The sequence below is a fragment of the Cupressus sempervirens genome, chromosome 2, assembly GCF_028749045.1.
Source record: "Cupressus sempervirens isolate cs-2001-9-10 chromosome 2, ASM2874904v1, whole genome shotgun sequence".
Lineage (NCBI taxonomy): Eukaryota > Viridiplantae > Streptophyta > Pinopsida > Cupressales > Cupressaceae > Cupressus > Cupressus sempervirens.
The window spans coordinates 353,333,162-353,835,289 of NC_143119.1; the positions used below are offsets into that span (position 1 = coordinate 353,333,162).

General features: G+C 35.5%; 2 protein-coding genes across 4 annotated transcripts; both read left to right on the top strand.

The window, feature by feature from the left end:
• Positions 1–165,104: 165,104 nt before the first annotated feature.
• Positions 165,105–486,603, top strand: LOC149572592 (uncharacterized). Of its 3 annotated transcripts, none has more exons than XM_089813695.1 (18): positions 165,134–165,918; positions 224,143–224,201; positions 224,295–224,426; positions 224,527–224,667; positions 230,254–230,325; positions 254,791–254,885; positions 316,075–316,207; positions 347,102–347,284; positions 351,902–352,095; positions 352,304–352,370; positions 392,974–393,107; positions 393,515–393,581; positions 417,775–417,837; positions 417,999–418,258; positions 418,336–418,465; positions 434,660–434,752; positions 485,404–485,610; positions 485,787–486,603. In XM_089813695.1, exons 1-18 carry the CDS (start codon positions 165,534–165,536, stop codon positions 486,072–486,074), a joined length of 2,703 nt encoding a protein of 900 aa, XP_089669821.1. In that variant the 5' UTR covers positions 165,134–165,533; the 3' UTR covers positions 486,075–486,603. The 3 variants fall into 3 exon arrangements, with proteins under 3 accessions (XP_089669823.1, XP_089669821.1, XP_089669822.1); XM_089813696.1 differs by lacking the exon at positions 485,787–486,603 and adding an exon at positions 447,440–447,502 and having other exon boundaries at positions 165,138–165,918; positions 485,404–485,515; XM_089813697.1 differs by lacking the exons at positions 417,775–417,837; positions 417,999–418,258; positions 418,336–418,465 and having other exon boundaries at positions 165,105–165,918.
• LOC149572593 (uncharacterized) lies at positions 438,169–443,320 on the top strand. The gene is made up of 7 exons (XM_089812290.1): positions 438,169–438,295; positions 438,377–438,448; positions 441,083–441,452; positions 441,592–441,824; positions 441,940–442,092; positions 442,241–442,641; positions 442,779–443,320. Exons 1-7 carry the CDS (start codon positions 438,169–438,171, stop codon positions 443,193–443,195), a joined length of 1,773 nt encoding a protein of 590 aa, XP_089668416.1. The 3' UTR covers positions 443,196–443,320.
• Positions 486,604–502,128: the final 15,525 nt, after the last annotated feature.

Sequence of the window (502,128 nt, forward strand, 5' to 3'; positions counted from 1 at the left end):
TCTTTATTAGAATTGTAAAGTATTCTATCAATAAGATTTACTTTAATGAATTAAATACTTTACCCTTAGGTTATTTTAGAAAATTGATTTTTAACTAATAGGGGTAATTCTATAAATGAATGGGTTATTTTGAGGAATAAACTAAGAATCTTATACACTTGAAACGAGCATTGAAAATGCAATTGAAACTTAAGCTTTATTGATCTACTCAACTTTGTTCTTTCAAATCAAACCAACTGTGAGATTATGATGTTTTCTATAAATTATCTATATTTTGGGGGTTTTGAGGTTGTTTTAGCATTGACTAGTCCTAGGTTGTTACCAGAGGCTCGGGGGTTGTGTGAGTGTGATGATACGATGTTTTGATCTAGATTTTTTTTAAACCCAACTATGGTAATGTGATAGCATGCTCTATGATGTATGTATATTATGGACTTTAGACTTTTCATTATTCTTTCATGTGGATGTGGTGGTTGTTAGACTTAGAATTAATTAAATTTAAATGTGACACAATGTCTTGGGATCCTTAAGGAATGTAACCTATTATGTATGTTTGTTGATGATTACATGTTATTGCTTCCGCTACTATGTGTTTATGTGTATGATTATCTTTCTTTCTTTTTTCTTTTTTTAATGTTTAGCAAACTTAGTAAAAGTTTAGGTTAATTCTTTTGGATCCCTTGGTGGGGTGTTACAAAGGCTCCAAAAAAACAAAAAAATCTAACAAGAAATTCTACCACATTTTTTATCAACCAACGTGGTAAAAAAATATAATGAAAAAAATAAATAAAAATATCATAGTTTTGGTTTTTGAGCCCAAGGTTTTGCCTTAGATTTCAACAGCATCCAAATTGGACATATTTTATATGGAAATGGGGGTTTTCGAGTGCTTTGAGCTCAATGGAGATGTCCATTTAAGTTCAAAGTACACTGAAAATAGGTCCTCCCCAGATCCAATACAAAATCCTTTGAAAGCCACATATCTGAAAATCAATGCCAAATCTCTCACAAATAGAACAGGGGCATGAAGATTGGAGCTTCGATACCATGTTAAAGTTGATAAGCGATCAAGCTCACATCTCCTAAGAATCATCTGCATGCAAACACCTATCACAGAAAGAGTGAAGAAAAAGTTGTGGAGGTAGGAATTTCTAGATCCATAGATGAGACATTCTTGATGAGAAAAAAGAGAAATTTTTATTATCAAAAGTGAATGAATGAATTATTACAAAGAGATCAAAACCCTAATAGATAACTAACCTAGGTGCAATAATTAATAAAAGAATTAACTATTATATGCCCAGAGTTTAGCTTAAGTAAACTAGAGATAATAAGTGGCTAAATAATTAAATCAATATGATTTAATTAATAAGAAAATACTTTATTACTCTAATAGGAGAAAAATTAAATTATAAAGATCCTAGGTTTCTTTTATTTACGTTGTAATGTTGAAATCAATAGTACAGTCTACTTGATCATTTCTATACTTGATATGAACTACAATACTTTCACAAGTGACATGAGTATGTCTAAACTGAGTTCTAGTAGGGATGATTTTGAATAAATTCTATCGATTATAGGGTTATCTACATGTTTACAATCACCTAATCAAATTTTTTTTGAAGGTTTACAATTTAATTTACCCAAGGTGATAACTTTCAATAGAGTTTGAATCCTCTAGGAGATAATAATTTACTTTAATACAAATATGACATTCCTACATTTAATCATGTGTTTCCATGTCATTAAGATCAAGTTATCTACTATCATTGCCCATTTCTGATTGTTACTACCAATTTCAAGTTTTACTTAGGTTTACTTACTCATGTCACAGCTTAGGAAAGAATAAAATAATTCATCAAAATTTTGTAATGAAAAGTTCTATCATAAAGTAACCTATCAAATCCTACTAAACATGGACCCATTATTTCCCAAGTGTTAGGAACTAGGCTCTAATACCAAAATTTAGAGAAAAAATGTACCAAAATTATTTTAAAGAAAGTAATAACTAAGTTCTCTACACACTAACACTGAAAGAGTTGCAATTAGGTTAACAATTAAATGCATGTTTGCAAGTTTTCAAGTTTTGGGGTTGCACAATTAGGTTATAATGAGTTTAGGGCTTAGGTTTCAAATTGGCATTTTTGATCTAGGGATAGTTTGATGATGTGTTCGAAGTGCATCAAGAGTTTTATTCATGTTTTCTAGGTTTAAACATACTATCAAATTCAATTAAACATTTCACCATAACAAACTTGTTGTTTGTGAAGATATCCTTTAATAGGCTTGATAAATCAGTCATCTCATTGCTATAAGAACACTTGATAATAAGGTTGATAAGATTCATTATTTAATTTTCAATAGTATAGTTTATAAATTAAATTAAATGGCATGCTTACACATAATTTTCCATTGTGTGCAATTGAAAGAAATATACCCATGACATAACATGTTCAACTCGACCAAAACATTATAAATCTCATTTCTCTGAACTTATCTTTCCTAAGTAGTATTCATGTAAAACACTTATGTAATTCAATAGCATGTTGAAATCCATCAATTTCAATCTTTTACTTTTAAAAGATAATTCATCAAATCATTAAAATTATAATTTTGATCAATTTAATATTATCAAAATGAATATCCGAATGCATATAAACATAATCATCAATGTATCATATATAACATCTTAAGGTTAACACCATAGAATACCAATATTATAACTCAATGTTTAAACAATCAAATAAGGTAGAAAGTCTTGAATCATGGGGTATCAAAACATGAACATATCAATTGATATCAATTTCCATTAGAATACCTAAACCATAGAATCTTAGTTCATATCCATCATCATAATCATCTAAGTCCATTAACTTTTTGTCACCTAGTTATGCAGATGTATCCTAGAGAAAATATGCAATGTTTATGATTTAAACCATAATTTTGAACAACCAAATAACTCATCCCAATAAAAAAGTATAACCTCTTGTACATAATATTATAACAACATTAACACATCATAATGTACTTTTAATAATTCAAACTAATCTACCTTAAGGTTGCTTCTAGTGAGTTGATAATCTTTGTCTTTGAATTTCTAATGATTCATAAGAGGGTAAGTATTAAATATCATTATCGTATCAACCATCAAATCATTATATATAAGATAGTTAGAATTTATCATAATGTCCTCAACATATTTTCTAGCAAGAACCACAATATTTTCCCATACAATTGCCTTGTCATGCTCATATATCCATTCAAATATCATGTCAAGGATTTAACAACAAAATTAATATATAAATAAGTACACATGAGGAGGGATCTTACATATACATCTATAAAATTATCCTTTTCTCCCATTTATCCTTCTTCGTAATTTTCCTTATCCTTTTCTCCCCCTTTGACATCAATCAAAAAGGTGTCAAAATTTATGTACAAGTCAAAAATTGTGTTACCTTCATGGTTGTTGTTGGGTAGAGATTTGTGTGATGAAATCACCAAAGTTTTGTTTCAACATGATGAACTTCATGTCCCACTTGTCTTTCATTGCATCATCTACACTCAAAATTGCACATAGAGAATATGATTCTATCTCTACCACATTTAAGTCTATGTAGGAAAACTTATCATAAGATGCCTTTAGTACTAGATATTCTTCTAGTTGTCTATGTACTAGATCAATTTTCAATGCAAGGTGTTCCCTTAGCAATGAAAATATCTTTATTTTTCATTTCCTTATGTGGTTCTAACACTTTGATGTCATCATTTATTTTTATGACTCTATTCTCAAGATCCATAATGTTGACTAAGGGATCTTGCAGTTCATTCATCAGTGCTTCCAATTCTATGATTTTGTTGTTCAACCCACCTGTAATGTCCTTGATTTGTATATGAATGCACACACTTTTCATAGACTACCTTACCTTATATTATAAAATATCTAAGATCCTTAATATTTTCATCAAGGTTCTTTAGATCATCCTTAATTTTTTCACAAACCTTTCTAAATATCTTTTCATCATACAAATTTTGTGCCTTTACTACTTCTATATCTAATGAAGTAGTAAATTCAACATCAAAAGATTGAACAATAGTTTTTTTTCTCTATCCTCTTGATCTAGTTCAATCATCTTTACTAATATAGTTTTTCGCAATCTATCAGTTACCTCCATCAGTGTGTTCTACAAAATCTTCACTTTTATATTCCTTTCAATTATTTTACTTAGTGATGAGATCAGTTCATTTTGGTCATAATCATTAGATCCTATAAGTGTTGTCAATGTAGGGGTATCCTGGAAGAACTAGGTGCACTTGCCTTCATCTTCTCTTCCTCCGTTTTCTTCTTCTCTTCTTGCTCTATTCTCTTCTTATCTTCTTCTTCTTTTCTTTTATTATCTTGTTCTTCTTTCTTATTTCTTTCTTCCTCCTCCTTCTTCATTTCTTCTTCTCTTTTCTTATCTTGTTCTTCTTTCTTCTTTCTCTCCTCTTCCTCCAATTTCTTTTTCTTTTCATATTCTAGATTCCTTTATTCTATTTTTCTCTTCTCCTCTTTAACTTTCCTCTTTCTCTCTTCTTCTTTCTTTTTTTGTTCTCTTCTTCTTTCTAATTCTTCTCTTCTTCTTCCTCCTCATTCTCAAAGATGGTGCAGCTCACCAAATTGCCAACAACTGATGGTCCGTAATTCTTGAATGGAACTTGTGTTGTATCCAAGGTGATCTTTATATTTTCCACTTGCATGGTATCAGTACCAATAGTTACTTGTAGAGTAGCCTCTATTTCTGATGTATCCTTTACTACCTTAGCCATAGATATAAATGTAGGTATAGTCTCTGTAGACTTCTTTGTTAGTGTTGCGGACACAACTAGTAATGTCTTCTCTTTTTCCATAAGGATTGCCCCCTATTGTGGTGTACACAACACATACCCCATTCCTCACTAGGAATGGGGACCCCCTACTTTTTTTTGACTCCCAGACTCATAGTCCGAGAGTCAGGAAAAGAAAATTTTATTAGAATTAAAATATTGGAGTCATCAAAAATTAGGAAAAACACAAAAAAATAGAAAATTATAAAAAAACACAAAAAAAATAGAGAATTAGAAAAAAAACAAAAAAATGGAAAATCAACAATAACACAAAAAATTGAAAAATTGAAAATGACAAAAAAAAATTAAAAATTAAAAAAAATTATGTTCACGCGCACTCGGCCCAATGCAGGGCTATACAACCCCAAACTCTTTGTTTATTATTTCATTTGTGTTGCATCAAAGTTTGGCACGATGATCAAGTCCCACATAGGTAAGACCATATTCAGAGGCACTTCATTGGCGTGCTCGCACCCAACCATGCGTGGCACGGTGCCCTTTGCATGCCTACACCCACTCATGCATAGCAGCAGTTCTCTATGCATGCTCGTGCCCAACCATGTGTGGCAGTGGCTCCCTATGCATGCCTACACCCAACCATGCATGATGACAGTGCCTTTTGCACACTACGTCCACTCATCTGTGGTGTGGCGCCCTTTGCGCACCTGCACTAACTTATGTACGGCAATGCTTTCTTGCATGCCTACACCCGCTCATGCATGGTGGCAGTTTTGTGTGCCCACACTCTTATGTTAATGTGCATTGGAACTTTGCACCCATGCTCAACACTACATAGGCCTTGCTTTGTTGTCGTGCACCACCTCTGATGCTCTGTGTCACTTCTACCACTTGAAACCCTAGCCACATTGTGCCAACACATGCACCCCACACTTTTTTAGTTTCAATTTTGTTAAGACAAATTCAAAATATATATATAATTTTTTTTAAAATAAAAAAATAAAAAAGGGATAAAATATAATAAATAAATGAAAATAAATAAAATGCCCAAATGGGGCATTTTTTTCTTTATGTTTACTTAATTCATATTTTTTACATTTTTGGACTAATAACATTTTTTTTCAATGTGCAGGTGATTAAATGGCATCCACATATGGAGTGGCACCCAAACTGGTAGTGTTCAAGTTCTAAGGCATACCCTTGAAGTCGAGATTCCATGATGACCACATAGAAATTTGAGATACTGACCTCGAACATATGGATCTAGTAGATTTCCTCAAAATTTGCAAGAAACCAATAGAAAGATCAGCCTTGGTATCTCAGTTGATCCATTCTAGATTGGTAAATGTAGCATCTCACCCTATGTCAATTCAATCAACTAAACTAATCATGACCCTGTCCCAATATTTTGTTCCTGATGAAAGTGTAGTTAAGAGTGTCACCAAAGAAGTGGTGTTGGATCTATGAACTGACAACATTGAGAGGGTCTTTCATCTTCCTAGAGCATAATAGTTCATCAAACTCTCCTATGAAGTAGCTGAAAGGTGATACAGGGAGCTTCAATAAGAAGCCATTGATATCATACAATCTTCGTACCTCATTGAGAAGCCTCCTCAGGGAAAGATAACAAGAAAAGTGGATATGACTTGGGGATACATGAAGGAAAATATTGGATACTCTATCATTCTCCTGAGCAAAGTCATGGGCTTACCCATAGTGGGTCCCCTCACCACCTTCATGGTCAACTTTATTGAGACCATCAGATAGGCAAAGATACCACTAGATTGGGCCACCACACTAAGTGAAAACTTGTGTGAGCAATTAAGGATAGTGAAGGACAAGAAGAAGTTTTACATTACTTCTTACATGGTGTACTTGCTTGTAGTGAGAGCAACCAACTATCCTAGTTTGTACAAGAAAGGTAGTATGTAGGACCCCAATGCCTAGCTATACATAGTCTACCCTTAATTGGTGAAGAAGAAGCTCTCAAGACAAAGAAAATAATATAAAATTATGAATGATGTGTTCATCTTTGCAATCATATGATTCATTGAAGGAGACTATGGGAAGAGGTTATCTGATGAAGCCAAAGAACAATTCATGGCTCTTAGAGCCTACTTCATCCAATTCAAAACATTTTCCTATTTACAGGTAGCTAGTGCATCCATCAATCCTAAGAAGCTCCCAAGATACCCAAGTGACAAGTTGGTACTATTGGAGATCTCTCAACAAATTGAGTCAGCCTATGAGAAGATAAAGAGGTAACAGAGACCTTATTGGGCATGGCCATTAGAAATTGGACCATATCAGGTGAAGAGGAAACAAGATATTTCATCCTTTGAATGAGTGGGAGAACTATCCTCTTGAAGAATACAACTCTCCTCAACCATATTTTGACAATGTCAAGAAAGTGGAGAGTCTGGTAGGAAGAGACTTCCATCATTAGGATGTTATAGAAGATCATTGGATGAATCCCACAAATGACTACAATGTTCGCATTAGAGACTATTGTAGGATGACTTTGTATCTATCAAAAAAGGCTCTCCAGTTAAACATCCTAGAGGAGATAAAGCAATAGGATTCTAAGGAGTTGTTGGACCCCCTGTTCAACACTAACAAAATTGATGAAAGGCTTATTTTAAATGCAGAGGTTGACAGGGAAGAAGGGGGTGATATTAATCATTGAGTGAGGCATGTCATCAAAATGACAAAGGATTGGATCAAGAAACCTTTTCCACTTGATCCAATTCCAGATATCATAATCTTCCATGCACATGCTCACCTAGGAAGAGGTAGAGGAAAGAAAGTAGCAATTCCTACCTTTGTAGCTCAGTCTCCTATCCAACTAGAAATAGTGTACCAGCTTGATCACTAGTTGGATATTATCACCATCTTGAAAGGAAGAGAAAGAAAAAAAGAAAGAGGACCTCTCCTTAGAGGATTCAGATGGAATAGGTGCCTCCCCAGTAGTAGGAATAGAACCCAAAAGGGTCTCAAGATACTGGTGCTACCCAAGTCCAAGATGAACCATAGTTGCCTCCCATTATGTCTAGCCAACAAGAAGAGGGAGAGATTCCACAAGTATCCATTCCTCTTGTGCAAGATGAGCCAGCTTCTCCTTCTACCTCCAAGAAACATAAGAAAAGGATTAAGATTTGGATGAAGAAGAGGCAAAGGATTAGTAGAAGATTAGTGCCTAATCCATCTATTACCAAAAGCATTCCAAAAGGAGATGAAGAGAAGGAAGAAGAAGAATTAGAGGAGGAAGAGGAAGAACAAGTGCCCCTATAGGGAAGAACTCAGCTAGCTAGAGCCATAGAGTTGCAAAGGAGAAAGAGTGCCACGAGTACCCCACCATCCACTCAAGTAGAACATTAGAGCTCTCTTTTTCACAAGATGAAGTATAGCAGTGGGTGGATGAGCAGAGTGAAGAGAGCAATGATATTTTCTCATTGTTAGATTTTGATTTCATGCCCATAGGTATAGAATTGATCAGGGATAAGATCAAGGACACCCCTACAGGTGAACTTCAACAAGAAGACTAGACACAGATGCTGCCAGATACACAGGTTCCTAATCTTACTTCTTCATCTCCACCATGAGTTGTAGTGGTAGAATCAGGCTCGATGACTCCCCCACCTCAAAGTTTAGAGGAAGAGCATGTTTCAAAGAAACCATTATCTAAGGAGAGACTAAAACAAATGGTGACTGGTGAAGTGTCAAAAGTACAAATGGTAAAATATTCTCAATCACTTTCCCAAGATACTGAGGTGTAGGCTATAGGATCCACTAAGACTGAGGACATAGAAGAAGAGTCCTCACAGAATAAGATGACTCCAAGCAAGAGTGATAAAGGAATTAGGTAGTTGAACACACCCCTTCATCATCAAGAGCCAAGTCCTCAACAAGGTGCATCCTTAAATAGATTCAAAAGGAAATAATGAGGAGTATTAAGCCTCTATTATGTGCTTCAGAGGAAGACATTTGTGACATTGTAGAGATCTTGAACAAACCTAAGTCTCCATCACATGAGGTAGCACCATTGGTAGTTGTTACCACCATATCGAACTAGAATTTATTTGCATAAGTGGTTGTCCCTCTTGAAGGCATAGATGCAGAAAGCCTTAGCCTCGAAGATTATGAATTAAAGGATGTTATGTTTAGAAGGCCTACATGGGATTCAGCCTGAAAAATGATGACTATGGGAGTCAAAGAGGTCCTCAAGTACATGGAACAATAGGATATTGAAATACATGCACTTCATAGGCAAGTTGAGATCCTAAAAGGATATCTAGCTGAAGTCATTGGTCCTCTTGATCCTAAACACCCTGAGTATACTTTGAATACTATACTTAGAGAAGGGGGAGGTGTGCAACTTGATCCACTTTTGAAGACTTGTCAAGAATGGCAAGAAAGTTTGAGGAGAAAGATGTTACAATCATCATAGGAAATTTGAAGTTATTGCATGCTATGTAGGAGAACATGAATAAGATTATAGCAATTTTGAAGAAAGATTTCAGTATCATGGATGAGGTACATGCTTGGAGTAAGTATTTGCAGACTCTACAAGCCATAAAGGGCCAAATATATCGAGTTTTGATTGATGTATTTATAAGAGAAGAATTAGACATGATTGATGATTAGATAGAAAAAATAGTAGATAGAAATAAAGTAATGGAGACATTGCATGAGGAGATTCATCAGCTCAAGGACCAAGCCCAAGAGTGAATTTTGGAAGCAAAAAGACACTATAGTGATGCATGTGAGATGAGGAATGAGAGAGATTGATACCTATAGAGACAGTAGTGGAAAACTTCAAGAATATTTTTTTGGAGATTGTAGATGATGAGGATATCAAACAAGCCTTCAGGATAGAAGAAGCATTGTTAGAGGTGGATAGCAAACTCAGATATTTTGCAGAGACTTGAATTGAGGTGGACAACTAGAGATAGAAGGTGAAGGATAAATATGAGGCTTTAGATCTTCCAGATGTGGCTAAGATTACTAAGATGATAGAAAAATTCAAGGGGAAACATCTAAACATAGCTTTGGGATGAAGAAGAACAAAACTTAGATGCCAGAATTTCAATTTTGACACTCAGTAAAATTTTGAGATTTTTGACCCTATTAAGGTCCATAGGTGTGCAGGTCCACAGGTACATAGGTACATAGGTTTGTGGCTCCACAATTCAAAGGTTCACTAATAGTTAACTACTTGTTCCAAAAATAGTGCCTTCCATGCAACAGAAATGCATTTTGATGGTAGTTTAACTTTGACATATGCCTAGTAAAGGACTAGCTTCTATTTTTGGAAAATCCAAATGCTCCTACTTTGACTAAAGGCTTCCTTCTACTTTCTCTCTCATGTTTTATCTATTTTTGGCATGTAAAGGGCTCATGCATCTAATTAATGAATAAAATATGGATGAAGTCCTTTTAAGTACCAGATTAATGGTTAGTTTGTATATATTTAGTTTGTTTTAGTGTTTTAAAAGCATTTTATTGCATGAAGAATATCTCTCACTCTCAACACATATTGAGGAGATGATTTCTCATAAATACCCTATTGTAATATGTAACAAGGGCCACTTTTATTATGCTTTTGGTACTCGCATTTGGAGTGTAGTCATTCTTGCCTAAATTTGTCATTGTTTTGTGAATTTTCTTCATGAGATTGTGATTGAGCCAAAGGTTTATTGTGTTGTTTTTGGTTGTGAGATCTTTTACTTCTGGTGTTTGTTATAGATTTACAAATTTTGCTGATGTAATGAGCTTGAGAAGAGATCATCAAATTGTGTGTGCATAATTTTTTGTCTCGCATGAGTGCACTTTCAATGGCCTTGCAATTTGATGAAAGGTGAAATATCATATAATTATTAAAGTTTCTCACTGACGATTGCATCAGTGGATTCTAGGAAGCACTACTCCTATTTTCATTGGTTTCCTACTGATTTCTTTGAAAGTTTAACTTGTAGCATGTTATTTTCTGTAGCTTATGTCTATTTAGGATTTCAATTTCATGTTATTTCGATTTATGTTATTTGCTTTCAATTTCATTATTTTCTTTGCTAACCCCTTGGTAGAATAGCAACTCATTTTAGTTGCACTGTTAGAATTTCATTCATTAAAAAACTAGAAAATACAAAAAATTATGTTCTTTTTTGTGTGATTTTGAGACAAAAAATAGATTTACTTCATTCTAAGATTATAATCAGAACCAGCACAGGCCTCCTCATGAACAATCGCATTTATCTTCAATCAAGTAGATTTTAGTACGTCGCAAGACAAATACTGAACCTTGGAGTTGATCCCCAAAAGATTAGCTTTTCAAGAGAGGAATTATGCAATGGATTCTTGCCATTGACCTCATCCATAATGACCACCCCATAGAAGTGGTGCAAGAAGGAGGCCTCTTTAGACTCTCGGAAAGGAAGAAAACTTGTCTAAGTATCAAAATTTTGCACTTCTAAAATAATCTATGCTTCACAAAAGTTTAGAAAATTTCTTGAGTTTTTGACAAAATTTAGGTCCCCAACTCCACAAGTACATAGGTCCATAGGTCTATAGCTATGTAGGTCTATAGATCCATAACTTCGAAGGTGCATAGGTGCACAAAACTTTGTGGTGCGCAAAATTTAGAAAGTTGAGAAAGTGTACTTCTGCAGAGATGCACTTTTTCCAAGAATTGGTGCAAGCTGGAGGATATTGGTCCAAAATCCCCATTTTAGTGAGCATTAAGGTCTATGCCAAGTGCACACAAGTTTCTCAAGCTTACCCACTTCTGCAAACCACATAGTGATAAGGGAACATCCTAAGTTCAACCACTTCCATTTGAACTTTCATCATCTTCTTCAACTCCACCTCCACTCCAACCACCTAGTGGACCACCACATATTCCAATAGCTACTCCTCAATAACCACCATTAGGTCTGCCAAACCCTCCAATGGCCTTTTTCACAAACATCATGGATTCACCAATAAACTTGAGAGGTGCACTCCATGACTTCCCTACGAATCCCAAAAAAATTTACCCCAGATTCATCTATGGTGAGACACAAATTGTTGAAGATCATGTCAAGGTATTCAAGAAAAATTGAAATTGTAAGCAAGTTGCTAATGAGCATGTGGTTCTTTCTTTACTTCCCTACTCTTTGGGGGAAATTGCCTTCAATTGGTACATTGATTTGCCACCCGAGTGCATTGGAGATTGGGACACATTCAAAAAATTGTTCTTGGAACAATTCAAAACATTTGTTAGCCTAGTTGTGATACATCAACAATTCATATCAATCATAAGGGACCCAGCTAAGATAGTTTCCCGCTCCAACCATCACTTTCATATTGCATACTACAAGCTAGAAATGCCATACACTATATCGGTTGAAGCCACTATTTAGATTTATCTGAATTCTATGGACCATCTTACTACATCTTTCTAAGAAGACTTACTACAAAAAATATTGACACATTGGATAAATTTTTTGCAGAAGTGATCACGTTCACGAAGTAAGACAATCCTAATGGAGCAAAAATGATGCTTCCAACGCAAGCAGTTACTACAATACCAACATACCCCACGAGAGTACATATTATGCCTAGCCAGTTCATACCTATGAATCCAATTCCATTATAGTAGGCACCTACTCCATAAAATCAAGCAATAACATATCCAGGGTATGAGCCTCCAAAAATAGCTTTCTTTGAATAGAAGGCTACAGTTCCTTTGGAAATAGACAATAACCTTATTTCAGAAGTTGGTCAAATGAAGAAGGCCATTTCACAAAAGAACAATGAATTGACACATCTTAGACTATCACAAGGACAAAATAACAACTTCCAAAGAAATAATGTTGGCCCCTACAACAACAATTTTGGTCAAAATTACAACAAGAACTTCAATGGGAATAATAACAACAACAATGCAAGAAACAACAATGAAGGAAACAACTTAAATCCTCCTAATCACAACAATAGCTTCCAAAGATAGAATTGACAATAGAACACCTATCCAAATAATGGAAGCATTCCTATCAATAACAAAAACAACAATAATGTTCAATATGTTGATATCAATCAGTATGATGATAGGCAAATGCACTCAACAATGATGGTTCTTACTATAATGGCAATCAGGAGATGAATCAAAATTCATAGGTAAATGGCAATCCTCCTTCTATACAATTCAACGCTATGCTTTTGGAATCCTATGATTCTGCATAGAATGCACAAGTGGAACAACTAGCAAGTGAGGAATTTTTATTCCCATTTAGTTAGGAACCTGATATTCAGCATGATGAGATGTTTTCTTTTCGCAATGACAATTGAAATAAATACAATCTCAGAAATAGAAAGGAACCTTTGACAGATGGGATTCCACCAAGTTTACAACCAACTCCACTTGATCCAAGAGAAAGTAACAATCTACCACCTGTAAGACCAATATATGGAGGACAACTGAATTAGAATCAAGTGAATGTACCAACAATACTGAAGAACCCTACTTGGTCCACTAAAAAGTACAATGTGGTAAAGGATTTGAAAAGGACTAAAACCAATATATCCATGTTTGACATGTTCCAAAATTTTCCACAATAATGAGAAGCTCTTATGAAGACATTGGATCATGCAATTTTTTCCCACAATACAAATGATTTCCCTCAAAAGACAGTATCTCAACAAGTAAATGTTGTAGACGCAATGCCCACTATGTTCAAAGACAAAGTTGAGGTAACCCCATTTTTTTTTAGCATCAAGATATATGGGAAGAATCTTCATAATTGTCTCATTGATTCAGGAGCTTCATGTAACATAATGCCATTATCAATAGCTCAAAGATTAGGAGTTAGTCCTCAACCCTCAAATTAAGTGGTGATATTGTTGGATAAAATAGAGGTAAAAGTTATTCGTGTATTGAAACACATGCAGATACAGTTAACAATTGACCCTCAGATTTAGGATGTTATCAATATACATGTGGTTGATATCCCAGAAACATATGGGTTACTCCAAAGCAGAGAATGGATTAAATGTTTGAGAGGATGGTTTTCTATAGACTTCACTCAATTGTGGTTGCCATGGAAAGGATTGAACAATCAAATCAAGATAGATGTTGAGTCCAAATTGAAAAAAATGATTACAGATTACAATACCCTAAAGGAGATGGAATTCTTACAAATGGATTTAGGTTCATATAAAGTGATGGTATTGGATATGGTTCCAAACAATGCACTTCAAGGTTGAAATGAAGAACCTAAGGTGCTAGTATCCAAAATTGAAACTGTGACATAGTTCATAGACAGTATGGTGACTAATTTACAATGTTTAGGAGAGGAAGTTGATCTTAGCATCCTCCTTCTTCCAAGATTTTGTCAGTTACACAAAGTTAGTCACTCTGATTTTGAATGCTCGTCTTGCCAAGAAGTAGTAGCAAAGGTATTGACCCACATAATGGAAAACAAGGATAAAGACACCTCAATAGATGAATTCACAGAAAGCAAAAATTTGGTGAACTCATCCAACCTTGTTGAAAAGATCAAAGAGGAAAGTGAAGATTTGAATGTGCCATATAGTGATACCTCTTCAGATGGTGGAGGTTTGTCTTCTCCTCCTCCAGGGATGATTAAAGTCCAAAGAAGAAGATGATATGTGAAAGGTAAAGCATTGACTTCAGTAGTCATTCATCTTGAGCCTAAAGTTGAAGAAATCAAAGAACTAATAGGGGAAATTCAAGATAAACAAGAAAAACATATACTTCCTCTATCTATAGATTATGAAGGGGACTCATCAAGTCCTACACAAGTAAAGTTACAATGGGTTCCTAAGAAATGGTCATTCAAGGCTCAAGTAAAAGAGAAGTTAAGGATGAATAAGTACAAAGTCAGAAAACCCAAGGAAAATGCAATTTGGACACTTCACTTTGATGGTTCTAGGTGCAAGATGGGAGCTAGTGTAGGTATTGAATTGGTCAACCCAAAGGGTAGGTCTTTCTATGCCACATATTGGTTACAGTTTAGATGTACTAACAATGTTGCACAATACGACGCATTAATTTGAGGACTTCTCTTTGCACAAGAAAAAGGAGTCATAGCTCTCATAATCAAAGGAGACTCTTAATTGGTTATACGACAAGTAAAATCCATATACTCTTGCAACGATAAAAGATTACTTTCTTATAGAAAAAGGGTATGGGATATATTGGATGACTTTGAAGCCTTAAACATCAAATCCATTCCAAGAAGAAAGAACATGGTAGCAAATGCTCTCGCCATTTCAGCAAGTGCTTTACAGCCAGTTGAAAGAACCAAGTTGAAAAGATTTTCAGTTGAATTGGTTGTTGTTCCATCCATTCCTAAAAATATCACAAACTTTCAAGTCTTTCAAGATGATCAACATTTACTTGAGTTTATCATGTGCAGTCGCCATTTTGAAGGACAAGAAATTGATGATACACCGAATGACAGACCTGAAGATGATGGGCTTGAAGATGAAGATGGGATTTTGAATTTAAAAACCAACACTATTCTAAAAGAAGTGGTTGAACTAGAATGCATCTTTGATCATGATGAATCAGCACTCAATAGGAGGAAACTAAAGAAAAGGGAATCGGAGAATGTGACTCATACAATTTGGGTACTAATGAAGAACCAAGAATGGTCCAAATAGGAAAAGTGTAAAACTCATAGGAAAGGGAGGACATGCTCAAATTTCTCACCAAGTAAAAAGATGTTATTTCTTGGAGCTATGAAGAGCTAAAGACTTATGGTCCTAATATTATCACACATGACATCCCGCTGAAGCCTGATGCCAAACCATTCTGACAAAGACAAAGACCGGTAAATCCTCTCATTGAACCACTAATCATGAAAGAAGTAAAGAAGTTACTAGATGCTAAGTTCATATTTCCTATATACCATTCCACATGGGTAGAAAATTTGGTTCCCATATAGAAAAATACTAGAGAGATTTGTCTTTGCATTGACTTTCGCAACTTGAATCTAGCATCTCAAAAGGACAACTATCCTCTACCCTCACTAGATGAGGTTTTGGAAATTGTTAATAGTTCAAAAATGATGTTCTTGGATGGTTACTTGAGATATAATCAAGTGATGGTTGATGAAGAACATCATCTAAAAATGGCTTCCACAACTAAGTGGGGAACTTATGCTTATAGAAGGAAGCCCTTTGGACTAATTAACGTAGGAGCTACATTTCAACAAGCGGTGGATGAGGCTTTAAAAGGATTGATTAATAGATGTATAGTCATCTACATGTATGACTTGACTATCTTTACAAAAGATCAAAGTACCCACATTGCTGATCTAAGATAGGTATTCAACAGATGTCTAAATACGTTATATCTCTCAATCCCAAGAAATTTTCATTTGGCATTACTAAAGGAAAGCTCTTAGGACATGTTATTTTTGAAGCTAAAATCTCCATTGATCCAAATAGAGTCAAATACATCCTAAAGTTAGCACCTCCACACAATCGAAAGGAACTGAAGTCTTTCTTTGGAAAGATAAACTTTGTACAAAAGTTCATAAGTGGATTTGTAGATATAGTTCATCCCCTTAATGACTTACTCAAAAAGGGAGCTAAGACAAAATGGGTTCTAGAGATAAAGAAGTCATTTGAAGATATCAAGGTTTCCATTTCCATAGCCCCAATTTTGGTGAGTCCTGATTATGAGTTACCTTTTAAGATCTATTCCTTTGCTTCTAAACATTCTTGTGCAGGCATCCTGACATAGAAAAGGGAAAAGGAAGATGAAAGAAAAATTGCTTTTATGAGTTGTCCTTTGAAGAATGTAGAGTTGAATTATTCAAACCTTGATAAACAATCCTTTGCATTAATCAAGGCAATAAAGAAGTTGTGTCATTGCATATTGAGAAGTAAGGTGTATGTAATTGTACTTGATCCAACAAAATGAACTCAATGAAAGGAAAGGGAAGTGGATGGCCATACTTCAAGAATTTGATCTTGAAATTCAATCTATGAGATTAGTCAAAGGTCAAGGGTTGTCAAAAATGATAGCAGATAACCAGGATGGAAATGAAAAGAAATTCAAGTTTGATGATGAAACAAATAAGGATGATAAGAAGAAGATGGTTGTATCACAAGTTGACATTAGTCAAGGAGTAGTGATAGATGTTTGGTATCAAGACATTGTTTATTATCTCCTACAAGACCAATGCCCAAAGTGGATGAATAGTTCACAAAGTAGGGGACTTAAAATGAAGTGTGAATCTTATATGTTGCATGACAACAAGTTGTACAAGAGAAACTATAAAGGGATCTATCTGAAATGCTTGGGACGCGAAGAAGCCAAAGAAGTCTTGGAACATTTTCATGATAAGTATGGTACAAGACATGGTTCAGTAGAAGCAACAGCCCACATGATTCTAAGATTGGGTTATTTTTGGCCCTCGATATTCAAGGATACTTTTGAACATGTGCATTCTTTCCATGTATGTCAAACCAGTGTGAATAAATAGAGGCACCCAGTAATGCCATTAAAACCAGTATATGAGGTGCACCCCTTTGCAAAGTGGGGACTAGATGTCATTGGACCAGTCAATCCACCATTATCAATTGGACATGCATTTATTCTCACAACTACAAATCACTACACATGATGAACGAAAGTAGAAACATTCAAAAATTGCACTACTAAGGTGGTGACAGACTTCTTGGAAGAACACATTATTATCGGATTTGGAATGCCATTCGCTCTTGTGTGTGATAATGGGTCTGTGTTCACATCTGCATTTTTGACCCAGTGGGCATTTGAAAATCAATTCATTATCAAGTTCTCTTCAAATTACTACCTACAAGGAAATGGGGTAGTAGAATCTACAAACAAGAATTTGATCATAGCAATATGATGATTGTTGAAGGAGAATCCTAGGGACTAGCATACGCAGCCCAAATATGCCTTATAGATGGATCGAGTGAGAGTCAAAAATGCCTTGGGGACTTCTTAATATTTGCTTGTTTACAAACAAGAACTAGTGTTCCCACTTAATATTTGAATTCTAGTTTTGAAATTCATGAGTGGGTATGTTGAAGATGCTGACAAAGTGCAAATCAAATTGATGAATCTTTTAGAGATGAACGAGAAATGGACAGCTGCATTGGAGCACATGGCTAAACATCAAGCTATTGTCAAAAGATGGTTCAACAAGAGGGCCATGGTCAAATAATTCAAGATTTTTAACCTTGTTCTACTCTGGGATAAGGCGAAAGAAAAGTCAAGAAGCCATACCAAGTTTCAACGCTTGTGGATAGGCCCTTATCAAATTATGGAAATTCTAGGAGAAAACACTTTTAGGCTCAATTTCTTATAGGGGGAATTTATTCCCTTGCCTGTAAATGGGTAGTTTCTGAAGAATTACTTTGAAGCCTAAAAGACAAAAACAAAACAAAAATTAGTTAGATTTTATTTTTGCATTTAGCTTAGACTTCCATTCCTATAAGTGTGTTTATTTCTGCAAGTGTGTTTTCTTTCATGTTGCATGTTTACTTTCAATTGTGTGTTTCTTTCAAAGTTGTGTTAGTCTTGGGGGGGAGTAAGGTGTACTTGAGATTTTTCTCAAAGATTTTACTAACCACTCGTTGGTTCCCATTGCCTTTTTATATTATTTCCTTTCCATTCCTAATTCCTTCAACATTGCATCAATTTTATTCTCAACTTTCTTCTTCATATCTTTGCTATGAAGTTCAATGTGAACTTCCTTGACCTTTTCCTCTAATCTTCAAATAACTCACCTCAAATTTAGAACAATCATCAATTCATTCACAAAATCTTCAAATTATGCACCTGTGCACCTTCACGAGATTGTGCAAGGTGCTCAATTCACCAAAAAATCAAAGTTCCTAGTTTTGAAAATATTTTTTGTGTTTTCCTTAGATGAGATCTAGGAGCACTCTAGTGTACTTATTTTTCCATTTTGATGATTTATACTCTCTTTATAGATCCAAAAAAATTCATAGACATGAACTCCTTTTGCTTCTTCTATATGAAATTGCAAGTCACCTATTTTGAAAATGCACATGCAATACCATGGATATTTTTTGTGCTATGGATAATGAAGATGCCATTTTATCTACACAAAGAAGAAAATATTGGTCATCTTATGCTGAAAGACCAAAAGAGGAATCCACAGGACTCAGACTGACAAATAATTGTGTCAAAACTAGTCAAACTACAGAAAAAGTGAAATTTCCCTCCTAAGAGCTAGTTTTGTGCACTAGTGTACCTAGTGCACCTATGCACATATGTAGGGTGTGCTAGTGTGAACCCTATTTTCCTCTTAAGAGGCTAAGTGTGTAGTCATGAACTAGTGCACATGCACACCTTGAATAGGTGCACATGTGCACAACTATGTTGATGTGCATCAACGTATTTGTGCAAAGAGGGAGGGAGCTTGTGCCCACCTCCAAAGCTGCACACCTCTAAGGGTGTGTGCATATGCATGTTTGTATGTGCACATCCCCAGAGTGGTGTAAAGTGTGCATATTTGTATTCCATGCACTATGAAGTCTAAGCTTGATTTTTTCTTCTCCTAGACTACCTGATCCTTCCCAATTAGGATCGAGGTTGTACCTATACCCTGTGGAGGGTCCAAAATGACCAAAGCTTTGGACTAGATGCCTCATAGGGGATTTTGAAACTAGTGGGTCCCCATTTTGTGAATCAAAATGAGATGTGCATTATGAGGCCACAAAAAATAGCCCCTACAAAAGGGAAAAAATGAAAAATGCATTTCTTCATCAATAAGCATTCTTCTAACATTTTCAAGTGACAACTAGATTTAAAATATTTCAAGAAATTTTCAAGTACTTTGGATGTCAAAATCTCATAATCTCAATTTTTTTGGCTCAGTGTGTGTTTAGTGTATCAATTTCCTTTGACATCTCGAGGTGTAGTCTATCATGAGTATTTAGACACTTGGAGAAAATATTTATCTCAATTGGTCCATTCATTAGGAATCCTCGTAAACCTATTTATGCATCACTATTTAACTGGATGAGAGAATTCATTATGAGGGCTCTTAGCAAGTTATCAATTCTTTCCTTTTGAGTATTTGGTAATCTTCTTTAACTTGCTTCATGGAACTCGTGTGTGTACACTTGATTCTTCCTTAGAGCATTTTCATACAATAGGATAGCCATTTTGGAGTGCATATCCCTATATACTTGATTATCTTTTTAAATGATATGGAATCTTAAGATGTAACACCTTTGTGATTCTTTTTTTCTTTCTTTTCTACCCTAACCATGCTTAGACTATGTGGCCAAGGCATTGATGTTGTTTTACATATCTATACTTTAGTTGATAACTCTTTTGTTCTTCTTTTGATGAATGTTTAGGAAAATTGCATGCCAAATAGTGATCTTAGTAGTTCTTTGAAGAGACCCTTTGTCTAAACTGACAAGTTTTCAATTATCCCTTGCTACTATCAACCTAGATTTGAAAAACACCTAGATAATCAAATTTTTAATTTTTAAAGTGTTGAGAGCTATCAATCTATGATTCTAATTTTAAGACTAGAAGCCCTCTACAACTACAAGAAACACCTATTTTCAGTTGATACAAGAAAAAAAATCATCTAAATGCTTTGTCAAAGAAATACCTCTTCCCTAAAGTCAAGACTAGTTGGGATGGACTACATGTTGGGTGAAACCCCAATAAAATAGACTGACTTCCTGACTCAAAGACTAAAAATGAAAAGAAGAATAATGTGAAAAAACCCAAACAAAATAGACTCAACACAAAGAAAACTAACACCTAACTAAAAAGACTAAATAAATAAATAAAGACAAAAACATATATATATACATACATACATACATATAGAAAAATCTAAATAAAAATAATGTAGGGTAGTTGTCAATAGATTTCTCATTTTGTGCAATAGTAATAATCCAACCCATATAGTTCTAAAAAATGTTGACTTGTCTTTGTACTCAAAAAAAAAAAATTGACAATCTTGGTTCAAATTCTGGCTACAAATCACACAAAATCAGAAATTGTGGTAACTCTACATGGCCATGATTAATCCACAAATACCTTTAGCATCATATTCAAATTGAAAGTCATCAAACTAAGAGGGATAATGGGAAGATATCACCTGATCTAGTGAGTCCCCCACCATAGGGGTACAATCACACATTATAATTTATCCTTATGGTGGTCTTATCTCATGGTACACAACTCCACATAAACATGTAAACACTAGCATTGATGATGTAATATAGCTATTAGAACAAGACCCAAAAGATATAGCATTGCTTTTATGGTCATTATTATTACCATCATTAGCCCTAAGCCATGAATTGTCACATTTAGGCTCCTTCTCACAAGAAAAATCAATCTTAAGCCTTCCTTTCAAAATGCATGATTCATTAATGTCATTAATCAAGGTTTTTCCCCCCTCATACCCTAAAGAAGCATGTTCAAAATCATTCTTACCCTCCATTGCAATCTCCCAAGCTAACAAGAAATTAGGACAACTTACTTCTAAATGGAACCCAAATGGATGGATTCTACTTGACTCAATTATTGCATGGGTTTGATATATGTGTAGAATACCCACAAAATGGCATTTCCTTAGTCAAGCTTGAGACAAAATTAAGCATTCTATCCATCTCATCTAATGGAATATCTTGTTTAGAGGGAGGCATATTATCATTACCCAATGGGGAATTAATATCACAGTACAAAGCATTGGTATCTTCATCTTGATGACTTCCCGATTCAAAAATCTTAGCCACCTCAGAATCTTCTACATTTCCATCATCTTTTGCAACTTTGAGAATATTTTCAACTCCATGGATTTTTGGCACTTCAAAATTTATTTGGATATCCACACTTATTGCATTATCAAAATTTGAGATAAATTCATTACTTTCGACAATTTCAACAAGATGATTTGTCTATGCTAACACATCAAATACTAAATCTTGGCAACTAGAACATTCCAACTTTGAATGAATCCTTTGATGGAAGTGACAATATTTAGGAAGAAAAAGGATGTTTGGATTCTAATATTCTCCAATATACTTCAAATTTTTTTAATGTTATCCATAAAACCTTTCAAAACCTCATCCTTTACGTGTAGTTCCTTTTGGACTATTAGGGTAATGTTGCTTGGAGCCTCATAATGAGTTTGATTATTATAGACCTGTATGTCTATAGGAGTAGGATGTAACTATAGAGAGACATCATTCATTAGAGATTCATCTCTACTTTTCAAACTTTGTGTCCAATAAACATGTATCCCATATTTTTCATGATTTTTCTCTTCATTGAATGGGAACACAAACTCCTCTCGATCATCTTCATCATTTTGTCCTCCTACAAATTTATCATATCATTCAAACAAAATTGTAGTAAACTACAAAGATTGTTCCTCCATGATTTAGGGAGGCTGATCCGAAACATCATTGTACCCATATCCATTTTCATGTGGACCCATACTTGTAATACCATTATCCCCATTGTTGATATTATCATAGGGGCCATAATTTGTTCTTTGATTTTGAGAATAATTATTTTGGGCAATAAGTTGTCTTGGATAATTGCCTTATTTTCTTGAGGAATTCAAATTTATTCTCATAAGTTCATTGGATAAAAGAAACATCATCTTCTTCATGGCCCTAACCTCACTAGCCATATTTTTCTCGACTTTAGTAAATGGATAAGTCTTTTGCTCAAAGAATACAAACTTTTGGGACTCATACCCTGAATAAGTAATTGTTGGCATTGGAGTATCAATAACTTGTTGCAATAAAGGTACTAGATTCAATAGGGGCATCTAATTGAGCATAGAAGATGCTTCTGCAAGAAATGCTAGTATGGCTACTATATTATTTAAAGTGAAGGAAGACACAAAGTTCCCTGCACCGTGGGTATCTACTTACTTCATGAATGTAACAGCCTCTTTGAAGACCTTTTCAATGGTATCAATGTCTCTAGGTGGGAGCCTTCTTAAAAAAATAGAAGTTAATGAATCCATTATTACTAAATAGATTTAGATAACAACATCTTGTGGTACAGTGTAAGGAAACTCTATTCAAAAAGTGATGATTAAATTGTGAAACAGTCTAGTGGGGATCCCTCTTAATAAAGATGAACTAAGGATAGTTGGATCAATATAGATCTTGAATTGTGCTAGATTCTTTCTCTCAAAAGAGTTCCAATCCCTTATTAATTTTGATGGAAAATTGAGGTACCAATTAAATGTCATTGCCCCCAAAGTGTAAGTGAAAAAGAAATAGGCCATACTCATATCTAGTTTTGGTTACAAATTTCCTTAAAAAAATTAATATGATCTTTTATTCTTCATGATTCTTCATAAGTGAACCATGGGTAAAAAATTTTAGGATTTATGGGGAATTCATGTAATGGACTAGTTGAATTCAAAGGTGAACTTCCAAAATTGAAGAAATACATGGTTCATAATGATGGGAATGTGTGAAGTAGAATGTAGAGTGGATAGTGATGATGGAATTTGTAATGTGAATGGGTGGAGTTCTTGACATCCCTTTATCATTGTGAGGCTTACAAAAAATGAATGAGTCCCAAGAACTTGTATCCATTGGGTGAAGATCTTAAAGCTCTCTAAAATATAGATGGTGGGTCAAAATTTTCCAGTTTGTGTTTACTTTGAAAAGTGGACATTGAAAAAAGAGCACCTTCCAAAAGCACACCTACGCACCTTTTGACAATGAAAGAATTGGAAAATTTAAGAACTTGCAAAAATTACAAAAATAATTAATTCAATATTGGTTTTCTTTGAGAAGAATTTTTAAAGGGCCTCATAATAGCACCACTTCTATTGAGTTTTCATTTTTCATGATGTTGAATGATAGGGATCCTTGTGAATCCCTCTCTTGAAAAGTTGATTGAGGATCAACTCCAAGGCTCTGGGTGGTCTTGCAATCTACTAAAATCTGCTCAATTGTAGATAAATGTTTATGTTCATGAGGAGGCCTTTATTGGTTCAATCCAATTTTAGATAATCTAATTGATATATTGTTGTTTGGAAAAGTAACCACAAAAGAGATATATTTTTGGTATTTCCTATTTTATGATGAATGCAATTTATCAATGCAACTATATGAATTCCTATTTTAACCAAGTATTAGAAAAGAAAATAACAAAGATAAAGTAATGAGATATTAAAGAAAATAACTTAAACGGGAAATTCCTAACGAACATAAACCATATTAATAACACATCTGTGAATTAAACCATCAAAAAGATCAGGTAGGAAACCAATGAAATTAGGAGCATTGCTTACTCAACTCCACTAATGAAATCATTGATGGGAACTCAATAATAACTAAAATATGTTTCATATTTCATCAACTCGCAAGATCACAAAAAGTGTACTCATGCAAGATAAGAAACTATGCAAGAATAATAGGTGATCTTTTCTCCAATTCATTACGTCAATGGAATTTACTAGCATGAGGAAAACACCAGAACTAAAAGGTCACACAATCATAAAAACATAATAAAATAATTGGATATATTATTATTCATGAACATGCATTCACAAAAATAACATACTCCAGCAAGAATAACTACACTAAAAATGAGAGCACCAATAGCATATATTATTGCATCAAAATAATGGTCTAGAGTACATGTTAGAAACAATAGTCCACCAAGATAACTAAGAGGTGAGGGGTTGAATCAATTATCCAATAATAAAAACATTTATCTTCTTTAAGAAAACTTAATTATTCAATCAAAGTAATAGCAACCATAATAAGATGCACATTAACAGTTACACCAAATATGTTGACTAGGGGAAACCCTTGATTAGAGTGAAAACCTAGGTGGGAATGATGATCACAAGATGATGTACTAATATAAATATTCCTTGTTAGAGGATGGAATCTACTAGGAGTCTACTACAACATTTAGTACATATGAGTCTCTGTTAGGAGACTTTGAATCCTTGTTTGGAGATTCCAACCTTGTTAGGAGTTGTAGTACAATGTATGCAAGATGAGCCCACTGTGAAAACATGCAATTTCAACTACAAGAAGAGTTCACTGCTCAAATATGAAATTTACTATTATTATCTTCTTTCCTTTATTCTTTCAACTAAGCCAATCACTATTAGACCTTGTAGACTAGGTCACGAACCTCAAATCCAAATATCAAACCTGGGATCACTCAGCAAAACCTCTGCAATGAAGTTTCCTTCACTTCCACTCTACTCGGATCAACTTCGCATTCAACTCTTGTATTGCTTAAAAAATTACTTTTCCATGTCATGCTTAATAAATTAAAATGTCCTTCCTCTATACCAAGTCCATAATACAATTCCCTGAGTTGGTTGTTAGACCTTCTCAATTAATCATTATAGGACCACATTAAGAATACATTACACTTAGTGATAACATTAATCTTCTGCCTTGAAACTTGAATAACTTTCCATGCATGTAATATTATGATGAGAAAACTTAGCCACATCATCACCAAAATATCTTCTTCACATCCTCAACCTCAATTCTTAGACTAACAACTCTACTAAGAGATATACCAAGTTTACCAGAACATGCCTCTGTAAACTCTATCTCAGAAAAGACATAATCAAAACTTACATAACTTCTTCTAGACTTATCATTTCTTATTTTTACATTAATTCCATATACTAGATACTTAGAAGTATCTCCCATAACCTTAGATAGTTGGAATACTCAACTAGCCATCTATACCAACTTGATCTTTTTTGTTTTTCTTTTGTCAGATACCACAAAAGACTGCTATGTTGACATCAATGAAAAACTTGGTCATTAATGTGACATATCATCATAATGACATATCTACAATACTCCCCCATAGGAATATCATCAGCATTCATCCTTCCAACAATCTCACAACAATCTCCCTCTTTGGATTGATGGCAACATAGATGAAAAACATCTAGTTCCAAGAAGACCAACAAAAGACTATTCACCTCTTTTTTTTAAATCCTCTTCATCAATCATTCTCACCCATTGATATACCTCAATGTGATTTCTATCAAATATTTATTTTATGTTTTACTTCTTCTAAACATATTGTACTCATGCTGAATTTCTCCCAACTTTCATGTTGTACATCTTTTGAACATGTTTCTTTTCATGATGAACTTCTCCCCATTCACATCAATGTCAAAGGTTTTAGCAACCAATCAAACTCAGAAACAACTAATTCTTACTAGCTCTAGTATCTAAAGACATTGTTCAAAACAACATCCAACAAGAGTCTAGATGACTCTGTCCATCACAGATACTCCCCCATTTAGGAAGCATCAACATTCAGTCCAGATAATAATCATGCTTTGTTACACTGGATTGATGCACTCTTGCATCATCTACTCTAATGTAGGAAGAGGAATAGTCCCAAGCATACCTCAAAAATACTCAAAAGTATCTTTGGGAAGAGGCTTAGTGAATATATCTACAATCTGTTCTTTAGTGATCACATACTCCAATCTGATTTCATTTTTTGCAACTTTCTTTCTCAACATGTGATACTTAATAGAAATGTGTTTGGTCCTTAAATGCAACACTAGATTCTTAGACATATTTACCGTACTTGTTTTGTGACAATGTATAACAAGAGGTCCACTGATTTATATCCTTATATCCTTCAGTATCTGCTTCACCCAAATAACTTGATGGCAATTTTTTGTTGTTGCAACATATTCTTCTTCTATTGTACTTTATGATGTACAATCCTACTTCTTTCTTAGCCAAGAAACCAATCTTCCTCAAATAAAGAAGGCTCCATGACTGGTGCTCTTTTTTTCATCCATACTACCTGCCCAATTTGCATCAGTATAAGCACTTAGAGTAAAATCATTAGATCTACCATACCACAATCCAAACTCAGATGTTCCTTTCAAATACCTAAATATCCTTTTTATTTGTGTGTGATATGCTTCTCTAGGGTCAACATGAAATCTTGCAACAATTCCAACTGCATTTTCTATATTTGGCCTTGTGTGATTCTGAAATTATCTAATCATAGATATGTACTTCTTCTACTCAATAGTAGGTCTCTTATCCTTTGTAGATAACTTGTGTCTAGTTACCATAGGTGTTCCAATAGGTTTTCATATTTCCAAACCAAACCTTTTTAGTAAATCCTTCAAGTACCTAGTCTGAGAAATAAAGATTCCTTCTTTATTCTATACAATTTGTAATCCTAGAAAATATTTCATTTCTCCTATCATACTCACCTCAAATTCTTTCTTCATCTCTTCAAAAAATTTGTCATTTTCATCATCATTTCCTCCAAATATGATATCATCAAAAAATATTACCAAAATCATCAAACCATCATCAATTTCTTTCCAATATAGATTACTATCTACCATACCTTTTCTATATCCAAGCTTTGTCAAATGTTTGTACAACCTTGCATACCAGGTTTTGGATGCTTGCTTCAAGCCATACAATGTTTTCTTCAGTTTGCATACTATTTCCTTGTTATTTATCAAAGGACAACCTTCAAGTTGCTCAATGTATTCTTCTTCTTCAAGTTCTCTATTTATAAATGCTGACTTGACATTGATCTAATACACTTTGAATTTATTTTATGCTGAATAGACTAATAATAATCTTACTACTTCTATTCTAGCCACCGGAGCATAGGTATCATCATGGTCTATTCCTTTTTGTTGTGAGTAACCTTTACATACCAATCTTGCCTTGTTCCTTACAACTTCACCTTATTCATTCATCTTGTTCCTGAATACCCATTTAGTTTCTATCACATTCTTGTTTGTTGGTTTGGGGACCAATTCCCATGTCTCATTCTTTACTATATGATCCAATTCCTCTTTCATAGCTTGTTTCCAATAATCATATTTACATGCTTCATCTGCATTCTTAGGTTCAATTTGAGATATCAAACATCGTTCTTCATTGACTCTATTTCTTATCATCACACCTTTATCTTTGCTTATGGTGATCTGCTCAAATGGGTGATTCTTTATCATATTCTTTCCTAAAGAAGGAGTTGTTATCTCAACTCTTGGCTCTACTAAAAGTTCTGAGCTTTGTTCCTACCTTGACTCTTCTTCATTTTGCAAATTATTTTTAGTCTCAAGAAATAGATTAGAAACAACATCATCATTTGAATTGTAATCAACTGTTTTCTCTTGTATCCTAAATTTTTCATCAATTCTCACATTTTCACTTTCCATAATAGTCTTAGTTATCTTATTATAACATCTATAAGCCTTGAAATTCAATGAATAACCAAGAAACATACCTTCATCACTTCTAGCATCAAACTTACCAATATCATTATCTCTTTTGATATAACACTTACTACCAAAAATTTTGAAATACATAACTATAGGTGAGTGACCAAACCACAGTTCATAAGGGGTCTTTTTTGTGTCTTTCTTGACTTGCACTTTGTTCATAGTGTAGATTGTTGTATTTATAGCTTCTCTCCAAAACATATTTGATTAATCATTCTCTGCTAACAAAGCTCTTATTGCTTCTATAACTAACTTGTTCCTTCTCTCTGCAATGTCATTCTATTCACGGGTTCTTAGAGCTGATAATTGTCTTCTGATTCCATTTTCTTCACAAAACATGTTAAACTCATTTGAAGTAAATTATCCTCCTCTATAAAATCTTAAACATTTAATCTGTATACCAGATTTATGCTCAACTCTATTCTTAAATATCTTAAACTTATCAAATGCCTTAGATTTCTCTTTAAGAAATGCAACCCACATCATTCTAGAAAAATCATCAACTAGAATCATAAAATACCTTTCACCATAGAATCCTTTAGTCTTTGTAGGACCACTAAGATCTATGTGTACAATCTCCAATTTTTTCTGTAGTAGTAAACTTCTTGCAGGGAAAAGAAGTTCTATTATACTTTGCCTTCACGCATTTGTTGCAAATTGTGTCAGTAGGCTTTAAAATCTTAGGAAAATCTCTAACTACAAACATACTACTAGTCTTCACAATACTGTCAAATTTTCTATGACAAAATCTCTTATGCCATAACCAACTCTCATCTACCTTTACAAACAAACATTTTATTTCAGTGGGATTCAACTAAAATACATTACCTCTAGATCTAGTTCCTATTCAAATTATCTTTCTATTTTTATTTTTGATCATGCATCTCTTCTCTATGAACTGCAACTAATAACCTTTGTCCACTAGTTGTCCAACCCTCAAAATATTATGCTTTAAAACATCAACAAAATATACATCCTCAATGTTAGTTTTACAATCAAGAGTTATAAATCCAATACCTTTAACTTCACATGTTGCATTGTTTCCAACTCTAACAATGCCTCCATCTTGACTTTTGAAGTCAACAAGCTTGTTCATATAACCAGTCATATGTTGTGAAAAATCATTGTCAATTATCCAATTAGATTTATTTTCAACTTTTGACACCAAAGGTACTTTCTCTAGACTTTCTTCTTTAATTGCCACAAATTTGATTTTATCATCACTAGCACTTAATGATTGTTCATCAAAATCATTTTCTTCATTTGCATACAAACACTCTCTATCTCTTCTATGTTTGTAATTTCCTTTATACTTTTTCTCTATTTTAGGACACTTAGATGCATAATGACCATATTCATCACAAGTCTAACATTTAAAGATTTTCTTACCTTCTTTTTCTCTTCTTACCAAAAGGGCTACTCCTTCAATCTTTTTGTCTTCCTCAAATATGTTGCTGGTAGCAAAATCTCCTCTAGCACTTGTGATCCTTGATAAACTAGGTTGAATATTCAAGGCACTAAAAGTTGTCTCTATTACGGTCAACTCTTTGGACTATCAAAGCTCATTCTCAACTACTTCAAGTCTTCCAAGCAATGACTCCTTTGTGAAATCTTTGCTACAAGATATCAACAATTGTATCATTTGAATTGCTGACTTAAATGGTGTTGTTAGAGTCTTTAATATCTTCCATATAACCTCATCATCTTCTTTGGTTCCTCCTTGAGATTTAATACCTATAATAATTTTTGATATCATGCCTACCTATGTTCTTACAAATTCATCTTCCATCATTTTAGCATCTTGAATTGCACAAATCCAACTTTGTAGCCTCAAATTCTTAGAATGTGCATCACCTTCAAAACTAGTTTCTTAAGCTTTCCGAATAAAATGTGAAGTAGCAAGTGATTTTACCTGATTATATTCAATTTCAAGAAGTATAGTCAATAGTACTTCTCTAGTTCTCATGTTGCACATAAAAAGATCTCTTCCATCCTGAGTATAATTTTCCAAATCCTTTTCAATAATGATTTTCTTTGCTAATTTTTTCAAGATCCAATATCCCATACCCATACACAAAAAATGTGTCTTCATCTTTTCCTTCCAGCTATCATAATTTGTTCCATCAAACTTTAGACTATCTTTCCTGAACATGCTCGCCATGGATCTCCCAAAGTTCTTAAACTTTATCTTCAAGGACCTGATGCTCTGAAACAAAATTATTAGAAACAATAGTCCACCAAGATAACTAATAGGCATTGGGGGGGTGAATCAGTTATCCAACAATTAAAATATTTGTCTTCTTTAAACAAACTTAACCATTCAACCAAAGTAAACAACAACCATAATAAGATGCACATAGACAATTAAACCAGGTATGTTGACTAGGGAAACCCTTGATCAGAGTGAAAACCTCGATGTTAATGATACCCATAAGATGATATACTAATATAAATATTCCTTGTCATAGGATGGACCCTGTTAAGAGGCTTGAATCACTGTTAGGAGATTCCAACCCTATTAGGAGTTGTAATACAATGTATGCAAGATGAGCCCATTTTCCAAACATGCAATTTCAACTACTATAAGAGCTTAGTGCTCAAACATGCAATTTACTATTATGTTCTTCTTTCCTTTGTTCTATCAACTAAACCAATCACTATTAGACCTTGTAGACTAGATCACAAACCTCATATCCAAATATCAAACCTAGAATCACTCACCAAAACCTTAGTAATGAAGTTTCCTTCACTTCTACTCTACTCTGCTAAACTTAGCATTCTACTCTTGTACTGCTTACAAAATTACTTTTTCATGTCATGCTTGATAAAGGAAAATGTCTTTCCTTTATACCAAGTCCATAATATAATTCCCTGAGCCGACTGTTAGACCTTCTCAATTAATCATTATAAGATTACATTAAGAACATGTTACACTTAGTGATAATATTAATCTTCTTCCTTGAAACTTGAATAACTTTCCATACATGTAATATTATGATGAGAAAACTTAGCCATGTCATCATCAACATGTGTTCTTTGCATCCTCAACCTCAATTCTCAAAATAACAACTCTACTAAGAGATATAACAAGTTTACCATAACATGCCTATGTAAACTATATCTTAGAACAAACATCACCAAATCTTAACATAACTTCTTCTAGACTTATCATTTATTCCTCCCATTTTAATTTCATATACTACATACTTAGAAGTAACTCCTATAATCTTAGATAGTTAGGCTACAAAACTAGCCATCCATACCAACTTGATCTTTTTGTTGTTCTTCTGTCAAATACCATAGAAGACTTCTATGTCAACATCAATGACAAACTCAATCATGAATGTAATATATCATCATAGTAACATATCTACAATACTCCCCCATTGGAATATCATCAGCATTCATGCTTCCAACAATCTCACAAAACATATTACATCAATGTATTTATAAGAAATCATCTCCTCCCTTTTTTAGGAGTGAGAGATCTTAAAATGAAAACTCATACTAAATATTAATTAAAAAAATCTAATTATATACAAATTGACTCTCTAAATGGTGCTAAGTAGGTCTCCACCCTTGTTTATATCCATTAATGGGTGCATGAGCTTTTACATGACCTAAAATATTAAAATAATGACAAAATAAGAATATAGAAGCCATGAGATGATCTAGGAGTATTTAGGAGCTCTAAAAATGAAAGTTGGACCTTCTCTAGGTGTTTCTAGGAGTTGAACCGTCATCAAAATGTGTTTCTACTGCATATAGCAACTGGTAGTTAACTGTTAGTGTACTACTTCTTCAAAAACTATCACCACACCTCTGAGAAAGCTAGACATGTGCACCTTTGCACCTATGCACCTTCTCACCTCTAGGGAATTGTGTAAGGTGCTCAATTCACCAAAAAATCAAAGCTCTCTATTTTGAAAATAGTCTATGGGTTTTTCTCAAATGGGGTTTTAAATCACTCTTGTGTATGTTAGGAATAAGGTATCTCAACCTTGGATAATTATTATTCTTATTATTTTTTTTGTAAATGTATTTTTTGCAAATAATGTAATTAAGTGTGAGTGTATATGTCTAGTTGGCATGTTGATGTGTCACTCCACTTGCATGTGTCAACATCTTGAATTATGTGTAAGGAAATCATGACTGAAATGGTTATGATAGATTCTTATAACATGTAAGACTTATCTTTGGAATATTTAATTGTGTGTAAGGAAATCATGACTAAAATGGTTATAAAGGATTCCTATGATGCGTAAGAGCTATCTTTGGAAGATGCCCTAAAAATGGAAAGCGCATTATATAAGAACTTTTAGGGCTATAGATAGTGAGTGAGTGTGAGTAGTGAATTGTTGGTTGCTACAGGATAAGTCTTCTATGTCCTAAAAGAGCTTGCACTGCAATTTTGTTGTAACCTTTGAGTTGAAGATAATACATTGTGCAGGTTTTGGAGGGGTGGGGTTGTTTTACCAAAAGGTTTTTCCCTACCAGCATATCTTTGTGTTTATGTGTTATTATTTCTCTATCTATTTTGTGTATTCATTATTGACTGCAATATTATTATTTACATAATATTGAATTTGTAAAAGATTTTAAAAGAATTTGCACAATACTTTCCTTAAGAGATTAGCGTATGAAGCTATTTCTACACCTGAGTTTCCTTATAATTGGTATCAAAGCTTGATAAACTTTTGATCCTAGTTGTTGGGTAGGGTTTTTTGAGTTAATCTCAAGTTGAGTGAGATTTTTTTTGTAGAGCATTCTAAATTTTATTTGTAGATTGCGATGGCTAGTTCATCATACAGAAAAATGGAGATGGAGAAATTTAATGGCAGTAATTTTTAGTTGTAGAAACTCAAGATGGAAGACTTGCTTGAAGATTATGATCTATGGGAGATGACTTCACTTGATGTGAGACCCACAACAATATCTCAAGAAAATTGGGATCTCAAGGATCAAAAAGCTAAGGGTCTCATTAGACTCTGTCTAGTTGATTTAGTTCTTCTGAATGTTCTTGATGAGAAGACCGCAAATAGTTTGTGGACATGACTTGGGTCTATGTATCAGGCCAAATCTTTGGTGAACAAGTTGTTCCTAAGAAAGAAGTTTTATTCTCTAAGAATGGGGGAAGGAAAATATTTTATAGATAATCTTGTTGGTGCTTAAAATTGTAGCCCAAATTTTGAGCACTATTGAGTGAATCAAACCCTTTAAATGCCCATAAATGCATATGTACCTGACTATACCTTTGAGCTCCGTGAGGTTTTTAATGTTTCTAAAATTTTTTATTTAGTGTTTCTATGTGTTTCATGATGATAATTTTCCATTTTGAATCGTTTCTTGAAGTCTTGTTTTGAGCAAGTATCAGATCTGCATTTTCACCAAGTGGCAAACAATGATAGGAGGCCATGTTTGCATCTGAATATCTCACAGCCAGAAAGGTTTTGTAATTTTCCACTTTGGAAGTATCTAGTGTCCATACCTAAGAACCTATGTGTCAGATTTTGAGTTGTTTTGAGTCCGTTTGACTAGGTTTTGAATCCCTCAAAATTGGTAGTTTACTGTTTTCATGCTTTTGCACTTTGCACATAATTCTGGGAAGCCCTATTTGATGAGTTATAATTTTCACCCACTTGACCAAAATTTTAAAATTCCTTTTGCGTTGCATTTTAGATGTTAGAAAATTGTTATGTTTCAAGTTTTATCTCATGATGAATCTGTTTGATTAGTTTTCTAATGCACTTCCAAACACAATTTCTATCTTTTTACTAGTGTTAATAAATGCAGATTGTTTGGTACCCCTGTTTGTGACGTCAAAACTTGAGATCTGTGTTGGTAAGATCAAATGGATTATACCATTGTGTTATCCTCCAAAAATACTTTAAGTGTGCCAATTTTCACATCTTGATGAATCCATTCGCACACTTTTCTAGGTTAATTCCATTTGCAAAAACCACTTTCTGTCGGTGTTTCCCATTTACAAATTTTGAGTAGCCCACTTTGACCACTTGCCAAATGCATCCTGTTATTTTTCATGAGCCCAAATCCTAGATTTATACTCTCCTCATGACAGTAAATCAATGCCCCAATTTTCGTACCCTCGCATGTCAGTTTACCCAGTTTTCAAAGTTGATTCCGAACCCAATTTATGGTTTTCTAACATGTTTTCTTGTAGGCAGTTCTGAGAGGTCAACTTTGATAGCGAATATCTTTTGACCCTGAATTCTCTATGAGATGAGATTCAAGAGGGTGAAAGAATGCGGAGCAAAGAATCAGTGGGTCAGATTTTAGGGCTCGGTTAGAGGTTTGGGTCAGTTTTTAAGGCCAGTCAACGGACCTTCTAGCACTAAAGTGATAGGTTGCAAAAAAGGTAAAATGAGTTTTTTAATGATGATTCAGTGCTCAAATTTTGATTTCAGTCAGTTCAAGGTGATCAATAGATTAATTTTCCATGACAGTTGTTCGAAAATGAATTTTTTTTTAGATGAACCCACTTTCAAGCCCGTCTAAATTCATCATATTAATGACAACTTGAGAGATCAAGAAAAGAAGGCACATCAAAAAATTGAACTAGTGGACTAACTATGGAAAAGGGGAATTTGGACTTAAATGTAGCCACAACTTATAAAAGTAGACGCCAAGCAATTTAGAAGCCATGGCAAGCAAAAATGAAGCTAGAAGCTAATAAGATAGTGAATCCATGGCATAGCATATGGATTGGCATGTGTCTAGAAGCACTCATGCCTATAAAAATGCAGCCCCATGCCAAAGGATAGAATAGAGCCTATGTGAGCAGTGACAGGGGATTCCCACATGCATTCATAGAAAGGAAAAAAAGTCGTTGCTTCAAAGGTAGTAGTCACTGTTAGAAAGGGTAGTCACCGTTAGATAAGAAGGAAGCTTCTACATTGAAGAATCTTCTTGAAGGAAGCATCCACGTTGAAGGTCAAAGAGCCCATGTAGGAGGAAAAATGCAGTCCAAGTCATTTCAAGAACAACACATAGTTAAATGGAGGGAACTTCCAGGCAATCAAAAGAAGATCATGCTAAAAGGAGTAGAGAAGAATTGAAAATTTTAGGTGATCTCTCCAACATTTCAGTCATTTTAATCCATTGTTTCTTTGAATATTGAACACCCACCATACGTCATCGAACTTATGCAAGCCATAAAGGATCCAGTGCATCAAAACAAGGGAGCAGCATGTGTTGGAAAGGAGAGAGCCAGTAACCTACATTAAGCAACTCCACACATTAAAAGGAAAGCCATCCACAAACCATGCACAGCATAAAAATGGGCGCCCACATTGAAGAGAACTCTCCATGTATGAACAAAGGCAGAGACAATAGTTTCAAAAAGGGGAGGCATTTCATGATAATACCTTAATGCAAATAGGGGATGTATTGTCAAGGAAGACGCATGGCAGATAAAAGGAGAACCCATGCCATTCATAAAAACCCACGCCAAAAGATATTGCGCATCAAAACAAAAAAGGCCCAACGTTTGATAAGAGAAGGAGATGACTTAAAAGACATGTGGTATAGGTCCCAACTGGCAACAAGATGCAAATTAGAGGAAATTCATGTGGGAAGCACTCAAATAATGACATGTGTCATGATCCAATGGCCAGTGCATGCCCGCATTACAAAGATGCAAGCAAAATAAATATTGCGAGCAAGTTGTAGTGTGACATGTGTCATCAAGCCTAATCAGATGGTGACATGACACTGCATACAAGGTGATGATGAGGTAGTCCAATGGCAAAGGTCAACCAATCATGAATCACCATGTGGAAAAAGGGTGGTTAAACTTGGTTGACCCCAAAATTGAGGAGTAGGAAGAGATTTGAAGAAATCATAAAAATATTATTTCTTATTATTTTTAAGAATGCATGCCATTAAATTTTAAATTCAAAAAGGCATTTAATCTAACATTTGAACTTTAGGTTATTTTAAATTTTTGAAATTTTAAATTCAAAGAGTTGCAGACCTGAGTTTTTCGACCAAGGGAGTGATTTTAAAACTGACTTCCTGGGTGTTTCTGGTAAGCAAAATATGCAATGTTATGTATTTCCAAAATCGAGAGAATCTAAATTTTTTGATTATGAAGTTAGTTTTTGCATAGGAAGCAGTTTGTTTGAGCTACAAGAGGTTTTCTTCCAGATTCCTATTCTGTAACTGTATTCAGGTAATGAAGTTGAAAACTATTTTGTAACATAAAAATGACCTGAATGTGGGAAAAAGATAGTCAATGCAGTTTGGGGAAAATTTAACCACTTTCAAGTTAGTTGAATCAAGGTTTGATCATTATTCTTGATACATATTAGATATTTTGGCAAACAGTAGCAGTTTTCATCATTGAATAGAAGATATTTTCAAATCAGTTACAGGATAACGATGAAATCAAATCAGATCAAAATGGGAGAAGGTAGAGAGAGGTTATTCAGTTTTAGAAGATTGAATTCCAAGTGGACAGATGTTAGTTGCATAACAGATCCAGGAATTCACTTGTTCCTATATCTTCCTTTCTTTCATCCATTTTAAGTGTTGGCAATTTTCTCTGTGAACCAGTAGGGTTCTAGTTTTGGAGAAAAATTGCTCATTGTTGTGATACCAGGTTTTGGTTCCAGTCTTGATGTATTCCCAATACTGAGACACCATTCTTCAACAATTTCTCTTGTATGAATAGTAGTAGGAAGATAAACACAAATAGTTTAGATCTATTAGGTTTTTCTAAGTTTTCATTTCATGCATTTGAATATATTGTTTCAAGGAAATAAATACAAAGAACAACAGATGATTAAGTTTCATTTTAAGTCTTGTCTCTTTTCTCAATGAGCTTCAATGTTTTATGATCTTTGAACAAAGATCTTAGGTTATAGTTGCAATCCCTTAAGGTTGTATGTTATTTCATTGTTGCTTATAACTCAAGGGGTTATGTAAATGCTTCGAGGGAATCAACAAGGTTGCAAGTTTACTGATGGGGATATCACATAAGAATGAGATCTAGATTGAACATGGATGTCTATTTACAAGGTGAATAGATAGAGTAAATATTTGAATATATAAATAAGTATCAGATATCCATATGTATGCATTTGATTCATGGATTTGCCCAATGGATTAGGCACTGGTCAGCTACAGGATCATTAAGTCTTACTGTTGCATATCTGAGGGTTTGTTGAATTCAACATTATTAATCAAACATTTTTCTCCTTTCATGTTGAAGAACCTAAATGTAATGCCCTCACTCAACTTATGAATGTCATAGATTTTCATTTAGCTACTATAGATTTGTGTCATTGCATGTGTTATTAGGAGAAATAATGGTCTGCATCTATAGTAAATAGATTTAGGTATATATTTTGCACTAGTACCATATCGATTGAATCTGAGGTCTACCTGCCTAGGTCTTGCAGAGCCTAAAGTAGAAGAAGGGTCTAGCCTTATAGTTTTCCTGGAGTGTAAAATGGCATGTTGAAGATGGGAGTTAGTTGCCCCTAGATGTACCATATTCTCATCGGGGTGATTAGAAACCTACAATGTTTTCAAACACCAACACATATAAATATTTTTTAATTTATTGATTGCATAGTTGACATCATCTAGTGTCAAGATAGAGGAGGAGGATTGATGTATGACCTTGTTATGTTCCTTGCTAGATTCATAGGACCATCTTATGATTGCTCTTGGAAGTACTTTAGTCACTTTCAGAATGGATGATGTGGCATCTTCACTATTATCTAAGGAGATGAGGAGAAAGTCATTAGATTCAACTAAGAAAGCTCTTTTTGTTCACGGTCAATCCAAAGATAGAGGGGAGAAAAATTACAACAATTCTGAAAAGGGTAGATCCAAATCCCATGGAAAACCAAAGACTCCTGGAAAGTCCAAGGCAAAATTTTGGAACTGTGATAAGATTGGGCACTTCTATAAGAGCCAAAGAAGAAGAAGAAAGCCTCAGATTCAGGTTCAGAAAAATCTCAAGAAGATGGTGATGCTTTCATTGCATCTGTGGTAGTACAGCATCTAATGATGTGTGGTTGATAGACTTGGGTACTTCTTTCCACATGACCTCTCATCAAATTTGGTTCTCAAAGTATGAAGTTTTTGATGGTGGAAAGGTGTACTTGGGTGATGATTCTCACCTAAAGATAGTTGGATGAGGATGAGTCACTATCAGATTCCCTAATGGATGAGTAAAAGGGATCAACATGGTAATGCACATCCCTAGTTTGGCATGAAACCTATTATCTGTAAGTATGTTGAATGATGTAGGTGTGCAAGTTTTTTTTTCTAAAGATGGATGTAAGATGATGAGAGGAGCTATGGTGTTTTCTAAGTGTACTAGGAGAGGTACTCTATTTTAGCTTGATGCATGCATTTCTCAATGTAATAGTTCTTCTATTTCAAAAAGAGAGTAGCTATCACTTAATCCCCACCATCTAAATGAGTAGTAAAGAAGATTGTGGTTATTGGTTCTAATGGTAGTGCAACATGTGTACCTAAGGGTGCAAACACATTGGAAGGAAAGCTTCTTGCAAAAAAGATAATGTTGTGGTATATGAGATTTGGCCACATTGGTGAGAAGGGTGTCAGAACCCTAAAGAAAAAGAACCTCATTGAGGGGTTAAATGATTGTAATCTTGATTTTGACTTCTACAAACATTATGTTTATAGTAAATAAAATCGTGTTCAATTCTACTCTATTTCTCACAAATCTTATGATGTTTTGGATCTTATTCATTCTTATGTATTTGGTCCTGTAAAAGTTCCTTCAATTTCCAAGTTTGTATTTTTTGTATCTTTCATAGATGATTATAGTAGAAGGACATGGATTTATTTCCTAAAAAGTAAGACACAAGTCTTTAATCGGCTCAAGGAATTTAGAGCCCTTGCAAAGAATTAGACTAGTAAGAAGATTAAGTGTGTGAGAATTGATAATGGTGGTGAGTGTTTCTCAGCAAAGTTTGAATAGTTCTGTAAAGAACAAGGTAATGAGAGGCATAAGATAACTCCTTATACCCCATATAAAAATGGAGGTGTAGAAAGAATGAATAGGACACTAATGGAGAAGGCTAGGAGTATACTTAGTGGAGCTGGTCTTCAACAAATTTTTTGGGTTGAAGATGTGGCCATTGCTTGCTATCTAGTTAATAGATCTCCTACATCAACTGTTGTTGGTAAGACACCCATGGAGGTGTGGTTTGGTAAGAAGCCTTCAATTAGACATCTTTATTTTTTTGTTTGTGAAGCTTATGCACATATTACAAAGGAGAAAAGATCTAAGTTGGATAACAAAGCTATTAAATGTATTTTCATCGGATATGTGTTGGAATGAAAGGATACAAGCTTTGGGACCCTATGACTAGTAAGGTGTTGTATAGCAAAAATGTTATTTTTAGAGAGCTAACATCTTCTCCTATTGTGCTACAACCAAATGAAAAAAAAAGAAGGAAGATATTTTTCTGTTGCCTCCTACCCCTGACAAGACTGAATAGAAAGACCATGTTGGGTCTAATGATGAGGAGAGATCTAGTAGCTTTGACAGTTTAGAAGAAGAGGAAGAACAACCTCAACCTCAGCCCTTGAGTAGATCCACGAGAGTAAGAAAGCAGCTAGAAAGGTTTTGTTATTCTATGTTAGATTCCAATTAAGCTTTTTCTTTGATTACTAATACTGATGAGCCTAGATCTATGAAAGATGCTTTGGATATGGAAGATTAATGTTCCTGGATTGAGGCCATGGATGATGAGATGGCTTCATTGGATTAAAAAAAAACTTGGGACCTTGTACCTTTTCCTAAAGGATGAAAACCTATTAGTAGCAAATAGGTGTTCAAGAAGAAATTATGTGCAAATGGCAGTATTGAAATGTACAAAGCTAGATTGTTACAAAGGGGTATTCATAGGTAGAGGGAATAGATTATGGTGAAATATTCTCTCCTATTGCAAAGTTGGCATCCATTAGATTTTTTTAATCTCTTTTTGCATCATATGATTTAGAGATAGAAAAAATGGATGTGAAGACAATTTTTCTTCATGGTGATTTGGAGGAAGAGATTTATATGTCATAGCCTAAGCACTACATTATTAAAGTTGTCAGCATAGTTTGAGATGAAAGATCTCTAGGCAGCAAGGTACATCTTGGGTATGGAGATCAATAGAGATAGGTCTAATAGAAAACTTTGGTTGATTCAAAGTAAGTATGTGATGTTTGTGTTGGAAAGGTTTTACATGGAAGATTATAGACCATTGTGTGTTCATGTTTCTATGGGAACAAAGTTATATATAGATGATTGTCCAAAATCTCCTAGTGAGATGGAGGACATGAGTAGAGTACCTTATGCTAGTGTAGTTGGTAGTCTTATATATGCTATGGTCTATACTAGACTAGACATTGCCCAAGTAGTGGGAGTTTTGAGCCAATTTATGGCTAATCTTAGACGGGGACATTGGGATGCAGTTAAGTGAGTATTCAAATATTTGAGGGGTACATCATATTACTCCATTTTTTATCATGGTAACTCTTCTAGATCTCCACACTCAATTTGTATTTGTGGTTTTTTGGATTTAGATTGGGCAGGTGATATTGACAATAGGAGATCCACCAATGCTTATGTGTTCACTATTTTTGGTGGTGCCATCAGTTGGATGAGTAAGCGACAACCCTATGGTTACATTTTCCACTACAAAAGCTAAGTACATGGCTGCTACTCATGCTTGTAAGGAAGCCATTTGGCTTAGGAGATTTTGTTATGATATCGGTGTTGATGTAGGATAGATTACTATTTGTTTTGATAGTTAGTGTTATTTTCCTTGCAAAGAATCCAACTTTCCATGCCAGAACAAAGCACATTGATGTGCAGTTTCACTTTGTGAGAGATATGGAGGAAGATGGAAAGGTAAATTTGGAGAAGGTAGATACTATAAAGAATGTTGCAAATGCATTGATGAAACCAATGGGTATAAAGAAGTTCAGGTGGTGTTTGGAGTCTATGGGCCTTTCGGCCTATAGCGGTTAGTTCTTGTTATGTTCTTGTTAATCTTACAAGGTGTTCAACAAGTGGGAGAATGTTAGGAATAAGGTGTCTCAACCTTGGATAATTCCTATTCTTATTATTTATTTTGTAAATGTATTTTTAATGTAATTAAGTGTGAGTGTACATGTCTAGTTGGCATGTTGATGTGTCACTCCACCTGCATGTGTCAGCATCTTGAATTATGTGTAAGGAAATCATGACTGAAATAGTTATGATGTGTAAGAGCTATCTTTGGAATTTTTAATTATTTTTAGGTAAATCATGACTAAAATGGTTATGAAATATTCCTATGATGCATAAGAGTTATCTTTGGAAGATGCCCTAAAAATGGAAAGCGCATTATGTAAGCACTTTGAGGGCTATACATAGTGAGTGAGTGTGAGTAGTGAATTGTTGGTTGCTTCTGGATAAGTCTTTTGTGTCCTGAAAGAGCTTTCACTACAAGTGTGTTGTAACCTTTGAGTTGAAGATAATACATTGTATAGGTTTTGGAAGGGTGGAGTTGTTTTACCAAAAGGTTTTTCCCCACCGGCATATATTTGTGTTTATGTGTTATTATTTCTCTATCTATTTTATGTATTCATTGTTGATTGCAATATTATTGTTTACATAATATTGAATTTGTAATTGTAAGGATTTTAAAAGAATTTGCACAATACTTTCCTTAAGAGATTAGTGTAGAAAGTTGTTTCCACACCTGAGTTTCCTTATAGTCTACTTAGTTTGATCTTTTTGATTATTTAGACCTATTTTCTCACCTATGTACTTTTCTCTTCAAAATTTGTAAAATTGTGCACTTGCACACCTTCACACATGCACACCTTCTAGAGTGCTTCAACTTATGCATATCTCAAAATTACAATGTGCACCCACACACCTAGGCACCTTCTAGAAATAATTCATTCATCGAATCTTCAAATTGCACACATGTGCACCTTCAGGGAATTGTGCAAGGTGCTCAATTCACCAAAAAATCAAAGTTCCCATTTTTAAAAATGATTTCTTAGTTTTTATCAGATAAGGTCTAGGAACACTCTAGTGTACTTATTTTTCCCTTTTTTATTATTTATACCCTCTTTGTAGCCCAACATTTTCATAGACTTAAATTTCTTTTGCTTCTTCTATTTGAAATACCAAGTGCCTGATTTGAAAATGCACATGCAATACCATGGATATTTCTTGTGCTATGGATAATGAGGATTCTATTTTATTTGCACAAAGAGGAAAACATTAGTCATCCTATTCTAAAAGACCCAAAAGAGGACTCCACAAGACTCAGAATAATGAAAATTATGTCAAAACTAGTCAGACTGCCCAAAAAGTGACATTTCCCCCCCAATAGCCAATTTTGCACACTAGTACTCCTGTGTAGGGTGCACTAGTGCACACCTTGTTTTTTTCTTAAGTAGATAAGTGTGTAGCCATGCACTAGTGCACACGTGTACCTTGAAGAGGTGTACATGGTGCACATGTGCATCAACGTATTTGTGCAAAGAGGGGGGGGGCTTATGCACACCTATGAGGGTGGGCACATGTGCATGTGTGCATCCATAGAGTGGGGTGAAGTATGCTTATGCACACTTGGCATAGATTTGAATATGTGCAAGTGTGCAAGTATGCATATGCATACTTCATGTACTATGAAGTCTATCATTTATTTTCTCTTCTCTCTGACTACCTAATCCTTCATGGTCAGAGACTAAGGTTTGACCTAGACCCCAGGAGGGTCCAAAATGATCAAAACTTTGAACTAGATGCCTCATAGGTAATTTTGAAACTAAGGGACCCCCATTTTGTGACTTAAAATGGGTTTTGAGTTGTGAGGCCACAACACAATGCAAGAAACTACAACCCACAAACAACAAAGCCAACAATGAGAGGCTTGCAAATGAAAGACAACACAAAAATCTAGCAAACCAAAAAAACACAAAAATAGAATAGGACAGTAGGGTATTAACCCATTCTTTTAATCATTTTTGCTACTTATTCCTATAGCACATCCATGTTCATATTTACAGCTTTGATTTTGTTTTATCTCAAAGGAAGCTCTAGTCATCATCTTCTTAGTGGTAGCTCTTGTTCTTCTACCTATTCCTTCCTTGTTTTCTATAGTTGGTCCAGTATCCTTAGTCACAACAACAATGGGATTCTCCCTAAGGCTTCCTTCCAGCTTATTAATAAGGATCTTGATGTGTTCATTGGAGGCTTTGATGATGTTATATATCTATTGAGCTATACTTCAGAGCATACTCTCAATACCACTGACTTTATTTTCCATCTCCATCACTTGGGCTTTCAACCTATATAATGTAGCCAAGATAATTAGGGACCCAATGGGGGGAATGTCCTTGTTTTCTCCATCATGCACCTTGTTATCATCAACCTTCTCCTCAACTATGGATATCCTATCCTTTAGATCATAATCCAAGTAAATGTCCATTTTATTGATATGAAGTTATCAAGCACATTGTTCCTAGCATTTTTTAGGAGGTCCATATTTTCCTCTTTTCTATTGTCACTAAGGATGACCAATGAAGGATCAATTAGGATTTGGAGATCCACCTTACTTGCATTTGTTTTTCTTACCTTTAAATTTGTTTCTTCTCTTCAATCTCTAACCTCATTGAGTCTAAGGACATGTTTTTCTAGTTAATTTTTCTCCCTTTTCCTTGTAGTTGAGGCTCTTCTTTACAATTTTTTTCAACACAAGGGGAAGGATTATCTTTATCCTTGGGGGATAGAGAGACACCATACTTGTTCTTAATAAGATCTAGGGTGAGTAATCAACCTCATCATCTTTCATGCCTTCCTTCCTTGTAGTTTCCTTCTCAACACCACCTTAGAAGGCACATCCTTCTAACCATCAGTATCTATATCATCCCCACCCTCCTCATAATCATCAGAAGAATTGACCACTTTGGCCTAGTTATTTTGATTTTGGGCTTTAGTATTCTAGGTAGGATTTTTCTTCTTAGGGTTCTCCTTTCATTGTATCAACTCAACATCTTCCTTTGACTCTATTTAGTCTTCCTCATACAAATCCTCTTCTGACTATGCCTTCTTCTTCTATCTTTTTGGAGTCTGGCCACTTTTCTTTGGTTATTTACTAGGGGTATTCTGATTAGAATTCTTACACCAACATTTAGAACTCAGCCCTAAATACTCATTATCTAAATGTAGCCCTTCACTATCTTTGGTATTAGGAAATCCATAGGAATCCTCAGTATCACTATCCATAGTTTCCTCCTTGCCCTTCAACTTAGGAAATTTCCCTTTTGTGTGGTCTTTAATATGCTCATAAATTAGCAGCATGAGGCTCTCATGTAAGGGGGGATTTACAACTATTTTCTCCTTTATACCCTTGATACTATATTTTAAAGAAGATAACTGGTGAAAAGGAATAAAAACCTTGGTATTGTGTCTGAAATTATTCAACAAGACAAAGTGATGCAAGAAAATCCTAGAAAATCTAGTATCCAGAGTAGCATAATAGATAATGGCTCACTATATGAACCTCCATAGTTTCTTGATATATTTAGGCCGGAAGAAGGTCTTACCTTCATCCTTCCCAAGAGCCTCTCTTTTGCTAGGTTCCTTGGGGAAATCATTAATGGCCATGTCAAAAAACTTACAGTCTATGTAGAACTTCCTCCCATCCCTCAGTATACCAATGATGATAGAAATGATCTTCTCATTGATGATATAATTTCTTCCATCCAAGATCATGGACCAAATATTACATTTCTTTTAGAAAAGATTGGTAATTTCAGGTTTTCTGCCATAAAGTCTCACCATGAAGGTGGTGAGGTGCCTGTTGTCCAAAATTTCCCAAACCTTTATGCATTTTTACCATTTTTCACAGTTGGATGGTTCACATCATCTTCTTTGGCCCTCCATCTTAGTCTTTTGATTTTTGATTTGCAAAGAATTGTTTCTAAAAATAACCAAAGCAATCACCTTCAAAGAAGCTGAAGTGGTTCTCATAAGCACCCACAAAGTCTATGCATTGATAGGTGTTACAAGCTAGAGTTTCCATTGCACCAAAAGATCGACCTATCAATGCCCAATACAACCACTAGACTTATTGAACATAGGAGGTAGTTAAGCCATGCTAGGAATCCTGAAGGGGAACATTGGTAGTTAGTCCAAAAATCCACCCTTAGCTTTACCCGAGGAGATTCAAACTTATGACCAAGCTCTGATACCACTTATTACAAGATAGAGTTATCTTTGTACCAAAAGATCAACCTATCAATGCTTGATATAACCACTATATTTATAGAACATAGGAGGTGGTTAAGCCATGTTAGGAATCCCAAAGGAGAATATTGGCAATTAGTCCAACAATAAGATGATTACAACACTTGCCTATCGTATAGGTATCCTTATGCTTTGAAATTAGTGAATCAATATTTTTATGTGTCTATCTCTATTCATAATTACTCCTACCTTGACATTGATTAAGTCATAATCAATGCAAGACATGATAGTCGTAGGGATGCTTTCTTCATCCTACCAAGCCATGGTCCCTTGACACCTCATTGCCTCATTGGTGATTGCATCAACCACCGTATTGGATTCACGATAGCTATGTGAAATATAGTAGTCTTCCATGGAATTAGGAATATTTTTTGTTTCCATTATTATATTTTCAATATTCCAAGAAGGTTTGGTTTTCCTTTAAGACAATTGATAATGTTTATTGAGTCTCCTTCTAACCAGAGATTGGAAATGCCCTAGTTTTTAGCCAATTTAGTTATTGGTAGAGTGGTCATAGCCTTAAAGACATGGTTGGTCTGTTATCAAGAAATGTTATCTCACTACAACATTTGGGGTCAAATTGTGATGACAAGGTAATTCATGGGTGATTTTTATGTTTTTTTTACACTTGTCCCGAACATTATTGCAATAGAGATGTTTGCATCGCAATTGTGACATCTACTTGAGTATAAACAAAAAGAAATAAAAACATGATATAAATCATTCAATATTTGTTTTGATTGATTGTGAAGATATGTGTATGAAAGAGGGTCGAGAGCTCTAAACGTTGGTGGAGAGCTTTGAGTTCTAAACATAGGTGGAGATTTCATTGTTGTCTCCTTTTGATCACTAAATTTCATTGTTGTCCCTTATGATCTCTATATTTTTTTGTTGTTCCCTTGGTGGAGATCTAGGATTGAGTTGTTGTACCCTTGTGATTGCTCCATTTAATTGGCATGTGGTCACTTCTAATCTTTGCATTTTGTTGTCATGCCCTTGTGATATATATGCCCTTGCTCTATAATTTTATTGTCATGTTGTGCCCTTGTGATCTCCATGCCATTTCTCTACAATTTTCTTTAAGGAGAGAAGAGGTACCTATGTAAATGTTCTTTTCTTTTCCTTTTAAACATGTACCTTGGTGCAAGAGCATCCTTGGTTGGCTAACAATCCTACATGTTGGTATAGTTTGACCTTGGAGTTGGAGGGCTTGTTCAAAGGATGAAGTGTGACTCAGTCAATACTAAGTTGGTTTTGTTATTGTGTTAATTAAGTGACTCAATTAATGAAGATGCTTGGAAAAGTTTGGGGAACTCAACATAAATTGGGAGCTCAATTTTCAATGGGAGCTCGATAGTAGTGTTTCCTAAGTCATCTCAATCAATGAAGGAGTTCAGTTTCTTGTGGAGGACTTGGCACATACTAGTGCTTGGTCAATGGAGGAGCTTACTTATGTTTGGTGGAATGCTAACACTTGGCATGATTATCTCTAACACTTGATTTGGTATTGGTCCCTATGTTGCCTAAGTTGTCTGAGAGCTTACTTTTGGCATTTAATTTGTGTCATAGCCAACTTGTGGGTTATGCAAACATGTGATGTAAGGGTTTATTTTAATTTGTAATGGGCTAGGCCAACTTGTGGCTTAGTTAGGTATAAGTGGGGGTATTTTGTGGAGTCTTTAGGAAGTCATTCATTCAAAGGAGTGAATCAGATTATTATGATTCATCTAGCATGGAGAAGAAGATGAAGTGTAGGAGCGAATTTGTGAAAGTCTAGTGGCTGAGGCTTGGTAAACTAGGAGATTTCTTGGTGGGCTTATGAGCACAAGTTGAGATCTTCCTTGGAGGTTTCTACTAGAGCATAATCTAGAATAGTTAGTGTTGAGTTGGATCTTGAGAGATATTGTAGAACTATTTTAGTTGTAATTACTTTTGTATTTGGCTATAACCCGAAAGGCCTTACAAAAGGGCACATTCTATCTAAACAATTATATTTTATGATTAAAGAGATGCATTTGGTACCAAATTATGTACTATTGTGTAGTTATTTACAAGGATCTAGATTACCTCCACTAGGGGTACCCTTGGATTCTTTCTGTATTAGGTGGTATTAGAGCTCAATTGTTCCTAAGTGTGTAGATTGAGCACTGAAGTTGAGGCAGATTGCACTAGGATTTGGGTGAAGGCTGGTAAAGAAGGTTGATCTTGTGAAGCTAATTGATCTTTTGAATTTGTGGATTTATCACTTTGGGTTTGTGAAGATCTTCGAAGATGCCTCTAAGAAGATTGGACCCTAAGGCTATTGATGATCTCTATGATGTTGTGGAAGCAAGGCTCTCAAAGAAGATGACATTAATGAAGAGTGACATGATTGTTGAAATAGTGAGTGCTTTAGGTGGTGTACCTCAGCATGTGGATATTGAAGATGGTTATGAGGAGGTTGCTAAAGAATTTGAAGTTGTTGGATTAAGTGGTGAGGACATAATTGATCATGTGGAGAGACCTATTGGAACTAGGGCTGGTTAGTTTTCCAGGCCTAGATCTCAGTTGAAGTTGAAACATAAGATTGAGGTTTCTAATTTCTTAGGTGCTTTGGATCCTAAAGACCTGATTGATTGGATAGATGAATTGGAAGACTACTTTGAGCTTTAGGATATTGAGGATCCACTTAGAGTAAGGTTGGCACAAACTAAGTTAAAGGGATATGCTTCTCTTTGGTGGAAAGATCTACAAAGAGACAAAAAGGAGGAAGGTGAAATGAAGATCACTAGATGGAGGTTGATGGTAACTAAGTTGAAGGCTAAGTTAATTTATGTTGATTATGAACTTGAGTTTTTTAAGAGGTTCCAAAATTTGAAGTAGAAAGATATGATTGCAAAAGATTATACTGAGGACCTCTACAAGTTGACTATGCAGTTTGGGCATAGAGAATTGTCAAAGGATAAGGTAGCTTGTTATATAAATGGTTTTAGATTAAATATCCAATATTAGTATGCCCTAAAGGAAGAAGATAAGTTGAAGATGAAAATTCAAGGTAATTCTAGGGGGAAGGAAAAGTAGGATAGCTTGACAAAAGCTAAACTAGATGTTGAAGATGAACCAAAACCTATTGATCAGGAGAGAAGGATAAGTAGAGGTTATTTTAAGGGTACTTTCTACAAATGTGGTGAAGTAGGATACATATTTTATGAATTTCCTAAGGTTGGTGACAAATGAATTGTTGTTTTGAATGAGCTTGAAGACCATGATAGTGAACCTAAGAAAGGAGAGAGTTTGCTAGCTCGATGAGTATTGGTTGATCAGAGGACACTAAATTCTTGTCAGAGGACTAGTTTGTTTAGGACTCATCGTAAGTTTGGTGGTAAAGTATGTAATGTGATTATGGATGGTGGTAGTAATGATAACCTTTTTGCTAAGGAGATGGTTTAGAAACTTTATTTGAGAAGAATGAGATATCCTTATCCTTATAGGATTGGCTAGTTGCAAGGTGAGCATGCTTTGGAAGTGAGGGAGTGATGCCTTGTTGATTTCCAGATTAGGTAGTATAAGGATCAAGTATTGTGTGATATTGTAGACATGAATAGTTTTCATATGTTTCTTGGTATGCCTTGGTAGTATGATTACAGGGATATGCATGATTGTGTCAAGAATGAGTTTACTATTGTGAAAGGTGATAGGAAGCATTCCCTAATTCCTTTGCAGAATGAAGAGCTCAGTAGAAGGAACCTAAGTATTGGAACCAAGTTGAGTTGAAATATTTTGAGAGGGTTAGAGATCAACATGGAAAGAAGAGTTGTAGCACACCAAGGATAAATGTGAAGAAGAAAAAGAAGAGTAAGGGAAAGGGTGTACAAGTTGAGGACTTGGAGGATATGTATGTTAAGAACCAATTTTGGTTTTATGTCTTGAATCCTAGAAGATGTTCTTCTAGCTATTAAGAACATTTTTTTGAACCTAAGGTGTCTGATGCAGGAGCATCCTTGGTTGGCTAGAAATCCTACATGTTGGTATGGTTTGACCTTGAAGTTGGAGGACTTGGTCAAAGGATGAAGTATGACTTAGTCAATATTAAGTTGGTTTAGCTATTATGTTAACTGAGTGACTCAATTAATGAAGATGTTTGACAAAGCTTGAGGCACTCAGCAGATATTGGGAGCTCAAGTTGCACTGGGAGTTCGGTAGTAGTGTTGCCCAAGTCATCTTGATCAATGAAGGAGCTCAATTTCTTCTGGAGGACTCAACACACACTAGTGCTCCATCAATGAAGGAGTTTGGTTATGTCTGGTGGAATGCTGACACTTGGCATGGTTTTCTCAACACTCAGTTTGATCTCAGTCTCTATGGTGCTTAAGTGTTTGAGAGTTGACTTTTGGCATTTAATTTGTGTTCTAGCTGAATTTTGTCTTAGGAAAACATTTAATGTAAGGGTTTATGTTAATTTTGAATTCCCTAGGCTGACTTGTGGATTAGTTAGTTATAAGGAGGGGTGTTTTGTGGAGTCTTTAGGTGGCCATTCATTCAAAGGAGTGAATTAGATTGTTATGATTCATTTAGCTTGGAGAAGAGGATGAAGTGTAGGAGAAAATTTTGATAATGGCTAGTGGCTAAGGCTTGGTGAAGCAAGAGATTTCTTGGTGGGCTTGCGAGCACAATTTAAGATCTTCCTTGTAAGTTTCTACCAGAGCATAGATCTAGACTAGCTAGTGTTGAGTTGGATTTTGTGAGATCTTGCAGAGCTATTTTGGTTGTAATTGCTTTTGTATTTGGCTGTAATTGGGAAGGCCTTATAGCGTGGCATATGTCATGTAAATAGTTATATTTTATGTATTAAGATTTCATTTGGTATTGAATTATGTATCTTATGTATTGTTTCCATTATGTGATTATTTGCAAGGATCTAGATTCCCTCTAGTAAGGGTACCCTCAGATTATTGCTGCAGCATATCTCTTTATATTTCTCCCAGCATGTGATTAGAGAAGCTTCTCTTTAGGTATACGTATGTGTATATATACATACATACACAGACATGTGTGTGTGTCTATGTATGTGTGTATGTACATGTATATTGTTAGTAAATAGTTTTATCCTTCAGATAGAAATATAAACAATGACTCAATATGCTTCAAAAGAAGAACAAAATGTACTAACAATTGGATAGATTATCATTTCATTGATAATATTCCTTTGAATTGAGAGGAACAACTCCCACATAAAGATATAAAATGAATGTGACAAACTGATTATGTCTTTAACCTAAAGACATGAAGGGCTTTCTGACATTCATCCATCAATATGGAATAAATGCAATTATTAGATTAATAAGTTGATTATGAGAGAAAAACCAGCAAACAGCCATAGGACTATTTACAAAGTCTTTCACATCAAAACACAGAGAGAGAGAGAGAGAGCTATAAATATCTTTATGCAAAAGAATGAATACATAACCACAAAACTACATATATCACATTCAATGTAGTAATAAAGGACTGCATCTAAAACAAAAATGAAAGGACTAAGAATCCTTCCAAATTAGAAATATAAATGTACATGGCCTCAAGACCAAACACATGTATATACCTCTTTATTTTAGAAACATTATAAAACAATAACAGTATTGTTCTATCCCCTTATTACAATCAATTTGCATAAAATAAATATCTTTCCTCCGATACAAAATAGCACTTTCCTCCCTCTATTACAATTTTTTTTTAAGAATTAAAATACCTACCCCTTTCTTGAAAAATGTATAGACATCTCTCCTCTAGAAGAAGAATCTATTACCTTTCTTTTTCACTCCTTAAATAAATTTCTAAAGACGTTCAATTACCCCAACTTCTTCTTGCCCAAGCAATTTTCCCATTACAATGATAATTAATTCTCTTAAAGAATTAAATATTTTGAACTTTCCAATTTACCCTACCCCATACTTACCATTTTACTTCCATGATCACATTAATAATTAATTCTTGGTAGAATTAATTATGAGGGAAATACATGTTACTTTAAAAGTTTAATACTTATATATTTTGAATTTATTAATATTTAATTATATAAATATTAAATATTATGCAAAATAATTTATAATATTTTTACCTTTAAAGTATTTGAAATTCTTTTTATTTGAGAGGGGTAATGCTTAGGATTTCAAAACCCTATGTAACATATATATAGAGAAGCTTCTCTTTATGTATATGTATGTGTATATATACATACATACACATATGGGTGTGTCTATGTATGTATGTATATATATTGAGAAATGTCTTTTAAGGTGCTTATTACATCTTAGCACAACAGAAAAATTGATCCAACTAAATACATATTCTAGAATCCAAATAATAAAACAATAAAACTCACCCAAACCATGCTAAGTGACTCAGCTCAAAATCTTGTACACAAATAATGCAGACCAGGAAAAATGGGCAGAGTTCGCAAGAAATTTTACAAAAAACATATCATAGAGATATTTTTAGAAAGAAACAAGTCATAACCCAGTTAAATGGGTCTAGTTGATTATTAGATGGGTTGTTTACAAATTCTGGTAGAATTGTCATCAAATTAGGTACAATAAAATGAACAATCAATTGTTCCCAACTACCAGGATCGAATACATTTTTCCAAGGTAATAAAATTGCATATGCAGATGCATCACTTGCATGCCAGGCATGAAGTGCATTCTCCAACTTATAATGAATATTTGGATATAAAGGCTCCATATGATGGCCTAGCAATGGAGGCCAAGGATGTAACCATGCATGCATTGGAATGGTCTCCCTGTGAGGATCCCAAGTATCTACTAGTGTTGTTCATTTGGGCATCACTATATGATCCAGAATGTTATGAAGTATTGAAGCTCGTAGTAACTTCTCCCATGTCTCCAGAATAAAAAGCGTAGGTTTAGGGTCCCTTGGCTCCCAAGAACTTGTAGCATCTATTCCCACTGCTAGAAGAATAACTTCAGTAAAGAGTTGAGTGTAAGGAGTTGAAGAAGTAAGTTCTGCTTCTTTATAAATACCATAATCAAGAGGCTCACTCCTTTGTAGAAGTCTCTTCCTCAATGACATGACCTTTAAACCATGCATAGGATGTTTAAGTGATTCCCAACCTTGAAACACTCTTATAAGAAATGGCAAAGAAAATATAGATGTAATACATGACAAATTGCACAACTTGTAGTCCTCCCAATATTTGGACCGTAAATTCTCAAAGATACTTGCAAGTGATTCCAGTGTCATAGTACCTACTACAAAAATTTCTTGGATTCTACCAAGTGCTCCCATAATATCCTCTATGTTGTCTAACTATTGTTTTTGTTGTGTAATCTCTTTCTAAATTTGATCCTTCTCCTTATGGTGTATTGCCACAAACTCTCTCTTGTGCCTTAAATTTTTATCAAACTTCTAAATATCTACCTCTACCATATTTAAAATCAACTTCACATTGTGTTGTAACTCTGGCATAGGTTTTTGATCCTTAGTAGCTTTCATTTTAGCATTCAATTTTTTAAGATTGGTCAACACCCTCACTTGTAGAAGTCTCATGTCAAGCACTTTTTGTACTATTTCAACACCATGTTCTTGCTTCTTAGCTAACAATTCTTCAAGTGCATTTTCCTGTAAAACATTAATTTTATTAAACAATTGTAAACTCTTTGAAAGTACATTGTTGTTTTCTATTAGCATTGACGAGCTTCCATTGAACAAGACCAAAATGAAGAGGCATAAATGAAACAAAAATTATGGCATTTCCTTCATTGCACCCATATCTTCTCCTTATGTCCCTAAGCTAGACAATAATGTCCACTGGTTCTCATCAACAACTAAGATAACTAGTTCTTTGCCACTATCAAAACTTATCGATGGGAGAAAGATAGTCCAAATAAGTAATCAATATCTAATGGGAGTTTTTTTGATGGAATAGATGGAGATATAAATGTATGTATGTATTTATATGTATATATATGTGTATATATACATACATACACACACACACACACACACACACACATACACACACATATATGTGTGTGTGTGTGTGTGTGTGTGTGTGTGTGTGTCTATCTATCTATATGTGTATGTATATATGTATATATACAAAGAGATCTTGGCACAATAGAAAAATTGATCCAGCTACATACGTATTCCAAAATCCAAATAATAAAACAATAAAACTCACTCAACCCATGCTAATTGACTTACCTCAAAATCCTACACAAAAATAATGCAAACCAAGAAAAATGGGAAAAGTTCGCAAGAAATTTTACAAAAATATATCATAGCAGATATTTTTAGAAAGAACTAAGCCATAACCCAGTAAATTGGTCTAGTTGCTGATTATTTGGGTTGATTAAAAAATTCCTTTAGAACTGTCATCAGATTAGGTACAATAAATTGAACAATCAGTTGTTCCTAGCTAGCAAGATCAAATACAGTTTTCCAAGGTGATAAAATTGAATATGCAAATGCATCACTTGCATGTTAGGAATGAAGTGCATTCCCCAACTTGCAATGAATGGTTGGATATAAAGGCTCTATACACTAGCCCAACAATGGAAGCCAAGGATGTAACCATGCATGTATTGGCATGGTCTCCCTGGGAGGATCCAAAGTATCTACTATTGTTGTTAATTTGGGCATCATTATATGATCCAATATGTTATGAAGTATTGAAGCCAGTAGTAACTTCTCCCATGTCTCTAGAAAATGTAGCATAGGTTCAGGGTTTCTTAGCTACCAAGAATTTGTAGCCAAATAAGTAATAAGTAATAAATGATTTTTCAATAAGTAATAATAGAAGTACAATAACATGAACCATTTCTGAAAATGTATTCCAAATACATTTAAAACAAAGTTGCTTGTAGTAGATTTTTTGAATATACACCTAATATGTAACTAGATGAAGATTTACAATAATATCCAAATGATTACAACCAAGAATAAATCCAACCTAAAGGTGTAAAGGTGAAATATGAGCCTAGAAGGAAGCTACATCCATATGTGGAAAAGTAGATGGCTGTTAGGTGCAGCCATACAGCTGCAAAGTGCCCACACATGGGTAAAATACCCAAACCCAGCTAAAACTCTGAATCGGTAGTACATTCCCCAAAAGAAAAAATACACAATCTCTAACATGCTTCTAACTACAAGAATCCATACCACTATTTTGGGGGCTACGTCCCAAACAGGCAAAGCAAGTGGGTTTGGTGTCCCAAATGTTGAAAGCTCAATCAAAGCTCAAAACACAAATCCAAGATGTAATATGTCAATAATGCCCTCAAACTTTGTCTTTTACCTCATTATAACCCACCAAACTTAGTCAAACCCTAAAAGTGTCTTCATGTGGTGTTGGGTTATAAAATAATATATTTCTCACTTTTAAAGTGGTCAAGTATCTAGAAAATGACCTTTTTCCCAATAGAAAGAAATTTGTTCACCGACTTGCTCTAAGTCAAAAGGGAAATATTTCAAAAAGTTCAAGACCTTTCCAACGAGCTAGTACACCAAGGGATATTCACCTAGATGAGGCCAAAAAATCCCTTATTACTCCAAAATGGCTATAACTTAGCCTTATTTAAATTATTAAAATGCTAACTTAGGAGAATTTTTAAATATATTAAAATATTTCCAAAATAGAAAACTGATAGCCAAAACACCTCTACAAGGTGAAACTAATTTCGTCACCTCCTGTGACTGATGTCGAATAATCTAAAATAACTGGCAATCTCATCCCTCAAAAATAAGGATACTCCTAAAAAATAGGAATGTCTCTGAATCTCCCAAAATTGAAACCATAAAATGATCTTATAAAGATTCAAGAATATAACCCATCTCCACCTCCTAAAATGTAGGAAACTCCTCCTACAATTAAGGAACTACTCTCAACTACTCTCTTACTATCTAAAACTCTAGATCTAAACACTATGTACCTTGATTGAGATCCTAAACACCACTGCTAGCCTACGAGACTCTAATGATAGGCCAACTCTATCATCTCTAATGTCCACTCTAGAAAGGGGACATGACAATCATCCCTTCTCAAGATTTATTGTCCACAAGCAATGAAAAAACTCATGTTGTTTCACTCTGATATACACTCCCAGGTGTGTGAAATGAGGAAACATGTCAAGTATCACCCAATCAAACGCACTGCATAGGATAATACTAGGATCCCACACTGGATGAGAGTGTTCCCACAACCAAGGTGGTAACATACTAGAATCCATGTGAGATAAGGTGTAAAACAAAATAACACTTGGATTCCAACACCATCTAAACCAGCACCCATCTATCAAGTATAAACAAGGACAACTAAAAACATCTATCATGTCATGTCTCTCCGCAACCACTATGATACCACCATGAAATTAATAATCATCCAAAGCATCATGTCTACTAATATGCACATCATCCTATAACCATGATCCCATATGAAGTCTCTGTGATATAGATGTGAAGCCCATGTCAGAAACTGCTTGACATAATGATGGATCATTTGCTGGTCCCACCAACCAATCCTCCCAAACAGCTAAGTCAAGTGCCTACAGTCAATAACTCTATCCTATAAAGATGAGAGTGCACTATCACAACATGGATAGTATAAGTACTACTTCAATATCCCCATAGCCTTATGAAGAGCATGGAACTTTGCCATGGAAAATTCTCCAATATCATACTCATCAGTCATAAGAGCACTCCAACTGAGTGTAGATAACATCTATCGAGTGACATCAAAGTGCTCAACCACTATGTCTACCCTCCTACCATCAACCCTAAGTTGTCTAATCAAGTGATGAGGAGTCTGGAAATGATAGTTCTCAAGCATGTGTACTACCTCTGAATCTGTGCTATGGTAGAATACTATGTCGAAGTCTTGTACATCATTGTAAGGAGTATCTAGTATGCATTCACTAATGCATGTATCCTCATTTATAGTACTACAACTTTGTATCTCTGAGACCACCTCCTATGTCAATGATGAAACTATTATCACCACACTATTCTCACTCTCATCAGCTCCCCATGTGTTTGCAGATACAATCGAATCACAATATTGGGATTCAGTGTCACTATGAGTACACACTACTCTAATTTATAGCGTATGGTCTAAGTAATTAGACTCATCATGACATGAAGTCTCATCACCCAATGCCTCTGAAATACCTATGTTTGGATTACTCTCTTGTGCAAACTCACCAAAATAATCTTGACCTTTTGTATTACTTGTTGTTCCATCCAAATAAAAGCTAGCCACTTCCTCTATTGGAAGAAATAAAGTTCTAATGGATGATTCCCTTTTTTTCCTTGCATCATTTATCTGATTATTACATTCTTTGACTTGTTGGAGATTTTTTCTTGCTTGGGCAGCAAGTATCTTTGCTTGCATAGCTCTATCTAAACAATATTTATTCAACCTTTAACAATGTTTTATATCATCTACCCCAAAGTACACAAAATAAGGCTTATGATGACTTGTACCATTCCCATCATCAAACAACACCTCATCTTGATTCTTCACATCCTTAAATAGAAGTGGCTCAAAGAAGTCTTCAACTTGGCTTCTATGAGATTCAAAATTAGACTGCCTACGTACTAAACTTGTCATCCCATTCTTAAGTTGAATACCATCATCAACATCATTACCTCTATTTGAAATAAATGTTACCTCCTGATTTGAAATATTGTTGCAAATTTTAGAATAGGCCTCACACCTTGGTGTCATATTTCCAACATCTCTAATGGTTTGTCCCCTAATTGTAATCTCTTCCAATTTTTTACCAATGGCTTCTTTATTATCATTTAATATTTCTTTCTCTTTATACAACTGAAAGGTGCTTGTAGATACCCAGTTATCATCTACTTCAGGTACACCCATAAATTATGTAAAGTAAAGGAGGTTGCATATCTCCTTAGGAAGAGAAAAATACTGATGGTAGCTGCTCATAACTACAAAATTGAATGTCTTGGCAAGAAGCATCTTACTTGTGCTTGTTAACAAAAATGAAACCTTAGAGTACCCATTTTTATTTCTATCCATGGTATTGGCCTGTAACTAAACTGATTTCTTTTCCAATAAGCTAGTAGGCTCTAGGCTCTGATACCACTAAAAGATCCCTGATGGATCCCTTCCACTGATCTACTATAATTTTATATTTTTAAATGTGTTTTCCCTATTTATTAAAATTTTCTTGTAGAGCTAGATAGAAGTTGTAGAAGGGTTTGATTGTTTTATATTTTTGATGATTTTTCAATAAGTAATAACAAAAGTACAATAAAATAAACCATTTTGAAAATGTATTCCAAATACATTTAAAGCAAAGTTTCTTCAAGCAAATTTTTTGAATATATGCCTCATATGTAACTAGATGAAGATTTACAATAATATCTAGATGATTACAACCAAGAATAAAGCCAACCTGAAGGTGTGAAGGTGAAATATGAGCCTAGAAAGAAGCTACAACCAGAATCCAACTCTTAAATGTTGTATGTGGAAAAGTAGATAGCTGCCAAGCACGATCATACAGTTGCAAAGTGCCCACACATGGGTAAAATACCCAAACCTTGGCTAAAACTTTGACTCAGTACTACATTCTCCAAAAGAAACAATGCACAATCTCTAACATGCTTTTGACTGTAAGAATCTAGACCACTATTTTGGGGGCTACGTCCCAAACAGGCAAAGCAAATGGGTTTGGCATCCTAAATGCTAAAGCTCAATCAAAGCCTAAAACACAAATCCAAGATGTAATATGTCAATAATGCCCTCAAACTTTGTCTTTTACCTCTGGGTAAAAGCACAAACCTGTGTCACCTTTTATAAAGAAACGTGATATCAGAATGTGACAGTTCAACATTAATGACAAAAAAAATGGTATTTGTGTTTAAAATATGAAGATGATGTAAACTGATGAAATGTGTAGAATTGTATGAATTTTATGCCTATAATTTTTATAATTTTTTTGACTAAGAATTTATTCATTTTATTTTATTTTGAAGTCCCTTTTTTAACTATAAAAATTATAGGATGTAGTTCCCGTCAAACAAGTATGTGCAAATCATCTTTTTTTGTTCTGATTTGAAAATATTTTATAGATGATATGTATAGCTAGTGAACAAAAAAAGAAATAATTATTTTTTATGTGTATTTTCTTTGTTATAAGTACTCAAGTTCGACCTTGTCAGAATCCAACAGTTTTTTCTTCCCGTCAGAACTTCCCTATCAAATCTATACCTTCTTGCAAAAAAATTACATATTCATGGAGAGGATTCTCTCCTCTAGTGGTAAATATAATTTTTCTTTTTTTTTTATATGATTTACTATTTTTTTCCTTTTTTGAGGGAGCATCTTCTGAAATGTTGAAATATCAACTTATAATATTTTGAGATTATAAAATATTATAACTAATCAAAACACTAAAAAAATTATATAATGATGATATTGAATCTGAGATTTATAAAAGGGTATTTTTAGTTTTTGAAAAAAAATGAGTTTTGATAGAGAAATGAGATTTGACCAAAATAGGTTTTTGTATCACAAATGGTGACACAGATTTGTGCTTTTACCCCTCCTTATAACCCACCAAAATCAGCTCAAACCCTAAAAGTGTCTCCATGTGGTGTTGGGTTATAAAATAATATATTTCTCATTTTTAAAGTGATCAAGTATCCAGAAAATGACATTTTCACAATAGAAAGAAATCCGTTGACTGGATTGCTTTGAGTCAAAAGAGAAATATTTAGAAAAGTTCAAGACCTTTCCAACGAGCTATTACACCAAGGGATATTCACCTAGATGGGGCCAAAAAAACCCTTATTACTTCAAAATGGCTATAACTTAGCTTTATTTAAATTATTAAAATGCTAACTTAGGAGAATATTTAAATATATTAAAATATTTCCCAAATAGCAAACTGATAGCCAAAACACCTCTACAAGGTGAAACTGATCTTGTCACCTCCTATGACTAATGTTGGATAATCTAAAATAGTTGACAGTCTCATCCTTTAAAAATAGGGATACTCCTAAAAAATACTAAATCTCCTGAAACTGAAACCATAGAATGATCTCGTAGAGACTCAAGAATGTAACCCATCTCCACCTCGTAAGATGTAGGAAACTCCTCCTATAATTAAGGAACTACTCTCAACTACTCTCCTATTATCTAAAACTCTAGATCTGAACACTGTGTACCCTAACTGAGTCCCTAAACACCACTACTAGCCTACGAGACTCTAATGATAGGCCAATTCTATCGTCTTTGATGTCCACTCTAGAAAGGGGACATGACATAAACCATGCAAAGGATGTTGAAGTGGTTCCCAACCTTAAAACACTCTTATAAGCAATGGAAAAGAAAATACAAATGCAATAAATAAATTACTATTATTTGTGTATATGTATGTATGTATGTATGTATGTATGTATGTATGTATGTATATGTATACACACACACACACACACACACACACACACACACACACACACACACATATATATATATATATATATATATATATATATATATATATATACATATGTATATGTATATGTATATATATATACACACATGTGTGTGTGTGTCTATGTATGTATGTATGTATATACATAGAGAGATCTTGGTACAATAGAAAAATTGATCTAGTTGCATTCATATTCCAAAATTTAAATAATAAAATAATAAAGCTCACTCAACCGATGCTAAGTGACTTACCTCAAGATGTTGCACAAAGATAATGCAAACCAGTAAAAATGGGTAAAGTTCATTAGAAATTTTACAAAAGCATATCATATCAGATATCTTTAGAAAGAAACAAGCCATAAACTAGTTAAATTGGTCTAGTTGTTGATTAGTTGAGTTGATTAAAAATTCCTATAGAACTGTCATTAGATTAGGTATAATAAAATGAAGAATTAGCCATTCCAAGCTAGCAAGATCATATACAGTTTTCCAAGCTGAAAAAATTGCATATGCAGATGTATGTATGTGTTGGGCATTCATTTTTCACGAGGTCAATGGTAGGAATCTATTATGTAATTCCTCTCTTAAAACTAAAATCTTTTTAAGGATCCGCTCCAAGGTTCAGTATTTGTCTTGCGACGTACCAAAATCTGCTCAGTAGAAGATAAATGTGAGTGTTCACAAGGAGGCCTTTGTTGGTTCTAAAAACTCTTTTATCTTAGAATTGAAGTAAATCGGTTCACTGTCTCAAAATATCACACCAAAAGAACAATATTTTTATATTTTCTATTTTTCAATGCATGCAACTGCAAATGCAACTAAAATGCATTCCTATTCTAAAAGGGGGTTAGCAAAGCAAATAACAAAACTAAAAGAAAATAACATGAAATCAAATGACTTGAAATTGAAATTCCTAAATGGACATAAGCTACACAACACAACAAGTTGTGAGTTAAACCTTTGAATAAATTGGTAGGAAACCAATGAAATTAGGAGCAACACTTTCTAGAATCCACTGATGCAATCATTGATGAGAATCTTTAACAAGTCAAATGATGTTTCACTCTTCATCAAATCACAAGGCTAGGAAAAGTGTGCTCATGCGAGACAAAAAGCTATGTAAACACAATCGGGCGATCTCTTCTCAAGCTCATTATGTCAATAGAATTCGTATGTCTATAGAAAACACCAGAACTAAAATATCGCACAACCAGAAACAACACAATAAACTTTTGGCTCAATCACAATCTCATGAATAAAATCCACAAAACAATGACACATTTAGGCAAGAATAACTACACTCTGAATGCTAGCACCAAAAGCATAATTTTATTGCATAATAATGGTGGCCCTTTGTGACATTTTACAATGGGGTATTTATAAAAAATTGTCTCCTCAATTTGTGTTAAGAGTGAGAGATATCTTGATGCAATAAAATGCTTTTAAAACATTAAAACAAACTCTATATATATATATATATATATATATATATATATATATATATATATATATATACAAATTGACAATCTAAATGGTGCTTAGAGGGACTCCATCCACATTTTATTCATTAATTGGATGCATGAACCCTTTACATGTCAAAAAAAAACAATAAAAGCATGAGAGAGAAAGTAGGAGGAAGCCATGAGTCGAAGTGGAACTGCATGGAGGTGCCAAAAATAGAAGCTAGCCCTTCACTCAGCGTGTGTTGGAGTTAACTTGCCATCAAAATGTGTCCCTAATGCATGGAAAGTGTTATTTTTGGACTTGGTAGTCAACTATAGGCACACCTCTAAATTGCAAAGCTATGAACCTACAGAGCTACGGACCTCGACTGGGTCAAAATCTCAAAATTTTACTAAGTGTCAAAATTGAAATTCTAGCATCTGGGTTTTGTTCATCTTCATCCTAAAACTATGTTTGGATGTTTTCCATTGAAATTATCTATCATCTCAATAATCTTATTAGCATCTAGAAGATCCAAAGCATCATACTTGTCCTTGACCTTCTATCTATAGTTGTCCACCTCAATTTGAGTCTCTGCAAAATCTCTGAGTTTGGTGTCCAACTCTAATAGTGCTTCCTCTGTCCTGAAGGCTTGTTTGATGTCTTCATCACTAGATGCTTCCTCCAAAGTCTTCCTAAAATTTTCCACGACTACCTCAACTGGAAACAGCATCTCTCCTTCTTCATCTTCAAAAATCTCCAAGCATGCATCACTGTACAACTTTTCTGCTTTCAAAATTTTCTCTCAAGCTTGGTCCTTGAGACTATGTATCTCATCATGCAATGTTTCCATCACTTTATTTCCATCTACAATATTTTCTATCCAATCATCTATCATGTCTAACTCTTCTCCAGTATATACACCAATCAAAATGTGATATCTTTGCCCTTTTATGGCTTGTAGAGTTTGTAAATCCTTGCTCCATGCCCATACCTCATCCATGATACTGAAGTCCTACCTCAAAATTGCCACGATCTTATACACATTCTCTTGTGTAGCATGCAACAACTTCAAACTTCCTATGATTATAGTGACACCTTTATCCTTAAGGCTATCCCGCCAATCCTAACAAGCTCTCAAAAATGGACTGAGTCATATACCTTCTTCTTCTCTAAGAATGGTATTCAAAGTCTCCTTGGGGCATTCAGAATCAATAGGACCAATAACTTCAGCTAGATATCCCTTTAAGATCTCAACTTGCCTTCGAAGTGTTTTGATTTCAATTTCATCCTATTCCATGTGGTTGAGAACCTCCTTGACTCCCATAGTCATCATCTATCAGGATATATCCCGTATAGGCTTTCCTAACATAATATCTTTCACTTCATAGTCTTCAAGACTAACAACTTCTGCATTTGTACCTTTAGGAGGGTGACCCACTTGTGCAAATAAGTCCTAGTTCCATGTAGTAGTGATGAACACAAATGTTGTTGCATCATATAATGGAGACTCAGGCTCGTTCAGAATCTCTACAATGTCACAAATATCATCCTTTGAAACACAGAATTGATGCTTGGCACTTCTCATTATTTCCTTCTAAAACCATCTTAGGATATGTCTTTCTATAGCCTTGGCTCTAGATGATGAAGGGATGTGTTCAACTACCTCCTTCCCTTTATTACTCTTGCTTGGAGTCTCTCATTGTGAGGACTCTTCTTCTATAGTCTCAATTTATGTAGATCTTGTAGTTTGATCCTCAACTTCTTGATGAGGTTGTTGTACACATTCTACTATCTATGCCTCTTTTGATGGCTCATCGATAACCCTTGGTTCTGGTTGCTCTTGTAATGACAGTTCCTTTTGAACATGTTCTTCTTCTGAACTCAAAGGAGAAGGAGTTACTAAACCCTTATCTACCATCATGACCTAAGGTAGAGATGGAGCAATGAGATGAGGACCTTGTGTCTCAGGTGGCATCTGTGTCCAATCTTGCTATTGAAGTTCACCTGTACGGGTATCTCTGATCTTATCTCCAACTAACTCCTTAACCCCAAGCATGAAATCAAAATTTAGGATGAAGAGAACATCATCACCTTGCTCCCTTTGCTCAGTCACTCATCATTGTACTTTGTCTTTGGAAGAAGAGAGTTCTACCATTTTTGCTTGGGTGGGTGGCAAGGTATTTGTGGCACTCTTCCTTCTTTCCAATTTTGTGGCTTTTGCTAGCTGAGTTCTCCTTTGTAGAGGCACGTGTTCCTCCTCATCTGATTTCATTTCCCCCTCATCTGATTCTTCCTCTGGAATGGTCTCAGGAATAGATGGGTTAGGCACTAATCTTTTATGAACTCTTTGCCTCTTGTTCATTCTAACTTTGATCCTCTTTTTTTTTTGTGGAACCATAGGAGAAGGGGGCTTTTCATGCACTAGAGGGATGGAGGTATCTGGGATTTCTCCCTCTTCTTGTTGACTTGACAAAATAGGAGGCAATGGAAATTCAACCTAGATATGAGAAGCTCCACCATCCTAGGGCTCTTGAAGACTTGATTCCTAGTATTGGGAAGGGACCTTATCTTCAACATGCTCCATCTGAAACCTCTAAGGAGAGACTCTTTTCCTCTTTCCCTTCCTCTCTAAAGGGTGATAGTATCCCACTAGATGATCAAGCTGGTAGATTGTTTCAGGCCTGATAGGAGACTGGAGTGCAAAGATAGGAACTGTGACTTTCCTTCCCTTACCCCTTTCTAGGTGAGCATGTGCATGGAAGATCACTGTATCTAGAATTGGATCAAGTGGAATGGGTTTCTTGATCCAACTCTTTATCATTTGAATGACATGTCTCACTCGATGATTAATATCATCTCCTTCCTCTCTATTAACTTTTGCATTCTAAATGGGTCTCTCACCAACTTTATCTGTATTGAATAAAGGATCAAGTAGTTCTTTTGAGTCTTGTAGCCTTATCTCATCAGGGATGGTCAAATGGAGAGCCTTCTCTACTAGATACAAAGTCATCCTACAATAGTCTCTAATGTGGACATCATAGTAATTTGTGGCATTCATCCAATGATCTTCAATGGCATCCTCATGATAGAACTCCTTTCCTACCAGGTTTTCCACTTTACCAAATTATTGAAGAATGGCTGAGGAGAGTTATACTCTTCAAGAGGGTAATTCTCCCATTCTGACTCGAAAGTTGAGATATCCTGCTTTCTCTTCACCCAATATGATCCTATTACAAAAGGCCAATCCCAACAAGGTCTCCATTGTCTTTTGATCCTCTCATAAGCTGACTCAATCTGCCAGGATATTTCTATTAGAACCAACTTGTCACTTTGGTACCTTGGGAGTTTCTTCAGATTGATAGATGTACCATCTACCCAAATATATGTAAATGTCCAAAACTAGATGAAATATGCTCTGAGAGCTGTGATCTATGCCTTAGCTTCCTTAGACAATCTCTTCACATAGTCTCCTTCTATGAATCAAATGATGGCAAAGATGAAGGCATCATTTACCATTCTATACTCTTTGCTCTATGGCGAGAGCTTCTTCTTCACCAACTGAGGATAGACTATATATGGCCATGCATTAGGGTCCTACATACTACCTTTCTTGTATAAACCAAGATAGCTTGTCGCCCTCGCTACCAGTAGGTAGACCACATAAGAATTCATATAGAACTTCTTATTATTCTTTACTATCCTCAACTGATCACACAAGTTCTTTCTTAGCATGGTGGCCCAATCCAGTGGTATCTTTGCATGCCTAATAGTCTCAATGAAGTTGACCATAAATGGAGCAAGATGGCTTGCTGCAGGTAAGCCCATGACTCTGCTCAGGAGAATGATCGAGTATTTGATGTCATCCTTCATGTATCCCCGTGTCATATCCGCTTTGCTGATTGTCTTTCCCCGAGGTGGCTTCTCAATGAAGTATAAGGAATGTATAATGTCGATAGCCTCCTGGTGGTGATCTTTATACCATCTCTCAGCTACTTTGTAAGAGAGTTGGATGAACTAATCAGCTCTAAGAAGATGGAAGACTCACTTGATATTATCAGATTGCAAATCTAAAACCACTTCCCCAGTAATGCTCTTGACTACCCTTTCATCAAGAACAAAGTGTCAAGAAAGGGTCATGATCAACTCAGCTGACTACACTATTCCTAGATGTAACGTTGCATTCACTAATCTAGATCGGATTAATGTAGACCTTAGGGATGAACTCTCTATTGGACTGTTCCAAACTCTCAAGAATTCTCCCAAGTTTGTGTGTCCAAGGTCTGTGTCTTTGATCTTAGTGTAGTCATTATGTAATCTTGATTTTAGGGTCACATCTTGAAACAATTGGTTTTGCAACTGATCTGGATGTAGATGCCATATGATTGTGTTACCTACGGATCACGAGAAAAAGTCACTAGATAGCGAAAAACACCGATGAGGGAAAAAAATGTCCCCTTTCGGGACTTATTCATTATAAATTTAAAAAAAAAAATTTCTTTTTTTTTAAGAAAAAAATTTATATGTTTTTTTTTCTTATTTATATTTTTTAAAAAATTTTAAAAGAATTTTCAAGAAAAACAATGAAAAGTGTGATCACGTGTGTGCAGTCGGTACTGCTAGGGCATGGGCATGAGCACTTCATTGAGGCCCCAAAGGGGCCACACGGGTGCCTCACCAGCACCATGCATAGTGCCACGAAGGCAGAACCTGGGCATCATGCGCAACGTAGGCACCACACCTAGCACAGGTGCCACACCCAGTGCCTTGTATGTGTCGTACCTAGCACTGCACGAATGTTGCATTCGGTGCCACAAGGGCATGGACATAGGTACCATGACAACATGCTACGCAAGCATCACGTTTGGTGCCACGAGGGCATAGACGTAGGCACCGCGCAGGCTTTACGGTGGCACGCCGCACAAGTGTCACGTTCGGTGCCATGAGGGGATAGACATAGGTGCCACATGGACTCTGTGGTGGTGTGCCGCATAGGCGCACGTGCGCGCCCAAAAAGGGCACACTATGAGCGAGCACATCACATGAGAGTGCTGCGTGCGGGCAGCACGGGCACACCCATGGGCATGTAGCAAACAAAAAAAAGAGGGGAGGGGGGGTCTGCTTACCTCCACTCCTCTTCCTCCAACTTTGAACACTCAAAAAAAAAAAAAATGAGGAGAGAAGGGGAGGGCAAGGGCTTTATAGCCCTCCCTCTCTTTGCGTAACGCGCATGCGCAAATGAGGGGAGGTGAAAAAATTAATTATTTTTTTTTTTTTTCTTAAAAAAAAAAATTTAACTTTTTTTTTTTTTTTACTGTAAAATTCTTACTTCTAACCAAATATTGTTCTCCTGACTCTCAAACTGTGAGTCTGGGAGTCAAAAAAAGTATGGGGTCCCCATTCCTAGAAAGGAATGGAGCATGTGTTGTGGACACCACAATAGTATGTATGTATATATGTATGTGTATATGTATGTGTATGCATATATGTATGTATGTATGTATGTGTGTGTGTGTGTGTGTATGTGTGTATGTGTGTATGTATATATGTATGTATGTATATATGTGTGTATTTATATATGTATGTATATATGCATGCATGTATGTATGTATGTACATATATATACATATATATATATGTGTGTGTGTGTGTGTGTGTATACACACATACACACACATATATGTGTGTCTATCTATGTATGTATATAGATATATATAGAGAGATCTTGTGGATTGTGGATTATGGATTATAAGAATATATATATATATATATATATATATATATATATATATATATATATATATATAAGAATTAATCATTCCTCATTTGTTTTGATCAATTGTGGAGAGCTATGCACAAAAGAGGGTGGAGAGATCTGAATCTTGTTGGGGATCAGTGGAGATCTAGGATTTCATTGTCATGTCTTTGTGGTCACTAAATTTTATTGTCATGCTCTTGTGATCTCTGTATATGTATGTATGTATACATATATACACACATGTCTATGTGTATGTTTTTATTTATGTATGTATATATACAAAGAGATCTTGACACAATAGAATAATTGATCCAACTGCATACATACTCCATAATCCAAATAATAAATCAATAAAACTCACTCAACATGTAGCATGGCCATAGATGTGATGGAAACACCTATTGGTAAGTAGATTCCTCTTTTTCTCTCATTTTTCATGTGTTTATTTCACTTGAACTATGATTTCTTAGTAGGCATTTTGTAATATAGGATTCATTTTATTTAGGATGCAATGAGAACATTTCTAGATATACCCATGTTAGATGTATAGGAACACTAAATAATTGTGATGAATTACTCATGAGAAATGAAGATGGACTTCCCCTGAGAGTAGCCCAACTTTTAGGTGCTTTAAAGATTGATCCTTTCTTAAATATTTTAGATGTTAAAGGGAATTTAGATGTTGGTGGGGGGGGTGGTTAAATGAGCTTCCACCTTCACATCGTTGGCCTTGATTAGTAGAGAATATTAAACTATTCTTGAAACCAAGTGAAGCTCAACATTAACATATAATTGTAAGACAACTAACTATGTGAATCTCTTGGTTTCAAGCAATGTATAAGAAGGTCATAGTTCAATATGCAATCTCAATTCATATGCATATGAGATTAGGTGGAGCTTAAAAAACCCAACAAGTTTGAATTTTTGTTGAAGGTCTTTAATTAGGTATTTTAAGTTATAGACCATCAGGAAAATTGTAAATTTGACTCTTATAGCCAAGGTTAATATCCTTAGCATGAAAGAAAATGAATACTTTTTATGTGCTAGCTTTTGAGGACATTCTCTCATCCAATATAGCAGCTACAGTTCTAACGTTCATGATGGTCTATAATTTTAAGAACTTAATAGACCTATTAAATAAATTTAAATGTGGTTTTTTCAACTCTACCTATTATTCATGCATATAGAATGTAGATGCACATGCATTCTCGATTCAGAGTGGCATTCAAAGTAGGGTGGGCACCTACAACTTTTTTAACTATGGCAATTTTCTAACATTAGATTTTGGATCTCTAGTGCTTGTCGATGGTGACAAATGGATTGTGCTTTCTAGATATAATGCAAACAAGTTTACTAGGATTGCATCAAAATATGAAGTGAGGTATGTATTATTTGGTACTTTTATAATCTATATAGATAATGAAATCTATAGTTGGAATTTAAGAGTTCATTACGCTGAAATATGGGTTACTTCAGCTAAGAGATCATAAGGTTATTTCTTTCAAGCGAGGTCTTGAATGTTTGGTAAACTATGCTTATGACTTGTGGTATATATGTATTCTAGTCTAAATAATGAAAGGAAGATTATTTTTCCTTCCACAAGAATCTCTAATTATAGTAATAAGTGACTGGAATAATCAATTTAACACATATGGAAAGCTCATCAGTTTTAAGACCTCCATATTTGCAAGATATTTATGGAGATTTATATTTAGTTTTGGTCTACCAATAAAAATCAGATTTTTCTACTCTAGTGCTTATTGATGGGGATAAATGGATTGTGCTTGCCAAATTTAATGCAAACAAGTTTACTAGGATTGCATCAAAATATGAAGTGAGGTATGTAGTATTTGGTACTTTCCTAATCTATATAGATGATGAATTCTATAGAGGTAAAAAGGTTTTAAATGGAAGAAGAAAATATTAGAATGTTGACTAGATGTTTTAGCTTTTAATGTGCTTGAAGAAGTCTAATGTTAGTCTAGTATGATTGATTCTTGTGAAAATATATCACTAGACAAGTTTAAACAACTAGAATTGATGGTAAAAAAACAAACTAGACAAAGAAATTGTTATAGACATGGTGATTAAAAATTGAAGTTGTAATCTATAAGTCATATTAAGAATGAATTATGGAAGATTATATGCGATGTTAAAGGTTCTACCATTGGCACTTAGACTTCTCCTAAATTTTTTACTCAAACCACAACATTTCTTAAATTTGAACAAATATTATTATTTCACAAACTGTTCATTTAGAAATTATTTGAGAAAGCTACTAGAAATAACCATGCAAATATCACATCTATGATGGATATTTCAAACCAAATAATATCATTAGAATTTAATATTATTGTAATATTTAAATTGAACTTTTGATCAAGCCTAGAAGTTGGAACTACCAGTATTGAATGTGTGCAAGTTTGATGTAGATTTTTGGAGAGGGCATACTTTTACTTGAATACTACCCAATTTTGATATTGAGGCATGAAAATGGTCTATCTATTTCCTTCTTATGTCCCCTCATAGTTCTCCATCCTTCATTGATCCTTGTCATATTAACACTGAGAGAATCACTACAAAAATTTATCTAAAAGTGGAAATACAAAAAAATATTGCATTGAGGATCCAAATATAGAGTTGTTAAGATGAATCATGTTCCCTTCTTAAAAAGGAAATCATTATCACACTAAAAATAAATATAGCACACCTAGTTGAGTTGTCCTTGCACAAAAAGGACATCCCAATGAACCCAATATGCTAACATATGAATTAAAATTAAAATCTCCCAAGCATCAATGAAATAAATGTGATCATAAAATGTTGTAGAGTTTAATATGATAATGCTTACCATTATCATTGAACTACTATGCTATCAAATATCAACATTTTTGCAGAAAATTTATTTGCCAATGCCTTCATCAATATTTATTGATATATCTCAAACTCTATCTAAGTGACAAAACCATAGATTCAAGGAGATTGAAAACATTTTTAATGAGAACCATGTTCAACATAACTATTCAGTCTTGTACAAAAGAAGGGATAATGATTGTACCTTTTGGACCAAACATTAATATTATGAGGCTCGCATTGGAAGCCTCTTTGTGAATTGTGCAAATTTATTCCATTTCAAATGCATAAAATTTGATCAAATCAAGAGACTTTTTGTCTTTGCACTGTAAAAGAAGAAACCTTAATCAATATTCGAATGAAATCAAGAAAGAATGATGGAAATAATAGAGAATTAATCTCAAACTACATCTATTTATATTTATATGAATATGATTTAAAAACTAGTATCAAAAGCTCTAATAGATCAAAAGAAATATATGAGGCTTTGGAAGAAAAGGACAAGACTTTTTAAAGCATTTCAATAAACATTGAAAGGAAAGCATGGTTAGATACACAATAACTAGAACATAAAAATTTGGAGTCATCCTATGCTAATTCTAGAAACTACACAGTCAAATCTCTGTAATAAACTCCCATGCTATCACAAAAGTCCACTACATTGATAACTTGTTTAAAATATTTCCTTGCTACCTCTTCCTTTATCTTTCCTTTGGAAATTTTTTTGAAGAGTTCTCCTATAATACATTCCTTTGGCTACCACCTATCTCTCTCATTGCCACATTTAAAAGAGTTGTTTACATTACGAGTAGATGATAAAATGAATTATTAAAATGAATAGTGATAATGTTGTTATCACAGTCATAAGTCATGGAAGACTATGAGCATCAGTGGAGAAGGACAACCAAATAATGAAAATAATAATGATTTTCCTAGTTACAAACTGAAGTGGCAGTGTAAAAAAAGCTGAAGACGTTGATAAGTCACTATTGCAGGACAACAATATCACATGAAGTTCAAAGCTAAATGAGAAAATGATTTCAAATAAGGACATTTAAGTGATTCAAAGGAATCCCTATTACACTGAGAGAAGTCAAAAAAAATGGAAAAGATGTTTTGTTCAATACATTAAAAAAGTGAATGCATATGATAAAACACAAACTATTTTCTCAAAGTATGACAAGAATTTACCTATTATAATTGATGTCATTTCCTATTTCTCCTAAACTAATGGAATAAATGATTTCCCATTGCATAATATGTTTCTTGGTTTCTAACTCATCCTTGGTGAAATCTGGCTTACAAAGCTGCTACTAGTTCTTACATTAGGTGTTTTGAATCCTTCTTTCTAACTAATGAGCCATATTTGTTTTGTTACTCGCATAGATTTTCCTTTATATAAGCTTGCCCTCCAAGATTTGTAGAATTGAATTTGGGGCTTGCCAAAGCTTTATTATTTAACACATTTGGTCTTTTTCTATGGAGATGATCCTTTTAAAGAAACTTCCAGTTAGAGGAGTAACTAAAGGTGAATTATATTTTTTGAGTCTATCAAAATATTCTTGCTACTGAGAACGTTTTTCTTTGTCAATGAGCTAAATCTTTTTTGAGTTTTATTCATTGCAATATGATAATCCATATTCTCCTCCTTAATCAAGCTTTCCTCCTCAATAGGAAAACATTCAGTATGCTCTTGAACTTACTTTGCAAACAAGTTGGAGTTTATTTCCAGCAAATTTGTGACTATCTACAACTTGACACACACAATCTTCTCCCAAAGTAGACTAGAGTCCAAATTGATTGGAAGGATTATTATTAATTACAACTGACTCGCTTAAACCATGTTGACCCAATTTTGTAACCACATTTCTTTTCATTGTAGGTGTCTTTTCAATGTCACATTTGTCCATGCCACCTAGCCCCTTATGGAAAGATAATTTTGAGACATAGCTCCATGTGAGACAAAGAATGAAGCCTCTCTGACAATAGAAGCATCCTAGGCATTACAAGAAACTTTTTTTTTAATAACTCAACTAGCCATGATAATTGTGATGAACTATTCCAATGGCTAGTCATTGCTTGTATAGCACAACTATCGCAACTACATCACAACTACAATGCTTAGTCTTAATGGATGGATGTCACATCCACAATACAACCATCACATAATCATTGCAATTATGATGTTGTGAAGATGAACTCTTGTCCCTTCCTTCTTCCAAGTTATGATAATTTTATTCATCACTATTATACCAAATATTCTCATTGTTGCAATTTGTGACAATAAAATTTTAACGCCCATACAACCAGAGCCAAGTTTTGGTTCTCTCACTTAGACGATGGATAGACATCAAAATTGCAAGGGCCTATCATCACAATTCAAGTCCAAATGTAGTAGCATCTAGTAACTATTGTTTTAAAATTTCACACATGTTTACTTTCTCCTTCATATTAGTCACAAAGTAAGGTGCATGGATAAATGCAGTAGGCACAAGTTCACTCTAGAACTGTAATTCATCTTGTACCCAATAATCTTGCAAATAAATCTTACATCAATTTTTTTTATTAGGTCAATTCTCATATTCCTACCATAAGACTTGGTTTTTAAATTGTCTTCCCTTACTTCTTCACTTTCTTCTCATTAACAAGTTTACAACCCTCATAGCTGAGACCAATTGTAAAGAAACTTGCAACAAAGACTATAATTTTTTCCACATAACCCATAATAGATCTAAAATATATATGTACTTAAAATCCATATGCAAGAGAATAGATAACATACCCACAAAATCGTGACACAAGATATACCCTAGGAAACCCTCATTGAGGGAAAAAACCCCAACCTCCAAAAGCATCCATCACCATGTATTATTCAACAAAAAACCATTGTAATACACCCATGGAATCCTTCAAATCCACAGCCACAATTGAGAAATCCATGTGAACAAGCACAAATCCACACATCCCATGCCATGCTTCCAACCTTCACAAGTTCTCCCTTGGCTAACCTAATAAGCCTTGTCTCACTTGACTCTTTCCTTTTGCCCTTCTCTCTCTCACACCAACAACTACCCTTATGGTTGCTTATATAGTAGCAAGTCCCACAAAACCACCAAGTGGTATTACATAAACCATGTGCTACCTAACCCATTGACCCCACATTTAATTAATTCTTTTCTCCAATATTAAATAATTACATGAAATATTATCACAATGTTACAATACAACTCATAAAGTATATCCCATGGGAATCTTTACATGTTGCATGTCCATCTAGGTGCAACATTAAATAATAAAATAAAATAATAAAATATAACAATATTATGCAATGTCTGCAACACCCATCATCTCAACAATCTCCCACTTGTTGTATACATTGCATAAGGTCAATCTGTAGCCACATAAATGAACAAGGGAACAATCCCTCCCAACACATCCACCATCATGGATCAAAGTACACCATGTGCTCTATCTTGGTACCCACAAAAAAATTAAAGTATCTAGCATCTCAAACATGAATGACCTCACCTACTATTATGCCACTATCACCAAACATACATAGAAGCCATCCAAAGAGAAAACTACCCAACCTATCACATTAGAAGATCATAAAATCCTATACCAACTAAAATGCCAAGCACAAAAACCTAATCCAAAAGGTAATCACATGTATCTATAGTTTTTAAAATATCCATAGCTAAAATAGCACCTACAAAAAGTGCCAAACCCATCCAACTATCCATACAAGGTATACCAAGTGAACCTCACATCATCAACACATCTAATCTATAACCTACAATCACAAGCCTCAAGAGAAATACCTGTCATATATATACCAAGAAGCTCCCACTACAAAAGATAATGGAAAATCTATAACCAATCCACTCACAACATCTCAAATAAGTGAATCCATGTAGTCTCAAGGACATCCACAATACATAGACCAATAACCTACAAGAACAACTCTCATAACAAATCTCCAACAGTCTCCTAAGTTCTCCACTACCAATAGAGGAAAGAGATAAAGGAATAACCATGTCATCTCTCACATGACATACATGAGCACAAACCATTGATCACAATCTCTAACCAATTTCAAATCCAATGTAAGCAAAACTAAACATCCAGGAAGATAACCAAGATCAAGAGAAACCATGCAAATCATAACTTGTATTATGTCCTTCTACACACACCTCTAGATGTAAACTATGCAAGTATGATCTCCTCCATAAAACCCCAAAAAGAAGCCTCAATAACACCCAAGCCATACCATATAACTAATCATGTATGTAAGCCCCTCATAATAAGATCAAACTCATAAACTATTCCTAATCCAAGGAATATGCCCAATATAAAACCATCTCCCAAACTCAACCAACATAAAAACATACGCAAATAGAGATAACCAATGCTAAACCATCTCTCAAATGAACCCTCCAAAACTAACTCATGTACCATAGCTCAAGATCCATATCCATGAAAGATAAGCATAAACATAATTCACTTGAGAGAAACAATGGTCTATACCTCTCAAGTAGCAAACCGCCAAGTAGACAAAGAGTGGGGAATGAGAATGCTCATCAAGATATCTAAGTCTCCAACTAGGACTCATCTAAGAACAATCTCCTCTCGAGTCCATATCAAGTGAATGCCCCTCGGACTTCTTGTTGAAACCAAACAATCGTCCCAACAAATACTTCTCTAATCCAAGAGAAATCAGCATCACCACTATCTCTAAGTATCCATAAGCACTTGTAACTAATCAATCCATGCCAAATCCAAATGAAACATAGAAATATCATGAAGTATCCAGCTTATGATCAATGTACTCAATACCAAGAAACTAAACCAATATCATTGTCAAAGTTCCAACCATGGCCTTAGGAACATAAACATGACAACATGATCTAAACATCTCAACCAAAGAGATAACATGCTCCATATGAACATACTATAACATGTCACAACTCTAAATGTATATCAAGAGTATATCATGACATAAAAATGAAACCATCCTCACACCAAGGATAACATGTCAAATGAAAGCATAAATCACACCTTTACAAAGAACCATGTGAGTCCTCAAGATGCAACCATCTCTGCATACCATGAAGAAAATCATCTCCACATACTATGAAGAACCATCCCCATACACCATGAAGATAACCAAGAACTCAATGAGTCCTCAAGATATAACCATCTTCACACACCATGAAGATGACAAGTGACCCATGAAAATGTCAAAGACACTTTTGTAGCAATAGGATCTAAGACAAACCTCCAACATCTACAAACACTCAATAGATATATCATTGCCTACAACTCTCACTCAATTGTGGTACCAAGGCATCATAAAATCCATCTCCTACATGAAGATCCTCCAGGTCTACACTCACACAACCGAAGTATCGGTATCGAGTGAAACCAAGATCTCCAAATCAAGAAGATACAAACCAAACTAGGAACTAATCCTGCATTATCGCCCCATCACTACCACAATCTCCCACTAAACTGTGTATCCAATCTATCCATGACACCATGATGAAAAACCTTCATCTAACCATGATAATCAACCAAGGCATCAAACCATCAAAGAACTCAAAGTGCACATCGTGAGCTCCTCAAAAGAAACCAAATAACCATGATCCTAAACCAAGAAGATATACCACCATAACCAAATCAGAAATCTAAACCAATGAACATCAAGGATGTACCTATATATCCAATCATGTCATGCCAAAATCCATGACACCATGATCACATCCATGAACTAAGCATCTAGCTCTCAATATGTCCAACCTATCAGCATAAAATAGTCAACCACAATCCTCCACCATGACTGTACCTAGTAACAACATCTCATCCCTTCTAGATGAAGAATAAATCAAAAAATCATGTGACTTAGGGCATAGACAACCCAAATCCAAGCCACCAATCTAAATATGCATCAATAATGAAAGATCAATGGGCAAAGACAATCCATAACAAAGTCATAAATGCAACATGTAAGTATAGACCATTTACAACACTGCACAACGTGTAGACCCAATAAGTCATCATACATATCCAAACCAAACATTGATAACCATATCATCATGAGACCAATCTGAAATATTAATTGAGTATACAATGACATCAAATCTTAAATCTTCAAACATACAATGTCATAAACTCACAATGTTACCATAGTCAATATATGTCATAAACTATTTAGATTAATATATCACCAAATAAATCATGTCAAACCTACACAAAATCTAAACCAATGTGTAGAGCTCTCCAAAAGCTTTTCGCTGACTACTTGAAGTCCAAAATCTAACTTTGTATGCCCAAGTTATGCTCTAATCTATGCTTAAAATAAAGAACATTTGGCTTTTACGCTTTTGAAACTTGAAAAAATATGAAAATAATAGAACCAAACCTACACCGAGTTGTAGTGATCTAAATTAGCTTTCCAACACCTATAAGAAGTCTGAAATCTGATATCCTGAGAAAAAGTTATGGTCATTTTACTAAGATAATCTTTTTACCATTTTCACTCTGATTTTATTTTTTGTGACAAAAATTTTGACGGGATTAAATTTGATAGCCATCATGGGCTGAAACTAAAAAACTTTTTCAGTTCCTCTAAACATGGCCAAACTAGGGCATATCATTTATCAAAATTTATGGAAACATTGACCCAGATCCAATGGTGAGGTCTATTTTTACCTAGGAGGTCATTTCTACAAACTCCTCCTAAAACCCTCATTTAAATGAAACATCCAAAAAATCCATTTGTCCAACAATTTTGCATGCCCAAAAATTGACCAATATCTCATCATAACAGCAAACCCAAAACCCTCAGATCTACAATAAACAACTCATATATATTTCCCTCTCTTTTATCCTCTCATGCATTCCCATGGATTCAATCTAGGGTTACAACAACACAACCATATCTCTTATACCACTTGTAAGGAAACTTGCAACAAATAATATAACCATTTTCACATAACCCATAATAGATCTGAAATATATATGTACTTAAAATTCACATGCAAGAGAATAGATAACATACCCACAAAATTGTGACACAAGATATACCCTGGAAAACCATCATTGAGGAAAAAATCCAGCCTCCATAAGCATCCATCACAATGTATTATTCAACGAAAAACTGTTGCAATACAACCATGGACGCCTTTGAAGCCATAGCCACAATCAAGCAATCCATGTGAACAAGCACAAATCCACACATCCCATGACATGCTTCTAACCTTCACAAGTGCTCCCTTGGCTAACCATGTGCTACCTAACCCATTGACCCCACATTTAATATTAGAATTTTAATTCTTTTCCCCAATATTAAATAATTACATGAAATATTATCACAATGTTACAATACAACTCGTAAAGTATATCTCATGGGAATCTTTACATGTTGCATGTCCATCTAGGTGAAACATTACATAATAAAATAAAATAATACAATATAACAATATTATGCAATTTGTGCAACACCCATTATCTCAACACCAATGAGTTTTTGAATCATATGATTATAAATCATGATAGGGATATCTCTACCCAAAACTCACCTTCATGAATTCTTCTCAGTAAAATTTTGGTCTACTCATGGTTATCAAACTCAGTATAAAATATATATCTAACAATTTTTAACTCGTTCAAGTGCTCAAACCCTTGCTTCTATGATAGGTCATTGTTGCAAACTAAATCTGTCTTTGTGGATATCATTATCACTAATGTTTTCAAATTTGTAATGAATGTATGTCCTAACATCCTTGACATGTAATACATTATGTGTTACTTGTGAAAAAGCTCCTAGGGGATCATCCTCCATAGAAATATATGGGTTCTTCTCAAACTTGTTCCTAGGCCTCTCACTCACATCACATATAGCAAGATTAACCATTTGTTCAAATCAAAACCTCAAATTACAACTGTGCAAATTATAAATACCTTGATTTCAAAAAAGTAGAGCTTGCTTCAATTATTATTTTAGAACACTTCAATTTTTTCTTAAATTTTCTCCAAATCTCTCCTTTAACTCTTGCATGATCAAATGGTTCTCAATAACTTTATTTCAACCTTTAAATCACTTTCAATTCATCACTACACTAGTTGTGCAAGTACGCAATCAAAAAAAGCTATTTTTGGTCACTAGGCAACTTGATTTCTTCTGCGAACTTATATACAATATCCAAATCATATGTACTCTTAAATATGGCTTCAACACATCATATTTTAGCTCATATTAATTGCACAAACCTTAACTTGCTCTCTATCATCACTTCTACCTCTTTGATACTCGATCTTTTAGGGAAAGTATTTAATTCAAGTAAGATAAATCAAATACAATTTTTGAGTCCAATCTTCCTTCAAATGTTTCATTTGACTATTCTTCTAATACCATATGTGAACTAGATGGATCTTTACCTTTGAAAAATACCTCTTTGAATTCTTCTACATGTTCCTTTATGTTGCCTTTCTGACTATCATTGCTGCCATCTATTATTTTGTCATCCCTATTCATATTTTTTTTGAAGTTTGAGTTCCTATTGTTTTTCCTCATATTCATTCTCTAGAATCTTGATATATGACCAAATTTTTAACACAAATGGCATACTAGTGCATTATTTCCAAATCTAGGTCTAGGCTAGTTTATAGGTGCTCTACAATTTCTAGCAATATGTCCAAAGTTGTTACACTTGCAACATACAATGTTATTCCTTGCTCCATTGTTTCCTTCTTCATGTATTCTTCCTATAGGGTTGTTACACTTGCAACATACAATGTTATTCCTTGCTCCATTGTTTCCTTCTTCATTTATTCTTCCTAAAAAATCTACTTTTTCTATTATTGTTATCATAGTTAGGTTTCTTACAATTAACTACTCTATGACCAAAACCATGACAATTATAACAATAAAAATTAGTAAGTTATTTGAATGAATTACCTATACATTTTCTTTTCATATGACCAACTTCATTACATGCATAAAATCTACCTATAAATTCATATGTCACTTCTTTAGGTGATTCAACTTTCTTAGATTGATTAGGTTCATCAACTTGTTCAAGTTTCTTGACTTTCTTAACCTAGTTAAGTACATTATCATATTGATTTGACTCATTCTTATTCAAATCTTATTTATCTTGCATAGACTTATGAATTTGATGCAGGAGTATCTTGCATGGGAAAAAAGGAGAAAAAGAGGAATTTCTATTTTCAAGGTGTATAGGTGGCGTAAATAGAAAAATAAATTAAAATAGTTTTCATTCCATTCATCAAGGTGTGTAGGTGGAATTCTATAAGTTTGTGGACATTTCCTTAAATCATGCATTTAATATTTATTGAGCCACATAGTAGTGCTTAGTTTTATTTGGGTGGGATTTAAATATTTGTTGAAGGTAGTTGTATTTACCTTTTATCCCACATTGGTTGTGTTTGTAACATCTTGGGTGATAAGTGCCTATTTAAGCAAGGCATATGAGCATTTGTAATCAAGCTTCAAGGTGTGATCTCTTCTTAGTAGAAGCTTGGAGAGAAGGAGGAAGCTAACGGGAAATTTTTCCTGAGTCTATAGAAAAAGCGTTGAATGTGAGGTAATTTACACTTGGATCTTGGACAAAGTTAGAGAAGAGATAGTGGTTGTGGTTTACAAACAAGGAGGTTGCTTGGTGGCTTGTGAGTACAAGTTGAGATCTTGGAGGTTTCTAAAAGAGTGTGGATCCAGACTAGCTAGTGTTTGGGTTGGATCTTGATGGATCTTATAGAACTGTTACTATAATTGCTATTGTATTTGGTTGTAACTGGGAAGGCCTTATAGCCTGGCACATTGCATGCAATCAGTTATATTTTATGAATAAAGAGTTGTGATTTGGTATTAGATCTTGCATTGTTATTGTGTTTCCATTGTGTGGTTATTTGTTGGGGGCTAGGACATCTCCTTTGAAGATTCTCCTACCTTGCATTATGTCAAGTGGTGTCAAAGTTAAGATTGTTCCTGAGTGTGTAGACAGATCACCAAAGTTGAGGCAGTTTGCACCAAGACCTTGGGAGGACATGCAGATGGATTTATGGTTGCGAAGATGGAAGGTTGATCTTATTCAGGAAGATTGATTTGTTGGTAATATTTTTTAGAGGGTTTGCAAAGATCTTGGAAGATGGCTCCAAGAGGATTGGACCTTGGGATTATTGTGAATCTTTGTGATATAGTGGAGAGGAAGATTAATGAGATAATAGCTCTAGTGGATGTTCTTTTGGATGCTACTTTTGTTATTGTGTTTCTCTTGTGTGGTTATTTGTTGGGAGCTAGGACATCTCCTTTGGGGATTCTCCTACCTTGCATTGCATTAGAATTTGAGGATTAGGTTCCTTTCTAGCTCTAGATTTTGTGGTTGACTTTTCTCCAATGAAATATCGAAGACTAGTCTTATCATATGAAGGTCTCTGAAATGCAATTATTCATCAATCTTCTCACTGCTAGAATATAATATCTCAAGTTGCTTATTAGTTTGGGTTAGCTCTCCTTTCAAAATAGTATTGTATTTATCACCTTTTTCATACTTCAACTTGGTGGATTCAAGTTTAGATGTAACTTTTGTAAGGTTGAATCTTAGATCTGCATTACCAGATTTCAAATCTAACTCTACTTTAGTATCATCTTTATTCAGGCTCAATTTTAGATTAGTATTTTTGAGTTCATGCTTCAGGATCCCATTTTCTTTCTTCAATCTTGAAACTTCATCACTATCCTCAATTTGATCCTTAGGCTCCTTCTTGGACTTTAGATGATCATTCTTCTCTTTCATCTTTTCAATGTAATCTTCTGCATCCTCATATCTTTCTTTCAAAGAATCTTATTATGATCATTCTTTTCTTTCATCTTTTCAATGTAGTCTTTTGCATCCTCATATCTTTCTTTCAAAGAATCTTTTTCTTCAATAACAATATCAATCTGCTCAAGATCTTCTTCTAGGTTCTTTTGTAACTATTCCATATCCATAGGGATCTTACTTGACCTATTAAGCTTCTTCTGAGTAACTATTCTCTGATACCAATTTCTATAAATAGGAAATACTAAGGTGGGGGGGATCAGTATTTTCCAAACTTTAGCCCAAAAATGGATATTATTAACAATCTTATGACTTATGTATGAAAGTAAACTAACTATATTTAAAATTAAACATAACCATGCAATAAGAGAATTCATAACACCATATTTTGTTAACTAGGGAAACCCTGGACAAGGGAAAACCCTGGTGGAGATGACACCCACAAAATAATCCACTAATCAAAAGTATCCTGTGAAATATATTGACCCTGTTAGGAGTTTATTACATTTGTATAGTGTCTCGGTCCTTGTTAGAGGACTTAGACCTTGTTAGAAGCCTCAACCCTATTAGGATTTGTTATATACAAATATATAATGTATGCAAGATGGGCTTACTGTCCAAACATGCAATACACAATATAATTCCTTTAATACAAAGAGATAGATACAAAAAATTATTTACACTACTACTAATATCTTCAATATATGATATTTCTTTTTCTACATACAAAATTCACATTCCTCCAATCATACATCAGATTTAGTATATCACATTATACATACATATCACACCAAAACTTCACATTCACAATCTTTACTTTTTACCTTAAGCAAAATAATTCCTTAACCTAAAATATCCAATTCTTTGTTAAGCTTTGTTATTCCTATATATACTATTGTAACTAGTAAACTATCGATAACTCTTGCCATACTAACCTAGGGACTTGAACATGTCATCCTTTCTATCTTAGGTATCCATACCCAACTTTTCACGTGTCCATGTTTCCTTAGTAAACCATGGTGATCAATAGTCTATCTATTCCACCATATAAGCTAGGTGACACTTAGACAATTTTCTAAGTATGACTACCATAACTCATTCTTCATAATCTACCCTTTTCATACTAAAGATATGTTACCATAAATGAAAAAATCCAATGTCTACCTTAGCCAATTTTTGAACAAGTTGTTTGTGTCATAGAAGATGTTGTCATGTGAGTTTTAATAGCCTGGACAAAGTGATTAAGTTAAATGCAATTAGGCAATTATTACAACTAGTTAAACCGGATAATGTTATATACAAGGAATCTTAGTTGGATAAGTCAACTAGTTATAATTTTTTTAGTAATTCATATCCATATGAGAATGTATTGGATTTAGTGCATACTAATTTGTATGTTCCTATGAGGACAAGAAAATACCTTGGTGATAAGTATTTAATGTTATTTTTTGATGATTACTCAAGAATAATGTGGGTGACTTTCTTGAGAGATAAATTTTAAGCATCGTATAAGTTCAAAATATTGAAGGAAACTAATAATAATTTGAAGTATTTGAGATCTAATAGAGGTGGAGAGTGTTGGTCCTAATAGTACCTAAGAGGGGGAGGGGTGAATTAGTACACACTTCTCTACTAGTTTATAACAAAAGTATTTTCTACAAAGCTTGTTGCAAGTATGAATGCAATCTATTAGAACCATAAAAAATCACACAAAAAAGGATACATCAATGAAACAAATATTTTTATGTGGAAACCCTAGTGTAAGGGTGAGAACCATGGTAGATGTAATATACTCGCTAGCCTTTCCTTGCAAGTAAAAGGGTTCCCTATTAAAGGCTTACATATGTTCCTTATGAGAACTCATCCTATTAGGAATGAACATAATCTATTAGGGTTACAATAGCCTATTAAGGCTACCTCGTTAGAAGATTTTGATCCCTTTCTAAGAGACACCTTTTTAGAGGATTTCAAAGACTTATTACAAATATGCCCAGTTAGAGGCTTACAATAGGTTCAATGGTAAGAAAGAAAATGAAAGATTAGATCTAAGAATGTGGAACAAAATTCCTTGTAGATCCATTGTGATACTTTATGAATATACTTTGATATCCTTCCTTTGTTCTAGCTTTTCTCAAGGAATGATTTCTTTTCACTTCCTCTTTCACATGCTTGAGCATCAATTTTTTGTTAGCTCACAATTTTTGCTATTCTTGTTTATTTCTTATAGATCTCTAATCAACTAACAATGAAAACAACAACTTCCTAATAAGGTTTTATTTTCCTTAAATCTACTCATCCAATCTAGGTGTAGAAACCCTAAAATTATCTCATTTAAATTATTCATTCAAGATTTAAAATACACAAGCGAGCATAAACACAAAATACATGTGACTACTTATACATAGGTTCCTATACATGTAGGCCTTTTTTTTCCATCTATAAGTCTACATCTAGACTTATGTCCTTTCTTTCCTCTATCACTTATGTCACTTCTCTCTGTGTACATGTCTCATTTCCATCAAAATCTCTCATAGTATTGTCACATCAATGGTAACTCAACTATGATCATCTAGCTTATATTCCTATCTTCTTTTCATAGGCTTGTCTGCATCCTCTCTCTTATCATGACTAGTATGCCATTCTACCGATAGTTTCATTGCCTTGCAATTCTTTAATCTTCTTGTTAACTAGTTTTCAATCAATGACAACACTCTGATGCTTCATCAATACTTGAGCCCTCATGATGATAACCATATGAGAATGCTAATCAACCTTGCAAGAATGTCTATTGTAAGCCTTTGAGAAAGCCTCTTATTTTTTCACCAGTTTTTCTTGTAGGAACACATTTATTTTCCTATAGGAATACTCCTTTGACTTATAGGAATACACATTCTTGTTCTCTAACTTGTTTTTTTGACTTGTTGGTTGACTGTGTAGGGTACTTTTTTTAAGTTAATCAAATTTTAAGCTTAAAATCAAGCTCACATTTTATTTTGGAAGCTTACAAAGAATAATGCATACTTTCACATCACACAATCTCGAATATTAAGGGAATCAACAAAAATATTAACTTTTTTATTTCGGTATAAAAAGAAGTCATCCAATCTTCAGTTAATGAATATTGCAAATCAAACACTTTATTTTTGGGCTTAATGAAAATTCTCTTATTCCCTCCTCTTTTCAACCTTTCAGGTTTACTTTTCAAGCACACATGAATTTAAATTCAAAGGAATGGACCTTGCATGATAATCAAAGGTGTCTTCTATCTTAGAAAAATATAAAAATCTCAATTTGGAATGAACAAGTATTTGTTGTTTTTCTCAAAGACACTTATGTGGGCTCATTTATCTTTTTGCATACTAGATCCATTTAATTAAGTGACACGTGTGAAGAAAAATGATTAAGAAAATAGGTTTTGGATGGGACATAAAACCTTGTACAATAGAGCTAAAGATATGACTAAGAGCCTTTAAACATCAACACAAAAAAGATAGAGCTAGCATAGGGAAGCCAACTAAAAAAATTCAACACAAAAACAAAGAGAAAGGGAAAAAAGACACAAAAATACTAGGGTTGAAGGCAAGAAGTAGGAATTAACCCATTTTCTTTATCATTTTAGTTGCATGCTACTCTAGCTCATCCATCTTCCTAGAAATATCTTTAATCTATTTGATTTCAAAGGAGGCCCCAATAGACATTTCCTTTGTGCTAGCCCCATTCCTTTCTTGTTCTCAACTGTAGGTCCATGATCCTCAACAAATATGACAATGGTTTCATCCCTTGGGTTTCTGTCTAGCTTATTAATAAGAATCTTTATATGCTTATTGGATGCTTTGAGAATTTCATAGCTATGTTTTGTTGTGTCCTTGAGGTTTCCTTTAATACCATTAACTTTGTTCCCCAACTCCAACACTCGGGCCTCCATCTTGTTGAAAGTAGCCAAATCAATCAAGGAGCTAGTGGGGGGTTGTCCAAATTATCAACATCTTGAGACTTTTTACTAGAATCTCTCTCCTCAACACTTGCCACCCTATCCTTAAAATCAAGAATCTAATGGAAGAGTCATTTCATTGATCTAAAGTTGCCAAGGAAGCTATTCTTGGCATTATGGAGAAGTTCAATGTATTCCTCCTTACTATTATTACTAAGAATGATCAGAGAGGGGTCAATGAGAGTCTCAAGGTCCACTTGACCCATGTCAGTCTCTCCAACCTTTAGATTGACTATCTTTGTTGCAATCCCCAATTTCATAATGTCCATATTCATGTTTTTCTAGGTAATTTTCCTTCTTTTAAGATCATTTGCAACAAATATAGGAGCACTTCTAGAGAGACCTATCCTTTGGGAAATGTATGTCCCCATCAAAAAATGGTCTCAAAATGGTAATTCGATAATCGATATATAAAAGATAACAATTTAATCTCTTGTTTATCCCTCAAATTCAGGTGAGGTGTGTTGATGGTAGCTCGAAGGAGACGAATATCCATACAATTTTGGCATGGTAAACTAGGCTATTTAATGAGTCACACGCATACAAACTGATTGAGTGGATGTCACATATCTTATTAAAAACCAATTATAGCAAGCCTCCTTTTTTCATCCTTTGTATTTTATTCATAGTGAAAGAGACTATAAGCCTTCTTTGAAGTTACTCACCATGTTTATTTCACCTAGTATATGCATAAGGCTACTTCGGCTTCATCTCCAAGAGTCATTGAACCCCACAAAAGGGAGCTTCTATTTGGCATTCCTTGAAGGATTTTTGACATGTAAGATTGTTGACCAACTCTTGTACCAACTTGCCTCTTAGATTGAGAGGGAACCAGTGCACAAGAGCTAGAAACACCAAGATTGGGATCCTCACTATAGGCCTATGAATACTATATTTCAACCAAATTTGACCATACAGATGGCATGTGTTTGAAGTGTTTGTATTGTGATTTTATCTTGCAAAAAAAAAAATTGTTGAACGTAGACACTATTGGTTCTATTTTCAAAATCCTTTATCTAGAATAGATTAGTTGCTCATCTCTCTCAAAGTTGATTTGTCCTTTGAGAGATTGTTTATTCACTTACCTTATTTTTTATGAAGAATTTATCATTATGTTCTGAAATTTTGTTAGAAAGTTCATTCACAAAAACTCTAGGAGTATTTTGAAAGAAACCTATCATTCAACCTAAGTTAGGGTATACTTATTATAGTCACTACCTAAATTTGAAAGCTTTCTTATCAAGAAAAATAATAAAGTTGAGTATCCATGTCAGACCAATCCAAACCTATGTTCAAAAAAGTCAGGATTAAATCTTCATTAGCCTACAAAGAGCTAGAAGTAGGACACAAAATATTATAACTTGAATCAAGACTCACAAAAGAGCTCCAAATAGAGAAATATGGTATTGAGTTAGCTTTGCAAATAGAGTGGGACTACAAGATCAACAACATGACCCTTAGCAATGAAATCAATCATAGGCTCATCAAATTCATGACCTACAACCACTGCAATTAGATTCTTATTTTTTTACACACTTTGTACTATTTTTTCCCTAGAGTTCTTATTTGGAGTCATCATATTGGTCAAAATTCTTTAAACATTATTAGATCTCTCATCCTTAGAATCATATCCAAAATCCTTGTCTACCTACATCTCAAATCACATCCCCCATTACATCCCATCAATGGTATCATTATTCGAGAAGTTATATATATCTTGCATCTTGCACCCATAACACTATTCCAACTATCCCTTGGCTAAAACATTTATCAAGGGTAGTTTATCCCATCACTTGTGTCCCTCATCGCCATTTTATATAGGTTGGGCTCCACATTTAATTATCTTACATCTTTTAAAAGTCCATTTAGTCTACCCTAGGTTGAGACATCCACCATTATCCTAAGATTTGACATATATCGAATCACATCTATCATTAATACCAAGACAATTATTATTATCCTATAGGTATCATGTCCTTAGAACTAATCCTCCACCATCATGTTCTTTATCATCCACACATCCTATCTATTTTTTCTTTAGTCATCATCTCCAAGTTCTTAGAGAATCCATGCATAATTTATTTTTATGTCATCCTATTATCACTAGAAGATCTTAAACTTAACCTTACAACTTGCATCCACCATCATAACATCTTTGTATCCCACATATAGGTGTAGTGTTATTTCATTCCATCAACCACATGTCTGAATAGAAAAAAAGAAATGGATCCAAATTCCACTGGTGCATCAAATAATTTACATCTTGACCCCAAGAGTACCATAATCATGCATGACCCAACATATCAAAACCTAGGAACAATTACTAAAAACATCACAAGTTCATAGCCTACAACATCTTCCATAGAGGAATTTATGGATCAATCTAGGAATGTAATATTTTTCAATCCATCATTGATTGGAATGAAGATACTATCATGGAAATTTTACAAAGAGACAATGTTGGGGAATTTGATTTTGGGAGAGCACCACCACCCATCATTATCTCAAACCCCACTCATCCACTTTTTGGAATACCAACATCATGGGGACCCATAGATCTAGAAAATCCTCTCGCCACTCCTAGAGGAGAAATACAATTAGTAATGCAATAGGTTATAGACCCTATTTCATGATCTACCTAACTTAGTTCTTCCATTCCCAAAACAACCCATCTTCTATCACACAGTCGATAATCCATACCATTCTATAAAAAGATATCACACTACAAGTTGTATCTACCAGTATCCCTATCACTAATGCTATTATCATAAAACCCAAATACACACCACTAAATATTTTAGGGCTTTCCATCACCCAAACAGCTGGTTGAAACATCATGATCCAACAAACTACATCGACATCCACCATCCTACCTACCAAGGCCACCATCACATCTCAACAAGGCTCACAATTAGTAGCCTAATACACTACAGGGATGCCACCTATAGACTAGCCCACTACTCAACCCATCACCCATCTAATATTGCTACCAATCCATTCTCAATAACCCAAGACATTCCCACATTATTTTCACCTACACCATGGGAATTCAGTTAATCACAAATGCATGTTGTAGGAGTCCCTAATTTCACTCTTGTTGCACCAACTCAAATGAAAATAAGATTTTGTGTGCAACATCAACCACCACCACAACCAATTGTAAGTTTTCTACCACCTATCACCAACTATTTGGTCATGCCCCTACTTGGAAGTAACCACAACATTCATCCACCACATCAACAGCAAATAGGGGTGACCCTTATTGTCATTTACTTTATGTTTCCCAATATCCACATACTTGCTCATGTAGGATCCAATGTGCAGCCTCATCCAACTCAACAAAACCTATAATAGAAGTACATGCAGTATGTATAACCATTAACCTATATGTTCACACAACACTCACCAAATTACCTAGTACAGTAGTATGCAAAAAATCCACCCTCGCAACAAAAAAAAATCTAACCACATTAACAAAAAACACCAAATCATCCCCTACCAATAGGGGAATCATCATCCCAACCACCTCATTTTATGCAAAAAAAACCTATCATATACATCAACTCCATCAAATACATATCATACACCGAAGGCTCTTGAATTACGAGCACTTCCTACAACACCTATAAATCTAGAGTGGGAAGAAATGAGGAATGCCATCATGGAACTAAAAAAGGGAAATGAAATTAAGACTTTCAAATTCGACAATATATGCCCTTATCCTTTTAATATGTCTATCATAATGACACCCTTCCCAAAATATTTTTAGATACAAAAATTTGTCAAATTTGGAGGGGAGGGAGACCTAGTAACACGTGAAATAATTATACATGCACTATTAGGAAGTGGGATATAGTGTGCTATCCCTAAAGGAAATTGTCTATTAATGCAAGGCACTTAGTCATTTACTAGGCAATTTTTGTTGGTCATCACCATGACTAAGCCATCATATAGGTTGAGCTATCAAGTAATGAAGTGTATAAGAAGTTTAGCATATGCTAAGGCAGTTATAGTTTCCAAGTGCACACAAGCATCGTCAAGAATTTCAGTGGTTGGTGAGTCATTCAGGAGGCAACATGCACTAATAAATCTAGAAGGAAGATTTACTTATAGCTGAGTGAAGTTTATGCTAAGGAACAATATGATAAAACACACACAGGTGAGTGCCAAAAGCTATATGAGATGACCAACACAATTTTTTGTATTTGTGTTTGGAACGGAAAAAAACTCATAGATAAACAATTTTTCAAAGTTGGAAGCATGTTTATATGATTGATGAGTCAATTATGGAAGTAATTACACCAATAATTATGGATCATCTATTTTTCTATTGTGTGATCAACCAATTAGAAAAATGGAAAGGTCAAGTAGAAAAAATAATGAATCCTAATCATTGATCAAGATCTAGAAGTTTCATTAGATGGCTATTTAAGAAAGGTTTAAGACCTAAATTTGTTTTGTTGAATTTGTAAGAGAAAGGATTGTGAAGTTGAAGGACTAAGGTGACCGAGCAACATAGAGAGGAGATAAAGTATATTTGTCATATTGTGGTGATTTCATATTGGAAAGAGAAGATCTATCATCAAAAATAAAGTGCAAATTGAAGGATCATGATACTGATTACATTCTAACCATTGTATCGGATGAATCTCTTAACAAAGTGGTCCTAATAGACCTATTTTAAATCTCCTAATAGAGTACTCACTTTATTGTGGTATAAAATTCCTTTAATCAAGGTAGGATTAATAGCCTTGTAAGCTCTTAGTAGGCCAGACCCATCATAGGGAAAATCATCAAAAGTGATCAAACTTTATAGCCCTAACAAGCACATTATATTATTGTAGTAGTGAATATTTTGTGGGTGTCATCCCCACCATAGTTTTACCTTCACCTTGGAGGTTTTCTATGTTACCATAATTGGTGTCATGTGTTGATCTATTGCTTATATGTTTTTTTCATGTTATTAGATGTTATATCTAATACTACATGTTGCTATATGATGATACATATTAAGGTTAAAGTTGATATGTTTGGTGAATCAAGTGTGAATTTAATTCATGTTTGATGTGATAGAATTTTTATAGGTCTTGATTTTCCCCCCTTGCCCCCATCTCAGTATTGTACTTTACCTATTTGATTTCCAATAATTGGTATCAGAGTAAAGTTTTGTAAGAAAGAAGTCTAACCACTTGACAATCAAAGATCTTGGAGATGGAAGCCTACAAACTAGGAAAGATGATTGAGAAACACAAGATTGATTTGCAACTTGCATTTGAGAAAATCAAGACTAAAAAGGAGGAACTAAAAAAATCCTTGATGAAAAGGAAGGAGATGGAAATTCAGAAAAATGATACACAATACAAGGAAGAAAGCATTGAAGACCTATGTAATGAAGGAAAAGCTAGTGAAACTAATGCAACAATAGCAGATCTATTAGAAAAGAACAATGTCCTAAATGAAGAAATAAGAGCTCTAAAAAGTGAACATGAAATATAATTAGTAAGGCTATGTGAAGTTATTGAACCAAAGAAAAAGGCTAAAGAAGACAAGGTAATCACCAATGAAGATAAAAGAAAAATGGCTACAAGTCTTGATGAAAGGGTTAATGAAGTACAAAGACTGACTCATAATCAATTTGACACAGTCAATTAGTTATTAAGTTCCAACCATGAGATTACAAGGAAGGTCAAAGAAATTAAAAATATGAGATCTGAGAACAATCAATTGAAATATGATTTGAGAGTTGAAAAGGAAATTATGAAAAGAATGACCAGATCAAGAGAGGCTATGAGACAACTTGATGAACAACTAAACACACAAAGAAGACCCAATGACACTTTAGGATTAGGCTATACTGAGTTTATATCATCTTTCAAGCAAGGAGAATCATCAAAGCATGGAGGAAAGAGGAATGTGAACAAAAGGCCAAGAAGCCTATATGTTATCATTTTGGAAAACCGAGTCATACAACAAACATTTTTAGGAGAAAAAATGGTAAGAAAAATCTTGAGCCTAAATTTAATGGAAATTATCTCAATTGTAACAAGCATGAACATCAAGCATATGAATTTAAATCAAAGACGACTAAGAGACAAGCTACATCTAGATTTGAATGTTATTGTTACACATGTTAGAAGTATGGTTATAAGGCATAAGATTACAGATCTAATGCAGAACATAGTTGGACACCTAAAGGTCAAGGCAAAGAAACTAGGCAAGGTAATACTATAAATTGGAATTACAATACTTGAGTCAATTGAAGAAGGCTACAAGTAGTAAAAGGGCAGTAAAGTTTTATCTATCATAGTCAAGTGAGCATTACAATACAAGGAATTTTATTTAGCAAATTAGAGTTACAAATCAGAGATCAACCTCTAGTTCATTCTAACAAGTGCATCAGTCAAATCCTTTAATAGGGTAGAGTTAATAGTCTTTGCTTAATCTCCTAACTGAGTGCATACTTCATTGTATGTTTGTAAATCCTTTAACAAGTTGGACCTCGTAGTCCTTATTGATCCTAACAAGGAAGATCACCAGAAGTGGTCAATTGTAAGCCTTAATAGGTTAACTTTATATTGTAGTACTAAAGCTATATGGGTATCATCCCCACCACAGTTTTACTTTCTATTTGGAAGGTTATTGGGTCACCATATCTTTTGTCAAAAGTGTTATTAATGTTTTAATGCTTTCATTCTTTCATGCATGCAATTATATTAGAATGTTATATGAAAGATTAATTGGTAAAATTACATAAAGCTTTCTAATTTTATTGGTTCTTGATTCACCCCTCCCCTCTCAGTAACCTAGCCTACCTTATATTTCTAACAATTGGTATCAAATATTTTTGGTTCTCACATCAAAATTTTAACAAATTTAGAAAGGATCAAAGGCAATGGAGGTATACATGCTAGATAAGGCTATTGACAATTAAAAGTTGGATCTGGAATTGGCCATTGGGAAATTCAAGAAATCAAAGAAGCAACTATCTCAATCACTTAAAAAAGGAAAGATCTTGCAATACAAATGAATGACAATCTCTACACTGAAGAAAGAATTGAAGATATATGTCCTAAAAGAAATGTAGATGAAACTGATGAAGCAATCAAAGACCTATTAGAAAATAATTCCAATCTTCATGAAGAATTCAAAAAATTGAGAAGAGAACAAGAAATCCAATCAATCAGACTATGTGAAGTCATGGAAGAAAAAAAAAATCCAAAGAAGAGATAGAAGAATAGAACAATGAAATTCAACAATTATCCCTTCAACAAGAAGATTTTATTGGTCAACTCACCAATTCAAATGAAGAGCTTATGAATCTAAGATTAGAGAATGAAAGATTATAGAATGATCTCAGCATTGAAAAAAAACTAATAAAAGAATGATGAAATCTCAAGAAAGAATGAATCAACTAAATAAGCAAAGTCAGTATAGGCAAAATGATAAAGTTGGAATAGGATATAAAGAAGAAGGTGAATCATCTCAACAAGGAGCTCAAGAGAACAAAAGACCTACTTGCAATCATTGTAGTAAGATAGTTTATACATAAAACAAATGCTAGAGTAATGGAAAAGAAAAATTCAATGGAAAATGTTATAGTTGCAATAAGCATGGTCATAGAGAAAGTGGATTCATAGAGAAACCTAAGTTTGAAGGAAAGTGTCATAATTGCAAGAAACAAGGACACAAATATTTAGAGTGCAAAACCAAGAAGTGGAACCCAACATAACAAATTGTGAAAGAAACATTTGGATGGGATTACAATACATGGTGTAGATGTTAGTATTGTGGTGAAATAGGGCACACTAGAGAAAATTGTAAGAAACATCACATGAGGAAAAGATATACTACAAAAAGATGTTTTATTTGTACATAACTTGGCCATCTTGAAAAGAACTGCATGAACATAGGCAGAATTAAAGATGAAAAGAAAGCCAAAGTTGACAATATCATAAAGAAAAATAGGTAGCAATGGGTGTGAATATATCAAGAGAATTAAAGCCAAATTTTTGAAATTATTGGCACCCAAGTCAATGAATTGGGTGGCTCAATAATTTCAACTTAGTTCACTATGGAGATCACTAGAACTATGATTCAGAAGAAGCAATTTTACATCAGTTCTAGCCAACAAGAAGAATGATCCAATCAAAATTCAAGATCGACAAGGATCAAAAATTGATTATGAAATTCAAAGACCTTACCAAGCTAGGTCAAGTCACAAGACCTTACTAAGCAAGGTTGGGATACTCTAAAGCATTGAATGTAGATGTCGAGTGATGAGAGTACTATCAAGCTTTCAATGTGTCTCAAGAATTAAAGGCTTAACTGAGTGGAGGAAAATCTATCACCAAGCATATATGAAGTACAAAGAATTAATGGAAATCAAGAGGAAATTCATAAAAAGAGTTGAAATCAATTGTATTGTTTCATCATGAATTTCTGGAGCAAGTTTAGAGCCCTCGAGCAATTTGAGTTTTTTTTTGTTGAAGATTTCTTGCATTTTTTAGAAACCCTACTAATATTGCATCTTCCAATAGCAAAGTGAAGAAAGATTCTGAAATGCTAGTTTATGGAATTGACTACAAGATACCTACATTCAAGTTAAGTTCAATGATTGTAGAGACACTCGACCTAGCTGGAGCACAGTCTCAAATTTTGCCTAAGGTATTTCTCGTGCATCATATCCATTCATTTTATAACTATTGGAATCAAGAACTTGGAACCAAAGAGATGGATGAGACATTGAAGAAGTTATGTGTGGATGGTGTGTTAAAACCCAATCATTGACATTTGGAAACTAAGGGTTTGACACATATTATGCATATGCCATGGGATTTTCAAGTGAAATGGATAAGATTTATCCTAAGTCATGTTCACAATGGGAAATTATGGTTGGACCAACCCATTTAGATCACAAAGAAAATGATTCATAGAATAATTGGGCTTCCTATGTTAAACAAGGCTAAAACAACCAAAACCCTAGGTCACGCAGAACTTACTAAGAAGACTCTTGCCAAGTGGGATGGGAGATGTACAAAGCTTAATGGAGTATCATACATGGAGCTAAAGTTTGACATACATGTGATTGTACACAAGATTTACATCTCTAGTCATTTGAACATTGTATCATGTGAAGTTATTGATCTCAGTTACAAGGTAGTAAAGAATAATCTATCCTTTGACCTTGCTGAGTTGTTATTAAATCAGTTGAATAGCATCAGAATGTCAAAGAACAATCTATGTAAGTTTTTTTCCCTTTTGACATGTTTTTTCTTCTATGTTCAAAATTTTTTCCCTTCAAAAGGTATTTTGTATGAATGAAGGATGTTCCTATTTCATATCAGATCAATGAGTATATAATAGGATTGGGTGAGAATTTTGATAGCAAATTGGATGACTATTTTGAATCATTCAAAGAAAAGATACAAAATAGATTTATGATCCCTGAGAAGCTTGTAGAAGATTACAAGGATGATATCTATTTTATGGTGGATTTGACAAAGTATACATTTAGGCAGTCACACCAAGAGTAGCATGGGTTAAGCCTCTAGACTGTGACGTTAACCTTGATGATACTAAAGACATTATAGAAACTCTTTTGAATGAGCTTGTGGATCTAAAGCTACTTATTTTGTAAATTATGATGAGGCAAAAGAAAGAATTGATCTTTAAATCAAGCTACCTCAAGCAATGAGTAAAGGAAGGAAAATATAGAGAAGCTACTAAAAGCACAAAGCAAGCTAGTTCTCCTCTAATGCTTACTGAGGGAAAAGGTGATGATGTAGAAAATGATAATGAAGAGGATGAAGTAAAAGAAGCCAAATTTGAGGAAGAAAAGCCTCTCAAGAAGAAAGGTAAGGTTATTATAACTAGACCTACCAAATCATCCCTTGTTGTATTCACAAGAAGGGAAGCCAAGTCCTAGAAGAAGTTGAAGTTAGGTGAAGATGAAGCTGAGGAGATTATCTTCAAAAGATTTGCACCTACCCTCCAAGAGAAATTGAAAAAGATGGAAGAATGATATAGGATGATAAATTTCAAATCTCTTAAGTATGAAACTAGGAATGTAGAAGACAAAAAGAATATTTAGGACATGCTTATGTCAAAACAAAGCGAATGGAAGTACTCACTGAATGAGCTTGCACAAGAAATCCCTAATAAACTTTTGCAGGTAATCAAACCTAGATGAGAATGTGAAAAGAAGACTGCAAAGGATGTCTTTGAGAAGACTTTGATGCAACTCATGTCAAGTCTTAATAAGAAGGAAGTAAAGGAATCCTTGAAGAAAAATGAGAAGAAGCTCACTCTCAAGATGAAAACATGCATGATATTGCTTAAGGATATTGAGTATGTGGTAAAGGTAGCTACTACTACATGGAAAAATATTTATTAATTGCATCAACCTAGTGACTTTATTGTTCATGTTGATGATAAGGATGATGAAGATGAGGAAGAGGATGTAGAAATAAAAGATGATGAGCTAGATGATGTAAATCTTGATGATGAGGAGGAAGAATAGGGAGCTATAAGAGAAAGCCTTCTAGAGATTCAAAGCATTGAAGAATCAGATGCAAAGAAAATTATAGCAGCAATTATGGTTTCATTTCCTCACTATCTGAGCAAAGCACTAGTGTAATAAGACTCAAAGAAATCTTCTACCAAGTTGGTTGTGGATACCACTACTATATCAAGCACCCAACTAAGCTCTTGATCTGTTCAGTTGAGTGCTACATTGACTGCAGTGCCCAACACTTCATCTATCAAGCAACTTGTGCCTCCATCATTAGGATTGACTAAGCAACAACAAGTTATTTCTATTTTTAGTGTCATTTCTACCTATATTTCTAGTCCATCAATTTCTATAATTATTTCTATTCCAAGTGTATCCATAGCAAGTGCAATGATAGTTGAGAACTAGACTCAACTGAGCACTAAATGTCTAATCAAGGGAAAACAAATTGTTTCTAAAATTCTAAAAGAAAAGGGTAAAGAAGAAGTAGAATCAATTGATCTATATGAGGATATAGTTATTCCAAATTGGGATATCTCTACCCTCACTCCTAATCAAATGGATACCATGGGTAAATTACTGAAGAAGAGAACTAAGCAATAGAAGCATAGAGAAGAAAAGAAGAAAGAAACTAAAGTTCTTGAAGACATAAAGAGAATATTTATTGATGCTCTGAGTATTGAGGTTGATGGAAAACAACCCATTTAGGACCAATTATCAAAAATTATCCAAAAATTCAATGAAGACTTGAATGGACAAGAAAAGCTATTGCAAAGAGCTAAAAGGAAGTTTGAAAACAAAGTGTTGGAGCAAGTTGCACAAAAGATTGTAATAGATCAAGTTGAACTATCAAGCATTCTTGTTACTCTAGAAACCTCTGTAAATAATGTTGTTTCATTATTTTTCAAGTGATACATATATCTTCACAAAGGAGATCAAGGATAAATTTTCTAAGATATATGAAGACATGAAGGCAAGTGCACACTAGTTGTCACTAACCCCAAGTTATAGTTCTGCACACTTCACAAGGATCAAGCATCTGACAAATCTACAAGAAGAATTAGTAAGGGAAGAAGCTAGAATAAGGGCTACACTGGTAGAAATATAGGGCATGATTCTCCCAAACATGGATGCCCTACACACATTGAGCATGCAAAGACTTTCATCCATGACAACAACTTCTCCATATCTAATCACATGATGAAATTATTAGCAAAAGTTCATACTACATTGCATGCAAGTAAGGTACTACTGGAGAATTTGGACAAGACAATGGTACTTATTTTAAAGGTACATTTTGATTTCTTGTCAGATTTTGGTATTAACATATAAATATTATATACCTTTAAGGGGGAGAAGTAAATATGTTTAATATAAAAGGAGGATAAATATATTATACTCCAGATGTGTAATATATGTTTGGGGAAGTAATAGAGTATTATGTAGATAAGCAGATAGTATCTTTACAAAAGAAATTTTGAAAAATCAAAAAATAGAGTATATTACCAACCCACAGCAGCTAGAAGTCTTAACTAAGTTGAAGAATCAAAACAATGATAAAGGAAGTTTTATCAAATTTTTGATTTGATAAGTGTTTTTGTCACTGATGCCAAATGGGGAGATTGTTGACATTAAGATCAATTTTTCTATCAATGACTCAACACTTAGTCAAAAGGTTATATTGCTACCAAGTGCTATAGTTTCTACTAATTTTATCATTCACTTAGTAGTGTTAACCAAGTGATTTAGTTGCTCCAATCCAAGTAGTCAAAATGTAGTGTTATTAAGCACCTGAGTCATTTTTTAGTGTTTTCTAAGCTATAGAGTGTTTACCAAGTGTCAAAGACAATATACAATGCAAACTGAGTGTAGCAAAGGCTATAAAGTTATTCAATGGAATTGAAGAATATTGTAGTGTTAACTGAGCTCATAGTGTTAACAATGTGAATCTAGTATTGACCGTGTCATGTAGTGTCAATCAAGTGATTCATTAACTACTAAGTTTCTTAGTGTTCACCAAGTCACACTATGTTGACCAGGTTTGAGATACTTGGAAGTAATTAGTATGAACCAAGCTTCAAGTTTAACTGAGTGCCAAAGATTGTTGAGCATTGATAGTGTTTTTTGAGTATCAGAACATCATCGAGTTTGTCTTTAGAACCCAAGTCACAGTAGTTGGGCCGACTTTGTGAATTATGATTAATTTGGTATTATAGTTGACTCCAGAAGGTAGTGAATTGGATTGGTATATATGTAATGTATTTTATTATATCCAAATGAGAAAATATATATGAATTCAAAAGTATATGAGTGTAAATTGAAGAAGGCTACAACCAGTAAAGGGTAGCAAAAGTTTTATCTATCACAGTCGGGTGATCATTGTAATACAAGGAATCTCATTTAGCGAATCAAAGTTGAAGATCATAGCTTAGCCATAGGTTTATCCTAATAGGTGCATCATTCAAATCCTTTAACATGGTGGATTTAATAGTCTTTGCTAAATCTCCTAACTGGGTGCATACTTTATTGTATGTTTTTAAATCCTTTAACAAGATGGACCTCACAATCCTTGTTGCTCCTAATAGAGTAGATCACTAGAAGTGGTCAATTATAAGTATTAACAGGTTAAATTTATACTATATTACTAAAGCTTATAGGTATCATCCCCAACCTAGTCTTACTTTCTATTTTGAAGGTTTCTGGGTCACCATATCTTGTGTCAAAAGTGTTATGAATGCTTTAATGCTTCCATTCTTTCATGCATGAGATTAGATCATAATATTATATGAAAGATTAATTGGTGAAATTAGATAAAGATTTTATATTTTATTGGTTCCTGATTCACCCCTCCCCTCTCAATAACCTACCCTACCTTATATTTCCAACAAGAGGAAGATTAGGAAACTGGAGAAATTTTGGTCTAGTATATTTTAACTATCATAAGATGGGTCACCTAAGAAGAGGTTATATGAATCGAGCACTAGTATCTAATAATAAAGAGAAAAATGTAAAGACAAAGGTCAATGTTGAAGAAGTGAGAACCCAAATGAATCAAACCAGGAAAAAAATTAAAGGAGAAAGTAGTTCAAATGGTGAATTTGTGATCACCCAATCCAATGGATTAGGTGATTCCCCCACCTCAAATTAAATAAAGAGGCATGTATGGAACTCTATTTTAAATTTTCTAAATCATACATTAGTTCCTAGTATTGAAAGTGTAAAAGTCCAAATTAGCATATTATCAGATGAATATGTACAAATTTGAGGTATGAATTGAGTAATGTATGGATGTCGAGTTGAAAAGTTAATAATTGTCAAGTATCAATAGTGAGTGATACAAGAATCAAGTAGCTGAGTAAGATTGCTAGTATTGACCAAGCTAGTACATTAGCCGAGTTCAAGATTGAAGGAAGTATGATTATTGAGTTTTGTACTAAAGGATGAGACAACTATAATGCACCATGTGTATGGGACATTTATGAGGGCCTAAAATTGAATTTTCAAGATATATAGTGAATTTTGTCAATAATTTTGAATGCCTTGCATTCGGGATTTCAAGAGATAAAGAGTTACATCATTTTCATAGTGAAGCTAAGTGATTTACATGAAGATCTTACACTGTGCCATAGGAAAATGGGAGTGATCTGAAGGTTCTATTGACACTGAGAAAAGAAGACTTAAAATTCTTCAAACCCTAAACATGGAAATGGCATAAAGTATGTTTGTAGAGAAGGTAGAATCATCAAAGGTTAGTGATGTGCAATTAATTCATAATGAAGTTATTAAACCCCCAAAATTTTAAGACATATCTAGAGATTGCAATGAAGGGTGATGCATCTGGTGACCTATCATCAATCCCACCTAGGGTTATTATGATTCATGATATTAGATCATGTTATATGTGAGAGATTGGTAAAGTAGGTGATTTTGAGCTAAGGTTAATGCATATGAAAGTTTATGCATTGATGAGAAACTAAAGGATGAGCACAGGCATATCACCAAGGTAGGACTCACCCATGTCCTATATTTTCTGAAGGTTTTTAAGGTTGAATGGATTAAGGTTGTTCTTAGATGAGTGCATGAAATGAAGTTGTGGCTAGAGAATGGACCAATGGAGATAACAAAATAAATTTTTCATTGAGTGACTAATTACCCTATCATGTGTTAGGATTAACCATAGACAAAAATAATAGTTACATGCAGATATAATCAATATCAAAAAATAATAAATCACACAGAAGAGAACACAAGACACGTGGATTTAACATGGTTTACCCAATCCCTGGGCTACGTACACCAAAACCAAGTCCAATATTATTATTAGCCAGTGATCACAATATATAATTCCTTATAGCTCAATATTGTGGCAAGAAGCTACAATATCACCATACATTATGAAATCCCTAACCCTAAGCCATTTTTCTACTATCTTTTTTCACTTACAAAATTAGGGCTAGAATAAGTCATCCAATAGAAAAATAGTAGTAGTAGGGTTATTTTTTGCTTCAAAAGTGTTGCTCCTGAAAACCCTTGCAAGGGCATTGCCCCTTGACCCCATCCTATACTATGACCAAGAGGGCATCTGGGGTGCTGCCCAACCCTCATAAACATATTCTAGGGAAAACCATACTAAATAAACCTTCAAGTATGATTAGGCTCCACATCACAAAAATATCCCACTTGGAGACTAATCAAACTCAACAAAAATAGCTATAACCTCCCACTTGGAGACTGATCATAGCACTGCTAAACTTGTAGCTCCCACTGGAATATCAAACCACCTTGGACTTTATTGCTCTTTTACTATGTTCAATCTAGAAGACCAATTGAATCTAAAGAGTATTTTAGCTTCTCCATTGTTACTACCTTGGTAAACATATATGCTAGATTATCATCTCAATGTATCTTCTCCAAATTTAATTGTCCATCATCCAAAACTAATAAATTGAAATGGTACCATAATTGTATGTGATTTTTCTTTGAATTTTGAGAATAATTCTTTACAAGATGAATGACACTTTGGCTATTTGTAAAAAAATAATTATCCCTCTATGGGTGTCCCAATTCTTCCATGAAGAACTGAAGCCATATCATCTCCTTGGCTTCCTTTTTAGTAGCAACATACTCTAGCTCTATAGTGGATAAAGCATTAACCTTCTGCAACTGAGAAATCCAACTCATTATTGTCCTATCAATAGTAAATATATAACCTATAGTACTCCACCTAGTATCAGTTTCCCCTACCAAATATGAGTCAACATATCCCTGTAAATCAGTAGTAGATCCCCCAAAATGTAAACACTTATTGTATGTTCCTCTCAAATATCTAAGAATCCATTTAACTACATTTTGATGAAAGATCAACCCCATAGCTTCCAAGAATCACCTGCATGCAAACACCTATCACAGAAAGAGAAGCAACAAGCTATGGAACCTAGAATTACTAGATCCATAGATGAGACATTCTTGATGATTAAAAAGGGAGATTTCTATTATAAAAAGTGAATTAATTAATTACAAAGAGAGATCTTCCTTATAAAGGAGATCAAAACCCTAATAGGTAAAACCTAGGTTGCATGATAATAATTAATTATTATATGCCTAAAGTTTAGCTTAAGTAAACTAGAGATAATAAGTGACTTAATAATTAAATCAATATGATTAAATTAATAAGAAAATAATTTATTACTCTAACACCCCCCTTAAGAGAAACATAGGGAGTAGCTAAAAATTTAGAAACTACTATTAAAACAAAAATAGGGTCCTGACAACAAGGCCTGATGAGGTACCCAAGAATAACCAAATCTCTAAAAATAGGAGAAAGAGAGAAAACCACATGAGAAAATCCTACTCCATAAAGAGATGGAAAGAATGTTCTAGAAGATAGGAACAAGGATGATCATGAAGTTCATGACTAAAGCATGAAGTTGCAAACATTGCCAAATTGTTGATCTAAGGAACCTTCGCTGTATAGAACATGACTAGGTAGAGAAGATTGAGTATGAAGATCTGATCAATCAAAGATGGAAGGTATTTTAATTGCCTCCAAAATAGGAATGAAAGAATGTCTATATGGTAAATGATCCATCTCACTAAAATGCATAGGAATCCAGCCACTGCAATCACCTAGTACATAGGATCAAATATTGAATACATAGTTCACTCCATCAAACCAAGAAAGTAATAGAACCAACATAACCCCCTTATAATATTGAGAGGTAAGACATGAACACTGAAACTCAATGCAATATCTCTTGCAGAAAGAAGAACTAGGAACATCAAGAGTGCAAAAGAAGTACAAACATCTATATGGGACATATCATCAACACATCATGAGGCTAATGTCATGGAAGGAATACTCACTTAATAAAGGAAGATGGTGAATATGGCCAACATGAAACCCCCCAAGGAACTTTATAATGTAGTGTGAGTACAAAAAAACACAAAGATGTGCAAGGTCCCAAAATGCAATAGAGTGGCACCTTATCTTAGTGCATTTGCAAAAATACTACAAAATGATGTCAACAAAGATCAAAAGAGACATAAGGCTCATACAATAGATATCTCATTTGCAAAAAATGGAGTCTAAATGAGCAAGTTATGGCCAAAAAATACATGTAGGTAAAAAAGTGTTGGAAGGGCAAAATTTTTAAAATTACCGCCTAAGGATCCATGATAAAATGTCTTGGAAGATGTGTCCACCAGTACCAAAAATTACCTCAAGAAGCATGTCAATTTCATACCAAAATGGTCTTGATTTTCATGCAAAAATTTTGGTTCACTACCAAAAATCTTGATTTGTGCACCAAAAAATCTCGATTTGCATGCCAAAAAAATTAATTTTTCATACCAAAAATCTTGATTTTTATGTTGAAAAATCTCGATCTGCATGCAAGAAAGTAGAAAATTACCACCTCAAGAAATGGATCTAATCAAGAAGCAATATTATTTTGCCTTAGATTCTAAATTTGTCCAAATTCGACAAATTCTATATGAAAATAGGGGTTTCTGGGTGCTTTAAGCTCAATGTTGATGTCCATTTGGGCTCAAAGTGCACCAAAAATCTGTGACATCTCTCAAGAATAGAATAGGGGCATGAATATCTAGAGCTCTAATACCATGTTGAATTTGATGCAAGATCAACCCCACACTGCCAAGAATCACCTGCATGCAAACACTTGTCACTGAAAGAGAAGCAAAAAGCTATGGAGGCTAGAATTGCCAAATCTATTAATGAGACATTCTTGATGAGCAAAAAGAGAGATTTCTATTATTAAAAGTAAATTAATAAATTACAAAGAGAGATCATCCTTATAAAGGAGATCAAAACCCTAACAAGTGAAACCTAGGTTGCATGATAATAATTAATTATTATATGTCTAAAGTTTAACTTAGTAAACTAGAGATAATAAGTGACTTAATAATTAAATCAATATGATTTAATTAATAAGAAAATAATTTATTTCTCTAACGTCATATACCTACTAACAACTCTCACTACATGTGCAATAACTAGCCTACTATATACCATAACATACATTAAGCATCCTACATCTAAAGCACAAGGTACCTTAGACATCTTATCATCCCCTTCTTGTATCTTTGGACACATCTCCTTAGTCAACTTCAAATGACCAGGTAAAAGTGTGTTGACAGCTTTGACATTCTCCATAGAGAAATGTTGCAACACCTTCTCAATATAATCAACTTGAGACAATGTCAATTTTTTGTTCTTTCTATCTTTTCAAAACTTCATAACAAGGATTTTTTTTATTGCCCCCAAATCCTTCATATAAAATGAATGTGCTAGCTATTCTTTTAACCCCTTAATGTGATCCATGTTAGACCCATCTACAAGCACATCATCAAAATATAAACATAAAATAATGTAGATGTCATCATCTAACCTCTTAAAATAAACACAATGAGCTTAATAACACCTAATGTATCCATTCTCATGCATAGAACTATCAAATTTTAGATAGCATTATCGAGGTGCTTACTTCAAGCCATATAAACTTTTCTACAATCTGCACACTAAATTCTTCTTACCTTTGACCTCAAATCCCTGTGGTTGTATCATATATATCTCTTCATCTAAATCACCATGAAAAAAGGCTATTTTAACATCAAGCTTCTCCAAATGCAAATCTTCAATAGCCAGCTTAAAAGTGTGAATAGAATTCATTTTTATAACAAGAAAAACTACCTCACCAAAATCAATGCCCTTTTTTGTGCAAATCCTTTTACAACTAACCTAGCTTTAAATATTTTCTTACCTTCATCCTCTTCTTTCAAATTGTAAACCATTTATTCTATAAAGCTCTTTTACCTATAGGAAACTTGCATAAATCCCAAGTGTTTTTTTTAGCAAGGAGTCTATTTCTTCTGTCATCGTAGACACCCACTAAATACTAGTATCCACCTGCACAACTTCACCATAACATTCAAGTTCACTAGCATCAGTTATTAAAATAGAGTACAAAGAGGGAGAAAATATTTCTAGAGGTCTACTTATCATTTTTGACCATCTAACATTCACTAGGGTGTGTGGTATTGGTTGTTACAATTGTTTCAAATCATGAGGAATTGTTGGAACTTTATCTTTTGGAGTATCATCCAGCACTACATATTCATTTTCTTTCTTCTCATGTTGTTGTAACAAATATTTGTACAACACTTTCTCATTACATATGACATCCCTACTTTTAAAATTTTTATGATTTTCAAAACCTTAAAGCCTATAACCAAATTCATTAATGTCATATCCAAAAAATACACATTTCTTTGACTTAGCTTCCAATTTGGTTCTATTTTCAGAATCTATATGTGCAAATCATGCTTCATAACCGAAGGTTTTGAGAAAAGAATAACTCGCCTTCTTACAAGTCCATGTTTCCTTTAGAATACCATAGCCCAAAGGAGTAGAGGTACCTCTATTAATCAAATATACAACATTATTGACAACTTGCTCCCACATATTTAAGGGAAGCCTAGCATGCAACCTCATGCTCCTTGCATGCTCCATTATTATCATGTTCATGCATTCAACCAGTCCATTTTCCTATGGAGTCCTTGGAATAGTTTTGATATCTGTGAATTCCATTAGTGAAAAATAATCATTAAATTCTTTGCTACAATACTCAACACCATTATCTGATCTGAGACATTTTATCTTTTTACTAGTCTCATTCTCAACCAAGTATTTCTATTTCTTAAAAGTTACAAATACATCAAATTTTTGTCTAAGAAAATAAACCTATACTTTTCTAGTTACATCATCAATGAATGTAACATAATAATGAGAGCTACCAAGGGAGATATCTGAGTTTTTCCTCATACATTTGTATGCAAAAGCTCTATTTTCACTTCTTCTTTTTTCCTTCCCACTCTTCACAAAATTCATTGTCTTTTATTTTCCATACACATAACTCTCACAAAAATCCATATTGATACATTTTAGACTTGGTAAAAATTTCTTTGAATGAATTAATTTCATACCTTTCTCACTCATGTGCCATAGCATTGTATAAGAATCTACAACAATCATTTTTTCTCCCTACTCAACTGCAACAACTCTCCCTAAACATTCATTTTTCTCTAAAATAATAAAAGTAGAAGAACAGCATGACATATACAAAGATATAAGGTGCCTAAATTTAGACCTTTTTCTACTACAAGGGAAGATTTTGAAAAATTCTAATTTTAATCATTAAAAGTAACTACACAACCCTCATCACCGAGTTGTCTTGTTGTAAACTCCTACTTAGCCTGGAACATGTCTTACCTCATGTAGTAGCCAACGATTCCCATTCTACAACTTAATCTTAATATTTCCCTTTCCAAAAATTTGATAGGGTTCATTATCCCCCAAATAGACAAGCCCAAAATCCCCTTGGACATAATCAATAAGTAACCTTTATGGGGTGTAGCATGAAATGAAGCCCCAGATTCTAAAACCCAAGATTCAACACTTTCTAAGGAAAGAATCAAAGGATCATCTTCAGATTTGTTACTTACCACATTTACCTCCTTGTTTCTATTTTGTTTGTCTCCTTCATTGTTCTTTCAAGTTCAAAAATCTTGCTTCTTATGCCATGGTTTCCTATAGTACCAAAAATATCTTGGTCCTTTGGATTGAGACCTCTTTCCCTTTGGCTTTCCTCTTGATTTCCCATGCTTTCTAGAATTGTTTCCTCTCTCAATCATTTTGCCTCTACTTTGTGCATTTAGAAAAATTCCTGATATATATCCACCTAAGGTTTTCCTACGAGTTTCCTCACTCATAATAACACCAATCACATTATCAAATTTTATGGTGTTAGATCGAGAAACAAAATTACTAATAGCTATTACCAAGTCATTCCATCTTTCAGGAAAAGAACCCAAAATCAAGAGAGCCCTAATTTCTTCATCAAAATTGACATTCACAAAAGATAACTAACTAGTAACAATATTAAACTCATTTAATTGAACTACAATAGATCCACCTTCTTCCATCTTCATATTAAATAAATGCTTCATGAGAAATACCTTATTTGAAGTAGGGGGCTTTTCATACAACTTTGATAGGGTTTGCATCAACTCTTCCATCTTCTTTGCTTTCATAATGTTAAATTTCACTAATGGTGCCAAGCATAATCGAACACTTCCAAGTTCCTTTCTATCTAAAATCTCCCAATTCTCCTCTTTCATAGTTCCATGTTTCTTGGTTTTTCCTTCTAATGGCTTCCATAAGTCCTTTTGATCAAGATAGTCCTCCATTTGCATTTTTCATAACTAAAAATTATGCCCATTAAACTTCTTAACCTTCAGCTTACCCTCATCTTCCATTGCTCCCACTCAACCATGAGACCTTCCTATAGATGATAGGCAAAAAAAATATGGTCTAGCTAAAAAAATTGACGACAATCTGGCTTTGATACCACTTGTTAGGATTAACCATGGATAGAAATAATAGATACATGTAGATATAACAAATATCATAAAATAATAAATTGCACAAAAGAAAACACAAGACATAAGGATTTGACATATTCACCCAATCCCTGGGCTACGTCCACCACTAGTACATTAGGCCTCCATTTTTTACCTAAATTTTTGATGAGAGGCCAATTTGATTTGTCAAATTTACATTTTTTTAATATGATCATGATAACATCAAAATTTGATAATATTTAATTTTTATATTGAAATTTCGATAACACTTAATTTATTTTGTCAAAATTTTGACGACACTTAAGTTTATTGTCAAAATTTTGATGTTGTTAAGATATAAACAAAAAAAAAGAAAAGTGGAACACTTCATTTTGTTTTCATGCAATAGATTGCGAGCAAGAGAAATCTAAGAACAAAAACACTAACCAAGAGAAATATGAGAGGAGAAACCTGACAGGAGAAACTGCAACAAGATAACTTTGTTCCTTAGGTAAGGGATACTTAGATAGAGTTAGGGAGTGCTAAAATACAATGAAACCCAAAATGCATTTCATTTTTCTCTCTATTTGGTACTCTAGCTATCAACTGAAGAGTTGATAGGATTTTGTTTGTTGATTGTTGTTCCTTGTTTGAGCATTAGATTGTGGCTAAATTAACCATAGGATGAAACCCTTTGATAAAACCACATTAAGGGCCCATGGCTTACATAAAACCAAATTAATAGTGTGAGTAGTAGGAGGCTAGGTCAGTCAGTAGTAGTTGTAGTAATTTAAAAATAGATTTTATTCTAGTTTTCACATCTATACCATTCATTACATGCTAATTGTATACTTAAAAATCCTAGTTTTAATCAGATGGTACACATCTAAATAAAATTATAGAATCTAAAAATTAAAGCCCTTTATAGAAATCAAAAGTTCAATATCTAAACATATATGTCCATTAAGAAACTATGAACTAAAACATCTGAAGCAAACAGTTGATATCATGTCATGACAATAGAGACTTAGATCACAAGGGCACAATAGAGACTATTTAAGGGAGGACATGAGTAAGAAGGTAGAAGAGATGGAACAAGAAATTCAAAGCATAAAGTTAAAATAATTTTAGCTTTCCATTGAAACCACTGCAAATAAATTTAATGAATACTTCTATTGTGACTTCTTGAGGAATAGGAAAAACTAGTGGAATACCATCCTTCTTTTATCATAAAATTGGGAAAATTTGGGAATGTGTAGAGTTTATTTGGTCTACTAAATTTTGATTTGAAGCATATTTTAGATGGATGCAAAACATCAAGAATGCATATTAGTTTGTAAATGAGATTCTTGTGTTTAATCTTGACAATCTATCAACTTTAGATGCTTATTTTTAAAAAATACAGTGATATGTTTAAATCTTTGAATGCATTTACATGATAAAACTACATTGTAAATGTGGTAGTCAGGGAACTTGGGGAGATTTAATCTATTAATTTAGTTTCTTATTTTCACAAAATCCTCATATAATTAAAATAGTCTAATATAATTTGATTAGATTGTATTTTACTACAAAGAAATATACAAATTTTTCAAAAATTCTTAGCAATCTACATTTAGACAACATGATAATTTTACAACATACCACTAGTGGTATTCTTTTATCATCTCTCATTCATACCTCCATCCTACAATCATGGCTCAAGTTACAATACTGATCATAAAGCAACAATGGGCTATATCCCACACATAACACTTAGCCAAAAAGAGTATTATAGTACATATGAGCCATAGAATTCCCAAAAGAAATGATATAAACCTACCATGTTGCAAGTACTTGAGTTTTTTCAAGTGTTTCCAAAAAATCAAATTTACTTGCTATATCTTTTACTATCTTATTCATACCACTTTTTTTTGGAAAGACTTAATGATTTAATATCAGCAAGTGATTTCAATTTATCCACAACCATTGTAAGTAAATGATCTAAATTTATATGATTGATATTTTTCTTTACACTTGTGGCTAGTCTTATGCATTCATCCATACCAATTTGAGAAACTGATGATGACCCTTCTCCAAGTTTCGTTGGTTCATGCCCTAAGTTATCATGTCCCAGATTGTTATGTCCTAGACTGTCATATCCTAGATTTTCATGTCTCAAACCTTCTTCAACATGTATTTGTCATCTTGTGATTGTTTGTTAAGACCTACATGCATATAAATGAATAAATTTAGAAAATTAATTATAAAATTGCAAATATACACATCCATATGAATTTACACATATACATACCTTCTCTTCTTTTGTGATAATTTGCTAAAGTTTCTCATGATTTCTCTATTCTCCATCAGTTGATCTATTTCTTGTAAATTTACTTTGTCTTCCTTGATGTCATCACATCTTTGATTTTCAAAATATTTTGAATTGTCAACTCAATCTACAAAAAACTAATAAAATAATTCAAATTGTCTTGAGTCTTCTTCCTTTTTCTTCAAAACAATGAAGTCCTTCTAACATTTATCTGTATTGATTAAAATATGAGCCTAACCCAAAATTAATACCAAGGGGCTTCACTTGAAGCCCCTTGACACTTGGCCATGTGCCTAAAGGGCTTCAAACAAAGCCCCTTGGTGGTTGAAGCCTCCATGGCTGGTCAAGGGACTTCGACCGAAGCCCCGGCTTGCATAAGGCTTCGAACAAAGCCCCCTGGCCATCCCACTCAACTATTTTTGGCTACTGTGAAATAGCCCAAGGGGCTTCATTTGAGGGCCCCCCTTGCAAAGTGGTAAACTACCCAGGGTGCTTCGCATCAAGTGTCTTTGCTCAAAGACCCAAAAATGGGCTTAGAACGAAGTCCTCTTTGTGCGAAGCCTCCATAAATGGAAAGTTTTCAGATTCTCAATTTCTAACAAATTTTTTTCTTCAAGGGCCAAATAAGTTTAAAATCTAAAACTAAGTTTAGAAATGTGTTCTCCTTTCAATAAGCTTTTCAATGAATATATTTTTAGCATATATTCTATTTATTGTGATGTTTTATTTTTAATTTTATTAAATATAGGTTTTTTTATCATTTTAGAAACCTCTATTTGAAGCCTTGGGAAAAATATAAAATAAAAGAATAATTTTTTAAAAAATATGATCATCAAAGCTATGTGTATTATCTTTCTAGCAAGTCAAGAAAAATTGCATTTCGATATATACAAATCAAGTTATATTGATCAAAAGCAACCTATGTCGAAATTATTGTTAGTGTCACTCTGACACTAAATAAAACCTATAATTTTTTATGAAATTAAACAAAAACAAAAAAACTTGCTAGTTATTGATGTTACTATTCTAGCACAAAAAGAATTTTGTAATTATCCTATTTTAAAAAAAAATTATCTTGATCAAAACACCCATCACTTTTTGAAAATATCAATTTTTGTATAAAGCACTTCTTAGAGGAGATAAAAAAAGGACTTCAAATGAAATTATTAAAAAAACTAAAAAATATTACTAGAAACTAGATAGAAAATATTAATAATCACTAGTTTACATCATCATCAAATTCTTTATGGTTGTGTCGTAATATGCATTTGAAAATCAAGTTTTTGTTATAAATATTTACTTTAGTGTCAAACTTGGCCAAAAAGTGGGAACCATTACCATGGCCTTACCTTGACATCAAATTTTAGCATACCCTTTAATGTAAGAATGTTACTCCTCTAAAAAGATAGACATATGACCAACAATCATTACTAGATATAGAACAAAAAGAAGAAAATATATAGACTATTTTAACTGATGATTTCTGCAATGTGTGATCACATAGTTCACTATGCATTTATGTTCAATCTATTTAAATGATATTGTTTATTAAGAAAAAGGTCATCTCTGTTGGTGTTCACATAAATATCTGATTTTTTGTGCATTACCATATTTGACTAGCAATTACACAATCATATTGATGCTAAGATCATTCTGACAGAAGAGGTGTATAGAAAATCCACTTATCTATTGCCTACTATCCCATAGATATTGTAATGTTTTTAATCCTTAATTATTTTCTAGAAAACTAATGATTGTTGTTCTTATTACTAAAGGTAAACAAATTTTAAAAATACAATAACATTTCATACCTCTTGAATGATGAACTTACAACTGAGACACCCAGAGGAAATCCAAAGTGTTTAATCTTGGAACTAAAACAATGCCAAGAGAAGCATGATTTTTTTTTCAAATAGAATCCTAAATGCCCCAAATATTTGTAGACCAAGGAAATAAGACAAGAAATATTGGAGGAGGAAGAATGTGCTAGAGTTCATGCTATCAAAAATCTCACATTATCCCTGTATCTAGCAGTTGTCTTCTATGAGGGATGAGTAGTTGCAGATGGAATGGTTTTAAAATGCATCATTGTCTATACAATGAACCAACATATCAAAATGTGAAATCCTCATTAAACCTTGCTCTGACACGAGAGATGAGTATTTAGGTCCTCAGTTGTAAGTCCCCATCCCACCCTTGAATGAAAGATAAATATTGCTTGCCACTATTAGTATTGGAAGCTTGGATGAATGTTATGGAATTCTTGCCATGCACTAGATGCTCAGTGCCAATAGCTCCAATAGTGCACGGAGATGAAACTATGAAAACAAGTAACAAAGTTTTTTATTTTGTTATTTGAACCCAATTTGGTCAAAATTTCAACCAACTTGGGAAACCCTAAGTTGGTCTAAATTTTGATCAACTTGAGCATAAAAACCAAAAAAAAGGTATTGAACAAGTCTCTTGAGGAGGTGGTCAATATTTGACCTCTAATGTACTAGTGCCAAGGGTGTGGACATAGGAAAGGACAAGATGTCTCATGATGAGAGTGTGATAAAAAACTATGATTGAGATTAGAATTTGGACCTTGTAATATGATCAATAGTTGATAGACTGATGAAATTTTGTGTTCTTGATGTTTAAGGAGTTGAGTTTTGAAAAGAGACATTGGTAAGGTTAGATGATGTGAGAAATTGGATCTTACAAAGAGTTGAAAAATCATCCTTATTGAAACATTGTGTCTAATGCCCAATTATAACTAACCAATCTATGCTTGGAGGGGTGTGTCTCTTCATATCCTTGCAAGATATAAGATGGGATTCAAACTATTTTCAAAGGGGGATTAACCATATATTTTTATATTACAATATTATCCTTTATAGATTACTACAATTAGAGCAGCCTTAATAACATTCTATTTAATTGGAATAAGAAGGAGAAGATCATCAATTGACATCCCTCATTCAACATCAAACATGTGTTGAAAATCTGATTGAAAAGCTCATTAATGTTGAAGATCAAAGAGGGAGATTGTTGTAAAAGATTATTTTCAATCATTATTTTTCCATTGATGTCAAACCTACTATATGTAGGGATGATATTCACTTATAAGATTCATGCACTATCACTTAGTTGATTTATGAAGAGGATTTGACCAACAAGATGTAACAAGAGCACCTAAAGGAAAGGTTGAGTTATGATATGGTAATGAAGTGCAAGGATCAGTTAACACAATGGTTAAGTAATGTATTGATGACATACTCAAAGATATAGAGGTTGGTCACACTTAGATACATTGGAAGAAGAAGTTGTAACAATGATGACTACAAAGCTTTAACTTTGATCATCAGAAAGTGTCGAGCAAGTCAGTTGAAGTTGAGAAAATTCTTAATAGAAGCCGAGTAACAAACATTTTTTAGTTAGTGTCGAGTGATCTCCAAGTGCTAAGTAAAAGATCAGGTGTTGAGCATCAAGAAAAAATTTGGTTAGTGTCGAGTGATCTTTAGGTGCCAAGCATCAGGAAAAACATAGTTGATATCGAGTAACACAATATGTGCCAAGCACTAGTATTTCAATAGTGTTGAGCTGCAGAATTATTTTAAATGATGAAGATTCGCCAAATCTAACCTGACATAGTGGTTGCATTGAATTTTCTAAACAAGTTGTAAGATAAGGATGATGAGTTGTTGGCACAGAATCTTATGTAAACCATTTTTGGGTGAATTCTAAAGGATTATTCAAGAAGTTTCTAGAGGAAATAGAATATGGGTTAGATACAATGTATCCTACCTAATCCATGCAAATTGAAATTGAAAAATGGAAGAATTGAGTGGGAAAAGGAACTCCAAGACTTCTATTTAAGAATTCATAGACCAAGAAGTAATGAGTTGCTAATATTGTTGCTACAAAAGTGTCAAATCTGTGAAGTGTTTGAAAGAGTGTCAAGAAGGAGAAGGAAGAGCATAAAGGCTCTACTTCTACAAGTGGTCATCAAGAGATGATTGCACTGGTACATTGAGTATGGAGACTCAAAAAGACAAAGCTTGAAATAAAAGGCAAATAGTTAAGTGTTGCAAAGATAGAAGGCCAAGCAAGGATATGAGCAGAGAAGTGATCTGAAATCTACAAGATAAGTTGTATGTTGTAGTCAAGTCAAAATTTTCAAATACTCTCTAGAAATTCTATTAGATCTGAAAATCCTATGGACTTAGGTTGGCCTAACAACCATTTATAAATCCTTAACAAGGTGGCATTCCAGGTGAATGTTCTAAAGTCTTTTTACCAGGCCCACTTCTAACAAGGTGGTTAAATCCTCTAACAAGGTCACATTTTACAGTGTGTGTTGTAAGTCTTTAATAGGACAAGCCTTTCATAGGGCATCACTTCAGAAGGGTGAGAATTGAGTAGCATGTTACTGGTGGTTTTTCCCAAATTGGGTTTCCACATAAATCATTGTGTCATGTGTTGATTTCCTGTGTGTTATACTTGCATGTTGATTTACAGTAACTTGCTAATTAGACAAGTTAAATTTTTAATGAATGAATGATTGAATGGATTTATCACACTCAATGAAGAGTTTGAAAGGGACATATGGACCTTGAATAACTGATTCACCCCCCCTCTTAGTTATTCTAAAGCAATTCTAACAATTGGTATCAGAGCCTTCTGTTGATTTAGTTTCAAGGTACTAGAAGTAGGAAGATCAAGATGTCCAAGAGAGAAGTTCCAAAGCTTAACAAAGACAACTTTTTTGCATGGTAGAGTTTGATAAAATTGCACCTTGGATCAATAGGTGACTATGCACAAACTTCAATTGGAACAGAACATGTAACTCCAGCAAGACCTCTTACTATAGATGATTTGAACAAAAAGAAGCAGCACAATCAAGCAATGTTAGAGATTGTCTCTACACTTAGCTATCTGAATATGATGATGTCAAAGACTATGACACTACATTCAAGATGTGGAAAACCCTGTCATAAATCTATGGAGGAGATCAGAATGTCCAAAGAACAAAGAGAGAAAGCCTAAGAGGGAAGTTTGATGACATGAAGATGGAGGAAGGTGAAAATGTTGCTCAGTATGCTACAAGAATAAAAGAAGTGGTGAGCGAAATTAGAAGTCTAGGTGGTCAACTGGAAGAAGAAATATCCATCAGAAAATACTTGAGAACTCTACTCCCTATCTATGCTATAAGAGTTTTAGCCATTCAAGAGTTGAGGTGTGTACAAGGAAACACACTAACTTTTGAAGGAATAGTTGGAAGATTGACTACATTTTAGCTATCCAATTTTGACAATTACAGACATGAGAACCTTGAATCTGCTTTCAAATCCAAAATGATAGTAAAAGATACTGAGGAGGAAACATCAAGAAAAAGAAGAAGAAAAGGAAAGCATGCATCCAGTGATAGCAGATACTAAGGAGGAAACATCAAGAAAAAGAAGAAGAAAAGGAAAGCATGCATCCAGTGATAGCAGCACAGATGAGGAAGATGTGGAATAGTTAGAAGCACTAATAGCCAGGAGATTTCATAGAGTTAAAGGCAAATTCAAAAGTAAGCTTCCTATCATATGTTTCAATTGTAATGAAGTAGGTCATATAGCTACAATATGCCCATAGAAGAAAAACTTTAAAGAAGGAAGCAAGTTTAGGAACAAAAGAGAAGATGATAGCAAATATTACAAGGAGAGAGGCAAGAGATGCTACATTGTTGAAGAATATTCTGATGAAGTAGTCTATGTAGCCATGAAGGATGAATCAGACAAAGATGAAGATGAAGCAACAGCATTGGTTACCTATGTGAACAAGAATGGCAAGTGGATCATAGACAGTGGATGCTCGCATCACATGATAGGAGATAAAAGTAAGTTTGTTACCTTTACTCAATATGATAGAAACAGCATTAGATTTGGTAATGATGCCCCATGTCAAATCAAAGGAAAAGGCTCTATCAAACTTATAGAGAAAATTTCACGTGATAATGCATATTATGTTGAAGGATTGAACTACAACTTGTTGAGTGTATCTCAGTTAAGCAATGTAGGTTGCAAAGTGGAATTTGGAAACAAAACTACCAAGATCTATGATATTGATGGAAATTTGATAGGAAAAGGTGAAAAAACTAGGAGTAATCTATTTTATCTAGATACAGATGAAGCAACATGTCTTATTGTTAGACTTGATGATGTGTGGTTGTGGCATAAAAGGTTGTGTCATGTCAATCTTGATAATCTAATCAGCATTAGCAAAAAAAAAATGGTCAGAGGATTGTCCAAATTAAAGAAATCTAAAAACACGGTGTGTAAACAATGTCAACTAGGGAAGATGACTAAATCTAGTTTCAAAAGCAAAGCATACACTTCCAATGAAGTTCTAGAGTTAGTTCATATAGATTTATGTGGCCCAATAGAAGTACAAAGCTACCTAGGAGACAGATACATAATGCTATTTGTAGATGATTATTCCAGAATGATGACTACTATGTTCTTAAAACAAAAATCTAATGCATTTCAAATGTTCAAGTGGTATTTGGCTAGAGTTGAGAAGGAAACAGGAAAGAACTTGAAATGCCTAAGGTCAGACAGAGGAGGTGAGTTCACATCAAGAGAATTTGAAGTATTCTACAATGATAGAGGTATCAAAAGGCAAATGTCAGCACCAAGAACTCCACCACAGAATGGTATTGCTGAAAGAAGAAATAGGTCAGTGATTGACTATGCCAGAACCTTGATGATGGAGAAAAACATCACACTTAAGTACTAGAGGGAAGCTATAAGTACTGCAATCTACACACTAAATAGAGTTCAAGTCAAGAAAAGTAAAAATGCAAGACCCTTTGAATTATGGTATGGTCATTCACCTAATGTTAAACATTTCAAAGTGTTTGGTTGTAAATGTTATATTCTAAAAAACACTAGAAATGGCAAGTTTGATGCAAAAAGTGATGAAGGAATATTTCTTGGGTACTCCACTAAAATTAAGGCATATAAGTGTTTGAATACTAACACCAGCAGAGTTGTAGAGAGTGCAAATGTAAATTTTGATGAGTGTGCAGAAGTTTAGGATGATGAGTTAAAGCAAAAAGATGACAGCTGAAGACAATGCTGCAAATCAAGTTGGAAATTAGCAACAAACTTCAGTATCTATCAAGTCTCAACCTATGAATGTCGAGTTACATTCAGAAGCCAAGCTGTAGAATGTAAAAAATGAACAAACTAGTTGTGACAATAGTATACATGAAAGGAATGATGAATTATCTGATGAAGAAGAATGAAATGACTATGAAATTGAAGGATCAAATGTGGAAATAAGGACTGAACCTAGATTAGCTAAGTATGTAAGAAGACATCACCCTGTAGATCAAATCATTGGTGATAAGGATGCTAGACTAATGACAAGGAATAGACTCAGAAATGAATCATGTCTACTAAGCAAGGTTGAATGTAAATTTTGATGAGCGTGCAGAAGTTCAAGATGATCAGTCAAAGCAAAAAGAGGATTATAGATCCTTTGTATACTTCTACAAAGGAATGATAGCTGAAGACAATGCTGCAAATCAAGTTGGGAATTAGCAACAAACTTCAGTATCTATCAAGTCTCAACCTGTGAATGTCGAGTTACATTCAGAAGCTGAGCTATAGAATGTAGAAAATGAACAAATTGCTTTTGAAAATAGTATACATGAAAGGAATGATGAATTATTTGATGAAGAAGAATGAAACGACTATGAAGTTGAAGGATCAAACGTGGAAAGAAGGACTGAACCTACATTAGCTAAGTATGTAAGAAGACATCACCTTGTAGATCAAATCATTGGTGATAAGGATGTTATACCAATGACAAGGAATAGACTCAGAAATGAATCATGTCTACTGAGCAAGATTGAACCCAAAATAGTCAAAGAAGCAATGCAAGATGATGACTAGTATAAGGCTATGAAAGAAGAGATAGATCATATTGAGAAAAAAAAAAACTTCGTCTCTAGTCCCCAAACCAACTAATAAGAATGTGATTGGTACCAAGTGGGTGTTTAGAAACAAACTTGATGAGAATGGTGAAATAACAAGAAACAAAGCCAGACTAGTTTGCAAAGGCTATGTGCAAGAAGAAGGACTGGATTATGGAGAGACATTTGCTCCTATTGCAAGAATGGAAGGAGTAAGAACATTACTTGCATATGCTGCATATAAAGGTTTCAAAGTTTACCAGATGGACGTGAAGTCAACTTTTCTGAATGGTGTATTGGAAGAGGAAGTCTACATAGAACAACTAGAGGGTTTTGTTGATGAGAAGAACAAGAACATGGTCTACAAACTACACAAAGCAGTTTATGGACTGAAGCAAGCACCAAGAGCATGGTATGAAAGGTTGCATAAATATCTTGTAAAAATAGGATTTGAAAGAATAGATGACAATAGCAATTTGTACATCAAATCTAAGGAAAGTAAAGACATTTTGATTTCAAAAATCTTTGTTGATGACATAATATTTGGAGGAAAAGATGTTTTATGCAAAGATTTTGCAAATCAAATGAAGCATGAATTTGAGATGTCAATGTTTGGAGAAATCAAATTCTTTGTTCAATTGAAGCATGGCATATTTATGACTCAATCCAAATACATCAAGGAAGTACTCAAAACATTTTGGCTAGAAGACTCAAAACCAGTCAGCACACCAATGACAACTGGACATAAGCTATCCAAGAATGATGAGTCTACTTAAGTAAATCAAACATTGTATAGGTCAATGATTGCAAAGTTGCAATATGTTGTACACAGAAGACCAGACATTGCATTAGTTGTTGGAATAGTGGCTAGATTTTTTGCCAATGCAAAAGAAAACCACTTAATGGCAGTAAAGAGAATATTGAGATACTTGAAAGGAACTAATGACTTTGGTTTGTACTACAAAAAGAATGAGAAATTTGAACTGAAAGATTATATTGATGCAGATTGGGGAGGTAACATTGATGATAGAAAAAGCACCAATGGAGGAGCACTTTTCTTAGAAAAGAGGTTGATTACATGGACAAGCAAAAACAAAGTTGCACCTCACAATCTACTACTGAAGCTGAATATGTGGCAGCTGTTATAAACTACACTAATATTGTTTGGATCAAATATTTGCTGCAAGGTATGAAGGAAGAGGTAATTGAGCCTATGACACTTGATTGTGATAATACAAGTGCTATCAATATATCAAAGAATCCAATAATGCATGCTAAAACCAAGCATATTGCAATTAAGTATCACTATGAAAGAGAGCTAGTGGAAGATAAACAAGTGAAGATGGAATATGTTAGCTCAAAGGAACAGATTGCTAATATCTTCACAAAAGCACTACCTAAAGATTCTTTTGAGTATCTAAGAGATAAGTTAGGGGTGATACCCCTAGCTAAAGCTACTTAAAGCAAAAGCAAGAATACCCTGCATTAAATAAGCTGAATGATGAAGATTTTACACATTGATGTGGAGGATGTTTACTTTGGGATCCATGCCTAAAGTAATAGAAGTGCTGAAAACTTCAAATCAATCACAAACAAGGTGATAGAAGGAGATTAACTAAATCTATAAAAGCTACATCTACATATTAAAGATGCTAATACATCTTTGGCATTGTTGTCAAAGAGGGAGAAGTGAACAACTAATCAAGACTGTTAAAGATAAAGGATCAAAGAAGTAGAGACAGATTTCAAAGGTTGATCAGAACAACAAAAGATGAAGAAAGATAAAGATAAAGGATACATCAGCAAAGAGGGAGAAGTGAAATGAATCAATCAGAATAGTAGTAGGAGATGTGATGTTACAACTTACTTTTTGGCATTTGACTTACTATTCTAACCTAGTAAGTTTTTTGGTGGAATAGTTTAGTCTGATGTTTCATTAGTTTGGTTTTCCATCAATGCCAAAGAGGGAGATTGTTGGAAATCTGATTGAAAAGCTCATTTTTGTTGAAGATCAAAGAGGGAGATTGTTATAAAAGATTGGTTTCAATCATTATTTTTCCATTGATGTCAAACCTACTATATGTAGGGATGATATTCACTTATAAGATTCCTACACTATCACTTAGTTGATTGATGAAGAGGATTTGATCAACAAGATGTAACAAGAGCACCTAAAGGAAAGGTTGAGTTGTGATATGGTAATGAAATGCAAGTATCAGTTAAGACAATGGTTAAGTAATGTATTGATGGCATACTCAAAGATATAGAGGTTGGTCACACTTATATACATTGGAAGAAGAAGTTGTAACACGGATGACTGCAAAGCTTTAACTTTGATCATTAGAAGGTGTTGAGCAAGTCAGTTGAAGCTGAGCAAATTCTTAATAGAAGTCGAGTAACAAACATTTTTTAGTTAGTGCCAAGTGATATTCAAGTGCCGAGTAAAAGATCAGGTGCCAAGCATCAGGAAAATTTTTAGTTAGTGCCGAGTGATCTTCAAGTGCCAAGCATCAGGAAAAACATAGTTGATGCCGAGTAACACAGTATGTGTCGAGCACCAATTTTTTAATAGTGTTGAGCTGCTGAATTATTTCAAATGATGAAGAGTCGCCAAATTTGAGTCAACATAGTGGTTGCATTGAATTTTGTGAACAAGTTGGAAGATAAGGATAATGAGTTGTTGGCATAGAATCTTATGTAAACTATTTTTGGGCAAATTCTAAAGGATTATTCAAGTTTCTAGAGGAAATAGAATATGGGTTAGATACAATGTATCCTACCTAATCCATGCGAATTGAAATTGAAAAATGGAAGAATTGAGCAGGAAAAAGAACTCCAAGATTTCTATTTAAGAAGTCATAGACCAAGAAGCAATGAGTTGCTAATACTGTTGCTACAGAAGTGTCAAATCTGTGAAGTGTTTGAAAGAGTCTCAAGAAGGAGAAGGAAGAGCATAGAGGCTCTACTTCTACAAGTGGTCATCAAGAGATGATTACACAGGTACATTGACTATGGAGACTCAAAAAGATAAATCTTGAAATAAAAGGCAAGCAGTTAAGAGTTACAGAGGTAGAAGGCCAGGCAAGGATATGAGTAGAGAAGTGATCTGAAATCTGCAAGATAAGTTGTATGTTGTAGTTAGGTCAAGATTTTCTAATACTCTCTAGCAATTGTATTAGATCTAAAAATCCTATGGACTTAGGTTGGCCTAATAGCCATTTGTAAATCCTTTAATAGGGTGACATTCGAAGTGAATGTTCTAGAGTCCTTTTACTAGGCCCACTTCTAACAGGGTGGTTAAATCCTCTAAGGAGCTCACATTTAACAGTGTGTGTTGTAAGCCTTTAACAGGGTAGGCCTATCATAGGGCATCACTTCAGAAGGGTGAGAATTGAGTAGCATGTTACTGGTGGTTTTTCCCAAATTGGGTCTCCACATAAATCATTGTGTCATGTGTTGATTTCCTGTGTGTTATACTCGCATGTTGATTTATAGTAACTTACTAATTAGACAAGTTAAAGTTTGAATGAATGAATTATTGAATGGATTTATCACACTCAATGAAAAGTTTGAAAGGGACATCTGCACCTTGAATAACTAATTCACCCCCCCCCCCTCAGTTATTCTAAAGCAATTCTAACAACATGTAACAAAACAACATTATGCAAGAACCTTTTTTTTTTTTTGAATGTCATTGTTTCTTTCCTTCTAGATTCAAACCATATAAAGATTCATTCCTTAATTGGAATTACCCTCAAATGATGGAGAGCTACTTTCTTTACCCTACAATCTCAATTTCTCATTTAGTTCTATTGCTCAGTACCCTACAACAAAATCATGATCAATTAGCATTACAAAAGATGTTGAAAAGTTTCAAGATACCTTCCAGTTTTGTTGCATCGATGAGTGTTCTATATGCATATTAGGATCTATAGTATTATAACAACTTTAAGATGACTAAGATCAACATGTTACCAATATGGTTGCAATTAGTAGAGATCAATTTTAGTGATTGAAGGCATGGCACATTTCAACAAAGGAAACAAAATAGTACTTTTAATAATATCAAAATGTAGAATGTAGCAATAGTCAAAATAAGGAATTTAGCGATAGAACTACAATGTAAATAGTGAAGAATCATTGTCTATAGCCACTAAAGTATCCATATATCTTTGACTTCTCTCCCTCCCATCCAAAATAAGATTCAACCACTCTGAATCAAGAATGCATGTGCATAAGCATTCCATATTCATGGACAATAGGTGGAGCTAAAAAATGCACCATATTTACATTAATGACCTATATAAAAATGCAAACATGTTGCATTTTTCAGCTCCACCTTATGTCCTAGGCATATAAATTGAGATTGCATATTGAACTAGGGCCTCCTTCTACATTGTCTAAAACCAAGAGATTGACACAATTAACATCTAATACTATCTCCATTAATTTGTTCCACTTAAGCATAATATTTTAATTTTTCTTTGAAACATAAATAGTAAAAGATATCCAACATATTAATTCCCAATTTATCTTGAATATGTTCACTAACAAGATCAGATCATAGATAGAAAACAAGTTTAAGTGTTGCTTCAATTACTTTAGATAGCTACAAAATAGAAATAGAAGACAAAAAAATTATCAGTATTAATTGCAAGATTCTTAACAAGTTATGTAAAGTAATCATAGATTTTGATTACATTCAATGTGTAAAGGGCCCATTCGATCCATCTCACAAGTAGATTCAAACCTCTCTCAAATCATTTCCAAGTTGCCAAAGAAAAAGGATAAACCCCTTGAAGTGAAAAAAATTCTTAGTTCAAGGTTGGGAAACAAGCAATATACAAGACATACATGGATTACCTTATCAAGTGGAAGGAAAAACCTAATAATGAGGCTACTTGGATCCCAGAAACTAACTTTAAGAAAAGAGGAATCAATCCTCAACTACTTACCCCTACTATCACATGACAAAAAATTTCTTTATGGAGGAGAATGGTGCAAGAGCACCCCATTTTTGGATCGCAAGACTTAATTTTGGGTCATGGATATGGAATAATGGTTTCTCAACAACCCACATGTGTTTTTTACCTAAACATTTGGTTTATATTGCATCGTGCATTCATTGCATTCATTTTCTTTGTTAAACTCTCAAAGAGCTTCCTAGGTTGTCAAAGGTGGTCAAAAAACCACAATATGTTCACAAGCATAAAGAAATGTGGAGTGAGGTGTAATAAGTTTTTAAATACCATAAGACATGCATTTTTTCTCCATTGGTGGCAAGGAAGCCAAAAATTCTCATGCAATTGTCAACTTTGCAAAAATTGCAAAAATTAAAAAGTTGTAATGTTGCAACTTTGGAAAATAGGTAGGATGTTCGAAATAATGGTTAGTTTTCACCATCCTTAAGTCTTTAATCATCTTGAAATCACATATAATCTATTTCAAAGGAAATTGTATGGGTTGGAGACAAGAATTCTCTCATACTGAATACCAAACTGAGTTTTTAACAGTAAAAATATTGTATTCACCACTTGTTCATGTGTTTTTATGATTGAATGGGAAATTTTATTTTAAATAGGAGTTAGATATTATTTTTATCATTTTTCTTCTATAGGTCTTATTTTTTCTCCATTCAGTTTTGTATATATTCCATTCAAGTTGCTAAGTGCTACCAATTTTTCCTTGTAACTGGACAGTTTTTACAAAATGTATTCTGAATCTCATCACCATAGTTGAAAAATCTTGAAACCTAGGAGAAAGGAGGTAAACTTAGTATAATTTAAGATGCAAAATTTTGGAGTTAGTGACAGTCAGTTTGTGAATTTTTCGAGCAAGTCCTAGGCAGGTTGATGGTCAATTCGACTAGAGATGAATGAAGCAATGTGTTGGCCAAATGTATATGAAGCAAGATAATTTCATGGTTTCTTTTTAAGATGAGAGATAAGTGAAAGGATTTCCTTAAATATAAAGGGGAGGGTTCCACTAATCCATTCAAGGGTGTTACAAATTCATTTGATGTAAACAACCAAGAAAGGCTTCAAAACCCTTAGAAACCCTCCATTTTGGGATTTGTGATGTAAAAAATAGAGTTGGGAAGTCAAACCTATAAAATCCTATGCAATTTCAAAATGAGTATCCTTAATGGTGAATAGGTTGGTAGGTTTTTAAGAAATTTTGCAAATTAAAGCCTAAAAAACCTTGTTTGGAGGGCTAATTGCAAAGGGCTACTAGGAAGTAACTAGCCAGTTTAGAAATCAATAGAGAAAGGGAGTTTGGGGTCATTTTGATTTTTCATTCTAGATCAAAACCATTTTTTTTTACCTTATTGAAATTCCTCTAAGACTTTGAAAAAATATGAGCAAGTTAAGCAATTTAGGATAGATAAACCATGTTGGGAAAAGAAGGCAATTTTTGGGTGTTGTAAAGGGCCTCATTATAAAGTTGAGAAAAATGTGTTAGGTGATGTTTGGTGATGAAAAAAGGATTCAATTAGATACATATACATCTGTATGGAAGAAATGATAGTCATTAGTGACTATTGTGAAGTTCTCCAACCACTCAATGATGGGACCATATATTAGCGTTCATTTTTAATAGGTTTAGTTTGAGTTTTAATTGGTTTCAAGAATCCTTTCATATTCTCTAGTTAACAAGGCCAACCACACAAAGGTGGAAGCTCATTTGGCCTCTCCCCCCTATAATCACTCTAAATTCCCCATTAACAACTAAGTGAATATTGCATTGATTCATTTAAGAATTATATCATTGAATCATTATAATCACATGACGTTCATTAACATGACATACAATTAATTAATACGTATAAAAATTCATCAATAATTGTGATCACATTAATAATTATATCCACATAACATTCATTAACATGACATATAATTCATTAATACATATAAACATTCATCAATAATTTGTGAACACGTCAATCATTATAATACATTACAATATTCAATAACATGACATAAATTTCATTAATAAGAAACATCCATATAAAATTCATCAACACATTCATCATCAAACAAGGTTTTTAACATTTTTTTTTTCTTTTGTCAAAGATAAAGGCTAATAGGCACATCATGACTATCTTCAACGTTCTCCTATGGCTCTTGTGGTTACGATCTTATGACATGAGGCTTCCTCTTTTTTTTTGAGGACAAGGCTAATGTTCCCCGACAATAAGAAATAAATGGGTTTAATTGTAAACATTTTTAAAAATGTTATAAGTATTTCATTAATCTAAAGGACATTACAAGGATTTTTCTTTACCTAATAGTGCTACATCATCTACTATCACATTTTGTTCAACCCCAAACTCAACATGCTCAATACTAAAATCACTCTCAACTCCATCACCATGACATTCTACATACTAAAAAATTATCACATAAAGGTTACATCAATTGAAATTTAGGATGTTAAATTTTATTAATAATTAGACAATTAATTTTCAATAGAAATTGAATATGTACCTCTATCATTGTGATGCACATCAAGGCCTTCATCATGTATAGGATGTGTGCCTTCATCATCAAGAGTAGGATTTGTGCCAAAAGTAGAGGGCTACAATGAAATATCATGCACATTGTTATCATTGTTCAAAATTAGCATCAAATAGATTATTTCTAATGAAGTTCTCAATTTTTTTAATTATTCATTAGGCCTATTTACCTATGTGTGAAACGATGCACCAGAATCTTCTACATTTCTTTGGCCACTAGAATCTGTGTGGTGGTGAGCAACTCCTTCTTTATAGCCTTTCTTGAAGCCAATTTTTTTGTCCTCTTCTTTGGGCACTAGATTAAATTCAATGCCCTTCATTTTTTACATAATATCTTCAATATTGAATGTATTGCTTATTTTTAATTTTATATAAAAATATTGATATGAAATTTCATTTGCTGCTACTTACAAATCATGAGTGAATTCTCATATATCCACTAGAGCCAAGATGTTGTTGATCAACCTTATCTTTCCTAGCTTGTGTGGCCTTTGATGTGTTATGCAACTTATATATGTAAACTTCAAAATATGTTCAAATATGTTAGATTATATAAATATAAAGATCACTAATTTGTGCATAATTACATTAATACTACCACACACCTATTTTTGTTGGTGGTGGGTTAATTTGTTTATCTCTTAGTCTTATCTCTTTTGCATCGTCAATGATTTCATTCCACTCCAACTCTAGAACCATAGGAGGACACTCATTCTTTGGGTTCAGCTTTAGAGTCCATTTGTATTTGTCTCTCACAGTCTTTAAATGTTTGGAAGCTTTTCTAAGAATTTGGACTTTGTTTAGAATATTTTGGCCAAAGAGAACCTCTAGAGATTTTATGAGCTGATCTTTTAATTAAGGGCCTTGCTCATTCCACTTTTTAACAAAAAAAATTGTTAGATAAAAAAATAGTTCAAGCTATGTATCTTGAATATATTACAAAAATTGAATGAACAGAAAAATTTAGCAACCAATTATATGAAGCTAAATACCTTTTACATAATGTGGACCCAAATATCTTCAATGTTAAATCATATAAAGTTTCATCAAAAAGATCATTTCGTGTGAAATCATCACAGGATCATTCGTCAAAAATGAGTTATGAATAAGTAAACTACAATTACACTCTAAATAATTACAATTTTAAAGTACTTGGAAGATTAGGAAATTTTGAGGGAATCATATCTTTATTGGCCATCAACAATGATGCCTCCAATGATCTAGTAGAAGTAACATAGGCTGCTACATGAAATGCTAATAAACTATCACCAGTACTAGTATTTGTTCTATCATCATGAGAAGGTGTACCTATCAATGCACAAAGTTAATCAATGTCATACTACGATCAAATGAAAAACAAAGTACAAATCATATAATATTTAACACATATCAAAATGTAGCAAAACAAGGGTTTACTAGCTCTAGTTGTAGTAGGTGTGGATGTTTGCATGCTCCTTGTTGTCGATCCTATAGTTGGAAATCTCAGAGTATTGGCCGGTCTCGTGGAAGGAGGCATATGCACATCATATATATATATATATATATATATATATATAATGATCATGAAGAAAATAATGTCCCTTTTGATGATTGAAAATTGAAATCACATACCTATAGGAGCTAGATTGGTACCCTCATTAGGTGGAACAACTTGGTAAGGTCTCAAAATTTGTTGTAACAACACATACATATTTTGGTTCATGATCCATAAATTAGTATAAAACATAAAGCTATATTGAACTATTGTCCTAGCTAAATATTCATTGTTGATTACTTCCAGAGAACATGCTCTCTGACACAATTCATTTCTTGTCGCCTCTTTCTCTTTGCTTGGACTTTGATCCATCACAAGCACAAGAATTTGTCAGTTGATGCTTTTGAGGCTCTTTTTACATATTCTTATAAGGTCACTAGTATATGCAATGACATCATAACATAATATTATGGATGCTATATCAACAACTAATTACTCTTGTGTAGTATGTTCTTTTCCCTTTCTCTAAGCATCAAATTGTGACAAAAAATTAGTAAAACAATCAAAACAAGTCCAAAACCTTAACGAAAATAACATAATAATATGATATTTTATAAAATTACAATTACAAAAAAATTTATACAAAAGGTTTACCTACGTTGAAGAAGGGGTGGGAGCAACATCCCTGCCTCTATCATCTAATGGATTATTCATGTCTCCTTGTGACAAAGAATATATATATAAATATTAGTGTAATGAAAGGAATAGTCAACTTAGAAAAAAAAATATTAATAAAATGAAATATTGTATATTGGAGTTATAATTGGAACTAATTAGTTTAAATATTACATATATGGTACTTACAAGTCCCATGATAGTAACTTTCTATGTATCTATGCGATTCAAATCGTAATCTATTATTAGCTCTTCTTCTTAACTTATTAATTTTATTGCACATACAAAAACATGATTTCCCTTACACACCTCAAAAATGCAATTCGGTTGCTTATTAGTTGACCTAGGATGTGTACTATTTATAAAACCTGCAATGTTCCCTATTGCTATTGGCATTTCATTAATGTACACATCAAGTCTTTTGCTTTGATCATTTTATTTCCATTGCAGATAATTTTCTTACAGTGCATACTATTGAGTTGTCATTTTGCACAACGCTTAATGAGAAGAATCCTTTTGAACTCCTCTCTTGAAAAGATGATCTGGGATCAACTCCAAGGTTTTGGGAGATCTTGTGACCTATTGGAAACCACTCAGCCGAAGATAAATGTGTTTTTTCACAAAGAGGCCTTTGTTGGTTCGAACCAATTTCAAATAAGATGATCAATTTGCTTGTTGTTTCAAAATTAACCACATATTTTTTTAATGAATGCAATCTGACAATGCAACAATATGAATTGCTAATTTAACCAAGGGTTGGCAAAGAAAATAATAGAGATAAAGTAACGAGAGATTAAAGAAAATAACTTAGAAGAGAAATTCCTAATGGACATAAACCATGGTAACAATACCTTTACAAGTTAAATCGTCAAAAAGATCGAGTAGGAAACCAATGAAAATAGGAGCTACGCTTCCTCAAATCCACTGATGTAATCATCGATGAAAACTTAGTAAGACCAAAAGATGTTTCACTTCTTATCAAATCACAAGGCCACAAAAAGTGTGCTCATGTGAGACAAGAAGCTATGTAGGAACAATAGACGTGATCTCTTCTCCAACTCGATACATCAACAGAATTTGTCAACATGCAGCAAACACCAGAACTAAAAATATTGCATGATCAAATCAACACAACAAAAATATTGACTCCATTATTATCATGAACAAGAATCCACAAAAATAACACACTTTGGCAAGAATAACTACACTCAGAATGAGAGCACCAATAACATATATTATTGCATCAAAATAATGACTTGGAATACAAATTACATTCCTGAATTTATATGAAATCATCTCCTCAATTTTTGTTGAGAGTGAGAGATCTCTTTATGAAAACATATACTTCTAAACTAATAAAACAAATCTATTTATATACAAACTGGCTCTCTAAACGGTGCTAAGTAGTACTCCACCCTTGTTTATATCAATTAATGGGTGTATGAGCCCTTACATGTCTTAAAACAAAGAAAGAAGTAGTAGATGAGAAGCAATCTATAAGAGGATTTGGTAATCATTGGAAGCTTTAAAAATAGAATCTTGGCCTTCTCTAAATGTTTCTAGGACTTAAACTGTCATCTAAATGCATTCTTGGTGCATGGAAAGCTCTAAATTTGGAACTGGAAATTAACTATGGGCACACTTCTGACTTCTTCAAAAAAATTGATGCACCTTTGGAATAGTGCACCTACACACCTTGCGCACCTATGCACCTATAGAACAGGTTCAAAAAATCCAAAATTTTCCTACGTGTCAAAACTGAATTTCTAGCTTTTGGGTTTTCTTCCCCTTTATACCAGAGCGATCTTTGGATGTTTTCTCTTGAATTTCTCTATAATCTTTGTCACTTGGGAAGCTTTCAGTAAATCTAATGCCTCTTATTTATGCCTAGCTATTTGTCGATAGTTACTAATATCCATCCGAGTTTCCACAAACTTGTCAAGTCTACTATCGAGTTTCAACAATACCTCTTCAATCTTGAATTCTTGCCTAATATCTTCATTAGATGAAGCATCCTTGAAAGTTCTTTGGAATTGTTCAACCACTGCTTGCACTGACTTGAGCTTTTTCTTTGACTCATCTTCAAAAATCTCTGAAGAAATAGCATCATAATACTTATCTGCATCCAAAATTTTATCTTGAGACTGGCCATTTAACTTTTGAATATTTAGATGAAGTTCTTCCATAACCTTATTTCTAGTAGCTATTTTCTTAATCCAATCCTCTAGTTTATCAATCTCATCTACTGTATACACTTCTATGAGTGTATGATACCTTTGACCTTTTATTGTTTGAAGTACTTGGAGGTCTTTTCCCTAGGTATGTACCTCATCCATGAGCCCAAAATCCTAGTCTACTATAGATAACGATTTCTTCACACTAGACTGAACATTATGCAATAGGTTTAAATTAGCTTGTATTATCTCTACACCCTTCTACTCAAAATTGTCATGCCATTGCTAACATGCTCCCAAAAATAAATCAACTTAGACACTCCCCTTAGCTCTCCTTTCTAGTGTTGCAATGAGAGTAACCTTTGGGTGGTCTTGTTCCAATGGACCTACAATTCTATGTAGATATCATCTTAGTAGCTCATTTTATTTGCACAAATTTATCAATTCATTCTCATTATCATCAAAATGCCTAAACACCTCCCTAACACCTGTAGTGATCATTACTTTAGCTATATTTACTGTGGGCTTTCCTAATAGGACTTTTGTAATCTGATAGTCCTTGGGATTCAAATCTTAGGTCTCAGTATGTGGAGGAGGAATGGCTATCTGAGCAAGTAAGTCTTGATCTCTATTTTTCATTATGAAGGTCAATTATTGTGCATTACCCGTAGGTGGCTCAGGCCTTTTGATGGCTTCTACTAGCGCATCCATATTCTACTCTTCATTCAAATTCAACTATCACTTTTCTTAGACCATAACTTCCCTCTTCAACCAAGCTAATGCAGTGCCTATAGGAGACAAGTATTTAATTGAAGAGGAGGTTTTCCATGTAGGCCTTTTCCCCTTATCCCTCCTTTTCGAAGTCTTCTCCTTCAAAGAGATATCTACATTTGGTGTCCCTACATCTGTTGCATCTAAAGTCCTCACCTCTGTATCCTGAGAAGTTTTCTAAGGTTCTCCAAGTATATATCCTTCCTCGGATACTTCATTAGCTAGTCTCTATTCAGGCTCTTCTCCACACACCACTCTCTCCTCTTCGGTGATAGGAGGGAGGGGAGTAGCTTATCCTTTGTCCAAAAATGAAAAATCTTGAAATGATGGTGGTGAGGTGCCCAAATATCCTTGTGGTAAAGGTGGCATCTAGTTCCAATCCTCTCCAAAAGGTTGATTTGTGGGCATATCTCATATTTTATCACCCACCATTTCAGTTCCCACAGGCATAAAATCAAAATCAGATATATTGAAGACATATATTTCTTTCCCTTCTTTCTCATACATCCGCTGAAGTTGTAACCTCAATAGGTTGTTTGGGAATAGATGGTGGCATAACGATAAAGATTATCCTTCTTTATTCTTGGGCAACCCTTGCCAAGTGTGTCCTTTGACTCAATGGGAGACTATTGTCTTCATCTTCTTCATCCTCTTCATCCTCTTCAGGAATGGTTTCTAGGACTAGATGAATAGGTATAACCTTTCTTTGTATCTTCTGCCTTCGATTCCTTCTAACTGTAGGTCTAACCTTAGCTTTCTTAGTAGTTGAGGGAGAGGCTTCTTCCACTTGTATAGGCAAGGAAACCTCTTGTGCTTCATGTTCTGGGGCTTGTTCTTGTTCTAGTAGAGGCACCTATGGAATATCCTAAACTTGAGTTGCTTCTTCATTTTGAGGCTCTTGGTTCTTAGGTGAGCTGCCTCTTGAGGTTGAAGTTCTTTAGCTTTGGGTTCAGCTTGCTTTGAAGAAGCTCTTTTCCTCTTATTCTTCCCTTTTTCAACTATGGAGTAACCAACTTCCTATCATGCTTATATACCATTTTCGGCATTACTGGAGATTGCACAAGGAAAGTTGGTACTATTATTTTTGCACCTTTACCCTTAACTAGGCATGTTGTAGCCTAAAAGATCATAGTCTGAGGAATTGGGTCTATCTTAAAGGGCTTCTTGATCTAGTCCCTTGTCAATTGGATTATATGTCTCACCCTGTGATTGATATCTACATTATCTTCCTTGTTAACCTCTACATTCATGATTGGCTTATCAAATATCTTGTCATGATTGTACAAGGGATCCAAAACCTCTTGAGTGTATTGTTAGACAACCTTTAGTGGGATATTTATCTTCAAGGTTCTACCTTCCAAATATAAAGTCATCCTACAATAATCCCTAATTCAGATATCATAGTCATCTATCGTATTCATCCAACGATCTTTGACTGCATCTTCATGAACAAATTATTTTCCCACAAAAAGTTGAACTCTGTCAATATTGTCAAAAAATGGATGAGGGGAGTTTTAGTTCTCCAAGGGATATTCATCTCACTCTACATCAAAGGTCATGATATCCTATTTCTGCTCAACTTCAAATGGACCTATAGTGATGGGCCATAGCCAGGTCTTCATATGTTGTTTCCTCACTCTGTCATATACAGATGTGAGTTGTCTCACAATCTCTAGTAAAATGAGCCTATCTGATGGATATCTTAGGAGTTTCTTTGTATTTATAGTTGTACCTGCTACCCTTAAGTAGGTGAATGTCTTGAACTAGATGTAATAGGTACCCATCTCTACAATCTTTTATGTTGCCTCTACTAACATCCTCTTGGCATAATCACCCTCAATGAATTAGATGATTACAAAAATGAAGGCATCATTCACTATTTAGTATTCTTTGCTCTAATCTAAGAGCTTCTTCTTTACCAATTAGGGGTATACCACATAAGGCTAGGTGTTATCATCTTGCATGCTTCCCCTCTTGAATAGTCTTGGATAGTCAGTAATCCTTACCACCAATAAATACACCAAGTATGATGTCATATAAAACTTAGGGTTGGCTATCACTCCTACCAACTGCTCATCTAAGTTTTCACTTAATATTGTGGCCCAATCAACTAGCACTTTAGTTGTTCTGATGGTCTCGATGAAATGTACCATCCAAATATTCAAGTGCCTAGCTACTGATAAACCCATAACCCTACTTAGAAGCAAAATGGAGTATCTGATGTCATCCTTTATGTATCCTCTAGTCATATCTACCTTGCCTAGTATTCATCCCACTGATGTTCAATCAATCAAGAATGGTGATTGTATGATCTCTTTAGCTTCCTTTTCATTGTCCCTATACCATCTCTCTACTTGATGATAAGTAATTTTCACATATTGGTATACTCTCAGGAGATGGAAAACTTTTTCAATGTTCCTCAGTCTTAAATCCAAGACTATCTCCGCTATTGTACTCTTCAAAACTCTTTCTTCTGAAACATAGTTCTCTGCCAAGGCCATGATCAACTCTAAAGATTGCACTGATGTGGGATGTGAGGTCACGTTAACCAAGCCTAGTCTGACAAGTGTTGAGACTATTGAGGACCTCTCCTTAGGCTTGTTTCAAAGTACTAGGAATGCATTCCAATCTAGATGTCCTGTTTTTGTATCTCTAATCTCTGAATGTGTATCCTAAAAGTGTGATTTCTTAGGTGCCCCTTGAAACTTTAAAAAAATTGGTTTTGGAGCCATCTTCTTTGCAATTGAGGATGACAGGGAAGCCACTTTATCTGCACAAAACATAAACACATTAGTTTGAAGGGGTGAAAATTAAACCCTAACAAAACCCTAATTGCTAAAAAACCAAACCCAGAACCCTAAAACCCTCACAAAACTAGTCAAATCTCCCTTTTAGCTCTAAAGATGCAGTTTACTACACCTTGCACACCTTGATAAGTGTGCTAAATAACCTTTACAAGGTTATTAAATGTGCAATAGCACACCTACACAAGTGTACACCCTGGTGGAGTGCACACATGTGCATGTGCACTACTGTGCACATTGCATTGCGAATGGGGCTTAATTGGCCTAGCAAGGTTAAGGGTGTGCACATGCACACCTTGATGGGGTGTGCATGTGTGCACCTTGACGAGGTGCACATGTGCGCATCCCTAGTTGTTTTCTAGTTATAAGGGTCTGAAAGGGTACACATATGCACACCATTACCTAGGTTTTTTTAGTTTAGGTTTCCATGAAAGGTGCACACATGCACACCTAGGATAGGTGTGCATGGGTGCACCTTTCCCTTAGGAGTGTTAGTTTTATATAATTTTTTTAAAGATGCAAATAAAGGTATGCACCTGCCCACCTTGGATAGGAGCACATGTGTGCACCTTTATAATGCCTTGAGTAAGTGTTGTGTGCAAGTAGGATGAATTTAGCACACCTCTATGGGTGTGGAGGTGCAATCGTGAATGCTCTGTAGGGGAAAATGAATAAGGGGAGGGGAGGTCCCAGGTATTTATAGACATGGGACCATGTGTACCTTTGGGATGGGTACACCTACATAGGTGTGCAAGTACACACTTCCACATCTAGCGCACTTGTGCACCCATTATAGGTGTGCATGTGCACTAGGTGTGCTAGTGCACACCTAGACCTCTTAATCATCTGTCTAGTCCAAATTTCTTGAATCTAACAACTGGGTTTTTTAGGCAGAGGACTAGGCAAGCCCTAGACTAGGTAGAGCCCCAAATATGACTTAGACCTCAAACTAGGGGTTTGGAAAAGCAAAAAAGTTACTAGGGGGTCCCCATTTTTTGGAGAAATGGGGTGTGCATTATGAAACCACAACACATACCTATGCATACTTTTTGTATATTGAACTATCCACATCCAATTATTTTAATTGTAACAAGGTCCTACATACTTCATCAATTCAACAATTATGCATACCTTTATTCCATCCATGGAAAATAGGCCCAAACCATGTAATGATGATAGAGCTATGTTATATATCCTCTCATTAACACAAAAAATAGTGTTAATTGGAGGTAATTCCTTGGGTACCCATTCCTTCTAAAGATGTATGTATATCAAGGGAAGCTTGATGTCACCCTTTGTCTCATCATCATAAGAACATGACCCCCCTCGAGAAAGGAAAAATTGCATGTGTTTATTGAATTTTCTTCTAATCTTTTGACCTCTAGTTTGTCTCTCTTTTGTAGACCTACTAGATGTCTCACTATCCTTTTCTATTACTGCATTTCCCTCACTCAAGAAAGACAAATTTGACAAATACCTATTTAGTGGTATCTATAGCCCATCAAATGAGAGATATAGTTGAAGGAGCAAAATATTTTTCTATAAAATGAGGCTAATATTGATGAAGTTTGCCAAAAGTTAATGTTGAAGGTAAAGAGAAAGAAACCATGTAATAAAATTATACCTTTTGATCCATGTCACTATGTATGATCCTTATCAAAGAGGTATAGTTTCCTACATATGTAAATAATTTGTATTAAGTTAGTTACAAATTACATGATACTTATGCTACAAATTACATAGAACATAACATGAACAATATGCATACATCATAATCGTTGTATAGTTTTTAATTCATTACCTCTACAAAAAACATCTTATAAGTGTTAGAGTAATTAGATATTTCCTAATTAACTCTAGTTTACTTAAGCTAAACTTTTGGCATATAATAATTAATTCTTTTATCTAATATTATTATGCAACCTAGGTTAGATATTTTTAGGGTTTTGATCTCCTTTATAAGGATGATCTCTCTTTGTAATTAAACAATTCATTGTTGATAATAACAAGTTATCTTTTTGCTCATCAAGAATGTCTCGTCTATGGATCTAGTAATTACAACCTCCATAGCTTTTTTCATCTCTCTCCTGTGATAGGTGTTGTAATGCCCTACTTGGAGATCCTTGGAACAATGATAGATAAAAACCAAACTTTTTTTTGAACAAGTATGAAAGCACAAGACAACCATCATATGAGGATCATGAAGATCACCATGGAAGACTAACCAATAACCAAACACCAAAGATCTCCTAGCATTACCACTAACCAAAACATAAACAAGAAAATAATAGAGACCAACCATGGTCTCACACACGTTGAGGACGCAAAGGAAGCACAAGTCAACTACTAGACACCATGCTGAAAGACAAATGCTAACTCCTAAAAATTGGCTAAGTCTAAAATCTTGAAGCCCTGAAATTTTCTAAAATCTTTATCTTAGCTCGCAAAGGGCTAGAACATATCTCAAAGGACTTGTCTCATATATTAAAGTATATGATACCCAAAACCAACTTCAAAAATTTCCTTAGCCAAGCCTAGATACCCCGTATTTTTTGTGCAAGGACAACAGATTGACAAATTCACATGTGAGTAAGTGCAACACGCCACATGAGAAACTGCCATCTACATGAGAAAGTGCACCAAATGATGCAAGAATGTACTTGGCCCAACAACCAAGACAACTAAGACTAGTGTTGGGTTTTGCATGAAAAAGTGCTAGAATCTGCATGAAAAAACCCAACACACCATGTGAGAACTTGCATTCTCACATGAGAAACTACAATTTCAAGGGAGAATCCAAAATAAAAAGCCAAAAAACATTAAGGGTAGAAAGCTAGAAAATGAATTCCTCCACACTGGGGAGTACTAGATCCACATATCGACGAAAAGGCACTCGAACGAATAATTGAAAGACAAAAGCTATAACTAACCATCTAACAAACAGTGCAAGGAAATAATTGAAAGAAACATCATAGTGAACATAAGAAATATCGCAATGTACTAAAACAATGAACTAAGTGTGTGGTTCCTCCGAACGATATTAGCATCATGAGACCTCGAAGGTCCTAACCATCCCCTGTGTGTAACATCCCAAACTGCCAACTAGATAGTCAAAGTTTTCTTATAAGGACATCACTACTAAAGTGTAATAACATCAAAAGAACTAGAAATCTAACATGCTAAACAACAAGCAATAGATACTCCAACTAATCAACTAACATCATCTAGTCATATGCTAAACATCACAATAAGGGAATGCATCAGGTAACTAAAATGATATACAAACATTCCAATGAAAGCATAGATCACAAGAAAGCATACTCTGAAACCTAAAGTACCAAGTGAAAACATCCAGCAATGATCGCACTAGGAAAATAGACCGTCTCTATACATCGGTCCCTAGTAATGGTATAGGTAGCTATGCCTCCCAACCATGTGAAACCCATAGGTCCACTCCTATTGTGTTGATGGAGGTAATGATCCAACCTCAAACACACATAAAACCAATGTCCATGGCTAACACTCACACTAGAAAGTATGATGACTGAAACCAAGATCAGAGACAACGCATAAACTATAGGTCCTAGTCAGACACTCAACAGACTACTAAGTAGGGGCTGACATCATGGAGAGTCACTTGGCATCCAAAAGCCCAAGCTTGGATCGTGTGTTTCAACTCCTCAATAGAAGGCTCTAGCATTGTGTCCTCAAACTTAATCGGGTGCTCACACATTTTATTATCTTAAGTTTTATTACCACCTAGTATTTTATTTAGTTATCACTTAATTAAATCCTTTGCATGCAATGCTATAGGCATGGACACTAGGCTACGGAGATAGAAGCCCCCTCCATATGCTACCCTACCCTACTCATGCTCATCTAATGATGAGCACCCGTAGGCATGCATATTCCCAACCCAACCCCAATGATCATAATTCTCAAAAATACCACAGAAGATTAGGCCTCACAAGTCACCTGATAATATACAAATGCACATGCACATGCTCATGTGTGGTGCACCACCATCATGAAGATCATAACATAAGGATTGGATGAGAACACAATGCAGAAATATAGTCAACTGACAATAGGCTTGGGAGAACAAATGCAACACATATCTCAATGCAACATAAAACTGAAACAATGGTCTGACTGACATCCAAATGGATAATCTAGGTCCACCACCAACATCATGCCAAGAAAACTTAAGAAAATAGGGCGACACAGAAAATTAGTTAAAAACCCCAAAAAAATTGAAAACTTCAAAAATAAAACCCATTTGATCATTTGGTACAAAAGCCTCAAAAATCCAAAAAAAAATTGGATTTGGAAACCGTATGCAAATTTGGCTAGCATAACACACAAAACCCCAAACCCCTATCCTGAAAATAGGGAAATTGTTTGTACCCAACCAACCGAGTAGAACCAGAAAATAGAAATGGAGGAGAACACTATTTCTCAACCTCCAAACCAATAACTACCAAAAATAGAAGCTAAAATGGGGCAAAATAAAGAAAATGGGAGAGCCCTACCTGACAACAAAAGTGGGTAGAAACTAAAATCAGCCTGATAAAATAAATCGCCCATTGAAACTGCCAAAAATCTCAGCAAAGAAAGGTCTACCCAAGCCAGATCCAATGAGACTAACCTCATGAAGATCCCATGCTCACAACTCCCACAATGAATAGAAACACGATCCTCCAAAAGAGTATTCTTTAAAAAGCTCTTAAATTTGTACTTTACAAAAGTGGGAAGTGAATGAACAAATCTCTTTTTCAATAATTATTCACTTTTTGAGTGAATAATTGATTAAGATAAATAGCCAATTAGACTAGCTAGACTCCGAATCGACCCAAATGAAAACAAATTATTCCTCATAATAGGAATTCACCTAAGGAAAAGCTACCAGTAATTTAAAATCAATTTTAAAAAGCCCAAAAATCCTCAAACCAAAATCACATAAGGCCTTAACAACTTTGCAACAATACAAAAATCTAAATACACAAACACACTCACTAGTCTAATCACATAATGCAAATGAGTTTGGATTTAACAAATCATAGGAAGGTTTAATTAAACATTTAATAAGATATGTCGACCATACAGGGATGACATTGGTAATTATGAATAGTTGAATCACTAACTCCATGTGCCACTGCTAAGGATATAATTCATACACACTAAAGCACATGATCAAGTGCAATTGCATAAAATATCATAGTCGAAGCAATAAATGCATTAAAAATGACTAATTTAACCATTTATTCACTTTATACCTATATAATCCATTTACATCACTCACGTTCGCACAAAGCATAATGAAACAAGAATGAAGTAAATCACCATAGCATAAAATCCATCACATAATAGATTTAGACATATGTCCAAATACCAGATAATCAGATATCATCATAGACCTAATGTCATCTCAAAATGGCATCAAAATACAAATATGATAAATTGAATAGCAAGTAGTATAACATCTATAATATTGAAATCAAAGTAAAACATTCGGCCCTCAGGTTATCTCAAACTAAAAATAATAAGAGTATCAAGTATCTCTCAGGTTAAAATAAATAAGGTACAACATGCAAGCATGAGAGGCACTAGAGGTGTTTGCATGTAATTGATTCTTGGGAGTTGTGGTGTTGATCTTTCATCAACTTGAACAATAAGTAATCAACACCAAGAATTGAGCATTGTAATAAATATTTACACCTAATAGGCACCTAATACATTTTCGTTCATCATCTTCTTCATCCATCTCATCATCATGAACATCATCATTATCGCCATTATCATCCAAATCATCACAATGACCATCATCATCATTATGATAGTCACCATGACCATCATTGCCGTTGTTGTCATCATCATCATCATCACCATCACTACCATGATCATCATTACCACCACCACTGCCACCGCTATCATTGCTGCCACCACCACCACCACCACCACCACCACCATCATCATCTCCTTCTTCATCTTAGCCACCATCATCATCTTGTCTTTCACTTCTTTGACATCTTCTTCTTCAATCACATTATACTTTACCAATCTTCCTCTTGGATTGTGTCTAACGACAAACAACCAACCCAATTTATGTGGAATGCCAAAGTAAAACACTTTCTCACATTGGCTTGGAAGAACATAGGGCTGATTCCAACTAGCTCAAATGACTTTGTATTAATAATTGTAAATCTATTATCATGTTCAATAATAGTTCTATCAGGATCATTTTTATTTAGTCATAGCCTATACCATTTGATAACAAGTAAAACTAGTTTTAAGGAATTAAAGTTGCACTCAATTATATCATCCAAAATGCCATAGTATTTTTTTAGATTTTTGAGGATGTGTGCCATTTCTAGACAAAATACTGATGACTTCAAAGACTGTAGTTATGTCAAAATTACAAGTTCTCTTAGTGTTTTCCATCTTTTTTTATGAGAAATTTATGACCATTCTAGTACATAGCATTTTGGTGCTTGACTTGTTATTGTTCAAACATGTCAAAATTATGCATTCACTCATGAGTTGATATTAAACAAATTGGTCGTGATAGATTATCTTATACGTACATGTCCACCTCTTAAACTATTTACTAGATAAATTATCATTCATGTAACATTGGGATCTCCATTAAGATGAGCTTCTTTAACCAATGAAGCAACACCTTCCCATGTTAATGAGTGACCATTTTGTTGAGATTGTTCAATCCATACCATCATCCAATCAAGATTTTTTTTAATATACAAATGAAGTGCATCCCACTCACGAGCAACTATATAAAATAAATAGACCAATTAGAAACAACTTATATTGATGATGGATAAGAATTAATTAACTACAATAACATCTTATAATTACCTCTCACTTTTCTCAATCTACCTTTCCCCATCAAGTACTCTCCTTCAAATTTGTTAAATGTGATCTACATTAATCTTTGATACAAAATTGGGAAGATATTCACTAATTTACACCATGATCTAGTATACCATATATCCCTTGACCATGTAACTCTCAAGACATTCTCTTTGTTGAACCAAGCCCTTCAAAAATTTCAAGTGCCTCTAAACCATCCACATTGACATAGTTGGTATAGGTCCACACAACTCAATCTCCTCAACTAGATGTATGAGGTAGTGTTCTTATGCATTTAAAAAAGTTAAAGGTAGACACTTTTGCATCTCACACATAAGATGAGGAATTTTTCTCTTCCAATACTTTATGTCTTTTTTATCAATTTGTATGTATTCTTGCAAACACACTAAGATAAAGTCCCATACTGCATCTATATTTTCATTTTAGGATTTTTTCCATGTTTTTCCTTCTAATTTGAGTAGTGTCATCTAAGGACACTCATACAAATTATTGTACTCTTGGGATTCACCATATCTTGTGCCTTATTGTACTTGCACTACTCATGATTAAAGTGTTATAAGGGGTTGATGTTTTCCTATTTTTGCCATCTTCCTTTGTCTAGTGAGTGCCCCTTCTGTGACATTAACCTTATGACATGTCTAAGATTGATCACCTCAGTACTCTTTTGTGCATCTTGATAGTGGTTCCTTGACTTGTAGCTCTTTTGGCCTGCTTTTCTAGTTGTATGTCACCTCACCCTTGTTTGCATTAGTTGGGGGGCGGATCCTCTATTGTTTCTCATGCTTCCTTAGTTTGATTGATTAAATCTTTAGGCTTTGGTGTTTTATGCCATCTATATCTTTGAGTTTAGTTGTTTGCCTTTGTGTGCCGCCTAATTCGATACAGATTATAATCTTCTCTACCTAGTCAGGTTCTATTTAATGGAGGTTCTTCATATCAGTAATTACTTTTGATAGAGCTTTGGAGCTTCTACATGCTTTAGTGTTGCTCTTCACGATCATCTTTTTTTCTTATCTTCTGGGACATTCCCTAGTTTGGAGGCTTCTTTAGTCCTTCACTAGTTTCTTTTAGCATGCTTTCCATCTCTTTTTGGAGTAGGGTTTTGCCCATGTGGTTTTCTCTATTTCTCCTCTTTCCAAAAATTTGGTTGTGCTTGGGTACCTCATCAGGGCTTGTTTTTGGGACCCAAATCTACTTTTAGTAGTAGTTTCTAAGTTTTTAGCTACTCCCTAAGTTTATCTTAAGGGGGGATGTTAGAGTAATTATATGGTGTTAGAGTAATTAGATATTTCCTAATTAACTCTAGTTTGCTTAAACTAAACTTTCAACATATAATAATTAATTTTTTTATTAATTATTATTATGCAACCTAGGTTAGATGTTTTTAGGGTTTCAATATCCTTTATAAGGATGGTCTCTCTTTGTAATTAAGCAATTCATTGTTGATAATAAAAAGTTACCTTTTTTCTCATCAAGAATGTCTCATCTATGGATCTGGAAATTCCAGCCTCCGTAGCTTTTTTCTTCTCTCTTTTGTGATAGGCATTGTAATGCCCTGCCTGGAGAACCTTGGAACAAGGATAGATAAAAACCAAACAACATATTTTTTGAACAAGTATAAAAGCACAAGACAACCATCATATGAGGATCATGAAGATTGCAACGAAAGACTAACCAACAACCAAACACCAAAGATCTCCAAGTGTCACCATTGACAGAAATAGAAACAAGAAAATAACAAAGACCAACCATGGTCTCACACATGTCAAGGATGCAAAGGAAGCACAACTCAACTACTAGACACCATGCTAAAATACAAATGTTAACTCCTAAAAATTGGCTAAGTTTGAAATCCTGAAGCCCTAAAATTTCCTAGAATCTTTATCTTAGCTCGCAGAGGGCTAAAACCTATCTCAAAAGACTCGTCACATATATTAAAATGTATCTTAAGTATAAGGAAGGAAAAAAAAAATATTTTATACCCCATAAAAAGTCTATTTTGAACTAGGAAGGTGCAAAACATAACAAGGTATCCAAAACCAACTTTCAAAATTTACTTAGCCAAGCGTAGATACCACCTATTTTTCGCACGAGGAAAATAGATTGACAAATTCATGCGTAAGTAAGTGCAACATGCCACGTGAGAAATTTCCATCTGTATTAGGAAGTGCACCAAATTGTGAGAGAATGTACTTGGCCCAATAGCCAAGACACCTAAGATTGGTGTTGGGTTTCACACAAGAAAGTGCTAGAAGTCGCATGAGAAAATCGAACACACCACATGAGAACTTGCATTCTCACGCAAGAAACTACAATTTCATGCACGAATCCAAAACAAGCTAGAAAATATTAAGGGTAGAAAGCTAGAATATGAATTCCTTCACACTGGAGAGTACTAGATCCACATACCAAGGAAATGCCACTTGAAAGAATAACTAAAAGACAAAAGCTAAATCTAACCATCTAATAAATAGTGAAGGGAAATAACTAAAAGCAACATCGCAGGGAACAAAAGAAATATTGAAATGTATTGAAATAACGAACTAAGTGTGTGGTTCCTCCCAACCATAATAGCATCATGAGACCTTGAAGGTCCTAGCCATCCCCCACATGTAACATCTGAAACTGTCAACTAGATAGTCAAACCTATCTTATAAGGATGTCACTACTAAAGCATGATAAAATCATAAGAACTAGAAATCTAAAATGCTAAAATAACAAGCAATAAATACTCCAACTAATCAACTAACATCATCTAGTCATATGCTAAACTTCACAATAAGGAAATGCATCAAATAACTAACATGATATACAAGCATTCCAATGAAAGCATACTCAAGAACCTAAAGTACCAAATGAAAACATCTAGTAATGGTCACACTAGGAAAATAGATCATCTCTGTACACTGATCCCTAGCAGTGGTATAGGTAGCTATGCCTCCCAACCATGTGAAACCCGTAGGTATGCCAATCAAGCATTTTCAACCTTGACCCAAAATCACCTTTCTTTGATATGAGTCTTCTTATGTTTGCAAAATATCCTATGGGAAATTTAGTTTTTTTTATGGCTTAAAATATGGAAGTATTTTTATGTTATGTTAATAACCAAGGAATGGAACTCATATTAATATGGTTTCCATTTCTATTTGATTAAAGGAAAAACTTCAATGCATTATTGGATTCATCAACGTCATTAAAAATTTTGATCAATTTTTCTTTTTCATGCCTTCCATTGAATATTTTCCATAGTGTCTCTATTACATTCTTTCCAATATGCATAGCATCAAACAAATGGATGATTGAGAGGTGCTCATAGTACAAAAACCTACTAAATTGTCTAGGATATCTTTTAAGTCCTCTTGGAAGTTGCTCATAAATGCCTTGATGACCTTCACAAACATCAATTACATCATTATGCAATAATAATTTTATACTAAAACCTACATCAAATGGAATGACATTACCTCGACAATTCATTCTTCGGATGGAAAGGGATAAAAGGATTACTTGCATGAAATGTAAATGTTAAAAGCAAACTTGACTAAAATTAAGGTGATACACCAAACATTAGCATGAGAAGATTATTGGCTTGACATGAGGAATCTTTCCTAAATGGTTAAAGTTGGCACAATATTGATCTCTTGAAAACTCATATATAAATATTTCACAAGAAGGATAGAATTTAAACAATATGCTAAGGGGAAAAATTACATTCATAGTTAGCCACCTAAAAAAGAAGCACAATCTCATGACTTGTAACCTATATGAATATTTCCAAAAACTCACTTGCAGATAAAACTAAGACATAAACTTAAGGATTCAAAATAAATCAAAAGAGTTACATCAAATCAATGGCTTACACAAAAAGATGAACACAAGAAGGGCTTTTAAATAGTTCTATTATTCAAGCTTCCAAGGCAGTTCAACAACATTCCTAAAAGTGGTTATAGAGTAATCTACAGAAAAAAAATTTTATGGACTCCTAAGAGATCATGACAAAATGGCTTTTTTGCAAAAATATGGAACCTCCAAAACACATTTACAACTGCCTTTTATAGAGTTTAGGCATAACTCAAATATTACATTGAGTTCAAACTCCAACAAGGTGGAGTTGAGATTGCAAATGAGGGCAGTAACTATTGAATAGAGGAAAGATTTGATCAGATGCACACTCCCATGCAGAAAATCTAATCTTTGTATACAGATCTAGCTTTGAATAGATAGAAATGTTGGCCATAATTGCATTACTGAGTAAAGGGATTACCCAGGGTGATGATGGAATGTAGTGTGCATCTAACAGGTATGGATAACATCAAAAGGTGGTTGCAGACGATCCAAGAATTAGTTCACCATTAAAGAGCTACTTCTAATAGTATTTTTGATGCACCAAATCAGATATGTTGTCAAGTCAAACAAATTCAACCACCTACCTCACCATGTGGCCCTATATTTTTCAAGCATTCCACCAGATCACCCAATAACCCTTATTTATGTTGACCCACTGACTACCTCTATTCATGCCCTCACTATTGATTTTCTTCACTAACTACATATCTTTATGAGCTTGCAAACTGTCCATTTTATGCTTTGGCATTTCTTTGCATCTTGAAATCACCTCAACCTAATAACTATCACAAACTTGTGAAGACCAAGAAATTGATTGCCCCGCAACATCACCCCTGTCATGGATCTAACATTCTTTGTCCTTGCAATGATGTGAGGCCATCCCTTTTAACTTCATCACGACTTCACAACCATCTCTCAACACTAACTGCTTGGCATTGTGAAGTTGCACCCTTTACATTCTGTGCTTTATTATTGCTTCGTAACTACTAATCCCTTCAATTCATTAACTATTATGATTTGGCAGTGCCCATCCAACTAACTATTTTGCACCTTTGTTGTAGTTTATGCTTTCTCTCTATCCCTAGTTGTAATCATGTGAAATGGGTTATCTTATCTATTTCATGGCTTCACCACAATTTTTTCTCTTTCTTTATTTCTAGCTACAACCATGTGAACAAGGCCAACCATACCATTTCGCAACCTTACACCTCTTTTCTTTAATTGCCCTACAATGTTATGATGGTCTTTATTCACTCCTTTGCAACAAGTGAAACCATGTGATGATGCAATTTCTACCTTTAACTTTAATATTATCTTCATTCACAAGCTGACAACTTTTAACTTGTGATGATCCAACCACCACTCTGAGTCTAACTATCACTTTGCTTCACAATATTACAACTCAACTTTTAAAAAATTTTGATGGAGCAATGTCAATTGAAACCTTATCTACTTTTATCAACCAGGAAACTGCGTTGAAAACCTGAACACTAACTCTACATGTTGACCATATTGACCTACGATGTTGTGAACAACTTTATTAACCATGATCATTCCTTGCCCACGGTTTATCCCTTAACATTTCCTTAGTCTGTGATCATGTGAAAAGGCCTAAATATATTATTTTACAACTTTTCTTCCCTTTTCTTTAATTGTTATGCTTGATTTGTGATGTTGCACTGGCCTTGAAAGTTAACTGTCAGGTCATTGTTCACACATTCACAACTATCAGATACAATGCCTTGCTTGGACATGTGATGATGCAATCAACCTTTTATATTAACTGCCACTTTACTTCATAGCTTCACAACCTCAAGATCTTAACTTCAAATGAACTTTGTGAAGGTCTAATCTCTTCAATTTATGCTTTTTTTTTGCTTTGCATCTTTAATTCTTCATTGACCTCATCAACTTGCGAAAATGTGATCACTATTTTGGTGTTTCATTGCTCTTTTGCAACTGCTAACCATTTTAACTCTCTGACCACTGCGATCTAGCAATGAGAATTTATGTTGGCTGTCATATATGTTTTGTAGCTTCACCACTTAGAACATTTTCTTCCTTCTTACCCATGTGATGCTGTGACCAACTGCCAATTTTACTGTTTACTCCCTTTTTGCATCTTCGTAGCTTCAACCTCTTGGTTAACATTTAATCTTTTGATATTGTGATGGTTCAGTACTTAGCTGCGTGATCACATTTTGCATCTTACCTCAAACCTTTGTGAATGTGCAATCACAAGCTCTAGCCATTTTGCAGTTTAAAACCTAAGTTAGCGTTAATCCTGTATGACCATGTGATAAGCCTGAACCTTAAACACTATGATTAACCTTTTTTCTCAGTCACAACACAATCCTTAGCTACATCACAAACCACTACAAAGCTATGAAGACCATACCTTAACTTCTGATCACCCCTTCGCACCACAAACTGCGTAGTCTGCTTAACAGCTGTGAAGCTACGTTGACTTGTAGATAACTATTTTGCACTATCACACTTTTTAATATGGTTAAAAATCATAAAGAAGTGATGTTGCACTTGGAACAATTTTGCAAGATCACAACTTAGAACACGTTAGAGGCAAGACATTATAATATGAGAAGTAGTCAAAAGACTTAGGGATATATAAATTTTAAAAAGATAACCATAAGTTTTGTTGAATCCCTATTTTATCTTCGCATGTCAACTTATGAATATTTCAACAAAATACATGACATGACCATTGCTAGTGTTTTTTTCATATGATAGAAAAATATTTTTAGAAACCCTAAGTAGTCTAGACTCAATTCTTCCTAATTTCCAAAGAATATTTCATATTTCTTGGCCAGGTGAAAATCAGGCCAATAAGTTCTACTAATTTGCATAGTGGGTAAAAATTGGTAATACTTATATGTCCTTAAATGTAGAACCATCCATAGGAATTCACATAATATCATCTTAACTTCTATTGTGTGCATGACAATCCATAAATTGTGCCAAGCTAGTGCACCTAAATAATTATTGCAAACATGGAATAATGAGAATGTACTGAAGAACCTTGTGAGGCACCTTTTTGGTTATTTGATCTAGTCAATATATACTAATGTGACAAGCAAAGAACTATGTTGTAAATTCATGTTGTTTATGATATATAATATTATCATTGGGACATACATGTATTGTTGGATACTCCATTCCAACATCTTTCATAACGACGAACAATTCTTAGTAAGAGCAAGGTTGAATGTTTGATAGTGGTAACAAACACTCACCTATCAACCTATGGAATTTTTTTTGTTAATATAAAAAACATTAATGGTACACTAACATAGAAGATGACAAAAATGACACTATACCTTAGCATACGTGAGATTGCTACATTAGATATACCATTCATAACCTTGAAGTTTATGAACAACAATATGATGAAGAGAAACATTGTTTGGGAGCCCTGATACAAGGGCTTGTATGCCTTTTCAATTATAGTATATCAAGGTTCTCATCATCATCATCATTAGACGTGCTACTATCATCATCTTCATTTGTTGCACCAGCAACATCTTCTTTAATCATGTTCTTTGGCACATTATCCGTTGTGCCAATACCAACATCTTTAGTTGTGTTCTCTACCTTAGGATCATCTTCTTCCATGGGAGCATTACCTTCTCCTTTTATATTCACAACTCCATGTTCCACCAGTTGGAAATCAACATTCACCAAAGGACAAAAATCCTTTCCGCCTTTAATGTGATCATGTTTCCTACAATGTCTCTATGATGTTGTGATTAGAATTCTTCGATTCTTTAAGCTCTTAAATTTTTTGCAAGGACAAGAAACATTGTCCATCACCTTTTCTTTTCAACTGAGACCACAATCTAGCAATTGTGACCTTATTTTGTTCTGGGTTCATATTGATAGGGATGGACTTTCTTCACAGGCAAATATTCTAACTATAAAATTATATCATATATAAATGTAGAAGCATTACTAGTATCTTCTATATAATCAAAATTAATTAAATAATTAAATATTACTAGCTCTTCAATAAGGGTGGAATCTAAACAAATCAAATGAATTGTACAATTTAAATATATATAATAATAAGAAATACTTTAATTTAAAAAAATCACTGTAGAGACATAGATCACAAGAGTGCAATAAGAGACAAAATATATATTCATTGTTGAATCCTAAATGAATGAATGACTAGAAAATCTAGGTAGGGACATAGTTTATAACTTAATAAATTTAATAAATTTTAGTTTCCCTTCCATTCCCCCAACTCCACAAAAACTTCCATTGTGTAGCCCCCTAGTTTGTCTTTATCATTGATTTATGTGTATGTAAAGAGAAAAGAGTGAAGAGCCTATGGTCAGAACTATTATAAATGTTTATAATAACTGGGGGGGGGGGTGAATCAGTTACTCAAGGTCTATATGTACCACTTGAAGAATTAAACACTAATTACATCATTATTCTTATTATCCTACTATTGCTCGGTCTCTACTTTAAAACTATGATAAACTTTAACTTGTATTGCATAATGAAAACATTATCAAATGAAAACATTCATAAAACACTCATCACTATTTGAGACTAGGATTTTATATGGAAACCTAATTTGGGAAAAACCACCAACAAATGTCACTCTTTTGAAGTGAGCTTTGTTAGGAGCCAACACTTTTAAAGGTTACAATACACACTATTAAATGTGACCTGGTTAGAGAATTTAATCACCCTATTAGGAGTGGTCTTGTAAGAGGACTTTGATCATTCCATTTAGAATGTCACCTAGTTAAAGGATTTACATGCACTATTAAGTCTTCAAATGACTGTTAGGTCAACCTCTGTCAAAAGGATTTCAATACAAACTATTTACAATTATAAGAAATAAAATAATAGGTCTGATCTATGTAATTACAACTCACTTTTTTAGGTTTAGATCTCTGTTTGGTCCTTATGTTGTTTTACTAATAAGCCTTCCATTGTCATCTTTGAAGTTGATCTGCTTGGTCACCCTTCAATAAATTAGTCTACTCTTCTCATAACACTTAAGCCTTTTGCTCTAATTTTCTTATCAACAACAACATTATATAGTCAAGATTTTCCCTTTAGCTTTGCATACACACTCTTGTGTGTTTCTGATAAACCTTTCTCTATATGTCTCTCTTCACATATAAACTCACTCATACACAAATTAGCTGATCTCAACTAGGATTGGCTAGACATGGCACCAAATGATCAATTATGTATCTCTTTTTATAGGCAATTTGTGATTTATTGTTTTCTACATTCACCTTATATCTTAGGGTTTACAATCAAATTCAATGTATCTTTTCATCTTGTTGATCATCCTCTAGAAAATTCTTTAGAATCCATCTATTAGGTCTTTACCTAATGACCTCCTTGAATTTAATAACCTAACTCATCAATCTTATCTTCAACACATTTTACATCTTCCAAGAAATGAGTCGACTTGATCTTACTATTTCTTTGCATTTGTTCTCTTATTGTCACTTGGCAATCTCTAAATTTTGATACTTGGTCAACACTGAAATACTTGGTCATTAAATATTTTTTGAATTGAAATCAACTAACTTTCTCAGTTGATGTTAATGCTCAATCAACACTAGATTTTCTCAGCACTAAATGTAGCTCGGTTGACACTAGCATTACTTGACACTCCTTTGTATTTTACTCTTTTACTCAGATTAGCTTAGCTTTCTTAACATAAAAAATTACTTTTCTTTATCAAATTCTATCTAATAGAATGTCTATTGTAATTTCCTTTTCATAACTTCAACCTTTCCTCTAGGTGCTATAGTTATGAGTTACTATTCAAATCCAATTGATTAATCAAATAGATATGAAATTTGGACAAGGTAGCAATATGTCTCATCTATAGATTTGACATCAATAATAAAACAACAATTGTTCCAATTGTAAGTTTGTAACAATCGCCCTCTTTGGCATTGATGGAAACATCTCAAGAATCTGAATACTTGTAGTAGCTAAGTTACCATACAATCCAAAAGATCTCACTTCCATGAGTGACCAATATCCTTAGTTTCATTCTTAATCTCATCCATGTAATTTCTAAAAACTCCCTCTATCATCATTCTATTTTTTTCTCCCTCTGAAGTTTTTCTTACCTCCTTTCTTAGTAATCTCTCCCTTAATATGCAACCTCTCCTTTAGATTTGACTTCTCTTAGCAATATCTCCCTTTGCAATAATCTCTCCCTCTTTGAAAACAATGCTAAAGATGTGTAGCTCTCTTAGCTTCAAAACTCTTCATACATCTGAATTATGTAAATATTGCATGTCTGGTTGATATTTTTCATCTATCTATGATTGATTTGTTTATGTTGTACTGAGGTATTCTATGTTAGGAATGTCCCAAAGTAGAGATGTATTACACCACTATGTAGAATGTTTTGATTAGCACATGTGATGCAATGCACCTTTTTTTCTTAAGTAGATTTATTTAGGGGAATCATCCCTAGTTTACCTCTAAGATATTCATGAGCATATTTGGGTAATGGTTTTGTGAATATGTCAGAATTATGTTCCTTTATATTCACATATTCTAGCTTCACTTCTTTGTCTTGAACTAATTCTCTCAAGTAATGATACTTGATAGCAATGTGTTTTGTCTTAGTGTGCATCACTAGATTCTTTGATATGTTGATAGCACTTGTGTTATCTGCAATGTGCTTTGTCTTAGTGTGCATCACTAGATTCTTTGAAGCTAGTTTTTGTCATCTTTCCTAATTGACATTGTTTACACATAGCATTGTTAGGATTCTTTAGTTTAGGCAATCCTCTCACTTTCTTCATCTTACCAATTTTCTCCAAATTGTCAAAATACACATGAAATAATATTTTGTGTCATAACCATACATCTTCTTGTTGTGCAAACATACATGTCTCACTTGATAGGTCTAGATAGAATAAGTTACCTCTTGTCTATTCACCAGTTTCAATTAGCTTACCATCATCATGTATCCTTTGCCTTTTTGTTGTGAAATTAAACTCTCTAACCTAATTTATTCAACTGTGAAACACTCAACAAATTGTATTTAAGTCCTTCAACCTAATAAACAGTGTCACATGTTATCTTGTCAATCATTTGAATAGTGATTTACCTTTTACAACACATGGGATATCATTACCAAATTTAATACATCCACCATTATATGGACCAATATCTTTAAATTTGTCTTTATCACTAGTCATATGATTGGAACATCCACTATCAATAATCCATCTATCACTTTTATTAACTTAAGAAATTAATGCAGTTTTCTCATCTTCATTAGAATCTTCTTTCATATCAACATAGACAACTTCATCATCATTACTCTTAGATTCATATATAACAAGATTTCTTACCTTTGTCATCCTTGCTCCTCTTGTGGTCTTTGTCATCTCTTCTTCCTTTGTACCTTCTTTCTTTCCTTTCATCCTTATCTTCTCTGTCAGAGCATCTAGCAACAATATGACCAACTTTGTTGCACAAAGAATAAATGATAGGTGATTTACCTTTGTATTTACCTCTTCTTGTTGTAAATCTTTTTTCAATGAGGGCTTCCAATTCATCAATCTCATCATTATAACTATCACTTTTTTCTCTTCACATGTTAGATACTTTCTTCTCACTAAGAACTAGTTGTGACTTGAAAGAAGATTCAATGGTAGCAGGTGTGTAGTTATCAAAATTAGACATTTCAAAAGTAGTAAGTCTACCAATTACACCTTCTAAAGTCAAGTTGTTACCTAGTGTGCATCTTAGTTCTTGGATTACAGAGACTCTAATGGAATATATAGGGAGTAAAGTTTCTCAATACCTTACTTATCATTGTTTCATCTTTGATTTCTCTATTTGCACCTTGAATAACATTAACAACCTCTTTGACTCTTGTGTAGTACTATACTATGTTCTCACCTTCCATCATTCTCATGTCATAAAATTCACATCTTAGGATTTCTAATTTATCTAGTAGAACATTGTCATGACCTCCATATATGGTCTTCAATCTGTCCCACATCTTCTTTGCAGTATTGCAATCTTTTAGGGTCATCAAACTTGGCATAGCTTAGGGCTAAGGCAATATCCAACATTTCCTTGTTGTGTTCTAACTTTTGTCTCAATTCATCAATGGTTAGAAGATAAATTGTTGCTTCTACATATTCATTGTCTAAAAACTTGACAACAACATCACTAATACTGGATATCTATAACTTCATCAATATCATTTGTGTAGGAAAGTTCTCTTTGTTCAACTTGGGTACATCCCTCTTATTCGTCATGATCTTTAGCTTTAAGTACCTTCAAAATTTTATCTGTAAGCACTGAGATTTGATACAAATTGTTAGAAATTTTTAGAATAATTGGGGGGGTGAATCAGTTACTCAAGGTATATATGTACCACTTGAATAATTAAACACTACTCACTTTGATGTTCTACTTATCCTATTGTTGCTCAGTCTCTACTATAAAAATGTCATAATCTTTAACTTGCATTACATAATGAAAACATTACCAAATGAAAAAATTCATTAAACATTCATCATAGTTTGACACTAGAATTTTATGTGGAAACCTAATTCTGGAAAAACCACCAGCAACATGTCACACTTTTTTCACTCTTTTGAAGTGAGCTCTGTTAGGAGCCAATCCCTTTAAAGGTTACAATACACACTGTTTTTTTGTTTTTTTTTTTAATTTTAAAAGAGGGGTAAATGCTTTGACCTGGAGTTATGAAGCAGTGAGGCCACAAATGGGGGACCTCATCCCCATTAGATTTGGACCTTGATGGCAAGGATAACAACTCAACAACTTAACCATCACAACATGCCACTATTGGCTACAATACACACTATTAAATGTGACTTGGTTAGATGATTTAATCACCCTATTAGGAGTGGCCTTGTAATAGGACTTTGATAATTCCATTTAGAATGTCAACTAGTCAAAGGATTTACACAAACTATTAAGTCTTGAAATGACTGTTAGGTCACCCTCTATTAAAAGGATTTCAATACAAACTATTTACAATGATAAGAAAAAAAAGGTTTGATTTGTGTAATTACAACTCACTATTGTAGGTTTAGATCATTGTTCAATCCTTATGTTGGTTCACTGATAAGCCTTCCATTGTCATCTATGAACTTGATATGCTTGGTCACCCTTCAAGCAATTAGTCTACTCTTCTCATCAATGCTTAAGCCTTCTGCTTTGATTCTCTTATCAACAACAACATTATATCAACAATTTCCCTTTAGCTTCCCATACACACTCTTATGTGTTTCTTATCAACATTTTTTTGTGTGTCTCTCTTTATATACAAACTTGCTCATACACACATTAGCTAGGATCGGCTAGGCTTGGCTAGACATAGCTAGACATGGCACCAAATGATCAATTTTGTATCTCTTTATATAGTCAATTTGTTCTTTACCATTTTCTACATTCATCATATATCTTAGGGTCTGTGATCAAATTCAACTCGATTCAATGTATTTGTCCATCTTCTTGATCATCCTCTAGAAAATTCTCTAGAATCTGTCTATTAGGTCTTTACCTAATCAACTCAAATTTAATAATCCAACCCATCAATAGTATCTTCAACACATTCTAAATCTTCCAAGAAATCAACGAAGTCAACTTGATCTTACAATTTCTTTGAATTTGTTCTCTTACTATCACTCGACAATCTCTAAATTTTGATACTTGGTCACTGTAAATCTTTTTTGACTCGACATCAACTAACTTGCTTGCTTGATGTTAATTCTTGGTCAACACTAGATTTTATCAACACTAATTGTAGCTCAATTGACACTACCATTACTTGACACTCCTTAGTATTTTACTCTTTTTCTCGACTTAGCTTTGCTTTCTTGACATAAACAATCACTTTGCTTTATCAAAATCTATCTAATCAAATATCTATTATAACTTCCATTTCATAACTTCAACCTTTCCTTTAGGTGCTATAGTTATGAGTTACTTCTCAAATCCTCTTCATAAATCAAACAGTTATGACATTTGGACTAGGTAGCAATATCTCTCATCCATAGATTTGACATCAATGAGAAAACAACAATTGTTCCAATTATAAGTTTCCAACACAAAACACCACATCAAATCTACAAGTTAATTACACAAGCTACATCTCCAACCATGAGTACATGGAAGGAATTGCATATTTGTAAAAGTGAATTAGAGACATAGAGAGTAGAATGATGGGATTAGCCAATTCATCATTTATATGATTTAGATTAATCCAAACTACGAGTTATCATGGAATTAAGGTAATTTGATACATAGGTTATCAATATCTAGTAATGACAACCATAGAGTAAATTGCACAGCTTTACTTATCTATATTGGGAATATGCTATTTTAGTCATGAGGTACCATATCTAACTTATAGATACTAAAAAACATTTGGATTGATTTAATGTTCACGTAACAAGATAGTAAGATCTTGTAATAATGTCATTGTCATTTTTGAAAAGATAGAAGTAGTAATTTTGAGTTCAATAGTGAGAAAATTCTTAGTTATTTCTTGTGAATAGAGAAGGTTATACCTAATCCTATATTGTACCAACCACCTTCAAGTATGGAGCACAAAGAAAGTTGTGGATTTTGTGAAGAAACCTAAGAAAAATAAGTGACAATGGTAGTGATGGTTCAAAATGGTTATTCCTTTTGTATCCCCCTTGTGACCCATAATATTAAAGAGATGATTGTTGTGATGTGGAGCCTAATCAGACTTAGAGGTTTATTTAGTGCGGTTTCCCTCCAAATTATTTTTACAGGGGTTTAGGGGTAGCGCCCCCAAGATGGGATTAAGGGGCAGTGCCCCAAGTTTGCTCCCTATTGTAGTATAAGGTGCAGTTGATGGGCAATGCCCCTAAAGCCAAAAATGCCCTTATATTGTAAAAGGTGTCGGCTACTATTTTTCTATTATTCTAGCCCCAATTTTGTAAGAAACAAAAAACTTGTATAAAAAGGGCTTAGGATTATGGATTTTCATAAGGTGTGATGCGTAAATTGAAACTTGTGGTGGTACTGAGTTGTAAGGGATTACAGATTGTAATCAGGTTGTCATCTATTAGACTTCTCGTTGGTGGACGTAGTCAAGAGATTGGGTGAACTGCAATAAATCTTGGTGTCTTGTGTTCTCTTATGTGTGATCTATTATTTTTTGATATTGGTTATATTTGCATGTAACTATTATTTTTGTTTGAGGTTAATCCTAACAAGTGGTAACAAAGCCAGATGGTCATCATTTTTATTTAGCCAGATCATCATCATTTTTTTTAGTGATCCTCTGCAAGAAGGTCTCATGGTTGAGTGGGAGTCTCACGGTTGAGTGAGGGCAATGGAAAATGAGGGTAAGTTGAGAGTTTTCCAGTTCAATGGGTAGAACTTTCAGTTATGGAAGATGCAAACAGAGGACTATCTCTATCAGAAGGATTTATGGAAGCCGTTGGAAGGAATAACTAAAAACTAGGAAAATATGACAAATGAGGAATGAGAGATTTTAGAAAGAAAGGCACTTGGAAGCATTCAATTATGCTTGGAACCATTAGTGACATTTAACATTATAAAAGTGAAGATGACAGAAGAGTTGATGGAAACCCTAGTGAAATTGTATGAAAAGCCTTCTACTTCAAATAAGGTATTTCTCACGAAGTGTTTATTTAATATGAAAATGGTAGAAGGTGGATCTATTGTGGATCATTTAAATGAGTTTAATATTTTTACTAGTCAATTATCTTCTGTGAGTATTAATTTTGATGAAGAAATTAGGTCTCTCTTGATTTTGTGTTTTTTGCCTGAAAGTTGGAATGGATTGGTAATGGTTGTGAGTAATTCTAATATCCTAAAATATGATGATATGATTGGTGTTATTTTGAGCGAAGAAACTTGTAGGAAATCCTCTAAGGGATCTACATTAGGAAGTGTTTTGAACGCACAAGCAGAGGCAAAATGACCGAGAGAGGAAATAATTCCAAAAATCGTGAGAAATCAAGAGGAAAATTAAAGGGGAAGAGGTCTCAATCCAAAGGACCAAGAGATTGTTGGTACTATGGTAAAACAGGGCATAAGAAGAAAGATTATTGTACTTGAAGGAATAATGAAGGAGATAAACCAGAAGGGAACAAGGAGGCAAATGTGGTAAGTAACAAATTTGAAGAGGATGCTTTGCTTCTATCTTTAGAAAGTGTTGATGATTCATGGGTTTTAGATTTTGGTTCTTCATTTCATGCTACACCTCATAGAGGTTATTTCATTGATTATGTCCAAGGGGATTTTGGGCTTGTTTATTTGAGGGATAATGAACCCTGTTAGATTGTTGGAAAGGGAAAAGTTATGATTAAGTTGCAAAATGGGAATCATTGGCTACTACATGAGGTAAGACATGTTCGAAGGCTAAGTAGGAATTTAATTCTAGTAAGGCAACTTGATGATGAGGGTTGTGTAGTTACTTTTAATAATAAAAGTTGAAAGGTTTCGAAAGGTTCCCTTGTAGTAGCTGTGTGAAAGTAGGCACTTATATCTTTGTACAGGTCATATTGTTCCTTCTACTTTTATTGTATTAGAGAAAAATGAATGTTCATGAATAGTTGTTGCAGTTGAACAAGGAGAACAAATAGCTGTTGTAGATTTTGATACAGTGTTGTGGTACAACAGACTTGGGCACATGAGTGAGAAAGGTATGAAAGTACTTCATTCAAAGAAAGTTTTACTAGGTTTGAAATGTGTTAATATGGATTTCTATGAAAGTTGTGTGTATGGAAAACAAAAGAGAGTGAGTTTTGTGAAGACTGTGAAGGAAAATAAAACTGAGAAATTAGAGCTTGTGCATACAGATGTATGGGGAGCAACTCAGGTATCTTCCCTTGGTGTCTCTCATTATTATGTTACATTTATTGATGATGCAACTAGAAAAGCATAGGTTTATTTCCTTAGACATAAATTTGATGTATTTCAAACTTTTAAGAAATGGAAATGCTTGGTTGAAAATGAGATTGGAAAGAAATTAAAATGTCTCTGATCTGATAATGGTAGCGAGAATTACAATCATGAATTTGAAGATTATTGCTCCACTAATGGTATTCATAGACAAAAAATTGTTCCAAGGACTCCATAGAAAAATAGAGTGATTGAACGCATGAACATGACTATAATGGAGTGTGCAAGAAGCATGAGGTTGCATGTTGGGTTGCCCTTAAATATGTGGGTGAAGGCTATCAATACTATTGTATATTTGATTAATAGAGGTACCTCTACTCCTTTGGGTTGTGGTATTCCAAAAGAAGCATGGACTGGTAAGAAGGTGAGTTATTATTTTCTTAAAACCTTTGGTTGTGAAGCATTTGCACATGTTGACTCTGAAAATAGAGTGAAGTTGGAAGCTAAGTCAAAGAAATGTGTATTTTTTGGATATGGTATTAATGAATTTGGTTATAAGCTTTGGGATTTTAAAAATAATAAAATTGTAAGAAGCAGAGATGTCATATTTAATGAGAAAGTGTTGTACAAAGATCTGTTGCAACAAGATGAGAAGAAAGAAAATAATTATGTAGTGTTGGATGATACTCAAAAAGTTGATGTTCCAACAATTCCTCATGATTTGCAACAACTGCAAAAGAAAATACCACACACCCTAGTGAATGTTAGATGATCAACAAGGATAAATATATCTCCAAAAAGATTTTCTCCTTCTTTGTATTCTATTTTACTTACATATGCTGGTAAACTTGAATATTTTTTATTAAGTAAAACATGTTTTATAGGGATCCTAAAACTTGAAAGTATTACAACATATTAAAAAATAAAGTTTTCAATAAAATCCAGCTAAAACGAAGTGGCTTAATCAAAAGCCAACCATAAAATCGGCCCATAGCCAGAAACAAAAAAACCAATAAAACAAGATAAAAAAGAGCCATCAACACTAAGAAAGAACAACAACCTAACTATCAATTATGTTTGTCAAGACCTTGTAGGGATTTTGCAGTTTTAATAGTCCTCCTATTGTCCGCGTCCTCCTGGTCCTGGTTTTGAGCAACCACCTGGTCCTGGTGCTGAGCATCCACCTGGTCCCTGGTCTCTTTCAGATTGTCCTTAGCCTAGCCATTATCCTAGTTGTCCTTCTCCAGAATTTCCTCACCAAAACTTGTACTGATCAAAGATTCACCCAGGCTGTTAATATTTTCATTTAGGGTGGTCAAAGTGGCAATCACCTGGTTTGCAAGGTTGTGGTGGTAAACTTGAATGTTATGATGAAGCTATGCAGGTGGATACAAAGATTCATTGGGAGTCTATAATGAAAAATGAAATGGACTATTTGCTAAAAAATAAGACATGAGATTTATGCAAGTTTCTTGTAGGTAAAAAGGCTTTACAAAATAAATGGGTTTACAAGTTGAATGAAGAGGATGGAAGTAAGAAATGATTTAAAGCCAGGTTATTTGTTAAAGGATTTGCACAGAAAAAGGGCATTGATTTTGATGAGATATTTTCTCCTATTGTTAAAATGACTTCTATTTGCACTGTTTTAAATATTGTGGCTACTGAAGATTTGCATTTGGAGCAACTTGATGTTAAAACAACCTTCCTTCATGGTGATTTGGATGAAGAGATATATGGCATAGCCATAGGGATTTGAGGTCAAAGGTAAGGAGAACTTAGTGTGTAGATTAAAGAAAAGTTTATATGGCTTGAAGCAAGCACCTCAACAATGGTATCTGAAATTTGACAAGTTTATGCATGAGCATGGACATATTAGGTGTCATTCAAATCATTGTGTTGATCTTAAGAGGTTGGATAATGAAAACTCAACTATTTTATGTTTATATGTTGATGATATGTTTGTAGCTGGGTCTAACATGGATCACATTAAGGGGTTGAAACACTAGTTAGCACATGCATTTGCTATGAAGGATTTGGGGGTAGAAAAAAAAATCCTTGGTATAAAGATTTGTAGAGATAGGAAGAACATGAAATTAACATTATCTTAGGCTGATTATATTGAGAAGGTGTTGCAACATTTATCTATGGAGAATGCTAAAGCTGTCAGCACACCTTTACCTGGTCATTTATAGGTTGAATGAAGAGGATGGAGGTAAGAAATGATTTAAAGTTACGTTATTTGTTAAAGGATTTGCACAAAAAAAGGGCATTGATTTTGATGAGATATTTTTTCCTGTTGTTAAAATGACTTCTATTTGCACTATTTTAAGTATTGTGGCTACTGAAGATTTGCATTTGGAGCAACTTGATGTTAAAATAACGTTCCTTCATGGTGATTTGGATGAAGAGATATATGGCATAGCCATAGGGATTTGAGGTCAAAGGTAAGGAGAACTTAGTGTGCAGATTGAAGAAAAGTTTATATGGCTTGAAGCAAGCACCTCAACAATGGTATTTGAAATTTGACAATTTTATGCATGAGCATGGACATATTAGGTGTCATTCAAATCATTGTGTTTATCTTAAGAGGTTGGATAATGAAAACTCAACTATTTTATGTTTATATGTTGATGATATGCTTGTAGTTGGGTCTAACATGGATCACATAAAGGGGTTGAAACACTAGTTAGCACATGCATTTGCTATGAAAGATTTGGGGGTAGAAAAAAAAATCCTTGGTATGAAGATTTGAAGAGATAGGAAGAACATGAAATTAACATTATCTTAGGCTGATTATATTAAGAAGGTGTTGCAACATTTATCTATGGAGAATGCTAAAGCTGTCAGCACACCTTTACCTGGTCATTTGAAGTTAACTAAGGAGATGTATCCAAAGACACAAGAAGAGGATGATAAGATGTCCAAGGTACCTTATGCTTTAGTTATAGGAAGCTTGATGTATACTATGGTATGTACAAGGCCAGATATTGCACATGCAGTGGGAGTTGTTAGTAGGTATATGAGTCATCCAAGAATTGAGCATTGGAATGCAGTTAAATGGATTCTCAGATATTTGAGAGGAACATCTAGTAAGTGTTTACATTTTGGGAGCTCTACTACTAATTTACAGGGATATGTTGACTCTGATTTGGTAGGGGATATTGATACTAAGTAGAGTACTACAGGATATGTATTTACTGTTGATGGGGCAACCATGAGCTAGGTTTCTAGGTTACAAAAAGTTAATGCTTTATCCACTACAGAGGCGAAGTATGTTGCTGCTATAGAGGCAACCAAGAAGATGATATGGCTTTAGTTCTTCTTGGAAGAATTGGGACACCCTCAGAAGAATAATTATTTGTTTACAAATAGTCAGATTGTCACTCATCTTGCAAAGAATTCATCTCTGCATTCAAAGACAAAACACATACAGTTGTGGTACCATTTCATTCGATCAGTTTTGGATGATGGACAGTTAAAGTTGGAGAAGATATATACAAATGACAATCCAACGGATATGTTTACAAAGGTAGTGACAAGGGAGAAGTTGAACTCCTCTTTAGCTTCAGTTGGTCTTCTCGAGTGAACAAAATAAAAGAATAACAAAGTCTAGGGTGGTTTGATATTCTAGTGGGAGTTACAGGTTTAGTAGTGCTATGACTAGTCTCCAAGTGGGAGGTTATTGTTGTGGAGCTTGATTAGTCTCCAAGTGGGAGATTATTGTGATGTGGAGCATAATTAGACTTAGAGCTTTATTCAGTGTGGTTTCCCTCTAGATTATTTCTATAGGGGTTTGGGGCAACGCCTCCAAGATGGGGTCAAGGGGCAGTGCCCTTGCGGGGTTCTGGGGCAATGCCCTAGGTGCGCTCCCTATTGCAGTACAAGGTGGGGTCAACAGGCAATACCCTCGTGGGGGTTTTTGGGGGCAGCGCCCCCGAAATTAAAAATGCCCTTATATTGTAAAAGATGTTGACTGCTATTTTTCTATTATTCTAGTGCTAATTTTATAAGTGACACAAAGCTTGTATAAAAAGGGCTTAGGGTTAGGGATTTTCATAAGGTGTGATGCAGAAATTGGTTCTTGCAGTAGTATTGAGTTGTGCGGGATTATAGATTGTAATCAAGTTGTAATCACTGGATAATAATAATATTGACTTGTTGTTGGTGGATGTAGCCCAGGGATTGGGTGAACCATGTTAAATCTTGGTGTCTTGTGTTCTCTTATGTGTGATCTATTATTTTTTGATATTGGTTATATTTGCATGTAATTGTTATTTCTGTCTAAGGTTAATCCTAACAGTGATGTCTCAAATGTGGCAGACACTTGTTCAAGGTACAAACTACATAGAGCTGCATAATGATCATCTAAAAATTTATCCTCAAGAAGATTTATAAACCCTTGTAAAATCTATAACTTTGCATGCTATTGTAACTTATAGGTATACCTTTTTTTATTATAAAATAACATGGTTTATTCAATATAATCAATCGATATTGATGTTGGAAAAAAGAAAAAGATTATTTCTAATCAAATAGGTCAATGGGTTCAAAAGTATTAAAGTTAAGGTCACTCACAAGGACTATAGAGGAAACTCCAAAAAATGATACAATACCTATAACTTAAACTAAAATATTGGTTGTTCTATTTTGTTGAATAAAAATAGATAAATCGCTCCAAATCAATTAGGTCAGTGGAACTGAAACTAAAGCCAAAACTAGATGGAAGGTGAGGACTATTATCTTAAATGTAACACAATTTTTATATAGAATATTAATAATAATAACAATTATATAAGAGATTGCAAGTTAAAACACCTAATTTCTAAATTAATAATTTATCACGCTTCCTTCAACCATTAATAATTCTCTTTTGAGGTACTGATTTGGTTTTATCTTATGTTAAACCATTTCAAGTTTTCTTTGAAGTGTTTTAAATGTAATAGTACTCTTCTTGACTATGTTTGAGGGGTAGTACATAGTCCATTATTGGTCTATGATTAATAGAAGAACTTAACTATGATTGCAGTGGCATGACGTGACTAATAAAAGGTAAAAAGGTGCTACAGTCTGGTTCATATAGCATCTATCCCTTTTATTTCTTATTTTTGTACATATACTATACAACTAAGGACTGGTCTTCTAACAAACACATATTTTGGTTTATTGTTTTGCATTTATGACATTTTTTTACTAAAAACATTATAAGTTTTGAAATTTCATTAGCATGCCAAATTTACATGTTACATCTCGGAAAGACCTTTCCAGTGATATAAATTTCCAAATCGAAGATTGGATGCTCAAGATATGTCTCTTGGAGTAAAAAATTGCACCACTAACTTTGACAATAGAAAAAGCCATTAAAAACATCAAAACTGAAAATTAACTATACCATTGTGACGGGCTCGAAACCAACTTTCTAACAATATCTCGTTTTCAAAAAATGGAGTCTGTATGCTCGAGATATGAGCAAAAACATAGAGGTAAGTCCAAACAAAGCCTCAAGAGGTGACAAAAGTGCAAATGCAATGCTGAAATCAGTAAGTGACGAGCATAAAATTGATGGTCAAATGATCGTCATGGCAAAAAAATGCCCGAAAGTGACCCCTACCAAAAAAAAAAGATTGTTGGAAACACATGTCGAACAAAAGGTCAATGCCGGTAAAAAAATTCAGTTGCCAATATATGAACAAGTGAAGTAAAGTTTTTAATAAAAAAAGCTTCAAACCAAAAAGCCATGCACAATAAAAAAATCACGCCCAAGACAAAGGGGCTGATTTGGCGTAAGCGGTCCTTTTCACGTGTAGTGCCTCCATCAGCTGACTCCACACATGCCTTTACAAAGGAGACCAGAGGCAACGGCAAGCACATAGACATCGACATATTTGTGATTAGTCCTCTGCCATATATACACAATAATAGTCCCCACAGACATATCAGTGGAAAAGTATCCTCCCAAATAGAATGGAATGACCTCTCATATGAATCTACGTGATGGCTTTGGGCAGAGACAAGTCTAGCAATACCACAGATCAAACTCCAAGTGGACGCCAACCACAGATGGTGGGAAAGAGCTCACTGAGTGGACCCAAAAGGAAAACAGTCACCAAGCACAAATAATGTAGGATGTTGGAGTTGACTGGCAAATGAAACTAGATTGCAGGCAGCCCATGAATGAAGATTTTGATCCCATAAAATATGCCCATCTCCCAATTAGAATGCGTGGAGTTGTGCAAGCCCGCGGGGGTCAAGATTGGTGACAATCTCGTGAGTGCTTGAATGAAGGGGTTGACAGTAGGAAAGCCCATGGTTTTTGGCCTTCCCAAAATCCCAAACAAGTACTTCACCTCCCATCAGTGGAATTTACCATTCTTAGACTTCGCTGCCACATCGTTTCCACAAAAAATTTTACAGCAGAGAGTTGAACCATACTGTTTCCAAGTCATCATGCACATGGACTAAGTGAAAAAGGTGTCCCAAAAGAACAACACGCCTCCCAATCATGAGAAATTAGGGAAGCTTTTTAAAGGAAAAAACCATGCTTTTTGAAAGGGAGCCTGAACGTAGAGTTAAAACACAATATCTACAAAACTATCATTGGAGGAGATTCAAAGGAAAAAGTCCATATGTACACCAAGCTTGCTAAATGCTAAGAAGAATGTAGTGCGCCAATGAATTTGGAAATGTTGTGAATCAACACAAAACAACCAACTCGCAATACACCAAAAATCATGCCAATAATGATACCAAAAAAATGAAGCTACAAAAAAATCCTCCCCCAAAAATGCATCCCATACAAATCTTCAATTCCACTAAAGAATTTGCAGGCCAGTGAACAAGAGAGCCACCTAATTAGGTTTACAAATGCCCAAAAAAGATGCAAAGATTGCACTTGAGCTCCAAGCCAAAAAATAATGCAGATGAAAGCGTGGTCACCAAGAAGCCTTCTCTAACATACACAGGTGTAGATTAGACAGACAGCCCACAAGGGTGCGAGACCCAAAAAAAAAAATGCTTCCTTTTTAGAAAATGTGCTCACTTTTCTAATACAACAAGCTTTTAATAAAAAAAAATATTTTGATAAAATAAAACTACTACCTCGATTTTTGAGCCTGAGTCAATATGCCCTGGGGGCAAATTTTTTTTGCTTTAGATTTCAATAGTGTCCAACCTGGACATATTTAATATGGAAATGGGGGTTTTTGAGCAATCTAAGCTCAATAGTGATGTCTGTTTGACCTCAAAGTGCTAAAAAAAAAATGCCCCCCCAGATCCAATACAAAACACTTCTAAAAAACTAAAATCCTCTAAAAGAGGAAACTTAGATCTAAAAATTGATGCCAAATCTCTCACAAATAGAACAGGGGCATGAAGATCTAGAGCTCTAATAACCAAGATGCTCATGCATATGAAATGGAGGATAATTGTCACAAAGAGTTGACACACATTTGAGAACACATGAGGAAGCTTGAATGAAAGGAATGTATCTATGACATATGTAAGAGTTAAGTTGACTTGTGAGTCACACGTGTAAAAGGTAGAAAGCCTGTGAAAGTGACATGTTTATGACACGTGCAAAATGTGATTTGGTTTTTTATAGTCATATGTATAAGCAACAGGAGGGTGGCTTGTGGAAAGGGCATGTGTAAGAGGTCGGATAAATGTGATGTAACATTCATTTTTACATGTGTAAGCAAGAAGAGGGTAGAGACACATGCCACATGATGAAAAAATTAGATCTTTGACTAATGTAGATTTATTCAAATGGAATGCATACACATGAAAAAAAAAATGAAAGGTAGGAAAACTTGTCACATGACTAAAGTTCATGATTTGGATACATGTACATGGATTTAAGGGCTATGATTGAGTGGGAAAGGATTAAAGTGAGGTGAAATTAAATAACATGGAGAAAGTAATGGGAATTAATTAGCCTAAATTAATTAAATGATTTAGTTGGAGGGTGAGATTTAACAAAAATAAAAATAAAAATAATTTTTTTTTAAAAATTAAAAGTAAGCGATAATGGTCAAGGCTAAATTTAACTAAATAAATATAAATATATTTGAATGGGAGTGAGGGGCAAAGGTAAGTGATTAATTAAATAAATAGTAAATATTTATTTAACTGGCTAGAATGAGACAAGATCAAGTGTAGTAAGGTTTTTGATCACATTTATGTGCTTACAAACATCATCTTTTATGGAGTGTTTTGAAAGTAGAGATATGTTTTTATTAGCGAGGCATTCGAGTCTTCCTTGTTAAATTTCTCTTCTTATAGATTTTGGAGTTTTTGGAGGAAATTAACAAGTAAGCAAATTGAGAGTTACCCCATTTTATGCTATTTTGCAACCATGTGTATTGCTTATTTGATCTTCTTTTCAACTTTTATAAATAAATGCCACTTCTCATCTACTAGCATTATAACTCTCCATGACCTTTGTCAATTTTGTTCCCTTTGCTCCAAACTGAAAATTTCTTATATCCATTAAAATCTAGATCTTTTTAGGCATCATTTTCATGTGTTTCTATAAGAATGATAGTATCCCTCCCCTTTGTTATGTCCCTGATCTAAGCCCTCTTCTCTACACATGCATCAAATTTCCAACTCTTAATATGCAAGTGTTCTCATGGAGCCCTATTCCCTATTTCTTATTGGGAAAACAATTATTGATTTGGGCTTTCCCATTCATCAACTATACCTACTTTTCTTCATTTCTTGTTGTTTTCTCTTTCTCCCATTTTTTCCTTTGTTCTTGTTGTTGTTCAAGGATCAAATCTTCATCTAGGTAAAAATTTGTACCTCTAAGTGATCCTTTCTTTTTAAAAATCACATTCTTAGTTCTTCTTAAAGAGCGCTTGCATTTTCTATTGCAAGGAGTTGGTGGAAAATGAATACAACTTCATTGAGGAGTGTGCTACTTAAGGAATGCTTAACAAAGTTTGAATGAACGTTTTGAATAAACAAGGTTTCAAAAAAAACACGTTTCTTAGTTAAGATTCATATGAAAAAATGGAATTGATTAATCTAATGTCTGTTAATCGTTACACCATAAAATCTGCTAGACATCATTAAAATTCTTTGCTTGATTTATTCTTGAACATAAAAAATCTTTTCATCTAGTATTTTTCAAGGTAAACCTTTAATACAAACTATGTATGGTAAAATTTAAATGACTAAAAAAGTTCTCTATCATTGAAAATATAACACATCTTTAAAAAGATATCATTGTAAAAACAATTATTGATTTGGACTTTTCCGATCATTAACCATGCCTAGTTTTCTTCATTTCTTACTAGTGTCACTTTCTCACATTCTTCTTTTATTTTTTTATTGTTCAAAGATCAAACCTTAAAATGTATAAAAAGAAAAGTGATTAATCTAATTAAAAATGTATAAAAAGAAAGTGATTAATCTAATGTATTTTAATCCTTAGACCTTCCTCCATTCATTCTTCAAACATTAAAAATCTTCTCATCTATTATATTATTTTCGAAAGTAAACCCTTTATACAAACCATGCATATATGGTAGAATTTGAATGGCCGAGAAGGTTATACATCATTGGAAAGGTAACGTATCATATTACATTACGTGTGTCTGCGCGGTGGTTATGTTTGGAGACCAAACATTGCTGTCGCTGCTTGCGCACCACTATTTTGGCAATGATTTATCGTCTCGACTCTCCAACGATATTGTATATTCCTTTTGGACGCTCTAACAAGCTTAACAGAAATGAATATTTCTCTTCATATGGAAGGAGCTTCATTTTAACCAGGGAATCTTTATCTCCGATAGCATTACAAATTTCAACATAATAACATTGTTTCTACCCAGCATTTCAAAAATTCAGAGTGCAATTTTCATATATTTTCCCCTTAAGTTGCATTAACTTATACCTCCGGTGGAGGATTTGCCTCGAAATGTAATGGAAATTGGCTGTACTGGCTGCCTTACGGCCATCTGCGACAATTGACAAAAGCACTTTACACAGATGCAGAAAGATTTGGAGAAAACCTTCGATTATTTGCAGGATTGAAGGATGTCTGTATTATGTAGGAGACAGTTGCCTTTTATAGGTCAAGGTCAGCGCTCGACGCCGCTAAATCCTATGGTAATCCGGCGTTCGAAACCCGCAAAGTGCACTTACTGTTGTCAGGGGCTAAATAAGAATGAAGTGACGAGAAGCAGGGTTGAAGTGAGACGAGCTCTGGAGAAAATTGCAGTTAGGAGGTTACCTCTTATGTCGATTAAGTGTGCTATGACTGCGGGTACTGCTCTTGCAGCGGCTGCAACGAGTGGATATTTACATGCTGCGGTCACTTCTACAATAACAAACGTGGCAATTACAGCGGTTGCGATCGCTTCTGGTGCGTGCCTATCTACAAAGATCGATTGCTTGTGGCCACGAGGGGAGCAAGGACCAGGTATTTTTAAGGTTTCCAGTTCAAGGCTTCCATGGAAAGTCCTTTGGTATTGAAGATTTCGTGAAGTATAAACTAAGGCGTCACAATTTTTTTATAGCTAATAATAGTTAATTTATATGGCGCGAAATATTGCCGGGTTGATATATTAAGCATTCCCTATTTATTTCCGTGCAGAAGAAATTGTTCAAAAGTAAACAAACAGCATGCTGTTTGTAGGATAAATTGCTCAAATCAAGCATCCATCATGTTGTTTGTACAAGAAATTGTATTATTCATTATTCAAGCTTTCATATTTAGATACCTATGTTTCTGTTTCTGATAATTATATCACGATCTGTATAAAATTTCAGTCAAATTTATTGATCTATATATTATAAGTAGTGGTTCACGCAAATTTACCTCTCTTAAAAATCAGTGATTCACATAGCATTCATTGAACTTATCAGAAGTTCACCCATACAATAACTACTTGTGCTTAACCATGGAGCTCTCTTTAAGAACAAACTCTATCCAAGAATAGGGCAATGACATGGTATGACATGTAAAAATGTTTTATGATTGAGCTGCAAAAATTCCTTAGTGCATTCAGACAAGAATTTTTCCCAATTATAAGTCCTACCATTATTCAGCCCATTTATTAACCTTAGCATCCATATAGCAATATTGGATGCTTTGCTCGCTCTTGTGAGTTTGCTTTTCAACAAGTCCGTAATGCAACTCCATTCAGGAGAGGTTATATAAGATTTCTTCAGTCCTCTCGTGTTACTGTTGCTCTATAGGCACCCATTGTTTCTCTGTGAGGTCTTGCCTGCATATATGCTCAAGATTTCTTATCTTCTGTAGACATCTTGGAAGAGGGTTTGGTTGCTGAATATCCTTTGTCTAGCATGCCAAACACCTTGTTGAACTGTTTTTGGTGAGTAAGATATCACCACTGTGTGATCAAAGTATCTAATGGTAGACTTGTGTGTGCTTCGGTCATATCCTTGGACCATAGAGTGTAAAAGAGGTTTAAAATCTCTGAGGTGGAACATGGGCATAAGGACGTTTTTATGTACCTGAGCTTTTCTGATTGAATCCTTCAAAGGGTGGTTGTTTGGAATGCTTTTCCATTAGGCCTTGCATTCACTCCCTGCGATACTTTCAAACTTAAGGTTCTCTGATGTAACCTGTTCATCTTTTTCTTTGCACACCTACCTTCTTGCATGAAGTGGCCATCTGTGACTGTAATGGTTTTTAAGTTATGGCTCCAACCTTCCAATATTGTAATTACCCTTTTTAGGCTTTCTAAAGCTTCCTTTCGCCATATTGCCTTCTTGGTGAAAATGCCCTTCCAGCTCTGTGCTGTGTACTTCCTCCATCTCCTCCTTGTCTGTGATGCAAACCTTGTCTTTGATTGTGGTCGTATGGTTCGTACAACAATTTCCTCCTAAACCGCAATGTCTTTTGTTGCGTAGGGTAGCCTCCTGCCAACCATATGCCTACCAAAATGCAGTGTTTGTCTTCCTATGCCAACCTCCTGCCACTTGTACAACACCTCCTCTCCTTACATGATCTTCACTACTCATATGGTGCTCACTACTTGTATAGGTGTTTTCTCTCGTACTTGTTTGACACCCAAGAATGTTATTCCTGCCCAAATGACTTCTTCCACCTATACAATTGCTGCTGTTGCATGTATGGCCTTTGCTATTTGTATGACATACAATAACTCTACTCGGGATGATGACTCTTCTCTCGGTATCCTATTGTGTACGACATATTGATCTATCCTTGCCTCATTTTTATGATGTAGGGTAAGGTCCGTACGATGCCTTACAAACTTGATTCACCTTCCAACTTGGTTCTTTGCCTTGCAAACTTGATTCACCTCCTTGCATAATTTGTTCTTACTTGGATCAAGTCTCTCCTATTGGCTCCTTTTAGGGTTAGGTATTTGATATAACACTTTCTTTTTATAATAAAGGCTAATGTATTTATTTCCTTATGATACTCTTTATTTTTACTTTTGTCATTCTTCTACTTTTATTTTTCTTATTTCCTTTATGCCCCCCTCCAACACTCGTCTTTCAATTATAACTTTTCCTCTTCTTATTTTTCCAACCTTTTTCCCTTTTATTCCAAGCTTCATAACCTTGATTCTTTTAATTTTGCTCAATTTCAAAGATGACATACCTTTTTTTTGTCTTTGGGTTCTTCGATCTCCTTGTTTTGTTGTGTTTCATATCTCTTCAAATTTTTTGAAGTGTTTTCTCCACATCTTTATTATTTTTCTTCTTTCTTCTTCTCTTCCTTAAACTCTTGCCTTCTTCTGAAATCTTCCGAAGTTCATTGTTCTCCTTGCCACATCCCATCTTTAAGTCTTTTCCTCCCTTATATTGGAGCTTAACTTTAGAGGCATATTGCTACATGCAAGTGCCTGGTGGTATTTTGTAGCATTCATTTTCACAAGAAGTTTCAAGGTTCTCCAAGTTAAAATTTATGCATTGAGGGCATGAGTCCACCCCTATAGAGCTTCCATACTTTTGGTACCATGCAACATCTTCGCCTGTCAACATCAGGGGTCCTGCTAGATTTGGTATCACTCTATAATGCATTTGAGGTAGGGTGGTATGGGGCTTTTTGTCCTTCACACATTTTCGGATAAGTCGATCCACATACCCATCTCCTCTAGAAATAAGCAAAGCATCTGTTAATATTAGTATTTTCAGGCATGGTCCAAGGGTGGCGCCATATTCGTCTAGGTCAATCGCTTCCTCCAAGTCTTCCTTTTGGGTCTTGCCCTTGGTTGCTTGCTCCCTTTTGCATTGTTTTATACTTCCTCATTAATGTCGTACGCATAAACCTTCTATTCTGTCTTCTTAGGTGCCCCACATCTCCAATATCTGTTTATTCTCACCCACAGAGCGAGAGGTCCTAACAATGTGTTTGTTTGGTGCTTGTCCACTTGGGGTATTGCAATGCCCTCTACATGCTTCCTTATAAGTTGTTCCTCGGAATCCATCACGGGCTTGACTAATACAGGTCTTGCTTGTATGGCTGTTCTTTGACTATTGGATCTTGTGCAATCTCCTTTTCTCATACATTCGTGAAATCTTCCTTAGTGGTAAACCCCAACATGTTGATTTACTCACTATGCGCTTTCCTCTCCTAATAGATTTTTAATTTGAACACGTTTACTAGTTCCTTAATTGGTTTGTTGTCCAAGGTGGGTAGTTTCACAACTCCATTGTTTCCCAACTCTCTTACTTTATAGGGCCTGAGCCAAGGGACCTTGAACTTACCAGGCTTGATTTTATTATAATTGTTATATTTCAAAACTCACTAACCTGTCTAGAATGTTAGTTGTCTCGTCGTTGAGTCACCTTGGTAGTTCATTGTGTTGTCATCCACCATCTATGCAACTTTAACAAGTTAAATAATAGTTCTTTTAGAGTCTTTGTGTCTCCTAATCGATTCTCTATTGCCACTCTCAGACTTGGTATGGTATATTTTGCAAGTACCACAACATCCTACCCATACATGAGTTTGAAGGATGTGTGCCTTGTTGTTGCCTTGTAGGTGGTGTGGTACACAAAGAGTACGACTGGAAGTCTTTCTTCCCAATCTCCTTGTTCAACTCCACAGGTCTTATACAAGATCGACACCAACACTTTATTTGTAGATTCAACTTGCCTATTGGCTCGAGAGTAATATGAGCTTGAGAAGTTATGGAACATTTGAAGTTCCGTTGTCATACTCCAAATGACCTAGCTCACAAAATACTCCTTGGTCACTTGTGATGGATATGGGTATACCAAACCATGTCACAATTCACTCATAGAGAAATTGAGTTGTGGTAAGTGCTATGTTATCTAGAAGTGCCTTAACTTCTATCCACATTTTCAATTACTCAGTTGCTATCCCTAAATACCTGCACCGTTCTGCAAAACTTACCTTAAAAGGTTTGACAAAGTCTAGACCCCACCTTTCGAAGATCTCCTAGGGCTGTTTTCATGTTTGGTAGCTTTAGTCAGATAAAACTATGGCTATATATAATTATGTATGAGATAGAATAACATATAAGTTTATTATATGATAGAAATATATATATATATATATATTATTACATTAATTGTCAAATTAACAAATAGGCATGTCCCATGAAGGGACATGTCTTTTCTTAGCCTTTGCTCATTATAAATAAGAGGTCATTGCCATTTGTGAAACACATACTATGAATATGGCAGTGCTTAGTACATTTGTAGTGATCTTTGAAATTCAACATGGTATCAGAGCCTGATTGCAAGTGTGAAAATGGATTAGTAAGAAAGTCTGAGAAAGATATACAAGTGCAGATAAAATTTAAGGAAGAGCAAGTAAATGAATGGATTAGGTTGAGAGGGACTTTGAAAACTTGCATCAAAACACCATCAACAGCCAAGAGTCAACTTGGCAAGATTGGCGCCGTAAAATTTGGCTGAAATCTGGTTTGATTTTGTCATAACTGTGATTGACATTGTAAATATGTATGCAAAACACAAAACTAAGTGTAAGGCATCGATAATTTGAAAAAAAATAAAATACAAACTAATTATCTATGATGGTGTCGACAATGGTAGAAGAAGTCGAGCATGGCTAATTGATTGGGGAAATGCTCATAACTATTACGGAAGTAATTGGTAAAATACTTGCTTGTTATTAACAGAGACCAAGAGGTCAATTTATACAAAAGAATAAAGTGATGTTTCCCTAGGAAACTATCAAAAAGAATAGAAATATTCTATTCTAACAGATAAAGCTAAAAAAGTGAAAGCTAACTAAAGCTAACTAGATATTTACAATAGATAACCATTAACTAATAATAGATGACTTATCTATTATTGTAATACCCTCCCTTAATGGTTAATCTATCTACAACACCAAGCTGTCCTCTGAATTTGACAAACTTATCAGGACCAAGAGGCTTGGTGAGAATGTCTGCAGTTTGATCTGTGGTAGGAACATACTGCAGATCAATAGTCCCGTCTTCAACCAACTATCGTATGTAATGACAATGAACATCCACATGCTTGGTTCGTTCATAGAAGACTGGATTCCGTGCTAATTTGATAACGCCTTCATTATCAACAAACAGAGTAGTTGGTCCTACTGGTGACATATGCATATCCCCAAGCATCTGACGAAGCCAAACAGCTTCACATCCTGCCTTAACAGTCCCTTTGTATTCAGCCTCTGTAGAAGAGAGAGAAACTGCTTGTTGCTTGTTGCTGGTCCATGTGATTGCACCGGATCCCAAACTGAACAGATATCCAGATGTTGACTTTTTATCATCAATAAAGCCTGCCCAATCTGAATCTGTGAACCCACTGAGTTTAGGATTAGAACTTCAAGAGTATAGAAGTCCATAATCTGAAGTGCCTTTCACATAATGAAGCACACACTTTGTTGCCATCCAATGATCAGCCTTAGGAGCTGTCATAAAGCATGAAATATAGCTGACTGCGAAGCTAATATCAAGCCTAGTAGCAGAGAGGTAAATGAGGCTACCTACTAGTTGCCTATATGTAGTATCATCAACGGAAGGAGAATCAAACTTTGCTGATAACTTGAGACCTTTCTCCATAGGTGTAGATGTAGGTTTGCAATCCTGCATTCAGAATTTGTCTAACAGGGCTTTGGCATATTTGGACTGAGAGATGAATATACCAGAAAATTGTTGCCAAACTTGAACACCTAGGCAATAATGCATGAGCCCAAGGTCAGTCATATCAAAAGACTGGCATAAGTTCTGTTTGATTCCCTGAATCAAAGATGCCGAACTGCCAGTGATGATCAGATCATCCACATAGATAACCAGAAGGATGATGTCACTGTTAGTAGTCTTGATGTACAGATTTGAGTCTGAAGAACTCTTCTTGAAGCCTTGATCACCGGGGTACTTATCAATCTTGATGTACCATGCCCGAGGGGCCTGCTTCAAACCATAGAGAGCTTTTACTCATTTGAGAACTTGATGGTCTTTACCAGCAACCTTGAAACTAGGAGGCTGCATTATGTAGACCTCTTCATGGAGATCACCATTCAGGAAAGCACTCTTTACATCCATCTGATGGACCTTCCAGCCAAACTGTGCTGACATGGCTAGGACTAATCCGATGGTGCTCATCTTTGCAGTAGGAGCAAAGGTCTCCTCATAATCAATGCCCTGATGCTGAGAAAAGCCCTTTGCCACTAAACGAGCTTTGTACTTATCCAAAGTACCATCTGATTTGTATTTGATTTTGTAGACCCATTTGTAGCCAATGGGTTTTCTTCCCTGGTGGAAGATCAGAAAGGACCCAAGTGTTGTTCTTCAGCAGGCTCTGGTGTTCAGATGTTATGGCCTGTTCCCACTCTGGAATTCCTTTAGCCTCAGAATATGTTTGAGGTTCAAACACACTGTGAATGTTGGCCATAAGAGCAAAGTTTACAGAATCTATAGTATTGCTATTTTTTCGAGCAGTTCTCCCATCTACGAGCTCATCATCATGAAGATCAACAAGTGTCTTAGCTCACCACTTAGGTCGGATAGGAGAAGGACCAACAGTAGTACTAGGAGATGCTTGATCAACAGGATCCACATCAGAAGAAGCTGGATCAAACTCAAGTGAAGCATCTTCAAAACGAGGTGATCCTGCAGGAGAAGCCAGAGGAGTCTATACAGGTATCACTTGAATAACTGGAGCTGCAGGAGCTACTGGAGCTCTCCCATCAGGTGGACCTAATGGAAGCCGAACTCCCAAATCATGAGCTTGCATAGGCTGGTTTGCTGGATCAGGAACAGGAGAAATAGGCATGAATGGTCCTCGCTGCTCATCAAAGACTACATCACGGCTGTATATAAGATGAGATGTCTCAACATTAATCAGGCGGTAGGCGTTGTGAAGACTACTATATCCAGCAAGCATCAGTTTCTGACTCTTGGCATCCAACTTGGTGCGTGAAGCATTAGGGATCCAAACAAAAGCAAGAGAGCCAAAAACCTTCAGGTGACTGATTCTGGGCTTGCGACCTGACCAGGCCTCTTCCAGAGTTTTACCTTTGACTGCCACTGTGGGTGACCGGTTCAATAGATAAACTACATTGTTAACTGCTTCTGCCCAAAACTGCTTCGGAACATGTCTATGTTCGAGCATGGAATGAACCATCTCGGTGATTGTCCTGTTCCGACGTTCAACTACATTGTTTTGTTGTGGCATGTGGGGTGTGGTGAACTGGCGTTGGATGCCATGTGTATCCAAGAAGCTGGAGAAAACATTAGAACAAAATTCCCCCCCATTGTTTGATCTAAGAGTAATAATAGATTTCCTAGACTCTTTTTCAACTAAGGGTTTAAACTTCTGAAATACAGTAAATGCATCGGATTTCTTTTTAAGGAAATACACCCACATTTTTCTACTGAAATCATCTACAAACAACAGAAAATACCTGTACCCAAGAACAGAAGGAGTGGCCGTAGGGCTGCAGATATCAACATGAACAAGCTGAAGTACCTGAGAAGCTCACCAAGAATCGCCACTGGGGAAAGGTGTGCGATGTTGCTTCCCAGCCTGACATGCGTCACAAATTCCAAGGTGTTGAGTTTGAATCTTTGGCAAACCAAGAACAAGCTCATCCCGAGCAAGTTGTGAGAGATAATGCACATTTAAGTGCCCATATCATTGATGCCAAAGTGTGCTTATGGAAGATCGCCGAGCAGCCATAGCTAAGTCCTGAGAATCACCAGAATCAATAAGTCTGAAAAGACCATGATCCTCAAGACCAACTACAACAATAGACTTAGTCGCCTGATCAGTGATGGTGCACTGATGTGAATTGAAGGTGACTGCCAAGTGTGGAGAATGTCGCAGCAACTGACTGACTGAGAGTAGATTTAGTTCCATCCCTGGAACGTAGTACACATCAAGGAATATGAGATTCCTCCCAACAGACTGAATTTGAATGTTGCCTTTACCGACAACTGTGTACTCTTCTCTGCCACCAAAAATAATAGAATTTGAATAAGGCTGGTAGTCAGTAAACCAGTCTCTGCGGTGAGTGAAATGTCGAGAGGCACTTGAATCAATGTACCAGGTAGACGACTTCACATGATCTGCAGGTCTCTTAGCCATAAAGACGTAAAAGGAAAATTCTGCCTGCTCAGTGTGCTCTGCATTGTTTGCTTTGGGTTGCGAACCGGATTGCTTAGATTGGGCAGCTAAGCGTTTCTGACATTCAACTTTCATGTGACCAAACTTGTGATAGTAGTTGCATTGAATGTTCTTCTTTTTGGTACTATCGAATGTTGGAGCAGAAGACTTTTGCTGAAACTTGCCCCTATCCTTTTAAAAGGATTTTGCAGCAAAGGCTTGCTCAGTGGAGGTGGAATTAGAGCTGCTACCAAATTGTTATTTCCACCGATCTTGCTGAAGCAGCAGGGTGCAGAGATCAGTGAACTTTAGATCAACACTAGTAGATGTGATGTTGAGAGTCTCGATAAAATGCTCATAGGATTTTGGTAAACTCCGAAGAGTGATTACCACAATATCCTCTTCCTCCATCTTGCGACCTATGGCAAGTAGCTGATCACGGATTTCTTTAATCCGGTTCAGGTGTGCCTGGAGCGTGGTCCGCTCATCCATGACAATAGAAAACATAGTGTTTTTTAGAAAGAAGGCTCTGCTCTTGTCAGAAGTCTCATGAAGACCTTTGAGGTGTGTCTAGATTTCGGCAGCTGTCTTGCTGGATGGAATCTGAGAAAGCTGATCATCAGCCACAGATGACTTGAGAAGCATTAATGCCTCTCCGTTATTCAGATCCCATGTATCTTGATCAGGACTCGGAGAAGTCGGATGCTTCGTAACACCCAAAACAAGTTGATCGATGTTCCGATATTCAAAGATTGTGATAATGCGCAGCTTCCAAGTTCTATAATTGCGACCATTGAATTTGGAGTTATGCTCGAGCAGAATATTTGTCAAAGATGCCATGGTACGTTTTTCAATGAAAATCTGTGAAGGCACGTTGTTCAAGGCAAAAATATGGAAGACCCAGAAGAATCAAAGAGTGACCCAAAAGAGAGCTCGGAAAACCCAAAAGGAATATGCTGTTGTTTTCAGAATCCATTGGCTCGAAAATTGAGGCACCCAGAAAAAACAGATGACAACCTAGTTGAGCTCTTGAAAAACCCACCAAGAATTTGCAAACAAAAAAAATTTCTGACCCCAAAAATTAGGGTTTCGAGCCAAAAAACTAGTCGGCGGATTTGAAGGTCAAAGCAACAAAAAAATGGTGTTTGCAGGTCTGAAAAAGACGATTTTGATCAGAATAGGGGCGTTTTTGCTTGAGACAGCATAGACAAAGAGATTTTAGCATAAAAAACTGTGATTTCACCCTCAAAAATGCTGTTCCTTGATTGTAGAAAAACATATGCCAAAACTGAAACCCTAGCTTGCGATTTTCAGATATGATGAGGATCCAAGTTGCAGAAAAACAACCTCCAGATCTGCGATTTTCAGCAGCTGGAAAATGACAGTGAACACACGAATTCTTCAAAAAATGGAAAACCCTAGACGAGTTTTTGAGAAATTGCAGAAAAAATTCCGAAAATTTTGAAGCAAATAATTTCAAAAAAGAAATTATAGAATTTTTGAAAAAACTTCAAGTATTAGCTTTGATACCATATTACGGAAGTAATTGGTAAAATACTTGCTTGTTATTAACAGAGACCAAGAGGTCAATTTATACAAAAGAATAAAGTGATGTTTCCTTAGGAAACTATAAAAAAGAATAGAAATATTCTATTCTAACAGATAAAGCTAAAAAAGTGAAAGCTAACTAAAGCTAACTAGATATTTACAATACATAACCATTAACTAATAATAGATGACTTATCTATTATTGTAATAATAACGACATGCAGACAACAAGATTGATGCTTTCCAAAGGTTTATGTTTAGAATCCCAAAGATATAATAAGATCATCTTGAATGTATCCTCATGCTATTACTAGCATGATTTTGATACCATTTGTTGACTTCAGAGTTCTAATTTGGGCTACGAAGGGATGTGAATGATTCAATGAACAAAACCCAAAGACAAGGAGTCATTGGTGCCTAGATCATGACGACCATGGTTCTACTGTGAAAATTTAGGAAACACGTCTTCAAGTTGGATGGGAATCAATGCACACATGGTATTGGGGTGATTGCATATATGCATTATATATAGATCATTTGGCTTTTCTATTCACGGGAAATCAATTCATGGTTCTAGAGCATGCGAGACATTTGGCTCAGAAGGAAAAGTAAGAAATATAAATTATATATACATATATAAGAAACACGGTGGTATAAGGTTAGGCATTATCATAAATATCTCTGTCAACAATAAAGTAGATTATTGACTATCAATCAGGAAGAAGAGAAAACCATCGAACACAAAGAAGAGAATAGATAAGCATTGAGGAGACATTACAATAATTTTTTTTTTTTATATTACAGTCGTAGCTATCTACAACATACTCCTGCAAGGTGGCAAACAAATAGAATGGATAGACATTTCTTCAATCTATATCTGCCCATTCAATTTGGGTTTGTATTGAGCTCGGTCATATATATTTCGATCTGTGCATCACAATCTGCAAACTAGACAAGATCAGTTTAATGGATGTTTAAATCTGTAAACAGAAATAAAAATAAAGAATGCAGAGAACTTGTATTCTGATATTTGCAATTCTGGAAATTGAAGCTTCCTAACTGACATGATCAGTTGTAACTGATGTAAGCAACTCATTTTGATATAGAGTTGTATTTATATAATATTTGAAGTCAGTGTTGGTGTATAAAAATAGAAGCATGCCCTATAAACGCGATGAGAGTCATGAGTGTGCATTATATTAAAAAAAAAGGAGGATAATATCCGATGTGAAATGAACTCGAGTATCCAGATTGGTGAGCACCCATAGATGAATGGTTATCTCATTAAGTGATGTTAGAGCTCAAACCTAGCATAATAGTGAGATACAAAAGAAAAATAATCTTTTACTTGACCTTGCAAAGTATTTGTCCCAACTTTTTAAGATAGACAAGAGAGGGAACATTATCGTGGATTATACAGGAACTACTACTGCTATTAATGCAGATCTAGAGATGAGTGGAAATTGATTGATTGTCTCTCATTGGACTGAAACGTCTATAAAATGGAGTAAATAGGAATTTTACATTAGGGGAGAAATAATAACAAATGTTCCATTCCCATAGTTTGACAAATGCTTATGTTGAGGCATTTTATGATTTGTTGCATATGGACCTTCATTGGAGCAACTTGTATAAGGATGTTGATGTATAGACAAGTATTTATTATTTTTGAGTATTGTATTAATCTCTCTTATTTGTATTTGCAATCCGTACTATAAGAGCTATTTGCCTTGATCTTTCTTCCAAGAATGTTTTTGGAAGAAGAGGGAGATTGAGACTCAGAGAGAGCTTGACATTTCATTACGAGCAACCTTGAAAGAGAGGGAGCAAATAGAGGATATGGTTCAGTTAACCTTTGGTGATCTCGGTCATATTGATTCAGAGGGAGTAAACCATGTTGAGATGGATCCTCCAGTGATCAATTGTAGCGGTCAAGAGGACTGTGCTTCATAAGTATACCTTGTGACTATGTGATTTGAATGGGCTAACCCCCTGTATATGTCATGAGGAAGTGACGACTTCCAAATGATGGCACTTTTATTTTGCAGAAGTTATTGAAAGGTGACAATCTTACAATAACTTAAATTTCTATTATGCTGGATATCTTGCAATGTCTATGTAGATCATGATAGATTATACTTTACATGGTGGATGCTTATATGGTAAGCATTATGAGAATGTGTGTGCACATACCTTATAAACATTTGTTGAGTAATTGGTGAATGTTATGCAAATTGATGTTTTGGAGGCCATTACACAAAATACGTGGTGAATATCACACGACTTGATGTTTTGGACAACACTTGGTGAATATCTTGCATCTCATTCTAGAAGCCATTACTCATAGAGTATCTAGTGAATATCATATGTTGATTTTTTGGAGACCAATACTCAATTGTGATATCAAAATGGTGAATATCATATGTTTATGTTTTGTAGACCATTACCTTATTGAGTACATGGTGAATATCAAGTGTTGATATTCTAGAGACCATTACTCAAAGTATTTGGTGAATATCATATGCTGATATTCTGAAAGCCAATACTCATGATATCAAATGTGATATCAAAATAGTGGAAATCTTCTAATTAAATATTTTTTTAATGTGTCATTCCTAAAGATTGCTAGTGGTGTAATATCTGTTTTGTATTTGTCCTCCCTAGGTAAGAGTGAGTGTTGATTATTGGTAGCTTCAATCAGATAAAACTATGACTATATATAATTATGTATACGATATAATTACACATGAGATATAAGTTTATTATATGAGAGATTATTATAATAATAATAATATATATACATATACATACATATATATATATATTCATACATATATATACATATGTATATATCATGGTTACCGGGAGACCCGTCTCCCCCCTAAAAGTCGCGTCTCGGAGACCAAGACGCTTCTCGGAGACTTTTCGCGTCTCAGGAGACCTCAAAAAAGGTTGGAGACTTCATGACGAAGTCTCCTGAAGTCTCCCCATCTCCTAATCCAAAAAGTGAAGTTTCCCCGAAGTCTCCTGGTAAAATATAAATGTAAAATATAATATTAAATAATTTTATATATTTTAGCCCTCATTTTAATGTTTTTAATACAAAAATTAAGACCACCAACAATTTAAATGATTAAATCATTTAAAATATTTTATTTAATAAATTAATAACTTTAAAAACATTAGAAACACTTTTAAAAAATTATGTTTATTCAACAATTTAAATGATTAAATCATTTAATATATATTTTTGGAGAGATGATTTTTTGGAGAGCATGATAGTTGAAGACCTTGAGATGGATGATCACAACCTTGTGGAGTAGATGATAGTACCATCGACATACTAATACTAGTTATATTTCTGTTTTTTGTTTATTGTACGAAGTGTTGATTTTTGTTTGCATATCGGCAATTCAGCATCAAACTATACTTTTTTGAATTTAAAATTTGAATATGTAATGATAATCTCAGCGATTATCAATCTGATATGATGGTGATCATATGCAATATTTGAAAAACAAATGTCTATGAGATACAATATTGTGATCATATGAGTTTTGAAATCTTTGACTCTATGAGTCTATTTTAATTTTTAATGTGACATTTCTATTATTATTTACTTTAGTCTTACAGTATTATTATTTTCAAATTTTGTATTTACTTTTAGTATTAGACTCTTTAAACTATTAAATTTTTTTTTTTTTTGAAATTGCCATCTCCAAGTACCCTCGTCTCCTATTTGAAAAATTGCCGTACCGGTACCAGTACCAGTACCGGAGACCTCGAAGTCTCCCCGTCTCCCGGTGACCTTGGTATATATGTATCTAAGTGTGTATATATATATATACATACATACATATATACATATGTATATGTATATGTATATAAATATATATGTATGTATATATATAACCTAAGTCACAAGGTTCGAATTTGAGTTTGAGTTTGGCAACTATGAAATTCAGATGAAGTTCGACAAGGAATTTAAAAAAAATTGATATGAAATTTGCCTTATGTTAAAAAAATAAAATATATATATTGAAAAAATACTAAGTTGTTGATTCATCTTGGCCAAGGGTGGATGCGGAAGCTGGTGCGTGCGGATGCCTGGTGTGTCCGGAAGCCATGTGGATGCCAATAGGATGCGTGGAGGATGGAACGATTGTTTAACTACTCTGTTTTATGTTCTAATCAACACAATGAAGGCGATAAGACATTCTGTGCAATATGGTTGTCTAAATCCCAATGCATGTAATTAACCAATGGACTACATCACATGTCTCCCACTCAAAATCCCATTGAAATCAACTGTGATTGTGACACATCTCCAGATTGGTCCTGCTCAAAGATTTTTGTTGAAATCGGGGGATAATAATCATGAGTACTCACAATGTTATCAGACATTGTTGTTTCTGCATAAGGATCTCTAGATTGGTCAATATATCTGCTAACAGTTATATCTAGAGTTATGTCTTTTATTGTCATTACCCATCTGTTAACGCATTTTCTAAAACTTGAACCAAAGTTTACTCAATAAGTCTTTGGTCAATATATAGTTTTTGAGTACTCACATTTTTTTGGGTGTGTAGGAATTGACATTACCTAGCCAGGATAGGTTTAATGCATTCTTCCAAATGGTAGAGATATATTTACAATTGTTTTAGTTTTAAAATAAAATTTTACTTAAAATATTAATAATATTTAACAATATTATGTTATATATATATATGCAATATTTAGTAGTATTATATACAGTAATATTTAGCAATCTTATATATATAGACGCATCCATGCGCATCTGCATCCTCACCCAAATAAAACCATGCTTCTCATATCCGCTTCTCGCATCCGAATTCGAACTGGTAACTTAGAAAAAATATAAATATGAATAATAGTATATTCAATTATTTATTTTTATTTTCTTCTTTTGACTCCTAATATATTAAAATAATACTAATTTTTATTTTATAAAACATTAAACTTTAAAACAAAATAGAATCCCTAACTATATCAATTAAAACATAAATAGACATGCATTAGTTTTTAATTTTAACTTTACAAAACAAAATAAAAAAATAAAAAATGTATCAAATTAAAAATTTACTAACATATTAATGTAATAATAAATAAATTACCTACTAAATATTAATATTATAATAAAAATTAATTAAGATAAAATTTATAATGATAAATAAACTTATATCTTCTTAATATTAATTAGTAAATAAAAATGACAAATCTAAATCTATCTCAAACATCTAAAAATATGTACAAAAACCTTAAAAACAAACAATATATTAAAATTGAAATATTTGGATACAATTTTTGTTTGTTTGTCATAGGACATAGAAAAGCTCGATAAGGTGGGAGACGAGGAATGCCTTTCGGTGGATCATATTCTGCAAATTTGGTTGCAGTAAAGAGATTGTTTGCAACGCTAGAGGACACAAAAAGCTGAGAAAATATTGCACAGAACAAACTCGTAATAGATCTATTTTGTTGTAGACTTCGTTTGCCCTAACAATCTTCTGAAACACTCTTTAAACGACTAATGCTATTCCAATGAGCTGAGGCCATAATTTAAGAAAACCATAATTTTTTTTCTGCTATATGAATTCCACCCAAACTTATATGAAATTTATAAAAAAATTAGGTTCGCCAAATTTTGAATCTTAAGCTGAAAATTTGGCGAACCTTGTGACACAATATATAACTATGATTATATTTATTATTATATTAATTGTCAAATTAATGAATAGACATGTCCCATGAAGGGACATGTCTTTTCTTAGCCTTTGCTCATTATAAATAAGAGGTTGCTGCCATTTGGAAAACACATACCAAGAATATGGTAGTGCTTAGTACATTTGCAACAATCCTCAAAATTCAACAAAATCATGGCACAAATTCTCCTTTTATTGGCATGCTTTCCCTCTAGCAAGTGTCACATCCAAGCACCTACTCTCGTGCATCAGTGTGGAGGGTTGGCCACTACAACCTTGCAAGTAGCACCTTCCATAAGGTGGCATCAAACCCCGTGTGCCCTCCTGCCAATCCTTCATGAGATTCCCTTAGCATGCTCTAGATTTCCTCCTCCATGACACACTTGTATAGCACATGGTTGGATCCTATCTTGTACAACACCCCAATAATGCGTTGGAATGCTTTACTTTTCAACACCAACTTTCTACTTTGCCGTGGTGGCATTTCCTGGGGGAACATGGAAGTGGACAAGTATTGGCCAATATGCTCATATTAGGTGTAAGTTTTAATAGATCTTGGTGTAGACTTATCAAAATGTTTCAGTCTGTATTCTACTTTATAGCAGATTGGTCTTTTCTTTTATACAAAGTTAGACTTATTTATTCTTGCTGTGGTAATAACTATACTTCTCTAAAATCAGTATGCCGTGTTTATTGATATGATGTTCAAATATCAAATAGAAGTCAATACATATACATATTGAAAGCATCACCAAGTAGGGGCATGACTCTACGTGGTCATGCCTCAATATCCATATGTATTGACGTCGGTTTAGATGATTGGTTAGTTAGCAGTCAACATAACATAATCTCGATATAGAAGACTCGACCACAATAAACATAGCAATGGACACGGGATGTCATCCGACAACCCAAGTAGTGCAACGGTATGTAACCCGCTCATAGACAATCATATCATTGTCTATCATAACCTTAACACAAGGTTAATTTGCTTTCTAAATTATTCGATATGCAATCAAATCAATGATAATGTAATATTAATGATGAACTGGCAGTAGAAAATAAACAGTAATTATATATATATATATATATATATATATATATATATATCAGTTACTATCTACTGAGTATAAGTTTCAATACTTAAATGCTAACATCTTTAACACTTCCTCTTTAGCAATGAGGGATTGAAACTTCTACATACAAGTAAGCATGACTCAAATATATCTGATAGAATATGGTATCTGGCAATGTCCGGTCTAAAGAACCAAAATAGCTGATTTTCATGATGTCCGACAAACTTTGGCCTATAATCATGATGGATATCAATGTGTCCGGCAGAATCCGACCTATAACAATGACACCAATAATTTTCATGATGTTTGGCAAGATCCGGCCTATAATCATGATGGATATCAATGTGTCTAGCAGAATCCGGCCTATAACAATGACACCATTAATTTTCATGATGTCCGGCAAGATCTGGCTTATAATCATGATGGATATCAATGTGTACGGCAGAATCTGGCCTATAACAATGACACCAATAACCTTCAATACTTTTGGTATTAAAGGTTGGTCATCTATTGATATTTCTTGTCCACAATGGTCTTTTTTTGATATTTGAGATGTTTCTCTTTTTTTGCATCTTGTACTGGACTTGTTTCTTCTGATATATTCTCCCTTTGAATTTCAGGTTGTGGATTTTCATCTAAGTCTGTTGAAGGCTCATCATTTATGCCTATGGATAGTTATAAGCCAATATTTTCCTCGACTATGACATCTTTGCTTACTTCTAGTAATCTTTGTCCAGGAACAGACTTTGTAACCTTTTGAGTTTTCACTATACCCAACAAATATTCCTTTTTTTCTTGATGGTTCTAACTTAGTTCTTCTTTCTTTAGGTATATGCATATACACAGGACAACCAAAAATCCTAAGATGACTTAAGTCAGGTTTATTTCTTGTAAAGACTTTTTCAGGTGTTATATTTTCTAGAATGGAGTGTGGACATCTATTTTGTATGTATACAGCAGTATTAGTGGCTTCTGCCCAGAATGAAAAGTGTAGGTTTTGATCATGAAGCATAGCTTTTGCTGCCTCAACAATAGTTCTATTTTTTCTTTCTACTACCTCATTTTGATGAGGATTATAAAGTACTGTGTATTCCCTCTTAATCCCAACAGATGTACAAAAAGCTTTGAAATTCTCAGAGGTATATTCTCCCCCATTGTCAGACCTTAGAGTTTTAATTTTCTTTGACACTTGATTTTCCACCAATTCTTTGAATTCTTTAAATTCTTTAAATTTTGATAAGATTTCATTTGATTCTTTAACTTTTAATAAGAAGATCCAAGTCTTCCTAAAGTAATCATCGATGAAGGTTATGTAATAGGAGTAACCTCCTAGAGAGAGAGTTGGCATGGGCCCACATAGATCAGAGTGAATTAGTTCTAGGATTGATTTAGACTTGTGTTCACTAGGAGGGAAAGGTTTTTTAATGTTCTTTCCTAGAGCACGACCTTTACATATATGTTTAGGATTTAGGTCTGGAATTCCAAAAGTGATTTTTGCTATCTTTGGTAGTGAACTGAAACCAATATGCCCAAGTCTTCTATGTCAGATTTTATTAGAGTTTGTTATTTCATGATTAAGAGCTTGATTTTGAATGTTACAAAGTTTATATAAGGTCCCATCTCTAGTCCCTATGGTGATAGCATTTTCTAGACTTGAGTTTTTAGGGCAGTACAAGACTTTGTCTTCGTTGAATGTGACTTGAAACCCTTCATTCGTTCATCCAGAGATTGAAATTAGATTTCTTTTTATTCCAGTTACAAATAGAACATCTTTCAACTTTAATGTAACTCCAGTCCTTAATTGAATAGAGTAGGTCCTGTTACAAGATTCAAGAAGAGTTGGCAGATTAACGGATTTCCGGATGATTGATTGATAAACAGAGGAACAAATATGTTCCTTATAAAGAATTACAAGGACGTTGTTTCTAAAAGAAACAACGTAGACTGAAGATGGAATTAGAAACAAAACTGAAGACAAGATAGGAAACATTCCTATTTGGACTGAAGACAAAAGAGACAGGATAGGAAACATTCCTATCTAGACTGAAAGACGGACTACAGACAAGTAGTTGACTATTATAGAAAGTATAAGATATTATCTTAATACCCTCCCTTAATGGTCAACGTACGGATGTCGGAACATTCTATGATAACTGAGACCCTCCCTGGATCTACAGAATGCTGAAACCAAGAAGCTTTGCCAGAAGAGTGCTATGACTCAAAATAAGTTGCATTTACAAAACTTCGTTTTTGTGGAAAAAACGGTAAAACCCAGAATCTCACGCAACCTTGCGTATTATAGACAACTTGAAATGATTTTTGAGGAGAAAATCAACAAACCCATAATCTCACGCAACCTTGCGTATTACAGACAACTTGAAATGATTTTTGAGGAGAAAATCAACAAACCCAGAATCTCACGCAACCTTGCGTATTACAGACAACTTGAAATGATTTTTTAGGAGAAAATCAACAAACCCATAAAAACAGAAACAGATTCAGAAGGTGAAAAATGCAGCTTCGCCTTGATTAGGACCCGGAGAAGTCGGACGCTGCGTAACACCAAGAACAAGTTGATCGGTGTTTCGATATTCGAAGATTGCGATGATGCGCTGCTTCCAGGTTCCATAATTGCAACCATTGAATTTGGAATTATGTTCAAGCAGAATATTTGTCAGAGATGCCATGGCACGTTTTTCAATGAAAAACTGTGAAAATTTGTGAAGGCACATTTTTCGAAGCAAAAATACGAAAGACCCAGAAGAATCAGAGAATGACCCAGAAGAGAGCTCGAAAAACCCAAAAGGAATCTGCTATCGTTTTTTGGATCCGCTGGCTTGAAAATCGAGGCACAAAAATTGAGGCACCCAGAAAAAACGGACGACAACCCAGTTGAGCTCTCGAAAAACCCACCAAGAATTTGCAAACAAAATATTTTTTTGACCCCAAAAATTAGGGTTTCGAAAAAAACGGCCCTAGCTGAAAAAACTTCAGATTTCTTGATAAAAAATGGTAGATTTTTCTTCAAAGATCGATGTGCATGGACGAATGGGGCTAGAGTGTGCTGAACAAACATAGGCAGACCCGAGTTCGGGAATTTCTCTAGGTCGAAAACCCTAAGCGGGTTTTAGAGAAATTCAACAGAAATAATTTTGAAAAAATTTAAACAAATAATTTCACGAAGAAATTATAAATTTTTTCAAAAAAATTTAAGTAATAGCTCTGATACCATGTTATAAGATTCAAGAAGAGTTGGCAGATTAACGGATTTCTGGATGATTGATTGATAAACAGAGGAACAAATGTGTTCCTTATAAAGAATTACAAGGACGTTGTTTCTAAAAGAAACAACGTAGACTGAAGATGGAATTAGAAATAAAACTGAAGACAGGATAGGAAACATTCCTATCTGGACTGAAGACAAAAGAGACAGGATAGGAAACATTCCTATCTAGACTGAAAGACGGACTACAGACAAGTAGTTGACTATTATAGAAAGTATAAGATATTATCTTAATAGGTCCCAATACCTTTGACTGGATGAGTGGAGTTGTCTCCAATAATAACTCCTTCAGATCTGTAATTTTCAAGTGTTTCAAATTTGTCCCTCAATCCTATTATATGTTGAGAAGCACCACTATCTATTATCCACACACTTTCATTTGAGTTTATCTCACTTGATAAATTAGAGTAGAAAACTAGATTTTCATCTTTTTTACTTTTGGCTAATGAGGCTAAGATTCTTTCCCTTTCAGGACATTTACTGAAGACATGTCCGAATTTCTCACACTTATAGCATTTAACTTTGGAGAGATTAGTACTGTTGAACTTATTATTCTTTTTCTTATAGTCATGTTTCTTTCCTTTAAATTGCCTATTTTTCCCTTGATGATTTGGAGATGAGAAAAGAGCTTGATTTTCTCCATCTTGATTTAATACAATACCTTTGGAAATTAATCTTGACTCTTCTGATGTACAATCAGTTTTTAGTTGATCAAATGAAGGAATTGAAGGTCTACTGACAACTTGAATAAATGCTTCCCATGAGAGTGGTAATCCTATAAATGCTAATATAGAGAGTTCTTGATCTTCTACTTTGTTTCCAATGGAATTTCAGAGATCCTTCCAAAAAAAGATGAGATTGTTTCTCCCTTATTCGTTTTAGTATTCATCAGTTGATTCTTTAGAGTAATCAATCTGCTTGAGTTGTTGATTTCAAATGCATTTTTAATTGTTGTGAATACTTCAAAGGCTTTCTTCATATTTGAAATGGAAGGAAGTATGTGATCCTTTACAGAGTCTACTTTGATTTTCTTGGCTTTATTGTTTCGCATTTTCCAAGTGGTTTTTTCTATTTCATCTTCAAGAATCAGATTATCAGATTCAATGAAGGATTCTAGTTCTAGTTCTTCAAGGATTGTGGTAATCCGAAATTTTCCATGAAAAAAAGTTTACAGCACCTTCGAGTCTGTCTTCTACTCTTATGTTATTTGACATTTTTCCAGCACTTTCGATAGTCTCTCTACCAAGCAGGGTCTGATACCATATAAGTTTTAATAGATCTTAGTTGGTGTAGACTTATCAAAATGTTTTAGTTTGTATTCTACTTTATAGCAGACTGGTGTTTTTTTTATACAAAGTCAAACTAAATTGTTCTTGCTGTGGTAATAACTATTCTTCTCTGAAATCAGTATGCCGTGTTTATTGAAATGATGTTCAAATATCAAATAGAAGTCAATACATATACATATTGAAAGCATCACCAAGTAGTGGCATGACCCTACATGGTCATGCCTCAATATCCATATGTATTGACGTCAGTTTATATGATTAGTTAGTTAGCATTCAACATAACATAATCCCAATATAGAAGACTCGACCACAATAAACATAGCAATGGACACGGGATGTCATCCAACAACCCAAGCATCCCAATATAGAAGACTTGACCACAATAAACATAGCAATGGACATGGGATGTCATCCAACAACCCAAGTAGTGTGACGGTATGTAACCCGCTCATAGACAATCATATCATTGTCTATTGTAATCTTAACACAAGGTTAATCTGCTTTCTGAATTATCTGATATGTAATCAGATCAATGATAATTTAATATTAATGATGAACTGGTAGTAGATAATAAACAATAATTTAATATAACTATATATATATATATCAATTACTATCTACTGAGTATAAGTTTCAATACTTAAATGCTAACATCTCTAACATTACGAAGGTAGGACTACTGTTTGGAAACTTTGAGCATCTAGAAAGTCTTCATTAACCTTCTCGGCAAACTCCCTTGATTTTATTCTAGACAATTGGTTGGCAATAACATGGCTCTTTCTTGGGCATACAATGATTGTAAACACGAATTCCTGGAGTAGGAGCAACCACTGACTTACCCTTCCTTGTATGATGGTTTTTTTTACCAAGTACATTAGAGCTTAGTGATCAACGTAGAATGTGAAGGGTGTGGCAAGGAGGTAGTGTCAGAATTTTTGGACGATGTAAACTATGACCAGCACCTTCCTCTCGGTCGTACTATAGTTCCTTTCATCCCTTGACAACAAATCTACGTGCAAAGTATATTGGATGGTCCGACCCTTCTGTGCCAACTTGTCCTACGATGGCATCAATGGCATAATTCAAGGCATTCACATGTATGTGGGATTCGTTGTCCCAATTTTGACATGCCAAAATAGGTGCACTTACCAATTTGGACTTGAGTTCTTTAAATGCTTCTTCTTGTTCAGTCTCGCAGGTGAATAGTTTGCCTTTTCTCGTTAGCCTATCCAATTGGAAATGAGATCTTTGCAAACCCTTTGATGAACCACCAATAATAATTGACATGCCCTAAAAAGGACTTTACCCTTGTCACATCCTTTGGGTTTTCCATCTCGATGATAACCTTCACTTTATCAGGGTGCAAACTTTATGCCCGAGTAGCTTAACTTGTGGTATCGTGAATTGGAACTTCTTTGGGCTAAGTGCCATCTTTTCCCTTCAACATCATTCCATACATTTTGGTAGTGGTGTGAGGTGGGTTTCGTTCCCATTGTATATGGACCAATCATCCAAGAAGGCTTTGAAATTTCCAATTGACATTTTGTCAAAAATATGGAATATGATTCTGTAGAAGGTGGCAGGAGCGTTGCACAACATGAAGGGCATCTTGTTGTGTGCATACACTCCGTCCTCCACGATAGTGTAGTCTTCAATTTATCCTTGTTAGTGATACTAATCTGGTTATAGCCAGAGAACCCATCCATGAACTAGTAAATCTTGTGCCTTGCTACCTCTTTTAGTATACTGCCAGTGAACGAAATAGGGAAAGGATCATCGATTGTGACTGCATTTAAACATTCGAAGTCCTCAAAAATTTGGATTTGGTTGGCTTCCTTCTTTAAAGAGAGCACAATGGGTGATATAGTGACACTATTACTTGTTTGTACCTTGACAATGATTCTTACGTCAAGTATTTTCTCAATTTCCTTTTGAACTTTCAATGTGTGGTTTTTTATTCATGCAGTACGGTCTCTTCCATATTGGGCGTGCACCTGGTACCAAGGTGATTCAATGGACACATAACTAAAGAAACATGCTCTTCAAATCCTTGCATGTCTAGGTGAAAGCATCCTTGTATTCCAAAGATATTTTGAATATCGCTCTATTTGGTACATAGTCCTAGTCATCCCCGATGAGGATTACCTTCAAGGCATCCTCCTTCCATAGATTCACCTTTTCTATTCTTGTTTTTCTAAAATTTCACCACCTTTTTCCTTTCAAATCGATGGGTTGGGGTATCATCCACCATTGCCATGCCTTCCTTGTATTCCCTGTACTTTGGGGGTAGGTATCCTTTTCTTCTGCTTTGACTTCCAAAATCTCTAGCATGTTACAACTTGGGTGAGAGACTCATAATCTTTTATTTGCCAGTGGAACAATTTATTAAGGGAACTAGTTTCATCCTTCGAGCAAGCCCCTAGTCTTAGTACTCCATTGTCGGTTTTCATCCCTCCTTCCATTTCAAACTTTGCCCTTTCGAATTCGAAGTTTGTAGCTAGTTCTAGGGTTACCACCTAATTTTAGGTTCGAGGACATATTTTTTCCATCACTCTTAATAGAGAGTATTCTTTTTCCAATTGTGATTGGCTTTTGTTGTAATAAGCCAACCCTTGCGAAGGAGGGCATCATACACCTTCCTTTCTAGTGCGATGCCAACAAAGTTGAGGGAGAATTGTTGGGTCTCGATAATAACCTTCTAGGCCATAAGTGCCAATTGGTTTAATGCCATGTTGGTCGACATCTACAAAATGGAAGGTTGGCAAACAAAGTGTTAGCTTTCCAAGGGCCTTCCATGTCTCCTTTGCCAATAATTTTACACTAGATCCACCATCCACAATGGTGTTGGTGAGTGTATGCCGCACGATTTCCATCTCAACTACTATTGGGGTCATTCCCACATATATTGCCAACAACATTGGATCCGTTGTACCATTCTTTTGATTGCCACTTACTAGCTACATGGGTGATTTCCACATTCCTGGGCAACCACCTCTTCATTCCACTACACCCCTTACTGCCATCTGTTCACCCCCTCCAGTATTTATGAGGCCATTAGATCCATGAGATGCAGTAGAGCGGTGAACGAGGAAGGTTTCCAGGTAGAACATTTCAAACTTGGTGCTTTAGTCCTTGGATCCTACCTTCCTACACGCTTTTAAAGAGTGGTCTGTATTGGGTTTCCATAGTCTTGGTCGTGATATGTGATTTACCCTATTCATAAGTTTGGGCTTGTTTTCGACCCAGGTAACTATAGGACTATCATGATTGGGCATACATTTGCCAAACTTTTTGCCATTGCTCTGAACACCATGCTATCTAGAGAGCTTGACAGGAGAGGATGTAGAGCTAGAGGTTAGGCTGGTTTTCGGTCAAACTATCAGACTATGGATCAAATCTTCATGTTGCGAGCTATTATTGAGGAGGCTAGACACCGCTTTGAGAAAGTCTATTGCTGTTTTGTGGACTTTTGGAAGGCTGTGGATTCTATTCCTAGGATGGCCTTATTTCAGATACTTAGCAAGATTGGGATCTTAGATATGTTGTTGACTGCTATTATGAGACTATATGAAAAGGTGATTGGCAGACTCAGAACTCCAGAGGGCTTTTCTGTTCTAATTCAGAGCACCATTGGGGTGAAGTAGGGTTGACCTCTTTTTCCCACCTTGTTCAGGTTGTATATCGATGAGCTTGAGGATTTCCTCGTGAACTCCTCACAACCTGGTGACGCTTGCTATTTACATCAGGTTTTGATCTCCATTCTCCTTTTTGCAGATGATGTTGTTCTCTTGGTCTCTTCTCTCGACAGTCTACAGAGGCTCCTTGATGGTTTGGCTTCTTTTTGTGATCAGTGTCAGCTCGTGGTCAATCTAACTAAGACTCAGGTTATGATCTTTAACTGTTTAAAGATCTCTCATCTTCACTTCTTTTTTCAGGGGCAGGAGGTTGAGATTACTTCCTCCTATATGTATCTTGGGGTGAAATCTTCGCGACCCCGCTTCAGCATGAGACCGACCATTCAGTCTAGAGTTAGTAAGGGCATGGGTTCCCTCGCCATGCTCGAAAGACAATGCTTCAGACATCATTTTTAGGACATTTCATCCAAGTTGTCCCTCTTGGACTCCTTGGTTCAACCGACCATTCTCTATGGCTTGGTGGTTTGGTGACCTTCTCTTCTTGTTTCAGATTGGGCTTATATAGAGCTTGTTCAGACATTGCTTTTACGACGTATTATTAGATGTCACAGACTCACCCCCCACAACATTGTCTTAGCCGAGCTCATCCTTTCAAACTTGCAGCCATTTTTGACCTGATTTGGTTTCTTCATCGGCTTTGAGGCTTTACGAATTCGGATGTTGACCGACATAGATACTCTCATTTGGCATACTGATCTTTTATTGCAATTATGAGATCTGACACTAGCACTAGATCTCTGTTAGAGTGGGGTTTCCATTGCGCCAAAAGATCGATCTATCAATGGCCGATACAACCACTCAACTTATAGTACACAAGAGGCGGTTAATGTGATATCCCCATTTTGGCATATAAATTAAATAATAAATAAGTATTGTACATAAAGTTTATAATAATAAATAATCAATAATGTATATAAAATACTATAATTACACTATATCATAATAATATTATTATAAATATTATTATATAACTCTACATATATATAATTATATATCTATATAATTATATATTTAAATACCATACTAAAAATAATTAATATATATCAACCATTCTAAGTACTAGAGTATATGACAATTACATCCTTGTTATATATTAATAATATTATTATAAATAATTAAAACGATTCATATAATTAATATTATATATAATCATATATAATTAATATAATATATATTTAATTACCTTATAATAAATATTTATGAAAGGACATGATTCTATGAATACACCATATATATATGATATCTGTGCATTGAAAAGGATATCAGAGCGAAAGACATAAAATATCTGCACAGTATTGTTTTAAAGCCTAATGTCCTAAAAGGGGATATTACAAGTGGTATCAGAGCTAGTTTTCTACCAGCTTGTGAGATTTATGAAAGACCGTTGAATTCCATATCACACAGCAGAAAAAATAAATTTCCAATAATGGATGAATATGCTTGGAGAATTTGAAGTTTTTTTTCTTTGAGTTGTATGGAAACAATAGAAAGGACATATTTTTGAAAAAGAATACATGGTCATTAATATGAATAACAGTTGCAGTCCACGTACACTTAGACCTGTGCATCCTTGAAGGAGATCACATTTATTGATGATATGCATATTGCATTGATTTAAGTTGTTACTGGAGGAATTGGGATTACTGCTGGATTAGGTTAAAGACTTCATTTGAGATTGATATGGAATGAATATATATGAATGAAGCAGCAAAAGTAATTAGAGGAATGAACAAATTTTCCGTTGTAAGTTATCTTGGAAGAAGATCGAGAGTCAATATTCATAAACCATTTCATAGAGGGATACATAAACAAATACTAAATTTGATCAGAAATAAGGACACTTAAGGAAATAAAAACTAAGAATAGCACCTAAGGGAGCTGAAGAAATACAATAAACTGGCGCTATGGATTCAATGTCAACAAGAGAGGACACGATAACCAGTAGGGCATACATAGGATTAGACTTGAATATTTCCTTTCCATCTGACCTTAAACTACCACAAAAGTTTTCTTAGGAGATCTCATGGAATAAGGAAGGCATAAACTATGATAAATCCACTCAAAAACTTCTGTCCTAGCAAGGCAAATAAAATAGACGTTATGTGTGGCTATAATATTCAACCAATAAGATGCATTTAGCACTTAAACCATCCTAATTTGTTAAAGGACATATAATTTTTTTGATAGAATACTTGAAGAAGGTGTTCTAAAATCATTCAAGCAAAATTACGATTTGTAGACGTGGCATGCAAATTGCTCATCAAGAACCCGAAAATATATCTTATTGCATGGAATGTCATTATCGTGAAATTTATACATCCAAATTAGAAGATATTGTGAAAATGAATTTAATGGGATTAAAGTTGAGTTTGTGAGGTCCATTTTTTACCAATAAAAGATTAAAATGGAGTAGGAGATCAGAGATCGCGTTGAAGAATATGGATCTACAATCATCCTAATGAAATCATTTGTTATCCATTTTCAAAGTATGTCAGCGCATAGAGGGAAGTTAGCCACTAAATTGAACAAGGTGGTAATGCTTGTGAAGCACATACCACTAACTCAACATAGTTTAAAATGAAGTCTATATAAGCATGGCTCAAGAAAAGAAAATATGGAGGAGAAATGCTATAAAAATGGGACGCATATTGAGCATCCCACCAAAATGATTAAAATCCAATGATATAACTTAGTCAGCATCAACAAAGGGTATCAAACCATTGTCATTCAAAATGCGTTAATCATGCACCAAGGAGAAGAGGAATACATACACAAGAGTTTCATATCATGGCTACAAATTGCGCACAATGATAGCAGAAATATATAGAATAAAATCAAATGGGATTCAAAAGATATGTGGTCAATGACTAATCATTTAAATGCACATAAAATTAGTGGTCCTCATATTAGAAGAAAATATTACAGACAACAATTTATCAAATTATATTTCACATATGAGTTGGGAATTATCATCGAGCGTCCTAGGAAATTAATGGAAAATTATATGTAAAGAAAACATGGAAAATGAGAGAAAATTCCAAATCGGCATATTCCAACAAATGGAGGATATTCCTTGCACATAGAGTATATAAGAGGAACGCGGAAAGAGGTGACAAATGAAAATCTATACCATCATTCCACGGGCAATTGGATCGGATCATTAGCCCCACATCAAGCCACCAACATAGATAAAGGAAGGCATTAATAATGATATACACGTGCATAAAGAAGGCAATATTTAGGAAAAAACTAGAGCGATTCCAAAAATGGGACATTGCCCTTGAAATGGAGAGAGAAAATCATAAAACCTTATAGGGAGCCTTGAAGTGAAGAATATAATGAATTGAAGAAAATAATCAAATAGTATTTCTTCTAGAAAAGATCATATTACCATCTATGATAAGGACAAGGAAGAAGTAAGAATGAAGTTCATAATTTATGTATAATGCAAGATCTAAGTCATAGTGCTACAAGGAGGTAAAGGCATTTGACATCGATCCAATAAAGGTAAGTGTATGGTATATTATTTCAAATGTATCTTTTCATATTAATATATAATATGTTAATAATGTTTATGAAAAATATAATATTTAACATTTTAATATTGGGAATTTGAGAGAAAATTATGAGTAGTTCCAAGCTTGGAGATTACATATGTATTATTGAGTTAGTATTAGTGAAATTTCAATAAGTGAGAACACTATGTGCATTTCTACTTCAATTACATTAAATTATCATCTTCCAAGATAAGATAAGGCCTGTGGTGGAATGGACTGGGTGACACCACTCAGAGGTACTAGGTAAGGCCTGCGGTAAGATGGGCATTGGGCTGCACCATCCAAGGGTACTAGTTAAGGCCTACGGTGGAGCGAATACTCTGGGTTACATCATACAAAGGCACTATCTTGGAGATGGTGATCAGAGAGATAACAATAATGAGGGAGAATGGTGAGGCCCATGATTGGGTAATAGGGCACCCTATTATAGTTTCTCCTCCCATTGTAACAACAAGATTTTCTACATCATTAAACTAACTATAATGTATTTCATTTTCACATGACATAGATTTCAAAATAAAATGTCTTAACTAAATTTTAAGTCTACATTGCTTTTCTTTTTGGAACAAGTTTATCATAAACTGTTAATTGACATAATCAGCTGAACATAAAATCTAAACTAATTACTGAAATGAAATGAATATTGTAATTCATACGCTCAAGATTAACTAACTAGATTTTTAAGACAACAACTAACTTTTTCATAAAAGAAACTTTCAGCTGAAAAGGACAATACTAACTTTAAAATTTAAATAGAACATACTGATTTAGTTAGAGACTTTTCAAATTGGTTGTCCAAGCTCTGACTTTGGTGAGAGGATAAGCATTATCATAGGCTTAACCTCCCAACCGCGGACCTTTTTACTTATCCCCACAAGTTCTAAGTTAATAGAACGGCCCTCCCTACCTCGAGGTCAGACTTGGGACATTCATTGATCCAGTCATTGGAGTATTCAGGTGGGTTGAGGTCGCAACAGCTATTCGGAAGAATAACTGAAGCATCAGGACAACAACGCGATCAATTTGTTGTGGTAAGTCTGCCTAAATACCACCCTAGCCAAGGATTTTCAGATGGGTTTAAAACCCGATCTCCACCACTTGGCTTGACAACTAATTTCAAAAGTGGAATTGCATGAGCTTTTAGATTTATCTGTATAGTAATGGTTACTGATTTCTTTTCTTGTTTATTTTTTAACAGGTTCATCTACACCTCTACACCATTAATAGGCCATCGTGTCGATGTATCTTTGGTGCCTGAACCATTAACCTTTATTAGTATAACACTAAGTTGCACGGGTACCTCCGCCCCCCTCCGGACCATGTACCAGTTCGAACCGGTTCGTGGTTCTGGTCCGGTTCGACCTGGGTTCGTTTTTGGAGGCCTGGTTCGATTTGGTTCGAACCCAAGAGAACCACATATAAAATTTCGGACCAGGGTTCGAACCCAGGAGAACCACATATAAATTTTCCACATTACAGCATGTTTTAATTTAATTTATGTTGATACATCTTGGGTCTAGGTTGGTAGGCATTACAATGCCACAGTTTTTTAGTGTTGAGTAATCCCTAGCTGTAAAACACTTTTTATTTGAATCAAAATGCTACTAAATTTGAGACACCCACAAGAGAAGATGCTCAACATGTGGCGACCACCATGACCAATTTCGAGGAATTTCAGGGCCTATTTGAGTAGCAATATGAATTTTTCAAACACTAAACAATAAACAACGTTTTATTGGGAAATGTTGCCCTGCAGAAGAAAGTTACGGTCACATGAATATGGTCAGGTGGGGCAGCTACTTACCACATTGTCTATCACTGTTTGGCTGATTATTTCTCCTCTAGGTATATTAAAAATTGTATTAAAGAATATTGAATCTGGGACGTCAGACTATGTTATCCAAAGGCCTCCATGAATGGTCTTTTTCCAGTTTACTGTTGTTGATCAGTGCTTGGGAGATTGTGCCCAAAGAGATTGAAGAATATTCAGCTGGTCAAAGGGATTTACCTTCTGCAAGCTAGATCTAATTAGTTTTTACCCACATTCAATCGATTATGTTAATCATAATAAGAGTTTGGTAAATAAATTTATGAAAAGAAGAATTTTTTATGAATTTTTTAAATGAAAGGGAAGAGATCTAGTCGCTAGGGGTTCCAATGATCGCTGTGGTTTGCTACTATATTGTTTATGCTGTTTTAAAGTTTTTTGTTGTTCAAATGTGTTTATGCTACTATGCTACATTCTAATTCTAACTCATGCTTCGTAAAGATGTATATATATATATATATATTTAAAAAAAATAATTTTTTTTTTACACGTTTTTGTACTAACGAACCCAAACGAACCCAAACCCCTTTTCAAAATTTTGTCGAACCAGCGAACCGGTTCTCGAACCCGAACCCGGAACCGAACCGCGAACCGGCAACTTAGGTATAACATGTACTTATTCACAAGATTCTGGCTCTACAGCTTGTGTATTTCCTTGGTACTCAGAATTGTATATTGTTTCTTATTGTTAAACATATATAGCTGAAGAAAACATTTTCAAGAAAATCTGCATGTTTAACAGGTACAGTATTATGATGGGTTAATCTTATAAAAATTCATAATTGTGGCAAATGGTTACTACTAGAAAGTAATAAAGAGTACTACATACTATATTACTTCACAGTCAACCTTTCTCAAAACATTTTTATACAGCAGACAAAAATATAGTCAAAAGGGCATAAACGAGTATTTAGATTATAGGAAGACAGCATGATTAATACTATGAAGAACTTGTGACTAGGATCAAACCGACTTAGAAAGTCAAGAACTACATATGAGATATGAAGAAAGATTTTAAATTAAATGCCGCCTTACTTGACTCAAGGCTCTTTAGTCGATTTACTATGTCTTGAACTCGGATCCCTCTTCCAGATCTCCACAGAAATTGATTTACAATGGAAAAGGCAAAACGTCATGATTCAGTTGCTATGGGCACCGTAACTGAGCAAGGTAATTAAGAGAAGGTTTTTGCAGAAATAGATGGAAGGACGGATGTCATTGTCTCAAAATACAACAAGACCCAACATATTTATGGATTCAGAATTGTCTTTACAGCTTCCAGCCGTTACAAGAATTATATTCAAATTCTTTGATTTCGATCATCTTTGAAAGAATGAAAGGAAAGAGGGAAAAAGAAAGAAAAAAGGAAAGATGAAGAGTTTGTTTAATAATATCATTTTATATTATTATAATATTTTGATTAAATTTATAAATACGTATATGCAAGGTGGCTTCATTGGATTAATAATTTCTAATGTAATGGTGCCACTTTGTATTTATTTATTTATGAACTTAATCAAAAGAGTAAAAATAATATTAAGTGATATTATTAATTGATAAATTTAATAAAGGTAATAACTTTGCTTATTTTATTATTTTTTTAATTTTTAGTCCTGATGACCTAGCTAGGGCGATTTTTAGGTCAAACCTGTTATTTTTGATGACTGAATCTTATGATCATCCCATTCCGATGACCTCATTTCGTAATGCTTCCCCTCTTTCTCTGGTCTTCATACTGCAACCTTTAAAACAACATTCTTGTCAAAACATCAAATCATGATTCATAATTTTATTAGATAAAATCGTTAGGAACTTTCATCATAAATACTAACTGATTCATCATAAATGTACAATGGCAAAATTTAACTGTCTTCATTTCAAATGAACACAACGACTAGATTTAACTGACTCAATTTCATATGATAATTAGATCGATGCAACGGCTAAAGATAACTGTTTCAATTTCACATGAACATGAATAAATAAAACAACGGCTATAACTACCATGATAAAACAATGGCTATATTTAGCTTAAAAATTTTAGGGCAAAAATTGGGATGTAACACCCATGCTCAGGAAATGATGAGTTTATAATGAACTATACTTTTGATTGATAAATCACTATAAATTTCTATGTATTCTCTAATTGAGACTATAAATACATTGTTAGGAGATTAATATAGGGAAATCCTAAAGGGGAAATTTATATATAAATGTGTACTGATGATTTTGTTGTTGTAGGTTCACAATCAAGGAATCACATAACGCGTGTTTTGTGTGTTTACACCATGTTTACTTCGTGTCTTCAACTATCTGCATCGTGTATACTTCATGTCTTCAATTGTCCGCATCGTGTATGCTTCGTGTTCATGCATTCATGTGTCTACTTTGTGTTTTCATACATTAATATGTGTATTGCATAAATCATGTAGGTGTTATTATATCCAAGTATAAGACTTGTATGTTGAATCTCTAAGAAATGTTATGTATGAATAAATCTTTGCTTGAGGACAAGCAAATTCGAGAGGGGAGTACGGTGATATTCCCATTTTGGCATATAAATTAAATAATAAATAAGTATTATACATAAAGTTTATAATATTAAATAATCGATAATGTTTATAAAATATTATAATTACACTATATAATAATAATGTTATTATATAACTCTATATATATATTATTATATATCTATATAATTAGATATCTAAATACCATACTATAAATAATTAATATATATCAACTATTCTAAGCACTAGAGTATATGACAATTACATCCTTGTTATATATTAATAATATTATTATAAATAATTAAAACGATTCATAAAATTAATATTATATATAATTAATGTAATATCTATTTAATTACCTTATAAAAATATTTATGAAAGGACACGACTCTATGAATACACTCATATATATATGATATCAATGCATTGAAAAGGATATCAAAGAGAAAAACATAAAATATCTACACAGTATTGTTTTAAAACCTAATGTCCTAAAAGGGGACATTATAGTTAAGCCTTTGTCACGAATCCTGAGGGGAGTGTTGAATAAATTTCCAACAATCTCCCCCTCAACGTTACCCAAGGGTTTGAGGATTCGAACTTGTGACCGAGCTCTGATACCACTTGTTAGAGTGGGGTTGCCGTTGCACCAAAAGACCGATTTGTCAATGCTCGATACAACCACTCAACTTATAGTACACAAGAGGCGGTAAGCCCTTGTCACGAATCTCGAGGGGAGCACTGAACAAATTTCCAATAATCTCGTTGCTAGTACACCCAAGCCACCTCTTTGTTGGGTTCGATTGGGATTGATATTGATCATCTTCCTCCTTATCAGTTCTCGTTGGATGCTCCTGCTCACCTCCTTCCCTCATGTCAGGAGTTGAATGAGTATGTTAGATAGGATATCTATAGGCAGTACATTATCACTACTTAGAGTAATCCTCTAGGTGGATAACGTCCTAAGATGGCTTTTTACGTTGAGCATTTTCTTGAGATTCAGAATGGTATTATTGTTTGCCCTGCTTATCTTTATCGACACTGGAGTCATGCTTTGCGATTCTCTTTGGGCTCCTTCAGAGTCGGCTCTCACCGTCTTCAGGTCTGGACCGATCATCATATGATTAGGGAGGATCGGATTTGTCGACTGTGTACTTTGGTGGAGGTTGAGATTGAGACCCACTTTATATTTCGATGTCCTATCTACTATGAGATTAGAGGGAGATTTTATTGCCTTTTCAGAGATTGTTTTTCTCTTTCAGCATTCTTCAACTATATTGACCAGCGGTGTCTTGAACTTTACTTACGAGAGGCCAACGAACTTCGTGAGTATACCCTGCAGTCACTCATACCTCAAGGCCATATCTCAGACCAGCTCATCACTGCCTTTTTCTCCCCCCTGTCTCCTCCACGGGGCGTGAAAAGGCCATCCAGTATCACTCACTTGAGATCGTTCAGACACTGCACCAGTCTTTCCAAGCAGCGAAACTCCTCCATCGGTTCTCAATGATGATCTAAGCTTCTGGATTGTCCACGTTTATACCATTCTATGATTTATTTCTTCGTACCAAGGAAGGATCCTTTGTCCTTACCTTGGTTTTCTGGCTTTGTATCGTGTTTTGTTTCTTCTCAAACATTGTTTGGTGCTCCTGCTTGGCTGACTCTTTTGTTTGTATGCTCAGTCCCATAAACCCTTGTGTTTCCTTTTTGGACATTAATATTATTATCTTATCTCATCTTATCTTATGTGGTAATGTCTTTAGGTCTGCCACCCGTATTGGTACGATGGTTTGCAACATCTGCTTTATGATGTTTGCTTGCGATGCTGATTGTAGGGAGTACTAGTAGTGTCTTATAGTGCCAGGTGGCTGTTTTTCGTTCTTCCATTGCCCATTCAATACCCCTGCTCACTTCCTTTAATCTTTCTTTCTTCGTGGGAGGGTCTGGGTACACGGCTTTTTCCGCCATGCAACCTTGTGATTGCCAAGACTTCTTCCTCGAGATGTGTGACGTCTATCATGTAGTCTCTGTTTTCCTTGGGACAGTCAACATCCTTGTGGTTGCTTGTACTACACCATTTGCAAAACATGCTTCCACCACCTTGCTCGCTTTGACAATCTCACACAAAGTGGCCTTACTTGTTGCATCTTCAACACTATATCATGGGCTGTCCCTTCGTGTGATACTGGGTGCGGCTTCTTGGTGTGTTAGTGTTGTTATTATTGCTTTCTTGTCGGTTGTTATGGTACCCACCCAATGAGGCATTAGAATTTGTTGGTCTTGGTGGTATGGTGGGTAGTTTTGTCTCTTCTCCTTAGGTGTAGAGCAATTGAGTATTCCTTGCCTTCAGATTGTGCGGGCACTCCTTAATGAGTGTCCTAGTACCCGATAGATGTCACAAAAAGATTTTTTGGGACAATTTATCTTGGTATCCTTTGCTTTTTCATTTGGTGCACTACAATTTGATACCCTTCATTGTTTCCTTTTTTGCTCCCATTCCTTTCAGTATCCTTATCTTATCCTTCCGGAGTGATTGTATGGTCCGAGACTCTCCCTCACTGTCATTATCTTTGATTTTCTTCTTCTCTTTTGATGTCTATTCTCACTATCAATATCCATTGCCCGGTTGCAGACCTCTATGTAGGAGGATGGAGATACCATCTTCATTTTCTCGAATGGACGGAGTTAGTTTCTTGATGAATCATCTTTTCTTTAAGCCATTTGCTGATTGGTTGTCTAACTTGCCAATGAGCTCCTTTACCCTATGATGATAGGCTTGTACTATCTCATTCTTTCCTTGGCGACTATTGTAAATTTCCACTACCACTTAATTATCATCACAAAGTCATTTGAATTCTGCCTAAAATGCTCGTTTAAGATTATCCCAAGTTCTTCTGGAACTCGCTGACAGGTCTATGTACCAAACAATTGCTACTTCTTGTAAGGTAGCTGGGAAGGCTTTCAACCAATAGTTGTGGTCCTCTTGATTGTTTGCCTTCCATATGATCACACATGTTTTACAGTGGTGGGCTAGGTCCTTTGAGCATTCCCCACTAAATTTTGGAAGTTTCTGCTTCTCCAAGGTGTTCACCAATTTTCTCCTACAATTGGCACCTTGCATGTTGTTAGACTTGGTGGATTGGTTACTCCTCTGCATCCTCGTGCCTCTCTTGCACCTTTGAACACACTCAAGTACTCTTCCCTTCCACCTGTGTCGTATACACCCTCCTCCCCAAAGTTTTGGTTTTGTCCCCCTACTCTTGGCTCTTTTGATATAAAAAGATTCCCAATATCTCGTAAAGTACTTTCAAACAAGTCCTCTACCTTGTCTTCTTGTACTTTGCAATGACTTACCCTCCCAACTCTCTGTGTCAGACCCTTCTTGTACCTAGGAAATGCCTGAGAGTGGTAGTTCTCTTGCAATGTCTTCCCACTACTGCCTTGTGGAGTGTGTTCCACTTTCAGTGTCAATATGAGTGTCACTTCGGTTATGGGGACTAAGGGATTCTTCCACTAGTTGTTGCAGTCATTGTTGTCTCCCAATCTGTTCTTGAATTTGCAAAGGTCTCCTTAGTTTAGATTTTACTTCCTTTTTCTTTTATGTCTCTTTCCTTGTATGTCGCCTTCTGTCCTTATTTGATAGAAGGTGCAATAATTATTGGACTTGCCAAAAGTGCGATGCCTACTTGTTTTGCACACTTCCTCTTTCCTCTAGTTCCTCTCTTCATACTGTTGTAGTATTTGTTGTGGTGTTCCTTCTCTCTTGCGCCACGTTGTTCTTGGAATTCCAACAATGTACAAGCCAACAATCTTAGAAGCCTACCTAAGCCTACCTAGAAGATCATACAAAGGAGCACTCACTGTGAGTTCGACACATATTGTGGAGTTAGGACCACTCTATTTGGAGCCTCTTGTTGCACATACTTGTCATATTGACACATCCTATGCCTGAACCAAATCCTGTGTCAACTGTCCTCAACGTTGTTGTCAATTACTACAACTTTCTAGTTGAAGGTGCGACCCATTATGCCACCATCTGACCTATTCTTATTTCCTTAGACCTCTAGATTCAAACTTAGGCAACAACGACAAAATATTAGCTGCCTTATGGTGGTATTATTTCATATAATGCAAATAGTGACATCAACTGGCATTAATGAATTACTATGTTACCTGGGGACGCGTTTCCACCCCTAAACCTGAAGTTTCGGAAACAGGGACGGTTTCGGGGACAGGGGGATGGCAGGGGACGTTTCCCAGGCGTCCCAACTTGGAGAAGAAAACAGGAAACGCGTCCCCAAAACTTCGGAAACGGTCAACGAGTTTTCGAACCACGTTGACCGTTTTAGGGACTGTTTTTCCATTTCCTGACGTCTCGGGGACTGCATAAAAGGTTTCCTATTAAAATCTATTAAACTCAAAAAAACCATTAAAAAAATGATTTTCCAGTCATCTGCAGGCCCGGACATGTAGAAGTCAATTTTTTTATTAAATATATTATAAAATGAATGATTAGGGGCAACTATCATACCATCTTTGTTTTCATTTTGAAGCTCAGGATGATAGTGATAGTGACTTTGATATGGATGCTTAGGGGCAGCTGCCTTAGTATCTTTTGTTTTCATTTTGACTTTGATGTTTCAGACTTGGAGTGTTCTGTCTTGACATTATAATATTATATGATCATTGATACACTATAGTTGATACTTCAAAAGTTTAAAACTTTAAAGTTTGAGTCTTTATCTATTCAATGTTTCCATTTTATTGAGAGTTGATGTTTTTCATTCTCTTATTTGACTCATTTCATTATGTGCTAATGGTATCTTAAGTACTTAAATGATGATTGAAAATGATGCTATTTAGAATTTTCTATGATGATTCGATTAGATGCTGATTGCTATGCTCTATGATCATTGATGGATCATTATTTGATGAATGAAATTGATAATTTTAAACTATGTTGCTATGATGAATGTAGAATTGATGAATATATTTGAAAATTCAGATAAAATTCAGCTCTATATATATATATAGCCGTCCCCTGTTTCAGCAAAAAAAAAAATCGTCCCGGAAACCCGTTTCCCCGTCCCCCCGTCCCCTCGTCCCGGAAACTTGGGGTAACATAGATGAATTATAAACCATAGCCAATAGAATATGAGCAAATAGAAAGAACACATAAATAACACAATGTAATGGTAGAATGATAAATCTTTCATAGCATAGTATTCTTATACAATCAACAACAATATGAATTGTTCCGACTTTCATACAAATAATGCTCAAAGTTTTGGTTAAGTCTGCCAATTGCCGACAACTGACACCATTTTGGAACAAGTGTTTTATTATACTACCCGATTAACTAACAAAAGTATTATTTTGATTACTAATGGCATAATTGCCATCTACACTAAACCTCGTGAGTTTGTGCTTTTTCACAAGGAGCTCTCACCCATTGAGCTATGTCCCCATCCCTTGATGTCCTTGGAGTTAAAACACCAACTTTTGTAACAAAATATCATTTTGTTGTTAGATTGTTCAACAACTATATTCTTTGTGTCCATAGTTTTGCACATTTGTATGGCCCAACCCATATTGGAAAAATAGCTTCAAAACTTGTGTTTGTATATGCAATATCTATATGCAATATTACTTTAGAAAAATTTGATCCCTGGAGTATCGCAGACTCCTGTAAGGATATGAATGAAATCCACATATCTAGATGTAGATAATGATGGGAAATTAACCATATCCACATTCATTTATTAACCAAGTTACAATCTGTGAGCACAACGTCCCACCACCATCGACCTCTCCATTGTACATTCTCGGCATTCACAGCATAGATAGAGTTGGGTTGATTGTTGACCAACGTTTTTTTATTTTTTTAATTTTTAAAAAAGACTTAAGATAGGTAGTGCGATCGCAAACTTCTGATCCATGTGGATAACATGCGATTGTGATCTTCTCCAATCTTTCATTGACATTTTGTTTGAGCCCCATTACACTTGGACCAGTCCTGTAGTAGTTGTATCCAGGGAAATACGTTGAGCCTTGTAGCTATCTATGGTTCTATCATTCCTCACAATGATCTAAGACACCATTGTTCATCGCGATCTTTGATTTGAAAACACCTTGCATTGCTTGGCATGAAAAATATGACTAGTTATTCATTCATTGGTCGAATTAAATATTGGATCATTATCCATTCTAAGATTGATCTGGTCAGCATTTCTTCAAAGTCAAGCAAGACATTGGCTAATTGATTTGGCACATTTTCTCATCATCATCCATGTGAGAATTGTAGGATTCAATCTTACATTTGCAACTCAACTCTGATACCATGTTAGTTTTCTGGATCGTAGCAAATGTAGTAGCACTGCCATGAATTCGATAATGTTTTCCAAATGGCAACAACCTCATATATATAAGAAAGTGAGTAAAGAATAGACATGTCCCATGAAGGGACATGTCTATTAGTTAACTTAATTACAATCTTATAATTAATTATATATACACACACACACACTACAATTTATCCAAGGAAAGATACGAAACATCAATAGTTTTAACTCATTTTGAGCTCATATTTTGATGAAAAACTTCTAGATTTCAAGGTTTCACAAACTCGTTTGGGCCCCAATAGAAGTCGTTTTGGCATTTTATAATGTATACAAGGCATTAAGGATCACATTTTTGCATTCTAGAGTGAAAAAGGACTTATGCAATGCACTTGGAAATCCACATTTTTACACAAAAACGTCCCATAAATTTTCATGTTTCAAAAAACGTTGGAAGCTTGAGGGATTTTAGGGCATGTTTTCCATATTGGGCATGAAAAATTCCTCTTTGAGTGCTCATTCGAATTCCTCCTTGCAAATGTTGAAAAGATCCATGTTTGTTTGAGAAGTTTTCAACATTGGAGCTTCTTTCTTCTTCATTTTTAGTACACAATCATCATGTAAGTGGACATTTTCCTTCTTGCTAATTAGTTTGTGCTTATCTTGTTGATTTTGTGCATATTTTAGCTTGATGCTCTACACTTATTGATTTTGATGCCATGAAAAGTGTATTTTTCCTTTAAAAATGATGAAATGGTTCATTCTCATGTTTTTGGTTTTTTCCCAAATTCCAAATTCAAATTCGCATGTTGAAGTGGCTTGCTTGTTGACATGTTTTAGTCTTTTGCCAAAGGTACATTCTTCTATTGAGTTTGTTTTTGTGTTTTGCTTGTTTAAATTTTGGTTTTTCTTCATTTTGAAGAAGTTGCAAGTTCTTTCCCAAGAACTTGATTATGTTTTACTTCACTTCAACTTCCATTTCATGCAAGAGCATCATTTCATTCCATTTCCATCTTTCCATGTTACAACACTTTGCATCTCATTCTTCATATGCGATTACATGTATTACCATTCATCATCCGCATGTACATGTAATCTCATTTTCCATTTCCATTTCCACTCCTCACTTTCCGCATCCAATCATACGATATGATTATATGAAAATTCTTACATGTAATTGCATCTTGAAGACCCATTTTTGACTAAATGATTAGATGATTCTTTGGTTAGATCTACACATTCTGCATTATGCGGCACTTTGAAAATTTGCTCGAGAACTTCTAGATCAAGACTAATAATAACTTTGCCGTTAACATCTTTGATTGTCTTTGACTTTGGGTAAAAATGCTTTGCGCATTAGAGAACAAACTTAGGTTGTATGGCAGTGATGGGAAATGTAGATACCAAGTGAATATGACTTCTCTTGATACATTTCATCTCGTGACCAATAGGAGCTTCTATTCTCTATAGAGTATCAATCATGTCTACATGTTTGATCCTCGTGTCTAACACGTTATCAAGAATGGATGTGACTTGAGATGGAGTTGCATGAGCCAACTCTTTATCAAACTGGTATTTCATTTTGCCCTTAGATTTAGATGGTGAGGGCATCTCTTGTGCTTGTGCTGCAACACAAAAATCCAAAAATATAAATACATCATCAAAGGAAATCGCCATAAAGGTTGATTCTTGATCAACAACAAAGGTTCAAGTATGGATTAGATACTTTGTAGATCCGATGAGATCATCTCAAAAAGAGACATCATATATATGCAGTAGATGAAAATGGAAGGTGGAGTGAAATATTATGAAAGTGGAAATGGAAGAACATGAATATGTGTGAAGATGGAATGCATGGAATGCGTACAAATGAAGACTCTTGACTTTCAAAAAGTGACTTAGGTTTTCAAGATGTTATTGCATAAAAATGGATTACATGTAAATACAACATGTAATGAGGGATGGAAAGTGAGATGACATGCGGATGCGGATGGAGAATGAGCTTACATGTAAGTGTGGTAATGAATGAGATGCAAAGTGTGTAATGACGCGGGAAGTGGAATAACATGTATTTGCTCATGGAGGCGTAAGTGCATATGGAAATATGAAAATTAAATGTAACTTAAGGTGAAATAAACTTAATAGTCGCCTTTATGGAAAGGTGAAGTCAAAATACATGGGAAAACATGCATATGACATTTTTGACCTTTCAAAAAGTGACTTTAAGTTAAAAATGGGTTTTAGAGATGCAATTACACATAAGAATTTCATGTAATCATGTCATGCGATTGGATGCAGAAAGTGAAATGAGTGGAAATGGAAATGGAAAATGAGATTACATGAACGTGCCGATGATGAATGAGATGAAATACATGCAATTGCATTTGACGAATGAGATGAAAGTCTTGTGGTATGGAAAGATGGAAATGGAACGTGATGATGCTCTTGCATGAAGTGAAACATGACCAAGTTCTTGGGAAAGAACTTGCAACTTCTCCAAAAATGAAGAAAAATCGAAAACAAGCACACAAAACACAAAAATAAACTTCAAAAGAAGAATGTACCTTTGGGAAATGACTCAAACATGTCAACAAGCAAAGCACTTCAATATGCAATTTCAAATTTGGAGTTTGAGAAAAACCAAAAGCATGAGAATGAACCATTTCATCATTTTAAAAGGAAAAATATACTTTCCATGGCAAGAAAATCAACAAGTGTAAAACATCAAGCTAAAACATGCACACAATTAGCAAGATAAGTACAAATTTATTAGCAAGAAGGAAAATGTCCACTTACATGATGATTATGTGCCAAAAAGAGAGGGAAAAGTTCCAATATCGAAAAATTCTCCAAGAAACTTAGATCTTTTCAAACTTTGCAAGAGAAATCCGCAGTGGGCAGCAAATGAGGCGTTTTTGATGCACAATGCCAAAAATGTGCCCTAAGAATGCTCAAACTTCAACATTTTGAGCAAATGCATGTTCATGGGATGTTTTTGGATAAAACCGTGGTTCAAATCTGCCATGATATACATTGTTTTTGACCTTTGAATACAAAAACGTGCCCTTCAATGACCAAAACATGTATTTAAAACATCAAACGTTTTTTCCTTGCCCAAAAACATGACCAAAAACACTCCAAAAATGGGCGTTTTTACAAAAACATGGATCAATAAGAGGATAAAATATGACATTTTCAGCAAGAAGGTTCAACGTTTTTACCATGGAAACACTTGGATTAGCAAAAACAACCCTAAAGGAGAAGATTTGAAGAATTTCCATTGAAGAAATCAAGCAAAAACACCAAAAATGTGTTCTTGAGAGCCAAATGCATGAAGTTTCTCCAAAAACAGGTTTTGGAAGGGCAAATACATGTGTTTCAGTGCAAAGCACACCTTTTGGAGGTGTATGCATATATTAAAAATGTTAGATGAAGCAAATCGCACCTTTTTGGTGCATATGCATGTTTAAGTTACATGCATATGCGACCCAAAGAAAAAACTCACCTTTTTGGTGAATATGCATATAACAAATGTAGCTCATCTTTTTGATGTCATTGCACATTTTAAGTGAGTTTACATGCAATGGCATCAAAAAGGTCGACTTCTAAGCGATTTTATACTTTAAGTTGAGTTTTACATGCATGTCAATTTAATTTTAATAAAATATTACTTAAGTGGGACATAAATTATATTTACATTACCATATTAGCAATATAATGTGTAAATATGGGGTGGGCGGTCTGCAACTCCGTACGAATACAGTGCATCAAATTTCATGTGGCATTGCTGGCTTGCCCTGTTGCATGACGTTGTCTATCATGTCCTTTATGATTATGGTTTTTCGTGACTCTTTGGCTTTGTGTGTCTTTAACCTGTGTTCTTTTTCTATGTGCCCTTCCTTGTAGGTTGTGTGCGGTTTTGCATCATTTTTTTGCCAATTTGGGTAGGCTGTTCGGCTCCTTTGTTGGCTTGTGCATGCAATGGAGAGCAGATGGAGGGTAATGATGAGGCTGTGGCAAGTGACCCGCCGGGTGAACTAGTGTGTGAGAATGATGAAACTTTGAGGGAGGAAAACATTCCAAACAATGATAAACCAGAGATCTCTTTTAATGATGGAAAGGGTGGTTTTAATGAAGTTATCATGGGAAATGGTGGTTCTGAGAAAAAGAGTGAGAAACCTTCTTATAGGGTAGTCCTTATTGATATTCCAGTGCCAGTTTGCCCTAAGTTTGCTTGTTCTAAGAGCAAGTTCGAAATGATAGCAGTCTCAAAGTGTTCTAATAGAAGTGGAAGCACCGCAACCCATGGAGATAGACAGGATGTCGGAGATGGTGGAGGAGCCGCTCATGAACATGAAGATGGTAGGAGCCCTTCTGACGGTTTGAAAACCCTTACCTTGTCTTCCAATGAGGATATGGTTAAAGCTATTAGAGCAGAGTAGAGTCGGTTAAGAAATATTGCCATATTCTTTGTTTTTTTATATGCTAATGCTTTACCTTCGTGTAAATTTCTTGATGATTGATTAAATCTTGTGTGGGGAAAAATTTTTGGTTTACATGTTAACTTTTGCAGAATGATTCAAAAAGGACTAGTCGTTATTTTTTCAAAAACCCATAATATGCAGAAAAGAATATTGAAAAAGGGTTTTTGGAACGTTGGTCATTCTTTATTTAGAGCATATCCATGGTTATCTAATGGTAATTTTGAAGAAGTTATAAAAAGATCCATGCCGAATTGGGTGGAAATTAAGAATCTCCAAGCTGAATTTCGGCAATTTCTTTCTCATATCTTGAAACCCTTAGGGTTGGTTTTGCAAATTGAAGAGTCCAGGGTTACTCTCCCTCATTTAAATGTGCGTGTTCTTGTGGCCCTGGACCTCGATGTGATTTTTCCTGATATTATCTCTTTAAAATTAGAAGAAGATAAATTCTCTTGGGAGGTTTCTCTGTTAGGCAATTTACATGCATGTTTTCATTGTAAACTTAATGGTCATGTTAAGAAAAATTGTCCAACTTGTAATATGCATTTTTAGAAAGCTAAGGTGAAAGTTGATAATACTAAAGAAACAATCTTACAGAGGGTTAATATTGTTGAAGTATTGGAAAGGCTGGTTTACCATCTACTCTGAAGGAAAAGTTGGATAGCGGTGTGTCTAACCAATCCATGAGGTCAAAAGTTTCTTCTGAAGCTGATTCATTGGAATGTGGTGGGTTTGTTTCATTAGATAATCTTTTATATAATAAAGAGTTTGAGGTGGTACCGACTATACAAGCCGGTCATATTCCTGGTGAAGTTCATCCCATGGCCTGTGCTGTTATAACCCCAAAGGTGGCTGAGAGTAGTCTTGGTGAGATCTGTGCTAGATTGAATGCTCAACGACTTGCCACCAAATCCATTAATGAAAAGGCACATGCTATTAAAAGTAAGGTTGGTATCCCTACGGAGATCAATTCTCCCTCACTTGGAGTCAAGGGGGGGGGAATTCACTGATATTGTTAAAAGAAAAAGGAAAACGTACGAGAAAAGATCGATTTCTTCTAGTTCTGGTGGTAAGAATGCCATCCTGAACAGTTTCAATAGGCTCTATGAGGCTCCAAAGACTCCCTCTATTCAACCCTCTTCATGATGATCAATATTCACAGTTGGAATGTTAGAGGATTGGAAATGACTGATAGGAAATATATTGTTAGAAAGTGGTGTGATAAGTTAAAACATAAGGAAATCATAAGTCTGCAAGAAATTAAAGTTGTTGGCTTTCCAACATCTTGTATAAATAAATTTTTATGGGATACAGCTGTAGGGTTTCATTCTGCGCATGAGAAAAGCAAAGGTGGAGTGGCTATTTTAATTGGTCCCAATTGGGCTGAATCCATCCTGCAACATGGATGCTCAAGATGGCAAAGGGTACTTTGGGTGACATTTAAATATGAGGAGGATATAATTGGGGTATGCAACATTTTTGCCCCACATGATTACAAAAAAAGAGTTGTGTTATGGGATTGGTGTTCTTCTAACCTACCTAAAGCATTTTGGATATTTGTAGGAGACTTTAACATGGTGGAAACCGGATGTGATAAACAAGGAGGTCTGAAACATCACTGGAAAGGTAATGAGCAATTTTTTTGGTGTAAATTCAGAAGATGTTTTAATTTGATTGATCACTTGGAGAATAATAGGGAGAACTTGAATGGCATTTGGTTCACTTGGTGTAATAATCAAGGGGGGGCAGAACAAAGTATACTATAGATTAGATAGGATATAGCATGACTTCTTTTTTCTCCTTTCAGACTAAAGAGGGTCATTCTCCTATTACTGTGTCGCTGCAATGTCAGAGCATTCTCCTATTTCTGCAAGGATACTGATAAATAAGGATGATAATGTTAATAGAATGAGTAACAAAGGCACAGTTTTTAAGTTACATAACTCTTTGCTGAAAGACCCTGATCATAAAGCGGCTATTAGAATGGTGACTTTTATATCTAAATTGTATAATCAATCTATAAGACCAATTAAACAGTGGTGCCTTCTAGTGGAATCTTGGAAAAAAAACTTATTAGATTATTGGGCAAAAAGTAGCCAAAGATAAATATGAAGAGAATGACCTTCAATTCAAATTAAATGAAGTTGAATTTGCCCTTCAAAATTGTCTAGATGACCCAGTGCTGCTGAAGAATTTGGTTTTCATTAAGCATCAATTAGGTTTTCTTCATAGATATAAGATCCAAGGGCAAAGGATTTGGGCAAGAATGAATTGGCTTAGAGATGGAGATATAGGGTTGAAATATATTTTTAACATCATTAGGGAAAAACATAAGGCAGAGAAGATTGAGGATATTCAGATAGAGGGTGGTAAAACTAATGATCCAAAGGTTATTAAGGAAGCGTTTTATAGTTTTTACTCTAAATTGTTCTCTTCAGAATTTGATCAAGATTAGCATGAAAGATTGGAAGAATGTTTAAAGATGATCCCTAAGAAGGTCTTAGATGGTGAAGGTAATAAACTGAGTAGAAAAGTCTCTTTAGAAGAGATTCAAGAGGCTATCAAAGTTATGGCTAATGACAAATCTCTAGGAATGGATGGACTGCCTATTGAATTCTATAAAGACAAGCTAGATTGGATTGGGGAAGAGCTTCTATTATTTTATAATGATGCCTTTGATAATGGTTCTCTGGGCAGTAATGTGAATAGAGGAGTCATTAAAGTGCTTCCTAAAACCGGGGATAGATCCTTAGTCAAGAATTGGAGACCCATGAGCCTGCTTAATCTGTCATATAAAATCATTGCTAAGTTGCTGGCGAGGAGGACTGTAGAAATTACTAAAAACATTGTTTCAGTCACTCAAACTGGTTTTATAAAAGGAAGATATATCTTAGAGAACCTTATCACCAATTGGGAAGCTATGAATTAGACTAAGGCTAGTAGGCAGGATGTGGCTATGATCCTTCTTGATTTTGAGAAGGCTTATGACAGAGTTGAGTGGCCTTTTGTTATTGGAATGTTGAAAGCTTTTGGATTCCCCTATTATTTTTGCAAATGGATTGAAATTCTGTTTAAAGATTCATCCACTGTTATTGAGGTAAATGGGGAATTTTTAGAACCTATTATTCTTCAGAGATCTATCAGACAAGGATGTCCTATTGCACCCTACTTATTTGTGATAGCTGCTGATGCTCTGTTCTATATTCTAAGGGTGCTTCTTTAGGGCATCTCGTTAAGGGCATCGCCCTCCCTAATGCATAAGAATTGATCAATGTTCAGTTTGCAGAAGACACTGCTCTTTTTTTGGAACTATCTAAAGAGAATTTTTCTGTGGCTCTTAACAGACTTAACTTTTTCTGCAATTTTTCTAGAACCAAAGTGGCCCCCCATAAGTCATATGTTATGGGTTGGAAGGAGATGCCTCCTAACTGGTTGTCTAAGATGGGATGGAATTGGATTGGATCTAACCCTATTACTAGATATATGGGTATTCCTTTTTCCTTGGAACCTTCATTTGCTGATATGTGGGAGTGGATGTTCAGCAAGATTAATAGAAAGCATATTAGACGGTAGACTCACTCCCTTTCATTGGCTGGGAGAGTTTAGGTTGTGTAGAAGGTCGTTTCTTCCCATCATATCTTTTTTGCTTCAGCTTGGTTGTTTACTAAAGCTCAGTTTGGTATGCTTGAAAAAATTCTCAGAGACTTTTTATGGTCGGATGGCTTGGGATCCAAGAAGAGACATTGTGTTAAGTGGGAGTGGTGCTGCCTTCCCAAACAGCTGGGGGGATTGGGGATTAAAGATATTAGAATTCAAGGTATTGCTCTCGCAGCCAAATGGATTTTCAAAGCATTTTGGGAGAATGAACCTTGGAAGGTTCTTGTGAGAAACAATGTTGAAAGGCTTGTTATTAAAAAAGGTAAATAGTGGGCTAACATTCCATTTTGGGATCTTATCATGAGAGATTTTAAGATGAAGATGTTTGGATCTAAAGTGTTCACCTCCTATGGTCTACATGGTCACAAGTGAGGGAGCTTATCTCCTGTAGGAATGCCATTGGGGGACCTCCTAATTATATTGTTTCTGACAGATCAATCTGATGGAGATTGTATTTGAATGATAAGCCTCTTGCTCTTACTTAGAGTTGCTTTGCTAAAAAATGGAATGAGAAAGGTATTTCTCTGATCAGTGACTTGACGGTTAATAGCAGGATTGGGTCATGGGATGAGATATCCAAGAAGTTTGACATTCCCAATTCTCAAAGGAAGACATATACTCTTTTGACTAAAGTTTTATGCAAGGAGAAAAGTGGAAAGTTCATGGACAGCAATACTTTTATCAGAAATGTAAAATGGAATGATGCACTGGTACTGATAACACCTCTATTAAGCAGATTTATGATATGTTTAAAGTTGATCAATTTTTGTTACAGCGTATAGTCAATTGTTGGGGTCTTGACTGTCCTTTCTCAAACTGGCATTTTTTCTTTGATTATTTTTGGAAGGGTCCGTGTGAGCCTAAGGTTATTCATTTTAGATGGTTGTTGATTAAGAAGCTTTCTGTTGGGTCAGTATTGTCATCCATTAATGTTGATTTTGTGACTTGCAACTTGTGCAATAGACCCGAGAGTTTTGAGCATATTTTTTTTTAGTGTATTTATGCTTCTAAAGTTTGGGCCATTTTCTTTGGTTATCCCATTGATTGGAAAATCAATACTGGTTTTTCTTGCTGTGAAATTTTGGTTGGCTATGTGAGATCTTTTGACTCATCTTTTAACAGATTTTGGTTTGCTCTTGTTGGTGAAGTACTATGGTTTCTTTGGAAAGAAAGGAACAAGGAAATATTTCAAAACGTGACAAGGTGCCCTACTGAGTTTAATCTTAAACTCATACATTTTTACATCATGTCACAAGTTCCTCTCTGCTTGGAGATTACAAAGTCTAGATTCATGAAGCTGATGCATGATGGGGTGCTGCTGATTTACAAAGATGAAGTTAAAGCTGCACTGTACATTGAAAGGTACTGTAGTTTCCTTACACAAACAGAAATTGAGGAGTTTAGCAGTCTCCTGGAGAAATGTCATTTGGATTCTGATATGGAGACAAATACAAGTGTTTGATCCACATCAGCACATGTTGATAATATTGATCAGCTAGATCATGAATATCATAAATTATGCTATTAATGTTTATTGAGGAGTTTTTTTTTGTATCCTATACGGTTCTGTTTGTTCATCTTAGAAACAATATGTACAGTCTCATAGTGGTTTAACTCCTCCCTCTGTAATGTCCCCATTTTGGCTGACATCGTTTTGCGTGCCGGATTAGTCTACCATGGACTCTCGTAGACTGGTGGTTGTGATGAGAGAGTCATTCTAGTGTTTATTTGAGGATTGGATGGTTTATTATGCTCTTGGAGATATTATTTTATCATTACTTTTTATACGCGGCCTACATGTTATAATTTTAAGTTGAGATTGCACTTTTTATTTTATAAAGTTATTTAATTATAAAAGTGCATTATAATGGGATTTTATAATGGATGCTTCTAGAAGTTCTTAGTAACTTCTTAGAAAAGTGAATAAATAGAGGGCTTGGCCTCTCATTTGGACAGACGAGATTTGGTAATTCAACTATATTCTCTTTGAGCATTTGTGGCACCATCCAGGTCTGCAAATATTCAGCATAATCCTTGAGAATGATACCTCTCAAGAGATTGCATAACTGAGGAAGTGAAAGACCTTCTGAAGGGTTGCACATTGGAAGTGATACTCAGCCATTTCATGTTGATCTTCATTGGTATATTAAGTTTGGACAAAGATTTGATTGAGGGTTTGATTTTTTTAAAACACAGAACCAAAAACACAAGCCGAAAAAGCAGTCCGAAAAAGCAAAATAAAAAAAGCAGGCTGAAAAAGCAGTCCGAAAAAAGCAGTCTGAAAAGCAGTTCAAAAAAGCAGATCCGAAAAAGCAGTTCGAAAAAGCAAATCGGAAAAGCAAAGCAAAAGGGGCAGCATTGAAGAAAATTATTACAGCCATCTACAACCAGGTTCCTTTGTTAGTATTGCTTTTTAGGTGTATAAGTTTCAGCTGTAAGTGTGCATTATACCAACATTATCATTTTTTTTGTAATCCATGTAAATGCCAAAAGTCTTGGCCATATTTCATGAGCATTGTATTAGAAATTTCATTGCAATTAAGAAGATAATAGTTACTGGTGTCATTTAAGCAATTCAATATCATTATTTATCAGCTAGTTAGTTTGCATACCAACTGTTTGTAAAAATGTCAGTTGGCTATAGGTGTTCATTTCTCATGCTTAAATCATATATATGCACTGAATATTGTCAAAATTAGTTGCACACTCATGATAGGTCATTGTGTAGTCCATTTTTGAGTCTTCTAGCACAAGATTCTCATTGATGAAAATTGAAGAAAGAGTCATTTAAAGCAAGCTGAAATACTATATCAGTCATATGTCCCTTGCATGTGAATTGTTTGATGAAATTTCTTGAGTTTTTATCAGCATTTTTGAGAGCAGATTTGAGGAGGGTCATTACAGTGGTATCAGAGCTTGCTTGCAAAGTGTTTAATGAAATGCCAAACAACTAAAGTATAAAGAACTTTGGTGTTTGAAGAAGTTATAACCTATTGGGGTTATTACACCCTCCATTTTTGTATAGTATTGAGGGTTGGTTGTTTTTCAAATAGATAAGTTTTATGGGATGTTGTTTAAACTTTTTCAATATAAAAAATATAATGTGTAAATATAATTTAATAAGTAATATATCCTAGAGCATTTGATTTAAATGTCAAAAATTAAATTGAACTATATAGTTAATATAGTCACTTAACTGAAAAATAAAAAAACAACTCAATTTAAAAATATAACATAAAGTGCACTATAGTTACTTTATATGAAAATTTTAGTTATTTTAAGTGAAAATTTAATTGATAAAGTAACTTAAAAACATAATATAAAGTGAATTTAAGTTATATTTTTCAAAAAGTGATCATCAAATTAAAAATATAACATGATATTTTTAATTCGTGCTGTTGCATCAAAAAGTTCACTTTTTGGGCACTAAAATGGCCATATCTTTTGATTGCCAACTCGGATTACTGAAAGCAATGACTTGAGTAAAACCAAAAGACTAAAAACCAAGAAACACACTCAAAAATGAAGAAAAGGACGATGAAAGCCTAAAAAATCAAGCATAGGCTCGAGAATTAAAAAAACAAAAAGACTTGACGAAGGCCTTCCGTAAAACGATTTGCTACGTGAATTGGAGTTGATTGATCAATCAACATTAAGAAATCAAATAACAAATTCAACTTAGAGAAATGCGAAATGAGTTTGAAAAAGTTTCATACTATTACCAACATTTTGTGGTGACAAAATGCGAGACAATAGATCTAGAAGTTATTGAGCAAATTTTCAAAGTGCCGCATAATGCAGAATGCATAGATCTAACCAAAGAATCATCTTTGGAAATATGGAATGAGAACAAGGGAGATTATCAAAAGTATGTGAATCAATATTGTTTGGATACCAAGAGAAACAACTTCTCAAGATGGCCAAAGACCGTCCATAGATCTAATTTCAAGGAGCACAAAGATCTTATTATTCTTCTTAGCAAGATTGCGGTCTTAAAGATTCCATCGATTTTGAACCATGGATGTATAAATTCATCTTCTAGATCACAGAGAATAAAGACCATGTCTTTTGGGGAGAACTAATCAGGACTACACTTTGTCAATAGTTGCTCGATGTAGGGACTTCAATGCCTTTCTACATGAATTCTTTCCTTGTTTATATAGCTGCTGCCATGGGATTTTTTTTCTAGACTCTCAACTAAACGAGATCATCTTCAAATTCCAGTTTGGGATTACTATGATCAGATCACTCTGGCTAATAGTAAGTTCCGTTACAGAAGAGTTCAAGATGCTTTCTTTAGGCATTTACGGTGTTTGTTTGATAGACAGTTATCCATCAAAAGGGTAGTTGATGAGGCTTGGGAGAAGGTAAATCAGTATGGTTGTATATTTATCTAGTTTCCAATGTTTACTTACTTGAGGGTTGGGTACTTTAAAGGTCAGCCATATACCCTAGTTAGGTATGCTACTGATAGGATCATTTCTTCTGCCAAACCCCTGGTAATTGGTAATTATATAATCAATTTTGTACATAAAGTAAAAAATATAGAAGCAGAACTACAACTGATCACTTTGAAGAAATTCAAAGCTAGATTTGACTTTGATTATAGAGAAATGAACTCTCAAAGCAAGAGGGCTTTTACACATGTTCAGCTCATCGAGGATGTTTGGATTGACATGCAGACAAAATTGGATATAATGAAGATGGATTATTGCAGGTTAGCTTTGCAGCAAATCATTGATCTTGACATGGTTGAGATCCTGTCAGATTTCCAAATTGAAGATGATGACAATATTCTTGATCCCGAATATCATCGGGCCGATTTTGATAAAAGATGTTGTCCCATTCAATGACAACAAAAAGAAGGTACATCTATCCTTGATAGATTTCAATCCAGTTCAGCAAACACCAATAAGTGGCTGAAAATTAAAGGCCTAAAAAGGGTTAATTCGAAATTGGGTTTGGATTGTGGTAGTTTTGGTCCTCTTGGAAGGAAGTCACAATTAGAAATTACAGGTAAAAATGGAGCTTCTTCTTCTAATGTGAAGAAGTTTCTTAAATTCAATTTGAAGGGTGGGATGGGCTCTAAATTATCTCAAATCTCTAAATCAGTTTAGTAGTTAGAGGAGGAATCAAAGGAACAATAAGAAGAGGAATCAGATGAAGAAGTTGAGGAAGAAGAAGAGGAAGTTATGATCATATCTCCCCCAAGATCTGCACAAATTCATGCACCATCCATGCATGAAGCACCTTTTTTGGATGAGATAAATGATGACGTGGATTTTTTTTCCACTATTTCGACACCTTCCATTCCGATTTCAGAAGTCAATACATTGGCTCTTCCTATATCTTCAGCAGTTCCTCCATTTTGACAAATGAACAATATGAACATTTGGGAAGTGTATTCGAAGATTTTCCAGCTCTTACAAATGGTCAAGTTTCTCAACTTGATACATCTTTGATAGGTTTTGAACTATTCATCACAAAATCCTCTTATTATGCACCTATGAATTCAGCTATGTAGACTGAATCTTGCTCAGTCACAACGAAGAAACAATCAGGATCAATGCCAATGGTCTCCACTGTACCTGCTTCCATAGATGAAAGTTTCAGCTTGCCTGCATGGTTGAGAAGGATCACAATGAAGAGAAGGAAAGTGGTTGTACCCCTAGATAACCTTCCTGTAAAGAAAACTATCTCCAAATCTTTGAAAGATAAGATTGTTCCAAGGATCTCAGTTGATTCGAAGAAAATCAAGTTTGTAGAGGTTGCTGAGCCACTGGTGGACAAACCAGTTGAGGAGGTTACTCGTTTTGATTACAAGTTAACCAAGGTAGAGATTGGAAAGCAGTCACAACTCAGTTGCTTACATGATGCTCAAGATGCACTTGCCAATGTATCAAAGAGCAATAATGAATTATGGGAAAAGAAAAATAAGCTGAAGCACAAAGTTGTTCGCCTAAATGAAGTTATTCGACGACAATCTTCTCAAAATGTTGTTATTATGTCTCACACATCCAAGGAAAAAGTTGAAGCTGCCATGTCTTGGATAGGAGAAGTCATTTCTGAAGGAGTCCAAGCTATTACAGATACGGTTAAAGTCCTTAGACATATCAAAGATATGATTAAAATGGAGCAAGGCTTGATTTCCTCTTTGACTCAAGAAGTGTATGATTAGAAAGCGATTCTCAATGATTGGGATGAGATTGTTAAATTTGATTTAGATGCCATGGTTTCATGTGACATTCTTCCGTCATGTGAAATGTTCTTTAGGTATCAAGGGCTTATGGGCTACAAAGAAGAAACATTGAGAAAGCTGATAACAAAGTTGCAGTCAGCCCTTGGAGATCGCCAAGTGATAGAAACAAGGATCAGATGTGACTTAGAGAAAATGAAATATCAGATTCTAGAATATACAATCAGGGTCAATGTCGATTTAGATTCTGAGGATTTCAGTTCTCACACAATGAACAAATTTGCTTCACATAATCTTTGGCAAAACACTTGGCGAGTTTCTCTAGCGACGAATTCCAAGGTTGTGTAATCAGCATATGAAGGTGCAGTAAGGATAGAAGCAATATCAAAGACAATGGATATTTCTGATCTTCTTGCAGTGCGTGATGTTATCATCAAATTCAAGACACTAAAGAAATATCTTTAAGATTGTTATTTTGTTATCATTTCTGTTCGTAGATTAAAGAGGATGCATTGCATGAAAAGATGTAATTACATGTAATGCAAGCTGCATGTGCAGTTGCATGTAACACAATAATTTCTTTGTTAGTTAGACTTGGTCAAAGTTGGTTGAGTTGCTCTCACTTTTTCCTCCATCTTTTTCTCAACTTATTGTAAAATCATCTTTTATTGTATGCAAGAGAGCTCTAGAGAAGTTGTGCCAGAAGAACTTTGTTTGTGTAGCACTATTTTGATAGAAAAGTGAATACAAAGGAGCAATTGAGACTTAACTTTGATTGAGTGAGATTGTTACTTGTGCGAATTAGAAGCTTTGTCTGTGATTAATACAAAGGAGCAATTTAGACTTAACTTTGACTAAGTGAGATTGTTACTTGTGCGAATTAGAAGCTTTGTTTGTGATTTGCATATGTTACATTTGATTCATGTAATCTTGTGTTCTTGATAATTGAGTATAAAACGAGTTAAAAAGCAATTGGAGCCGGAGTTTTGACTAGGAGCAATTGTAGAGATATATATACTAGAAGCTTTGTCTATAGCTTATATCTCTTTCTTGATTCACAAAATAATTAGGATATCTTTACTTTTGGAAGTCTTTGTGCCCTATTAGTAAAGCTTATTCATATAGAATTATGACTGGATTTAGAATCAAATCGGTACACTTTCAGCTAGCCTTTGAGTTAGTGTTGGTTTATCGGTATCACTATTTTCAGCTTTTAGATAGAAGTGTAGTTAGAGATTTAACCATACCCATTACTCACTCCATGAGTAAGTGGATTCTTTCCTGAAAGTTAAGAGGAAAGAATATTGGTAATACTCCTTACAAAATCTCTCAACTTCTTGCTTACTTTGAGTTGATCCAAGGAATGGTGAGAAGGGGGAGCCTTCCCTTTAAGGTAGGAGAGACTTTGTCTCATATGTTGTGGCTAGTCATCCTTTTTTGCGACTAGATTTTACCCAAAACTGTCGGTTGAAAAATATCCACCCAACACTCATTACTCTCTCTATTATCGCTGCTGACCTTAATCTGCTCTTCTTCACCCTCTGAAACAACCTCAACCTTAATATAGCATATGTTGCTTTTTCCAAGGCACCTATGTTTGGGGGTCCATGGTTCTTTACATGTAAAGCAGAGTTTCTTCCTCCTAAACTCATTCCTAGTCTCTATATTCAACCTGGGAGGCATGGTTTTGATCTGATTATAAGATTTCAGATTTAATTTCGATTCCTTAAAGTTCCTTCTGGGTGTTAGATTGGTAGAAGATGAGGTATCTGAATAAAGTATCATCTTAATAGCCTCTTGTAGCGAGTTGGGTTTGAGTACTTTTACAAATCCCTTGATCTTTTCAATCAATCCTTTAGTAAGCATGACTTTGTCTGACATATCTGCAACCATCATTAAAATTCTCTAAAACTCATTGATAAAAGAATCAAAGGAATCACTTTGTTTCATACTTCTATATCCTTTCTATCGAAACAGAGTATCGACTTATTACTGAACTCCTACTATGAATTAATCAATCCACAGTCCTGAGTCACTCGCCCATGATGCCACCGATCAGAGGCTGCTTGTCTAAGTGCATAGTAGCAAATTTAATTTCTTATGTTTCCTTCATGGGCTTGAGTGTCAAGAAAGTATCCAGCTTATCTATCCAAGCTTATGTAGTTGTCTTATTGCTTCTATCATATGTAGGAAGTGACAATTTGTTCGTAGCATGTTTCGGGTCCTTGTTTTGAGTTTTAGGCCTTCTATCTTGCTTCCTTCTCATGCTTTCCCTTTGCTGCCCCATGTATTCAATAAAAGATAAATCTACCTTAACATGACCTGGGAGGAGGTTCCATTCATCGTGCATAGGCATTACAATATCAAGAAATGCCACCTCTGCTTCAGCATTATTCACTTCCTCCCCATCAATGTCAACAACAAAAGTAGGAATCAAAGTCCTATCAGAAGAGTGTGTGGGTACTCTTTCACCCTGTGGGGTGCCAATGCACTACCACCATCACTATGACTACGTTGAGATCTTCTTGAGGTTGCACTTAAATGCTATATAGCTGTTGTAAGCCACTGAAGTACATTGGCCACCTATTTCCATCCTGTTTGAATTCCTCTTAAATTATAGCTTATTTCCCTGGCCTCATCCCGTGTTGGGCTATTATTCCTTCTATCACCCATCTTTGCAACTTGTTCAACACTGCGAGAAGAAGCACCAATCATCCCTGATACAGTTTTACCCTTAGGTACTTGTGGTGGGCACTGAACCTTTTGTAGTTCCCTCTGATAATATCTTCTTTCCCTGTCATTGGGTTGCATTAACAATTTGATATAAACTCAAAGGATGGCAGAATCTTGGATCTGATACCACTGTGAGTACCCTTTTCTATTCCATCCTTGAGTATTCAGTTTTGAAGCAGAAAGAAACATTTTGTGAAACAGTGTGCTAGGTCAGTTTGAATTTCCTGAGTTCTTGAGCCATCAAACACATTACCAAATACAAATGTCTTGCCTAGGAATTTAGTCAGATACTTTACTGAAACATTAGAAACTGCTCTAGTTACATTTCTGATTTAAAATTTCGAAAGAAACTCCATAGAACTGGAATTTGATTAAGACAAGCAGTTGCCTGTCAATCTCACATGTTCTCACAAAGAAAATATATAAGGTCATTACATTGAGCACTTTGTATCATACTGAAATAGCTAATATGTTGTTAAACAATCATAAAATCTGAATTGTTCTCTGAATTTTAGAATCGGCATAATAGAAAACAATTTGCATGCAACCTCATGGGACAGACAACTCACAAAACTGTATACAAATCTTTTTACTAAACAAAGATTGACACCTTGATATGAATACAAGAAATTACCCTGATTCATGCTTGCTGCATGCATCAGAAATGGCAAAATTGCAGAGATAAAAGGGGGTTGTCTGAACTTGGAACTGCAATATTGGTGTTTATAATGCCCAGATCAAACAGCAACAATAATCAGATTTGAAGGCTGGTGGAATCGAAAGCAATACTAATAATCTTTCATGTGTATTCTGTGGAAGTTTTGCTGTAGATTTTTACCCAATATGGACAACTTGGCAAGAGGGTAGTCATGTGCTCTCTCAGCTAGTTGCGCCTCTTTACCAAATACTCGCAGCCCAAAGAATGATTCTTTCAATTATTCATCTGCCCATGATTTGCTTCAGATCTACCAGTGATTCCAAACGACGGTCCCAAGTCAATATAGTTCTAATTTCCCTTGAGACATCTTCTTGAATGAACAATGGAACTCACCAAAAATCTCTTGCTTGAAACCTGCACCAAAACTGATAGGGTACCATTACCATTCCTTGCATGGAAACATGGCCTGCTCAAACTCTTTGTAACTTCAGTCCTCAACACTTCAATGTCAAAATGTTGAACTCAGATGCAAATTCACCTCACATGGAAGGCATGGGTTTTTGTACAAACCTTCTTAGTTCCAAGGGTTTTCACCCTCAGAACCAGCTAGTCCCTGAATATCAGAAACAAGAGAGATACAATAATTCAATCTCATAATCAATCTCAAATGAATGAATAGCTTCACTTATACAGCTTCTTAAATCGTTGTATCACTCATTGTAATGTAGGATAAAAAGTCACTTTTAATTTATAAAGCCACTATATAAGGTCACTTTAATTTTGTAACTTTATAGTGAAAGTTATTTTTAGCTTTATAAACCATTAAATAATATTTTATCTTTCTCTGTTTGACCTCAAATAAAACTGTGACTAGAATGTGCCCCTCTTTAAATAAATTATTAGCGTATTGGGATGAGAAAATAGGCTAGACAAGCTCCTAGGTAGATTATTGAGAAGATGATATTATAAGAATACTGACTATAAATCTGACATGAAATGCACAGTTCTGTAGAGGTACTAGCACTTGGGTATGACCACATGATGAACATTGACAATAATATTGACTATAAATCTGACATGAAATGCAATGTTTCATAGAGGTGCTATTTTTTCTACTAACATATCTCTTTGACATCTTTAGTACGGTTACCGTTTTCCTATCGAAGAGCAAATATCTACTAGCAGAAATTCCTCTTCATTGAGCTGAAACAAGTTGAGATCTCTAAAATTGGATTCTGTGTCATTTTGCTTAAATTAAGCGCAGTGTTATATTTTTCTGGTCATTACAGAGAATGTTCATAGGTAACCTTTTCCCTGTGAAGAATGTGCTCTTTCCGAGTCTATTAAAAAAAATTATGATTTGGAGGCTGGGAAAGGATGATATGTCAAGAGTGCAATGAATTAGGTCTTAGAATTTGCAGTTTTAGGGCTTCAAGATAGTGACAAAATATGTTGTATATTAGTTATTTTGATTCTATAATTAACCATGCCTTTACCTGCAGAGTCTGTCGAGTTGGATGGAGTGGACGTTACAGGCTATACAATATTCAGTGAGTCAAAGGTAATTGTGTATTGAACTTGGAGTTCTCCGAGAAGTCTATTGCTTTCACATTTTAAATGATGTTATGATGCATGAATATGTACTACACTGTAGGTGCAAAAAGCAGCAACATTTGCTAGAAAAGCCCATAGTGGGCAGACGAGAAAAACAGGGGAGCCATATTTGACTCATTGTATCCACACAGGGAAAATTCTAGCTGCATTAGTCCCATCTAGTGGACAAAGGGTAAATTTTATCTAAGAATTATGTTTCATTTGAATTTAAATGCCCATTGCACTCTATTTATAATCTTTTACTTTTTAATTTTTGGCTGAACTCTTTGTAGGCTATCAATACCGTAGTTGCAGGCATACTTCATGATGTTATAGATGATACTGGGGAAAATTTGCAAACTGTAGAACAGAATTTTGGTGATGATGTTGCAAGCCTAGTTGCTGGTGTCTCAAAGTTAAGCTACATTAATCAGGTATTTATCGAGAGAGGTATTATCCATTGTCCACACGTTCTTTGTTTAAAAGCATTTTCTCTCATGGACTCACATATGTGATGGGTAATTAAATCAGTGAGAAAATACAATCTTATTAAAACATTATGTGTGGTTTTCAATGAAATAATTGATATTCTTCAGATCTCTTATATATGTAAATTACTATTTTGAATTTTTGAGATTTCTAGTTGTCTTTATATGATTATTGTTTGCCATTGGTTGTTTTTATCCTAAAATGAGTAAACTTCTTCTGAATTTCTTACAATCACGCCAAATATAACTCAAGGCATTATCAATCATAAAAGTTCTAGAACTTACAGAGCATTTATACAGTGTTAGACCCCAGATGGTCATCCTCAACATGTTATTTATAGGTGCACAGAGGTGTGGAAGTGTCTTCCAGAAATGTGTTTTGATGGACCTTGCTATTCAACCCTGTTAGACATCCAATAGAAAACTCCAAAGGTGAAAGAACCCAAGATGCCGAGTTTGTTTTATGGATAGAAGAAGGTAAAAATGAATAACACGGTCGGTGAGGTTTATTATAGAATTACCTCTTTCATATAACAACGATGTCAATTGCTCCTTATTTTCTGTTCCTCTCAAAAGTTTCTAATGTGGTGAACCTTTAGGTTGATCATGCCTCACTTTGTGACATTCCCTTTGCTGAACCACTTGGATCCGTGCCTAGACTGCTGCTGAGGTGTCAAAGGAGGACTAGATGTTGCCCAAGTGCCAGTCTTAGGTGGGTGATTAGATTCCAACATCTTCAAATCTGACAGAGAAGCAGCATGGGGCTGCAATCTAGCCTGTCCTTGAAATGACTGCCTTCTTTGAGTCAATTACCTCAAGGTCTCGAACATGCAAAGTTGCAGTTCATTCCAATCTAATGGTTTTTTATATAACCCCCAATAGTTCACTTACATAAAGAGATAGTGGAATAGAAAGATACAAATTTGCATTCAAATGTCTTACAAAATTCTGCACTAGCATCTTTTCATCCTCTAATAAATCTCTTATTGATAATTTATTAATTTCTGAACATAAATCGGGATTTTCTTGAAAATTCTTGATGGCCTCATTTCTAGTTTTGTAAACAGTCAAATGGTATTTAGCAATACCAAATGCTTCTCTGATAGCCACTTCTACAAGATAGCCCAGGACTTTTCCATTAGGTGGTATGATCTGTCTCTTCATGATATTATAATGCCTAGCACAATCTATGATTAATTCATTGCATTGCCCTGCTGGTGGAAATGTAGCTGCTTGAATAAGTCCATTTCTCATCATTCTTTGAGATACTGCTGTAGGAACAATTCAATCGAAGCCCATTCATCTTTTTCTTAAAATTTTCAAAATCCACATTGGCAAGGTTGGTGTCTCCAATTAGAATATTATAACGTTTCTTAGTTAGTCTTTAGTAGGAGTTTCTATTTTCATCTTTAGTTCACAATTGTTTTTAGAAACATCATCTTTGTAGATCTATACAAGGAGCTTTCATCTCCCCTTTTTAATACAGCAGCATCAATTGATCAGAAGATGGTATCAAAGTGGGTCAATGGGATTTCATAAAATTTGACGATATTTTTAAGAAAAAATTGAGCCTCTTTTGATCTGGAATTTTTTTCTAGAAATTTGTTTTTCGATATTTTGAAATCAAAATCGTTAGAGGTATTTTATGAAATTTTGTGGTTTGTCTTCAAAGATTTTTGTTGGAAACCACAAACTTGGTCGAGACTTTTGATCATTTGATTGTCTAGTTTGAGCAAAAGTCATTGATTTTCGAGGGTTGCATGTACTTGCATGCACTTACATGTTTGGTTTATGTATGTTCACGTGCTTGCATGTGTTGCTTTACCATACAAAAGTCTCATGTTTTGCCACATGAAGGGTTCTTTGATGGATTTTCATAAAATTTTCCTTCATTTTTTTCTGATGGGTTTTCATATTTTTCTCCTTCAAAATTATGGTTGGGTTTATAATTTTTTCCTTAAACATTATTTAGTGGGTTTATAATTTTTCCCTCAAATCTTGGTAGCTATTCTCCGTATGTCTCTAGCTAGAAGGAAGGGGAGCTTTGTTATTGAACATCAGTTTGGTATTTCATGATGATTTTTGGTTAGGAGGTTTTCTGATACTGGGAGGTTTAGTGGTAGACTCATCTTAGTGGTAGAGACAGTGGCAGGCATTTGTCTCTTGTTGTTGAGCATTCTGAAGAACGGGGCACCCAACCTTTGTTTCCTTTTTTTCTGGATGACAACTTGATCATAAACATTTTGTAGATCCAAGGAGGGTCTCAATAACAACAAAATGTTATGAAGAATTTGTGACCAAAAGACAACAGTCAGACAATGACCATTAAGAAAGAGCTTTAGAATTTTATAATGTTCCTTTAATGGTCATCTTATTTAGTCTTTAGTTTAGTATTTAGTATTTATTTTTGTCTTTAGTTTACGATTGTTTCTTTTGGAAACATTTTCTTTGTAGGTCTATATGAGGAGCTTCCATCTACTCTATTTAATAGAACAACATTGATTTACCATAATATCTTCAATGCTCCTCCGTTTTGATGAAATCTTGAAATTGAATTGCATTCCTTTAAGAGTAAAAAAGCTGATTATGTGATCACAAGGTGAGAATACCTAATTTTTTTGGTAAAAATAGCCCCAAGCTATTTTAGAAGGAACTTCAGTCAAGAAAGAAACAAATTGAAAATAATATCATGGCTGCATAGTGGTTCGATTATGCTAAGTAACTTTAATGACATGATTGTGAGGTGGACCCACCACCCTCGATCAATAATATGAAAAATCTTTTCACTGTAAAGGACGTCGAGATGGGTATTAAGAAGTTGGGTGGTGGTAAAGAAAAGGACTTGGATGAGTTTCAAGCAGAGTATCTCAGCAACATCATCCACTTTCCAGCAGACGACCTAGGCCTCACCCTTGCCCCGGGGCACACCCTTTGGTTCTGGACTACTTCTTGCCTGTAAAATCTTAGGGTTTTCTTGGTCTTTTTGTTTTCTTTCCTGGTTTGTCTTTGTGTGGACACCATTTGGTGTTCCCACTGCTAGCTATGACCTTGTTGTATGCTTTTCAGTCACTTAGACCCGTTTGTGGACTCTTGTTGGACATTAATAAATTTATCTTATCTTATCTAAAGTTTCTCCAAATCGATCCTTTTGCTTTATTCTAGATTCTTTAAGTCAATCTGTTTATTTTCTTCTAGAATGTTTGTGTGTGAACGAACTTTGAAGAAATTTGCCCTTGGGTGAATTATCCTTGCTTATATTTTATATAAATACTATCAGGATGTTTGAGAGTGCTTTTAGATCTCTAGGAGTTATAATGGAGATTTTAGATTGCTAGAGGATCTTTTAGTAATCAATGTGCTTCCATCAGTATTTTTCCCATAGTCTTTCCTTACTTTTCCAAGATAAATTTAATACTAGAACAATGATTTTCTAAGAATTTTCACACTTATGAACGCTTTCCACTATTTGAAAATTAGATTTAAAAAAAAAAAAACTTTTCATTTGATTTCTATAAAATCCCAGATGAATTTGAAGTTGAAAATAGGAATTTTACACGAGCGATTTCACCACTTTTGGCCTTCCCAAAGAGAAACTTCTAAAATTAGAATTTAAAATAAAAATAAAAAATAAAACTTTTTAAATTTAGAAATAAAAAACAGAAAAGAAGGTTCCTAGATTGGCCTCAAAATGCCAAAAAAAAAAAACTTCCGAAAAAAGCAAAAAGTGATTTTTTTCCCCCTAAGTTGTTAGAATTAACCTCAAACAATGTTGTTCTTCGTCCCTTGGCCTTTCTGAACAGTTTCATGATATCAAAAATGATTTTTGGTTATGCTTTCTTCCTTTCATTGTTTGATGACACTTTCTGAACTCAGAGACTAACCTTGACAACCGTAATCTCCTAAACCATCACTTGACAAAGGGCCTTAGATTGATACAAAAACCTAAAACTCTAAAAAGCGAAAAACTATGGGTGTCTATTTGCAATGGGGCGATATGTGATAACATCACAATAGGACCAAGATTTGGTTTTGAAAACAAATGAACCATGGACTCAAGTTATATTATATGTTGTAAATGTTTGTGATGATTAACCTAGTCATCATATAGATGCAAGGATGTGTTATACTCAAAACTTAAAGTAGATAATCTTGTCTTTATGTGTGCATGTATAGATAAGATGGAGGTAGAGGACGCTTTGTAAAGAAATACACAGAATATTGGTGATAGCATAGTTCTATTATAACCTTACTCTTTTTACTACAGCACCATACCTTTGGCACATTATGGAAATGATCTCAATATTAAAAAATATTGGTTGAACCAACCTTGTATCAAATGAACTATGCTACTCTAATTGACTCCTTGCAAGGTAGGAAGGTTTTCCTGTATATGGGACTTGAGTGCTCCTTAAAAAAGAGGAATTCAAATGTATGTAAGTACTAGTTGATATGTATGTTTCAGTTTTCTGTATTTGACTTTTGTGTTGTATTTTTCTTCAATTTGTAGTGTGTTTGTTTCTATCTATGCTTAGTACTTTTCAGAGTCATAGAAATGTAACATTGTAAAATATGGAAATCACAATGGTTCGTAATACTTTTAATATATAATTTTGCACTTCTGCATTATTCCAATCTAATCAACCAATTGATATAACCTAGTTTGTAAAACTGTAAAAAGTACGGATTAGTTATTTACTTAAAACGTTTTTAGGTCTTATACCATATAATGTCTGAAAATTCTGCTTAGAGTAAGTGCTTCTCATTTATTTCCTTTATCTTTTTGTTTATTTTTCATCTGCAGACGTGATTGTCACCAGCAACTTCATTTCCCAGATTAGCCTTTTTCACTATCCCTTAAGCATTCATAACAGGACATTGTACATGGTATATTCATTTTGGCATCAGATATTTTTTGCTTTGCTTTTCGCAAATTTGAAAATTTCATCCTTTTAACTTTTTTTATCACATTCAAGCTCATTGTGGTCTCTTCAGATTCATTTTGGAATTATTGTGGAACTTTAACCTTCATCAATAGAAGCTGTCAATCCAAAGTGCAACATAATGTAGTTGAAGTGAGCACCAGAAATTAAGTAGAAACTATGAGAAAACCTTTATAGTGGATGATTGTTAACAGTTAAACTACAATGGATTCTGAATTCACTTGATAGGAATATCCTTTAAATTTTAAGTCAGGTAAGCTAGAAAAGTTTCTCAAACTAGTCTGAATCCACATGTACATAGATTGAAAATATGATTTCCTTAATTAAGATAAAGAATACTAGCAAGAAAGTCTAATAATAAAGAGATGTCCTAGATGACGCTAAAGAACACTTGTCAACAAGAGCTTCTAATCGAAGAATCCATATTGTGAAAAAAATCTATTCAGTTTTGTTTGTTGAAAAGGAGTCCTCATTGTTAATGGTTTACATATCTATTTTATTGCCTTTGTCCAATCATTGTTAATACACTTCGAGTCTTCGAAGCTTCTTTGAGAGATTCTGATAAAATGTTACAAAATTTTCATGTTTGCAGTTGCTACGCAGACATCGGAGGACAAATGCCAAAGAAAATGCCTTAGAAAATGGTGATCTAGCCCTTGCTGAGGTGCTTGTTCTTGAATTTATTTCTTAGTATTTTAGTTTTAAAGATAGTTATTTTTAATCTTGTTTTTCAGGGTGTGTTTCGTTATTATTGTTTTTTTCAGAATAGTAAGGTTCCTTGTACTGGGGTCCTGGAATCTAAAGCCTTGTGCTTTTGGATATTGACAACTATCAATAGTTATTGCACACGAATGTTATTGAGAGTCTCAAAATTTGTGAAACATAAGGTGTTATCGAGCTCTGAGAATTGCTTGTTTCTTCTTGTTGATTTTATTTCTATTTCTTACTTCCATATTGATTGAAATTGCCATTTTACTGTTTTGTGGGTTTTTAAAGCTGTTTTAGTTGAAATAATCTCAATATCTAATGAAATCAATGAAATTTTCACTGCCCAGCAGTAAGAAGTGAAAGCATGAAAATCCATACCATTATAATTATGGCATGCATCTGTTGGCTCTGCATTTCTAACATACTATTTGATTTACACTCAGATCAAGATAGGTCAGTGGGGCTACATTCCAACTTTCATTCTACTACTAGCATCATACTCCCTTTTCTCTTACTCCAAATGTAGTATAATCATTGTTTGCTGGTATGGGGGATCAAATACTCCTTGCTTGTATTCCATTAGGTGCACACAGGCATATTACCATTCTCCTTTTTACTATTGGAGGCTTTCTGATCATGGATGGTAGGAGAGTTTCCAAGAGATGTTCTTTGCACCCCTCTATAATTACTCAACTTGGCTCATTTAGTTCTGGCCTTTCTCTTATGGTTATCATCAGATGTTATCTTGACTCTTCCATAGTGATTGATAACAAATGAATTGGTCCTTTGTCATGATATAGTGATTAGGGTAATTTTTTATATCTACATCCATTTTCTTCATAAGCTTGAATTCCTTGGCAACAAGTCCTCTATCCTGATTGTTTATCTGTAATGTTTTAATTCCAGGTTCTTTTTTGTTTTGATCTGTCTATGGATTATTATCTTTTGGTTCACTTGCCATGGCAGCTAGGCTCTTTCTGCCTTTAAATTCTCGTTTGGCTTATAGTTCTTTTTTAGTTCGTCCTTTTCCTCCACCACTCTATTTACATTGATTGTGCATTCGAGTCTCATATATCTATTTTGTTCATCCATCAACTTTAATATTTTTATTTATTTTTGTTTTCTTTCTAGTATATTGAAGTGATTGTCTTTTTCTGCCTTAAGCTGATCACATTTGTGGTTGGAATCTTTCTTGCAAAGTTCTGGGTTCAATTTAAACAATGATGCATTTGTGAAGGGATGTCATTGCTAAATAAATATGCTCTTCCTTCAGAGGCTTCGAGCGTAGGTTGCATGGATACATGTACCCACATACCCAAGTAGCTGATACACATATCCAAGTATCAGGTACTCAATGGAGAGCATCATAGTAAAAAACCTTGTTTAAGATTTCTGATTTTTATCTCGGTTTTTTGTTTTTGTATCAGCTTGTTGTTTATCAAGCTTAATTCAACATGTAATCAGTTTGAAACTTTGATACACTACTTATTACAATAATAGATAATCGTCTCTAATTAGTTAATGGTAATCTATTGTAAATATCTAGTTAGCTTTAGTTAGTTGTAGCATGTTTTAGCTTTCTCAGCTAGAATAGAACGTTTGTATTCTTTACGATCGTTTCCTAAGGAAACATCATTTTATTCTTTTGCATATAATGACCTTTCAGTCTCTGTTAATTACAAGTAAGTATTTTTACCAGTTACTTCGTAATATGGTATCAGAGCCAATACTTAAATTTTTTTCATCAAAATTTATAATTTCTTTTTTGAAGTTATTTGTTTAAATTTTTCGAAATCATTTCAGTTAATTTCTCTACAATCCACCTAGGGTTTTTTCCTTGAGAAGTTCGAATGAAAATCAGACCTCAATCTCAAGCTAGGGTTTCAACCCTCTGTGAAAAATCACGTGTTTTGTTCTCTGCCAATTGACTGGAAAAATGATGATTTCCATCAGCTACTGGTTGTTTTTCTTGCTTGTGTTTTAAGAGCACCGATTCTCATGTCTGGTCACCATTTTTCATAGCTGTGTTTCTGTTCAAATCCCTGCATTTGGAGCAGCTTGGGATTGGGCTTATTTTCTGTTTGGAGCAAACAAACATCTACAGATCATTTTTTGGTTTGGCCGCCATTTTCAAACACCAAAGCTAGTAACAACCAGAGACAATCTGCTGTTTACCAAAAATCGTCATTGTTTTGGCTTGGAAACACCATTTTTCTGCAAATTTTCCCTCATGGCCGCTGACCTATTTTTTTGCTCGAAACCCTAGTTTTTGAACTCAAATTTTTTTTCTAATTACAAATTCTTGGTGAGTTTTCTGAGAGCTCAACTGAGTTGTCCATTTTTTCTAGATGCCTCGATTTTTGAGCCAACAGATCCAAAAAATGACAATGTTTTCTTTCTGGGTTTTTTGAGCTCTCTTCTAGGTGACTCTAATTTTTTTGGGTCTTTCATTTTTTGCCTCAAAAAATGTGCCTTCATATTTTCACATTTTTTCATTGAAAAATGTGCCATGGCATCTCTGACAAACATTGTGCTCGATTACAACTCTAAATTCAATGGTCAAAATTATGGCACTTGGAAGTAGCGGATCATTGCAATTTTTGAATATTGGAACACCGATCAATTTGTTTTGGGTGTTACGAAGTGTCTGATTGCTCTTGGTTTTGATCAGGTTACATGGGATTTGAATAATCGGGAGGTAGCGATGCTTCTCAAGTTATTCGTGGCTAATGATCAGCTCTCTAAGATTCCATCCAACAAGACAACTGCCGAGATTTGGACACATCTCAAAGGTCTTCATGAGACTTCTGACAAAAGCAAAGCTTTCTTTTTGAAGAACACTTTGTTTTCTATTGACATGGTTGAGCAAACCTCACTCTAGGCACACCTGAATAGGATTCAGGAAGTCCGTGATCAGTTGCTTGCTATCAGTCGCAAGATGGAAGAAGAGGACATTGTGGTTATCACTCTTCAGAGTTTACCAAAGTTGTATGAGCATTTTATTGAGACTCTCAACATCACGCCTTTTGGTGTTGATTTGAAGTTCACTGATCTTTGCACACTTTTTCTTCAGCAAGATCGGTGGAAACAACAGTTCAGTAGCAACTCCAGCTCCAGCTCCACTAAGCAAGCCTTTGCTGCTAAATCCTTTCAGAAGAATAAAGACAAGTTTCAGTAGCTGTCTCAATAGAAGTCTTCTGCTTCAGCATTAGAGGGCTCTCGGAAGAAGAACATTCAACGCAACTATTGTCACAAGTTTGGGCACATGAAAGTTGAATGTCAGAAACGCTAAGCTGCACAAACTAAGCAATCAGGATTGCAACCCAAAGCGAATAGTGCCAAGCTTACTAAGTAGACAGAGTATTCCTTTTACGCCTTCATGGCTAAAAGACCCACAAATCACTTGAAGTCATTTGCCTGATATATTGATTTAGGTGCCTCTCGTCATTTCACTCACCGCAAAGACTGGTTTATTGACTACCAACCTTATTCAGACTCTGTTACTTTTGGTGGTGGAGAAGAGTACATGGTTGTCGGCAAAGGCAACATTCAGATTTAGTCTGCTCGGAGGAATCTCATTTTTGTCGATGTGTACTACATTCCAGGGATGAGACTAAATCTACTCTCAGTTAGTTAGTTGCTGCGACATTCTCCACACTTGGCTATCACCATCAGTTCACATCAGTGCACCATCACTGATCGGGTGACTCAATCTACTGTTGCAATGGGTCTTGAGGATCATGGTCTTTTCAGACTTACTGATTCTGGTGATTCTCAGGACTTAGTTATGGTTGCTTGGCGGTCTTCTGTTAAGACACTTTGGCATCAACGATATGGGCACTTAAATGTACATTATCTCTCATAGCTTGCTCAGGATGAGCTTGTTCTTGGATTGCTAGAGATTCAGACTCAATAGCTTGGAGTTTGTGATGCATGCTAGGCTGGGAAGCAACATCGCACACCTTTCACCATTGGCGATTCATGGCAATCTTCCTAGGTACTTCAACTTGTTCATGTCGATATTTGTGGCCCTATGGCCACTTCTTCTGTTCTTGGGTCTAGGTATTTTTTGTTGTTTGTTGATTTCAATAAAAAAATGTGGGGGTTTTTCCTTAAAAAGAAATTAGATGCATTTCCTGTATTTCAAAAGATTAAACCTTTAGTTTAAAAAGAGTATGGGAAATCTATTATTACTCTTAGATCAGACAATGGGGGAGAATTTTGGTCTAATATTTTTTCTAGCTTTTTGGATACTCATGGCATCAAATGCTAGTTAACCACACCCCACACACCACAACAAAATAGTGTAGTTGAACGCCAGAACAAAACAATCACTGAGATGGCTCGATCCATGCGACAGAAGCAGTTAACACTGCAATTTATCTGTTGAACTGGTCACCCACAGTGTCAGTCAAAGGTAAAACTTCTGAAGAGGCCTGGTCAGTGCGTACCCATATAGAACTTTGAATGGTGCCATTCCGATGGACATGTGGTATGTGATATTCTAACAATGTTCTCCTAGGTGTATCCATTTGACCCATGCTCGTTGTTGTGTCAAAACATAGTTCTAGAGATAACCTTTGAGCCACTTGTTCACAATCTCCTTTTGTCCATCTGTCTGAGGATGGTAACTAGTACTTGGTGACAATTCTGTCCCTGCCAACTGCAACAATTCTGTCCAGAAAACACGGATGAATCGCCCATCCTGATCAGTGACAATGTTTTGGGGTAACTCGTGTAGACAAAAGACTTACTCTAAAAAACAGATCGACAACTTGTGCAGCCTGAAAATTTGAGGGGATGGCGAAGAAATGTGTGTACTCTATCAATCTATCAACCACTATGAAGATAGAATCTTTTCCGTTCACCTTGGGAAGTCCAGTTATGAAATCCATTGAGATACTTTCCCATTCATGTTCTGGAATTGGTAGAGGTTGCAGTAACTCGAGAGATAGAGTATGTTCAGATTTGTTCAGCTAGCAGACCACACACTCTCTTACATACTGCAATACGTCTCCTTTAAGTCCTTTCCATGAAAACCTCTCCCTGAGACTTTTGTAAGTTTTGAGGAAGCCTAGGTGTACTGCTAAGGGTGAGTCGTGTACCTCCTTCAAGATTTTTTTCTTCAATTTGGATTTTGGCACTAAAAATAGCTGACTCTTATAGTAAATGATGTCATCCACCACTTTGTACCGATCATCCTGGGTGTTGCCATCCATTAGCTCACAAGCAAATGCGTTTTTGGAATATTTACCAACAAATGTGCCTTCCAGTCAGCTGAAATCTAGTTTAGTGAGCAGATGGTGGGTTTCCTAGATAAGGCATCTATAACCACATTGTTTTTTCTTTTCACATATTCAATGTCAAAATCAAAAGCCTGAACCTTGCTTACCCATTTTTGTTGCCTTTCGTTCCAGTCCTGTTGCTCCAGAAAATATCTCAAACTATTGTGATCCGTATGAACGACAAACTTGGCACCCATCAGATATTGTTGAAACTTGGTTAGTGCATGTACGATGGCCAACATCTCTTTGTCATAGATGGAATATAAGCGTCCTATTTGTGTAAGCTTCCTGCTCTCATAAGCTACGGAGTGTTTACCTTGCATCAGTACTGTGCCAATGTCTTCTCCGGATGCGTCGCACTCCAAAATGAACGATCGAGTGAAGTCAGGTAATGCAAGTACGGGACAAGTGCTCATTGCTTCTTTTAGCTTATCAAAAGCGAGTTGTGCCTTTTCATTCCACTGGAAAGACCCCTTCCTTGTCAGATCCATTAAGGGTGCACTGAGCTGAAAAAATCTTTTAACGAACCTCCGGTAATAATTGCACAGTATGAAAAACCTTTACAAATTCGTGAGTGATTTTGGGGGAGACCAATCAAAGATAGTCTGAATCTTCTCTTGATGAACTTGAACTCCATATTTATTGACAACATGCCCCAGGTACAATATTTCTGTCATATTGAATTCACACTTGGATTGTTTGGCGAACAAAGACTGCTCCTTTATGATCCTTAGGAGTAATTGTTTGTTGAAGATGTGATTCATGCATGATTGGAATGTAGCAAGTGCATTTGTTAATCCGAATGGCATGACCAGGAACTCATAATGCCCGCAGTGAAAACAAAAGACCATCTTTTCCATGTCTTCCTCCCTCATGCGGATCTGATGGTATCCGAAACAAAAATCTGTTTTCGAAAAATAGACCGTGCCATGTAATTCATCCAACCACTCATCTATCCTTCGAATGGGGTATCTATTCTTTATTTATTTTTGTTCAACGCACGATAGTCCACACACATTCGCATTGTCCCGTACTCCTTTTTGATCAATACCACTGATGATGTGAAAGTGCTAGAATTGGGATGGATCCATCATTTCTCTAGCAGTTCCTGAATCGTCCTTTCGATCTCATCTTTGAATTTCTTGGGATGGTGGTACGATGTGGTTATGACCGGTTTAGCTTCTACTTCCAACTCGATAGTATGTTCAAACACTTGATGAGGTGGTATGCCGGGAGGAATGTCTATAAAAACTTTATCATGGTCACTCAAAATCTTTTGGAGATCATCATTTTGGGGAGGTGTCCGTTGCCCTTTTATAGGTTTTGCCGAATCAAAACAATTTGCAGCCCAAGCAATGTCGTTACGTCGAAAAATTGCTTACATCCGATGTGCAAAAACTTCTTTCGGACTCTCATTTGCCATTTCGTAGAGAACAACCTTCTTTCCATCGACAACAAAAGTGAAGTCCATCTGTTTGAAGCTTTGAGTGTATTCATCAAGTGTCTGCATCCACTGTATGCCCAAAATAACCTCCATGTCATCAAGGTCTTCTATGCAAAAATCCTCAGTCATTGTGTGATTCACCATTATGATACTTAGCTAAGGAACAAGGTTTGTGTAGGGCAGAAGAGCCCCTCTGCTAACCTTGACCTGAAATCCTGCATGTCTCTCCGTAGGTAGACCTCTTCGCTTCACTAGAGATGAGTTTATGAAGTTTAGGTTGGCTTCACTATCGAGCGTCACCATAACCCTTTGTCCTTGAAAGGTTCCCCGTACATGAAATACTGTGCACCTCGGACTACCGACTAGCACGATAGTTCCTCCGTGTCGTACCAATGTTGCAATTCTTTCCGTATGGTTCAAACTAATCATGTTGGTGTTGTCGTGATGTTGGTTGTCTTTGGTGGGTATTTCTTCTTGTTCGTCCTCGTTATCGGACACAATCTCAATGTAATGGATCTTTCCTTTTTTTGAGGCATTTGTGGCCAAGTTCCCGAGGTCCCTTGCAGTTGAAACATAGTTTCTTCCTTCAGAGCTCCTGTTTGGTGGCTTCGTCCAACAATGGCTTCTTGGGTGAAGGTTTATTATCTTTGTCCCTTGGAAACACTGGTGGTTTAGAACGTAACTTCGTGAGGATGATGCCGATGATGATGCCATACTCTGAGCCTTCTTAATGGCTTTTGACAAGGTGGTAGGATTGAACCCCTTCACCTAACCTTTTAGTGGTTCCTGTTAGTTCATCCATAAAGAGCACTATCCGTCTTCTTTCATAAATATTCGTGACCAAAACAAAGAGTTTCTAAAATTCTGCAATGTACTGGTTAACTGATCCAGTTTGCCTCAGCTGTGCCAAATCTTTGAAATTGAGTTCCAGATCTTTACCATCAAATCAATCTATCAATCTCTGTAATGTCCCCTTTTTAGCATTCATAGCATGATGTTGTCGTTAGCCTATTTCCCCACAGTCCCGTAGGCTAACTAGGACATTAAAGGGGCTTAGAGGCCATTTGGCCTAGATAGTTTCAGTTGCAGGTGTTTCTGAGGGGTTCTGAGGCAACTTTGGGCATACTTACTATTTATAGTAAGTCATCTTGGACATGGCCGGACATTCAGTCACAGTGGTATGTCGATGGTAATTGTTTAAAATCGACAGGAAAACTTATTTATCATTGATAAGATTTGTTATGCATTGATAAAGCCATTTTATAAAGTTAAATTTAAATATTTAACTTTATTAATGCATAGACTATAGTTTGTGGAAAATATTTAAATTAAAAGAGTTCCCTTTATTTTTATAACACATTGGAGACATAAGGTACATAAAGGGAGTTATGTTTTATCCCACATTGAGAAAACGAAGGATTGAGCTCTTGTGAGAACACTATAAAAGAAATGGAAGAACTTTTTTTTTGTATGCTTGGATGAAGATTAATGTTATGTTGCTGGATATCTGATTATCGGGCTTGGAGGATGGAATCCCTCTTTGCTAGCATTCTCTTCGCTGTTGGAAGACAGAGTCAGGAGGATCAATGGTGTTTTCACTTTAGGAAATACATTGGGTTTCATTTGGGGCGTTCGCATAAAGAAATTTACAAGGGTTTGAGGTGCAGATCTGAAGTTAGTTATTGCTATAGTGCTGCATGAACAGTATTTTTGCTACAATCGGCATGAACAGTATTTTGCTACAGTACGGCGTGAACAGTGTTGGTATCAAGTTTACTTGTTTTTCTGGCTGATTAGAAGTTTGGAAGGCTGCCGACTACATCTGCAAAATACTATGGCAACTAATTCCAGGTTTCTTCTGTCAAATTTTGATACTTTGCATAATAATTGTTGAATACAAGTCTGAATAGTTGTTGCAGCCTTTAAGGCAGCTGTAAGTGCACATCTACATTTAAAAATCACCCTTTATCAGCAGATTGAAAGAGTTTCCAGATTTTTCATATATTGTTGAATGTGTGCCAAGTGTTTGTGAAAATGTTATGATGGGTATTATGCATTTTAATGTCACTTCATAGTTGTTCGTAAATCTACTCATTGGAAAGCAATTTATTGAGGAAATCAGCTTTATAAGTTTGCATACAAAGTGTTTGACAATATTCCTTAAGTTAAATTTCTACAAGTCAAAGTTCAAATCAGGGGAGGATATTACAGTGGTATCAGAGCTATAAGTCCTGCCATTCTGTGGAGGTCTTATAGGAAATTTGGAACTGGCGGATAGAGGGGAAAGTGTTTGATGAAATGTCAAAACACTAAAATCAGAGCATTTATGTTTGAGCATGTGACAGGGGCCTTATAATTTCCGCAATACCAGAGCAAGACAAAGTAGGAGTTCAGACTTGCAAAGCAAACAGTCTAGTTCATCCGTACAGGGGGGTATAGAATCCAGTCATACAGACACAGCGGAGGTATTCTTTGATCAAGACAGCAATATGGGTGACCGAGATGACAGGAATACAAGATTAGGTGGAGGCGGGAATGCCAGTCCAGAGCCTGGAGAGGAAAGATTCTTATAGTTATTAGAGACCTTGGTACAGGGTCAGCGAGTAGCAGAACAAAGGGCACATGAACAGAATCAGAGATTGGATCTTATGATGCAGATGATGGCTCGTCAAATGGGGTTGAATGCTAACATGGGTGGAGGAAATAATTAGAATGGTAACAATCAGAATGGAAATGATCAGGATGGGACACATAATGGAGATGAACAAGTTGGGAACAATTTCGGTCATGCACCCCAGCGAGCTAGGACTTTGAGTTCAAGGCCCATGATTCCTACATTTCCTCCTAGAGCTCCAGAGCAGCTCGTACCAGAGCCCCAGATTACTGATATACAGGACCAGTTGAGGAGAGATTGGGAAGCCGGAGGGCCAGATTTTACTGCTGCAATTACCTTTAGGGAGTATATGGATGTGCGGATGAAACATATGCCACGTGGACATGACAGGAACCAGAGCTATGAGCTACGGAAGAAAGTAGGGAGACTTGAGCTACCATATTATGATGGCTTAGGAAAGTCTACAGCAAGAGCTTGGGTTCAAAAGCTTGACACATACTTTCAATTGAACCCTATGCCCGAGGAAGAAGCTATTAAGTACGCAGCAATTCATCTGGATGGGTTAGCACACGAGTGGTGGCATCATGGTATGGTCACTATGGGACATGCACACATTACCTCATATGTGGAGTTTACAGAGAGGCTGATTGAATGTTTTGATAGGAAGGATCCAAAACTCCATTTCAAGGAGTTAGCTCAACTTAAACAGTGGGGATCATTGGAAACATACATTTCAGAGTTTCAGAAACTTGCAGTGTTAGTAACAGATGTATCTGAACGGAGGATACTAGTTCTATTTATGGATGGGTTAGCTGATTCGTTGAGAGGGTGGATTAAAGCTCTCAACCCTCCCACTTTGCAGGAAGCCATTAAGAAAGCTCGTGACATGGATTCCTCTTCATCTTCAAAAAATAAATTCCAGGCAAAGAGTTTCCCTTCAAGGAAAGATAAGGACAGGAAACCTTTTCATAAAGAGGTTCAGCTAGCTAAGGATGAAAGTAAGAGGTTGGACAATGAGACACTTAATGATCTCAGGAAGAAGAAGCTTTGTTTTCATTGCAGGGAGCCTTGGGATTTCTCACATAAGTGTCCATTGAAAGCAAAAGCTAAGCAGATGGAGTACTTTTCAGCCGAAGAGTCAGTAGATGGAGATTCAGAGCAGTCATCCGAATCAGATGGAGATGATGATAGTTCTTCATAGGAGGAAGCACGCGGTGATAGCACGATAGCTCAGTTGTCAAGTATACAGGAGGCCGTCACTTTCAGAGTTAGGGGAAGCTTGGATGGACAGAGAGTTGTGGCACTCATTGATACAGGGGCGACACATAACTTCATTGATGAGAAGTTTGTGACATGCAAAGGGCTACATATAGAGGAGCATAGGGGATTTAAGGTGATGGTTGCCGATGGCTTCAAAATTGAATGTACCAAGAAAATCTCCAACTTGCAGCTTCGTTTGGGAGATTATGACATGACAGGAGATTTCTTTGTGGTCAACATTGGTGATCAGGATATGGTGCTTGGGATGAACTGGATGAAGTCTCTGGCAGAGTTTACATTTAACCTTGAGAAAATGGAAATGAGGTTTGAGGCAAATGGTAAGAAGATAGTGCTCAGAGGTTTGTCAGATGGGAGACTTCGAGTGGTGTCACTCAAGCGGATGCAGAGTTTCTTTAGACATGATCAGGTGCAGTGGGCAGTAGAGTTTAGAGTAATGCCTGAGATGACAGAGCAGCATAAACAAGAGTATCCACTTGATGTACAAAAAATAATAACCAAACATACTAAGGTGTTTGGTGAGATACCTCCAAGGAGACCCCCGGATAGGGAAATCGAGCATGTTATTGAATTAGAGGAAGGGGCTAAGCCAATTATCATCACACCTTACCGCCATCCGAAGAGATGTAAGGATGAAATAGAAAAGGCAATTAAGGAGTTGATTGACATGGGGCATATACGGCCAAGCAAAAGTCCTTTCGCTTCTTCAGTAGTATTGGTGAAGAAGGACGGTACAATGAGGATGTGCATTGATTATAGGGAGCTAAACAAGAAGACAATCAAGAACCGATACCCTATCCCACGCATCGATGAGCTTATTGATGAATTGCATGGTGCATGCTACTTCTCCAAGATTGATTTGAGATCCGACTACCATCAGATACGGGTTAGAGAGGTGGATGTGGAGAAGACAGCTTTTAGATGCCACTATGGACATTTTGAGTTCTTAGTCATGCCCTTTGGGTTGACAAATGCCCCTGCCACTTTCCAGTCCTGTATGAATAGAGTGTTCAGAGATCAGTTGAGGAAGTTTGTGTTGATATTTTTTGATGATATACTAATATACAGCCGTACTTGGGAGGAACATTTGAAGCATATTGATACAGTGCTCAGTATTCTAGAGAGGGAGTCATTATATGCCAAGATGAGTAAATGTGAGTTTGGGATGACAGAGTTGCTCTATCTAGGGCATATTATTAGTGCAGGAAGTGTTCGGGTTGACCCAGACAAGATCAGGGCCATTCTGGATTGGCCACCACCGAGGAACACTTCACAACTCAAGGGATTTCTCGGGCTTTGTGGGTTCTACTGCAGATTTGTGAAGGAATTTTCACAGATAGCAGCACCACTTACAGATTTGACACGGAAAGATAGTTTCAAGTGGTCAGAGAGGGCTTAGGATTGTTTTGACAGGTTTAAGGAGCTGATGAGTACATGTCCTGTTTTAGCCATTCCAGATTTCACTAGGCCCTTTGTGCTGTAGTGTGATGCCTCGGGAGAGGGCATAGGAGCTGTTCTCATGCAAGACAAACATCCCATCGCATATGAGAGTAGAAAATTACGAGGTGTGGAGAGAACCTACAGCATCTACGACAAAGAGATGCTAGCAATCATGCACGCGCTAGCTAAGTTCAGGCAGTACTTAGTGGGAAGCCGGTTCACAGTAAAAATAGATCATAATAGCTTGAAACATTTCCTTGGACAAAAGAACCTTAATGACAGGCAACAGAAATGGGTGAGTAAATTATAGGCCTATGATTTCGACATAGCCTATGTCAAAGGGAAGAAAAATATTGTTGCAGATGCTTTATCTAGAAGGCCTCATTTGCTTGCTGTTGGGATAGTCATGGATGATTGGAGAGAGATGATCTTGGCAGAATATGCTAAGGATAGTTGGGCATCTAGCATTATTGAGGGAGCTATTCAAGATAGTCGATACATTGTCGTAAATGATCTGATCATCTACAAGGAAAGGATTTATTTAGTACCCGGGTCTGCTATGAAGCAGAAGATTTTGAGGGCATTTCATGATTCACCAATGGCAGGACATCCCGGATTCTTTAAGACATATCGGCAGGTGAGAGAGCGCTTCACCTGGAAAGGACTCAAATCAGAGGTGCTTCAGTTTGTGAGGGAATGCCCTATGTGTCAGCAGAACAAACAGGAACATTCTTTTTCGGGTGGTTTACTACAGCCCCTACCCATACCAGAGAAGAAGTGGGAGAGCATTTCCATGGATTTTATCACAGGCCTCCCCAAGGCATAGGGTCGGGATTGTATCTTTGTTGTGGTAGACAGATTGACGAAATTTGCACATTTCTTTGCAATTTCGTCTACATATTCAGCAGCACAAATAGCAGAACTATTTTTTCGAGAGGTATTCAGACTACATGGGATACCACGGAGCATAGTCAGTGACAAAGATAGCAGATTTATGAGCCACTTTTGGCAGGAGTTGTTCAGGTTATGTGGAACAGAGCTCACTCCGAGTACCAGCTACCACCCCCAAACTGATGGGCAGACAGAGATAGTGAACAAATGGGTTGAGGGGTACCTTCGAAACTACATTGCAGGAGAGCAGAAGGCTTGGGTGAAGTAGCTACATCTAAGGGAGTACTGCTATAATACCTCTTTCCATATGTCTATTCAAATGTCCCCTTTTATGGCACTGTACGGGTATGATGCTCCTAATTTTTTGGATTTGTTATTTGGGGACAGTTGGGTGCCTAAGGCCAAGGATACTTTGCAGGAGTGTTAGGACATTATGCGATCCTTGAAGGAAAATTTGCAAAAAGCACAAAATCAGCAGAAGCAATATGCTGATCAGCATAGGGTTGAGAGGTCTTTTGAGGTGGGAGATATGGTGTACCTCATGTTACAGCCGTATAGATAGTCCTCTCTCAAGAAGAGTGGAGCAGAGAAATTGAAACCACGCTACTATGGACCGTTCAAAGTAATCAGGAGAGTGGGCGAAGTAGCTTATGAGTTGGAGTTGCCTGCAGACAGTAAAGTGCATAATGTGTTCCATGTGTCACGCCTTAAGAAGGCATTGGGTCACAATGTGGTGCCTTCAGTAGTATTGCCACCTCTTGATGATGAGGGAAAGCTTATCTTGGTTCCCGAGGCCATACTTGACTCCAGGGAGAGGGTGCTTCGCAGGAGGACTATCAGGGAGTATCTAGTGAAGTGGAGGAACTTACCTGTCGAGGATGCTACTTGGGAAAATGAGCAGATATTGCAGCATCCAGAGCTGAAATTGCTTGAGGACAAGCAATTTTGGGAAGGGCGGACTGTAATGTCCCCTTTCTAGCATTCATAGCATGATGTTGTCGTTAGCCTATTTCCCCACAGTCCCGTAGGCTAACTAGGACATTAAAGGGGCTTAGAGGCCATTTGGCCTAGATAGTTTCAGTTGCAGGTGTTTCTGAGGGGTTCTGAGGCAACTTTGGGCATACTTACTATTTATAGTAAGTCATCTTGGACATGGCCGGACATTCAGTCACAGTGGTATGTCGATGGTAATTGTTTAAAATCGACAGGAAAACTTATTTATCATTGATAAGATTTGTTATGCATTGATAAAGCCATTTTATAAAGTTAAATTTAAATATTTAACTTTATTAATGCATAGACTATAGTTTGTGGAAAATATTTAAATTAAAAGAGTTCCCTTTATTTTTATAACACATTGGAGACATAAGGTACATAAAGGGAGTTATGTTTTATCCCACATTGAGAAAACAAAGGATTGAGCTCTTGTGAGAACACTATAAAAGAAATGGAAGAACTTTTTTTTTGTATGCTTGGATGAAGATTAATGTTATGTTGCTGGATATCTGATTATCGGGCTTGGAGGATGGAATCCCTCTTTGCTAGCATTCTCTTCGCTGTTGGAAGACAGAGTCAGGAGGATCAATGGTGTTTTCACTTCAGGAAACACACTGGGTTTCATTTGGGGCATTCGCATAAAGAAATTTACAAAGGTTTGAGGTGCAGATCTGAAGTTAGTTATTGCTATAGTGCTGCATGAATAGTGTTGGTATCAAGTTTACTTGTTTTTCCGGCTGATTAGAAGTTTGGAAGGCTGCCGACTACATCTGCAAAATACTACGGCAACTAATTCCAGGTTTCTTCTGTCAAATTTTGATACTTTGCATAATAATTGTTGAATACAAGTCTGAATAGTTGTTGCAGCCTTTAAGGCAGCTGTAAGTGCACATCTACATTTAAAAATCACCCTTTATCAGCAGATTGAAAGAGTTTCCAGATTTTTCCTATATTGTTGAATGTGTGCCAAGTGTTTGTGAAAATGTTATGATGGGTATTATGCATTTTAATGTCACTTCATAGTTGTTCGTAAATCTACTCATTGGAAAGCAATTTATTGAGGAAATCAGCTTTATGAGTTTGCATACAAAGTGTTTGACAATATTCCTTAAGTTAAATTTCTACAAATCAAAGTTCAAATCAGGGGAGGATATTACAATTTCTTAGTGAATTCTGCATAAGTATTTATTTGATCATGCCCAAGTGTGATGGTGCCGTGATGCCACCATTCATGCGCTACTCCCTCCAAGTGCAGTGCCGCAAATTTAATTGCTTCTTCTTCTGGCATGGGATTAAGATGGAAGTAAGTATCGGCCTTCATTACCCATGCTTGCACAAATAGGGATCCAAATCCGTCATTTGGAGACAAATTTACTTTACTCAACTTCCTCCTGAGATCATCATTAAAATATCCTCTGTTTCTACCTTAGGAATATCTCATTTTTAGATCTGCATAATCTTTGTAGGATATATGTTCCTCAAAATTTGCATTCTTCCAGTCTTCTCTCAATTGTTCTTGCATTTCTTGAAAGGTCGGATGCCTCCCTTCGGGTGGTGTCTCTGTCTGAGGGGGAAAAGATGGCATGGAAGGCTGAGAGCGTGCTGGATGAGGGTTTGCTTTACCTGACACCGAGTCCGCGTTGTGACCATTTTGTTCTCTGGATATTTTATTGTCTGCCAACTTCTTGAGAGTCTCTTCCATGAGTCACTGAGTATCATTGATCTGTGTCTGATTTTTCACAGGTTCTCTCAGTAGTGCTACGAGTTTGGCAGCTGTGGGTTCCGGTTCGGTGGCCATTATATCAATGGAATGGGTTCTTCTCTTTCGGCTATAAACTTTCATTCATTGTCCACAGGCTGGCAAGATCAAAGCTCTAATACCATTGTGATGACTTGTACCTACAACTCCCCTAAAAATTGTTATGTTGCTACTAGAATGTTTGTATGGATGTCAGAAGGAGTGTACAGACCAGGTTGAAGGCCACATGGTGCAGGCCGTATGGTGTGATTATGGATACTAAAATGGCTTACGGTGGAAGATGATGTTGCAAGGCCGTACAGTGAAGTGAAAATGATTTGAAGAGTGGCCGTACGGTAGGAACTATGGGCTCGTACAGTGAACCTATGGAGGCCGTACAGTGAGGCTATGGAAGCTGTACAGTGAGCCTAGGGAAGCCATACGGTGAGCATATGGAGGCTGTATGATTGGGTATATGGAGGCCGTATGGATGGTTGGGGGAAGGTATGGCTTAGCTTGGAGGCCATATGGTGAGTAATGCAGAGTGTTGTGAGAGATGGATGAGGTACAGACAAGAATGATTTTAATCTGCACTTTGAACTATTAATTTCGAATTCATTAGACAATACCAAAGAAGAACAAAGATTCAAACACAAACAACCTTTAATTATTGATTGCCAAAAGATGGTGATCCGACTTGCCAAATCCAAGCGAAGTGTTACAGGTGATGGAATAGGGTGAGGGTTGAATCCCACCGAAACCAGACAAACCAAATAGGGAAGGTTTTTCACTTCTGAAATGGCGAACAACAGAGAACTCCAATAGGAATTCCTAGTACAAAGAAATAATTCAAATTGCATACCTAAAGACTACCTACAAGCCGTGCTTAAATACCTATCGGGGAAAACTTTCCGAGGGTGTACAAACATAGCCGACGGCAACACGAACTACGGAAATGAAACAGAAATGGGTCCGAGATATATTAAATCAATCGATCCATTAACAATAGTTTGATTAATGATTTATTTTATAACGGGAATATTACAACAGATAACAATAGATGCTGGTGGGCCATGATGCCCTATTATCTATGTGTAGTAATAGAATAAGTCTTTATGCTAGGGTAACATCGTATAATAATCCTTAGCCTCCTAATTACCTAATAAAATTAATTGCTCAATTTAACTAAAGGAATGTGTTATGTATGTTGGCATCTCCATCTAATTAAATACTGTAACATAGTAAAAATTTAGAAGAAAAGTTCACTAATTTATGATGTACCTGTTTAAGTTTAGAGTTTTAAGTGAAGGTTGATTTTTTTTTTCGGAAAATGAAAGAACGTGGCACAGTAATTGTAACACTTAATCTATACTTAACAATAATAAGTATTTGAAACAAATTAACAATTAGCAATTTACTTCTTTAAAGAAAGGAATTACATGAACTGCTATATAAGAAACAAAATTGAACTTTGCATATTTTCTTTTAACACTCCCAAAATAAATTGCAGCAAAACTAATTAGAATACTCACATTATATGGAAGAGGTTGAGTTTGATAGAGAAGATTTTGCATGAACAATGTATCCATATCTCTGCCTTGTGTCTCAATCGGGGGGGGGGGGAGAGGTATCACTGGGGTGTTTAACCGCCCAACCATGGATCGCCTTTGATCCCCTAGGCTGTTTCATGATCCGAAGCAAACCAGACCCTCCGTGAGGGATGGTGGATGGTCAAGTCAAGACAACTGGGAATCTGGTGTAGAGTCACTTACATCTTGATTGGTCACACTTTATAGCCTTCTGCTGCTCTGGTACGACATCTGTCATGGGCATATCTAGTGACTCCATTCTAACTTCCATTAATGTTACCTTGACCAGGGATTTCTTTTTTTTGAATTTTGGAGTCATCATCTCACTTTCCTGCTTGACCCTGGGTTTCTCTTCTGAGGCAGTTATTGGAAGGTTTCCATGTCATTTCCTCTTTGGATGCAGTCCCACTACTGATCTTGGATCTCACTGACTGATTATAGAACGAGAAAAGGTTATCCTTTGGAGGCCCGTCTACAAGGAATGATAATGTCTTAAGGATCATGGGTTAGTCTTCTTTACTAACATGTGCTGTTCACTATTTTTGTGTACATCAGTTTAAGGAGAATGATATGCAGGATTGTAATTTGAGTACCATTCTGCCAATTCATTGGCTGATTGCTACAAGACTGTTTTTTCCAACTTCTTTGGGTCTAATACAAGCAAAGTGAGGCCTAATAGTGATTGCAGAAGTCATGATGTTTTTATTGATGTCATGAAGGTAGACAAATATGCTGTTGGCAAAACGGAATCACCAACACAGAAAGTAACAACCTCACTTTGCATTTATAGTTTCTTTGTTTCTAAGGAATGCCATATACATATACTGTTCAGCTGAACAGTTCCGATACTTATTCAGTTCAGTTTTTTTCTTTATCGTTGAATGAGTCTTGTAGGAAGGAGTTCTAATTTCTTTTTGTGGTTAGAACACAATAAATCTTCTTTTCTGACTTCTATCAGTTCTTGGTCACTGCATCTCACTCTTGAGCTTTTTCTAGTTCACTATCTTGTCCGCGTTAGTGATTTAGTTATTCATCGAGATAATCAATAGACAGAAGAAGGTAAATTCTGAACTTACAATAGAGAAACAATGTTATTCTCTTTCCACCACAGTCATTATCTAGCCCAATAACATCAACTCACCGCTATACAAGATGATGCAGAAAGAAAAAAACAAGTCTTTTTATTGACACGCAAATGTACTTCTTTTCTATATCAGAATGCAAGAAGAGCCATTCTATTAAATTATTGAAGGCAAAACACGACTCATTTACGTTTAATTTTCAGAAGTATGAGAAGGTGCATTTACCAAGAACACACCAGCAGAGTTAAAATGCAGTTATTCTTTTGCAAAAAGAAGGAATGAATTTCATTGTGACTAATCTATGCAGTAGTCATTGGCATTGAATTCACTTGCCTGGTAAGAGCGTGTCTTCCAAGAGTGGTAAGAACAAGCTGGCTTTTCTCCTCCATTCCTAGCACCCAAGTTTAAGTGTTTCAGTTTCTTCAGCTTCCAGAATTTGTTGCCTCCTGACTCCCTTCTGTAACGTAGGGTGACTTTTTTAGAAAAAAAGAAAGGCTTTATATTTCAATACCTCTCATACCTCTAATTCCTTTCCATTACTCTCACACGCCGGCAAGCATGAATCACTACCATTGAATTCCTTAGACGATCCCTAAGATGCGCCAACACGTTCGGTTATGAATTTTCTTGACATTTCCTGAGTTTTGCTTGGGTCATAACGTGATTTACATAATTAGAAACATTTGCATATTATAAGGTAAGGTCGGCAAAGATGGAAGGAGAGACGTATTCCATCCACTAAGAAGGTTTGAATATAATGTGGATGGGGTCCTTGCAAGATGAAGGTGGATTATTAATATAAAAATTCAACAATTTAATTATATTAAGACCCCATATTATATTGGATGTTGTGTGGTTTTCACACCATTTCCCCATTGCAAATGGGGACACCCTCTTTTTAGTTTAGCTAGTAGGAGTAGTTGTCTTGGTAGTTTTGGTTGGCAACACTTTTTTCAAGTTTCTAAGTCCGGGATGAGTTTGGGCGATTTTGGCTCAGTAGGAAGCAGTTTTGGTCTCAAGTTTGTGCAAGTATTTTGATTCCACTTAGAGAAAATTTCATGTTGCAAGTCCAAGAGGAAAGTGAAATTTTTGGTTCGGGAGAGATGGGTTTCTATGTTGGAAAAGGGAACAAAGTTTGTGAGAGAACCAAAATTTGATGGAAATATCAGATCTTTCGAAATCTCCCCCCTTGGTGGAAATTTCGAAAGATCCAAAATCTTCCCCTTGGTGGAAATTTCCGATCTTCCGAAATTTTTCCCCCTTGGTGGAAATTTCACATCTTCCGAAATCTCCCCCCTCCTCATTTCTCCCAAAAATCTCAAGATTCGAGCCTTTTAATTGGTGGCAACTTAAGAATTGCAATATTAGAATGATGAGGGGAAGAAATTGATAATTTTTCCAAAGGATTTTCCTTTTGATGGAAATTTCGCAAGTTTGGAATTTTCCACTAGTGGAAATTTCACATCTTTCGAAGGCAACATCATGATTAAGAATAGAGTAGGGAATCGCCAAGGAGCATTAAAATGAAGATACCTTAAGAATGCCAAGTCTTGGTGGAAATTGCAGATCTTTCAAAATCTACCCCATGGGGGAAATGTTGGATCTTTTGAAATCTCCCCCTTGGTGGAAATTTCAGATCCTCTGAATCTCCCCCTTGGTGGAAATTTTCTATCTTCTGAAATCTCTCCTTTGGTGACTTTGTGGAAATTTTGGGTCTTTTGAAATCTCCTCTTTGATGACTTGGATGAAATGTCGGATCTTCCAAAATCTCCCCTTTGGTGGAAATTTCAGATCTTACGAAATTTAAGTCATTCCTTCACATCTACTATCAAGTGCTAAAATTGTTCACTGGGAAATATTTTCCCTCCTAAAAGTGAAAATTTGAGATTGATGATATTAAGGTGACCTTAGCTCCACAGGCGATGATTTTATTTTTGCATTTAAATTTAAAAATATGGTGCTATCACCACTAAGATGCCTGACTTTGGATGACCTAAAAGGGCAATCTGAATTACTTCAAGACCAATTAAATGGGTAGAGTTGGGAGAGATGAATTTTGATGCAAAATGGGATGAATCTTGTTTATTCATGTGATTGTACTTTTCAGATTTTTTTCTCCTTTGTTTTGTAAGGCGAGTTTAAGAAGGGTTGAATTGAAATTCATTCTTGGGAAATCTTGGAGAATCAGAGCGTTGTTGGTGCACATACCCTCCATTGTTACCCCAACGAGAAGGAGCTAAAGGTTAAGGTGACAATAAAGGCCTCAAACTTAAAGTAGATACTGCAAGATGTTAATCTATGGTTCAGTCAGATAAAACATATTGATGCATAGATAGTTATTATTTTCACTTATATATATGTCTTTATTTATTATTGTACAATATAGTAATTTTCTCATATATATATATTTATATTAGAAATTATAATATCTTGTATCACATGTATTGTACAAATAATAAATAATAAACAAGCTATTTGTATGTTGACCGACTAAACAATTTCATAATATTCTTGTGAACTATCGAAATGACCAATGGCTTTTTAATTGTTTGTGTGACTTAAGTCACGGTTTTGTTTTAATTGGCTTTGACAATCTTTAAGAGAGACATGTCACAAATGGACGTTGTCAGCCGACTTGATTGTCATCGGTGATTTTGTACTTTGTAGCCGATGTCATCGGTAAATAGTTTGTAGCAGACATATTGTATGTGGCCGACGGACTCCTTTGGGAAGGTTTGGCGGAAAGTATTTATACCCTGTCTAGGATCATTTTAAATTATCTGATCTAATCTTATCACCAGTTATGTAGTCTCTTGGCATATGCAAATGAAAGAGTACTGCTGTTCGTGTTCATTATCTGTGTGCATTTCTTAATTAACCTATGCGGTAAATAGACGTGCCTCCCAATTGGGATACATGTTCCTTTGTGACGTGTCCCTTAATCTCAATTCATCTCCTATTTAAATGATTGGGCAATCATGCCAATAAAAAAAAAATACAGATATCTATCAAAAGGTCTTAAACTTAATATCTCAGGTCAAAGATATTTCCCTCTATTGTCAATAACAAGACACATCTGCAATTAGATTAATGAACATTTAGTAGAGTCTTCTACAAGATTTATTATCTGCCAATTTTTGATATAACTCAAACAACCACCGTGTAATAAGATTGGCAATATATATTTATTTATACAAGTTGTTTCTTTTCAAGTGATACAAATACTTATAGAATTATTACATAATTTCATCACATAATTCAGTGAAATTGTATTGAAAATTAATTTGGATAAATCTGATCAACAAATTTAACACAAGAAGATGGCTCAAGCCCAAGGACTCAAGTGAGAAGGAAGGATTCATGACCAAGCTATCAACTTGCAAACTCAACTTCGAATCAAGAGCAAATTCAGGAAGGCACAAAGGATCCAACTACATGAGGACATATCTAAGGAAAATCAAGAAAGATCAAATTCATGGATTCACGAAGATGCAAGTGGTGCAAGTCGATTCCTTGAGGAATTTTCAAAGGATGGAGAAAATCACAAATGTTGGGGATACTCTACAGGCCAAGACTCCAAGTCTAGGATAAGGATGATGAGGTGGCAATTGTTGGTCTCCTTTAATTAGAAAATTTCAGTTTCATGCATAGTCAATCAAATCGTGCCAAGTGTCCTATTTTCTCATTGGCTATCAAAAGCATTGTAATTTTCTTATTGGCCCATAAATTGGTGCCTTCATGCAATTGGTTGCAAATTTGTAACCCTAATTGGGGTTTGTGGGAAGAAATCTCAATGCTTGATCTTGATTTGATTTTGGCCCTTCATTGTAATAAAACTACTATAAAATGTCAAGGCCTTCTCATTTGTAAGGGGTTAGATGGGAGGAGCTTATGGGATTAGCTTAGAGATTAGAGGTAGTAGAGAGGTAGAGTAGAGGAGGGTAGCTAAGGAAGAGACTTGATGAAGTTGTTGCTATAATAATTGTCAAAGTAATATTGATTCTTCATGGTGGATTACTTGTTATTGCTTTGTAACATTGCATGGTTTCCTCAATCTTTCACTTGGAGTAGATTTCTTTTCATGTGAAGTAGTTTAATTGAATGGAAGTTATTGTGGATGTTTACTTGTTTGACTCGAACAAATTTGGGCCACTAGCCTCTTGTTGATGGTAAGGGTGCCTTGAGTGGTAAGCCAATGAAAACACTCAACTTCGATTGCTTTTCAACCTTTGGTTTGTATCTAGATGATGTGATTGGAGAGAGGATATTGATGTGAAAATCATTTGTGTGTTCCTTAGAAGCTTGTACTAGGTGGGTGGAGCCGCTGGTGAGATTACATCTAGTAGAGTCCAAGTCATCCATGATTGGTTTCGTTCCTAGTTGGAGGTAGAAGTAGTAGTAGAAGTTAAGTATAAGTTGAAGTGGATGTTTGAAGATCAAAATCACATTTTCATTGTACATTGTAGTGCCAAATCTTTAGAAGTACAAAGAGTTGATATCCATTGAATGAATAGTGTAAGTCCCTTAGTGATAACCAACATATCATATCATAACATTGAGTAAAGTCCACGATTAAGAAGGAACCTTGAAATCATTTCATGATCTTACTTTGCAAGCTTAGCATGAGAGATGACCTTATATCAATAGATGATTGAGTGTTTGGTGTTTCTCCTTGAAACATTAAGTATTTGATTTTGCATGTTGCAGTAGACAAAACTCACATCAATAGATACTAACTTTACAAGGATGAGGATATCTTCATGATTGGAAGAGTTGAGAGGAGTAAGATAGAATATGCTACATGCCGGTCTCTTATGACACTAGAATGATCAAGAGAGATATTTAAGATAATGAATCATCCAAAAGTTAGGAGGAAATGTAAAGGTGGGTCCCTAGAATTTAGTCATCTTGGCCACCCAGGTGCAAATGTCAGATCTTATCACTTCCAGGTTATTTGGAACTTGAACACCCAACATCCCCTTTCCTAGATATACCTCTTCCCCCATCGGATTTGATTCATGTTTTCCTGCATCCAATTAGAAACAAATGGTTAAACTTTGTTATTCAATTTAAGTTAGCAAGATCTTCATCAAGTAATTACATTACTGTGTTTATGAACATATTGCTTATTAAAATTAAGTTGAACCGTATAAATAATCAATAATTTGAAAATGTTAAGACAACCGAATTAAGCTAAATTAAGAATTTTAAGTTCGCAATACCTCAAATTCTAAAACCGGAGTCTACCCAGGGCACAATCTGCAAAAGCCACGGTTAGTCCATACAAACTGCTTAGGACACAAACATTATACCACATCGTAATAATCAATACCATTTGCCCAATATAATGTTAACAATATCAAAAAACATGTGTTATGTATTCAGCTAGTAATTGGTCAAAAGTACTGGTTTTTAAATTTTTTGAACTGTCATAAATGTATGACATGGATTGCTTTCAGTCATGTCACTGCCTGTCGATATCAATGACATACAGTTTAAATGCAATTTTCTATTTTCCACTATAGTGTTGGAAATATTAATTTGTCATGAGAAGGTTTTATGAATTGATAAAAAATATTTAGTGTTGTGCACAAACTAATGACAGGAAGATGCATTTTGTTGGGAAATGATTTCTGAATATGCTAACATCCTCTATTACACATAAACTGGTACTATATGAGCTATATCAAGAAACCCTTTAGAATAAGAGCCATATTTGTATGACATGGTTTGTACTTATCAATTACAGGGATTGTTGGTATCAATGGTACACAGTCCATATCCTTTATATTGCAGTCATAAATTGGTTATGGAGATATAATCATGTGCACAAGAAAATTGATCTCTTTGCCCAATATAATGTTAACGATATTAAAAAAACATGTGTTATGTATTGAGCTAGTAATTGGTCAAAAGTACCAGTTTTTAGTCTTGGGTATTTAGGTGCTTGCCATCTGATTGAAATTGTGCATGGTGGATTCAGTACTATTATAGATGCCACTCAAATGGCTTTTCAGACCTTGTATTTGTATCACTTACTTTTCTGCTGGTTTTGGTATGACAGATGGACAATCTACGGGTTATGCTTCTTGGTATGGTCGATGATCCTCGTGTGGTCCTTATAAAGCTAGCTGACCGTTTGCACAATATGCGAACAATGTAATACTTCTAAGCAGGTTTTAGCAGTTAAAAATTCTATGCAGATATTCTTGTTTAGCTTGTTAGGTTATATCTTGAGAAATATTAAAGACATTTCCTCTCTATTTATATTTTGTTTTAGCAAGGCTTAGAAGTATACATATAAATGTATAAAATATTTAACTTTTGACAGACTGCTAGCTTTAAATTGTGATACACTGACCTGTTGAATTTCATGCAACATTAAATACTTTGTTGTTTATTTATCTACAGTTATGCTATACAACTTATAAATGTGCGGAATTGATGTTAGCGTAAGATACATGTTTTCATAGTTCAATTAATGTTTTATTTTTAATTGCATAGAACACTATTGGTATGATCTGTTGTATACCTTGTAGACTTGTGTAGAGACCAATTAGGCGTGTTTTCAGAACTGTTTGCAGATAAATGTCAGAACATGTAGGCAGGGAAGAGATTAGAAAGGAGGTAGAAATTTAGAAGATTGTTTTGCTGATATAATGCTGCAAGCCCTCATCAAAACTGCAATAAGAAGAAAATGATGCCCTGCTCTGCTGGGAATGGAGACTGAAAAGGATACCCTGTTCGTCCAATATTTTGAGCCAATCTTCCTCCATTATCCTCCCAGACTATCTAGATAGGTATGTGTTGATGTCGGTTTTGTACCACTACATAACATATAGCAATTGAACACTTGATATAGGATATCAAACACTCAATTCCTCTCTTGAAAATTTAATACTCAGAAGACAAGCAAAACTCCAATGTTCCTTACACCTGTGGATACTAACTTAGTTATCGATGTGATTTGTTGGTAATCACGTAGGTGGTCTTACATTGTTCATTCGAGGATAAATTGGACTTTAGGATGATGGTGATGGTGATTCGGTGTGAATGCCAGATGATGTCGATGGTGGTGATGATGGGGGTGTGTTTATCAATGATGCTTTTCCTTACTTTCTTCCTCAAGACTCCAAATACTAAACTACTCACTGCTCTACTCCTATGAATGGAAAGATTAGCAAATGGACGGGGATCGAATCTAATGAAAGCTAACCAGCGGCTCTACCTCCATAGATGCAATAATTCAAGGGAAAGGAACTAGTTTACCACACAAGGCTTCCCAACAAGCCGCTAGGATGCTAGTGGCCTAGTTATAGATCCCTATCAAACATCCACTAATACTACCATACAACTATCCATCTACTTAACAACCTTCTTGAAATGAAATCTACTTTAACAACTTCAAAGAAAATCTTATTCTAACTATTGGAAGTAGAAACCATGCAATAACACCAAATGTTCTTAATCACCATGCAAGTCACAACAATGATAAAGAGAGGCAATTTTGGTATTATCTTAGCAACAATTTTCTCCGACTCTTTACAAATGAGAGCAAATGGCCTTATATAGAGGCCAAAATTACAACCAACGATAGAGATTAAGAGGTAAAACCAACGATCCAGATTGGATCCTAGAAACCCTAATTAGGGTTGCCACCCCATCGGCCAATGAGAAGACGCTACCTCATCAATGGACCAATGAAAAAAATGGAAAAGTGGCAACCAATGAGAAGGCACCAAAATGGTAGCCAATCAGAATCAGGCACCTATCCTACCCAAGAAGAATGAGAATTTGCCACTTGGACTTACATTAAATGATCTTCTAATATAGTTCCACCCCTTTCTTTCATCTTTTTAGCCAAAGCAATGAACTTGGCTAGCTTGTCGTTGACTTCCTTCATGGGAGGGCAACGTGTATGCTTCATCTTGAGCTCAACTGAATTCATCATATTGCTTGCTGCTTGTAGTGTCTTCTCATGATCCTTCTCATATTCTTTTGCGTATTCGATAAAGGCATTGAGGGAGGCAAGGGTGCCCAAATGGCAACCTTCCCCAACTCATCCAATCTCGATCCAAACTCTGTCTCATTGATGTTCTCCTCTTGTCCACTTGAATTATCCCTTTGGTCTCTACCCTCAAATATTTTCAAATCACTTCCTCTAAATTTTCTTTTCCTTGAAATTTACTCTTCCTTGAGATTCACTTATCAATTTTCACTGCCTCTAAATCAAATAAAAGAGGTAGAACCCCATATAGAATTGCTTTTGATTTTGCACTGTCCTAACTTGCAACTCTAAACTCTCACTTATAATCCTAGTCCAATCAAACCTTCTCTTTCCATTTTCAATTTCATCAACAAAGAAATACATCCAATTTTCAAATTGCATACCTTGAGCTACGCCCATAATTCGGCTGAGAAGCACAATGAGATCGCCATACTCTAATTTGGTGAGCTTTGATGACTTGGTGACTCCCTTCTTGCCTTCGTGTAGCCAGTTCTGCTTTAGATGAATGAAGTATGCCTCCTGATTATCCTGAAATAACTTAGCCGCCCGATCCATCATTACCACTGTCATACTTTTATACTGGGGAATATTAAATGCTTCTTTGACCACTTGTCCGCGATGTTGGCTAACACTCTTCCCTTCATCGAAAATGATGGACTTGGTAACAATATCAAATCGGGATGCACACTCCATTACCAATTCTGGACAAGGCAAGGTAGGAGGGAAAGCTGCTGCATGAACAATTTCACTTTTGTAGATTTTCTTTGCCATGGAGGATTACCCTTCCTTGAATCTGTCTTTTCACTGTATTATGTTCACTGTGCTGATATTGGTATCACTTATTCCCCTCACTTTCGAGAAGAAGGTGGTCTTAGGCATCATGTCTTTCTTGTCTTTTTTCACCAAAAATATCTAAGATTTTCCAAAACAATTAAATCTAAAAAATTTCATTTTCAAAATGTTCAAGTCTATACAATTGTTTTCAATTTCCGAAATCCGTCTAAGTCCCAAAATTTTTGCAAATTTATCCTGCCGAATGTTGTTCTAACCATCGAAAAAAAAGTGTGGTCTTTGAAATTTGTTTGGCCTAAGGATAAAATAACATGTTCCGGAAAATCAATTTAAGACTAGGTAAAGAAAGAAATCCAACCACATCCCTCCTGGCTCAAAGGCGTCCAAAGTGTAGAATTTTCAAATCAAAACTTTTTGGACAACTCCGAAAAAACTCGCTAAGGTGATCGAGAAAAGGGGGTCCCCAAGAATTTTAGGGCGATGGTGTGAAAACCTCACAACAGTATGATAATAAGAAATATAGAAATTTGATCTACATACCTCTTCGGTTACTATGATCACAAAGGAATCATAAGTGTGTTTTTATTTTACTCACTGTTTGCTGTCCTCCATCCCATATGATCATTCTAGATCGCCCTCTTATACTTTTAAATTTTTTTTTTATATTGAAAAAATGCAAATTACATAGTTGCAGTTAGAGACTACAACAAAATCAGCTAGATACACAAAATAGAGTATATGACATTGCTGTAGCAAAACAAATAGCAACAATGGTACAAAATAGAGAAAATGTCATAGCTGGAGCAATACAAATAGCAACTATATGATAAATTATAAAAATCTGCTAGATCAGTCCTGTAGAAATGCAGCTATGTGATGCCCTATATTGATCTCTTTCTTGGCAAGTAGTTGGTAAATCCAGAACCTTAATTCGTTGAATCTGAAAATCCAGTCTCAAATATTTCTCAGCAGCAACTTGTAGCCAAGAGAAAAGAGATATTAGACAATAGAAAATGTCTGAATAAAGCCTTAAGAATACAAATTCCAGATGATGACTATTGTGATTACTAAAGACCGCTGTACATCTTGTTCTCCATATATGGAATAATATTACTTGCCACACACCATCAGCAATAATATTTTTATGTAAACCCATCCCCAAAAGAGGCTCTTTCCAACTTAGCTTGTGATAAAAAATAATAATCAAATCATTGAAAACAAAATTCCATTGCTTCTTCACAAACTGGCAGTCCCAAAAAATATGTCTCATGCTCTCTGATTTATAGCAGAATGGGAAACTGACCGGCTGGACCATTATACATTTCAACCTATCCTCAATGAGAAGCTTGCAGTGTAAAATCTTCCAAGTGAGCAGTTGAGCATCTGCATTGATTTTTGTCTTCCAAATTTGAGTTGACAATTTTAGCCAAAAGGGTTCATTGAATTTACATTTTCATTTAGAATTCAATCGATCTTTCACATGCACCATAGGAAGCAGATGTAGGATATGAAGACAGACATTGCTAGTCCTTGAAAAAATTACATTGTATTGGAGTGCATAGTTTCATAGACAATTCCAAAGGGACTAGAGATTGGACAAAAATTAGGAATGCTGTATAACCATTACTCAAACCGAATTTAGTTTTAAGTGTGTGCCACAACAACCAATCCATTGAATGGAAATCCCAAAGGTCCCCAACCGTGCTAATTCCTTTTTTAAATAGATGATAGGAGTGCTTTGGAAACATTTAGGAAAGAGGCTGATTTTGATAATGAATGTGTCTGTTCCACCAGATTGAAGAAGTGGAAAAACTAAAGCCATGTTGAAGAGAGTCTCCTTTCCAACTCAAAAGACAACAAATATGCTTCCAAGCTCTCCATATAGATAGGAGTGAGAGGAGGCCTTGATTGAAAAGAAAGGGTCGTGAAGCACTTTATCAAGTCGTTCCACATGCTGCCATTTACCTTTCACAGTAGCAAGATCAATATTGTTCCGTATGAGTATCTTCCATGGCTCATTCCCATGAGTAGCTTTAATTATCCATTTCGATGCCAGACAGAATCCTTGTGTTCTTGGATCTATTAGTCCCAGTCCTCCTTTTCTTTTAGGTTGAGTGCAATGAGCACATGAGGTAGAAATAAAACCTCTAGTACCGTCGCATTTAGCCCACAAAAATTGACGAATAATTTTAACTAAGTTCTCATATCCCTACTTAGAAGGCATCCAACATGATGAGAAGTAAACATGGGTTGACAGAAAGATTTTATTAGCAACCTGAATTTTACCAGCCTAGTAGAGGAATTTATTTCCCCAATTATACAGTTTATTTCTTACCCTATCAAGATACCATCTCTACATATTGGAAAGAGGTACCCCAATACCAAAAGATATACCAAGATAGCTCATGATTTCCCCATGTTTGATTTGCCCTCTTATACTTAGAGCTATGAGATGATATAACATGGTTAATTTAATAATAAATTATATTACAATTTATTATTAATTATTGAAGGCTTTCTCAACTAATTGGTGGGAGCTGTAGTCATAGGTGCCTCATTTGCCTGTCGTGGAAGTCATAAGGCTGGGAAGAAATATATCGGGGATTCTTGACAAACATATTTTCAACTGTATAGTACTGAAGTATACCTACAAGTCTAAATTATGAATTGGGAAGGTGGTGGGAAGTTACCAAATCTTCAGAAATTGAAGTTAATGTTTAAACTTCAATTGGGCATCTGTGTGAGGTCAGGCATGCCATTACTTTCTTTGTAATTTGATTTAAATGTTCATGGCAGCTTTGATACAACAAATAATACAGACAATGAATTTCTGTTTATCTATATTTGTGTTTGCTTCCTTTTATTCTATATACCTTTTGCATTGAAAATGCAAACCAGCAGTATAATTCCATTAAAATAGTAAACTGAGACTTTATATTGCAAATAAGTAAACTGTTTGACAAAATTCAAAGAATGGAGCAGAGGAAAAATAGGTCAATATCCTATTGGGGATCTTACAGTGGTATTAGGGCCAAAGATCTTGCTAGTCTGCAGGAAAGACAATTTGCGATCAAGTATTTGATGAAAAGAAAAAATGTTGGTTGGTTAAAGCTTTTCAGGAAGTTGCCGACAAGCTTCAAAATCATCAACCAAGAAATGTTATTTTTAACATTTTGAATGAATTGGAAGGATGTTTGAGTCTAGTGGAACAATTACCTTCACACCTTTTATATTTTTCTCTCATTCTTGTGAAATTTTCTTTGAAGCAAGACTGGTTGTTGATGCATTGAGATGCAGGAATCAGAGTGATGGTTACTTCATGCCTTTGTGAAGTTTTTGGAATTTCGGCACCATGTGTTCCCTATGATGATGACACCATGAAGAATATATTGCTTCTAATGGCTAATAGTTATTAGGGTTTTGATGATATCAATAGCATTCATGATTCAAGAAGGCTTGCTATGCTAAAAAACTTTGCATAAGTTAGAGTGAGTAATCTACTATTGGATTTAGAATTGCATGATTTGTTTCATCATTTCCTAATAACAATTAGAATGATACATGGGAAAGAGGTCATTATAGCAATGCAAGATATAATGGTTCTAAGTTCTAACTATCAATGGGAGTAAACTAATAACCCATCTTGTTTTATCTATATGCTATGGACTATTTTGTGACAGTATCGTGCAATTTCTTCTTCTACATACACACTGGTTTGCAATGTGAAGGAAAGATTGTCTCTTGAAGGAAGAAAAGTTGAAGGATGGTGTTGAATAGAATAGTTTTTCTCATGATGAATGTGGAATAGAGTTTCAGGGAGTTATTTGTGATTACACCCAAGAGGAAGTTGAATCTTCTTGCTTTAAAAAGCAATGCAATGATGGAATCATAAACTCTGATTTTATTAAGCCAACAACAAAAGGATGCTCCTCATTTTACGTGGGTGATCTAGAGGTCAGCATTGATAAATATGCAGAAGGGACGAACTATGCTCATAAGGATGTGGATTCTATAGTAACTTGTAAGTTAGTCACTTTTGATGGGAAAGTGTTCTTATAGATGAAAGGGAATTTAAAGATTGTTTGGGTGATGAAAGTGCTAGTCATTGTGAAAAATATGAACCTTTGCCAGGGAAAGATTTGAAGAATCAGTTAATGGTCACAGAGGAAAGGATTGTCCAAGTGCTATCAAGAATTGACAATATTCATAAACAAATTGAAGAGCTTATATGGAATCTTCAAAAGAAGGAACGGAAGAATAAAATTGCAAATGAAATTTCTAGTGCGCAACTACAAGAAATCAAGAGAGCATTAGAAAAGACAAAATCAAATTACTTTCAGTTACTCAGGGACAAGGACTTTGCTATTAAGTTCACTAAAGACAGAGAATCAGAAATTGATAAACTTTTCTTACAATTCTTCATGCCAAATAGAAAAGATGACCAGGTTGCCAAATGAGCAAGGAGATAATTCAAGAATTCGTGAGATGCAGAAGATAGTTGAAGGAATTCAGGAAATACGTAGGGAAGAATTGTTATCACATTCAATATAGGATTTAGATCAGCAAAATGGAGAGATTGAAGCAATTTGGGAGGCATTAGTGGTTACTGAAGGAGGAGCCAAGGAAACTGATGGGTCATAGTGAATGTGGAGAAATAAATCTTTTGCAGTGCAACAAATGGATGAATAAAGCTAAGAAAAGTAAGATGATAGTTTGAAAAAAATCAAAGAAAGACATAGATATATGGGTTCTCAAAAAAAAAATTAAAAATAAGTGTTCAAGATGAGCGTTATGATCATCTTAATACATCAAAAGTTGAACGAATAGATTTATATGGACAAATCGTTCCCCAAACAATGTTTGTGATTTTGGTGGATGTTGCATTATATGAGTCGAATTCTTATGAGTTTTCCAGATTTCCTTCTAAAAAGATTATGATGATTTATAATGATGACATAAAACAACCAGCTTTACCAAGATCTGTTGAGTATAATTGAGGTGCACAAATAATTTAAAGGTATTGACAGTTGATGGAATACTCACTAATGAAGCTTCTCTTGTTTATATTTGGAATCTTGGGGTTTGCAGCATTGGTAAAATATATCACAATAAAGAAATTTTTAGATATAACAAAGTGGCGCACTAGATTCTTGCTAAAGAATTTGTGAGATTGGTTTGGTACCTAGGTGTTTGGTGCATATGACAGTTGTTTCAGCATTCAGAAATTTGTTTGCTCGAGGAGAGACAATCTTGGGACGAGAGGACTTGTAATATATCCCCATTTGAAAGGTATGAAAGGTAATCAATTTGTAAAATTTCAATATATATATATATATATATATTTGATCAGTTAAAGGCTAAACCCCTATAGATTATATTAATAAATAAAAAAGTGTCTGTTCAAATGGGCATTGGTAGGAAAGAACAGAGAAGAAAACCTCCAGTCTTGCTCGAGACATAAGTCAAATACAAATATACAAAATAAAAAGGGGCATACCCTAGTTTCAAAATCTTAATGTAGGGCATACCCATTTTTCATCTGAAACCAAGCTTCTTGGATTTTTAAGATTAAATACAGGTGCCCCTATCATATTTGGGGTCTAAGGAAGGCATTCCTTCCTTACACTTTTATGTGATTAAAGGATCCCATAGTTTAGGTTTGCCATAAGATCAATTTGATTTTTAGATGAAGACCGCACTTTGTTAGATCCCCTCTCTGTGTTCTGGTGCAAGCTATGACTGTATCTTCTGTATGGCGTAGGTATCGTGGAGTCCAAATCCTTACTTTTCCTGAGTTTGCGAGAGCCGCAAAACGACTCATCTTGGCAAGATCATTGTTAGCAAACCTTTTAATCATTTTATAAGAGAAAACTCATTACTCGAATTGCTATTTAGTATAGGTATCAAGAAATTTGGTTAAGTATTACTAACAAATATCTTACTCTAATTTTAGTGTTATTCTTTGTTGCTCTTTTTATTAATATATTATGATTATCTAGAAAGGATTAGGATTATATGTCAAGATTTGATATTCAAACTCTAGATGATTTCTTGATGCATTTCCATTTAGTTTATTTTCTTTAGTCTTTTGTAATAATTTCCATAATCTCCTGCCTTCTAAAAATTTAGATTATAAATTAACGGATCTTTAAATAGCTTTCATCTTTTAGTTGTAAGTCTCCGTCTCTCTCTTTTTTTTGAAAGTGTGGACTGAATTTCTACTGGTTAAAGTTTGGTTATGATATATATTATTTTATTATTCTTGATTTATGGACTTACAAAGAGTTTCAACCTATCTCATAAGATTGTGTTGATATAAAAATTCCTAATTGGGTTAGTTTAACACTCTTTTTGATTGCTTTTCCTTATCTGTTTATAACGTTTTGGATTGATCTTGGCTGCCTATTCTTTCCTATCCAAGAAGAAGTCTACACCACATATTCTTAATGGATAAGAAGCCTTAACTAATTTTTGTTCCTACAAACACAAGGCTTTAGCTAATATTTTGTTTTTATTTTGAATATTTTCTTGAGAATTTACTCTTAGGGGATTAGGCTTACTAATTGGTATCCTAATTATGCAATATGTCTCTTCTCAGTATATATGTTTGTCTTTTTTGTTCTCTCTATTGGTGCAATTATCCGTTAGTACTGATGATGTGAGTTGCTTGAATATGTATTTGTTATTATTTGCTTAATGAAAGAAGCTATATATATGTCATGGTTTCCATACTTTTAGTGACTACTGATTATGTGGGTTGCTTGAATATGTATTTGTTACTATTTTCTTAATGAAAGAAGCTATATATATGTCATGGTTTCCATACTTTTAGTGACTAATTTCCTCTCTGTAAGTGGTACCGGTTAGGTTATTGTCTATAATTTAAGCATCTCGATCTTTTATTTGTGGTCTAGTGTATTAGGCCTTTTACCTAGTGTTAAGCTGTTTGAGTTTAGTTGTTTGTTTATCCTTTAAATTTGCTTTGCTATGTTTGTATTTAGTCTAGTGCAAGGGAAAAACCCTTTGTATTCTCTAAATCATTCTAGTTCTCCTTTTTTATGATATCCATTTTAATCCCTTTCATTGCTCAATTCTCCTTTATATTTTCTTATATATTAGGCTATGTTATGTTAATCTCTGCATTATTGATTCTTCTTAGTATGTTTGAGATCCCCAAAACACATACACAAATTAAATTTGTTTCATTTAAACTTAGCTCCAACACATTTCATTCAGAATGATATATACCATTTTGAAATTGGATTCCGAGATTTTGAAGATTGTTAGAACACCATTAAGCTAGAGCTATCAAAATCAAGGAGATTTAGCAGAACGCCATTAAGCCAGAGCTATTAGAAATACCAGAATTTCTACTATAAATCCGTGCCTTTATTATGGAGTTTATTTTACATTTACGATTTTATTTCAAAATTGGCATGTCTCGATATATCCTTATTTTGTTATACAATTATGAGCTTTAGAATGTGTTGGGACTGTATACCTATTAGTTGAGGAACTTCTTATCCGCTATGATCAAGATCTAGGTAGGAACTGCTATATATATATATATATTTTAGGACAAAAATGAGATATTATACAGACCTATTTCTTGACTGAGTAAATCTAAGTATGAGAGCTAACTATAGAAAGTTTCTAAACAATATTACAAAGCAAAAATGTGACTTGTACACTAGTTTCAGACCTCCTGAGTGAACATTAGAATGTAGCCTTCCGCCTCATCCTTGTCGATGACAAATTGATTGGGCATACAAACTATTGCATTCTTCCTTTTGCTCGATTCATTGAAATTTGAAAGTATGAATTCCAGATTGCCTAGGGCCTTCAAATCAATTAGTGGCGATGGATTGTACCCAAAAATTTGCAGCTAAGTGAAGAACCATTCTTGGTTCAAATCTTGAAGGACACCTCTCCATCTAAGAAAGAATTGAATACTAGCTCTCATTTTAGGCCACTCTACTTCAAAATGGGGTTGATCTCTAATATGAAGAACATGATGCCTGATCACTCTAGCATTCAACAACCTCCTAGGTGGATAGTTCATACACATCTCTGGGTAAGGTATTTCTAAGTACCTATTAATGCTTAACACAATACACTCAAGACCTTCCAACCATGATTCATTAAATAGGTTGTTGTATAGATGAATTATTTCCTAGTGTTCAATCTCCAATCTAGCCATACACACTATTAATGCTCCTACCATCTCATTGTTCATCCTACAGGTGAATTTGTAATCAAAGTCTCTCTCTCCTAAGATCTGGATTAAAGCTAATCTTGACATGTCATTGACTGGTCTTAGCAGTCTATTCCAACTTTCAGGCTTGACAAAGCCCCTAAATGCCATAGTCTGACCCTCGAAGGCTTGAAACAAAACTACTACAGACTCCATACTTGACAAAGGGAAACATAAACAAAAACCTAATTACAGGCTGCAAACAATAACACAGATGGGATAATCAAAAAACTTGGAGGGCTATATGTAGAGTCTTCTATTTGCTCTAGAAATCTCTCGATCATTCAAGCTATTTCTAGATGCATCGATGAAAAGCCATGACTTCCAATGATGGCTAGTGAGTTCTCATGAGGGGCAATAGCCAATTATTATTAATCATACGTTTATATTGAAAGCCTAGGTCGTTGCAGAAATCCTAGACACTATTAGTACTTATGAAAGAATACCTGAGTGATATTACTTATTTAGGGCGATGCATAATCTATACAACATAGGTTGAGGATTGAGTTGCACAGAGAAAGATAAATTTGAAAGTCTAATTTTATGAAAATGGGGTTTGGTATAACTCAGAGAAGTAATCTTAAGGTTGAATGTTTGTTAATGTTACAATCTTCGATCAGGTCTTCGTTATATTTTGAATATCCTACTAATGGTTGGAGATTGGGTTCTAAACCTTAGCCCCCTAACTCTAGATAGTCGCGAGATATCCTAATAGAATGTCGGTTTGATTCTAAATACTTGTCTAAATGTTGATCTTGGTTTAAAGAGGTTAAAGATCTAGCTTGGGTGTAATTCAAAGGAGATTAGAGTAATTCTTTTAATACTCTATAAAGGGCCAAAGGATGGTTAGGGACAGGGCTAATCCAGGGTATTGGGGAGAGGGCAAGAGACTAAGAACTATACTACAACTGACTACCTATAAGTTATTGACTACCTATAAGTTATTGCCTATGTTACTATTGTTATTATCAAATAGATTGTAATTTTTGTATCCTTATGGAACTAAAGCTATCAAGCTTTGAGAGGGTTATTGGTCGATAAAGACTAAATTTCCCAAGGAGAGGAGCTCTGAGATTAGAGGGCAAAGAGGGGTTTGAAGAGTTGATGTAGGCTCCTCCTGTTTAAAACGAAGTATTCCTAATAATTTAGGAGAGTTCAAAGTTTCTTATGTTCCTCGCTATTTTGTGACACTGAGTGAGGCCTATGAATTGATTTGGAAGTTTTTGATATAAAGGTCTTCCCCATCCGCTCCCTTGTATGCCAAACTATCTGCTTCTTTGTTCCCTTCTTTGTAGATATGTTGAATTCTGATGTCCTCAAGTTTGTTGATGAGTTTTATTGTGTATTCAAGTTTAGAGTTGATTTTCTAGTTTGGTGTGCTTTTGTTTCTAATTGCATTTAAAATTATTTTTGAGTCTCCTTCGATAATTACTTTTTTAATGTCCGATTTTAAACAAAGGTTAAGTTCTTCCAGTAATGCTTTTGATTCTGTGATATTGTTTGAGGTTATTCCTAGAGATTTGACTCTTTTGACAATCCTTTCTCCTTTATTTGAATGAATTATTCATCCTAAACCTTCCTCATTGGGGTTACCTTTGGATGCTCCATTAAAGTTCAGCTCATCCCATCCTATTTGGGGTGGTTCCCATTTACAGTTTGCTCTTTCCTATTTATTTGGCTTAGGATAGATTAGTGGGGGGTTTATAAGGTTGCTCCAATTTCTTTGCATCTCTGTATCCCAATTTGAGATTGTCCCATCTTCCTTGATTGAATTCCTCAAGTCATTATTTGTAATTTCAACTATACTTGCTTCTATTTTGATGAGGAGTGATTCAGTAGTAATTTCTTCATTCAGAAATAACCACTTGTTTCTTTTCTTCCATATTTCCCACAAAATGATTGAAGGGGAGCTTTTCTAGAGGTTGCTATATATTTTGGATGATCCATTTTTGGGCCAATGTTTAAGTTTGTGAAAGCTTTCAAGGAGAGATGAGTACCAATTTAGTTTTTGACAGCCATTGCCAGCAAGATTTAGTGAAAGGACATTGGTATAATAAGTGTTTAACTGTCTCAGAGTCTTTTTTACACAAAGGGCAGCTCGAGGGTCCCTCAAAACCCATCTTCATAAACCTATCTGCTGTAAAGATCCGCTTTTGTGATGCAGCCCAAAGAAAGATACTTGCTTTAGAAGGCATGCTCATTCCCAACATAGATTTAGTGGAATATCTATTTTTCCCCATCTTTGTGAATTGATTATGAGCTCATATCCCTTTTTTAGAGGCACCCCATATTAATTAATCCTTCCTCTCTTTGTGATTTTCTTGTTGGTTTAGGAATTGTTTGAGTAAACTTTTTTCTTGATTTGAAAGGTTTGTGTTCTCCACATTTTTCCATTTCTAGTTATTGTTTTGTTCATCATTTATGGTTTGTTTGTAGTGACTAACATGTTTTCCCTAGATATTAGTTAGTGTTATCTTAATATTTGTAGGGAGGTTAAAGCTGTTTGGGGACTAAAACCCATTCCATGAGTCGTCCTAGAATAATGCTTCCTCACACTTGTCTATATCCCATGTTAGGTTATTGCTCATCAGCGGTCTGCATTGGATCATAAATTTCCATGTTTTTGATCCCCTTGGCGGATTCTTAATTCAAAACAAGGATATTGGGTTTGTATTGTTAGGTATTTTTGATATAAGAACCTTGTCCATTTACTTTCGTGCTTGTGATGCATTCTCTATACTAGTTTAGCTCCTAAAGCTTCATTTTGCCAGTTTATAGGTTCTTGATTCCTAACTTGCATAATTCTTTTGGCTTGCAAATGTTATTCCATTTAATTAGAGCTAGTTGCTTTTTTTCTTCTATTCCATTCTAGAAAAAATTCCCGAGTTTGTTGTCTTGTTTCTTTTGCGTGTCTTTGGATAGTGGTAAACAAGACAATTAATACATATGTATGGCTGATAGGACAGATTTTATTTTGGTAGTATGTCTTGCTTTGGTTAACCATTTCCCTTTCCAACTTTCTATTTATTTGTCTATCTTCTCGATTATTGAGTTCCATGATCTGTTTTCTTTCATGTCTTTTTCCAGCTATATTCCTAGGTATTTACACGGGAATGTGCCTTTTTTGTATCCCGTTAGATTGCAGATCCTTCTTTCTATATCCTATTTTGTATTTATAAAGAAAATCTCTGATTTATGAGCATTTACCATTTAACCTAAAGCTTGAGTATGTGGTAATTATGTTTTTGAAATTTTCAGCTTCTACGATTGTGCTTTCTCTTGGAAGAATAGTGTCATCTCCAAATTGTTGATGTGTGATCTCGGGAATTCCTTCTGTTGCTGTGACTCCTTTTATGTACCCTTCTTCCCGGGCCTTCTTAACTGCTCTACCAAATGCTTCTACCATTATGATGTAGAGAAATAGCGATATTGGGTCTACTTGCCTTATTCCTTTGGAGATACTTAAAAATCCTTTTGGTGATCCATTGATTAGGAGTGAGATTTTGGGTGTGGATATACAGTTAAAGATTAAGTTAATCCATTGATGGGAGAAGCCAAAAGCTTCTAGTGATTTGCATAGAAATCTCCAGTCTACTTTGTCATAAGCTTCTTGCATGTCTAGTTTCATCAACATACATGCTTCTTTATTTGTTTGTGCCGAGTGTATTATCTCTTGTATTATTATGATTCCACCTAGGATTTGTTAATGTTTAGCATCAGTAGAAGTAATGATGTTATGCAACTTCTGTGTATTAGACATATGCAAATTTGTAATGGGTTCATATGATAATATTCATTGATGTTACTTACATATATATATATATATATATATATATATATATATATATATATATATATATATATATATATATATATATATATATATATATATATATATATATATATATGTTTAGGTGATTGTCTTAACATATGTTTAATAATATTATCGGCAGGCAGTATTATGTTCAGATTATCGGCAGACATCTTAACATGTTCAAATTATATGCCATCAGGAGTTTTGTGTTACTACCGATTATGTTGGTTTAGTTTAACTAATATTAGTTGTGCCTCTGTAGAGGCATGACCTTGTTACAAATGTAAATGATAGAATACTTGACTTATTAATCAAAGATCAAATGATCTATATATACAAAGAGGAGAGTCGAATAGAATAGAAACATTCTATTCTAGACTACAGCTAAATATTAGAAACATTCTAATATTTACAGAGATACAATAAGATAGAATAGTGAGCATTAAAAAGAAACATAAAGATTATTCTAATACCCTCCCTTAATTCTCAATCTAGTTACTACACCAATAGATCCTCTGAATTTAACAAACTTGTCAGGACCAAGGGGTTTTGTGAAAATATCTGCTGGTTGCTCTGAGGTAGGGACATAGAGTAACTGAATAGATCCATCTTCTACTAATTGTTGGATGTAATGGCAATGAAGCTCTATGTGCTTGGTTCGTTGATGAAACACTGGGTTCTTGGCAAGTTTGAATACTCCCTGATTGTCTAAAAAAAAAGAAGTCGGACTTGCTTGAGGAATATGCATATCTGCAAGCATTTGACAGAGCCAAACTACTTCACAAGTTGCTTTGACAACTCCTCTATATTTTGCTTTTGTAGAGGAGAGTGCCCGTGCCTATCGCTTCTTATTGGTCCAGGTAACTACTGCAAATCCGATACTAAACACATAGCCAGAAGTAGATTTCCTGTCATCAACTGAGTCGGCCCAATCGGAATCGATGAATCCATTGAGCTAAGGAGTAGCACTCCTTGTGTAAAGAAGACCATAATTTGAAGTACCATGTACATAGCGCAACACACTTTTCGTTGCAATCCAATGATTAGTCTTGGGGTTCGTCATGAGCCGTGAGATGTAGCTGACTACAAAACTGAGATCAGGTCTAGTAGATGTAAGGTAGATGAGACTACCTACTAGTTGCTTGAAGAGTGTTTCATCTACAGGAGGAGAATCAGATTGTGCGAACAATTTTAGACTAGTCTCCATAGGAGTGGAGGCAGGTTTGCAATCCTGTATTCGAAACCTATCAAGCAAATTTCTGGCATACTTGGATTGAGACAAAAAAATATTGTTGTCAGTCTGCCAAACCTCAATACTTAAACAATAATAAAGCAATCCGAGATCTGTCATATCAAAAGTTCTGCATAGATCCTATTTGATTTCTGAAATCAAATGTTCTGAACTCTTAGTAATGATCAAATCATCCACATAGACAACAAGAAATAAAAAATCATTACCAGAGTGTTTAATATACAAATTATTGTCTGATGGGCTACGCTGAAATCCTTGAGCAACCAAGTACTAATCAATCTTTATGTACCAAGCTCGAGGGGCCTATTTAAGACCACAAAGGGCCTTCTGGAGTCTACTTACTTTTGGTTCTAAACAGGAAACCTTGAAACTTGGGGGCTGCGTCATGTAGACTTCTTCCTGTAATTCACGATTGAGAAAAGCACTCTTGACATCCATTTGATGAACTTTTCAACCATATTGAGCTACAATGGTAAGAAGAAGGTGAATAGTGCTCATCTTGGCTGTCAGGGCAAAGGTCTCCTCATAGTTAATGCCTTCACGCTGGGTGAATCCTCGAGTAACAAGTCTGACTTCGTATTTGTCCAAGGTACCATCTGCATGGTACTTGACCTTATAGACCCATTTACGGCTAATGGGTTTCTTCCTAGGAGGGAGATCTGAGAGAACACAGGTGTGATTCTTTTGAAGATCCTGAAGCTCAGCATCTATTGCCTGTTCCCATTCTGAAATTCCTTTGGCCTCTGCATATGTATGAGGCTTAGGGATACTGTGGATGTTGGCCATAAGAGCAACATTAACTATGTTGTGCTGAATGCTCTTATTTTTGGAGGTTCTACCCTCAATGAGTTCATCAGGACGAAGATCACTAATTGTTTGAGCCCACCATTTTGGCCGAAGAGTAGAGGAGCCAATATCAGATGTTGTTGGAATAGTTGGATGAGGAGCATGAGTAGGAGCTGTATTATCTGGAGGTGGATGAGGGGTGTATTAGTAGCATTAGACGACTCATATAAAATAGAAGGACCCAAGTAAGAGATTGTTGAAGACTGAAACTCGGAATGTGGCGGGGAGGCAAAGAGCTGAAATGGTTCGAGTTACAATCAGTGTTTGCATCAATTAGTCTGTAGGCCTTATGTGTGTGACTGTATCCTGTAAACATGAGTTTTTGGCTTTTGGAATCCAACTTAGTGCGTTTGGCATCAGGAATCCATACATATGCTAAAGAGCCAAAAACTTTCAAATGGTTGATCCTAGATTTGCGACCAGACTAGGCTTCCTCAGGAGTCTTATGGTTAACTGCAAGGGTGGGTGACCGGTTAAGAAGGTAGACAATTGTGGATACTACTTCTGCCCAATATTTTTTGGGAACATTTCTATGTTCTAGCATAGCCCTAGCCATTTTTGTGATGGTACAGTTTTGACGCTCTACAACATCGTTTTGTTGAGGGGTGTGAGGTGTGGTGAACTGATGTCTAATGCCATGAGTAGTACAGAAGGTAGAGAAAGTAGCAGAATAGTATTCCCCCCCATTATTGGTCTTAAGAGTTCGGATGGGGGAACTAAACTCTTTTTCTACTAGGGCTTTAAACTGCTGAAATACAGGAAAAACATCTAATTTTTTGCTTAAGAAAATACACCCAAATTTTGCGATTGAAATCATCCACAAAGAGTAAGAAGTACCTGTTCCTAGTAATAGAAGGAGTATTCATAGGACCACATACATTAGCATGGACTAGCTGGAGTACTTTAGATGCCCGCCATGATTCACCATCCTTAAATGGTGTCCTATGTTGCTTCCCTGCTTGGTAAGCTCCGCAAATGCGATGGTTCTGGGTCTGGATATCAAGTAAGCCATGGACTAAATTATCTCGAGCAAGTTGTGCTAGATATTGAATGTTCAGGTGATCGTATCGCTGATGCCAGAGGCTGCTAAGAGCGGATGATTTGGTGATGAAGGCACGCTCAAATGTATTGCTTGAATCTACAAGCCTATAAATACCATGATCCTCAAGACCGACATCAAGTGTAGTGCGAGAAGCATGATCAATAATCGAACACTTATTTCCACTAAAAACGACATCCAATTGAGTGGAGTGCTTCATAATTTGGCTAAAAGACAAAAGATTATGTTTCATGCCAAGAACATAACATACATTGAGGAACATGAGTCTTCTTCCTTCGAATTGAATCTGAACATTGCCCTTGTCGACAATATTGTATTCTTTGCTGCCTCCAAAGATTACTGAGTCAGAATAGGGAGTGAATTCAACAAACCAATCCTGCCTGTGAGTGAAATGTCGGGAGACACCGAAATCTATGTACTAGGCAGAAGATTTCACATGATTTGCAGGTATGTTGGCTATAAAGGCATGGTAGATAGATTCTTTCTACTATGAGTGTTGGGCAGCATTGGCTTGCTTTTTAATCGAGTTTGACTTTTGATGCTGCTAATATAGATGCTCATAATATGTGAATATCTCAAATGGTGCAAACTTCAAGGTGAGAAAAAGAAAGACCCAGAAAAATCAAAGTACCCAGAAGAGAGCTCGGAAAACTTAGAAATAATATGCTATCAGAATCTGGATCCGTTGGCTCAAAAATCGAGTCACAAAAATCGAGGCACCCAGAAAAATTTGAGGACAACCCATTTGAGATCTCGAAAAACCCACCAAGAATATATATTCAAAATAGTTTTTCGACTGATTTTGAGGGATCAAACGGTTAGCCAATTGCTTCAGAAACCTTAGGCGGCCATTGGAGGTTGAATTTGTAGAAAAAATGGCAGATTTGTGCTAAATGAAGACCCAAAACAGGTAGATTTTGCTGGCAAAGAAAGTCGTGAGTGCTGGATATACAAAAAATGACCCTTCAGCAGTGATCATGGCAAACGAAATACCCATTTTTTCCAAGTGCTTTTTGGCTCCAAGAAATCCGTCGCCTTGCTTCAGACATTTAACCAGTAGCAAGTGTTTGTTTGGAAGATTTTTCGGCTCCAAAAAAAATGATTGATACCACCAGAGCTAAGAAAGACGACTGGTTCACCAACAATTATAAAACGCAATTTGTAGAAAACTTGAGACTTTTTTTTAATATGCGATTTGCAAAAAACAGGAGACGTTTTTGAATATGCGATTTGCAGACCCTTGATTCGAACAAATGATACAAAAAACAGAAACCCTAGATGGGTTTTTGTGAAAGATTAGAAATAATTCCAAAAAATCTTAACAAATAATTTAAGTAGAAATTATAATTTTTTTTTGAAAAAATTTGAAGCATTGGCTCTGATACCATGTTACAAATGTAAATGGAAAAATACTTGACTTATTAATCAGAGATCAAATGATCTATATATACAAAGAGGAGAGTTGAATAGAATAGAAACATTCTATTCTAGACTACACCAATATTAGAAATATTCTAATATTTACAAAGATACAATAAGATACAATAGTGAGCATTGAAAAGAAACATAAAGATTATTCTAATAGAGCCTACATGGCCAAAGGCCATGTAGAGTCATGACTCTATGGGACATGACCCTTCTCACATCTATATAAACAAGTGTAGACCGATGGGAATGTCATCAATCCAAGGCATCATAGACCCAGCGATCTGCACATTAATCTTGCAGAATATATTCTCAACATTCTCCTTTGCGATCTATTTTAGAAGACTATCACCATATTCATTCTATAGTTTGTGTTGTCAGCGATATACATTAAAGGATATTCTGCATCTCAGAAATTCGAGATCATTCATGATTTGAAGAACAATTCAGCACTGTGATTATTCAAGTAAGAATATCTATTCTTATTCATATCTACTATAATAGTTTTATCTATAATAGATAACTAAATCTAACATGGTATCAGAGCCATTCTGATAAGAGAATCTATTACTCAGAATTAAATCTAAAGTCTCAGATTTACAAAAGTTAAATTATATTCTTAAATCAAAATGATGAATCATGTAAGGCTAGAAGATAGGCTTGAGGGTGCATCAAATTTTTCATCATGGAAAATTAGAGTCATGATAATATTAAGAGAAATGAAATTAGAGGAGTATATTGAAACAAATATATCCATGCCTGAAAATGATCCAGAGAAAGTAATATGGAAAAGACACAATAACAAAGCAATGAAAATTATAATAGATTCTGTAAAAGATCATACTCTTCCATCCATATCCAGTCTCAAGACTGCATTTGAAATGTTCGCTACTATAAGGGATACATTTGAAATCAACAATACTAGTAGATTATTAACCCTAAAACAAGATCTACTATATATAAAAATGAAAAATGGAGAATCTACTACATCCTACATTTTAAGGATTTCTGAATTAAAAGATCAACTTGCAACAATGGAAAATCGAGTTGATGACAAGGAACTCAGCATGATAGCATTAAGAGGTCTTTCTCTATCTTGAGAAACATTTATTCGAGGATTAAGCTCTTGACATGAACTTCCTAAATTTGATTTACTAAAAAATGAATGCACACAAGAAGAATCAAGATTATTCTCAAGAGGACTAAGTATAAATCAAGAGGGAGATATTCAAACACTTCATGCAAATTCAAGCAAGAAAAGAAAATTCAAACATAATAGAAGGGAAACTAACAAATCATATAAGAAACAGGATTGATCCAAAGTTAGATGTTTCAAATGTGATAAAATTGGTTACTCCCATAACTTCTATCCTGAAAAGAAGAGAATTCAAGCAGCCTTAGTAGAAATCAAAGGAGAGGAAGTAGAGAAAGAAGAAAAAGAAAACTATGCTTTTTACTTAGCCCTTTCAAGTGAATTACACTCAAACAACAACACTTGGATCATAGACAGTGGAGCATCTTGACACATCACCGGTTTTAGAGGAAAATTTGAAACTTGCTTAGAACACTCCTCAGAAGAAGTTACCATTGGAGATAACTCTACTCATCCTATCAAAGGCATTGGTTCCTGTTCAATTTACCTAAATTGAGGAATTACTCTCCTACTCAAAAATGTTTTATATGTATCTGGAATAAAAAGAAACCTAGTCCCTATTCCTGGTCTTGCTAATCAAGGATTCAGAATCACTTTTCAAGAGGACAAAGTCCTATCTTGGCCAAAGAACTCTAATATCAAGAAACCCATTTCCATCAGATTTAGGGATGGAAGTCTATATAAACTTTGTAATAATCAAAACTTAGCTCTTTAGTCATGAAACATCAAATTCAACCAAAACTTGGCATAGGAGGCTAGGTCACCTTCACTATCACGCATTATCATCCATAGGAAAAATTGTAAAAGGTTTACCTAGTCTCAAAATTGATCACTTAAGTATTTGCAAAGGATGTGCTTTAGGCAAAAACACTAAGCAACCATATTTAAAAATTGTTTACAAATCAAAATCCATTCTTGAACTGATTCACACTGACCTTTGCGGTCCTATGTCTGTACCTTCTCTTCACGGGTGGCTCTTTTATGTAATTTTTATTGATGATTACTCTAGAAGAACTTGGATCTACTTTCTGAAACAGAAAGAATTAGTCGAAGTACTATCAAAATTCAAAGAATTCAAAGCCCTAGTTGAAAATCAATTGGAACAAAAAATAAAAATTCTAAGGTCAGACAATGGAGGTGAATACATTTCAGAAATTTTTAAAAACGTTTTGCATTGCTATTGGGATTAAGAGGGAGTTTTCTATACCATATAATCCTCAACAGAATGGAGTTGCTGAACGTAAAAATAGATCAATTGTTGAATCAGCCAGAACAATGATGCACAATCAAAACCTTCATACTTCCTTCTGAGCTGAAGCATCTAACATTGTAGTCTACATTCAAAACAGATGACCACACTCAATATTAGAGAATACCACTCCTGAAGAAGTATTTACGGGCATTAAACCAAATCTAAGTCATCTAAGAATATTTGTATGTCCAGTTTATATCCACATTTCTAAAAAGAAAAGAACAAAACTAGAACCATCTGGAAAGAAGGGGATACTTATTGGATACAGTGAAACAACCAAAGGCTACAGGGTCTTTATTCCAGGTCAAAGAACAATTGGGATTAGTAGAGATGTGAAATTCGAAGAAGATATCACATTTAATATTTCTAGAAGCAGTGATGACTCTATTACTGAATCTATTCCTGAAGTAGATGAAAGTCACCAAGAAGAAATTGAGAGGGAGAATGATATTGAACCATCCTTTTCCAGTATATCTAATCATGAAGATTTTGAAAATGTCAACAATAAAAAGAGACCACTTTGGGCTAGGAAAATGATAGAGGAAAATCAGGTTGAACCTAATGAAGTGATGATATGATTATTCTTGTGTTATATGTTGATGATTTGTTAATAACAGGTGAAGAACATCTCATAAAGAAATGTGAACAAGAACTCACAGTAGAGTTTGAAATGAAAGATTTAGGTCTTCTTCACTACTTTCTTGGATTGGAAGTCTGGCAACAGGATAACTACATTTTTCTGAATCAAGAAAAATATACAGTCGACATTTTAACAAAATTTGGAATGATGGAATGTAAACCAGCTTCTACTCCTATGGATGTTAATCTACATAAGTTGAAGGATGATATGATCAAATCAGAACCTATAGATTCTACTTACTACAGGCAGATCATTGGATCTTTAATGTATTTGGTGAATGCTCGTCTTGACATATGTTATGCTACTAACACCTTGAGTCAGCTTATGTGTGCACCAAAGAAGATAAGTCTACATGCAACTAAATACATTTTGAGATATCTAAAGGTTACTATTGGCATGGGAATCAAATATGATAAAGTCAACATTGAACTTCATGGATATTTAGATTCCGATTGGGCAGGTAGTCCTACTGAACGTAAGAGTACTTCTAGATGTTGCTTCAGTCTAGGATCTGGAATGGTTTCTTAGTTCAACAGAAAACAACCTTTAGTTGCTTTAAGTTCTACCGAAGCAAAATACATTGCATTTTCGTTGGGTGTTAGAGAAGCGGTATGGTGATGATCTTGCAAATGATAGGCCTGTTATCATGGACATCTCTAGATATTGTTTCGGACAATTAGAGATCATAGATAACAAATCCACTATGTTATCATGGACATCTCTAGACATTGTTTCGGACAATTAGAGATCATAGATAACATATCCATTGTGATTACTCTAGATATTGTTTCGGACAATTAGAGATCATAATATATATTGTTATAATGTTCATAGCATGGTGATTTTAATTATTTGACTAGTCACTATTTCAGAGTGTTAAGATCAGATAAAGTGTTCAGATATTCTATTCTGAAATCTAAAGGTGTATTACTTCTCCCTTGCTAAGAGGTAGTGTTAATGTTTAGCATCAGTAGAAGTAATGATGTTATGCAATTTTTTTAATTAGACATATGCAAATCTGTAATAGGTTCATCTGATAATATTCATTGATGTTACTGTTACACACACACACACACACACACACACACACACACATGTTAAGGTGCTTGTCTTAACATATGTTTAATAATATTATTGGCAGGTAGTATTATGTTCAGATTATTGGTGGACATCTTAAGATGTTCAGATTATATGCCATCGGGAGTCTTGTGTTACTATCGATTATGTTGGTTTAGTTTAACTAACATTAGTTAGTTGTGCCTCCATAAAGTCATGACTCTACGGGGCATGACCCTTCTCACATCTATATAAACAAGTGCAGACTGATGGGAATGTCATCAATCCAAGGCGTCACAGACTGAGCGATCTGCACATTAATCTTGTAGAATATATTCTCAGCATTCTCCTCTATGATCTGATTTAGAAGACTATCACCATATTCATTCTACAGTTTGTGTTATCAGCGATATACATTAAAGAATATTCTGCATCTCAGTAATTTTAGATCATTCATGATTTGAAGAACAATTCTGCACTGCAATTATTAAAGAATATCTATTGTTATTCATATCTACTGTAAAATATTTATCTATCAGAGTTAACTAAATATAACAGGATTAATATATTTGGGACCTATCCTGATTGTTCTTCTGATATTAATTTTGGGAACACCATTTTAAGCCTGTTGGCTAATCTTTTTGTTAAAATCTTATAGATTTTATTGCAGAGTGCTATCGGTCTAAAGTCCCCTGGCTTTACATGATTAGCTTTTTTAAGAATTAGTGCTAAAAAGGTGTTATTGATTTCTGTCAGTAAGGAACCTGAAAATGAAAAATATTAAATAATTATTCATAACTTTAGAAAGTTAATTAATTAAATATTAATTGTATAGGAATAAATTGAAAGCTTTGTTAAGTGTCTCTGGGAAGAGTGCATTATATAATTCAGAGAAATAATTTTATTCATTTGTTAAGTTCTCTCAAAATGGTTCTCAGGAATGAATGCCTAAGAATATTGCTTTCGTTTGTGAAAAATCTTTCCTAAGCAGACTTGAAAGAATTACTTAGATTCTTCAGTTGGGCCATCAATGGAGTTTCTGGATTTCAATGGAGAAAAAAATGCTTTGTTGTAGAGGTTCTTATTTTATTTGCAGAATAAAATACTAAGTTGGATGGATTTATTGATTGACGTTGCTAAGAAAAAATTATTAGTGATTAATTCTTAATGTTCCTATTGTCATCTGATTGAAATAATTAATATTGTCCATGAATTGAACTTCTTATATTGAATTCCGAAATATCTTTTATTTCTTTGATCGAGACTAGAGTTGGAATTGCATGTTTCATTTATGATCTTGGAAATAGTTAGTCCACACATTGGAGATTGTATTATTGGAGATTGTATGTGCCATGAAGTGTTGTAAATATTTGTGCCAAAGCTCCAAATATTTTGTTCCCTAACTTTGAAGATTGGAGAGGTATTAATTCTGGGCAATTAAACTAGAACTATTTGAGGTTTAATATAATTTTATTGAGAATTACTGTCGTCCGTTTCAATATATAATGAATATATTACAGCTGAAGTTTTATATATGAAATAGTGGGCCATATGTGAAATATATTATAAGAGACATTTGTTTGGCAAATAAATTGAGATTTGTGGGTCAACATCATTATAGTCAGAAATAAATATTAAAAGTTATCATTGGATGTTGTAATATAATACCTTGACTAATATTTCATTGCATGTTCTGATAAGATAATATTTTGATTAGAAGGCATAGAAGGCATACAACAAAAAAAAATGCTTGGGAATAGAAGGCATCCAACAACCACAAACAAGAACATAGACAACCAAGAACCAACCACCACAAAGCATGAGAGGGCAAAAGTATTGGAGAAGATGGAGAAATAGTACTAGCAATCCCCTCTCACCAAGCAGGGGAAGGAACTAGAGCGTCAAGGTGGCTAGAAAACAATCACCAAAAAGAACAACCACAGAGTCCCAAAAACCCCTAGCATGGATAGGTAGAGCACAACAAAATTCTTAAAATTTCAAATTCTGTGTTTGGGTGCACCAAATCAGAATTGTGAATAGGAATATGTATTCCAATTTTGGCTCAAAATTGAGCATTTGGAATCCCACCTAAATAGGTGGAATTGGAATACGTATTCCTATTCCAGTTTTATTTATTTTAGAAAACATAAATTTTTGGGTCTATGAATTCCCCAGCAAATTCTGATTTAACCAAACAAGAATAGGAATACGTATTCTTATTTTCTATTCTAGAATAACAATTCCAAAATACGTATTCCTATTCCCTTATTCTTATTGCCGCAGCTAAATGGACCCTTAGGGTCCATTTGGCCCGTGGAATTGTAGAAATCAAGGTTTCCACAATTCTTGATTTAGCCAAATCGAGATTTTTCAAATCTTCATTCCTATTTTGGGACTTGAACCATTTGTTTCACTCCAAAGATGAGTTGGAGGACACATTTTTATGCCTAAGCTTGGAGTTGCAGGTAGACTTCTAAAAGTAGTCCAATCTATTATTTTTACACTCATCAAAAAGCATAACCAGGTTTTGATTTTCAATTCCTACTTGCTAGTAGGAAGTCTGAAAACTTTGTTTTAAGACAAAATTGGAAGTCTGGTATTCTAATTCCATTTCACTAATTTTGAAACAAAAACAAATTGTTTCAAATCCCAATTTTGAAAAAGCCAATTCCTATCATCTTCCATGAACGAAACAAACCCCAAAGGAAGTTGCTTTGTACTCCAAATATAGGGCTTCCCTTTTTGTGTTAGCTTGTCGAAAGGGTAGGATACGTGGGCAAAATTCCTTATAAACTGCCTATAATAGCCTATGTGCCCCAGGAAGGATTTTACCCTGGTCACGTCTATGGGGGACTCCATCTCAACTAGCACTCATACCTTGTCAAGGTTGGTCTTTAATCTTGTCTTACACATGATGTGACCTAAGAGCTTGTCCTATCAAACCATAAATCTGCATTCCTTTGGATTGAGTGCTAACCTTGCCCGTTAGGACCTTTCCATACATTCTCCTTATGCTGCCAAGTGTGTGTCCTGCCCACTGAAGATAGACTAATTGTCAAGGAAAGCTTGGAAATTCCCCATGAACGTTTTATCAAAAATGTGAAGAATTGTTCTCTGAAATGTAGTAGGTGTGTTGCATAGACCAAAGGACATCCGGTTATATGCGTACATCCTGTCCTCCCCCACGAATTTGGTTTTCAACTTATCTTCCTTTGCAATTAAAATATGGTTATACCTGGAGAATCCGTCCATGAACGAATTTATCTCATGTCTCGCCACTTCTTCGAGTATTGTGTTTGTAAATGGAATAGGGAAGGGATCCTTTATGATGATGACATTTAGGTAAGTCAACATAAATCCTAATATGGTTTGCCTCCATTAATAACATTACTATGGGTGATACCCATTCACTTGTTTGTACTTTGAAGATAATCGCTACCTCCAACATGCGTTGAATTTCTTCATCTTCCTTGGCTGCATAATTTTTGTTCATCTTGTATGGTCTTTTTTGTACAAGTACGACTCTAGGTACCAAAGGTATGCGATACATGCACAACTCCAGTTATACACCATTAAGGCCCTTGGAAGTCCAAGCAAACACACCCTTATATTCTAGGAATACTTTGAATGTTGCAAGTTTCAACACTGGATTCCAGTTGTCCTCAACTAATATATTATGCGGTTTTCTCTCATCCCCGAGGTTGGTAATTTGTAGGGACGGTTCTTCATACTTGATTGGTTCTTTTGCATGAAATTTGTGGGCTGGGTTCTTACTCATGCAGGCCTCTCCTTCCTTGTATTCCCCATGCTTCGGCAGAGACACATCCTTCTCCCACCCTTGTTCTATCTCGTCCAACCCCAACATGTAACTGTGAAAGAGCTCGTAGTCTTCCATCTGCCAATGAAAGAGTCCGTTTATCGAGCTTACATCGTCCTCCAAACATTCCTCGAGTTCTAGTTCACCTTCCTCATTGGGTTCCATTCAGTTCCTACTGTCAGCCATTCCACGATGCTCTCCATCAGGCTCAAAATTCGAAGGTGATGCAATTTCTTTCCTTACCATTTGCGTACGGAGGTCAATGACAAACTTTCTTATGCCACTTAACATGAAGAGGGTATTCTTCTTCCAATTATGATTTACCTTTGCTATCACTAGCCATCCCCAACCTAGAATGACATCATATTGTTTTTTTCTTTGAGTGGGATCACGACAAAGTCCAACACAAATGGTTGTGTTTTGGTGGTAACTTGTTGGGCCATCGGTATCCCAAGGGGTTTTATTCCCTTTTGGTTTGCACTCAATAAATTGAAGGTTGAGGGCCATAGGGTGGGCCTCCTGAGTTTTTTCATTTCTTTTCTGGAAGGACATTTACCCTTGACCTGCCGTTGACTATGGTGTCTGTAAGAATTGTTCTCAAGATGCCCATTTTAACGACTCTCGCGTGCTGACCATTATTCACCACCAGTAGCATAGGGTCCATTGCCTACTCACTTGGGATGTATGTTTGATTGGGAAGTGGTGTTAGGTTGTGTAGGACAAGTATTTAATAATGATGTCTTCAATTGAGGCATGGTATGGAGGAGTTCCTAAATTTTGACTAGTACCTCCATTTGTAACATCTATCATAGTCTGTTTTTTTTTGCTTCTGTCCGCCCGAAAGTGCTTGCTTCCATGTGCGCATCCTTCCCTATTTTCATGGCCTTCTCTATTTCTTCCTTTACTTGTCGTACCCTTTCCTTCTCAATATGGGGGATTGGAATACACTACTTGTTTCATTTAGTTTCATGTGACACAAAGTACCTTTTCTTCTTCAATTTCAAGAAGGTTTATGCCGGGCTTTAGACAGTTAGTATCTTCGTGGTCTCCGAGTTCGTACCATCGAGACAACTTATGAGGTGTATCGCTCCTTTGGCAATCTTGGGCGAAATGGCCCTAGTGGCTGCGCGCCTGACACTATATCATCTACCATTCATTTGAATCGTATTGTATTTGGCTTCTATTATTGTTACCTTCTCCCCCTCCGTGCCGGTTGTTTTAGAACCCACTGGATGAAGCATTATTTGTCTGTTGGTTAGGGTTGGCTGCCTTAGAGGTAGATAGTTTCTCTTGGGTGAAGAATACTTGTTGACTTCTTGTCTTCATATTGTATGGGCATTCCTTAGTGGAATGACCCATCACTTTGCAGATATTGTAAAATGATTTCTTTGGGCATGATCCCTTTGTGTGGCCGCTCTCCTTGCACCACATCTCTCCTTCATCACTTCATCTTGCGCTTCCCTTCTTCGTTTTAAATTCTCACATCATACTTTCCATGTTTTTCTGGAGAGCTTGCACCTTCTTATAGGATTCGTCGTCATTGCTGTTCTCTCTAGATGATTCATCACTTCCAGATGAGGACTTGCTTCTTTTCTTCTTTGATGTCTTATTATCACCCTCGAAGTTCATGGTCCTGTCGTAAGCATTTGCGTACAACATAAGCGACACTATTTTCATCTTCTTCCAAAGGTAGGCATTTAATCCCTCAATGAAGCATCTTTTCTTTAGTTCATCAGCCAATTGAGTTGCCATCCTCCCAAGAAATTCCTTAAAGCCTTCAATTATAGGCTTTTACAATTTCTTTCTTTCCTTGATTCGAGCTATATATTTCTACAACTACTTCGTTGTCATCTCGAAGCCGCCTGAATTACTCTTGGAAATCCTTCCTTAGATTGTGCCATGAATCTATCTTTGCCTTGTCCATGTTAGAGTACCAATCCACGACAACTCCTCGAAGGGTCGGTGGGAATTGTTGGACCCACTCATCCTTATTTGGAATTCCATTTGGAATCCAGATAGTTTCTTAGGTCTGATAGTGTCTCACGGGATCCTCCTTCTCGTCGCCAGTGAACTTAGGTAGTTTCTATTTTTGAGACATTTATATTTCCTCTGATTGTTTGTTGTGAGATGGTTTGGTTGGAGCCTCTTGTTGGTTGTGTTTTCAAACTAGTTGGATTGGATCTCGACGGATTGATTTGACTACTATACAGTGTCCCTCTGAGACTCCTTTCCTTGGTATCTTCGACTTCCCCTAATTCTTTTCCCCCTTCCCTTCAGGCTTCCCTTACCTCACTCCTACCTTGGGTGTCCTCCGCTCATGGTTGCGAGATAGGTTTATAAACTATTCTCGTGTTTCCCCAATCAAGTTTAGCCTTTGTTGTGTTTCCTCATGTAACTCTTTGATACTTCTTATCTGCTGGTGTTCTGGCAAACTGTAGTGTTCCCTTTCAATTGTTGTACCTCTCGTAACTCCCCTGTGGTCACATTTCGTGAGACCTCTATGGCCCCCTTGGTGCAACCCTTCGGCTAGTTGTGCCTCGACAAGTTGCCTTAACCCTAGTCAATGTTCTACTTGTTGTGTGAAGATGAGAGCTTCATGTGTGGCTTCCAAGGCATTTGATTGTTCCTTCTCTTTCCTATCTTTATTCAATAAATTGGGCATAAATTCTTGAACAAAACATCATTTTTAAATAGAATACGTTTTTTCATGTGTGGGTCAGCTATATGACCTTGTCATTATAGATTTAAAGTGTCCTTTTTATTCTCCCTTCTCAAGGGTTTACAATTCATGGGTTGGTCCTTTGTTGGTTTTCATCATGTTCTGGCAACTCCCAACGGTTATACTCTGCAAAATTTCGGAGGATCTATTGTCGACGTTGTTCCCTCTCAATTTTTGGATGCTTGTGCTAACAGACGGGAAAGATTGTGCAATAGCCTATTCGTGGTGGGGCTTATGTTCAATGCATCCCACATAGTATCCTGACAACTTCTTCCCATGTAGCTTCCCCTCATACAAAAGTTTTGATTGCCACTCAAAAGAAAATGTGGAAGTTCATAGTTTGGGCATGTCCCCCTTTGAATAGTTGCATAACTCCTTCGCCATTTGTGATGATATTTTCATTAACAAAAAGTCCCATCTATTCACCATATTCCATGACCTTTGCCACTTCCTAGATTCGGTTGGCAACGACACCAAATGTTTACCGCTTAGGGGTAAATGCTATTTAATGCATACTATTGAATTAAGAGATATATCAAAAAGAGTAATTGCAAAACATTATCAGACAACTGTCATGGATTTCATTAATATTAGCAACATATTACATTCACAAAGTTACAAGTGAGAATGATAGAACATTACATTGCTGCCTTCTTCCATTCTAGGGGATGTACATATAGTTTTTGAGGGGGTAGGATTGTCATGACCACAACTACCTACCCCTTGGTTGTACTAACTACCAACAACTTAATTAACACTAAAATATTCAACCACTAATGTTTTTCTTATGGCTTAATACATTTTTTGTGATGTTCCCAAATTTCATTGTAATAATTAAATTAAATTAATTAATTAATTGGTCCCAAAATTTAAATCATATAATAAAAAAAGGAGGACCTTTAGTTAGTTACTTCTATTAATAAATGTGGGGCCCAAATTAATAAAATAAAAGTTGTACATGGGATTCTGGTTGATTTATGTACATCTCGTGCCCATCTTTATTTTGGTCATAGGTATTTGTTTTCCTTTGGTGGGTATTTGTGAAAAATGGGTAGGATATTTGTGGCATGTGATTTGGATTATTTCTTTGTATTGCAAATTTTTGCTAGAATTATGTATTGTTCACCATTTCGGAAGTGGAAGACCTTGCCTACTTGGCTAGTTCGGTGTCGATAGGATTCAACCCTCACCCTATTCTGATTCTTTGTATTACTTTGCTTCAGATTTGACACATTTGGAGCGCTATCTTTGTTTGCGAATATAATTGGCAAATATCTATGTTTAACATTTTTTTTTGTTTGGCATATATCTTGTGCAATTGGTATTCTAATATTATCTTATCTGGCATATAACACTGGAACCCACTTTACTTTTAGGATAGCAGATTCAAACCCTGTACAACGCTTTCTTTAGTCATGTAAGTGTTTTCTTTCCTTTTGTACAACCTTTGACTTCCTATCGTGCAGCCTCCAACTTCTTACCATGTGGCCTTCGACTTCCTTCTCGTGTGGCCTCCAACTTCGTTCCCTTGTAGTCTTTGACATCCTTCTGTGCGACCTCCAACTTCTTACCGTGTGGCCTCTAGCTTCCTTCCATACGACCTCTGACTTTCTTTTCATGTGGCCTTTGGGACCCTTCTGTGCAGCCTCCAACTTTCTTTCCATGCAGCCTCCAACTCCCTTCTATATGGCCTCTCAACTGAGGTAAGCTTTGGACCGAGATCACATCTAACCCGAAATCACTTCTGGACGAAAAACACCTCCAAACAATAATCATCTCCAGAAAGTTATCACCTCCGGACAAAAACACCTTCGGATAGAGATCGCCTTCGGAACATTACAATGGTATTAGAGATGGGGACCTTGATAGCCTATTGGGATGATTGAGAGATTATGGGATTTGTATCACTACAAAAGATTGGCATAGAGCTCAACAAGGGTGTTGATTGTTTTTGTGTAAGGTAGACCAATTACCTTCAAGACGTATACAGAGGATCCTATCTTAAGTCAACCCAAGCTTTTGAGACGCCATGACAAGGAAACAAAGTTGGGATTTGCAACATGTCTCAGTGAGATCTTGAGAATTTCGGCTCCTAAAGCATCATATGATGATAACACCATGATAGAGATTGCATCTGATCATTGACAACTTTCAAAGCCTTGATGAATTCAATGGCGATCCATTTGGTAATAGATTTACAATATTGGAGAATTGCGCAAATGTCCAAATAGGTAACCTCCTCTTATAGATCTAGAGTTGCAAGACTTGGTCCATGATATGTTTTGTCACTTCTTAGACACAATCAAGGAGCGTCATGATACTAGGGTTTCAGTTGCCATGGAGAAACTTATGATTTCATGCATTGAAGAGATGGATGAAATACCCCAACCTATCATATCTATGTCATGGGCTTTTTGTAATCAAGAATGTGTCCCTGCTATGGAAGCATGTAGATTGGTTAGTAATCTTTTCAAACCTTGTGAAGAAAAACTAATATCTCATTTGCACAAGTTGGAGAAAATGGATGACAACGATAAGGGTGACGCATTACTTGAGGAGAATGAAGGCATGATTATTGGGCTCCTTGAGGAGGATTTGCTAAGTCTTTCTAGTACACCAATATCGAAATAACACCTAAAAAATGGGAGGTTTCTTGTATGGATCTTGTGAAGACAACATGGACGGATCAAGTTGTGCCCATCACCAAAGTTATGCCCATCACCAAAGTTATGCCCGAGGTTATGTCGTTGGTTGAGGCTATGCTTGTCATTGAGGCACTATTAGATGCGAAGGTTCTATCATTTGTTGAGGTTGTGTCCATCGTAGAAGTTGTCTTTGATGCGGAGGCTCAATCTGTCATCAAGGCTCTATTTGTCCCTGAGGTTGTGTTTGTTGTCGAGGCTGTGTCTGTCACCAATGCTATGTTCATCGTCATGGTCGTGCCCGTCGCTAAGGTTATATATACGTCACTATGGTTGTGTCTATCACTGTAGTTATGTTTGTTGTCGTCACCATGTCCCTTGCTGAGTCTGTGTTTATCACCATCATTGTGTTCGTTGTCATATCCATCACCTAGTCTGTGTCTATCACCATCGTGTTTGTCATTGTCCTTGTGTCCATCACTGCTGTCGTGTTCATCACCATCATTGAGTTTGTGTTCGTAGTCGAGTCTGTGTCCGTCACCATTGTTATGTTTGTCGACATGTACATCATCGAGTTTGTGTTTGTCACTGCTATTGTGTCCGTTGTCATCACTGTGTTCGTCACTGAGTCTATGTCCATCATAGTCGTTTTGTCTGTCATCCTCATCGAGTTTGTGTCCATCATCGTCATTGTGTCCATTGTCGTCGTTGTGGCTATGTTTGTCGTTGTCGTGGCTATGTCTATCTTTGCCATGGCTATGTCTGTTGTCATCATCATAGTCATTGTCGTGGTTGTCTCTGTCACCATTGTGTCCGTCATTGTGGCTACTTCTATCACCATCTACATCATTGAGGAGATGTTTGCTACTGAGGCTTTGTTCATCATTGAGACTTTAGTTGGGGTTTTGAGTACCGCCGTGGTTCTATCTGCAGCTGAAATTTTGTTTGCTCCCGAGGTTCTATCTACCGTTGAGGTACTATGTCGAGGTTCTCTTTGCTAAGGTACTCATGGCTAGAGCTCCGTTTGTCGAGTTACTCTCCATCAAAGTTCTCTTGATTGAGGTACTCTTCATTGAGGCTCCCTCCATGCCACTCTTGTTGCTGAGGCACTCACGATCGAGACCCCCCTTTGCCATACTCTCCACCGAGGCTCCCTTTGTCACAACACATTGGCTGATTGACCGTACGACCTACTTGTTGTTCGGTTTCCGTACCATCATCAAGTCCCTCTCTATTGAGGCTACCTTCAACGAGCTACTCAAGACCGAGGCTCCCTTCGCTGAGGTACTGTTTGCGAAGGCTTTGTCTGTTGGGAATATTCTATAGGTTTATCCAACGGGCATTTGCTAGTCAGGAATATAATAGTAGTCATTGTGGTCATGTCATGTCTAAGTTTGTGCCAACATCAACATCTATGCTCATGACCATAACCAAAGAGATTTTTCAACATGATGACGTGAAGGATTTCTTTGATTGGCGTCATTGGCATCATATGGAAGGGTACAACAATGTTTATATCAGAGTGGTAGGCGGAAGTTGGATGACTGTGTGTGGCAACAAAGGTTTGATGGCAACTCACATGCTCTACTCGTGCATTTGATTTGGGATCTGGGAGTTGATGGAGTGGATTGGATAGCAAATTGCTTGAGGACAAGCAATCTTTCGGTAGTGAGGATTTTTGATGTTCCTATATTTTATTGTAATAATTCAATTTAATTAATTGATTGGTACCAGAATTTAAATCATATAATAAAGAAAAAGAGGACCTTTAATTAATTACTTTTATTAATAAATGTGGGGCCCAAATTAATAAAATAAAAGTTGTATTTGGGGTTCTGATTGATTTATGTACATCTTGTACCCATCTTTATTTTGGTTGTAGGTGTTTGTTGCCGTGTCAACACTTGTTGTGCACCTCTGGGATTTTCTTTGATGGGTATTTATGACAAGTTGGTAGGATATTCGTGGCATGTGATTCAAATTATTTTTTTGTACTGCAAATTCTTGTTGGACTTTTGTTTTGTTCACCTTTTCGGAAGTGGATGACCTTCCCTTCTTGGCTAGTTCGGTTTCGGTGCGATGCAATCCTCACCCAATTCCCATTCTCTGTATTACTTTGATTCCGATTCTCTGTAGGTTTTTTTGCCTTCTCAACACTTGTTGTGAACCTTTGGGTTTTTTGCCAAAGGGTATTTATGACAAGCTGGTAGGATATTTTTGGCATGTGATTCAAATTATTTTTTTTTACTGCAAATTCCTATTGGACTTCTGTATTGTTTGCCATTTCGGAAGTGGAAGACCTTCCCTACTTGGCTAGTTCGGTTTCGGTGGGATGCAATCCTCACCTGATTCCGATTCTTTGTATTACTTTGCTTCGGATCTAGCACATCTGAAGCACCATCTTTGTTTGCAAATATAATTGGCGAATATCTATGTTCAACATCTATTTTTGTTTGGCATATATCTTGTGCAATTGTGTTATAATATTATCTTATCTGGTGTATAACGTTGGAATTCACAGTACTTTCTGGATAGCAGATTCAAACTCCTACGACATTTTCTTTATTCATGTAAGTGTTTTCTTTTCTTCTGTGTGACCTCTGACTTCCTAACATGCAACTTTCGACTTCTTACCGTACGGTCTACAGCTTCCTAATCCATGGCCTTTGACTTCCTTTTTGTAAGGTCTCTGGCTTCCTCCTGTGCAGTCCCCGGTTTCCTTTCTGTGCGGCCTCTGCCTTCCTTTCGTGTGGCCTTCGAGACACTTCGGTGTGGCCTCCAGGACCCTTCTATATAGCCTTTGGCTAACTTCCGTGTGGCTTCTGACTTTCTTTCGTGCAGCCTCCCACTTCCTTTTCTTGCAGCCTCTAGCTTCCTTTTGTGCAACCTCTGGACTGAGGTCACCTCTAGTCCAAAATCACGTCCGGACAGAAATAACCTTTGAACAGTAAACGCCTCCGAACAATCATCTCCAGACAGTATTCACCTCCGAACAAAGACACCTCTGGACAAAGATTTCCTTTGCAACATTATATTTTTGTTGACAATACAAATCTTGATGCAAGCTTGGGATGTGATTGCACTTGTTCAAGGACAATGTCTTGAATTTTAATGCCGTCATTATTTGGTGTACATTTAAGGTAGAGTTGATAGAAAGGGTGACATTGTTATTAAGCAATCACTGAAAGATCCTTGATGGATGCCCTTGCTGATCTGCTGTAGTTTTTAAATTAATAAACTATATTTTCCTGTGATTTCTTTGATGGTCTTTGAGAATAGACAGAAGTTGCAGAAGGTTTTGTTTTTGTTTTGTGTTTTTTGATAGTTTTCACAATAGTAATGAATAATGAACAATAAACATGAGAGGAGACTGAAAATAAATAAGAGCATAGATCCAAATCAGAATTGCTATAAATCGTACCAGGCAGATTTCTGATTTATAAAGCCAAATAATAAATGCAATGCAGTTCCAAGGAGCTTACATCCAACAATGATGCCAAACTACTGCAAATGGTGGCCCTAAGACTGCAAGGAATCACATCCCAGCTGAAAGAAACAATCTGCAACGCTGAAACCATAAATCTGCAACCTGAATCCACAATAAAGAATGGCGTACTCTATCCCTGATAGCAACGCACACTGTTTGAAGAATCCAATGCCAATAACTGCTGAGGGCTACGTCCCAGCCAATCCAGAACTTGCGGTTTGCGTCCCAGATGAAGAATTGCTCTCTCAGAGCCAATTCACAAAAACAAGTTTATCAATATACCAAAGATAATAAGAAATTAGGTTTCCATCTCCTTATATCCCCTTCCAACTATAAATCGAACCCTATAGGGAAATTACACTTTGCCCTTTAAATAAAAAAATAAAAAAATAACATTTTTCCAATTAAAGTCATCCATGCTATAGGAAAAACTTTACTTTATTAAAATTCCATAGCTAAAGGCACCAAAAAGTCTACAGATAGTAAAAATCATGTATAATAATTCGAGACCTTTCCAACGAGCTATAACACATAGGTGTACCTGATCAACTGAAGCCAGAATCCCCGTATTACTCCAAATTGGTTATATTATTAACCTTATTTTAATTTATTTAATCACCAACTTAGGAAATATTTAAATATATTAAAATATTTTCCAAATGGTCCCAAAAGGCCCAAAATGACCAATCAAACATGAATCTGACCTTGTCACCTGTCTGTGACTGATGTCAGACAAGATTGGTCAACTGGCAATCCATCCCTAAAATCTAGGGATGCCCCTAAAAAGTAGGAGACAGCCCCAATCAACCAAAATTGAGTCCCAATGACTCTCCCCTACTGTGTGCACCTTTGAGAGAATTGTCACTGAACTGGGAGTTCCTCCTAAAAAATAGGAGATGCACTCTAAGTCTCCAAAACGTTCGCTGAGGTCTTCAAATGCCTCCTAGACCACTCCTAGTCAATCCCTACAAATTAGGAATCCCTCCTAAATTGTAGGAAACTGTTGTCTACTGCTCCAAACTACTTTTGAAGCTCATGCATGACTCTGAAAGCCCTTGGGTTGGTTCCCTCTACGCTCTGTTGGCCTATGGGAACCAGATAATAGACCAACCTTGCTAGAAATGTTGTCACTAAGGAAGGGCAGAAATTGAGGACATGATAGTCCTCCCTTCCCAAAGATTGCTTGTCCTCAAGCAATGTTAATCCAACTCCACAAACATCAGGCAAGTCCATACCATAACCAAGAATGATCCCAAGGTTCAAAGTTTGACTCATGAGATGAGAGAAAATTGCTGTTCAAAGTCAGAAAATCAGAAGTATGTTCATACATTTCCACAATGTTTTTGCGGTCTTCTCTTGCCTCTCCTTCCAAGGTAGGTGACTCCTCTAAAGGTGCTAGTCCATGGGGTGTGTTCAAACGAATATAACATGTCCCATTAACTGCCTTAGCTGCCCAAAATCTGATCCATACCTCTATCTCCATAACTGATATGTTTTCCATTACTAACAAACTCCAAGGTGTACTATGCCAAACAAACTAAACATTATCAAAATACAATATCTTCTTAGTAAGCAGCCTCTTAGTCTTCCCTAATCATCTCTTTAAGACAAGATGCTTCATATGATCTTAACAATTGTCCTTCCATTGTAGATGATGCATGACTAACCAAATCAGAATCAATAATGTTCCATTCCACACAAATGAAAATAACACTTGTGGCTTGTCCATCAAGTGTGAAACTAATATCATCATTGTTTGGAGCCTTTAAGGGGCTCTTTAAAATAGGAACGTCATAATCTTCATGATGCAAACTAGACCAAACTGAGTTTTCTGAATCATAACTCTTTTTCTCTTCACACATCTCAACATGCTCTTCTTGTGGACTTACCTCGAGAAGCTTTTCCCTTGTATGCTCAACATCCTCACTTTCTTCCCTTGGAAGAAATAAGGATCTAATGTATGACTCTTTTTCTTCTTGCATTATCAAGCTGATTGCATCTGTCCTTGACCTCTTGTAAGTGTTGTCTTGCTTGGGCAGCAAGCATCTTGGCCTTCTTAGCTCTATGTGACCATCCATTGCACGTCTCTTGAGCCTTTTTCACATCTTCCAAGGTGGGGTAAACACAATCAAAACTTTTGTGGTTTGAATCCACAATATAAATCTCATGTGCAACACACTTAACCTGAGTACAATCATAGGAAGACTCAACAACCTCATTACCTTCATGTGAAATGGATGATACCACATGACTAGAGCTACCATTGCAAAAATTAGAATAGGTATCAGACGTTGGAGACATGCTTTCAGCATCTCTAATGGACTGATCCATGACTGTAATCTCTTCCATTTTGTGATCAACTTGATGAATCAATGGTGTGCTATGTGTCTTCTCCTGATCTAGAGTTATTTCTTCTTTAAGAATCCCACATGATGACTGATTTTTGCATTTAATAGGTTGCAACTCAAATGATAACACATCTTCATGCCTTTCTTCTGCATACCCTGCAAGTGACTGATCCATTATGGTGTTTTTATCATGAACATGGATAGGTTGACACAAATCTTCTTTCTCACATGAAAACATATCATCAACTATGGCATGGTATTCCTTTTTTGCAAGCTTAACCTTATGACAAATTTTTTGATGCATGTCAATGTAATCTTTGAAATGAAAGTTCTCCCTAACATATTGAGGAAGAGTATTATGCTCCTCAAGTATGCTAATTACTTCCGTTTTCCTGTCTAGTGGCAATGGATCCTTTCTAGAAGAAGATGATGATCCACTAGCATGTCCAAATTTCCTTGACATAGAATCATTGAACTGCTGCAATTGAAGCTTGAATTTTTGTTGTGACTGTTCCCATTCTTTCCATAGGGTTATATCTCTTAACAATTTTTCCATAATGAACTACCACACTGACCAACTGAAACGAACATGCCAGAGAAAAAATCGACCTTATACTGCTAATATGAATTATTAAAACTTTTGATCCAGTACCCAGATGCTGAAATGAATTATCAAAACCTTTTATCCATTACCCAGATGCCAAAATGAATTATCAAAACTTTTTAGCTAGTATCCAGATGCTGAAATGAATTATCAAAACTTTTTATCCAATACCCAGATGCCAAAAACTGTTGTAACAATTTCTCACAAACCCTACAGGCTGGCAGGATGTAAGCTCTGATTACCACTGAAAGATCCCTGATGGATGTCCTTGCTGATCTGCTATAGTTTTTAAATTAATAAACTATATTTTCCTGTGATTTCTTTGATGGTCTTTGAGAATAGACAGAAGTTGCAGAAGGTTTTGTTTTTTTTTTGTGTTTTTTGATAGTTTTCACAATAGTAATGAATAATGAACAATAAACATGAGAGGAGACTGAAAATAAATAAGAGCATAGAGCCAAATCAGAATTGCTATAAATCGTACCAGGCAGATTTCTGATTTATAAAGCCAAATAATAAATCCAATGCAGTTCCAAGGAGCTTACATCCAACAATGATGCGAAACTACTGCAAATGGCGGCCCTAAGACTGCAAGGAATCACGTCCCAGCTGAAAGAAACAATTTGCAACGCTGAAACCATAAATCTGCAACCTGAATCCACAATAAAGAATGTCGTACTCTATCCATGATAGCAACGCACACTGTCTGAAGAATCCAATGCCAATAACTGCTGAGGGCTACGTCCCATCAAATCCAGAACCTGCGGTTTGCGTCCTAGATGAAGAATTGCTCTCTCAGAGCCAATTCACAAAAACAAGTTTTTCAATATGCCAAAGATAATAAGAAATTAGGTCTCCATCTCCTTATATCCCCTTCCAACTATAAATCGAACCCTAAAGGGAAATTACAGTTTGCCCTTTAAATAAAATATAATAAAATAACATTTTTCCAATTAAAGTCGTCCATGTTATAGGAAAAACTTTATTAAAATTCCATAGCTAAAGGCACCATAAAGTCTACAGATAGTAAAAATCATGTAAAATAATTCGAGACCTTTCCAACGAGCTATAACACATAGGTGTACCTGATCAACTGAAGCCAGAATCCCCTTATTACTCCAAAATGGTTATATTATTAACCTTATTTTAATTTATTTAATCACCAACTTAGGAAATATTTAAATATATTAAAATATTTTCCAAATGGTCCCAAAAGGCCCAAAATGACCAATCAAACATGAATCTGACCTTGTCACCTGTCTGTGATTGATGTCGGACAAGATGGGTCAACTGGCAGTCCATCCCTAAAATCTAGGGATGCCCCTAAAAAGTAGGAGACAGCCCCAATCAACCAAAATTGAGTCCCCATGACTCTCCCCTACTGTGTGCAACCTCTAAGAGAACTGTCACTGAACTGGGAGTTCCTCCTAAAAAATAGGAGATGCACTCTAAGTCTCCAAAATGTTCGCCGAGGTCTTCAAATGCCTCCTAGACCACTCCTAGTCAATCCCTACAAATTAGGAATCCCTCCTAAATTCTAGGAAACTGTTGTCTACTGCTCCAAATGACTTGGGAAGCTCATGCATGACTCTCAAAGCCCCTGGGTTGGTTCCCTCTACGCTCTGCTAGCCTATGGGAACCAGATAATAGACCAACCTTGCTAGAAATGTTGTCACTAAGGAAGGGCAGAAATTGGGGACATGACAATCACAACATGGAATGAGGCATGAGAATACCTAGGCATCCTAAAAATTCTGACCAAGGGTTACTCTTTGAGAGAGACTAAAATTTCAAAATCATGAGGGGATAGTTGTGATTACCAAGTGCAACTATTATCACTTATTTTTGCCACTTATTTGTGTCATTTCATATTTGTATGTGCCATTTATGATGGAGGCATCATGTATATGATGATCCTTAGTTGAAGATATTCATTTTGGTAATTGGTAATAGCTGTGTCATTAATATATTATTTAATTCTGCAGTGTCCAATCTTATGCTATATGGGTTGTTTGATACACACACACACGCACACAAAGGAAGTTTGCAATGTGTTTGACAGTTTTACTTTGGGAAATAAGTAATAATTTCTGAATATCATATTCATCCAAGTGTTTGATCAAATACATATTTATGAATTTGTGAGTTGCAATGAAACTAGAGTTAGTTTTAGCAATGATTCTTATAGTGGTATCCGAGCTTGGATCCTGCGATCGTTTGGGTTTATTTCAACGTTTTCATGCAACCAAATTTCAAAGAAAGCAGGTACTATCAAAGAGAGTTGAAGAAAGTTTGGCACTCGTGAAGTGCCTGAAGGGGAAACAGTTTCCAGATTGCTGGGTATTCATTGAGATTCATCTTCTAACAATGTGATGCAGGCTGAAAATATGGGTGATAGAAGAGACAAAAAATCATCTTGAGATGATGATAGAAAGGCTAGAGATATTTGAGAGTTATTCAAGCAGGGCAGCAATAGGTAGCCCATGTGTTACAACAAATCATAGTTTCCATTCGATATATGAGTGTGGAGCCTAGAAGACAACACAATCAGCAGATGGGTATAGCAATAGGTAGCCCATGTGTTACAACAAATCATAGTTTCCATTCGATATATGAGTGTGGAGCCTAGAAGACAACACAATCAGCAGATGGGTATAGTATGGTTGTATCCCCATTTGGAGAAATGACTCATACATATACTACAAATAGACCTTTTATGCCAACTTTCCTAGTTGGAAATGAAGTAGATAATTATGATGCCCCCTCTTTGAAATAGGATTTAAGAATAAATAAAATAATATTAAAATATTAGAAGAATATAAATAAAATGAAAATTTAAATTAAAAAAATTAATTAAGTTTAATGAAAGGTCAAAAGGCATGAAATGAGAAAAAACGACTGTCTCAAATAGGAGATATGAAAGGGAGAACAAAATTTCATTTGGAAGAGAGGGAAGCGAGAAAAAGAAGAGGGTAGCATGGGAACTACGAAAGGAGTAATGGAAGAAGATTCAAATGGGAAGAATTGATGAAGCGTTATGATTGTTTCAAAAGGTAGCAGTTGCGAAAGGTTGTGACCCTTTTGAAGGGTTGTGACTTTCTTGATACATTGTAATAATGAAAGGTTGTGAGTTTCCAACCATGAAGATGTAAATAGAAGGGAATGCCATTTGTTGAAGGGATCATTATAAGAAAAGTAATCATGGTAAGTCTTGTTCTGAGATATAAGATATTTCTAATTAACATAAAGAGGAAAGACCTATATATTGATATGATGCATAATAATTTACCTGACATTGGTCTCTAGTTTGTTAGGTAGTAGAATATTTCTAATCACTCACTATAGCCTCTTAAAAGGATAGGTTGGTGTTGTCAAGGGAGAGGTGGAGTAAATCCTCAGTATGTGAATCCCATGATGGATATGGACGGGGTCCAAAAGCCTTGAGGAGCCTACTTGTGGATCACTCTCAAGGCTCCTACAAGTAAATCCCCATTTACCTCAAGGTTGATTTTAGGAGAGATGTAAGGAAGTGGGCTTATATATGTTAAACTATCAAATGTATTATAAATTATTAATTGTTTTAATCCAAATCAAACACATTGTGATGTATGTTGATAATTGGGAATCGATAGGATTATAGTAGAGAATGTTACAAATCTCTGTTTCCTAGATCAACCCTAATCGTAGTTGGGAGTTTTAGGGTAAATCAAGTATAGTCCTAGTTGGAGACATTAAACAGTACCAAAGCTTTGATCTGCCACCCTATAGGGTAAAAGATGAAACAAGGAATCATTCTAGTCAGAAAGATGGAATCTAACAATGCATGTATTGTGTGTATACTTTGTATATGCTCCCTGCCTTCACACATTGATGTGTATTCTTTACGTATGTGTTGTGTCCTCATAAAGATGTGTATATTTTGTATTTCCAAGTGTATGCTCCATGTGTGATTCTACTATTGTTGATCTTGAAAAGAGAATGACTAGAGTGAACCCAAAGATATGAATTTATTAGCAAGGTTGGTCAATTCCAAATTAATGTTGATGCCATCACAAAGATGGCCTCGATCCTTTTATCTAAAAGATGGGAGAATTTTGTCTTAAAATTGCAAACCTTGCAATTTCTCAATGCATTGGTTAGAGAGTTGTGCAGCAAAAGATGCTCACACTGAGAGATCTATATAATATTGGCATTGCTCATGGACAAACAATTTAAGGAAGGGCAGACTGTGATGTCCTCTTTCTGAAATAGGATTTATTAATAGGTAATAAGAATATTAAAACATAAAAAGAATATAAATAAAATTATAATCAAAATTAAAATATTAAAGAATTAAATTAAAATTTAATTAAGTCCAATATATGGTCAAAATGCAGGAAATGAAAAGATGTGATTCCCTCGTGTTAAATTTTGTGGATCTCTGACAAATAAAACAATTACAAAATTAATAACTGCAGAGAATTTCTTACTTGGATAGTGCTGAAAGTATTTCCTCCCTTATAACTTTACCAGGGATCACAGTTAGCCTTCCTTTGACTGTATACTAAAATGAATGGAGATGATCTATATTTGATGTTATTATATCTGCAAAATGAAATGTTAACCAAGTATCTTTTTCTCTGATTGTAGGTACTGGAATGCCGTAGATTGATTGCTTTTCACTGCGATCAGAGGGCATATATATAAGAGGGCAAAGCACGTCTCTAAAGAGTCATGTCTCTTCATGGCCCAAAGGCTACGTAGAGGCATGCCTCTTCGTAGGCATGTTTCATAACAATAATAACTGCCTTGATTAATTATAAGTCTGCCAAACAAAATGAGGCATGATAATATATCTGCCGATAACAGTGAGGAGTCCGATCACAATATATAAAAAGCTACTGATAACAAATGAAACCTGATCACAATATATTAAATGACTACCAATAATCAACTTTATGATACTACACGTACATAAGCATATATATATATATATATATATACATGCTTACATACATGTAGTTGATATAATCAGCAGTAATTTAATTTATTCATAAGCTTAGATCAGTATCTCAAATAATCCATGTTTTGCTTCTTCTAACACTAAAACATTAACACTCCCTCTTTAGCAAGGGAGAAGTAAAACATCAATAGATTAGAATTAGAATCATCATGTAATCAACACAACATGTATTAAAATCTCTAAGCAATATGAAAGATGTCCTATGATCTCTACTTGCACTTAAGCAATGCCTAGAGATGTCCACTGTGATTAAATTTTCATGATCTCTACTTGCATTTGCAATGTCTAGAGATGTCCATGACACATTCATGATCTCTACTTGCACTTAAGCAATGTCTAGAGACATCCATTATACACATATACTCTCTATTTGCATTTAAGCAATATCTAGAGGTGCCCATAATATTCTCATGATCTCTACTTGCACTTAAGCAATGTCTAGGGATGCCCACATAATCTCTACTTGCACTTAAGCAATGTCTAGGGATGCCCATATAATCTCTACTTGCACTTAAGCAATATCTAGAGATGCTCATAATACACACAGGTATATTATTTACAAGATCGTCACCTTGTAAATAATTTCCTTCTAATGAATATGTCCATGAAAGATCGTCACCTTTCATTACATATCAACTACTGCTAAGTAACCAATAGAAGCATAAACTCAAATGAGAAAAACATTTTATTTCAAATTTTATCATTACAGTTAATTATACCAAGTTTTTCTCTGAAGTATTTCAAATTCACTCTAACAAGAGGCTTGGTAAGGATATCAGCAGTTTGCTCATTTGTACATATATATTTTAGTTGAATAACTCCTCGATTCACCATGTCTCTGATGTAATGAAATGGAATTTCAATATACTTGGAGCGATTGTGAAATACTAGATTAGATGAAAGTTTAATGCAACTTTGATTATCACAATAAATCACAGTGGGCTTCAAATGTTTTTGAAGAGATTTGATAACAACTTTCATGGCCATACTGCTTCTCTAGCACCCAAGGAAGATGCAATGTATTTAGCTTCGATGGAACTCAATGCTATTGAAGTTTGTTTTTGACTAGACCAAGAAATCCTACCAGATCCAAGACTGAAACAATATCTTGAACTACTCTTTCGCTCAACGGAGCTTCCAACCCAATCAGAATATAAATATCCAAGAAGTTCAATGTTGACTTTGTCATATTTGATTCCTATTCCAATAGTGCCCTTTAGATATCTCAATATGTATTTAGTTGCATGTAGATGTGTCTTCTTAGGTGCACACATAAACTGACTCAAGGCATGAGTAGCATAGCATATGTCAGGACAAGTATTTACCAAATACATTAGGGATCCAATAATCTGTCCATAGTAAGTAGGATTTGCAGGTTCAAATTTGTTTATATCATCTTTCAATTTGTGTAGATTTATTTCCATAGGAGTAGCAACTGGTTTGCATTCCATCATCCCAAATTTGGTTAAAATATCAATTGTATACTTTCCCTGATTTAGTACAATACAATTGTCTTGTTGTTAGACTTCTAATCCTAGAAAGTAGTGAAGTAACCCTAAGTTTTTCATTTCAAATTCTGTTGTGAGTTCTTGCTTACATTTTTTTATGAGATGTTCCTCACCGTTATTAGCAAATCATCAACATATAATACAAGGATAATCATATCGTCACCATCAGTTTTGAAATACAGATTTGGGTCAGCTTCATTTTTGGAATATCCTAACTTTAATAGGTGGTTATTTATTTTTTCATACTAGGCTCTGGGAGCCTATTTGAGTCCATAAAGTGCTTTCTTTAATTTACAAACATGAGTTTTGCTGTCATAAGTATTGAACCCTTTTGGTTGTTCAATATAGAATTCTTCTTCAATCTTGCCATTGAGAAATGTTGTTTTAACATCCATCTGATGTACCTTCCATCCTTTGGATGCTGCAATTGCTAGGATTGTTCTAACTGAAGTGTACTTGGCAATAGGGGCAAATGTTTTTTCATAGTCAATGCCTTCTTTCTGAGAGAACCCTTGAGCTACAAATCTTGCTTTGTATTTTTCAATAGATCCATCTGATGCATGTTTAATCTTGAATAACCATTTGGAAGAGACAACTGATTTGTTCTAAGGTCTTGGTACAACATCCCATACGTCATTCTTTAATATAGAGTTGTATTCCTCAATCATTGCTTCTTTCCATGATTGATGTGAGAGAGCTTCTTGAACATTAGCAGGTTCAGATTTTATGAGTTCAGATAGCAATGCAACATAACATGATTGGTTTTTGGTCCTTTTGCTTTCCTGAATTACTTCATCTGGTTCAACTTGATTTTCTTCTAACATTTTTTTAGCCCAAAGAGGTCTTTTTTTATTATTGTTGATGTTTTCAGGCTCTATGAGTATGATTAGACATGGAAGAGAGATTAGAATCATCCTCCCTCTCAATTTCTGTAGGTTGATCTTCTTCAGAAATAGATTCATCACTATTACTAGAAATTTAAAGGCTGTGCTTTCTTCAAATATTACATCTCTGCTAATTTCAATTGTTCTTTGCCTAGGAATGTAGATCTTGTATCCTTTTGTAGTTTCACTATATCCAATGAATATTCCCTATAATATCCCCGTTATAAAATTAAACTTTGTAATGGGCCGATTTATTTAATTTATCTCAGTTCGATTTTTATTTTTGTGTTCAAAGTTATGTCGCCATCGGCTATCTTTGTACACCCTCAAGATGGTTTCTTGACGGGTATTTAAGCACGGCTTGTAGGAAGTCTTAGGTATGCTTTGGATTATTTGTCTCTGTACTGCGAATTCCTGTTGGAGTTTGGGATTCTTCGCCATTTCGGAATTGAAAGATCTTCCCTATTTGGCTCGTGCGGTTTTGGTGGGATTTAGCCCTCACCCTATTCCGTTTGTATATCTTGGCTTGATTTTTGGCAAATATTATTATATCTATTGTGGAGCAATTTTGTGGTTATAAATTGTTGGGCATATCTAGAACTATTTGTCTCATATCCAGATTATCAGAAAATATTGCACACTACTGTACTAATCTTCTTGTTAAGCATTCGTACGGCCATCCAAACTTCCTATCCTCCGCATTTCTCATCTTTCCTCAATCCAGGATCAATACAGTTGTACGACATCCCTTCACTTTTCTCAATTGCACATTTTAGCTGACCGTACAACCTTTCTATGCCATGGTCTCTTGACCGTACAGCCCTCTAGGCATAAATCCACAACCACACCGTACACTTCTCACCACCCTTCCCAGTTGGCGTCATCATACCATACGGCCATTCCGTACGATCCTCCAATAGTGAGCCTGTCACACTATACAACATAATCTGGCCTCATCGTATAGCTCATCATCCCTCACTTGTACGGTTTGTTCCAGCCACAGTACGACCATACCAAGTACGGTCCCCCTCTCTGCTCACCATACTATCACTTTGCTAGCCCGGCCGTAGCTTAGGATTGCACATTGGTTTAAGGTAGCGTCACAGGTAAGGAATATTTCAGTGGTATCAGAGTGTTTTGATCTTGCCAATTTGTGGACAGTGAATGAGAGTTTATAGTAGGAAGAGAAGGACACATTTCGTTGATCAAATGGCTGACGAACGGGAACCGACTGCTGCCGAACTCGTGGCTCTTCTGAGAGAACTTGCTAGGAATCAAGCGCAGATCACTGATACACAACGACTTATGGAAGAAGCTCTCAAGAAGTTGGCGGAGAACAAAATATCTGGAGAACAAAATGGTCACAGCGCAAACTCGGTGTCGGGGAAATCAATCCCTCAGCCAGCATGCTCCCGACCTTCCATGCTAACTTTTCCACCACGGACGGAGGCACAACATGGAGGGAGACAACCAACTTTCGAAGAGATGAGAGAAGACTGGAAGAATGCAAACCTTGAAGAAGATATATCCTACAAAGATTATGCAGATCTGAGAATGAGATATTCGGGAGGCGGAAACAGAGGATACTTTAACGATGATCTTAGGAGAAAGTTGAGTAAGGTAAATCTCTCACCATTTGATGGATCGGGTTCCATATCAGTGCAAGAGATACCTACTTCCAACTGAATCTTATGCCAGAAGAAGAGGCAATCAAATTTGTTGCGTTACACTTGGAGGGAGTTGTGCACAAATGCTGGCACCACGACACCATCACATTAGGGCATGATCAAATAAAGACTTATGCGGAATTCGTGGAGAGATTGATAGAATGATTTGATGGTAAAGATTCGGAGCTCAATTTCAAAGATTTGGCGCAATTAAGACAAACTAAATCGGTAGATCAATTCATTGCAGAATTTCAAAAACTCTTTGTTTTGGTCACAGACATTTCCAAAAGGTGGGTAGTGCTCTTCATGGATGGACTGACTGAACCTCTGAAAGGTTGGGTGGAGGGATTCAATCCGGCTACCTTGTCGGAAGCAATTGGTAAAGCACAAAGTATGGCATCGTTGTCGGCATCATCCTCATCCTCTCGAAGTTTCTCACGTCCTAAACTGCCGACGTTCCGAGGGACAAACCTCCACCGAAGAAGCCATTATTGGATGAAGCTACTAGACAGGAATTTCAAAAGAAGAAATTGTGTTTCAATTGCAAGGGACCTTGGGAGCCAGGTCATTGATGCCTCGAAAATGGGAAGATCCATTACATTGAGGTCGTGTTCAATGATGAAGATGAACAGGAAGAAATGCCGGCTGAAGATAACCAACCCCACCATGACACCATCAGTTTGAACTAGACGGAGACAATTGCCGCTTTGGTATAGTGCAGAGGAGCCATTGCATTGGCTGGCAGTCTGAGGTGCATTGTTTCTCATGTACGGGGTACCCTTCAAGGACAAAGGGTTATGGTGATGTTGGATAGTTGCGCTACTCTAAATTTCATCAACTCATCCTTGGTAAGACAGAGAAGTCTCCCTACGGAGGCGTGCGCAGGCTTTTAGGTCAAGGTAGCTGGAGGGACTTTTCTGCCTTGCATGCACCTTGCTCCTCAACTGAGCATCACAATGGTTAATTACACGGTGACTGAGGACTTCTTCATAGCGGACCTGGCTGACATGGAAGTTATTCTTGGCATACAGTGGATGGAGACCCTTGATGAATACACTTAGAGTTTCAAACGGATGGACTTCACTTTTGTGGTCGACGGGAAGAAGGTTGTCCTCCAAAGAATGGCAAATTTAGGTCCGAAGGAAGTTTTTGCGCATCGGATGGAGGCAATCTTTTGGCACAATGACATTGTGTGGGCTGCGCATTGTTTTATCTTGGTGGAACCTATAAAAGGGCAAGGAACACCTCCACAGGATGATGAGCTCTAAGATATTTTAAGTAGACATGAAAAGGTTTTCATGGATATGCCTCCTGGCATACCACCACACGGAGGGTTTAAACACACTATCGAGTTGGAATCAGGGACAAAGCCGGTCATAACCACACTGTACCACCATCCCAAGAAATTCAAAGATGAGATCGAAAGGACAATTCAAGAATTGCTAGAGAAAAGATGGATCTGTCCCAGTTCTAACCCATTCACGCCATTTGTGGTCTTGGTAAAAAAGGATGGGATGATGTGCATTTGTGTGGACTACCACACGTTGAACAAAAAACAATAAAAAACAGATATCCAATTCCAAGGATAGATGAACTGCTGGATGAACTGCATGGCACAGTCTATTTTTCAAAAATAGATCTCCATTCCAGATACCGTCAAATCCCCATGAGGGAAGAGGATGTGGAGAAAACGGCTTTCCGTTGTCACTACGGATATTATGAGTTTCTGGTCATGCTGTTCGGATTGACCAATGCACCTGCTACATTTCAATTGTGCATGAACCGCATCTTCAACAAACAATTGCATAAGTATTTATTCGTATTCTTTGATGATCTCCTTATTTATAGCAGGTCATGGGAGGAGCACCTGAAGCATCTGAATGAAGTTCTAAGTATCATGGAAGAACAGTCCTTGTTCACAAAGTAGTCTAAATGTGAATTTGATATGACATAAATATTGTACTTGGGGCATGTCGTCAATAAATACGAAGTTCAAGTGCATCAGGAGAAGATTCAGGCTATCTTCGACTGGCCTCCCCCAAAGTTACTCACGGATTTGCAAGGATTCTTCGGACTGTGCATCTACTATAGGAGGTTCGTTAAAGGATTCTCCCAGTTCAGTGCACCTTTAACATATCTGACGAAGAAGTGGTCATTCCAGTGGAATGAAAAGGCACAACTCACCTTTGATAAGTTGAAAGAGGCCATGAGCACTTGTCCCGTGTTGGCACTACTTGACTTCACCCGACCGTTCATGTCGGAGTGTGACGCATCCGGGGAAGGCATTGGAGCGGTACTGATGCAAGATAGACATCCCATTGCTTATGAGAGTAGGAACCTTATGCCAATAGAACAGCTATATACCATCTACGACAAAGAAATGTTGGCCATCGTACATGCACTAACCAAGTTTCGACAGTATTTGGTGGGTGCCAAGTTTGTTGTCCGTACGGATCGCAACAGCTTGAGATATTTTTTGGAGCAGCAGGACTTGAACAAACGACAACACAAATGTGTAAGCAAAGTTCAAGCTTTTGATTTTGATATTGAATATCTGAAAGGGAAAATCAATGTGGTTGCAGATGCCTTGTCCTGGAAACCCACCATTTGCTCACTAGACTAGATTTTCGCTGACTGGAAGGCGCATCTGTTAGTGGAATATTCCAAAAATACATTTGCTTGTAAAATAATTGATGGCCACACCCATGATGATCGATACAAAGTGGTGGATGACATCATCTACTATAAAGACCGGATATACCTCGTACCAGAATCCAAATTGAAGTAGAAGATCTTGAAGGAAATGCACGACTCACCTCTGGCTGGGCACCTAGGTTTTCTCAAAACTTACAGAAGTCTTTGGGAGAGGTTTTCCTGGAAAGGACTTAAAGGGGACGTGTTGCAATATGTAAGAGAATGTACGGTTTGCCAACATAACAAGTTCGAGCATAGTCTTCCTACCAGGTTGCTACAACCTTTGCCAATTCCAAACATAAGTGGGAAAGTATATCAATGGACTTTATAACAGGTCTTCCCAAGGTGAATGGAAAGGATTGTATCTTTGTGGTGATTGACAGATTAACAAAGTATGCACATTTCTTTGCCATCCCCTCAGACCTACAGGCTCACAAGTTGCCGATCTATTTTTTAGAGAAGTCTTTCGTTTGCACGGATTACCCCAAAACATTGTCAGTGATCGAGATGGATGATTTTTCAGTATATTCTGGACAAAATTGTTTTGGATGGAAGGGACAGAATTATCGCCAACCACGAGTTACCACCCGCAAACAGTAGGTCAAACCGAGATTGTGAACAAATGGCTTGAAGGCTACCTTTGGAACTACGTCTCGACACAACAACGAGCGTGGGTAAAATGGATCCATCCGGGGGAATATTGCTGCAATACCACGTATCACATGTCTATCGGGATGACACCATTCAAAGCTCTGTACGGGTATGAACCCGTCTCCTTCATCGACATAGTTCTGGGTGATAGTCGCACACCAAGGGCGAGGGACTAGCTTCAGGAAGGACAGAACATACTGAGGGGCTTGAAAGAAAACCTATAGTGTGCACAAAATCAATAGAAGATGTACGCCAACAAGCACTGAATAGAGAGGAGTTTTGAAGTGGGGGATCTGGTCTATCTCTGGCTCCAGCTGTACTGACCATCTTCATTAAAGGGAACAAGAAAGGAAAAATTGAAGCCACGATTTTATGGCCCCTATCGCATGGTTCGTTGCATTGGTGAGGTAGCGTATGAACTGGATTTCCCGGAGGGAAGCCGCATTCATAATGTCTTCCATGTTTCCTGTCTGAAGAAAACCATAGGGCAAAACGTCATAGTTGCTACCAACCTTCCGCCACTCAATGAAGAAGAAAAGTTCATTTGGAACCTGCCGAGATCCTCGAAGTACGTGAAAAGACCTTACGAAACTGCATTGTGAAGGAATACTTGGTATGCTGGCGACACCTACCGTTGGATGATGCAACATGGGAGGGTGAGCACATTCTCTAGCATCCAGCACTGCATTTGCTTGAGGATAAGAAAACTTTGGGATGGGAGGACTGTAATGTCCCCGTTATAAAATTAAACTTTGTAATAGGCCAATTTATTTATTTTATCTTGGTCCCATTTTTATTTTTGTGTTCGAAGTTGTGTTGCCGTCAGCGATCTTTGTACACCCTCGGAATTTTTTATTGACGGGTATTTAAGCACGACTTGTAGGAAGTCTTAAGTATGCGTTGGATTATTTGTCTCTGTACTATGAATTCCTGTTGGAGTTCGGGATTGTTTGCCATTTCGGAAGTGAAAGATCTTCCCTATTTGGCTCGTGTGGTTTTGGTGGGATTCAACCCTCACCCTATTCTGTCTATGTACCTTGGCTCGTTTTTGGCAAATATTATTATATCTATTGTGGAGCAATTTTGTGGTTATAAATTGTTGGGCATATCTGGATCAGGATTATTAGAAAACATTGCGCACTATTGTACTAATCCTCTTGTTAAGCATCCGTATGGCCATTGAAACTTCCTGTTCTTTGCATTTCTCATCTTTCCTCAGTCTAGGATCAATACAGTTGTACAACATCCCTTGACTTTTCTCAATTTCACATTTCAGCTGACTGTATGGCCTTTTTGTGGCATGTCTCTTGATCGTACAGCCCTCTAGGCATGAACCCACAATCACACTGTACACTCCTCACCACCCTTCCCAGTTGGCGCCATCATACCGTACAACCCTTCAATAGTGAGCCTGTCACACCGTACGGCCTAATCTGGCCTCACTGTACGACTTATCATCCCTCACCCGTACGGTTTGTGTTTACCGTATGGATTAATTAAGCAACGCACACTGAAAATCGATACGAACACTGAACAGCAAATAGCAGAACTTCTATTATTATTCGCATATGCCAACAGTACATTATGTTTTTCTCATATGATATGATCAGATGAATACAATGCTTCCCGAAGGGGTTATAAATACTTTCCGACGAACCTTCCCGAAGGTATCCGTCGGCTAAGTACATTATACCCGTTACAAACTATTTTCCTGTCGGCTACATAACAAGACTTTTACCGAAGGGACCTGTCGGCCGATGCACAATTTCTACCGACGACATCATCCCCCCCAAAAAGAAAAGTCGTCTCCTGACGACTAGCAAAATTACGAGACAATCCATAATGAAGAATAGAAGAAATACTAGAGAGAAGGAGGGGTCCCAGAAGAGTGTTGTTGACGACGCAACTCATACACCTGGTCAGTCCGGATGCGCAGATCTGTCTGAATCTGTGAATTAACTTCTACGGCCTCCTTCAGGAGAAGCGCAGCATCCATAGCTTGTCTCTTGGCCAACTGTAATTCATGCTCTGCTGCATCTTTATCTCGGATAGCTGCGTCCTTCTCCTGCACTACTGCAGCCATATCCTTCAAGAGTTTTGCCCGCTCTGCTACCCATGCTGCCTGCTGGTCGGCCAAATCAGTGGCTAACTTTTCTCTGGCCTCTTTTTCAACTGCTAGGGATCTCTGAGCTGCAACACTGTCTGCGGCCCTATCCGCCTCCGCACGCTGCCGTGCATAGTAAACTTCTTTGTACAGTCCCACGATCTCATGTGCCAACTTCATCATTGGAGTGTCACTCGGTCCCAGCTCTGGCTCAGTGGCCCAATCTGCCAACATCTCTGGTGTCTCAATGGTCGGCCAACCTCTATCTACAAAACAAGTTTGAAATCTTTCAGGACAAATCCTACGAATATACGTTCGAATCAAATGCCACTCCCTTCGCCGAGTGAGAGCCTGAATGGCCACATCATGCCCCTTCTTCAATGCAGACTTCATGGTCCTGAGGTAGTCCCTGCACCTGTCCTCATCTGACCCATAATCCTCCTTGGCGAAGTCCTCGAATGACCATCCGGAGTCACTATTGTCCTCCTTATCAGCGGGAGCCACGCCCACATCCGGTGCCACCTCCTCTGCTGTTGGTGCAATCACGACATGTGGCGTTCCCTCCTCCTGAGACTGGGGCTGTGGTACAGGTGTTACTTCAGAATAGCTGGGGGACTGAATGGATGGGCCACGCTTGTCAGGGACGAGTTGGAACTGCTGCCTCAGAAAAACACTGGCTCTATCCATAACCTCTGGCTGTGCTGGGTCCGTACACTCCTGTGCTCCTCCGTCTGATACGTTCTCTTCTGGGAGTGTCTGGGTTTCTGCTGACGCTGCTACTGTAACAACTGCTGCTGGCTAACTTAGGGCAGACGCCCCGGGTGGTGCTACCGGAAGTGCCTCAGGAGCTGACGAAGTCTCTCGGTCCACGGGTGCGGCCAGTTGGGCAAAGCCGACCGCAAATCCTGCCCCTGGTCGGACAGGAGAAGGCCGTACCCCATGTTGCCATGGTACGGCTAGTGTAACTGCCTGGTGGGATCCTCCAGTCATCAATATCGGTTGCCGAGTTTGTCCAAACCCTGGAATGTGAGCCATGTGCAGGCCCCGGGGTGTCAATTCGGAAGTCATAGGGACTGTAGTACGTGGAAATAGCAAGGGAGTAGCCGTGACGACCTGAACCTCTTCATCATCCTCGCCCTCCACTTCGTCTTCTTCCATACTGTCCTGCTCAGAAGATGTCTCCTGTCGGCCGCTATCACTATCTCCTGCCATGTCTACCCGTGGCCTCTTTTGACCTGCTGAACCTCTTTTGACCTGCTGAACCCTTTTGCCCAGAGATTGTGTCCAAGTGCTTCCATTGCATGATAGGAGGTTCTCCTGGAGCCAATGGTCCAGACTTCGCCTCTAACTCTTCTGATGGAATCACCCGTGCTATAGCATCCAAAAATAGACCAATGGCGTAATGAGGCATATAGAATGTTTTGTGCTGGAGAGTCATGAATTCATGCATCCGTTCAGCTAGCATAGACGCCCAATCATATACTTTTCCAGTCATTATGCCGTTCATCATAGATACTTGCGGAAATGTGATATCCGATGCCCTAGAGGATCCCGTAAGCCTGCTTTTAACCAAGTCCATTAAACACCGCCATGGCCCTTCCTGAATGTCGGTTTTCTTTAAACCCCTTCCCTTGGATGTCTCGGCTAATGCCGCCTGTTCTGCTTCAGTCAAATCCCCACAAACTAACCTGATTAAAAATAGCTTTCCATCCTTTGGAATTTTTTTCGGCTGAATCTTCCTGCCCTGCTGCCCTGGAATGCCAAAAACCCGTGTGAAATCTGTTGCTTTGAATGATACCACTAAGTTCCGTCCCAGATACTGAAATGTGCTTCTGCGAGAGGTTCTGCCATATGTTTCAATCATGGTACGCAGATACCCTTCATAATCTCGAATGCAAAAAACAGGCATCTGAATGGCCCATTCCACCTGCACTTTTCTGATGCTTGCTTTAACTGGATGGTCCTCAGGGGTTTCTTGCCACCATTTCCGGCAATCCGTTCCATTTAATCCCTCAAATTGTATAGTCTGTGGTGTGACTTCTGCTGCTGTAGGTGCTACCGCCTTACGCTTCTCCTTGTTGCTACTCGAACCCTCATTCAAATTGCCTGTACCTGCCATGCTCCTCCTGGCTTCCTCAAGTTTGGTCTGCGCTAATTGTGTTTTCCACTGCCGTTTACCTGCAGACTCCATTATCTCTTTCTAATGGTCTCCCCAAATCCGTACAGTGAGAAATTAGTCCGTACGGTGAAGAGTTCTTTCAAAAATATATATGGAAAATCCCCATCCGTACACGCAGGAAGAGATTGAAATCCGCTCAAGGTAGAAGTTGGAAGAAGAATGAAATAAGAAGCCGTACCTCACAAATCCGTACCAAAGTTTCCCTCCTCAAGTCCGTACGGTGGTTGTTTTCATTACCCGCCTGTGAAAAATGTAGAATCCCTTTAGTTCCCCTCTTCCTGAAATCCGTACACCACAGGGCTGTATTTCTGATGGAATCCGCACTGCCTGAAAATTGTACAATTTGTGGAAATTTCCGTGCATACAAAAGTTATAAACCGTACAGTGCAAGGAAAGTCCGTACGGTGAGAATTAAGGTGCTTTGTGAACCGTACTCCACTTAGGAAATCCATACGGTCTCTTGAAAACCGTACCATTCCCCAACTCTCGTACTCAGAAACCGTACGGCGCCTTTTAAACCTGTGCTCCCTTCCAAAAATCCGTACGGTGCAAAAATCGTACGGTACCTTTTTTTTAAAAATTAATTAATTAATTTATTATTATTTTTTTTTTTGAACTGCAAAAAAAAAACAGTTAATTTTCCGTTCGACCGTCGTCACCATCAGTCTGCAGTGACGGAGGGGTCTTGCGAAGGCCATTTCCTAATGCAGAAGTCTTCCGGTCGTAATAGATTTTCAACTTCGACCCATTCACCGCTTGAGGCACTTCATGTCCATCTAAAGTCCATAATTTGATTGCTCCATTGTCCCCTACTTCTCGAATTTGGTACGGCCCGACCCACTTAACCTTGAACTTACCCGGTTTGATCTCATTTCGTCCGTCGTACTTTAATACCCACTGTCCGGGCTGAAACCTGTTTAGCTTCAGGTGCTTATCGTGCCATGCCTTTCGCCTATTCTGTGTTACTTCAGTCGCCCACTGTGCCAATAATCGCTTTTCCTCTAACTTGTTCAGTTTATACAACCGCTCTCTTAAGCTTTCCATGTCGCCCAACTTGTTTTCTAGTGCTATCCGCAAGCTTGGTATCATAAATTCCGCTGGTACTACGGCCTCCTGTCCAAACATCAGTTGAAACGGCGTGTGTCCGGTTGTGACTTTGTATGCCGTGCGGTAAGCCCACAGAGCAGAAGGTAATTTCTCCTCCCAATCTTCCCCTTCGATGGCACAGGATTTGTATATAATTGATACCAGGATTTTGTTGGTAGCTTCAGCTTGTCCGTTTGCCCTTGGGTAGTACGGACTTGACAGCGAATGGTAAATTTTGAACTCCGTGGTGAGCAGCCGGATCACATGGTTTACAAAATGTCCTCCTCTATCGCTAGTTAATTGTAATGGAATGCCGTACCTAGTAATAATCTGCTCATAAATAAACTGTGCTGTACTTACCGCTGAGTTGTCTGGTAGTGCACGCGCCTCCACCCATTTAGTCAAGTACTCCGTGGCAACCACAATGTAATGGCATCTTCTGGTTCGGCTGGTCTTCAGGGGTCCTATAAAGTCCAAACCCCATCGTTCAAAAAGTTCCTGAGCATGAGAAGGATTCAGAGGCATGAAATCTCTTTTCAAGGGTTTTCCAGCTCGCTGGCATGTATCGCATGCGACAACCCATTCCCTGGCGTCATTGTATACTGTTGGCCACCATAATCCTGCTAAAAGTATTTTTCGTGCAGTTGTGTCCGGCCCCATGTGTCCTCCTGCCGGTCCTTCGTGCGCTTCCTGCAGTATCCGTGTAATCTCCACCTTCAGGACACAACGCCTCAGGATCTGATCGGGTCCCATTTTTGATCATGTAACATGGCTCTGGATGATTCAACTATAGATCTATTTTTTCTTTGAGCTATTCCATTCTGTTGAGGATTAGAAGGTACAAAAAAACCTCTCTTAATCCCAATAGAAATGTAGATGTTTTTAAAGATATCAGATATGTATTCACCCCCATTATCTGACCTTAGGGTTTTGATCTTTTGACCTGATTGGTTTTCAACTAAGGCTTTGAATTCTTTGAATTTGGATAAGACCTTAGATGACTCCTTTTGCTTTAAAAAATAGATCCAGGTTCTTCTCGAGTAATCATCAATAAAGATTATATAGAAAAGACATCTATTAAGAGAGGGGATTGACATAGGGCCACAGAGATCTGTGTGAATAAGTTCAAGAATGGATTTGGATTTATGATCACTTTTAGGGAAGGAATGTTTAGTATACCTAATGCACATCCCTTACAAATACTTAAATGATCAGCTTTTAGATTAGGTAGACCTTTTACAATTTTCCCTATAGATGGTAAAGCTCGATAATTAAGATGACCTAGTCTCCTATGCTAGATTTCAGAGGAATTTGACTGACTATTACTAATGGTTAAGTTTAGATTATTATAAAGCTTATAAGGACTCCCATCTCTGACTCCAATGGAGATGGCTTTCTTAATAGTTGAGTTCTTGGGCCAAGATAGAACTCTATCTTCTTGAAATGCAATTCTGTATCCTTCATCAGCAAGTCTGGAGATGGAGACAAGGTTTCTCTTGATTCATGGTGCATATACAACATTCTTGAGTTGAATTGTAATTCCATAATTCAGTTGTATAGAACATGAACCAATTCCTTTAATAGGATAAAATGAGTTATCTCCAATTGTTACTTCTTCTGATGCATGATTAGAGAAAGTTTCAAACTTATCTTTAAATCCAGTGATGTGACGAGAAGCTCCACTATCTATGATCCAAGTATTGAGGTTAGTGTTTAATTCACTTGAGAGAGCTAAATGGAATGTATAATTTTCTTTTTCTACTTTCTCAATATTTTCATCCTTAACTTATGCTAATGCTGCTTGAATTTTCTGCTTCTCTGGACATACATAATAGGAGTGACCAATCTTGTCACATTTAAAACATCTAACTTTGGACCAGTCATGTTGTTTGTGAGATTTGTGATTTTCGTTGAATTCTTTCTTGTTGTGTTTAAACTTTCTTTTCTTGTTTGATTTAGAGTACAGTGCTTGGATGTCTCCCTCTTGATTCGTAATAAGTCCTCTTGAAGCTAGTCTGGATTCTTCTTGAGTGCATTCATTCTTTAACTGATCAAATTTCTGAAGTTCAGGTTGTGAACTTAAACCTTGAATGAAGGTTTCCCATGAAAGAGGAAGACCTCTAAGAGAAATCATGCTTAGCTCCTTGTCATCAACTTGATTATTCATAGTTGCGAGTTGATCATTTAATTCAGTAATTCTTAAGAAATATCAAGTTATAGATTCACCATTTTTCATCTTTACATATAGTAGGTCTTGTTTTAAAGTTAATAATCTACTAGTGTTGTTGATTTCAAATGTTTTTTGAATAGAGGAGAACATTTCAAATGCAGTTTGAAGATTAGCTGTAGATGGAACAATTTGATCTTTTACTGAATCTATAATGATCTTCATTGCTTCGTTATTATGCCTTTTCCAATTTACCTTTTTTGATTCATTTTCAGGCATGGGTAAATTTGATTCAATATATTTCTCTAATTCCATTTCTCTTAATACTATTAATAATCTGATTTTCCAGGATGAGAAATTTGATGCTTCATCTAGCATATCTTCTATTCTTACATGATTCACCATTTTAATAATATGAAAAAAACTCTCTTTTAACTTTTGAAATTTTAGATTGAATATATACTTTGTAATAGTTTTCCTATCACTATAGCTCTGATACCATGTTAAATTTTGTGGATCTCTGATAGATAAAACAATTAGGAAATTAATAACTGCAGAGAATTTCTTACTCAAATAGTGCTGAAAGTATTTCCTCCTTTATAACTTTACCAGCGATCGCAGTTAGCATTCCTTTGACTGTATACTGAAATGAAGGGAGATGATCTATATTTGATGTTATTATATCTGCAAAATGAAATGTTAACCTAGTATCTTTTCTTGTGATCGCAGGTACTGGAATGTCGTAGATTGATTGCTTTTCACAGTGATCAGAGGGCATATATATAAGAGGGCAAAGCACATGTCTCCGAAGAGTCGTGTCTCTTCGTGGCCCAAAGGCCACGTAGAGGCATGCCTCTTCGTACACATGTTTCATAACAATAATAACTGCCTTGATTAATTATAAGTCTGACAAACAAAATGAAGCACGATAATATATCTGCCACAATATATAAAAGGCTGCTAATAACAAATGAAACCTGATCACAATATATTAAATGACTGCCGATAATCAACTTCATGATACTACAAATACATAAGCATATATGTATAAATATTTATATATATATATATATATATATATATATATACATATACATATATATACATATATATACATATATATATATATATGCTTACATACATGTAGTTGATATAATCAGCAGTAATTTAATTTATTCATAAGCTTAGATCAGTATATCAAATATTCCATGTTTTGCTTCTTCTGATGCTAAAACATTAACACCTTGAAGATGTGATTTCCTCGAACATGAGATCTAAAAGAGAATTAAATTTCATTTGGGAGAGAGGAAGGGAGAAGGAGGTAGCATGGGAACTAAGGAAGGATTAATGATAGAAGATTGGAATGACTAGTGTATGCATGTACACACACCCATATATGTATACGTTCTTATTTGTTTTCTCTGGTTTTTCTCCTCAGGCTGTGGAAGTTTGATTATTTTTTGTGGAGCTTTCACTGTATAGTAATCTAGTTTTGTTATACTTAGTCCCAACTTCCTTGTTAGGATTCAAGGTTTTATAGTAGTTTTGGTGGAATAAATTAAGAATAAAGATCTGATATATTTCTTTTTGAATCATATCATGTTCTTTTTGATCAATTAATGGAGTCTATCCACTAGTGATCTTGGTTGTATCATTTTACTCCAATGTTTTGCAACGAGCATGCCTATTTTTACAGTGTTTTGTAATAAGAGAATGGCTGTTTTTATGATGGGTCGATTTAGTTACATGTTTTTAAAAAAATTGTGAAGAAGTTCATAGGAATTACCTTGGGATAAACGTTTCTTTCTCTACTGATGGGATATCTTCATCTCTATTCTTCTCATATCTCAACTTATTTCCTTTTTTATTCCTTCTTTCAATACCCTTAAAGCACCATTGAAATCTCAAAAACATTTATTTTCTGCTTTTACCTTGTACATTAGTAAATATAATTTGGTAAGCATTATTTGATGTATTAGTATCAACGTTTGAGTTTAAATTTCATAGGAACCACTTCAGTTAAGAATTATAGGCATACAAAGTCAAACTCATACTGTGCTTTAAATTTCCACCATTGTTCAAAATTTTATCACTTGGAAATGTCAACATTATCTTTTTATGTATTTTATAGGATGTTTTCAGCTGTCCGATTAATGGTATATTGGTAGTTTGGTACTGTGGGTGTGTCTTGTTATATTCTTCTGTAGTATCTATAACTATGACTTTTTTATTGCCAGTTATGCACTACAACCATCAAAAGCTCAAGCTGTTGCTCAAGAGACTTTAGCTGTATGGTGCTCACTTGCTTCTAGGTTGGGACTTTGGGCAATAAAATCTGAGTTAGAAGACCTTTGTTTCGCAGTCCTCCAAGTGAGTAGCATTTCTTAGTGATAATTTCCTCTCACATGTGAAAGTAAATATCATGCTCTTTTTTCTTTATTCTTTCAATAAAGTAATTAAGTCAAATTTTTTAGTTTTTCTATTAAATGATAATACTGAAAAAGAAAAGTGTCTTCTTTTTTGTTTTCCTCCAGTGAAATGATTGATTTTAATTTTTCAATTTTCTCTTAAATCACAATATTAAAAAAATAGTGTGATTTTTAACAACAGTTAGAAGACCTGGATTCGGCAAAAACTCAGCAATTCAAAAACCATAAAATTTAAGGACTTTTGAAGAATTTTAATCTTTTACCATGGACTTGTAGTAAATCAACTCTGAAGACTTCAGAAGCTTGCCAATTAGAAGCTATTTTGGTCATATGCATAAGTATAAAGAAATTAAGCGAGTACAAAATTGGAATTAAGTTGAACGAACCAAATTCTTAACTAATTGGCTGGTTCTAATATGGGGTCGGGTTCGGGTAAGGGGTATTGGCATGCTAGTACAACACCTTTTTTGGTACAATATGTGTGTTCATGTATGTATATATGTGCACAAAAATGAAAGTTCATTTGATTTTTTGTATAAAAAGAATGCCATTTGAATCTTTGATAGTATCACACTTTACTATTGGATAAAAAATATATATTTATATATTTATTAACTTATTTGATAAGTAGTAGGTCAAAGCTGTTATATTTAATCATAAAATTTTAAATTAGAACCCGGATCAATAGGGGCACGGGTAGGAAAGAGCCGAGTGGAGAAAACCTTCAGTCTTGCCCCACAAAATATAAGTTTTTAGAAAATCCCAGTTTTGTACAGGGAGTGAGTAGGAAGAGGAACCTAATCCAGAGCTCCCATTTATAGATCTTCTACTGATATACAGCTTTGCACTATAAGTATGCTTCATTTTGTTTACATAGAAGAGAGGCTACAATACTCCTACATTCATAAAAATCCTCAAATGAAACCTCTGTCCTTCCTTGGGCTGTAAGTGAAACTAGTCCTACTTCATTGTTTCCTTAAAGTTCAACCACTTCTTCTGTTATCCTGGTCAAGCCTGTCAAGTCCTGTATACATTCATAACAACTTTCCAACTTCTAGATAACTTGTTAGTATACCAAACATTGGAACCAACTTAGAGGTCTTCTTTCTACTGAAACATTGTAATATGGAAACCTCCATGAGCTAGCCAATAATCTAAAGGATGATATAAAACGAGAATCAAGATTTACCCATATCAGCAAATAAGACTTTCTTACAGAGAGCAGGGTGATGTATATATGTTGATATCCATCCATGTTTATATATGATAATACATGTGTGGATATAAAACATGTTTATGAATCTATTCATCACAATGAGTATATAAATTGTACTGCTTCCACGGGCATCTTCTTGAGTACATTGACCACTATAAGCTAAAAAATGATCAGACTCAACATCTAAAGAGAATACAGCAGAGCACAGGAATAGATATTGCCAGATCTCACAAAATTATAAGCCTGACCAAAGTCAAAGTGTTCTAATACACATTATTGCATAATCTAGCGAAATTCCAGAAAGTTCTATGGGAATCCAGCATGACCATTATTATGGAAGTAATTGGTAAAAAATTACTTGTCATTGACAGAGACCAGACGGTCAATTTATGCAAAAGAATGAGATGATATTTCGTTAGAAAATGATCGTAAAGAATAGAAACATTCTATTATTGAGAAAGCAAAAAACGAAAGCAAACTAAAGCTAATTAGATATTTACAATAGATAACCATTAACTAATGATAGACGACTTAAAATTAATTGTAATACCCTCCCTTAATGGTTAATCTATCTAACACACCAAGCTGTCGTCTGAATTTGACAAACTTATTAGGACCAAGAGGCTTGGTGAGAATGTTTGTAGTTTGATCTGTGATATGAACATACTGCAAATCTATAGTTCTGTCTTCGACCAGCTGTCGTATGTAATGACAATGAACATTCACATGCTTGGTTCGTTCATGGAAGATTGGATTTCGTTCTAACTTGATAACGCCTTCGTTATCGACAAACAGAGTAGTCGGTCCTGTGGGTGACATCTACATATCCCCAAGCATCCGACGAAGCCAAACAACTTCACGTCCTACCTTAATAGTTCCTCTGTATTCGGCCTCTTTAGAGGAGAGAGAAACTACCTGCGGCTTCTTACTGGTCCATGTGACTGCACTGGATCCCAAACTGAACACATATCCAGAGGTTGACTTTTTATCATCAACAGAGCTTGCCCAATCTGAATTTGTGAACCAATTGTGTTTAGGATTAGAAGTTCGAGAGTAAAGAAGTCCATAATCTGAAGTGCCCTTCACATAACAAAGCACATGCTTTGCTGCCATCCAGTGATCAACTTTACGAGCTGTCATGAAGCGTGAAATATGGTTGACTGCAAAGCTGATATCAGGCCTAGTGGTAGAGAGGTAGATGAGGCTACCTACTAGTTGCCTGTATGTAGCATCATCAATGGAAGGAGAATCAAATTTTGCTAATAACTTGAGACCTTTCTCCATAGGTGTAGACGCAGGTTTGCAATCTTGCATACGAAATTTGTCTAACAAGGCCTTGGCATATTTCGACTAAGAGATGAATATATTAGAAGATTGTTGCCAAACATCAACACCTAGGCAATAATGCATGAGCCCAAGGTCAGTCATATCAAAAGACTGGCATAAATTCTATTTGATTCCCTAAATCAAAAATGTTGAACTGCTAGTGATGATCAGATCATCCACATAAATAACCAAAAGGATGATGTCGCTGCCAGTAATCTTGATGTACAGATTTGAGTTTGAAGAACTCCTCTTGAAGCTTTGATTACTGAGGTACTTATCAAGTTTTATGTACCATGCCCGAGGGGTCTGCTTCAAGCCATAGAGAGCTTTTACCAATTTGAGAACCTTATGGTCTTTACTAGCAACTTTGAAACTAGGAGGCTGCATCATGTAGACCTCTTTATGGAGATCACCATTCAGGAAAGAACTCTTGACATCCATCTGATGGACCTTCCAGCTAGACTGTGTTGCCATGGCTAGGACTAATCTGATGGAGCTCATCTTTGCAGTAGGAGAAAAGGTCTCCTCATAATCAATGCGCTGATGCAGAGAAAAGCCCTTCGCCACTCAACGAGCTTTGTACTTATCCAAAGTACCATTCGATTTGTATTTGATTTTGTAGACCCATTTGTAGCCAATGGGTTTCTTCTCTGGTGGAAGATCAGAAAGGACCCAGGTGTTGTTCTTCAGTAGGCTCTGGTGTTTAGATGTCATGGCCTATTCCCACGCTAGAAGTCCTTTAGCCTTGGAATATGTTTGAGGTTCAAAGACATTGTGAAGGTTGGCCATGAGAGCAAAGTTAATAGAATCTATAGTTTTGCTCTTTTTTCAAGCAGTTCTTCCATTAATGAGCTCATTATCACGAAGATCAGCAAGTGTCTTAGCCCACCACTTAGGCCGGATAGGAGAATGACCAACATTAGTACCAAGAGATGCTTGATCGGCAGGATCCTCATCAGAAGAATCTGGATCAAACTCAGGTGAAGCATCTACAAAGCGAGGTGATCCTGTAGGAGAAGCAAGAGGTGTCTGTACAGGGATCACTGGTATAACTGGAGCTACAGGAGTTACTGGAGCCCTCCCATCAGGTGGGCCTAATGGAAGCCGAACTCCTAAATCATGAGCCTACATAAGCTGGTCTACTGGATTAGGAACAGGAGAAACAGGCATGAAAGGTCCTCATTGCTCATCAAAGACTACATCACGATTGTATATGAGACGAGATGTCTCAACATCGATTAGGTGGTAGGCTTTGTGAATACTGCTATATCCAGCAAGCATGAGTTTCTGACTCTTAGCATCCAACTTGGTGTGTGACACATTGGGGATCCAAGCAAAACCAAGAGAGCCAAAAACCTTCAGGTGACTGATTCTGGGCTTATGACCTGACCAGGCTTCTTCTAGAGTTTTACCTTTGACCGCCATTGTGGTTGACTACCAAGCTGGATCAGGAAGAGGAGAAACAGGCATGAAAGGTCCTCATTGCTTATCAAAGACTACATCACGATTGTATATGAGATGAGATGTCTCAACATCGATTAGGTGGTAGGCTTTGTGAATACTGCTATATCCAGCAAGCATGAGTTTCTGACTCTTAGCATCCAACTTGGTGCATGACAAATTGGGGATCCAAGCAAAAACAAGAGAGCCAAAAACCTTCAGGTGACTGATTCTGGGCTTGTGACCTGACCAGGCCTGTTCTAGAGTTTTACCTTTGACCGCCATTGTGGTTGACCAGCAAGCCCAGAATCAATCACATCGATTAGGTGGTAGGCTTTGTGAATACTGCTATATCCAGCAAGCATGAGTTTCTGACTCTTAGCATCCAACTTGGTGCGTGACACATTGGGGATCCAAGCAAAAACAAGAGAGCCAAAAACCTTCAGGTGACTGATTTTGGGCTTGCGACCTGACCAGGCCTCTTCTAGAGGTTTACCTTTGACCACCATTGTGGTTGACTAGTTCAACAGATAAACTGTAGTGTAACTGCTTCTGCCCAAAACTGCTTTGGAACATGTCTGTCTTAGAGCATGGATCGAACCATCTTGGTGATTGTCTTGTTCCGACATTCAACTACATTGTTTTGTTGTGGTGCGTGGGGTGTGGTTAGCTAGCGTTGGATGCCATGTGTATCCAAGAAGCTGGAGAAAACATTAGAACAAAATTGCATCCCATTGTCGAATCTAAGAGTAATAATGGATTTCCCAGACTCCTTTTCAACTAAAGGTTTAGACTTTTGAAATACAGGAAATGCATATGATTTCTTTTTAAGGAAATATACCCACATTTTTCTACTGAAATTATCAACTAACAACAGAAAATACCTGGACCCAAGAATAGGAGTGGCCATAGGGCCACAGATATCAGCATGTACAAGCTGAAGTACTTGAGAAGCTTTCCACGAGTCGCCACTGGTGAAAGGTGTGTGATGTTGCTTCTCAGCCTAGTATGCATCACAAACTCCAAGTTGTTGAGTCTGAATCTCTGGCAAGCTAAGAACAAGCTCATCCCGAGCAAGCTGTGAGAGATAATGCATATTTAAGTGCCCATATTGCTGATGTCAAAGTGTGTTGACAAAAGACCGTTGAGCAGCCATAGCTAAGGCCTGAGAATCACCAGAATCAGTAAGTCTGAAAAGACCATGATCCTCAAGACCCATTGCAATAGTAGACTTAATCGCTCGATCAATGATTCTGCATTGATGTGAACTGAAGGTGACTGCCAAGTTGGAGAGTGTCACAACAATTGATTGACTTAGAGTAGATTTAGTTCCATCCCTGGAATGTAGTACACATCAAGGAATATGAGATTCCTCCCAATAGACTGAAGCTGAATGTTGCCTTTACCAACAATCGTGTACTCTTCTTTGCCACCAAAAATAACAATCTGAATAAGGCTGGTAGTCAGTAAACTAGTCTATGCGGTGAGTGAAATGACAAGAGGCACCTGAATCAATGTACTAAGCAGACAACTTCACATGATCTATAGATCTTTTAGCCATGAAGGCATAAAAGGTAGATTCCACCTACTCAGTATGCTCTACACCGTTCGCTTTGGGCTGTGAACCTTGTTGCTTAGACTGTGCGGCTAAGTGTTTCCGACATTTAACCTTCATGTGTCTAAACTTGTGGTAGTAGTTGCATTGAATGTTCTTCTTTCGAGAACCATTTGATGCTGGAGTAGAAGACTTTTGTTGAGATGGTTGCTGAAGCTTGCTTTTATTCTTTTGAAAGGATTTCGCAGCAAGACTTTCTTTGTAGAGGAGGAATTGGAACTGCTAACAAATTGTTGTTTCCACCAATCTTGTTGAAGCAGCAGTATGCAGAGATCAATGAACTTCAAATCAAAACTAGAAGATGTGATGTTGAGAGTCTCGATAAAATTCTCATAGGATTTTGGTAAACTCTGAAGAGTGATAACCACAATATCCTCTTCCTCCATCTTGCAACCGATGGCAAGGAACTGATCATAGATTTTTTGCATCTAATTCAGGTGTGCCTGGAGCGAGGTGCGCTTATCCATGACAATAGAAAACAGAGTGTTTTTTCGAAAGAAGGCTCTACTTTTGTCAGAAGTCTTATGAAGACCTTTGAGATGTGTCCAAATCTTGGCAATTGTCTTGTCGGATGGAATCTGAGTAAGCTGATCATCAGCCATGGATAATTTGAGAAGCATTACTACTTCTCGATTATTCAAATCCCATGTATCTTGATTAGGATCCGGAGAAGTCAGACGCTTCGTAACACCCAGAAGAATTTGATCGATGTTCTGATATTCAAAAATTGTGATGATCTATTGCTTCTAGGTGCCATAATTTCAACCATTGAATTTAGAGTTGTAATCGAGCACAATGTTTGTTAGAGATGCGGTGGCATGTTTTTCAATGAGAAAATGTGAAAATATGAAGGTACGTTCTTTGAGGCAAAAAATGAAAGACCCAAAAAAATTGGAGTCACCCAAAAGAGAGCTCAAAAATTCTAAAAAGAATATGTTGTCGTTTTTTGGATCCGCTGGCTCGAAAATCGAGACAAAAATTGAGGCACCCAGAAAATATGGACGACAACCTAGTTGAGCTCCCGAAAACCCATCAAGAATTTGCAAGCAAAAATAATTTCCAAGCTCAAAATATAGGGTTTCGTGCAAAACTCTAGCCGACGGCTTAGATGGTTGGATTTGTAGAAAGAATGGTGGCTTTTTTGGAAAAAAATGGCCGATCTGTTTCCCAGAGCATGATTACATGGCAGGAGTAGTCGTTTTTGTAAAACCTAGAGCCGTGAGTCAGAAGAAAATCGCGTGGATACAGGTTGAAGCCGTGATTTTTGTTCTAGTCCCGAGTTGGGAAAAAGGACCAGAGCCGTAGCAGAAGAAAATCGTGATTTGTATCCAAGACAACCTGGGATTTGAAGATGCCATTTTTCAGTCGAGTTGCAGAGAACAAAACCTGCGATTTGTCTAAACACGCGAGTTATAGACTGAAAAGAAACTCGCGATTTACAAACTGAGCCGCGATTTCCAGTCCTGAGTTGTAGATTCATTTTATCCAAACCCTAGCCTGCTAGGTATAATGAAGCAAAATTATTTAGGGAAAATATAATTTCGAAAATAAGGTTCAGATAATTTGAATAAGGAATTAATATTTTCAAAAAAAATTCAGCCTTGCTTTGATACCATGTTACAGAAGTAATTGCTAAAATATTGCTTGTTATTAATAGAGACCAGATGGTCAATTTATACAAAAGAATGAGAGGATGTTTCCTTAGGAAATGATTGTAAAGAATAGAAACATTCTATTCTAGAGAAAGCAAAAAACGAAAGCAAACTAAAGCTAATTAGATATTTACAATAGATAACTAGTAACTAATAATAGATGACTTATCTATTATTTAATAAGCATAACCTATATCTTCCTATATCTCATCATCAAATAGAAAAACCATATCTAAACATCCTAACATCAATGAAAAACCAAAAAGAGGTTTCAACCTGCCCGCTACACAGTCTCTACCCAGATATATAGTGTCATCAAGAAAACCTACTAAGAAAAGAATCAGCCAAGACCCCACCCATAAAAATACCAAAAACAATATCAGCACTACCAAGAGTAAATGTAAGATGTATATAAATATATATGTCAAGTTGTTAGTGAAAATTAATATATAGATATGTGCTAGAATTTAGGCTTGAATATATATATATATATATATATATATATATATGACAAAAGGAAAGTAGCACACCATAACATCTCACACATGCTAAAATAGAGCATTGGTAAATAGACAACATGATCCCATCATGTCATCGTCATGGCATAAAACAGAGAAATCTTGAAGTGACACCCATATATAAGTAAAAAATATTGATTTATATTCACATATTAGAACATAGATATGACTATAACCATACCCAAAATATTCATCTTAAAGGTTCCTAACAAGCATCACCAAAAATCTAGTATCGATAAATATACAACGAACCATGTATCAGAGAAAATGAACTGAAATGTCTATACATCCCAAAACCAAGTCTTAACCTAGATAGTAAGTTTAGTCTTGAAACTATGCTACATAGGTACATACCAACCTAAGATAAGCCACAAATGTTTATATACAACACTTCAGCAAAGTTGTTGGTTTCTTAAAGGAGAGGTCCAATGTCTTGTGAACAATCGAAGGTCCAACCATGTCTTGATCCTCACTGTGATCCACATTGTCCTCTATCATGAACTTTTCCAGCGAATTTATTTCTTGACTCTTGATGTGCATTATCCTCCAAGGGAAAGTGAAGATTCCTGGTAAAGGTCGAAAGTCTAGCCTTATACAAGCTGAAATTTTCTATAATAAGGATTGGATACATCAGAATAGGGTATCCCCTAACCCAATAGTACCTTCGTTTGGGATACACAGATTGTCATCAATATTAAGAAGAACAATATCCAACTCTTCTAATAGAAATTCTTTGAAGAGTCTTCTGCAGGATTCTCCAATAGCTTCCTTATCTTTATCAAGTTGCAAGGCAGTAGCTATGAATATACCTATCACCTTGGTTTTTTTTGGGCCTATCCTCTAATGACGAGAATTCTTTTCCGATTATCCTAAGCACAACCCTTATATTTAGGATATGCTTAGTTTTCATCATTTTCTTGAGCCTGTCCACTGTAACTTCTCCCCAAAAGCACATCTCGCACTTCCTGTTAGATATTAGTGATCTCTGATAGACAAAACTATTACAGTAGATATGAATAATGATAGATATTCTTACTTGAATAACTGAAGAGCAGAATTGTTCTTCAAATGGTGAATGTTCTTGAACTGCCGAGATGCAAAATATCTTCCAATGAATACTGCTAATAACACATACTATAGGAGGAATATGTTGATTGTCTTTCAATGAAGATTGTAGAGGAGAAAGTTGAGAATTTATCCTGTAACTATAGTGCAGATCGCTGGACTTATAATGCCATGTATTGATTGTTGTCCTCAACAATCTACATATACACTTATATGTTTGTGAAGAGCCATGACCCCCGTAGAGTCATGACTCTACATGGCCTTTGGCCACATAGGGTCATGACTCTATAGAGGCATAACTAACAATCTGTTTGTTAGAGTAAATCAAAATATCCACAATTCATTAGTATAAGCAATCGATGCCATAATACAAGACCACCAATAGCATATGCTTTATGATGTCTGCCGATAGTAAGTATATAATACTGTCTGCTGATAATATCATCAAATGTATGTTAAGACAATCATCTAAACATCACACACACACACACACACACACACACATATAACATCAATGAATATTATCAAATAAACTTGGTACAGATTTTGCATATGTTTGATGAACAAAATTCGTATAGCATCGTTACTTCTACTAATGCTATACATCAACACTCACTCTTAGCAAGGGAGAAGTAATACACTTTAGATTTCAGAATAGAATATCTGAACACTTTATCTGATCTCAACACTCTGAAATAGTGATTAGTCAAATAATTAAAATCACCATGCTATGAACACTATCATAACATATATTATGATCCCTAATTGTCTGAAACAATATCTAGAGTAATCATAATGGATTCATTATCTATGATCTCTAATTGTCCAAAACAATATCTAGAAATGTCCATGATAACAGGCATATCATTTGCAAGATCGTCACCTTACAAATGATTACCTTCTGAATATATATATGTCCATGAAAGATCGTCACCTTTCATTACATATTTGATGCGACTAACAACAATAGAAGCATAAAATCACATGAATTGAAAACTTAAATTCAATATTCAATATTACAATTTAATCATACCAATTTTTTCTCTGAAGTATTTAAACTTCACTTTAGCAACATGCTTAGTAAAGATATTTGCTGTTTGCTCATTAGTATTGATGTATTCCAGTTGAATGATTCCTCAATCCATCATATCTCTAATCTAGTGGTAAGGAATTTCAATATGTTTGGAACGATTGTGGAAAATTGGATTAGCTGAAAGCTTGATGCAATTTTGATTATCACAATGAATCATAGTGGGCTTCAAAAGTATTTTGAACAAATCTACTAACAACTTCCGTAGCCATACCGCTTCTCTAGCACCCAAGGAAGAGACAATGTATTCTGCTTCGGTAGAACTTAATGCAACTGAAGACTGTTTTCTGCTGAACCAAGAAACCATTCTAGATCCTAGATTGAAGCAACATTCAGAAATACTCTTACGTTCAGTAGGACTGCATGCCCAATCGAAATCACAATATCTATGAAGTTTGATGTTGACTTGATCATATTTGATTCCCATGCCAATAATACCCTTTAGGTATCTCAAAATGTATTTAGTTGCATGTAGATGTATCTTCTTTGGTGCACACATAAATTGAATCAAGGTGTAAGTAGCATATGTCAAGAGGAGTATTCACCAAATACATTAAAGATCCAATGATCTTCTTGTAGTAAGTAGAATCTGTAGGTTATGATTTGATCATATCATCCTTCAACTTGTGTAGATTGACTTCCATAGGAGTAGAAGCTGGTTTACATTCCATCATTCCGAATTTTGTTTAAATATCGACTATATATTTTCCTTGATTCAGAAAACTGTAGTTATCCTATTGTCTGACTTCAAATCCAAAAAAGAAGTGTAGAAGACCTAAATCTTTCATTTCAAACTCTACTGTGAGTTCTTCTTTGCATTTCTTTATGAGATGTTCTTCACCTGTTATTAACAAATCATCAACATATAACACAAGAATAATCATATCATCAACATCTATTTTGAAGTATAAGTTAGGATTAGCTTCATTTTTAGAATATCCTAACTTCATTAGATAGTTGTCTATCCTTTCATACCACGCTCTAGGAGTCTATTTGAAACCATATAGAGCTTTCTTTAATTTACAAACATGAGTTTTGTTGTCATGAGTGCCAAATCCTTTTGGTTGCTCGATATAAACTTCTTTTTCAATTTTGCCATGTAGGAATGCTGTTTTGACATCCATTTGATGAATCTTTCATCCTTTGGATGTTGCGATAAGCAAGATGGTTCTAACTGAAGTATATGTAGCAACTAGTGCAAATGTTTCTTAATAATCGATGTCTTCTTTCTGTGAGAAACCCTGTGCTACAAATCTGGCTTTGTACTTTTCAATGCTACCATCAGATGCATGCTTAATTTTAAACAACCATTTAGAAGAAACAATTGATTTGATTTTAGGCCTCTGTACAACATCTCATACATCATTTTTAAGTATGGAATTATATTCGTCAATCATTGCTTCTTTCCAAGACTGACTTGAAAGTGCTTCTTAACATTTGAAGGTTCTTTTTTTATAAGTTCAGTTAATAATGCAACATTTCATGATTGATTTCTCGTTCTTTTACTTTCTCAAATCACTTTATTAGGTTCAACTTGATTTTCCTCTATCATTTTACTAGCCCAAAGTGGCCTCTTTTTATTGTTGTCATTTTTAGAATCTTCATGATTAGATGTAGTGGTAGAGGATGGTTCAATATCATTCTCCCTCTCAATTTCTGCTTGGTGATTTTCATCTACTTCAGGAATAGATTCAGTAATAGATTCATTACTATTTCTAGAAATATTAAAGGCAATATCTTCTTCAAATTTCACATCTCTACTAATCTCAATTGTTCTTTGACCTAGAATAAAGATCCTGTAGCCTTTGGTTGTTTCACTATATCCAATGAGTATCCCCTTCTTTCCGAATGGTTCTAGTTTTGTTCTTTTCTCTTTAGGAATGTGGATATAAACAGGACATCCAAATATTCTTAGATGACTTAGATCTGGTTTAATGCTCGTAAATACTTCTTTAGGAGTGGTGTTCTCTAATACTGAGTGTGGACATTTTTTTTGCAGTGTTAGATGCTTCAGCCCAGAGGGAAGTATGAAGGTTTTGATCGTGCATCATTGTTTTGGCTGATTCAACAATTGATCTAGTTTTACGTTCAACAACTCCATTCTGTTGAGGATTATATGATTCAAAAAACTCTCTCTTAATCCCAACAGGAATGCAAAAGTTTTGAATAATTTTGGAGATGTATTCACGTCCATTGTCTAACCTTAGTATTTTTATTTTCTATCTTGACTGATTTTCAACTAGGGCTTTGAATTCTTTGAATTTTGATAATACTTCAGCAAATTCTTTCTGTTTTAGAAAGTGGATCCAAGTTCTTCTAGAGTAATTATCAATAAAAATTACATAAAAGAGGCACTTGTTAAGAAAAGGTACAGACATAGGACCGCAAAGGTCAGTGTGACTTAGTTCAAGAATGGATTTTGATTTGTGAACACTTTTAGGAAATGATTGCATAGTGTTTTCGCTTAAAGCATATCCTTTGCAAATACTTAAGTGAGCAGTTTTCAAACTGGGTAAACCTTTTACAATTTTTCCTATGGATGATAATGTGCAATAGTGAAGGTGACCTAGCCTCCGATGCCAAATTTCAGTTGAATTCGATGTTTCATGACTTAGAGCTAGGTTTTGATTATTACATAGTTTATATAGACTTCCATCTCTAAATCTGATGGAAATGACTTTCTTGATATTAGAGTTCTTTGGCCAAGATAGAACTTTGTCATCTTGGAAAGTGATTCTGATTCCTTGATCAACAAAACCATAAATAGAGACTAGGTTTTTTTTAATTCCAGGTACATATAAAACATTTTTGAGTTGGAGAGTAATTTTTGAATTTAGGTAAACTGAATAGGAACCAATGCCTTTGATAGGATGAGTAGAGTTATCTCCAATGGTAACTTTTTCTAAGGAGTGTTCTAAGAAAGTCTCAAATTTGTCTCTAAATCCGGTGATGTGTTGAGATTCTCCACTGTCTTTGATCCAAGTGTTGTTGTTTGAGTTTAATTTATTTGAAAGGGCTAAGTAAAAAGCACATTTTTCTTTTTCTTCTTTCTCTACTTCCTCTCCTTCGATTTCTGCTAAGGCTTCTTGAATTTTCTTCTTTTGAGGGCAGAGGTTATGAGAGTGACCAATTTTATCACATTTGAAACATCTAACTTTGGATCAATCACGTTTCTTATATGATTTGTCAGTTTCCCTTCTATTATGTTTGAATTTTCTTTTCTTGTTTGAATTTGCACGAAGTGCTTGAATGTCTCCCTCTTGATTTAGACTTAGTCCTCTTGAGACTAATCTTGATTCTTCTTGTGTGCATTCATTTTTTAGTAAATCAAATTTAGGAAGTTTAGGTCGAGAGCTTAATCCTCGAATGAATGTTTCCCAAGATAGAGGAAGACCTCTTAATGCTGGCATGCTGAGTTCTTTGTCATCAACTCGATTTTCCATTGTTGCAAGTTGATCTTTTAATTCAGAAATCTTTAGAAAGTATGATGTAATAGTTTCTCTATTTTTCATCTTTATATATAGTAGATCTTGTTTTAGGGTTAATAATCTACTAGTATTGTTGATTTCAAATGTATCTCTACTAGTAGAGAATATCTCATATGCAATCTTGAGACTGGATATGGATGGAAGAATATGATCTTTTACAGAATCTATTATAATTTTCATTGCTTTTTTATTGTGTCTTTTCCATGTTACTTATATCGGATCATTTTCAGGCATGGATGTGTTTGTTTTTAGGTACTTCTCTAATTCCATTTCTCTTAATATTATCATGACCCAAATTTTCTATGATGAAAAATTTGATGCACCCTCAAGCCTATTTTTAGCCTTACATGATTCACCATTTTGATTTAAGAATATGATTTAACTTTTATAAATTTGAGACTATTGATATTAATTCTGAGTAATAGATTTTCTTATCAGAATGACTTTGATGCCATGTTATATTTTATTGATCTTTGATAGAGAAAACTATTATAGTAGATATGAATAATGATAGATATTCTTACTTGAATAACTGCAAAATAGAATTGTTCTTCAAATGGTGAATGTTCTTAAATTGCTGAGATGCAGAATATCTTCCAACGAATATTGCTGATAACACATACTGTAGGAGGAATATGTTGATTGTCTTTCAATGAAGATTGTAGAGGAGAAAGTTGAGAATTTATCCTGTAATTATGGTACAGATCGCTAGGACTTATAATGCCACTTATTGATTGTTGTTCTCAACGATCTGCATATACACTTATATGTTTGTGAAGAGCCATGACCCCCGTAGAGTCGTGACTCTACATGGCCTTTGGCCACATAGGGTGATGCCTCTAGGGAGGCATAACTAACATCCTGATTGTTTGAGTAAATCAAAATATCCACAATGCTTTAGTATAAGCAATCAGCGGCATAATACAAGACCATCGATAGCATATGCTTTATGGTATCTGTCGATAATAAGCACATAATATTGTCTGCCGATAATATCATCAAACCTATGTTAAGACAATCATCTAAAGAATATATATATATATAAAAGTAACATCAATGAATATTATTAGATAAACTTGGTATAGATTTTGCATATGTCTGATGAACAAAATTCGTATAACATCATTACTTCTACTAATGCTATAGTCATGCCTCCCTCATAACTAACAACTTGTTTGTTAGAGTAAATCAAAATATCCACAATGCTTTAGTATAGGCAATCGACGCCATAATACAAGACCACAGATAGAATATGCTTTATGATATCTGCCGATAATAAGTACATAATATTGTCTGTCGATAATATCATCAAACGTATGTTAAGATGATTGTCTTAACATACGTTTGATGATATTATCGGCAGATAATATTATGTACTTATATATATGTATATGTATATGTAAGTAACATCAATGAATATTATCAGATAAACCTGGTACAGATTTTACATAGTTTTGATGAATAGAATTCTTATAATATCATTACTTCTACTGATGCTATACATCAACACTTCCCAATCTTCATTTGAATTGCAATATCTACTTTGCAGAGCCAACCCTATAATAAGGATCAGATACATCGAAACAGGGTATCCCTTGACCCAATAATGCCTTCTTTTGGAATACACAAATTACCATCAATATTAAGAAGACCAATATCCAACTGTTCTAATAGAAATTCTTTGAAGAGTCTTCTACATATATCTCCGATCGCTTCCTTATCTTTATCAACTTGCAAGGCAGTAGCTATGAATATACCTATCACCTAGTGTTTGTCTTGGGCCTATCTTCCAAGAACGAGAATTCTTTTCCAATGATCCTAAGCAGAACCCTTATAATTAGGATATGTTTAGTGTTCATTGTCTTCTTGAGCCTGTCCACTATAACTTCTCCCCAAAAGGACATCTCGGGCTTCCCAATCTTTATACAAATGCATTATCCATTTTGCAATGACAACCCTATACTAGGTGACCTATGGAGACATAACCTCTTGCAAGAATCAGAGAGCCCTTAGAATAGAAAAGGAAGCAACTAGGAGAAACTAGAAATTTGTACCAAGGAGCACCCGAGAGAGTTCCTAACCTGAAAATGATCAAACCATAAACCATAAGCAAAATAAATGACAAAGGGACTAGGGCCAAAGGAAAACCCACACCCATTTATAGAAGAAAAGAGAAACAAAGCAAAGAATCAAGGGAGATAACAATAAGAGAGAGAAAACCAAAGAATCCAAGGACATAGAAAAACAACAAAATGAGAGCAAAAACCAATCGAGCAATATGAAATCTAGTCAATCTTCAGAAGTTGTTACTCCCAACTGAATGCAAACTGTGACAAAATCCCAATGTAACTAAATTTGTGGATATGTATATAAATGAATGAACCTAGAGACAGAGAGAAAAACAAAACAAAAGAGGAAAAATCAAAGGCAAAGGGCAAAGGGGCAAATAATCAGATCATGAAATTATCAAAACCCAGACAAAGGGGGCAAGCAACAATGTCACAATGATGGAGAAACTATATCTCGTATCGTATGGGGACACCAAAGACAAAGACCAACCAATAGACAAAGGAAAGTTGTAGAAATGCTAAAAAGACAAAATAAGAAAGCAAATAGAAAAGAGAAATAAAATAAATAACTGTATATCTATACATCATAAGATTGAAAGTGAAACAAATAACAACTAACCAAAAAATATCTATCAAGAAACAAAGCAATAACCAAAAGAATCGACTAAAACAAATTTAAGTCAATATATGTGTATTAAATCTATCTTTATATAATACATATTTCAATTTATATATACGTGTAACTATATATAAATGTAGAGAGAGAGAGAGAGAGAGAGAGAGAGAGAGAGAGAGAGAGATGTATATTCATGTATATGATATATATTAATATACCCATAGAATGTAAGTAAACAAACACATGATCTGTAGCCAAAAGTGAGTACCCCTAATCATTTATGTAAAATCCATTTGTTCTCCATCTATGGAAAACTAACCACAAAAGTATTACTAAGAACAATCACCCTTATAAGAATAAATTTATGAGTAAGAGACATAGCAATAAACAGATTATGAAGAAGGACATCAGTTGTTTGCAACAATAGATGCAGGACATCTTGAGAGATTTTGACCAGCTCAACAAAACTACTAGAGGGGAGAAAACTCTAAGACAACATATTGATAGACTTTTTGAGGTGATTGGTAATGCTGAAGGGGTTAAGAATCTTATGAAATGTGTTCCACCGCTAAAAGCTAAGAACAAAGCTTTGGATCAACCAATTAAAGATTTCTAGAAAAGGCTAGATGGTTTGGATAATAGAGTGGTTAACATGGAGAAGACGACCGAGAAATTAGCTGATTAGAATTGTTCTATTCTAAAGACTATGGTAGATAACATTAATACTCTCCTGAATAAATTCGAACAAGGAAAAGGTCAAGGCTCTAAGGAAGTGAAAGATGACCATGGACCTAGCAAGCGCACTAGGGCCAACTCTAAAAAGATAGAGGTTGTCGAAGCCAAAGAATTGAATGATTTCCAACTCTAAAAAGATAGAGGTTGTCGAAGCCAAAGAATTGAATGATTTGAAGGCCTCTGCAGAAACATGAATATCCTTGCAGACCGGGCAACGGATTTACTGAAAACTAGGAGCTGGTTTTGTGCTGTCTTTTTGCTTTCTTTTAGCTATCTTTTCCTACTGGTTGTTTTTTGGCTACTTCTTTTAGCTAGTTCTGCTTTTAGGTGCTGAGGTACAGTTCTTCTAGGTTTTTCAGCTTTTGTTATCTTGTTCCTATGTAAAATGGTTTCGGGTCCTTTAAAACCTGTTTTTACTTAATCAAAACACATCACTTTATAACTTTATTATAATTAAGCGTTGTTATAATAATGAAACTTTAATAAATAGTTAACAAATTTGAACTTGTGCAATAAATGGTCCCATTTGGTGCAAGCGATGACCAACTACCAGTGCCACCATTTGCACTGCTAATTAGGTATGACAATAGCTTGAACTTGACTTACTAAAAAATAGTAAGTCCACAATTGAGTCTGCCCCAAATCACCCTGCCAGCCCACGAGGGTCATTATAATGAACTGACTCAATCTAGTGCAAGGGCTTGCCAAAAATAGTGACTTCATAGTCCTTCCTCCCTAAGATTGCGTGTCTCTAAGCAATCTCAAAGCCAAAAATGTACACCACAATCCACTTGGATCCCAAGGGTGAAATTGTGCAATATCTCTGACGCACACAACTGGGTCCTATAGTACCAACACCCAAATAACAGATCTCAATGATAGAAACATCTGAAAAATAACTCTAGGCGTTGATGGAGAAAACAACTCATCAGAATTCAACCCAACTGAAACACCAACTTTGTCAACACCTGAGTCTCCATCAAACTGATACTCATGACCAACTTCTTTGAGACGATGGTAACAACCATTGATAGCTGAAATACTTCCACCAATTCCAACCTCTGGTAAACCATTGTGGGTGTGTCATTACTGCAAGTGATCTAACTTGTAGTTGTTGATCCCATTTGCAAGAGATGGTGCTAACCCATCCCATAATAGATGGTATGAAACTTGAGCCAACACACACCGACATGAAACCAAACCCTCTATATATGGCTCAAACGTGAAATGATGAGCACTCCTCACTTTGAAATGCTTGTAAAAAGTCCTAATCTCTATCAATGACTCATCAATACCAAACTGGGAAACATGCGATGACTTTAATCTCTAACTCCAAACTACTGGTGGGGTAGGATCCCTTGTAACCCTCTTAGCAAACCCAACCAGAAAATCCCTTTTGGGAACCATTGTAGCCAGTCTCTACAATCTTCCCCACGAATCATCGTATAGCATGAGAGCCCTGAATGAGAGCACCCTTAAATACTTTGTATGAATCCTCTCTAAAATTTGTAGTCTCAAGTAAATACTCAATGAACGACTTAGTGCAATAGAAATTATATGTGGAAGCGTTAATGTGCTCCCCCACGACCCACAACTGATCCCTCTGAAAATGTAGCACTACCAATTGTCCAATGCTACCACCTGTATGAGATGAAGAAATAGATTTGCTTCTAATAGATGGAAGCAAATCATCATGAGAAATCATCTCAACTGATGCTCTCATCTCCTCAATACCTACTACACTAATATTCTAGACAGATGTTTCTAGCACATCGTCATGTCCATCAACCCAAGCCATGGAAGCAAACTCACCACCAATGACCACAATATGCAACTAAATTGGATCTGGGGCTGGTGTGGACTGAGCATGCTCAAACTCCTTGTTCACTTCATCCAACTGTGACTGTGACTCTTGGAAAGCCAACTGGGTACAATATAGTGAGTTCATAGTCACCTCAAGCTCATGGGTGAGCTCAACCACCTCCTCTTTCCCTAGCAATGTCATAATAGGTGCTATACCACTCTAGAAGGTAATCCCTTTTACCAACTAATTGAGAATAATTATGCTTCAAGATGCTGATAATCTCTCAAAGCGTATGAACCACTGTTAGAGGGAGTACTATCACTATGCTCATTTGATGTAGGAGCTCCCCAACCATATGTGGCTAACATCTGACTAATCGCATCATATTGCTCAAAAGATCAAGAGATGTCAACATCACCCACCTTAAGTTGACTAGTCACATGATGCCTCTATGACCCCCGACTCTTATGCAAACTCTCTATCTCACTTACTACACTGTGATAGAACACTTAATTAGTGTTGCTCACCACAAGATTGCTTATTGCGTGTGTACTACCATCCTCTCACACATTTGAAACCAAGGTACAACAGCTCGACACCTCTTGTGAATAAGCGGAAGGCCACGCAGTATCACACTCTTCACATGACTCTACATCCCCCTCAATAGAAAGACCCTATAAATCCTGATCCTGGGACCCATTTCAAACTTGCTCAGAGTCATCACTTAATATCTGGCAAGGGATATCATACCCAGTGCAATTCATAGCATCATCCAATAAATAATGAGACATGTCCATACTCTATGTATATGTATCTCCTAACAGATGGTCAACTTCTATCACTAGACTCTGCACACATGACTAAATGTCAGGTTGTGAATCAATAATGCTAGAGCATGATCCAACACCCATTGTGATGTAGGAGCATCGATCTTGGATTTTTTGGGTCTTATGGTTTGTGCGATTGGGGATTTGTTTGAGGCATACTGGTGGACCTTGTCCTATGTGTGTATGATGATTGGAGTAATCATGTTGGAATTAGAGCCTTTTTGGTGGTTGTTGGTAACATATTCCTATTTCCTGGGCAAACTTTGGAGATTGTGTTTGCAAACTTCGATTTGTGAGAGTTGGCTCATAAAATCTTGGATTTAGATAGTTGGATGACATGTGGACCTATGCCATAGGGCACATACTTTCATGTTGTCTTTTGAGTTAGTCATGCTTTCTATTCTTGGGGCTTGTCCTAAGTATTTAGTTATTTCATGTCTGCTGCAAAGTTGACTTGTGGCTTGAGGGTATATTTAATTTTGCTGTTATGGTTGATGATTTACATGTTGATGACATGGATGTGGAGTTGGATTCATATATTGCTGACGTGGTTGAGGATTTACATGCTACTATTGATGTGGATTTGGATGCTGTTGATTCGCTAGTGATCAACATGGTTGAGGATTTACATGTTGCTCTTATTGTGGATTTGAGCTTACATGTTCCTGATTTTGTTATGAAGTTACATGATGTTGCTAACATGGATTTCATGTTTGAGGATGTTACTATTGCTGGTTGTGATTAGTTGCAAGAATTTTTTGGTGAAGCACTATGTTTAGTTTGTTCATGGACTAAGCATGATGATTGGGTTGTTGAAATTTGGAAGATTTTGATTGTGAATTTGATGAAGTAGAGATGGTTGATGTGCAGATTTGTTCTTCTGTTTGAGATGAGTTGGAAGCCTTTGGTGAAGATGAAGTTGGTTGCAAAAATGTCTTTTGGCATCCAAGTATGGGAAATACTTTTCTATCTACTTGGGAAGTCTAATGTAGGAGCATCAAGCTTGGATTTTTTGGGTTTTATGGTTTGCACGGTTGGGGATGTGTTTGAGGCATTTTGGTGGACCCTGTCCTATGTGCGCATGATGATTGGAGTAATCATTATGGAGTTGGATCCTTTTTGGTGGCTGTTGGTAACATATTCCTATTTCTTGGACATACTTTGGAGATTGTGTTTGCGAGCTTCGATTTGTGGGAGTCGGGTCATGTGCTCTTGGATTTAGATAGTTGGATGACACATGGATGTATGCCTAAGCATGCATACTTTCATGTTGTCATTTGAGTTAGTTATGCTTGGTAAACTTGGGGATCGTCCTAAGTTTTTAGTTATTTCATGTATTAAATGTCTGTTGCCGAGCCGACTTAGGGTTTATTAATGTAAGAGTTCATTTAATGTAACTTGCTACGCTTGGTTCAGTATAAGTAGAGGGTTTTGTGATGTCTTAAGTTATTATTCACTTCAACATGGAGTAGTTGAGAGGAGCAAAGTTTGGTAGAGCTAGTAGCTAAGTGAGGGCTTTGGAAACAAGAAGGTTGCTTGGTGGGTTGTGAGCACAAGTTTAGATTCTTCTTGGGGTTTTTTACTAGATTGTGGAGTAGGGCTAGCTAGTGGTTGGATCTTGTGAGCTCTTGCAAAATTGTTATTGTAATTGCTAATGTATTTGGCTGTAACCTGGAAGGCCTTACATTTAGGGCATGTTGGATGTTAATATATGGATTCTATTATGAGAATTGATGTTTTTTTGGATCTAAATCTTTGTGTTGTTGTTATAAATCCGCTGTTGGTTATTTGCTGTGGGCTAGAACATCTCCTTTGGGGATCCTCCTGCCTTACACTACATCACATTTACTTCGCTGTAACACCTAGATCATCAACATTGCAGCTGGATGGCTCCATACACCAGCTGAAGAAGCAAGTGCGTCTCGCTCTACAACAACACTACGAAAACTACCATATAAATCTGCAATTAAAATCCATCCTTGAGAGAGTTTGAACAATCAGTGGTAACTACTGTCACCATAGCCCTTGCACTATCTGCAATGAAAACTTTGGAATTTTGAACCTGCTGAAGCTTAGTGTTGTTGTCTACCAAGTGCCCTGACACATTGACATGTCTTTGTGAAATAAGTACATCATCAACACTGTAGACAGGACTAGTAGGTGCCTTATTGAATGTAGGTGCACAAGTATTGTGATCACCTGATGGGGAAAACTCAAGCCTTCTTCCTTACAAACTTGGTGTCGACCTATTGAAGGTGAAAAATATATACCTCGCTGCTCTATCAGCTATCATTCGTACCGACAACCTTACTGCTAGCCTCTGTTGATGAAGCTTAAGTTTTTCCATGCTTTCCCTCAAAAATTTTATTTTCTCCATTCTCCACAGTACTCCATCGGTCCCAAAACTACTAATGCTCTTGTGTTTGTTCATCACTAGAAACAACAAGAGTGTTGGTCACTCCAAATACAACAGCAGATCTGAAATAATATTAAATTTCCTACCGCACAGGATGTCAGGAAACCGCTTTGATGCCACTGTAATAACCCTGTCTAGATTACAACTCCAATTTCTTAACAACTTCAAAAGCTTGACATTTTGTCGAACACTTGGCTAACAACCTTAATCTTCAGAGAGTATGAATTCTAGATGGATAGATGCATACACTATATATAATGGATAGATGGATGAACGCTAAAATAAATATCAAACTCTGATATATAAATCTGCCATATGAATTTGCACATATAACTATGAAATAATAAGTGGCGCACAACAAATTCTGGGTTTATTCATTAACATAATATGCTGCACAATTCATCATTGTTGAAAATAGAGGATTTCATCAAATAAATATAGATATTGTATTTGCACAGAAATGAATTTGCTTGATCATAAAATGCTTTCCAGTTGATCGCTCTTCAAGCAATTCCTCTTAACAACCAACACTGGACTCCCACTTGATATTGCAGATCGTCTAGGCTTGGAATTATGATACAAATATTGTTTGCAGCTCCAATGTGGATGAACACAGGTCTTTATGAAGCCAAACATAACCCTTAATAGCAGATTGCAGGGCTCTAAACCCCAGTATAGGCATCTAATATGAAATGGAGGCCCTAATAGGAGTGATGTAGGCCTCCTAGCTTCAAACACAGGTCTGCCAATTCAGTTGCAGACCACCAATTGCTACCCTCACTGCCCAAATTTCATGTACGACAAGTACAATAGATTCTACAGGTCAATGATATGAAACACATGCCTCCAAAATGCAGATGCAGAACAGTGAATATGAATCGTTGCTTATAATGTGACAACAGTTCAAACAAATCAAACCCCTAAGCCAACAAGCACCAAAAATATGCAATTCTTCATACATATTTGCAATTCCATCCAAATCGAACCTCAGCAATGAATTGAAGAAATCATCAACTACTCTAGATTTGCTACCCAATCAACTTAAGAATTCCAACCACCATAACATGAACTTCAACTTTTCATAAACAGTATGCCATAGTAGAGAAGTAACATTGCAATACCTCAGGTGCAATTGTATAGATAAATCAAGGAGAATCAGTCTCCATTCAAGATCTCCAAACTCTATACCTCAGCAAGGGCAAAAGAAAACAATTGAGAATTTCTTCATAGGCCAAAAAAGAAAAATAACTAATCGGATGCTTTTCTCATCAGATGGGCTCATGTTTATAACCCCTATAGGCACAAAGTTTCCCAAATGCAACTTCACTTAAGAAGCTTCACCAACACAACATCAGTTTATAACATTATTGTAATAACGTGCTATTATAATAATGATAATTTAATTTATAATAATAAATATGAACCCATGCAATAAATGACCCCTTCTGATGGCAACTGCCTGGATTCGACTTACTAAAAATAGTAAGTCCACAACTAAGACCCCCAAGTCACCCTTCAAGACTTTGTACTTGATGATTTGCAAAGCTACAAGAGGGAAGAGAGGCCATTGTTTTCTTCTCCTGATTGCAAACATAGAAGATACACCTTGCAACTAGGTAAAAAAGAACACGTGTTTAGTTTTATCATTCCATTTATTTCATTGATGGAGTTTATTGTAAGCTTTACCACATTATAAATGTTTTTTTGAATGCTTGCAGATCTATGGTGGGAAGATTATGGTGCCACGACACCTAATCCTCAAAAGCTTCTCATTTGAATTTTATTGCAGCCTTGTAATGCTTCTGGTTGTGAGAGAAATTGGAGTTCGTTGATAGCATACACAAAACGAAGCGCAATAGCTTGACATAGAAGTGCTTGAATGACTTGGTTTATGTGAGGTACATCCTTCGCTTGCATGAAAAGGTGGAAGGGCAAGCTTCATACAAAGCATTTGACTTGGATGATATTGATCCATATTCAGCAAGTTGGATTGCTCCTCTTGATGGTGAGAATGCAAATGCATGTGCTAGTGATTTTTATTTACTAATTGGAGCTAGCTAAGTTTGAGAAGGAGCTAGATGACTTGGATGTGGAAGTGGTAGCACATGAGGAGGTACATGAGCTTGGTTGTTTATCAGAGGCTTCTGTTGAACCTGAGGCACCTGTTGAGGATGTTCAAACAACTACTTCAACACCACCCACCCAACAACATTGATCTCTTTTGAGCTTAACTCGTAGACGTAATTTATGAATCTACTTCTAGTTTTAATTGATATTGAAACTTGAACTTAATATGTATTCAAAAGTTGTAGTTTCATGGAGTTTCACTTCTGTATGTATTGAACCTATTTATGCTCAAATGTTTTACTTGTTTTTTGGTAAATGATTCTATCATTATGTTAACTTACTAAGTTTTAGATGTTGTGAATTACTATTGAACTCAAAACTTTGGTTAATATATGGTGGATATCTCAAATCATTATATGTTCTACAAATTTGGTGTGTATGTGTGCATTTTAAAGAATATTGTAAGAAAATATATATTTTCAAATGTTCAATAAAAGTGCCGATTTATTGCCCAATTTTTTGGCGAGTCTTTGCCGATTTTGAGATTTTCAAAAAAATTGGGCGGTCGAGATATTGCCGAAACCGATTATTTTAACGATGAGTTGAACATCAAATTAATACATTGTTTCATGACACCAAAAGCTTCCATACACTCGCACAAGAATAACCAATCTAATTTGTCATAAGTTTTCTTAATATCCAATTTTACAGGCATACTTGGCTCAGTGCTTTGTTGGACTGAGTGGATGGCCTCTTGGGCTATAATCACTCCATCCAATATTGATATCCTAGGAACAAAGCCCGTTTGTTCACTAGTAGTTAGTTTCAGTAGCAATTTCTTGATTCGATTTGCTAATGTCTTATTTAAGATTTTTAAAATGATATTTCATAAAGAAATAGGTCTAAAGGCATCCATTTATTTTCTTTCTAATCAAGGTTATAAAGGTGCGATTCGTCTCCTTCAGTAGCTTACCCAAGTTTCTAATGTTTCTGAGAACTTCCATAACATCATCTCCTTGGGAGGACCAACATTTCTAGTAAGAGAGATAGAAACCCATCAAGCGTAGGAGCATTATTTGGCTGCATTTTTTTAATCGAGGTTTCAATTTTTGTTTTTGTGAATTTTGCATTCAACATCTTATTTTGAATGGTTGTAATGATGCTGCGAATATTTTCTAGAATAGTCTTTGGAGGTTTCCATTTTGAGCTAAGTTGCTGGATTCGTACCCTGGAGCTCGAGTTCGGGTCCGGATTCGAGCCCGGGTCCACGACGGGTCCGAGTGGACCCGTGGCAGGTGGGGCCAAAAAGTGGCCCAAAAAAGCATTAAAAATTTGTTTTTTTAATTTTATTTTTTTGCCAAACCCTAAAGTAAGGCCTATTAGATGCATTTCATTCATCTAATCTCTCATTTGCTTTGTCATTTTGCTCTCTCATTTTGGTGTGGCCATTTTGCAAGTTTGAAGAGATTGTTTGTGGAGTCTCAAATCCTTCAAATAATCAGTGCTGAGTGTTCCAGATATGCATTTGATCCTTCCTTTTGCTTCTTTCATAGTTTGTTTTTTTTTTTTTTATATTTATTGTTCTAAATTTTTATCAAGTTTTGTATAAGTTTTGAAATATTTTTTTAAATTTGGTTTTATAGATTGCAAGAATCCAAGAATGAGTAGTCAGGTTCAGTGGGTGTGGTGGGATCCCAAAGATTTAAAATTGATAAAGGCTCTTCTTTGTGAAAGCATACAACAAGAATTGAGCAATGTGCTGGTGGGAGAGGGTATTTATGGAAATGCAATTTTTGCCAAAACCAATATAGAAGCTGCTATTACTGGGTTAAACATCATTGGATAGGTCCACCAGGTCAAGGGATTTCCATGTGTGAGGGGCCCCCAGAGGGAGGTAAAAAAGGGTTACTGGCTCCTCAAATAGTAGGCATGTTAAAAGAACAACAAGAGGCTGATAGGTTAGTGTCAAAGGCAAAAAAAGATAAGTCAAAACAAAAACCACCAACAACACCCTCACAAAAATCAATAGACCACATCCCTTCCTACCTACCCCATCTGTGGATGAAGATGAAATAGAAACACCCGCATCCCGCAAGAGAGGCCCATTAGATACGGCATTTGAAAATGACAAGAGAGAAATTGTTGACATAAAGATTGGGCATTGCCTCATTACAAGTGGTGTTTCATTCAATCTAGTGAGATCCCCTTATTGGAGAGAGATGGTGAAAGCAATAAATGATGCACCTCATGGTTACCGATCCCCTGCATATGAAAAGTTGAGAACCACCATATTGCATAAGGAGAGAAAGAATGTAGAAAACCTCCTCAAATCAATAAGAGATTCTTGGATCCAAACGGGGGTGAGCATTGTCTCTGATGGATGGAAAGATTGCAAAAACCGTCCATTAATAAATGTGATTGCTGTTTGCCCCAAGGGGGCAATGTTTTTGAAGGCGGTTGATTGTGAAGGGCAAGTAAAAGATGCAAATTTTATTGCCCAACTTCTCATTGAATCCATAGAGTCCGCGTGAGCTGACAATGTTGTCCAAGTAATAACAGACAATGCTAAAGTTTGTAAGGCTGCAGGTGCTTTGGTAGAAGCATGATATGAGCATATCTTTTGGACACCATGCACTGTCCACACCTTGAACTTGGTGATGAAAACAATGGGCAGCCAAATTGAATGGATGAAAAATGTGTATGAGGAGGGTGAGCAAATCCAAATGTTTGTGACAAACCACCATATGTCACAAGCAATTTTCAGAACTTTCTCCCGTGTGGAATTATTGAAGGTAAATTTTAAACTTTATTTAGCTTCATTTATCATTTTAATTTTTGTGTCATACTTTACAAAATTCAATACATATTCTTAAATTTTTGTGTTATCAACTTATCTTATTAACTTACAATTTGAATTAACATGGTAATAGGTTGCTGAAACAAGGTTTGCTTCACACACAATCGTCCTTAGACGACTTGTGAGGGTGAAAGAGGCATTGGGTCAAATGGTTATAAGCAACAAATGGGGTGGATGGAAGCAAGCTGATATAGAAAAGGCCAAAACTGTAAAGGATTTGATCATGAGTGATGATTTTTGGAACAGGGTGGAATATGCATTAGAACTCACTGAGCCCATCATGTCTATGCTTCGGTATGCGGACACGGATTAGCCTTGTTTGGGGAACATATATGATGCCATGGACTCCATGCTAGAAAGAATGAAATCAGTAAGTTTAAATTTTTATGCAATACTTTATCCTTGTTTATTGAGAGATTTTGATTTTTTATTTTAATTAAGTTATTAACACTACATCAAGATAACTTACATGTACATCATTTGACATCCCAGGTCATTCAGAGGAGAGCAGGATCCTGATATCTTGTACACTAAGGTGGAGAAAATTGTTCTACATCGTTGGAACAAGATGACTACACCTTTACACCTCTTGGCATATGCACTTTTTCCTAGATATTATAACAGTGAGATACTTGCTATTCCTGGTAGAGTGGCACCATATAGAGATCCTGAAGTTGTTGCTGGGTATTAGAGGGCACTTAACAGGCTCTTTAGTGATCTTGATGTGGCATCAAATGTTAGGAGAGAGTTTGTTGATTTTGTCTTAGGCAAAATTGCAGAACCTGATGCAATCAATGACCAAAGTAGATTGGATGCCATTGGATGGTGGTACTTGCATGGGGAAAGTTATATGTACCTCCAATCTCTTGCCATTAAGATCTTGTCACGAGTATGTATTTAAGTTTTTTTCCTTTTCTTATGGCCACTTAGCTTGTCGAATTAGCACTCTTAAATTCCTATTGTATTGTAAAATTACTTAGCTAATTTTTAAAAATTTGTTGGTTGTCTCTCTAGGTTGCGAGTTCTTCTGCTGCTGAGCGAAATTGGAGTACATACTCCTTTATCCACTTAGTGAAGCGTAACCGGTTGGGTTCGAAGAAAGCAGAGGACTTGGTATTTATTCACAACAACTGGCGCCTCTTATCACGCAAGGATCCAGGATATAAGAAGGGACCAGAGAAGTTGTGGGATGTACTACCTGAGACTTCTGACTTGGATATGACTGTCCAAGATATATCTAGAATTGCCTTGCTAGATGCTAAGGAGGACGAGGAGGATGTGGTTGCATCTGGGGCTAGTGGAACCAATTTGGATTCCAATGATGAGGAAAATGTCAATGATATAGATGAGGATGAAGCCATTGATCCCTCATATTTTGATGATCCATTTGACCCTTGAAGGGCATTTGCATCTTTGATAAATTATGTTTAAACATTTGTCATTGACTCATTGAGTCATTTATGATTTATCACCATGTTTCATAGTTTCAAACTTTATTAAGTCATAATTTATTATCTATCAATCTGATGAAGTAGTTTATGTTTTGAAATTCCATTTTGCATTTTAGTAATTCAATGTATGATTTTATTTACAACATTAGCATAGATTAATGAGTGAGTATTTAATGTTTATCTTTGACATTTGGCATTGATCAATAATCAAGTAACATTGATATATTTATACTATGGAATGACTTAGTTTTACTTTTACAACTATGTGAGTTTTTATTATTTTTTGCATATATATATATATATATATATATATATATATATATATATATATACTCACGAACCCACCACGAACCCAAATGGGGAAAAAAATATTTGCCCGAACCCACGAACTCGCACCTCGAACCCGAATCCATTCCCGAACTTGAATCCGTTCCCGAACCCGAATTGGCAACTTAGCCAGAATCCTTTTTTTTATTATTAAGAATGTCCTTAAAATATGCTACGATTTCTCTTGGCATCCTCCCGATCCTCTATTATTTCCCCATTTTATTTTGTGATTTTTATTGTTCTATTCAAATTCCTCTTTGTTTTGATGCTGTTGTTGAAAAACTTTGACTTCTTGTCACTTTAGCTAGCCATGTTTGTCTAGATTTTTTACACCAAAATGTGCTCGTAGTTGTTTTAACAATCCTTTTTTCTTTCAGATAGCTCTCTTGATACCTTCAAAAATCAATTTCTCATTCAAAATTCTTTTATTCCATTGGCTCAGTTTCTGGTGCAGGGGCACCTCATAGACAAATTAATGGAGCTTCAAGGCTCATGGTGTGTCATGAATTGATTTGATGTAATAAGATCGTAAGGATCAAATAAAGTCATTTTGTGATGCTTTGGACCAAACTTTAAGGCCATTACCTTGTTAGACACATATAAGCTTACTTGGTCAAATCTGATCAAAGGGTCAGTAGGAGTCTAGGAGAAGGTAGAATAGGTCTTTAATAATGTTTCTGATCAAGAAAGATCATTTTGTGATGTTATTAGTTTGATAGGATGTCAATTGCAAGATGTTGTCAAAATGATGCATATAACACTGACAACAATTATGTAACTTTTGAACATGCCGTGCAATTCACCCCCAACGGCTATGTTTGGTTTGTTTTCCATGAAGAAACCCTGTGCTTAATCACTCTTGAAAGGTTGATGTGATTTTAGAATTCGACCATTATTTTCTCTCACCACCGGTCTTAAAAATTCCTAGAGGGAAAAGCTCATAACAGACAAATAATAAGCTTAAATTCTTAAAAACAAAATTCAATACTGAAAATAATTCTTCGCTCCATTAGGAGACACAGAAATTGAAACAGGAGAGAAACCCATCTTTATTTGAGGTTTTACTGCTGACTTTTTCTTTTCTTATTTCATCTATCTATTGCTTTCAATTTTTAACCTTTCCTTGCAACTTTTCCGATGAGCTCCAAGAAACAGTTTCTTAGTAAAAAATCAATTATATGATGATTTGTATTTTTCTCAGCAGTATATTTATCACATCTGGAAAATCCAGAGGATTTTACATTGATTTCCACTCCCATCTTCCCACTAAAAATAACACAATTCCAGTCCTCCATACCTTCCCTGTTATCAATTTTTATGTCCCATTTTGATGATCTTTTAAAGGTATTCAAAGAAATATAAAATTTCACAATTGCTGCTGTCCTCACAATATTGATTTTGCAAATATCAAGACACATCTTGGCAGAACACTACTGGACATCATTCTTTCCTTCTCAATCAGATAATCTTCTCCAAGCTTTGCAATTATTTCCTATCTCATGATTTTTTTGCTCTTGGTTTAATCGAGATACCTTATTCCTAGAACAAAGTCAGGCTAGGGAGAAAGGATCAAGAAAGTAGGATGTTATAGTCACAGAAAAAGTGTCTGATCTTTATTTCTTACGTGATGTCGAAATAATTTCTTTTTATAATAAATCTTTGCCATGACTCCTGTGATATATTTATGATTCAGACGACTTGCATCATGTTCCATATGTGACAGACATGATGAAAAGTGCTTACCAACCAAGGTAGGTAAATTCAAATTCTTATTTGTTACGGCCACTACTTGAAGTTCAGTGTCGAAGAGGAGGATATATTTTATGTACAACATGGTGTAGAACAAGAAATAGGGTAATAAGTAATCAATCTCAATGCTAATTTAAAATGCTTATCTTGGATCAAGTAGAAATTTTGTGTGCACTGAGAAATAATCATTTTCTAGGGGTCTTATAGGTATCAATGCAGTTTTTTGTTAATGAAAAGAAGTGAAATTAATCAATTAGAGCAATTTACCAATACATTTTCAACAGCTGATTACATCAAATTGAATTTTATTTATTGTTTATACCGTATTTTGTTAAATCTGAACTAGTTAGTCTACATAGATATCTATAATAGAACATGAAATGCTATACCAATTATTGTTTTTTTTATTTTCCTTGCTTGTATCCCATATATGGGGATTTCTCTCCTCAACTCTATAAACGAACCTAACATGTCTTGCTAAGTTACCAACATAAATGATTATTGCAGCCTCAGGTATTTCGTAATTTACGTGCTGAACTGGCAGCGATGTGGACCCCTAGTAGAGAACAGAGATATCTTAGGAGGATCATGGAAAGTGCCAGGCATAGGAGATCTTTGCATGACAGTAAAGATGATTTCAAAATGGTAAAGAAAGATGACTTCCATACTGATGATGGAGAAAGAATTAAGGTACATCCTTACTGAGAAGTTTGCATTTGGTGGGAAAGTTGACACATTTGCATTTGCAGTTTCATTTTCTTTAAATCGGATCATCATTATGTGCATACCGGAAACTGAATAAATAAATGAAATGAAAATCACTTCCTTTATAATACCATATAGTTTGTGAAGCTTACGAATTTACAATGGGATGTGATAACACATGCTATAGTTTCTTTTATTGGATGTAATAATGCATATACTATAGACTATTCAATCGATGAAATGAAGTAAAAGAAAAGGAGTCTCGTTCATATAAAATGATATTTACATGCTTTATTTATATAGGAATTACATTAGGTGGGTCATTATTTCAGACAAACTTCAAGTATTTGGAATTTTGGAATATTTTTTCTTTGGTAGGATACATCAATAAATAAGTGACTCTTGTACTATCAGTTAAAGGGATATTTATGTTTCTTTACTTTTGAAAAGCGTTACATGAAATTTGCTCATCTCAATAAAATGCCATAAGTACCCAGCTACCTGCAAGGACAATAACTAGACTTACTGCCCCTAGCATGGTTGAAAAACTCTGGTTGCAGATATTTTTCTATTTTCCTGAAATCTAACTGGTGGCTTGGGAAAACTGACAAATTCACTTTCAGTTATTGGTGAGTCCTGAACAAGTTGCCAACTTTAATGTAAGACAGGCATACAGGTCAAGACTGCTGAAACAATATTTTTCTTGCCTTTATGACACTTATGGTCTCTTTGACTTCATTGCACTAATTTTCAATTGATTTGACCATATTGGAATGATCCTCAACCAGTTTGTTAAATTTATTGATTGGATTATATAGGTGTGCAATTCTTTTTAGTTTTTTCTCTTTTGTTGACTTAGTTTTCTTGGCTTTTAGTTTTTTCTGTTTTGTTGATTTAGTTTTCTTGGCTCTTCGGTTTTTCTCTCTTTTACATATATGACAACTTCTAGGGTTTCAATCTTTTACTGTTTGTTTATTCTCCTTTTAATTTCAGAGATAAGGTTTAAATTTTTAAATTTAAAGCTTGATTGCATTTTTTCTCGGGTTCCAAATTTTGTAGATAGAGATGGCATTTGTAGATTAGGATAGTGGTGGTACAGCTAGGTACCTCACTATGAAGAATCACACATGGTGTTTTAAGAAAAGAATGGTTGTTTGCAATTATAGTGGGTTGAGAATGAGAGAAGGTGTCATGTGCTTCCAATATCACCTTGCACGAATTCTGAGGTTAGATGTGTACATGTGTAAGCTTATGGAAGAGAAATTCTATGAGAGCAAATATTTTCCTTGCCTTGCACAAGGAGAAGAGAATAGAAAAGAAGGGGACTGTCATGTCCTGAGCACAAATATGACACTTTTGTACTGGCCTCTCTCTCTCTAACCCACACATTGCTTAAACTCCACACTTGGACAATGCTTTGTGTTATGCCCATGTACAACATCTTCCCTTCAATACGACCCCTTTGACTCTTGCACAACTAGTACACATATGACTCTTCTTCCTCTTACCTAGATTTAGATATCCATACAACTACATTTCACACCCATACAGCCACTATATTACCTCACTTGTATGGAGCAGTACGCGTATAGATCTTGCCCTCACTCTCAATCTGCCAATACAGTTTAAAATGTTTATTGATGAACCATACATGAAATAGGCCAATAAGATTATTCTACACATGCTTCAGACCCAGTATTCACGTATATCTTAGGATAGGTAGACTTATTGATGTTCATCCTTATTGATATTCTTATTAGTTATCATGGATATTAATGGAAAGGCAAGTGTTGAAAATCAAATGTTTGTCAAGACTATTAGAAAGGTTCCTTTTACCTAAGTTTTACCCTACAGGCTCAATTAGAATGATATGCTACAAGAGACAAATTATGGAGCATGAAGTTGTATTCAATGGGAAATTTAAGTATGTTGCTGTGGGAAATCATGAAAAGATTGGAAATACATGCTGCAGGAGAAAGCATAATGCAAGCTAATGCAGAAAGTAAAGTGTCGCAACAGGAAGTAGAGTGTAGCAGCAAGAAGTAACAATGGAGAAACATGAGAAAATACATGTTTAAGGGAATACGAAACTTCAAGAATGTAAGTATATGTAATGACCATTGCCATCAAGAAATCCAAAGTTATATATTGCTGCAGGAAATGTACAATTTTACTAGTTTTTCTGATTTTTGACTGTTATAGCCACTTTGTACACATGGTACAGACCTGTATGAACACATGAATGTGTAATATCAAACTCAAATGAAAGATATCTGAGTACACTTTCATTTAAATCTAGTTTGAGTCATTCTCATGAGGAAATTGAAAAGTTATGTCCATTTTAGCGACAACACTTTGCCCAGAATTGTTTCAAAAACATGTAGCGAAAAATAAATTTTTGGTACGGCCACATATGGACTCATATGATCCTATAAATTGGTGAGGAGTAAGATATTGATGTTATGAACAAACTTTGTTCTTTCAAGAAAAACTTATTTGGACGTTTAAGGGCTCACATAATATTTTTTGCAAACTGTACTGTTAAAATAGGTGTTGAAGCATATATTTGAATTGCTGAATAAATGATTTCTAACGTTACCAGTTCTACAAAATGAAAAAAGAACATTGTAATTTAATGATTATTAATTGATAAATCTTATAAATCAATTAATAATTCTTAAACCCTTTCAAAGGAAACAATTAATAATGTTTTTCCAAAGTAGATGAGGGTGACTTTATGAGTTCAAAGACTTCTTCTCAAGATGTTGAATTAGTTTGCAGACATGAGGAGAGCATATAGGGATGTTGGAGATTACTTAGGGTCGAATTTGACTTTCCTGTAAGATTTGGAAGGCGTTTGTGATTAGTTGGAGCATTATTAGGGGAAGTTTTGGCGAGTCATATGGTGGTTTATGACTTGGAAAGACTTTTTCAAGCATATGACTTCATTTTTAGTGAGTGGAGAAGCCTATTTTCTTGCATTCGACCCTAGTTGGTTGAAAATTTGTATTTAGTGATTTTTTCACTCACTTTGTAATCAATTCATGCTTTTGAAAAAGAAACGACAGTGATTTTTGTTCAATCCTAGTTCTTCACTGTTCTTAGTATTGTATCTCATTTGTTGCAAATGCAGTTTTATATATTGGAATTCATTATTTTGTATTTAGACCTTATTGGAATTCATTATTTTGTATTTAGACCTTCTCATACATTGCAGGGATAGTGTGTTTAGCACATGATTGATAGAAGTTGTTAGTGAAATATTACTTTTCCTTTCATTTCTGTCTCAAAGAAGTACCTTCTTTGTGGTTATTAAGTGTGTTGTTGCATGTTAGAAATAGTTTCAGAAGAATTCATTTTAATTTGTTGTAGTGAAGTGTTGATTCCTTCCTCTCTTATTTAATGAATTCTCAAGCCTTTTTGTGAAATATTTATGCACAGACACGAAGTTGTAATTAGTGTCATTTCTAAACACGTGAGGGTTATCCAAGTAATTACTGATTTTTGCAACCTTAAGTTTTGGTGTATCAGCTCCCATAGCAATAGTTGTTTTATCAAGTTTCTTTCTATCCCTTTCCCTCAAAAAATTTGTAAGTTTTAAGTGAAGCATCTTATAGGAACCGGCTTAGAAACCCGAGGTCTCAGTTTAGTTATATTCCCACATTGAAGTCATTCCCATGTTATGCCAGAATTGCTGAACTCTTTCTATTCAGTATCGGGTACAAATTGTGGTGCATAACAATTGCTACAAAAGAAAAAGAGTTACTAAAGAAAAAATAAGGCAGTCTATTAGACGATCGTGTTATCACACCAAATAGAAGATAGAAATTGCATAACAGAAGATCATCGATCAACTGTTTGATTCCTCTAGTGGATTCTTTGAACGATATTATTATGATGAGATTGAAGAAATCTACTCTACCTAAGGTTCACTATCGTAATCTAAGGAGGATTTGCGAAGTTAGTTGCTTGAGGTTGACATTTTGCTTCAACATGTTCATTTTGATGATGATCTAGTGCTTGAAGAAGATACAAACTTTTAAGGTTTCTCAAATCCTGATTCAATAGACACATGATGAAACTGAGGAATTGCTGTGTACTCAAGATTCAAAAGTAATGGCTCTAACCGCTTCTACATTGTTTCATTTGAAAAGCATAGCGGACGAAGTTTGAACTAAGCTTGAATTCTCATAATCCTTGACCATGTGCTACAAAAATACCTTACAGGATATATTCAGAGGGAAATAGAATCTTCAATAGGTTCAAATAAATTTAAATGCAGAAGTAGAATACCTGATGCCTGATTACATTGCTATACTTTTAAATTAATAATTGTTTTTTTTGGCACAGACAACTATGTCATGTACAGCATAATCTTTCTTTTGTTAGAGAAAAATTATGCCTAGTTAGGAAAGGAGAAATGGCATATAGTAAATTTGTACCCAAGTCTTCCTTTGAATTGATTTCTGTGTGCAACTGTTAACACATATGCTCTGATGATCTAGCATAAAGTATTAATCTAACACAGGTTTATCATGCATGTTTTAATCAAATTTGATTTTCAGTTAACAAGCTTAATTTTCTTTTGCTTGGGATCTGCAGGAACTTATACAAGGAGTTCAGCCTTTTGAATTATTACTTGACAGAGGAAAACGGAGTCACATCCTAAGTAACTTTGCAAAGAATACTACTGCTGAAAGCATGAAGCCTAAAATTGTTCATGATGCTGAAATTGCCATTGCTTCCCTTACTGCTTGTGAGGAGGCAATTGAGAAAGAGCTGGTTTTATCAACATCGTATGCTTAGAATCTGGAGTTCACTTTTTCTAGAGCACAATTATGATCTTATGTCTGTAGTTGAAATGAGAGATATTCAGCTGGATATACAGAAATAGATTTCAGCAGTCTCTATTTTCTTTTCTCTGTTTCTGTGCATAATTATGGAAGAAAACATTGAGTTGGGGAAACAGTTCAAATTGTTTGTTGGCCTGTTCTTTTGTTGTAGGTACATTCCAGGAATGGAGGTAACACTCTCTGGACGTTTGAAGAGCCTCTATAGCACATATTGCAAGGTAAATCTTTTTAAATGTTTTGTTCAGTGCAATTTTTAGTCAGTATCTTGGACTTAGTTGAACTTAATAATATCATATTGTAAATTCTCTATAATATACAATAGCCATACATTGTTATCAAGTTGAATCAAAGAATTTGGTATCTCTCTAGTTCTTGAAAATCTTAAGCACTCAAAACATCATTTTCTTTTGATTCATAGATAACCGTTTTGTGAATACACAAGACATTGGATTCTATCAATGATTTTATGAGGCGACTGTGTTTTGGGATATTTAATTGCATTAAATGTATAAAATGATGCTATATGAACAAGATGTCTATGGATATTGTCAGGAGTTTGACCTTTTATTGCAATAACATTCTTCAAATTTTTATTTGCGTTTAATTTCACCCAGATCATTCTTAACAAAAGATGATCAATTTTGAAAATGAATTATAATTAATTACTCACACCATTGAAAATTTATTATTATTGATGGAGGCCATGACTGAACACTCATATTCATTTGTAGATAATTTATGAATTCAATCAAAATATGTAAATTACTAGCAGTAATATGAAACAAATTATTTCCTTCATTGAGACACCTCTTGGTGGTGGAGTCATTTATGTATTGTTTCTTCCATCATTCCTTTTTTTCTGTCTAATCCTTGTCATGCATCTAGGTCACTTATTTATTTGGTTCCATATCATTCTTCCTTTTACATGTGTTCATCATGCTACCATTTCCCTCTATGACATTCTTCACATCTAGTAACTGTTCATTTTTCTAGTTGTGTCTTGTTTTGTCTTTATTCAAATTTAATAAGAGTATTTTTCCTATACATTTAATTTTACCATTTTTTCACAATACACATTATAATTCTTTTTCCATAATTCTTGCATGAATTTGTATGAGTCCTTCCTCCACTTCCTTGGTGTTTTGAATTTCTCTTTAACTGCTATGCCTTCTATTTTTTTGATATTCATTCTCCATCATATTTTGCTTGTTTTTGTAGTGCACCTACTAGGTACATTTGTAGATAGGCGTACAATGCCTATTGTTATGTTTGATAATGTAACTTGTTGCCCGTCAATATATCAATTGTTGGTATAATGTTTGTTGTCACTCTCTTATAGTTGTAAGTCTTTGTTGGTTGGCAGTTGTGTTCATCTTGGTTACCATCACGTCCTTTCAATGTGTCATGTATTTTCAAAGAAGGGGGAGGATATAGTCGGATGAATTGGAATCCTTGAATGACTATCTTTGGTCTACTTCTCTATAATAATTTCATGACAAATAAAGATGCATTTTACTTTTGTATTTGGTAGGCATTTTCAGCTTTATTATTATTTCATGTATGTAGTTTATAAATTATTGCAGTAAACCCATGGTTGTAATGTCCCGTAGGTAAACTCGGCTTGAAGGCGATCTTAGCCTGAAGACAATCTTGGCCCAAAGGGGATCTCTGTTCAGAGGCAATCTTGCCCCAAAGGGAATTGCTGTCTGGAGGCAATCTTGAACCGAAGGCAATCTCAGTCCGAAAGGGATCTCGACCCAAAGGGGATCTCAACCTGAAGGCAATTGCTCTGATACCACTGTAATGTTCCCAAGGTACGAAGGGATCCGGATCTGTACTTAGTTACGTTCAACAGAGAAGGTAGGGGTTGCTTGAGGTCCTTACAGAAGCCAGGAGGGGAAGGTACGAAGTGCGTATGGTCGTGAGAGGATAAATGGCTGTACAAAAATGCTTGGCTGTACAGAGTGTCTTGGTAGAGGTGCACGATGGGAGGTGTTAGGAGGCCGTATGGTATGATGGTGTCGTACACTGGAATTAAACTTGACCTAAGCCAACTTAGAATATTTGGTTGCCTCGTTTACATTCATATACCTAAGGAAAAAAGAACCAAGTTAGCACCATTCAGGAAGGAAGGTATATTTGTTGGATGTAGTGAAAACACTTAAGTGTATAGAGTCTATATACTTGGGCAAAGATCAGTCGAAATCAGTAGAGATGTCAAATTTGAAGAAGACACTGCCTTCAAATTATTTACAGGTACAAAAGATGAGCCCTTCACAGAATTGGATGAAACTCAACAAGCTGAAAATCAGGCGGAGAACATATCAGAAGAAAATGAACTATTATCAAACGCTAAAGATAGGGACATCTCTAACATCAAGAAAAGGCCACTATGGGCAAGGAAAATAATTGAAGAGAATAATATTGAACCGGATGAAATCTCCAAAGAGAGCAAGAAACCATAAATAAATCATGGTACATTGCCCTAGTAATTGAGCTTACAAAATCCAAAGCATTAACTGTTGAAGAAGCTCTATCATGTCAAGCATGGAAAGATGCAATGGTCGAAGAATATCAATCCATATTACAAAATGATGTTTGGGATATTGTACATAGTGTAATGTCCCCTTTCTAGCATTCATAGCATGATGTTGTCGTTAGCCTATTTCCCCACGGTCCCGTAGGCTAACCAGGACATTAAACGGACTTAGAGGCCATTTGGTTTAGACAGTTTCAGTTGCAGGTCTTTCTGAGGGGTTTTGAGGCAACTTTGGGCATACTTACTATTTATAGTAAGTCATCTTGGATATGGTCGGACATCCAGTGGCAGCAGTATGTCGATGGTAATTGTTTAAAATCGACAAAAAGACTTGTTTATCATTGATAAGATTTGTTATGCATTGATAAAGCTATTTTATAAAGTTAATTTTAAATATTTAGCTTTATTAATGCATAGACTATAGTTTGTAGGAAATATTTAAATTAAAAGAGTCCCCTTTATTTTATAACACATTGGAGACATAAGTTACATAAAGGGAGTTATGTTTTATCCCACATTGAGAAAATGAAGGATTGAGCTCTTGTGAGAACACTATAAAAGAAAGGGAAGAGCTTCTTTTTAGTATGGTTGGAAATATCAAAGAAATTGGAGAATTTTCTGGAGGTTATGTCTCAATAGTTTGAAGGACGAAATCCCTTCAAGCTGAAAATCTTGACGCTATTGAAAGATATGGTCTTGAGATTCAACAAGGTAGCAATCCAAAAAAGCAGAAACGAAAAAGCAGTTCGAAAAAGCGGAACCGAAAAAGCAGGCGGAAAAAGCGGAATCGAAAAAGCAAGCGGAAAAAGCGGAACTGAAAAAGCAGGCGGAAAAAGCGGAATCGAAAAAGCAAGTGGAAAAAGCGGAACCGAAAAAGCAGGCCGAAAAAGCAGTTCGAAAAAGTAAAGCAAAAGGGGCAGCATTGAAGGAAAATTATTACAGCCATCTACAACCAGGTTCCCTTGTTAGTATTGTTTTTTTTAGGGTATTTTAAGTTTCAGCTGTAAGTGTGCATTATACCAGCATTGTCATTTTGGTAATCCATGTAAATGCCAAAGTCTTGGCCATATTTCATGAGCATTGTATTAGAAATTTGATTGCAATCAAAAAGATAATAGTTGCTGGTGTCATTTAAGCAATTCAATCTCATTATTTATCAGCTAGTTAGTTTGCATACCAACTATTTGTAAAAATGCCAGTTGGCTGTAGGTGTTCATTTCTCATGCTTAGATCATATATATGTACTGAATATTGTCAAAATTAGTAGCACACTCATGTTAGGTCATTGTGTAGTCCATTGTAGTCTTCTAGCACAAGATTCTCATTGATGCAAATTGTAAAAAAAGTCATTTGAAGCTAGCTGAAATACTATATCAGTCATATGTCCCTTGCATGTGAATTGTTTGATGAAATTCCTTGAGCTTTCATCAGCATTTTTGAGGGCAGATTTGAGGAGGGTTATTACAGTGGTATCAGAGCTTGCCTGCAAAGTGTTTGACGAAATGTCAAACAAATAAAGTATAAAGAATTTTGGTGTTTGAAGGAGTTATAACCTGTTGGGGTTATTACAGTGGTATCAGAGCTATAAGTCCTGCCATCTTGTGGAGGTCTTATAGGGAATTTGGATTAGCCAGAGAGAGAAAAATGTTTGACAAAATGAATGCCGGTCCAAATCAGGGAAAGGAAAGATTCTTACAATTATTAGACACCTTAGCACAGGGACAGCGATCAGCAGAGCAAAGAGCACAGTAACAGAGTCAGAGATTTGAGCTTATGATGCAGGTGATGGCTTGTCAAATGGGGTTGAATGCTAATGTGGTTGGAGGAAATAATCAGAATGGTAATAATCAGGATGGGGCACATAATGGAGGCGAACAAGTTGAGAACAATTTCGGTCATGCACCCCAGCAAACTAGGACAGTGAGTTCGAGGCCCATGGTTCCAACATTTCCTCCTAGAGCTCCAGAGCAGCCTGTACCAGAGCCCTAGATCACTGATATACAGGACCAGCTGAGGAGAGATTGGGAAGCCGGAGGTCCAGATTTTACTGCTGCAATTACCTTTAAGGAGTATATAGATGTGCGGATGAAGCATATGCCTCGTGGACATGACAAGAACCAGAGCTATGAGCTATAGAAAAAAGTAGGGAAACTTCAATTACCATATTATGATGGCTCAGAGAAGTCTACAGCAAGAGCTTGGGTTCAAAGGCTTGACACATACTTTGAAATGAACCCTATGCTTGAGGAAGAAGCTATTAAGTATGTAGCAATTCACCTGGATGGGTTAGCACACGAGTGGTGGCATCATGGTATGGTCACTATGGGTCATGCACACATTACCTCATATGTGGAGTTTAAGGAGAGACTAATTGAATGTTTTGATAGGCCTAAGGATCGTACCTTCCCTATGATAGGCAGAAACTTGTATGAGGAGTTTAACAAACATGCTGATTCGATACAGGGAGACATTAGCATATCTTCAGGTAATGGTTTATCTGCATCATCTTCACAGGTAGAAGGGGTTACAAACGTTGTGCAGGTTGAGCCAGAAGGTGATATCACAGGCACACCGGATTGTGCGATTGACACAGATAGTGATTCCAGTACAGTTGGGTTGGATGAAGTTACAGCAGTTGAGGATACTGTCATGTTTGAGGATAGTACAGTTGATCAGAAAGTGAGCATTCAGGACTTTGCAGAAAGTGAGTATCAGGCACAGTTGGATGCTTCTTCACATGAGATAGAGGCTAGTAGCTCTTTACTTGGTTTGGCACGCTAGCTAAAGCCAAGGGACAAGAATATTGTCACGGCTTTATCTCATCATGATAGGATACATGGATTGATTGAGAATCACATTTGGATGATTCAACTGCAGGAGAGACAGAAAGGAGTCACAACAAGTTCTTCTTGTGACGACTTACAGCAGATCAAGGAAGGCATGGAGGCAATGAAGTTGGCTCTCCAGGATTCTGAGAGACATGTGGCCGAGCGTTGTCTTGAGGTGAGTTCAGTTCGAGAGTTAGCGCATATAGCAGGGACTCAGTTTCCTTTTACAGTCGGGTCACATATTGATGATGATATGAGTACGTCTAGCATTCACACTCCGGATTCAGAGACTGTAGACAGGTGCGTGAAGTCAGTTGGTATTGTTCACATTACTCAGGTGAGAAGTTTACTTGAATTGCCAATTGGTTTCCGTTCATGGATTAGATGTTGGGATCCTTATATTAGTACTTGGGATCGTTTTGACCGAAGATATTTATCATTCTTTGGTAGTAGTATCTGTTGCACCATCATGTACTTGATTAGTAGCTTGCCAGGTGTAGTTCTCATCCATGCCAGCAGCTTGTTTGATGCTGGAATTAGTTTTTACACACTTTTGTTGCGCATTGTTCATGTATCCAGTTGACCATTCTTGTTGGAATGGGTTGATGATCTCTCAGATATGATAAAGCTTACAAAAGAGTCCCAGGATCTAATTATTACAGATGACACCCAGGGGGATGTTGTGGACAGTTTTGAGGACTTAGTCTCCTCAACAGTTTCCTTTGATACAGAGGTTTATGTTGATGCCTCAGTCACTCTGTTTGATGATACAAGTTCAGCAGTTGGATTGCAAAATTTGGATGGCAGTATTACAGATGATAGTCATTCTGAGGTTACTCCTTTGGACAGTGTACCAGGGGTAGAGTATAGGAGTTTGACCAGTTAGCACAATCATGTGTCTAGTCAGCTGAGAGTTTGCGAGCGAGACATTTCTATCGCTTGCGAGCATTTCGATGCTGCTCGTCAGTTGTTAGCAGTTTATGGATGGGGTTCTCCTGCTAGTGATGAGCAGGGAGGCAGTTATCTTTCCTTGACAGAGATCCACTCTTTATGGGAGGCTATCCGAATTCTGAGACAGAATTATATGCAGTTGGTAGCCGATAGAGATTATCTTATGGAGTGGGGCAGTATAGCATATGACGCATTATTGGTCAAGGAAGATGAGGTGAGTAAGCTTACTCAGCAGCTTGAGGTGACTTTTGAGTTTCTTGAGAGTACAAAGTTGGCTTTCGAGGAGTCACAGTTTCATTTAGTTGAGGTGACCATGGAGTTGGAACAACTTCAGTCTTTACCAGATTCTGTACAGTCACTGACCGCGGTGTCTGGTGATCCGAGGATGTCCATGGTCGAGGTTGATAGAGGCAGTGGAGATGAGGATATATCTATCCATGACACTAGTAATGGCATATTTGGTCCGTTTCCACTGGAGGCAGGTTCAGCTGAGTTGGGCGCTGCAGCTGAGCATTGTGGTATGTTTGAATTTGAGGGCACAAAGACTAGTGATGTTGTTGTTGATTCTGCACTCTTGGCTATATCATCCTCTAACTTAGCTGATGATCAGTCACAGTTGGTTGTATCATGTCTGCAGGATGAGTCTTTGACTGGGATTGGTTCTTTTTACCGGCATTATACTGTAGAATATGTTCATCGGTTGCTTTTGATCCATGTGTTGAGGAGTTGATGGCAGACAGGTTTGGTCTGGGCTCTCGTTTTTGCTATCTACCGTGTAATGACTATACACCATCAGCAGTGCATGGGTGTTATGGTTATGAGACAGTGGCCGGTGATCTGCAGAGTTGTGTTAATTGCAACAGGTGTGCAGTGTGTGGATTCTCTTTATTTGGTGCAGTTTCATGCGGGAGTATTCATTGTTGTTGCAAAATTGTATTGTACATTCCACATAGGCTAGTGGGATATGTTGATGGTATTTACTATGTTGGCAGTTTGGGTTATCTACTCTACTTGGGTTCTGATATTTTGAGAGCTTGTTTCTCATGGGTTCTTGACTTTGGAGTTTGGGTGAGTTGTATTCGCCAATTTGATTATGGATTCCTCTTGGTTAATTTTCAGAGGTTGTTGCAGGAGCCTATGTTGACTAACAGCAGTATAGTTCATGACTACATTTGGGATCCAGGTGGATTGATTGGGTTGTTGTTCGACCATTGCCTGGGGACAAGCAATTTTGGGAAGGGCGGACTGTAATGTCTCCTTTCTAGCATTCATAGCATGATGTTGTCGTTAGCCTATTTCCCCACGGTCCCGTAGGCTAACCAGGACATTAAACGGACTTAGAGGCCATTTGGTCTAGACAGTTTCAGTTGCAGGTCTTTCTGAGGGATTTTGACGCAACTTTGGGTATACTTACTATTTATAGTAAGTCATCTTGGATATGGTCGGACATCCAGTGGCAGCAATATGTCGATGGTAATTGTTTAAAATCGACAAAAAGACTTGTTTATCATTGATAAGATTTGTTATGCATTGATAAAGCTATTTTATAAAGTTAAGTTTAAATATTTAACTTTATTAATGCATAGACTATAGTTTGTGGAAAATATTTAAATTAAAAGAGTCCCCTTTATTTTATAACACATTGGAGACATAAGTTACATAAAGGGAGTTATGTTTTATCCCACATTGAGAAAATGAAGGATTGAGCTCTTGTGAGAACACTATAAAAGAAAGGGAAGAGCTTCTTTTTAGTATGGTTGGAAATATCAAAGAAATTGGAGAATTTTCTGGAGGTTATGTCTCAATAGTTTGAAGGACGAAATCCCTTCAAGCTGAAAATCTTGACGCTATTGAAAGATATGGTCTTGAGATTCAACAGGGTAGCAATCCGAAAAAGCAGAAACGAAAAAGCAGTCCAAAAAAGTGGAACCGAAAAAGCAAGCGAAAAAAGCAGAATCGAAAAAGCAAGCGGAAAAAGCGAAACTGAAAAAGCAGGTGGAAAAAGCGGAATCGAAAAAGCAAGCGGAAAAAGCGGAACCGAAAAAGCAGGCCGAAAAAGCAGTTCGAAAAAGTAAAGCAGAAGGGGCAGCATTGAAGGAAAATTATTACAGCCATCTACAACCAGGTTCCCTTGTTAGTATTGTTTTTTTTAGGGTATTATAAGTTTCAGCTGTAAGTGTGCATTATACCAGCATTGTCATTTTGTTAATCCATGTAAATGCCAAAGTCTTGGCCATATTTCATGAGCATTGTATTAGAAATTTGATTGCAATCAAAAAGATAATAGTTGCTGGTGTCATTTAAGCAATTCAATCTCATTATTTATCAGCTAGTTAGTTTGCATACCAACTGTTTGTAAAAATGCCAGTTGGCTGTAGGTGTTCATTTCTCATGCTTAGATCATATATATGCACTGAATATTGTCAAAATTAGTAGCACACTCATGTTAGGTCATTGTGTAGTCCATTGTAGTCTTCTAGCACAAGATTCTCATTGATGCAAATTGTAAAAAAAGTCATTTGAAGCTAGCTGAAATACTATATCAGTCATACGTCCCTTGCATGTGAATTGTTTGATGAAATTCCTTGAGCTTTCATCAGTATTTTTGAGGGCAGATTTGAGGAGGGTTATTACAGTGGTTCGTTTGACGAAATGTCAAACAACTAAAGTATAAAGAATTTTGGTGTTTGAAGGAGTTATAACCTGTTGGGGTTATTACACATAGGCCGAAAGATAAATCAGTTGTCACATCAAAGTGGTTATTCAAAATCAAGTATGCGCAGATGGGTATTGAAAAACATAAAGCAAGATTTGTTGCATGAGGTTTCTCTCAAAAAGTAGGTATTGATTATGAGGAAACATTTGCTTCAATTGTTCGATACACTTCAGTAAGGACAGTTATTGCAATTGCAACATCCAAAGGATTCCAAAGGATGGAAGATACATCAAATAGATGTCAAGACCACATTTATGAATGGTCACTATAAAAGATAAGAATCTGTATGTATGTAAACTAAAGAAATCTCTTTATGGCGTTAAACAAGCACCACGAGCTTGGTATGAAAGGATAGATAGCTATCTCTCCAAAGTAGGATATTCAAAAAATGAAGCTGATCTTAACATATATTTCAAAATATCTAATGGTGACATGTTAATTCTTGTTCTCTATGTTGATGACTTATTAATAACAGGGGAAGATCATTTAATTGAAAAATGCAAACAAGATCTTGTGGCTGAATTTGAAATGAAGGATCTAGGCCTATTACACTTTTTTTTTTGGGGTCTAGAAGTATGTCAAAAGAAAGATCATATTTATCTAAATCAAGGGAAGTACATCCATGACATCTTGACTAGATTTGGTATTATGGACATCAAGCCCCTAGTGACTCTTATGGAAACAAATTTACACAAGTGAAAAGAAGAAGCAGTGAATTCAGAATCTATTGATCCCACTCTCTACAAACAGATCATTGAATCACTTATGTATCTGGTGAACACTAGACTTGATATCTTCTATGCCACCAATGTAATAAGCCACTTCATGTGTGAATTGAAGAAGATCCATTTGATGGCTGCTAAACATATCTTGAGATATCTACGTGGTACTATTGGTCTTGGTTTGAAGTATAAAAATGTTGAGATAAAACTTGAAGGATATATTGATTCTGATTGGGCTGATTGTTCCATAAACTGCAAGAATACCATAGGGTGTCTCTTTAGTTTTGGATCAGCAATGATATCTTGGTTCAGTAGAAAACAATCAATAGTTGTCTTGAGTTCCACTGAAGCTTAATATATATCAGCCTCCATGGCAGCTCGCAAAGTAGTATGGTTGAGAAAGCTACTATTTGGACTATTCATAAAATAACTAAGCTCCATAGTGATTCATTGTGATAACCAAAGCTGCATCAAACTTTCTGCTAATCCTGTCTTTCATAATTGATAAAAGAACATCGTGAGTCCATATCATTATATAAGAGATATGGTTGATAGAAATGTTATTAAACTGATTTATATCAGCGCTGATGAGCAAAATGCTGACATTTTCACCAAACTCCTTGCAAGGTTGAAAATCGAGTACCTTAGAGGTAAACTTGGCATGACAAGTTTGTAAATATATTTGTAATTTAATATATTCATGAATAATTGAGGATGAAATTTTTTGCATTCGTGTGTTATAAAAGTGACGATCTTTCATGTGTATGAGGTCACTATTGTAAGGTGACGACCTTATCAATAGTTTGACCTATCTCCTAGATACTCTACATTAACTTGTAGCATCTAAATGTGCTAGATGTCTAGGAGCAAGTGTTATCATGGCTCTTTGGGCTGGATTTTGCTAGACACCATGATAACCAACTTGTCATGGTTCTTTGGACCGGATTTTGTTGGACACCATGATATAGTTACTATTATAGATCACACTTAAGGTGGTGTTTAAACTTATATGTTAACATATATGTGTTGATGAAAATCTAATATATGAAAGTCAGATTTAATATGAACATATACATATATCATCAACATATATATTTATACATATATCATATATCAAAATATATTATTTTAAACATGATAAGTATCGGCCTTATTAAGGATTGAATGTCAATTAGGTATCGACCATCATTAATAATCTTATTACTTTGAATTGGATATCAAATGTGACCACATAGGGTCATGACCCTACTTGGCATAAGCCATAGGGTCATGCCCCTACGTGGGCATGTTACTTCATATACTAATATGCTTTCAAAGACTGCTGAAGAACATCAATCCCAAGGCAATGTGAATCACAATCTTCAATTCAACAAATTCGGTCTGCAATATATTCTCAGTACAGTTTGAATCAGATTTGTTCCCATCAAATCTCATAGTTATTGTTATTGGCATAATCGAACTGCAAAAGGAAGTCAATCAAACATATCAGAATTCTCAAAAAGGAAATTAAATAATATTCCATTCAGTACAGTATTTCTTCCAATATAAGTTATTTCAGTCTCCACCAAATCGATCTGTTTTCTTGAACAATTCAGTTGAAGTATATTAGTACGAGTGATCAGACAATAGACATTCTCACCAAACCTCTCTCTAGGGTAAACTTTGAACACTCTTGGATAAATTGGGTCTGGTTGAAAATGTAAGTCAAATTTGAGATTGAGTCTCAATTATTCTTTATTTGTACTAATATCTAAAGATGTTTAATGTGTACCCTTTTGTAACTTTGTTGTCATGTGTGTGACTCCATGACTTTATAGGTCCCTATCAACATTATTCAAAGGTGAAGACTTTGCAATTATGAACACTTGTATTTGATTGGCATTGTAAGTTGACAATTTTATAATGATCTATTTCACTATCATGTTAGATATCATGTGACTTGATATCTGTTGGACAGGTCATGATAATTGATATATCTTAGACACTATGGTAGATATTGTAAGACTTGATATCATTTGGTAAATCCTAATGATCTTTAAGAGATAGTCATGGTGGCTAATATATTCGTGGTTATGCCATGATCAAATATTCATATGCTAGGCATCATGAGACTTGACGTCAGTGCACATACCATAATATGGATATTTTTGAGTTATGGAGAATATAATGTAACTTGATATTCTTGTGTATACCATATCTCCTGATATCATAGTAAGGTGATATCTCTCTATCACAATCAATAGATCTATTGTGTTAGATATTTGGATAGAGTTTATCTTCCCTAGCTAAGAGGGAATGTTAATAATGACAGCTTTGATTAGATAAACATGAATGATAATTATCAATAGAATGATCTATGATTATCTGCATGCATGTATACCAATATATTGATATACATAATTAAATATTAAACTATAAATAATTATATTGATCATATGAGAATTTAATTCACCATTCATGCTAATCGACTTGATTATCATTACTGTTATTTATTCCGAGCATAAATCTGTATTTATCGATATGCATTTAATCAGTGTTGAGTATCATGATCTTTGCTATCTAACTGAGTATTGATTTACTCGATATTGGACACAAATCGCTGCCATCGATAACGTGTATATTGCAGCAATCGTAGAGCAGATTCATATCTGATTATACTTGTTATACAACTGATACCAATTGGTTGAGAAACTGTGCATATATTAATTTGCGTCATGAAACAATGCATAACAATCTGTATGAGTACTGATTAGCTTGTGTAAGTCACTGATCATGAAACGGTGCATTGGGATTGAACATTTCGGTGGACAGACATGTCTCCACGGACATGTAGACATGCCTATCCATTGACATGTCTTTTAAAGTTATATATATATATATATATATATATATATATATAATCCAAATGAGATTGATAAAAGACAAGTACAACAAACGTAAGTGCAAGTCATTTGGAGTTCGATCTCTCCTTATACTCAGAATTATTGTGATTCAGATTAAGAAATAATTGAAGTATTATTGATATCAGAAGTATCTACATTTCTTATGAAATATCATTGGCTCATTAGCCTGGCAGCAATCTGCAAAGAGTTAGAAGTTAATAAGAGCATTATTCTAGAGATGATAAAATAATTAAAAATTATCTACATTTGTAATCATCAATAAATCTAACCTACTTTAATACAATGACTCCAAGAAGCCATAACAAAAGTAGAACAAGTTATTGGAAAGGAATGAATAACCTATAGACGTTATGCATGAAATTTTGGATCAAATTATAATTGAATGGCAAGCTGCAATAAATTATAAATGAAAAAGATCATCATTTACACTTTCTAATTGAATCCAAAAAATAAAATGAAGAAAAAACTAAAAATAGTTAGGGTTTGCAGCTACGGAAAATTAGCTAGGGTTTGATTATTGGATGCCTAGAGTTTCTTATTTTTTCCATCAATGTAAAATGAAACAAGGAAAACATTGCAATAGAATGAAAATATAAAAGTAACAAATCAAAAGAGAACAAAAAAATCTAAGTTTCCTCTTTAAATTTTCTTTGAAAATGAAGAAATGGACTTTCAAATTATTACAGGCCTCTTTTAAATCTTTCTTAAACTCCTATAAATTAATGAATGGAAGTTACTAACCTCCCCAAATTATTTTGCAATGTTCCCTTTTTTGAATATGAGACACTCCCAAATTCTCCACAATATAATGAATATAAAGACAATTTCTCAATGATATTGCTATTTAAGTAATTGCTTAATATAATAATCCCTTTTTAGCATGACCATGACAGTGGATGGATTCAGCCTATTACTAGGTCCTTGTCGGCTAATACTGGTGATTAGAGGACCCTTTTGAGGGTTATGGCTTCGTTTGGCGAGACTTACTATTTATAGTAAGGCAATGGATGGTTTTGACGAGCTCAGATGAGTTAGAGGAGTTGAATGATGCTCTTAGTTTTTATTTTTGGCTTTTGGTTTGGGCTCCAAGAATCTTGGAGGGAGTGTCTATTTTTAGTAAGTCACCCCGTCAGGTTCATCAACATCTTTCTTTATCAATATCACTGTGTTGTCAAATTTCAATTTTGATGCTTCTTCAGTCATTTTTGCAAGATAGGTGAATTATGATTATTATTTAATTAAATATGCCAAGGGTGCTATTTTTGCTGCTATTGTATATTGGTCACCTTAGTGTCATAGCTCATTGGAACCGGATTGAAAGTTTTAAATCTTGGGCATAGGAAACAATGACCTTGTGTATCAGAATATCATGATATTGATGGAAATGTCGTTTTTGGAGCCAAAAGGAGTTAATAAAGTATATTATTGAAATATGTGCGTAGGTATAAAGAAAAGGGTCTCATGAAGCTAACTATTGGAGTGATAAGGAAGATTTGTTATACTATTATAAAAGCAATGGTTTGTTGCAAATGAAATCAATTCTTGGATGTCTTTTGTTTGCATTTTATGGAGAAGTTGTTCTTTGAGGGTTTTGAAGAAATTCCATAGCTGGATGACATGTCTTTGCTTGCACTTTGAGCCATTCTTGATAATGGTGAATCATGCAATGACTGTTCAGAGATTATCTGAGATTTGATAAGCTGATTGGATGTTTTCTCTACAAGAAATTTGATATAAATAATTGATGGGCGTTGGGAAGAGCGGCTATCATTGGAGACCTTGGTTCTACTATCATAGGTGGTGTTTGGAGCTACTAGAAGTAAAAGAAGGGGCTGCAATCATAGCTGTTGTAACAGCATGTAATATCCCTTGTTATTCTGATTTCTTAACCTGAGAAGTTCGTCAAACACTTTGCACACAAGGAATATATCGTTGATCTAAATTATGTTTTTTGTCTAAATGCCAAACTTGAATTGATATGCTCGCAAAACTCCAAACAACCAACAATAAAGATCCAAAACTTTTGTATGTTTTAAAAATATATATAAGCATTGACTACAAATGAGAAAATATGCACCTACAACAATAAGACATTAGGGCAACGTCTTCTATGATTTTCAATGATATCCTAATCCCTTATAATAAATTCTGATGTAAACTCTGACATAAATCAGATTACAATACTTCACAATTGATTTCTAAATTCTTACACATGCTCTAAGATATTCTTATTTATCCTCCATGCAATACAAAATGAAATGGATGGGAACCTGGAAACCACTCAAGAAATCAAGATTTTTCTATAGCAAGTTACTGGAGTAGTGGCGACACTGTAGCGACGGCATTGGAGCAGCGATATTGTAGCAGTATCCGACTTATTCTTTCAATCTTACTTCACAAATCTGGCTCTAGGCCACAAATTCGGCACAACGAAAAGACTGATTTGTCCTCTCCAATAGCTGCAACCCTTTGGAGGATCTTTCACCACCTCAATTATGCAAATCAATGAGAGGGTTTGTTCCCAATGACCGATGTAGCAACTGCAGAAACCCTTGGCTCCATCAATTATAAGGTAAAGTAGACGAGAACACATTCGATGTCCAACAATGAGGCTTCCCTCCATATTTATTCTTTTGCTCCAAAAGGTGGACCTCCTTCAGGAAGAAATAAAATAATATTTAATTCCTCCATCTAGATAAGATAAGACAAGATAATGATACTAATGTTCAATAAAAGACCACCAAAAGGTCTATGAGACTAGAGGATTACAACAATGATGCTAGCAACAACAGGAGCACCCAACGGTGTTCGGAAAATAAAGCAAACAAAAAAACATAAAGCAAGAAGACTAGGAGTCCTTTCTAGGCAGAAAGAAATCAGTTACAGAAGGATATGCCTACCAACGGGTAGAAGCTCTGTACTGTCTTTGGGAACTCGTAGAGGAGTGTCGTTGCTGCAAATGCTTGGTATGGGATTTGACAACTCTGGAATGATCAGAAGAGTTGGTAGAACTAGATGATCTTTTCACACCACACAAAGGAGATAAGGGTGTGAAAAAGGCCCTAATGAGTGGAGTAGAAGTATTTTGGTGAGGAAGTAGTGATTGTAGCATACTATCACGGAGCATAGTGGCCTTTTGAAGATAAAGTCCAAGAGACCACTGATCATAGTAATTGAGACAATCATAAAGAGAGAAACATTCCTAGAACAAACAGAAAAATCTTCCTCTGATCTCATAGTAGATAGGGCAATGGAAGATAAGGCGAGTCTCTGTCTCAATCTCATCCAAAGTGCACAGCTTACAAATCTGCTCCCTACTGTCAATGTGATGATCGGTCTGAGCCCAAAGACAGTGAGAGCCAACTATGAAGGACCTGAGGGAGATATGCAGGGCGTGAGACCACCACCAAGAAAGGTAGCTAGGACAAACAATAATCCCATAAGAGATCTCCAAGAAGTGTTCCGCATAAAAGGACATCCTCGGACGTAAACCCCCCAAGCGGGTTAACCCAGGTAGTGGTAATGTACTGTCTATAAATATCAAGTCTGACATGCTCATTTAACTCCTTCCATGAGGGGAGAAGATGAGCAGGGGCATTCAACGAGAATTGGGAAAGGGGGAGGCGGTCAATATCAATCCCAATCGATCCCAACAAAGAAGCTTGTGCATACTAGTAGTGGGCTCGAGAACCAGACTTAGAACTCGCATTAGTAATCGAAGAATGATATGCCAAGTAGGAGTATCGATTCTGTTCACCAACTAGATCCGCAAAACCATGCAGACAATGGAGGAACCAAATGAGGTCAAAAATGGCCACGATGCTGGAAGGATGAGCGTTGAACTTAGCAAGAATGATACTATGAGGAATGAATCTATGACATCTAATGATGTGCTGCAAAAGTAATGTCTGAACCCACTCAATCGAGGCCCAATCAGAACCAAGGAGAGACGGGCCCCAAACCACACACCCATAAAGAATTGTCGACCGCACAAGGGAGTCCAAGAGATAACTTGGACGATGTTTACTGAAAGTGATGTCGAAGGCATTATTTCTCAAGAAAAGAAAGAGAACCCATACCCTTGTTGACTCTGGGCTGAATCGCCGGTCTCATACTAAATTGTGGTCTCAAGAACTTAACCCCTAGATATGTATAAGAGGAAGTGATCTCAATCGCGTGTCCCTAAAAAAGAAGTGAAGATGAGAAGTCTTTAAGCAATTAAAGATCATGACCCAAGTCTTACCCAAGTTAACTAGAAGCTGTTGCTGGTCGCAAAATGAAGCCAAGCCATCAAGAAGGAAGTCCTCAGGCTCATCAATATATAACCCGAACAAGAAGACTCTTTTAATTAATTAATTTAGCTTTACTCACTTTTAATTAAATTAATTAAATATAAAGTTACTTTTTAATTTTAATTTATTCAATGACTTTATAAGAAATTAATTTAATCAATCTCTCCTTATTTCTCGACTTAACCTCCAAAGAATGTAAAGGCTAAGAACTCTACTGAGAGGCTAAGAAGATGGGGACATTACACAACACGGGAAATATTCCAAGCTGTGATCTATTCCTAGGAGCAGTGTTTCATGGTTATGAGCTGCGATTTGAATTATGGTGGCAGCGTTTTAGTAGAGGGAGATTGTGATTTCAAGCATCATCAAAGGTTCTACGTCCAAGAACTTTATTTGCATTTAGTTGGCATTTGTAAATAGTTGCAAAGTGAATTATAGAAATTAAAGTTGGTGTTGATTTGTAATTATTTCTATGCATTTCCTAGAATTGTTATATATTTTTAAAAAACCCGAAAAAAAACTCATAAAAGCACAAAAAAAAAAAAACTTCCAAAATACAAGAATAAGAATTCTACATCGTAGATTTAGAGTGAGCCAACAGGGTTCATTACACTTATTGAGGCTTATTTTTAAATACATATGCTATTTAATTCCAAGTGCATACATAGAATAATTTAGTTTATATACAATTGATTATGATTGTGATAGTAACACAGGGATGCGCCTCTTGCACTGAGGACTTGGGGACTCCATTCCCCCGTCCCCAGCAGTGCCACCAGATTCCACCACCTTCGTCGAGGATGGGGGGATGTCCCGATGTTAACTATTTGCTGATTTGACTATTTATTTTGAATGTTCCAATTCAATGCAATATTTAAGTATTCATTGTTTAACATTTTTATATCTTATATTACAATAGATATTTTCATAACTAACATTTTAAGTACCATATGTACAGTATATACAACCCCCTGGGTCCCCCCCCCCCCCCCTCCATCATCCCCCTGTACCAGAAACTAGTCCCCTATTCCCCCTATTCCCCATCCTCGAAGGCGGTGTAACTATGATGATTGCAGAACAATCAAGTTTACAATGATATATTTGTTTTATAAAGGAATTATGTGCAATGACTAAGGGAAATCTTATTACCTTGTTTTGTTTGCTGTATCTGATATGCGATTGAGAATATGCAATTTATACATGTCGTCTGTGATATATCTATTCTTGTATGCTCTAAATAGTGTTTATATGTTGTGTCTGATATGACAGTAACAAAATGCTTTGATGATGTTGTTTCTAAATGTAGCTTTATATGCTTGCACCAAATGAATGCCAAAGGCAATATGCTCTATTGCAAAGCAATCCTTATAGGATACAAATAAATAAGTTCTCTCCAAATCATGCCTTGATCAAAAGATATGATCATCATAATATATGTTCGATGTGAAATGAAGAGGTGTGTGTAAAGATACACCTTTCTTAATTGGATTTTTACGATAATAATCATGAGATGATTATTAGGGTAATCAGTTTGTTTAACATATTATCATGGTAATCATGCCATAATGCTATGTTGAGTATTTATAATAGCAAGTATGATATGATTTACATAATAACATGGTAAAGGTGGTTGTGGCACGATTTAAGTAAATATTGTAAATGCAGGTGTAATGTGATTATGCAAAGACAAGGCTCAGTAACAATATGCAATATGTGGATGTGACTACGAACTCGATCTGATAATATGAAAGATAATGTCATATACACTGTGTGAATGCAGATATTACATTGACCTGAATGCATATGTGTATGATAGTATGATTCCACTGTTATATACATAGGCTTGACAGTTTTATGGATGTTGTACATATGTGCATGGCAGAATGTAAATCTGATATGATCTATCATGGATGTATGTATGCAAGGTGATAGGTGTATGAATGTAAAGTGTGTGAATGCACCTTGATCACTATCTGAATGAAATGCATATTATGAAGGTGATTATGTCATGATGGGTTGCTTCAACCAATCATCATGTCATTAGTCCCTCTTATAGTCAATATGCTATGGTGAGATCTATAAGTGATCTATTAGGTCACTTATAAATGATATCATATTCATGTTATCTACATGGTGGATGGATGGCGTGGTTATTGTCTAGTTCCTCAATCATCACAACTTTATTGCTTTTGTTACAAAAAAAAATGGAGATTATGTATAGGGGACCAGGTAAGCCAACTCCTTGTCAAAATTAATAAAAATTTATTATTGGTTTCAGAATGTAGGGATATACCATATCCAGTCTTTCTTCAATTAATTTTCTTGTTTTCTCTTCAATGTCTCAATATTTTTAGGTCAAATGCCTCTTTTTCCTCCCTTTCTTGTGATTGCAAACAATAACCATGTGTTTTTAGGGTTGAGAGGAACATGTAATGACCTTTTGGTCAAGTCAAAGGACTTGAATTTTAATTTTTTTCCTTTTTCCTTTTGCTGAGTGCGACAGAGTTTTAGGCGCAGAACTCTACAAGTCTACCAATTCTTAAAGACTCAACAAGTTCTCCTAGACCCAATGAGACTCGACGAATCTAAGGCTTGATCCTAGGGAACTTGGGAGAACTCACCCAGTCTTGGACTCCATGACTCCGAGTGACTCCAAACAAATCTTAGAACCTTGCTTCTTGTCAATATTATGCTATTGCAACATCTAATGTTTACTAAAGTGACTTGACTACTTCATGGGAATGAGTTGAGTTAGAGAAAACACTCATGCACTATATTTATGCATAACCAACTATATTATTTCTTAAATATAATTGGTTTATAATATAACATTTATTATATATCATGATACTTACTATATTTTTAATGTTAATCTATTATACATAGTAATTATTCTTATATAATATATAATTTTACATATATTCTATTTCCATACCCAGTTGTACCAAACCTAGACAATATCTAGTGAACTTGTGTGTGATAACCTGTGAAACCTGCAACAAGTTTTCTACAGACTGTAAATGCTGAAAACTGAGTATGCCCAGCTAATACTCTGCTGAAAATGACACAAAAACCTTTTGCTGCTAGAGCCAAGTAAAGGAACAACTCTGGAAAACATTTTCTAACACCCTTCCTCCAATGGAATTCATTGAAAAAATTTGTGTTTGAATGGAATAAATGACCAAACTCTAATCCATAAAGGACATGTACTCCCATTTTTAGTGTTTTTGAAATTCTTTATTAAACAAGCACAAGTTTGAAGACATTTCAGCTTTTTTCATGTTTGACAAAATATGACATTTGATTGGATGCACTTAAGATTTGAATAGTCACTTATAATTCTTGCATCAAAACTTGACCTCCATTAAGTGCGTTGTTTCAACATTTTGATCCCCTTTCTTCTTTCAAACATTTTTTGGCAATGTTTTGTCTAAGAATGCTTTTGTGTTCAGTGGTACTTGTGCACTTTCTCAAGATTTTTCCTTCATTCACAAAGGAGTAAATGTGGTGACTAAGTGGCACTTTTAATGTTTTGAAGTAAACTTTGATCTTTCTTTATTTTGTAGTAGCCTAGGCATTTGATGCAGAGAATCTTAACTTGCCACGAGTCATGTGAATTTGGTGAGTTGGTGAGCGGAGGAAGCCTTGACGAGTTTTGTTGACTTGATAGCTTGACTTGGCAAGTTTTACTCATAACTTGCATGACTTGGTGAGTTGGAAATTTATGGAAAAAATCGTAGAGCTCAAGCTGGATAACTTGCGACGACAACCAGCAATTTTGCAATTCAGAAAACATATTTTTTGTATTTCTTTTTCATTTTACCCTAAATCTCATCTAATTGTTAGCTATGAGAGAAATAAATCACATTGGGGAGGCCATAGCAAGACTTATCAATTCTTTTGTAAGAGGTAAGTTTTAAACTTTGTAAATTTTGTCGTATTTGTTTGGTATGTTAATGGATTTTTCATTTAATTGTTAATTTTTTTTTTTTCAGTTTAACTTACCAAATCTTCAATGTTTTCTATTAAAATATGAATTGCATACTTCGATGAGAGAAATCGAATAATAGAAAAGTGCTAATCTTACATTTTTTTAGAAAAAAATTTAAACGTGTATTTAAATTTTTTTATTAAAAAATGTAGGGTCACCCCTTTTTTCTATCAGTTTATATCTAAGTTGCCGGTTCAGATTCTGATACAGATGTGGGTTCGAGATGAGGGTTGGGTTCGGGTTCATTTTGGGCTCGTCTATACAAGATTTTTTGTTTAAAGAAATTATGAGTAAAAATATGCCATAACAATTTAGTCTATACACCACTATGTTGAGTCCGCTCCAAACAATCTTATAAAAGAAAAGAGAATAGAAACCTATTTATTGATGAATCCAATTCAATATTATAAATATGGAAAAAATCTTCCACACTTGTAATTTCAGTTTTAAAAAAAAATTTAAACTTAAAAGTTTTAAAGATATTGTACAAGTTTTAAATATATTATAATATTAAAGATATTTTAGTTATTTGAATATATTTGTCAGGTTGTGCACGTGTCGTGAATGCTCCAGAGAATGTTGTTCATCCTATAAGGTTGTGCAAGTGTCGTGAATGTTCCAAACAATGGTGTTCATCTTGCGAGGTTGATCGTGTGCTATCATAATTAAAGATTGATCATTTATGAAGCCCAATGGGTTGGCAAACTGTAGACTAGGTTGTTGTGTTTTGTTACAATTGGCACCAACCTCCTCCAACATGGACACACATACACCATCTAATTATCGATGAAAAGTAACCATTCTTTCTATTTTGTGTTGACATAGGAACTCTTGATAGGACACAATATCATTAAGGAAACTGTAGCACTCATTGAGGTAAAATAACTAAATATACAAGCTGACGAACATAGGCTTTTAAAACCTTTTGTTTTCTCTATCGATGGCTCTAATTTTGATAGCATTGTATCTTCAAAGTTCATCAATTGCAAAGCTTTGACTGGCTGCAAACAATTATAAAATCTTCACAGTTGGTGATTCGCTTCTCAATTGCTTTGGATTTGTTTTATATTTTCCACATTCATTGGAATTACCAAAAGTCGACTAGGGTACTTCACAAAAATTTTTGATCGAACATAGTCTGATGCCAACTTTGGATTGAATTTGAACTGAATTCGAATGACTGATGAACCAACTAGCAAATTTAGGGTTTGGGGATTAAATATTCTAACTTAGGTTTATATTGGTAACTTATTAAAATTTTCCTATTGCAACAACCTTCAAATTTTAAAAACATTCATTTTTTACAATGCCTAAAAAGGACAAGGCTTGAAAATATATTGAAGATTTTTCCTAGCAAACAAAATGTTTCTTCTGTAAAGAAATTATTTTTTGTGGCATCAATAGATTTAACTACCATATTCTCAGCATACTTGGCCATGATATTGAGTTAGCGAAGGCAAAATGTTTCCATTATTTCTAGTTAGAACACATGCATAAGAAGATAGTAGGAAGAGGCAGATGGACAAGTTACATGCTATTGGCTCCCACTCATCCACATCTGCAGGCTGTATTGGATAGTTCTACCAAGCCTCCCTTTCATCCTAGTGCTTTTGCTAGTGCTAGTGTTTCTGCTTATGGTAGTGACATTGTTACCTTTTGGTCCTAAAGTGCAGAGATTGAAGTTGGATAATTTTTTGTTGTGACATAGTACTCCTGGTACATAACCCTCACTTGAGAGCATGGGTTGGAATAAGAGAATTTGCAATGTTGAGAAAAAAATTTGCAAGTTTTGCTTATGCAACATTCTATGTATTATAAGGAGATTCATGATGTTGCAAAAAACATAAATTTACAAATTTTGATACTTTTGCAACATTCCATTTGTTGCAGCTTGGTAATTCTCTTGGATTTGATATCGTTTTATGGTTTGAATTTGAAACATTGAAGTTGAACCTTATTTTTTCTAATGTTTTAACTATAATCTATTTGTGACAGGTCTCCTTATTGGCAAGACATGGTAGATGTCGTAACCAAATGTGGTGCAGGGTTTAAAGCCCTTGTTGATGCTAAGCAAAGTGGCCCCCTCTTGTTAGAAATGGTTGAGGATATGAAAGTTGAACTAGACGAGCATTGACTATCTTGAAGCCAAAGGGGTCGCATCATTATAACAGATCATTAAATGGATGAGGAATAGAACATTCTTGAGTTTTCATGTTTCTTGTGGATGTGATTGGTCACTCTACTTTCCTAAATGCATTGAATAAGTTTATTTTGATTTGTTTATTGATCCATGATCCATGATAATTATTTTTCTCTATTTTCAAGCTCCACTTTGTTCTTGAAGTCTATTGATGCTTCCTCACATGTGAGAAATGCCACATTTTTATGTGAGGTTGTTGAGGAAGTCATGGAAGAGTTGGAGGAAGAAAATGTGGTGCAAGTGGTGACAAATATTATAACAAGTTATGTTGTAACAAATAAACTTCTAACTTTTCAAGTTTTAATGGAGAGGCATCTATGAATTTAGTTAAAATTTTCATAACACATAAATTTCTTATTAATTAATTATTGTAGTTAATCTTTTTATAGAGAGCCACTCAAAATAAACTGGTCTCCATTTGCACCCCATTGCGTTGACCTCATGTTGGAGGATGTTGGTAAGCTTGAGTGGGTGAAATCATGTATTGAAAGGGCCATAAATTTTTATAAGTTTATAGACAATCATGCATTGGTCCTTAGCATTTTGAGGCAATACATGGGGTAAAAGGAGTTGGCTCATCCTAGTATCATAAGGTTTGCCTCAAATTTCTTTACACTATAATCCTTGCTGAAATCAAAGGCATCTTTGAGGTACATGTTTGTTGGTGAGGAGTAGACGTCCTCATCCTATGCTATAACTACTACAGGGATAAATGTGGTAAATTGCATTTTTAATGAGCCAAGTTTTTAGACCACTTGTTAAGAAGTTGTAGAGGTAAATTTATTACAATTTAACATTGGGTATTTTGCAATTCAGTAGTTTACTTTTAAGTTGTGTGTTTTTTTATTGTTTGCAACTTTGCAATTTTGCTTATTTTTTATTTAATTTGTGACTTACTGCTTTTGTTTAACATTATGTGTAGGTTACTGACGTCCAAATAGTTCTCTTACAAGTTGTTGATGGGGAGAAACCCTCTGTGGGCTATATATGAGGGAATAAATAGGGTGCCTAGGAGGCCATTAGATCCATACATACATGAGTTGAGGATAAGGATGGCCCCATTTGGAGATTGCAGATAGGAAATGGAAAAGTAGCTTCACGGCCCATCCATGCAGCAACTTTGTTAGAATTTATAATCTTTCCCTGGTTGTATCTATTCAATGGGGTAAACCAAGGTATCCTTTAAGTTGTTTGTCCTCTAGTCCACATGTGAGGACACGTCTTTTTTAATTCCTTTATTAAGGAAAATAGTTTATTCCTCCTAAAGAGGATTATGACACTTGTCAAGCACACACTTATGAATGTGGTAATCATTCACCTGGGAGTTACAAATAACTCCTCTTCTCATCTCTTTATAAGAGATGCTTCTCTCTCATTCTAAACACACAATTACGATGTAGTTCATGTAACAAGCTCTTTGGCTCCACTTATCTCCTTCTCTCTCTCTTCATTCTTAGGCACTTGCCTCATTCATATAATTCACAAGGGTTTTTCTTTGCTTTCACCTTTCAAAATCTTTGTCTCCATTATTGTGTTGATCTTGGGAAGCTCTTGTAAATTATGGTAATTATTGTCACGGGGCTGGATTTTATGCTTATGCCCAGGTTAAGCCTTCTCCTTGAGAATCTCCAAACCACGCGCGGCACTGGCGATCCCTACTTCTGATCCACCATAAGATGCGACCATTTTCGTTCACCCAGACTACGCCTCCCTGTCTTCATCAAATGCCCATGCATCTGACTGCCTAAACATACACTCCCGCGGAATAGAAGCGCATGCCGAACCATCCTACTCCTGGTTCTTTTCCTTCGGTGCTCCACGCATGCATCCTCGAGCCTCTGGCTCTACCCCTGTTCAACCTCAGCGTTGAACCCCGACTTAGCCCTTGTGATATCTTCGCCTCGGCGACTCCCATAAGCCCACCTTACTCTGACATCGGCCACATAGGTGATCTCAACTCCCACGAGTCTCTTGACCACATCATGATCCCCTATGATCATCTTGCCACTCTTGGGAATGCATCGAGCTCCCAGAGCTCCTCATGTTCAACTCACCTGACTCCCCGAGCCCAACGCTGCACCACTGCAACCTTGCATCGAGAACCTCCTAGGTTCTCTTGCTGAACACTGCATCCACACTGGCTGACTTGGACCCCCAAGAGTACTACCTAGCTCATGCATATGCTTCCAAAGCATACTCAACACCATCTTGACATCTCTCTGAACCTTATAGCTCAATACGCATACACCCTGTGCATACTCGACACCTCCACGGTACCTCTCTGAACTTCCTGGCTCATACGCACACCTCCATGGTATACTCGGCATCCTTATGGCACCTCTCTGAACTTCATAGAGTCCTCCAGTCCAATCATTAACATGAACATGCCTCCACGGCACTCCATCACTTGTTAGTCTCCCTAGCTCCCCATAGAGCCCACGGAAGCCCAACCCTTGCTCCCCACGGAACAACCGTCAACCTTAGCCAACTCTGGATCCCCACCATGAGCCCCAACTGCTTCGACACCCCAGTTTATGTCTACATGCCCTTGTTGGTGAACCTCAAGTCCTCGTACACCCAATGCACTCAAACCAACCCTCCATGCATCCATGCCGTCTCATGCTCAATCCACGGATCCCTTTGCGTTGCACAACCTACTTGAGTTCCACACCCTAGCTCCATGATCCACCTACCCTGTGGGACGCTGGCAGGTTGAACCAACTCGGTGAACACTCTGTAGCTTCACCTCTGAACCACTTCACCCATCTGCTTCACCCGTTTCACTCATGCACCACAAGCCTTTGTTCCTAGCCTTCCATCATGACTCACCTCCTTGAGTCACGCCCAACGACTACCCCTTCGGATACTTGACACAGATCCGCCCACTTGACTCGGCATCTCCTTGGCACGATTCCGAGACTCTACATCTCGCTTGCCATACTTGACCACCACGGTCTCTGAGATCCTACCTCAATGCAAACCCATGCAACCAAGCACCTAGGATGTGCGCCCAAGGCCACACCCAACCGATACCGCACCACTTAGCCATCCAGTGCAATGACACCATTCCCACACAGCTAACCTCAAGCCTACAATGCTCCTACTCGGACAAACCATATTGCCTCCTACCGCAGGACTAGGAAAACCACTTCCCTAGCTTTCGGACACCGGACAACCTCAAGGGGAAAGGCTGTCAACATTGGTCCAGCTTCTTTGCTACACTAAGACAAGGACCTTTGTCATAACACCAAACCTCACCACGTTGCGTAACGGCGAAGCAACACTTCATTGCTCCTAAAGACTTCGCGTCACCTCTGTCTCCCGGAGACCAGAGGGAGGGACTACTCTGCTTCGACCCTCTCGAGGGAGATGGACTCTCCAAGCCATCCTTCATGCACACCGGCACTTACCCTCCGCGGATACACCTCAGCTCGGCTCCACGCCTCGCCTACACCACAACTATGCTAGAGGGAACATCTCGTAGCACAGCCCCAAGATCACACCTCGGCTCGGATCCAACACCGTGCCTACACCACAACTATGTTGGAGGGGAACCACTCGCAACACAACCCCAAGGCTACACCTCGGATCATGTCCCGGACAAGATCCTACACCACAACCATGTCTGCCCAGCACACGACATAGTCCCATTTACACCTCGGCTAGACCCACGTCTGCCTACACCACACCTGTGTGCACCCAGCTTTGTAGCACAGGCCCATCCGGCCTCAAGGTCTCATATCACGAATCACCAGCCCCTTACAATTATATTGATCACAAATTCTCTTGGATTAATTTATAATTCTTTATGTTTTAGTTCATTTCGATTTTATTATTTCTAACATGGTATCAGAGCAAACTAATCCTTGTTTTGAGTTTTGTGATGTTGGATTGGAGCTCACCTTACTTCGACCTCGGTAACTCTATTTAAAAATTATTTTCTTTACTCTTAGTAGCATTTATTAATTTGAGTTTAATATTTTTTTTAATTTTAAAAATTACATTATTATTTCCCTAACATTTGATTGTAGGGAACACTTATATTATATTAGTTAATGTTAATTAGGACTTACATTATAGTCGATTAGATTTACTTCTAATCATATTATTATTATTTTTTAAATTATTATTTTCTCTCATCTATTTAAAATAAAATCAAATATTTAATATCTATATTCTTTTTAGAAATTCTCAACAATATTTATTATTTTCAAATCATATTTATGATTTTATTCTTATTAACTTCAATTAAATAAATCATATTCATTTTTTTTATAAATATATATTTTATTCTCTTTTTTGAATTATTTAAATCTTAATATTATATTTTTTAGTAAGTCTGAACTTTTTCTAATATGATCTTACCTTTTACTATTACCTTTCTAGTTTTTTTTTAGATCTTTCCTTCTATCCTCCTGTTTTTTCTCCTTCTTCAAGTTTGACTATTTAATTAGTTGATTCCTTCTTTGGTTGCATTTTTTTCTCTTTGCATTGCATTTCCTTTTGAAATTAATGTTTGTTTCTTTTGGTTTGCATTTTCTTTCATAAGTCCTTGTTGTTTTTTGTTTGTTACCTCTCCTACATGAGCTGTTTTTTTTAGCTATGTGCGTGAGCTGATTCTTGGCAATGTGGCTGACATGCCATTTTCTCCAACTCAGATTCTCAAGTCTCCTGTTCCGCTCCTTTGTGTTTTTTCGTCGCTGTTACCTTGACCCAGAAGTGATGAATATCGACCTCATCAGTACCATTAACAACTTCATCGATAAAATATCTCGCGGGATTAAAAGTTAACCCTTGGGAAACTGAACCACACTCAGGCTCTTCTTCAACCAACTGACCACCCTCATTACTAGTACCGTTTGTGTGTCCATCCAAAATGGCTTCCAAGTACCCATTAATCCATTCATTGACCGCCATCTCCGACAACTACACAGACAATTCTGATTCAAATTTTCTGAATATATGTTTCCTCTCTCACTACACTAAAAAACTGTTGCTGCATAGTAACAGATCTAGGAGTTTCTTCTATGCTAGCAAAATAAAAAGCCGAAATGCAAGCAAAGGTTGACGCATATCCCCTTTCTTTCATCCCTCAAGGATGTTGATCAGACGAATCTGAAACAATTGTCTTTACCTTGGGCTCCTTTCTTTTAAATGCCTTTCCTTTTTTTTTCACTGCATCCTCCTTTCGTTACTGCTCATCCTACATGCAAGGCCAAAATATGAGTAGCTTGGTTTTTTTTTCACTTTTTCTTAGATTTTAGTTAACCTTTTATAAGTCTTTTTATTCAAAGCAAAGTTTAATATATATATTTTTTAAGGTTTAATATAAAGTTTTACTTTTTTTAATAGAGTGTTGTTTTTTTAAAAAGTTTTTTTTTGTCATTAACAATGGTTAGGCTTGCTATAATGATTTAAGCTTTGAACCATAACAGAAATTTAAAATGACATTTTATTTATTACTTTATTAATAAAGCTTTATTTTTAGCCTCTTAGAGTGGTCATAGTGTAAGTTATAAAATTGATTTATAACTTTACCTTTGACATTCTCATATTTTGAACTATTTCAAAAACATTATTTAGGATTCTATATTCACAAGTCGTAAAATTCGGTTATAACTTATAAGTTATAAAATTAATTTATAATTTATAAGTTTGGTTATTTACTTTAGTTTAATTTTTTTTTTAAGTTATAAAATATTACGTTGCGAGTTATAAAATTCATTTATAACTTGTACGTTTGGCCCTTATTCATATTTAGATACGTACTGACTTCAAGTTTTTTTAAAAGGTTTCCTTTAAAGGATATTTGTAGATTCCTTAATAATAATAATTGTTCTTTACCAATTTTTTTTCTTCGCATTATAGAAGAATCATTCCTCTAACGTTTTCTTGCAGGTCTGCATTATTATTCACTTGCAACAACATCTATTTTTTAACTTATTCTCTGACAAGTTATTTTAACTGAAGATTAATTTTTAGAATACTATTCATAATATCACGAGGAAGAATAGTTATCATAACCAATTCTTTCATTTGCAGTGTTGCCTGATAAAGAGAAATCATTGCTAATAAGAGAAAGTTGTTAATAACGTTAAAACATCTTTTCCTATGTTAAACTGAATTCAGTAATTCTATTTCAAATAAAATCAGTACATAAATATATATTTTTATTCTTCCCTCTCCTATCATAATTAAACCTAAACCTATTGCATGCCTAACCTTTGTAACCCTCTCCTCTTGACCCAAACCCCTACTCCTGATTAGTAGAATCCACTGACTCCACTATAATCCCTATGTTGTCATCCCCAGAAGAGGCCCTCATTTGAGGACGTACCCTTCGACTTTCACAGTATCGGACCACCACTAAGATTGCATCAAATAATGCATATGCCCTAGCCACCATATCTGTTGGTAGGAGCCTTGCAATATGAATTATTTCCCTTTCAAAATACATGCGATTCCTTAGCCGCAACCCTATCCTCATAGTATCCAAAAGGGTCATTTGTACCATATCCTTATCAAGCTTCTTGATGGGAATAATTCCTCCCACCCATGCCTTTGAACCATGCAACATATAACCACTGATTGCTTCATCCAATATGGCTGCATTCACAAAAGAAGGATTAATACAGATCTCTTGGATCTTCATCAACATCTTGTACTCAGGTAACATATCATATATGTTTGAGTACAATATGGACAATACTCGAGTCTAATAGATAGGTCATGGTGCCCTTGGCCTCAACACCCCATCTCCTATTATGCTCCTTATTGCATGCTCCACCTCTCTTGGCATTGCCTGAAATAGTTCATCAAAATCTCTCCTCAAGTATGTTGACTCCAATGGAAATTCCCATTTTAAAATGGGAATCATCACTTAGAGATTTAGTACTTGGTGATCCATTTCCTCTCTGCAACCTACATTAAAATTACATAAGAAATATAAGTGTTTTTTTTTCATGACAAAAATATACTTTTGCATTCTCTACTTTCATATGCTTTACCTTCACCTAGAATTAGCTCGACTAAAGTTTTTGAGTAAGACTCTAAATGCTTCTCTCAACTCCATTCTCTTTGTTTGCAACTTATAGAAGTTTTCTTTTCTTTTCTATTCGATTACACTGTTGACTGCCCAATGCATGTTAGGGGATTCCTTTTTATCTTACTTGCAACTGTCTATTCTAGTTATATTCCTTTGTAACTGCTAAACTTCTATCATTGCTTTAACGTCTCTGTTCATGTATACACAAAATCATTTTTTTAGTTGTTCATATTAATATGCTTTTTTGGCTTTTATCATTTTGAAAATTCGGTTATGTTATTCTTTAACAAAAAAGAGTACTCTATTTGCTTTGGCAGTCATTCCTAATGATCATGCATTGTGATAGATTTCGTTATTTTAATTTATCAAAAATTACTATTTAAGACATTTTGTCTTTATTCAAAATATTCATTCTATTTGATATATATTTTTTATAGAAGGATCCTATCAATGCTTTTTAAAGGTAAATATTGTGACTTATCATATATTTATTTAAGTATATATGGGTGCACACATATATACCCAGATAAATATATAATTTTATTTATGACTATTATGATTCATAAATTGATATATACCTTCACAAAATGAATTAAGTACTCAAGTTTACTCTCAAACGAGTTTAGACCTGATATCCATACTTTGTTTATTTTTTCCATTGATCTTCCTTGGATACCTTAAATGGATTATGAGTTATCTTACACATTTGCCTTCATTGTGATATTTTAACATACACATGGTTGCATGCTTTTATAGCATTGCTCTATGCCCATGTTGGCATTTTATGGTTTTATACCATTGATCTACATGATTTATTTGAGTTGCATAGGGAGCCATATTTTTCAAAGTTAACTATGTAGGTCCCCTCAGTATAACTGATACATAGTTTCCTTATCTGGCCCATGGAGTATCCCTCCATCCTATATTGGTGTGCACTCATTTTATATGGAGTTTCCCTCCATTTGATCCTATCTGTTCCACTTTGATAGGATAATATCTTTATGGAGTTTCCCTCCATTTGGTTCTATTGGTTCCACTTTGAAAGATTGATATTTATATGGAGTTTCCCTCCATTTGATTCTATTTGTTCTATTTTGAAAGATTGGCATTTTTTATGGAGTTTCTCTCCATGTTGTTCCATCTTGTTCCTCAATGAAGAGGATGTTATTATTGGAGTTTCCCTCCAAATTCAGATGATTTGATCCAATTTGGAGGCAATATGTTGTTAAATCCTCATAATCCATTTGTTTCAGTATCCTAACAAAAATCATGATAATACTAATTTGATCAACATGTCTCTTTTTTTAACTTTATTTTCATATATTAATGTGATAATGATCTGCATACTTTATTGCTTAGATCATGAGTCATGCATGTTATGGTTTGATCATCCATTAACTTGCAGTGGGATGATTCATTAAGTGGACTGTCTATATCCATGTGATTGATGCAATGTTGATGCCTGTATCATTAGTTGGCCTTTTCTGTGGTCATTAGCACATTAGTATAATATACCTTTCATGAGAATACTGATCAAACTTTTTGATAATATTTTGAGCATATACTTCATTTTGATATTAGGTTATCTCCATTGTTTTGTGGTAACATGTTTTATTTTCCTCATTGTTTCTCTATGAGAGTTTTATTATCCTTATTCAAAAGGATTTCTAATTTGCATATAAGATGAAATACTTCTTGTGGATAGTTGTCTTGTTTCTTGTGTCTATGTTTTTCAGGTAATCCATCCAACACATACAAGATTTGTTGTACTTAAATGACCTATCCACTTGGCTCTACCAAAATCTACCTACACTCACAAGAGACCTTTCGCATAATTGAAGACATTCTCAAAGCTCAAGTTGCTGCTATTTAGCATATCATTGTAAAATTTGGGTTTAATACCCTTTGATGTAATTTCCCCAAGTAAAGATCAAAGGGGGGTGTTAGAATTTATAATCTTTCCTTGGTTGTGTCTATTAAATGGGATAAACCAAGGTATCCCTTAAGTTGTTTGTCCTCTAGTCCACATATGAGGACAAGTCTTTTTTAATTCCTTTATTAAGGAAAATAGTTTATTCCTCCTTAAGAGGATTATGACACTTGTCAAGCACACACTTATGAATGTGGCAATCATTCACTTGGGAGTTACAAATAGCTCCTCTTCTCATCTCTTTATAAGAGATGCTTCTCTCTCATTCTAAACACACAATCACGATGTAGTTCATATAATGAGGTCTTTGGCTCCACTTATCTCCTTCTCTCTCTCTCTCTTCATTCTTAGGCACTTGCCTCATTCATATAATTCACAAGGGGTTTTCTTTGCTTTCCCCTTTCAAAATCTTTGTCTTCATTATTGTGTTGATCTTGGGAAGCTCTTGTAAATTATGGTAATTATATTCATCACAAATTCTCTTGGATTAATTTATAATTCTTTATTTGTTAGTTCATTTCGATTTTATTATTTCTAACAAACTTATTACCCCAATCCGGTGTTTCTTTTTTGTGCTGACTTCAAGGCAGATGAGGAGGTTCTTAGTGGCCTACATATAGTGGTACAAAAGATGTTTAGTGATGGTACAACCTCAAGCACAGAGATTGTCCTAGATAAATATAATAATGAAGGGGTGATTTTCTCAAGCAAGCTGTGCACAAATGCTCAAGCAGAATTGTAGCCAAGTTGAAATATATTCTTAAGTTTTGGCTTATAAGCTATGCATTTTAATTATTGATTTTGTAATTTAGCCTTAAAGTTGTAAATGAGACTAAAATTTTATTTTCTAATTTTAGAAAGATGGTAGCAAATATTTGGGCCCTCAACCCTAAACCTTCAAAAAAATGCTGTTTGTATTTTAAGTCAGCCAAACAACACTTTTTGATGTGAGTGCAATTGTTCCATGTTTGAGCACATCCACTCTAAGAGACGTAATAAATTATCTGTAGAGAGGTTGAATGATCTTGTCTTTGCTCATTACAAGATCTATTTTAGGACCAAACAAATTTTGGACACTAACTCCTCTCCAATTGCTCTAGCGAAGATTGATGTACAGTCTGCGTGGCTCACCTAGTCTATTGATCCCATCTTTAGTGAGGTGGACCATGAGTGGATTGATCAGACATGGATAAAGGCTAAGGTTGTAGCTATGGAAGATTAGGATAGAACACAATTTGATATTAGCACCCTCATAGTTTATGTTGATCATTGTGGCACCTCATAGGTGGAGACAGTGGCTACTCAGTCATCCAGGACCTACCTTAGATGCCTTTGTAGGAGGTAGATAGACTTCTCTAAGGCTGAGATTGAGCTAAAGCTTAAGCCATAGAGTTGCTTTTGTTTACAATCACACACATATTTGGAAACATTTGATGTCATGGATTTCAAAGATTTTACATACATTAAACAATATCTATAATTCAATATATCTATGTTTTCTATTTCCTTCAGCTACAATTTACATTTGTATGTATGTGACAAATGAGCTTCTATTTGATTATGTTATAGCATCTTTAAGTTTTATTCAATAATGGGTGCATAAAACAAGTTTTACATCATTAAAAACTTTAAATTTCAAGGATTTCTTCATTTTGCCGAGTCATAGCCAAGTCATGAGTCAATTCGACCTTACTGAGTTAGAGCCCGGTCCAAGTCTAGGAGCAGTTATTTGACACCCTTTGCAAAAATTGGTGTATTCTTGGAAGGCGCACAATGCTAACTGGCTTGTCTCCAATTTGAAGCTTGAAACAATCATTTGTCTATTCATGTTGGCATATCCAATTGATCATGTCCTATTTAATGTTGAGTTTGGTTGGCAAACTTGTCTTTGGCTAGTGAACTATATTTTTTTTTCTACTTCCCATTTTTTTGTATTTTAGGACTATTTTCCTTAGTTAGCGAGTTCGGATCTTGGAGCTTGGGTTTGGATCTGGATTCGTCTGGGTTCAGATTCGTGCTTGGGTTCGGATCTGGGTCCGGGTAGGGTCCCTAATTGGGACTGTGGGCCATAAAAGTGTTTCAGATTACATTAAAATATCATTTTTTAAATATTTCAATGTATGATTTTCTTTACAATATTAACATTGATTAATGAGTGAGTATTTAACCCTTATCTTTGACATTTGGCATTGATCAATGATCAAGTAACATTGATATATTCATACTATGAAATGACTTCGTAAGTTAGTTTTACAACTATGCATGTTTCTCTCTTTTATTTTTTTGCATATATATATATATATACTCACAAACCCACCCACGAACCCAAATGGGAATTTTTTTTTTGCCTGAACCCACGAACCCAAACCTTGAACTTGAATCCGTCCCCGAACCCGAATTGGCAACTTAGCTGTCTTCTCATCTTTTGGATTTTTTGACAAATTTAGATGCAAGGAATAATGAACTAATTTGAACAATAATTACAATTAGAAAATACTTAAATCTGAAACTAAGTATTTGTTTATTGATTGCTACGGACACTATAAGAAAATTGTACTTGGCTAATAATTGCAGATTTGATTGAATATGCAAGTGTATCACATTGACAAGTTTTGATTCTGCTGCCAAAATGCATTTCTGATGACTTATAGGACTTGCGATAGGTGTAATGGTTTGTTGCAGCCTCAAAAAATGACTCCAAATTGCCCTGGTGTTGCTACCGAATTATGACGCTAGTGCTGTAGTCTTGCTTAGTGTGCATGGAAGCTAGGTAATTTTTTTCCTTCTTGGAAAATGCTCCTAAATCCCCAAGTCTACCCTTTAGCTACTATGACCTATAGTTTTGGAGGTTGTTAGGTACATAACTCTAGCACATGCCAAAATACCCTTACTCGAGGCTAATGTAAGCTTCCTAGTACTATATGGCTTGTCTAGAAATCTCCATTCCATGCAAATCTTCTAATCAATGTTATATTGTGGAATTCTAATCCCTATCTCGTGAAAATGAATTACTAAAAATAATTTAAGCACCAATAGCTTTAATAAGCTATATAGACAATGAATTCCTTCTTTCTTGTAGGTTAGGGCTAAGTCACAATATTCGGCGAATATCAAGCTTGATATTCGGATATTGCCGAATTTGAAACTTGCCTTAAAAATTCGTTAAAATCCGCCATTCATTCGATTGCCAAAAACGGACTTCATCAAGTAAATTTAGAAATTATCGGCAGAGTTTGTAGGGTATCGTCGAGCAAAAATGTCTATAAAATCTGATGCGAATGAGAAGAAAATCCAATGCAAATGAGAAGAGTTTGTTGAGGCTGCATTTTTTGAAATGTTTGTCTCGAGCAGAGTTTGTTGAAGCGGCATTTAACTCCTCTCCTGCATCCTGCCTTTATCGCTGTTTTCCCTCTCCTAGCTCTGTCGTGCCCACCTGGGTGAACGCAAGGCAACCTGTCTGAACCCAATGCAAGCCTGCGATATATTTATTTTTCGCAATTTCAATAGTTGTTTCCAAGTTGTGACTTTGTAATAATATGATACAGTTTTATTTGTAGATTTGTAACTTTGTAATAATATGGATAAGTTTTTACTTTTCAATAGGTATTAATTTTATATTTAGTTTTTTTTTTTTAATATAGTTTTTAGATATAAAATTTGTATATAGTTTTTTATTAATATAATTTGTATAAATTTTTTATTTCATTTTATATAATTTTTGTAATCAATTTAATCCTTTTATAATTCTTTGTAATCTATTTTGTAATAGTTAATTCAATATTTGATTTATTTTTTAAAATTGACTTAAAATAGTGATATATTAATTTGTAATTAACATAATTTGGAAAACTTTTAAAATATTACAGTTTAGAGTCGATTAGATATATATTAATATGTTTACTTTATTTTGCTTTGTAACTTTATAATTTTTATTATAATTTAATAAATAAATAGATATATTATATTATGTTTAATAAATGTATATTTCAATTTTTAAATAATATAATTATTAGTGTAAAAAGTTGAACTTTAACATGTTTAATTCTAAATTAACATTTTTAAATTATTTATTGAATTATTTTGTTTTAAAGTTTGAAATAATAATATATTATTTTGTTTTTAATTTTATAGATTGTAATATGGCTCCCCACAAATCAACTTTGGAGGCGTGGAAACATGTGACTCAAAACAGTCCTAATAAAGCTCAGTGTCACTTGTGTTCGAAAGTTATTACTGGAAGTTTAACAAGGGTCATGGATCACTTGCTTGGTATTATAGTAGGTAAAGGTGGGGGTTTTACTGCATGTCCAGGTGTGACCCAAGAGCTTAGGGCGATTTTAGAGAAAGAGCATTCGTCTTCTATTGCTCAAAAGATGAAGAAGGCACAAAAGAAACAACGAATTGAAGACGTCTCTAGATTCACATCAACTATACCGTCATCTTCATGTCTACCTCAGGTTGTAAAGGCAACAAAAGAGAGCGGAACTCTAAATAGCTTTTGGAAACCATGTGAGAAACAAGTAGTTGATGATTTACTAGCTGATCTATTCTATACTAGTGCAATTCCTTTCAATGTAGCTAGAAATCCACTTTATCGTGTTGTATTTCAAAAGGCTGGAGAGTTTGGCAAAGGGTACATACCTCCTTCTTCTGAGGCTTTGAGAACAACTCTCTTAGAGAGGTCAAAAGATAGAGTGACTGATAAATTAGCTGTGGTCAAAGCCTCTTGGAAGGCAACAGGGTGCACTATATTGAGTGATGGATGGTCGGATATACGTCAAAGACCATTGATTAATGTTTTAGTGTCTTGTCCTGAAGGTGTTGTATTCTTGAAGGTTATTGACACTATGAATCATAAAAAAACTTCTAAATATATATTTCGGATATTAGAGGAAGCAATTCTTGAAGTAGGGGTTGCAAATGTGGTTCAAGTGGTTACTGATAGTGCAGCAAATTGTGTGGGAGCTGGCAAGCTGATTGTAGAGAAGTACCCAGAAATTTATTGGAGTCCATGTGCAGCTCATTGTTTGGATTTGTTGCTTCATGATTTGGCAAAATTCCCTTGGATACATGAAGTAATTCATAGAGGAAGAGAAGTTGCGAATTTCATACGCAATCATCGTCTCACATTGAGCCTTTATAGGCAACATGCATCTAGAGAGTTGTTGAGGCCTTGTGATACAAGATTTGCTTCATTTTATATCACTTTGAGAAGAGTGGTTGAAGAGAAAGCGGCTTTAAGATCTGTAATTTGTTCCAATGAGTGGGAAAATTCAACTCTCTCAAAAAGTGGTAAGGGGAAGATGATAGAGCAAATTGTTTTAAATAGTAGCTTTTGGGAAAGTGGGGCAAAGGTTTTAAATATATGCAGTCCAATTGTTGACGTGCTCCGCATGGTTGATGGTGACACTCCTTGCCTTGGAATGCTTTATGAAAGCATGGACCGTTGCAAGGAAGCTATTCAGAGAGCACTAAATAATGTGGAAGTAGAGTACATAGAGATATGGGAGACTGTTGATTCAAGATGGAAAATGATGCACACTCCTTTACATGCAGCAGCTTGCTATTTGGAGCCTAAACTGTTTCACATTGATAAACAAGGTGATGCTGAAATTATGGCAAGGTTTTATGAAGCCATTAGTAGATTTGAATCAGATCCAACAATTGCATCTCTAATTAGAGAACAATGTTGGAAATACAGAAAAGCGGAAGGGATGTTTGGAATAGCAGTAGCCAAATATGATATGACACGAGATGAGGTACCTAGTTATAGATCGTGGATGAGCTATGGGGCAGAAACTTCTGAACTTCAGCGATTTGCCATTCGAATTTTGAGTCAAGGAGCAAGTTCATCAGCTTGTGAGAGAAATTGGAGTTGCTTTGACCACATCCATTCCAAAAAGAGGAACAAGTTGTTGTCTGGAAAGTTGGGAGATCTTGTCTATGTTCGTAACAATTTAAAATTGCTTATGAACAAATCAACAAATGAGTCATCTTCACAACAACAAACTTTGGAAGACATAGCAGTACCAGATGCAGATGAGGCTGACTTTTTTGAGGAAGAATTGGGTAGTGATACTGATGATGATGCTACACCATCTGAGCCAAGTGCTCTTGATGACTTTGAGCTTTCTTGAAGCTATGAAGTCTTGAATTTTGATTGTACCTTCACAACAAAAAAATATCTTTGCTATTGTGATTTCACATGTTTCTTATGTTTTGTACTTAATAAATGCCTCATCAGGCTTATGAAGTTGTGAGATCTATTTAGCAATTTTTACTATTTTGATAATTGATAAGATATATTACATACATCTAGAAAATAATTAAAATTGTATAAGGTAAATTTAATTCGATTTTTTTTTCGAATTGTTACTCTTTCCCGAACTTCATTCGAATTTTATAGTTGTCGAACTCGAATTCGAATTCGAACCTTGTGACTTAGGGCTAGGGTGTCGTCCAAACTTGATAGAACCCAAGATTTTTTGTTCTTGAGCCTCTAATCTTTTGAAAACCTTGTATAGAACTCTCCACAATGTTGAATGTGAAATTTTGAATAACTTGGAATGTGTAAAATGACCCCCCTAATGCCTTTTCTAGAATGTTCAAAACCCTAGGTCATCACTTTTAGGGTTTTGATGATTTCACATTATGTTTTTTTAAATAAAATGTCATTCTTTAAAAAGTAACCCCTAAGACACTATATTTTATTATTATAATGTTTTCTACCCTTTATTACAACATCTTGTGCTCATATGCCTTAGGAAAAGGGCATGTTTTATTATGTCTTATTCTATTATAAAGTCATTGTAATATTAACTTATTATTTATTTATTTATATCCACAACATAGGAAAGTTAATTATTTCTTTTTTTATTTATTAAATACAATTTGTAACTAAAATTTGAATTTTGTCTAAAGCACTGTGATATTTGATGCTAATTGAACACTACAAGCTAACTAACAGTCCCTCCCAAAAAATAGGAACCTCACTTCAAACTCCAGAAACTACTCAAGAGGCTCTTGCTCTACTCCATGGTCCCTTGATTGGTCATTTAGTCAACTTCTAGTTATCCCTAAAAAATAAGAGACCTTCCTAAAATGTAGACTGCTATCTAAAAGCTCATAATGGCTCACAATTTCCTTGCAATTCTCTATGACCCCCAAAATGAGTCCCCTAACCATCTTGTTGACCGATGAGAAATCATGTGATAGTCAACCCTCTATTCATCTGCTATAGCCTAAAAAGGGGGCATTACAACAATGCTCCAATGGTCTGGATGCACCATTTCTATGTTAAATGCTCCTTTTTAAGGGCACACAACATATTTGTACACACCGATACTCCAAGACATCCATTTTTTCTAAAAGCTCATAATGGCTCACAATTTCCTTGCAATGCTCTATGACCCCCAAAATGAGTCCCCTAACCATCTTGTTGATCTATTAGAACTCATGTGATAGTCAACCCTCTATTCATCTCCTATAGCCTAAAAAGGGGGCATTACAACAATGCTCCAATGATCTGGATGCACCATTTCTATGTTAAATGCTGCTTTTTAAGGGCAAACAACATGTTTGTACACATCAATACTCTGAGACATCTATTTTTCATGCTTATCAATCTAGTTTTCATCCATTTTCTCTCAATTTATGCATTGAAATTCTTTTTTCATGCACTCTATAAAGACACTAACTAGAGATAATTAATATAACACATGACTTGAGGAACATGGATTTGGCAAATATTCATAAAATGAGGAATAACAAGTATTTGACCTGAGAAATTGACTTGATATGAAAAATATGCAGAACAGCAACACAATAAAATATCGAGCTAAGGGATTTTGATTCATAGAGGTTGTGCATCTGTGCAATGATTACTAATGTGTTGATTTATCTCCTTTTTTTGGTGGGCTTTAAGACTCTAGAACTAGTTTTCATGTTCCAACAAACGGTGGTCGGTTTCAGAACTCAAAAACAACTACTCCTATGGTAGCTTCAGTGATAGTCATCTATGGAAATTTTTTGAGAAAACTATCCAGTTCTTGAGATAATCTCCACTTGGGGATACTTTTATGAAAAGTTTCAAGATGGACATTTCTTTCTAACTTTGTGTTCTATATGCCTAGTAATGGGTGGGCTATTTCTTGCTTGTTAAGATTGACAATGATTAGATCCATGTCAAATTATCTCATTGAATGCTTCTTTAGTATGATTCTCTTCAATCTTTTTTTACAAGTAATGTTATTAATCTAATTTTATATACTATAAATAAGTGTTTAAAATAGTTGGTTAGCCAATGTTGTCATCTTTCGGGTATGCTTGGCATGCTAATTTTGAAAGTCAATATTTTTATACTACCATTCCCATTAGTTATCAATGATATTGCAAGAATTTAGAGTGTGGCTTCCAAAATATTAAGAATTCACTGATAAAAAGCATTCAAATATAGATGCCATATTACCTTTGTTTGCTGTGATTCCGATCAAATTTGCATATACTTCAGATTATCTAGTTAGTATAGAAATTAGGAAAATTGATCAATTAGTTTTTGTTAGCTGGTGTTAAAAACTTTATTTATATTTCTTGTAATGTAGCATTGATAGTTTAACTAGAGAATCATTAATTGTTGATATCCTCAAATTGAAATGGCGTATATAATTGATATTGTTTCTATTTCCCATTTTCTTTCTATTGTTAGATGAAACGAAAAGGGGTGTCAATTGACCACATCTATGATGTTCGAGCATTGCGTGTCATAGTTGGGGATGGAGGGGGAAAGATGCATGCTGCTGCTGTTGAGTGCTGCTATAGCCTTCTAAATGTTATTCACAGGTAGGGTACATGAAGATTGGTAGCTTTGATTTTTATATCAGTATTTTTTTAAGGGAGGGTATTTTGTTGTTTACTTGTTTAAATGAACACTACCAAACTGAAACATAGCTTCATGCAAAAGAATTGTATTCGTATTGTCTCTAGTGATACTACAGGAGTTGTCTTTAATACATTCCCAAAGATTAAAAAATATCTGGTGCTAAAAATTTTACTGTATAATCCATCTATCTATTTGTTAAATTTATCAAATGGAGTGTTGTATTTTGTAGACCAAGTATGACAAATAGTGCTCATACACATCATCCTAAACCTTATTTTGTCTTACATAATCATATCCTCCTTGCATTTAGGAGCAGCATTATTTCATTTCGGTATATAGTTTGTAACTCAAACTATATTTTGTGCAGCCTTTGGACTCCTTTAGATGGTGAATTTGATGACTATATTGTGAATCCCAAACGTAGTGGTTACCAGGTAATGGCATGCATTTGTACTTTTGAATTTTGATTTTATTTCTAGCTCAACATTTGCTTGTTCATTTGATTTTTCCACTATAATTATATGTAACTTCATTATTTCCCCTTTAGCTTAAATTGAGAGACAAGTGCATATTGTTTGGTAAATTTTATATTTAGGTAATGAGTATGAGATTGTTCCATGCCAATAGCCTATGGATTGTTGTTTCTTGCTTTTGGTGGTTGTTTTCTCTTCTCAGACGCTGTTTGTTGTCCTTGCTATGGGCTGGCCTCTACTTTGTTTCAGCAGTCCCTTTGGCCATCTTTGTGTCTTCCGTTGGACATTAATAAATTTTTCTTATCTTATGTAATTCATTTGTCACTTTGAAAGTAAATTTGTGGGAATACTGCCATGAACCCAATTCAGAATATTTGGTCATATATGCAATAAAGGATGGGACTTTGTATTAACCTTTTAAGTAAAAATGAAACTTATTAATAATAAGTGTTTTAGGCTTTCAATGTTTTTTAAGCATTTGATTGTGTGCTATTAATAGTATCTAAGATCAAATCTTTATTTTATATTAAATTTATAGCAATGAATTTATACATTTTAGGACAAGCCTAATTATAATAGCATGTATGAATGTGTATGTTGTATAGATTTTGTGACTTTGAATAGGCACCAATAAGTCTAAATTTCTACCACAACCTCAAAATTGACTTGAAAATGTAATCTCCCCTCTTTCCTAGAACTCTATTGATGCATGAGCATCTTGGGTGTAAGAGCAATCATGCATCACCCAAAAATATTTGTTTTTTGTTTCTTGAATAAAGGTTGTCTCAGTGCCGAGTTGTTGTTTGTGGAGGCTTGCTACTTAGTACGCTGGTCATATGAGCTTGGAATGTACCAATTTCAGAGGTGGAGGTTCATCTTGGATATATCATCCTACTAGTTAAGGTTCACTACCATATCATGAGTATTCGTGAAGTTATGGTGGACTCTTGGTATAAAAACTTCGATCTTAGTTTTGAAGGCCTTAAAGGCCCCAAATGACACCTGAAACTCAACTGAATGGAGCTTGTGCAAGTTTTATGTTGTAGAATAGGCCATGATGACTCCAGAATGGGGTCATAAGAGCCATTCAACTCAACGGTTAGCAAGTTATTGTCTTTGAAAGTTGGGCTATCTGAAAATCCTAAAATAACTTTTGTAATCATTTTGGGCAAACACTTAATGTAATTTTAGGGTTGTTCGGTCTCAAGGGTTAAGGCAAAATGTCTAGAACCTTCCTAGGTGGTGGAAAATTGCCTATAGAAAGCTCGTAGATTGTCTAGGACAGTTCTGGGTGATAGTTTCTAGCTGTCTTGCAAATTATTGTAAGGAAGGCGCCCATGTTGGTTTCCATATTCTATTTTAGAATTCTGTAGTTCTACATTTGTGGAGATAACAAGAAAAGAAATCCATATTTTGTTCTCACAAATTCTTTTTGTTTTTGTATTTCTGTTATGTGTTTCTAGTATTGCGAGGAGCACCCTTCATCAAGTGGTATCAGAGCAGGAATTCTTGAGTGTGTAGATAGATCATCGACTATGACGTTGTTGCATTGGGACTGTGGTTTGGGCTGTCTGTGTGGACAGATCGTCGATTGTGAGACAATTTTCTTTAGGGTTTAAACAAAAACGTGAAAATGCCTCCACAAAGAGTGTGGTGGAAGAGCCAGAGGTGTACCACCTGAGGGTTTTAGAGCCCTTCAGAGACAAATGCAAGCATTAGAAAAACAAATGCGCAGAGGGATGAATCTTGTTGTAAAAGATAAAAGTGATGATCAAGGAGAACAAGAAGAAAATGCTGAAGACGAGGAAGTTTTAAACCCAGAAGAAGAAAGGCTTTTTAGGGCCATCTCCAAGCTTGGAAAAAATCTTAAGTTTGAGGTTCCCACATTTTTGGGAAATTGTAACCTAGAGGAATTGATCAATTGGATCAATCAATTAGAAGAATATTTCGAGCATGAGGATATTGAAGATCCAGATAGCGTCAAATTTGCGAACGCCAAACAGAAGGGTTAGTTGAAGATTTGGTGGGAGGAGATTCAATAGGAGCGGATTAGAAGAGGAAAGGATGAAATTACAAGATCAGATAAGATGATAGCTAAATTAAAGCAACAATTCATTCCTGTGGATTATGAGCTTGATTTGCTGAAGAATATGCAAGGGTTGAAGCAAGTTGGAAGATCTGTTTAGGAGTCTAGAGAAGAGTTCTACCAAGTTCTCATCAAAATAAGCCAATGACAAGGAGAAAGTTGCCCGTTACTTGAATCGGTTGAGGCCAACCATTCAAGAGGAGCTAATTTTGGTTCGAATGAACAATATTGAGGAGGCATACAAGTTTTCCCTAAGAGGAGAAGAGAAGCTAAACAAGAAGTTTGAAAGCCGAAAAAGCGGAAGTGGACATGGTTGAAGATCTGGTGGACGGTCTTATGGAGATCGAAATGAAGATCAGAAGAAGGATGAGGCTAGCAGTAGTAGTCAAAATTGGAGGGGAAACAATTTCAACAGTTCCCATGATCAGAACAATAGAGATCATGGAGGAAGAGGGAGACGATAAGGATCAAGAAGAGGAGGCTTCCGTGGAAAATGCTCTTACTGTGGGGAAGGTCGTAGAGCATTTGAATGTCCTCAGTGCCAAGGAAGGACATATAGGAAAATTGAAGACCTAGCTAGAGTTGTACATGTGGATGAAGATGCCAAATCATCACATTTTGAAGATGCTAAAAGAGGAGACGTATTGATTAACAAAAGAGTCCTACTGAGTGCTGAGAAAGAACCTGTTCAACGGAGGAGCTTGTTTCCCATAAGGTGCAAGTGTGAAGATAAGTATTATGATGTGATCATTGATGGTGGAAACACTAAAAATTTGGTGTTAGAAAAGATGGTCATGAAGTTAAAGCTCAAGAGGTAGAAACACCCACGTCCATACCATATTGCCTGAGTGTAGGATAACCACAAGATCATGGTCAATGGGAAGTGCCTAGTGAAGTTCAAGATTGGAAGAAGCTACCAAGATGAAGTGCTTTTTGATATCATACCTATGGACATATGTCATATGTTGGTGGTAAGGTTGTGGTAGTTTGGTAGGCATGATGTACATGATGGTTGTGTGAATACCCACACTCTGACAAAGGATGGAGTGAAACATAAGCAAGAACCATTGAAGGACAAAGAAGAAAAGGTACGTAGTGTTGCTAGAATATGTTTTGCTGACAGAAAGAAGTTCCTACAAGGTATGAAACATCAGCATGTGTTTTGCTATAATTCCAAAAGATGGTAAAGAAGAAGTAGAAGAGGTACCTACAGAAGTTGTAGATTTGTTGGAAGAGTTTTCAGATATTGTATTGGATAATGTGCCTAATGGATTACCATTAGTGAGGAAGATTGGTCACTAGATGGACTTGATTCTAGGAGCCAGTTGTCGAACTAGGTAGTGCACAAAATTACACTAGCAAAAAGTGAAGAGTTGAACAAACAAGTGCATGAGTTATTACAGAAGGGGTTGATTCGAGGGAGTCTGAGTCCATGTGTTGTACCAATAGTATTAGCACCAAAGATGAATGGAGGATGTGCACAAATTCTTTGGATATTAACAGGATTACAATCAAGTATATAGTTCCATTGCCATGGATGGATGATATTAAGGATTGCTTGAATAGAGCTGTGTATGAGTGGTTAGTGATGCCTTTTGGGCTAACCAATGCAACAAGCACTTTCATGCAGCTCATGAATGAGGTATTGAAGGAATTTCTAGGTAAGTTTGTCATTATTTACCTAGATGATATTTTGATCTTTAGTAAGACATTGGAAAAACATATAATGCATATTTGTAAGGTGTTTGGGAAGTTGAGGGAAGAAAAGTTGTTAAAAAATTTGAAGAACTATAGTTTTGTGAAGGAGTTGGTGTATTTGGGATTTGTAGTTTCAGCCGAAGGTCTAAAAATGGACCCTCAAATAGTGAAGGCTATCCTCGAATGGCCTACTCTAAGGAGTGCAATGGAGGTAAGATCTTCTCATGGCTTGGCTAACTTTTGCATAAAGTTTATTAGAGGTTTTAGCAGTATTTGTGGACCCTTGACTGAAGCAATGAGAGGAGATATGAAAGAATTTAAGTTGACTGTAGGGGCAGATAAGAGTTTTAATTTGTTGAAATAAAAAGTTACTGAACATCATGTTTTAGTACTTCCAGATTTTAATAAGGTGTTTCAAGTAGGCTGTGATGCTAGTGGTACTACAATAGGAGTTGTTTTGAGTAAAGAAGATAGACCTATTGCTTATTTCCTAGGTTGCACAAGTACCTCCCTCCGCCCCCTCCTTTGGACCATGATTTGGTTCGCACCAGTTTCAATTTCGGGTCCGGTTCGAACTTGGTTTGACTAGGGTCCTCTTTTTGCAGGGCTATTTCGATCTAGTTCGAACCAAGGTTCGAACCTAGGCGAACCACGTCCAAAAAATCGAACCCAGTTTGAACCCGTGGCTATATTCACCAGAAAATTTGAATTTCAGACTATATTCAACTCACTCATGACATACCATATGTCGCTGCTATATCTATTTTTTCATTTTCCAATATAATAGTTACCAAGAAGGGTTCGATGTGGAGTTTAAAGTCTGGAAATTGAAGGGCAAGTATTAAGTTTAATTTTATGAGCTGCTAGTGGATTGAACTCTTCATTCTCTGAGAAGCTATGGGTGCTACACAAGGTATACTTCTCAATGAGAGGGCTGTACCTACTGTAGAGTGTTGTGCTAGTCCCTAGTTGGCCGTACAAGTCAAAGAAGGAATTTAATCAGTCAAATAACCCTTAGGGTTAAGCCTTGCAGTCTGAATATTACATGAAAATCATATTGCTGATATATCTATTTTTTCATTTGGCAATATTATAGTTACCAAGAAGGGTAATGACATACCATATGTCGCTGCCCAGTCATGTGGTTATGCTTTGAACACATTAACATCAGGAATAATATGTTACCAAGCCCTTGACGTCACCACCAGAAAATTTGAATTTCAGACTATATTCAACTCCTCTTCCATTATAAATGTGTTTATGCTACTATGCTACATTCTAATTTTAACTCATGCTTCATATATATATATATATGTTTTTTTTAATAAATTTTTTTACATGGTTTTGTACTAACGAAACCAAACCCATGGTGTTTTAAAGTTTTTAACTCATGCTTCATAAAAATGTATATATATATATATATATATATATTTTTTTTTTTTTTTTTTTTTTTGAAAAAAATATGTTTTTTTAAACACGTTTTTGTACTAACGAACCCAAACCCCTTTCCAAAATTTTGTTGAACCAACGAACCAGTTCTTGAAGTTCGAACTTGGAACTGTACCTGAACTAGCAACTTAGCTTATTTCAATAAGAAGTTGAATGATGCTTGTTTCCTTTGTTCCTGTACCTACCAAGATTTTCAAAATCATCATAATGTCAGGCGGAGTTTCTCATGTAGTCTCATAGGCTATGTGTTTGTGTACATTTCCCTATAGCCCCATCCAACTGGATTACAAAAAAATATTCTTGTCAAAACAACCTACAAATATGCCAACCTTCGAACTTTAAAAGTCTTAAATTCATGACATTTTTAGGGATTTTATGATTTTAATGTCTTTGGCTCATCCTAGCTCCATTCAACACTTTGAATTTTTGGAATCCGACTTTTGAATCAAGACTTATTCAAGGTTAATTATGCCCTCCAAAACATGTAATTCTATCCCAATTCTTAATCTCTCTAACCAAAAACAAGGTTAAGAAAAGCTCTCCAAATATTTATTTTAATTGAAAGCATTAACCTTTTGAAAAGGAGGTTAGGTGGAAAAACTTAAAAACGTGTTTTGACCAAGAATATTAACCGCGAAAATCCAAAAAAGAGGTTAGGTGGGAAAGTTGAGAAACATATTTTTGATTGAAATCTTAACCCCGATGTCCAATTGAAAGTTATAAAGGAAGAGGTTAATTAATCTCAAGAAAAGGTTGTTATTTTCCATGCTTGTGCGAAAGCATAGAAATTGTATGAAATAAATGAAAGGGAATCTTTGTCTAATATTGCAGCTATGAATAGTATTGGAGACGAGCTTGCAAATTGTTTAATAAATGCTTCACAGAACAATAAGATGGCGGACTTTTATTAGGTTCTCAATGGATAGAAGAGCGAACATAAGATGTGTATGTCAAATATGGAAAGCTTGATGAGCTGCATAATAAACTTTTGAGACCTTTATCACTTTTGTCTCTACCTAGTGTTAATTTCTAAACCTCCCATTGTCATTTGCATCTCGATCTCAATATACGAGCACACACAGTAAGCACTTATGGCAGCCAGTTTGCAGAAAATATGTAGAGTGTGTTCATAGAAGTGGCTGCACGTGACTTGTGTGATGAAATGCCTCCATGAGATTTCTATTAGAGTTTATAACTTGGTGAAGCTTAGAAAAATGCCTTGTGGGGATGTGGTGCCATTAGATCTTATGACGTTATAATATAATCAGCTTAAAATAATTTTTTGAAAAACAACATCAATAGAACCAAGTTATCAAATTTCTGCCATGGCATATCTCTAGAAGAGGATATTTGAATGCATGTGGACCACTTGAGAAAATGCCATGGTAGTCCTATGCAAAATGGAAGAGTCAAAAGCATGAAAGTATTGGCAAATATATGATGGAACTGTCTAATAGCTTGATACATGACTATACAATAAGAAAACGATACTGCGACAGTCATCATAAGATAATATTTGATAGAAATTGGAAGCGTGAAAATGCTCCAGCCGGTTTGTGCAACCTATGGAATCATAGACATGGCACGGGTATTTTTTTGACAAAATAGCTCAAAGGTTGCATGCAAAGGTTCACAAATCGGGAGTATAACAAATATTTGAATAGAATCTGCTTGGTAAACACATGATGTGTTTCATCAAATGCCTTGTCGAATTCAACATCTGTAGTTGTTAAGTGGGCACAAAGTTGAGTTGTATGTGAACACTAGTCCCAACTACTGGCTTCATTTTGTACAAGCCATGGTGATCATTGATTTATTGTTTGGCACAAATAATCCAGCATGCGAGCAGCGAGTGTGTCTTTCCATTCCCTCCCTTATAAGGCTGTGTAAGGAGACATCCTTAGTCAAAGGCCCATGCCGAGACGAAGATATTGATAAATATGAAGAAAAGATGGATTGCGAACTGTTTGGCAAAAGGCGAGAGAATAAAGTGGATGCATGATGGTAGATTTTTGAAGAAAAAGATTAAAAAGTTGGATGGGTATGCCTATAGATTAAGCATGAGCTCATGGGTTCTGCAATGACATGTCATATGTTAGATATGGAATCCATCAAAGCAAAAAGGTGGACAGATTGTTATTGGTTATTGTAGTGAGAGAATCAAATGCAATGTATCAAACCATTGGCAAAAGATTTGGAGAAAATACAATTGGCAAGTTGAAGCTAAGTTTGAGCACTATCCTCAAATTGCACAAGACGAAGGATTTTGGCATTTCTTTGTGTGGCATATATGTGTGCCACATGCATGTTTTTTTTTTTAGGCGTTAGTTCAGCCTAAACAATTTATGGACATACTAAATGCAAAAAGGAGGATCCAAAGGAGATGTAATTTGAGCATGGTGTCTATTCTTTGTGTGTTGCCAATGATTAAATGTTTTATGAGCTCTATGCTGGTTTATGACAATATATTTCTCCAATCTTGGTCTTAATGCATTTTGCTTAGTTTTGGTTAGTTTTGTTAAGGTTAATTAACCTCTCCCAAAATGTGTAAGAGGGAGTTCGTTATTAACCCAGAAGGGAGTTAGTCATGTGAGAAAGCCTATAAATACAAGGTTATTTGTAATGTAAATGGGGGGCAAAAATTTTGCAAAGGGGAAACTCTGGAGAATTTCTCAGAGAAAACTTTCAATAAATTTTAGTTTCATATGATGTATAAGGGTTTTGAATTTGTATACTATCAAGAAGATAATGAAGAATACTTTGTTTGTAGGTCTGAAATGTTCTTCTGATAACAATCATTAATTCATCAAATGTTAAATTGGTGATTGTTCTTATGCATCTATGTGTAGCATTTAACTTGGTGCAAAGAAATGCATTAATTCCATGGTATCATGATTTGGATGTATTCTATAGCTTACCGCTTTGGATGTTGCGATCTGTTGTATTGCTCTCACCATCATTACATTTGGATTCCCAAAACCCTTTGTAAACTTTTGTCTTTTATGAATCTCAGTCAGTAGTCATATGTCTACTATTGGAGTTCATATTCCTATCTTCTTTCAATTTTGTTTTCTATCCTTTCGTGCTTTCAAGTGAAAAGTACACAAGAACCCCAAATACCAACATCGTACGAGGGAGTTGCCCCTCTCAAATGCCAAGGAAGATTGTAAGTTGATAGTGATCAGTTGTAGTCTCTCCAACTGTTGGCACAGTTGTCACTATTCATAGGGTAAACGAGGTTAGTTTTGAAATTTTTTTCATAGTGACAAATCTGTTTACGAACAATGCCAAAAGAAAGTATTATGTTTATGACTAGGAATTTTAAGCTCTAGCTTAGGCATCGAAGAAGTGGAGACACTATCTTCTTCCTAAGGAGTTTGTTTGTATACTAATCATTAAGCTTTGCAATATTTGGATAGTGAAGGAAAATTAAACCAAAGGCATTTGAAATGGGTTGAGTTTCTATAGAGTTATACATTTGTTTTGAAACATAGGAGTGGGAAGTTTAACAGAGTTGCAGATGCTCTTAGTAGGAGACAACTTTTGTTGATAGAGATGTAGATGGAGGTGGTTGGTTTCAAGGAACTCACGAGTTTGTATCCGGAGGATCTTGATTTAGGCGAAGCTTGAAAAGCTTATAAGGAACCTATTACACTTGACAGGACAAAGTGGTTTGATTTCATAATCCATGATGATATGCTATTCAAAGGAAGCTAGTTGTGCATTCCAAGAAATACTGTAAGAGAGAATCTCATCAAGGAGAAGCAGAGTGGAGGATTGGCTGGACATTTTGGTAGAGATAAAACCATTGCTTTGGTTGCTAGGAATTACTATTGGCCATGGTTGCAGCAAGATGTCAAGAAGTTTGTATAGAGTTGAAGAGTATATCACATGGCAAAAGGAATGAAGTGGAATAAAGGGTTGATAAACCATTACCCATACCAGAGAAGCCATGGGAACATGTCAGTGTGGATTTTTTTTTTCGCTTACCAAGGACTCAGTGAGGGCATGATTTAATATTTGTGGTGGTTGACAGGTTTAAAAAGATGACACATTTCATTCCCTACAAGAAGACTAGTGATGTTCATATTGTAGAGTTTTTTTCACAGAAGTGAGATTACATGATCTACCAAATAGCATAGTTACAGATCGATATACCAAGTTTGTTGTATATTTCTGGCGTACATTATGGAAGAAGTTGAAGACAAATTTGAAGTTCATCTCATTACATCATCCACATACTAATGGACAGACAGAGGTGGTGAATCGGAGTTTGGGGAATTTGTTGAGATGTTTGATTAGAGATAAGCCAAAAGGATGAGATTTGATTTTACCACAAACAAAATTTGCATAGAATAATTATGTCAATGAGAATACTGTTAAATTGCCATTCCAAATTGTATATGGGAGTAGTCCCAAAAATGCTTATGAATTGAGGAAGTTAGATAAGAAAGGGATAAGTAGTGTTGAGGTGGAGGATTATACAAAACTTTTGAAGAGCATCAATGAGGAGGTAAGGAAACACATTACAAGGATGAGCACACAGTGCAAGGCTAAGTCAGATGAGAAAAGGAGGTCTAAGGAGTTTCAGGTTGGGGATGAAGTCATAGTTCATTTGAGGAATGAATTTTTACAGGTAGGAACATATAACAAGCTGAAAATGTAACACACAAATTTTCCTAACCAATTTAAAATCAAGTATTTAACTATTACCTAATCCCATTCACATGACAATGACTTCCATTAACTAATTATAACTAGAAAGAAATAACTGCTTCTTAATCCATTTGCAATTTAAATTCAATGGCTGTAAAGGAAATAAATAAATGATTACATTGCTATCATTTAAATCAATCTAACATGTTCAACTGAAAGTAAAGTAGCAACTATCTTCTTAAACATGTAATATATTCATGTATACATATATATCTAAACTATCTATTTATGCTTCCATGATTCCAAAGTAAAAGTGCAAAAGAACATACAGAAATAATGGTGAAATCCCTTTGTGATGTTGTTCAAGCCTTGGCATTGGTGATAGGAGAAGCATTGTCATAGACTTAACCTCCCAACCGCGGACCCTACTTATCCCTGCACATCCTAAATAAAACAGCCCTCCCTATCTCGAGATCGGGCTTGGGATGTTTTTAAGTCCAGCCATCCGAGCAACTTGGTGGTTTGAGTGTCCCATCAATTATTCCTAAATAACTGAAGCTTATGGACAAACAAAAAAGATCTCATAATCGACACATCTGCCTATATCTACCTTGGCCAAGGATTTCAAATTGGGTTCGTAAACTCGATCTCCACCACTCGACTTGACAATTGATTTCATCAATAGGACATGCATGCGCTATTATATGTGTTTATTACTTAGTTATGTGATTTCAACCTTGATTCTCGCAGGTTATCTTCACCTTTTCACCATTTATGGCTTCCATGCCAGTGAATCCTAGATGCTTCAGAGATTATATCCTCTTTATCTTGTTTTACACCTCTTCACCATTAATGGCATCCTTGTTGGTGAATTTCTCGATGTTTGTACTTCATGATATTATTCACACCTTTGCATGATGTATAAAAAGAAAAAGAAATAAATTCAGACAGCAACATTGACTCATGGTTTTCAATATAATTTCCATCTTCCATATCCATGGTTGAGACAATCTCATGGTTATTAGTATAACAAGTGACATGATATCAAGCCCTGTGATGTTTCGGCTAAGGAAGCTATGCTTATATATGCATATTTTAGCCAACTATATATAAATCTAACAACAAACTTTACATTAAAATGGATAGAAGAACAGGACAGAATACCAACTTGGTATAGGAGTGAGAAAAGACAAAAAGATAGATCAAATATGTATCAGGATGGATTGAGCAAGATTCAAGTGACTCGTAGCAAGATGGTCTTTCCTCTCGCGGCTGGAAATGATAATCTTCCGTGTTTCCCTTGCTTTGTACTTGTTGATGGTTTAGGATATGAAAGAGGAAATTAACGGGTTGGCAATCTATGAGAACAATAGTGTTCTCAGACTCACTCGGTTTTGATTAACACAATAGCAGGTGAATGAAAAAGGTAGCCAGAATAGTAGAGAATAAGAGTTGTGTCAAATACGATTAATGACATTCTATTAAATGGCCGACCTTGGCTCTTCAGCTACCTTCAGTTATCAAGAAGGCCATTCAAAAGCATCACAAATTTTGAATTATAAAAGAAAGAATTAAAGAGGGAAAAGAATAAGGAGTTGAAGAGTTTTTAAATCTTTATTTTATTATTATTATAGACTTATATACGTTCATGTGTATATATTGGTGAAATGACATCATTAGATTATAAAGTTATAATTTATAAGTGTCACTTCATTTTTATATATATGTGTTTGTATTTTTAAAGGTTTGTAATAATGATTAAATGAGAGATTTCAATAATAAATCTTTAAAGGTATGAATTTTATATTTTAATTTTAGATTATTTAAGTTTTTATTATATTGTTTTCCTAATAGCTCATGCTGTCCTATAATGCAATTTGTGATCAAGTCTTCATATCTTTTGTAAGGTAGTCTTAGGTCATACCTGTTAATCTTGATGATTGGACCAATCGACCATCCTCTTCCGATGATCCCACTTAGCAATGCTTCCCCTCTCTTCAGTTTTCTTCCTGCAATCACCCAAGCAAAACATTCTCACCAAGGCATTAATTCAAAAATATATTGATCGTTAATTCCAATCAAACAATTGTCAATCATCTAATGGTAGTTATAGGTTGCTTGATTATTTTCCTCAACGTCTATATTAACTAACTCATTTCACATGATCATGAAAGAAATAATTCATTATTAGTTGGTACAACATATATAATTAACTAACTCGTTTCACATGATCAGGAAAAAGAAACAATCTATTAATAGTTGATACAACGTATATAATTAACTAACTTGTTTCACATGATTAGGAAAAAGAAATAATCTGTTAACAGTTGATACAATGTATATAATTAATTAACTTGTTTCACATGGTTAGGAATAATTTGTTAAACCAATAGTTATGATCAAATAAAAAATTAGGGCAAAATTTGGGATCTAACAGAAAATGAGGAGTTTGGACCATGTAAGATAATTGAAAAGGCATGCTTCTAGATATGTCTATGAATTAGAGTTGCCCACTGAAATTGAATATTTCGACAGTATTTAACATTTCAGATCTGATAGAGTATCATGAAGGAGGTGATGGAGATGAAGTCATAGAAGCACAGTGGAGTATTCCAACAAGTACTTCAGTTGCAAAGGAGATTGAGGAGATACTAGACATTCTTGTTGGCAAAAGTATAAGGAGCAAAACATATGAAGAGTATTTGATCAAATGGAAAGGGAGACCAGTAGAAGATTCATCATGGCTGCCAGGGGCAGAGGTTTACCGTCTTGGTTTTCCTTTGAACACCTGAGACGTGATGGGGTCACTCCTCAAATTACCCTGGGTGTCTAATGTAGGAGCATCCTGGATGGAAGAGCAATCTTGCATCAACCAAAAATATTTCCTTTTTGTTTATTGAATAAGGGTTGTCTCAATGCAGAGTTGTTGTTTGTAGAGGCCCTCTACTTAGTAACTCAATCATACAAGCTCAAAATGTCCGAATTTCAGAGATGGAAGTTCATCTTGGATATATCAGCCAACCAGTTGAGGTTCATTGATTGAAGTAGTTATTCAGAGACTTTTTATTTATTGTAAGTCATTATTGAGGAGTTTCTCTATCTGGTAGGGGCACGTAGACTCATGGTATGCATAGTGATTGACTTATTTGTTAGTTGGTTATATTTTAAAGGACGTAATAGTTAATAGTAAGTCAATGCTTGTTTGAGAGGGACCCTTACTATTTTTAGTAAGGCAGTTGGATGTGTGGTGGGAACAATGGTTGACCTTCATGTTCAAACGTGGTAGAGAGTTGATGTTATTAAGGAGATATTAAAGTTTATAATGACATTAGTGGTATTAATGATTAGTGTAACATTGACACTAGGGTATGTTGGGGTATCGAGACACTGGGATGAGTTTTTGGGATGGGCGAAACATAGGGCCATAATTTCAGGATGACGGGGGGGTGATAGGGGGCACAAAGGAGTAGGGGGTGTTGTACATTGAACATGTAGTACTTGAAATGCTAGTTATGAAATGATGTTTCATTAGAACATACCGAATTGAAATACTTAAACATAGCAAAATTACAATACAAACTAGGAGCATCGAACATATAACATAGTAAAATAGTACATACCCTATAGTAACACTAAAAATAAAATGAAATAGAAATTCTAGTACCCGTCCTGATGGTAGTATGATTGCATAATGGCAGAGGTGGGGGTTAGTCAGGTACTCCAAGTATGTCGAGCTAGAACATCCCAGGGATGGGTACTTTGAGTTTTTTTTTTTTTTTTGTGTGTGGGGGGGTGGTGAGGGGGGTGCCAAGAGTCCCTAGAATTCATTGTTAATGATGTGTGGGGGGGCGGGGGTAGGATCCCTAGATTTTACTCTTAATGATTGATGGTTATATTATGAAATTATTATTTAATAGCTAACTATATATATAGTGACTTTTAAGTGTGGGCCAATATATTTTATTAAAGTTTATCATGTGATAACCTATGGTTGACAAGAAGAGAAACTATAAAGGTTATTTACATAGTAACATGGGGATGCATCCACCCCCCCCACCACTTTTGCCTCACGTACTAGGGACTTAGACGCATTGGGGACTTAGGGACTTCGTTTCCCCATCCCCACTGGTGCCACTAGATTCCACCACCTCCGTCGAGGATGGGGGGACGTCGTGGTGTTATCTATTTGCTGATTTGACTATTTATGTTCAATGTTTGATGTTCCAATTCAATGCAATGTTCAAGTATTTACTCTTTTACATCTTTATAACTTATATTGCAATAAATATTTTCATAACTAGTATTTTAAGTACCATATGTATAATATCTACAACCCCTGGTTCCCCCACCACCATCCCCCTGCCGACCCCCTGCTGTCCTGAAATTAAGGCCCCTTTGTCCCCCTCTCCTAGAAACATGTCCCTTCATTCCCCTGTCCCCCAGGGTGGTGTAACTATGGTTATTTATAAGGTCATTTAATGAAGAGGGCGAACGACTTAGTCGTGCATTTGAATGTTGGTTGTTAAATTGAGGCATATTTATTATTAATTCCCCAAGTCAACAAATAGCTATAAAAGAGAATATCAAAATCATTAAAGTGTCTTGTTGATGAAGACTCGTGGTTCTTTATGGAGACATTTTAAAAGCCCAAAGTTAGAAATAGGATTATTATGTTAATAATGAAAATTTCTTGTTTTGAGAAGTCTTTGGAGCTTGTCCAAGGATTTCGACACTTGCCTATGGAATTGTGAGTTCTGTTCTTCTGGCTCTGAGCATTTTGAGTTGGTGGAAGATCCAATGAAACTGTGCAATTAGCTATGGCTTCATTCAAAGGCAATGATTATGACAAATGGTGAAGAATTTGGGAGGGTTTAATGATTAATCATAGTATTTAATTCAGATTAGTTGCAGAGAAAACAAGAGACAGTTGCTAATCAAATTGCAGCTTTCTAGACCAATGTTTGGAGTGTTTAAGGGAAGCCACAACCTGTTAGAGAAGCCGCATGAGTCATAACGGTTGACGCCGATAATTTTGAGAAGGCTCGTGTGGGGTTTGCACAACAATATGATCACAGACTTAGCTGCCTAGAGGATTTCTTCCATTGTGTGCAAGCTGCATTCCATTTGGCATTAAAATGCAAAGTTGAAATATATGCCAGGTTTTTCACCAGTTACATACTTGTAGATATTTTTCAATCATATATTAGTTTCAGATTTAATTTGTTGCATATGTGATGGGGAATTAATGTTTATATCTGCACTGTAATTGGTTATTAAGAAGAAATGATAAATTGTATGACGTGTTTGATGAATTGTTTGTATCCATGTTGCATGCCAAATGTTTGTTAAAATGCTAAAGTACAGAGATTTATCATTTGGTAAGATTACATCCATGTGCTAAGTGTTTGAGTTCGTGCCTTCTTATTGCAAGTGAATATATCAGATCACCATTGCCATAAAAGTGTTTGACATAATTATTGCGCAAGGTACTTGTAATTTGTATTGTGTTTGTGGCATGAAAAATTCAGAAATTTCAGTTGAGACTTTGCACATAAACTGTTTGATGTAATGCATATGACATAAAACTAAAAATTTAACAGTACAAATGCAAGGGATATTATAGTGATGAAGTTAGAACCTGTTGGGATTCTTACAATAGAACAACAGGAACATGCCCAAATAGAAAAAGCAGTTTAGGATAACCCAATGTTGGGAGGAATGGGTGAAAGGAGAACAGAAAGCCCACTAAGAAATCTAAATAGTCAGCTTTATGATTCTTGACCACCTCTGCCAATTAACAGCAACAATTGTTACAATAGTTTCAGGATTTTATGATTAAATCCATGGTTCAATTGAGAATGGATCATACTAGGTCAAGAGGGTCAAGTAGTGAGCACAACAGAAGCAATGCCGAATGTGGGAATCCAAATAGAATAGTTTCTAATGCTGAGAGGACAGTAAATACAAGGTTTGATTGACAACTATGTTCTACATTTTTGTCAAAGAATATTGAAACATAAGCAATTACAGTAGTAGACGAAGAAGAAATAATCATTAGAGTTGATGTTATGGTGGCCTACCTTATGATGAATACAGGAATCTTCCAGCTGATGTAAGACAATTAATGAACTTTAATCAATTTATGAATCAGAGAAAAGACAAGGCTAGGCTCCAGCAAGACAAGAAGCCTAGTGGGCAAATCAGGCAAGGCACTCATCCTACGGAATATAAAGATGCATAAAATAAGGTTTCTCTACTGACATGATGGAAGTGAAAAGATAACAGTCAGATCGTGAGTACATAAATTAGATAAATTCTTAGCACTCAAACCCATGGAGGAAGATAACGATATACAGTTTTGTACAATGCCATACAGTTTTATAGAATGCACTTGGAGGGAGCCGCGTGTGACTGGGGGCACCATGGATTAGTATCTCAAGATCATGTCACGACACACTCCTATGAGGAATATTTCAATAAGATGATTAATCATTTTGATGAGAAAGATATAGAAGCTTATTCAAGGAATTGGCTCAACTTGATATAGGTCATGGTTCTGGATATTTCACAAAGGAGAGTCATGGTGCTTTTTGTAGAAGGTTTAACTAATAGATTGAAAGGGTTGGTAAAGGTTCATGCACCTACTATCTTGGATGATGTCATTGGGTAGCTCTTGACCTTGAGATCACACTTTCAGCTCATCAGAAAAAGAACACACCTCCAATGATTGGTCAAGAATCTAGGAATGAACCAAGGAGGAAGTTGTACTTCTTTTGCAAGGAGCCATGGGAGCTTGGACATTGTTGCCTTGGTAAAAGAAAAACACATCCAATAAAGGTCATATCTAATGATGAAGATCGGTCAAACAAGAAGCTAGTACTTGAGCGGATGATGCATTGGGGGATCAATCACAACAGATAGAATGGGAGGATACTATAGCCAAAGATACTCCACGCATAGGCACTCTATCTAGAGGTCCTTGTAGCCAACCTTTCTAGTTGAAAGGTGTCCTTAAGGAACAACAAATGGTTTTCTTAGTAGATAGGGGAACAACATATTATTATTTTATTGATGACGGACTTATGGTGAAAAATGGGCTTTAGTCTAAGGAGTTTCTAGGATTCAATTTCATAGTTGCAGATGGTTCCTCATTGATTTACACTAGAGTGTTTCCCCAACTAAGCATTCAGAACCATTGATTTACACTAGAGTGATTCCTCAACTAAGCATTCAAATTGGAGAATGCACCTTAATAGGTGAACTTTATGAGCTTGGACTTAGCAATATAGATGCCGTTTTGGGACTCTAGAGGCTAGAGTTACTTGAATCGTATGTATAGGATTTTTGCCAAATGCAACTTGAATTTATTGTTGTTGGTAAGAAGATGGTGCTTAAGGGTATGGAAAATAGTCATTCTTGAGTGGTTTCAGAAAGGAAAGGAGGATGGAGGCTTTATTGACACATGCTAGTGTGGATTGATTAGTTCAATGTTTTGTATCTACTAATGAACCGCAATGGACTACAATTTCATGTTGATATCCAGTCAGTACTAGATAAGCACAATGCAGTATTTGGGGATATTCCTCCCAGTCAAACACCTGATTGTGGATTTGAACATGTCATTGAAGAGGATGCAAAGTCAGATATCAGCATGTCCCACAAAAACCAAGCTATTTGAGGAAATTGAAAAACATTCAAGGAATAATTGAAAATGGGTCATTAATGTCCTAGCTCCAGCCCCTTCACTTTATCAATTATTTTGCTTAAAAATATGGATGACATTTTGTGTATGGGCATAGATTATAGAGCTGTGAACAAGAAGAACGTAAAGAAAAGTGCCCCATTCCTAGGATCGGAAAGCTTCTTGATGAGTTACACAGGGTTGTGCGCTTTTCTAAATTAATCTCTATTTAGGCTATCGCTAGATTCGTGTCTAGGAAGGAGGCATACACAAGACTGGTTTATGTTGTCATTACACACTTCAAGTTACTTGTCATGCCATGCAACCTCACAAATGCACCAAATCATGCATTCCATCAGCAACTGCAAAGATTTCTTTTGTTTGTCTTTGATGATATATAGATATACAAGTCTTGGAGTTGATCATTTTCACCATTTGGATGTGGTATCGATTTTTATGGAGGCCTAACCACTATATGCTAAAGCTTCCAAATGTGAGTTTGGGATGATTGAGATTCTTTTGGGCATGGGATTCAAGTGGACAATGTAAAGGTACATCAAGTGAAAATAGGCAATTTTTGGTTGGCAATTGTAATATCCCAACGGATATTTTTCCCCACTTTTTTTCACAGTAATTCTCGGAAAGAGAACAGAGAATTTATGCAATAAAAACAAACAAATCTAGTAGAAAATGTTTATATGAAACTCAAAAAATTTGTTATTGCATTTTAAACTGGCAATATAATGTAATGTCCACATTTTTGGCAAGTCTGTAAAATTGATGGAGTTAGCTCATCATAGCGACCCTTATGAGTTGATAGGGTGTTTTGGGGGTTCTAGTTGTGGACTTGCTATTTTTAGTAAGTCTATTTTTGGCAGTTGCTATTTATGGCAGTGCAATGGTTGGCTTTGGCAGTTGGTCGTCACCTGCAATAAATAAGGTTAATAATTGCATGAGCTCTTATTTATTCATTAATTATTGAGTTGCATTATAATAATAATATCTATGTTATTATAATAATTTCATTAAGAGATATTTCTAAAAAGTGTGTTGGAAAATTTCAAGTGTTCAATTCTTTTGGGAAACTTCCACAATTTTTGAAGTGGAGTTTCTTAGGAAACTTTGGCCAACAAAAGATTATAAATAGGAGCTCATTTTATTGGGAAAAACATGCTAGAATATTTATTTTCTTTTTTTGCCTTTGTTGCTTTTCCTAAGTTCTGATTTTTGTGCCCTTCCTGAAGTATAAGGGTCTGAATTATGAGTTTTCCCATTGGATCTACAGCTGGAGTATTGTAGATTCAAATCTGAGATTTGTTCTGAGTGTTGTGCAAATCATTGCTGATTTGTAACAATTTGCTTCTTTACTCCTATTGTACGATCTGTGTCTAAGGAGACTAGCCGTTAAAGAGTTCGGGGGTTTGTGGAGAGATTTCAATCAGTTTCGAATTGTCAAAATTGCTGAGTTTGGTGGTGATTTGAATTAGGGGTAGAATTGACAATCAAACTAAATCTAGAAGGCAATGTTTCTTGGTGTGAAACTTGAATGAGTCTGGAGCCAATTTTCTTCCTTCTTGGACTAGAAGGCATTGTATATTGGGTCTATACATAATTACAAGTCATGGTGAAATTGCCCCATCAGTCGCACACAATTCAGCAAGCTAGGCGTTTACCATTTGTAGCTGTGATCTGCACATGTGGAGCCACGTGAACATATTCAGTTCAATGTTCAAGCATTCACACCTATGATTTGGCTTCAATTGCATCTCCTCCATTAACGTGTGCAAGAGGTGACTAGATAAAATTGTATTTGATCTTTGGGAGATCTGCTTGGAAGTTTGGATAGGGATTTGCTTGTTAGTTTGAAATTACAACTAGGTTCTAAGTGTTGCATTTTTTGCTATCAGTGGTTTATGCAATTCAATAAAGCAATCATTTTGATTTTCAAAAATTGAATAAATAAACATTGTTCAGTTGCATCAACATTTTGGATAGAGGCAAATTCAGAATTCAGTAAATTGGCTTGTCCTTCCTCATGGTTATCTAGAAAATTGCCTCTATTTTTTATATTTTGGGCGTGGTACTTTGGAATTGAAAAAATTGTGAATTGACAAACATTTAAAGTTCCTTAATATTGTTTGCTAAGTGTTTGACTAAATGCCAAATCTCTAATAAGTAAGGGAAGTTGATGTTTGTTAAAGCCATATTTGACAAGGGTTATTATAGTTGTATCAGAGCGGTTCCCTGCCAGCCTGCAAGAATTGGGCTCGGACTCAATTATTATTTTGATTAGTGCTTAATTATGTGAGTGTCAACATTTGTATCATGGTTGATGATAGGAGATATGTACTAGGTATGCACTATATCCGAAGAGGACGTACCACTCCACCTAGAGAAGGTGAACGTGAGATACAATTTGGTTTTGTTGGTAGTCCAGGTGGTTCAGGTGGGTCAGGAGTTAGAGATCTTGATGTTGACAGAGAAGCTGTGCAAACATTTAGGAACCTGGCAGCTAGACAACAACAGATGACAGGTGTACTGCAACAGTTGTCTAACACTCTGTAGCAGATAACACTTCCTCGAAGACAAAGTAGGTAGAGAACACATGATGTTTCTGTTGGTTCTCATAGATCTCGAGTCAAGGATAGAACCCAAGATGGTGATAGGTACAAGAATGCAGATAGGATTTGAGTTTAGGATCGTGGTGGATTAGTTGACAAAGTTGACATACATACTGGCACTCATGATAGGTTGCAGAGACCCATGTTTCTGAAACCTGAGGTGGATGCAGTCAATATTGAGTCTGAGGCTGCTCCTTTTGTTGATAACGTAGTGGCACACTTTACGGAGTGGGATGCTTTACCACAGGCTATTAAAGATCATTTGGATTTTGGTAGGTTCCTGACGAAGAAAGGAGAGCATTCCAGAGCAATGTTAGCACCTAAGAGGCAAAAAACTTGACAGACTGAGTTACAACAAGTTGCTAGTAAGATGACGTTGGAGCACTTTGATGGTACTAGGAGAGTTATAGCTTGAGCTTGGATTCATAAGCTTGACACATATTTGGCTATGTCCTATGTCAGAGGTGGATGCTATTAGATTTAGAGTGTTGCATCTAGATGTAGCTGCCCATGACTTGTGGTACCATGGGTTAAGTTCTTTGCAACATGATTAGGTCACTCCTATCAGGAGTTCATGGATTGCTTGATTGAGAGATTTGATAGGAAGGATCGAGAGGAGTACTTCCGTGAATTGGCTCAGTTGAAGTAGTCTGGTGGATTGGAGAGTACATCAGTGAGTTCCAAAGGCTTCTAGTCATGGTTTATGATATTTTCGAGTGTAGACAAGTGATGTTATTTATGGAGGGATTGACTGAGCCACTTCGTGGATGCGTGAAGTCATTGGACCCATCTTCTCTACAGGTAGCGACGAGGAAGGCATGAGACTTGGAGTCCACTTCTTCAAGCAGGGTTTCTTCACAATCTTTTGCTCTTCTGCTCGATGATGAGCACCCGCCAATTGTTGAGGACAAGGGTAATTCAGTGGGGAGGTTTGATGATATTTCTAGAGATGATTTGAGGAGGCGTCAACCTTGCTATTGGTGCAAGGGGCCTTTCTCTAAAGGTCATACTTGTGCGTTGAGGTTGAAGGGAGTAGCGAATCGTGGTATGTGGGTTTACACTAACATGATTGAGGATGAGTCATTACAGCAGCATGAGGATGCCGATGGAGATGATAATATTGATGATAGAGTTTATTTTGTGATGAGTATTTATAGTTTGGTATTTGACTCACATGTTCAGGATTTGCATCAAGTACAAAGTTGGTTTGAGTCTAAGCTGGATTGTCTGTAGGATGATTGGGTAGGTATAATGAAGGAGAGTGTGTTGAGATCTATGGATTTGTCTGTTAGTGATGTTTCGACTTTTACATCACCAACAGAGGTATTTAGTACTATGTTGCAGGTCATGTTATTCGGTCTGATGGTGGTATTGGCATTCAGTTGGTTCAGTGAGGACAGGGACATCATTTGCTTCTTATGTGATCTCGGTGAAGGTTTTTGGGAGGGAGGACTGTAATGTCCGCGTTTTTGGCAATTCTATGCAGTTGATGGAGTTAGCTCATCATAGTGACCCTCATGAGCTGACAGGGTGTTTCAGGGTTCCCAATTGTGGACATGCCATTTTTAGTAAGTCTATTTTTGGCAATTTCTATTTATGGCAGTGCAGTGGGTGGCTTTGGCAGTTGGTTGTTAGCTACAGTAAATAAGGTTAATAATTGCATGAGCTCTTATTTATTCATTAATTAATAATTATTGAGTTGCATTATTATAATAATATTTATGTTATTGTAATAATGTCATTAAGAGATATTACTAAAATGTGTTGGAAAGTTTCAAGTGTTTAAGTTATTTTGGGAAACTTTCACAATTTCTGAAGTGATGTTTTTTAGGAAACTTTGGCCAACAAAGGATTATGAATAGGAGCTCATTTCATTGGGAAAAGCACTCTTTAGTATTTATTTTCTTTTCTTGCCTTTGTGGCTTTTCTTGAGTTCTGATTTTTGTGCCCTTGCTGAAGTATAAGGGTCTGAATTTTGAGTTGTTCCATTGGATCTACAACTGGAGTATTGTAGATTCAAATCTGAGATTTGTTCTGCGTGTTGTGCAAATTGTTGCTGATTTATAATAATTTGCTTCTTTACTCCTATTGTAGATCTGTGTCTAAGGAGACTAGTTGTTGAAGAGTTTGGGAGTTTGTGGAGAGATTTCAATCAGTTTTGAATTGTCAAAATTACTGAGTTTTGAATTGGGGGCAGAATTGACAGTCTAACTCAATCAGGAAGGTAGTGTTTTTTGTTGGTGTGAAATCTGGGTGAGTTTGGAGCCAATTTTCTTCCTTCTTGGACTGGACAGCATTGTGTACTGGGTCTGCACATAATTACAAGCCGTGGTGAAACTGCCCTATCAGCCGCACACAATTCAGCAAGCCAGGTGTCCACCATTTGTAGCTGTGATCTGCACATGTGGAAACATGTGAACATATTCTGTTCAATGTCCAAGCATTCACACCTATGATATGGCTTTAATTTCATTTCCTCCATTAACGTTTGCAAGAGGTGACTGGATAAAATTGTATTTGATATTTGGGAGATCCACTTGGAAGTTTGGATAGGTATTTGCCTGTCAGTTTGAAATTACAACCAGGTTCTAAGTGCTGCATTTTTTGCTATCAGTACTTTATGCAATTAAATAAAGCAATCATTTTGATTTTCAAAAAAAATAAAAAATAAACATTGTTGAGTTGCATCAGCATTTTGGATAGAGGCAAATTCAGAATTCAGTAAATTGGCTTGTCCTTCATCATGGTTATCTAGAAAATTGCCTCTGTTTTTTATATTTTGGGCATGGTACTTTGGAATTGAGAAAATTGTGAATTGACAAACATTTGGAGTTCCTTAATATTGTTTGCTAAGTGTTTGACTAAATGCCAAATCTTTGATTAGTAAGGGAAGTTGATGTTGTTAAAGCCATAACCGACAGGGGTTATTACATATAATAACATCACATAGCAATCGAATCTTAGAAATAACAACAACAGTCAGATTGGAAACTCATAGAAATGAACCTGTAACTCCAAGTGTGAACCATTGCCAATGTTCCATTTTTAATTATTATACCTACACATCTTTTTACAACCTTTCTCTTTCAATCACTATATGTGTGAATCCAACAAGGGCTAAGACACTGTCAGGGAACCTGCAAATCCATTTTCAGGAAGTACAAGATAGCCTTTGCAAGTATTCAAGTTTCACAACATCACCCACATACACACATCACTATCCTAAAAGCACCTATAATTAACACAGGCCAGATCCTAAACACAAAAAGTCAATAAATGGCAGCAATCAATCCATCAGATTTATGAGTTAGGTTAAAAGAAAATACAGAGTGGTTGCAATAGGAATTTTGGAGCTCCATGTATCATTTAATGAGTAACTGGAAGAATGATATGCTTCTCTCTTTAAGCATCTGGGAACAATTTTTTTCAAGTTCTGTCTGGGAATTTCTTTATACAAGATTTCTCTTTTGAGATTTGAAGTCAATCCGATGTGTATCAGTGCTCATTATGCTGTTATTATCTCTTTATTGTTGTCATGGATTTTGAATTTTTTTGGTTCTGATTGCCCCCAATTTTCCTATTGCTAAAAGCTTGATCAGGGTATTGGCATCTTTATATGAGAAATTTTTATACTATTCCACTGTTAAAATATCTGCAGATTTACTACCTTACTATATAACAGATGATGCTCATAATTGTCATTACAAAATAATACTAAATTATAAACTATTGGTTGTGTTCATTATAATGCATTGTTGTCACATTTTGGTAGATTGTTTAATACCACATAAAAATTTATTATGCTTGCACTCTTCACCTCTTCATTCAAAGTCTGAAATATGACAGAAATAACTTAACAAGTACATCTCTTCAATCCAGAAACAGAGATGAAAATGTTGATTATATTTATAAGTGTTTAGCATTTGCCACTATCTGTTCGCATTTTTTATTTGCTTAATGCAGTCTCTGCACACGGCAGTAAAGGGACCTGATGGATCACCTTTGGAAGTACAAGTCCGCACACAGGTTTGTTATCTTTCCTATGTGAGATGGTAGATTTGGCTATTACCATGGCATTGACAGTATTATGTATACGAGTCCTCTCATATGCATCTATCAATTGGTAGAATTTATCATTTGATACATTTGGGATCAATTTAATCCTAATTTTTACTTAATATGTCAAGTGTATGCATGAATCTGCGGAATATGGACATGCAGCACACTGGCTATACAAAGAAGCTCGAAATATAGGAAGATGCATCTCCTTCCCTGATGATGCCAATAATATTATCCTTCCAAATGGAAATGATATCATAGGAAGTACCAGTCAAGAAACACAGAAAGATGCTGATAAGGAATTGTACCTAACTGTTAACTCTATAAGAGCAGGACATCCTGTTCTCAGAATTGAAGACAGTCGTTTACTTGTGGCAGTAGTTGTGAGGTATATGATTTTGAAGGAAAAAATATTTTTCTCTTATCGGAATGCTCTTTACGCTAACAGCTTCATTAAATGATCAGAGTAAATGATGGTGGAAAGGAACTTCTTGTTGCTGTGAGTTTTGCTCTAGCTGCTTCGGAAGCTGTGGCAGCAGGCAGATTGAGCAATCAGACAAAGCGATGGGAAGCTTATGCAAAGCTTTACAAAAAGGTTTTCTAATCTTTTATATTTACCTTATACGGTCCATCTCTGTATTTAAGTTTAAATATTTATATAGAACTCTATCTACTCTTTAAGCTAGAGTAAAGAACTATCGGTTGAGATATTTTCCCTTCCCTTTTTCTTGTTTTTGTGAAAAGTTAGCAGGAAAATTATAAAGCCTGAGAATTGATCCATATTTGTTTTTCAACACTTGCATGCATATTTATTTTAACTATAGTCTTGCTCTTTTGGGAGATTGCATTCGTTTTGTTAACTCCAGCTGGCCTTTATAGACAATTGCAGTTTGAACCTAGATTCCTACATAATGGATTATAAACCCAATCCAAATGATGTCTTACATGATCAACATAATATCAGTCCATCCCATATGTCCATGTAATGCCCCCTTTATAACTTGGGATTTTTGGACAATTACCTTGATTTCTCTCTTCTTACTATGAACTAAAATATATAATACCACTTATAAACTTATGCAATTGATAAGCTATGAATAATAATAATAATTTTATTTCAAGAACAATATATATGTCAGATCCAATGTTACAAGCGTTGGACTCGGCAAGCCCAATCCGGGCTTGAACTTGGACTTAGCGGCTGGACTCAGCAATTAAAAACCCATGAAATTCATAATTTTTTAAGGATTTTAAGTTTTTTCCATGCATCATTTATCCAGTTAAAATGAAATACATAATAATTGGGATAAATAGAAGCTACTTTGCACACACATACACAACTTTTCATAGATCACATAAGTATAAATAATACAAATTTTTGAAAGAAATTACATAAAGTTAAAGTAAATAACATAATAGAAATATAGTGTCACTGTCAAATTTTTATAATATTCATGGAATATGCAATCCATTGAATAAAAGGTTCAAAACATATATCAAAATAAAGGCCCATAGTAGCCTATATTCTCCTATGAGTATGCGGACATTTTCTCTCCATGTGTGCGAGGTTTAACCTCAATGACATGCTCATCGTGATCATCCTCCTCATCCTCATACTCATCCTCATAATCCTCATCATTAGAGTATGGTCCTGCACTGGGTTTCCTCATGCTCTAGCCTCATCTACTGCCATCGCCTTTGCCTTCGTCCGTCGATCCACTTGATCAACCCACTCCAAGTCTTCATTGTGGAAGATCAACTTTCAGCTTCAATTTGATCTCAAATAGCAAGATAGTGTGGGAGATAACACTGTTGAAGGCATGCTGAATCCTAATATTTGGCTAAGCCTGGAATTTTTGAAAACCCCCAAAATCTAGAATTTGCATGTTAACTCCTATGAAGATGGAACCTATCACAAACGTCTTGACAATATTTACACAATTATAACTTAAAGTATAAACTTATACCTAAATGTTATATTTGTATAAATCCTCCTACCCATGAGCTAAAAAATTATTATTTTTCATTGGCTGATAGCAAAGTTGTTGATGTCAGTTTTGTACCACTACATAACATATAGCAATTGAATACTTGATACGGAATATCAAACACTCAATCCCTCTTCTGAAAAGTAAATACTCATAAAGACATGAGAACAACTCCAATGTTCCTTACACTTGTGGATACTAACTCAATTATATTAATATGATTTGTTGGTTAATCATGTAGGTGGCCTTACGTTGTTCATTCAAGGATTGTCGAACTCTCGTTGTGATGATGATGATGTCTGGCTTTGTGGAGTATATGAGTGCCAAATGATATTGATGGTGATGATGGAGGGTGCGTGTTCAAATGACTTATGCCTTCCTGACTCTCTTCTTCAAAATTCCAACTGCTGAACTACTTGATGCTCTACTCCTACTCCTATGAATGGAAAGATTAGCAAATGGACAGGGATCGAATTTAATGAAAGCTTACTAGCGGCTCTACCTCCATAGATGCAATGATTCAAGGAAAAAAGATTAGATTACCACACAAGGCTCCCTAACTAGCCGCTAGGATGTTAGTGGCCTAGTTTATAGATCCCAGCAAACATCCACTAATATCACCATACAACTATCTGTCTACTCTTACTCTTAACTTTCTTGAAATAAAATCTACGCTAACAACTTCAATGAAATTGGAAGTAGAAACCATGCAATAACACCAAGTGTTCTTAATCATCATGCAAGTCACAACAATGATAAAGAGAGGCAATTTTGGTATTATCTTAAGCAACAATTTTCTTCAACCCTTTTAACTTTCTATTGGAAGTAGAAACCATACAATAACAACAAGTGTCCCTAATCACCATGCAAGTCACAACAATGATAAGAGAAGCAATTTTGGTATTATCTTAAGCAACAATTTTCTTCAACCCTTTACAAATGAGAGAAAACGGTCTTAGATAGGGGCCAAAATTAATATCAACGGTAGTGATTAAGAGGCAAAATCAATGATCCACATTAGATCCCCAAAACCCTAATTAGGGTTGTCGCCCCATCAACCTATGAGAAGATGCCACCTCATCAATGGACCAATGAAAAAAAAAGGAAAAGTGGCAACCAATGAGAAGCCACCAAAATGGTAGCCAATCAGAATCAAACACCTATCCTACCCAAGAAGAAGGAGAAATTGCCACTTGGGCTTATATCAAATGATCTTCTAATATAACTCTACCCTTTTCAGCCAATGCAATGAACTTGGCTAGCCTATCGTTGACTTTCTTTATGGGAGGGCAAAGTGTGTGCTTCATCTTGAGCTCAACTGAATTCATCATGTTGCTCATTGCTTGCAGTGTCTTGTCATGATCCTTCTCATATTCTTTCGCATATCCAGTAAAGGCATTGAGGGAGGCAAGGGTATCCAAATGCTTCTTCTTGATGGCAACCTTCCCCAACTCATCCAATCTCGATCCGAATTCTGTCTCATTGACATTCTCTTTGATATCTTCAAAATCAAGTGCAGCCCCAACATCGCTCATCATGGCTAAAATGGAAGTGTCAACACCTATGCTATGCTGTGCAATCTCATTCCGTATCTCTTCAAGTATCCTCAATCTGATAGTCAAGGCAACAAACCAAGACTCCACTGTACTCATTCTTTCTTCATCTACCAACTTGGTTCTCTCCGGATATCTCTTTGGTAGCTCGATAAATGCCTGTAGCCTGGGAATGGCTAAGTCCTTGACTGGAAAGAAATCCTTCCACTCCCCTTCAAATGCTCTGAATTTGCCTCTAATAGCCACCAATGACTTGAATGTCGAGATAAAGAAAGGCAAGAAATTTTGCCCATCTTGAATTATATCATTGATCCAATCTTTGATTTCACGCATCTGAGCAAATATCTCTTCTATGTTGCTCCCATTGTCTTGTGGAAGTGTTGCCTGATGTAACTGTTGGATAGGCTGGCAATCTCTACAATACTTGTTCTCAGCCTCCAACTTTACTATCCTCTTGTTTGCCTTCCTCAACCTTTCTCTAATTGAAACCATGCCTTCTTGGACATCCTCACATTCCATGTCATCCGCGATTCTTCCCAAGTTATGCTCTACTATTTTATACTCCTGAGCTACAATCTCATCCACTACCTTGCTAACCTTTGGTATAGCAATTTGAACTTTTCGATGACCATTATCATTGCTCGTGATTACCTTTGCCATCGTTTTTGCAATTCATTTCTGTTTCTCACTACCTTCCTTTTCCACTAACCCTTGAATATCTTCAACTGCTCGGACAATCACCACCTCGCCTCTTGGCATAAGCTTTTGCCTTAACCATAGCGGTGCAGTGCATCTCCCCAAGAAGTGCTACCTGATGTAACTGTTGGATAGGCTGGCAATCTCTACAATACTTGTTCTCAGCCTCCAACTTTACTATCCTCTTGTTTGCCTTCCTCAACCTTTCTCTAATTGAAACCATGCCTTCTTGGATATCCTCACATTCCATGTCATCCGCGATTCTTCCCAAGTTATGCTCTACTATTTTATACTCCTGAGCTACAATCTCATCCACTACCTCGCTAACTTTTGGTATAGCAATTTGAACTTTTCGGTGACCATTATCATTGCTCGTCATTACCTTTGCCACTGTTTTTGCAATTTGTTTCTATTTCTCACTAACTTCCTTTTCCACTAACCTTTGAATATCTTCAACTGCTCGGACAATCACCACCTCGTCTCCTGGCATAAGCTTTTGCCTTAACCATAGTGGTGCAGTGAATCTCCCCAAATTTGGATTTGGTTTGACTAGCAAAGCATCACCAACAGCCTTAAGCACTTGGCTTACTTCCTCAATATCAATTGGCCTATCCTCTTCTTCACTAGTGACTGTCATATCATCTCCATGTTGGTTCTCCGAAAGAGGAGAGCACTCAGTACTGTCTCTGTAACCACTTGATTCTGAATCATAGCTCACCTCCATAGCGACCCCTTGTCCACTTGTATTATCCCCTTGGCCTTTAGCCTTAATTATGCTCTCCCTTGACAATGCTGCATTTTGTTTCTTTGCTGGAGGTTCCTAATGTTCTTTACTTTTCTCAACCTCCAAATTTCTCTTCTTTCTCTTAACTACTCTTTGTTGCTAGCTACTGCCTTCATCTTTTTGTCTGACTGACTCCGCTGGACCTTCCTCTAGTTTCATCTTCTCATAAGTAAGGCGTACCTTCCGACTTTGTAATTGCCTTAACTTCTCATTGTACCACAACTCAGTGTGTAGATCAACTGTCCTTGTAACTGCCTCTAAGGAAGGATCTTGATGATCATCCCAATCCACTGGACCCAATTCTGTTCCGTCCACTGTATCATAATCCTCTCTTAGTGCATTTTCACCATCTTCTAGTTGATCGAGAATATCAAGGCCTCTCCATTTGATTGCCCTCATCATGCCCATTGACAATCTTGAGAAAACTAGCTTTCTCACATGAAAGTCATCCCATGCATTGGCCCAAAAATCTTCTATATTAGTAATATGTTTGAATGTGTTTTTGTGAGATGCCTTGATAAGATCATTAGGATTGAATCCTTGTCTTGCTCTATACCATCCTAGATGATATCGGTCTAATTCTTTCTCCGCAGTTGCAAAGGTGACAGGATTGGGGCAAGCATCATTGCCTATTCCAAATGAGAAGGTAATCCCTATCTCACCTTTAAGTTTCATTGTCTTGTCGTAATGCTCAAGTTGCCTAGCCAACTCCATCAAAACTATCTTGTCGGTTGGGTACATTGGAAGTCTCTTCGGATAAACTGTACTTCTTGCTACTCTAATAAATGTGAATTGCAGAAATTGGATGAACCAACTCCCATACTTCTTAACTTTTACTTCTACTTCCATTGAGAGCCTTCTAGCAGGTGTCCTTTGTAATATCCTTACTGTCTTCATGGCAAAGGCATCATAAAACATCTTATAATCTTTGGTGTTGTGCAAATGAATCTGTGGATAGCACTCATGCACCAAACATTGCCCCGACCCATTACCAATCATTCCTAAGGCATTAAGTCCAGGATTTTCATATAGTCTCACAATCAAATAGAAAATATAGGACCCCATATAGAATTTCTTTTGATATTGCATTGTCCTAAGTTGCAACTCTAGATTTTCACTGATAATTCTAGCCCAATCAAATTTTCTCTTTCCATTTCCAATTTCATCAATAAAGTAATACATCCAGTTCTCGAATTGCATACCTTGAGCCATGCCCATGATTCGGTTGAGAAGCACAATAAGATCGTCGTACTTTGGTTTGAATTGGTGAGCTTTGATGACTCCCTTCTTGCCCTTGTGTAACCAATTCTACATTAGATGAATGAAGTAAGCCTCCTAATTATCCAGAAATAACTTAGCCGCTTGATCCATCATTACCACTGTCATCCCTTTATACTGAGGAATATTAAATACTTCTTCGACCACTTGTCCTCTGATGTTAGCCAACACTCTCTTCCCTTCATCAAAAATGATGGCCTTGGTAACAATATCAATCTGGGATGCACATTTCATTACCAATTCCGGACAAGGCAAGGTAAGAGTGAAAGTTGCCGTGTGTACAATTCTGCTCTTGTAGATCTTCTTCGCCATGGGGGATTGTCCTTCCTTCAATTTGTCCTTCAATTGTATCATGTTCACTGTATCAATATTGGTATTACTTATTCACCTCACTTTCGAGAAGAAGGTGGTCTTAGGTATCATGTCTTCCTTGTTTTTTTGGTATTCGTTCCCTTTGGGTTCTTGTTTGCACTAACATCTACCATCCTAAACACTTGTTTCTGCCCCTTTCTTTTAAAGGATATGAACTACATTTATCATTCTCCAACCTTCTTTCTATCGATGGAATCTAGCTTATTTCTACCTCTCCAGGTCCTATCTCTACACTTATCAATCTTCCAATTTCAATCCTAGGGGTGGGACTACCACTTATTTTTGCCTCTCCATTACCTTAGATGGACTACACTTATATCTCCCAACTTCAATCTTAGGGTTGTCTAGCATATTTCTACCTCTCCAAATGTTGTATCATAAAATCTACACATATATCTTCCAACTCCAGCCTATCAATGGGATGATGAAGTGATGGATGATGAGTGCAAGAAGAAAATAAGGGAAACGAACCAAGCAAGATCAAGGGATAGAATTGCCTTTAAAAGCAATCTTCACTTCTAAAAATGAATAGAATTTTACCTTAAATCTGCCTTTACCAATAATCAGGCCCTCTTCAAGTTCGGATCAGATCTCGAAAATTTCAATCTTCCCTACAAATAATGATGCCCTAGCAAAAATCAGCAGTTGACTTCCTTGAAATTGCCTACACTTGCCAAAAATCAAACCTTAAATCACATTGCCTCTTTACCAAATAAAATTATGAAATTCTGGAAGTCGAAATCGGTGCCAAAGATGGAGAAATCAGACTTCAAAAAAATCACCCAAGCTGGAAAAAATCAGAGCTGCTCCAAAAATCGCTATAGGGCAGAAATTCGTCCAAGCAAGAAGGAAAAAAATGCCGCCAAGAAAAAGAGAATCTGCCCCAAAAAAATTGCCCAAGCTGGAAATTTGCCTTCCTTAGAAGAAAATTGCACATCCAAGGAGGAGGGAAAAAACAATGAGCAAATAAGAGAAGGGGAAACCCCTCTTATACCACACTTTTTGCCTCTCCAAGTGGGCCAGCCTGCCTAGAGGGGAAACAAAATTAAATTAGTCCCTTAGTTAATGGCCTAGATTTAAATGCAACATTAAAATTACTTAGCACATAGTGAAATTAGCCCATTTAATTGCTAATTTTGATCAAAAATTGCAAAATAGAAACAAGCCAACCTTAGGAGATGTCAAAATTTTTATTTAATAATGTTTTGGCAATTAAAATATCATTAAAATCAAATCTAGCAAGCCAAAATCAATTTTCAATTCCAAATTACCAAGTTAATTTTAATTTTAATTTTTAACATTTTAAAAAATTTCTAGGCAAAATTTCAACCAAATTAATGAGATTTTGCAATTTAGTCCAACTTCAATTTTGCAATGCAATTTCAATTTTTTTTAACAAAATAAATCCCTTTCTTGGCAATTGAAATTCAAACTCCAATTTCAATTTCACTATAAAAAATTTCCTTTTTCACCAAAAAATTCAAGATTCTCCAAAATGACTAAATCTAACAAATTCATTTTGAAAAATGCTCAAGCTTATACAATTATATCAACTTTTCAAAAATCCATCTAAAGTCCAAAAATTTGCAATTTTATCCTGCCAAGTATTTGTTTTAACGATTGAAAAAATGTTGTTTTTGAATTCTTTTTGGCCTAAGGATAAAATTGCATGTTTCAGAAAATCAAGTTTCGCACTGGGTGAAAAATAAACCAACTCAAATCCCTCCTGGCCTGAAGGCATCCAAGGTATAAAATTTTCAAATTCAAAACCTGTGGACAACTTTGAAAAAATTTGCTAAGGCAACTGAAAAATTCCAAAAATCCATAAAAATTGCCAAGGCTTGCCAGAAAAAGGGGGTCCCCAAAGTTTTGGGGTGATGGTGTGAAAACCTCGCAACAAAAGTCTGACCAGCAGGACTCACCAAGTTGGGCAAGTCCATGGAAACTCGCCCAGGAGTCGGCTGAGTCCAAGGCAAGAGACCACAAGCCTTGTGAAGGCTGCCTCGCCCCAGGATTTGCCAAGTCCTTGAAGGACTTGCTGAGTCCTATAACGCTGGTTAGATCACTTGTAGTATATTTTTTCTTATTATATGACTAATATGATAATATCAATCTTGGTACTATCTCTAATTGGACAATTAGGTATATGCTAGATAAGTTAATCTTATATATTTGCACTTAAAGGAATCGGATGATCTTTGCTATATCTGATACAACTCATTTGAGTATGCAAGACATTCTTGATGCTCAATAGCTTTATCTGATTTGACAATGGGAGGTATGCTATAATGTTGTCTTATAATTTCTTATAACAATTGAATTGCTATTTCTTATGTCATCCTTAAATATATGCAATGTTTAGAATGATAATACCGCTTACAACGATATTTTGCTGTTTTGTATATGGTATTCTAACAGATGCTGATGTCATTTCTGATATGTTTAATTCATCCTTGTAACAATGGTGTTGTCTTTGATCTTACTTTGTATGTATGTAACTAGTTAATGTTGAATGACAGATACTCAATCAAGCAGATCCGAGAATGGATAAATAAGAGGTAAAAGGTTCCAATAATGATTGATTGAATGTGTTTGAACTTTCTCTTACACCTTCCAAATCGAAAGGATGGCATCCCTTGAGCTTAATGTGTCTTGTCTCTTCTTGATCGACCTCTTCAAAACCATTAATTTACTTAATCAAATTGTGTCTTGGTTTATATAATCATTGATATTTCAAACTGCTTTTATTTGTCCAAATAGCTACCTATAATATACCCATTTTTAGCAGGTTCCTGCAATTAGCCCGGTCAGTTCACCATTGCGACCCTCGTGAGCTGACAGTGGGATTTGAGGGTCTCAGTTGTGTGGTTAAAGGCTTTCCAACAGCCTATGGTGTGGTTTGGCTCTGTTTGAGGGACTTACTATTTATAGTAAGTCAATCTGTTGCTTCCGATGAGCTGAGTTAAGTTAGAGGAGTTGGAGGATGCTCTCAGTTTTTATTTCGGGCTTCCAGTTTGAGCTTCAACAATCTTCGAGGGAGCATCTATTTAAAGTAAGTCACCTCATTAGGTTCGTTCATCATCTTTAATCATTAGGATCACTTTGGTGTTGTCAGATTTTGATTCTGATGCTTCTTTAGTTGTTATCGCAAGATGGGTGAATTATTATTATTATTCATATAAATATGCTAAGGTTGCTATTTTTTCATAGTGTTGTTGGTTGGTCACTCAAGTATCATAACTCGTTGGAACGGGGACGAGAATTTTTAAATCATGGGAATAAGAAATAGTGGCCTTATGTGTCAGAATTATAAGTTATAGTAGAAAAGGTCATTTTTGGAGCCAAAAGCAATTAATAAATTAGTTTATAATGACACTTTATTATATTTTAATTTTATATGTGGGAAGCTTCCTAAGTGAAGTTCATTTGGGACACTTTGTGCCATTTGGAGATTATAAAGATGAGCTTATTTGATGAGTAAAGCATCCGATTGATTATTTTCTTTTGTTGCCTGTGAAGAGTTTATGAGTTTGCCGATTTCTTTGCCCTTGCTGAATTATAAGGGTTTGGAATTAACAAGTGCCTGGTAATTCACAGTTGAGGTATTGTGAATTAATTTTGAGAATTGTCTTAATTAAATTATAGTATTTCTTGACTGTTATGCATTGTACCTAGGAATTTCATTGTGGTTGGAGAATTTGTGATTTGGAATGCCATTATTGTCTATTGTTTGGTGTGGTTAAAGAGGAATGTATTGTGGCTGGTGTCCTTGTATTTGGTAGTGATTTCAAACTTTGTGGAAGGCTACAATCAATTATTGGAGGGCAACAATCAAGTTTTAGAGCACCTGCGATTATAAGCAAGGAGCATGTATTTATGAACCTATGAGTAAATTGGATTATTTCTTGAGAGTTGCAATCCATATTTCATCTATTAGAAGTGAATTTCTAGGTTCATTATTGCATTCTTGTAAATTTTCAAAAGTCAATTTTTAAATTGGATATTAGTAGCATTGCCATCAATTATAGAATTACTTTTGAATTGTTTATTGGTGTTCATTTGTCCAAATTGATAAAGACTTAATCAATTAAAATTGTGAGCAGTTGGCTGTGAATATAAAGCATTATTTATTGAGTGATAATAATTTGCCTACCAAATGTTTGACAAAAATATCAAACTGTTGATTGGCAAAAGAAAATGGATGCTTGTTAAGGATATAGCCTACTAAGGTTCTTTACAGTGGTATTAGAGCTTGCTCGCAAAGTGTTTGACGAAATGTCAAACAACTGAATTATAAAAGAATTTGGTGTTTTTTGAAGTTATAACCGGTTGGGGTTATTACATTACCACTTAAGAAAAATTTCTTGTTTAACAATTTGTGATGACTCAACACTTATCTAATTGCTCCCACCTTTAATTACTTATGAATAACCTTGAATTTTGATTGTCAAAACTAATCATCAATTAGGTATCGATATTATAATCTCTTCAATAAGTCAATGTCAAAGCTCGTCCGATGCTTGTATAATTTTGTCAAGATATTTGTAATCTCAATTGATATTACCACTACTCCTTAACATGTTTACTGATCACCACTTTGTATATCTCTCTATCCATCATTGATATTGCACACAAAACATAATTATTGTCTTAAAAAATCTTTTGTTTACTAATCATCATTGATGACTACTCATTAGAGTAGCTAAGTCTTTTCCTTATTTCAATTAACTAGATTATCCTTCAAGTTATTTTTATTTTTAATCAATGCTTCCCAAGCTTCACCAATAACATTACTTTCCTCCAATGTTTTAATCAATTACTGATCGTCATAGTGTATGATGCCTGATATCTTCTTATCATCATGGCAGATCAAATTGTCATATGCTTTGGATGCTTACTACTATGATGCTTATGGTCATTTGATGACAAAAGTTACAATTGTATATAGATAGTACTATTGTCTGCATTGTGAACAATTGCTTGACATGCCTTCTCCATTGGATGTATGTGATTGATCCCCATGATGGTGATTACATGATGCTATTCTCGGGCATGAATTGGAACCATTTTCTATTGCACCCAAAGCTCGAACTATTGATGCTCAATACAAAAGTGAGATTTAACTAGACTCATGAGAGGTGGTTAAGCCATGTCATGAGTCCCCCAAGAGGTGTTGACCAGCAAGTTAATAATCCCACCCTTAGCATCGAGTTGGCTTTCAACACCTACTGAAGGGAAATGCAAACCCACGACCCAAGGCTTAGATACCAATTGTTGGAATCATTTGTTGTTGTGCCAAAATCTCGCTCGACACAAACCCTATACTTAACCCGACCCATCGGAGGTTGTTAGGCCATTTCACAAGTCCCCAAGGTGGTGTTGACGACCAAGTCAACATGATACTCATAAAATCTTGAATTTATTAATGTCTTCTTGATGAAGGTGTCGATGATGGTATTGACCCCTGGAATCTTCCTCATAAGACTATTTGACTTAATCTAGTGCTCCCCTTGGTGTGAATATGTTGCTTACTATCTCTACTAGGAAGATGATAACTACCTTGATGATGTTGTGTAATGTCCCCTTTCTAGCGTTCATAACATGATGTGTCGTTAGCCTATTTCCCCTTGGTCCTATAGGGTAACCAAGACATTAAAGGGACTTAGAGGTCATTTGGCCTATGCAGTTCTAATTGCATACCATTTTTACTAGTTTTGAGGTAGTTTTGGGTAAACTTACTGTTTTGAGTAAGTCATTCTAGGTATGACTAGACATCTAGTACTAGTGACATGTTGTTAATAATTATTTTAAAATCAACAAGAAGTTTTATTAATCATTGATATAATTTATTTTTTATTTTTTATTTTTTTTGATAGGTAATTGGCTGAAGCCTAGATTATTTTTTATACATTTATTATTATTGTTAAGATTAATTATTCCTATGTTTTAATTTGAAGTAGATTCGAACCCAAGACCTCCTTGATGAGAGGCTCACAATTTTCCATAGCGTTGTAGGCCCTTGCCTCATTGATATAATTTATTGTGCGCTAATAAAATTATTTTATAAAGTTAAATCTAATTATTTGACTTTATTAGTGCATTGTCTATAGTTTGTGGGAAATATTTAAATTAAATGATCCCCCTTATTTTATATTATATTGGGGACAAAAAAATTGTTTGCAGACTTAAGTTGAAGGAAAATCATGTTAAATGTTATAGGAAATATTAAGGAAAAAGCAATCATGATAAAATAGGGGCCAAAAAAACTATCATGATAAAATGAGGACAAACAAAAAAAATTCCCCAAAAATAGGAAAGGACAAGAAGGGTGATTTTGTTTATCCCACATTGACAAGATGATTGGATGAGCTCTTAGAAAATGTTATGAAAGAAATTGAAGAGCTCTCGTTCAGCATGCTTGAAAAATATATGAAAATTGATGAAATTGTTTGGAGATTTTATCTTTAAGATCCTGGAGACAAAACTCCTCCTGGCTGTTGAAACTTGAAAGACACAGCCAAGAGGATTGAAAAGGGCTTATTATGAGGTAACTCTATTTGAGATAGATTTTGCTTTCAAATTGCAATACTTGGTTGCCAAGTGAGGTTGATTGAAGGATTTTAGAGTTGTGTTATTGTTTGATCTGCTATGAATGAGTTTCCTGAAAATGATTTTCATCATTGGGATGGATACACATATGTCGGACAAGGTAAATTTTTCCTAGGAGTGAGCTACAGCTGTTGGGTAGTGGATTTCAAGGGTTGTACAAGTCAGTGGCCTCTACATCAGTGACACACAGATCTGCAACCATTAAATCTCAGTTGCAGCAGTTTGAAATTATATTATACAGGACCATACAGGTAGAAGGAGGTGAAGGAGGTGTTGTACATGCTTATAGGTAGTCATACCAGGCCTTATGCTGATAAGGAGGTCGTACATTCCAATTAGGGCTGCATAAGGTCTGAAATATTGTGGACAGTAGACTGGTATGTTTGTGTTGTTATTGGTGATGTTATCTAAATCCATCTGATGAACACTATCATCAAACTTCTGTTAACGAGATCTGATGTATGTATGCATTGTATTAGTTATTGAAGATGTTCAATAGAAATTAATAACAATATCATTTCAGACTTTACCATAAATCTGCCTACTGATTTTCTGTTATTAAACTTTTCAAACTTATGTTCATATTGGTTGATTTTTTACCTTGCCAATAAATTTTAAAACTCAAAACAAAAAATGCACATCTGGGCAGCCTCTTACATGTTGATAGTGACATTATCCATCTTTGATCTAAGGGAAATCATCTTATTCATAAGACTTCACATTTTTCCCAGAGACTGTATTATTCCGACTATCTTCTAACTAGGTATAGATGCTTAAGGTTCGCCACTCCTTGACCACATAAGTATTTTGTTGCTACTATGACATAAGTGCAAGGATGGGGACATCACAGTTCATATTGAAAAAAAAATTCTCTTCAAAATATTCTTTTGAAAAGTACACATTTTAAGAAAATAGATGGTATTACCTACACTATCTTGTAAACCTGTTGCTAGAATCCAGTATAGCTCACAAAGTTGAAATCAGTTTCTCCGCCTAAGCTTCAAAGAACTAACTAATTGCAGAAAAAAATAAGCCCATTTGTCCCAAAATCTTGTAATTCTCTTTCTTGACATGTAATGGTTGAAAATTGAAATTACTTGCACTTTCGTTTTCTCCTTGTTATCTATAACTTGGTAAAAAGTCATAACCTGACAGAGCTGGATTGTGTTTCATCTCTAAATAAAAATTGTAGATTCCTTTTGTACATTGAGAATCATATTCAGTAACAATTTTGTGAAGAGCAAGGAACCTTCTGAACTACGCCAGATGTAGGAAAGATTCAGTTAACATTTTGTAAACTTGCTGGTTTCACTGGGTTTGAATTATGACTTTCACTTTCATTCTCATTCCTACTACCTTTTTATACATGCACATCACTTTTCAATTGTAAGAAACTTATTGTTGTCACCTTGTGGAGCAATAAGATGAGTATTAAGAGATTTTAATTTTTAATTCTTTCTAAGTTGCCAATTTTTTTCCAAGTTGAAAATTTTGGGCTTGCCAAGTACTTTCTGAGTCCAAGTCTGTGAATTACGGTTCTATGTATTCCATGTAATGAGCCCTTTTTCTATTGCTCAATATGTTTTCCTATAGAATGCTTTTTCAAGAAGGTTAGTGACCCTTTAAAGTTTCCTTTCTAAAATCCAAGTGGAATTAAGTTCAGGATAAAACAAATTCTTTCATCTAGCAAGAAAGGAGGACCACTCCCATGATAGTGAGCAGCCACATTATCCATGCCTCTAAGGATAATAAGGTGAAAGTATTATGAAAATTAGATTTGGCCTGATAAATGGAAGTTAAAAGTGTCAAAGGATGTATGAGTAACAAAATGTTTAGGGAGAATTCAACTAATGATTCTATGCTACAGTTGGAGCTTTCTAGGCACAAAAATAAATGAACAGAAAAAATATATGAATTCCAGGGGGGAATATGAGACTAAGTAAACTAAATAGCATACCAGTGCAAATATTGCACTAGCTCAAACCTTAAATTATAATGAGAGTTGAGATAGTTGGGAGCAAGGAGCACTTTATCTTCCTTACAAGCAATCCAAACACCTAACCCTCTTGCTTCCTGTACTACTAACCACTACATCCACTTCAGATATGTCTTAAATATGTTTAAGTAACTCAAACTCCTATCCATGAACACATGATCCTAGAAAAGTAACATCTTATTGTATCCTATCCTGTTGTCAAAATTGACAAATTTGTTTCAAATTGGAAGATGAATGGATGATTGTATTGTGCATAGAGGCTAATATGAATCAATATGTGAGTAAAGAATAAGGAGTGTTTTATTATTTCAATATATGAATCATTATGAATTTTTTTTAGGAGTTATTAAGGTTTCAGTAAACTAATGTATTCACAAGTAGTTCCAACAAGTTTGGACTTCAGCAATAGCACATGTTCTTCCTTGACTTGCATATATGTACATCTCTGCTAGAAACCAATCTTGTCATCATCCACGTATAGATCACATCCAATCATTTGTTTTAATAGAGTTGTAATATTATTGAGGCTTTATCATTGTAGTGAGAGAAGCTGATTTGAATTCATATTTTTTTATTAGTTCATTTGTTTGGTGTATATTATGCGATGAATTATTCTTCTGTTCCTATATGATGCATTCCTATACAATAATGCAATTTTGTAGACAATCCTCTTGTAGTAGGGTTAGTGTTCATGTTTCTTTCCCACATTAATTGGCCTAGCCAAAGGTACAGTCATACTATATGCAACAAGGTTAACTAAGAGAATGAGAATTTTATATTCTATTGTTCAACATACCTATTCAAACACAAGAATTTAGGCTATACCAGAATATTTGGTCAATGCTAGTCCTTTAATCATCGTCATTATTTGGTTAGCGTGATATCAAATAAAATTGAATGGCCCATTAGGCTTTTTGATATTACAATCAGCCGCATTGCTACCAACGATCTCATGATTTTCACTAAAAAAATGTATTTGCATCTAATTGTCACTCTGTGAAGTGGAGTCATAGTCTTGTATGTCACACTAATGACCAATCCATCCAAAATATGTTTGTTGTGATAAAGCTCACTGTTTCTATTGTATGTTGAATTCCTAAAATCCACATAGATTCTTATTAGGTTAAGTAAAGTCATTGAAATAGCTCCACTTAGTGAAGCAAAAATCTTCAGAAAAAAAAAGTTCATCTTTAATTATCTCCTTAAAAATATAAGAATTAAATTCAACTAATAAATTATTATTCCAAAGGTCCCCTGATAAAATTCAGCATGTGTAATGCAGACTATTTGCATGTAAACTAATTATACATAAACTCAATGAGCATATTTATCTAGATGTCGATATTACCTTGTGAACATTGATAAATATTGTCATTTTTATTTACAATAACCATCATTTAAATTATTGTTCTTCATTCTTTATTTAATGTTTAGTACTCCATGGTGTCATAAATCGTTCTTGTCTTTATGGTATTTTGTGACATTTAAATTTTTGCATTGATTTTATTTCCAGGTGTCAGAAAAGTGGTGGTTTGCACCTGGGCATGGAGATTGGAACACTTTCATTGAGAAGTATGTTCTTTGTCGAGATGGGATCTATCATAAGGTATGCTAGACTGGGAATGGGTGTATTTTGCAGACAATTTATGACCCAACAAGCAGTTTATCAGTCAAAATGCAAAAGGTTGACAATTCAAAATATGTATAAGAAATTTTGAGATCTATAATTTATTACATTGATGCTTTACTATACTTTATTTTTCTTTGGTTGGTTCTCTGGATGTATTCCTTTTTCTCAAAGCTTGCTCAGATACTTTGGCATCACAATGACATAACATCAGAATAAATATACCTACCTTATTAGCTAGTTCATTGTTATAGAAATATAATGCCACTATATTTAACACCTTTATGCAGAAAAACTTACGAAGATTATCAAGATAACATTGGCTTAAGTGTCAACTATGGGGATCTTATACTCCCAATGTGCCATGTGAAAATCCTATCAGTATCAATTGCAAGTAATAGTGGTGATGAATCAAATTTAAGTGTGGGTAGATAAGATAAGATAAGATAAATTTATTAAGAAAGAATTTACAGTTTGGTCTTCATAAGACAAAAATAAGTCAATGAGAATGGGAAGTAGAAGCATATTTAATATACTTTAACTCAAACAGTGATGGTGTAGTACTAGCAATGAGTTGAATGAGCAAAGTGCAATATCACTTTTAGGATGGAATATATCCAATATGAATAAATATTACAGCATAACTCCTTATAAATGCAACTTAGGAGAAATGAGAAAGAAGAAATAGGTCCCTGCAAATAGCCTATGTTAGGCATCTATGTACAATCATGCCCTTGTAAACAAGGTAAGAGAAAACTCTTCGAGAGGAGGATGAAACAAGGTCTATGTGAGCCCCCCTGACCTAACAGTAAAGTTACATGCACTCAAACAGTCTTATTAAATGAGATTATAAAAACTCATATCATAGCCTTCACATAGATACTTTGGCATCTTAATGACATTACTACAGAATACCCATTTGTACGTCATTATTCATCTCATTATTGGAGACATATAATGCCATCAGATGTAACTTGACACACATTTAGGCAATAAAACTTTCAAACAACTCTTAAGATAACATCGGGTCAACTATATGGATCTAATACAATCAAGATGTGATATTAAAATTCTATCAATTCCAAGTAATATGAAACTATGGTGGTGAAGAATGAATTAAAATGTGGATAGAAAGAAAGAACTTACAATGTGTGTAATGTCCCCTTTCTAGAATAGGATTCAATAATGAACTGTAAAAATAAATTTTTTAAATGATAATAAACTATGACATAATTTACTATTAAAATTAACTATATTACTAATAATAGGATATTAATTAATATACTATGATCTAATAATGTATATTTATGAAAATATAGTAAAATCATAATTAATAATAAAACTCAAAATCAAATAGTAATAATTAATTAGAAAATAAATATAGCAACAATCACACTCTTTAACCCTCAATCCTCTAGCAAAAGATCCCGCAAATTGAAACATAGTCAACATACCAACAAAGATATCACCTAACCTTAACTTTCAAGCATCATCTATGGCCAATCAAAATTTGAATAATTACTTTGTCGTGAATACTCATGGGGTCATGTTAATCTCACACCAAACAAGTGCTGAAGATATAAGGTATTGTGCTAATATAAAATATAACAATGACCCAAAATAGTAAATTCACCCATGTAAAGTCAGATTTTATTATATGAGAACGTAGTGCCTTTATTCCAAGCATATCATCCTCATAATATAATATTCCAATAACGAATTGACTTTCAGCATATAACAATACGTAGACTGAAATAGGGCAGGAACAACAGCAGATATAATGAGGTCAGAGTTCCTATTCAAAACATATAAGATATGTTACAGCGACTTCAGTAATCGACAAAACTCACTATGATTATTATCATCGACTATTAGACATACCCACCATGGATCAATCTTATTATTGATAAGATATAATGAGGGTTTGGCACTGCTCAGTAAGAAAACTAATACTACTTAATACTCACCATTCCCATATTAATAAAGGTTGCTTACAATAAGAATAATTAATGCAGCTTAGTATTAATTCTTGTGAGGGCGCAATTTGCAAATATCTTGGCTATGAGGAGGCATGATATGAAGAGACACGCCTTTTGAATGCCAATGCTTCTCTAGCAATTAAGATATAAATGGAAGAACAAAGCATGTGTTCCAGCAGGAGGGAAGAAGACTTAAGGAGGACAATGAAGGGGAATTAATAACAGATCACCATTCAGACCGGATCCCCTATCTTTACCTACTTAGGAAAATCCACAACCATTATACTATATAGCTACACTGCAGATCTAAACTCAGCCATATCCATCTTAAGTCATAATCAACCCATTTATACATCAATGCAAAAATATTAAGCAGCTTTAGGCTTTGAGAGATAGTATATTTTATTTATACATCAAGAAGGATCATTACTCTTGTCATTCCAATCAGGTTCCTAGCAGCTAGCACAACAATCATATTTGCAAAGCATTATTAAAGTAAGTAGATAGAATTATCATAGAGCCCACAATTATTAATTGAATATTATTGAACCCTTGATGCAATCGATTTATACCATAGAAGAGCTGACCAACAAATTCAGACCAGACAGTTGATCAGATTGAAACTCAACTTAATAGTCGTCAAGACTAAGGATGGTGCTCTTATAAAGAACTAATATACCTTGGCATATTGAATTTAACACATACTTGCCATTTATATCAAACAGAATAATGACTACAAGCTGTATAGAAAGGAATCTATTGCAATTTGAATCATAAGAATGTAGACAAAATTTTAAGCAATCTCGTAAGGGGACATTGCAGCAGTATCAAAGCATTGTGAATTGGTATTGTATCTCATAGTCCCAAAAGGAAACATTACAATATGATCTTTGGAAGAGGCAAAAATCACTCGAAGAGAGTGATACCTACAGGTGGATTTACTGATTTTTAATTCATTTTCAAGAAATGATGATTTAGTAATAGTAATAGATCAAAATGAACTAGCTAATGAACATTCAAAGTACACAACAAAAGATAAAACAAAATATTTAGAGACAGGAACACAGATTTTAGTAATTTGCATTAGATTGCAATGTACAATCAGGTTACCCATTCATAGGAAGATTGCAACAGTATATGCAAAGACTCTTTGCACCATGAATCCAACCCCATTTGTGACTCAACAAACTTAAGATGGTATTATAATGCATTCAATTTTTCAATACTGTCTGGAACTAGCATTAATTCTGATTTGTCCAACCTCTGTAACAGGCACCCCAGATCAGCTCTTGTGATTTTCTGATTTTGATTGCAAAGTCTTTTTTTTTGCTACTTTTTTATTTCATTTCTTGTATTTGGTAGTTTTTTAATTTTTAAAATATTTTTTGGAATATGCTGATGCAATGCTAAACAAATATGAATACTGCTAAAAAAACAACTACTGAAGCCATTACAACACCTAAAGTTCTGATGCTATTGCTGAAAATGAAAGAAGTGTTGAATTTTTATCCAAGCTTCATACGCAGAACATTAAATGCACCAGGTAATTATGAGCTGATGGCAAATAAAGGTTACAAACTGAGTTATTCTCTGCCCTAGTAATATCTGCTGCTGTTTATTCCAGGTTTTGGGTACAGATCTGATGACTTGAAGCTCCCACATCTCAGCTGGAGAGCAATCAGCAGTACGCTGGGATGTACGTCTTAGGGAAGGGTCTGAAAAAAACTGATAAAGCCTTATATTCTTTACTGATAAATCTTAGAGGACCTGTTCTGCAAACATCTGTAGAAAGTTGTACCAAACTCCACCCAGTCTGTACCAGATGTCCAAGCTAGGAATAATGATCCCTTGCAACTGTACGGCCAGCTGGTTGTGCAAAAAATCAATTAAAACCTTTCATTTCATGTGCCAATCTGATCATGTTGGGAATCTATTCTGAATTTTGACTCTAATCTAACAAATTACCATCCAAAATCTGATCCAAACTGCAAACACCTGTCATCTGGAACTGGGGCTACATCCAATTCCACTCTCCTAGGAAATTTCATTCTTGAAAGGGATACCTGGTTCAAATCCTCATGGAGTTTAAAAACCAAAACGCTTTGGCAAAATGATAACTCTCAATAAATGCAAATTGCCTCCAAAACGCCCTTTTATTAATTAACTTTTCCCTCCAAGCTAATTCGAACCTATTTAGGCTTTTATGTTATTTTATTTTATTGACTTTTGCTAAGTTTTAATCTTTCATTCTCCTCCAATAAGTTCAATCCTTATGAGGGGCTAATTTGTCATCGACCAATGGGCCCACTTTAAGTTATAACTTATTTTAATTACCTAAAGACTCGGGATGATTATTTTAATAGACTATTATATCATTTATAATTATCACTTTATTTAATATTTAATTAACATCTAACCTAGGAGATAATTATACTATTTCCAAATTATTCATAGCTCGTTCATCTGGATTCTGGACCCCAATCAAAAGTCTGTCTAATGCCCTTGCTTAGTGATGTTGTTTGACCATTGTGAGCCAGCTAACAATCTCTTCCTAAAATGTAGGAACTCTCCTGAAAAATAGGAACTGCGCTAGAAGCCTCCAGGCTGATCCTGGAGGTTTCTTGGCGTGTCCTTGCCAACTCCTTTTTTATCCCTAAAAATAGGCGTCCTCCTAAATTCTAGGAGGCTTTCCAAAACTAGTCAAAATGGCTCTCAAAGCCCTGATATGTCTCCATATGGCCCTGAAAAGGTCCCCTAAACAATTTCTTGATGTAAGGGAACTAATTGATTGCCATCCTCATTTGCCAACTGACCTTCCTAAGGAGGGGACATTGCAATCCACCCTCCTTGAGATTGCTTATCCCCAAGCAACCTCAATCCAGGCATGGCAATATGTGCTTACCCTCCTGTGGAGCATCCTCCACCAGGAAATCCTTCCACTCAACTAGATATTCCTTGATTACTCTTATCATGTCTCTCTCACATGTATTCATGGTAGCTTTCGGGCACAAAATCAATTTTCCCTCCTCAAAGGGTGGTAGCATTCTACAAGATATCATGTTATGACCAATGACCTTCTTAAGGAGAGACAGATGGAAGACATTATGTACTCGATTGTGAGCTAGTAACTCCAACTCGTAAGCCACCTCATCTGTCTATCTGAATGGTCTATAGTAACGTGACTTAAGCTTCTCAAGCACACTCGTCCAAAGAGTGTATTGTCTGTAGGGTCACAACATAAGATATACTATATCACTCACCTCAAATTAAATACTATTTTTGTTGGTTCTGGTCTTTTTGGATGTTCTCCTTCAAGGCCTTCATCATATCTTAGTTGTTCTGTTGGAGGTCCTTCGCACTAGGTACTTTACTACATAGTTCCAAAAATCGCCATGAAATCGCCGAAATCGCCGAAATCGCGATAAGATTCATGGCTCCCGATTTTTTTGGAATCGAAAATCGCTGGTGGCGATTTTTTCGTGTGAATCGCCTGAATCGCCTGAATCGGCGATTCATGGCAAAAATCGCCAAAATCGCCATCGTGAATCTCCAGAAATCGGCTGCGGCAGCAAGGATAGAAAGTTCAATTTTAAAAAAAAAACACATGTTTTATTTGCTTTCTAAGTTGACTTTCCTCTTTGTTATAACCCTAAAGAGCCTTCTATTTGCTTAGTATGAGTAGAAGAGAGGAAGAGTGAGAGAGAAGAAGAGAAAAGAGAATCCATAGGTTTCCAACCGGCAAGAAGGAAGAGCACCAAAGAGATCAGAAGTCCATTTGGGGAGGCCATAAATTGCATTGGGAGCATTAAGGAGTCAATATCAATTATCAACACTCCTCAACTCATTTGCAAGAGGTAAGTGTTGGTTTTTTTTTTGCATGTTAGTGTAGTATGCATTTTTTGTTAAATTTTTTTAGTGTTCATTTGCAAATCTTGAATGTTTTTTATTTTTAGTTTTATTAAATTGCAAACTAGGGTTTGTTGTTTTGTAGTTTTTGTTTATTAGTTGCAAACTTTGATTTTTTACATGAATTTTTTTATTGCAGCAGCCCTTTGCTTTCATTTTCCAATTTCCACAATGGGTAAAAAAGATGAATGCTGGAAATATAATGAAGAGTTTCCTGGGAGAACCAAATATCAAACAAAATGTATATTTTGCAAAGAAAAAATAAATTCGGGAGGTATCTATAGATTGAAATACCACATTGCTGGCATACCTGGCCATGATGTCACAGTTTGCACTCAACAAACCGCTGAGGCAAAACGCTCTTGTTTAGTGGCATTAGAAAAAATTGAACAAGACAAGTTGACTAAAAAAATGCAACTTGAAGGGTTAAGAGGTATTGGCTCCCGTGCTCCCACATCCGCAACCGCATCTACATCTGCAAGTGCATCTACATCTGCTTCCGCATCCGTAGGTTGTGTTGGGGAGGGTTCTTCTAGGCCTCCTTTTCATCCTAGTGCTAGTGCTCATGTGAGTGTTAGTGGTAGTCGGTCTCATACTGAGACAGAGTCCAACACCAACCTATTGCGGTCTAGAGTGCGGAAAAGCAGAATGGATAGTTACTTTGTGCCCCGCACTACTCCTGGCTCCCAACCCACGCTTGAGGGCATGGGTTTGAACAAGGAGATTCATGATGCTGCCAGAAAAGAGATTTGCAAATTCTGGTACTTTTGCAACATTCCATTTATTGCAGCCAGGTAATTGATTCTTTTTTCTTTGTTATCTTCAAAGTTAAAGTTAAAAGTAAAAGTAAAACTTTAATTATATCTACTTGTTTTATGATTTTAGTTTTTGACATCTAAATTTCTAATCAATATCATTATCTATTTGTGACAGGACTCCTTATTGGCAAAACATGATAGATGCAGTTGCCATTTGTGGTCCGGGGTTTAAAGCCCCAACTGAGGCTGAGTTGAGTGGATACCTCCTGGAGGAAATGGTTGAGGATATGAGGCATGAGCTTGAGGACAACCGAAAGGAGTGGATCGAAAAGGGTTGCACCATCATGACTGATGGTTGGACAGATAGGAGGGGAAGAACACTCCTCAATTTTCTTGTATCCTGTGGAGGTGATTGATCATTCTACTTTCCTACATACATAATTTTGAATCGTGATTGACTATTTCAAATTTTGATTTGTTGATTGCTAATAGTAATTATAATTTGTTGTTTTGTTACTTGTAGGATATACCATGTTCCTCAAATCCATTGATGCTTCTGCTCATGTAAAAAACGCCACATACTTATGTGAGGTTATTGAGGAAGTTATAGCAGAGGTGGGGGAACAACATGTGGTGCAAGTGGTGACGGATAATGCAGCAAGTTATGTTGCTGTAGGTAAACTTTTAACTTTTTAAGTTTTGAAAATAAATTTATTTGAATTTTGAACTTTTTCTAATTCTAACTTAGAATTTCTAAGTTTCCTAAGTTCTAAGTTCTAACATGTTTGAAATTTGAATTTCTAATTATCTTAAAATTGTTGTAGGCAAACTTTTGATGGAGAGGCACCCCAACATATTTTGGTCCCCTTGTGCAGCACACTGCCTTGACCTCATGTTGGAGGAAATTGGCAAACTTGAGTGGGTCAAGTCATGTGTGGAAAGGGCAAAAAACATATGTAAGTTTATTTATAATCATTCATTTGTCCTTAGCACAATGAGGAAGTACACAGGAGACAAAGAGTTAGCTCGTCCAGGGATCACGAGGTTTGCCTCGAATTTCATCACCTTGCAGTCCTTGTTGACATCAAGGGATGATTTGAGGAGCATGTTTGTTGGGCGGGAGTGGATTTCATCTTCCTATGCTACGACCACTGCAGGGATAGATGTGGTGGATTGCATATTTGATGATGATGGTTTTTGGAAACCTGCTAGAGAAATACTTAAGGTAATTTTATTGCAATTTAACATTTAATATTTTACAGTTTACTATGCTAATTGTTTAATGATTTAGTTTTACCTTATATTATTGAATTATTCTATGTTTAAGTTTTGACTCAAATTTTTGTTTTACTTTATATGTAGGCCACTGAGCCTCTTGTATCTCTCCTACGAACTGCTGATGGGGAGAAGCCCTCTATGGGCTACATATATGAGGGCATGGATAGGGCCAAGGAGGCCATTAGAGCTCAGTATGCAGGAGTGCAGGAGAAGTATGCCCCTATTTGGGACATCATTGATAGGAGATGGCAGAATCAGCTCCACAGACCCATCCATGCAGCAGCTTACTTTTTGAATTCGGCATTTCGTTTCCGTCCTGACTTCAAGGCGGATGAGGAGGTTCTCACCGGATTATATACAGTGATCCAGAGGTTGAGTACTGATGAGGATAGCAGTGCTGCAATTATTGAGCTTGATAAGTTCAATAATAAAGAAGGGCCACTTTTCTCTAGCAGGGTAGCCATAGATGCTCGGGAAACAATACAGCCAGGTAAAAATTAAATAATATATTCAATGTTCATGAATCTAGATTCTAAACTTAAAGTTGATTATGTAATTTTAGAGTTAACTTGTAATTTGTAATTTGTAAATGAGACTAATTATTTTTATTTTCCCTTATTTCAGATAGATGGTGGCAAATGTTTGGGGCCACAATCCCAAAACTTCAAAAAATTGCCATTCGTATTCTGAGTCAGCCAAGCAGTGCTTCTGGATGTGAGCGCAGTTGGTCCATGTTCGAGCACATCCACTCGAAGAGGAGAAACAGGTTGACAGTGCAGAGGTTGAATGATCTTGTCTTCGTTCATTACAACCTCCGTCTTAGGATTAGACAGATTTTGGGCACTGACTCCTCTCCGATCATTCTGGAGGAGATTGATCCAGAATCAGAGTGGCTCACAGAGGTTGTAGATCCAGTCTTCACTGAGGAAGACCGTGCGTGGATTGACCAGGTGGATATAGAGGCTGAGGCAGCTAGAGCACGTTCTTCAGGCATTGGTAGACGCACACGTGCACGCACAGACACAGGCCCTAGCGACATTCGTGAGCCCATCTTATATGCGGGAGATATGGCTCGACAGTCCTCTAGGACCTACATTAGACGCCTTGCTACTAGGCAGACTGGATACTCAGAGGCTGAGGTTGAGGCTGTAGCCGAGCTTGAGGATGATGTTGAGGATGATGATGACTATGAGCCTGAGGCTTGAGCTGGAGCCTTGTTTTTATATTTTGTTTACAGATATTGATACTGAATCATTGATAGACATATGTTTCAAAGTTTCAAACTTTCATGGATCTTCATCTTAGATTCTTACATAAATTTATGATTTGATGTCTTATGGATCATCTTACATACATTCTATGATTTAAATCATTATGATCATTTGATTTCTATTTACTTCAGCTAGCCTACAATTTACATTTTAGAATCTTAGATAACATAGTTACGTATGTGATGGATTTTATGTTTCATGTTTATGTATGTTAAGTTTTAACTTCTATTTGATGATGTTATAGTGTGCTTAAGTTATATTCAATAAAGGGTGCATGAAATAAGTTTTAAATTGTTAAAATCTTTAAATTTAAAGGGTTTTTTCAAATTTGCCGATTCATCGCCGATTCATTGCCGATTCATTGCCGATTCACGATTCGATTCGGCCTTGCCAATTCCGATCCGATTCCGATTCACGTTTCTTTGCTTTACTATCACCAAAATGAAAACATAGAAAGCTAGGTGCACCATACTTGTATTGTGCCATAAAGGGTGACATCTAGATGGAAATGCGGTAAGTCATGTTGTAGCAGGGCTTGCATGGATATAACCACTTGATTGATGCCTTTTATTGCTTCGATGTGTAGTGTTGAAGGTATCCCTCCACCCATTTATTAACAATCTCTAACTAACCATTTGTTTGGGGGTGGTAGCTAGTGTGCGGAGTAAGCCTAGTGCCACTGAGTCTAAACAACTCCTACCAAAAATTGAGTGATGAACCTTTTATCTTTGTCACTAACTATACTCCTCAACAACCCATAGAGCCTAAATACCTCCTTGAAGAACAAATCTGCCACCCATGTTGTATATGTAGTGGTGATCCAAAAAGTGGGCAAATTTAGTAAGCCTATCTACCACCAAATAGATACAATCTTAGCCTTGGGCTTTGGGCAATCCCATGATGAAGTCCATCAAGATACACTACCACTTCTTGCTTAGAATGGGTAAGGGTTGCAATAAACCTATGGGAAAAGTGTGCTCCTAATTATTCTACTAGTAGGTAAGGCACTCACGAACATTTTTGAGGACCTTCTAAGTGAATCTCTCTCATATCTCCCAGTATGTTTGAAAGTATGTAGAATGTCTGGCCATAGGTGCATCATGAAAATCGCTTAGTATCTATCTCTTCTTTGATTCTCATACCATAAGGATTCGCCCACAAATTTGTTGCCTACAAGGTTTTACCTAAACATAGCCAACTTATGCACGATGGCTAACATTACCTTATCATTGCACAAAGTCCCTCTCCTAAAGCATCATGTTGTATCTCAAAGGACCAAGTGAAATCCGGTAATGCAAGTACTAGGCATGAGCTTATCAATACATTGTTGTGCCTCCTCGCTCAAAATGAAAACCTTTTTCTTCCTCAAATCTGTAAGAGGTCTTGCCTGCTATAAAAATCCCTTCACAAAGCGTTTGTATAAACCACATAACCAAAAATATCTCTTAAGTTGTATGAGATTCTTGGGTGGAGGCAAACCAATAATAGCTTGGATTTTCTCCGAATCAATTCAAACTTCCCCTCCATTGATAATATACCCTAGGTAGAATAGTTCTATCATCCCAAAATTGCACTTGGTCTCCTTATCATACAACAATTCCATTTCCAAAATGCTTAACACCTCCTCCAAGTCCCTCTAGTGATCCCCCTATGACTGAGTAAATGCCAAGATGTCATCAAAGAAGATCAGCACAAACCCTCCCAACGAATGCTGAAAGACCCTATTCATATAGGATTGAAATGTGGTTAGTGCATTGATTAGGCCAAATTGCATAACAAGGAACTCAAAAATGTCAAGGACAATTGAATGTTGTCTTCTCCGCATCCTCCCTCTTATCCATATCCGATGGAAACCATACCTCAAGTCAATTTAGAGAAGTAACATGCCCTTTACAACTCATCAATGTGGGGTATGGGATGTCTCTTCTTTATTATCTTCTTATTTAGGGTACAATACTCTGAATATCATACAGTCACATCTTTCTTAATGAACACAATTGCAGATGCTAACAGTCTCTTAGTAGGTCTGATATGCTCCATATCAAAAAACTCCTTTATTGTCTTTCCTATCTTGTCTTTGAGTTGCTTGGGGTGTTTGTATGGGGTGATGATGATGGGTTTTGCACCCTCAAACTAAATGATGTGCTCAATGCCCTTATCTAGTGGTCTACTTGGTGGGATGTCACTAAACACATTACTGTGTATAGTTAATATCTCCTAAGTATATTGGGGATAATTAGACTTCTGCTGCTCAATTGGTGTAGGCATTAACATAGACTCTATTGCCCACTCTACCTCTTCATGTTGAATCAACCTCTCCATCCTCCTCAAGTACATTATGCATGTTATCATTTGTCATACCGCTCAATACATGCTTCCTCCCATCTACCTCAAACCTCATCTCTGTAATGTCCCCTCTTCCTGGATTAAAGTTGAATGTTATAACTTGCAACCACTCATCAGTATAACATAGAAAAATGTATATAAGCATATTAGACATATTGAATTAAATAAATATTAATCTAAATTCTACCCTTGCTACCCCTCCTAATCCTTCAAAAGAGACCCTTCTCAAACCACCTAACCCTCTAGTGAGAATTATATTTTGATTAGGTAATTGTCATATAAAGAGCGTCTCCCTTAGGCCTCTTTGGGATCTCTGGTAACATTACTTGGTAGAGATCCCACCTCTAACCAAGTCTCTAATCTCTGACACATATGACTAACCACTACAATATATATTGCCTCAAAGAGATTCTTATGAATCTCTCTCTTGGGAGTTCTTTTAAAAAATTCCTAACATTCGCTCTTGAATGTCATCTGGTCTCTAAATCCCTTTCAAGGAATTTGACATCCAAAGGGATGCTCTCTACAAAGGATCTCTCTTGGTTTCAATGAGAATATAGATGCCCTTTTCCTACTAATAACTCTTAATCCATAAGCTCTCTATTATGTATTTTAGTCAAAATCACAATGAGACATACCACTTTAGATCTGTATCGAAATATCTTACTATACACTTGTTTCCCTTCTTTTGTATGAAGAGTATGTTGAGGCTATCAGTCTATCTATATTTCTATGATAAGATCTACTTCCCAACACTACTTCTTTGGACTGTTCTATTGATCTTTCTCAATCTTGTTTTATTACTACGCTTCTTGCTTATGATCATTGCACATGTATTATATGTTTGGTCCACCGTGTTTATCTTATTATTGGTTTAACTTCTATTGATTCTCATCGCTATCGCTTCACTTGTTGTCACGCATGGCTCCTTATTACTCCAACGCTACTCTATTGGTGATCTCCTCGTTTGATTCTAGAACATGCATGCTGGGGATTTGTGTTCTTGTTTGTGAGGATATGATGATGATACATTTGTGTATTTGCACAAGCTTCTATTTGTTCGCTGCTATGATTGGATCTTACTTCTCCTGCGTTGCTTCTGATCCACGCTAATAATGAATTTATTAGGTGTTCAACTGCACTCTCACGTTAGCAGCAATGAAGATTATTTTGATTTCTCTACATTAGAAGGTGAGGATATTCTTTTGTCCCTTGTTTCAACTAGTGATTGGTGGATATTTTGTTTGATTCAATACTTCCTTCCATTATACATGTTGAATATTAGGAATGCGCATGGCTCTTGGTGTATATGGTTTGTGCTAAGATTATGTATAGTTTGGTTTAGTAAAATGTCATTCCTCCACTCAAATACATTTAGAAAGGATATGGGAGACATTAATATTCTTAATAATAATAAACATTTAATTGTATTGATATTTATTTATTTAAACATTTATTATATTATTTAATTATTTACTCAGTAAATTTAGGAAATTACATATATATGCTTATTTTGGGGTTATTACAGTCCCTCCGTCCCCAATTTGCTTGTCCTCAAGCAACTTAACACTTTCCTTTCTTTCCCAAGTGGCATCTTCCTTTGGTAGGCCTTTCCGTTTTACTAGAAATTCTCTCACTACTCTGTTTCTCAATGGCTTTTCTCTAGTATCAAGGATGATTTCCTGCTCTAATGTGAAGTTTCCTTCGTCATCAAGGGGTGGTAATTTTGTGCATGGTACTACCTGCTGCCCCAAAACCTTCTTTGAGTCTGGATACATGAAATACATTGTGAATCTGAAAATTGTTTGGGAGTTCTAATTCATAGGCTACTTCACCCACTCTTCTAACCACTTTATATGGTCCATAAAATTAGGGTCTGAGTTTCATCGCCTTCCACAAATGATTATTCCACTCTCTTCTTGTCTGCATAGATTTTTTGCTGAGTTTGTGCATGGTGCAAGTTTTTTTAAAATTCTCTCATAATATCGATATTCTTTTGGATGAATTGTTGAGCGTTGGGTACCTTGCTTTCTGAGATAACTAATCCTCTAAATGTGGAGACTCCATAACCATATTATGTTTTGAAAGGACTCATTCTTATAGACATGTGATATGTTGTATTGTAGCAATGCTCTACCAAGTGTTGCCACTTGATCCATGCAGTTTGATGTCTAGTGACATAATTCCTTAGGTATCCCTCCATCCATTTGTTCACAATTTCTGTTTGAGCATCGGTTTGTGGATGATAGCTGGTGCTAGGAGTGAGTGTGGTTCTGACCAATTTGAAAAGTTCTTGCCAAAATTTGCTAAGGAACTTGTCTCAGTCATTCACTATATTCTAGGGCAGCTGTAATGACCCCATCTTTTAGCGTTCACGTTCTCCAAAGTCTAAGTGGAGCATAAGAGGAAATTAAATTAATTTCTTATAAAGTCATTAAGTAAATTAAAAATTAAAAGGTGACTTTATATTTAATTAATTTAATTAATTATTTTATTACAAGGGAGAAGCTTTTAGAGTGTGTATTGATTATTGGAAAGGCGGAAGCCTCTAGTAATTTAATTTTCTAGAAGCACAATTAATTATTGTATTGCAAGGGAGGAGTTTCTAGAGAGTGCATTAATTATTGGAAGGGGGAAGCTTCTAGCACTTGCAATTAATTAATATTTTTGTTCCTTCTAGAAGGGTGAAGGAAAAGGATAAATAGGGGTGAAAGTCTCATTGTTGAGCATCGAATTTTTGTGAATGACATTTGATAAGAGCTTGGATGTGTGAATCACATATCTTTCTTGGCAATAGGGGACGTTCATCCTCTCTTGTAATATTCTAGACGTCATTCCCTTGGGGTTTGGCCTTTGGAATACATTGCTTGTACTTGATTTCATCATTTTGGGAATTAATATAATTTCAGCATCGGTTCCATCTTCAGTTTGCATAAAAAATCTATTTCGGCAATTGATTCAGTTTTTGGGCATTTCCAGGGTGCCCATTATAGCAGTCCATGGAGACGAAAGACATCTTTAAAAAATATTTTTACAATTTGAGGTGCCTTATATTCTGTTGAAACTAGAAAAATATGAGCAAATTTGTTTATGTTGTCTTTCCCTTGGATTTTTTATAGTCCAATAATGAAATCCATAGATATACTCTCCCACTTTTGATTTGGAATAGGTAAAGGTTTTAGTAATCTTGTCGGATGGGATTGTTCAACCTTATTTTGTTGACGAGTCATACATTCTTGTACATATTTTTAGTGTCCTTTAAGCCTTTCCATGAGTATCTTTCCCTTATATGTTTATATGTCTTGTAATATCCTAGATGATCGGCTAAGGGGTTATCATGATATTCTTTTGTAACTCTTTCTTTCATTTTGGATTTTTGGGTCAAATATATCCTCCCTTTGTAGAAGATAATGTCATTTGAAACCTTGAAATCTTCATTAGGTACCTTCCCTTATAATACTTTGGTTGCAAATTCTTCCTTGACATAATCTGCTAGTATCATATCTTTCCAATTCCTGGAGATGTTAGAAATGGTGTTAATATGGGACCTTCTTGATAAGGCATCTGCTACTCCGTTATTAATGCCCTTAACATATTTGATATCAAAATCATAGGCTTAAATTTTGTTTCCCCACTTCTGCTACCGGTCATTTAGATGTTTTTGATTTAGGAAGAAGTGTAGACTTATGATCAATTTTGAATGTAAATTTTTGACAAACCAAGTACTGACGGAATTTTGCCTAGGCATGCATTATTGCCAACATTCCTTTGTCATATGGAATAGTGTTTTTCAGCATTATTGAGCTTATAGCTTTCGAAAGCTACAAGATGTTTCCTTTGCATAAATATAGCTCCTATGCTTTCTCCTGAGGCATCACATTGTAATTCGAATGGTATAGAGAAATCTGGTATGGCTGATATTGGGCATGAGCTTATAACTTCTTTTAGTTGTTCGAAGGCTTGTTGTGCTTTGCCTTCCCAAGTGAACGCTCCTTTCTTGGTTAAGTACGTAAGAGGGGCTGCAATTTTTGAGAATCCTTTAACAAATCTTTGATAGTAGCTGCATAGCCCCACAAATCCCCTGAGGTGGGTGAGGGTCTAGGGCTTTGGCCATTCCTTGATAGCTTTTATTTTTTCTTCATTGATACTCACCCCTTCTTTGTTGATTTTATGCCCAAGGTAAAGTATCTTCTCATGTCCAAAATCACACTTTGAGATTTTAGCATATAGAGATTCTCTTTCCAAAATATTCAAGACTTCCTCAACATGTTTTAGGTGCTCCTTCCATGTTTTACTATAAATAAGGATGTCATCAAAGAATATGAGAAGGGATTTTCGTAACTGTTGTCTAAAGATGTGATTCATACAAGATTGGAAAGTTGTCGATGCATTTGTAAGTCCAAAAGGGATTACAAGGAACTCAAAATGTCCATAATGGCATCAAAAAGTTATTTTGGAACATCTTTTTTCATTCTGATTCTGTGATACCCAGATTTGAGATCGATCTTCAAGAAATAACATGCTCCATGCAATTCATCCATTAACTCATCAATTCTAGGAATAGGATATCTATTTTTAATAATTTTCTTATTTAATGCTCGATAATCGATGCACATTCTCATAGTTCCATCCTTCTTCTTTATCAATACTATTGATGATGCAAAAGGGCTACTACTAGGTTGTATGTGTCCCATTTCTAAAACTGTTCTTTGATAGTTTTCTATATTTCTTCTTTATATTTGTGGGGGTGTCTATAAGGTGTAGTGATTACAGGTTTTGCTTCTTCCAATTCTATGTTATGTTCAAAACCTCTTTTGGGAGGAAGTCATGGAGGGATCACTTCAAACACTTTTTCTTATTTCTTAAGAATGGGTTGAATCTCTACATCGAATGTTCACTCCTTAGTGAGGCTTTGATCTAGGATCATACGCTATGCTATCATTTCTTAGTAGTCATGTTTAATATTTTCTCCATTTTATTGCATGATACCACTTTTGTTGATCCATTGAGCATTCCCTTCAGCATTATTTCTTTACCTTCCTATTTGAAACATATTTCAAAATTTGGTCCATCCATGATAAATCCTCTAGCAAATTTATCCAAGGCATACCTAGTATAATATCATTTTTTATATTTGCCACATAAAGTTTCTTTTAATTGTATGCCCACTGATGGCAATTTCTATTTGTTTGACCATCTTTGTGCAGCAATCTACAGTCCCATTTGCCAACTTGACACTGAAACCTTCAAAGTCTTGAGCTTTAGCCTCCTCTTTGCTACCAAGTGTTTTCTAATAAAGTTGTGAGAAGCTCTTGTATCTACTAGTGCAATCACCTTTTGACCCTAAAGTACACCTTTAATTCGAAAAGGCCTATTTTCATCTTGGGATATGACTGCTAGTGTTCCTTGTTTGGATTCCTCCACTCTTGCCCCTTTATTTGTTTCTTCAATTTGATTTACTTGCCCTCTTTTACATCGATGTTGCTGCCCCAAGGTTCCTTACATTTAAAGTATAGATTTTTTTGAATTAGCTCTTCCCTTTGTTGGCATTTGTGTCCAGTGCTCCATGGTTTATTACATAAGTAACATGGTTTTCCTAGGTTATATCTTTTGGTTCCTTCACTCCGGTGGAATGTTTTGGAATGGAAGTTTCAAGCTCAATCCTTATTATTAGATTCAACCATTGTTGCCTTTCCTATAGCTTCTTCTAGATTTTGTGGCTCATGGAGTTTTAACATAGTTTTTGTGGATTCTTTAAGACCTATGAATGTGCATCTATGTCTGCTTTGGGAGAGATTGGGATTCATGACTGAAAATTCTTGGAATTGTTTAACATACTCATGCAATGTTCCTGTTTGCTTAAGGTGTGTTAACTCTTGGAAGTACCACTCAGTATATTTCTCATCGAATCGGTTCATGAGTTTTTGGAAGAACTCTTCTTAAGTTTTTACATCTTTATGCCCTAATGAGATAGGCCCCTAGGTCCACCAATCATGTGCTGCTCCACCAAGGAGGATTATGGCATATTGGAGGGCTTCTTCCTCCGTCATGGGATTTGGGATGAAGAATGTGTTCATATTTTCTAACCATTGATGGCCTAATATTTCCCCTAATCCATTAAAAATTGGAATTGTGACCTTGCTTATTTTTCTTTTGAGTTCTTCATTCATTAACCTTTAGGCATTTCTCTTCTCTTATCCACACAAAATTCCCTAAAGGAGATTGCTTCTCGAATTTGAGGTTCTAGAGCTGCATATACTCTTGCAACGTCTTCAATGCTATTTAGGGGTTTCTCTACCCCTACCTTCTCTCTTAGGTTTACTCTTTTGGGTAGGAATGTAGGTTGGGTAAGGCTCGAACTCGAAGTTTTATTGTTATTCTCAGAATGGATTGAACTAGTTTCTCTCACTAGGATGGATTGGCTTCTTAAGTTATTGATTGAGTTTCCCATGTTTTGTAAGCTTACAACAGGGCCTGAATTGATTTTTCCATTTGATTCAATATAGTTTGATTAATTTTGTTGGTTTCCTGCGTATACGATCTCACTTCATTTGCTTATTCGTTCATTGTAGTTTTTATCCTCCTCTCGTAAGTTTGCATAAGCCCTTACTCAGAAGGTAGTAGGATTATGCTCTGATACCACTGTTATGTCCCCTCTTCCTGCATTAAAGTCGAATGCTATAACTTGGAAACACTTTGTTAGTATAACATAGAAAAATGTATAAAAACATAATAGACATATTGAGTTAAATAAATATTAATCTAAATTCTACCCTTCCTAATCCTTTGGAAGAGACCCTTCTCAAACCACCTAATCCTCTAGTGAGAATTATATCTCGATTAGGTAATTGTCATATAAAGAGTGTCTCCCTTAGGCCTCTTTGGGAACTCTAGTAACATTACTTGGTAGAGATCCCACCTCTAACCAAGTCTCTAATCTCTGACACATATGACTAACCACTACAATATATATTGCCTCAAAGAGATTCTTATGAATCTCTCTCTTGGGAGTTCTTTTTAAAAATTCCTAACATTCACTCTTGAATGTCATTTGGTCTCTAAATCCCTTTCAAAGAATTTGACATCCAAAGGGATGCTCTCTACAAAGGATCTCTCTTGGTTTCAATGAGAATATAGATGCTCTTTTTCTACTAATAACTCTTAATCCATATGCTCTCTATTATGTATTTTTGTCAAAATCACAATGAGACGTACCACTTTAGATCTGTATCGAAATATCTTATTATATGCTTGTTTCCATTTTTCTGTATGAAGAGTATGTTGAGGCTATCAGTGTATTTATATTTCTCTGATAAGATCTACTTCCCAACACTACTTCTTTGGATTGTTGCGTCGATCCTTCTCTATCTCATTTTATTAATATGCTTCTTGCTTACAGTCACTGCATATGTATTATATGTTTGGTTCATCGTGTTTATCTCATTATTGGTTTAACCTTTGTTGATTCTCGCCGTTATCACTTCCCTTGTTGTCATGCATGACTCCCTATTACTCCAACACTACTCTATTGATGATCTCCTTGTTTGATTATAGAACATGCTTGCTGGGCATATGTGTTCTTGTTTGTCAGGATATGATGATGATATGACCCCTGTGTATTTGGGCAGGCTTTTTTTTATTCTCTACTATGATTGGATCTTGCTTGTCCCCGCATTGTTTCTGATCCACGCTGATAATGAATTTATTATTTGTTTGATTGCACTCCCATGTTGGTGGCAATGAAGATTTGTCTAATTTCTCTACATTTAGAAGGTGAGGATATTCTTTTGTCCCTTGTTTTTACTGGTGATTGGCAGTTATAAAACATCCAATTGACTTTTCTTATTTTATTTGATTCGATACTTCCTTCCTTTATACATGCTGAATATTATGAATGGCGTGGCTCTTGGTGTGTATGCTTTGTGCTAAGATTATCGTTAGTTTGGTCTAATAAAATGTCATTCCTCCACTCGAATACATTTAGAAAGGATATGGGAGACATTAATATTCTGAATGATAATTAACATTACTTGTATTGATATTTATTTATTTAAGCATTTATTATATTATAATATAATAATATATTATATTATTTAATTATTCACTTAGTAATAAAAGAAAATTGTTCTTCATTTATTTAGGAAATTACATATATATGCTTATTTTGGGGTTATTACAATCTCCATGGTATGTGTGTTGAGGTAAAACTCAATAATGTGAAGTGACACCATCCATAGGATGACATCCACCTTGCCCAAACTCACAACATAATAATCTGTTTGAAACTCAAAATTATTCAACCTTAAGGGGAGGTTGAGAATCCTTCTTGCATAATCCACTCTCACTCTAAATCCCTAAATCTCCTCTGTCTAAATTACACGCTTGGTCACAAGTCCCTTAGCAATGAAATTATTTGTGGCTCACGTGTCTAGTAAGGTGATCACTCAATGCCCTACTAAGACCTCTCTCATCCTGAATGGTCCCTCCTTCTAAATGCTAGATAGGCATGCTATGGGTGCCTCATCTTTCCCTTCTAATGCACTTTCTCCCTCACTGTCACATTTCTCAGCCTATTGCTCTGAAATTTTTGTACAAGTCTCATCTCCTGAAAGGTACTCCATCTTGTTTGCCTTCTCTTTTGAGGTGCACTTGTGCTTAGGGTCCCATGGTTCCTTGCATTTAAAGCATGAATTCCTACGTCTCAGTCATTCAAGGACTCATCATTAGGTTTTTGAAATGGTCTCTTTTCCTACTCTAGAGTTTTATGAAAGGGATCCTTATCCTTATCGTTTGGGAAGTTCTTGGAAGAAGACTTGTTCCTCAATCAGCATACTCCGTACTCCTAGCTTTTTAATTATGTGGGTGGGTCAAATGCTCTAGCCCAACTACCCAAAAGATCTAAAAGCTATTCAACAAAATGTACTTTCGATCTCCTCTAAGAAACATCTCTCACCATCATTGATAACTTCTAGAAGTCAAATACGTCTACCTCTAATCTCCCATACTGCTTGATTTGTGCAAGCTCCCTGAAATACATCTCTGCCTCCTTACGATCAAAATACCCTAATGTAATCAACCTATGGTACCACCACTCATGGGCTACAACATTCAAGTGCAAAGTGGGGAACCTAATCACTGCCTTCTCTAACATAGTCTTCAGCAATAGGTAATTATGTAGCTTGAACCCTTAAACACAAGCTGGGCATTTATCATATCCAACATGTTGGGTGGATATATTGCAACCGACAGTTTTGGGTAAAATTCAGTCGCAAAATAGGATGACCAACCACAACATGTGAGACAGAGTCTTTCCTACTTTAAAGGGAAGGCTCCCCCTTCTCACCATTCCTTGGATCAACTTAAGGTAAGCAAGAAGTTGAGAGATTTTGTAAAGGGATGTTATCAATATTCTTTATTTCAACTTTCAGAAAAGAATCTACTTACCCGTGGAGCAAGTAATGGGCAAGGCGAAATCTCTAACAACACTTCTATCTAAAAGTTGAAAATGGTGATACCCATAAACCAACACTAACCTAAAGGCTAGCCAAAAGTGTACCAATTTGGCTCTAAGTCCGGTCGTAATTCTATATGAATAAACTTTACTATTGGGGCACAAAGACTTCCAGAATTAAAGATATCCTAATGATTTTGTGAATCAAGAAAGAGATATAAGCTACAAACAAAGCGTCTAACCTATATATCTCTACAATTGCTCCCGGTCAAAGCTCTGACTCCAGTTGCTTCTTAAATCATCGTGCACTCAATTATCCAGAATACAAGATCACATGAATCAAAGATAACATATGCAAATTACAGACAAAGTTTCTAATTCGCACAAGTAATAATTGCACTCAATCAAAGTTTTGTTTCAATTGCTTCTTTGTATTCACTTTTCTATTACAAAACAATGCTATACAATCAAAGTTTTGTTGGCACAAGTTCTCCAAAGCTCTCTTGCATACAACAAAAGATGATCTTACAATAAGAGGGCACTCCTTTATATAAGCAAAGGAGTTGAGGAAAAGGTGGAGGAAAAAGTGGGAGTAACTCAACCAACTTTGACTGAGTCTAACTAGAAGAGAAATTATTTGGTTACTTGCAACTCGCATTACATGTAATTACATCAATTTCCTGCAATACATCATCTCCAGCTACAAACATGAATGAAGAAGAAAGAAGACAAAAGACAAGCAAAACAATCATACGGATTGTTTTGAAGGGCCTTGTACTTGGCGATGCTACCCCGGATGATCATAGGATCGGAAGTTCCTGTATTTTGTGCCGCTTCATTCACCTTGATAATCATGGTGTTACGTCTTCTGATAGCGTTTGACTCTGTTTGATGAATTGTCCATTGTCATTTGAAAACTTGATGTGATCAAAATTTTCTCGCTCAAGTTGTCGTGAATTCTCCTTTTTCGATCAGCACAAACTGGAGTCTCTGACACTTTGAAAACCTTCTCAGTGGTGTCCAGATGTAAACTCGGAACAACTTTCTGACAAGCATCTGCAACTTCCTTTTTTTCCTTTTTTTGAAACAAAGTGCTTGGCGCATTACATCACAAACTCGGGTTCTCAAACAACCATTGGGAAAACGAAGATCAAATGAATTATTGCTTCTTGAGAACGAAAGCATGTCTTCTTGACGAGAAGTTTTGACATATCTTGAAAAGTGTGCCACAACATGAAGACGAAAACATATTCTAATGAGATTAGACCCATGAAAACCTTTGGATTTGAGTTATAGTGATGAATCCATGAGAAGTGGGTATTCAAAGTATGGATTAGATACTTATGGAACACATGTGATGGCTGGAAATGAATTTGAAAACATATGTATTTGGGCGAAAAAGGCCAAAGTTGGACTTGGAAAGATGGATTGCATGAGGGCAATGATGGGTTCTCGTGGGTATGGCCAAGAATGCAAATTGGGATGCATACAAATGCATGCAAATGACGACTTTGGTGTTCAAAAGTGTGACCTTTAGTCAAAAACGAGTTCTCAAGATGTCATCACACATAAAGTGGATTACATGTATATGCAACATGTAACAAAGAATGGAAAATGAGATGACATGCAAATGCAGATGGAGGATGAGCTTACATGTAAATGCGTATGAAATGCATTATGAAATACATGTATTTTGCTCATGACATGTAAGTGCATATGGAAGGAATAAATGCAATGTGCCTTGACGCGAAGTGACCTTTTATAGATGTCTTTGGGGAAAGGTGAAGTCCAAACACATGGGACAACATGCTCATGAGATTTTTTGACCTTTTAAAAGTGACTTTTAAGTCAAAAATGGGTTTTCAAGATGCAATTACACGTAAAGGAATTTTCATGTAAACATGACATGCAATTAGGTGTGGAAAGTGAGATGAGTGAAAATGGAAATGGAGAATGAAATTACATGTATGTGCGGATGATGGATGGAAATATATGTAATTGCATTTGAAGAATAATATGTGAAGCATTATGACATGGAATGATGGACGTGAAACGGAATGATGATCTTGTTCTTGGGAAAGAACTTGCAACTTTTTCAAAATGAAGAAAGACCAAAATGCATACAAGCAAAACACAAAAACAAACACAAAAGAAAAATATATGTTTGGCAAAAGACTCTAACATATCAACAAGCAAGCCACTTCAATATGTAATTCGAATTTGGAGTTTGGGAACAAACCAAAAGCATGTAAATGAACCATTTCATCGTTTTTAAAGGACAAATGCACTTTTCATGGAATCTATATCAACAAGTGTAAATCGTCAAGCTAAAACATGCACAAAATCAAAAAGATGAGCATGAATTAATTAGCAAGAAGGAAAATGTCCACTTTCAAGATGATTGTGTGCCAAAAATGAAGGAGAAAGAAACTCCAACATTGAAAAATTCTCAAACAAACTTGAATTTCTTCAACCTTGCAAAGAGGAATTCGAAATGAGCATCTAAGGAGGCATTTTCCATTTATGTGCGCAAAAATGTGATCAATAAATACCAAAACACAACTTTTTTGGCAAAATGCAAGAGAGGAAACCCGTTTTTGTCAAAAACGTGGTTTTAAAAGGGCATTGCATGGATCAATTTTCACCTTAGAATGCAAAAACGTGCACTCCAATGTCGTCTATAATGAACAAAACTTCAAAACGACTCCTTTTAGAAAAAAAAGTGAATTTTAAAGGTCCAAATCTGGGTGTTTTTGTCCAAAACGTGGCTCCAAATAAGGCTGAAATGAAATTTTTTTAGCATGAATGAGGTTTCCAAATGCATGGGAATGCATGAGGATGCAAAAATGCCTTTTGAGGGAAAGATTTCAAGTCATTCCGTGGAATAATCTATGAGAAATCACCAAAAATGGGTGCTTGGAGGCCAACGACATGAAGTTTTGCCTCCAATCTTCAAAAATAGGTTTTAGAGAGAGGCAAATGCATGAAGTTGAATGCAAAACGAACCTTTTTTGTGTGATTGCATGTTTGAAATATGCAACATAGACCCAAATGCACCTTTTAGAGGTCATTACTATTGTCGGTAAAGGTATAAAATAGTCGACAGGTAGATTAGCATCCGAAAGGACACGTGACGGTTGAGTCACCCCTTCGGAATGGTATATGTACACCATTCGGAATGAACTTTGGAAGATGGTTGTAATCATCATTGGAAGCACTATGTAATCTCTTTGGCATATATGCGAATAATAAAAGGAGTACTGCTATGTTACATGTTCTTGTCTATTGTCTATATGCATTAAACTATTTACCCCATACAGTAAACATTAGCCGCCGTTGCTAGGGACCAACCTGGGTCACCCACGTGACAGGCGGGAATACTCACCACTATACTACAACACCCTGGAGCTGCTGCAGGCATGGAGTGTCTGTGTACCAGAGGTGGAGAGAACAACAGAGCAAGCCTTTTGAGAGGGGTGATACGCTTTGAGGCACTTGGAGTAGGTGTTGGACGTGAAGCTGTCTTGGTGGACGCATAGAGAGCTCGGGAGGAGCTCATCATCCAGTTGAAGGCAGTACAACGAGACTTGGCTTAGTGTACCTAGGAGTTGGAAGCAGAAAAAGCGGCACGAGTGGATATTTTGTAATTGTCGTCCGGAGACAACTTTTTTTTGGGGGGAGGATGATGTTGTCGGTAAAATTATAAAATAGTTGACGGGTAGATTAGAATGTTGTCGGTAAAGTTATGAAATAGCCGACAGGTAGATTAGCATTCGAAAGGATGCATGACGGTTGAGTCATCTCTTTGGAATGGTATATTTACAGCGTTCGGAATGGACTTTGGAGGATGGTTGTAATCATCATTGGAAGCACTATGTAATCTCTTTGTCATATATGCAAATAATAAAAAGAGTACTGTTGTGTTACATGTTCTTGTTTATTGTCTGTATGCATTAAACTATTTACCCCACATGGTAAACAATTACATGTTTTAAAAGTATGTTTTTTGCTCAAAAACGGGTTTAAGAGATGCACTTGCATGTCTTATTGGCCAAACACACCTTTTGGGTACAATTACATGTATTTAAAACTTGCATTTGCAACCCATAGGCCAAAATGCACCTTTTGGGTGCATTTGCATGTTTTAAAAAAATGCTTTTCAACCCAAACACTCCTTTTGGGTGCAATTGCATAAGACATAAACATCTCAACTTCTTGATGTCTCTGCATGGTTAAGTTGAGATTATATACATTTTCATCAAAAACACACTTTTAAGCTGCAATTGCAAATTTTGCATGTAAACATGTTGCATACAACTAAGTGGTAAATTAAACACATGTCAATTTGATTTTGATGAAATATAACTTAAATGGGACATAAATAATATTGACATTATCATATTAACAATATAATGTGCAAATATCATTTAATAAGTAATATTTGCTTGAGCATTTGTTTTACAAATAAAAAATTAAATTGAACTATATAGTTAATATAGTCACTTAAGTGAAAAATAAAAATGATAAAGTAACTTTAAAACATAACATAACATAAAGTGAATTTATGTTATATTTTTTGAAAAGTGAATGTCAAATTAAAAATATAACATGATATTTTAAATTCATGCAGTTGCATAAAAAAGATTCACTTTTTGGGTACTAAATTGATCATATCTTTTGATTCCCAACTATGATTAAGCCGTAAGATAGACCGATTCGAAGGGAAAACTGAAACAAACAACTTGAGTAAAACCAAAGGACTAAAAACCAACAAACACACACTCAAAAATGAAAGAAAGGACGATGAATGCCTTAAAAATCAAGAATACGCTCAACAAATAGAAAAACGGAAAATACTTGATGGAAGCCTGAAGTAAAAGAATTCATTATATTAATTAGAGTTAATTGATCGATCAACATTAACCAATTCAATAACAAATTCATCTTAGAGAAATACAAAACTAGTTTGAAAAAGTTTCGTACTGTTACCTACATTTTGTGGTGACAAAATGCAGGACAATAGAACAAAATGCGACAAGGTCAACTTGTCCACAGCCTGCTGGAAATCCTTGTTACCATGTGGAACCCATCAATTTGCTCTGTCTATTGAGCCTAAAATCTCTTATGTCCAATAATTTGGCCAAGGTTAAATAACTCCTGGACCTCAGGTGGTTGGGTCATGAAGTTTGTATAATGGTGCTTGATCTCCTTTGCCCTTTAAATCTGTATCTCAGGCCTGCAACCATGTGGATTAGGTGACTCCTACCATACAGTGAGCACTGGTTCTAAGGCCTCGGAGTTGAACTAGATGCTATAGTATGCTCCCCCTGTGGCCTGCTAGATTCCCTTGTATGAGTGATATGCTAAGGTTGCTCCTTGCATGAGTAATTTCGTATAACAATTTCTCCCAACATCTGAGACATCGCATCCATAATAGTGTCAAATTTTCTTGCCGTACTAGCAGCTGGACTGAGACCTAGATTTTGGCTTCTCTTTCTCAAACATGGTGTCTGCCAAGGTATCACTGATTCTAAAATCTGACCTGTGAATTCCTTTCCCGGTATAAGTTAAATAATGCTGGTCACTCATCCAATTGTTTTATGATGTTAACATGATGGTAGGAATTGTTATCTGCTCTTCTAATTTTCTTATTTTGGTTACAAAGTCTTCTTTTTGGTTGTTTTTGCTTCTCTTTTGTTATTCGTGTTATTTGTAGTTTTTTATATTTTTTGATATACATATTGGAATATTGCTAAAAAACTACTGAAGCCACTACAACATCTAAACTTATTGCTGAAAATGAAAGAAGTGCTGAATTTTTATCCAATCTTCATAGGTAGTACATTAATGTACCAGATAATTATGAGCTGATCGCAAATAGAGGTTGGAATTGAGCTATGCTTTGTCCTAGTAACATTGGTTGCTAATAATTTTGAGGTTTGAGGGAAGCTCCCACATCTCAGTTGGAGTCCAAAACATCAGTACCCTGGGCTGTATGGCTTAAAGAAGGATCTGAAGAATGCTTGTAAAACCAGATATTCTTTACTGGTAATTCCTAGAGGCACCCATTCAGCAAACAACTATAGAAAATTGTGTCAAATTTTGCCCAGTTTGTACCATATATCCAAGATGGGAATAATGTCTTTGCAAGAGACACGGCACAGGTCCTTAGATGTTGTCATTGCTGGTAATGCAAGTCAATTTGCCTATCCACATTGCACCATTTGATCATACCAGGAGACAGTCTGAAGATCTCTGAAGACTTCTTCAGGCCTGGAAAAGAATAGAGAATAAAATATGTTCAATATTTGATCCAGTTCTCATTCTCAGATCAATATCTACAGTTGCGCATCTGAAGGAAGTTTAATGGATGACTGGAGTACCTTATTCCAGATTTTTGTTGTCAAATGATAAATGGGTGCAAGTTAGATTCATCCGTGTCAGTTTTTGGTTAGATAGTGAAGAATCAGTCCTTTTTTTATCCTTATGCAGATTTGATGGAGCGACTTTGGTAATTGTTTTTGTGATCCATGATGTTTAGCTAATGTATGTGGTAACACGTGTTCGATTATTTTGGTCCGCATATGTATTTGGCTTCAGATTTAGCTGACACTTTATCCATGTTTGATTATTTTGCTAAGTGTTCTTGAGCCGACATGCAACTAATCTCATTTCTTGTTCCAGATATATAAGATCAATATATTTGGTCATTTTCATAAAGATAGGTGTGTGCATCGATTGTGCATAGTTTCACATGTGCAAGATAATGATTTGAGGTGCAAATCAGAGAAAACTAGTGTGATGGAGAAGTCATCAATGAAATGTATGAAATCAAAGTAAAAAACCTAATTGGAACTGTACTATGGCATTTGTAGATGTTTCTCAATTCAATCATCACTGTTACATTGTAATTGTCTCATAGATAATAAGTCATCTTAAGCAGTGTGCCTAAATGCCTGTGCATTCCCCATCGTAACACTTCTCTAGAGTTGTTTCATCTTGTGGGTTCATCCCCACTGTGGTTTACCCCTTGACTGGTTTTCGACATATAAGAATCTTGGTATATGGTGTTGTGGTTGTTTGTGTTATGCTTTTTCGTCTTTCTTTTAATTATATGTGTTAAGTGGTTAAAGAATCAGATTAATAAAGTTAAAGATTGCAAAACACAGATTCACCTCCTGCTCATAATATTCCTTAATTCCAACAAACTGAGTCCTCTGCAACTATACAGCCAGCTGGTTGTGCAAAAAACCAATTGAGACCCTCCATTTCATGTGTCGATCTGATCATGCTGGGAATCTTTTCTAACTTTCAAGCCTTATCTGACAAATTACTGTCCAAAATTTGTTCAAAACTGCAAACCAATTGATTCAAACTGCACACAAGATTTGAGGCTATGTCCATTTCCACTCTATCCCAAGAGATTTCATTCCTGGAAGTGGATGTCTGGTTCAAATCCTTATGGATCATAAAATTCAAAGTTTCTCTAGAAAGATGATAACTCTCAATGAATGCAAGTTTCCTCCAAAATGCCTTTTATTCAATTAGTTTTCCCCTCCAAGCTAATTGAAGCCTATTTAGGGTTTTATGTTATTTAATTTTTTAACTTTTGCTAAGTTCTAATCTTCTATTCTTCATGAGGGTCTAATTTGTCATTGACCAATGGCCCCACTTTAAGTTATAACTTATTTTAATCACCTAGGGACTTGGGCCAATTATTTCAATAGATTATTATATCATAAAATGATTATAACAATCACTTGTATTATTATTTTATTAACATCTAACTTAGGAAATAGTTAAATAGCTTGATCATCTAGGCCCCAAGCTGAGTAATGTCTAATGGAACTTGTCGACTAATGTTGTTTGGCCACTGTAAGATAACTAACTGTCCCTTCTTTAAATTTAGCAGCTCTCTTAAAAGATAGGAGTTCTACCATATGTCTCCAAGCTAATCTCGGAAGCCTCCTAGGGTAAGGCCATGGTAATGGTTCCCACTTTTTGGCCAAGTTTGACACTAAAGTAGATATTTCTAACAAAAATTTGATTTTCAAATGCATATTGTTACAAAACTGTAAAGAATTTGATGATGATGTAAACTAGTGATTTTTAGAATTTTCTATCTAGTTTCTAAAAGTATTTTTTAATTTTTTTAAAAAAATGGTTGAAGTCCATTTTTCCATCTCCTTTGAGAACTAGTTTATATGAAAATCAGCATTTTCAAAGAGTGACGAGTCGTTTGATCAAGAAATTTTTTTTCAGAAAAATGGTAACAACAAAATTCTTTCAAGGATAGAATAGTAACATCAATATCTAGAAATTTTAGTTGGTTTCATTCAGTTTCATTAAAAAATATAGATTCTATTTAGTGGCAAAGTGACACTAATGATAACTTAGACATAGCTTGTTTTTTATCAATATAATCTAAGTTGTATTTATCGAAATGAATTTTTTCTTGATTTTCTAGAAAGGTAACACACATACCTTTGATGGACATGTTTTTGAAATTTTTTATTTTCTCATTATCTATTTTTCCCGAAGCTTGAAATCCAGATTTGTGAAATGGCCAGACAACCTATATTTAATAAAACTAAAAATTAAACATCATGATATAAACAAGGTATACTAAAAATAGTTATTGGAAAGCTTATTCAGAGTACAACAATTTTCTATATTTAGTTTTAGAATATGGACTTGTTTAGCCCTTATTTTAAGTCCTCAAAAGGGGAAAAATTGATAGAAATTTAAGTTTGTAAAATTTCCAATTTTGGAACCTTCAAATAAAGCCCTTGGAGAGGCTTCAAACAAAGGGGCTTCCTTCGAAGCCCCGTAAGGGCTTATTTGGGTGCCCCCAGGGGGTTCGAACGAAGGCCCCTAGCCCACTTTTGGGCCACCTAGTGATCCCAAGGGGATTCGAACGAACCCCCTAGCCCACTGTTTGGCCACCTATTGGCCCAAGGGGGTTCAAACGACCCCCCCTGGCCCACTTATTGACCACCAATTGGCCCTAGGGGCTTCGCTTGAAGCCCTTGTGGTAGTTGGCACAAGGAGCTTCAAATGAAGTCCCTAGGGCCATGACTTTAAATCAAGCTTCAGTTGGTGGGTGGGGGGTAACCCCAGCATGTCCTCATGCCATAAAATAGTAGGGGCCACCCTGCATGAGGGTGGTGCATGCAGAGGGCTGGGATAGTAGGAGGGCTATAGTTGGGCATGTTACCTCATAATTTTATAGGGGGGCTTCATTCGAAACCCCTAGAAGTCGACTTTCTTACTTTTCATCCAATTTCTTTGTGATGAAAAGTGGGAACCATTATTGTGGCCTTACCCCCTACTATGTCCCTACCATCTCCTAGTCCATCCCTAAAAATAGGGATTCCTCATGAAATCTAGGAGGCTACCCAAAATTGGACTAACTGGCTTTCAAAGCTTTGATATGTTTGCATAAGGTCCTAAGAGAATGCCCTACACAGTGTTTTGGCCTATGAGAACCAATGGATAGGTCAACTTCATCTACTAGATAACCTGCCTAAGGAGGGGACAATACAACCTTCCTAATGACAATTGCATGTGTTGACTTAAGGTACACAAGTGTCATTATTAGTTAATCACATAAGAATAATTAATTATTATCATTGTTTTAGGTAAACATAATAAGTAGGTGCAAAGTCAGACTTAGGATACAATATATCTAAGATGGGTTAAAAAAATACATTAATACCCTCAAGTGTCACTTAGGCCAAATGGAAAATAAGCTAAGTTGCTGGTTCGGGTTTGGTTCCAAGTTTGTGGTTCGAGAATTGGTTCGCTGGTTCAACAAAATTTTGGAAAGGGGTTTGGGTTCGTTTGGGTTCGTTAGTACAAAAACATGTAAAAATTATTTTTAAAAATTTTTAAAAATATATATATATATATATGAAGCATGAGTTAAAATTAGAATGCAGCATAGTAGCATAAACACATTTAAACAACAAGAACTTTAAAACAGCATAAACAATAACATATCATGGTGATCATACCATCATATAGTAACATAGTTCAATCAACTTCAACATCAAAGATTAAAGATTCAAAACATATAAAATATCAAGTTCAAGTATCATTGTTTCATGTTCAGGGTTTAACAGTAACTAATGGAATGAAAATCTATTAAAATTCTGAATTTTTAGTTCTAAGTTCTTCAATCTTCTTCTTCTTCATATTCATCTTCTTCTTCATCTCCTCTTTCTCAGCCTCCGCAATTACTTGTACCAAGGCCAATGGGATCAGCAGCAAAATCAACAATGGTATTGGCAACAAAGGCATCAAAATCATCAATTGTAAGCCCAGTAGTGGAAGCATCCAAGTCCACAATCTCTGCATCTACACCAACAAATCAATCTTTGAACTCCTCCTTGCACAACCAGATGCTTGCTCAAAAATTTATGTGCTCTCCTTCAAGGTAAAATAACCTATTTAGAAAAATCAAATGACAATGAGAGGGCACAAAACCAATTAATAACACCTTTTTAGGTTACATGGATGATAAAAAATAATGCAAAATTGCAAATAAAATAGTCAAAATCACATCCTTAGCCACGAGTTCGATCTTGGTTCGATTTTTTGGACGTGGTTCGCCTAGGTTCGAAACCTGGTTTGAACCAGATGGAACCAGGCCTGCAAAAAAGGACCCTGGTTGAACCAAGTTCGAATCAGACCCAAACTTGGAACCGGTTCAAACTAGTTCATGGTCTGAGGGGGGGGGGGGGAAGGTACCCGTGCAACCTAGAACATAAGAAATAAGTCCCAACAACTAGACCACGTTTATTATACGCAGTCCTATTTTTCCTTGAGTTTTCATTTTTTGTTTTGTGTTTTGGCAATGGTTTGTATTATAAAAAATAGCACAGATACGAGAACTACTTGCCACTAGTAAACAACTCAAAAAGCTGACTATATTCAAAATATCACAAGGCTAAAATATTCTAGAATTATTTTTTGAACTGAATGTACAATATTTCTCAATAATATGAACTCGGCTTATAAAATAACATTACAAAAACATTTTAAATACCCATAAAATTCAGCAAAGAAAAAGGTTGATCTTTTTATCAAAATCGTCCAACAAGCTTTCAAAGAAATGGTAGTCACTCTCCCACAAAATGCAGCCCAGTGTTAGTAAGGGGCTCGGTTCCCTGGCTATGCATGAGAGACAACACTTCAGCCATCACTTCTATGATACGACGACCAAGGTGCCCCTCTTGGACTCTTTGGTCACGTCAACCGTACTCCATGGGTCTATTGTTTGGAGCCCCTCTCTCCTGGAGTTTGACTAGGCTTTAGTCGAGATAGTCCAAACCCTGTTTCTCAAGTGCATCATCATGTGTCATCAGTCCATTCCCCACAATATTGTTTAGGTTGAGTTTGGGCCTCATCCTTTCAGATTGGGGGTTATCTTTGACTTGATTGCGTTTCTTCATTGGCTTCAGAGCTTTGTAGACTCTATTGCAGGTTGTCACAAATTCTCTTGTCTGGCCTATTGCTCCTTTGAGGCTAGGTCAGGTCAATTGTACCGTCAAGTTGATTGTACTCCATGGATCTATTGTTTGGGACCCCTCTCTCTTGGAGTTCAACTTGGCTTCGGTCAAGAGAGTCTAGACCTTGTTTCTCTAGTGCATCATCAGGTGTCATTGGTCCATTCCCCACAATATCATTTTGGTAGAGTTTAGGCCTCATCCTTTCAGATTGGGGGCTATCTTTGACTTGATTATTTTTCTTCATTGGCTTTGGAGCTTTGTAAACTCTATTGCAGGTTGTCACAAATACACTTGTCTAGCCTATTGCTCTTCTAAGGCTATTGTAGACTTTTATTCTGATGGTCATGCTCCCTCTTGGTTCATGTAGGCCTTCGCCCTCCTTGACTCAATAGCAATTGCGATGGATCACCTTACCCCCTTTCACTTCCTTCCCCCTTAGAAGAAGATGAATGAGCATGTCAAGCTTGACATGTACAGACAATATATTATCACGACTTGGAGTAACCCTTTAGGGGCCTTTGCTCGAGGATGGCTTTCTACGCTGAGCACTACATGGATATCCAGGATGGGGTCATTATGTGCCCTTGGTAACTTATTGTTGAACTCATGCCCTTTACATCTCCTTGAGATCTTCCAAAGTGGGATCTCATCGGCTATGTATCCAAACTAACCACCAAATCGACAGAGGACGGGATCTTCTACCTCTACCCTCTTGGAGAAGCGGAAATTGAGATCCACTTTGTTTTCCGATACCCCATCCACTATGAGATCAACGACAGGTTCTATTGCTTGTTCAGGGAGTGCAAATCCTTCTCTTCATTTTTTAGATATATTGACCAATGGTGTCTTCCACTTTACGTCTAGGAGGCCTTGCAGCTCCTCTACCCTTCAAGGTAGACTTTTGACCAGTGGTGTCTTGCACTTTAGGTCTAGGAGGCCTTGCAGCTTCGTGATCACACTCTACAACTCTTCTTCCCTTCGAGGCAAACATTTGACCAGCTCATCACCTCCTTCTTCATGCCCATGCCTTCTGCGTGGGGGACGAAGTGGTCTCTCAACCCTCCCTCGTGTAACACCAAATCTGTGAGGCCTCATAGAGGTCACACCCAACAACACCACTAGATCTCCAATAGCTCTCAAAGACAATGGCCTGACCCACGCCCTTTCTGTGGACCGTATCCTTTAGTCCTAGACTACTCGTTTGTGAGGAGTATTTAGCTTTTAGTTTTTCTTTCCCTGTCTTGTTCTTTTTCTTTCTTGTTCTTTCCTCAGACACCGTTTGGTCCTCCCTCACTCTTTCCAGTCCCTTAGGCCCTTGTTGGTCTCTTGTTGGACATTACTAATTTTAGCTTATCTCTAAAATCTCTTCCAAATGATATCTAAAGGAAAATGAAATGATTTCTTTGTATTCTCCAACCCTAGGTGGCCCCAAACAAATATGTAGACCTTCAAAACTCTTGAGAACCATCTATTTGGAAATCAATGCCACTATTGGGCATGTACAACTAGCCCAAACAAAATGTCAACATCAATAAACTCCTCAAGAACTCAAACTGACCCTCCTCAATCGGATATATAATGAACTCCAACAACTATTGAATAATTTACTCCCTATTCAACTCAATTTGTGTTCTCTAAATTATAACACCATGAAATCCTCTCGATTGAATCTTTCACCAACATGGAAGATGTTGTCTATAAGGGATTTCATCCTCACAAACCCTAGGAAGAACAAGACCCTCCAAAAACAAGAACAATATTAAATACAAATCTAGCATAAGAAATGAGCTCTTTAAGTTTTCCTTTATAGCTTCCCAAAAGCTATGACTCTTTTCACTTTTTCCTCTTTAAGTTAAATAAATACTCTTAATGTGGTGTAAAAGTTCAAAAAAGCCCCATTCATAAGACATTTGTGACTTTATAAGTAGGAACCATATAGTCATTTTTATTTTTTTCAAATAACAATATTATATCTTTTTAAATAACTTTTATAGTTAATAAGAGTTCTATGAGATCATCATGGGATGTTGATTGAAGGGTATTCCAAAAGCCTATTTGTTTATAGTAATGGTACTACTGAAGTGATGAGTACTTAGTGGGGAGTAAAAAGAATTATGGTCTTGTGTATTGAGAAAATGGATTCTATATCCTTACCTATCTCATCTAGGGTATGGGCTGTTTGCCAAAAAAAGTGGGTTCCTTCTACTACTACATGTTGCTTGGTCAGCAATTCGAGGGAAAATTGATCTTCAATTTAGTAAGGATGACAACATTAGGGAAGTAAATGCTAGCGATGAGGATGATAGGCTACATTAGGACACAATGAGCTTTATGGAGGGAGAATCAATCAATGCTCTAGAGTTGATGGCACCATCCAATTATAGTTATATTACATGAACTTATTTTTACATCAAAATATAGTGATGATGATTATGGTTCCATGATTGAGCCTAATGTTGCCCTAGTTCTAGATCAGCAAATGTACAAAAAATACATCATAAGGCAATTGATTGTGGCATTTGAGTTCTTCAAAGCCACTCAATTAAATTATCATTTGAAGTAGATATTCTTTATAAGCCCTAAAGATCACATAATAATTTGGAGATCAATTTGATGGACGATGAAGATAAGACATTTGGAGCATTAAAACATTTTGATCACCCACATAAGATGGTCGAAGATCATCTTTAGATGGTCCAACTTAAGTGAGGATGAAAAGGATTTGAAGAATCTTCTTATCTACAAGCAAACAGAGAAGCTACGAAGACAATGAAGTTAGATTCTCTACATCTGTCAGATCAAGGCCACCTTGTCATTCATGTAGAAACTTACTTAGAAGCATTGCATGAGAAATAAATTGGCAATCTTGCCTCTGAACTAATGAGTACTAAAGATACGATGGAGGCTATAGAAGTGGCCCTACAAGAAGTAAACAACCAAATTGCTAGAATGAATTATTTCAAGGAACAAGAGAATAAAGTAAGGATCAAGGAAATCAAGGAACTAATTGAGGAACTTGACAACATACAAGTGCCTTGTGATCTAAACCGTTGCTCCAAAAGACCAAATAAAGCTTCTTACACTTACTATATTCATATGAGTCCACATGTTAATCAAGAAGGCATAGACATAGAGCATATAAGGGTGGAGCCTATTAAGATAAGGAAGCAAGAATCTGGAAGAACATGGTCATTGGTGTGAACAAACGTATGGTGTGTTTGAGGTATCCAAGGTACATCATAAAGGTTCATGAGTTTCCTTTTCTAGGTAGCTCATTGAAGGCCCAAATCTTGATTAAGATGGTATAGTTGAGCACAGGTTTTGCAAGATATAAGTTATTTGGATTGGGTTGGCTTTTTGTTCTTTCATGGAGAGAGGCTCATTTGAGGGGTCATACGTCTTTTGGACCAGCCTATGGTAGCAATTTTAATGCAGCTATGCATGTGGATATTCTTGGAGAGGCCATTCATACACTTATGCCTCATGATGCATCAATAGATTATGGAGCTATTTGTGTTATAGTGCATGGGGTACTTGTTGACGTGAGTTTTTTGCCACCACAATATGGAGAAGTGAATTTTTAGTGATCCAAGATGAAATACTAGATTTCATCCTCTCCTTTGAATAGCGATGTTCATATTTAAATAGTGTATATTGATGGTGTGATCAAATAAGACAACCCCAAGGTTCCTTAAAATTGTGGACTTAACTCAGTTATGATGATTTGATATGTTGGTTATCACAAAGGGACCTACATTGTTCATTTAGTGGATATCAACTACTTCAAACACCTCTTTCCAAACAAATTGAAAAGGAAAAGGGTCTAGAGAGCTACTCTACTCCTAGAATGCAAGAAACAATGGATGTTTGTATGACTACTAGACTTAGTTTAGCCATTGACATCAACCAAGCTAGCACAATCTCGTAAGTTAGATGGAAAATGTTTAGACTATTACCATTCCTTTAACACCATCCGTTGATGCATGTCAATGTGCAAACGATAATCAAGGAAAGCTCATGAATATATCATTTGACCAAACAAGGCAAACTTACAATCAACTAGCAGCTAGTGATTCGGTCTAACCAAGTTCAACAGAGATGCATCTAAAATATCTTCCATTCAACTAACACTATTTCCAACCAACACAAAATGAAAAATAATTTTAGTGGAAAAATGTAGAGAGTATGTAATACTCCAAGCAACACAAGTAATCCACCATGAAGACTTTCAATGAATCAGCAATGCCAATTACTTTGATAGCATTCTAGCACTAATTTCAACAAGTCTCCTCTCCTACTACTCTATCTCTAGTTCTATTAAATTACAAATGATAAGGCCTCTTCCTTTTATAGTTGTTCAATTACAATGAGGGGCCAAGATCAATTTACACAACCCTAGTTAGGGTTTCCAAGTACAAACATTTAATGCTAACCATTTACAAAAAAAGACACTCATCTAGGTAAATAAGAATACTACATTGCTTTTATTGACCGACCAGAAAAGAGATTAGGTAGAAGCACTAGATGCCTTCAACATGTACATTTGGCATGATTTGATTGATTGATCTTTGACACATGCAAAGTTAAATTTTCTGATTGATTGGAAATATATAGGCACCACATCAGCATTCTTATCTTGCAATTTCTATTTTAGTTCCACTTCTCCATCTTCAAAATTTGAAAATTTTCTTATTGACGTGACCTTGAACTTGTCTGTACATAAATCTCGATGTCTTTTTAATGTCTTGACCTTGATTTTGCACTTGTTCTTCAACTTGGATACACTTTTCTTTCTTGGTGATCATCTTTTGGTTTGGCGATGCTGAGGATCTCTACATTTCCCTTGATGCTGAATTCATCCTCGAGCTTGAAACCCTTATCTCCTTGTTGCTTCCATCTCACCTTGCAAAACAAAATAATGCTCATCTTAAGTCCGTGAGGCAGCAAGCATAAACAAAATTAAGATATTTTGATAACAAGGCATTCCATTAAATCTCAATCCTGATTTTTATTTTAATAAGCTATTCAATTCCCCCTATGCACATGCTCATCCAACACTTGATCTCATGAATCTACCATTTTAAGTTTATACCTTGCCTGCTCTGTCAAGAAAATCCTGAGTGAACAAACTCAGATCTGATGTTATTTTGGACTCCAAAATGCTAGATCCCTTTCAGACTTTGAAATTTTAATGTGTATATGAAATTTGCAGCCTTTAGAACCTGATTTCTTTTGAGAAACTTTGGGTTTGCACTATGATTGACCTTGATTTCAATGCATTTTGAGATCTGATTCAGTTTGAACTGATTTACCTCTTATTTAATTGCCCCTAAATCATCTTGAAATTTGTTTAAAGGGGAAATTGTCCGAGGTAATGGAAGGTATTTTATATTTGCCCATAATGGAGCCCAAGGTGAAACTCATCTTGTGCAGGCTTCTTCTTTGATCTCACTTTCATATTTTATCATTTGTATTCCCATTCTAAAATTGTGTCAGTTTCAATCATCAATCTTAAAAAATTTAGGCCATCCAACCCTTTAGTCACCTCTCAACATCCTATAATTGCTAAGTGTTATCTTAATTTCACTTATTTTTGGTTTGATCTTGAGAATGCTATTTGAGAAAATGAGGGGAACAGTTGGACATGGAACCCAAAGAGGGGCCAAAGTCTGACCTCTAGGGCTTGGAGCCCCAAGAGAGGTCGGAATCCAACCTCACCTTGGGCTCGCCTAGGTTGAGTCCTCCAAAAACTTGCTTATTGTTAGCTCATAATTCTTCCTCCAATATGATTTCAACTTTGATTTCTTCTTCTTTTGATCAGCATTTAGCTTGAATCACCTTATTTGCTTCACATGATGAGCATCTACATCTTTTGCTTCTCAATTCACTTCATTTATAATCTAAAATTTATCGTGTTTTGACCTGCTTCTATCACCTCCTCCCAAAGTGTTTACCGTACAGGGTAAACGGTAGAGAGATTAGAATGTAACACAGAACAAGATACTTTATTTACATAAGCAGATGTGCAACTCCAATTACAACGATCCTTCATAGATCCATTCAGATGATGTACAAATACTTCTCGAAGGGGTGTCTCAACCGTCATGCAACCTTTGGGAGACTTATTAATCCTGTCAGCTATAATATTGTTTTCACCGAAAACCTTAGTTACCAGATTCGTGCCCTAGAGGCCGGATCCGGATTCGGGTCCGATCCGGATCCGGATTCGTGCCTGGATTCGTGCAGATCCGGGCAGGATCCTTGTTTTACACAGTGGATTCGTCCGGATTCGTGGGCCATGAATCCTGACAAATCCACTGTGTAAAACAAGGATCCTGCCCAGATCTGCATGAATCCAGACACGAATCCTCAAGGATCCAGCATGAATCCTCAAGGATCGACAGGTTCAAGTGAGTCTAAATTATTTAATATGACTTTTTTAAATATATTTTTTGGCTTTTTAGTGCTAAAATGACCTTTTTATGCATTATATATACTAATAAATGAGAGAAATAAATATATATATATATATATATATATATATATATATATATATATATATATATATATATATATATATATATATATATATATATATATATATATATATATATATATATATATCTGTTACTAGTTGGGGCTTGGGCAAGATCAGTAATATATATATATATATTCACGAATCCAAATCGGGAAAAAAAAAAATCACGAATCCACGGATCCGATTCACGTGCCCGAATCGGTAACTAAGCCGAAAACACAAAGGTCAAATGGAAAATGCCATTTTTAACATGCAAGGACAAAGTGAGAGTATGACAGTTTTGCAACGCATAGAGCCCTAGAGCAGGTCAGAATTTTACATATTCTTGGGCTGTAAGCCCCAAGAGGGGTTGGATTTTGACCTGCTCTTGGGCTTGGCCAAAGGTTCCAAAATTATTTAAGTTATATATTTCTTACAGCGACACTTTTCTTCAACTTGATATCTCAACTTGTAATCCATTCATTTATTGCACTTGATGTGAGGCACAAAGTCCCACAGTAGGTTGGATTCTAACTTCTTGGGCTCTAAGCCCTAGGATGGGTCAGATTCTGACCTCCTTTGTGATCTCCCCATTTTTTAGTTGTATCAAAGGTAATGGTTTTAACCTATCATTGGGTCCTTGTAGGCTGATACTCATGATTAGAGGACCTTTTTGTGGAGTTATTTGGCTCTCCAATGGCCAATTGTGAAGTTTGGCTCTGCTTTGAGGGACATACTATTTATAGTAAGTCAAAGATGATTCCAATGAGCTCAAATGATTCAAAGGAGTTCAATGATGCTTTCAAATGTTGCTATTGACTTTTGGTCTGGGCTCCAAGATTCTGGGAGGGAGCATCTATTTTTAGTAAGTCACCTAGTCAGGACCATTCAGCATTTGTTATCATGAGAATCACTCTTGTGCTATCAGATTTTTGATTCCGGTGAATTGTTTAATGGGCACCTTAGTGTTATAGCTCATTGGGATTGGGATGAGAAGTTATGAATCATGGGCACATGAAACAAAGACCTTCTGTGTCAAAATATCATTATATTAATGAAAGGTCATTTTTGAAGCAATTGGGGAGTTTAAATTAATAAAGTGATTGTTATTTGTCATCTTTAAATTATAGCATGAAGTTACTTTATGAGAAAAGAAATCTTTTTAAGTGAAAATTGTAAATATGAGGCCACTGGCTGGTTGGTGTAATGGAGAAGTGATTTGAATTATTATAAAAGAAAACTCTTGGAGATGGATGTATTCATTCTATTGCTTATGATTTTGTGAGTTTGAAGATTCTCAAGGGTTTGGGCATTGGGTTGGAGAAAATTGTAAATTTCTTCAATGTTTTTCTTGCACTTTGAATTGGTTTTACATTGCCAATAAATTGTGTCGACAGTATGAGTATCTGCCGCAAATTGACCAGGGTTTGAAAGGAAAAGTTGTGCCAAGAATTATTTAATCTTTGCTGCACAATGATGAGAGAAGGAATGGCTATCATAGGAAGGTTTAATTCTGCTAATACAAGAAGCGTTTGATTCTGCTAATACAAGAAGCGTTTGATTCTGCTTACTAGATTGGTGCTGAGCAAACTACAGAGCCAGCGTTGAATTGCTTCAACCTGTGTTTCATTTTTTGGAGCAGCGATTCATAAAACTGAGTTGCGATCAGTATTCTTTTGGCAGCATTGAGTGTATGTGGTCTGGAATTTGTGGATAATGGTCAAATTTAACTTCATGTGCTGTCAACAAGGTTCCAGTGTTGATGTTTCACCTTGCCAAGTTCTCTCATTAAATTAGTTTATGCATTTGCTTGGGCATTGTAAATACTTGCAAGCCAATAATAGAAAATAAAGTTGGCATTCAAATTTGTGTTACTTTTCAACTTCATTTAATTAGTTTATGCATTTGCTTGGGCATTGTAAATACTTGCAAGCCAATAATAGAAAATAAAGTTGGCGTTCAAATTTGTGTTACTTTTCAACTTGATTTGCATTGTTATCTGGCAATCTGAAAATTTACGGAAAAAACATATATTCTCAAAAGCCTATATATATATATATATATATATATATATATATATATATATATATATATAAAACTTCAAAACAAAAAAAGAGACTTCTTCAGCATAGTTTCAAAGTGAGCCAACAGGGCTCATTACACGCTTTTGGGATCTCTCCAAGGGTAAAAAATTGAAGTATAAACTCACAACTTGAAGGGTAGAATTTTTATGTAACGTTTTGTTATATTTTATATAAAAAATTTAGGATGTTTGAAAGTACTCTCAAATTCACAGGATTATAAATGGAGATTCTAGATTCTGGGAGATCCTATAAATTTTCAGACTCAACAAAATTTCAGGAGTCAGTAGACTTCCATATATTTTGTTTTTTGTAACTTTTACTTTCTAACAGAAATTTCATAACATAGATGTTTGTAACTTTTATTTTCTAACATAGATGTTTCTTGGAGCTCTTTATAATGGTTAGTTGGCAAAAGTAAATGATCATGGAATGTTTGGAATTTCATTGATTCTTTTGTTGGAAGCTTGCGAGCTAAAGGAATTTACAGTTTCATTTGTGAGACTATCCACCCTAGTTTGTTGGAGATTATACAAATTTGTAGCAAATAAGATATTCCAGATCTCAAGTAATTTGTAAGGAAAATATCAGAAGGTTACGAGAACATAAAATATTATAATGCATTACTTTTAGTGCTTTGGCCAAAAGTTCCAATATTTAAGGTGAATCCATTTACTTCCTTTTTGGAGACAATTTATTTAATGCATGGACTCTAATGTCTACTTTACATTAAAAAGTTGGATGGATAAGATTATTTTTCAGGAAATGATTAAATAGTTCACATATATTATTGTGTTTGAATTTATTATTATTATTTTTTATATTAGAAGCAATGAATTGATTGTTTGTTTGGTTCAAAGATCTTTATTTATTACTGTGGCTAATGTTTTCCTGAGTAATCTAAGTGGGGTCACCTTGCATTATGTTTGATTCTTTGTTTCTTTGGCTTCTTGCCATTGGACCTACTAATATTAATTTTGAGTAATGATACAATGCTCGAGAGGCCCTTACATTTCAAATCAAGGATTGGGAAGAGCGTATATGATTGGAGTGATTTATATTTTCAAAACATTATAGTCCCATTACTAATTTATGTTCATGGGAGGAGCTTGAACCATTAACAACAATCTTCATTTTTTGGCATGGGGATTTTGGAAAGGATTATGTTCTAGGAGTGATCATGAAATTTGGGGTGAATGAATAATTTCTGGAATAATCGATGGAATTGGAGAAATGTGAATGTTTAAAGCTGAGATGATTGTTATGTGCACTATTGTAGGAGCTTATATTTTATTAATGGATTCTCTCCTTTATCACAACTCCTTCAGCATTGGCAAAGACTTAGAATTGTTGTGAGTGGTAAAGGATTATTGAATGTTTTTCCAAAGGTAAAATCTAGTATTCTAAGCATTCAACCCTACACAAGAGTCTATAGAATATCGATAACTCATAGCCATTTCATATTCCCAGTTGGGTTGGTGGCAATAGGAGTTGTTAGAGTTGGCACAATATTTCCAAATTCTTTACCTAACTAGGGTGGTATATTTCCCTAGCCACTTAGGTATGCTTTAATGGTGATAACTTGAAGTCTCCATTAGATGGTTGTGAGTTGTATGTTTGTTGTGTGGTCCTTTGAGAAGTTCTCGGTGTGTATATGCTTGTTACATGCAACTAGTATACATCGTATTGAATAATATATGATTCTTCAAAGTTTGTTTATGTCATGTTCCCATTTTTAGCAAGTTCCTACAGTTGGCCTGGTCAGTTCACCATAGCGACCCTTGTGAGTTGACAGTGGGATTTGAGGGTCTTAGTTGTGGGGTTATAGGCTTTCCAACAACCTATGGTGTGTTTTGGGTCCAATTGAGGGACTTACTATCTATAGTAAGTCAATTGTTGATTCCGATGAGCTCAGTTGAGTTAGAGGAGTTGAGTAATGCTATCAATTTTTATTTCGGGCTTTAGTTAGGGCTCTGAAAATCTTGGAGGGAGCGTCTATTTATAGTAAGTCACCCCATCAAGTTCATTCATGAGAGGGTTTCCCAGGATCTTGCGCAATCAATAGTTAGGAGTCAGAGATGGGAGTGGTCTCGTAATTCCCAATTTGATATTGATGAGCCCTTGACAGAGATTGGGAGCTTTTATTGGCATTACACTATGAGGAGTGCTGATCACTTCTCTTTTGATCTATAGGTAGAGGATTTGGTCTCATTTCGGTATGGGTTGGCTCCAGTTTCATACAATCCATTATGGGATGGGTTAGCACCATCTCTTGCAAATGGGATCACTAGTAGCAAGTTAGACACTTTATTAATATGTTATATTATAATGACACTTTATTATGTTTTAATGTTGTATTGAGGAAGTTTCTTAAGTGGAGTTCATTTGGGAAACTTGTGCCGCTTGGAGATTATAAATATGAGCCCATTTGATGGGAAAGGCATTCGATTAATTATTTGCTATTGTTGCTTGTGAAGATTTTTTGAGTTTGATGAATTATGTGCCTTTGTTGAAGTATAAGGGTTTGTTCCCGAGAAGTTCATAATAATTCACAGCTGAGACATTGTGAATTAGTTTTGAAAGAATTGTTCTTTATCTCCATTGCTTTATACACTGCAGTTGGGAGATACTATAATGTTGGGAATTTGGATCTTGGTGTCTTCTCATACTGTTATTACCATTGTTGAGAAGCGGTTGTGTGCTGGTCAATTTGGAGTTGGTTGAGCGCCCATTTTTTAATGTTGTTGGTCATTAGTTTCTATTTACACTTGGGAGCAACATTTTTCCATATCTGCACCTACATTTGTTTGTTGAAGAATTCTTTTGCTTCTGCTAGTCTTCATTTCAGAGGGTTTCAAGGCATGTCTTACTTGTAAGTTCATGGATTGTAACTTCTAATTTTTCTGTGTACTGTTATTTTAGATAATAAGAGATATTTTATCAACTAGGTTGCTGGTATTTTGTGAATACACTGAGTATCTAAGTTGATATTAAAATCTTGAATTTTCAGTTGTATATTCCCTATATAATATCCAAATATTTGAGTTCAAATTATTATTGCTATATCTTTTATTTTGCTACTATATTGTTGTATCAAAAATTGCAAAACCTCAATAATAATAATAAAATCAATTCTTCAACATAGATTGTTTGAGAGCCAGCAGGGTTCATTATTGTTTCAAGGAGGACATTGGATTACTATAGGCATTTCTCCAAATCTCCCTGACCCTAACTCATTAGCCTAGGAAAATCAACTAAATATGCTAATGGTCCACTATGACTTAACTAATTAGGAAGGGGAAATTATAGTATACTCTTCCCAAAATTGATTATCCTCAAGCAATCTCAACTCTAGATGTTGCAAAATCTGCTCATTCTCCCACATTGCGTCCTTTAGCAGCAAGGTCTTCCATTTGACCAAAATTCCTTAATGACTCTCCTTTGAAGAGTTTGTTCTCTAGAGTCTATAATGGCCTCTAGAGTCAATATCATCTTCTCCTCATCTACTTGTGGCAACTCTGATGAGGAATTACACTATGCTCGAGTGGCTTCTTGACTCTGGATACATGAAACACATTATGTACTCCGTTATTGGCTGGTAAATCAAGCTCACAGGCAACCTCTCCAACTCTCTTAGATGGTATGAATGTACCATAGAACCTAGGCTTGAATTTCTCTACTTGGCTAAGAGAAGATTGTCTAGATGGTTGAAGCCTCAAATATACACTGTCCCCAACATATGAATTGCACCCTATTCAATGTTGACCAGCATATAACTTTTGTACATGACATCCTAATTCTCCTACAATAAATCCCTTCCCTTAGGTACTCTACTATCCCCAAAAAGAAAATACAAGAAGTTGGGTGCCTTGTACCCATACAAAGCCATGAATAGTGGCATCTTGATGGGCATATGGTAAGTCCTCTTCTGGCAATACTCACCAAGGTGCAGCTATTTATTTGAAGCTCTCTATTATCTTGGCACATAGTTTTAAAGATACCCTTCCACCCACTAGTTTACTATCTCATATCTATCCAAATATTTGTCAATTGTAGCTAGTGCTAGGAGTGATCTTAGTCCCACCTTATTTGAAAAGATAATACCAAAAGAGACTTAGGAATTTTCATATAGTACTATACACATATTACTTAAGATGCTAGTTATGAAATGATGTATAATGGTATAAGAAATTATAAAGTATAATACCAAATACTTGAACAATAGCAAAATTGGAACATACCCAATAATTTGAACATTGAAGTTTTCATTTTGAATATTGAATATTGAATTTACCAGTTGTTTAGGGGAAAAATGGAAGCGCTTTAATGGGATGTAGGCCTCCACTTTTCATGCTAAAGCATTCAAATAAGTGTGTGGGGAAAGGAGGATTTACAAGTGTGATAATGTTTATGCAAAATTGAACTAATTGACTAAGTAATGTAAATCTAGATGTCAAATGTATACAATCAACCCAATTAAATACAAAATTATGAATTGAAATGAAAGGATGGATGACTCACCTTGAAATATGTAGAGGAAAGTGTGTTTTTGCTTTGAAAAGTGTTGATCAGATCCTAGGACAAAAAATCTGATCATAGATTTCTAAATAGAATAGAAAACTCAGGAACTATTTTTCCGGTCGAGGCTCAAAGAATAGATTGACTTGGTGGAAATCCTTTCAGACACAATTTCACGAAGTTGCCATCTTTTTGGGGCATTGCAACTAGGTCAACCCAAATATGTCGAAAAGCTTTTAGCAAGTTATTTCCAGATCTGCAACCACAAATTCGCTATCCTGCTCCCACACAATAAATTCATATTTTCGCTTTTGGGTGGATGAGGACTTGTCTTGGTCAAGCCCTAGATTGAGGGATCAACCTTGAATTGAAAATGTAAATGTATGTAAAGGAAACAAGATAAATGTAAGTATTCACCTTTCTTGTAAAAACCCTTGTCAATAAGGATCCTTCAATGCTTGAAGGAACTTGCTTTCTTGAATGCCTTTAGCTCTTGAATTGCTTGATGGTTTGTCTTCTCATAGAGTGTGGATGTTGTCTTGTAAAGTTGTAGGCATGAAAATGAAGCCCCCCAAGCCTCCTTATATACTAGTTTTCGGGCAGAAAAACAATACAAGCTGACTAGGAAGCGTGAAATTAATATTTGGATCACCAAGACATTTTGGGCCTCGTGCCTTGCAATCACCGGGGTATAGGTCAACCTGGTTGACCTCTTCTAGAATAGGTTTATATTATTTTGCAATGGTTTGTTTAACAAATAATAGTGTAGAATCACAGATAATAGAAATACTTGCAAATAGCTAAGAAAATTGACAATGCTAAAAGTTTCAAAAGGCTGAAATATTGTAGATTTAATTTCTAAAGTAAAGGTACAATATTTCTCAAAATTATAAACAACCCAATTCATAAAACAACATTACAAATGCATTTCAAACATACCCATAAAATGCAACAAAGAAATTTGATCTGTTATCAAAATTTGCAAAGTGGTCCTCACAAAAATGGACACCACGCTCTATAATCTCTTTCAAAGGCAAATGAAATAATAGCTCTATATTCTCCAACCCTAGGTGACCCCAAATAGAAATACGAGCTTTCAACAACAAACAGCCTTTTAGAAATCTACGCTACCATTGGGCATGTACAGCCAGTAAGAAGAATGTGCAGCCGGCCAAAAAGGTGTCTGAAGAACAATAAAATCCTCAAGAATTGCTCAAATTGACCTTCCTCAATAAGATAGGTAATAAACTTCATTAACTATTTAATAGTTAACTCTCCATTATAACTGGCTTCATATTCATTCTCAGCAAAGCCCACTTTTGAAGAATAGAAATAGGCACCCTCTTCAAAAAATTAATAGGGAGGAGACATGAAGGCCGCCTCCACAGGGTGTTCTTAAAATCAACACAGATGGGTCTTCTCGGAGAAACTTTGGTCTTGTTGGCGTTGGTGGGGTTGGTCGTCATAGTTTGGGGATTGATCAGTTTATGTTTTTTTGTTCATGAAGGTTACCATACTAACAATTGATGGAGGCAACTACTATTTTGTATGTTTTGGAGCATGCTTGTGTTCTTGGATGGAAAAGGATAATTTCTGAGATGGACTCGTAGGTAGTGGTGCATATGTTGACTAGGCAGCATTCTAAGAATGTTTGTTGGCAGTTGGCTCTGATTGTTAATTAGATTCTTAATTTGTGTGCTTCTTTGGATTCGGTTACTTTTACTCACATTACCAAGAAGTGGAATGGTGTTGCTGATTGTCTTGCTAAAAGGGCTACTGATCACATGCAAAATTTTATTATTGTGGATAAGAGTTACTTACCTTTGGGTTTATCTTGTCATTTTGGCCACTTGGTGGATCTTGATAGGGTTGTTTGATGCCCTTGATCTGTAGCTCTGCTGGTTTGAATAAATGTTAACCCCTCTTTAATTGTGAATCGTCTTTTTAGTGATGAGATTATAAAAATTCATATGATGGTCTCCACATTGACTAAATAATGGTATTGTTTTCAAAATTCCTCTTGAACCAGATCTGGTTGTATTATATTTTTAAATTTTTTATTTATTTTTAATTAGGTGACATGCATAAAATTTGATATGAACCCAAGAAAAAACATGCAACAATATTTGAATTGTTGGTCTTCTTGGTTAATGAAGGAATGTTTTGATTAAAAAGAACCAATTAACTGCTGTTATAATGTGCAATCAAAGTGCATCAAAGTTAAATTTTATTGCATATAACTGCACTTGGAACATAGGAGTTCTTGCTTCACTAGTTAGCACAGAAGTTTAGAAACCAAATTCTTTATTATCAACCATTGAGATGTAAATGCCCCAATTCAGATATACATTTTTGTGGCCCAAATTTACCCAGTTTCTTTCATGTGGTCCTATAATGACACCTTCCAAGTAAAAATAAAATAAAGTAAAATTACAGAAGAAATCTGCCCAAATAATAGGAGGATTGACAAATTGATCAAGCTTGTGTTGAAATATTTGAACATGTCATGACTGGCCAAATTTCAACATCATTTTCTTTGAGAAACACCAATGTCATACTTGTGCCAATGGAAAGATGAGGTAGACTGAGACACTATCAAGAGTCCGAAACCATTTATTCAGTTTGGTGAAGTCTATTTGAAGGTATTGTATGAAGGATATTCAAAATGTCTTGGGTGTTGATTTATTTTCTTTGCTACTTCCATCCTTGTCCATTCCCATCTAATCAATAAGAGAAACAAATTTATATTATTTTCCCATGGTTTAAATTATAGTACCAAAAAATATCCGAACTGATTTGGCAAAGCCAAAATTTAAAGATTTTCAATTTTTCAATTAATTGGGATTTAATCTATAAATTTCTAAAAATGCTAAAAACATGGGAAATTTTCCTGTTTTTCTAATTCCATGCCGAACTGAGATTGAATCGTGAATTTGTAGATAAAATCAGGATTGAATCCTGATGTTCTTGTGACTTGGGATTCCTCTCCAAGCTTTGCCAAAAAAATTCAACAGTCCAAATCAGATCCAATTGCTGACAAGTATGAACTGCAGTTATTCTATGAATTCACAATTTCTTTTCTACATAACTACAATCATGCTTGGAACAATCCTCAAACTTTATTGTACGGTTTTCATTGTCGATTGACAACTATAGGATTGTTTCCAAGTCTTCTCCAGATGATTTTTGCAACACTTGGACCAGATTTTTACACTCTTCTCTTAAAATATTTTATGAACTTACCCCTACCTTGTTAAAGGCATTTAATTCATTTAGTATTAGGTAACGTATTGGGTCACCCATATGTCTCTTTTGGAATACCTAAGTGGGTTGTTCCTTAACATCTTTTACCAATCTTTTTATTGATAAGTTGATCATACCATTTTTTTATTAGATAAACAGGGTTTTTAAAGGATTCTGAATTATTTCACATAAAAATAGGAATGAAAAGAAAAGCAGGATAATACAAGAACTACTCAAAAAGCAGCCACAAAACAGCACCCAACAAAGGCTACCAAATGGAATACAGAAAGGAACCATAATTTAACACTTAAAATGCACTCTGCACATATAAATATTTGTTACTTGTATTTAATGATGTAATAACACCAAATTAAGATTTTACATAAAAACAGGAGTGAAAAGAAAAACAGGATAATCCAAGAACTACTCAAAAAGAAGCCACAAAACAACCACAATACAAAAAAAGCACACACCCAACAAAGGCTACCAAATGGAATACATCAAGGAACCATATGTTAAAACTTAAAGTGCACTCTGCACATATAAATATTTATTACTTAAATTTAATGATGTAATAATACCACATTAAGTGTATTTTAACAAGTAACCTACAACTACTATCTTGGAACATTCCCTTTGAAAGAAATAGAAACTAATTCCATTAAAATATGTGCTGTCCAAGTCTATCAAACTCCTTGCGCTCATTCTTCCTATATATGTTATCCTAGTGAAAATCCTTAATAAAATCATGCCGATCCAAAGTGGAGAATCTCTTGAAGAGGATGCACTAATAATGAAGATAGGAAGGAGAAGAAAAGAGAATTACTCACATCAAGTAGGTGCTTTTTGTTATGTATCAAATCGCTCTCAAAAAGAAAGGAAATCTCTGCAAAAGGAGTAAAGCCATATGCTTAGATATTATTTAGAGTAATATAGACTATTTCCTTACAAGGAATCTTAGGTAAATCCACCAAGATGCTTACATAATGTCTATTTATATTGTATGTCAGAATGCCTTCTGATCAAATTTCCTGTTAGAACAGGGCCCCATGCAGCTGCTTAGCTTATTTTGACTAGCAGACACTGCGAAGATTTTTAAGGAATAATTTGTGGAGTCATGGCCCCATGCAGCTGCTAATTTTTTAAATAGATATTTTAATATTATTTTTTCACAAACTTTAGTGAGAAAATAAATAAAGAAAAAAATTAGTAACAAATAAAGGAGGGAAAGAGATTTGTGAAGACACTTGGCAGTTTTTCCAATAAGCAGCACTGCTTATTTTAAGCCCCCCATTTTCTTCAAAGATTATTTTTAATTCCTAAATAATAGCTGCTCCACAATAGGAGGAAACAATTCTATATTATCCTTTTACCAAAATTTTACAAAAAATCTAAGTTTACATAGAAACATATAACTGCTTAAATTTAAGCAGCAGCATGAGAACATAAGGTTAGTGTGATATAATATTATCTTTCGCCAATAATCAATGTTACTATTTTACCCCATGTTAAAAAAATTAACATTTACTCCCAACTCTTCAGCTTAGTGGGGTCAAATATTGTATTCCGATATTTCTGGTAAAGTTAGATAACCATTTTATTTTGTTGAATAGTCCTTGATGCTTGCTAAACAACCAAAATGTTATAATATCAGTCAACTTTAAGCTAGACAGATTTAGAATGTAATCTTGTTAGAATAACTTGTTTCGTACTTTATTGATGTTTTTCGTGTTCCATATTTGATGTTTTTCGTGTTCCATATTGTGCAGCAAGACCAATTTCAACGTTCACTTCCAACTTTCATCCAGCTTATAGATCTTAGCATGGAAGAGAATGAAGAATATTGGAAAGTGATGTCTACAGTTCTTGAAGGAAAGGAAATTGATGGTCGATCGTCATCTTCTAGTTGCTCTACAAACTCAACTAGCGTTGTACCCGTTTCTGCTATCTCAACAACAACGCATCTTAACAATAAGGCAAGTCAAATCATTAATATGCCTCTAATCTAAATGTGAGTAGATGGAATTGCCAATCAGAAGTTTCAAAACTATACGAGGGAATTTGCTGGGATTCCAAGTACTTTATAGACTGATCTACGAGTTGCTTGTTTAGTCTGAAATAAATTATTTTAGTTATTAATTTTGTTTTCCAGGTACGTCTTCTGAGAACCATGCTTGAATGGGAGCAGCAATTGCGCAATGAAGTTGTCTTTGGCACAGCTAGTGCATCGAGTCCCACTGTTCCAAAGTCTGCAGTGCTAACAGAGGTTGCCATTATACGATGGCCAGATGGGGATATCATGCGAATGAAATTTGGCAGTACTGCTGCTGATGCTGCTAGAAGGTTAGGGATGGATGGAAGATTTGTGTTTGTTAATGGCCAGGTTGCACTTCCCCACACACAGTTGAAAGATGGTGATGTAGTTGAAGTAAGAACCTGATTGTTTTGGGCGCATTAAAACAGGCACTTGCATTCACAGCTGATATTCCAAAACATGAAGCACGAGTAGAAGAATATTCCAGGCTCGTCTATGTCCCTACTTATCAAGCCGTTTGGGTTCTCTTCAGAGAAATTAGGAAGTGATTGAAAAGCTCACAAGCAATATTCCATGCTCGTCTATGTCCCTACTTATCAAGCCGTTGGGCTCTCTTCACAGAAATTAGAAAGTGATAGAAAAGCCCACAAGCAATATTCCATTGCGCATGTACACTACAAATTTGTAGAGAACTATCCCCATCATAGATGGATGGGAAAGGAAGATTGTAAATATGGTAGCCATCCTATGAAGTAATTCAGCCATTTGTAAAGCATTTCCTCGTTTTGGGCCCATTTCCTCGCCATTCAATCTAATAAAAGTATTAACTTAATAATCATGTTTACGTGTAAAATTCAGGAGTGCTCACTCCTGGAATATGAACCTTTTGTTAGCCTTATTAAAATGAGTATGGAATCATTTTCATTGGTGCTCATATTATCAAATAAATGCATGACATTATAATTGAGCATTCTTCGTATGACCACTTTACAAAAATTACGATGAGGAAGAACCTGAGTTGAATCGCAATGTTTCTAACAATACTAGCATAGTTCACAATTGCACCTACGTTTCGAACTGGAATGTAACAATTAACTCTATGTAAGGATAGTTCAATTGAGGAACTAAATTTAAATGTAAATGGTTATTGTTTCAATTGTGTAGGGCTCTATTAATATTACATAAGCTTAAGTTGGGTGTGAAAATTTTATGGCAGTTAACTGATTATTAATCTTCTATTTTTAACTGTGAAAAATTAATTTGTAATATATATTGAAAAATAACACAACTGCAATTGTACAAATAAAATTGTGGATGAGAAAAAAAAAATTAAGAGGACAATACTGATATGCTTTTCGAATATGACGAACATAACGAAGAACCTGAAAAACGTAGGAAATACGACCACTCCTATACGCAGGCCTCCTGCAAACCACAAAACGAAACAATATCAGACAACGAGGGGAAGCGCTCTGCAAGTAAAAGTTTGATTTGAAGCACTTTCCACAATCCAGGAAGAACATCAATCTTGCAAAAATTTAGAAAAATTGACAAGCTTTGAAACCCTAATTAGGCTTCATGTAGAACAAAATGTTGTCATCCACAGAAAACAAAACAACAATGAAAACGGATGAAAGATCATCCAAAACAGAAAGAAGTGCAAGCAAGATGGAAAAAAACAGATTTCAAAACCATACATCAAGATCAAAGGTTTGGATCAACAATTGAAGAATCAAGAGGCCTTTTTCAAAAAAAACCAAATACACTAGCAAAGTAAACCAAAAGTCTTTGCTGATGCAAAGAAAATACAAAAAACAAACTTTTCAACCTACCTAGATCTCTGAACCCAATAATATTTCTTTAGGTTTTTCATTGTCTCGACCACAGGTCTTAGCAGATAGGCATGAAACATATGCAACTATACTGAAAAATCATACAAGAAAACAAACTCAGAAAGGAACAAAGACATCCTCACCATATATTCCTCCACATTGAAAGAAGCAGTATGTAGTAAACAATCAAAGCGAAGGTTCAAACCCTAATCATAATAACTCAACCAAAGTAGACAACATCGACGCTATAATCATTAGCAACAAATATAGTGAAGCAAAATCACAGGAGTGCTCTGAGAAAAGCATTCATGCATATTGGAATGGACCAACAAAATACAAAAACAAACTGAAGCGGAATTTGACAAAAATTTGTGGAGCAAAGGTAAGTAACATAACTCCTCATGGGAATCAACATTGGTTTTTGCAATGTTAGGATACTAAATTTAGAAAAGAACTATTAAAATTATCAAATTATTTTTACAAACTACATCATATAAAATTTTCAACATGGTAGCCCAATTTCAATGAAAATTATAATAAGCAAAAATAGGCAATTAAATGTATGGAATGTGTGAATATACCAGCAAAATTAAATGACATCCACGTTATACGAAGAATAGGACATTCTTTAGGAACTCTAATAGGAATTGAAGTTGATAAATCTAAAACTAGCAGGATAAGATTCTTAGTAAAAATAGAACAAAGTGTATCAATAAATAGAAAGATTATAACAAAAAAATCAATATACAAATTAATCTTTACTGAATACACATGAGAAATAAATAAAATCATAGGAACAAACTTTAATAGCATAAACATCAAGAATATCTTAAAGAAAATAAAAAGGCCAAGCAAGACAAGGGAAGGAAAAATAGAAGGAAACATGGAGAAAAGAACATCGGAAAAAAAGAAAAACCAAGATATGGAAAAATAGAGATAAATCAAGAAGCTCAAAAGGAAAAGTCGGGAAGAGAAGAAGAAGAAGAAAAATATAATGGGACAACAAATACAGATTATTAGCATTCTTTAGAAAAATACACAAACTGCAAAGATTGCATAACAGAGAAGGATTCAATAGAAGAGAATATAAGAGATAGAGACCAATGTTAAAAAAATAAATATGCTTTCTCATGAGATATTGCTCCTACAAAATGATCTAGAAGATCAATATATCATATCAGAAGCCAACCAGTCAGAACATAAAGGTAAGGTTGTTTTGAAAACAAACTCAGAGAAGAAATTGAAAAAAGGAGGTAATATAGAAAGCAAGTGATTAGAAGAAGAGACAAAAATGGAACAGGAAGAAAAAAATTGCAAAAATCAGTTAGAAATAGGGATTTAAAGAGAAATGGAATCAAAGGAAGAAGTGAATCAAGAACAAAATCAAAGTTTGGAGAAGAATGATTAGAGCCCTAATATTCTGCCAGCAGAATCAGCTCAATGGAGCAATATTACCATTAGACAAAAAAAAAAAAAGAAGCAAAAATGAAGAGTTACAAATTTTGGTAGACAACGAGCAATGGAAAGGACATGTTTGATCAAGGCAAAGAAGAAACGAGAAGGGCTGAAAATAGAGGAGAGATAGAGGTATTAACACTAATAGATATTGGAAAAATATCCTCAGAAATATAACAAGAAAATCAAAGAGAAAAATACTCAATATGGGAAGATTTTGGAACTATGGTGGAAAACTCTAACTAGGAAGAAGGAACAAAGAAAGCAAGAATGGAGGAAGAAGGTAAAAATCTAGAAGCAAAAGATTATAAAATGAACAACCAATTACTCAAAGAAGTTTTAGCAGAGGATGACCAAGAAATAGAAAACTCAAAAATTGTAGAAAAAGTAAAAAATCAACTAAATTTGGAAAAATTGGGTATATCCATTAACCAATAAGGGTTAAAGACACCCAATTGTGGAAAACAAAAATAGAAATGAGGATGAAAATCATTAAAAGAACTCATGGAGGTAGCAGAACAAGCAAAGGAACAAACTAGGATTATAGGAATTCTACAAGGCAGGAAGGGGAAGAACCTTCCCAAGGATTGATGAGAATCACTACATGGAATGCTAGGGGCCTAAATGCCCCAAGAAAGAAAAGCTTATTAAAGCATAATCTAGCACTATTTGACACAAAAATCCTATTAATTCAAGAAACAAATTAAACAAAGAAGAAGGCTTAAAGTTAGGACAGAAACTAGGAACTTGGAAATCGGAGTTTAAGTCATCACAGAGAGCCTCATGAGGACTAAGAATAATATGGAATAACTGAAAAGTTAATCTAGAATGTATAACCTCTAATTCTAATTGGATGGGAAGCAAAGTTTCTAGTACAAAAACTAATCTCCAGATGATAGTAATAAATGTCTATGGGCCTACACGAATAGCAAACAAATTAGCAGTATGGAATGAGATCAACATATTTCTCAACACACTATAGAACAAGAACATTATTATGGGAGGATATTTTAATGCAATATTAAAAAGAGATGAAAAATACGGCGAGATCCGGACAATATCTAGAGCCACAGAAGACTTCAGAGAATGGACAAAAATTAACTCTCTCATAGATATTCCAACAAAAAATGGAGTATTCACATTGAATAATAGAAGGAAAGACTTCAATTACATAGCAAAAAGATTGGACATATTCTTCTTTAAAGGAGAGCTAAGTAATCTAGATAGAGAACTTAGTGCGGAAATTCTACCAATGGCAGGATTAGATCATTTCCCGGTCAAAATGGAAATTAAGGAACAGGTTAAGCCCAATAGAAAACCATTTAAATATGAAAAATGTGGTTTATGGACAACAACTTTATGAATAATATAAAAAACTAGTGGCAAGAAGAACAAGTCCAGGGCTAAAAAATGTTCTACTTTGTATCCAAACTGAAAATCATAAAAGAAAAAATCCTGAAATGGAATAAAACACAATTCAAAAACATATTTTAAAAAAATAGACATAGAAGAAAAACTGGAAAAATTAAACAAAGAAGTTATGATAAAAGGAATGAATAATGAAACTTACCAACTAGAAAAAGAATATCTACTAAAGCAAGAAGAAATTTTAGCTAAAGAAGATGTGTACTGGAAGCAAAAGTCAAGGGAAAAATGGTTTGCAGAAGGAGATCGTAACATAGAATTTTTTCACAATAGCACACTACATCACAGAGCTCGTAACAATATAACAAAAATTAAAAATATACAAGGTGAATCAATAGATAACCCGAATGAAATAGAAAATATTTACGTGGAGCACTTAAAGATATCCTTAATAATTATGATACTTCTAATAGAATAGAACAAAAAGAAATGTTGAAAACAATACCTAAGGTGATTTTATTTGATGACAATAAAGCCCTCAATAAACCATTCACATTGCAAGAAATCAAAATCTCTTTGTTTAATACTAATCCAAGCAAATCACTAGGACTTGATGGATTCCAAGCATTCTTTTTCCAAAAATGTTGGGAAATAATAGGTGTAGACTTATGGAAAGAAAAAGAAGCATCTAGGAATGGAGGAACCCTTTTAGCATAAATTAGTCACACCTTCCTAACTATAGTTCCCAAGAAAAATAGGTCCGAAGAACTAGGAGACTCTAGACCTATTGCACTATGCAACACTATCTATAAAATTCTCTCAAAAAATTTAGCTAACCATCTCAAAAAACTTCTCACTAAATTAAGATCAAAAGAACAAACAGGATTTGTACCTAGGAGATCTATTCTAGATGGCATTTCTATCATTCAAAAAATGATTCATTCAACAAAAAAAAACAATGAAGCATGCATGTTAATAAAATTAGATATACAAAAAGCTTATGATGAAGTAGACTAGAGATTCCTATGTAAAACACTTAAAACTTTCGGATTTTCAAAACAATGGATAAACATCATCTTTCAGTGCATCTCTACCCCAAAAGTCTCACTCCTTATTAACAAAACTCCATAAGTTTTCTTTAGTATATCTAGGGGCCTCCGATAAAGCGACCCCATATCCCCCTTTCTTTTTATCATCATGGCAAAATCTTTTGGAAGACCAATTAAAATAACGCAACTTCAAAATAAAATTAAAAGAGTAGAGGTTATCAAAAATGTGGATAACACCACACATCAGCAATTCACTAATGATACAATACTAGCTAGAGCAAGCACTAAGAAAGAGACAGACTATTTCAAAACTATTCTGAACAATTATATGAAAGCCTCAAGTCAAAAAATCAATGCAGAAAAATCTGAAATCTTCTTCTTAAATACAATAGTAGATAGAGAAGAATATATGCAACAAACTGAGATTTAAAAAGGGCACCTTTCCATTTAAATATCTAGGAATATATTTGGAAAAATGAAATAAAAACAATCAAGGATGGGAACAAACTTTGGGAAAGATAGACAATCAGATCGAAGCCCAGAAAGGGAAATGGTTGACTAAGGTCGGGAGAGCAACAAAAATAAAAAGCCATGCTATCAACTATACCTACTTATCAACTCTCATGTTTACAACTACCTAAGAACATAAATCAAAAAACTGAAAATAAATTAAGAGATTTCTTTTGGAATGACTTAGAAGACAAAAAGAAGGCAGCATTAATCAGATGGGAAAAAATATGTAGGCTTAAAGAAGCAGAAGGACTAGGTATTAAAAATCTAGATTGGCAAAATGAAGCTTTAGGAGAAAAACAAGTATGGAGAATGTATTAAGAAAGAGACAAAAAATGGGCTAGAATTTTGTATAATAAATATCTTAATGCATCTTATAGTACTTCACTATTTAGAACTAGGAACCCTCCCAAATGTTCTGCAACATGGAATTTCTTAATGCAGTGTCATCACCTCATAACCAAATATATGACATGGGATATAGGTAAAGGTGATAAAGCATTATTCTGGGAAGATTCTTGGAATGGGTATCCCCCCCTTGACCACTTTGATGTAACCCATAATGCTAAAATTCACTTACAAACAATTTGGCGTACTAAAATAGAAGATTATATCTAATTTATCCAATCCAATAAGAAACTTCCTAGGAATTTAAATCCCTAGTCAATTGTGGTCTTAATCGGGCAAATCAGGAGACCCTAGAAAATATCCTTAAAGATTCTCTAATCAAAGTTAACAATAGAAAGGATAGACTTATCTCGGCAACATCTAAAGACAGAAGCTATAGAGTGAACAAAGGATATAAACAAATTATAAGTTTGCAAAGATGGGAAGCAATAAACATCCCAACGAACCTTTGTTGGGATCCATCAGTGCTTCCCAAAGCAAGCATCTTCCTATGGGCAACCATCCAAAAAAGAATCCTAACAGCAAACATAATTAGAAAAATGAGATTTGAAAGCCCATTAAGGTGTACTCTCTATAAAGAAGAATCAGAAATAGCAGAGCACCTTCTTTACCAATGCAAATTTGTAAAGGAATGTTGGACATGGCTCAAATCAAAACTAAATTGGACAACCCCTTTACCGGAAAAATGGCAAGACCATTTGATAGGGTGGCCAAAAAAAGTAGATAATAAAATTTATGGAAAACTCTAGAGCATTACTCCAACAATTCTAGTTTGGGAGATATGGAAAGAAAGAAACAGATGAATATTTCAGAATGAAGAACTTAACACTCTATCCCTCTGTAAAAAAATTGAGGTAAACATTGTGGAGGTCATAAATTGTGATCTAAGGAAAAATTTGAAAGAAGAAGGATCATTCATGGAGTGGGACGTTGAAATTAAAAAGAATTGGAAACATCTAATCAATCCACCCCTCACATATAAGAGGGACAATAATGCAACTAGAAAAGAATGCAAATGGGAACCACCACCGAAAGGCTGGAAGAAACTAAATTTCAACGAAGCCTCTAGAGGCAATCCTGGAAATGAAGGAATAGGGTGTATAGTCAGGGATGAATTCAGAAAATGGCTAGAAAAAAGAGCAAAGCCCCTAGGAGTCACCTCTAATAATATGGCAAAACTACAAGCAGTAGAAGGACTTAAAATTTGTATCAATTTGAAAATCAAGAAAATTATAATCGAAGGAGACTCACAAATAGTCCTAAATGCACTCAGGAAAGGGAAAACTCAAATTGGATATTAATTTCCTAACTAGAAGAAACCATACAACTATTGGAAGGATTTGAAGAAATTAGATTTTATCATATATTTAGAGAAGGCAATACTAAAGTAGATAGTTTAGCAAACAAAGGTACAGATGGAGAAAACATATCAACATTTAATCATACCTAGTTAAGGATAATTCTCCTAAGTTATTCCCCATTGTCACCCCCTTCGACACTTGGATTTATGGTTATACCTATTGGTGCAAATCTAAGTTCACATATCTTTGTAAATTTAAATATGCTCCTCAGTGATATCATGACTAAAAACATCATATTAATAATGATCTCGAGTGGAGGATAATCATTCAAATGTATGAAGATGGCATCACCACCCATCATTCTAGATCCTTCCCTTTTGTTTTTATATTAATTCAGGCTAGTTTTACTATTATTTCATACTCACCCCACCTCGTCTAAATTAGGTTCTGTGTTGCCCCCACACAAATGGATAACAACATTTGCTTGTATCATGCTTATGAAAATAGAACCATGGCCTTTTGTGGCTCAGTTAAACCTAAAAGATGGAATCGACTACTTCGACCCATAGATGACATGAGTAGGGTTGCGATTAGTAGGGTTTTGGAGGAAGGTGTTTTCAACTATGATTATTCATGGTGCACTAACAGTGATATTTTGGGTCATGGATCGGATGCCTAGCTAGGGCTAGAGTAGAAAAATAGGACATTATTAGACTCTTCTATAATCTTTTCAACCTAAGCTAGCTAGTAGGTTTAGAGGAAGTGGTTTTTAACATTGATGAAAAACTCAAAATCCTACTACTTGAAGCTTATATGAAACATCAATTGGGTAGCCCCAAACTTGCTAATGACCCTAAGTGCCCCTACTTGGTAGTTAGAGATAATATTCTCTTCTTTTGAGAATGGTCGAGAATGGAGGCTAGTGTGCAATTCCTGCTACGATGGAGAGGCATTAAAGAGGACCTAGCAAGAGAGTGGCTCACAAATTATCTATAGGCCTTTGATGGATATATCGACCCAGATGTGGATTTCTCTAATCTAGAAGCTGTGGAGTTCTACCTCCCCAACTTTGGCAAGTCAAGTAGAACGAGGAACACTTACGAATTCCCACTTGGCTCTAGGGCTAAAAACATCCAAGAAGCCTAAGAGATCATTATGCTTTTCAAGAAGGAGAATCAAGAAGTTTATCCAGGGTTTGGGCTTGCCACTTTTCTTTTCCTCTGCTCTAGTTTTTTCTACCTATCCCTTTATAGTTTCAAGGTAGTAACCTTTTTTTTTATATCTTCTTAGGGGTTTTTAGGTATTGTCCTACTACATTTTCCCTAGGCAGCTTATAGAATTTATAAAGCTAAGGGTTATAGTTGGTGTTGACTTTTTGCATTTCACCAAGGCAGCCAATAGATTATATATAGTCTAGGGCCCTTTCAAAATTTATCGAAGTATGGCTAGCTTAATTATGTAAATTTATGTTCATATTAATACTAAATCCTTATCTTATATAATCTTGTCTCAAATTTTGATGGGCCTGGTATTGGGCCTCTATTTGGAATTGTCTTTTTTGCCTATATTTGGTCTTCAAATCTGTATTATTTAAAAGATCAATTTGTGCCCTTTCTTTATCAATATACTTAAAGATTCATTTAGTCTTAACTCACTAGTAATTCATACATTAAGAATCCTAAAATTACAAATGACAATGATGAATTCAACTGTGGCATTCTCATCATTCACCCCATAATAGAGAAACATTTCGTAATGTCAAAAGGTTGCAAAGGCTTTTATAGAATTCCTACAAATATCATATTAAAATAGCTCTCAACAAAAAAATCATTAATAAGATTAAAATTCAAAACCAGTAAAGAATAAAACTGGCACATTAACATCAATACAAATCATTAACAGGATAAAACTTAAATTTAGTCAAAGGACCCTAATTGTTAATTCTATATTACTTAAACACACTAAAATTAGGATCTTCTCATTTATTAGACTAAGAATTTGGAAGCATTTTTCTCCTAATAAGATTATCCTAATCAGGTCTATGCTTTTATCCTTATTATTTGATGAATACTTAACCCTTATTGGTAGTTAGCCTTTGTTGTTGTTCTTTTCCTTTTTAGTAGGTCTCTTACTCCTCCCTAAGGATTATATATTTTCTGGTGCTCATGGATTCTCTCATCTCAAGAATATTCACTACATTGCTTTCATCCAAGTATAATAAGGATATTTTGATCTTTTATCTCACTGGGGTATATGCCTCTTTTATCATATGTATAATAAATGACATTGGTCCTAGGCTAGATTGGAGGTTTTCATACTCCATTCTTTCCTAGCAGTGCCCGTCAGAATGGAGAATCTTGCAATTTTTTATTATCTAATATAATATAAGGCTCTAGCTGTTTATCGACAAAAAAAATTTGTAGATGAGAAATATGCAGCACAAAGAATACAATATTTTTAAACAAACTATCTCTTTAAAGATTCTAAAGGGAGAACTAGTTGTGCAAAGGACAAATCTATATTAAACTCAGCAAATTAAGAGATACATAAGCTACTTACCTATTGGAAAAGCTTTGGCAATATTCTTCATAAGAAATTCTTCTTTTAGTTTTTGTTGCTAAGATTAACTTCTACTATCTCCAATGCTATCACCGAGCCCTTATCATTGCAAAGCTATTCACTATTGCTGAAAATTCATTTGCAATCATTATAAATGCTTCTCTTTCTATCCAAATTCTAATTGACCCCTTTTATACTACTCTCTTTAGAAACCAATAACCGTGATTTAATCTCAATCAATGGTTGAGATTAATAACCCTTAGACTAATTGGTAACTAGAAGTCTCTGAAAGAGTCAATTAATTAAATAATTGACAAGACTCTAACAAAGATTCCAAAAAGATAATTATTTTCTAATATATGGGAATGGAGAGACAATTGCCCAAGTTGTTTTGTATGACACCCTACTTATCTATGAAGAAGATGAATTTTGTATTTCCAAATGCTTTTGTTGAAATGTCACCTACCTATTGTTCTGTAGGCATATACTATAACTTAAAAAGCTCTTGTTGTACACAATTTGTGACAAAGTGATATTGGATGTCTATATGCTTAAACCTATCATAAAACACAACATTCATAGATAATCTAACACAACTCTAATTGTCATAGTGGATCACTATAGTCTCAACCCTCTAACAAAACAAGATTATAGGAAAATTGCTATGCTAGTTGTATGTATTATGATTCTACAAAACTCAAAGCCACAAACTTGTACTTCTTGTTGCAACAAGCAATAACTTTTGGTCCCAAATTGAAACATCTTAAAGTGTTTAAGTTTTTCATTGTATTGCCTTCCCAATTTGCATCAGTATAGCCTATCAAGTTGATTCCTTCACATCAAGAATATCTAATCTCATACTCAATTTTACTGCATGAATAATGCAATGTGTACTCTGTCATTATCTAATGCACTATTTTTGGCTCAATTGTAGATAGGGAATTTATATTGAACTTTAGCAACTTAAGAGATATAAATTTCTTACCTCTTACTAATATGGCTTTGACAATATTCTTCTTTCAATTTTTTTTAGCTAAAATGAACTTATGTGTAATGTCCCTACCATAAAATAAATAAAATTTCAAACCTTTGTATATGGGGCTAATCGGTTTAGTATATTGTGGGGCTCATTTCTATTTTATTTTATCCATAGGTGTTTGTTGTGTCATTTGTCAACACTTAGTTTCTCCCTTGACAAGTTATATATGTATGTCAGGATGGTTTGTTTAGGTACGTGTTTGTTTCATATCCCCATTTTAATATAGAATTTTAATAGTAAATGGATAACATAATGTTATTAAATAAATAATGATAACAAAGTCATATTAAAATTTATGCTAAAATATAAAATAATAATTATTTAATCTATATTATCAATGGAATAATATTTTGTATGATATTTTAATAATTAGAAAAAAATTAATTGATAATGAATAAATAAAGAAATAAAATTAAATACAAGTGACTATATTGTCGAAAGTATGTTAAATTTCTAAATAGAATTTAATAATAAATAATAATAAACACAAATAAATAATTAAATAAATAATATAACATAGAATAATATAAATTAACTAAATCACGTTGAAATTAAGATATAAAGGGGAGGAGAGTTTATTCTAGAGAGGAGGAAAAAGAAGAGAAGGTAGAAGTTCAAAAAAAGAAAATGGAAAAGGAAAGTAATATAAAGAAAATAAGGAAGTAACTTTTTGAAAAGGTATCATGGAGTATGTGACCTTAAATGGTAGGTTTACAAGAGTCTGGAACTACCATTTTGTGTTCTTAAATCATTTCAGACATGACTAATAGGTGTCTTTTCCTTTCTATCTTCATTCTTCGCTTGTGGAAATTTCAACAAGCATCGCAGGAACCCTATCAAATTGATTCTCCATGAGGGTATTATGAAAATGATCTCTAAGTACTATGAAAAGCATAAAAGTGGTAAATTGTTGGACTATAAAGACCATGAGAAAATTAAAGGGGAAATCTAGAAGAAGAGGAAATGAGAAGAGAAAAAGGTTAAGGAAAGAGAATAAGGGAAGTCTATCAATCTAGATGAGGATGAGTCTTTTGAATCATCTCAAGATTCCTCAAGAGTTTGAAAAGAAAGCACCAAAAAGAAAAAGAAAAAAAAAGGTTTCAAAGTTGGAGATCAGCTCGTCGTTGGAGTCTAATGGCAGCTTGGATAAGAATGTTGCATCGGGGGAAGAAAAGGAAATGGAGGAAGACGAAGGGGAAATCTTGGAAGAGGGGGAAGAAATGGATGAGGAGGTGGAGGAAAGGGAAAATATTGAGAGTGAGGAGAAGGCAAAAGACAAGGAGGAGGAATTTTTTGATAGTGAAATCCATGAAAACAAAAGTGAAATAGAAAGTGAGCCTAGAAATGAAATAAATAGTGAAGAGGAAATTGAGAAGAAGGCAGAGTACTATAATGAAGGTAAAAAAATTGGTAGTCTAGAAGAGGAAGAGGTGAAAATTAATGATGGGGATACTAAGATGGAAGATCCTTTAGGGTCTCAGGACTTTGGGGCTAATGAGCTCTCAACTAGCTCCGAAGACAATGTTGCTCTTCAACTAGAGGATAATCTAGAAGAAATTGTGGTGAAAGTCTTGAATGAGATTAGCACAAACATTGGGAGAGAAGAATACAATGAGTAATCATGATGGTAATAAATGAAAGGATAAGCAATGTGTTGATACCCCTCATCCAAACTTCAAGGAAGATGCGAGGAAAATGAGATGACGAAGAAGGGAACCATAAAGACAATAAAATTGGAGATGATCAATCCTAGGAAGAAAACATAAAATTTTAGAATACCAAAGGAGCTAATGTTGATGGAGAAATGAATATCCTCCAAATAGCTAAAGCCAAATATTGCCATTCCTTTCAATTTGACAAATGGATAGTGCAAGAAATAAAGAATATCAATAGAGGGTTGCAGGATGTCAAGATGAAATTGGAAGGCATCTAGAATGGAAATGAAGCTAGTAAGATTAGAAACTACTAAGACAATATTTCAATTCATTTGAGCCATTTATAACGTATTTGAGTCCATTAAGTCAATATGTAAAGGTTGGAGAAACCATTTGTAATAAATTGTCAAAATTGTGCAAGGAGGTCTTAAAGTGGTCAATAAGGGAAAAATATGAAAGAATTCCTTATTAAGTATCAAATTGATGTAAAATGTCCATTTAAGTCCACTTTAGGGTTATTCAAGTTTCCATGCAAAGATTTGTCAAATTTGGAGTTAAACTTGCAAAAGTTGTAATGCCAAAATGCATAAAATGTTGTCATGAAAATGCATTGTGATTAAAAGAATTTAAAGAGTTGGTTCAAAAGGTAGTTGGGAAGTTTCAAACTTCCAAAGAGTCTATAAAATTTCATGTATGGTCAAAAAAAATTATAATGGAAGGAAATAGTACATTTGAAACAAATTTGGAGTGATTCTAGGTTGTTACTTTGATTGGCTTTTCAATTTTTGTGTTGTTTCTAGGTCTTGTACGACCATGTACAAATTGGGAACCATAATTTGTACATTTTTTATATTAGGATGACTAAAATTTCTTTTGGCTTTGGTTTGAGTTTATTTATGGAGAAATGAATAAGTTATGGAAGTTTTGGCAAAAGTTGTTGTTTATAGATTTGAGGATGTTCGACTATAGTCCAATTGAAATGATTGGTACAGACATATTTAGATCAATAAGGAACTCTAATTGTATTTAGTGGAAATTTTTAGCCTTAGTTTGAGTCACCATTGTTTAAATTTTCTCCAATTCCCTTTGAAGCCTAGATTCACCCATTGAACCAACTCTTCTTGGTCTCATATCTATTGAATATCACCAAGCTTTGCATATGGAGATTTGCCTTGTGCTATTTTTCGCGGCTCTTTTCTTGAACCACTTTGAACCTCTTTGAAACTCAGTTCAAAGTAGTACAAAGTAGTTCAACCAAAGGATTTTGATGCTAACTATTTTTCTATAGCTGGGACCCGCTAAGTATTATGAAGATGTTCATTTGAACCTCTTTGAACCTCAATTCGAAGTAGTTCAAAGTAGTTCCATTACTGAAGATTTTTTTAGCACAAGTGCTAATGATTCTCCAAGGAGGATTGCTTCCTGAGAAATTTAACTGAGGTGTCAAAAACAATGATTGGAGGTCATGCCTTATTTAATTTTATCTGAAATTCAAGATTGGTTGTCATCATGATTTAGAAAGGGAAAATATTTCACTCGAAAGTCGAATTGTTTTTTAGAAATGTGTGACTATTGCAAAGACATCCACAAAGGATGATCATTTAATAAAGATGTCTTGTCATAGTTTTAAGCATACGTATCGAGCTGCAATGAATTTACCATGAATACCTCATTATGAGGCTATACTTTCACCAGTATTTTGTCCTTTCCTTTAAAAGCACAATTTTCCCATTTGATTGTTTTATTGTGCGAAAAGCTGAATTGAAGGAGAAGCAACTATAAATGAAGGAAAATGGTTTGGTTTTTCTTAGCAAACTATAGGTGAGAATTAGAAATCCCTTGTTCTTTCCTCTGTGTGTATTTCAAAGAACCTAGTCTTTAGTTGAGTATCAGAAGAGTCTAGACAAATACCATAACATGAGAGATAGGAAGTGAATAGAGAAAAACTATAGAGGTGGGTCAAGGTTGCCCAAAATAGTCACCAAGGATCATATGAAGCCTCATTTCATGAACTCATGGTCTTATTACACTGGGTTAAAGGTTCTTTAGATGTTTTTCTCTTTGAAGACTAGATGTATGACTACATAGAAATCATTCTGAAAGGAGAATAGCTATTAGATTCGACATAATTAATAGCGAGTTCATTTAGAAGTCAACTCAAACATGCTAAGGTGTCTAGAGAAGATTTTTACATGTCTTCCTTCCTTACCTATTGCATTGCCTATATTATTAATATTACTTCTCTTCCTCATGAAACTTGGAATGAAGATGTAATTGTGTACCAGTGCTATCCTCTTCTCCAAAGGGGATAGAGTGTTGGAAGATTTTAGGAAAGTGCATGATGTGCTGATAGAGAGTGTGCGCTTAAGCCTAAAAAAGGCACCAATGTCGCGGTTGTCCCTAGAGGCCCAAAAGTTAATTCAAAATCATGGGATCTATTTTATCCAATTTCATAAATTCACATACTTAAGAGTAGAGGGATTTGAATAAGAATGAGTTTCACTACCTTGTTATGCCCTAGACTATTTTGTTATAGTTGAAGTTTGTTAGTTGTTTTCAGTGATTAAAAAAAAGCTACCTCAAGAAGACTAGGAGTCTTTATTTCCTATTAAGCTTGGCCAATTATCATGCATTAGGATGATTAATGCCTCAATGATTGGAATATATTTTCTTAGTTTCAATTTTGGATCCTATCAAGCGGGGAGAAATTTTGACAGCAAAGGTTCCACAGCTGAAATTCTTGGTTTGAAGGGTCAATCACCCATGGTACCACATTTAGAAGATTTATGGCAGGTTTGTATTGATGAAAAAGAAATGATAAAAAGAGATCATTCAAGGTTAACACTTCCACAAATTAGTTCTCTCAAATTGAAATTCAAATTAGGAGTAGTTAAGTATGGTTCAAATATGGTTGAACCAAGATGGGAAGAAGCATGTGAATCAAAAAAGTTGGAGATAGATTGGAGCTAGGATGAAGAAGATGATATAAAATTTAGGATCAAATCTATCCTCACTCACACAAATAATTGGTTAACGAGAAGAAACATGAAGACTATCAATGAAAAGAAAACTGAGAAATCCCCAAAAGTGGTTTCTTTCTTTGAAACATTGAGCTCTGACATTTTGATTTTGTCTCATGTTGTAGTTAGCACATTGGTTCCCCTAATAAGTAGAAAAGAACATTATCTCCTACACAAGCCACGACCCCTAGAACCAGATCCAAGACCAAATTTGAGGCATTCATGCAACAAGAGATTCAAAAAGAGAAAATGGTGGCTCGAGGACA

Excerpts from the sequence above, each read along its gene's own strand:
- LOC149572592 (XM_089813695.1), top strand. The coding sequence starts at position 165,534 with ATGTCTGTATTATGTAGGAGACAGTTGCCTTTTATAGGTCAAGGTCAG. Across the intron at positions 316,208-347,101 it reads TTTGTTTCGCAGTCCTCCAA|CCTCAGGTATTTCGTAATTT; the intron begins GTGAGTAGCATT and ends TGATTATTGCAG. Across the intron at positions 352,371-392,973 it reads TCTATAGCACATATTGCAAG|ATGAAACGAAAAGGGGTGTC; the intron begins GTAAATCTTTTT and ends TTCTATTGTTAG.
- LOC149572593 (XM_089812290.1), top strand. The coding sequence starts at position 438,169 with ATGAATACTGCTAAAAAAACAACTACTGAAGCCATTACAACACCTAAA. Across the intron at positions 438,449-441,082 it reads AATCAGCAGTACGCTGGGAT|GGTTAAGAGGTATTGGCTCC; the intron begins GTACGTCTTAGG and ends TGCAACTTGAAG. Across the intron at positions 441,453-441,591 it reads ATTCCATTTATTGCAGCCAG|GACTCCTTATTGGCAAAACA; the intron begins GTAATTGATTCT and ends TATTTGTGACAG.